Here is a 549,885-nt window from a genome sequence, read left to right on the forward strand (position 1 = left end):
GATACATATACTGCCCAGACTGTTACTGATGATGATGGTCAGAGACCTTTGAACTTTCCTAGGAAGGAGTGAGGATAAGTGAAGTTGAATGACTGCCTGACAAATAGCCTCCTGTCTGCCCACCCTCCAGCCTAGGTACCAACTCTCATTCTTCAGGTCTCGGCTTGTCTGTTACATGTCCTCAGAGAAGCTTTCTTTCTCTCACCTAGGTAACTCCAGCTCTCCTCTAATGGCACCAATAACGTACTACTTTGCATTTCTTTACAGAATCACCATCTCTTTCTTCTGTTGGCCTGGAAAACCCCCTGAGGTCCCAGCTGCCTTTGCTCTTTATTGGGTCCCCAGAACTCAGGGGTCCTTGGCACACAGCAGCCATGTTTGGATGAAGGAATGACTACCCTGTGCATTAACTCTTAACTGGATTCTGATTAATCAATTCCTATAATTTAGCATCATCACTATTACAACTTGGATTACAACTTTAATATATCAGGACAGTCAAACACTTAGCAAGGTGGGGAGTGTGGAGTCAGCTATCTTTAAATAAGCATATGCTCTAGATTATAGTAACCTTAAACGCAATACTAAATTTTTATTGATTTCTTTAAACTTTATCCAATACTGAATATAACTTCATTTTTGGAGGGTGGTTGGGAGGACTTTGGAGGCCCTTCTGAGCCGTCCCAGAGCTCAGGCTCATCATTCCTGTGCCATCACATACTTTGGCTGTGAGAAAGGGCCAAGCAACATGAGGACAGCTTAGGCCTGGCACAAGCAACTCAAACCACACATTTTAAAGAGAACGATTCTCTTCCTCTGTGATATCAGAGTGACTTCAGGACCATAGTTTTCGAGGTACTATTTCACTTTTAATCTTAGCTCTAAGCCACTGATCAATATGACTTGGACCTATGGGTGAGAATTTTGCTCTTTAGAAAAAAAAATCCCCCTTTGTACACAGATACGAAGAGTTAATTGCCATGTCAGCCTTCATTTTCTGCATAGTTACACTGGGCTAATATTTAGACTTCAGCCGTATTTTTGATGCAAGCAATACGCAGGTGTACCCGTGTCCTTTCTAAATTACAAGGTCTGAACCTGCACGTTAACCTCCCGAAGACCCCAGATCTGTCTTTCCTACACGTGGGACGGGAGGCGAGTCCTTACAGTGGAAGATCTCCTGAGTGCAGAGCTGCGGCGCCTGCTCAGGCACAGTGGAATCTGGAAAATGACAGGGAGGAGCTGGAATAAGGGCACCAGTTTTGCTCTAGAACAGGCATCCCTGTCCCTTGCCCCGGCATCCCGGCTGATGCTGGTATCGGGGGTAGTTCACGAGTGGCCTTGGCATTCTTGGTGCCATTCCTCAGAGGTGTTGGGCCCGTATGTTGAATGTCTCTAATTCTACCCTCTCCCATGACCCCTCATCACAAATTCATCTAAAGTGAGCCTATTTTTATCATCCACCTGTATCATCCCTGCTGGCCAGAGTGGTAGTTGTTAAAAAATAATGCTAATTATAGCAATAATGGCTGTCATTTATTGGGCATCTGCTACGTTCTAGTAAGTTGCTAAAGGCTTTGTGTGCATTATCTCATTTATTCTTTACAACAGCCCTGTTGTCATAGATGCTTTTAATTTTGAGGAGTGTTTCCTTTGTACCTTCATGCGTCTCTGTGTGGAGAGGAGGAGCCCAGATAGTGCCCCATCTTCGGGGGGGCCCCGCCTTCCCTCTCCCTGCCTCCCGCAGACCGGGCAGCCTGCCAGATGCTCGCGTTGGATTCTTTTGAGCAGGAGCCAAGAGACAAAGGGCAGAGGCAGGGGATGCAAGGGTCCGTCTGTGCTGCTGGCAGCAGCGTCCGGACAGATAGTCTTACTGCTCTGGCTTCGGGGCACTCACGGCTCCTGCTGGCTTTCCATGTGTGCACGTCTGTGCTTCTGTAGATTCTAACGAGTTCCTCTTTTACCTGAACTCTGTTGCTTGCAACCAAGTGCCCTATCACATCTATGAATCGGTGACTGTTATCATCTCTATTGTACAAGAGAAAAGACCGAAACTCGGATCAATTCGGTAACTTGACCAAGGTCACATAGGAGTATGTTGCAGGGCTGGGGCTCAACCCACAATGTCAGATACCAGATTTGTTCCTCCCACTGTCCTCTGCCAAGTACAGGGGCTCAGCTCTGCTTGCTGGGTCCAGCGGATGTGGTCACAGCAGCTGAGAAAGACAACAGGGGCAGCCTAGTCCTCAGAAAAGACACCTGCTTGGGTTTTCTCCCCATTTAACAAGATGAGAGCTGCCTTGATTTTCTTTACCCAGGTTGATCTATTTTCCTTTCTTTAACCCTCTTTTCCCCTTTTAATGCACCAAAGGATTGCAAACCATGAGTGATTTTTAATTAAACACCAATGTTTTGTTTCTTGCGATCTAAACCTCCAATTAAAGACAAGAAACCACAACTACATAAAACTTCATCACTTGAGCCCTAAGACAGGAAACAGCCATAAAACAGTGACATGCTGGAGACGAATTACACCCATTTATCAGTGAATGGAGCTTTGTATGCTAATGGGCTTAGCTTGGGAACTCCAGGCCTGGCTGCGTCAGGCTGGTTAAAAGCTCAATTCATTAACAGGAGGCCCTGAAGGATGGACTTGCTACATCTAGCGCCTGCTGCCCGTCCCACAGGAGCAGCTGCGTGTGTGCACTTACCTCTGGGAGGAATTCTGCAGAAATGTGGTCATGAGGGGCTGGGACTGAGTGGAGACGTCTGGGAAAACAGGACCATGCTGACCCAGCCAAGGAACGGTAGCCTAAGACATGTTAAACTCCTAGGATGTGTCAATAACTGTTCTAGGATCTTTATATATATATTTTTGTCATTTAATCCTCAAGGAAACTCTTCGATACAGGCAGTATTAATCCCATTTCGTAGGTGAGGAAATTTGGATTCAGAAGGGTCAGCTGCTGAAGATTATAGAGGGAGGAATAACTGGGACATGAATCCAGTTTTGACTCGAGAGTTATATGCTGTGGCCTTGGCAGTTGCTTTATCTTGCTGGACCTGCTTCCGAGGTAGAGGATCTGATAGTCAAAGGACTCATGCATGTGGGCTTTGAAATTAGACACGCCTGGTGTCAAATCTCTTCCACTTACTGCTATGTATCATCTGACAACCTCTCTGAGAATTAGTTTCTGTTTGTTACGATGGGGTTTTCATCAGTTGCCATAAGACATAATGAGTTTGTAACAATATATGGGACAACATGGGACGCGTGTTGACAATCAGTGGTTGTTGCCATTGCTGTTGTTGTTATTCTACTTGTTTATATGTTACTTAGTTATATGTTACTTATCTTGCCTTTTGGGGTTATGCATTTCTTATGTTTATTTCCCTCCGTACATCTAAAGGACTGCAGGGCTTCCTTTTCTAGCTCCAAACTCTTCAAACTGTTGTCCTAATTCACAGGCATTTCTAGTGCCTTCCCGTGTTCATGTTGCGCTGCTGGGTGCTGCCAGGAATGCACATGAGAATGGGACTGTATCAGGACTTTTTTTTTTTAAATTGCATGTAATAGAAAATATAATTCAAACAAATTTAAACAAAAATTGATGTTTAGGCTAGAGAAACAAATAATGAAAAGTTCAAGAGTGGATTTAGCTTCAGACTCTGAGTGATCTGGGCTCAAACAGTATAGTCCTCACCTGGCTTCTCTCTCGTGTGGCTTCTCTTGCTCTGTGTTACCTCGATTCTTAGATGGGGTCCCTTTCAGGTGGCAGGATAGCCGCAGTTCTAATTCTGCATCAACTCAGGTTTGTGGCCTGGGAAAACATGAGCGAGCTCTCAAAGGTCCTGGAATTCACTCCTGGTCATGTACAGAGTGAAAAAGTGTGTTTGGGTATGGCCAAAAGACCATTTTCTAAAGAGACTAGGCTGGGTAGAAGGAAGCCACAGGCCACTCATCAAGGCAATGGGAGAGAGAGCTTGAAGGTATTTCAGAGATTGTGGGGCTGCCACTCCCAGCACAGGCCCAGAGCTCCAGGAGGGCAGAATGGTTTTGGGGGAACAGGGGGCCCAGGGTGCTCTCCATGGGCTCACTGCCCAGGGCCATCTCAGGACTCTGTTTCCTGCATCCTGGAACCGCACTCCTTAGCTACTCCAGCTGTGGCCTAAGCAACCCAGGTGTGACTTGACCCACTGCTCTGGAAGGTACAAGTGGCAAATCTTGGTAGTGTCCATGTAGTATTAATTCTTCACGCACATAGAATGCAAGAGCTGTAGGGGCATGGCTTCCTCCACCTGAATTTCCAAGGATGTCACAGACAGCCTGGGGGCCCAGCAGAGACTTGTCATAGGGAGACACTGTAGTGAACCTCCACTGGGATAATGCTTGGTGGAGCTGTGGAAGCAGGATTGGTACCAAGACCCTAGAACTGTAGAGCTACCCATGTGTGATGCCAGCCTGGGAGAGCTTCAGACGTGACAGTCCAACCAGTGACAGTTGACACGTGGGCTGAGCCCAGCAAAACCCCAGGAGTTAGGCTGCCCAATGGTTTGGGGTCCCAAACCTCTCAGTGTGTCCAGGAGGTGGCAACTGGAGTGAAAGATTATTCTGGAACTTTAAGATTTTGTGGTGTTTGTCCTGTTGCGTTTTGGACTTACTTGGGACCAGCTACCCCTTTCTTTTTGCCTATTTCTCCCTTTTGGAATGAGAATGTCTATCTTATGTCTGCTTCACCATTGCATTTTGGAAATATTAATATTTTGAAATTAATATAAATTCATAGGCTCACAGCTAGAAGAAATTTGCCTCAAGACAAATTATGCCTTGAGTCTCACTCATATCTGATTTAGGTCAGACTCTGGACTTTGGACTTTTGAGTTGATGCTGGAGTGAGTTAAGACTTTGGGCTATTGGGATGGATTGAATATATTTTGCATGCAAGAAGGACATGAATTTTGGGTGTCGTGGGTGAAATGCTGTGGTTTGAATGTGTCCGCTAAATTTCATGTGTTGGAAACTTAATCTCCAGATTCATATGTTAATTGGAGGTGGGGCCTTTGGGAAGTAATTAGGATTAGATAAGATCATCAGGGTGGGGCCTTCATGATGGGACCAGTGGTTGCATAAGAAGAGGAAGAGAGACCTGAGCTGATACTCTGGCCTTCTCACTATGTGATGTTCTCTGCCATGTTACAGTGCAGCAAGAAGGCCCTCACCAGATGCCAGCACCAGGCTCTTGGTCTTTCCAGCCTCTAGAACTATAAGAAAAAAATTTTTTCTTTATAAATTACTCAGGTCTCAGGTATCACTTATAGCAACAGAAAATGAACTAAAACAGGGAGCAAGATCTAAACTCTGTTCTGTCACAGAACAGAGTTAACCTAATACAAGACAACTTAATATTTCTTAACCTCACTTTTTTCATCTATAAAGTAGGGTTAACAGCACCCTTTATGGCATAATATGAAGATTATAACAGACAGTGAATGAAAACTGTGAGTACAGTGTCTGGCACAAATAAGAGTTCTGTTACTGTTAATCTGTCAATTCTGCCCTAATGACTAAAATTCTTAATATTTTGAAATTGTATCCAATGAATCTATATCATATTCATCATTATTTTAAATCGATATCACTTTGAGACTAATGGAGAAGTTCAAGACCGTAAAATGCCAAGTGGCAAAATTGTAGTTGGAAGCATGGTTGGAGTTCTTTTAGCCCTTGGGGGAATGGATTTTATAGGGATACTAGAAATGTTAAATAAAGTTTATGGAACAGAATAATTATTGTAACAGTAACCTCAACATTTTGTATTCATAGATACTGGTCTTCTCACTGCTAAAAGGCTTTCTATTATCATTACTGCTAATCACATAGGTTAGGTGGAGTCCTATTCATAAAATCAAGCTGAGAAACTTCCTAAAATTACAATGCATACTTGTCCTTGGGTGGATCTCATGATTCCTAAGAGGAATCTAATTACTTAGTTTTGAGGAATTTATTCGTATTCACCCAAGATTTACTGAAAATACCATGTTTCCCAAATTTGGGAGATTCCTTCTCTTTCTTATTCCAAAGACAAAACCTAACCTGTACTCATTTTGCTTATTTTTTAACCTAACCAGGGACCTAGCAGGCCTTCTAAAAATTAAGCAGGCTTTTGCCAAGGTCAGGTTGTGTGTGTGTATGTGAATGTGAGAGAGAGAATGTGTACATGTATCTCTTTTTGTGTGCATGTGTCTGTGTGTGTACATATGTACATATCTCTGTGTGTTTCTGCATCCGTATTTTTTTCCAGTCATCTGATGGCTGGGAAGAGAAAGACACTAAGAAATAAAGGCATGAGAAGTCCATTCATCACTGGGCTCTGCCTTTCTGCCTGACTAGTGGCTCCCCAGGGAGTCTTAACAAGGTGCCACTGAGTCCAAGTTCGTCACCCCACCCCCAAACAATCCTGAAAACACTGTAATTTGAGGCTGTTCTATCACCTTTATCCCCAGGCTCTGTAGGCCTCCCCTCCCCCATTCATGTCTGGGCCCATCAGGGATGTGGGCGAAGGCAGCATTAAAACAGATAGATTGATAGCCTTGTGATCACATCGGTCTTCATACGTGTTGAATATTATGTCAATTATTCATCATTCAGAGATATCATTGCAGGGAAAAATCACATTAAGAGGAGCCAGGAAAACTAAAGGTTATAAATTCTGAGCCAACACAGTCGCTAGTGGCTCTGGAATTTGATGCCAGCTGCTCTGTGGTGGCTTCACTGGAGTGTAGGCGTCTCAGCCCTTGTCTTAGGAATGTTTCTTCCCCAGCCCCACCCCCCAGCAGGCACAGAGGTGGGAAAGAGCAAAATAAATCAGTAAATACCATACTCTTAAGTTTCTTCTTCTTTCTGGCATCACCTTGAATTTGCTATGTGTGAAGGATGCACTTTTCTGTCCGTTGACTCCTCAGTGAAGGATTTTGTACAGTCCTAGGTGACACCAAAGGGGTCTGGGAAGATGGCAAAAGGCTCACAGTGAATGTCACAGTGGTTGGCAGAATGGGGGAGGGCACAGGCTCTGCCCCAGGCAGTGACCCAACCTCTCCAAACCTGCCTGTCCTCGTTTTGTGAGGAAGGGATTATACTGACTTCAGAGGCTGGTTGGGAAATTAAATTAGATGATCTCAATGGCATAATTCTGAGTTCCCCGACCTCATGGAGCTGCCTATTTTTTTATGCCACCCTTTATGGGAGGGGCCACCAAACCGTTCTTGAGAGTCCCTGAAGGTCCCCGGGGTGGGCTTGCGTGTCCCTATAGGGCTCCTTGCTGTAGACGGTTCCCCTGGGGCCTGGTCTGCCAGGGGCTGCTCCGCTCTGCCAGCCCCTCCCACCACTGGATGCGACTTGCTTATTTCACCCGCTCAAAGAAACAGCAGCACAGGGGCCTGCTACCCATGCATTGGCTCAGTGAGTGCTCCTTGAGCTCCTACTACGTGCCACGGAGGAGCAGTTGTGAGCAAGAGGGGAGTCCCTGCTCTCACGGAGCCCACGTTCCAGCGGGGCTAACAGAGTGCAGTGCACAAGGGTGTTCCAGGTGGCCGTGGGTGCTGTGACGGTGGTGACTCAGGGCGATGCCGCGGAAAGTGCGGTGGGAGGTCAGGGAGGCCCTTCACGGTGAAGCCATGAAGTGAAGGGGAAGAAGGAGCCGGTCGTGTGAGGACGTGGGGGAAGAGTGTTCCAGGCAGAGGGAGGTGTGAGTTCAAGCCAGGTGTGGGAAGGAGATTGGGTCGTTCAACAAAGAGAGAAGAAGGCCGGGCGGGCGCTGTGGCTCACGCCTGTAATCCTAGCACTCTGGGAGGCCGAGGCGGGTGGATCGTTTGAGCACAGGAGTTTGAGACCAGCCTGAGCAAGAGCGAGACCCCATCTCTACTGAAAATAGAAAGAAATTATATGGACAACTAAAAACATACACAGAAAAAATTAGCCGGGCATGGTAGCGCATGCCTGTAGTCCCAGCTACTCGGGAGGCTGAGGCAGGAGGATGGCTTAAGCCCAGGAGTTTGAGGTTGCTGTGAGCTAGGCTGACGCCATGGCACTCACTCTAGCCTGGGCAACAGAGTGAGACTCTGTCTCAGGGAAAAAAAAAAAAAAAAAAAAAGAGAAGAGAGCATGGCAGGAAACATGCTATGAGATGATCAGAGGGAGATGCAGTTGGAACTGAGGGGCCATGGTAAGGAATTTGGATTGTATTCTAAGCACAACTGGAGGAGTTTAAGCGGATTCTTGGTGTATTTTGGTTTATGGTGTGTGTGTGTGGGGGGGGCGCTCCCTGGAGCTGCTGTGTGAGGACCAGGTCGTGGCTGGGGTGAGGACAGGAGCAGGAAGAGTAGGTCGAGGCTCCTGCAGGGCTTAGGGAAAGAGCTGATGGTGGCCGGGGCTAGAGGAGTATCAGCAGGAAGATGGCAATAAATGGACGGGGGCCGGAGCTTTTCTGGAGGCCCTGGAATTCAGTGCCAAGGCCTCTGCGTGTACTGGGAGATTCTGCCCATAGATTCAACGTGGGTGAGAGGGGAGGGAGGGAAGCAGAGGATGGCTCCTAGGTGTTTTGTGGGTTTTAGGTTTTATCTATCCCCAAATCTAGAAGAAAATTGGCAATTTTGCCTCAAATAATGTATCAGCCTTTCTCTGCCTTGGGGATTTTCTCACTAGCTGTGTCTCTGTGAACCGTGGCCACCCGTCTCCTCCATCCTCTGCACTTCCTCCTCTTCTGTGTGCTCTGTTCTGTGGGCTGAGTATTTCTGAGCCAAGGGGTAGCATCATTTAGAACTTTACACTGCTAGTCTACTGACTGTCCAGATCTGTACTGATCCCCGTGGGGAATATGGAAAGACTTCTTGGAGCCATTATTATGCTAACGAATGGTGATGCTTCCAGGAAGAACATTCTCATATTCATATGACCACAGAACTTTCCCTTTCCCTTTTCCTCCAAGACTCTCATGTGGGACTTGTGTTTCACGGCAGCATGCTGGTTATGTCTAACAAGGTGGTTAGGAGATCTAGGCTCAGGGTCTTAGCTGTGCCCTCTTGGGGTGCATGAGCTGTGCAAGCCGCTGCTTAACATCTTTAGGGCTGACTTTCCATGTCTGTAAAATGGGAAACCCACTTCCTGGGGCACTGAGGAAGGTTTTAGGAGATGTTGTACAGGACGTGGCAGATACATGCTCAATAAAATGTGAATTAGCTGATATTGCTGCTGTTTTTACTATTGCTTTTATTGGCTTGAATAAAGAAGTCTTGCACCTGTTAAAATGAAACACCAAGGAGTGGGTCCTGATACTATGCCATACTCAGCTGGTCATAGAATCAGAGAGGTGACAAGGACCTTAGAGGACATGTTCCCCAATCCCTCAATGTAACTGGCACAGAAACATTTGAAAAGAAGATTTTTAGTGGGATTTCTTGTGGCCGTCCATTCTGGTAAGTTATTTCAAGAAATATTAGCCATTCAAGGCTCTGCTCAAAGAAAGACTCCTTGGTCCAACAATCAATAGATACTGCATATTAAATCCCTTTCTTACAGATTCCTGACTCATTTATACAATCCAGGCTCTGATGAGTCCAGTAATAAAGAAACCCAGCAGACCTGGTTTATTAAAGCCTTTCCCACTCAATTGGACTGGAAAACCCTTTCGTGCATAAGTCTTGTTAACATCCTGTAGAATGTATGTTCCTTGGAACGTCCTTGGAAAATGATACTTTAGCTAAAGGAAGCCACATTTTGAAAGCAGGGTTTGGTTTCATGAGACAGTTCCCAGAAGCAGAGGCCGAAGTGACCACGAGGCTTCTCCTGACCAGAGGCTGGAGCCAGGAGGTGATCAGTGAGTGGCTGCAGGCTCCTCCTGCCTTCCAGAGCACCACCTGGCTTCCCTCCCACTTCATGCCTCTACTTATCTGGGATGTGCAGACTCTCATCAAGCTCTGGTCAGCAGGGGCATTTTAGACAAAAGAGGGATTCCACGGGATTTTACAGATAGGAAGACACCATCTGCCCATATAGGTTGATTGGTGAACTTATTCTATCCACCCCCACCCACCCCACCCTGTAGAACCTTGTAGTCTGAATCAGCCAGAGTGTGTTTGTTTGGGGGGGGTGGCTCGCGGGAGAAAATTTGAATGATGGGGACTTGAAAACTAAGACAGAAAGCTATTGAAATGGGATAAATGATGGAATTTTGTCCTTTAAAAGTGAAGAAAACTCACAGAATAGTTTGAGAGAAACAGACAAGCACTTTAGGGAAAAAAAGAACAACCACTTGGCAGGTTGGGTATCACTTGCTAAGGGCCCAGGAAAACTTCCTTTGAAGATTTTGCCTGTCACCGGGGGTGGCCGTAGCAAAGAGGCTGATAACCCCACAAAAGGATTCTGGTTCATTCTCATTACTTTATCACCAAGAGAGGCCTTGCCACAGGGGAAAGTCTTTCTCAGATTTCAAGCTCGAACTCTCATGCATCTTCCTGTTCTAAAACTTAAAAACTGTCTTCTTTCTCCAGGGACGTATTCTGAGTCACAGCTAGAGCAAGGGGGAAGATCACCTGTGCCCTTCCAGAGCTCGTGGCCCATAAAGGAAGGCAGAGAGACTTGCTCTCTGTAGAAGCACCATTTCTTTGATGGTCTTTGGAGGTTTAGAGCTTTTGTCAAATATTTGATCACGAAGAAGGATCAACAATTTAAATCTGGGTTGATTAATCCAAGGGCTTTTCAGCTTTCAAGAAACCACACTTCAAAATTCACGGACCTCTGTTACAGCATTTTCCATATGGCATTGTAACATTGTGTTACGCTTTCATGAGCATCAATATAGTGGGGGTGATTGTGTGATCCACAGGTAGGTGGAGGGTCAAGGCATTAGGCGGAAGAGTAGGGAGCACACTGGGCTCTGGAAGCCTGGAGAAGGAGAGACCTCCAAGGGCTGGGTTGACTGGGATTGCTTCACGGAGGAGGGGAGGCCTTAGCTGAACAATTATTTTTAATTGCCTCGAGCAATTTTTAGCAATTAATGCATATAAGAGATCTACACAGCATGTGACTACAGTTAATAACAATGCATTTTATTCTTGAAAATTGCTAAGGGAATAGATTTTAAGTGTTCGCACCACAAAAAAATAAATATACGCAGTAAGGCTTATGTTAATTAGCTTGATTTAGTGATTCCACAATGTATACGTATTTCAAAACATGTACATGATAAACACAAATAACTTCTATGTCAGTTAAATAAATTAAAAATACATGCACGTGGTAAAATTTAAATACCATAAATAAATATTTAATAAAAAATAAATTTCTTTCCTCTCTTGGATCCCAAGACCCCAGTTTTTTTCCCAGAGGTAGCCAGGTTTTTTTTTATATGCCCTTTCAGAGGGCTTCTATGCTTATAGGAACTTATAGGATTTTTTTCTTCTTCCTGGTTTTAAAGCACAAATGTTACTCTACAGTATTCACTATTCTTCTTCCTTTTTTCCACTAAATGTTTGCTTGCTGCCTATATTTCCATACAAGTAGAGTTACTCCACTCGTTTTAACAACTGCATTGTTTTCATTATATGCATGTATCATATATCAATCTTTCAGTCCCCACTTGATGGACATTCAGTTGTTTACTGTCCTTAGCTACCAGTAACAGTGCTGCTATAAATATCCTTGAGCATATGTCTTTGTATACCCATATGAGTATATCTGTACAGCATATATTCATAAAAGTGACATTTATGGGTCAAAGAGAATGTGAGTTTTAGGTTTTATAAAACCAAGTAATATACTAGAGTTACATTCCCTTCCCTAAGTCTATAAATATGAACATCATATTGGGCGTTGTGGAATGGATAAGGTAATGAGGGATATGAACATAATTTTCAGAAGAGAACAATTTGAGTAAAGACTTAGATTTAAGAGTGAATGCAGTATGTTTGGGTACTACAAAGAAGCCAGCTATATTAATAACTATGGTTTATTGAATTCATACTGCATTCTAAGTTCTTTATTTCATGTAATCGTCACAACTCTATGGGTCGGGTTCCATTATTACTGCCATTGGACAGATGAGCGTAGTGAGTCTTAGGTTAAGTAATTTGCTCAAGGCCACACAGCCTATAAAGTGACAGAGGCTGAGACTATCCAACTCCAAAGCCCAAGCTCTTGAACATTAGATGCTGCTGCTCAAAGTGTGTGTGTGTGTATGGGAGGATTGAAGAGAATATCAATCTTTTTGTAAAGTTTTACCAACTATCGAGACCTTATCTAAAATAAGAGAACTTTAGGGGACATGTCATTTAATGTTTTGCCCTACCCAGAAAGTACTTCTACAGTGTCCCTGCCTGGTGCTTCAGTCTTCTGTGGGCCGCTCGATGCATCTAGTGACTCTGGCTGGAACTAGAAATCTAAGCTAGTAGGATTTTTGTTGGTTTTGTTGGTTTGTTGGAAAAGACCTGGTTACAGGTCTTTTCCAGCCATGGAGTGTTCCAGTTCATATCTCACGATTCACTCACGGAGCCCTGAAGCACCTCTCAACAGTGACCCCATCTTCTGTCTGTTGTTCCCTCATCCGATCTGATTGACACCTCCTTGAGAGGATGAGACGTCTGGAATTTACTGCCTCTGACGTCTGGCCTGTGGTTGGATACTGGGATGAAAGAGAAAATCCTTTTACGTATTAGGTTGAAATTTGACCTTTGTTCAATTTCCACCAATTTAATATTAGTTCTGGCTCTTTAAGTCACATAGAATAAGTTTAGATTCTTATTTGAATTCCGCCTCTCTCTCTTCGCCTCTGGTGGGGGCGGTGAGTTAGACTGTAACTCAGAACAAAGAGAGGGGATTTCCATAGGCTTTGGATTTAGCAGTTTGTTGAACTTGCAGTTTTTGATCCGATTTATGAATCCCTGGTATGAACAGAGCCTTTGGTCAGTGTTACACTTCCCATGGTCCCAGGGTTTGACTTTACCTAGACTGACCAGAGACTCTATAGCTTCTATTAGGTAAAACCTAATAGAGCTGGAACTTCTCACTTTCAGAATTTTCTTTGAAATGTGGGGCCCTGCAGGTCCCACGCTTCCCAGGGAGAGGGATGCTGTGGCCGGGCACAGGGAGGCTCGAAGGGCGAGATGCTGATCAGTTCTACAGCCCCGGGGATCCTGGGCCAGTCTGGTGCAAAGGTGGTTTCCAGTGGGGGCCTGACCCGGGCCAGGACCCTGCAGGGAAGAATCCACCCTTGAGGGGCAGTTACTGGGAGTTGCTCCCTTGGGTGGTGGCTATGGGGGGTCTTTAGGCTCATTCTGCCGTGAACTTCAGATTATCCCCTCCTCTCCATGGAGATGCCCATCTGAAGAGGGGCAGGAAAACAGACAGAGGATACGGTCCCTGTGGAGAGGTGCTTCGGGCCTCTGTGAGTGAGTTGTGAGATGTGGGCTGGAACATTCTATGGCTGGGAAAACCTTTCAACTACAGGGAAACCTTACTCCTGTTCCAAGCTAGTAGAGGGCAAGTCTTCTGTAAATTTCAGAATAATTTTGAAAACTATTTTATTTCTCCCAAGTCGCTGTCAGTAAGGAATAGATGCAAAATAGACGTCTGGACAGTCTAGCAGAATGGTTGAGGGTGAGAGCTCTGGATTCAGATTTCAATCATGCTTCTGCCTGGTTGTTATAGCTGATGTTTATTGAGCACTTAATAGTATTATTAGTGAGATATGGCCAAATATAACTCTTTGAGCAATGGGTATATTTGCAGAGTTAATTTTACTTAAGTACTTGAAAATGTTCATTGCTTTAGTATACTTGCATAGGCAATGCATAGGTAAAGTCAATAAAAGTTATTTTAGATTGCAGTAAATTCTAGGGTAGTGGGGTTGGAATGGAAGTTTTATTTATTTATTTTTGATTATACTAGGGCCACCATTCCATAAATCTATTGCACACCTCAAGGCACCCAGTGCTCTTGTATTCATCTTTGTTCATTGCTTGGACGTCAAACAATCTGCCTGGAGCTGGTTATAGAGGCCTAAATTCAAAACCTGCCTACCTATAAGGTCCAGAAAGATGGATGACTTCAGTCCCCTGAAACTGTTATTAGAGAACACGTGCACTAACCTATCAAGAGAATGAGAGAGAGGGCGAGAGAGGCCTGCCTGGGGGGGGGAGGACAGGGCTTCAGAGGAGGGGCTGTGATGGATTGATTAGCACCTGTGAACAAAGAAAGAGCCGAGCCTGGGGCTCTTCTGGCTGTTGGAAATCCAGCCCAGATGTTCAATGACTCACTCAATCGCTGTTCAACTTGTTTAAGTCCAAGCCGTTTGTACATTTGACGGGATTTTATGAGACATTTTACAACCATTCCCTGCCACTGTTTGGGGAAATAATGTCATAAGATTCAACCTTCTTTCTTGTTCCATTTTGTGAGATGGTTTCTGCAAAAATTGCTTTCGTGTGGCCCGAGCACTTGGCTACTCCCAGTTTCTACTAACAAATACAGGCCAGCCTCACCGAGCAGGAGGCCTTTGCATTTGATTTTCTGAAGGGAATGTGTATTTGAAGAGACTTCATCATCCTTTTTGCCCGGCAGAAAGAACGGCTAAGCCTGACTGCTCTGGCTGACCAAAAGGAATACTCACCTTGTTGTTTTATTACTTTCCATGGGTGGTTTAGAGTATGGGTTTGGAATAAGGTGGATTTAGATTTAGGCCCTGCCTTCTTGTCTTCCTAGCTGTTATCTTGGGCAAGTTAGGAATCTCTCTGAACTTACTTCCTCATCTGTAAAATGGGGATAATGACACCATCTCATAGGTTTGTTGTGAGGGTATTTAAAATACTTAGCAGTGCCTAGCACGGAGTAAACCCTTAATAAATGACATTGATTATAATTATCAGTCTGTCTTCTCAGCCTCACCTTCCTCCTTGCCTTATCTGGTAGTTTTGAGTGGCTGGTCTGTTTTCCTTGTCATATGTGATTTCCTTCCTTGCATGTATCACTCCCTTGACACTATCTCATTTTTTAAATTTGTTGTTTCTCTCCTCCCCCTATGATGTGAGCACCACATGGCAAGCCTCTGTGCACGCGCTCACCTCGCTCACTCAAGGAGAGCACACAGTAGGCGCTTCGAACATGTTTAGTGACTCTATCATCTATTATAGTCATTTCTCTTTCTGCTACACATTTCCTACATAACAAACCATTTAAATTTTAAAAAAAAATTTTATTTATTTATTTAGAATTAAAGCTCTAGCCAAAGACGAGAATGAATAGATGACCACTGCTTTGGACTGGTTTGAGGTGGAGTGTCAGGTTCAAAGAACTTCTCAGGGAAACTGGGATGAAGGACCAGTAGGGCCGTTTTTTCCCCCCAGAGACTGGTGTGAATATATGCAGTAGGACTCTAGTTTCAAGGCCTGTAAAATTTCCTGAGCAGGTTTAAGCAAAAGTAGAAACATTGTAAAGACTCAGCAGGAGTGTTTTTTGGAACCAAAGGGCATGGATGTCATCAGGCCCCGGGAATGGGCTGGAACCAGGAACCAACCTCCGCCTTTTCTCTCTGCAGGTTCATTTTTGCCTCTGAATTCCAGTGGTTCTCAAAGCATCTGTGCTAAAACACAGTAAAAATGAGTTATGCCAAATTAAAATAAATAAGCCCTAATTTTTTATTAGATTCCATAGACCTAAAATTACTCTGTCAATGTGCTGTAAAGGTTCCTAAGTGCTTACATGCTCTCAGTTTCTGTCCTTAAATCCTCGTGGATTGGTAACAAATGGCTTGTCAGCAGGTATGACTGTAGTTTTTGTAGCAAATGTGGATCACAACCCCTGAGGGCTCAGCTTTGCATCCCTCTGCAAGAAACCAGACCAAACAGAACCGTGATCATTCAGCCTCCAAGGGTGATTCAGGCTTTGCTCAAAGGCCTTTCATGATACTCTGGCCTATGTGGCTGTGGCCACTAGGTGGGGCCAGAGAGTAAACACGTGGCAGACGGGGTGTGCCCTTGCAGGGGAGAACACCAGTAAGGGATGAGCTGAGCAAACACCCCAAAATATGTCCAAATGGAGAGGTTTCCAGCATGATTGATTTCTATTTCTTCTGAAAACATCATGAAGAGACTTGAGATGCCTGGCCTAGGGACCCTGGGAGGTGACTGAATGTGCGGCGGAGGGCATGGTGGGGAAAAGTCATAAGCTAGTGTCACAATTCTTCTCACCAGTGTCTTTGGGAGGTTCCCATCGTGTGTAGACTTTCTGTCAGCCTACTCCTATTTCTATACCCAAATATTTTTTGAACACAACTTCCTAGATTTCTGGCACCAACTGTCAAAACCATATGCTTCCCATACAAATATTTTGTGGATTAATTTTCTATTTCATGCCAAGGAATTGAAATGTCCACTTGGGATTTGTTCAGGCAAAGGCAAAGGTCCAGCTCTTTCCAGAATGGTGGTGACAACTTCAAGAACCATTTGGCATCTAGGGGAGATGTCCAGAGGAAGTCCTAAGTGGGTTTGTTGCTGCTCTTCCGTACTTGAGCTAAGAGAAGGGGGCAGAGGCATGACTTGCATGAATGTAGGCCTTGGTTATTCTTGATGCTCCTCTTTCTCAGCTTCAGACTTGCTTGGCAGGTGGACACCTCTAAGACCTAGAGTTGGTACACACGGAGAAAGACTTTGGTTTAGGAGACTTAGAGCAATTTAAGTGCAGTTTTTAACATGCAGAAAGTTACTGGGATATGGTTATTGCATGGCTGAGCAGTGAGGCATTATAGATGAGTGTGGACTTCAGAGTGAAGCACTTGGCTTTGAATCTTGTCCATCTATGTGTCTGTAGGCAAGACATTCAAGTTCTCAGAGCATCAGTTCCCTCACCTTTGAAATGAGCATAATAGCTTCTTCTGAGGGTTTTTGATCCTTTACTCTACAACTATTTTGTTGAGAGCCCACTAAAGTCCAGATACTGGGCTAACATAGAGGACACGGTAGTGAACAAGAAAGAAATAGTCTTTGCCCCTCATAGGACCATAGGACATTGTAGGAGAGTATTTGTTTGCAAACCATGTAGCACAGTGCCTGGCATACAGTGATGCTCAAATGAGAGCTATGAATAATAACAATAATGACAGTAATAAATTGAAATACTGTGATCAGGCACAAGATGTGGTCAAGCACGAGTGTCAAAGTCCATATGTCAAATCTTTTTAGCAATTCTGATTCTTACTTCATATCTGAATGATATTTATAGAGTCCCTAATCCTCTGAAGCCAGCGTTGTTCACATGTTGTTGGAATTTTGCTTAGGGATTCGATTGCTCCCTTTCTTAGTTTTCCTGTCCATTCGTTACATGTAATCAAATACATCATTTACTTTTTCTGGAAGCTTTTAAATCAAAGATTGAAATGAGTAGGGAAGAAAAACTCTCCGTTAGGAGATAACAGGGCCAAAGTCATCCATTTGTTTATTTGGTATTTATGAAATATCTTTTAGGGGTTTGGCACTGAGGACATGGAGGTAAAATGAGCACTTTTCAATAGGGAGACAGATACGTAAATATGTGAGTCAGTATTGAGGGGTTAGGCACTATAATAGAGATTATAGTATGGCTGGGCGTCGTGGCTCATGCCTGTAATCCTGGCACTTTGAGAGGTTGAGGCAGGAGGATTGCTTGAGGTCAGGAGTTTGAGACCAGCCTGAGCAAGAGCAATACCCCATCTCTACTAAAAATAGAAAAATTAGCCTAGCATGGTGGTGCAGGCCTGCAGTCCCAGCTACTCAGGAGGCTGAGGCAGGAGGATCGCTTGAGCCCAGGAGTTTGAGGTTGCAGTGATGATGATGCCACTGCAGTCTACCTAGGACAACACAGTGAGACCCTGAATAAAAAAAAAAGTAGTGGTTATGATAGGTAAAATTCTGAGATGTTCCCCAAGATTCCTTATGTGTTGGTGTGTACCCACCCTCCACCAGATACTCCTCTCCTCTTGAGTGTAGGTAGGATCTGTGAACATGATGGGATATCAGTCCTGTGTTTAGGGTACTAATCAGTTGACTTTGTGTTAATAAAAAATGGGATTATCCTGGATGGACCAGACCTAATCAGGTGAGCCCTTAAAAGGGATCAGGCCCTTTCTGAAGTCAAAAGAGAGTCAAAGTGTGAGAGAAACTCTCCTGATGACCTTGAAGACACAGCATCCATGAGTTTTATAGCTGTAAGGAAATGAATTAACAAGTTCCATGTTAGCTTGGGAGAGAACCCCAGGTGAGCAGAGGACCTGGCTAACTTGTACCCAGAGTCCTGACCCAGGGAAATTGTGACATAATAAAATTGTGTTGCTTAAAGTTATTAAGTTTGTAGTGATTTGTTACATGGCATAGAAAACTAACACAGAGGTATGTATAGGTTTCCATGACAGAGCGACCTTTCTTACTCGTGCAAGCAGATCTTGCTGGACTATGTGGAACTGTGAACCAAACTGAAAGTTCTGGATGCAGATGGATTGTGAAATTTGTGAAATGTGAACTGTTGGTAGATTAATTTCAATGGAGAGGAAACCAAGTATCTGAAGACTGTTTCGTGGATTGCATAATTGTATTGTTTTCATTCCACTAATATTTACTGAACACCTTGTATGTGCCACATAGAGTGCTGGGAGGGGGTAAAGGGGAATCAAAGATGTATAACACAGACCTTGCCCTCAAGAAACTTGCTTTTTCATTCAAGGAGATGGTCATATCATGTCTCCCATAATTCCAAATGGAGATCTAAGCAATTACTGGGAGAATTTCCAAGGAGAAAAATGATTATTTCAGTCTGAAATGAGGTAAGGAAGGCTTCATTTGTACTATTTGAGGTAGGACTTGAAGGATGTTCCCATTGATTATTTTTGGTTGTCTTTCTAAAAGTCATTCTCTCCTTCTTTGTTGGAGGAACCCTGATGTTTTTTTGTCATTTGTGCTTTCCCAGAGTGACTCACAAATTTATCCTGTTTGGCCTAAACCATGGCATGGCTAACTGGGCCAAACAGTATGCCACTTGTTTTTGTATATGAAGTTTTATTGGAATGACTCATTGATTGGTTTACACATTATTTATGGCGACTTTGGCACTACCAAGCCAGAGTTGAGTGGTTGCGACAGACCCCATGTGGACCAAAAAAATCTAAAATATTTACTACATGGTCCTTTATGGAAAAAGTTTGCTGACCCCTGGTCTAAATCTTGGTAGTTTCAATCTTCTTTCAAGTACCTGATTTAGGAGTGAGAATGCAATGCAATTTTGGCCAAGGAAATGGGATGGGATCCTTACTGGAGTTTTCTTTATTGACAAAGGCTGTCAAGAAGGCTCCCCGTTTCTCCTGCTAGCTGTGTTTTTGATGGGATGTAATATCTCAAATTGTTGAAACCATTTTGTGACCCCAGCAAGAATTCAGTCTGAGAACAAGGGGGTGTACTGAGGATCTCAGACTGACATGCTGGAAAGAACTTTTGTCCTTGCTGGTGTCTTTAAGCTGCCAATGGAATCATCCCTGGAGCCATCTGATCTCCAGACTTTTTGTTTGGTATAACAAATTTTCAATAATTTTTAAGCCAGTTGTGTCAGGGTTTTTTTTTTTTTTTTTTTTAATTTGCAGCCAGGAACAATCTAATTCTGATTTCATCAGTTTTAGTAAGTGGGCAAGGTAGAAAGGTGGAAGAAACATCATGAACAAAGTCCTAAGGCATGAGTGAGTATGGCTTGGCTGGGAATAACAAGTATTTATGGGATATATAACAGGATATATCATGGAAGATAATACTGGGAAAGTTATCTGGGATCAGGCGGTAGAAGATCTGGAATATGAGACTAAAGACTTTGGAAATTTATAAGCAATGAGGTGTCACTGGAGGTTTTTAAGGAAGAAAGTAACCTTCAACTCATGTTTTAGAAAAATAACTCTAGACACAGTGTAGAGAGTGAATTAGAGTACTGCAAAGTGTAGGTTATTGAAGATAGGTTTCCTTTTACTTCATTGAGAACCACTAGCCTAGAGCAAGCTCTCTCTGTCATTAGCCAAAGTGAGATCCCTAAAACAACAGCACCATCATCACCCAAGAACTAGTGAGAAATCTGAATTCTCAGGTCCCACCCAGAACTAAGGAGTCAGGAACTCTGGAGCTGGAGACAGACAATCCTTTAACAAGCCTTCCAGGTGATCTTGACGCACCCTCAGGTTAGAGAACCAGTGCTCTAGACAGGTCATAGGTAGCTGCAGAATTAATAGAGAGTCTGTTGTAACAAAGGGATGGTATATTTATCTGAGAGGAAGGTATATAAGAGAGTAATTTTTCAGGGAGATTGTAATGATATTCCTAGTATGTGAGTTAAGAATTTAGGAAGTATCGGCCGGGCGCGGTGGCTCACGCCTGTAATCCTAGCACTCTGGGAGGCCGAGGCGGGTGGATCGCTCAAGGTCAGGAGTTCGAGACCAGCCTGAGCAAGAGCGAGACCCCGTCTCTACTAAAAATAGAAAGAAATTATATGGACAACTAAAATATATATAGAAAAAATTAGCTGGGCATGGTGGCGCGTGCCTGTAGTCCCAGCTACTCGGGAGGCTGAGGCAGTAGGATCGCTTGAGCCCAGGAGTTTGAGGTTGCTGTGAGCTAGGCTGATGCCATGGCACTCACTCTAGCCTGGGCAACAAAGTGAGACTCTGTCTCAAAAAAAAAAAAAAAAAAAGAATTTAGGAAGTATGGAATGTTGCTAGCAATAAACTAATTATATTTTTAAAGAAAAAAGACAGTATCATAAAGTTTTTGGCTCATTTGCATTCTGATTCAAAAGCCCCTCTCTTCATGAATATAAAACAAATCAAGTCAATTATGCCATTGTTTTTTCCACTGTAGATTAAGGACATTACATGCATCAGTGACACTGTACATTTTAAAGTCTATTAATTTTATCACTTCCTGGGTCGGTGGAGAAACTTGTTCTTTAGCAGCCTTTGCTGACCTCATTCATGCAAATAACATTTACTGAGCATCTTTCTTAGAGAAAGTCACTTTGTAGAGATAGAAGGACAGCAGAATGCTCTCAAGTGTTACTACAGTCAACTGACAGTATCCGGGTTTGAAATGGAATAGAAACTCATAAATAAGGAGTTAGAAAAGGAGACCACACACCTGAGAATGTATAGCTCTTTTGGACAATTTTTCTCTATCACAGAAATACACTAAGAGAATGTTTACAAGGCTCATTAATATTATTGGGGACTAACTCTTAGAATTCATGACCTAAAGCAAGGATGGAGAGAGGTTTGATTTCACATGCTGACTTTGATTGATTGAGAGACAACAATTAGAGTCTTGTTTTGGGGAAAAACATATTTGAGGTCCTGTCGTGGCTCAGTGAGAGAAAATGCTGTGATTGATTAGTGATGTCTGTAGTGGGTGCAGAAATGAGGGAAGTTACGTGAGGGGTTTTAGGTACATTGTCATCCCTGCCCTGATTTCATTCATTTAGTTAGATGGGATGATTTTGGTCATAGGACGGAAATCCAACTCAAACTGACTTAAGCAAAATAGGGAATTTATTACCTCTTGTAACTAAAGGGCTTTGGTGCATTTTGATCTGGAGCTCAAATGATGTGGAACTGGATTTATCTCTTGGCACCTTTGGTAATGATCGTGACGATAGCTCACACATGCAGCACTTCAGTGTTCCAGGCACTGTTCTAAGCACATTACATTGACTGAATCACTTAATCCTTATAATGAGCCTATGAGGTAGATGGTAGTATTATTATTTCTATTTGCAGATGAGGAACGTGAGGCATAGATTAAATAATTTGTTCAGGCCAGTGCAAGTGGCCTGGATTAGCTCAGGATTAGAATCCATGTGCTCTGTTTCCAGAACCCATGTTCTAAACCAGGGGTTGGCAAACTAGGAACTATGTGCCAAATCCTGCCCCTGCCCATTTTTGTAAAAAAATTTATTTTAAATAACTTTAAGTTTATTTTATTGGAACTCAGACACAGTCATTTATGTATATATTATCAATAGATGCTTTCACACTACAGTGACAGAGTTGGGTGGTTACAACAGAGACTGTATGGCTTGAAAAGCTTAAAATATTTACTATCTTGCTCTTGACGGAAAGGATTCCCTGGCCCCGTGCTAAACTACTATGCTATTTAATATACTGGGTTCTACCATTTTTAGACTTCATATGGTGGCAAGTTGGCTGTAGCTGCTCCAGTACCTAGTCCTTTTTTTGTTCATATTCATCAAGAAAAGAGAAAATTGGATTCCCTTATTGCTGAAATGAAGCCCTAGATTGAGTCTTGCTTGTCCAGATTGGCCTGATTTTGGCCATCTCTGAACTGCCCAGGTCACCTCCCCCATCCCTGGAGCTGGGAGTGAGGTCAGCTTCATTCAAGGTACATGGCTGGAGGTCGGGAAGGAGTGGCCCACCCTGTGACAACATCTAGAGAGTTTACTGTAAGAAAGAGGGCAGAATTCTGGGTAATGGAAACAAATATTAGCTGTACGAATAATGTCCTGTTTAGTGCATTTTCCCATTTAATGAGGTGAATGGAAATATTTGATGGAAATAGAAATATTGGATGGAAATATTTCAGTACTGTGCCTAGATGGATATATGGGAATGCTACGTCTCCACCCCGACCTCTCACAAGAAGCTGGGTGTAATTGTTTCTGGGGACTGTCAAGAAAAAGATCATTGAAAGTGGAAGCATGAGGAAGAGCTCTCAAAGGAAAGAAGGTGAACCTACACCCAACTCCTAGCTTGACCACTGGTTCTCTTTCAGCTACAACGTTTGTAACTTTCCTTTATCCTGTTATGTATGTGTTTCCTGTCCATTGTATTGTCCGGCTCCAAATACAGAACTAATGTAATATTTCCTTGATGACTCACAGTCGTCATTGTCAATGTACTGTCCTAGGTTGTGAGGCAGTGATGCCTTCCAGGGCTCTGTATGTGCATTTGGGGTTGTTTTCCCTGACACCCTAACTCGGAGTCCTTCTGTTAGACTTAAAAAAAAATTTTTTTTTAGGTATGAAATACAATATAAGTATCACAATTACATAGAACAAATATAGAGTTTAATGAATTACTATAAAGGAAAAACCCTCTACATGGTAGATTGGTGTATATCAGCCTCTCAGAAGCGCTCTGAATGCTTCCTCCTGGTCATGTTCCCTTCTTTCCCTTACAGACAACCACTGTCCTTAATTCTATAGTAACCATTTCTTTGCTTTTCTTTATAGTTTTACCACCTAAGTATGCAACTCTAAACACTATAGTTTTGTTTCGTCTGTGAATTTTATGTATTTGTAATCATAATACATATATTCCTTTGGTTTCTTTTTCTTAACCTCATATTTATAAGATCCATCAGGTTACTGTGCCAAGTTGTAGTTCATTCATTGTCATTGATAGTATTCTATTTTGTAGGAAGAACATGTTTTGTTATACTATTGATGGTCACCTGTGTTATTTTCTAATTTTAGCATTTATAAATAGTATTGCTGTGAGGGCCGGGCGCGGTGGCTCACGCCTGTAATCCTAGCACTCTGGGAGGCCGAGGTGGGCGGATCGTTTGAGCTCAGGAGTTCGAGACCAGCCTGAGCAAGAGCGAGACCCCATCTCTACTAAAAATAGAAAGAAATTATATGGACAGCTAAAAATATATATAGAAAAAATTAGCCGGGCATGGTGGTGCCTGCCTGTAGTCCCAGCTACTAGGGAGGCTGAGACAGGAGGATCCCTTGAGCTCAGGAGTTTGAGGTTGCTGTGAGCTAGACTGACGCCACGGCACTCACTCTAGCCTGGGCAACAGAGTGAGACTCTGTCTAAATAGTATTGCTGTGGATTTGTCTCCTGGTGTACATGTATATGAATTGGGTGTATACTTAGCCCTGGGTTATAAGGATAAAACCTCTATTATATGTATTGCCATATATTGTATTATATATATTTATGTATTTGTTTATTACTGGGTTATAGGGTATGAATATCTCTGCTGTTAGCAGATCATGACATACAATTTTCCAAAATGGCGTATTTATAATCTCGCCAGCGGTATATGAGAGTTCCAGTTGTAGCATATTTTGCTAACTTTTGTCAGTGTCCTATCTCATTCCTTTTGTGGCTAGATACCACTATTTGCATGTTCCCATTACTAAGTAGACCATATTTTTTACACTCATTGCCTTCTTTGGTATCTTCTTTTGTGATACCTTCCAGTCCCATACCTACTTTTCTACTGGGTTTCTGTTTTTTTTTTCTTTAAATATAATTTGTAGGAAATATTTATTTTTCAGAGAGGGAGCTCTATTCCCTTAGCTCCATTGCTGATGGTTCTTGCACCTCTGACACTCCTTAGTGCAGTACTCCCTGGGGTTCTCTCCTCCACTGATGTACCCTCACTCGCATTCTCCCTGCCTCATCCCCTCCTCCAAGGCCACTACACACTGATGATTGACTCTCCGTGATATGCAGTGACATCTCAGTGATAGATCTTTGTATCTCGATGCTGGCTGGACCCGACACGTCCCAAATTAGGCTCCTTCTCCTCTTTTCCTCCCCCTTGAAGCTACTCCTGTTTCTTTCTTTTCCATCCCTGTCCGCACCTTTGCTTATCATCTTGGCTGTCAACCTAGGCATCTTTATTGGCTTCTCTTTCTTTCTTAGCTCTCATCAAATCACTCTGTAAGTTACATTGATTTTACCTCTCTAATATTGTCCCTATCCCTAGCTCAGGCCCTTATTGCCTCTCTCCGGGACCACTTCAACAGCTGCCTAAGTAGGCTCCCTGCCTTTGGTCTTGTCCACTTCATGTGCATCATTTACAGAGTTGCCAGAGTGATCCTCAAAAATGTGATTCCAATGATGTCAATTCACCCCTTAAAATCTTCCAGCAGCACTCCACAGCCTGCTGAGAGAAGTCTAAGCTCCCTAAATGGCCCTCTGCAACCCTGGCCCTGCTCCCTCACCAGCACTCGAGCCAGCCTTAGCCAAGAGTCTTTCCTTTCAGCAAAATCAAACTGCTTGTGCTACTCAGAAAGGTGGTGCTTCTCAGACACGTACCTTGGCTCATGTTTGTTCTCACTTTGTTGGCCCCTGTCAACCTTGAGGATTTAATTCATTTTCATCTCCTCCAAGAGATTGGATGTTCCAACTTGGTATACCTACAATGGTCTATGCATATCTCTGCTATTGCATTTACCATGTTGCATTTAAATTATCTGTTTGGAATGACATTTCCTATTAGACCGCATTCCTTAAGGACAGGGGCTGTGCCTTGTCTGTCTCTGTAGCTTACTCTGTGACACATACATGACCAGGTATGGAATAATTGTTTGGTGAAGTGATCTAGAGGAAGGCAAAATAATTGATAGCCTTTAATCTTGTGGGTAAATGAGATCTAATGTGGTAGATAAATGCAGAGGGCCCACCTGTGAGAACCTGTGCCAGTGTGGATGTCAGTGAGTCTTGGCATGAGACATTTCCCCCAGTGCCACTTGCAGAACCGTCTTTGAATGGTACCCCAGGCAGAAATGCTGAATGCTACTGGGTAGGCATTAAAACTTATCAGGGACTTCAACCTAGGTTTGCGATGACCCGTTGCTTTTAGGCACATGGAAAAACAAGCAACAATAATAACAGTGAAATAAAAGTGATCTAGAAGTTCAAAAGACGTGGTTTCTATCCCGGCCTTGGAGTAACACTCCATGTAACCTTGGGAAGTTGTCACCATCTTTCTGGTCGTGAAAGTGCCTGGGTAAGTTGAAATATCTCCAAAAGCAATAATGTTCCATTACTGCTCACCACCTGGACGGCTCGTTATATAGTAACGAGCAGGTAAAAAAGGAAGTCATTACAGTCTTATGTGGAGTCGTATAACCGTAGTATCAACCAAGCCAGCACAGCTTTAATTTGTAAACGGATCCCCAGTCCCGATGTAAAATACAATAAAAAAATTTACAACCTTTGTTTCCAGGTTGTCTCCTTAAACAGCTGGGAAGCATCCTCCATTCCTACAGGAAGGATAATGAATTCAGAGATGATTCTCTGAGAAAGCAGAATCTGTTAGTGGGGCATTGAGGCTTGTGTGTGTGTGTGTGTGTGTGTGTGTGTGATGTCATGTTAAGAAGAATTTGTCTAACGCTGGAGAAAGGAAAAGCTATAATCACTGTTCTCGCAGGAGTCTCCCCAAAGTCTCTCTTGGGATGGAGTGGGACTCATCCGAGACTGGTGCAGTCAGTTAATTATCCCTGTGCTGGTCCAAGCAAAGAGCTGCTTTGAGCCACGTTCCATTCCTGAAATGGGACTTCACTTTGTACTTTAAAAAAAATCAGCTTTTTGAACTGAACTTTCTTGTTACATGATGGAGAGTTTCTCGGTTTCTGTGACATCTGTCCCATCTTTGATGAATATGCTCATTCTTGAGTTTCAGCTGATCCTTTCATCAAGAAACCTAGTTAACCTTTCTGCCCTTTCAAAAAGGATATGAGAAATAGGAGCTATGCCTCTCTTCTTGTCATAGAGGAAATGAGGGGTTGAAAAATGGAGCTTGCCATGAAATAAATACACCATTGAATTAAGAAAACAACGCTGGTCTCCCACCCCCGCCTTCTTCCTGCTGGAGTTCTCTCCTCGGCAGAGGAAGCATCCCACGCCGTATTTGACATCAGCTCCGCGTGGTGACTAGTATGTAATAGGACCGACTCCACTTTCCTTCACTGAGAAATAGATTGTGTTTAACATGCCGTTGTAATTGTTTGCTGTTGGTCTCTTTGATAGATTCAGGCCGACTGTTCATATGCCACCTGCATTTGCAGCTGGGAACCAATGGCCTAGATGAAATATGACTTTCAATTATGCCACCATCAGAGAAGCTGACATAAGAAAGCCATGCTGGGGAAAGTCAAGTTTGTTTTTATTGGAGTGACTTAGGCATATGGAATAAAATCCAGCATTCCCTCTGCACTCAGCCCCACTGACCCATTCGTCCATCCCCCACCAATTCATTGTCGTACTTCTCAGCCGCCCACAGAGCTTCCTCTCCTATATTGTGGACACCCAGGCAAATGAAAACGCCAATCTTCCCCCATCCCTGTCTTGCCGTATTAGGCGTGTGCTCAGCTCCGAGAGATTTCTTTGGGGAACTGGCTTGCCTTCCCCTAAGAACATCCAGGGGAGGGTTTGTCTCACCTCTTGTTTCCAAGTGGGAGGGTTGAGAATAATAGCTCTTGTCACTTCCCTTTGCCTTGTTACAGGGAATATTTAGTGCTGCAGCCGAGATGTGGGGGTAATATCTTGGATGTGATAATGTTGCTCCCCGCATCGGTGCACATGGTATTGATTGTAAGCTGTCAACCTTTCTGCATGCTTTGCGGGGTCCCAGAAGGCTAACTGCTGCGGGAGGGTAATGCATCAGGCAGGGACTCGTGTGCTCTGTTAACTAACGCTGCAATCTGAGCTCGGTGGCTTGCTCTTAACCCATCTTGGCTCACTGGATCTCAACTTTTTTCTGTTTAATTCCCTGACTCCTCTGAGCAGCCCTGTGATGCTGTTCTCCTCCGGCTTCTCCTGAACGCAGACTCCCCGTAGCACACTGCTCATCTCGGAAGCTTCCTGTGGGTGAGGGCTGTGTATGACTTCCTCGTTTAATTGTTCATTCAACAAATACCTTTTGAGTACCTACTATGAGCTAGGCACTGCTTTATGTTCTGGGGATACAAGAGTGGGCTAAGCAGTGCCTCGGTCCTCAGGAAACTAAGGAGGAAGGAGTCTCTGAAGAGACGACACATAAGCCGAGTTTATCAACATATCCTCTGTGGCTGGACTATAAATAGTCACCAAGATATGGAAACCATAGTTCCTCAACCGAGTGGCTTATAGCTATCGGAGAAGCCCCTGATGTGTGACCCTCACTAAGTCCATGCATTATTATTTTCTGGATCATGCATTATTGTCCCTCTACCTACCATATCCTCTTACTACTTTTGGTCCACCTTCCCGCTTTGGACTAGTCAGTGATACTGGAATATGGCAAATTCCTTAAATGCACCACCTGCTGTTCTGCCTTCACATGTCCTGTCCTGATACCTGGAATGCTCTTTTGCTTTCTCTTCCCCTGGATGAGTCCTTCCCTACTTATCTTTCAGGGTTTAGCTTAGGAATCAGCTCGTCTGTGGAGCCTCTCATCTGGATGAAGTCGTGCTGTGTGCTCCGGGCACCCTGACATACCCACGGTAGAGCAAGTCATGCTGTTCATGGCACTGGCAGAACCATCGCAATACACACATGCATTGAGGACATATTCAATGCCAGGCACCCTTCTAAGAGTTTTGTGTATATTAAATCATTCAATATTCACAGCAATTGTATGAGCCAGGTGCCATTCTTATCCTTATTTTGTCCATAAGGGAATTGAGACACAGAGAGGTTAAGTCACTTGCGTAGAGTTGCTGGGCTTTTAAGTGGTGCGACTCAGATCTCCATGGAGCCAGGCAGGTGGGCTCGGCACCTGGGCCCCCAGCACCTGTGAGTTTGTGTGTCCCCCCTCTATGCTGTAAGCTGTATGAAGACAGGGCTGTTGCTGCTGCTTCCACAGACCACCCTGGCACAGGGCTTGGCAGGCAGTACACGATTGATCAGTAAACATTTAGTGAATGAATGAATGAATGAAATTCACCCAACTGAGCGACTGATTAGAGTCCCAAAATGGTACTTCTCTTTTTGCCAATGAAGCAGCCTCCCTCCCTCACTTGTACTCCAGCCCCCCTGGGGTCCTTCTTGACCCCACAGGAAGTTCTTGCTCTGGCTGGAAGGGAACACATCACTACCCAGCTGGAGCAAGAATGCCACACTGTGGCTGGTCCCTGTGGTCTCTGGGTTTCTGCATAACGATGAGGTCTGGAGATACGGCCTTTCCACTCCCACTGAAAGGACATGCAGCGGCCAAAATGACTGCGGTGGCAACTGAGAGTGCTGAGATGGGCGAGCGGGGAGGGTTTGGGGGGCACTGTCCACCCAAGAGAACAGAGGTTGACTTTTCAGGGACTGGGGAGCAGGGATGGGGCAGCTGGGAGTGGACTGGGGTCTGGCTTGGCAGTCACTAAGCCCCTGCTTCTGGCCCAACAGTGATCATTGTCTTGCTCGCAGCTGAGACGGGATCGGCTGAGATGGCAGATCACGTTGGTTCTGCCACCTGCAGTTTAAGCAACGGGCCATAAAATATCTAAATTGGGAGGTGGTTAATCAGTCATAATAAGGTCAGGGTCAGGAGCTGGAGACCTCAGTGAACCACTTGACTTCACTCTCTGCTTTGGTGACAGACCAAATTTGTGTTCCTGGTTAGCTGTCAGGCAATATTTGGTCACGGGGAGATGCTGTGTCGAGCACGCTCACTAGTGAAGTAGACAAGCCAGTGTATGTCTGCGTTACCGGTCGCTGATGGGAGAAGTACGGCGTCGGGAACAGGACTGATCCAGATGAAGCTGCTGGCTGTGTCACTTAACCCTTTTGAGTCTGTGTCTCAGCCATAAAAATGGAACCATGCTTCTACGCGTCAGGTGATTGGAATGATTTAAACAGTGCCTGGCCCAATGCCTGTCACATGATAACTGCCCGGGAAATATTGGTTTCCTTTTATTCTTTCTATTTTACATTTAAATGCAGGGCTTGGATATGTGGGCTTAATAAATATTTGTTACTGGATGAACAAAAGAAAGAAGGGGTAGGCTAGTTCTGGCAAATTCAAAATGTGTTTGTAATAGGAGGAGAGAAACATTGGCTTCCCTTCCACGCCATCCGCGTTTTGCTTCTGTTCCTCGCATGTGGCGTTCTGTCTACTGGAAATGCTGTCTCTCGCTTTGTCTGTTGAGTAAACCGCTAAAAACTTACCTAGTGGGTACAATGAACACTGTCCTGTGATGGGCACACTGAAGCCCTGACTTCAGCATCTGCTTAGATGTCACTTATTCGGAGAAACAGTTTCTTATCATTCATTGATTAGTCTTTTCCTTCTCTGCACTATTTCCACACCTTGTACTTAATTCATTGTGTTATAAATATATTTACAACATACACATTGCTCCTCTTGGTGGGCAGCGGGCAGGGCCTTAGACATCTCAGTAACTCCAGCCCCTTGCCTAGGGCCAGGCTGCCTGACATATCCTAGGTAATCAATGAACCTTCAATTCATTGAACTTGTGGGTCATTACTGGGATGTGTTTTCTCATCAGTAACTTCCATCTACACACACAGACACACAAATGTGAGATAGGGCTAGTGGAGAAGAACTTCGACCAAACTGCCTGGCGCTGTCACTTATAAACTGTGTAGATTTAGTCAAGTCACTACCTCTGTTTCCTTAAAAGTAAAATGGGAACAATAATTGTATCTGCATGTATTAATAGAGTTTTGGGGGTTAATAAATACATGTGAAATTTGCAGAACAAATCATGGCCCAAATTGCTTTATAAAGGTTAGCTATTATTGTGTATTTGAGCCAGTATTTTCACAGCTCTGGCTTTAGAGTCAGATGCCTTGAGTTGCAGTCCTGGTTCCTTCTCTTTCTGGCTATGTGCCCTTGGGTAGATGGACAACTGGAGTCCATTTCCTCACTTGCCATCATGGGGTGAAGGGAGGAGCCAGGTGTGATGCATGGAAAGTACTAGTATGCCATCAGTCAGTGTTGCTGTCACGATTTTACGATGCTTTAAAGTTACCAAAGCAGTTATAAGTAAATGCGTTTCTTGTCTTCCTCACAAGGATTCTGTGAGCTGGGACAGATGGATTTCTGACCGTTTCACAGGCAATGAGACTGACACAGGGCCTGAGCGGCCAGCCCAAGTTCCACGGTCACTTGGCAGTGGAGCCAGGAGCAGGACCCATGTTTCCTGTCTCCCAGTCCCACGCTCTTCCCAGTGGCCAGGTGAGCTGCTCCCATGGAAAGCAGTCCTTGAGTGTTGACTTTGAGGTACGTGGGAAAGAGGTGGGTTAAGGCGTGATGGATGCACAACAAGTCAGGCTGCAGTGAGAATGTTCCCCAGGGTGTGTCTGGGCATTTCTACCATCCAGGTACTAACCAGACCTGACCCTGCCTAGCTTCTGAGATCAGATGCAATCAGGCACGTTGAGGGTGTACAGCTGTAGACTGTGTCAGGGGCTTTCTGTCTTTGGGGGTATTGTTTAAAGCACACCAGCTTCATCTACACGTCCATAATAGAAGAGGGCAGATTAGGAGGGGTTCCTTAGTTCAGGCTGTGGACTATAGTGTCATCCCTAAATCGTGGCTATTAGGCTGACCAGGGCTTTCTTGAGCCCTGTAGGCAGATAGTGGAGGGACTGAAAAAAGAATGGGGCCTGGGTGATGGTGGGAGGGAAGGTTTAGGCAGTTTCTCTGTGGTCTTGAAGGAAGGGAGATCATGGTCTCCCAAGTCCTCAGTGATTGGGCATGTGAGGGTCCACCTTTTATTGTAATGCCCTGGTGTTCACAATAAATTAATCGGTGACAGCCGAATTATTTCATCAGCCACTGAGCTAAAAGAATTTTAGCTTCATCTTGTTCTACCTGCAGTTGTTCCGCCTCACACACTCTGGTTGCCTGGAACACGTTGGTATGGTTGAATTAATTGCAAGACCAGCAGAGGATTTAAAGATGCATTGTTTTTTTCCAATAGAAGAGTGAAGAAAGGAGCCAAACTTTAAGAATTTCAGAAGCAACTTGATTCCTACTGCCCACCTACCCATGTATGTTCTACTTGATGCTGGCTCCTGTCTTCCTTCTTCATTTCTTCTAATTCATCTTCCCCCTCCTGACAAAAAGGCATGGATATCTGCCAAAACTCAGCTTTTTGAATTGCTTGTTTTTAAATGTCAGGAGTTGCATGAGAATGACTTTAATAAAAGCCCGGGAAGGCGTGACTCCTATTTTCCTTCATTTAACTGACATCCTCTAGTTGCAACCTGACAGCTCTTACCACGCAGCAGGCCTTACCATATAAAGTAGCGCAGGGTCCTAAGAACCAAACACACTGTTGCAAGGTGGCAAATTAGGTTTCAAGTAGCTTTTGGTGTCACCTGGAAAGGAGACTGACTTTTGTGTGCCACTAAGAAATATCACCAGTACTGGGGCGAAAGGAGATCCCAGAAATGAAACGCCTAGTTCAGCGCGTGGTAAAGAGCAGGCGATTGCTGATATGTGGGGATGGGTATTGCTCCCCAGTGCTAATCTCGGGGGCCGTGCCTTTCTGCTCCTGTCTAGGAGACTTGGACGTTTGCTCTGATGCATCCCTTGTATGACGGGGGAGAGGATGGCTGCCCTCTGCTCTTACCTGTCTGGCAAACCCCCTCCTGCCGTCTCTCATATCTCACGTTGTGCCTCTATGTGCTGTGGGTTTTGGATGAGTGCAGGGGCTTTTATTTGGAGTCCACAGATGGACTTCAGGGGGCCTGTGAACCCCTTCCGCCATGATCAAAATTGTTCACGAGTGTGTTCTGGGCAGCACCATTGACTCCAGTATGTGAAGAGCTATCGAGCCTCTCTGACGCCTCCAAAGGCACAAATGTTCCTGTATTAGTTACTCAGGGTCCCACAGTTTGGTAAACATGTTCCTGGTGATTCACAGAATGATTTTAGGTGATGCGTGGGTACGTTTGTTATACTAATAGCTATGTGATTAATGTTAGAAAAAAACAACTGGCACATCAGAAGTGAAATTCTATGACTATTATTTCTTTGGAAGAGGCTAAGTCTTTTTTTTAAAAAGGTGACAAACGGTAAATGCGTAATAGTACAGGGTGGGCTGATGCTTAAGTTTGGGAAAAGGCCATAGAGGAAGTTGATGGTGAGCGCAGGACACTAACCCAGTGTCCTTCTGCCAGGTCACAGTTCTGCAGGAGTTGGCGAAGCTTCTGACTCTCTGAGGTCTCCTCCAAGAACACGGTCCCAGTTAGGCCAGAAATCCTGCCCAGAGAGTTCCCCCTGGGCCACTTTAATTGAGCTGCCCGAGGACAGGCTTTCCTCACAGGGAAAATGAGAAACAGCGAAAAAGTCCCGCCGTCACCCCTACGCTCCCTCGGTTTTGAGAGGTACTTTTTCAAATTTTAATATTCCTGAAATTGGGCTGCATCTTACAAAATTGTTTTTACTTAAGGTGATAGTTCTTTCCTTGTCAAAAAGCTGTTACTAAATGGATGGTAGCTCAGAATTGAGATGATTATTTCACTGTTTTTCTCTCTTTTGAAGCAAGTTGGGACTTTTAATAAGTCCATAAGCTGAAAGAAAATTTCTCTTTCAATGGAAAACTCTCATCTCAGGCTGTTTCCCCTTCACTAAATGGAAGTTAGGAGAAATGAGTCATCCAGACGGATACGGAGACATTAACCCAGACCGGGCTTTCTGGGCATTGCCTACCCACTCTCTGGATTTATAAATCCTTTGCATTCATGGAGTGCCCTTCCCAGAGGTGTGCCACGGGAAACCTTCTGGAGGTGGCTCTCCACATGTTATAAGTCTGAATCCTCAACTGGGAAAAAGGATGAAGCAGCCTCCCCAGTCTCAAGTGAACATCATTCACTCTGATGCCAGTTTCTTGTTTCTCCCATAGTTCCTTTTTGTAGGAAGAGAGCCCTGTGGTCTAGTTTTCCAGATAGGGTGAGTTTGGGGTGGGTTAGAAGGGCTAGATTAGACTTTACAAATCAGCATTTTTATTGGCCATTTTTGTTCTAGGTATAATGGCGACTGATGAATTGTGAATTTTGACTGCCAGGAGGAGGGGAGGGAGTTACTCAGGAGAAACCCCCAGAAAGAACAAAGACCAGCCTTTCTCAGGGAGCCTGGGGTGGTGCCATGGCTTCCAACTCACTGGTTCATGTAGAACACCGGATAATTACTTGGCCTTTAGAAGTCAATAGAATAAATAAGCTGGAAAAGGTTGAAGAGAAAAAGCCAGTGAACATGTAAGTAGAGGAATCTATGGGGCCATTTAAAAGGACCAGAAGCAAGAGTCACAGAGCGGCAGATGGAATCTAGCCCCGTGTGGCCTTGCCAAGCTACCTCTGAGCAGTGCTGTGCAGAAAGTATTCTATGTCCTCTGAAGCATTTGTGGCACTTCCTAGCCAAATTCTCAGGCTATTTCTATGGAGCTTACAAAAAGAGAGTCGAGCAGGGTTGGTGTGCCCTTCCCTTGTCATTCTGCCTCCTCTTCTCAGCTTCATGAAATAAATCTCTGGTTTAAATGAAATTGTTGAAAAGAAAATGGAAAATAAAAATGGTGGAGGAGCAGGAAGATATTAACTAGTTCTGACTTTTCACAAAACAAGAAGAATTTCTCTAAGAGTGAACGGTGTTTATTTTTCATTGAGTTTTTTTTCAATCAAATGGAATTGCTTAATTTTAAAAAAAAAACGTATTTCTTTTCTCCTTAAATACTACAGACAACCTCATTTTATCGCAGCAGACACCTAGGAACAAAACACTGGACCCACCAGAGAAAACTGGGCAATAAAAGCATCAGAAATTCAAGTCACCTATGGAAGAGTTACTGTTAGCTGGCAGCTCTCAATTCTAAACAGAAGTGTTCCCCAACCTATTGGATTTGACAAAAGTTTCTTAGAACTGGGGAGCTGGGAAAGTTGGACTCCTTTTAATTCTATTCCAATTGTTTTTTCTGTGTAGGGAAATTAAAGTCAATGCATCAAATGAAGACCCAAAGAAACATTTAAAAACTCGTTTGACTAGTATTCAGTATGTGAGATTATTAAGTAATAACTTGTCCACCTAGTTAACCTTGTCCTGGAATATATATAGGTTATTTGTAGCCGCCACTGCTATAATATTTTCTGAAGGATGCCAAGCTGTATGCAAGATCTTTTTGCTAAAGTCCAGGCTGTCGACACTGATCTCGTCTTTTCTCCGCTTGCCCCCCACGCACACTTTTCGGGGTTTGAGGATAGCCCGGGGTTTGCTGTTTTCCCTCGAGGCCTCCAGGGTCACATCACGCTTGGTATTTCGGTCAAACATCCTGAAGAAGTTATTGTAGGAGCCCGTCATGATGACACTGCAAGGCAGAGAGGAAAGAGAGAGTGAGTGTTTTGGAGACAGGCAGTAACATACCCCAATTGTGTCTTTCTGGAGCAAATGACACCACACTGTGGCCAGCTTATGGTACTGTAAGTTTTATTATAAACAATAAGCAAAAAACCAAAACAGGCTCTTCAGTGCGATTGTTGACTTCCTCTTGAATTACTAAGAGCACCAAGCTCTTTGGCTGGGCTTGGGAGTGAAAGTTGATGGTAACTCTTCTTGTTACTTACTTTTGCTTGATAGATTCCTTTTGGTTCCTTGGCATAGTAAATGAGTCCAGTGGTCTTAATGATCCTGGCCTTCCCTCCCACCCTCCCATCAGGATTGTGACTAGAATGAGGTTGTGAAAGTAGGAGCACGTCTGAAAACAGTTGTAAGTAGTTAAAGCATGGCTGCCTGGGGACCTGGAAGGTTTCATGGCATCAGGGTGGCGGGAGAAATGGCTGGTGTGCTAACCTGGGGCGTGTCCTCTCCCCTTCTGAGAACCAGCTCTGAATTCAGCCTTTCCAGAAAACTTATCTACAGAATGGATGTCCTCGGGGTCTTAGGAAGAGAGTAGTAAGCAAATTCAAATTTTAAAAGGATTCGGGACAGTAGAGTAAAAAGATTTGGTAGTACATAGACAGACGGTATCTATGTTTTTATGGGAGTTATCCATTCTCAGGGGTCTCTTCAATTGATTAGGAGAGTAGTGAATGCCTAATGCCTTCTAGAAGAAAGGTACTGACTCTTTAATGGGGACATTTCAGACATGGTGACAGGCTGAGGGGGAAAGGGACAGCCCTTGAGTGAGGGGTTCTGCAAGTGCTGAGGGCTCCACCTCCACAGTCTCATTTTGACTTCTATTATCCCATAAAAGGGATTTACAGAGAAGTAAGTAATTTGCACAGCGTCACATTGCTAGTAAGGGGCAAAGCCTGGCTTCGAACCCCATGTGCCTGACTCCTGGGCGTAAGCATTGGGCCACTTGGCCTCATTCCTTCTAGGCATTGACGTTCATTTCCCCCATCCTGACCCCACTGATTTTTAAACAAGTTAGAAAAAGTCTTTTCTTTTTTGGAAAAAAATTTCAACCTCATCTAAACCAAAGACAACAGTTCTGCACTGTGATGTTATGGAAAGAATGTTAATCTTAGGATTCAAACTCAAAACTTCTGTCTCTACTACTTACTACTTTATGAGGTTGGGCAGGTTACTTTCCCTCATTAAGCCGCAGTTTCCTCAGCTGTAAAATGAGGATGAAGAAAACAACCTTGTCGGACAGTGGTTGGGATTAAATAAAATGATGTGTGTGAAGGTGCCTGGTACATAGTAGGTGCCTAAGAAGCAGAGCTTTTGAATTCAGGCTAAGATAGAGGGAAACTGGAGTAATATGTAAATGATAATATCTACTACTGATAAACGATAAATTATGTCTATAAATAAAGAATAAAATGATAGAGCTGAATTCTTTTCCCCTTGGAGAATTTTGTTCCTATGTCACAGTTGATTTGCTGTCTGTCCTATACCTATGAACAGTGTGACTTGGGTCCTCTGCCGTGTGGGAACTCCTTCTAGGCCCGCTAAGGTGAGGGTTCACTTTGGGTCAGGTGGCAAAGAAAGCCAAAAAACAGGCAGAGAGAGAGAGAGAGAGAGAGAGAGAGAGAGACAGCTCGTGCTCAGTGAAAGCTTGAATCTCTGAGTGTCCTACTGTAACAGAGTGGCCACGCTTCCAAACACCACTATTGGTGCCACCTTCCTCAAGGAACAAAACCAGCCCCTGGTAGCCTGCATTTAGTTCTCATGGAATTCAGAGAATCATTCATCTGTATTTGTCAAACGAAAAATGAACTATTGGGAAGTAATATGAAGTACTGTTGAAATCAAAGGCCTTAAAATAGTAATAAATCACTTCGAGGGAATGTGATAAATGAGGTCAACTAGAATTCAACTAATGAACCGCCAGGGCCTTTGGCCAGGTCTACACTAGCAGCTTCAAGGGAAAACTTCTGACTTGGAAAGACCACTTTGCAGTAATCTGAACTGTTCAGGCTGGAATTTGCTGGTAGATTATTATTGATCTTTATGTAGGCACGTTGACCTAGTGCTGGGGCTGTCTTGTGTGTGTAAAAGGTAAGACTTTCTCATTGACATCCAATGGTCACCTGTGCCAGTCCCGAAACAGGACGCAAGGCTCTCACCACAGCCTTGCCCTTATTCCCACGCCTGACCTCACGGGTCATTAGCGACCCACACAATGCATCCTGGCCAGGCCTTGGGGCCCAATTTTGACCTCCCTTTGGCTGTACCCCACTTAGGATAAATTGCCCAGAGCCCTCTCAAGGCAAGTGTCCTCTCTTGGAAGGTTCCTCAGCCACAGAGCCTTTCTTACCTGTCTGACCCATTCCACACGCACTCGAATTTATCAAAAATGCAATCATTTTCATAGAGGGAGCACAACTTGCTGCGGAGGTAGTCATGAACCTGGGGAGGAAGCACATCAAGAAGGTCAGATATTACTTTAAATGGTAATTTTTTCTGCAAACACCTCATCTTATGCTGTAAGCTTTAATTTTTTTGTGTATCCATGTCTTGAATCAGGTGTGTATTTGAGTCCAGGTTTGGCCCTTTCTAGCTGTGGGACATTTAGGATGGGCGGGTGAGCTGCCATGTGGCTGGTGTGGATTAAACACGCTTGCTTGTATAGACAGTGGCCGACAGTAGGGGCCAGTAAGTGGTAGATTCCTGTTTTCTAAGTCAGTTTGCTCAAATGCATCAGAGGACAACATCTAGTCTTTTATTCAACAAATGTTTATCAAATACCTGCTATGCGCGTGAGATAAAGCAGTGAACCAGATACCCTTGTGGCGCTCAACCCAGTGTCAGGGGAGAGACTACATAATCAAGTAGATATAGAAGATGTTTAGATGATGATATAATTAGAGAACAAAAAGGTATGGAAAAAGAGATGGGGAGATCCTGGGGGTAACATTTTATGCAGGGTGAGTAGTCAAGGTAGCACTGGAGCAGAAGCCTGCAGGAGACGAATGAGCAATGGTGCCTTCTGGGTGAAAGGCTTTCCAAGCATAGGAAACAGCAAATGCAAAGTCCCAGGGGCAGGAATTCTGGAGGGAGTATGGTGGAGGGGTGGCGAGGGAGCAGATGACCAGTTCACATGGGCCTTTATTCTGGGTAAGGAGAAGAGACCTCACAGGACCCCTGAGCCTGCTGTGTTGCAGTAGATGGCAAGGGAATAAGGACAAAGGCAGAGAGATTGGTTGTGTAACCTGGGTGAGCGATGATGGCTTGGACCAGGGCAAGAGCAGTGGCAGGGAGTGGTCAGATCCTCCTCTTGTTTGGAAGGGGGAATGGATAGGACTTGGATCAACTCTGAAGTGTGGAAGAGAAAAACAGGAGTCAAAGATTGCTTCCTGATCTTTCTCCTGGCAAGTGGAAGAATGGAGGTTCCATGTTCATCTTTGGATACAATGATTTGGAGATGTCCCCGCAAGTAAAGCAGTTGAGTAGACTCGGGCGAGAAGTGCAGCCCTGGATTGTGTGGTCATTCTCTCCTGTTTCTCTTTCCCAGTGAATAATGTAGCACTGTTGTCAGCTGAGAGGTGGGTGGGGAGGATGGTTGGGAAACCGTGTAGGATTGCTGGAAAGGACTGGGAGACATTTGAAGTTGTTGGAGGTGCCTTTCAAATAAGATTGATCAGCATGGTTGGCTATTTTTTCTCCAGCAACATTCAGCAACTCAGGTGTAGATACCAAATAGATGGATGAACAAGGTTCAGAGAGTAGTCACCTGGGTTTATTTTTCGAGGTAATCCTTCCTGAACCCACTAGCAGAGTGTGGTAATGACAGTGGGCACACCCAGTGGGCTAGCTTGTTCTTACTAGTCACACACCTTAGCTATAACATCTCATTTGTCTCTAAACCATCTTATAACATAGGTACCCTCATCCTCTTCACTGGAATGGAGCATGAAGCTCAGGGATATGACATCATTGATCCCAGATCCCACAGGAAAGTATTTGGGTTCTGCAGGGCACACCGTGAGCCATGCCAGCAATCTGCCTCCTGCTCGCTCTGTCCCCCAGCCTCACCTCACATGGGGTTTCAGTCCTGGACAGGAGCTGTGATAATGAACTCAAGTGAGGAGAGGAGAGAGAGAGAGAGAGATAGAACTGGGTGAAGGCGGAGGGATGCTACCAAGGGCACTGTCTGACTTTGTTTAGATTGGGAGTGATGGTTCAGTCACCTTCCCCGCCCCCCAACTTGGGCTCCTCCTCCTCCCTTGACCCACTGCGTTCTCTTGGGTGCTGAGCTCGGAGGTTCAGTCGTGTGCTTGGCACTGAGCAGAGGAATGAGGTCAGATTCAGCCCATGTTCCACTGGATGTTTTGGGCAGTTGAAGAGCTGAGTTATTTGGACAGTGTGTAAGTCTTTCTAACTGCAAATTAATTTGCCCCACCTTTGTTCTCTTGCTCCCAAACAGTTCCAGGCCTTGCCAGGTGAATGGCTTCAGTGCTTTGGTGACAAGGGAATCCATCTACAGCAGGGCTTGTAGCATTGTTAGATGCATTTGGGGACACAAGGGTGAGGCTTGTGTCCTGCCCTTATAAAGGTGTCGCTGCTATAAATGAAAGCACTGGCCTACCTTAGGGGGCAGAGTGGCAAAGGCTAATCAGCAGGGCAGCCCTGTGCTTGCTAAGGCCTGGCTCCACCTGCCCTCTTCATTGCGAACCTTTCCTGATCTCTCAACATTCACCTCTGGCATTTTGTCTTCTAGAAATACCTCAGGTGAGTAATGTGTCAAAACATGCATGCTTTAGAAGCGTGGGCCTGTTAGTGGGAGCCACCTTGCTTGAGAGTTCCATAAATAATTCTCGAAATACGGAAGTTGGGAAGGATTCAAGGAAAAACCTAGACTGAACCACTATTTCTCCTCCACAGCACCTAAGGTCTGGGGAGCTCCTGCCCACCTCCGACTGACCGCATTTAAAGAAAAAGAACATCTACGATGAAGGTCAGTTGCATTTATGTTCTGTTGTTGGAAAAAAAAAAAAAAACTTAGGCAAACCAGGTGGACCTTTCTCCACCAAAGGAGAAAATAAGGTAAGATATATACATGAGAAACACCTGGAGCAGCGGTCCCCAACAGTTTTGGCACCGGGGACCAGTTTCATGGAAGACAATTTTTCCATGGACAGGAGGTGGGGGATGGTGAGCAATGGGAAGTGGCAATAAATACAGGTGAAGCTTCACTTGCTTACCTGACCCTCACCTCCTGCTGTGTGGCCTGGGTCCTAACAAGCCACTGGCTGGTACTGGTCTGGGCCCCGGGGGTTGGGGACTGCAGACTTAGGGCTTGGAGCAAGAAAAAACTTAAAACTCATGCTATTTGATGTTTTTTTCCTCCATGTTCCAAATATAATTTCTTTTCCATGCTGCTGTTAGCTTGTATGTGGGCTTCTTGACACTAGCCTGAGTCTCCCAACATGGCGGTTCTCAAAGTATTTACTTGCAGAAGCTGGTGTCATAGTCTCGCTCGGGAGACCTAGCGAGAGTAAACTTTGTTGTTCTATTTCAGGAGTTGACACACTTTTCCTATAAAGGGCCAGATAGTAAATATTTTAGGCTTTGTGGGCCATATGGTCTCTGCCACAGTAGCATGAAAGTAGCCGTAGGTGATCTGTCAATGGTTATGCGTGGCTGTGTTTTAATAAAACTTATTTACAACAACAAATGCAGGGCTGGATTTGGCCTATAAGTTGCAGTTTGCCAATCCCTGTTCTACAGGAAAACTTAAAAGTAGCTAATCATACTTATGTCTACAGACTTTGATTCATAGAAACATGGTGGGAACATTACCTGTCTCCCCGCCCAGGGCAGATATTAATCAATGAATTCTTTCCCACTGGACCTCACAACCTTTTTCAGTAGTGTTCTAGAAACTCACAGCATCAGAGTTTATTTGTTTTTTGATATAATATACATATTTAACTAAATTGCTTTGCCACAGACCACGTACAGTTAAAATTTTGCCATATTTCATTTCAGTACATGTGCTACGACATTTCCTCTTTCTTAGTGTTCTACAAAGATGATGACCCCAAGTCTTCCAGCAGCTGGTTTGAGAACTACAATTTTAAAATGATTACTTCATGTCACAGCTGGCTAGCTAGCTTTGTCTTAAAAGCCTTCCCCTAAAATAACAATACTGACTGTCCTTGCCACCATGTGTCCTAAATCTCCTCTTTCCTAGTCCAGCAGGCCACACCTCTGTAACCACCACACATACTTAGGGTTACAAGCTGGAAGAGAACACAAGAGTGGGCACTGGTGACTAGAACCTAATACACAAGGGTGACTGTAGCCCTGGGCTAGAGATGAAGGCTGTGAGTGAGGGCTTGGGGGCAGGTGATGTGGAGCTGGGCTCTAAAGTCTGGGCATGATGCAGGCAAGAATACTCGAAATATATGGGGGATGCTCTGGACCACAGGGGAAACTAAACTATCTGAACTACATATGTGGCCTTGAATCCTAGCTTCCACACCATCCTCCAGCACCTGCTGGAACTCATAGGCATCCAAGTCTCCAGTATCCTCAACCTTTCTGAACTTCTCCTCCTTTGTCCTCCAACTGAAACTCAGATCTCCCCTGAAGACACTGCTTCTCCTGAGGGCACTCAAGGGGTGGCTGGATTTTTGCTCTCACTCCGTGTGGGGTACCAGACAGCTGTTCCTGTTTAAAATCTTCATCTCCTTCGAAGTCATGCCGTCACACTAAACTTCTTGCTTAACCCATCCTTCTTACAGTCATCAAAAGTTCTCTGAGTCCTTAGTCCTCATTCCTTGAAGCAATTTTAGCACCTCCATGTCTCTTCCGTCACTATTCCTGCCATCATTTTTAGTTAAATACTCCAGTGTCTCAGTTACTTCATCTCATAATATTCAATGCATTTTTGCTTTTGCTTTTTTTGGTCATATTATGAACCTTGTCATTGCTATCACTGTACCTGTTGAACAAGTCTCCCTCTGCGGCTGTTGCTACTTCCTGTCTTTTTAATTCACTCTTTTGAGTTTCTTGACTCTATCAATTCCTCAAATCCGTTGACCTAACTACTTTCTTCTGTTCATGATTTCCCTTCTTACCTACCTTAGATTCAGCAGTCCATCATTACAATCACCCCCTTGGCATGTATGCTCAACAAACTTGGCTTTCTCTTTCTTTCCATTGCACTCACTTGGTAAAACCCCACTGCTGATTAAATCTAACTTTCTGCCCTTTCCTTACCTGTACCAAGCAGGCGAATGTGGCTGGGAAGAAACACATAATCACACAGATTAGTCTCACTTTAAATAAAAAATATATTGACCTCAAGTGGATCCCTGAGCAACCCTGCAACATTTCCCTCTCTTAAATGAGTATTTTATACTTTTTCTTCCTTCTCATTTAGCTGATGACCTTGCTTATTATTTTACTGAGCAAATAGAAGCAATCAGAAACCATCCACATGTCCCATTACAAAAGTTACAACCTACTGCATCTGTAGCTACATGCACACTGCATTCCTTCAACAGATTGATGATCCACATTCCCATCTAAGGACAATTCTGCAAGGGACTCCGTCCCCTCTCACTTCCCTTGAGGGCTTTGCTCTTTCAATTTCTCTCTCTCCTGGCTTACTCCTATTGGCAGAAAACATGCTGTAACAACTTCCTTTCACGGGTATCCCATTCCAGCTACCATCTAGAACAAAACTGGTTGCAACAGTTGTCTGTCCTTATTACGTTCACATCCTCTGTTCAGTCTCTTGAACCCACTGCAATCAGACATTGGTGCACACAGCTCCACTGCTCCTCGCTCATCAGGGTTACTGACCATCTCCACATTACTAAAGGCAGTGGTCAGTCCTTAGTCTTTCAAACTGCATTCAGCAATAGCATCTGGCAGCTGCTGACTTCCTCCTCCTCGAGACAGTTTTTTCACTTGGCTTCCTGGACATACCTCTCAGTTTTCCTCATATTTCACTGGCCACTTTTCTCCAACTTTTTGCCAAATTCTCTTTCTATTCTTAACTTCTAAACACTGGAGTCCCAGGGCACAGTACCTGACAGAGACTTTTTTCTAATTATACTCATTGCCTAGAAGATCTCTTCCAGTCCAATGGCTTTAAATACCCTCTGGACGCTCAAGAGTGTCAGATTTCTGTCTCTAAGTTAGATATATCCAGACTCACACCGCGCTGTCTACTTGCCATCTCTGTTTGGATACTGTGTTTGGCTTCACGTGTCCAAAACCAGACTCTCCATTTCCTTGTCTAAATAACTTGGCAACTCCACTTTCCTAATTACCCTCGAGAAAAACCCTGGGTGATCCTTGGTGCTTCTTTCTTCTCCTGTTACATCCCACATCACATTTGCCCTCAAATCCTATTGTTTTTACCTTGGAAATACATCAAGAGTCTGGCCACCTCCGTTGCTAATACCCTCACGGAGTATCAGCTACGGCACAGTAGTCCCTACTCCGCTTCACTAGAGCTACATGATCAGCCTTGGCTACACCTCCAGGCTCATCTTTCTGCCTTTGTGTTTCATATTCAAGGTGTAAGCCTTCTGAACACCCCCATTTCTCTTGACTTCAGACCTTTGAACCTACTGTTGTTTTAAGAACACGCTTTTCCTGACTAGTTCATGGCAGTGAGGACTCAACTTGAGGGTCACTTCTAGAAAACCTTTCAACCAGTCCTGCGATGTGCTTCCATGACACTGAGTACCATCCGTTGCACGACTGCATACTGAGCTCCTCAGTCATCACCTGCCTCTCCACCAGATGGTAGGCTCCGTGACAGAAGGACCACGTTTGGCTAGTTCACCTCTATAGCATCCATTTCCACGTGAAGTGCTCAGTCCCTGTGGGTTAGATTGAATTCTGGTCTATGTGCACCCTTACCTTAAATCCTATGGAGTTTCCAGCCTGTGCCATTTTATCGACTATGTCATTACGTACTGGCTTTTACTCTCCTGCCCTGTGAACTTTTGCAAGCAGAGGCTGACTTAGAAGCTCGGAGGCAGTGCTCGATATACGTATGAGCGGGTGGGGTTCTGTACCTGGTAAGTTTCAATGGGGCGGTTTTCCATGTTGAGGTCCCACACTTTAACGGTCAGATAGTCCCTGGTCATGATATACCTCCCGCTGTGGCTGAACTTCACATCCGAAATCGAAGAGATAATTTCAGAGAAAAACGATCTGTTGCTTGGATCTTCCGGCTCTTCAAAAACTGCAGAACAAAAGCAAAACAAGATGAATTTAGCACGTCCTTATCAACTGATGCTAACGTGTTTGGACCAGCTAGGAGGCTAAGAGTCTAACTAAATAGGGCTGGTGTCTTCAGCCTGTAATAAGTAAGCTGCTAACAGACAACTGGCAGCTCCCTGGTGGCAGAAAAAGCTGTCACTGGTGGCTGTGGTTTATTTCTCACGGAAGAACGGACATGGCACCTGTCTCATCTGTACATCTGGTGCTGATCTATGTGTCTGCTTCACATTTCCCCTGGTCTTTGGGTGTCACTGCACGTACCAAAACCTGGAGTCATCTTAGGTGTGTAAAAAAATTTTCTTGACATCTTTATTGAGATATAATTCACATGCCAGAAAATACATTCACTTAAAGTGTACAATTCAGTGGTTTTTAGTATAATCACATAATCATGCAATCACAATCTAAATTTAGAACATTTTTATCACCCTGCATTCCTCTAAAAAAAAACTCCATACCCATTAGCAGTTGCTCCCTATTCTCCTTCCTGTAGCCCTAGGTAAATACTAATCTGCTTTCTGGTTCTTATTCTTGAAATTTCACATAGATGAAATCATATAACACGTGGTCATTCATTTGTGACTGGCTTCTTTCACTTAGAATATTTTCAAGGTTCATACGTAGTGTAGCATGTATCAGTGCTTCATTTTTTTTTTTATGGCTGGATGATATCCCCTTGTGTGAATACAACACATTTTGTTTAGTCATTCATCAATTGATGAACATGTGGGTGGTTTCCACTTTCTAGCTGCTATGAAAACTGTTGCTATGATTATGCATGTACACTTTTTTTGGGGGGGGGGGACAGTCTCGCTCTGTCACCTGGGCTAGAGTGCTGTGGCATCAGCTTAGCTCACAGCAACCTCAAACTCCTGGGTTCAAGCGATCTTCCTGCCTAAGCCCTCCTGAGTAGCTGGGACTGTAGTAGAGACAGGGTCTCACTCTTGCTCAAGCCTCAAGCAATCCTCTTGCCTCAGCCTCCCAGCGTGCTGGGATTATAAGTGTGAGACACCACCTGCATGTACAAGTTTTTGTATGAACGTATGTTTTCAGTTCTCTTGGATCATGGGGTTTAACAGTGAGGGCTTTGCTGTCAGACTGTCACCTACTTGTGTGATCTTGGGCAAGGTGCTTCTCTGTGCCTCAGGTTCTCTTCTATGTAAACTGTGGCTACAATGTCTTTTATGTACATTGTCTGTTTGCTCTGATATCCAGGCTCTTATGTTTCTCAATAGCTTCGCTGATTTCCACTTACAGGAGAAAAGACCTGGTTCCTCACTATGCTATCGAAGCCCATCATAAACTGCCTCTGACGCTTCTTTCTACCTTGATTTTAAATTTGTATATAGAATGTATCTTGATGTCTCTCATTCCTAGGCATTGCCTGATAACTCTTTCTTTTGATTCGTACACCACATCTACTACATATTATTTCACCCCAACTGATCTTTTCTTTTCTCTGAAGCCCTATCATACTTGGTCTGGCCATTTATTATTGGCTCAGGTACTCTCTTACGATGAAACTATCATTTCTCACATTATTTAACAATTCATGAGTTTGTCTTATCTCTTCAACTAGGACATGAACTTCTTGGGGGCAGGATTTTGGTTTTACTTATCTTTGTACCCAGAGTCTTACACACAAATGCTCAATAAATATGTGTTGCTTGATTGGAACCAAAGCCAGACAAATTAATGAATTCTTTGCCTTCTGGGTGCTTAGTTTGTACAGTATTAGGCTGAACTATATGCATTTGTAGATATTTAATTATTTCTGATCCACAAAAATGGCAGTTGCATATGGTTCAACCTAATAAGGGTTTATGTCACAAGTTGAGGCTGAAGCAGACACTGGCCTGCAGGTTAATTCATGCTCCAAGACCTCCTCTTTCCTGCTTGCTTAATACACTTGTATGGTCAGTAATATATTCCATGTAGAAAGCCTAAGTACCTAATAATTCTCTTTCAAACCTTGCTGAATTAAACCGTGAGCCAAACCAAAATGTTAATTTTCACAAAACCATTAAAGAGAAGAGCAACAAAACCTTGATCCATCAGAATTGAAACTGAGAATTGAAAAAGCCACTGACACAGAAAACCATGGCTCATTCCAGCCTCTGACCCAATGTCTCAGTCTGGGCCCTAATCCCTTGGGCTTCAATCAAGCATTAGTGAAGGCCCTGGGATTCTGATTGGTATCCTCAGAGTTGAGAACTAGAAGTGAAAAAAACAATTTCACATTAGTTTCAGCTCACAGCAATCTCATCAGTGCTGGGAACTCGAAAACTCCTAAGTCAGAGGAGGTGGAGCCCCCAAGCCTTGGTCACCTGCAGAGACAGCCTGGGGCAGGAAGGGGGCGGGGACGAGCTCAGCACATTGTGCTTCCGAGAGTCAGTTGATTTCTGCCTCTGTCAGTTACTAGCAATGGACATTTTATTTCCTAACTCTAGCTTTGGTTTTCCCAGCTGCAAAATGGGGATGCACATTGCTTGGCACACAGCAGGAGCTCAATAAATTGCCAGTCACGACTTTCAGCACGCGCTGCTTCTGTGGGGGCCAATCATATTTTATTCATCAAGACTCTCAAGAATTGGGGACTGAGGAGCACAGCGCCTGTAGGGTATTTAAAAGACGTAAAGAATGTTTACAAAGAGACCCTTTCAATGTTTTTCTCTTTTAGCTCCAACTTATTTAAGTCTTTAAATTGACAAAGAAAAATTGTATATGTTTACGGTGCCTTTCAATGTTACATCTAGGAATTTGGTCTCTAAATACTTGGCATAGCAGGAGGCCAGTGTAGCAACACTGGAAAGCCTCAAAATGACACCCTCACCAGATGGATGTGAGGTGATGAGGACAATTCTTTAATCAACCCACCACTAATTATTTGTGGAGTGCCTGTTTTTTAGGTAGGACACAGAGAGCAGGATGCAGATAACACACCCGCACAGCATTTTGCGGTTCATGACATGTCTCAGTATCAACTCCAGGAATTATTTTCATTCATTCAGCAACATTTAATAGTATTAATAATTCCTGTAGATGGAAAGCTTATAATATTCTAGGTCCTGTGCTTTACAAGTTTTATCTCATTGAATCCTTAAAACAGCTTATGAAGTGGTTCATATAAAACAAGGTATCATCTTTTATATGAACTGGTTCATATGCGGTGGTGTGGAAAACTACAGCACAGAGAGAGGTTTTGTGAGCTGTCCAGGGACACACAGCAAGACCGAGGTAGAGCTGCATTTTGAACTCAAGTCTGTGCTTTGTTCTTAATCGTGATGCAATTCTACCTTGTACCATGTACAAGGCCTTGCTGAACATTATCAGTTAAATGTTGTATGTGCACACACATGTACAACACAGTACATTACCTAGAGCATATAAATACAAAGTATTTGTGGGATGGACACATGCCAGGCCCTGTACCAAATGCCAAGACACAAAAATGAACAAGTCAGATCCAGTCCTATTCTTAGGAAGCTCACAGGATAGGGGAAAAGACAAACATTAAACAATCACAAACGTAGTTCCAATTGTGAATAAGTGAGATTTTGCTGTTATCAGAGGGGAATAAAGGTGATACGGAACTAGCTAGTGCCATGTAAATGGAACATCAGTGTGTGTTCCATGAAATTTACTTCTCATACCCCTTCCAATGTCTGAGATGCTTAAAATTTGCTCAATATGGGGTACAACAGTATCTGGTGCCTGAGTGATAGAACTTGAGACAAATCGGACCTGACCTTTCTCCAGCAGACCCCTGGCTTGGCATTAGAGATCCTGCTCACCTGCAAGGTTTCTAACTAGCTACCAAAAAATACAGACATCAAGAGAATAAAGGAAGAGTACTATGGGGGAGGCAGGCAGAGCTTTGCTCCCTTTGTGAGGTCTGATGGGATAGGTAAAGTTTGCCAACAGGAGGGTTTGTTTTGGAGATGGCAATAACAACAATAACAAGAACGATAACTTTTGCTACCATCTCTTGGTCCTCAAACTTTGAATACATTATCTCATTTAATGCTCAAACTTAGGAGGAAGGCACTGTTCACATGTAGAGATAAGGACACAGACCAAGAGAGCTTTAGTCAGCTGCCTGACCATCTGTCTGCCCGTGACCCTGCCTCCGCAGCTGGGCCTGGCCTTGCTTTGTCAATATCATTTCTCTGTGCAAACGATCAAGTCAAATGGGACCCCTCGTGTTCTAGATATACCCGTGCATTCCCACTTCTGTGCCTCTGCTCCTCCTCACCTCTTTCTGTGCCCAGCATGGGATGCTGAAAAGAACATCAGACTGGGAGTCAGGGACGCTGGGCTGGAATCCAAGTTGGGCACCAATCCAGGCTGGCTCTTAATAATACCTATCATCTACTGAGCTCTTGTGCTGTGTGCTTTACACGTATTAACTCATTCAATATTCATAGGTATTATTACTTTATCCTTTCCACAAATTAGTCTAATCAGTCAACTCAGCTGCAACTCACAGCTAGCAGGAGCAGGGCCAGGATTTGAACTCGGTCTGCTTCCAGATGTTCTCAACCTCTGTCCTCCTGTATCTCATTTGAATGACTCTGGGCACGTGTCAGCTCTCTGGGCCTGCTACCTGAAGGAGTAAGTGTTACCTACCTGGTCCTTTCCAGCTCTTAGATTATAAGATCTATGAAATTCCACTGGTCTTCCAATTTCTCTCTCCTAATCCCCATTGTTGTACTTTCCAAAGTGACTTCAGCAGAATGCTCAACTTGTGATATGTCAAGAGTTCCAGATTCTGAGGTCAAATAAGCTTGGGGAAATGCCTACCAAAGTTTGAGGGTCAACAATGCAATTAGCCTACTGTTGGAGTATTATAGGATGTTTAGCAACTTACCTGGCCTCTACCCACTAATCTGCCCCCCCTCCCACTCCCCTCATCAGCCCAGTTGTGGCAACCAAAAAACATCTCTAGATGTTGCCCAATGTCCCCTGGGGGGCGTGATTGCCCCGGTTGAGAACCACTGCTTCACTCCTACTTGAAAATCGTATCTGAGCCCATCTCTCTCCTTAGTCCAGTTTATGTTTATTTGCAATTCACTTGCAGCTCTGTGTTTCTCCAGTACAGGGTTCCTCAGAATGTACTTGGGGTTACAGTGCTATAGTCAAAGCAACCGAACACCTCCTTTCAAACCCCACAGGCTAGCTTATGTGCCCTGTGCACACAGTGTTTTGTGTTACAACAGGTACAGGTGTGAGTGTATCTCTGAGCCATAGGTATCTTGTGTGAGCCCTCTGATAGGGCTCAGATGACTGGACAAATAAATAAGGACCCCAAATCTAGGGAAAGCCTTGAATTCACCAATAAGAAAGAGGAAAAGTTAAGAAGAAAATTGCAGACTTTAGAGACAACTAAAGCTACATTCATTCCAGCTGGGGCAAAAGCAGAAAGGAAGCAAGCAGTGAGCTGGGTCTTGGGACTCTGGGGACAGGAGAAGAGAGATTAGGTAGAGCAGTGGGAAAGGCCGTTTCTGGGTGTGGCTTCTTGCTCTTGACTTCATACTGGGCACTGCACTGGAACTCATGCCCATGTTGAGGGGTCAGGAGGGGACCTGGAGGCCACCACAGCTGATCCTGGTGGCCTCCTCACTCTGTCCCATATGGTGTGATGGCTGAGAGTGCAGATGGTTCCCAGCTCTGTTGCTTCTAGGTTATGAAGCCTCGAATGAGCAGCTTGACTCCCTCCAAGCTTCATTCTCCTAATCTGTAAAATGGGGATAACAGCAGTACCCACCTTCTGGGGCAGTTGTAAGAATGGATGAGCTCTTTCATGTCAAGCACTTAGCAAAGTATACCCAAAACAACAGGGAAGGCCGCAGTCATGCAGAAGTAGGTGCTGCTTAAGGCAAGCGTGGTGTGAAATGAGTCCAAAAGCCTAAAGTGTGTTTCCATTTGGTTCAGATATTAAGAGGTACCAGCTGTGATACTGATCCCTGGGTCCGGGCTGATTGGGCCATAACACAGATGCACAAGAGCTTGTCTCTGGACTGTCCCTTGAAATACACCCTCCTTGATACAAGTGTCTCTCATCGCAGTGTCACCTGCACCCTGGCTGTGATGACTCGGGCAGATGAGAAGGAGAGTAAGGGCAACAAGCCAGGGGGATGTGAAGGTCTGATCCTGATGAAAAAGGAACAGACTCGGAATCATGCACGGGGTTTTCAGCTGCTCACTTCTGCTGACATTTCTTCCACAGAGCAGCACAGCTGGCACGCTTTTCCGTTTGGAGACATGGTTGACAATTTCCCCATAATGGGGACACAACTGGCAATCTTCCTACAGAGTGAGGCAGATGGCAATGTTCCTTCAGAGATAGGCAGGCAACAGTTTTGCCCCTGGAGAGAAAAGGCTCTCCGATTGAGATGCAGCCAGTAATTTTTACTACACAGAAGACACATCCAATAATTTTGCCCGATGAGAGAAACGGCCAACAATTTTCCCACAGAGGGTAAGAACTCCCTCGGACTGACAATGCTGGCCTCTATCCAGCCGAGGACAGCGAGAGAAGTGGTTTAAGATTTAATTAGTGGCCACTGTGCTACCATGGGCCTAATGACACAGTCTCCAGACACGGACTTGGAGACGGGGAATTTAGATCGTAGTAAGACTCCGATGGAGGATACTGAATTGGGAAACAAGGAAGCTCAGTTGCTTAACCTGTGTGATTTGCTTTTCATGTAGTCCTTCGTTCATTTCACAAGCAATGCCGCAGTAACACAATGCACGCCAGGATGCAGAATCAGAAGGTAATCTAGAAGAAATTTTATTGGTCCCTAACTTGTATATCACGGTTTTCAAAATGTTTCCATATCTATTATACTTCCTTCATGAGTATCATGTCTTCTAATGAAGAATCATTCAAAGTTAAGAAATAATGAGTCAAAGCCTTTTTTTTTTTTTTTAGGCAGAAAATAACAGACGAAAAATTCACGGGGGGAGAAGTGATGAGCTAATGGACTGGTGTGATCAGGAAAGGCTCAATAAGAAGCTGAGACTTCCATGATCAAGAAGCACTGGAGAGATGAGAGGTTAGTAAATAGCTCCGGCTTTGAGGACCATGTGGGCCCTGCTGGAACTGTTCAACTCTGCCTTTGCAGCACAGAAGTGGCACAGGCAGTATGCAGCAAACAGATGACATACATCCCACTAAGGCTCCGTATATGACACTGAAATTTCAATTGCATATAATTTTTGTGTGTCATGAAATAGTTTTCTCTTCTTTTGATTTCTTCAACCATTTAAAAAAAAGTAAAAACGTGATTCTTTGCTCGTGTTGTACAAAAACAAGTGGCGGGCCCTAGTTGGCTGCAGGCCCGAGGTTGCTGGTTGCTGATGAGGTTTTGGGGATAGGCGAGGCCTCCTATGCTAGTCAGGGGCAATGGCAGGAGGAAAGGACTGGCAGCACAGAGAGTTCACGTAGAAGGCTTGGAAGATGAGATCATTGCTTAGTAAACTGTAAATTGCTTTCCCAAGCTATGTCTCTCAGGCTGGCGCATGAGACGTCAGTGGGCTTTGGAGTCATCTATCAGGGATAGAACCTGTACTCCATCGTTGCCAGTGGGATTGTCTAAGCTGATTTTCCTTATGTCCTTAAGATTCAGCTTCATTATCTTTAAAATGCAGATATCAATACCTACTTCGCATGGATATAAGAGTCAAAAGAGATAAAGCAAATAAGACACCTAGCACAGCACGTGGCACAGGGTCAGCAGTCCACAAGTCTGAGTGTCACACACCATGTGCCCCACAGTTATGGAGCACCTGGAGGGTGTAAGGCACTTGGAGAGGTGCTGGGGTTACAAGAGTGAGCAAGAGCAAGATAAATACAGTCCTTGTGCTCCTTCAACAAGGAGTGGGCCTACTTATTCACCATGGCTGGGGCTCTTCTCACCTCTTAAATTAAGACAAGTTGCTTATTTTCCTGCTGGTAGGCAGAATAATGCCACCTTCTCAAAGATGCCCATACCCTAATCCCTAGAACCTGGGAACATGTTATGTTACATGGCAAGGGACAATTAAATTTGCTAATCAGCTGCCCTTAGGATGGGGAGACTGTGTTAGACTGTCTGGGTGGGCCCAATGCAACGGCCAGGGTCCCTACAAGTGAAACAGGGAGGCAGGAGGGTCAAGGTCTGAGTGACCCAGTATGAGAAAGACAAGACTGGTCATTGCTGGCTTTGAAGGTGGAAAGGGGCCACGAGCCAAGTGGGCAGGCAGCTTCTAGAAGCTGGAAAAGGTAAGAAACGATTCTCCCCTAGAGCCTGCAAAAAGGAGCCCTGCCCTGCTGACACCTTGGCTTTAGCCCAGTGACAGCCACCTCAGCCTTCCAGAACTGTAAGATAATCAATTTGTGTTATTTTAAGTTACTAAGTTCACTACATCTGTGGTCATTTGTTCTAGCAGCAATGGAAAACTAATATCCCCTTCTCCCCATATTGTCAACAAAAGGAGGGGACAGTTTGAGCTCTCCCTCAGTTCTGCAAAGCCACCCTTGCGTCCCTGGGCCCCAGTGCCAGCTCCCTTGCAGTAGCTGCTCCCCTACAGCTGGCCAGGGCAGGCGGCCCGAGGGGCTGCTTCTGGGTGTGCCAGGACAGGTTCACTGCTTCCACGAGAGCTGGTGAACCACCCCAGCTCAGCTACCCCTTCCTCCTGGCATTCCTCCTGCTGCTGCTGTACCCACAGCCTGCCACAGTCCAGAGAAACAAGAACACAGCAGCTGCAAAGACAGAGCCAGCCAAACTGCTCAGGGACATCTGGGCTTAGCAGTGGAATATGCAACTACACGCAGTCCTGCCATGTGTAGGATGAATCATCCCAAAGCAATGCCACTGTCCTGCTCAGACACCTACAGCGACTTCCCCTTGCTGAGAGCCAACAGTCCCACCCCCCTTGGCGTGGCACTCACGGCCCTTGGTATGAAGCCCTAGGTCAGCGTTCCAAAATCACTGCCCACTTCTCTTCTGTTCACTCCACTGAGGTCTGACTGGTCTACCCATCACAGGCACCAGGGTTGGAGAACTCCTGCCTCCAGGGGCCAGGCAGGCAGTGACTTAAGTGAAGCATGCACAGGTAGCAACAGGGAATGGCAGGGACTGTGGCAAACTAGAGTGTCCACACCCTAGAAAGGGGACACTTTCTACTCAGCTCTAGCTGAGCGCTGCCATGCATGGCCAGACTGTCATTTGTAAAGTCTGTATTTTCTCTGAGAAACCCTAATTTTTCTATGCTAGCAACTAATTAAAGAAATTTGAGCGTGTGGTCAAACATAAGTCATCTGCAAGCCACGTGGGCCACAGTTCGTGAGCTCTGGTTTATGTCCTGGAATGATGACGGCAGATGCTGATGGAGCGGTTGGAACTTGATCCATGCTCATTCCCGACCCATCTCTGCTCCCATTTCTCTGATCCCATCCAGCCTTCGGGGACCACTGTTCTCTTCTAGGGAGCCTTCCTGGACCACCTCAGCCCACTGCATCCTTGCTTCCTCCTTACCTGCTATTCTGGACACCCTTCAAACTTCCTCCTATTATTTTTTAAAAATATGGATTTGTTCAGATTCACAAGCAGTTAAGAAATTCCACGTTGGGGAATGGGCCACACAGAAAGGAAACACCACTGATGATAATAATAGCACCTGTTTGTTAGCTGCCAAGCCCTTTACAGGTAAGGACTCTCTCTCTTTCATAGCTGAGGAAACAGAGGCCTGGGGAGACGGGGACCCGAAGGAGCATATGGTCCCTGAGTGGGCACAGCGGAATTGCGAAGGCTCATTATCTGCAGGGTTGAAACTCCCCGTGACGGAGCCTCTTCTGGAACCTGTGCTCTGAGAGACGGGACGCGAGAACCTGCGTTTGGCTGAGTGTCTGGCTTAGGGTTCGCCTGTCAAGCCGCAGGTCGAGTTTGAGCTAACATCCACAGACAAGTTCATTAACTGTGGGTCTGTTTGTCCTTCTTTTGTGAGGAATCATCATTCATTCGCCAAGCAGGCCTGGTGCCTTTTTGAGAACTGTCATTCTGGGAAGATATTGATTGAAGGAGGGCTCTGAGCACGCTCTCGGCGGCAGGCGGCAGCTGTCCAGACGAGAGGACGAGTTGGCAGTGGGGGTCTCCATAGGAGCCTAATGAAGAACTCTGGCAACAGCAAGCCCGGCCTTATGGGGGCTCATGTTTGGTCTTTCACTCTCTGGAAGATCAGTGAGTGGTGAAGGGACCCGTGGGCCTTGTGCTCCCGCTGCAGAATTACACATTCCTACAGCCCGTGGGCTCCGGGAACATAATGGCCCAGTCCGTGTGCCCACTCAACACATCATGGGTTAGAGACCTCTAGTCTGCCGACTCTCTCTCTCCTCTACCCTGACATAGCGCGCTCTCTCTCCCTCTTTCGCTCTCATAATTTGTTCCCAACAGGAAGCTTTGTGCAGCTCCTCCACGAGAAGCCCGGGCTCCCTGGGGAGCCTCTGCCCAGGTGGAAGAGACTGAGTGGCCGTTATTAAGGGCGATTGCCGGCAAGCTGGTTGTCATGGCACCGCCGGGGCCAGCGCTGCACTCCCACACGGTCCCCGTTTTCCTGGCCATACACATAATGACTGCAATGAGAGGCAGAGACACAGAACGGGAGGGAGCAGCAGCTCCCTGCTGCCAGTGATCTCCTTGTGGAGCGAGGTGAGCAGTTCCCGGCTGAGTGGGATGGGCCATCTTGGCATGGAAAGGGACCCTCGTGTGGGCTGGTCACTGCTTCACCGTCTTTTCATGGCTTCGGTGCTATGCCTCTGTGTTCCCAGTGCTGGTTTTCTACAGGAAAACGCTGCTCCTAATCCGATGACAGCCAGACCTGTGTCTTAAAGTCTCCTGGAGTTTGCACGCACTGAGGAGTAGTGGCTCCTGTGTTGGAGTACATGGAGCAGTAGCCTCTCATCTGCCAGGCACTGTGTTAAGTTCTTTATGGAGATGAAGAAATGAGGCTCAGAGCATCACCTGTCTTTGGTCACAGGCTAAGAAGAGGCAGAGCTAGGATGGAGACCCAACTCTGGCTCGACAGCTGACTGCCGCATCCCATATGGCATCGTTTTTCCTCCAGACCCCCGACTAGAAAGGGCAACCCTTCAAGCTGGTGCCGAGAACAGACATGGGGAGCCCCGTGCCTCTGAGGGCATGGGTCCCAGTAAAATGAAAGCCGACTGGTTCGAGAAGTCAACCTCTGATTTGGGCTTCGTTAGCTATGTGCTCTCACCAACCGCAGAGAATTAACCAGAATGGAGCCATCTCTTTATGAACTGAACATGAAGCACCGGGGCAATGTGGAGAACAGTCACCAAACTTACCGAGCTCCCACTACCTGCTAGGCCCTCCCGCTGGCTCCAGACATCCCATCACCACCTGGGCCGTCCTTCCCCTCCAGAGAGACCCCAGGACCTTGAGGCCACTGTGCTCTGATGCAGAGAGGACACATTTTACAGTCACTGTGGACAATAAGGCTTTATCTGTCAGCACGCACTTTTGCTTAACCACCTGGTCGTGGAGAAAGGCCATTCCCTGTTCTCACTTTGCATTTGGCTGAAAAGAGTAAAGGTTTTTCCATCTCCGCTGTTGCTCATGGACTTCCCTTCAGAGCACTCTAGACACACCCTCAGCAGGTTCTGTAGAAACCTGGGGTCTATGGTATGTTGACTTCCTGAAAGCCAGGCTCTACCTGGGAAATACTCATGTTCTCCCCCTAGGACCTGGCTTTCCTGCCGCCCCTCGTTCAGGCTTGGTGAGGCAAAGATGTGAAGTGTTCACAGGCATTATCTATCAATACACTCAACCATGGGCCTTAGACCTGGGTTTGGATCTAGGCTCTACTTCTGACTAGACCTTTGATTTACTGTAAGTTACTTGCTTTTCTGAGCCCAATTTTCTCATCTATAACTCTGATTTCATGGATTTTTATGAAAATAATAAAACACTAATAAACACTGAGTGGACCAGGCATTATCTCAGTGAATCCACATAACAATCCAATAACGCAGGCTCCATTATTTTCCCTAATCTATAGAGGTTAAGTGCAAAAAGTTAAGTCGAAGTTACCCACACGGGTTTATCTGACCCCAGAACCAACACTACTGACCACTGTGGTACACGTCCTCTCTCTAACCTCGTTAAAGCCAAGTTTCCAAACTGCAAGAATCTCAGAAACACCTATAACTGGCCTTTATGATTTACTTTCATGAACTTTAACAGAGTATCTGAAAGCCACCTAGTGGCTGACAGTTGTTCAGTAGGATTTGAAATTCTCTAAATGGTAAAATCCTTGTACATTCCAAGCTCTGCTCAATTGCTTCCTCTAGCTTCTCCCTCTCCCAACACCCCTTGATATCCTGTCTGGACAGTTCAGTTGAACACAATCACTTCCTTCTCTGAACTTCTGGAACAAGATCCTCAGTTCTGGTCAAGACACAAAAGTCACGGTGCAGACCACCATAAAATGTTGTCATATTATCTTTAAAGTAGCTTACTATACATAACTCAGTATTAAATAATATATTATTTTGTATTGGGGTCTGTGGTATAGACCATAAAATTTTCAGGAAGAAATGTTTAAAACTGAGACAATTGTGAGTTTTAGCTTATATGATTTTCCTGGGAATTGGGAAGGGCCAATGGCTTCATTTTACACACTTGCTTTAAGATTCATAGCACTAGTGTATTCTGAGACACACATTTAATCTGGTTTTAGAGCTCATTCATTCATACATTCAATAAGTATGATTTAGTATCCACAATATGTCAGGCACTGTCTCAGTACTTTTCTACTACCTTATACTGTCCCTGCAGCAAGCAACCATGCACTGGATTAACATAATAACATGAACACACAAGATTTTCAATAAACAGAGACTGAAAAATGCTATGAATCAGAACTTTGGGGACCACCTAGGATATGCTGAGGATAAGGACATTTGGCATCATAGTTTGCTTCAACCGTCTAACACAATATTCAGCATAAACACTTTTTAGTCAGTGTCTTCTCCTTTTGACATTGGGGATCTAAATTTCACATTCAATTTAAAATGAACTTTATAATAGGAACATTTCATAATTTTATATCCTCTTGTCCCACCATGATAAGTACATAAAGGCAGTAATTGCATGCACCTTTCCATCCCATTGTGCTTAGCACAATACCTTGTTAACATTTATTGACCAATTCTTTGCTTTGATTCCACAGTCTTTTCCCTAAGCTTGGTGCTCCCATTTTCCTCACATGTAACTCTTCAATGACAATTTCACTACATTACAGGGATTTTCAAATGACACCAAAATTCCAGGAATGTGCTAGCTGACCCTGGGATTAAGGATGCCCATACATGAGATAAATCTTATTTAAATCCTTATGTTCAGGTTAAGAATATAAAAGAAGATAAAGGTAAGTATCCTTATGAGATTCGTGGGGCCGAGCCTTCCCCTGCCCTCTGCTGCCTCCGGTGCGAGCTTGATAGAGATGGAAGACCAGCAGGTGTTTTGAGTAATTTGGCAGATAAAGGGCCTTACACTGATGGTGCTTGCGTGGACAGCGTTCTCACAATTCAGTTATTGATGCTCCCTACTGAGCTGTCAAAATAGAATTATGTGAGCTGCACAGGGGCCTTGAATTAGCCCATACACTTCAACTGGGGTCGATTACCCACGCGAGAGCCCCCCTTCCCTTCTCCGTCGTACAGGGCCACGCGAGGACTGAGGGTGCTTGTACTCGTTATGTGAAGTAAGAGATAAGCCCAGTCACTGTCAGCATTTTATACTTAATGTTTTCTGGGGCTTGATTTCCTCAGCTGTGAAAAGGAAGAAATGCTAGGAACTCATTGGGTTTGTATGAAAATCCATGATGATAAATGGATGAGAAGGGGCTCCATCAATGGTAAAGGGCTAAACAGCAAAAGATTTCAATTTAATCATTTTATGCTTTTTTTTTTTTTAAACATGAATCTTGGAGTCCACAGAATTTGTGACTTTCCCCTCCAAACTGTCCCTCCCTTAGTCTTTGCCAACTCACTCAATGAATGGCGCCTTCATCTAGGCATGTGCTCAGGCCAGAAAGCTGGGAATGTTTCCCGATTCTTTCCATCTAGTGTTTAAACAAGTCCTATTAACTTTAACCTCAAGGTATGGCCCAAATCAATTCAACGGCTTCACTGTCTTGGTCTGAGCCACTCCCTCTCTTGCCTGGAGCACTTTGACAGCTTCCTGACTCCTCTCCCACTATCTCTTCCTCCTGACTCTTCATTCTTAAACAGTGATCTATTAAGTACAATCATCTTACTCCTTTGCACAAAACCCTTCTAGATTTTCACTTTTTACAATAATATCCAAAGTCCTTACCATTCATTGCCTGCAGGGCTACCATGTTGTCCAACTCCCACGTCCTTTGCCCAGAATACAATGTGACTGGGGCCCGAGTGGTGCAAGGTGATTGCCCCGAATGTATGTCGTTGCTTCCATGACCTGGGCTACCTGCCTGCTCTTGCCTCCCCTCGTGTTGTTCCTCATCACAGTCCCATAGATGGCCCACCTGGCCATCCAGCCTCCCCTTGACCTGCCAAGCACAGTCCAGATTCAGAGCCTCTGCATTTGCTGCTGCTGCTTCCCCAGAGACATTTTTTGCCAAATCTCACTTTATCTTATATATGTGGGTGTTGTTTGATTCCTTTCCCCTGAATATAGTGCTGAAAGAGCAGGAGGCACTATTTGCCTAGTGCCTGCGACGGTGCCTGGCACATACCAGGCAACAATAAACATTTATTAAATAAATGAATAGCACTTGATCACGATTATTTCATAGACTGTTCTTCCCTTTATTTTGCCGGCAAACACCAAAATTTGCCTTGCATTTTTTCAATTTGCAAAAATGTTGCAACTTTAAAAATCTTAGTCTATATTTTATTGCCATTTTTCCACTTTATGGTGCCTAGGAATGCATTTCAATTTTAACACTAATAGAAGTTAAACATAACAAGGTGGCTATTTCATCATACAATTTATATATGTTATATATTCTTAAAGTTAGAAATGAGTGAACAATGAGTCAACCGCTCTATAGCATTAGCCTTTTGTGTAAAAAAAAAAAAAAAGCGCCAGATGCAAATTTATCAAATTGGAAGACTATAGTTATTTCCTTCCAAAAGCATTTATGTAGCATCTTTGCTATCCTAAATGCTGAGATGGTTTGAAAAAGGAGTCTAGCCATAACAGCGGTCTCATTTAGTGAGAGAGACTGAAATAGAAACAAGTAATTTAACATATGGTATTAAGGGCTCTGAGAGAGGGTATTTAATGCTGCTTGGAGGTCCAGGAAGTCTGCCAGAGGGGCAAGTGCCTTAACTGAAACTCAAAGGGTATCTTGGGCAGAATGATGGCTCCCCAAGGATGCTGAAGTCCTAGTGCCTGGAACCTATGAATATGTTATTTTACATGGCCAAAGGGAATTAAGATTGTGGATAGGGCTATGGTTGCCAATTAGCTGATCTTAAAACAACATTATTCTGTATTACTTGGGTGAGCCTTTAAAAGGGTCCTTAAAAGCGGAAGGAGGCAGAAGAGAGAGTCAGAGTGATGTGACGTGACAAGCACTCATCTCGCTGTCGCTGACTTTGAAGATGAGAAGGGGCCATGAGCTAAGGAATGCAGGCAGCCTCTAGAAGCTGCAAAGGGGGAGGAAACAGAGGCTCCCCTAGAGCCTCCAGAAGGGACCACAACTTTGCCAATGCCTAGATTTTAGCCAGTGAGACCCATGTCAGACTTGTGACCTGCAGAGCTGCAGGATGATAGATTTGTGCTGTCTTTAAGCCACCAAAGTTTGTGGTCATTTGTTACAGCAGCCATAGGAAATGCATACAGAGAGAAAGAGGTGATTTCTGATTTCACCTCTCGTGGGAAGGAAAGGGCTGTCAGAAGATCTATTATATATTTAAATTGTATGATAAAATGCTCACCTTGTTATGTTCAACTTACATTAATGTTAAAATTAAAATACATTGCACCTGTAGTCCCAGCTACTCGAGAGGCTGAGGCAGGAGGATCTCTTGAGGCCAGGAGTTTGAGGCCAGGTTGGGCAACATAGCAAGCCTCCATCTCTTAAAAAAAAAAATTATGACAAGTGAAAAAATGGCAATAAAACATAGACTAAGATTTTAAAGGTTGCAACATTTTTACAAATTGGAAAAATGGAAGGTAACCTTCAGTGTTTCCAGGCAAAGGAAAGGGACGAGGAGGCCGAAGCCCTCCTTAGACTCTAACAGGCCAATGCTGCTTTCTGGGGGAAATATCTCCCAGGCATTTTCTTGACTAGGTTTCTCTTAAACCTCAAATTCAGGATATTCACTGGTGCCTGCGACTGCCTTGTCACTGATGGTTTGTCATAGGCTGTGATGATAGGGAAGTTGGCCCTGAGATGTCTAGAGTCACCCCTAACCCCATGGCCAGCCTTTCCCATTCTGCGTGTCTCAGGAGCTGCAGCCATGCATGTGAGCCGGTTTTGGCCTCCACTGCTCTCTCATCCATGATCCCAAATGAGGGAGAGGACAGGACTTGGGAAGGTGTCAGCTGCTAATGAATGACACTCACTTCCAAAATTAATAAGCCTTCTAGTTCTTAGGAAAATCCATTCAAATGGAGTCTCCAGAATGACTAATTGACAGAACTGGTTAAATTAATCAAAAATGGAAATGAGGATGGAGGAAGGGGGAGGGGATTCTATTTTTACTCCGTGGCGTGGGCCTCGCCCATGCTGCTGTTAATTGCTGCTAAGCGCAAACGGGGTAGCGCAGCTTCAGACACTGGTGGGTGGCTAGATGGGGGTGGGCATCAGTGAGTTCTGTTCCTGCATAAGGCTGTTTGGCTTCTCTCCAGGGTGGGCCGTGTGTGTCTGTGTGTGTTTGTAATCCTGTCATCAGGCAAAAGTATTTTAATAAAGGACCTTGTCTTTTTAACCTAACCAAACTCCCCTGAAATAAACACTGTTAATTATGCCCCAGATCAATATTGAACCCCTTTCGGAAGCTGTGCCAAACCTCGGAGGCTTTAAGATTCATTGCAGCTGCAGTCTCAGCTGATGTCTTTGGACACATTCCATCAGAGACCTGGGGAATGAGCCGTAGGTTTATTAAGGGATCTAGTGGCTTACAGAACCAGGGCTCGGCAATTATGTTTATAGATGAGAGTAAAGAATATGAGTGGATTTCGTGTTCTGCACAATGGTAGAGTTAATACTGTAGTCAGAAATGGTCAAGCAGGGAAATCCAGCTGTTGGGATTGTGTAAAATTCAGCCTCATGAAATTATCCTTTTGGATGTTAGATAAAGATCATATTCCTTCTCTCCCTGCCAAATAGCCAGAAGAGGGATGAATCCTCCTGGAAGCAGACAGACGTGGGTGCCAATCTGAGGCCCTCCACTGTGATCTGGAGCAAGTTTCTCTAGGTGCCTCATCTGGGAATTGGAGGTACTAATACCAGTCTTCATGGGTCGTTGTGAGAATTAAATGAGATACAGAAGGGTTCAAAAATAGCAATCCACCCCACCTCTACTATACCCATCTCTGGAGGAAAATGGAATTTCTGATTTAGATTATTAGGTTGGACAGCAGACTTGGTCCTATTCTCATTGGAACTCAGGCTGTTTTTCCAATGACTATACCATTCCCCAAAATATCTCAGATTTTAAGGCGTAAAATGCTTATGTCTTTCTTCCCTCAGCATCAAAAACTCAGATTTTCTTCACACCAGGCCCATGACAGACAGATTTCAGTGTACTCCAGGGCAGATGCTGACTGCCCCCGGACAGGAAACCTGCCTTGGGGTCATCTGAAGGAGGGAAATTCTGTGGCCAAGTCTTGAGCTGCAGGTTTGCCAGTGCAGAGGGGCCCTGCCGCCAGAGCTGGTGCGAGGGGACTGGTGCTGCGGGGCTGCCCCGTCACGGCGCCCGAGGGCAGCCCTGGTCCCTCACAATGGCCGTCAGGACACTCCCTGGCCAGCATCATCTCCTGCAAGTCCCCAGCACAAGCCATTCCCGTGTAACAGGATGAGGACTCAATGGGCAGTGAGAGAAGGGAGGCAGGTCTGCCCAGATCACAGTGGAACTGAGAGGCAACTGAAGAAGCCACCTCGTGCCAGCAGGGCAGGCGTCCTCATCATACAATTGATTTCATCCAGCAAACGTGCACTGGGACCCTACTGTGTGCCAGGCAGGGTGCTAATTGCTTTTGCTTTAATTAATGGCCAAAGACTTCCATGAGACCAAATCCTGGTAGTGCTTCTCCATGACCTTCCAGAAGCATTGGACATAATTGATCCTGGTATCTTTCTAAGTCACTATCCTCTCTTGGCTTATACATAATACCTTGGTGTTCTGCTTGCTTCCCTGGTGGCTCATGTTCCATCTCCCATGAAAGGCCACCGCCGCCTGCCTTCCACCTCCCTGGGAAATGTTGTCGTGCCCTTCACCCCCTTCCTGGGCCCTTCGTTCTTCTCCATCCATACCTTCTCCCCTAAATGACATCACCTCGTTCCATGGCTTTAAATATTAATACGAGGGCATGCTCCTGATTCCTAAATTTATGCCTCTAGTTCAGACCTCTCCTCTGACTTCTAGGCTCATGTATCCAATTGTCTCCTTGACTTCTCTCCTGGATGAATGACAGACATCTCAATCTGGACATATCCAAAAGAGGATGCTTGGTCTTTCCATGCCAAACCTGTTCATTTCCTCTGTCCCCTTATTTTGTATATGTCACCACTATACACTGAGTTCCCCAAGCCACATACCTAAAAGTTATCTTAGATTCTCCCCTTTCCATCACACCTCTCCGCGGGATCTCTCCGCAAGTCCCCTTAGCCTTACCTCCTAAGACCCCGAATCTGTCCACTACCCCCACCCTGGTCACAGCCAGACAGGCAAGAGCCTCCTAAATGGTCTCTCTGCTCCCAGGCTGGCCACCCCTTGCTTGAGAACTCCTTTAAGACCATAAGCAGAGGAGCCACTTCTATGCTTCACACAGACTCAGGGCTTCCCACCTCCCTTGGAGGGAAATCCAAATGCTCTGCCCTGGCCCACAAAGCTGTACTTGATCTGGGCCCAGCCTACCTTTTGGCCTCAATTTCTACACTGTCCCCCAGCCTGCTTGTCACCATCCACTGGTCTTTTTCTCCATTCTTTGAACACACAAGATCGTTCCTGCATTGGGGCCTTCACACTTTGATGTTAGCACTCTTTGGCTCCTTCTGATAATTCAGGTCTCAGTTCAAAGGCCTTTCCCTCACACCACCCTATGAAAATAGCTCCTCCCCAGCTACTCTCTGACCCTACTTAATTTTCTTATAGCTTTTATCACTGTGTGAAACGATCTTGTTTATTTGTACACCTGCACATGTTTTCTCTCCTCCCTTGCCACTAGAAGGTACACTTCTTGAAGGAAGGAAAGGAACTAGTAGGTGATAAATAAATCTTAGTTGAATCCGTGGTTTCTGGTGTCTTGGTGAAGAACTGCAGGTCTGATCAAACCCTGGCTTTGTCACTTGCTCTCTGGTGGCAGTAAGTGCATCATTTTCCCTTTCAGCTGGTTGCCGCATCTGCAAGATCTGAGTACTGGTAGAAGGTACCTCCCAGCATTGTCAGGAGGATTAAAAGAGCTCACACATGTATACTTGGCTTACTTCCTGGACATAGCGAAATGTCACAGAAGTTAGTTGTGACTAAGGCTGTTGACATTACTACTTCTACAGCTATTGCTGCTGCTCTTCCTGTTCGCACTCTTAAAAGACACACACGGTAGAGAAGCAAGATGGCACCGGCACTCCCGTGGTAACGCCGTGCTTGTGTTACGTGCCAGCCACTATTCTAAGGCTGGATGGATGTCATCTCATTTAATCCTCACAAGCACCCTATAAGGAGATACTTCCACTAGCCACAGTTTATAGGTACGTTGAGGCACAGAGAGGTTAAGTAACTTGTTCAGGGTCACCATTTAGGCCACGGATATAGGCTGATAAACCGCATTGATTTTCCCTCCCCTGTTTTGGCTCAGTCTTTGAATTCACTCACTACTGTCAGCTGAGTTTGACAGAGAGGAAGAAACAAAGCAGAAATGTCCTGTATCCTCGCTGCCTTGCCTCAGCTCAGCACCCAAGGCGGGTGCTGTAGGGGTGTCAGGGAGTTTTGACCTTTTCTGCTGCCTCCACCCTGGAGCTGAGCACCCAGGGGCCCTCCTGTTACCCTCTCCTTTCTCCAAGTTATGAAAGTAAAAGTACAACCTGGGAGGGCTTCTGCTAAGTAGGAAAGCTGCCCACATTCCACGGCCCTGACGCCATCCTGCATGGACTCACCCTCACGTTGGTGGCTGCAGTCGTGGTGAGTTTGTCCCTTCATGTCCTGCTGTGGCACTCACCCTGAGCATCCCCACCTGCTCCCTTCCTCAGCTGTGCACTCAGGTCTTCAATGAGTCAGGTCTCTGTGGCCCTTCGAGCTACCCCCTTTTCTCCGCCCAGTCCCATCTGAGAGTTTCCCCTGCTTTCTTTTCTTTTCTTTGCTGCTGCAACACACTCCACTTGCTGGGGACCCTCGCCCTTCGAGACTGGCTTTTCCACAGGAAACAGGCTCCTCAGGACCTCGCAGCCTCTAAGATCAATCAAAGTCCCATTTGTTCAGAGAGACATTGTTTCAGCAGCACCGGCAAGTAGGCGCCACTGTCCTTAATCACACAGGTGACCCTGAGCAATTGTAGAGACTCCATGTGCAGGTTACTGCCCTGGGCCTTCGGTCCTGTCTGGTGTCCCCCCCTGCCTTTAGTAAGAGCCACCCTCGCTGTGTGCTCACGATGCGTCAGGGGCCGTGTGAGGGCCCTGTGTCCACGACCTCTTGTCACCCTGACCACCTGGAGGAAAGCATCCGTGTGGGTACCTGCCTGGGCCTCCCGTGGAGCGGGAGCCCCAGATGATGTCTGGAATGTCGGCTGCAGGGCCTGTGCCCCTGACGACTTTTCCGTCTTTCCTCTGCTGTGGGCTGAGCTGTGCCCCTCCTTCAGTTCATATGTCGAAGTCCTAACCCCTAGTACCTCCAAAGTGCAACTGTATTTGCAGACAGGGCCTTTAAACAGGTAATTAAATTCAAATAAGGTCATTAGGTGGACCCTAATCCAGTAAGAAAGGGAATTTTGAACAGCAACAGGTACAGAGGGAAAGATACAGGGAGCAGCCGTCTATAAGCCCGGGAAAGAGGAACCAACCCTGCCCGCACCTTATCTTGCATGTCTAGCCTCCAGGACTGTGAGATGATAATTTCATTGTTCAAGCCACCCAGTCCATAGTACTCTGTTACAGCAGCCCTGGGAGCCCAGGACACCTATTTTCATCTGTCTTGTACCACCTGCCTTTCTACTGCGGATGTTCTCTGAAGCCACACTCCATGCCAGGCACCATGTAAGTATTGTCAAAATTCAGTCGTTAGCAAGATAAACAATGTCCCTGCCCTCGTGGAGATTACATTCCAGTTGGGGAGACAGAGGTGAAGAAAGGCGAACAACTATGATGAGCACTAGGACAGAAATAAAGAAATAAAATAGGGTGACAAGATAGAAATAGGATGCAGACTGGGTGGACAGAGAAGTCCTCTCTGAGGAGGTGACATTTTCTCAGAGACCTAAAAAATGAGTAGACACCCGGCCTGATGAGGGGCATGGTGGAATAGAATCTAGGCAGAGGAAGAGCTTGTGCAAAGGTCCTGAGGCAGGAAAGGGCCGGGTGTGTTGGAGGGGTAGGAAGCAACCCAGTGTGGCCAGGCTACAGGGAGCTGGGATTGGAGAGTTGGTCGGGGACCACATTCCTGGGGACATCGGAAAGGAGTCCAGCCTTAACTCCTCTCTCATTTCCCAGGATGGCATTCATCACACCTGGCCAGTTCCTCCACCCAGCGCCCAGTACTCACAGACTGGCCACGTGCGGCTGCCATCAGCACCTTATTGTCTCAGGCATCTCAAACTGCAAACACAACCCTTGTCACTACTGCCAGAAGCGGCAGAAAAAAAGAGAGCGGCAAGGAGGGAGAGAACGAATCATCCCTTCCAACCCCTGCTGAGTATGCAGAGTGAGGGACATATGGAAATTAATATATGCAGCTCTGATAACACGGTTCTCCTCGGCATTTTGATTAAACGCCGACGGTTATTAAATACCCTCCTCCTCGGTGCTCATCTCCGAAAGCCAATGTTGCTTTTCATTTTGAACTCTGATGAACTGTCTCAATTCCATTCACACACCTCGGCCGAACGGCGGGCGACCGCAGGCTGGTGTTTGAGGAGGATGGAGAAAATCAATATGAAATGTCAGGCGAGGGGTCAGATGGAACCTGTTTTCCCAGCCGGCAGGCGCTGGGGGCCGCAGCAGCAGCTGAACAAAGGGAGATGTGCACGGAAGGAGGTGGGTACTTTGGATGAGTCAGGAAAATGAATTCCGTTCACTTCTTAATTAGATTAGCAGGCCAACGGGCTTGCAGTTCAGAACTCCACTGGTGATGGGATGGGGAGTGGGGAGGCAGCGCTTGGCAGAGGCCTGCAGGCCACCAGGCAGCTCCTGGGTCTCCCTAGGGACCGTCCCCAGGGCTGTGTGGGGCCCAGGCTGGAGGGAGGGGCAGCCCCTGCGGCTCCCTGGGTGTGTGGCTTCTCTATGCCTGCACAGCTCTTTCCTGTGCTCTCCCAGCCGCTCCTCAGTCTTTAGGTCTCAGCTCAGCAGTCATTGCCTCGTAGGGTCCTTGTCACACCCACTTGTACTACCCATGTCTCTCATCCCACTTACTATAGTTGCAATGCTATGTTTGTTTGTGATTCTCTAATTAATGCATCTTAACTCCTAATTTTATGTGTCAACTTGACTGGGCCATAGGGTGCCCAGCTATTTGGCCAGACATTTGGGGCATTTCTGGAAGGGTGTTTTTGGATGAGTTTAACTTTTAAATTGATAGATTGAGTAAAGGAGATTTCTCTCCCTAATGTGGGTGGGCCTCATGCAATCAGTCGAAGGCCTGAAGAGAAAAAAAGGCTGACCCTCCTGCAAGGGAGACGGAATTCCTCTGCCTGACTACCTTGGAACAGGGACGTTAGTTTTTTTCCTTTGGACTGGAACTAAAACCATGGCTCTTCCTGGGTCTTCAGGCTGATGGCCTTTGGACTAGAATACTGCCATTGACTCTCCTGGGTCTTCAGCATGCAGATCTTGGGACATGTGAGCCTTCATAATCACGCAAGCTAATTCTTTTAATAAATCTCATGTACAAACACACCCTATTGGTTCTGTTTCTCTAGAGAACCCTGACTAATATAATACCGTGAGCTCTAAGACAAAGAAACTAGGTCTGTTTTTGCTCATCACTGTGTCCCCAGAGTCTGATACAGCACCTGATGTACAGTTTGTGCTCAACAAATATTAATTGATTAAATAAATAATGGGGCCTCCTATATCTGGCCAAAGGGTCGGGGTTTCAAGCGTCTCACGTCCACAGGCCTGCGGCAGGGGGAATTTGAGAGAAACAATGGTTAGAACTGCTGCTGCCACGTGCTGACCCTGGCGTGCCCGGCGGAGTGCTAGGATCTCACACACACGATGAACGTCCCACCTTATGACGCTGTGCTTACTATTTCTACATTCCAATAAGAAACTCGGGGCTCAGAAGGACTGAATCCCTTGCCCGGCGTCACACAGGTACCGAGTGTCAGAGCTAGGTTCTGACTGCAAAGCATCTGTTCTAAACCATTCTAGCTCTGACGGTTTCTAAGGCCTTGCCCCCTTTCTATCTTGAGTTCGGGGGTTCATGGAGCCTCCCCGTCGGTTTATACTTCAACATCCAGAACTCGTGTGGGTCTGACTGCAAAGCCCAGCCTGGTGTCTGCCACGCTGGGCTGTGAGGATGCCAGGGCTTCTGTGCCATCTCGGGCATCCACCCTGGGTGGTGGCCCAGCAAGCCTGGTTCCGCCTTCACTCAACCAGAGAGGCCCTGCCTCCCCAGACAGCTCATGTCACCTCACCCACAGTGTGTCCCAAACTGAACCCCAACCCCTCACTCTCTCTCAGAGAGACCAACGGGCTTTCCATTCGTTCCCATTCCCACGTGTCATTTACGTGGACCCTCGGGCATATCTTTGTTTATTAAGTAACTATTTACTGGACCCCCTACTTATGTGTCAGGCGTTGGCAATATGACATGACCAAACAGATTTGATTCTTGTCCTCAGAGGGTTTACTGTCTTGAGGGAAATGACATTGAACAATTAACAACATACCCATGTGCGATGAATGCCAACCTCTAATATCACTTACAACACCCATAGTTATTTCAAAAGAAAATGTTCTTCTCCCCCTTCCCTTCCTTTCAATGTCCATAGCTGCCATACTTTATCCTTTTACCCTTCTCTCTCGTATTAAGACTAAAGCAAAAGCTTCTAACTCTCCTTTCTTCCCGCTACTACTGTTAATCTTCCATAAAACATAAATTCTATTAACTCTGCTCTCCAGCTAAATGATCACAAATCACTCCCCACATACTAGGACCTGTGGGTCTCAAACTTGGCCACATGTATAAATCCTTGGGTGTTAGGGAGGAGGAGGATATGCAGGTACATTAGAGGGTACCGGAAGCCGTAGGATAAATGCTGCATCTTTTGGGAACATCAATTTTGCTTGAAATTTGGAAGTCGGGTAGAAATGTAATTATTAAAACTGACAATAGACATTTTATGGGGGTAAAAATGCAAAATTCACATAAAATTTTAGAAAGAAAAACAAGACGTCAAAGAAAATCTATTGTGGTCAGCACCTTCGCCAGGGCCACTGGTGTCTGCCAGGCATGTGCTGTTTTGTCTTTGGTGACAGGATAGGCCACCGGAGCGCATCAGAGAGGTGGGATTGCCCCTATGTGCCCTTCCTCCGTGGCACAGGGCTCACAGCCCGGCCCCAGGAGAGTTGCACTTGGTGGAAAAGCTTAAGAAGGACTGGGCACTAGGAGCCAGCTCTGGGTATAAAATAGGCACTGAATGAGCGAGTGAGTGAGTGAATGCACAAGAGCACAAACTTTTGACTCTGATCTTCAAGGACCAACCCGATAATGGACCATCATCCTCATCTGGCCTCATTCACTCAACGTTCCCCTCTCCCCCAAGCCTGACACTTCTTAACACTCTTTAAAATTTCCATGTCCTTTTTAACTTCAGAATTTTGCCTATTTTATGCGCACTGCCCAAAATACCCTTCTTCCTGCCCATCTAGCCAAACCCTGCTTGTGCTTTGACACTTCGACACTGCTCAGCCTTTGCCTTCCCTGTGAGGTCTGGCCCAAACGTCCCAGCCTCCTCTGAACGTCCTAACCCCTAACTGTCTCCCTCATTCATTTGGGTATTAAAGCGTACACTGCCTTATATGTTGTCCCTGAAATGTTTCCTGGGGACATCTTGCCTCCTCAGCCAAATTTTAAATTCTCTGAGTGTAGGAAATGAGTCTTACCTTCCCCTCGTACCATTGTTCTTTGTAGTAACAAACACGTTTCAGACACAGGAGCATCATGCTGAAGGGCCGACCGAATGAATTTTAGTCTAGATCTGTGGTTCTCAATCGAGAGCAATGTTTTCTCCAAGAGGATATTTCTCCAGTGTCTGGAGACATTTGTGGTTGTCACAACTGGGCTTGTGCTACTGGCATCCAGTGAGTAAGGCCAGAGATTCTGCTAAACATCTTGCCAGTGCACTAGACAGCCCCCTGTCCCAAACAAAGAAGTTGGTGGCCCCAAATTCAATAGTGTACTGTCAAGAAACTCTTGTCTACATTATAGAATCTTCCTAATTTGCTTCCTTGTTTCTTTGTTCTCCAGCCAGAGCTCAACCTCCATCCTCTTGCCTTCTGTCCAAGCAATTTCCCTAACAACTAATTGTGATTGTATTCCTCCCTGGTTACTTTAGTGGCTGTTCACTGACTTTGACAAAAAAAAAATTCAAGTTTTTTAATCATGGCCATTGCCACCCGGCTCAGGCATTCCTTCTGAGCCTCAGTTCCCTCCTCCGAGTCATTCCCTACACACCAGCCATGACAGTCCCCTGCAGTTCCACAAACGTGTTATCTTTCAGGCCTCGGCACCTTTGCACGTGCTGATCCTTCTGCTTTGAACACTTTTCCCCTTGTTGGCTTATGTTAAGTATACTGAGGTCAGCACTAGTAGAAACATCAGTAAATATTTATTAAGCCCCTATCCCAGGCCAGGCACCGCTGTAGGTGCTAGGGAAACAGTAGTGAACAAGACAGACTAGACCACGCTCTGCAGAAGCTACCAGCACTCTCTAGTAGAATTTTCTGCAATGATGCAATGTCCTAAATCTGGAAGCCATTGGCCACACGTAGGCTTTTGAGCACTTGAAATGTGGCTAATTTGAATTGAGATGTGCTGTCAGGGTAAAACACCTGCTAAGTTTTGAAGACTTGGTATGCAAAGAAAAAAAAAGAATGTAGAGTATTTTATTAACAATTTTTAACAGTTACCTCATCTAAGCCCCATGAGAAATCCATGAGGTGGTTGTTATGATCCGCTTACCCATTACATGTGAGAAAAGAGAAGCTCAAAAGGGCCAGGGGAGGCGGACAAGGTCAGACAGCTAGTAAGCGTGAAGCCTGGTCCGACCTGGGCGTGCGTGACTCTAGAACCCACACGTTGCACAGCACCGCGCTCTCCACACCAGCTCCCCTGGGAGGAGCCTCTGGCAGCCAATGAGTAAACCACAGTGACCAAAAGGACCACAAACTCTCCCTCCCTCTCCTAGTCACACACCTGCACGGAGAGCCAGCATATCACTTGTGTTGCACAGGAGCTGAAATTGAAAACTGTGCTATTGGGAGAGAGACGTCTTCATTTCTGGCTCTCCACAGCAAAGCAGCACCTTGCAGAAGGTGACGGCGGGACACACACAGCTCTAGCCTCTCCTGGACATCCCAGCACCTGCACGTCATTTAGCCCAACACCGGGCATGGACTGCAGTTGTCCTTCAGGAACCTCTGCTCTGGGGAGCAGTTTCTTTTCTAGAAACCCTCGCTGCGAGCTCCAGGACCATCTTGCCTACCATGGCGCCCACCGTCAGTGCCAGCAGCCCTCACTCGCTCATGGCGAGGTGGCCGGCCTCCGTGCTAAGATCACCCGCCTTAGCCTTCTGCATCCAAGCATGCGGCTGCCACTGGCTTCGGAGCTACTTTGCTCGCTCCGTGCCCTGCAAACTCCAGCATGACCTGAGGGCCCTGAGTCTGGCTGCACTTTACTCTCAATCCACCTCCCTGAAGTTTTTCTCTGGTGCCCACTGGAACCGCTGGGACTTCCAGGGTGCTGCTTCCTGCAGACGCAACCTCCTCCCCGGCTGCCGTTCTTGATGCCTTTTATATTCCAGCCTCCCACACAGCTCAGCAAGTCCTGTTAACGCCACTGCCAAGACCTGTCCAGACGCCGCCTGCCCTCTCCTTTCCTGCTCATCTCCACGTCCGGGACACCCTTCGACATCCTCCTAACCTGTCCCCTCTGCTACTCCTCAGGTCCATTCTTAATGCATAATTTGGATCATGTCACAAGGTTATTTATTTTTATTTATCTTTGTATCTGACCATTTGAGAATTGAACGTGAGGTTTCATCTTTACTGAAATACCAAATGCGGAGCTGACTCCCGACTTGCAGTTTGGTCACTCGGGGCACATCTAATGTAGGAAAGGAGATCAAAATCTGCCAGGCGCGCTCCCCCTCCACGCTCCCCTCCCGCACACCCCCCATCACCCTCGGGCTGCTACTCACACTTGGTGTGCCTGTCACACAGGGCTGACGCTCGCATGTCGCACAGCCGGATTGTCCCTTTGCTGCTGCTGTACACGAAGGTGTTGCAGTGATGTGGGTGGAACTCGGCTGCGGTGATCACCTCCGTGAGCTCCTCCATGTTGGCCGGCTTAATGTCCACGATGTCTGGCACAGACGAGTCAAGGAGGGAACCAGGAGAAAGAGGCAGAAACTCCAGGAGTGATTAGCAACGGCACCAGCTTATAGTAGTGTAACGTGTTAGTGTTTACCGTGCACATGCCAGATGCTCATGGTAACTGTGCTAGCAAAGAAGCAGGTATTGTTGGTCCCAGGCAGCATTAGAACTCAGGTCTCCTACTCCTGATCTGTGTCTAATCCTCTATAACACGTAGAACATAGCCATTCATGAACAAAGCTACCCGCTCATGCAATCATGCTAAAATGTACCAAGTTGCAAAGACTTTGGCTTCCCATTTTATAACAGTGGTTAAGGAACTAGTCCCATTCCAACCAAATAATTCAATTTATCTGAATCCTTACTCAGATTCCTGGGCTGATGGGTGATATCTACAATAGACTGCGTATCCTCTTCCACGAAATCCCTGCAACCTTCTTTAGTGATGTGTTCATGATAATAATAGCTGCTAACATTTATTGAGCACTTACTATAGGTCATTCACTGTGCAAAGCTTATTGCATACTTTATCTCTCTTAATCCTTGTAACAACTCTATAATCAACACCTTTCTTATTCCCATTTTTCAGGGGTGGAAACAGAGGCTCTAAGTGCATAAAGTAACTTGCCTTAAGTCACGTGGCTAATAAGTGACAACACTAGGATTTTATCCCTGGTGAAAAATCTGTATTCTTTCATAATTATGCAAGATTTCTCTCATTTAAGATATCAAAGATTTATAATCTCTGTAAATTGTGGTTTGCTTTAGAGCTTGTGAACGAGTGTAAGTATCAGAAAGAAGACATCCAGTTCTGTGATGGGAAAGTTTCAGGCTCCCACGGTACATACCCTTAGTTTTATCATCTGGGTTTTTTTCCCTCCCTCAGTATCTTCCCTTTTGATCAAGCATTATTATACCTGTATTTTTTTTTCTTTTTTTTTGAGACAGGGTCTCACTCTGTCACCCAGGCTGGGGTGCAGTGGTGCAATCATAGCTCACTGCAATCTCGAACTCCTGGGCTCAAGTGATCCTTCTGCCTCAGCCTCCTGAGCAGCTGGGACTACAGGCACATGCCACCTGCCTGGCAAATTAAAAAATAATTTTTTTTTTTGAGACAGGGTCTTGATACGGTGGCTCAGGCTGATCTTAAACTCCTGGCCTCAAGCGATCCTCCCACCTTACCTCCCAAAGTACTAGGACCACAGGCATGAGCCACGGCGCCTGGCTGTATACCTACATCTTTTAAGACCACACCCTTGTATATGGGAACGATATTATTTATGAAGGCAACTCAATGGAAACAAACACCTGCTGCAGGGTGTGCGGCGTGAGTGAAGGAGGAGTTTATACTGATCCCTCCACACCCTGCTAAGAACCTGGGGGCTCAGAAAGCAGGTTGGAAAGCACCTGGCTGGGGCTGAGATGCTGTCTGGGGACCCAGCAACTTCCTGCAAAGGAGCAGGCCTTGTGATGTGGATGCTGCAATGCCGTAAAGCTGACCAGAACGACTCTCGCTATCCTACACTCCACCACCTGTGAGCTACCTCTGGGATTTTTGCCTCGTCTGTTTTAATCACTGGGTAGTGTTGTTGTTTTTTTTTTTTTACTTAACATTTTTTCTTTGGATCAACTTTAAATGGACTCACTTTTTTCTTAGTCTCATCTAAGCAGTAATCCAATATTCATAAACTCATGGGTTTAAGGAGCTGGTTACATTTTTAATAATATTCATGCAAATAAATGTATAACAACTAAAATGAAAATGTGTGTGCACACCTGCAGTTTAGGTACCATATTTTGGGCAACAATGCATTGAATCAACAAGCATTTGCTATAGACTATTCTATCAGACGAGGATAGATGACAGTCATCTATACTTCTTATTAAGCAAGCAGCATAGTCCCCTCCCTAGAGTTTAGATGAGACACAAGCAAATGCACTGATATTTTTAGTCCCACTAGCACTAGCCAAAAACAAAGTCATGTGTTATCAAACATCACCTATGCTCCTGCTACAACTATTCCAACATGTAATTTATTGCAACAGTGGCTTTGTATTTGCCTGTGCCTTCTTCCCCTTCAATTATCTCTCATAAATCCTGTTGGGTTCTTTCTAAAATTAGCTTGAGACTGAGCTAACATTACATTTTACTACAATTTCCCCCACCAAACCCAGATGCAAATGTTACATGGGTCTCCAGGGCATACGGGTCCCGTGGATTCACAAAATACTACCTTTCAACTCAACTTCTGCCAGAATTATAAATACTATTGCAGGTAGCACCACTTGCTGGGGAGCAAGAACGGGTGCCACTTGGGAGGTGGCTCCAGCCTCCAGCTCTGGTCCCCTCTCCAGCCGCCTGATCCATGCCCTGGGCTTTGTGGCCCTGATGTGCGGTTGGGTAAGCAGAGCTGAGTGTTCAGCTGTTGTCAGATTTCATCGCCCTCCAGGAAGCCTTCATACCCTACTGTGCCAGTGAGCATGTTTCTCTTTTCCCAAAATAGGGAAAGAAAATCTGGTGTCAGCTTTCTCCACCTCTACCAGCACAGCTCTAAAAACAAGCTCAACTGGAAGGGATCTTTGCTGTGTGGGAGGGGGAGGTGCTACAGCTACAGTTATTTTTTCCCACCTAAAAATAAAGCCCCAAAGTCAGAACGTGTGAAAACAAAGTGCCTAAACATTTCTATGAAACCAGGAACATCCCCCACCATCAAAGACACCATCATGGGGATGTGCCTGCGGAATCTGCTGAGGGCTACTGCTTCTGGAACTTTCCTTCCTTCCACCGGACCTCCAAGCCTGTGTCCACCACCCACCCCTCATCCCCAAGCCACTGGCTTCTCTCCCCCAGCAGGTCTGAGTCTTCTCTTTGACTAGAGCGCTAGTTTGGGTTCGACTCTATGGGACTCAGGGGATAAACCATGACTCTACCTTTTTTTTTTTAATAACCGTGATAAAGGTAAGAGGAAGATGATAATGACCAGCAGCTCATGCTTATCAAGTGCCAGGTCTGCCCTGTGCTGACATGTTACATGGGTTGTCCCCATTTGTCCCTATCTCAGCCTCACGAGGTCAGTACCATTCACAGCTCCATTTTACAACGGAGGAAACAGTGACTCAATTACTCGAGATCACATGACTTGTAGGGGGCAGAGCAGGGATTTGAACCCATGTGTCCGATTCCAGAGCCTGGGTTCTTTACCACAAAGGCACTCTGCCCCCTCTGAGGAACAGCTTTGCCAAGTCAGCCTGAGTGTGATAGTTCTGGCTCTCTCAAAACAACCCTGGCTGATCCGAGATGGCAGCACCACCTTTTCCACTCTAGACCTGTGCTCTCTTAACACACCTAACACTTTGGGGGCCACAGTTTCCAGAACTAGAATGTTTTGAACCAGAAGTTGGAACAAAAGCTTGACAAGGGATTTTTTTTGGATTGTTTTTTTGACAGAGGATCTGCTGAGCTATAGAAACATTTCAGAGAAAGAGTCTAGTTGCTAAAAATTCAATGGTTTATGGGGATGATGGGAGAGTGTATTTTACACCTGCAACCTCTAGAAACCCAGGCTTTTCCCCTTGTGCTGTTCCAAAGGGAGATGCAGGTTTCCAGCACATGTAGCTTTGCCCTTCCTGTTGGGAGGGAAGGAGAAAGCAGATGAGCAACGCGCAGCTCTCTGTATTATCTTGAAAATGGAATGGTGCATTTTGACAGTCCATTTTCTCTCCCTTATCCTTTAGAGCTCTTTATCCAAATTATTTCCCTGTTGTCCCAAAGAACTAAACGGCAAAAGCAAAACATAGCATCGGATTCACGGCTAATACCCAAGGCAGACAGCCAACAGATTGCTATTAAATTAACCCTGGGGCTTGACAGATCTGTTCTTTCTGACCCAACTGCTTCTGGCATTCCTTATTAACGCTGAGCCCAGGCAAATTACATCTGCTAACAAAAGGGGTTAATCTGGCTCTCTGCTGGGACTCTGGAGGCAGCTCTGAGGACAGGAGGGGGCCCAGCCAGCTTGGCAGCTGAGCTCCGTGCATGGAAGGCAGAAGGCGGGAAGGTGAGGGCACCGCTGTGCCAGGCTGTAGCCTGAGGCATCATTTAAAATAATAATTGGAGACACTGGGAGGTCACCTCTTAAGGGATCCGATTCAAACAAATAAGAAGCCAGAGCCATCACTTGTGTCAGTGGTGGGGGAGGAGCAGAGAGGGTCATGGCAGGGTGGTGAGGAGTGACATGAGGGCCATTCACAAGTCATTTCCCTAACCCCAAGTTTGGAAAGAGCTTTCTACAAAAACATGTTTTACTGCAATATTATAAAAGAAAAAGATTGACAACAATCTGAATAAATATGCAGAAATTTTTAAAAACGATCGAATTATCTAGTTCATTAAATTTTTTACAGCGAAACTTCCAAGCCTGTAAAAACCAATAGTACACAAAATTCTAACTGTAGTGTGATCCTAATGTCATTTAAAACTTATACCCTGAAAATAATGATCTAAAAGCCAAGACATCAAAATGTTAGTGATAATTCTATCAGGGCGAGTCTGTGAATGATTTTTCTTCTCTTTGCAATTATCAGTACTATTTCTAAGTTTTCTTTTAATAAAGTTGTAGTATTTTAGGATAAAAAAGACTTAAACATTCCATGCTTATTATGTACCATTATTTTGGTGAGGAAAGTGAGGTACAAAATATATACAGTCTTACCATAGCCACATAAAGAAAAAGTCACACACACATAAACATTACACACACACACACACACACACACACACACACACAGGGAGAGAGAAAGGAAAGGAAAGAAATGTAGTTGTGTCTTGTAGGGAGATTAGATTCCAAAGTCAGCATGTAGGTTACAGGTCCATTCACTCATTTATCCCTTCACATATTCTACAAATGTTCCCAAAGAATCTGCACTCAAAGCAGACGAACCTCCCCTGGTCCATGTAGCCTGTATTCTAGGGTAATATAGGGAAACATGGGCAACAGAAAAGGTAAATAAGTATAACATATTGTATATTAGACGGCGATAATTGCTAAGCAGAAAAATAAAGCAGGAAAGTGTGTGTGTGTGTGTGTGTGTGTGTGTGTCCTAGATTGAATACAAGAAAGATTCCTGGATAATCAAGAGTTTTAAATTATTTTGGCTTTTCTCTTACTCCTTTTTTTTTTTCCTCCTAAGCCTCTATTGCAGAATTAACTAGAATTAAGTTAAAATTGTGATGCAAATCCACTGTGTATACAGCAAAATTGGTGGTGAGATTATCATTCATTCTATTTCCTTTTTTTCTAAAATCTCTACAATGAATACATATTATTAAACAAAACACTAAACATTAAAAAGAGTAGTTTCCGTAGCTTAAAATCATCCATGAGAAAATTGAGAGATAGGAACCTCACCTCTTTGGGTAAAGTTCGAGGTAATATTGTGATAAATATTGTGATTGTAACAAAATGGGCCAGGAAATTGGGATTCAGTTTTGATTCCATCCCTATTTTGCTAAGAGAGCTTGGGAAAGTCATTTTATTTCTCTGGGTTTCTATTTCTTTTCCTTTAAATAAGTATAGCCTGTTTACTCTGTCAGCTTCTAAGAATTTTGATTATCAAACAGGATAATGGAGAAAAATTATTTATTAAGTGGTATTGGACTGAATCATCCCATTTTCTGAAGGAGGCACATATTTCTCTAAGGATAGTGTTTATATGCATTGGCTTTGTGGGCTTTTGAAGGGGACTGTCCTCACATGCCTCTTTTTGCTGCTGATTTTGCTGATACCGATAAGCATTTTTGTCCTAAATCCTGTCTAAGCCAATCAAGGACAGGAGAGCCAAATAGGATGCTGTTCCTCAGGGCTGAGTGTTGTAAGTTGAAGAATGGAATCTGAGTTTACCTGGGTGAGGTATCCACAGTCAAAAGCAGCTGAGGCTTTTCACATCCCATGTAAAATCTGCCCATACTGAAGGCAGAAACTAATCATATCGTGGCCTTGAACACAGCATATCAGAGTTGGATTCCCTTTCAGGGCACATGAGTCACTTTGAGGTCTTTTTTCTTTTCCAAAGCCCAAATTTGATCTTTGGATATCAAGTAATGATTACAAAGCACTCAGATCTTATTAGCTAAAAGGACATGCTGCTTGGTGATGAGACACTGGAGATCTCCATGGAGGACGGCAGGGGATATTCTTCTCTTAAGAGCTTAGAAAAAGCCAATGTGCAAATATTCATGGAGTGTTTGCCAGTTGCTAGGCTCAGTAAGAGGGGACTGACAAAGAGACACATGGTGCCGTATTAAATATGTATTGAGCTGTGGAAGACTTTGTGCTGAGACAGCCTTTATGATTGGGGAGCACTCGAAAGCTCCATAACCAAAAACTCTTTCCTACTCATGGAAGACAGAGAGCTTGAAATCTTACCATTAAAAAATTTCCAATTCAGAAGACAACTCAGATGTTACTTTCCTTATGAAGCATTCAGCCTTTCTTTTATGATTGTTCCTGCCCTATATATTCAAAGCACTCTGAATGCACCTCTATGAGAACGCTAAGCACACATTATTTCAATTATTTAAATACTTTGAGATGGTGTGCTATAATAGATTTTGCTAGACTTTGGAATAAGAGAATGTATATTTTAATCCCAAATTCTGTGACCAATTAAATCATCTTGAATGCCTTTGAACCTGTTAACTCAGGTACCCAAAGAGGAAAAAAAACCTACAGGAGATGATATGTGTAAATACCTGGCACTTAATGCAAGCTCAAGAAATAGATTCATCTCCTCTTGCGTGCTGTCTCCTTTGGCCCCCATACTCACTTTATGGCTTGGTGATATGTTAAGTTGGTTAGGCTGAACCATAATCCTTAGACTTCCCTTTCTAATATGTTTCTGGTTAGGGTAGGCTACAAGGGATATTCTCTCTGGAGAGTTAGGGGACAGAAGGGAGCAAGCAATCATTTTGCAGTACACATTCTCCCAGTCATTCAAACACTCATCCCCGTACTGCTGTGGAGGGATTTTGCAGATGTGAGTAAAGGCTCTAGTCGGTTGACTTTAATCAAAAGGAAGATTATTTTGGGTGGGCCTGACTTAATCAGTTGGAAGGCATTTAAAAGATCACTCAGGCCTTCCTTAAGGGAGAGACTCCAAATGCCTACTGGGTCTGTAATTGCTCTCTGTTCCCTCTAAATGTTCCTTCCTGACTACCACCTGTGGACAAGCTTCACTCATGCCTGTGGGGTTCCAGTCTGCTTGTGATTTTCCCTTCCTGTCTGCCTGCCCTGCAGACTGTGGACTTGCATGGCCAGCCACACAATTGCAAAGCCGATTCACTGTAATAAGTCAATCACTCTCCTTATCTCTCCCCGCCCCCCGCCTCCTCTTTTCCTCTTTTTCTGTACACACACTTCTCATTTGCTGGTTCTGCTTCTCTGGCTGAAGTCTAATTGGTCCACCCACCCTCCAGAGCACAAGGGCATGACTTCAGGGATGGAGTTTTATTCTTCATGGCATCTCCAGTGCACAGAGTAAGTGCTCAGTAAATATTTATGGCTTTTTCTTTAATTCATCCTTATGACTTAGCACCTTCTCTAGGCATTTTTTTAAAGCAGAAAACCCACAGTGGGTCAATAGGCCAAGTTGCTAGGCCTGTATAGTATAAATTGCTTAGCCTGTAGTTTTCTTAGGAGAGAACAGGATCTAAGGCGAGAAGAATGGGGACCGGGGAAAGGCCCCACATAATCACAACTGCCATGTATTGACCGTCACTCTGCATCCGGTGCTCTGCTAAGTACTTTACATGATTACCTCATCTAATCCTCACAACTTTATTAGATCATATTATCTCATTAATTGATGTGGAAACTGAAGGCTAGGGAGACATTCAGTAACTTATAAAAGTCACACAGATCTGAGATGAAGCTGGATTCAAACCCAGTGAATCTGACTCCGGAGTTTGCATTCCAACTAAGCTATATTGCTCTAAGAAAGCTCAAGAAAACCAAGAGAAATCTGCACAGGTGAATTCTTGCCCTCTCCCCTGACATGAGGTCCTGTGGGAGGAGAAATCCCCAGGCTCCTAGGGCCCTAGGGCTGGCCTCAGACACAGAGGGTTAGCATGCACACTAGCAAGGCACCTGGCCTGGGAAAACCGCCGAGGCCGCTTTTCATACGGGAGGGAGGAGGCTGCCCTGGCACACACAGGCCAGTGTGCTGGGTGTGTCATTAGAAGGGAGCCGCTCTTTTTATTCTAAAAGCCAATCTGAGATTGACATGTACATTTGATCCCCTGGCAGGCTGAAGCCACTGAAGCCACGAGGCAGAGAAACGTGTACGAGGCCCCACAGCTTCCCCCAAAGCCCGCCTGGCAGAACACCACTGGGTTATTACTAAAAGGACAGCTGCTGTCCATGGTGCTAAGGGGTGCTAGAATCTGGAAGCCAAGAGCTGAGTCTATGTGATCCCTTGATCAAGGAATCAACTCCAAAAGGGCCTCAGCTTAGTTAACAAATGAAGCTGCCACACATGGCTGCTGAGACTAAGGTTAGAGATGAAGTACCCCTGGAATCCAGTTGGCTTCTCCCACAGAAATCCTCTGTCTCATGCCCAGAGACCGGATTTCTCTAAGGTCCGGCTTCTGCTACCATTTCCAGCCTCACTTACACCATGTCCCACCTCACTGTCTGGGCTCCCATTATAGTAGCCTTCTTAGAGTTCCTCCAATATGTCATGCTCTCTCCTGCCACAGGACCTTTGTACATGCTGGACACATCTCTCCATTCCTCTTTGCCAAGTTAACCCTTCCTTCTTTCAGATATCAACTCAACAGTCTTCCTCAGCAAAGCCTTCTTTTATTCCATACACTACATTAGGATTAAAAAAATGCATTCACAAAACCATATTCCCTTTCACAGAACTTATGTCATTTTGTAATTATATACTGATTAGTGTGATTATTTGATGAATGTCATTCTGAAAGCAGAAAATGGGTTTCTTTTCATTTTTATATCAGGTTTAGTGCAGTGCCTGGCACAAACTAGGCCTCAATACGTAGCTGTTGAGGCCTGTGTCTTTACTTTTAATTGATACGGGTCTATCTTAGGTCCTATCTTGGACTAGGTAAGAATCCAGATAAACTCGTTCTTAGTTCTCAGAAAAGAGTTCAAAGGGTTCTTAGGTATACCATAGTTTTCATAAAGAAGCAGTATCTTTTAATAGCAATTTTCATTTATTAAAAACTTAGGGCTACCTCTTGTTCTGGAAAATTACTAATCTAGAAATCAGTTTTCATGGTCCCGATGTAGTCTTATTAAGACCAAAGTGTGACTACTTTAAGCTAGAACCTGTTACACACAACAAGGACAGACTGGCTATGGAGGGAAGGGAGAGGATTCGTGACCAGGTGCCATGAGGTTAGGAACTCCTTGCTCTGATCTGGTGCTAAACACAAGGCCCTAGACCTCAGAGATCCTGCAAATATCTGGTAAGTAGGGTATAATGAGCAACATCTTGCAAATCATACCCAAGAACAAAGCCAAAGGAGGAGTCTAGAATTGAGAAGATGACCCAGATAATGAATTCAGCAAAATAGAACCAACCATTCTAATCAACTTTTTTAGTTTTCCTCTCCTTTCAACAATCATGATTGCGTAAGTCCCTGTTTATTGATCATTTACCTAGCAAGATAAATACACACCCTAAGAGTGTGTATTTAATTCTCACAATCCTCTTTGATAGAGCTCCTCTCTCCAGATGACAAAATAAAGTAAGGCTTGGATAAATTAAAAAACATGTTAAAGCTTACACAGCCAGAAAGCAGTAGAGCTGGGTGAGAACTCTATCACTCGTTGGACTTTAAACTCTGAGTTTTCAACCATAATGCAAATGTCACAACCAAATCATGATGTTTTTCTTTTCTTTTCTCTTCTTTTTTTTTTTTGAGATAGTCTCTCTGTCGCCCAGGCTACAGTGCAATGATGTCATCATAGCTCACAGCAACCTCAAACTCCTGGACTCCAGCGATCCTCCTGCCTCAGCCTCCCGAGTAGCTGGGACTACAGGCATGTGCCTCTGCACCCGACTAAGTTTTTCTATTTTTGGTAGAGATGGGGTCTCATTCTTGCTCAGGCTGGTCTCAAACTCCTGACCTCACGTGAACCTTCCACCTCAGCCTCCCAGAGTGCTGGGATTACAGGCATGAGCCACCGTGCCCAGACCCTTGTTTTTCTAACCATATCTCCAGAACACTTGTCGTACTATTTACTTAACACTTTACATATACTTACTATGTAATTTAAATGGATTTTCAATATCTGTGAAATCATAGGATATGATAGTTGTGTTTTCTAACATTCATTAAAATAAATACGTAACTATGAAAACAAAACAAGTCCACATATTGTTTAAAAGCATCTTGCCTACCACCTCCGGGGTACCCACACCACGCTTTGGCAAACCCATGTCATTCTCTCACAAACCATATTTCTTCTGTCTCCTTCGTGCAGAAGGGGCATTACAGAAACAGGTGCTAAACAACAGATGATTTAAGACCTGCTTGGTGGTTAGTATTTTTCCAAGGCTGTTTTTAAAGATGGCTGTTTCCTACCCCAGAGGTGGCTACGCTTCGGGGATGAGAGGCAAAAGGGTCCCAGTTTGTAGAGTCTACCCACTGCTTAGGGCGGTCTGGTTGAAAAGAGCTATATAGATATCAGTTATCATCATTCTCATGATGACAATGATTATTTTACATATGGCTGCTTTAAGGGTGAATGGCACGGTCTCATTTGTATGCCGGCATCTGGCAGGCTGTCACACATCTGCTGAATATAACCTAAACTGTGCTATTAATATTTCCCCTTTGCATTCTCCCCAAGGCATCTGTCTCCTAAAGTGCCTAAAGAAACTTCCCTCCGCCTTGAAGGCCCACAGGCAAAATTCAGAAAACATGTCACCTAGACTGGGGAAAGCAGAAGCTCAGAGTGACAGCCAGCTGAGCCTGAGCAGATTTCTGGCTCTTGGAATAGATGTGGAGAGAGAAAGGGAACCACCGCCCACACTCATTCTATTAGCTGCTGCACTGCCAGGCAAAATCCGTGGCAGCGTCTCCCAGGCCCAGACAGCATGTCGAGTCTGTTCTGGAAGCAACAAAAGATGCCAGCCATGGTCCTGATGGTCAGTTCTCAATGCCTCCAAATATATCCCATAATTGTCACTACCAAATTAAAGCTGCTTCCCCCTGAAAAGCCTTTGGACACTGCTGAGCGCTCTCTGTGGTCTTTTTTTCTTGAGCACACAGCTAGACTACATTTCCCAGCCTGCCTTGCAGTTGGAGGTGGCCCCATGGCTGAGTTCCAGCCAACAGAACGCATGCTATTTTAAGGCCTGGCTCATGAGAACCTCCCGTGTGGTCCTCTGTGATCTCCCCCTTTTGCTCTCGATAAACATGGTGATGTCGGGGAGCCACAAGATCAGAGGGCCGAGTCTCTGAATCACTGATTGGATGAGCTGCCTGCCAGTGGGGGTCATCAGTATTTGGCTTTCTAGAAGAAATCATCTTTTATTTACTTGAGTCATTATGGGGTCTAGTTTATATCAGAATATTCAGAGCTTTACTATAACCCTTAAAGATAAATTTCGTGTCAGGTTACGTGTCATGATCAGCTGTCTACTGAATATCTCCACTTTGATGATCTACTTGACACGTCCAACCAACTTTCTATATATGTCAGAGTGTTCTATACGCTGGATCATACAAAGTCTCTACTCTCGGAATTTACATTCTCATATGGGGAAACCAAAAATACACAGATAAAAAGATAATTTCAAATACTGATGGGTACTAGGAAGATAACAGGGATAGAGAGTTATTGGTGGCTACTTGAGAGTTAATGGGAGACAGTGCCTCTGAGGCCTGAATATTGACAGGTAGCTAGCCATGTGAACTCTGGGGGCAGAATGTTCTGGAAAGAGGGAACAGCAAATGCAAAGAATGGAAGAACAAGATTTATCCAGGAACAGAAAAGTGGTTAGTTGGCTGCAATAGAGTGCACTGAGGAAGAGTGATATGACAAGAAGGAGGCAGGGACCAGAACATATGGCACCATAGAGGCCTAGGTAAATAACTTGAATTTTATTCTAAGTTCAGTGGGGAGGAACTAGAGTATTTTTAGCAGGGAAGAAGTGATACCTGGATTACATGATGAAAGGTCCACTCTGACTGTTATGTGGGACCTGTGTTGTATAAAAGAGCAAGAAAGAATGGAGACCAGATAGGAGATCACTGCAGTCACACAGGTGAGAGACAACAGTGGCTCATGCCAGCCTGGGTTGGTAGGAGTGGAGATGGAGAAATACGAGTTGATTTGAGATTTAGTATAGAGGAAGCATTTGGCAGGGCTCATGGATAGACTGGGTTGGGGGTAGGGGAGGCTGGTGTGTGCAAGAGGAGAATCAATATTGACTCTTGGGTCAGTTGTCCAGCTGCCCAAGCAGTGAAGCCACGAATTGAGAGTGAGAATTATAGCAAAGAATCAGGTTTGTGGAGGAATGGAGTACACACTAGGTACTTAGCAAATGACCAATTTTTATCATTAAGTAGAGGTCAACAGAGTGGGGTGAGAATACTCAGTGAGACACTTATTCAGCAATTTTCTTGATTTCTCCAAATTTTAGTTAAATAGTAGAAAATGATACTCACTTTGTAGGGTTGTTATATTCACATTATAGGGTTAGAAAATGATACTCACATTATGGGGTTAGAAACTGTAAGGAGGCGTGATGGGGGCTTGAGGATGGCTAGTAAAGTTCTGTTTCTTGATGTGGACGGTGGTTACAGGTGGGTTGTCTGTGAAATTTCATCAAGCTGTGCAAGTATACGTATACTCCAGTATGCATATTATACTTCGATGAGAGGTAAAATGACATACCTCTCCAAGCAGTGCACATGCTTGGAACTCAATAAATGTCAGCCACTATTATTTTCACTATCACGATACAACAGAAACCATCTCATGTATACCTGAGGTCCATGCTGTCCATATAGACCATTTATGAATTAACAGAGGAAGTAACCCTAACTGAATTCCAGGGTCTTATCTTATTATTGATAAAATCATATTTAATTTTAACTCATGACACATAAATGCCTCTACATGAAGCAATTGATTCAGAGTTCTAATCTAGAGATAGCCGTGACCCACTACTTATAATTCAATATTTCCCTAACGTTATTATTAGGATGAAAGAGTCTTACAGATGCCAGTGTATCTTAAAAGGGGCAAGTTCTACATAAGTGTCGGGTGTTAACAGTTGTGAGTGCTCCTTTCTATTCCATTTTTCCCCCCAAACCTGCTTATACCTGGATAGTCTTGATTTATGTCAATTGACGATTAGCTGCAAGGAAAGGATACTAAAACTTTGATTGGTTATTTCAAAGTTCCATAGGTTAATCCTCAGGTCATCAGCGGACATGTAGGTTTCATAGTCGCTGTTGACTGATATGGAGTTGATGTGATACGTGTGTGCGTTGGCAAAGACTCTTCGTGGGGTGGCCTCCACCATCAGGTCCATGGGTCTCAGGACAGGCACCTGGGAGGCGAGAGAAACAAATCACTTCAGAACCAAAGCTCTTTCCTAGGAAAAGAATGTGCATGTTTATGTCCTTCATTATCACACACAAAATCACAACCACCTTAAAGAAGCTTGAAGTTAGAGAAAGAAGGAGACTAAGAACAAATCACATGTTGTTCCTGTTATTTTCTGTTCCTTTTGGTTTTCCTGCTTTCTCAAAAGATATCACCATCACTTAGCCCTGATGAGAAATTTCATCTTTTGTAAATTCTAAACTTTCCTCCCAGGCCATTCAGGTGGCCTCATCTCAGGGGATCTTGGATTCCACTGTGGGGTCACTACCTTTCAGAGTTGTTGTTTTCAGGTTTTTTTTTTTTTTAAAAAAAAACACATAAAATCTATTTGAAAACAGAAGCTGTGGGAAAATTTTGTTAGGTTATTAAGTATGAAATGTCCGATTTCCTTAAGTACTAAGTTTGACGGTTGATATCTCTGACATTTCACTTTGACAACTCTTGTTTTATTTTTATTGTAAATGTACATCCTCAGTCTTCAAAATTTATGCTTTGGCTTGTGACTATCTTTCAAATCTGTTTTTTTAGAGCAATTTTTGTGAAACCATGGGTGAGTCAAAAATTCATGTTATTTTTGAATATGAGTTTCATTGTGGAAACAATGCAGTGTAGACAGCTCGAAATATCAATGAAGTGTTTGGGAAGGATGTGGCTAATGAACACACAGTACACTGATAGTTTGAGAAGTTCTGTTCTGGTGATTTTAATCTTGAAAATGAACCACGTGGATGACCTGACCCCAAAGTGGATAGTGATGAGCTGACAGCTACAGTGGAAGCGAATCCATCTCAACCTATGAGTGAATTAGCAGCAAGGTGTGACATTACTATTCCAACAATATTGGACCGTTTGAAACAAATGGGCAAGGTAAAGAAGTTGGATAGATGGGTTCTGCATGAATTAAACAAGTGTCAGAAGAGAAATCATCTCGAAGCTTGCCTTTCTTTGCTGTCACGACATAAAGGTGAACCATTTCTACACCATATTGTTACACATGATGAAAAATGGATTCTTTTTGACAATCACAAGCATTTGGCAGGGTGGTTAGATAAAGATCAAGTGCTAAAAACAGTCCACAACCGAATTCATCAGAAAAAGCTAATGGTGTCTGTTTGGTGGTCCAGCACTAGTATTATCCACTACAGCTTCATAAAACCTGGTCAGTCAATTACAGCGGATGTCTACTGCAACCAATTGGATGAAATGATGAGGATGCTTGAGATTAAGCAGCTGAGACTGGGCAATAGAGACAGGGAAATCCCTTTGCAAGAGGACACTCAACCACATCTTGCACAAACAATGCTGCTCAAACTACAGCAGCTGGGCTTGGAAACTCTCTGTCATCCACCATATTCAACAGACCTTGCACCAACTGACTCCCACTTCTTCCAGGATTGGGATCACTTCTTGCAAGGAAAAATATTCAATTCTCAACAAGGTGTGGAAAACGCCTTTTGCTATTTCATTGCCACTCGCTCTCCAAGCTTCCTCGCTGCTGGCATAAGCAAGCTGCCGTTAAGATGGCAAAACTGCGTTTATAGTGTAGGCCCATCCTTTGATTAATTGTACCGCTCCTTGTTTGAGATATAATAAACTACACTTTTGATTTGAAATCGGGCATTTCATATTTAATGACGACCTAAAAGAAATTTCTAGTTCTACTTTCATCTAAATTTATCCTTTATGTCTTTTTATTTCATGGCTTTGGGAGGCTAGACCCCATCCCAGCTTAAGGGTATTTTAAAAAACCTTATAGTCACCCAAGACTTTAATAGCCCAAATTCAGCTCCTAATATATAGGGCACTCAATGACAGCCTGGTTGACCTGAGAAAATCTTGGTTTATACCTGTTGTCTTAGAGTATGAAGCAGGTAGTGTCCACTTTCTCAATCGAAACTGTCCCAGTTTGGACATCAGTTATATGGCCACCTTACTGATACATAAAAACTTCTAAGTATTTGTTGGATGAGTAAGAATATGCGAGTAAATGTTTTCTTTCCCACAGATAAGAGAATCAGGCAGTTAAATAGTTTCCTACACATGAATCCCCCTCTGGCAAATATAACATAAGATTGGTCAATTTTCAGACTCCCATCTTCAAATTCTAGGTGAACTGGCTCCTAAGAAAGGGATTGAGAGCACAAATAATAATAATAAAGAAAACTCACCAAACAAAAACCTCACAACACAGGTGTGGTCCTGGTCCTTTAATAGAAAAAAGAAAATAAAAGAACCCAAAGCTTTTTTCTTTCCAAGCAAATCATCTCTTGCAACTGAGCCCTGACTGATTTGATCTCAGATGGCAGATTAAGACTTCAACTTCTGACTTGGCTTCAACCCAGGTGGTGGAGAGAAGGCGGCACAGACAAAGGTTAGATGTTGTGAAGTGCAGTCACCTCAACAACATAACCTTTCAGAAAACAGCATTCTCCCAGCTCAGCCTGGAGGGAGTTTAGCTCACCTCTGAGGGAGTTTTTAAATTAAGTGAACAATTCAGAGGAAACACAGAGTTCAACAGATGTGATGCTGGATATCCCGGGAACCAGAGACGGCTTGAGATGCGGATGTAGGGAGAGTCAGGGGTCCTCTGAACGCCAGGAAAGGAACGGAGAGAAAGCCTTTGTGGTCCCCACCCTAGCGTGGACAATGGTTCTACGGCACAAGCCTGGGGGTGGCAGGACTAGGAGGACACCTGTGTTCTGATCCCAGATCCGCCACACACTGCCAGGCTGAGACCAGGGCCACCAACCTGCTCCCTCCCCGTCGTACTGTCTGCAGAGCAGTGACTGCGCTCACTGTGCCTTCATCATCACGCAGGGTGGTCGTGGGGACTCGTGGGGATGATCTGTCCCCCAGTTCACCCTTCCACCCACTGTTTTCAGCAACATTTACTGAGCGCTGTACAGTCCAGGGGGCCTAGAGTGGTGAGTAAAACCAGGCACAGGCCCGGCCATTCTGTATCTGATCTGGTCAGGGGAGATGGATGTGAATGACACCATCTCGTAATAAAATGAGGCAAATGCCCAAAAGAGAGGATGTAGTGCCAAAGAGTGCCAAGGGGGACTGAACCTGGTCAGGGAGACCTGGAGAGGGTTTCCTGAGAATGTATGAGTGGCTGGGAGGTGAGGGATGAGTAGGAGTTTCACTAGGCCTGGGAGGGGAGAACACTGAAGTCAGAGAAATGTCAGAGGTATGTGTAAAGGTCCTGTGGCAGGAGTGAGAGAGGCAAGAGTGAAGGACTGATAGGTCAGTGTTGCTGAGACAGAGATAGTGATGGGCACTGTCATGGGAGGTGAGGTGACAGACCAGGCAGGAAGCAAGCCCCAAGGAAAGCTTTTGCCATTATCCCAAATGAAATGGGGAAAAAAATGAAAGGATTTGCAACGTCTGTGATAGGATCGAGTTCAGGTTTTGATCAGATCATTCCAGATGTAGGATGGAGAACAAGTTTGAGGACTAATAAGGTAGAATTTTTAAAGGGAAGGTGATACACTATTGGACTCCAATTAAGGGCACGCCTAAATTAAGGCTTTGTAATGGATAAAAAGGTGACTTTGCCCTTAGGAACTCTGCACTGAAATACAATACTTACTGGGCATCTACAGTGTCAAGTGTTCTTCATATATAATCTCAAGTAATCCTTTCAACAACTCTGCGAGACAGGTACTAGCACAAAGTACTACTATAAAGAAGAGACTCGGGCGCAGCGAGGCTAAGTCCCTGGGCCGGGGTTGCCCAGGTGGAGGAGACATAGCCAGGATTTGATTCCAGGGTCCACCTGACTGCGAAGCCAGTGTTCTTGGCACCGTACCACGCCACACCGAAATATCACACAGGGCAGGAAGTGACAAATGCTCTGCAAGTGACAAGAGTAAGTCACCAGGAGAATTTATGGAATAAACGGTATTCTTGACGATAAGAATGGCAGTGGTAATCACAGTGGTGTTGTGGTTAAGACACCTCCGTTAGGTGTTGCAGGGATTGGTGGTATTTGCACAGGGCATCAGTGGTGTGTGCTTTCAGGAGCACGTGCCATGCTTTTAGTCTGTCACAGAGGAACTTTGCTACCTGCTTCCTCTGCCTCCAGAGGTACCAGCACTCAAAGCAGGCTCCTGAGGGCCACAGGGGAAATGGAATCCTTAAGACTTCCTGTGGCTCCTCCTCCTTCCCTCTTCCCTGGGCGGGCTTTGTTACTGACATTGTCTGCAGAGGTTTCCTGTGGCTGCGGAGACGTCGAAGGCGGCATGACAGCCCGGATCAAGAGGCATTACAAAGTGGGAGCTGCCAGCCCAGAGCTTTAGCTTAACGTGACGGGCCTGCCTGCTAATTCGGGCTGACAGATTCCATGATGTACCACTTAATGGGGACGGGCTCCGTGCAGGTATCTGGGGATGCCTCTAATGCTTCGCCTAGGTAAGGTGGGGGCGGGGAGTTAACTATGGCTCCTGCCACTCCGGCATCAGGCCCATGCCTAGGCAAAGGCGGGCCTGCTGCCCTCGATGCCTGTCACGAGGAGAGAGGGAAGTTGGGTGGTTCAGGCAGGACAAGATGGACAATCAGGAAACCATGTTGAGACTCTGCTTTCCGTCCTCTCTGGCCACACACTCCTCCCGGGGCCGGGCAGGGAGACTTGGATTCTATTCCCTGAGTTAGGTTAGGCCCACAGGCCACTGCCAGGGCTTTCTCTGGAAGACATTCGTGGGGGGCTTCCAATGCCGTGTGCCAGTCGCTGTGCCTAGAGCCTCCCACGGCTCGCCCCCCCCCCCCCAACTCCAGGGCGTGAGCTCATTGTGCGCCCTCAGTAGCCAGCCTCACAAGGAAGATGCTTCCGTTTGCCCCACTGTGCAGGGGAGGTGCAGGGAAGTGAAGTGTCCTGTGCAATGTCACCCAGAGAGTAAGCTGAGGAGCTGGGATCTGAACCAGGCAATCTGGTTCCTCAGTGGGCCACACTTAGCCACTGTTGCAAATGAAACTATTAGGCTGAAACGTGAAACTGCCATCTTTGCAAGCCGAACACTGTCAAATTTCAGTAATCTCACGTGGTTCAGCCTAATATGAATACTTGGGAAAGACTCTGTGCTATGTGGACATGACGTTGGATCAGGAAACATTAGGTTTGAGGGGCCCTTCGAGCCTCTTCCTCGGCCATCATCTCTGTGTTTGCGGGGTGGGTGCGGTGGGAGGCCATGGTGTCTAGGCCTCTGCTCCTTCATTCTTCTTGGCAACATATGCTTAGATTCTCAGTATCTTGCTTAGAGAAGAATTTCTGTGGATAAGGAAAGTTTGAAAACTATAATAGTAACCAGGGACAGTTCCTGAAACTGAGACCCAAGAGGTCAAGTGCCTTGTCCAGGTCACTTGCAGGGGTTGCTGGCACAGCCTAGTATTCTGTCCCCATCCCAGGCTTCTGCTGTCCCCTATGCCATCTGCCGAGAGTTTGACACAGGACCAGAGCCTCCTTTTTGCCAAACGACAGAACCAGACCAGAAGAAACTCAGGATGAGGCCAGGACCTTTTAGCTCAGTTCAAAGCCTCTGGTCTGAGCATCACGGCAGCGTCGCTGATGAAGCCGGCGTCAACCACCCCACCTCAAGTAGCACATTCTCCACCCTACCCTCTTACCCAACTGACTGTGTAAAATGTTTTAAACACAGAAGCAGTTCATCAGTGAATTCTCATTGATGTCCTGTGATTTAGCTTGGCAGATATAATCCCTATTGCACAGATGAGGAAGCAGAGGCACAGAAAGGTTAAGTAATTTGTCTAAAGTCACACAGCTAGTCTGAGGCAAAGCTAGCTACTCATGCCTGGACTCTCTGAGTCAGAAGTCTATGCCCTTAGTCACTCCACATTCTGGGCCCTGGAAAAGCACATTTGAATGCTCAGGAGGGAGCTAAACGAATAGACATTTCAGGGAGGGCAGTCGTGCTGTAGTGGAGGTCAGTAGGTACTGCCCAGGCAGTATCAGCCAAGGGGTCCTGTGTCTACCTGGGAAGGTCAAGGCCTTCGTCAGAAGGAGAAGACCTCAGAAAGGAGAAGACTCCTGAGTCAGCCAGGGTTCGAAGGGTGAGTGGGAGTCCCTAAGGCAGAAGTGGGGAATGGGGAGGACAGGGAACCGTGCTCTGATCAGAGGCACCAGTAATGTCAAAGCTCAGAGGCAGGGCCGGGCGCGGTGGCTCACGCCTGTAATCCTAGCACTCTGGGAGGCCGAGGCGGGCGGATCACTGGAGCTCAGGAGTTCGAGACCAGCCTGAGCAAGAGTGAGACCCCGTCTCTACTAAAAAAAATAGAAAGAAATTATCTGGCCAGCTAAAATATATATAGAAAAAATTAGCCGGGCATGGTGGCGCATGCCTGTAGTCCCAGCTACGCGGGAGGCTGAGGCAGTAGGATCGCTTAAGCCCAGGAGTTTGAGGTTGCTGTGAGCTAGGCTGACGCCACGGCACTCACTCTAGCCGGGGCAACAAAGCGAGACTCTGCCTCAAAAAAAAAAAAAAAAAAAAAAAATGCTCAGAGGCAGAGAGCAAAGTGTTCATGTGCAGGTGTGAGATTCTGTGCACTTCTTGGACAGAGTCAGTGATTTAGTTATTCACTAAGCAAATATTTATTAAATCCCTCCTGTATATCAGACATGTTCTAGGAGCTGGGGACACAAAGTGAGCCATCTCCGTGGGGTGTAAGTTCTTGTGTGTATATGTATATGAAGAAAGCCTGAGTTGGGTAAGAAGATAGCAAGTGGAGGGTGTGCTACTTGAGGTGGGGTGATCATGGGAAGCCTCTGTGAGGGGGAGACATTTGAGCAGAGAATGAATGGAGGGAGAAGGGAGGGGGCCATGTGGCTCTCTCGGGAAGAGCATTCCAGGCAGAGGGAATAGCAAGTGCAAAGGCACTGAGGTTGGAGTGTGCATAGAGTGTAGGAGGAACAGCAAAGAGGTTTTGTGGCCGAAGAGGAGTGAGAAGGGAGGGTATTCGGAGAAGATGTTGGATCAGTCATCAGAGCCGGACCGCAGATTTTATTGTGAGGGTGAGGAAAGCTCAGGCAGGCGTGAGTACTGCCCAGTCCTGCACCCTCTGCCCTCCCTCCGCATCCCTCTGTCTCTCCCCACCCCTCTTTCAGGCTTCCTCCCCCAGGTTGTCTCTCAGTATCTTTCCTGTCTGTCCTCTTGGGAAATACCAGATCATCCTTCACTTCCCAGAACCCATTCACTAACAAAATGAATGTGGCTGTCATTTGGCTTATTTGGTGACCACACCAGCAATTCTTCACAATCTTCCACAGCATCTAAGTGGGGATGGGCGGGTCACAGCACCCGCTTCAGGGACACAATTAAAGCTGAGCAGAGCCCTAGAAAACAGGAAGCCCCTGAAGCCCCCACTTCAAAAGACATCTGTGAAAATGCACAGCGGGGGGCGGCGGAGGGTGGGGGACTCGCTGCACCTCCATGAGCGGACTTTGCACAGAGAAGAAAACAACAGCTGTGTTTACCGCTGCAACCTCCAGCGCCTGTAAGTTGACAGATTCAAAGCAAGACTCTGAGAGAGAAGGGATGGCCAGATAGGAGATACAGAACAGAGAGAAGATGAAATCCTGGAGAAGGAGGAAGGAAGAAGAGAGAGATGTTTATCTGTAGGATGTGAACGGGTTTTAGCTGTCAGGTAACTGTGGGTCAAATCTCATAGAGATGAGCACATAAACCTTTGACTAACATTGTTTGTCAGGTGCAATCAACATAATCAACATTATGGGGAATTTCAAACAAACTGCTATCAATTTAAATCCATGCTTGTTCCGTATCTCCTTGGTAATGTTCAACAGATGTTCCCTCCCTCCGTCCCCAAATAACTGAGATTACTTTATATTTAGACTGACAGGCTATATGAAGGTCCTAGGGTTAGGTGGGTTCCGTATCATCAATCGGGAAGTACATGTAGGAGGGTTATGACCACATGCTGGCCCCCAATGAAGCTTTCAAACATTTATTGAGCACCTGCTACATGCTGGGAAGTTGCCACACAAAGTATCCTTAAGAAGCTTAGGGGAGGTGGATAGTACCCAGCCCCTGACCCTTTCTTGTTTATAACCAGATGTTTCGGGAAGCTGAAACCAAGGCTGTTTGATCTAGGAAAGATGAGAGCTCAAGTTCTGGGTGTCGACCCCATCCTTGGTGTAATGAGATCCTGACTCTGGTGCTTTGGGACCACAGGTCTGAGGCCCGGCGGAGAATGTGGGGGTGAATGTACTATCTATCCATCTAGTGGCACTAAATGATAAAGCTGTCAGAAAAGCTTGGAAATTCCAGATCCAGCCTCACTTGAAGTTTATCACCTTGCCTCGTCACTTCAAGAAACATCCTTCGTGACTCTCCAGGAACAATTACTGTAAGTGTGGGATAGAGTCAATAGCTAAAGGACACCCAGACTTCATTTTCAAGGAAGAAGGAATAAATCATCTTGAAGAAGGAGAGCCATTAGATCCTCCTATAAATATCCGCATTCCAAAGCAACACAGCTTAGTGGTACAGAGCAGTCACCTTCAGTGAGGGCACTGTCCCCTGGAAGTAGGCGATGGCTTCCCAAGAACTATGTGGAACAGTATTAAGGGAAGCTGTTTCCTCATCCCTAACCTCCATGTTTCCTTCCTAAAATCAGATTATTTCAGGAGATAACCACAGTCTAGGTTCTCCTTTTCATGTTTGCAAAAGAAAGACATAGAAGACATACCTTAACTCATCCTGAATCTTACTAATGTATACTATGCAAGGCATAAACACTTCTGGGAGGGACATTGGATGATACTTTTAATCAAGGCCCATAAATAACCCCCATCCCCACCAGCTCATTATATTAACAATAAGCATTTCTAATGACACTTTACTTTTTATGTTTAATCATTATTTATCAGAATTTTATGTTCATATTGTTTTGGTGTATTATGTTCTATTAATAATCACAGCAACAATTAAATATAGAAGAGAATTTTAAATTCTTATAGTCTTATAAATATATTTCCCATATATTTATACGGGAAAAAATCTTTCTATATTTGTTGTGGAAGATCAAAAAAAGCTTTTGAAACATTTGTTTGGGTGAAATACAATAAAAAATAGATGTTTAAAGAAGAAAAAAGGAACAATATAAAGTTTCTGACTTTTAAAGAAAAACTTGTTCACGTATTCTTTTTACGAGTATTGGTGGGTATCCAGTTATGCTGATGTTTAAATTCTACTGGATTCATTAGAAAGGTGATATAACAGTTTTATTTGAAACTGCCAATGTTTATTATACTCTGAAATCGCATTTTCTGAAATTATTTAACATTGCAATGGAAATGTGTAGTTAGTTGTCTACTTAAAAATGCTCAAGAAGGTACGTGGCTTTTGAAATTCTAGGGGATACACAAGCACCAAATCTGGGGCCATGTGACACAGGAGGACTTTTGCAGTTATGCAGACCTGGGCTTGGATTCTGGCTGTGCCATTCACCAGCCCTGTGCCCTTGCGCCTGTTAATTAATCTCTCTTGGTATCAGGGCTCCCTTCCGTAACTCAGGGATAGGTAACTCTCTCAGAAGCGTTGAGAAAACTTAGCACAGGGCTGGGTACATGTCACATAACAAACGTTTTGCAGAGAACTTGCTTTGCGCCAGGACTGAGCTAATCCCTTTATGCGCACCGTGTTATTGAATCTTCACAGCCACCTTATGAAGTCGGTTCTAAGATCATTTCCACTTATGGATGTGGATCCTAAAGCAAGAGAGGTCATGAAGTTTGCCCAAGGTCATACAGTTATCAAGGGATGGTGCTGCCCCTGAGCTCTGGCAGTCTGGCTTCGGCCCCATGGTAGCTATTAGCATTGTTATCATTAACTTCCAATTGTAGAAAATCGGTCCATTCTGAGATTGCCTGGTGAAGATTTTCTGAAATTTTTTTTATTTTTATTGGCCATGAGGTGTTAGTATCCCTTCCATCCACCCAGGGAATTCTGTCATGATTAGACAATGTAGCGTTTCTTAGGAAAAGTAGCTAGTGGAATGACTGGTCACTAGGTAGCAATTAATGTCATTGAAAATAAAAATAAGCTGAAAGCTCTCCTGCTTATAAGTTTGGCAAATAGCTCCGACTCATTGTCATGAAAACGTTGAACAATATGGATGTTCATCCAATTATCAAACCAACCTGGGGGGGCATAGTCTGGCATGATATGTACCCATTATTAAAGGGTAATTCAGCGTAACAAACCAAATCAAATACGTACAAAGATTGTCAAATAAAATAAACCACTAACGAATTAAATCACTTTCATTTTCAATAGGAAGAATGTCAGTCATTTTTCATTTTTAAAAATATGCATCTTAATTTCATTTTTTTAAAAACATAAAAAGCAGCATTTAAAGTCCTCTTATGCTGTCTATACTTAGGTTTATTTTCTATCGATACATTTCTCCTGGTTCTGGGGTATTTTCCCTCAGAAAACTAATGGAGCATTAAACCTCACTTTGGTAAAAAAGCTTGTTTCTTCCATGGATCAATGGTGGATGGAGTTCAGAAAGCAGGAGTGATAGGTTGGCTCCGGCTTACAGCGACATATCAGAGCTGTTGTTTCCAGAATGAAACTGCCATTCATCAGCACCCTGCCAAAAACCCCCGGGGAATCCTATCCAAATAATATAATTTTTAGATTTCCCTGCTCACACCCTTCAACAGCCTCAATATGTCCCTAATTTCTTCTCTTACTGGCTTTGCCATAAAGATTGAAATAACCCTGAGTGGAAAAACCCCTTTGGACCAAGTCAGGCTTTGTGCTTCAGGTTATTAAATATCTTAGAATTATATTCTTTCATGTGACAAACATTTATTAAGTGCCAATCACTGCACTGGGTCGTACATGTACAGAGTGAACAAAACAGATTAAGTTGTAGAACTTAAAGACTAATAGGGAAGATAGACATTAATGCCTCAAGGTAAATATATTGTTATAAATTGTCACCAACGCTATGAAGAGATGTATATTGTTTTATGAGAGGAAAAAAAATACAGACCCTAATTTAGATTGGGGAATCAGTTAAGTTGTTTTTAAAGAAGTGACAACTCACCGCCCCACCTCCCCGCAAAGTAAGGCCATAAGTGTCCCATTCTCTAAATCAGTGGCTCTCAATTAGGGCCAACACTGCCTGGAGATATTTTTGGTTGTCACAATTGAGATGTTACTGGCATTAGTGGGCAGAAGCCAGGAATGCTGCTAAATGGCCTATGATGCACAGGACAGCTCCCCTGCTGCAACAGAGAATTAGCTCCGCTAAAATGTCAACAGTTCGGAGGTTGAGAAACCCAGCTCTTAAGGATGCCCTTTCTAAACAGAGTCTAAATCTAGGGTGGATAGAATAAACCTAGCACCAACTTCCACAATAGGCAGCAGTAAGTTCCAGTTCATAAAGATATTTTGGATTAAAAAGTATTTCATATGCATACATATATAACATATATATATATTTGAAAGACTTATCCCCTATTGCCAGTTACAAGAATAACACACAGCACATAAAAGCTGCCTGGGGAATGAATATATATATTTTAAACCCAATGTATCAAAGATGGTTTTCACGGCAAACTAACAATTTCATGCTCTCAGTGTCTTTGACTTCTTTTGGCCTGTCTATGGAAAAAGAGGGGAAAAGTACCTTTCACTCAGAAGATAAACTCACTGTCTAATTACCAGCCCATGCAGAAGCCTGTAAGTCTGCCAGTTTTATCTTATTTTTTCCCCAGACACTTCCATTTTCTGCCAACGTCACTGTTTCTCAAAGTGTGTTTCCCTGTTCACTGACTTTCCTGTTATTTCCCTTGATGTTTCACATTGTGTAATTCCACAAGAAAAAAAGGAGACGTCTTAAAATACTCCAGTAGAAGAAAATCCAATTAACATTTATAGCTGGGGAAGGGGTGGGTGGGGAGAGGCAGTGGTTTAATTTTTAATTAGTTTGGTTAGGATTAATCACAAAAATTGTTTTCCAACTGCTACTGAGGAAATTATTTCTAAAATTTGTTAATGCACTTTCTCCTATTAATTATTAGGGCAAATATCACTGAATCTTTAGTGACCAAGGATCAACAAGACCTCAGGAATATCACACTACATTCTGTCATTTCTTACTGTGGAATATACAGAACCAAGAATATAAATATAAACTTGATAATAACTTCAAGAATCTTACAGTTGGAAGTTGCCTGAGAAGTCATTTACATTAAAAAGGTCTAGATAAATGTAAAGATGCATTTCTAACAACTTTAAAAACAAGGCCTTTCATAGATCTCATCAGTGCTGCGTACATAGCTAAACTGTGCTAGCCCTGCCTCCCACCAACAGATGGCAGTAGTGATTACTAGTGACACTTCCATTTAGAACAAATTGACGTTTGATTGACTTTTCAGGGTTGCATCGTCTGATTCCCAACCTTGGCTGCACAGTAGAATCAAACAAGGCCTCTTGTTAAAAACTGATGCCTCAGCGCCACAAGTTACTTCATAATGCCTGTGAAGTGGAACCTAAGCATTGGTATTTTGAACCACCCCCAACTCCCAACCACTATGTAAAGCCAAGGCCAAAAACCAATGAATGTGAGGGTAAGAAGAAGGTTTTCCATACACCAAACTCTTAACTCTTACAAATGTATTTCTTAAATAAGAAGACTTGAAAGTCAAAATTACTCCTTGATCCACGGGCTGTAAAATAGATGTTGGATTAGCAGGCATGAAAACAACATTAATCGCCTTGTACATCTCCATCAGAGCTCTTGGGTGACCAGGAGCATTGTCAATGAGCTGTAATATTTTTCAAGAAATCTTTTTTTCTGAGCAGTAGGTCTCAACAGCAGACTTCAGATATTCAGTAAACCATGCTGTAAACAGATGTGTTGTCATCTAGGCTTTATTGTTCCATTTATAGCGAACAGGCAGAGTAGATGTAGCATCATTATTAAGGGCCCTAGGAGTTTCAGAATGGTAAGTGAGCCTTAGCTTCAACGTAAAGCCACCAGTGGCCATTACTCCCTAACAAGAGATTCAGCTTGCCTTTTGAAGCTTTGAAGCCAGGTATTGACTTCTCCTCTCTAGCTATGAAAACCCTAGATGACAGCTTCTTACAACAGAAAACTGTTTCATCTACATTGATAATCTGTTGTTTAGTGTAACCAGCTTCATCAGTTATCTTAGCTGGAGCTTGTAACTTGCTGCAGCTTCTACATCAGCACTTGCGTATTTATTTTACAGAACGGCTTCTTAAACCTCGTGAAACAACCCCTGCTAGCTTCACATTTTTCTTCAGCAGCTTCCTCACCTCTTTCAGCCTTCGCAGAATTGAAGAGAGTTAGGATTTTGCTCTGGATTAGGCTTTGGCTTAAGGGAATGTTGTGGCTGGTTTGACCTTCTATCCAGACCATTCGAACTTTCTCCCTATCAGCAATAATGTTGTATCGCTTTCTTATCATCCGTGTGTTCACTGGAGGAGCACTTTCAATTTCCTTCATGAACTTTTTCTTTGCGTTCACAACTTGGCTAACTATTTGGTGCAAGAAACCTAGCTTTTGATCTAATTCAGCTTTTGATCTAATTCAGCTTTTGACACGCCTTCCTTACTAAGCTTAATCATTTCTAGCTTTTCATTTAAAGTGAGAGACTCAGAACACCCCAAAAGAATTGTGACAGTAACAAAGATCACTGATCACAGATCACCATAACAGATCTAATAATAATGAAAAAGTTTGAAATACCAAGAGAATTACCAAAACACGAGGCACAAAGACATGAAATGAGCACACGGGATTGGAAACATGGTGCCAAAAGATTTGCCTGATGCGACGTTGTCACAAACTTTCAGTTCATAAAAAAGAAAAAAAATCCTACAATATCTTAAGTGCAATAACGCACAGTGCAATAAAACAAGGTATGTTTGTTTCTATGTTTGAGAACATTTATTGTAGTCTTGCTAGTTACAATTATATTGTAGCAAAAATCTAGAAAAAATTTGAACGTCTATCAATAGAGGAATGATTTAATAAGCTTACAGTATACCTATACTTTAGAATACCTGCAGTTATTTCAATGAAGATGACTTGACCAGAGGGATGTTTAGATTACTGGGTAGAATATTGTGTATAGCGTGATTTCAATTTTGTAAAAACAAAACAGAGTCATGTGTATTCATCCATTAATGTTAAAATATGTACAGACGCAGAAAAAGGTATGGAAAGACGTGCACCAAACTAGTGATGTTAGTTACCTTGAGAAGTGGAGGATAATATAGTAGTATTTGACTTGTTGCTATAAACATGTGTTACTTTTGTAATGTAAAAAAAAAAAAAAAAAAAAAAAAGGGAAGTCATCATGTCTAATGTCCTGCTAGGGCAGGATTCTTAGGATTCTTCAGTCTGCCCTGGACTCTTCTTGGGAAAACTTAAGCAGCTCGACTGAGCACAACTTCCTCATTCCTGTGAGTTTAGAATCGCTTTCCTGAACTATCCACCTGTTTGCTCCCTGGGTGACAAAGAGCCGGTCTGATCCTTTCCTCCACACATAGCCCTTCAGATATTTGTGGGCAGCTCTCAATCCATCCCCTTCCCACTTTGATGGATTATACCAAGACTTGGGCCCCAATCTTGTCACCCCACTAATGGTCAGGGCCAGTTGGCCTCCACTAATGCTTTGCTTTACTGCACACAATCTACCAATTTAGAACACAGAGAGACCTTTATTCTTCCAAAGTAGACATGTGCTTCCTGCTTGCATAGGTTAAAAAGAGATTTACCTTTGTCATCGTCTATATCCTATTGCCCACTAAAATTCCTAGTCTTTTTTTAAATAAATTAATGTCAAGCCAATTTCTTTCATACTATTGACTGTTTTCAACTTGGATGTGATTTCCTAACCTCTCCTTCTGGATCTACTTCTTTCTCTTAAAAATGAAACACCGGAGTAGAAACTGGTGTATATGGGAGATGGTGGTAGCAATCTAATGAACTGTAGATTGTGGATAATTGGATTTTTCTGCCCAAGAAAAGCTGTTGGTCAGAGGATGAGCAAATGAGTTAGGAAGGTGTAGAAGACAATGACAATGTTCTGAAATCAGGCTTGCGAGTGGGAGAGACCTTAAATCCTCTGTTCCCTGGTGGCTGAGGTAGATGTGAATGTAATGATCTTGGAAAATAAAATTATTATATGATATAGACAAAGGAGAGATAACTCCAGAGGGGAAGGTTTGCTAGTTCCAAGGAGAGACAGCAGGAATAGGAAAAGCACAGAGGTAAAAAGAATGGGATGAGAAAGAAATTAAGGTATCTGAGAAAAAAAGCAGAAATAGGACTCTACAGAGGAAAAAAAGATAGCAAGCCTTCAGAACCAACGATGGAGAAAGAGAAGCAAGCAGGGAGGTGAAATAATATTCTAGGCTGGGCTCTTTAGATTTTAAGGAATAGAAACCTTCTTAAATTTACTTAAAAAAATAAAAACCAAAAGGATTATTGTAGGATAGAAAAAAATTACCGATCATCAGGACTGAAATGAAACATGTGAAATGGAACAGGGACTTGGCAAGCTGTTAGGGACCTGGAAAAATACTCTTTGTCTTTCTGTTTTTCCCTCTGCCTGTCTCTGTTAGGGGCCACCTGGCCTCTTAAACGGCTTCTCTCTGCCTGTCTGGCCCTTTCTCTTCTCTTTACCAATGACTTCATCTGTTTACCAGTCTGAACATGGCCTCCAATGAGTCACTCCAGCACTGAATTTATAACACTTTCAGCCTAAGTGCTCAGGAGAAAGCGACAAGGAAACAAGTGCAGGAAAACAAAGTAGGGAGAACAAGTGAGTCACACCCCTCCAATTAGGGCTCGTCCTTGCCCCCTGGACATCCCATATTAGTAGTCACCTCCACACCTATTCCTACGATATTCCCTGGTTCACCCACTTCTATCCACCTACTCTCTTCCCTAAGTCTTTCCGGAACCTGATTGCTCCGGTGAATAGAGCTCTTCTCATTCCTCATTGCCTGTATGTCCCCAGCCTGGTGGAGAATATATATTTTTATGAGTCCTACAGAAAATGATTATTTCTCTAGCTTCCTTCTCCAACCTGGCACTAGGTTGATAACCCTCCTGGAATCATTTTTCTAACTTGAGTTCCTAGTGTTTTAATTTAGATTTCTAAGTCTATAGTTTAAGGGGAACAAAGCACAAATTGGTCACTATTTTCTGGATAGAAATTTTATTTCGTTTGGAACGCTGTTATAATTGCCTTTCAATCTTTTTTCAGGCAATGACCCTATTTATTTCACTCTCCCTTATCATTTTCACTTCCCTACTGATCTGAGAAGTTCAGCAAGCCTTTTTCATCATCAGATTCATTTTAAAGCTAGATCCTTAAACCATATGATTAATAGCATAATAGTTTATCCTGAACTGAATAAAATTAGGTAATTACTTCTTCTCGAACAATATACTATTTTGGTGGATTTATGCCTGGTCTAGTTTTAACTAACTTTCACGTTATTTACTAGGACCCTGAGATCTTTTTCTGTACTTTCACTTTGGCTCTGTTTCCACGTTCTACACCTGAGTGGTTGAATTTTCTCTCCACATTCACCAGCGCTGTGCTTTGTCCTTTTAGAACTCTACACCTTATCTGTTCCCTTCAGGTGTTCAAGGTTGCCATCCATTTCTGTACTCACTGCTGACCTCTTCTTTGCCCCCTAGTTTTGCGACATGTAAGCCCATAGGATGGGGGGAGAAGGGGAAAAGTGGCAGGAATGGAGGCTATATTTTTTGAGGTTGACTCATAGGACTGTAGACTCCATTAATTTTTTTTTTCTTCCCGGAGGAAGGAATATGAATTATTTTCTCCAACAGCAAACAGAGGACCTCCTTTAAAAACCATAAAGCTCGGAGGCAACAGAAAGGAAAGGAAAACTTAAAAGGCAGGGAAAACTAATCATACAGAGGGAAAAGAGAACAAATGTGCAGTTTATTTAAAATCACTGTAGTTGAACATCAAATTACTGTACCTGACTTCCACCTATTTTATATTCTATTGAGTACTTATTTTGCCTCTAATCTAAGAATAATTATATACTGCACTGCATCACATATGCACTTAATATGTGAATTCAGCTATATATGCGTAGCATAAAGCAGAAAAAAGGAAGAAACAAATTTAAATAATGGGTTGGAGACCCCCAAGTATGAGATGGGGAGGGGGGTAAATCTGCTCTTTCCTCAGACAGTCTGGGTAGATCTCGTCTCTAAGAATCTTGTTATGTGAATAAGCTACTAAGGTTTAAAGAATTGCATTTTTCATAAATAGCTCTTCACAGTTTTTACAATAGTCCTGTATTCTACATTATTTTTATATTCTACATATTTGCACATATATATAAATATATATATTTTTTTTTTTTTTTTGAGACAGAGTCTTGCTCTTTTGGCCTGGCTAGAGTGCCATGGCGTCAGCCTAGCTCACAGCAACCTCAGACTCCTGGGCTTAAGCGATCCTTCTGCCTCAGCCTCCGAGTAGCTGGGACTACAGGCATGTGCCACCATGGTCGGCTAATTTTTTTTCTATATATATTTTTATTTGTCCAAATAATTTCTTTCTATTTTTAGTAGAGATAGGGTCTTACTCTTGCTCAGGCTGTCTCGAACTCCTGACCTCGAGCAATCCACCCACCTCGGCCTCCCAGAGTGCTAGGATTATAGGCGTGAGCCACCGTGCCCGGCCTACACATATATATTCTTATGTACAGAGTTTATAAAAACTATGAACACCATATCTTATGGATGATATATAGGATTTTCAAGAATATTTTTGACCAAACCTGACTCTTGCTTTATGGGATGGCTTTGGAACCTAGCCTCTGTAAAATTGCCACTTTCCTGCCCTTTTCCAAATACCTATGATTCCCCATATGCTTTATATACATGGCCTCCTTTAAACTTTACACAAATCCTGCAGGTTTGACATCATAAATATTTTACAGACGTAAAAGAGCGGAGGCTCAGTGAGGTTAAGTGACCTGGTAAGTCATTAGGGCATCAGTTAGGAACAGCACGGCGAGGAGCCCAGGCTGACAGAGAATGGGCAATACCAGGGCATTTTCTGGTGAAGTTATTTGGCTTCAAGTATAAAGAAGATTTATGGGTTATCTAGATCTTTAAAAATGAGTCAAATATAAGAGGGGGAAAAAAAGCTGGCTGCAGGCTTCACCCTACAGTAAACTCAATGTCAGAGTCATAACCAAAAAATGTCTGCAAAGTTATAACATTCACTGAACATGGTATTTACATGCTTTTTGTTAGAACATAAGCTGAGTAGTGGCGGAGTCTGACTATATTATTTTCCATTGTATCCCCAGTGTCTAGGACACAGGGCCTAACGTACAGTAGATACTAAACAGATGTTTGTTGAAAGAATGAATCAAAAATTTTAGATAAAGAAAATCAAAGATTTTCTCATTCAAAGATTCCTAAACTGGCTTTTCATCAGAATCATCTGAGCGCCCCTTAAAGAGAAAGAGAAAATACACATTGCTTAGATCTGTATTTTGAGATTCTAACTCAGTTGGTCTGGGGCGAGACTTGGGTATATCACTTTTTAAAAAGCTCCCCAAATAATTGAGGGAAGGTTAGAATGGTGTTTTCTAAAACTCTTTACGCTTTTCAGATTTTTTGCCTTATCTGTTTTACCTGTACTATTACCTATTAATACTTAATATTTTCTTTAAACTAATTTGCTTTTTTAGTTAAATTTATTTTGATGGGGAACTTTATATTATTGTAATATATTTTTAAAAACTAATTTTCTGTGAATTGCCAAAAAAAAAAGAAGAAAATTATAAAAGTACAATGAAAAAAATTGTTCTTAAATTCCCGTGAGATACGGTCACCTGGAAAGACTTAGAGATTAAGGCCAGTTCTTAGTTTAAAAAAAATCAAGATTTATAAGTGTTATGAAGGAGGTTAAAAAAAAATATTCACATCAAAGTGAGATTTTGAGCTTGATGTCATCAGAATGACTTAATAAGGAATAAGAAGGGAATAACTTCCTCAGTTATGTGTTTCAATATAGCTTAAAGCTGTGTCCACATCCCAGACTTTGAGAAGCACAGTGGTATATGAAGGTGACCAGCACAGCACCTGGGACATGTTAAGTGATTCCTATATGTTGATTTCAAATATTTATAAAAAATGTACTGTGTCAGGCAAAATACCAGGTCTGGTAAATAGAAAAACAAGTCTCTGTCCTTAGGTTGCTCAATGTTACTTCATGTACCTTTTCACAGTTGGGAATTGCTAAATGGTTTGGTGATTTATTTGCATGAACAAACAGAGCTGGGATTCCTGGCTTGGACACTGACTGCATCTCTCTCTCGCGCATATGTAGCTGCTGCTTCCAAATCCAGCAAAGGGTGGGACTGTCTTTTACACTTGCTTCCTATAATCCCAATACAGTAGTACCTAACACTTGTTGTGGGTTTACTATGTGCTACCCCATCAAACACGTTACGTGATTTATCTCATCCAGGCTCACAAGCACCTTATGAGGCAGGTACCGTAAGTGATGGTCAACTTCATTTCTCAGATGAGGAAACTGAGGCACAGCGGTAAGACTGAGGTCTTGTGCATCCCAGAGGACACAAAATTATAGCTTCTGTTTTGACTGGCTGAGTCCCTGCCTATGGCTTTTCTTCTATTGTATCACCTGCTACCGCTATTTAAATCCCATTTCCTTATGCCAGTGTGATCAGGAAAGGAGCGTGGGACTCCGAGGGTGGTCTCATTAGCTTCTGTTATTAAAAGAAAAATGCAGAGAATTGGGAGGCAGGTACAGATGAGGACAGAGAATTAAGTTAAATGATAAGCAAAACAAAGGGAGAGAATAAAAGGAATATTCCACTGGAGGTTAAGAGAAAAATAATGAGCTCTTTTTTAAACACAAAAGGAGAATGTAAGTGGTGAAAGAGGAAGCCAGGCTGCTGGAGCTTGGCAGGGGGTAATTTATTGATCGACAAGTAAGAATGTGCCAAAAAGAAAGACGTAGGGAAGGAAAATTATTTGCTGCAGCTTTCACAATGGGAGACGTCCAAGGAGGCAAGAGGAGATGAAAATTTCCCAGGGGAAGAAGATTATGAAGTAAGATTCTTGTTTTCAAGTCCTCCAAAGGCAAAGCATCGCCTTTGATGTCGAACAAAGATCAAACCATGCAATTGGCCCTGGATACTAACAGACGTCTGAAGCTTTTTGGGGTACAGGGAACTAGGACTAAATATTCCTGATTCCTGAGTAGAATCAGAGAAGTCTTAGATTTGCTCAGAGAAGGGGCTCAAAAGGTTTCTATGGATTCTCTTAGAGAAAAGAGTAGAGTCTAGAATTGGAGGCAAAGAAATAGCTTCTTAAGGATACTGCTGGAGAGGGGAGATGCTTTGAAAGACACACAAAGGGTAAGCAGTTTGTCCACACACTACAGGGCACATTATTTATCCCCCCCTGGGAAAACTGCTGGCAGAAACTGAGACGAGTAAGGACAGCTAAGGAAAATGGACACCATATTATGCTTCAGCACGCAAACAAATAAAGGCGGCAGACAAACCTCCCTTCCTCTCTAAGCAGTATATGCCGCTGTGCAATTTGAGTGTTCGTTTTACACTTTCTTGTTTCCAAGTTCTCTAAGGAGTCTGACTCATGACTCTCCCCAACAATTTATTTTTTCCCTTCATGAGAACTCTCTAGTTTAAAATGGCATTCTATTTTAACTGTATTTATAGGCACATACATTTTTTGTCTTGAATTATAGAAAATGAGACAAACCCAGATCTTGAGTTATGACACCAAATAGAGGGAGGTATTTTCATTTTTTTTTTTAAGGTTGCAGATAGAGGGATGCTAAGTTTACAGACTGTTTAAAATTTCAATCTCTCAACATATATGACAACACTTGCAAATGCTTCTGCTCATACATTTTTTTTTCCCCCTTTTCCTAGAAGGGACCAATGCCAATAAAGCTCATCTGCCTGAGTTACGGCTTTCTCCTTTCTGATAATCAGCAAGAATTATGCAAAGGCACAGTGTTGTTATCAAACAGAAATAGAGAGCAATCTAATTCTACCTGGTAATTTGGCATGGCACATTGTTTTCCCAGAATTTATCTCCCCAAAGATGCTGGCAGGTTGATTTCTATAGGAAAGCGGTCCAATTAAGATGAAAATTTCTGGAAAGTCAATTTTAATGTTCAATGTTGTATTTGAATTTGCAAATGTTACATTGGTTAACAATGAGCTTGTGTTGGAAGAAAAAAATACACTTTTTTTCTTAGTGGTTAAAACAAAGGAGAAAATTTCTAAAAGAACTTTTTTGGATTTGTTTTTATTTAAAGAAAGGTGACCTACTCCAAAGATTTTCATTGCTACTAGAAAATAAAGACAGAAGGTCTAATATTTGATAGTGGATCCTTTGACTTAAGGAGAAATCCCTGGCCCAGGCAGAGAATTCTGCATTTTTGATCACTGATGGTTGAAGCAAGAGAATCTGAAGGAAGATTTGAAACCGGACTCTTGACTTTAACAGCTTTGCAGGGAACTGTCACTGCCATCAGCCCAGAGGCCACTCACACGAGAGGTCACCGCAGCTGCTTCCCTACAAAGGAGTGACTCTTGAGCATGTGACATTTCTCAGCTCAGGGAGAATGTGAAAGTTTACTGGTCTTTCAAAAACAAGCATTAGAGGGTGGGAACCCCCTTACCGCAATTTATCCACAGAGATTCAAACCGATGATTTGTTTTCCATTACCACCTTATCTGCACTTACAGAATCTTATTCAGAATCTTGGGTGGGAATTTCCTTCAGCCAAAGGATGCGAACTGAAGCGTCACATTACTGGGGTTACTGCGTTTTAGGCAAATAAACTCTGGCCACATAACCAAGTTAGAAGCCTCTTCCCTCTTCCCTGCCCTCACAGAAGTGTGTATGTGCTTCCACCCAAAAGCAGCAACTGGAGTTCCCCAGTTCTCCCAATGTTCTGAGCATTCCTGATTCCCAACTTGGAGCTAGCTACCTATCACTCAGTGGCTATTAAAAGCCGGATACCGTGCTAGCATTTTTTCCAATAACAAGTCACATGAGTTAGACACCTAAATAGTATTATCCCTACCTTACTGATGATAAAACTAATACTTTGAGAGCTTAAATAAAAGGCCCAAACCCACACAAAGACAGAGCTGGGATCTGAACCCAGAGCTGTTACTCTAAAACCCCAGACCCTCTCCCAGAACGATTCCAACTGCGGGCCATCCTCCCCTACTAGAGGATACGTAGATGTAAGTTGGCCCTAAATTTCTCCTGGCAATAAAAACGTTTTGCTCACACATTTTGAACAAACAGCAATTATTTTGTTTTATTTTAAAGTATCCAAGTGACTCATCCCTTCAACTTCCACATGTCTCTGTGCACGGTCTTGACTCGTATTTTGGGTGTTGCTCACATAAAACATACCCCGTTTTTCTTCAGGGTCCTAAGGCATTTTAAGCGGCAGCCAATACATACTGGGCTGTGTTGTAATTTGGAGGCTATGCTTCCCTTTAAAACATACCAAGGTGGAAAGGAAGAAAGGGTCTTCCATCATTGGCTGCAGGGGTATCCGGGCTGAACAAACACGTGGGTCCCTCTCAGTGTGGAGGCCACTCGCCATACGCCCTCTCAAAAGCTCCAGAAACTGAGCTTACCCCTGTCTGTTCTGGAGAAAGAACTGTTCTCCCCCGCGGCCTTGTCCACTCTGTCTAGAGCAGCCCAGAAGAAACGTTAGACTTAAGTGTTTCTTGAGGTTTGCCGCACAAGTTAGTCTTTTACTCAACTCTGGGGCTTCTCCAAGCAGAATCTTCCAGGCTCTCATGTTCTGCTAGCCACTTGGTATTTTATACAAGATAAAACGTAATGAAAATCTGGGCACTGTCCAATCAATTCAAGCTTTTAAATCGTTATTGAACATCTTCTGACTTGCTATTCCTTGTTCAATCTTTTTTCAGTTTTATGTTGTTTTTTGCCCCTAGAGGTACCTTGGTCTCCTGGACTGTGGGATAGTGCATGAGCCACAGTGGTTCTATCTCAGAGATTTTTGCCCAGGGAATGAAAGAAGGGAAAATGTCAATAATAACAACAATGATTGCTATGGTGATTACACAGGAGAGAAATCTAGGATCAAACATGCACCAATGGCAACACCAAGCACGATCACCTTTCAAGTGTGGGAAAGCTTTGGTGGCTGCTATTGTTAGATTAGCAGTAAAAGCTGTTAGTAAATGCCACAGAAACAAATTGCCCCTTCCTGGAGCCAGTGGGCATTTGTCTCTGTCACTCTTCTGGGCATGGGGCTCCGTGTTCTTTGCATGGATAGCAGAGCAAATCCTGCTTTGGAGGAAAGAGGGAGCTCCTTTTTACGATTCTGCACCGCTAACCAACCTCAGTCGCTCCTCTCTCTCTCTCTCTCTCTCCGGCCCAATGCTTGCACGGAAAATGGAGGTAATGATTTATATGTCGTAAGCATTTCTGACAGGTGCACTCTATCTTGGCTTCCTCCAGCCCCGGGACTAATCGGAAGCTTATCTTTTCCTTTGTGTAATAGGGAGCTGTCAGGTTCTATGACCCTCCCAACAATTCAATCACTCATGGGAGGATTCACCTTGGAGGGAGGACGTCTTGATATCGCTGAAGCCCGGAGGAGACTGTGCCCTGACACGCATCCAAACAGTGGCAGCCGGGGGCCAGAGGGCAACGTGGCCAAAGTGCCAGGATGCCATTTGCTTCCTAAATTTAAACTCTTCATATATTCCCCAGGAACTGTCTGACTTTTTCACCTTGGTGTACACATCCTGTCTTGGGTGCGGGACATTTAGCTATCTGGGCAAACAAGAGCTGTTCTGCAAAAGTGACCCGTGCAGAGAAGAGAAAGCTTTCATTGCTCTTGGGAAAAAAAGAGCGTGTTCCTCAACAAGGCCTGTAGTGCCCAGTGTGGCCTGGCCCTACCTGCCTCGCCACCTGCATCTTGCTGGTACCACACACCTCTCACGCTCAGCATCTCAGCCACCCTGGCCCTCCTCCCATCCTGTGTCCTGTGCTACCTCCCACCCTGTGACCTTTGTCCATGGCACCTCTGCCTGGAACGCTCTTCCTGCTCCTCCTTTTACCTACCTCCTGCTTTACCTTGAAAATTAACCACCTAGGAAATTATTCTCTGCTCACCCTGACTGGATCGAATCCTCCCCATCATCTGCTCTCCTCCCCTCCCCTCTCCTCTGGAGGCCCCACTGAGGTGTCGGTTTTACCTTAGGAGCATTTCGTTTGTGTCCTTTCCAGCCAAAAGAGACTGTAAGCTCCATGAGGGCAGGAACTGTGTCTTTCGTGTTCACTGCTATAACTCCAGGGCCTATCCCAGTGCCTGACTTATAGTAGGGTCTTGAGTGCTTGTGGGATTAATAAACGAATAAGCAAGAAACAGGTAGCGGCTCTGTTCTCAATTGGTTTGATCATCAAGCAGGGCAAGGAAGTGTCTAATCGGGACGGGTGTGACAGTCACCTGTGGATCCCTCTACATGGATGACTTTACTATGGGAAGGAATAATGGCAACCCAAGTGTGGCTTTGTTTTGTCACTTCTATCACAACCTCTAACCTCGTGACTCCTGGGCTCCTGCTCTGCTGTCTTTGCTGGCAATCTTTTGTTTCCCCCATAGGATACTTTTCTTAGATGCTATCTGAATTTGGAGAGCAGAGGATTAAAAAAAAAAAAAATCAAGCTTTCAGAAGTTTCTAAACATCTGCAAGTTTGGCATTGAACTAGCAAAATAATTGGAAGACGTTTTCACCTTGTGTCTGGATGTTTTGGCATTAAATAGACAATGCCTTTATTTAATTGAATGTTGCCGAACGCTCAATCTCTGAAAATAATGAGAGAATGTAGGATTGCAGAGCAGCGAAGAAAATGTTGAGAAGGAACTCAGGCAGTCTCTAAATACACAAAAAGATTGACTGTAATGTCAGGCAGGGGTACACGAAACTGACGTTATTACCGTTTTCAAATAAAAGCTCCTAGCTCACTGCATCGTAAGTCCCACGAGAGCAGGGACCACACATACCTGTCATGACTGTACGTGTGGAATCTTGTCTTTAGAGATGGCAGATTAGACAGACGTTGGGTTAGACAAAACGGAAAGTTTGTGAACAGTGATGGCTTTTAGATTGGTTAATGGGGGCATTTCTGCTTCAAGAAGTCTCTAAAGTAGGATAAATTCTCTATGGCTCAGAGGGCTGAAAACCAATGCCATTGGGATGCCAGATAACATGGTGCTTGGGAGAGGCTGATCTCCTCTTAAGTTAGCAGTGAACTGTGGTTCTGCTACTTCCTAGCACAGTGACTCTAACCTTGCACAAATTATTTCCTCTCTGCAGAGCACAGTTTCCTCATCTGCAAAATACTCTTAGCTGCTGGGGTTAGCGTCACACTAGGAAGTAGGCTAACGGCCTGGTACAGTGTCAGGCACTAGTAAGCTCTCAGTTGCTATTAATGGACTTGAGTGTGGAGAGGGAGGTTCTATTAATAGAAAGGATCTTTTACCGTCAGGTGATTCTGTGACTGGAAGGCATTAAGAGCAGAGGGAAAATGCCACCGGCGGGTAACTCCTGCTCACTGACCCAATTCTTTCGGCCTGCATCTCCCAAAGCGAGGTCTGCTGCTGTGATACTCTAAGCAGCAGACCGAAGAACTGTTTGTTACTGGTCCAAGACAAGATAAAACAGCTCAAGTCAGACTCAGTGTCTTGCTTCATCCATAGAGAAAGTCTTGCTATGGAAAAGAAAAATGTCAGCTGAACGACACAGGTGGCTTCATGACACACCCGACTCATTCTGATGCAAGCCCCTCACCTGGTTGTGGACCAGCACGGGCCAAAGACCACATTTTGAGTAAATGCTCTAAAGGACAGTAATCCCCTGAATTGAGCAAAGGGTTCTCATGGTCAGATAAGTGTGGCAGAAAATACTACATGCCATCTCTCTCTCTTGGAGTTTGATACTGCATATTAGTACATTAAAGATTCCCAGAAACGCTGAAGCAAATAAGCTTGTTTCAATGTGTTTAAGTTAGGATTTCCTGTATTGAGCAAGAGGCATTTGTGAGAGAGTGTGTGTGTGTAGATGCGTACCACTGCTTCTCATGTTTTTCCGGTAAAGAAAACAAGCCCATCTGGATCACAGCAACACATTGCAAGAGTGTGACCCAGACTCTTCCACTCAAACAAACACAAATCTAACACCTTTCAGGTAGAAAATTCCTTTCCTTGTGGCTCAACCATTCTAAGGAAACCAGAGGAGAAAATCTTTTTCCTGTTGAAAACAGTCTCCTTTAACATAAAACCAGCCCTATATAAAAGGTTTCCTTTAACCAGTTTCTTGTTTTTGTGCATCAAAGAAAAGAAAGTATCTTGCTATCCACTACCCCCTAGGGAAATATTTGAAATCTTTTTCTCTGGTAAGAACCGGTATTTAAAATGCTTACATCAATGCATCAGTTGAAGCCTGATTTGCAACGTATTAGGATCAAAGTGATCATGGCCTCCACTGAACTTGATTCCAAATCCATTTGTGTTAATTATTTTCTACAAAAATCCAATGTATAATGAGCAGAGGCCCTAGAAGTCCTCTATTGATTTCAAATTAGTTCTTTGCATAACCTAGTAGCAAATAGGGATCTAGGTATGTTATTTTTTGATCTCCTATTAAGAGAGTGTAGTAGAAAAACAAAAGTCAGTTGTAGGCGTTGTTAACATTCTCAGGTTTCTGAAGCAATGCACTGCTTGAGTGCTGTGTGCCCTGTACACACCTACATGTACACACGCATGCACATGTAGTTTCAGGCACTGGAGACTCACACTCCTCACTCCAGCAACAGTGAACTCACACTTTGGAGCTGCTGTGGGGATGATGTCTTTCACATTACACTCATAATTCAGATAATTTCATCTGAAAGATTCAGAAAATAAAGGATTTTTCCACCTTTAATCATCTAATTATGCCTTATTTTCCACTTCCTTTAAAAAATATACAAAGAGCCCTTTAAATGAAAAGATGGGAGAATCACACCCAATAACTTCTCTTTTGAGAAAAATCTATCTGGGTCAGTGTGAATTAGGTTTGAACAGTGACAACATTTTTGCTAGCAAAGCTTGAAAAAGACCAGTAGCCTGCCCTGTCCTGGTCAACCTTCCCACGTCTTTGAAATTCAGACCATTTAATGACCAAGGTTAGGAAGAGAATGGGTCTGGAATGCTGTCCAGCCTCATGGCCAGCGAATCTCAAGATAAATGGCACCAGATGCCACGGAACACCCAGATTTTCTTCTGCAATGTGATTCTTTTCTTTTTCTGACACTAGTGGACTTCTCAGCTTCCCACTGCCATTAAGTATGCATATGGGGAGTGTCCTCTATCAGTTCCTGTCACATTTAAGAAACCACAGATGACTTCCAAACTCGATCCTAAACCAGGTATAGGATTCTGCTTATACTTATAATACATTTCTGTTGGATCTAATTACTACATGGTAAATGTAGCATAACAAAGATCCTTTGAGGATCAAAGAAAATATTTTATTGTCAGTGAATACGCTCTGAACCCAAGGCAGCTTAGGAAAACTAGTACACGCACACACTCAGAATAAGGCATGATGGATTACTGGTCCCTAAATCTAACACTACTTTGAACTTTTCAATATATTCATCAGCTTTTCCTGAAACTCTTGGTCTCCAGGTTAAAGACAAGATGGGAAGGGAGAGGAGAAATGTTATAACATACACTGAGTATCTATTGATGGTAAGCACAATGCCAGACACTTTGACAGTGATTTTATCGCCTGACGTCTGCAAGAACGTACAAGTATTTCCATTTTACAGATGATGGTTGAGATCTGGTCAGAGCTCTGCCGCTTTCTTGAAGACTCTATAGCGTAGTTTTAAGAGCATAGACTTTGGGGTCAGACAGAACCTGGTTAAGAACATGATTGACCACTTAGGAGCTGTAGACTTGGACAAGTCATTACAGCTGTCTGAATCCAATGTCCTCACCTGCGATGCAGGGAAAACAACCACACCCCCTCCACAGGGCTGCTGTCAGGGTACAATGAGCTGGTGCTTGTAACCTGCCTGGCAGAAGGCCTGGCACACAGGATGTGTTTAATAAATATCCACAATAGTATTACTGTTACAGCAACTGGCCACTAGGTGGGCTGCCCCCGTGACTTGACCACGAGTAAGGAGGAAAAAGGTTGAGTCAGAACAGACACTAACAGCTCAAATCAATCACAGCCAGAGTCATCATCGACACTCCTTCTAAACCGAATCACTTGTAAAGGCAACTGTGCTTTGATAATAATGTTGTCCTCAGATTAATATATATAGAACCTCGAGGTGGGAGGAGAAAAGAGGAAAAAGGAAGGAATTTAAAAAATCAAATCCGAGAAACTCCACTTTTGAGTGAACCTTAGAGATCATCATGCCAATGGCTCTCAAAGCCAGCTGATCTTCAGAACTGCCAGAGATATAGCTCAGAAATGCGGGTGGATGCCTTGGCCCTGCTCCTGGAGATTCTGAGTCAGTTGGTTGGGGATGGCTTAGATGTTCCCAGAGTCTGATGATCATCCCGATTTGGTATGCTAAGCCATGACCTAGTTCCATGTACCCTTCCTGCCCCGCCTTCCCCCCAAACAAAACAGAAAGCCCACCTATGCCCAAGGGCACCAGTAACTTCCACAGTCTCCTTGACAAGCTGTTCTCTACTCCCTGCTTACTCATGCATGTTTTGGCTTACGGTGACTATTCAGATACATATACTAGGCAATCTATTTTAATACAAGAGGCAGGATAGCAGCATGGGTTTTAGAATCATAAAAACATGAATTCAAGTCCAAGCACTACCACTCACTGGCCATTGGACCTTAAGCAAATTTCTTAACCTCTATGGCTTCAGGTACCAAGTCTTGAAAATAAGATCAATGCCACTTTATAGGTTTATCTTGAAGATTAAATTAGCCAATGTATGCAATGTGTTCTTCAAACACAGCAAATGCTCGATAAATGTTTGTTGCTCTTATAGTTCCTATTGAATTAGTCCGTTTGGCTAATACTGTACACAATGATCATGATGTCTCTGAACATTAGCCAAAGAAATTAGCCAATGAGCAGAAGAGGAACATGCACAACCCTCACCCTCCAAAGGTGAAACATGCCAAAACACAGAGGCTTGTCAGGGAGGGTAGTGCCTGAATTCTTGTGGAGCTCTCTCTGATCCCATAACTGCAACCCCATGACACAGACACATACAATCAGATAATGATGGCAATCAATAACGATAACAGAAATTATTATTTATTTTCATAAACACAGAGTATGTGCGTCCCGCTGAGTTACACACATCACATGCCAGCATTCACTTTGGGGGCAGTCAATCAATGAGAGATCTCAATATCTCCCCGCCGACGCAGGAGGGGGAAGATGGAGCGGAGGTTGAGAAATTACCCACACCGGAGTGACACATTCGCAAAGTTAATCTAATCCAGGGGCTGTCGGTGCCATTGCAAGCCTGTGAATATGGAATAGGCTTGATTGATTTTTCACCGCAGTAGCTAAACACGCCATTGTTATTTGCAACAAATATGAGGAAAGGAAAGATAAAACCATAAAAGGATTGGATCTGAAGCCCCAGAACAGCAATAAATCACACAATGAAGTCTAAAAAAAAATTAAAATTGTTAGAGGAAGGCTGTGTCTGTGTCCTAAGAGGGCTCAGTGATCAAAGCATAAACCCCACATTAAAACCTGGGGCAGTGAAGGCTGATCTTGACTCAACCAGTAATTTGCCCTGAAACTGGCCTGGGGTTACCCATCCTCCCGGAGTATCAGGAGATCTCCTGACCTGGAATAACAGTGGCACTAATTATTAAACACCCATTTCACATGTCCACGTGTATGTTTTTCAATGTAAGAGCCACAGCTCGTAGTTTATAGTCCCAGCACTGGAATAATCAACTGAAGGACACTGGGTAAATCCCTTTCCCTCTCTGAGCTGACATCAGGTTTAAGGGTTTGGGTCCCAGAACAAAGTAGATCAAGGTTTGATTCTCAGCCCTACACGATCTTGGGCATGTTGTTTAACCTACTGGGCATTTTAACAGCGAGGTGGCTAATACAGATAGAGTATAGCATGGTGCATGGAATATGGCAAATGAATGCTAGATACTATCATAGCATTTTCACCACATACCAAATATCTGTCCTGCCCTCCTCATTGGCTGTTCTGAAAATGAATCAAGGGATTAGGTAAAGTACTTTGTGATGTAAATGGGATTTTAAAATTTTAACAATACAGTGGTATTATTAAATCATCATCATGATTATTGGTTTGAATGTTATGATATTCAGCAGGGGATATGGTTTCCAAAGAAGTGCTTCTCATAGGCTCTTTGGGTAACAAGTGATCGGATTTGAAAGGCTATCTTCTATGAAAATAAAAATAGCCACATTCTTGATTTGAAAAGCTGAGCTTCTCAGCATTGAAACAGAACAGGTTCATTACACAGTGAGGATTAATTAGCTGTCGGGTATTATTAAATGTTCTCACTCTCAAGACCCATGTAGAACCGGAAACTACGGAAGTGAGCAAGAAGTAATCATAGTTCCAGGAGGGGAAAAAAAAAGACACAATTGCTGGTAATGCAAATTTCAAGAGCAGAGCATGTTAGTAAATTATAGTCTGATTAATATCACATCAGCTTGTTCTCTGTTTGGAGTCTTTGTTCTGAATCTACAGTCTTCAGGGTTGCATGTTTTTTGTTGTTGTTGTTCTCTCCCCCACTACTGGGATCAAAAAGGCAGGAGGCTAGCCTTTTCAGTGTTTGCATTGAAAGAATGCTGGGGTGTGGATGTTTACACTGAAATGCCGGATATTTGGAAGCCTAGGAAGGGAGAGGGGGTGAGATCAAGATGAGCTCAAGATGGGATTTATAATTAAACAGCAAATATGTCTCCCAAATTGGTATAACCACAGTTCAAATAATTGAAAAGAAACAGAGGCTCATAAAAGTGACAATTCCAGGGGGCCTTAGGGATGACAGAGTCCAGTGACCACACAACCTCTGTCTCAGCCACCAAGGGCAAGTGCTAAAAATGCAGATTCCTCTGGGCTCACCCACTGGGGATGGGTCCCCAGAATCTGCATTTCCCAGTCCTCTGCTTGGCAGTTTAGGAACTAAACTTGGAGGGAAAGAATGTGGTTCATTGGCCAGAGTCACACAGCTGGTTAACAGGAAAGCAAGAACCAGAACTGGGACTTTCCAACCCTCAGCCACACCTCAGGGCCGCCTGCCATGTTTTAGACAAAGTCCACCTCATTGACATCACTGTCTTGCCTTGGGGAGGATCTCTGCTCTCATGGAAACTTATATAGGCCTCGTTTCTTCTTTAGTACAGGATGGAATTCTCCGAAAGGTTAAGCACAGACATGTGAAACCCCATAGAGTGCCATGGACAATAGAACTCTATAGTGGAGTCCGCAGCTGGCATCTAAAAAATTCCATCCACATAGAAAACAAGGGCACGGTAAAGTCTGGGCAGAATTCCACGGTATAAACTCCTCAGTAGCACTTAATCCATTTGTTTTCCCCGCAGGATTGCAACGTCCCAAGAGGTGAAAGACAATCTTATTCCTGTATCGCCAGCACAGTGCTTGCCACATAGCAGGTATCAGTGAGTGCTTTGTGGAATGCATACAACAGTATAAAAAGTAAGATAATATGAATTTTCTCATACATCTAGGCCCACTACCAGTGGGGGGTAATAACAGCCATGATGATTATGATGATGATATAACACTAAAACAACAGCAGGAAACTAACATTAATGAATGCTTTCTAGGAGCCAGACACTACATAGGCTAAGCGCTATCTCACACACAATATCTTACTGAATCCCCACAACGATTCCAGGAAGTCATCTCTGCTAACCAGCTGAGACACTGGAGCACAAGGAGCTCAAACCCAGGTATATACTGCATGGCAGTAGACCGCATAGATGGCAGTGGTCCCATAAGATTATAATACTATGTTTTTACTGCATCTTTTCTATGTCTAGATACACAAATACTTACTATTATGTCACAGTTGCCTACAGTATTCAGTACAGTCACATGCTGTAGAGCTATGTAGCCTAGGAGCAGTACACTATGCCATGGCCCAGGTGTGTAGTAGGCTCTGCCATCTAGGTTTGTGTAAGTACACTCTATGATGTTTGCACAACAATGAAATCACCTAAGGATGCATTTCTCAGCATATAACCCCATCGTTAAGTGACACATGACTGTAATATGTGCCCAAGGTCGCCAGCCAGAAAGTAATGGAGCCAGAATTCTAACCCAGGCCAGACTGACTCGATGCTCCTACTTTTCCCTGCTCTACCCTCCAGTCTCCAAAACCTCCAAAACCAAGGTGGGCTCGCCCAGTAGCTCTCCAGACTGACAAGAGGAACCAGAGCAGCCAATGCTTCCTGGCGCAGAAAGAGCTCAGCTGAAGACCGTGTGCCTACTAATGCTGGGTAAACACCCAACAGCCTAGCGCCATGGCCAGCGAAGAGTTAGTGTTCAAAAAGCATCTGCCGAATCAACAGATGAACGAATAAGTACATGAATTAGCGAGAGAGCTAATCAGGCACACAATGACCATCTAATTCTCATTTCTGCTTTTAGACCCAGGGTGAGAACCTCTTTTCCCCACATACACTTCACCGTCTCCTTTGCAGTTTTTGGTCTTCTGTACTGCAGCTGGCGCTGAAATCCCTGTCCTATACACATTTAAAAGTCCCTCGGGGCAAGGGCTGGTCCCAACATGTGCCTGCTTTACCACTCACGTTGAACGTGTTCAAAACTGAACTCATCATCCATCCTAAGCCACTCTACCTATGTCTAGAGAGCCTTCTCTTCTAAGTCTGCTGGCGGCAACCCATTTTAACACCACTTCCCCAGGACGCCTTTCCTGGCCTCCCAGAGCCAAATGTAATTTCTTCTTCCTTTGATAAAACTGCAGTGCTCTGACCCTCTCAATGCATTTATCTTACTCTCCTTACTGTCATAATCATTCATCTATTAGTCTTACACATCCTCTTTCCTTATTGGACTATCCATTTCTGGAGGGCAGGACGGAAGCCAGTCAGACTAAGAGTAGAGATCAAGTATTGAGGACCAGTCATAGAGGAAGGGGCTTCCAGCCTCCTTGCATTTTATTCTCCTAACTTCATGAGCAGTAGGTATGATGTTCACCATTTTGCAGACGGAGAAACTAAAAATAACTTGCATAATGGAAGCTCAAGAAGGTTGAGTGACTATGTGAGATTCTGGTACCTGGCAGGATTTGAACCCAGGCCTGTTAAATTCTAAAGTTTATGTTCTGAACCACAAGACAACAGCTTTCCATCTGGGCATTTTCATCCCCTGTATCGTGAGTACAGAATGTACTTACGACATTTTAGGTAATGTGGACAGAGGCTAAGAATATAGTAAAGTCTAGCAATGGCCACATGGGAAGGCCCTCAGGGACAAAAGGAAAAGCATGGCTTTGCAGTCGTTAAGGCTTGGCGCCTTTCCTGCTCCTCCATCTGCCACCAGAGACTCCGCCCAAGCTTCCTCACTCGCACATTACAGTTGCAATCCCCAGCAGGAGCCAGCCCGTGGCCAGCCTTAGCAGACCCTCCCCTGACCCAGGTGGCCAGCACAGCTGCCTGCACTCACCCGCAGGGTAGTGATGGTGGCAGGATCCCGGAGCCGGCCCTCCTCATCCTTCAGATTGTAGCCTTCTGGCCTCTTATCGCGCTCGCTGACTTTCCATAGCTTCACAGTTTTATCTGGGGAAGGCAACGAGAGGAAGTCAGAATTACAGAGAAGGCAAACTCGTAAAGGAGCATTTGTAGGGGCAGTGGGAGACATAGGGTAACCATGGGAAGAATTGCTAGAGAAATTGGCTCACGTTAAGGGCTGCGGTGCATAAATTCTGTGTCATCTGAAGGCACAGCTCATACTTCAAAACAAAAACATATATTGTGCTGGGACAAAAGGTTTTCCCTGACAATGGGCTCTTAAATATATAGCTTACACATTATTTTAGCTCATTCAATAAAAGTATTTATTGAACATTGCATAATAAATAGTAGCCACATACATAAAGCTTACTATGTTAGCACTTTACATGGAAAATTGATTGAATAGTCGAGATAATTCCAGGAAGTAGTTCTATTATCTCTCTTTTGGCATCCCAACTCACTTAACACTGTCCTTGCATGTCCTGAAAGGCTCTCCATGGCCTGCACTTTCTACTTTCTCAAACTTTCTGATCTCACTGTCCACCTCTGCTCCTCTTCACTCACTATGCTCCTGCCACGTGGCTTCCTTACGGCTCCTTGTATACCTTGAGCCCACTCCTGCCTCAGGGCCTTTGCACTTGCTGTGCCGTCTGCTAGGAAAGCCCTTTCCCTTGTTTTTCTCATGACTCTCTCCTTCACTTTGCTTTTGCTGTTCACGTCCCAACTTCAGAGACTTACGTAAAACATAGAAAATGCTGTCCTCACCACCATTCTCTACTCCCTTTCTCCTGCTTTATTTTTCTTCACAGTACTTTTCACTACCCAACAATTCGCTGGTTATTTATGTGTTATTTGTCTCTCACTAGGAATGTAAAATTGTTGAAGGTAGGGATTCTATCTTGTTCATCACTAGACCCCCAGCACCTAGAACAGTACCTGGGACACAATGGATGTTCGATAAACATTGGTTGGATGAATGATCTAGCAATATTCAGTGAAATAAAATGGTGAGAAGATGAATCAAAATGATACTCCTTTCTCTTTGTTGTCTCTATGGTGTCTCCAGCTGGAAGCTACCTTTCTCACCTTTGTATTGTCCCAGTGCTTTATAACACTTGATGACACCTGTCATTTTCCATAATGTTAAGTGAGGTGAGAACTTTCATGCCTACAGGGGTCAGGCAGGCCAGGGGAGCAAAGGAAAGAGGTTAGGGGTTCTGGGGAGCTGGAGACAGCATGCTCCACCTGCAGGTTTTCAATTCCATTTTTTACGGAAACATGTTTGGGCCAAACAGATCATGTCTGTGGCTTGCCTGCCCCTGTAGGCCCTTCCTTATCAGATGTACTTCTCCTTTGGAAGGCAGGGCCTCAGTTGCCTTCTTTGTACCTTCCTCTGTCCTGCACAAGGTAGGCTTAGGAATCAGACAAGCGTGAGCCCAGGACCCACTCTAATTCCAGCCAGCCATGTGGCCAGTGGCTGGGATTCCCACGAAGTAGGTATATAACTAGTTTTCTTGAGTGACGAACAAATAGGATTGCCAGATTTAGCAGGAAAAAAATACAGAACGCCCAGTTAAATTTGAATTTTAGATAAATAATACATAATTTCTTAGTGTAAGTACATCCCCATAGTTCAACGTTACAAATAAAAATACTTCATTTTTTGTGCCTCAGTTTCTATATTTGCAAATTGGGAAAAATAGTGTCTTCCTCATGGGGCTTTTACAAGGATTAAATGAATCATAGCATGCAGAGTGTTTAACACAGTGTAAGCCTTCTAAGGATGATCCACCGATGGCAGCTTTGATTAGAATTAGCAAACTGGGCAGCTGTTCTGCAATAATGCGTTGCTTTGACAGCTTCAGCTTTATCCCATGATGATGTCAGCACATCCTAGTTCTTCTCTGTCATACTGTCAGCAGAGAAAGGCTGCCCCTCTACCCTGCCTTTATTAGGGTTTTTTTTTTCTTTTTCCCCTCATCTCCTGCCTCCATTTCTTCTCACCTGACTCGCCTCCACCACCTCCCAATTCTCACACCTGTGGGAGGTGGCTCTTGTAAGCAGGAGATGTGGGTCACAGTGCTGCTGCCCTCAAAGTGGGCAGAAGCGGATGCCTTGTTCTCAGAGGTCTTAATGTACCACGTTATGAACTGGGCTTTCAGCAGCAAGGTGGCTGCTCTAACAGGTAAGTGCCCCTGTGTTCTCGTATCTGGAAATCACTCGGGCTGGTCACGCCTGCTGGCCTGGCCAGCAGGGCTGCTAAGTGTGTGATTTGTGCGCTCTGAACTGTAATTTGCCAGTAATTTTGACCTTATATTGTTCTTATGGTGAATGATAAATTGCTATAAAGAGAAATGGAGAAATCATGGGTATAACATAAAGAATCAAAATCACCTCTAATCTCTCCAGTTAGGGACAATTACTGTCAACATTTTGCATCAATCTTTGCAATATTTTCTTTATGCATTTTTTTGGGGAATACAAACCTGTAGTAATATTGCCTATACAGATTTTGTATTTTCTCATTTAATTTCCTTTTTTAAAATTATACATGTGGCCCATGTAATTGTAAGTTAAAAAACCATAAAGGTAAACAAATTAAAAATCTCCCTTAATTCCACTAGACAGAGACAACTATTATGAAAATTTTGTGTATACTCTTTCACTGTATTTGTATATACAATTATGTAGCTGTTTTAGTAAACAAAATGTTATAGTTTATAATATGCATTTTGTGTAATCATATCTGTATCAACATCTATCCCTATAAACATATTTATAGGGATATGAAAAATTATATATACTATATTATTATATATAAAACTTATATTAAATAGTCATGAGAGTTTGTTAACAACTAAAGGTTCAATAGTAGGAAACTTACTAGTAAACTATAAGAGAATCATACAAAGGAATACTATGTAGTCATCGAAAATATTATGGTATTTTAGAAGACTATTGAACAATTAGGAGACTATTTCTGTTATTAATTGTTGTTTTATTAAATAAAAAAATCTGGTCACAAAATAGTTTGTAGAATATACCACATTTCTCTTAAGAAGCAAACATTTATCCATGCCTTCTTGCTTTTTTTTTTTTTTTTTTAAAAAGACATTAATAGTGGTTCTCTATGGATGGGAACAATTTTATTATTTTCATTTTGTTTTTCTATATTTAAATTTTTTAATAATAATAATATACTACACTTTTATAGTAAAAACCAAAACAAACCAACTAACCAACCAAATTCAGTATACCTCCCCATCTCATCATAGGTATTAAGGCAAAAGTAGAAAACTGGGTAAAGCAATGTGTTTGCATATGACAAATAATTTGAAGGTCTAGATTGACAATTGAATGTTGGTCTTATTTTTCATTAAAAATTATAAAGTTTCTAGCAGAAAGTAAAAATTGTTCCCAACTATAATGAGATAAGCACTTTTTTTTTTTTTTTTTTTTTTTAAAGATAATTGATGGTGAATTCAATCCAATTCCCTATGGTTGGGTTGCCTGGAGTCATTCTTGACTTTATTATCACACCATATTTCTTGACTCAGTATCTTGAAGCTTTGTGGATAAAAAAGTCGAAGGAACATGTGGCTGTTACTATGAGTAATGACTTTTTCTTTCTTCTGGCTGGTTCTCTGAGTAGTTTATCGTTACTTGCGGCAGCTTTTAAACACAATCTTATCATCTATCTTCATTTTCTCTTTTGTACAGTAATTCCAATTGTCTTCCATTAATTTTTGCATGTTAACCTATTTGGCCTAAGGGGGATTCGCAACTTCAATATTAGTATAAAAAAAAGTCACATAAGAGAATATGGGAATTTTTCTTGTAAGAATCATTTTGATATGCTGTTGGCATATGAAATAGCATCCCAAATGGGAAGATAATATCCTTGTTAATCAAAAAACTATCTAAAAACTCAATTAAGAGAACATTATGCTATATAATTAATCTTCATTGCATTTCTCTGATTTCTTTCCCATCCCCCCCAAAGTAGTAAGTCCTTGAATTTCATTGCAATAATCAATAGGCTAAATTTCATAATATAAAGTAAGCTGGCTATAGAAGCTAATTCAACACTTTTCCTCTGCCTGCAGTAATTGAGTCAAAATCATCAGAAGTTTCTTTTATTCTGAGTAGTGTTGACTCTGTGGAGCCCTTTAGTGAAACTTAAACAGCAAAATTAAAATGGAAGAAATTGAAACAAATGCACGTGGTTTGGCTTCCAAGAAATCATGGTTGCAAAAAAGTAAACAGAACAATAAATATAGTTATGAGAAAGAAGCAAATTACTTAGAATCTGGGAAAACAGATGAGTGGAGATCTGGTCATGTCGAGATGAGAGATGCTTAGATAATCCTAAACTGGCTGTTTCCAAATTGTCATTTTTTATAACAGATTTGTACACTGGCTTTATATTTGAGGGATTTGGGGTTCATATACATTAAAAAACTTTTCTCTTTTTTCGTAAGTTAATAAAAAGACTCATTGTAAAAGCTTAGAAAATTAAAATGATAAAAGGAAAAAATATACAAGTTAGCTATAATGCATAATCAGAAATTAAACATGATGAACCTTATGGTGTCTTTCCTTCTAGTCTTTAAAAATATTCATGTATGTTTGATCGCATTATATACACTGTGTTTTCACTTGACGTATGAGCATTTCCCTTTTTAAAAACAAATGGTGGGTGTAGGTGAAAAGTAAAAAGCAAATCCCTTGCTTCTTAGTTTATACTGAAATGTACACACCTCTTAGACTCATAAACAAGATGAAATGAATCGCTCTCCAGCTTGTTTGATTTGGAGAGGCTGTTTCATTTTTATATACTAATCCTCTTAATTGTTAGGTCATTTAATTAGCACTCTTTAGCATATAACTTTATTCCAAATTATTCTGAGTGTAGATGGCTTCTTTTATTGTGGGTTTAAGAACCTGAAGGGTAGGTAATTCCACTGTAGAAAGACTTATCCAGTGAATATGTAATTTGTCTCTCTAGTTAACCCCCCAAATCCTCTCTCTCTGACATATTTATATCAACTCCTCCTTATCCAACAAATGATGTAAGAAGAGTATGGAGAAAGAAACCATTTCTTGATCAGTTCTTTGATAAGGTCCCTATCTCTTCTTGACTTGCACTCCCTATCTTAGAACTTCATTTTGCCAGAGAGACACACAGCTTTACAGACCCTAAAATATATTCAAGGGATTAATAACTTCTATTCAATATGCCAAACTCACAGAGACAGCATGTCGAGTTTCCTGAAATGTATTCCCAGAATAACATCCAGTGAATCTTAAGACAGGAAGTCACATTCCAAAAACACCTGCAAATAATCTGCATTAGTTGAAAACTGCGGATAACTGGTCTCACATAACTGGGTCATAAATTTGATATTTTTAAAAAGAAGAGTTACTATTTACTGAGGGCCTACTCTGTGTGTGCCAGGCACTTTGCATCTTGCAAATGTTTCTACGTTTTTCAGTAGCCCACAAGGTACAAAGGAAAACTGAGGCCAAGAGAGATTGAAAAATATATAGTTTGGCTGATTATATTTCTGAAAATAGCGAATAGGAAAAGTCACCGCCACGTACCATTAGTAGACAGAAGAAAGTAAGCTGCATTCTGCTGGGGGAGCCATCTTATTTTATTGATTTTTTCTTCTATTTCTAAACTCTTCAGGTAATCGAACTCGGGTTCATGGCTCTGGAATGTACTGTAAACATTGTATTCACCCCTACGATGAACCTGATTTTTACTCTGCAGGAAGGGAAAAAAATACATGAAAGATGAAATCACAGAATCCAACTGTAAACTCACCAGTTCCTTTTTTTCTTTTTTTTTGAGCAGTCTTAGAGGTGGGATGAAGGCAGGACCATGACAGCCACATGTCTACCTTAGCTCAGTGGCCTCCAGAGCTTTTCATCATGCACCCCTGTTGGTCAATAGTGGCACCTTTAATATATATATGTGTGTATATATATGTATCTTTATAAATTATTACATGAACTGCACATTATATGGTATGCATCATAATGTATACATAGAAATAGAAGTTAAAATAGGATAAGATTTAAAAATCAATATAAATAGAAGTCCTAATGTTTTCTTTTTGCATCCTATTAGATGCTGCAGATGCTATTTGGAATGAGCCATCCCACAGTGGCATCCATAAATACATACATCAATTTGCCCTTATGAAGAGTATAAGGTTGTAGCATCTGCAACTTTCATTGGCCTTTTAAGATCTCCCCAGATCCTCACAGAATCTCTGAGAGGTAGGCAGGGCAAGGAAATGGACAAAGGAGGCTCAGAGATGGAGGCTAAATGACTTCTTCAAGGCCACACAGCTCACAGGGATCAGATATGGGCATCAGACACCTCCATCCCCTTTATTTCCCCCAACATGAACAACAGGCAGACAAGAGCTCAGAGAGGCCACCTGCATTGTTAAGCGAATGATACTTTACCTCTGGCTTTCTCCTAGCACTGATTATGCAAAAAGCAAACAGCAGGAACTAAATAAATGAAGAGAGAATGAAACAGAAGGGCAGGGGTCTTCAGAAAGGGACAAGAGAAAGAAAAAAGGGCAAGAGGAGGAAAAAGAGGCTGAAAGTGAAACAGGGACAGGAAGTTTTATTGCAGCAATTTTAAGTCCTTATTATTATACTAAAGAGCTTCAAGATTTGGGGTTGGGAAAACTGTGCTCGAAAAGTCCAATCTGGGTCCTATTACCCATTTGTTATAAAAGCTTGGCTCTTAATAAAAGGCTCAATTTAAAAATTTATATTCCTAGGTAGGTAGAGAACATCCAAACCCAAATCTCTACTTATTGACAGGTGACAGTGCTGAACGGCAGGTGTGAAGTGTATCTGTGCAATCTCTGGGGGTGTGTGCCCTGAGAATTCACTCAGGAAATTCACCCACAGAAGTCAAAGGCAGGCAGACCCTCAATGATGTTGCGTGGCTTTGTTTCTTAGGTTTACTGTTCATTTTAATCCCAATACTTGCCACAAAGCTAAACAGTTAACTGCATGATCTTTAACCTTATCGATATTTATTTTTTATTGAACAAAACCACGCTGCTTTGGAAAACGTGCCCCCCATCATTCTACTAATGATTCAGGCTTCCCAAATAGTTCAGTAAATTAAAATAGGTGAAACCTATAAATAGCTAACGGAAAATGTGGAACAGAGTATTACTGGCAACATGCTGCCTTGGGTGATTTATGCTAAATATCTCCTCGGGTTCTTTACCATCACTGTGAACCTAATTGGGCTTTAAAAGAAACTGGAGAAGGAGGTTTAAAAATCAGTTTTCAAAGGACTTTACATGCTGACATACTTGGTACTATGCTGCTTATTTGCAGAGAGAGCCAGTCCACCTTAACAATAAATTTATAAGAGTGTTGATTTGATACCATCCAAATCAGACTGTCAAGTGTGTGTCGTACGTGCCAGACCAATTAGCACCAGGCAGCTCTGGAAAAGCAGGAAAAATTCCAGGTCACGAAGAGCTATTAGTTCCTACTTGCCAACCACATTTTCGTATTTCCAGGGCCAATGGCATAGGCTGGGTGCCTGATTTAATGCTGAACACTTGAATTTATACAGAACCCCGAGGGATTATGATGCCCTTATAGAAATTAATTGCAAATAATGTGCAATTACCAAATATATCACCTCTAAATGAAGCTTTTCTTTTTTAAGGGGAGGTGTGATGCAAATGGCTTTGAGGCACAAAGCAGGCTTTAAATTGCTAGGGAAGTCTCTTGTGAAAGCTTCCTCTTAGCTGGGCCCCCCTCACGCTTCCCGAATGCTGGGTGAATCTCAGAGGCAGGCAGTGGCAGATGGGGGGAGTTACTAGAACACAGACTGGCCTGCTGGAAGCTCCAAGACCATGCCAGGGGAGGCCAAGGAAATCAAATGGGGCCATAATTCCATTCTGACAAAACAGACGCAGATACCAAAAAACTCAATTTATATGAAAAAGAGAAACAATTCCTAGTGGAACCCAAGTCTGAGGAAGAAATGGGCTTTCTGAGATTCACTGGAAGTTAGAACTCCTGCTCAGAAATAGTTCTGCATGCAGCAATCAGCTCCAGGGACCCTCCTGTCACCTACGGTAATATGTGTGTCACATGCTTTGCTCAGATGTCAGTTTGTAGAATTTTATTCCCTTTGGTAGGGCGAGCTATCATTTTCTTTTCTACTGACCCAAGTTGTCCTCTTCACATCTGTTGACAAATCAGCTATTTTTTTTTTTTTTTTTTTTGCTCCTACATATTCTGGCAGCACCTGAAATCAAGGAAGCTTGAATTTCAATAGCTCTAGGACAAATCTCACCCAAAAAGGAGGAGTTAGGCTCAATAAGCAGCCATGGAATTTTGCAGGTGAGACCAGAAGTGAGGTTGGTTTGAATGTGCAATATCCAGGCTCAAAAAGATAGGGCTATGCCCAGAAATGGCTCTCTTTTAAGGTGCTTTTATGAGTCTGAATGTGAACTGTTGATGTTAATGACTTTTTGGCAGTTTTTAGTTTGTGAGCAAAGCAGCAAGGTTAAGGGCGACACATGAGGATTAAGGAACAGTAGGAGGCCTCCTTTAAAAAGGGAAAATGGGCATTTTGCATTCACCGCCACTTACCTCCTGCTCTCGTTGAAATATTACAACCCGACCCCCCTTGTCCCCTGTCGCTAGTAATTCTCCCGTGTGGTTGAATTCTACCGTAGAGATAATGTCAGCTGCAAAGAAGAAGACAAAGGCAATTTAAGTAACTGCACACTTACTTTGAAAGGATAGATAATAGACATACTTTTCTGTGCATTTAAGGGCTTAGGGCTTTGTCTCTGCAGTGGAATTTACAAGGATTTTATGTTCTGTGTTAAATGCCACTAGAAGTGGCACTTGGGAAAGTACATTTCCTAGATGCCCACACTGCACTGTGGTCTCTTGGAACATCTGGAGAGAACAAAAGGGAAAAAGCACGTTCAGAGCCTTTTGTTTTGGGTAAGAGAAAATAAATTTCTTCACGGCAATTTCCTTTGATAATTTCTACCAACCCACAGACCTCTCACCCACTCATGGCCTTTCCACTAAGAAATTTCCCCAAACAGGTTTCAGCGTGGCTATTCGCATTCGGGCTGAGGAAGCTGGGTCAGGATGCTTGATGCTCAGATACCGAAAATGGAGGAACAGAAGCACAAAGAAATCACTGGGAAACTCCGCCAGTCAAACATTCAAGGAAGGATCCCACACATGCTCAGCTTGGCCCATGCTCTGCCCTTTTTTGTGAGCCCAACACATCCTTCCGGAAGAGTGCACCTTATTCTAACCCCAGGAGAAGAGTGCTGAGAAAACAGGGTCACGGGGTCAGGAGGGTAAGGGCAATTTGTACTCTGTATCTCTAAGCGGAGAAAATGCACAGGCGCCAGGAACTGAGATCACAGGTAATTGCTGAAGGAATGCCAGCCTGCCAAGTCTTTCTTCGATCCTGGCTACCCCCAGAGGAACACGGACAGGTAAATTACCTATGATTGGATTTATTAGAGCTATTTTTAGAAAAATGTCAGAGGTTAATTCCCCCACAATTATTCCCCTGCAGGGCTCCAACAATTGCTACCAAGAGTGCAAATGAGTTAAAAAAAAAAAAAAAAAAAAAAAGAGGCAGGGGAATTATGACTATGGCCTTTGACAGAGGAACATTCTGAAGATTATGTCTATGTAAGGAAAGCGAAGGGGAACAGTGAGGTGGAAAACTAAGGCAATTACCCCTGAGTGATTCAGATCTCAAATCTTACTTTTATATCATCATTTCAGGATTTGCCTTATATGCCTGATTTATTCAGGTAAGTGGTGTAAAATTCTTCACTTCACATAGAACTGTCCTTTTTCATACATGAAAATGCTCCTAATGGTCATTCTTTGTGCAGAAGTAAAAAGTAAATAAATAAACAATCAAAAATAAGGCACTGGCCCAGCCCTAGTCACTTTCAAGCTAGGCACGTTTAAAAAAACAATTCCTGCTTTCTTATTTTGGCTTCTTAGATGATTGACCAAATTCAAAGCCCTACAGGGCATTAAGTAACACAGATAAAGCTCGTGTCATCTTTTAAGGGACAAATGGCTACTCAGCTTAAGCCAATGGGGACCATGAACTGTTGCATGTGTTGCTTGCTGTTCTGATTTTTCTTTTTTTGAAGAAGCAGCAGCTGAAAAATCAGACTTTCATGCAAAAATCTCTTAAATTTTATATACTGGCAACTAGTAATTTTTTCCATACCACGAGAATTAAAAAAATTAATCTTATCTATGGGCTGAATATGGTTTGTGTGTCACCAATTTATAACTTCTGGTCTAGAGTCTTCATTTGGAAAAGGCTACCCCATTCCACACTGATGAAATAAACCAGAAAGCTAGTTCAAAAATTTCTCAGGAAGACCCCTCCAGTGAATGCTACTTTAAGGAAACACAAAATAAGTTATGTGGTTGCTAAGTTCCTATGTAAGTTTAGAAGGCCCATTTATATAACAAGTGCCTATGAGCTGAGTAGTAAGAAAGTCCAGCCATATTCCTTCCCATAAGGAAGCCAGCCGCCTCAAGTTAGTTATTTGACCACTTTTTTTCGTTATAGTTTGTGCATCTTCATTTGCACAAACTTCAGTTTGCAGTTGCCTCAGAACGTCCGAAATGAAAAGCATCAAGTGCTACAATACACTTCTAACATTAGTTAATGCTTCTGGCTTTTCAATGAGTGGTTGGCAAAAGGTGCTTCCTGACTTGGGTAGGACCTAAACTGGGTGTGGTTGTTTCTTTTTACTTTTGATCTTTGCTCAGGTACTAAGGAATGAATCAAGGCTCTCAAATTGCTCAAACATAAACACTTTCCAGAGAGAAAGAGTAGCAGGGAGTAATGAGAGGCTGGTGGGAGTCAGGCCTGGGGTTAACAATGCCAGGCTCAAATCCTAGGGCTAAGCTTTAAGGTTCTGCTTATACGTGGTTTATGCCCTTCCTCTGGGCAGCAGTGTTAACACAGAGCTCTGCAGTTCTGGGTGGGCTGCAGGGCCCTCACAATGAGAGCCAAAAGATAGGCCTTTTCTTTCGGTGAAGCTGCGTTATCAGAAGAGAATTAAATAGATTTTTCCAATGTGAGTCCTTGTCTCAGTTGCCAAGAAAATGTCACTCCAAGGGTAAAAAAAAAACCTTGCTTTCCCAGGGATGACATATACATTGTCCTTCTGCCTAGATTCTGTGAAAATGTCTTCACTTTCCCTGTAAAATCCGTATGAGTCAAAACAAGGTAGGATTCAAGCTCAAGTCTAAGTCACACGATTTAAGCCAGTATTGTTAGGACTCTGCATTCTGGAATATTAAGCATAGTCCCAGCTAATGATGCTCCCTTTATTTTCCAGCTGTTGCCATGCTTCAGTGCCATGTTTCCCTCAAGAACTTTGCAAGAGAAAGTGTGATTGGTATGGCCGGATCCTGAAATTCCTTAGTCCTCTTGCAAAGACCTTTCCTTTATTTGAATTCTACCAGCCAGCTGGTCTGTATATGAGCTTGTTTATATCAAGTTATTGTCTACCCCGCTGGCATATGCCATGGCAGCTCGAGTTAATACCTGTTTTGAACTTTCCTGTTTCCTGACTCATTTATCATTGCTAAGCCAGTAGGCGTAACTGGATTGCTGTGCTGCCCCATCCATCTCTGCATATCTTCATCTACGCCTGTTTAATAATTGATGCAAAACTCATGAATCGCCCTACATTCCACTTTCAAGATACTGAAACTTCTGATACACACACTCTTGCGTTTGCAACACGCTCTTTGGTAAGGCCGTTTGAACTGGAAAACCTATACTGCTCGAGACAAAACAACTTTTGTGATATGGAAAGAGGGTGTGATAATAATTATAAGCCAGCACATTTACGGACAATAATTTGATCTGAAATCATGATCAACAGCAATCAATTCATCAAGTTCCACATGGCTTTTCCCTTTAAATTATGATTTTACATGATGACTCAACATTTTGTTACTGATAATTGCTCCCCCTAATCACACTGATGAACAAGAAACTATAAACTTGAGCATTTTGTTCTTTTCCATAGAGATATGGATAAAGTGCACCTGGACTGAAAACAAAAAACAAAAGCCAGGAACAAATGTAGTGAAAATGACTTTTAAAACAGACCCCGGGTGGTATGAGGTTCACCCTGCTCCAAATCCACCTGTGCTGATTGAATTTCCACAAGATGGTGGCCTGGTAACCCCATTTCTAGTTCAATAGGCACTGGTAAGGCTGACTTTTTCTTCTCAAAAATCAATCTCAGCATCCTACAAAAGTTCCAGACTAGTTATTTCATACATCAAATTTCCATTTTCCTGAATAATAGATATTGACTTAGCAATTACATCCGTGTGATTGTGTGGCTGAAGAAAACAGAGGGAACTCCTAGTTCATGCCCTGGTCTCCCGTGACACCACGTTAGGCTGGAGTCTACGCAATTCAGAGGACTGGGTTGAGCCAGGCACTGGATTATTAGACAATGCACAGTTCATGCAGCAGGGTGACTGTTGTGATTGGATGATGACACAGTTTAGACTTAGAGAGGACTTTAGCCCAAAGTCTACTGATGGAACATCTTACTGACCAGGTCGCTAACACTGGCCTTGCAACATCAATCATATGGATAAAAATGAAAGGGTAATGCAATTTAGCCTTCAGCACTCATTAAATGTTTTATCATTCATCTGAGAAGCATTTGATAGATAATAATGCTATATAAAGTCATTTACCCTACTTGTGTCAGCTGACTAGTTCTGCCTACTCAATACTTGGCTTTATTCCTAATGATCGGGTTGGCTCTAGGTATTTGGTGCTTCAGTTAGGACAAGAATATCAGCAAGGACGGAAAATAGGTTTCACAGACGATGACTATGGTGACATAGTGGTAGTTGGCAGAATGTTTGTATTGGGAAGGACTTGGGGGGGTCACTTCTAGGCTGGGGTGCTGTGATTAATGGGCAATAGGTCTGGCAGGGGATAGGGGGAGGCAGGATGTGTACCATTTGTCATCCCTGCTAGATTGGCAATGACTTTGTGGATCATTAAACAAACAGGGGATTCTTAAGCATCCCAGTGAGAATTAAAATTACTCCTCCCATCTACATAAAGCTGTGTTCTTCCTTCCTGGGCCTGGTTCACAGTCCAAAGTCAGTATCCATTTTCTCTGATAAGGTTTTCTCTGATAAGTTTTGATAACTGAAATAGTGCATTAGAACATATTTTACCAAAATTGCGATTAAAGTCTGGTTATGGCCAAACAATATAAGCCCAAATACTACTGCTGGGATTATGCCAAAATGGCCTTGTTGAAATATGTTAATATGTCATAAAATTTTAAAAAGAATCAGTTAATGAAACTATATGTCAAATGATTGCAATTTTGTTGGTTTTATTTCAGAATATATCTTTTCTAACAGGTAAAGCAATATATATACACTTAATGAAACTTCTATTAATAACAAGGTGGTGCTTAGAATATAAAGTTCAATTTCCCTTATAGTCTGACTCCCCCAGAAACAATGGTTAATTCCTACAAATACACACACACACACACACACACACACACATAGAGAAAAGACTGTCAGGGAGAGTCCAAAATGGTATTGTTTTGGTATGGGATATGTAATTTTCTTATCCTTTTCTAATTTTTTCATCTTTTCTTTTTTTTTTTTACTATGACCATAAATATTTGAACAATTTTAACTTGCAAATAATTTTAATTGGTTTTCAAACTGAATGAAAGATTTTATCATTTATCTCAGTGACTTTTAAACTTGTTTAAAATTTATTTTTTAATTCACATATAGTGAAATTCACTTTTTTACAGCATATAGCTCTATGGGTTTTGACAAATGAATAGAAATGTGTATTCACAACCACCATCATGATATAGAACAGTTCCATCACCCCTTAGAAATTTCCTTTGTACTGCACCTTTGTAGAGAACAATTCTTCAAAAAGTAATAAAATTATGGGAATAAAATGAACTCACAGACACAAGAACATCTAAGAGTTAAAAATGCTGTGCAAATACAGAGGCTTAATACTACTGGTCTCTACAGATAAGACTCAGCTCAATTTGGAGCCAATAATCATTATTGTATTACATAGAGTCAAAGAGTTTGTTTTTAATTGTTTGAATATTATCATTATTTAGAATTCTGCGTTGCTGTTTTTTTGAGTGCTAGGAAGCTCAAAAAATTCATCAATACACTTTTGTCAACCTGCACCACCAACTAGGTTATACATGAAGTTTTCTACCCTGTCAGCTAGCCCTTTGTCTTTAAATGAGACTATGTTTGAATTCTTGGTTCAGTAGCATCAACTTCTTGACACTGATTCTTACATTCACTTAGTTTTGTCTTAATGACAGAAGTACTAAATATACAGTTCTGATTAGTAACAATAAGTAGATCTAATTTTGCTCATCAATTTCAACTTATTGGCAGAAGCCACCTAATGAAAAGAATTCTGAGGTCATATTTGGTCTTGGTATGAGTGCTGTGATCAATTAGTCATGTCTGCCATGGGCAGAGAAAGAGGCAACACATGTACCACATACTTGCTATCTCTGACCTAGTGTGTGTAATACATACTTTCTGTCTCATCCAGACTTGTTTCCTCTGTCATCCAACCAGTGTCTGGTATTTGGATACTGAATCCTTTTCCTTTCATTTGAATATAACTAATTCTGTGCATACTAGTTCTATTTTCAAGCTGGTGCTGGTATTCCTCTCATATGAAAGAATGCAGGTAGGATGGTCAAATAGCCCCAATTCCCAAGATCTTATCACAACTACGGCTTCCTATTTAACCATATGTACAATGTTGGAAAATGGGCACTGTTTAAACATCAATCTGCCCCTGGAGACCAAGCCCATTAATGGCAGGTAATGTGTTCTGGCAGATACTCTTGGTTGGCTATTCCTATCCAATGCGTTTCTTCCTTGCCTGCCTCCCACTGTCTCACTGTAGAGGCTGGGAAACCCAGATACTTGCTTCTTAGCCCTCCTTATGGTTAGGATTAACCATGTGACCCAGATCTGGCTAATGAGGCATAGAGGAAAGTCTGCTGGGGGTGGGAGGAGGGAAGGGAGGCAGAGATTCTGGGGAAGATTTTTCTTTCCTGAATAAAAGAAGTGAGGGGAGGATTGATTACTCCTTGTTTCATGTCTTTGTATGTGGTTATATGTATTTATGATACATGGAGCTGTGGCAGCCATCATGTGACCATGAGGCAACATGCCTAAGGACTTTAAAAGGCTAAAAGGCTGAGTATGACAGATGGAAAAATGGGACAATGTATTTGGTGATACCACGGAGCAACTAAAACCTACCTTAGGACAGTCTATATCTGAGTTGTTAAACAATAGACACCCTGTGGTTTAAGCTACTGTTAGATTTTCTGTTACTTCCTTCTAAATGCATGCTAATAGACATGTCTTTCCATCTTTGCTTTTCTCATAGCACTTTACACAGGGCCAGATTATTAATGCACGTTGAATTGGAAAAAATGGCCCTTTGTCCTACAACCTCCTTACGCCAATATTCACATGCACATTTTTATTTCACTCTATCACACAACCCATTTTCCTTCCCACTTGCTTGGTTTCCAGTACTAAGATGGTTTGTGTTTATTTCCTCCTTTGCCTTCTGTGGAGATGGCACGTTATTTTTCAACCATTCAAATAAGAAAGCGGCTTACTGGGACAGAATGCCAACCCCAATTTATTCATGGTGTCCATTGTAAAATTATGACTTCAAAGGGACCTAGCCATGTGCTCCTTAAGAGCCAAGCTCTCTCTGCTAATATGCAGGAAGCCCACCATGCTTGCTGAGCTGTGAAAATCCAGATGGTAGGAAGCAGGTGAGTAATGAATGCCATGCTGTTTCCATTAAAATACACACAGCTTCTTCACGCTGACCAAATCTCCAGCACTAACCAGATTTGAGACAACCCAGAGACATGTGGGTTGATGAAGATTGTCTTTTAGTCACAACAAGTTCCTGCAACATAGAAGCCTAGAAGAGAGAATTTTCCTGTAGTTGGAACAAAACTTGCCTAAAGGGCCAAGGCGTCTTAAAAATTATAAGTCTCTAAGAACAGAAAAATCCAGCGGGAAATGGATAGCAGTCCAGACTTGCCTGCATGCCTGTGTGGTTACAGTGGAATCTGCTGTCAAGGTGTCTACCATCTGTCACTCGATCTTTCAAAAAGCAGAGGAGTAATTAACTGCTCAGGCAACGCACACTTTGTCAATCATTCAGATCTATTATCTGCACAATATGGGACATCCATGGCTGACCCCTCCAAAATGAGAAAGCTCTCGCATCTGTAAGAGCTCATGGGCAGGCCCTGTGCCACCTAAACACACTTACTACAGAGTCTGGCACATCTTTGGTCAGAAATTTTGCAGTGCCAGATGCTCTGAAGTCAGTAAGACATGGTACCCTCTCTGTGGAAGCTAAATTTCTCCATATTTGGAGGCTGGCTTAAATATCACTTCTTTATGGAGAACTTGCAGGACTTCTTTCAAGCCCAAGACAGCTCCCTTTGTTAAGCAGTCTCATTGCTCCCCATGCTTCATCTTTGTAATTTATCACCGCTCACCATTAGCACTTGCCACAATGGTACAGAATCATTTAAAATGCCTGTCTCAGTTACCACATTGTAAACTCCACAAGGAACTAAACACTAAACCCTCAGTGCCTAGCTGAGTGTCTTAGCATGTGACAGATGCTTCTCAATCTTTTTTCTGTAATGGATCACTGAATGAGAGCCCAAAGAGAGCCAATATCAAAGTAGATCAACATATAGAGAATAGGTAACCTTTAACAAAGTATCAACAGACAAAATATTTATGCTGGATAGACTTAGACAATATATTCTTAAGGGGTGTGAGGCAAGGGGAAGTTCTTATTTGGAATAGTGAGTGTTTGAAGAGTTTAGAACCAGATAGACTGACCAGTAAAGAACAAGTTTTATCCCAAAAGCCTTTGTAGTATTGGCAGAGATTTTGGGGTCCTATGACTCACAGGAAGAGAAAGCAGATGGGATGTGAAAGAGATGGTACCAGGCTAAGTGCTATTTGCGAAAGGGAACAGAGGTGGTAATAAGACCACCAAAGTGGATTTTGATCAAATAAGTCTGAGATGAAAGAACTTTATTTAATGAGCACCTGTTACATGCATATCACTGAGCTGGGTACCAGGGATGTACTGTTAATAAAAAACACACCACAACTTGTCCTTACCCTCATGGAGCTTTCAGTTTAGAGGACTGGGAAGTAGTGGTAGAGTAAGATATAATAAAAATTGTTGGAGGAGAAGTTATTCAAAGACTCTGATAATGGAGGTCTTTGAGCCTCAGAAAAAGAATCATATATATATATATATATATATTTTTTTTTTACCTAGAGGGAAGTAGGAAGTCCCTACCAGAACTTAAGGAAACACACTCAGACAGATCCCTGCATTCAAGAAATCTCTTTTATTTTTCTAAATGACATATTGAACACTAAATGCATTATGTTCCATGTTAAATTCTAGATGGGCCTAAAGAGATGAAGAATATGGAGGAAAAAATTTGGACTTTTCCTTCGAAAAACATGAAGTCTCTATGTCAAACAAAATAAAGATGCTGCTAGTCATTCACAAGGCATTATATTATGATGGCTTTTCGATGGTCTTAGCAAAGAACATGGAAAGCAATAGAACCAAGCATGCCAATTACAATTCTATAAATCACTTACTATTTCTCTTCCCTCCTCTCCTGCTCCATTTCTGGCCAGGAGTTGTGGTGTTTTGAAGAATATTATAAAATATTACTCTTTTGGATCATATGCATATTTTAAAGCACAGAATTTTCTGGACACCCAGTAGGTAAACAGTAAAAGACAGAATGAATAAAGTAGTGTTTTTTCATCAGCAGGACCCAATCTTTTAATAAATATTTATCAGGATAAAGGCACTAGAGTATATACCTACTGCTTTTTTCTATCCACTGACAATTGGATATTTTGAAAATCCACTGTATTATATTTGACTTCATGGTCATGTAGTTTAGATAACGATGAATAACATTAAATGTAGAAAAATCAGGAAAGGCTCAATTTTGACTCATTTATTGATCCATTTATTTGCTTAACAAATATACACTAAACACAGCAATTATGTGTCAAGTACTAATTCCAGGTGTTGGAGATGTATCAATTAAAAAAATAGAAAAAAATATCTGTCCTCATGGAACTTATATTCTAGCTGTGCAAAGAAGAAATAATCAATGAACATGATAAATTACACCGTAATGTACTGTGGGAAACAAATAGAGCTGAGTGAGAGATTAACGGTGCTGGAGTTTGGAGGGAGGCTGCAGTGTACACAGGGTGGTTGAGACAGGCTTCACTGAGCAGACTTGAAAGACATGAGAGAGTTCACTGCACAGGTGTCTGTAGGAAGAATGTTCCAGAGAGAGGGAAGAGGCAGTAGACCGTCCCTAAGAGGGAAACATGCAGATCCGTGTGGCCAGGACAGAACAAACCAGGAGGAAGGTAGGAGAAACGAGGGGCACACATCACATAGAGTCTTGTAGGTCACAGCAAGTACTTTGGCTTTTGCTAAAAGTGAAACAGGCACAACAACGTCATGTACTTAATGCTGCCAAACTGTGCACTGAAAAATGGTTAAAATGGTAAAGTTTACATTATGTACATTTTACCACGATGAAAAATGAAATGGACAGGCCTTAGAGGGTATGAAATAGAGGAGTGATACGTTTCACAGGAATCGTTTCAGCCACGGTGCTGAGAACAGGCAGCAGAGGGCTGCGGTGGGAGGAGGGATGTATTGACACGATCCAGGTAAGAGATGATGGTGGCTCAGACCAAGGCGTTGGCTGTGGAGGTGGAGAGAAGGGGCCACGTTTTGGATACATATTGAAGGTCAACTTGTCGGGATTTGCTGATTATACAGCAAATTAAATGGAAAAAAAAATAAAACAGAGGAATCAAGGATGATCCCAAGGTTTTGCCTTCAGCAACGGGCATGTTGGAGTCACCATCACTGAGACTGGGAATTTCGTGGAGTGAAGCAGGCTTTTTGGGTGGACCTGTTTATGCACTGAACAGATGTTCAGTTTTATGCATGTGACATGTGAGAGGTTTATAAGCAGAGATGTTGAGTAGATAATTGGAAATAACAGTCTGGAGTTCAGGGGAGGGGACCGAGGGGTGATATAAATTTGAGACTTATTAGCATTCAGATGGTATTTAAAGCCACAGGACTGGACGAGATTGCAGGGAGTGAGTGCATTAAAAGAAAAGAGGAGGGCCAAGTGCTGAACCTTGGGGCACTCCAACATTTAAAAAATTGGGGGAAGAAGAGGAGCCAGGAAAAAAAAAAAAAACCCAAAGAAGGAACAACCAGTGAGATAGTAGAAAAACCAAGAAAGCTCAGTGTTCTGGGTGCCAAGTGAAGTGCACAGGGACCAGTCACACAAAAAGCTGTCGCTAGGCAACGTAAAAAGTTACAGTCAACTTTCGGATTTAGCACCGTGGAGGTCACTTTTGGCTTTGTCAAATATAATTTCTGTGGAGCGGTGGGGGTGCAACGTAACTGGAGTGGGTTTCAGAGAGAACGGGAGGAGAGAAAAAGAGAGTATCTGTGCGCAACTCTTTCAAGGAGTTTTGGTGCAAAGAGTAGAAAAGAAACGAGATGGAAGACAGTAAGGAAAGTAATATCAAGAGAGCATTTTTATAACATCATAGAAATAACAGCAAGCGTATATGCTGATGAGAAAGTTGCAACAGCAAGGAAAAAATTAACGGTGAAGAAGAAAGAGGGTGAAATTTCTGAATGAATAAAGAATGTATGAATGAACAAACCAGGAACCAGGACTGGTCACCACTAACAGCTGAAATAAAATCTGAACAGGTTCAATTCCCACCCACAGCTGAAAGATAGACAGTAAGAAAAATGCTGTTGAAACACTGTCTTCATATAAGGCTTAAGAGGATTCTCAAAACATTTAGTATTGCAAAGTTTCTCCATATACCAGCATTTCAGAGATCCATGGGATTGCTATGAATGCAAGACCTTCCCCTTCTCTACTCTTCCGCTCTTTCCCCTTCTACCTCCTTCTCTTTTCTGTTTTCCATCCCACCCACTTTCCTTTATTCTTTTGAAGCTGAGAGCAGAAATGACCCTATTCCTTTAGCTACCTCCTATCTGCCTACCAGGCAGCAGGCTGCACACCTGTATACCCTCTGAAGTGCTGAGCAATGTACGACAAGATCACTTCCACATGGGTAGCCTGACCTCCTTATGACCTTTCTTTACTTTCACCACTCTTCCTAATATCTTATAAAACAAGCCTGTCAGAGGGGAAAAAAACCCACACACTCATCCTTTCCCTGTGGAAGATTTATAGGCACTTTGTAGATGGCCAGACTCAGGTGACAGTGCCAGGAACTTTCCAAGTGATTTGTAGATCTTCCTTCCAGGAAGTCAGTCTTTAATGGAAAACTTTTCTAGCCACACATTCCCTTACTGAGGTATGACTACAGGGAGAGGTTTGCGGCTGTCATGAAGACGACCCACTGAAATTAACTAGCTGGTGACTTGGCCTCAAGACATTTCAGTCTAAGAAAAACACCAGCACTGCACAGTTTAGAAGAGCACAGTTTTTCTTTGAAACTACCATTTATTTAGTTGGCCTACTGTATGCCAGGCATAGTCCTAGACCCCCTATATACAATCTCTTCCTCAATTATATCATCCTCCTCATTTATTGAAATACCTACTTTGGCCAAAATTTGTGCTTTGTGTTTTACGTTATATCACTTAATTGTCATTCACACTCCATGATTTTAGCATCTTCCTCCATTTTTCAGATGGAGAAATGGTGGCTCAGAAAGGTCAAATAACTTGCCCACGTTTGGAAGACTAATAGTAGAGCTGGGATTTGAACCCAACTCTTGTTCCAAAGTGTACATTCATAACCTGCCTCTCACGTGCTGCTTCTTTTCTCTCCACCTTCTATTCTCTTGTTCCTTCTTGCTTTTGTCAATCTTTTTTTTTTTTTTATCCTTTATCTTTCCCTCAGAGTTATAGATTTTACTTCTTAGCACAGCAGACTTTATCTTCTGGGCTCAACCTTAACTTTTCAATCCTCATCACACATCTTATACTTTTGCAAAGTTTAACTCTTTGGACTCCCTAGGCAAGTGGGGTCTTTGCTGACCAACTCCCATACCATTTCATTGACCTGAGACATTCTTGCCATTACTTGTGGCTGCTCATATCTCATTGTCCTAGACAGTATGTCCCTCTTATCCACTCTTATAATCGGGGGACCTACCATGGGGATCTACTAGGTTTGCAAAAAATACCTGTTGACTGACTCAATGAAAAAAAATGAAACCTTCAAGGCCAGCTCAAATACCACCTATTCCATGAAGCTTTCCCTAAGCTCCTAACTAGAAAAAAATTCCTGCTTCTTCACAACTCCTGTAACTTTGTACTTTTCACATGCTATCCATGACATTCTCACTTGCATGTGTACTTACTCTATTTTCCTTACTGAAATCTATTTCATTAAGGGCAGAGTTCCTATTTTACTGATTTTTGACTCTATCAAGCACAATTGATGTTTGATGAATAAAGGAATACAAAACCAAAACCCTCCTCTAATGATAAAGTTTACTCTAGTTCTTGATCTTGTTTAGGAGATCTTGGAACTCCTTGGGGATCTAATAAAAGCTGTAATTCCTTTCTCCACAATATGCATGTTTGAAAAATTCTGCATCCTATTTTTAGGGGACTTCTGGACCCCAATTAAAGATTCTGAACTCTAGTGGGATCTGAGACCATCACTCAATACCACCCTGCCCTCAGACCTTTGCTTATACAATTCTTCAATCTGGAATTTATTCTCTTAAAATTCACGCTATTTCCCCTTCCTTCTAAGACTTAGTTGAAAATTAGTCTCTTCTAGAAAGCAAGCAAGAATAGTTTCCATTTAAAACTTCACTAACCTAGCTGGCATCTTCTTATAGGGCATGATTCATTTATATTGGATTATGGCAAAAATGTTGATGAATGGCTTAAATACAGTGGGTGTATGTTTGTCTTCTCAACTAGATTATAAGTTCCCTGAAGACGGAATCATATTTATTTCTTTAATAGCCAGTATCTCTCTCAGTGCCGAAGATCTCATTCTGTGAATAGCAAACATGACGCAAATGGTTAGCAACTGGAGATTTAGGATTCTCATGGGGACAAGTGATTGTTGGCCCATGTAATGCACATGACAGCTCTCCTCTAAACTTAAAGTCACACATATTACATTTTGCCTACAGCTTCAGACCCCTCTGAAATAAAGCCAGTAACTTATGAAATCAAGTACCAAGGCCATTTTCAGAAGCACTTCCTCCAAGCATAGCAGATGAGAGGGGAGTGGAAATTGGATAAGATTTCCATATCTCCAAGGACTCTTCTTTTGGGGAACATTTTAAGTATCGTTTCTGACAACCTAAGTTATTGCCCTTGGAGAGTATGGTAAAGCTTAGGGCTTAAAAAAGCCAGTAACTATTAAACGTAGTCACAAAATTCCTTTCTCTCCAACACACATCACAGTGAGTTCTTATCCTTACTTGTGACGCATTGTTTTTTGCAAAGTTCTTGGGAAGAAATAATATGTCAATATCTTATCAGGCGATAGAAGGAATGAAACCATGAAACACTAAAGGTATAAACTGAACACTGGTCACGATCTCAAGTATACCTCCTGCTTCTTCAACTGAATGTAAATCAATAGTAAAATGTGCCAGAAGTCATCTGGGGGACACTTGGGAATAATACAAACTTTTGACCATTTATCACTAAGAAAACTTTGTGAACCGGTGCTTTCCTCCCTTTCAAACCTCATCTTAAACCATCTCATAACCCCCTTTTCTCACTACCTACCAGCCCTCGTTTGCTTTCAGGATCTCATAAATGCCCTGCTTTCTAACACTTTGAGGTCTTCAAACACACTGCTCTCTTTCTGCTACACTACTCCCTTTTCCTTGGCTAATATCTCTTCATTTTTAAAAATTTCAGCTTAAACACACTCCCAAGAGTGGCATTTTTCTAACAGCCTGTTTTAAAAATCTCTACATTGCTCTACAGCCCTCCATTATTTTCCTTTAAAGCGTCCAGGGCAGGGATCACAGCTGGTGTTGTTCACTGCAGTATTCTAGCCCCTCGACCAATGTTTGACACACAGTAGACAGACATGTAATCAATGTTCAATGAAAGTACAGTTTTCTAGGATATTAATAGTTGTTGCCTGATCACTTGTGTTCATATCGTATAATACTGTTCTTACACACACACACACACACACAAACACACTCATACATTTAGTTTTCAGTTGAATTGGGTGTAGCAGACCTATGGGATCATGAAAATTTGAAAACCAATTAAATCTACATTTGCCTCATTCTCCTTAAGAAGGTCTACTCTTAGCTAATCATATATACACCAAAACTCACGCATTACAAAATGTACACACACCCTTCTGATACTTAAATTCTAGCCCTCGTCTAACTAAGCCAGTCCCCACCCTTTCTATTTCGAGGAAGAAAGGCAATAGAATGCCAGAGACTGGGTGGGAAGATCTTTATATGCCAAGAAGTCTGACCCAGTGAACTATTTCAGTCAAATATGCAGTTTGAATTGGATTGCTCGATTGCCGAGAAGGGATTTCTGGATTAGACAGTTCATTAGAGGCTGAGCCAGCTTCTAGGGTCTGTCGGCCTTCTCTGCATGCCTGGAATTAGCAAAGTGACGCAGTGAAGGCCGCCTGAGTGACAGCTGCCAGTGAATCACATGAAATAGTGGCTGAAATAGCAACTATCCAGAGGCACCAAGCACACGCTAGGCTCAGGATCCCAAGCCTGTACACAGCTGAAAATGTAGAAGGTGATTAGTAAATAGTTTTCAATTGACAACAAACCTCATATTATATAAAGTATTATATTACTTGTAGGTAAAGTATTATTCTAACACTTAGTGCTTATGTGTCAGGCACCATTCTAAGTGCTTTGTATAAATTATTCATGTAATCCTCAATATGGTATCATTCCCATTTTATAGATTAGGTCAGTGGAGAGGGGAGAGAAGTTAAGTAATATACCCAAGATTAGCCAGCTGCAGTTTAAACTGAGGGTGAGGGGACTGCTACTGATCACCTCTTAGAATTGTTTCTCAAGACAAAGTCCTGGGACTAAACCTCTTCACCCCATCCCCGCCATTTACCTAATCTATCAAATGGGATTATACTGAGGGTTACATGAATAATTTATGCAAAGCACTTAGCATGGTGCCTGACACACATAAGCACTAACTGTTAGAATAATACTTTACCTACAAGTAATATAATGAAAGGTTAACAGAATGACTGTAGATGTTGGAAAGATATCATTCATCTCTACCATTTATAAGTGATGTGCCTTTGTTTTGGGTGAGTCACTTGAGTTCTCTGAATCTCAGTTTCTTAATCTGAAAAATAAGGATAGTATCGGTACCACTTTGGAGGGGAATGATGAGTATTAAATGACATAAGGACGGTGAGGAGCTTAGCACGGTGCCTGGCACATTGCAGATACTCAATACATGTGATAATTTGTTACCCCTCCCGGTGATCACTTCTCTGGACCCCAGAAAAGGCAGAGCGAGGCTTCACAGCTCCACATCATAGGAGCCCAGGGGACTCCAATTGGAGGCAATGGGTTATATCTGATCAGCAGAGCTATTTGGGCTGGGTTATTTATTAACACTGCAATGTTACCCCACACAAAGTTTTCCAATTTTTTGAATGAGTTGCCAACATTTAAAAATTATAAAGTTTTATTTCAAAAAACCCAGATTTTCAGTTTCTTTAGAAAAATAAATGGATTGGCAACACTGGGCTGGCATTCCCATGTGGCCACTCCTGGCTTGAGTGGGGAAGCAGCCGCTCCCTTCAGGAGGGTCTTGAACACACTGACTCTCCTACCACTCCGGAGTCCACTCAGCCTTGAGGCCAAACGCCAGCTCCCATTTATCCTCCCCAGGTTTTCCTCCACCTCTCTGCTTTCATCTTTTATGTCACTAGGCTTCTGAGTTAGTAGCTGCTGGTCTTGACTGTTTGGTGGTGTCCTCTGCAAACTGGTGCCTCTAAGGGCGGCATGCAAGGAAGAAATGCCTTTATGCACACGCCTTAGGCCATTTCTCAGCGCGGCAAGCGGAAACAGGAAGTAGGGGAACAGTGAATTCCACAGCCTGCCCACTAAAGCTCAGCACATCCTTGGAGAACAGCCTCTCGCCCAGAAGTTGACCCCATAAATTCACTCCTCGCTCACCTTGAACCTTCTCCAGTTCTGTTTCGACTGAGGGTAGAAGATATAGGACAAAAGATAGGGGTGCTATACACCCATACTTCAGAGCTTAGTTCTCTAAAATATATTTTGTAGCTTATTAGTCCCTTAAGACGCTGTTCCTTGGTGGGGGGTGGGGAAAATGTCAAACGCTGTTGGGAAATAGCTCATGTGTTATTCTCCATCTCGGGAATTTACCTGGGCAAATGAAAGATTCCGGAGTCTTGTAATGATGAAGTTCATGCACAATTCATGCATTTAACATTTATTGAGCACCTACCATGTGTCAGATACTGTTCTTCTTGGTGTTAGGAATTCGCTATTGATAGACAATATCCCTGAGCTCAGGTAACTTATTCTAGTTGAAGTAAAGGAGGATGCTTCATCCTGTGTCCAAATTTATCTGCCTCTAGAATGCTACTGGAAGACAGTGCTTTACACACAGCGTATAGTCTCTTGCATGTCCTATCGACAGAGGCCCTTCATGAAAGGCAAATGATAAAGATTTTCACCCCTATTGATGCATAAGAAAATAAGATCACTCCAGCATGTTTCTTGGTCAGGGAAACACACAAGGTATTTTCATTTCTTAAAAAGTCAATTAACCCACTAGGGCAGCCTTCCTTTGGGAAGAGCCACAGCCTCATAAAAGTATCTGAGAGTATCACAACAAGGGTTAACTTGACTTTTCCCTCCAAAGTAGAGAAATTTTTCTCTGCCTCTAATATGACCCAGTTGGAAATGTATTTGTTTTTCACTGTTTAATCTTCTGCATCACCCACTGTTGATTAGATTTAATTAATTTATGTTTCTAATGAATTTAGAAACTTGCAGTGCTGTAGCAGGAAAATTTTCAGACGGCATCTGGCCACCAAATGGATTGATTACCTCGTCTGCAAAAGTCTTTCCAACATCTGGGGCCTGATTTTGTGAAAGATCCAGAAGCTCTTTCGGAGGTAAGAAACCCGCACTGGATATTGAACACTGAGAGGGGAGTCAGAGAGGGTGCTAGAAATAGGTAGGGCTCTCTTTGATTTGCAAATCTGGATCCTGGCACTCCCCCAACATGAAATCACATTTTGCTGTTCATTGGCACTGTTTCAATGGCAACAAATAGAATGATCTGAATCTGTTTTGTTCAACACAATCAGAATCCACCAGGCCCAAGCCTGGGCTGCCACCCTGTGAACCTCTCTGGCACTCCCGTCTGTGTGGAAGCTCCCACTGATCATTAAGATGAAACATTTACAGAAAACATTTAGCGAGAGGCACTTTGCTCTCATTCATTCAACAAACATTTATTGGGGGCCCACTGTGTGCCTGGCATTGAGCCACATGGACCTCTTCATTAGCTATTCTTGGCAAGAACCCTGCAGGAGAGGATCTCAAGGTATATGACCAAGTAATATATAAAAATAATAATTATTAAGGTTAATATGAGCCCTACCAATGAAGGATAGAGATAAACACACACACACAGAGCAGGCTCTACATGAAGTGCTTTACATTCATTAAATCACTTAACCATCACAAAAGGCTTATCAAGTAGATGCCATTATCATTACCCACATTTTACAGATGATAGTACTGAGGCTTATGGTATTGGCCCAGAGTAACCCAGATAGCTTTTGGCTTTTGGCAGAGCCTGCCTTCTAACACTGGCAGAACTTGAGAGCCTTTGCTTTACCAACTGCAGGCAGCATTTACTGAAGACCTACTATGTTAGCCACTATTCTAGGGCTTGTTTGCATTATATTTTAATCTACGTTCACACCTTATATAGTGGGTACTATTCCCAGATGAGGAAACTGAAGCCTAGAAACATTAAATAACTTGTCGAGGTCTCAAGAAGAGTCAGTAACAGGGCTAGGTCTTAACTCAGGCCTGCAGGGCTACAAAGGCCACTTTCTGCTTACGGAGTTACCTGCTGACAGATGAGAGAAAAGGGGGTGTTGAGAACTCAATAGCTTTCTTAAAGCTGCACCAGGAAACAAACCAGTTGGACAAGTGAGAAGAGGGGCTGGCCAGGCTGCTTTGCACAGCCCAGCCCACTCCAGCAAAAAAAAAAAAAAAAGAAGCTAAAGAATGTACTATAAAGAATAAAAAAAACAGCTTCATCTTGAAGAGGTAAGTGAAAGATGTTGGAAATCTCATTGCCTGACTGGCTTTTCTGGTTCAAGTTCAAAGAGAAATGATTGACAACCTGGTGGGCTGCCCACAAATACAGACAATAAAAAAACCCTCCAACACTGAACATCTGGAATTTTTTGCACAAAGGATGCAAACTGTTGCACAATGAGGTTAGTGCCTAACACGTAGTATATAACACAATTATTAATGTATACAGTACTGGTGTTGAAGAAACCTGGTTTGACATGGGTCCTATAATAGAATATGATTTCTAAGTCTGGCCATTTCTCTTGTTTGAAAAACCTCTCATTTCCTTCCACTCCTCTCTTGCCCACCACCACCACCTCAACACAGACAAGCCCTGTAACTTCTCTGGACCTTCTTAACTGCTGCCTCTCTGCCTGGAGCCATCCTTATCTCCATTTCCCCTTTGGTCTGGCTAATCCCTATTCATCTTCAATCCTCAGGTTGGACATCTCTTCCTCCAGGAAGCCCTCCTTGACTTTCCTCCTATTCTGGGTTGGGTGTCCATTTTAAATGCAACCTGTGTTTCCTCCTATTATAGCATTTATTATACTATAAAGTAACTGTTTATTTGTTGGTCTCTTCACTGAGAGAGCATGTGTTGGTTACCATTGCATTCCCAGTGTGGGTCTGGTACATAATAAACATTTAAATGCATGGATGGATGGAGGGATTGTGAATCTCATAACATCCTTTCAGTTGGTCAGTCTGCCGGTTTGAAACCTCTCACCTTCACACTTTGTGCGGAGTCATTAGTCATTAAACTTCATCTTAAACTTTTAGAGAGTCACTTCCCTTTTTATCACACTTCCCCTTGAACACTCACATGGAAGTCAGAATGTTGATAATATCTGGGGAAGGGGAGAGTAAAGTAAAGAGAAGATGTGAAAAAATCTTATGGAGTCCTAAAAGTGTCCTATGTCTTGATCTGGGTAATGGTGACATGTAGATACATGTAAATGTCATTGAGTAGAATACAATAGAATAATGCCCTTTACTGTAAGAAATTAATATCTCAGTAGAAACAAATGAATCCTTTGAAAACTCACTGGTGTCGGCTGGATAAAATACAGACTTCTTTGCCCCAGTGTTCAAGGTTCTTCTTTAATTGGCCCAATTGTCAACTTGTTCAAACTCACTTTCCTAAGACACATGCCCCGATCTGCTAACAGGTCCTCACACTCTTCTCACACTCATTCCCACCTCTATGCCTAAAATCATGCTGTCTTACCCTAGATGTTCATTTCTTTTTCTCTCACCTTCCAGAATCTGCTCCCACTCTCGAAGGACCAAAACGAATCTCAACAAATCCCCAAATCTCATTAACTTCTCTTTTCTCTGAAACTTTGACTATTTTGTCTGGTTCATTTATTCATGCCAACATTCCCTGAAGACTGTAAGCTCCTTGAAGGCAGGGACTTTATCTTATTTCCAATTTTTATATTTGCTACAGTGCCTGGTACAATACTAGATTCTCAATATGTATCTGTTTTGAATACACAGAGGGTCTACCTATGTGTCCAGACCCTTGGCAGCTATGAGCTTGTCTAGAGATTAAAAAGACAGGTCTGCTGGGTGTGGTGGCTCACGCCTGTAATCCTAGCATTCTGAGAGGCTGAGGTGGGAGGACTGCTCGAGGCTAGGAGTTCAAGACCAACCTGACCCCCTCTCTCTGCAAAAAAATAAAAAAGTTAGCCAGGCATGGTGGTGTGAGCTTGTAGTCCTTGGGGCAGGAAGATTGCTTCAGCTCAGGAGTTTGAGGTTGCAGTGAGCTATGATGACATCACTGCACTGTAGTCTAGGTGACAAAGCAAGACCCTGTCTTTAAAAAAAAAAAAAAAAGAGACAGGTAGTCTGTATCCTCTAGAATGAAAATGTAATGCTGTTGTTAAGCCTATGGACTTAGTATTCACATGTCATTTCAAATCCAGGTTTTGTAACTTGTATATATTTTAATGGCAAACATTTATTGAATTAATCATTTTGCAAAATAAGACACAATCATACCCAAATAAAAGCCCCTGCTCTTGATATTATCATGCAAAGAATCCAGTGCAGTGATTGACTCACAGGAAACACTTAACACGTGTAGATATTTTCACCACCGCTACTAAAAACACATGTATAGTGTCAGTGAAAGAAGCCTATGAATTAGAAGGTAAAAATGGAGAAAGCAAGAAAAGTGGGCTCATTGTGAGATATATTCACATGCACACAAACAGAGCGAATTTCATCCGTAAGAAATTCCTTAGGGAAATTCCATCACATCCTATTAACACGGTCCCAAAGGCAAGAACTAGCCTCTGATCTTTACATATTTAATATCTTTGAAAAAATTCTGAAACTATAATCATCTCAAAATGGTATATAAAAGCAAGTGTATCTGGGAGTTACATGCAAAAGCCTTCTACTTTATTTCTAGCTCACGTAATTCTTTAATCATCCTAATTCCTAGCGCTTCCCTTCCAACTTTTGACCTTAGGATAGTTCTTTGATTGCTCAATAGGATTTTGACAGTTAGGAAAGGAGAACACTGAGGAACAAGTTCTCAGTGTGTTCTTACACACTCATTTAAAAGACAACAGCTTAATAATTCCAATTCATATATAGTTCTATTCCTGCAATCAATAATTCATAGCGATTCCTCAGCAGCATTTTTAGCAACAACAGAAAGGGCAAAATATTTCTTCTCTTCCCTTTGCTTTCCTTTCTTCACTTAGTCATGCCTGGAGCCTGGAGAGTACAGAATCTCAGGAAAACAGTTTCCATGGTGATTTTTCCTTTGAGTATCCAACTGTATTTCACTCTTTCTGGAGTGAATTAATGCTTCTTATTGCTTTCATGCTAAATATACTGCAGATTAGATTTGATTTCCTCCGCAGCGATACAGTTTTATCAGGAAAATGGAAAGTAAAAACACAGTATGAAGAAACTATATCTTTCTGCTGCTACACAGTCAGAAAGACAAAAAAAAAAAAAAAAAAACCATTTCAGAAAAAAAAAAAAAAATAACCAGCCACAGAGAAATGGATGCAGGTGTCTGGAAGCTAGGATATGCATGCATGCATCTAATTGTTGGAAAGCCTGCCTCAGGAGGAAGTGATGTGATGTTCTGAATTCCTCCATACATTGAAGATGGTGTAAATTGACCATAAAACACTCAGATACAAGAAATATTCTGATTTTTAACGTACTGTCCTCTTTTCGGCACCAAAAACATAGATCATATATAGAACAAGGACACCTTCAAACCCACAATATCATATCTACTTTATATTTTATTAAGGAGAGCTTTGTTTTCTACAAAAGCTACATAACTGGCCTCCTTGTCGAAATAGTTATGTCACCTTCGTGAGATTCCCAAAGCACCTTGAATTTCCTGACATAGAACTTGTCACACTACCGTTTACCATCCCCCGTTCATCTTCCTCACTAGACTCTGAAAGGGCAGAGCCTGTGTCTGTCCCAGTCACTGCGGTACCCTTGTGCCTAGCACAGCACGTGAGGAACTGAAAATCCTAACAGTAAAATGACGAAGAGAACGTTGAAGCACTGAGGTCTTTCTTATAAAGCATCAGTGGGCTGATGGATGGAGGTGGAATCTTATGTAAACGACAAACACTCAAATCTCAGCAATAGCTATTGGTTTTCAGGGCCTCTCCACCCTGAACCTAGCGTGAGGCAGGAAGGGGTTAAAGGGAAGACTCAGTGTGGGAGGGGGAGGAGCAAAGAGCAGGAGCCATCCAGAGAAGCCCCTCCTCCACCATTACAACCCCCACCAGCCTGGAGTCAAGTCATCCCTGGGCACCAAATAACCAGGAAGGAATCTGGGATTTTAGCCAATTTGACTCATCCAGTAACTAGTCAGCATCTATGCCAAATCAGGTAAGACTGTCCTAGGTGCTGGTGGGGATAAAGCCTTGAGTGCAAGAATTTTTGATCCCAGCAAGTTTATAGTCTGGGAGGAATACTTTGCAGATTATGCAGAAGTTGGGCATGGCCAAATACAGACACATCTTAGTGACGACTAATATTTCTTGAACAACCCATCAGGCACTCTTCTAAGGACCATATATGCATGAACTCACTGAGCCTCATAGCAAAATCTATGCGTTGGAGCTATTTTAATTTGACACTTAAAGAAATTGAGACTCAGAAAGGCTAGGTAACTTGCCCAATGTCCTAAAGCCAGTTAGTAGTGAAGCTACAATTCAAACCCACGAGTCTGGTCCTTGAGTTCATTGTACCTTAACAGCTATATAATTCTGAATCTCAGGCTCATGGGGTCTGAGCTGAGAAAACTACTCTACAAAGCATTTCCCATACTCTCCCTTGCTGTAAAAATTATCCAAAGTTCATTATGTTTGTAAATGCCTCTGGGTAATTGTCAGGATACATAGAGGGCCATATAAAATTCCAAATTGCAGAAGGAAAACCAGTTCTGTGGCTATGCAAATGTTGGAATTACATGTCCCTGTAACTAGGATATACACTATGGCAGGACTCCTGGTTCACAGAGATGTTTCCATAAGAAGGGCCAGCTAGAGGATTTTGGGGACTTCATTTTCTAAACCACTTTGCAGGAAATTCAAAGTGGATCAGCTACATACTGAATTTCATTCCACAGAAAACAGTGACAAGAACAAGGTCTAAGTGCATTAGCTCACGGTCACTTCCTGTTGTTCCAGAGTATGGACTCCTTCAACTATACTCACCATGTCTATATATAGTTTTTCAAAAGACAAGAAGGATGTATATTAATGCTTAATAGGCAGAATTATGAGAATATTTTTGCTTATCTTAAAATTTTAAATTGACAAATAACAACTATATATATTTATGGGGTACAATGTAACATTCACATTGTATAATGATTAAATCAAGCTAATTAACATATTTATCCCTTATTATTTTTTGTGGTGAGAACATTTAAAATCCACTCTTTTTTATGATTATTCCTGACATTCCAATATACTTCTACCCTCCAGAAAAAACTGGGTATTTTCGGAGTTGTTATTTGTAAAGACAGCAGTATTTGTGGAATAAAAATCAGGGAACAAAAAAAATCTAACTCCTTTAGCAATTTTGAAATATACAATATAATAATTTCGAAATATACAAATATAATCATTAACTGTAGTCCATATGCGGTGCAACAGATCTTTAAAACTTATTCCTTCTGTCTAACTGAAACTTTGTAACCTTTGAACATCTCCCCATTCCCAAGTTTCCTAGCCTTTCTGAGTCTCAATTTCTTCTTATGTCCCCACTTCCAGTCCTCCCTCCTCCCCAGCCCTTGGTAGCCACCATTTTTCTTCTCTACTTCTATGAGTTTGACTTTTTTAGATTCCACATATAAATGAGCTAATACAGTCAGTATTTGTCTTTGTGTGCCTGGAAGTTTTTCATTTTACGTTTGCTTTTTTTAGATAATTCTGTTTTTCAGTTTTCTGTAATAAGCACGTATAATTTTAAATACTACAAAACAACTCATATTTTTAAGATGCGATGATTCCCCAACAAAAGGAATGCAAGGACAGGGAATGGCGTGATACGGACTTGGTGGGCGTTATCTATGAGAGCTCAGACTTAGGAAGGGCAAAACAAAGTTTCCACCTCCAGCATTATCCATTCCGCTGTGTGATGCCTATAAATGGAATATTTTAAAATGAGACCCTTCTCCCATATTGAGTAATAAGAGGGATTATTACTTATTAAGCAGTGAAAACATGAAATAAGTGTGTTTATTTTCTTCCTCCCAGAGGAGAGAATGTTGCTCCGAGATTATGTTCTTTACATAACAGGGTCACAGAGTTAACCCACGTCTGTGGGTCTGTTGCACTCCAGAGCCTGTTGGTTAACGCTTTGCTTCCTTGCCCTTTCCATTTGAGCAAAGTAATGCTCCAACATTTGGGAAGATTATGCTTTTTATCATTAAAAAGAGGGGTGGTCAGGATGGGGAATCTAACCTGAAAATGTAGCTAGAGATATTCTCTGCGTTTGTAGAAGAAACTGATGAGGTCTTTGGGGCTTTCAGTGGAAAGAGGGAAGAGGGAAGCTCCAGGCATCTACAAGATGTGAGTTTGGAGAGAAAAAAAACGGATTAGATGTGTCTTCCTGGTGGAGCTACCAGCTGTCTCCTTTTCCAATCTCCTCTTCACTGGCTAATGCAACAATCAAATTTTGTTATTCTTCTCATAAATAAAATGTGATACATATCACAAAGACATCCCTGATGGCAGATTGCATTCCAAGTAAACCAGAATGAAGACAAACATGGGGCATTTTTACATATATGCAATTATTGCCAGTTGCCGGCATTGAACATGTCTACAAAATCTGCAGTTCTGCTGCTGGCTACCCGACGTGGGCTGCAGCCCCAGAAATGCAGCTCTGCTGCTGGGACTTCTTCAGGGTCTATGGTATTTGCTGGCTTTCTGGTTATAGTACTGGGCAGAAAATTAACATTATTTTGCAAGAGACCTTAACTATACTGCACTGTATCTGTTGTTAAATAATCAGCACCTCAAGTAGCAGGGAGAAGGCCAGCTTGCATTTCTGTGCATTGTTCTTTCCCTCTTCTTTCCCCCTGGCTCCCCGCAGAGTTTAGCTGAGTAATTAGGGGCCCGGGCTTTGAAGTCGGGTGGATCTGAGGGTCAAAGCACGGTCCTGCCACCTATTAGCTGCTAGACCTCGGGAGAGTCAGTCACCCTCCTTCTCAATGTCCTCTGAAAAACAGTGAAGAAAAATCTTTCTTCTGTTCATAGGGTAGGCGTGTGGATGAAATGAGATGATGCAAATAAAGGAGGTAGCACAATGCCTGGCCTCTGATAAGTCCTTAATAAATGTTAGAGAGAGAAAAAACAACGTGACATAACTGACAAGAATTCGGGGGCAAAGTGGGCATGTCCATTGTCTACTGAAATTTTTTTTTGTCTTTCCTCTATGAGTAGTTTATCATCTCACAATGGGGTCAAACTAATTTCTCTCTCTCTATTGTTCCCTATAGCTTTTCTGTTTGACCCCAAAGTTAGAACCATAAATATCTCCCACTGAGTTGATGAGTAAGGTAAGGTCCAGGAACTCTTTCCCCATTTACGGTTTAAAAACCACCTTTTGTGGAGATTGTTGATGGATTGCAGGGATATTTATGACTCAGGCTTCTTGACAAAGTCCCCGCTGCTGACTCATTCGTTACCTTGAGAGGGAAGGAGGCGTCTGAAATCATCACTCATTTATTCTGCTTCTCGCTTATGGTAAAAGGGCAAAGGTAAGTCATCCTGCATTAGGGCTCAGGGTGAGAATCAGAATGTCAATAACTTCTTTTTGACCACAAGAGAAAAAAAGATTTCTAACAAACATACGCTCATAAAAACTTTTGCAAAGTCCTCCTGAACACAAGTGCTACAGCCTTGATAAACAATAATACTCTGTCCGATGCCTTTGGCTTTCAGCCCTAGACATACATACAGAACCTACCCTTCTCCACAGGGCACGTGAAAACCAAGTGACAGGTGATGGGAGGGGAGGACGGACAAATAGAAAGGAAGCATGATTGGGAATTTCCACAGTGACCATGGCCTGGAAATCAGGAATAAAGCACAACTTTGCAGAAGTATAAGAAGAAATATAAAAACTTTTATAAAACAATGAAGGTAAAATTTATCTTTACCACCAACAATAACATTAATAACACCGTCACTATCACACTATAATCAGCAACAAATACGGGATCGGTACAATTTACTGAACATCAAAAATTTAGGAATATGAAAGCCAATAAAGAGGAAATACCAATAGCCAACAAGTCTTTGAGTACTTTGTGTCAGGGACCGGGCGACCAACACTAAATGCGTTCTTTCATTTCATCTTCAGACAGTACTATGAGATTGGCTCTGCTTCCATACACAGTTTATAGCTGGGGACCTCCAGGCTTAGAGCCGTTAAACAACTTGCTCGAGACCACACAGTCAGCTAACGTCCATCTTCTGCTATTGCAGCTTCAGCAGAGGAAAGCTGTGTTGAAAACACGGCTTGCCCATAAATTGCCCATATCCATTGCCCATAAATTATTGACACACACTCAGTCCAAAAAATATTTTTTGAGTATTTGACATTACTCTTGGCTCTAGATGCAGGATATAGGAGAAATTTGGGCTTTGGGGCCACCATAACTCTCAGTGTCACCTCTTTTGCAAATGTAAACCCTGGGGTTGCCGTTCCTGCAATCCAGTGACTCTTACATTCAACCCTAAACAATCCAGTAGCGCATGTGGTGCAAGTTTTGTAGGAACATGCAATCAAATTTACAGAATTTCCAAAGCACAGGGATGGGTGGTCAAAAAGCAAGGGCATTTATGGGATTGCTAAAGGTTACTCGAGGCCAATGTCAATAGAAATAGTTTTTCAAGATATGAAATTAACTAGGGGGGGATTCTATCTAGTTTCAATGAAGCAGATGCCCTAACAGAGCTACGCTTGACCAATATTTTAAATAAATTAATAAGCTCTCTAATTCTAAGGAAGCGAATTCTAAATTCATTCTAAACAAATGAACAAAAGACAACCGTAAATATTTGGCTTTCAGCACGATGCATGTGGCCTCATAAAAGTATACTCGCTACAGCTTGAGACTAGAGAAATAAGACAACTGGATACTGAATTTCCCTATTAAGGCTGTTTTTTCTAAGCTAGAGGTTTAGACCAAGCCTCCCTCAAAAAAGTCTAGAATTGGCATCCAGTTTGAGAAGGGCACAGTAGATTTTAAGGCAGGGTAAGTAAACACACACACATATACACATGTCATTTACACAGCAGTATGGGCTGTAATTACTGTCGTGGGTGAATTCTGCTGCCAGGACCCAGCCTCTGGGTCTTTGCAACACACTGGTTGGATAGTACCAATCTTTTGTATTGAATTTGAGTTTGAACCATGACAATAATAATGGTAGTGGGAGTGGCAACAGCTAACATTTTTTGAGCATTTCTAGGCACTGTTTGAAGTGCTTTACCTGTATTACCTCATTGGGTTGTCGTCAAGGTACAGCGAGTCAGGTACTATCATTATCCCCTTTTCACAGGGGATAGTGTGTTGGATGCCCTAAATATTATAACCCCATTCAGACTTCACAATTACCCGATGTACTTTATTATTCACACTTTACAAGTGAGGAAACTGAGGCACAGGCTGGTTACTTTCACAGTCCCACAACTAAATAGGTTAGAGAACTGAATTCACTTCTAGGTTTATTTTAGTTCAAAGCTGACATCTGAACTGCTACGTTATACTTTTGGTACCAGTATTCCCCCTCATCCTGGCCATGTCCCAACCCCCCTCCCTACCCTACCCCATGCTTCTGTCTCCCACTCTGCCTGTCCTAGTGAGACTGAGATGAGGCATGTCTCAAACAGGGACCCTCTGCTGTCACATGGGGTAAAATCAATGTCTACCTCAAAGAGCTGCTGTGACACCCTACATCCTATAATGTATGGAAAGGGTTCACATGGTGTCTCCCGTATGAAGACCCGATACTCACTTTTAAAATTAAATCACTGCTCTGATCACCCTCCCCTCTCCCTGCCAAGGGCATTTCCTTCCAGCGCCCAGAAGGAAGAAGAGGATGGATTTCCCTACGAGAAGAGGGCCAAGGGTTAATGTGCGGGAGATGAACTGAGCCAGATGAGAGGAAAAGGAGAGGGGGAATTGCTCTGGATTTCATTGCTGGGAAACCCCATCTTTGTTATTATTTGTATAAATCACTTGGCTGTGAAGACACCACAGGCCAAGCCTCCAAGTGTGCCGATGATAATAAATCGGGTCGCACAATAAACAATGGGTAAAACCCGGCTGCCAAATGAAGAAGGATTTAGATCATTTAAATCCCAGGCTATGAGTTGTCAAATCCAGTTTAATACTGATAAGTGTGGGATAATAACTCTTAGCAAATAGTCCCCTCCCACCAAGCTCCCCCACCACAACCCTTCTACCCCCTTCTCCCACCCCTAGCAAACAGAAAGAGAACCCTGAGGGGATTTGCAGAATGAAAAGGGATGGTATATACAGACCAGATATGAGTCCACGTTATTACATAATAATCCCAGATGCCTCTGCTTGGGCTGAGAGCAAATAGGAAGAGCTAATAGAATGCTGCAAGGTTCGATTAGCTGCAAAGGAGAGACTCTAAATCAGAGCAGGTTTTATACGATTAAATTGGATGGGGGAGGGAAGAGTCTCACAGTTGGGTATGATGGAAAAATGGAAAGGATTAGGGAAATGCAAAACCGTGGACATTATAGGGATGGCTATAGCGTGGCCTCAGGGTGGAGTCGACGCTGAGGGACTCTTGTCAAAATAAGAGACAACTTAGTCATCAGATGGGCCCCTTCTCAGTATCTATGATTGTTCTTATGGGATTCACACCTACATTCAGAGACAGGGCACCACGATCCTACCTGATGGCACCAGAATTTCAGGAATTTGAATCATCATCCTTTGTTTGATTTGATGATGATGAATTATTTCATTCATTCAACAAGTATTTATTGAACACTACATATGTGCCAGGCATTGTTCAAGAGCTGAGACGACATCATTACATAGAACAGACTTTGATAGTGACAATAACAAATGACTGAGCGTTTATACTGTGCTATGTGTTTTACATGAACCTGCTCTTTCAATCTTCACAACAACCTTATGCTGTAGTTATTGTTATCACCATTGTTTTATAAATGAGTAAACTGAGGCTCAGAGAGATTAAGTAACTTGCCCAAGATCACGCAGGAAGGAATGATGCTGATATCCAAACCCATCTGCTTTACACTGCTCCAAATGAGGAAGCAAATCACAGCAGCCTTTGCGGGACACGAGGACGCCCCTGCCAGCTTCCTTCCAGGTGCCGGCACCACCTCCTTTCCTAGGTGTGTGCACGGGTCACAAATGGTATTGAACTAAAGTGAATTCGAATGTTCTGGCTCTGGTGTCATCTGCTAATTATTATTAATACCATCTTCAGGGCATGAAACCAGGGTTGCAGCTTTGGGTTTTCATCCCTGCTCAGTCATTGCCTTTTAGTACCCGTTTCTGGGTCACTCTCGACATCTACAATTGGTTGTTTTCATATTTTCTTTTCTAAATTTTTTTCTTTTTCTTTAAATGAACTCTACTGTGGTTTGGAACAATTGGTTCTTTTTAGAACCCATAACTTACTTTTATTCTCTAGCCCAGTACTGTCCAATAGAAGGAATGTGGGCCACATATACAATTTAAAATTTTCTAGCAGCAACACTTAAAACATAATAAAAGAAACAGGGAAAACTTATGTAATAATATATTTTATTTAACACAATTTATTAACTATATTATCGTTTCAACATTACCATCTTTTTCTTTTTTAAATGCTAAATCTTCCAATGCTGGTGTGTATTTTACACTGTAACACATCTCAGTTTGGACTAGCCACATCCCCAGTGCTCAGCAGCTGATGGGGGCATCATATTGACAGCGAGCGTTAGCTGCATCTTGAATGTTCATTGACTTGTCCTGACTAGCTGATAGGAGCTGTGCCTTCTGGTGGCATTTATTGAGTGTCTACTTCATGCCAAGACCTGGACTGGGCATTTTCGCACATATTATGCTTCATCTTCCCAGTGGCTTTCCAAGAGAAAAATAGTGGTCCCGTATTACAGATGAAGAAACTGAAAAAAACAACTGGCAGCTCCAAGATTGCAGAGAATATTTGATTTTACCTCCTCAACACTTAGCAAATTGCCTTGCACAGAGCATGATTCAAAAAATATCTATGGAATCAATGGAAGATGGTTACTTGTCAAGCCTGTGGAAGAACTCTGGGATTTGAATCAGGCACACCTAATTTTAAAGCTTGTAATTTTTCATCCATGCCACTTTAATTCTTTTCTTTTTTTTCCACTTTGATATCTGTAGGTATGTCGTAGGCCCCTAATGTGATGTACAGAGATTCCCCAATGCTTATTTACGGTGCAGCAGGCCTTTTATCCCAGCAAAATAATTTGTAAATGGAAAACTCTTCATCCAGTAAATCCATATTTATTGGTGTCATCATCTTCTCTGATTGTATTTGGTTTAAGAAATAGACCTACTCAGATCTGGGGACTGTGCTCAACCTCAGAGGTGCAAAGATTGTCAACACATAATCCTCATCCTCAGCCTGCTTTGGAAGACATGCCATACAGTGTTTAATACATACAGTTACATATCATAAAAAAACCTTAGATTCACAGGACTAGTTGGAAGTAACTTTAAATGTCATCTTGTCTATACGTAATTTGGTACTAAATTATATACCAAATCTATAGTAATCTAGATTTCACATAAGGAACTCTCATGTTCCCAACGATAGGTTCATACAATTTTACTCCCCAAAGTATTTTGCAGAGTGCTAAGCAAATGCCAGCTGAACACCTCTTAGTCAACTGGCCTCGGCTCTGCCCCTCCTTCTGTGTGTACCAAGTAACCAAGAATCAGATTCCTTATGGACTAAGAGCAGCCTGGTCAGATGTTGTTAAAATTCTGATTATAGACACACTTCTCAGAGAGTACAGAGGTAGGAGAGCTTGTCATTCTTATACTAGAAAGCAATAAAACTAATTAGGCTGAGGATATATCAAATTGATTCATCAGTAAATTAATTAATTCAAACATTTATTGAGTAACTATCGGACATTAGCTGGTATGACTAGAGCTGTGAATATGATAGTTCCTGCTACTGAGGATATCACTATCTGGTGAGTGACACAGACATATAAAGAGGTAATTGTAATGCAGTGTAGTAGGAACTAAGATGAGCATAGGTACAGAGTGCTACGGTAACATTTAGGAAGTGCATCTAAATGGAATTAAGAGAAATCAGGGAAGCTCCCTGGAGAAAGCATCCCAAGTCTAGCATTAAGGACAGATGAAAGGGAGCCTGGACAAAGGGCAAAGGGTTGGGGAGGGATTTATACCAGGCAGAGGGGACAACTCATAAGATGACCCATAGAGCATGGCACATTTGGGGACCAACAGAGGCTTTGATGTGATGGAAGCATGGAGTGTCGGGGTTGGGCAAAGGAAGGAAACATGTCCAGATGACACTCAAGAAGCTTGAGGTTCATGATGAAGGTCTTCACGGGTGACAGGAGACATGAAGAATTTTAAGGAAAGAAGTGAGAATTACGCTTTAAGACATTTTATTGTAAGCCCTTGCTGTGTTTCATTATGGTACTTCTCGCATTCTGTGGTCACTGTTTTCTATCTACTTCTACTACTACACTGAGATCCTTAATACAAGGGCTCCTATTTTATTTCTCTTTGTGTCCTCAGTGCCCCAATGCAATATCTGCGGCATAAATGATTCCCAGTACTTATTGTGATAAATGATATCTGTGGGATTCCTTGGTAGATCTGAGGGGACTCAGTCTGCTGAGGATGTATTAGCTGGAGAGGGGGGTGGTCCTTAACCTGGATTCCTTCAACCTCCTGAAATTACATGCAAGCATTTGGGTGTAAATATGTGCGTTGTTTTCAGGCATCAGGGATCATCACTTTCCTCACATTCTCAACGGGGTCTAAGACCTGACAATGGTTGCAAAGCACTGGATAAATGGAGATCTTTGGGAAGTGCAGTTTTGCAGCCCTCTCTAGGTTGCGAAGAGCTCTCAGGGGTGAAACACTAAACGATAGTTCATATGAGAGGTAGAAAAATGAATAGGCAGAGTGTGCATGTGACCTAAATTTTTCCAAGTGAAGGAGGCGTAGAAGTAGTGAAACAGAACAGTTCTATGGTGGCAAGATGATGTTTGCAAGAAGAAAGAGTCTTCCAGATGGTAGGCAATTTCCCTCATGCTTCCTGAGCTAGCAACTGATAGCTACCCAGTCTTTAAAGAAGCATATTCCAGTTAGAAGTGTAACTAAGGAGCTTTGAAATCACCATTGGAAGAGGCTGTTGTGAATGAAGAGCATTTAGAATCACAGAACTCAAGGAAGAAAAAGTTATCTCTGGGGGGAAAAAGGTCTTGCGGATGCCACCTCTCTCCCTTTTTCTTCTGCAAATTTCCATCTGCCAAATGAAAATGATGTTTTTAAATGATAAAGATTATATACACCCAAACAGAAAGAAGTTCTTTATGGCTAGCCATTAAAATATTTATGATAATTTTGTCTCAATGCTAGAAAATTGATGCTGTCTGATTATTTTTTCACAACAAGCATGTTTTATTTTATAGAGATGCACACAGAATAGATTCCATTTCCAAGAAACAATGGTAGGATAATAATGTAAAAATTAGTGTTCTAAAGGAAAGCAGCTCCTAGGAGGACACAGTACTTCTCAAATTGTCTTTCATAGGCTATGAAGCTCACAATCATCAAAGGAACATATTAAAAATGCAAATTCCTGGGTTTCACCTTCAGTTCTACTGAATCAGACTCTTTTAGAATGGGACCTGAGAATTGGCCATTTAAAAAATTCCACATTTTTTAAAAAACCTAGTTGACGAGGATGAAGCATATTCAGCAAGCAAGGTTCAAACCTAACAGTCAACTCTTCTTTTCCATATACGTGTGTGACTTAGACACTAAGAAAGCACAGGACAGAGGTGAGCTTGGTATGGTGCTTTCATTTAATGAAACCGATTTTTTTCACCTTCTAAAACATTTTCTTATGCCTCAAAATATGTATTTATAATCTGCAGTTGGAGACGGTGGTGGCAGGGGAAGGGAGCCAGTATGTGTTATGAGCTGCCAGTGTTGTATATCCACACACATCCCACCTTTCTGGGAATGGAGGGTGAAGCCACTCACAGTATCCCTGCAGACGGCACACTTCCTCTTGGACACTCGAGTATTTTTCACTGTCTTACCCCTCTACAGGGCAGGTTAGAATTGATAGCTAGGGGTAGTAACAACGCAAGGAGCTGTCTCTCTCAGGAGGTGTTGATGAATACTCAGAGACCTGAGGACCGTGTGATATCAGAAAGGATTGGATCGTCACCTGTTAGGTTTGTTCGAGCTGCCACTCTTGCCTGTGCTGGGAAGCTGGATTCTAATCCTAAGAGTCCATGATTTCAGGCCATCACTTTTAATTTATTCTATCATGTCATGTTTGCTATAACCTTGTGTGTCATTCTAAATTCTTTTTGAAACAGAGAGGAGTAAAAAATATTCTGGTTCAACAATTCTATTTTGACTGATCAACATCAGCCTAGTTTCCAAATATAAGCAGGTGGACAGAATGCTGTTTCTATGCTTCTAGGTAAGAAATTGCGTGTGTGTGTGTGTGTGTGTGTGTGTGTGTGTTTAGGGAGACCTGCCTGGGTCTACACCTCGCTGGTGATTCTTCATGGAGGTAATGGGATTTCCTTAATCGAGCCCATTAGACTATCTTCTTGTAATTATCTCAGGGGCCAATCTGTCTACGTAATGGGCGCTGGAGGAATCAAACCTTCATGTTCTTACAAAGGAAAATGTTGTGTGTGTGTCAGAAGAAAACGTTTTGAAGAATTACTGGCTAACCATCTCAACAGCCGGGGGGGACTCTGCTGGGACACTGCAGGAAATTGTTGGATTTGGAGACTTTATTGCTCCAAAGGGTATTTCTTTTTTCATGGGCTTTTTAATAAATCTAAAATGCACATGACGGCGGTGGCACAGGGGACTCCACACCATCTGGTGAGGTTGGGCAGGCTTCTGCCTGCCTGTTCCCTGTGTGGGAAGGCACCAGAATCTTCAGGTTGGACACACTGCCAAAAATGTGGATGGCTTTGGGTGTAACCAACCACCAGCTCTGCAGCCGTACTGGATTGGGGTGGCCAATCATCTTGGTCCCCCTTACCTGGACACATGAATGCCTTGATGTTGTGGACACGTCTGACAATTTTTCAGCTTGTGCTATTTGAAGATATTCACACTATGCAATGATATTCTCATTTCTTCATCCACCTGCCTTTTTCTTTTTTTGCAAATTTTTAATGTGCAGTGTAGAGAATGAATTTATAGTGAGGAGGAAATTATGAAAAGCTAAAGATTAAATAATGATGAAAACATAATAAATGACAGTAATTATAATATTATGGGTTGACTTATATCCTCCCAAAATTTATTTGTTGAAGTTTTAACCTCCAATAGCTCAGAATGTGATCTTATTTGGAAATAGGGTCACTGCCGAAATAATTAGTTAAGATGAGGTCATTAAGGTGGGTCCTAATCCAAGATGACTTGTGTCCCTATAAAAAGGGGAAATTGGAACATAGAAACAGATAGGCACACAGGGAGAACATCACGGGAACACAAAGGCAGAGAAGGGGGTAATACATCTGCAAGGCAAGAAATGCCAAAGTCTTGCCAGCAAACCACCAGAAGCTAGGAGAGAGACCTAGAACAGTTTTTCTGTCACAGCCCTCAGAAGGAACCAACCCTACCTATACCTTGATCTCAGACTTTTAGACTTCAGGACATTTCTGTTGTTTAACCCCCCCAATTTAAGGTACTTTGTTACGGCAGTCCTAGCATATAATATAGTAAAACATGAACTAGGTTCCATGCCAAACATTTTGCTTACATTCTTTAATCCTCTTTAACAACAGCCTTTTGGTTTGAAGATTGGCATAAATTATTAAACTGGTGGCAAACGAATGGCTGGAGCGGGGAGAGAACTCTTTTTCTTCTCTTTTCACCACCAACAGTGCGTTCAAATAGGATTTTCAAGGTATGCTGGATTGAAAGGACCTGGGCAATGATGTAGGGTTCATATATTCCTTTCATGTGTGGCTTTGCCAAAAATTTACGAACCAATCATAAAGGGTTAAAGGAAGGCATTATGTTCGGGGCTCTCCCAACTGTGGTACATGTAAGATATCCTTACTGAGAGAAGGAGAAGGTGAGGTGGTGCCTGTATACTTAATGAGAGGGAACTGGTGTTAATTTTAGCTCAGTGATTCTGATGGCATTTTTCACTTCCAGACTAAATGCTACTCCCTTCTCTCCTCCCCAAATCTAATCCAAATTCAAATTCCTCAAGCTTTAAGGCTCTAGAGTGCTTTAATTTTATTATTATTGTTATTTCCCTTTCACATTCTGCTTAAAACTTATTTTACTTCCTGTCCCGTCAAATTGATTTTCCCCAAGCTTCCTTCCAACAGGCCCTTTGCCGTCCAAGGCGGCAAACAGGCACCGAACTACGGAGCCAAAAGGAGGAGAGACTGTTCCGCCAAGTCACGAGCTAAAATGTGCCCCATATATGGTCACAAAATCATTGAGCAAATATTGCTGCCAATCAATCTGCCTTCACAGTGAGTGGTTTACAGCCAGGATTACCAAGATTAAAACTAGGACCGAAGACGTGCCAAAGTGGGCCCGGCTGACCTTATTGATTCTTTCCCACTGAGAGAGAATCACAGGTTAGCAGGCAGAAATCAATTCAACTGCATTAAGTTAAGCCAAGTGTAGATTTATTCATACCATGCCTGGAAATTACTTTATAAATAGTGGCAAAAAAATTTAACTATATACAGATACATATATATATATACACACACACACTAGTTTATAAATACTTATATATTTACATAAATAGGTATCAACTTCTTCCCTTTTATAATATTTAAAAATCTGAAATAAAATGGAATAGAATATAAGCCTGTTCCAACATTTCCTCCCACCCACCCCCCCGCCTTTTTTTTTTTTTTTTAAATAAAAGAGGCTATTTATGTTGAGATGTCCTTAACTTGGCTACTTCAAGATTCCCAGATTTCAGGATGGGGTGGCAGAGCAGACACGGCATATCTCTGCAGCCAAAGAAGCAATGAAAGCCATTTGCTCTTGAGGAAATCATCATTTTTGGCTTTTTAGATTAAAGAAACCTGGCCCTTAGGCTTCAGTGCACCATGGGGAACACAGAATTCATTCTTTCTCCTCCTCCAGTGACAACATGCAGGCTGGGACTGAAGAGAGCTTTCAGAATGAACAATGGGTGGAAAACACTGCCCTTCCAGCAGTGAAAAATGTGAAATTCCACTCCTACCCGCACATGGGTCACCAGGGAACCCTCCTGTGTGCTCCGGCAGTACTGGGACACCAGCCAGGCAGTCATTTGTACTCAGGGGCTCAGCCTGAACCTAAAAAATCACCAGCAGAGCCAAAGAGGGGCTCCCTCCTCATTCCTCATCTCTAAGAAACAAAGAGCAACACATTTTACTGCAAGAAATTGTTTGTGGATCTGATGGAGAATAGCTTAGCACTTGTTTTTTCCTTTAAGACAGGCTGTCTATCTCCTTCTGAGCCTGCCTTGCCTGCTAAGACATTTATCCTCTACTTTCACGGTCATTCACAGCCGCCCAGGCCTTTTAAACACATTGCTGGGCCTCTGGTAGGTGGCCTGTAAACCAACAATAGTATCTTTATCAAACACACATGGTCAGCACCTTGAGCTCAGGGGGTTAAGAGACCAAGGGTCAAATTTATATTGAGTTTAGAATATAAACCGTCCATTTCCAATTCAATGGAAAATAAATCATTGGCCAACGCTGTTCAGTTGCTCAAACCTGGGCACTGTGGCAATAGGAGATATGGGTGTCTTTGCAGCCCAATGAGAGTTGCCCTGATTCATTTGGCACAGCTCAAAAATGTGGAGAGAGACAGAGCGAGAGAGCACGTGAGTGAACGAGTTTGGAGTGATGTTGTAAAGAACACTGGATCCAAGCCAGCAGGCATGAGTTCTTATCCGAGTTACCACTTGGTGACCCTCTGCCCCCGAACACGTGATGTAACCTCACCAAAACCACAGCTTCTCAACTATAAAACAAGAGGCAGGATTTCAACCAATATTCCAAGGTATTGAGCTTTTTTGTCCATAAAAATGGGACCATAAGGACCTGATTCACAGGGCTATTATGGAAGATCTAACAAGAAAATAAATATAATAGCATTTCGTAAGCTATTAAGTGATAAATAAATGTTAGCTATTGCCATAGGAACAGAAGAAAATTCTTTAAGAATTTATCATGAGCAGTTTGGGACAATTATTAGGGTCCTTTAAATTGGTACCTCACTGAATCTCTTTGAACTTCAGTTTCCCCACTAAACTGCTTGCCTTCTGCACGAGAAAAGAGTGAGGTAAAGGAAGTGTGAATGTGCTTTAAAACCATAAATTGTCCTAGAAATGCAGGCGATTATTATTTGGAGAACTCATTTTGACTTTTGGCATGATGATGCACACACTGTTAGTTCTTGGCTCAGTGACAGATTTTAATTGGCCTGGCTACGGAAACCTTATAGAGCTATTATGTGCTACACCTGTGATGGCTATGCAGCGTGTTAATCAAGACAATTAGGTTGGGGACCCAGAGAACAGCTTTCCACCACTGTGCATAATCCTCCTCGCTTTGAGAGGGAAATTAACAGCTGCTTTATGGTCTCTCATATTATCTCGCTTTCTTGGAGAGAGATCCCAATCAGATCCACCTTGACTGAACAACATCTATCACTGGTGCCTGGAATGACACAACATCTGGGAAGAAATATTAACTTGGACTTTGAAACAGCTTTTAGACCGGGAGTTCACACACACACAAAAGTCATGTGGTGATCACTGGATAAAACAGCCATTGGGTGACGCCCAGAGTCAGGGGCAAGAAAGTTGATCTTCTCTTTTATATATTCCAGAGTTAAAAAGAACAGGAGGATGAGCAGATCAATTTGGCTCTCAAAGTAGATTCTCCAGCCTGCAGAAGGAAAAAGAGAACGAGGCTTCTGGGACAGGACAGCTGTCTGCTCCTCTGCTTCTCACTGAAACCATAAAAGCTTTTGGAATTTTCTTCCCTGCCCCACCCCCTGATATGGCCATTTCTTGTAAGAAGCATGAGAAATATATTTTGTTATTTGGATTTCTTGTTACCCTTGGGCAAAGCAGCTTGAGTTGAGAATTAGTGATTTAAAAGGTGGCACAAATAAATTCTGGCTATGTGCTAATCATCACATTCTGAGTTTACATGCGTTTATCTCATTAAATCCTGGGAGGCAAGGTGCTATGGGGTATTTTAACTCCCATCGTTCAGATACGAAAACTGAGGCTCAGGAAGGCTGACCTAGTAGGTTCATACAGCAGAGTTTGGATTCACACTCAGGTCTCCTGGCTTTCAGTCTTTTCTGTGATATCATGCTGCCTGTCAGTGGAAGAAGCATTATACAAAGGCTAGGGACTAGTCCCAATTTATTCCTGTTTTACCCCAAGATGTCCCAGAGCTGAACCTGCCTCTGGATTCTCTACTTGCTACAATGACAGCAGCAAAAGCAGCTTCTGTTTACAGAGCTCTTACCCACAGACCAAACACAGACTAGCTCATAAACATTGTAAGTGCATGACCACACTGAATCTCCGAAGTAATGTGGGCACGGGACTTTCATAATATGATCCCCATTTTTCAGATGAGGAAACAGAGGCCCCAAGAGGCTAACCAGCTGCCCAGGGTCATTTATCTAGTAAGTGACAAAGTAGGGATTTCAACCCAAGGCTGTCATTTCCAAGGCCTGTGCTTTCTTCTTTTTAAACTTTTAATTTTGAGATACTTAATTATAGATTCACAGGCAGTTGTAAGAAATACTACAGAGAGTTTATTTCGCTTTTTTTTCATTCAACATAATTTTTTGGAGACTCATCCAGATTATTAAGTGTATCAATAGTTCATTCCTTTTTATTGCTAAGTAGCATTCCATGGTATGGATGTACCACAGTTTACTTGACTATTCATCCATTTAAGGACATCTGGGTTATTTCCAGTTTGGGGTAATTATGAATATTGCTGCTATAAACATTGTGTACAGGTTTGTATGCAGGTTTTTGAGTGAACATAGTTTTTATTTTTCTAAGATAAATGCCCAGGAGTGCAATCCTTGGGTCATATGGTAATTGCAGGTTTAAAGAAACTGCCAAATTGTACTCCAGAATGGCCCTTTTACATCTCCACCAAAAATATGAGTGATCTCTGCATTTCAGCTTTTTATTTTAGCCATTGTGATAGATATGTAGAGATATCTCATTGTAGTTTAATTTGCATTTCCTTAATGGCTAATGATGTTAAACATCGTTTGATGTGCTTCATCTTTAGTGAAACGTCTCATGTCTTTTGCCCATTTTCTAATTGGATTATTGTTTTAATGCTGAGTTTTGAGAGTTCTTTACATATTCTAGAAACTAGTCTTTGTCTGACATGTGGTTTGCAGATAGTTTCTCCCAGTCTGTAGCTTGTCATTTCATCCTCTAAACAGGGCCTTTTGCTGAGCAAATGGTTTTAATTGTGATGGGATTCGATTTATGGATTTTGCATTTGGTGTCAAGTGAAAGAACTCTTTGCCTAGCCTAGATCCTAAAGATTTTCTATTTTTTTCTGAAAACGTTATAGCTTTACATTTTACATTTAAGTCTGTGATCCATTTTAAGTGAATTTTTATTTAAAGTGTGAGCCGTAGGTTGAGGTTAATTTTGTGCCTATAAAAGTCCAATTGTTCCAGCACCATTTATTGAAAAGGCTCTTTTTTCTCCATTGAATTGCTTTTGCTTCTTTGTAAAAAAAAAAAAAAAAAAATCAGTTGGGCATATCTGTGTAGGTCTGTTTCTGGACTCTATTCTGTTGCATTGTTTTATTGCTCTACCCCCCCATTAATATTAATACTACAGTCTTGATTACTGTTGATTACTGTAACTATATGATAAATCTTGACATCAAGTAGACTGATTTTTCCCACTATATTATTCATTTAAGAAACTACTTTAGCTATTCTAGTTTGACTTTCCACATATATTTTGGAATACTTTGCTTTGTACCTATAAAAAATCTTGGTGGAATTTTGATAGAAATCACATTAAATCTATCAATTTCGGGGGAAATTGACATCTTTGCTATGTTGAGTAGTCAAGTCCTATGCTTTTAATCACCAGAGAACAACACTTATTTTAGGACTAGGTCACAAATTAATTGCTTAAAAGGGGTCTCATGTACCTGGTTTAAAAACATGTAGCCTTCTTTTGATAGCAGATTAGATAAAGAATATTTCTCTACTATAAGACAATAATAACTCAATCAGATGTTAAATGACAAAGAACACTTGACCTCAGCATTGGAAATACAATAGAGAGTGGAGGGGATTGTGGCTTGCTGGAGGAAAGCGTGCCCTCTGTGAATAGGGCACTTGCTACCCAATTCCTTTCATCGTTAAGAACATGGGCACAGCACTGCTATGGCTTATAAACCTTACAGAAGCTAGAAATCTGTTTAAAAAAAATCTAAAATGTTGGCAGCTACTTTGAATTAACATAAAACAAATCAGATCAAATACACAGCTTGGTGGACTGGATCTAGATGACCAGCAGCCTCTCTGTGGTCTCTGAATTAGAGGAAACCACAGGAAACGGTCTTCAGCCTCAGGGAACCTACACTCCAGCTGGAGCAACAGACAGACACCACAAAGCAGTGCTGCAAGCTCTCATGACAGTGGGGGCCGTTGCTGCCTGCAGAAGGACCCTTAACTCTGGGAGGTCAGGGATGGCTCCCCAGGGAAATGGAGTTACACAGGAACTCCAGGTGGAGATACTTTGGGCCTGTTAGCACACTAGGAGAGAATAAGAGACACTTTCCAGATAATCCAAACCGTGGCAGGAGGTACTCCCTGCGAAGGTTAATTCAGTTGATGGTTCAACATGTGCTATTTAATCTCTAGCATCTGAAGCAAACATTGATAGGATTAAAGAGCAGTTCAGAGCTCTACTGGGCATCACAGAACATAGTAAAGAAGAGGTCATGGAGGTCAATGTTTCTCTAAATTTTGTGTCACCTGTTAGTGGCAATTACAAAGCAAAAGCTTTTCAGAGGTGAACAGTTTTCTGATGCTCTTGGAATAAAATCTGAGCTCCATATATGGCTCACGAGGCCCTGTGTGGCCTGACCCCTGCCTGCTTCTTTGGCCTCCTCTTCTCTCTTTCCACTCCTGCCTTCTTTCTGTCTTTCCTGTCATGACTCAAGATCTTTGCATTTTGTTAGTCATTCTTCTATCCATTTAAGAAATATTGGTTGAATAAAAATAACTACTTCAGGTATTGGGAATACAACAGTGAACAAAGCTGACTCAGTTCTCACCCTCTTGGAGTTTACATTCTAATAGGAGAGACAAACACACATATAACGTTATGCCCGGTGTGATGAGTTCTATGAAGAAAAATTAAACAGGGTTAAGGCATGGGGAATAATGGTGATTGCCACTAGGGGTTCGGGGAAGGCTTCTGGTTATCCTATGAGCAGTGCTTGAATGAAGTGATGGAACAAACCACAGAAACACATGGGGAAGAGCTTTCTAGAGAGGGGAAACCACAAGTGCAAAGAGCCTGAGGCAGGAAGATGTTCAGCCTATCTGTGGAGTAGCAAGAAGGGCGCTAAAATAGGAGAATGGTGGGAAATGGGGCTAGAGAAGAGGCCAGGTAACGAGAAACGTTGCAGGCCTTGGTTAGGATTGTGGCTTTTACCCGCAGCGTAAGAAGCCACTGCGGATTTGAGCAAGGCAGTGACATGACCTGACTTATGGAGAACAGACAGTGGGTAGAAGCCTGTTAGGAGTTATTACAAGAGTCCATGTGAGAGATGGTGGTGGCCTGGACCAATGTGATGGCAGTGGGGGTGGGAAGAAGCTGGTCAACTCAGGCACCCTGAAGGTAGAGGTGTGGGGTTGCCTTTGGACCAACATGGAGTGTCAGAGCAAGGGGTTAATTAAGGATGACTCCAAGTGACTGTGCATTTACTGAGATGAGAAAATTCTGTGCCAATGACTTCACAAGGTTGGCCCCTTATCATGATACAGGTCTCAGTCCAATGTCTCCTCTTTGGAGAGGTCGTCCTTGACCATCCCTCATCCTATCAGCATTACTCAGTTTTATTTTATTTCTCAGGACTTAACACGTATCTGAAATTATCTTATCCATTTTATTTAACTCATTTATCATCTGGATTCCCCGCTGAGATGCAAGCCCCACGAGAATAAGGAACATGGCTGCTTTGTTTATTGCTACAGCTTTAGTACTGAATTTGGTGGCTGGATCTTGGGATATGATCAGTAAGTATTTGTGGAATGAGGTTTGCAAAATGCGAGAGGAGTTAAACAAGTATCCAGGTTTCTTTTGTGTAGTTCTGTTCAGAGCAATTAGTGAAGGAGCTAAATTGATTATCTGTGGCAGGGACTGTGGCAGGCTCTGGGAAAACAGAAGAGAGCAGAAAAAGCACACTCTGCACCCTCAAAGAGCTTACAGCAGCCTGGTGCAGGCACAGTAAATAATCTCACAAACACGGGATTTCACTGTGCTAAGAATTCCAAAGGAAAGGCACATGGAACCATGACAGTGTGTGATCTATGGATGCAACCACGTCGGGGGGCACAGGCAAAGCCTGCTCTGAGCTAAGATCTGCAGGAAGTATCTCTGTGGCCTCAGCGATTTCTGAGAAGAGGACATGCCGTGACTATGAATCCCAATTTGCACGGAGCTCCTTGCGAGAAGAAACACATTTTGGCAAAAGCTGAACTAGTACAGGCTTTCCACGCACTGGGGCTCAGCTGGGTTCAGAACCTGGGTAAGATGGGCAGCTGGTCCAGGACAGAACCAGGGTTTTGCATTTATTATGACACATCTGGAGAAAATGGGAATGTTACCCACTTAACAGGGCTGCTGTGAGAATGCAAGGTTTAATGTCTATGAAATGCTTAGCACAGTGCCTGGTACACAGGAAGTGCTAAATACCCGGTGATAATTATCATCAGATTTCAAATTCTAGAGGGTATTAATCATGCTAATACTCTTCCCACACAGAGAGAGAAAATAGCACAATACCTTACACAGGGCACGACCTCAATAAATGTATGTTGAATGAATGAATGATGGTTGCTTCCATGAGACACCATTTTGGATCTGACCAACCATTCTCACCAGACTGAGAATCTCAGGATTGGCAGCTGCTGTTAATTATTGAAACTGTAGGGAGAGGGATTCTTGGCAAGCCAGGCACTCTTGGCAGCCTGAATGTAAGAAAGTCAGTCTGATCCTTGGGGTTTAGATTAAAGGTAAGTTATAAGGTAGGAGGGCCCAGAGAATTCAATGATTTTATGCATCAATACTACTGGCTCTGCCAAAGTCTGGGAATAGCTGCTACTAAAACAGCATTTGGCTTTGTACTGAAATCTACATGCTTGATCTGTGCATGTGACTTCTCAGCTGCTGCCATGATAGAGGAAGTGGTTTTGAATGAACACAAATCAACCTGAATCTCCAGGGGCACCTTGTACCTGAAAACCTCCAAGTCTTTTGTAAACAGCAGTTAAGCCTCTCTGTCTTCTGAGGGACGAGCTCCTGGATTTTTGCTTAAATCAAGCAGAGTTGCAGGAAACAAGCCGCGATAAGCAAAGTGGATGTCAGGATAACTTTTTGTCATCAACCCAGGCTTTTCTGAAAAAAGCCAAAAATAATGTGCACGTCCCCAAGATGTTTTGCCCAAAAAGGTTCTGCAACAAGTTCCCCCAAGTGTCAGCTGAAGGATAACTGGAAATTAGAACAGCTATTTTGGAGGACAATTTAGCAGGAACTTATCATAAGCAGACACTTCAAGACAGCAATTCCATTTCCCTGCATTCTTACTAGAGAAATCCTGATACATGCGTAAAAGAGGTGTGAGCGAGCACCCCCATTGCTGTGTTATCCGTAGGTGTGAAAATCTGAGCTCACTCTCAAGGCGTGCTCTCCTATCAAGAGAACCATTAAGTTGAAAGTGGAATAGTATGCAGCAGTTAAAAAGAATGAGGTTGACCTAGTTGTATTGTCATGGAAAACTAAAACAGATTATTAAGAGAAAAAAGCAAGTTTGCAGAATCATACGTGCAGTATGCCACATGTGGTGGTTTTAAAATAAGTTCAGAAATTCCTTGATATTCCTCCCTTTAGGAGATGGAGCTTAATTAGCCTATTCTTGAGTGTGGGCTGCACTTAATGACTCAATCCTAACAATTAGGATATGGTATAAGTGACAACATGCTGCTTCCAAGAGTAGGTCATAAAATGGCCTTGTGGCTTTCTCTTTGATCTCTCTCTTTTGCTTTCTTACTCATCACTTGCTCTAAAGGAGGCCAGCTCCTATGTTTTAAGAACATTCAAGAAGCCCCATGGAGAGGGGCACGTGGCAGCTCCTGCCAAGAGCCAGTAAGGGATTGAGGACTCGGGCCGACAGCCATGTCAGGGCGCCATCGCGGAAGCACACCCTTCCGTCCCAGTCAAGTTTCCACAGGACTGTGGTCCTGGCTTAGACGCCAACTGCAACTTCACAAGAGACCACGGACTACAGCCCTCCAGAGCTTAGCTGCTCTTGGATTCCTCACTCTCAGGAAATGTGAGAGATAGTAAATGTTTGTTTTTCCAAGACACTAGGTTTTGTGGCAGCAATTGATAACCAACATATCATTTATGTAAATATGAATTTAAAAAAACTTAACATACACACAAATGTGTAGAGAAAGTTCTGGAAGGAAATGTGTCAAAGTGATGATAGTGGTGACCTCTGAGGAGTGCAGAGGAGAGGGACTGGGTTGAGGGGATGGAATTAGCTTCATCTGTTCTGTCCCTAGTTTTGTTGTAGAGACTTTCTACACGTGTTGACATAATTTTAGAAAACACTAAAAGGGAGGAAATAGTTTAAAATTCCACTATTTTGGAATTTCATAGTAAGTCAGATGAGGTCTTACCTTTGATCATCTCCAAGTAAAGGGGTTGCTTAGCAAACTTGTTTAATAATAAACAAGGTTAGCAATGGAGCGCTCCAAACTACTTAGGAAAGCCAATTCCTGTCGGTTACTCTTAAGAATCACCTTAGCATAAGTCATATAAAATAAAGGATTACTTTTACTCATGTTTCTTATCTATTGTAAAGCAGGTCAAAGAAACCTTTATTTGGACAACACCAATTGGCAATATCCTCACTCCCAACGAACATCCAAATTCTTTTGAAAATGACGACATCTCTATTGAAAAAGCCGAGTTACATGTTAATGCATTCTGGTTTTATCAAGTGGTTTAGAATCAAAGAGGTTTTGTTGTCAGGGAAGGTTATGGAAAAGGTATGTTAAAAGTAACTCTGTATTGGATTTCTTTTAGGCTCGTGCTAATTTGTTTTTCAACTTTGAGCCCGGGGGTCTGCATTGCTTAACGGCAGTTCCGAGGCAAGGACCAGGGTCCCTGTCTGTGGCTCGACTGGCTGCAGGCACCGGAGCTTATGCATTTTCAGTGGAATTGGGTCCAGAGCTTAGCTGCAAAATGCCTTCTGGGTGACTGACCAGAAATTCAATCACAGCACATTCATTTCAAAAATCCTTTTCATGTATCATTTAAAAGCAGCCTGCATACTGAAATTTGCAAAATCTGACCCCGGATTTTGGAAACGCAAGAGAACAATGGATTTCGGTTTAGTTTTCAGGATGATGGGAAGGAACAAACCAGAGGCATTTCCTTCCCTGGACTACTGAGTAGATTTAGTACTTCTGAAAGATTCTGACCCAGTAGTTCTGTAACATAAGCCACTGTCCCATAGAGCTCAGGAATAAGCATAACTAACATTTATTGGGTGTTTTGCCCTCTACAAAGTGGGTTAGCATTCATTGCTTCATTTACTGGGCAGAGAGGCTACTATGCTTTCTGATGAGGGGACGATGATTCTTTCAATCCCAGCATCTGCAGAGATTACTCTGGTTTTCCTTTCATATGGACACACTAAAGAAATCATAGTGCTGCATGCTCGCTTCCCCAGCCTGGGAAAGAGTATACGACAGCAGGTGTGAGCTTTACGAATTTTCCCCACGCCATGGTGAGTGTTCTAAGTTTCTTCCGATTAACTCAAATGCCTATGTGAGGCTTTGTTACAGGAAAACTAGAAGGTAACTGCAGGCGTTCTCAGGGATGCCTGGGTTTGAATCCTGGCCCTGGCATTTTCTAGCTTTGTAGTCCTGAGCAAATTATTTATCTGTTAAATATTTTAACGTGCTTAACTTACTAGTTTTCTCATCTGAAAAATGGGGCCGATCATAATAGTATACACATCACAGGGTTTTCATGAGAATGAAATGAGTGAGTTCACATACAGTACTTAAAAGACCACCTGAACCACGGTCAACTCTCAGCGACTGCTGGCCACTGTTGGTATCATATGCAATGAGCTACACATTAGGCTGGAAGGGTAAAGAGAGACATCCCTATTCAGCATACTGAGCGGCTTTCTGCTGGGGACAGTCTCAAGCTCTGCGGACATGTCCAATGTGGTTCCTTTCCTCGCGTCGCTTACATTGTGGTGGAGGAGACAGACAAAATCAAAATGAAGGAGGGAGAATGGGAAAAAATTTTTGCATACTACACATCAGATAAAGGACTGATAACAAGAATCTATTTAGAACTCAGGAAAATCAGCAAGAAAAAATCAAGCAACCCTATCAAAAAGTGGGCAAAGGACATGAATAGAAATTTTTCAAAAGAAGATATAAAAATGGCTAACAAACATGAAAAAGTGTTCAACATCTCTAATCATCAGGGAAATGCAAATCAAAACCACAATGAGATATCACTTAACCCCAGTGAGAATGGCCTTTATCAAAAAAACCCAAAACAACACATGTTGGCGTGGGTGTGGAGAGACAGGAACACTCACACACTGCTGGTGGGACTGCAAACTAGTGCAACCCCTGTGGAAAGCATTATGGAGGTATCTTAAACAGATTCAAGTAGACCTGCCATTTGACCCAGCAATCCCATTACTGGGCATATACCCAAAGGAAAAAAGGTCATTCTGTAACAAAGACACATGTACCCGAATGTTTATAGCAGCACAATTCACAATAGCAAAGATGTGGAAACAACCCAAATGCCCATCAATACATGATTGGATTAGTAAACTGTGGTATATGTATACCATGGAATATTACTCAGCTATAAGGAATGATGAAGATACGACATCTCTATGGTTCTCCTGGAGAGAGTTGGAACCCATTATATTAAGTGAAGTATCCCAAGAATGGAAAAACAAGCATCACATGTACTCACCAGAAAATTGGTTTCCCTGAACATCACCTAAATACAAATCTGGGAACGACACCAATTGGACATCAGACTGAGGTGGGGGGTGGGGGAGGGGATGGGGGTATGCCTACACAATGAGTGCATTGCGCACCGTTTGGGGAGTGGTAACACTTGAAGGTGCTGACTCGGGAAAGGGGGGGGTGGGAAAAAAATATGAAACTGTTGTTTTTAACTTGCATTGTTCACTTAATAATTTATCATGAATATTAAAGAAAAAAATAAATAAATCCTGAAAAAAAAAAAAAAAAAAGAAGGAGGGTAGACAACGGGGAGCTGAGCTAGAGAATGAAGCCCGGAGTGGGAGGGGGGTACTCTTTTATTTTAGGGAGGGAAAGGCCAGCCTTCCAAGGCATGTGGGGAAGAACAGTCCCAGTAGAGACAGTGGTACCAGCGAGGGCCACGAGGGAGGAGCGAGCTTGGCAAGGCAGAGGAATGGATGGAGGACGGAGGGGAGCCCGAGTCAAGGGGGCGGGAGGGAGGCGGGGCACACAGCCCTTGGCGACTTGCTGTGGTTCTGTGCTGTGCGAGTAAAGGGAAGCCACAGAAACTTCTGAAGCAGAGGAGTGACATGGTTTTAAAACATAAATTATATAAATTTAGGACATTTAGTACAAATGTAGTATATATAATTGTATCACATATAAATATCTATCACATACATGTGCACGTATTTAAAGATAGCACTGGCTGCTGCGTGAGATAAGCACTGTGGAACGGAGTGACTGGAGCAGGCACACAAAAATAGAGGCAGGAGACACACACCAGCAGAGAACCACAAAGTGCCCTTGGAGTTGATAGGATGAAACGTGGAGCACCAAACAAGGGAGCTTCGACTGAGGTGACATTGAAGAGGGCATTGCTTTTAGACATGCAGGGATGTCTGTAAAACACAGATGGCTTCACTGACTGCTCTGTGTCTTGCACACAGGCCATACAGGTCTTCCCTGGAGTGTCCCTTATGTAATGTATGGATCTCTGGACTCTGTACATATGTGTGACACGGGGGAGGGAAGGGGTGCTAGAGTATCTCTCATATCCCAAGTGACACCAGTACTTAGACTCCCCTGTCGAAACAAACCACAAAGAAGTTCCTGAAATAACCATGACTTGATGTGCACCAAGTGGAACCCTACATCCCGACATCACCTTGGCCTTTGAAGGCCAAAGAAACCTACAGGGTTTAACTTCCAATTTCTGTAAGACATCAAGGCAAAGCAGAACCCTTCCATAAACCCCAAAGGCTCACTCAACTGAACGGACAGGTGGACATCCAGATGAAAACAACCAAGGCAAGACCCAAAACCTCAGTGGCGGCTGCTTAGATCAGTCCAGATACGGACTTTGGCATTGTGACACTATTCCTTAGTTGCCTTTGCTCACATCATGGTTCTGTTTATGTAATATTTCTTCCTGGTAGGCCACTCCTACGTCTCAATATTAACATCAGTGATATCTGCTCTCTCTGGAATTACTCACACAAACATTCTTCTTGGACTAGAGGTTTACAAATGTCAGATAATCGAAATTCCAAATGGCTGCCCAAAAGGTTCAACCCATAGCAGCCAAAGAACACGGGAACTAGCATCAGGAAAGCTACGTTCAAGTCCCAGCCCTGCCATTGACCAGCTCTGTGATTTGCAGCAAGAACACTCATCCTTTAAATTTCAGTTTCCTCTTGGTTAAAAGGCACCAACATCCGCCTCAAAGGTTTGTCAAGGATTAATTATGATGTTTTTATCAAATTAATAAAATACAAATCTGGTACCGCCATCATCATCATCATCAAATAACATCAGATATTTACATGAAATTTTACAATGTTTAAATATTTTTTACTTGCTGTATTTAATTAGCCAATTAATTAATTAATGAGCTCCCCATTAAGTTAGCTCCAAAGGGGCAAAAAACCTCGTCTGATGTTTGCTCATCCTGAATCCTCAAAACAGTACCAGCACTTAGTAGGAGCTCAATACCTACGTGTTGAATGAAAGGAAGGAAGAACAAAACACACTTTGTGGAATGGCTAGGTGCTGCTTTATGGAAGACAGAGAATATTATTCTCATTTCACACTTACGATTCTGAGCAACAGAAAGATTTAGTTGTACCACTAACTAAAATTTCACAGCTACGTTTACGACAGAACACAGCCTGATCCTGACTCCGCAGGCCCGAGGTTTGTCTACTCCCATCCCTGCCCTCTCTCACATAGAATGTTTTTTTTTTTCAAATGGAATTAAAGCCAAACGCTTTCCTAATGCAGTCTTTCAGTTTTCTTCCTTAAGCCATCTGCTCTTTTATCTACCCAAACTTATTGATTTTATTTGAAAACTTTTAATTAGAAGCTTCCAGGCAATGGCTAAGTTTAGAGGTTTCAAGCTTGTCTCGTAGTCAGCAGCTGCAGGGAGGCAAGAAGGCTTATGATTTAAATTCATTATTATCTCCACGTTGATGTCATTTTCTTTTCCCTTGCTATTGCATTGTTCCGGGAAGTTACACAAGGCTTAAGAACCACCAGGCTAATAATACTGCTTCTTAGAAATGACCTTTCAGGGAATTTTCCTTATGTGATCAGATGCTGGTAAAGCTATAATAAGTAATATACTTCCCTTCTACCTCACCTTTTATCTGAAGATTACCAAAAGCTTTACAAATTAAGCCAATCTCATGACACTCAGGGAAAAAGGAATTAGCCACTGCAGAAAACTAAAACTGAGTTTAAAGGCACATTAGTGACATACTTAGAGTTAGCCAATCAGCAAGAAAATTCTGATTGTTCTGTTCCCACCTTCAACCCCACCTCTCTCATGGGCCTGGAAAACTCTTACTCATGCTACAAGACCCTGCTCACAGCACCCCGTCTAGGAAGCTCCTCTTATCTCGCTTTCCAGGTTGAATTAGGTGCAACCCTTTCTTTTTCATTCCCAACATCCTCCTGCATGCATATTCATACAACCCTTATTAACATTGCTGCAGTTTTTATTCCTGCTTATCTCCCTTCCTAGACTTCAGCTCACTAAGGACATGTGCTTCCTTCTCTCACCGAGGACATTCTCACGAGGACATGCACAAATGAATTATTTTGGTGTCCCCACATCTATCCCACATTCTGACACGTAGATGTTCAATACATGTTTATTTAACTGGACAGGATTCCTTTTTTAGTCATCAAAGCACACTTTCTAGAGTATGGCCAGAAATCCCTTAGCCTATAATTTATTACTAAGTTGATTTTAAAAATCAATTACAGGGCAAGTTTTTCTCAATCCAATCTGCTCTAATTTTTCCGCAAAGCATACAAACTGGTGCGCTGAAGAACTCACGGTGAATACTGGTCCCGGTCACACTGAATAACACAGCTGCTACTGTGTTGGCCTTACAGGTGTTTCTGGGTCCTGTAAGGTTTAATGCTACACCTAGTGCCTGCGACAGTGACTTGCACTCTATTCTTTACTGCAACATACATTAATGAGGTGTCCACACGGGATTGCTCTGATTGGCAAATCCGTTTCTATCTGGTTTTCTTTCTTCTTTCATTTGAGAGGAAGAGCACAGGGACAGAATTGGCAGGAATGATGGCGTATCATAATTATTTTGAATCCATTTTCTTTTATATAAAAAAGCAAAACATTTGTCAACTCCAGTGCTTTAGCTATTGTTAGAAGTTAATTACTGTGATGTCCTACAGTTACCATGATGCACCAATAGTGTATTGTGCCTGCCTGTCCTTGAACACAACTCCAAAGACAGTGATAAGAGCAGCCTATGTGTTCTTAAATAACTTTTGGGTAACAGGAAAGGTATTTCTTTTTTTGAAGTTAAAAACCCTTTTTCTAGGATGTAAAAATTAAATGAGATAATTGCATACACAGCAAAGGCCCAATAAATTCAGCTCTTGTATAATAATAGCATCACTAATTACTATTTATCGAGTACTTATTACGTGTCAGGAACTATGCCAAGTGCTTTATATGTACCCTCTTAATATTCCCAACAGCTCTAGAAGGTATTGTTTTCATCTCTATTTTGCAGATGAATGGACTGAAATATATGGAATTTCTGTATTTTCACTGGGTCGAATAGCTAGTAAGTGGAGAACCGAGTCTGTCTGCCACCAGAGTTTAACAAGCTATCTTGCCTTATTGCTTCTCTTTAAGCAAACATGCCGCATTTAAGTGTCTGTGTGTCCCGCATGTGTTAGGGGCTGCTGTATGGGATGCAATGAATCCTCTGCTCTCCAGCAACTCATAGTCTTGCTAGAAAAGAGGCAAGATATCCAAGCGGAAGGTGAGAGGCGGTAAGACAGCAAGTGATGAAGTGTCACCTAAACAATTTAAACCAAATATGCTCTGGGTTTAAAGGAGGAAAAGACCTCAGAACTTCAATTGCACCTGGAATTATTTGCACAGTCTGCACACTCTGCTGTGACTTTGTGGGTGAGGGATGTATTGGAAATACCTAGGGGGGGGCAGCTTTCTCAAACTTCACTCCCATCTTCCCTCCTTAACACACACAGTTGAAGAGTTACTGTTGAAGTTGGCCGTGGGCATTGATGAAAATATTTAGAGGGTAGTAACTGTGAGTCTGGATTTTGCAGTCAGATTACCTGGGTTCCAATTTTGGCCATCTCCCATTTCTCTTTGAACCTCAGCTTTCCTGTCCATAAAATAATAATTACAGTAATGAGAAAATGTTTGTAAAGCCCCCAGCATGGTACCTGATGTGTTACAAATGGTCGTGCTTGTTAGTTAATGTTAGTCGTGTTTCCCTGGCTTGATGAGGGAGAAAAAAGATGGGAATCACTGATCTAAGGTGCATGTCAGACAGCAAACTGCTCTGAGCTCTCTGCAGAGTCTTGAGTTGGAACGGTGGTGAGGAAGGGGCAGAGGCAGAGCTGGCAAGAACTACGCTTCCAATTTATCTTGGGACTTGAACCTTCCAACCTAAAGACATGTTAGTCGGATGGTATTTCTTAAACAGCTCTGACTCCAAATGGCCACTTAAACATAATGGAATGATATGATTGCATACAGCATGCTCTAGGGACTGATAGGATTCCTTGAATGGATAAAATGTGAAAGAAAAAAAGTGATGTTGGCTAAAACATAAGAACAGTTTTACTGCAAGATATATTATAGAATAATCTTGCATGTGAGACATTTTAAGAAGAGACAAGAAACACGAGCAATGTGGGCTCAATGGTAAGACTATTCCTGAATTCACTCAGTCAAATGTTTCCTGGAGGCCTCAGTTTCCCCATCTATTAAAAATAGTACTGGAAGCTCCACACAAGGCAGTTGGGAGGATTAAAGGAGATATATAAATATATATATATATATATATATATATATATAAAGCACTATATATATATAAATATACGAATATAAAGCACTTAGCACAGTGCTAAGCACACAGTTGGCACTCAATTAATGCTCACTACTCTTATGATTCCATGTGCTGTGGCAAGATTTTGAGTTACAGAAGTGAATAAAATACCTAAGCATTCTCTTAAGTTTTGAGAAGTTATTTCTTTCATGTCTACAGATCCCATGTGGACAGAGTTCTGGTCTAATCCATTCTGTTCATCTCCATATATCCAGGGTCAGGCACAGAACCTGAGGCACAGTATGTGCTTAATAGTTGTGACTTGAATGAATGAACTGATGCATGAGACCCAGTCTTTGTTTAGGAAACTCATAGGAGAGAAGAGAGACACATAAACCAATAACTGTAACGCAGCGTAATTGTTGTGTTCAAGGGGCTGTGGGTTCATTCACACAAGGCCTGGGTGTCTGGCGTCATTGTCCTGGAAGCAAACTAGACCAAGTCCAGGTCTGCCTTGCTTCAGGCTGCTAGGTAATAAGTAACATGTGGGGAATAGCACAAACATCTGACTATAGTCACATAGAGTTCTCTAGCTGAGCCTCTGTCATTTGGCTAATGTGCCCCACACGTCAGTGGAGTGACCTGTGACCCGCCTGGCTCCAAGAGCAGCTCTAGTAGGCTGTTTTGTTAGATTTCTGCCTGGAGCACTTGGCTGTAACAAAGTGGAGAGGGGAGAAATCGATACAACCTGAACTGAACACACACTTAAAACATCAGCCTTCAGCTCCGGAATCACACCCTTGTCACTCACATCCAAAGTGCTTTTGCTCCATGACCTGCTCAGGGTCTAGTAAGCAAACGCGAAGGAGGAAATGAAAATGGCTCCAGGGCATGGGCAGGGAAACTGCCCTGTGATAAACGGGAACACACGTGGGGACAGCTTCCCAGTCTGGTGGGACAGAAAGAGCTCGGCTTCTTCAAATGCCAGCTGGGGATCCCCGGTGTGTTTCTCAACCTCTCTGGGCCTCAGGTTTCATTATTTGGGAAGAATTATGACAGCAACAATCACACCCAAGAGTGGTATGAGTGTTTTGGCGATTCAGTGAGCACTAATGCACGTAACATACCAGCACACAGACCGACTCGCAGGTGATGCTCAATAAATGGCAGCCTATGAGGACAGCTTTTCTGCTGTTCATGCAGAGTTAAGCAAAACCAAAAGTGGTGAAGATCATTTACCAGCCACACGAATAAAAGCTACAACAGTTTAGGTTTCCCACAGATCAGCTCAAAGAATGTTTACTAAACACCTAGCATGGGCCACCTACTGGGCTAAGGACTGGGGACCCAAAAAGTGAATAAGACAAGGGCATTTTTAATGTAATTATTAAAAGAGACTTCATAGAAAAGAGGCATGTACAAGGCAGCAGGATGCAGAGAGAGGGGCAACCAGCTCAACACAGGGAAGATGGGAGCTGATTTGAGTTGGAAGAGTAAGCACAGAATCAGCCTTGTGAAGGAAGGTGGGAAGGGCATTCCAGATGTGGGCTGTAGGGACCCGGGGCCGTGGCGGTGGGCACATGCCAGATGACAAAAGCCTTGTGGGCCCACTTTTGAGGGAATTTGTCCTGAACAGATGGGAACCACCAAAGGCTTTTAAGTTAGGAATAGATTTGCATGTGGACACATCACTTTGGCTTTAGAATGGAAAGGGCAAAGTTCTTGTTCCATAAGAGTATTTAGAATGCTATTTCTTCATTCCTTTCCAATCCAAGCAAATATACAAGTCTATAGCCTATTCTGGGTGGCCAAAATCAGTAGTTATACAATCAAATATGACTTCTGGACACTGAACGATTCCTTAATGGCCAAACGGTTTTAAGCAGGCATCTCTCAGTTCTCGCACTCCCTGTTTCCCTGCATTCCTTATCCCTCGGTCACATACGTGTCCACTTCTGCTATGCCCCCAAGAGTGAGTTCATTACTCTCCATTATACATCTCCATTCAGTCATAAGCACCCTCAACATGAATGTCACAGGTTCCAGCCCTTTTGGTGTCTGCTATAGTTGAGATAACTAAAGTCTCTAATCTCAAGAGGTGATCGACCATGCCAGCTGAAAAATATCTTCATGGGGCATCTCCATCCTCTTAAAGAAAGAGAAAAAAAAATCTATCTGTGCATGCATCCATTTTTGTACTCTGCCCTACCTAAACTATCCAAGATCTTCCTATTTATTAATACAATATAAAGCTACTTTAATCACATATTTCATTGCAGTACAATTAAGAATTTAATTCTTCTCAGGAATAAGAAGAGTTAATGAGGCCAATGATGACACTCTTGGTAGAAAAAAATACATAGTTGTAAATAGAGGTTTCAGAGGAAGGAGTAGATTTTTGTCCCAAGTGTGTCATACATAGTATTTTATAACAAATTTATCTTCTTTATTAAGTTCCACATCGATGAGGAGGATTTTTATATGCTGTAGAAAATTTAATATCAATTTTAAAAAGGTCACGCAGAAACAAAGTTGTAAATAACTATATGCCACATTTATACAAGAGACAGACTTCATGTGATATCTGAATGTTTTCACATCCCTTAGCTAGACTGAGCGCAGGAAATCCATGTCTAGGCATTGTGTGCATTCACACATTGTACCGGGATATTTTCAGAGTTACTACCATCCCGGTAAGAAAGATTCATAGGAAGTTTAACAGCATATGAAAAATAAGGAAAGTTTCTTTTTTCCCTTATTCCTCTGAGCCTTGAGGTTAAGTCTGCATTCAAAGAACAGTACCTAGAACACAGAAGGAGTAACATAAACTATACACTACGAGAAGTGACCAAAACCCTTTCTGTGGTATCTGACTTATTACTGATGACATCTAAATGGATACTCTGAATTGTAAAAAGTACTTAAATAGTCCCAATTTGAAAACCTCAAGACCATGCATTCTTTTTTTACATCTGCCATGCTGGCAATGCTTTTACCCCGATTCCTCCAGCACTGCATACAGTATTTTTAGAACTTGGTTTCCTCATCGTATTTATAGAGAAGATAGTTAATTCACATTTTGCACCACAGGAAGAGATTGGAATGAAAGTGGCTATCACAGGAGATTTTGAATGTAGACAAAGAAACCCATCAGTTCTCCCAAATAACCACCAGAGAGACTTTCATGAAGACACCCTGACACACAGCATGGCACCAACTGGGTCGCCATTTTTCATGTTGGGAACGCTCAAGTCCAGCAGAGTCACTCAGAGAAAGTGTCTTAGACCAGCTGTTTTGGAGGGACCTTTTTAAACTCTCCATTTGTCGTGATCTGGTGATTAAAGAATCAATTTAAGAGCATGATGCCTAAACATGTTCTTTTAAAGGAAAATAAATATTACATCATTAATAATTAATTGAGGAAAAAAGAACGAGACAATGGCGTATCCTGAAATGTCCTCATCACGCTTTCTGTATTGTGTTCCCAGCTTAAACACAGAAGGATGTCTTTGCTAACTCTATCTGCTCGTGAAAAGTTGCTGTACCACATAATTAGCAGTCTTTGATGTATTTTGCTGATGATAAAGAATCAAATTCCATTCTCCCCCCCAAATTCATTCCAGTATTTTTAGGTTTAAACAAGATGTCTGGAAAAAAATGTAAGAGAAAATTTCTCTAAATTAACATGTGAAAGGAATGACTATTTTCCAGAGATATCATTCCCTACAATATTCCACCCCAAATAAAGAGTAGGAAGAACTGCAACTAAATCCCTAAATCCTGAAACAAGGGGCAGGAGGAGGAGAACACTTCAGGCAGCTGAGAAGAGCCAAGTTAACACCTGCCCACAACTGGGGTAGAAAACACATAATTCCTTCTCACAAACATAGCAGCTATTATAGCTAATGTTGTGCTAAGTATTAGCAATTTTCCTGAATAACTTCACTAATCCTCATAAGGACCTTCCTGAAGTGAGTTCTATTATTTCCATATTCAAACGAGAAAACTGAGGTTCAGAGAAATCAAGTTCCCAAGTCACACAGACAGTAAGTTCCTACCTTAACTTCTGTAACTGCGAATGCTACTGAACCTCCCTTCTGCCCTATAGCATCACCAAAAAGCTCAGCAGAGACATTAACAAGCACAGAATATCTTAGGTAGCATTTTCGAGTTTCTCCTTGCATATGTGTAGACTTCACTAAACATTTAGGTCAACAAGGAAACCACAAAACAGGAATATTTGCGAGTGTATCAAAGTGTCTCACGTCCTTCAAAGTTTGCACCTCTATGCCCACCCCCTTGTATTAACTGTTCAAGGAATCAAAAAAATTCAGACACATCAGTCATCTAGTCTATAAGCACATTGCCAGGGGTTAGCAGTCCATGGTCAGAAATGCTCCCAGCACCACGTTCCTAAGACCGTCACCAACTTTAACCAGGTAAGTGATGACTGCTCTGCAGTCGGTTCTTACTGGGTACAAGGTGAATCTTTCAGAAGTAAGTATTTTGAGCAAGTTCCCCTGCTGCTGAGGCCAATAGAAGAAGGCCAGCAGCATTGAAATGGCGGATGCTTAAGCTATTCTGCAACACATGTGTACACAGGTACATGTGTATATTTAATGGACTTTACTTTTTAAAGTCTATTCACAGCAAAATTGGGCTAAAGCTACAGAGATTCCCCGTATACCCCTTGCCACACATGCACAGCCTCCCCATTGTCAAGAGCTGCCACCAGAGTGGCACATTTCTTCCAATCAGTGAACCTACATTGCCATGTGGTTATCACCCAAAGTCCACAGTGTACATCAGAGTTCTTTCTTGGTGTTGCGCATTCTGTGGGTTTGGACAAATGTATAAGGACGTGTATCCACCACTACAGTATCATACAGAGTAGTTCTGCCGCCCTAAAAATCCACTGTGCTCCATCTCCTCATTCCTCCCTCCCTCCTAAGCCCTGGCAATGCTGATCTTTTTCCTGTCTCTATAGTTTTGCCTTTTCCAAAGCTATGTATTTTTTTTAAACATTAATTATCTGTGGTGCACTGGGGAAAAACATCTTATTAGATAGATATCCACAATGAACATTGCCATTTTAAAGGCTCTGAAAACTCCAGCAGTTAAAAACTGGTTCTGGCCGGGCGCGGTGGCTCACGCCTGTAATCCTAGCACTCTGGGAGGCCGAGGCGGGTGGATTGCTCAAGGTCAGGAGTTCGAGACCAGCCTGAGCGAGACCCCGTCTCTACTAAAAAAATAGAACGACATTATATGGACAACTAAAAATCTATATAGAAAAAAATTAGCCGGGCATAGTGGCGCATGCCTGTAGTCCCAGCTACTCGGGAGGCTGAGGCAGTAGGATCGCTTAAGCCGAGGAGTCTGAGGTTGCTGTGAGCTAAGCTGACGCCACGGCACTCACTCTAGCCTGGGCAACAAAGTGAGACTCTGTCTCAACAACAACAACAAAAAAAAAAACTGGTTCTATTAGGTAACTGTGTTGTAGCCAATGATTCCCAAACACTTTTTGTGGGAGAAATAGTTATATCTTCATTCCTCCCCTTCCACTGTCACTCCATAGCTCACACCCACCTCCAGCCTCACCAAGGCCACCAGCCTCCAAATCTGGTCGCTCACAACACTCCTGCTTATTTTCTACCCTATCTCCTCTTAGCACACACAGTGATCTCTTTAAAATATCAACTGATTTTCCACTGCATTAAGGTGAAATCCAAACTCCTTCCCATGGTCCACAGTCCTGTACCATGTGATGTACAGCCGACCACTCCAGCTTTAATTTTTATCATTCTCTTCCTCGTTATCTGCAAGTCTCACTGGCCTTCTCCACCTCCTAAACAAGCCAACCCTCTCACATTTCTGGAGATTTGCTGTTGCCTCTGTCTAATGTTTCCGAGACTTTTTATGCTTCCTCATCCTTTAGGTGTCAGTTCCTCTGTTCTTCAGGCAAAGGGTTTTTTTTTTTTTTTTTTTGGTGACAAGGTCTTGCTCTGTTGCCCAGGCTAGAGTGCCATGGCATCATCATAGCTCACTGTAACCTCAAACTCCTGGGCTCAAGCAATCCTCCTGCCTCAGCCTTCCTGAGACTATAGGTTCACGCCGCCACATCCAGCTAAATTTTCTATTTTTTGTAGAGATAAGGTCTTGCTGTTGCTCAGGCTGGTGTCAAATTCCCAGCCTCAAGCCATCCTCCAGCCTTGGTCTCCCAAAGTGCTAGGATTATAGGCATGAGCCACTGCACCCTGACAGGCAAAGCTTTTGTAACCACCTAAAGCAGCTACCTTCTCCCCTGCCCTTCTCAATGTTACTCCCTATCACAGTGGTTTGCAAAGTGTGGTCCCCAAAACGACAGCATCATCAACATCTGGGAACTCGTTAGCAATGCCAGTTCTCAGGCTCCACTCCAGATCTGCCGAATCAGAAAACTCTGGGGATGGGCCCAGGCAATCTGTGTATTAACAAGCCTTCCAGGTGATTCTAATACATACTAAAGTTTACACTGTTCTATGGTAGTTTCCTGCTTATTTTCTGCATGTTTATCATAAACTGTAATAATTTCTTCTTGGTACATTTAATCTGCTTTGTTTAACAGCCTCACTAGACTCATAAGGACTGTAAATACAGGACCCTATGTCAGCGATCATTGTTGCAGTACGAGACCACAGCTGAGGCTAACTAATATTTAGTGAATGGGCTGGGCGAGGTGGCTCACGCCTGTAATCCTAACACTCTGGGAGGCCAAGGTGGGAGGATTGCTCAAGGTCAGGAGTTCGAGACCAGCCTGAGCAAGAGCGAGACTCCGTCTCTACTCAAAAATAGAAAGAATTTAGCTGGACAACTAAAAATATATAGAACAAATTAGCTGGGCATGGGGGCGCATGCCTGTAGTCCCAGCTACTAGGGAGGCTGAAGCAGTAGGATCGCTTAAGCCCAGGAGTTTGAAGTTGCTGTGAGCTGGGCTGACACCACGGCACTCTAGCCTGGGCAACAGAGTGAGATTCTGTCTCCAAAAAAAAAAAAAAAAATATTTAGTGAATGAATGAATGACATGGAACATACCTTGGGAAATACTGCTTTACATAGAACCTATATTAACTTATGGCCAAACTTCAAGTGTGATGAACCACGTATTACCAATATTTCTCTCCACTTACTCAATATTTAGAGACATTTGTTATATGCCAGACACTATATGCCAGACACTATTCCAGACACTATGCAAACAAACATGAGCCAGCCCTGTTCTGAAAGAATTTACAGACAAGTGTGATACAAAAACAGGTAAATACATAATCATTTCATTCTGACAAGTAGCATTATAAAGCCTAGCAAAACCTATCAAAAGCATAAAAAATATACATGCACTTGTCTTTGACCTAGTTATTCTAGTTCTAAAAATTAATTCTAAGAAAATAACCAGGGATGTACAAACAGATTTATCGCACCTTCTGGGGGATAGACATGCTTGAAGCTCTGACTCAGGTGGGGCAAGGGCAATATACGTAACCTAAACATTTGTACCCCTATAATATGCTGAAATAAATTAAAAATTTTTTTTAAAAAGGATGTTTGTCAGCATTATTTATACCAGCCAAAAAAAAAAAAAAAAATCAGAAATAACTTACAAGTAAAAGAATGGAGAATAATTCAAAAATTATCCTAGACATAGGATAGAACCCTAAAAAACCTGTTGTAATTAAAAATAATTCTTAATGACATGTGAAATTGTAATATACTGTTAAGGAAAAAAACTATAATACACAGTTTTTAATTCTGTATAAAAATAGAAACATACTTAAATATGTTGGAAAAGTGAACGCAAAAATATTAACATAAGTTACTAGGTGGTATGATAACAAGTAATTTAATTTTTCTCCTTTTACACTTTTCTTCATTTCTAAATTTTCCACAATGCACTATGACAGAGAAAAAAATGTGAAGGGCAAGGAGTTGGAGTCCAAGGAGCAAGTAAACCTGCTATGTGGATTAGGAGGTATCAGCACTGAGGAGGTGTCATTTGAGCTGGGACTTGAGAGGGCTTGGGAGTGGGTGTCAGGAAGAGGCGTCAGCAAAGCAGGAGTCAGGAAAGGGCAGAGTGTTTGGGGGTTGAGGAACAGCTCGATGAGGCTGAAGCGGTTGCAGAGGGGATTTGTAGCTTTCCACCAAATTTAGCCTACAGAGAACAATCTGTTTGTTTACCTTCTTAAAAGAAAACAAAGCCCCATATGGACAGTGGCACTGTTTATTAATCAAAATCAGAATTTACTTATGCATAATGGGCCATCCATGCTCCCTGGGCTCTGTTCTCAGCATTTTGAAAAGCCACAGACCGCTTTCCTGGTGCATAAAGAATACTACAAATAAACAGAAACCATAAAGAGGTTTCACTCGGGCTGGATTATCATGAGATAACATCAGATGGAAGAGGGAGGAGGAGGACATTCAAAGACATCCTTATATCTTAGACCTAAAAGCTCCCAGTGCCAGAATTCTAGAAGCAGGCCTAATCCTGTGGTCTGGCCCTCGTCAATGGCCAAGAAGACTGAATGAGCAGTAAAATACCTCTTTGATGCTTGTTCATCACTCAGCACCAGTACAGAAATTTCAAAGGCCATGATAAGTGACTTGACAACCTGGAGACAGATGATAAAGTCTCAGCTTCTGATCACTAAACACAATAAATCCCTTGTGAACAGGTGCTACTAATTTTTTTTTTTTTTTTTTTTTTTACAGACCGATCTTGGTTCTGTCAATCATTTTCAGATCAACTGCAAGTATGCCTGTTGACCTGAAGCATACTCTTATTTAGCTAAAATTCAGTTAAATCTGAATTTCGGGAAGGGTCCCTGTGGTTTAAATGGGAGGGATTGGCTTGAAGATGACCTGTATCTGGGTTACAAACACAAAAGTCAATAGAGCAGTGGCAGATGATGAGTTGTCTACCAAAATAAGTTCTTCCCTTCTTCAACAAGAATAAAGTTTTAGCTGGGCACGTAAATAGATAGAAAGATTTTCCAGCTATCTTACTGTGGCAATTGGCTAGAAGCCCACCAAACTATTTTTCTTGGACACACAGCTAATCTATGTTTTCCAGTCCCCCCTTGCATTCAAAAGATGCCATGCAACTGAGTCCTAGCCAATGAAATGTGGGTGGAGATGACATATGTCCTATCCTGGCCCATAAAAACACTTTCAAGGTAAGGTCTCTGTCCCCACTTGCCAGGAGAAGAGAAAAGAATCCAAGGACCCAGAGGAGGTCAGAATATGTGAACCCTTGCAGCTACACGTTCTACTTCCAGGAAGCCGTCCTACAGAAACACTTGCACATATACACAAAAAATCCTCTCCTATGGTCCACAACCATAGGAAAGTGGTTAAACAACTTCTGGAATATCCATACTATAAAATACAATGCAACCTTCAAAAAGGGTAAAAAGGTTCTATATGTGCTGTCACGGAAAGATCTTTAAGACCTACTGGTGAACACCAAAGCAAGTTGCAGCACAATTTATTTTCTAACAGCAAACATTTATTGACGGTTTAACTGTCAGGTACGGTTCTAGGTAATGGGGATCAAGTGGTGAACAACACAGACAAAAACTCTTGGCTGCATGGAACTTACATGCACAAAAAATGTGCATTAAATCTTAAAACTATATATTATTAATAACATACATATATTTATTTCTAAATACAGAAAGAAGACCCAGAATGATACCCACCAAATTGTTCATGGTGGTGACCTCTAGAGAGGATAACTTTTTGGTCTATATTCTTCTGTGTTGTTCGAATTCTTTTTATGGGGATGCATGTGTGCATTTGAATTCTTTTTATTGGAATGCATTCCAATAATGGAGCCGAAAAACTGCCCTTCAGAGGCCTGGCTATGGAACCCCCAAGGGCCACCACCATAGAAGAGTGAGGCATCTCTTCTTCCTCAACCAGTACCTTCATCTGCTTTGCTTATTTAAGCCATGAGTAACATTTCTTTTGATCAAAGCTTTCTGTGGCAACAAAAGTTTAATACGAACAACCAACCTTGCCTATAATCAGAAAATTAAAATGCACAAAGGAATAAGGATAAAAATCTCACTTGGGCATAATAATAGACAATCCCGGATCATTTAAGGGTTTTGATTGTCCAGCCCTTTTGTTACGAAGGCTCCTCTGCCTGTAAAGGACAAGATGCCAGCTTTTCAGATGTCAAATAGCACTCAATAAACATCACAAATGAGTTCAGATGTGGAAAATGCATTTTCAAATAGAAGAGTTTTTGTTTTATTTTATTTTAAAATTGTGTTAGCACCTAAAAGACCCCTGTAACAGTGAAGATAAAGTTAATCCAGTAATGCATTTACCATAGTAAACCTCCAGAACAGAAACACATTACTTTCCTCTGATGGAATTTTAAATCAGCGTAAGGGATTAAACAGTATTATCCAGCTGATGGAGAACAACTTGGAAAACACGATGGATTATGGGAAATGGCCATCCTATGCACAACTGTTTGTGTTCCGGGAACTCCGTTTGGACCTTCCGTGATTAATATGTCTGATATAATTCTGGAGAGCTGGAATCTCTTCTCCTTTAACTTTTCATTTCATCTTTTCAAAAGGCTTGCACAAAGCAGAGCCAGGCTTCATGCTCTTCTTTCAGACTGTGGTTTATTATGATCCAGAATTGAATTAAAGCAGTGTATATGGTTTCATTCTACAATTCCTCTTTCAGCATTTGATTGACTAGGGGAAGCAGAGTACCTTCTCCATTGTATTAGCACATCCACCAAAATAATGAATTATGGCCTAACTACAAAAATAAATGTTGTCTGACAGAATACAGGGTGAGTGGACTGAATGACACTCAGAGCCCAAGGGCAATCAAAGTTCATCTCTTCTTCCCTTTACTTTCCCTTTCAGCTTGCCAGTGGGCTCCAGGGTTTGGTCAGTCTCTCCTAAGATTTGTCCTGTACATGTAAAATAAGGCAACTAGATAGCTATTTTAGATTGAATTGTCTCCCCATCAATCCAGCTTTTCTGGATATATTTTAACCATAGAGACCAATTTAAATTGCTATGAGTTTTTTTTTTTTTTTTTTTTTTTTTTGAGACAGAGTCTCGCTTTGTTGCCCGGGCTAGAGTGAGTGCCGTGGCGTCAGCCTAGCTCACAGCAACCTCAAACTCCTGGGCTTAAGCGATCCTACCGCCTCAGCCTCCTGAGTAGCTGGGACTACAGGCATGTGCCACCATGCCCAGCTAATTTTTTCTGTATATATTTTAGTTGGCCAGATAATTTCTTTCTATTTTTAGTAGAGATGGGGTCTCGCTCTTGCTCAGGCTGGTCTCGAACTCCTGACCTTGAGCGATCCACCCGCCTCGGCCTCCCGGAGTGCTAGGATTACAGGCGTGAGCCACCGCGCCCGGCCGATGAGTTGTTTTTTGATGTGACTTATCCAGATCCTCTGCTTTTCTTAGCACTTAGTCACAGCCTACCTATATAGACCATCGCTTCTTCCAGATACCTCATTTTTCCACATTCCCCCTTTCCCAACCCAAAACATTCCTCCCAGTAGCCTGTGGTAATAGGTAATGTTAGCCACAGAAGGAAATAAAAAACTGTTAGTATTTATAGGCAAAACAAGAGTGGAAACTGCATTTTGTAGGCTTGGTGGATTCTGTGGACTTATAAACATTGGGCAAACCCTAAGCAAAATGAAATCTTTCTTTGATTCTCTGGATACTCTAACTTGATGAGTGACTTAACTGCTTTGTGTTTCAGTTGTCTGAAAACTATCTACTGAGGTTGTCATAAGAGTTAAGTGAAAGGATATATGTAATCTCTTTCATACACAGTGCCTAGCTCATAGAAAGCGTTTACTAAATTGTAGCTCTTATTGTTATTATCACTACCAGCAACATGTTTTTATCTTAACGACAACAATAAAATAAAATCTGAGAACCAGAATCAAATGTCAGAAAGGTTCTTGGATCCAGATTTTAGTAAAAATCAAGGAAAAACTCCCTAACAATGGCAGATATAAAAAATGAGTGCATTAACATTACTATTGGCTTTATAGAGATAAAAAGGATATAAAAGAATACTACGAACAACTGTATGCCAAGAAATTGAGTAACCTAGAAACACACAAATTACCAAAAAGGACTCAAGAAGAAATAGAAAATCTGAATAGACGTATAACAAGTAAGGAAATTAAATCAGTAATCAAAAACCTTCCAAAGAAAGGGCCAGGACCATAAGTCTTCACTGGTGAATTCTACCAAACATTTAAAGATAGATTAACATCAATCCTTCTCAAACTTTTCCAAAAAGACTGAAGAGGAGAAGACACTTCCTTATTTACTCTATGAGGCCAGCATTACTCTGATACTAAAGCCAGATAAAGACAATACAAGAAAACTACAGACCAATATCCCTTATAAATATTGATGCAAAAATCCTCAACAAAATACTAGACAACCAAATCCAACAACATATCAAAATGGTTATATACACTGACTGAGTAGAACTTATCCAAGGGTGACTCAATATATAAAAATCAGTGTAATATGCCACATTAATAAAGTGGGAAAATCATGTGATCATCTCAATTGATACAGAAAAAGATTTGACAAAATCTAACATCCTTTCATGAAAAAACATTCAATGAATTAGTAATAGGGAGGAACTTCCACAACACAATAAAAGCCATATATGAAAATACCCACAGTTAATATTGTATTCAATGGTAAAAGACTGAATGCCTTTCCCTTAAGACCAGGAAGAAGACAAAGATGCCTGCTTTCATCACTTATATGCAACCTAATACTGAAAGTTCTAGCCAGAGCAATTAGGCAAGAAAAAGAAATAAAAGGGATACAAATTCGAAAGAAAAAAGTAAGACAATCTCTACTTGCAGATGATATGGTCTTACATCTATAAAAACCCCAACCACACACACACACACACACAGACTTGTTTTAGCTAATAAATAAATTCAACAAATCAACACAAAAATTCAGTTGTATTTCTATACAGTAGGAATGAATATTTGGAAAAGAAAATTAAAAAAAATTCTATTTATAACAGCATATAAAAGAATAAAATATTTAGGAATAAATTTAACCACAGTACAAGACTTGTATACTGAAAACTACAAAACATTGCCTAAATAAATTAAAGACTAAAATAAATGAATAGACATCCAGTGTTCATGGATAGGAAGACTTAATATCATTAAGATGATAATATTGCCCTGATGTGGTATATCTACTCAAAGTCATATACAGAGTCAATGCAATCCTTATCAAAATTCCAATGGTGTTTTTTGTATAAATGTAAAAACTGATCCTAAAAATTCATATGGAATTTTAAGGGATCAAGGATAGCCACTATAATATTGAAAAAGAACAAAGTTGGAGGACTCACATTTCCTAATTTCAAAATTTACTACAAAGCTATATTAATCAAAATGATGTGGTATTGGCATAAAAATAGTTATACAGACCTATACATAGAATTTAGAGCCCAGAAATAAACCCTCAGATCTATGGTCAAATAATTTTCTACCAGCGTAAGACTGTTCAATGAGGAAAGAATAATATCTTCAACAAATGGTGCTGGGAAAACTGGATACCTACATTCAAAAGAATGAAGTTGGACCCTAACCCACACCAGATATAAGAAATTAACTCAAAACATATTAACGACTTTGATCTAAGAGTTAAAATGATAAAACTGTTAGGAGAAAACACAGGGGCAAATGTGTATGACCTTGGATTTAGCAATGATTTCTTAAATATGATTCCAAAAGCACAAGCAACAAAAGAAAATATAGGTAAGATCGGACTTCACCAAAATTAAAACCTTTGTTCATCAAAGGACACTATCAGGAGAGTGAAAACACAACCCACAACATGGGAGAAAATATTTGCAAATCACATATTTGGTAAAGGTTTAATATCTAGAATATAAAAACAACTCTTACAACTCAATAATGAAAAAACAAATAAGATAAATGAAAAATGGGCAAAGGACTTGAATAGACATTTATCTCAAAAAGATATACAATTGGCCAACATGCACATGAAAAGATGTTAAACATCATTAATCATTAGGAAAATGCAAATAAAAACCAGAGTGAGATACTACTTCACATCTACTAGGACAGCTATAATTTAAAAAAAAAAAAAAAGAAAAGAAAAGAAGTGTTGGCAAGGATGTGGAGAACTTGGAATCTCATTGAGTTGCTAGTAGGAATGTAAAATGGCATAATCTCTGTGGGAAACAGTTTTGTAGGTCCTCAAGAAGTTAAACATAGAAGTGGCATATGGCCTAGTAATTCCACTACGAGGCATATACCCCAAAGAATGGAAAACAAGGATTCAAACAGATACTTGTATACCAATGTTCATGCAGCATTACTCACAATAGTCAAAAGGTAGAAACAACCCCAGTGTCCATCAACAGTTGAATAAACAAAATCTAGTACATATATTCAGCCATAAAAAGAAAATGAAGTTCTGATACATGCTACAAGATGGATGGATCCAGAAAACATTCTAAGTGAATAAAGTTAGACACAAAAGGACAATTATTGTGTGATTCTACTTACATGAAATATTTAGAATAGGCAAATTCATAGAGATAGACGATAGATTACAGGTTATCAGAAAGTAGGGAGAAGGAGAAATGCGGAGTTATTGCTTAATGCGTAGAGAGTTTCTGTTTGGGATAATGAATATTTTGGAAATAGTGGTGATAACTGCACAACATTGTGAATGTGATTAATGTCCCTGAATTGTACACTTAAAAGGGGTTAAAATGGCAAATTTTATGTTATATATATTTTACCACAATAAAAAGGTAAATAAGAAAGTCTATAGATATAAGTGTTGACATTTGTAATAGCACCATACTATTAACATACAAAAAACCATTCAGTTTTTCTATGCACAATTGAGAAAAGAAAAAGTAGCCTTTATAAACTGAAAATTAAATACATTTTGGCAAATAGAACTAGGATAGGTAAAATTTAATTGGTTAAATTGTCCGCCTCAGTACTGCCTGAATATATTAATAAAAGTGTATAAATGTTTACAAAAATGAATGCACTGATATGAGGGAGTAAACTTCTCAGCACCGAAGACACTCATGAAAAATTGCATGGTCACCCAACAGGGAGATCCTAGAAGGAATTTATACAAATGGCAGGATGTTGGACAAGATGAGGGTCTAAAAGGCCTTCCACATTTTTTAAGCGTCTAAGCTTCTATAAGAGTTGTACACAACCAGAAACTTTCCCAAGGTTAAACAATTTCCCTTCTTCCTTAGGCAATGGCAAACCGTTGGGTGCCAGCATTCCCGATAACAATTTCCTATCCTGGTCTGGTGGTGTCTCTCCTGAAAATATTCTTCACTATAAATCTCCTGCCTGAAATTTCCATAGAGCTCATCAGGTTTCATCAAGCAGCCATCTTAAAATAATTTTTACAAACCCAGAATGGAACAGATTCCCCTATGAAACTGTAATATAGAAAATCAAATTCTCCTAAACCTAATTGTCATCACGAGAATGTTTCCAAGGAGAATATCCAAGGATATGACATGATTAGGAAGGTCATAATAAAGATGCGAATGTAATTTCCACACATGCTGCCCAACCTCAAATATGCAGCCTACTCAGAGGCAATTTGAGTAAAAACTGTCATGGCTACTGTCAGTGTTGTCACTTCTTGATTTTCTCACTCCCGGGGACTGTGTCTTATTCATTCTTGGCCTTACGGAAGGAAATCCGTACCATCTCAGGCATTCAGTCTAGATCTCCCGAGTTGAATTTTCACTCTTCCTATATTTCCTCTATCATGAATTTTCAATAACAAAGAGGACCGTGAAGAGAGGAGATGGGTCAGGGGGTCAGTGAAAAAAATTATAAAGCAGTGGCAAACGGCAAAGTCATCAAACACATATCTGGGCCACAGAAGGCAGATTTAAATAACAATTTGGGAAACTCAGAATCTAATCAAACACATCTGTGCTTTCTATTCTCTACCTGCTGTCTTGCCTAAAATGAAGATCCTTAAATCCCCATTAGTGGGGTAGGACCACCCTTCTACAGAAAAAACAGAGTCGGACTCCAATCTGCTTTGTGGGTCTTCAGAACAGCTGCCAGCTGATCAGAAAACATTTAGTGTGGGGGATCCAGCGTGGGCAGGACGCACACAGCTGGCAGCCACAGCAGGCAGTTAGGAACAACAACAAAAATGCCATTCGATTCGTGGGCTGAGCCAATCTATCTGGGAAATCTCTCAAAGAAAGTAGCTGGAAATGACATTTCAGCTCTGATTTTCCTAGTCAAGTCTGCACCTTAAGCCAGAGACTCAAAAATAGCACTCCATCTACATGGTGTCAACACAGTGACACTCGAGTCTCTTCACTTTGGTCTTTTGAGAGTGATTTTAGCTCTTGCAGAGATAACACGTGAGACTGAAGGGGCTGGGTGCTGGAAACGAGACTGTGCCCACATCTTGTTTCCAGAAAATGGATTACTCTGCTGGCTGCTGATTCTTGGATTTCCTATCATGAGATCTGAACCCTGGGCCTGATGCACAGTGAGGCGTGCGATTGGCATTTGCAAGAAACCTTGACATCTCACACTGCAGTTCATGATTGGTGTCAGAGAAAGGAGCGTATTAAATGACTGCCAGCCCGATGATAAGGCCGGTTATTACTGAGGTGTAGTTTCTCCAGGTCTAAAGACTCATAGTGGTGCCACTGAAGCATGCCGGGGAGAAGATAAAATTTAATTAATAATTTCCTTAGAGGCCAACAGTCTATTACAACTATGTTCCTTGCTGTTTTCTGCAATGACCTTATAGCTCATAAACATTATAGATGCACACTTGGTCATAGTCTCATCCCCAGGTTTAATTTATGGCTCAGGTTGTACTGCATAATTAGCTAGAGTGAAATGAAGATTTTCAAATGCTGGAAACATTACGGGCTCTGCATAAGGTAGGTGTGTGCCTCCCTCCCTTCTGTTTAGTCTGATGCCCAGAATGGTTAGCATAATTTCCTGGATTAATAATATGCATTATGGACAAAGCTGGGGTGAAGGTAAAGTCTGCTTCTGAGTTACAGGGAACAAATTTTGGTTTCTACTAGATTGTTGAGTGTGGACACTAAATTAGGTAGCTTTATTTGTATTCCATAGGGTGGCTCGAACTAATTGTTTTTAGACACACAAAACTGCAACAAATGATATAATATGGGTGTAGATTTTTCTCCACTACAGTAAAACACTTGTTCCTTTGACATGGAACTACAATTTATTTTGGACCTATTATGTGCCGAACACTTTGTAGAGCTGTGGGAGAAACAAAGTCTTAATTATCTCTGGGATCGGTGCTTCAAAATCTGGGAAATGGTACATGTTTAATAAATTGTAGGATATTTTATATTTTGTATTATAGAAAAAATGGGCAATGTTTATATAGTCAGAAAAATGACAATAATATAGATTAAAAATGATAGTCTCTATCTTCCTAAAATTGAGAAACAATGTTTATTGGATGCCTCCTGCCAGGCCCCGTGGTACCAGGAATACAGAGGATGCAACAGCAAGTACGAGTTCAGACTTTAAAAGTGGACTGTCCAATAGCAAAAGCGACTTCTTCAACTTGCCAGAACAAAGCCCAGACTCTAACTATGACATTTTCTACCATTACCTTTGGCATATTCTCCCCATTCTATGCTATAGCCACACTATGTGGGCCTTGCTCCAGTGCCTGGCCAGACTAGAGTCTCAAATGCCTGTTGAATGTATAACATTAAAAGAGAATTAATCTCTGTGCCTTTTGTTGGCGGCATTCCCTCTGGTTAGACGTTCTTCACCAATGGCTAGTCCATTAAAACACTCTTTCTGCCTGTTCATCAAGATCTACTTCAAATATCATCTAAAACCCAGTAGTGCATTATTAGTATCCACTTCTTTCTTTCATTCACTCATTTGTATATATCTCACCTCATTCTAAAATGGTTAAGGCATCACATATGTTAGTTGAATTGCATGGAAGGATAAGAATAGCCACAGGTTTGTGAAGATAACAGTCTTCAATGCCAAAGCAAGTCACTTTCCTTCCAATTCTCATCCACATCCCGCACAGTGAGGATAAGGGTAGTTAACACTATTGACAGAGCGCTTATTTGCTCTGGACTGCGTTAACCTCTTCATATATAATTACTTCACTGGCGCACACAATATTGCCAAGACTATGTATTATTCTCCCCATGTTACAAGTGAGAAAACTAAAACAGACATGCTAAGTAACCCTGCCCCAAATCACACAGTAATGGTAGCATGAGTGTATCAACCCAGGTCCAAGTCTAAATCTTTGCTCTTATCCACTGTATTATCCTACCTCTCGCATAATTCTTAACTCATCATAAGCAGATGTGAAAGCGTGTCTACTGAGCTATGTCATTAAAGAAGACAATTTAGGTATTCCCTTTGCCTGTCTGATGTCAACTACCCCAACTAGTTACTTGAACACCTGGATATTTAGTTTATATGAACACAAAAATCTGGATATTCAAAAAGCTATGATACTCAAGCAAAGACTTCAGATCTCATCTTAATTCCTACCTCCATTTAACACCTAGGCAAGGCCTTTTTCACGAACATGGAACCTAAGAGACCTGAGCTAAAAAAACAGGACAAAGATTTCAGACAAAGGGCACATATTGCTCAATTCTTACAAGTGGAAAAATGAATTTTCCTATAATTTACCACACTATTTCACGGAATCAGAGTTGTCCTAATGTGATACTTTATGAAAACAGGTAATATGAGGATATTACAGCCCCATTAAATCCAGTTGAGATTCAAATAAAGGAAAAAGGAAGATTCTGTGAATGAAATAAATTTTGGATCAATCCAGACTCATCATAATCCACCACCATAATAGAACCAGATGTCTCTTGTAGATATTGAGGATCTGAACACTGTTGCTTCAAACCCAAATAAAGATGCCATTCTGAACCCTCTTAACATTTAAAATATCTCAGGCTCTGTATTAATCTAAGAAGCTCAGGATCCAAAATTCCCCCTAAAGCGGCTACCCCTGTGGCATACCCACCAATTTATAAGTTGATAGAGATAGCTCACAGGAATTGACTTGTCATCCTGGCTTACTGATGACAGCCTTACTCTTCCAGCTACAAGGTTTTTGTTTGCCCTCTCTTGATTTTCACTTCTTGCACAAATCACATCATGTGTAGCTATCCTTTAAATCTAATATACCTCAATACTCAATAGTGGTTTTCCTCCTTGCCCATTTTTTTTAAAGAGTTGAGCCACAGTTTTTCAACCTATGCTTCATATATGGTGACCACCTTGGTTTCTGAACTGCATCTGGCTGTTTCACTATATGAAATGCCTGAACTTAATTGGATGAGAGAGAGGGGAGGAGATAGGAAAGGGAGGAGGCAAAGGGAGAATAAGGAGAAGCAAGAAGAGAGGAAGGAAGAGAAGAAAGAGAAGAGGAGACAGAAAGAAAGAGAGAAAAAGAAGGGGAAGTATGGATAGAAATGTGGCTATAAGACAGTCATAGGATAATTTATCAATATGGAAAAAATCCCTTAGACCTGCTGTTACATATTCTGACTCAAATTCTTCTTATAGGAAATTTCCTCCCAAATATACAAAAAAGTAGGTATAGTAAGGGTTATTAAGAATATTGGAAAACTGGAAGCAACCACATGTCCGAAAATAGAGGACAGGTTTAACACATTAACTGCCATGTGAGTTGTATTTAACTCACACTAGTTTTGAGCCCAGGGCCTCGTGAAATGTATGTAACTCACATGTCTCTTGACCTTAGGAGCCACGTGAACTATTTTTCAAGTTGCACAAAACTCATGCACAGAAAACAAGAAAAAAATAACAAATTTCTCATTAAATTAGAAAGGATCATTTTTGTCTTCAAAGTTTTTATTCTATTTTTGTAATAAAACACTCTGGCCCCAAGGAAAAAAATTTTTTTCTAGTGTGGCACTCAATGTGTTAATGAATTAAAGTACATTTATATGGTGGGCTTTCTAAGCTACTGAAAATCATGTGACAGAATATTTGATGACATATTGGTGATGTATTTCTATTACAGAAGCATGCATGGGCATAGTCCCAGCCCAGGTTTAATTTATGGCTCAGGTTACACTGCATAATCAGCTAGACTGAAATGAAGATTTTTCAGATGCTGGAAACATTACAGCCTCTGCGTAAGTTATTGTCTAAGCCTTGGTTTCACTGAAAATATGTATGCATTGAATAAAGAGACAAAGATTTCCACAAAAATGTTCACAGACTATATCTTTGGGTGCTTTAAGCAACCCTTCTTCTAGACCCATCCTTTTCTCTTCAATTGATTCAATGGCATAAGTAATTTAAAATTTTTCTATTCGTGCTTTTTGCATTTTTCCTATTTTCCAAAGTCCATATAATTTTTATAAGCAGTTAAATGACAAGCTATTTTAAAAATAATGTCAAGTGGTTTTAAATGGTTTAAAAAACAGCAACAACAACAAAACACTCCTTTAACATAAAGCACCCAAAGGCACTTCTTGGAGGTGGATGCTTTTCTTTGCAACTGTCAGCAGACACAGGATTGTAGACAATGCACCTGCAAGTCCCTGACAGCAGGTATGACAATTTTCTATGAACAGGAAATGAAGCCTCTGAGGAATAAAGCCTTTAATCATTAAACATCAATTCCATCCCAGGGCAGTTTAGAAGTTTTGTCACTGTCTGGTTGGGCAAGAGGTGGAGGAAGAAGGCTGTGCTTCTGTCTCAGTGAACCACACTAGTAACTTGCCACGTTAGAATACCAACAAGAAGGAAGATGAGAGTGTGTGTACGCACCCTTCTGTGTGTACCTGGCTATGTGTGTTACCAGGTGATTCCCAGACCTACAAAACTTGGCCCACAGAGGAAACAGCAGCACCAAAATGGCGAAGGATTAATCAGAATATCTCAAAACTGCATGCACCAAGAACAGCAGCTGGTTAAAATTTTACCCCTTTCTTCCTTAATTATAAATAAGAAAATGGAATGTTTCAGCCTGTTTTTACCCAAAATTGCATCCAACTTCCAGTTTTGTCTGTACAATGGAATGATGTGCAAAGATGATTTTCTCAGTAAACAACTACAAAAAGAAAAGGAAACTCAGCGACTAAAAGTATGAGAAGGCGACAGCCTCAGTTTTCTAAATGACTGAATTTTTATGTATTTGTAAAAGAAACATAGTCATTATTTTTAAGTCCAGGATGTTTCTATATCACTTTGAAAAATTGCTGTGAATGAAAATTCCTCCAGACCTATTTTAATTAAGAAATGTATTAGCACTTGTAACACTAGTGGGAAAATTGATTCAAGACAACACTCTTTGGGGATATTAGATATTTCCCCTCTACAATCTTATTTATCACATTAACATCTTTGGTAAATATCATAACTTTTGGTAATAGCAAATCAGAATTAATATCAATTAGAACTTGAATTCTAAATATATACAATCTAACTATATGTTGGTGAAATAAAAGTGCTAGTTCAAGTTGACAAGCCTATCAACACGATTCCTTTTCATCGGCATCTCAGCTCTTCAGGAGAAATGACTGAAGATAAATATCTCTACCACACTAAAGAAGGTTCTATTATGTTAACTTTACAGAATATCAGTTTCCTGGTAAATTCAGGTCAGATATACTTTGACCTGTAAGAGTCATGAAATTTTAGGCTTGGACACACGTACGTTAGATACGAATTTAGAAATGAATTAAAAAGATGGAGAATCAACTTGTGAAATCTACGACTGCAAAGAGAAAAGCAAACAGAAAACAAGAATCACCCAAGAGTATGTAGAGTCCTATCAAGCCAAGCTCATCTCAAGGGTCAGTTCTGGGCTTTAGGATGATACTAAAGCACCCCTCCCCCTCCCTTTTCTGTGGCAAATACATCAGTAAACAGTACTTTAAATGCACTATTGTGGTTCACCCTAGGTTGTCTGAGTGCTTTGGGAGATGGTCAGCCAGGTGTCAAGCATGAAGTCGGCATTTTCCTGTTTGTCCAACATGCTGATAAGAAAGACACTTGCCGGAAGCCCCGGCTACCACAGTATTCTACCCACTTTCCACCACCACCAAAGTGCTGTTCTTGGGGGCCAGGTTACTTCCGGGCTATCGAAGATGTTTACATCGCCTTCTGCTTTCTCTGAGCTCTTAGTTTACAGCTCTTGCCTGTTTTTTTATGAACTGTTTTATTCCTTTGCCCCTTTGGAAAAAGATGATACTTGTTTGTTTCCCTCTGCCTCTCCCCATAGTCCCTCCAACCGGCAGAGAAAAAAAAAAAAAAAAAAAAATGAAGGCACATTTGGGTATGCTGATGTCATCTAGCAAATTCTTTCTTATTACAGGTCAATCTTAAGAAAGGCTCCTGGATGCAATAAAAAGATAGGGTCTCTAAAATTTTCTTTAATTCCACCATCTCAGGAAGCTTTTCTTTATAACCTGCCTAACAATAACTCCTGTTTTTTTCTTATGTTTATTATAATTCCAACCAGATGCATAACACTCTATAGGGTTTATCTTGTTTATTTTCCCCCAACTCTATGGAGTGGTTACCATAATAAATCCCTGTTTTGCAGATAAAAACTGAAACATAGGTAGGTTAAGGATTTACCCACGGCTATGTGGCTCGTTAGTAGCAGATCTAGGATTTTAACTTTAGGTCTGTCAAAAATGAAACAAACATACAAGAACAGTGCTTACAAGTACCGTACTGGTTTCCTTACCGCGGCCTTTGTTGAGGGTTGCAAACTGAGACCTCAGGCAGGGAATCTGCATTAGTGGAGCAGACTGGGGGTGTGGGAGGGGAATCATGGCAGCCTGGAAGTCTCAGGAGGAAAACCATTGGCTGTTCCAGCTAGCTGTGGCCATGAAGGATACATGTGCCCACTGCGGCCAGAAGATCAGATTTTTAAATGTTGGCAACTCATTTAAAAAATATCTTAACAGTGAGGGACAACTCCATACTGGCTGAGCAAAAGCCATCTGTAGGTGGCATTCAGCTCTCAAGCCACGGGTTTCTAACCACTGTATTTTTCTTTCTTTAGGCTCAAACCCTAACAGGTGTGATAATCACATGCTGCTTCAACAAAACAACACATCTTTGGCTTTTACATTTCTCTCTCTCCCCTCCCCCACTGCGGTAAGGAGTTGAGTGACAAACTATCTTTCCTATCTCTGCTCTTGGAGGCAAAGTCCGAACTGAGCAGACTTGGTGGAAACCTGCTTTTCCAACTGGTAATGAGAATCCATCCTTCCCTCCCCTTCAGGCTGTTGCGTGAGCATTTCTGAAATGGCCCCTAGCTTTCTCATGCGGATCGGCTACATACTAGCTTCCACTGCATCGAGCTATATTTTGTGTCTTGGTGGGGTAAGAAAATAAATCCCTGTCATACTCTGAAAAATGTAGCTCAGCTTCAACTTTCTCTGTCCAAATTTTAAGAGGTGATGGTAAATTTCACACTAACCAACTACATTTTTTCTCCTTAGCACACCTTGGTTTAAAAAGAAAAAAAAGTAAGAGTAATTGCTCTCCAAAGCAGGCAGGTTGAGGATGGGCACAGCAACCTATAACTTTAGTATTCAGTAATTTTGAAAAACACTTTAAGGTCTATGGTGAAGGGTCCTCTTTTTTATTTTTTCTTTAGGGTCCTCTTTTAATACAACACTTTGGTTTACAATTAGACACCCTGCAACAACAGAAGCAAATCTCTCTGCTTTTGGGTTTTGACTCACACAAACCTCTGTATTCATTCCTCCCTCTCAGTTTCTTCCAGAGACCTTAGCATCAGCAAATCAATCTTGCTCACTGTTGTATCCCCGGCATCTGGCACAAACATTAGTAAATATTTGTTGAATAAATGAATAAAATGAAAGAAAGGCTCAGATCAGTTGGGACCAAGATAACATCTATGCAGTGATTTATTCATTCAAATATGTTGGAATGAACTCAGGTCCCTAAGGAGTGTGCCTGAGGAACAAAAGATGGCCACTGTTCAGATCACTGTGAGGCTTTTGTTTTGCTGTGTAGGGTGGAATCTGAGGGTCACAGCTGATCTTGTCCGGACAAAGGAGGGGGAAGGAGGGTTTCTGAGTGGACATGTGGGTGAAAGAGGAAATAGCTGAAACTTGGGGAGCAAATGGGCAAGACATGGGAGAGAGAAAAAGAGATGCTGGGGTGTGTGGCATAACCCTCTCTCTAGTCTCTCCAGAAAACTTTGAGCAAAATATTTACTAACATCCATTATTTTGGAATCAAGTAACACAGTCGGTATTAACAGTGTACCTACCATGCATGCTCGACATGGAAAAGCAAATATAAATACAACAAAGGCTCTTCCTTGGAGGAGCCAACAGTCAAGGGTGAAACGGCCAGAGAACACAAGCCTTATACTATATAACATGAAAACTGCTCAAAGGTACCCACAAAACAGTATTGATTCATGCAAAGACATTTATTGAGCCTTTACTATGTGCCAGGTAAGTGCTGGGCCCTGGTGATGTTGTGACAAAGAAGAATAGTCAAGGTCCCCTGCCCTCAAGGAGACAGAGGCAATACATCTAAGGAATCAGTGATGAGGAGTTGAGAGGAATAAAGAGGAGGTGATACAAGGTAATGATAATGGATGGGGTTCAATATTAACTACGTAATCAGGGTTGTCCTCTCAGGAGTGAAAACTGAGCTGGAACCTAAGGACGGGAAGAAGCCAGCCACATGAAGATCTATACATAAAGGTTTTTAAGAGGAGGGAAGGGATACAGGCACATGGCCAGAGGTGGTAGAAGGCAAGCAATAGGGAGGAGGGTGTAGCACGTGGTCAGAGAGGCAGGCAGGGGCCAGATCCGGGAGACAGAGAACATGCTAGGTCTGCAAGGATAATGGGTAGACTGGCAACCACTCAGGGAAGTTGACTGAACCACAAAGGTAAAATGTAATCACAACACAAGGGCCCTGCCATGCACCGTCTCTGGGGGGGACCGTTCTCAAACACTGGCCCTCCAGGAGGCAGGAAGTAATGTAGTCTTCTTAATTGTCCCGCGGGACTGCTCTGTGTGTGAATGTAAAACTGGGATTATCCAGCCACAGATGCAAATGAAAAGGGCGCAGTGGGTCACTGGTTTTTCTGAAGACTCTTCTCACTTGAGGTAGAAGTGAAAATGCCAATTACTCTCATTTCTGTGGAAGGGAACTGAGCGAGGAGAAACACCAGAGAATTGTGCTTCCGATTGGCTTGAAAATCCTAACAACCACCCCAAAATTAGGAGAACAGAAAAAAAAAAAAAAGCCCTTTGCTCTTGGGACCTTAAGTGATTAGAAAGAGTTGTTATTTGGCTGATTTTCACACTTCATTAGCATATGCATGATTTAATGAGGGAACATGCTGGGGGGCTGGCACGGTGAGGGGCAGCTCTCCCTACCCTGCAGACTAGAAACTGGGGCAGTAGCATTGGGAGGGCTTAATTACGCCAGCAAGGCAACAGAGACCGGCGCACAAAAGGGAGGAGCACACGGTGGAGCTTTGGAACAAGCACGGAAAGACGCCGGCTGTCTACCCTCACCGGCGAGCACACCAACACCGACAGCCTGGATGTTCCTCCCAAGGACAAATCCATCTGTGCTAAGCCTCACGGTCCCCACTGCTCTCGCCTAGATCACAGACCGACGTTGGCTTCTCCAAAGCTCCAGCAATGCCAGGAAGAGTAAAGCATTAGGTTAGGATTGTCCACATTCCATTTAGCACGGAAGAGAAGCAGCAGCAGGTGGGATGGCCTTTTGGGGGCAGAATAAAATGAATGCTGCAAGAAGAGACAGGCCTTCACATTTTAATTCTGAATTACCAGGTTAGACCCAGACGCAGAGCGGCAAGGACAAAAGTCACAACCAGTGCTTCAAATTAGTTAACATTTAGGTTTTCTTTCCCTCCTCTCCAAACACCTCAAAGGCATATGAAAAGGAAGAAAAGAAAGAAAGGGCAAAGAGAGGCTGCCTGTAGGGGGAGGACTCAACTACACCCTGTCACTTGCCTTTCTGGACCTTTTTCTCTGCTTGTACATATATGAAAAGTGATGAGAATGGTGAAGGTCTTTCTGAAAAGTGGCAGGGAATTTTACAATTCTCATACTGTTTCTCACCTTTAATGCCACTTTTAATGTTATCTAACTTTAAAATTGTATCAATGTCATATTGATATATCTTGGCCCACTGAAATCCTAATTTTTCTTTCTCTCTGTCCAATTTGCCATGTGTGTATGTGTCTGTGCGTGTGTGTGTCTTAAATTGGCATACTTCATAATTGGCATACTTCATACCCCTGCCAACAGTGATTGGTTCAAGCATTAAAAAAAACAAAAAAAAACAATCCAACTTGGACCAATGAGAGTTAGGTCCAGACTTTTGTTGCTGCATTGAGAAGATTCCAACATATTACTTTCACTCTCTTCACACCCACTCCTCAAATCTCTCCAAACATGTCAAGCATTTTCATACCTCTGTGCTTTTGCAGATGCTATTCCACTTCTTGAATGAATGAAGAAATCCATCAGTTCTTCCATATGTTATTTTGGCTTGAATCCCCAAACCTTATGCTACCATATTTAATTTAATAAGAACACACTCATGGCTATTTATTATACCAGACCATTGTCTGTCTCCCCAGCAATGACTCTTCCTTTCTTCTGCCAACAATCTCCTGACTTTCCCCTTTCTCATCCTCAAGTAAAATTTGGTTGGTGATTCCTCCCCTCAACAGCAGAATTAGGCCCTCACTGGCTTATGTCCATCAGGTATTCCATCTCACTGAGGATAGGGAATAGACTTAGGGATGGGCACAGAACCCAGACACAGCTAATGAGATGTTAGGTGCATTTCCTAGGAATTTAAGGAGATACGAAACCTTGCTCTATGGCAGCCAATTTTCTACCACAAAGCAGCTGGAACAGCTGCTGGGTCTACACAGAAAGCAGAGGAGAGAGACTATTGACCCAGGGTGACATAGCTAAGCTCTGGATCAAGCCTTACCTGAAACTAGTGTTCATTTGAACTTTTAAGTTGTGTGTGCCAAACTTTTGATTAAGCAAATTTTTAGTAGGACTTTTCAGCCTTTTCAGCCAAAAGATGAATACAGTGACAATACAAAAACAAACAAACAAACAAAAAACCCAAAAGGCAATATGCTGATAAAAATGCTACTTAGTTTCAGAGCCCAGCCAGAAACCTGTGGGAAACTATAAACTGTCTTCTATGTCAACTCCAAATTATTTGTGCATTCATCCATTCAACATGTATTTATCACTTACTACATGCCAGGCACTATTCTAGGATGCTAGAAGCATAACAATGAACAAACAAATATCCTCTTAAAACATAGATTCTAGTGGAGGGAAATATGTAATAAACAATAGATAATATATAGTACATTAGAAGGAAGCAATAGAATAGATTAAGGCAGATCAGAAGGGCCAAAGGTGGAAGAGGATTGTAATTTCAAGTAAGTAATCCATATTGGCTTCACTGAAAAGGTAACACTTGAACGAAGGCTTGAAGGAAGTAAGGACATTGGCTATGCAGGTGTTTAGGAGAAAAGCAATCCAGGTAGAAGAATCACCAAGTTATAAGGCCTTCAAGACTGGTAAGTTCAAGTACCAGCAAGGAGGCTGTTGAACAGGCAGGAACCAGTAGGAGATGAGTTCAGAGAGGAAACTCAAGGGCTGATGACGTAGGGTCTTGCAGGCCATTATACACTCCCCTTTTACATTGAGATGGGGAGTCACTGAAAGATTTTGAACAGAGGAGTGACATGATCTGACCTGAATTTTCAGAGGAACCAATATGACTACTACGTAGAGAATAGATTTTGGGGTCAGGGGCAAGAGTGGAAGCAGGAGCTTGGTGCAACAATGCATATTCGATAGTAGCTTGCATCAGCATGGTAGCTGTGGAAGTGATGAAAAGAGATGATATTCTGGGTAGATTTTTAAAATAGAGCCAATAGGATTTCCTGAAGCATTGCATGTGGTGTGGAGTCATGAATGACTCTTAAGATTTTGGGCTTGAGGAACTAGAAGGATGAAGGTGCCATCATCTGGGATAGGGACAGCTGCAGGCGGAAAAAATTTGTTCAGGAGACAATCAGGAGTTCAGTTTGAAAATATTATCTGAGATGTTTTATTAGACTTCCAAGTAGAGATTCTGAAGAAGCACTTGGATATATAAGTCTAGAATTCAGGAGACAGGACTGGACTAAAGACAGAAATTTGGGAGTTGTTGGCATCTAGATACTACTGCGAGTCAAAAGACCGGATGAAATAATGAAGGGAGTAACGGTAGATGAGAAGAGTGGATCCAAACATTAATTTAATCAACCCATTTAATTCCTATAATAGCCTTATGAAGTCCCCTGTTACTGTTATCCTATTTTATGAAGTCAGTTATTGTTACCCTAATCATTTTCTTGATGAAGGAAACTGAGGTTTAGAGATGTTAAGATCACACAGCAACTTGGCAGAGAGCATACATGCTCAACTATGTATAAACACATAAATAGCTGAGCTGGGACTGAAACCCCAGCGGTCTGACTCTAGGGTGTGCATTCCTAACTATTACCCAATATTGCCTTATTCTCAAGTGGGATTGTTTAGTCAGCTGATGGATGTTTAGGATTAGAAATAAGGAGACTGTGCAGGACCTAAGAGTGGGCAACTGAGCTAATAGAATTCAGTTCCCTGTCTCCAGAGTTAGATTGGGCTGCAGATACAAAGGTAAGGGCTGAGGTCATGGGCTTCAAAAACAGGGAGACCAGTTTGCCCAGTGGTCCTCACACTTGGTCAGATTCATTGGGGATTTTACTAAAAAGACACAGATTTCTAGGTGACCATGTCTAGACATTGACTCAGTAGATACTGTGTAGAGCTTGGGAATTTCATTTTGACAATACTCAGGAAATTCTGAACTCTTTTTTGAGAAATACTACCATAGTACTATTAAATACGTTGGCTTGCCTCTATCCAATAACTCTGCACCCAAAAAGACCAATAAAATTGAACTTTAATTCATGTTAGCTTCACAGAAGGGATTGCAGCAGAAGAAAGATATACGTATACGGATATTAACTACAGCTTAGCTTGGAAAAATAGCTGATACTCTTTATAAAGATCTTTAGTCTTCTTTTGTCAATTATAATCAATTTCCTACTTGAGCTAAAATTGATCTTATTCTTTTATTTATTCATATTAGTAAATGAAATGATTTTGAACTTTGCACAGCAAATGGCAGGTCTTCACTAAATATTCATTGAAAAGATAAAGTGTGTGAGAAATTTATGTCTTGCATTTGTCAGTGGAGACCCAAGCTTAGATATCTTTTACCTAATGACAGTTGCAATCAAAGTGTAATAGCTTTTAACTTAAGCTAATAGTGACTATACTTTACAATAAACTGCCAAAGCAGAGATATAAATAAAATGAGTTGCTATGAATGTCCACTTCCTTTTTAATTCTGATTAAACAGCCAAGTACAGATCTTCTCAGAAATGCACATATTATAACAATAATTTGACAGTTGAGTAAGCCCAGAAAAACATGAGAACATAGCTGAGATTTGCTTCCAATTTGGTTAGAATCTAAAGGTAACTAATTGCACAAATGATTTCCTCCAGTATCAAAAGTCATTACCAAATATTTGCACATCCTATTGCCTTCTGTTTCTACTTAGGGTTTTAGAAACATACCTTACAAATTGTCTCTATTTTAGTGATAGGACTAATTACCATATTAATATAGTGGAGTTTTATTTTAACTTATGGATTTTTCCAGAACCACTGACTCATCTTATTGGTTTCATTGGGAGTCCAAATGAAATTGGGCTAATTTCTAAAACAGGAAAATCCAGACAATAGTTGTTTCTGCCACCCCAACATTTTTTTTGTGCAAAATACAAATATATGGGCAAACAAGGAAAAATTTCTCATTCCCATCCAACCAACGATTCATCAATAACTCGTTCTTTTAATCACATTGTATTAAACGTTTACATAGCAATATAGTGTATTGATTAAGATCATGGGCTCGTAATTGCACGTTCATAAGCAGGTTATTGGTGTCTTCCATCTGTAAAATGGGGCTTGTGAAAGTACCCACCTTATAAGGACTGTCAAGAAGATGAAATGAAATCCCACTTCTGGGTATATATCCAAAGGAAATAAAATCACTCAAAGGGATATGTACACTTCCATATTCATTGCACCATTATTCACAATAGCCAAGATATGGAAACAACCTAAGTGTCCATGAATAGATTAATAAAAAAAATGTAATGTGTATATATACAATGGAATATTATTCAGCCTTAAAAAAGAAGGAACTATTTAATGGTGAGTACATGTGATGTTTGATTTTCCATTCTTGTGATACGTCACTTAGAAGAATGGTATCCAGTTCTATCTAGGTTAATACAAGAGATATTACACTTCACCATGTTTTTTTATGGTTGAGTAGTACTCCATGGTATATATATGCACCACATTTTATTAATCCACTCATGTACTGATGGGTACTTGGGTTGTTTCCTAATTGAGCAACACTTATGTGCATATATGGAAATAACATTCATCAGAAACCAAGCAGGTGGGAGAAGGGAAGAGAGGATGGATAAATTCATACCTAACAGGTACAATGCACACTATCTGTGTGATGGGCACACTTATAACTTTGACTCAAATAGCACAAAAGCAATTTATGTAACCAAAATGTTTGTACCCCCCCGTAATATTCTGAAACAAAAAAAAAAAAAAAAAGAAGAAGAAACTCCCGACATTTGTGACAACATACATGAAACTGGAAGACACTGTGCTAAATGAAATAAACCACACACGGAAAGACAAATACTGCACGATCTCACTTATAAGTGAAATTATAAAAAGTTGAACTCATAGAAACAGACAATAGAAGGGTGGATATAGAGGTTGGGGAATGGAGGGAGTGAGGAAATGTTGGCCTACGGGTACACAATTTCACTTGTAAGATGAATAAATTCTGGAAGCCTAATGTATAGCATATTGACTACAGGTAATAATGTATTGTATACTTGAAATTTGCTAAGAGTAAATGTTAAGTATTAACATCACCCCAAACCAAAAACACAAAACATAACTGTGTGAGGTAATAGATATGTTAATTAGCTTGAATACAGTAATTTCACAATGTATAATATATCAAAATGTCAGATTGCACATCTTGAATACATGCAATTTTGATTTGTCAAATGTACTTCAATAAAACTGAAAAAATCAATTGACACTACTAAGAAAAAGAATATTAGATGGAATAATGCACATAAAATGATCAGCACGGTATCTGGCACACTATAAATGCTCTGCCATCGTGAGTGACTGTCATTTATACCTATGCATATGCTCAATTGGGTATAAAGATGCATGTACATAAGCTTTCCCTACTTTTTGCCACTTTGCATTTCACTACTGCACTCAGCTACCCAGTTACTGCCTAATAAGCATCTCTGTTTCATCTCTTGCAGTGTGGCCATTCATTCAGTGGTGTTTGCTGCTGACTCAAACGATGGTACAGCGATGGCTAACACCCATATAAAGACAGCATTGCAATGATCTGACATCTGAGGAGCATTTCAGAAATGCAGTGGCATCATCATCTTACTCAATTGCACAATAAAAAAAAAAAAACAAAGGGTGTCTTCATGATGGGCCCGTGTGTGTTGGTGAAGTGGGTACACTAAATGATCTGTTCCCATATCTATCCCTCAGCTGCGTCACCATCAAAGGCAGAAGTCATCTTAAAGAACTTGACATTACCCACCTGGCCTCGCTATGTGCAATGCAATTTTTATTAAAGGTTAAGTTCGGGTTGTTACAAGTTAGAATGCCACTTCTCCGGCGTCTGACTGCTCTGGTAGCTACAAGTGACAAAACATTCTGTTTCTTTTAATGCACATTCGTAAGTGCCTACAGTGTGCCACATACTGTGCCAGTGCCTGGGGGAAAGCAGAGGCAAAGAAGACAAGATTCCTGAAATCAAGGTAATGCTAAGCCCCAGAACACACGATTTCTCTGACAAATGCCTAGCAGAAGACCTGGTCCATCACTGATGCTGAATAAAGATTTGCTGAATCAACGAACAAATGTACAATTTGGGCAGTCCTATCTGTAAGCTCAGGGTAGAAACTGAAACTAATCAGGCCAAACTGAGGAAGCCTCTGTTCCCAGCTACCGAGCCAAAAGGCATTCTTTGTTTTGCACTTTCCAAGCCTGGCCAGGAAGCACAAGCTTTTACTTAGTTAGGCCATTGATTGATTACTAGAGAGTACAATCACCTCGTGATTACTGCTATTAATTAAGGTCCACTCTGGTCTTTTGTAGTAGAGATAGTGACTTAATGTAGCACCCCTGGCAACGGGAAGAATCAGCTTCACTTCATCAGCCTCAGCTCCCATCCCATAGGATCTCCACCTTGAAAGGTGGAAATAGCAAAGCAGCTAAACTCTTCCAAAAATTTTGGAAGTTAACCGTTTGTTAGCTCTCAGCATCCCTGCTGTGCCCTCACAGCATGGCAGCCCTCCCCCAAGATCCATACAATAACAGGCACTGTTCCATTGCAATTAATAGAATAAAAGGCTCTCAGCTACCTCCTATCAACTATTATTTATAGTGTGACTACAATCAGGCTTTAGCTTTCAAGACACTCAAGAACTTGAGGATGTACCATCTGTGGATTCTTGTCATCACATAAAGCAAATAATTGCTTTTTAAAAAATCCATGCCACTATTGCTAATTTTTTCATTTCCACGCGCTATCCCACTAACAACCTCTGGGTATTTACACAGTTTATTTGATTATGCAGTGGTTTTGTGTGTACTGAGCATTATACAGTGGGTCTGTGTCTATTGAACTCACCATCCTCATTTTGCAAACCAACTCTCTTGCTTTTTTTCTTTCCTGTATTTTTAGCAGGACAATAGCACCCATCTTTCTGACCTCTGGAGGCATTAACATTCATAAGACCTGTAAAGCCGAAAGATGCTGCACATCCATGCTGAGTATGACATAACCAGACATGTTTGTAACCTCATGCTTAAAGGGATCTATCTACTGGGCATCATGAGCTACCAGCAGCTAAGTACATTATTGTCATCAAACGGTATTTATTGAACATGCAGTAACTGTCTTGTGAGCTCCAAATTAACGGGGGACTCCTGGGAACCTAATTTTAAAATATCATGCCCCTCTTTGTTACCTGTAATTGTTTGCTTAAGAGACTGACACTTTAATTGGGGCTGCGGGCTCCAACGCACAACTGCAATTTTCCTGCTGAAAGCTAGAAAGCGGCTGCCTAAGGATGCCCGGCTTAGCTCCTGGAGTTCAGAGGTTGGCAGGGAGGTGGGAGCCACAAGTGCCAATAAGCGCCGTGAACCTGGAAGAGAACTGGAGCTTGTCTCAGGTGCAGGCTGGCAGATGGAGAAATAAGCCACCCGTCTTCTTTCATAGTCACCTTCCTGTCACTACGCTGCCCTAGACAGGCATTTGTCTCGTTTTTAGTCTCCTTTTCAGCAACTTTTCATTTTTATCCCCAGTATCTTCAAGGGCTTGATGAGTCTGGTTTTGATCCTCTAATTGGCTTTTACCCTTTTTAATTCTCCCAGAAGCCAAATTGTCCCTTTCCTTGCCTACTTCGTCCCAACATTTTTCACTCCGTTGCCTCATTTTGCTTTTGGTTTTCATCTTCCAACGAGACTTAGCCTCCTCTCTCCCCTCACTTACCCCTAGAGAGATCTGCCATGACCCCGGCTTGCCCAACCTTGCACTGGGAATGCCTTTTCCCAGCTGGTAATTTATCTCTCTAATCCACAGCTTCCACACTCTTTGGATCTTGTCCACACGTACTCTGTGAGGATGCGTACCCATGAACTCCTCATGGACAGGGACAGGCCAGAGGACAAACCTTCATACACCACACGACACTCACCAGAGTCCTGAGCCTAGAGCAGGATCTTAGGATTTTCTTAGACAGATGAATGCTATAATTTAAATGATGTAAGTACTTTAAAAAGAACGTTCTATGGATGAGAAAATCAATACCTAACATAATCCCACCATGTGCTGGTACTGAGAACAACAACAAAAATATAACAAGAGTAACTACTAATATTTACTCAGCCTTTAATGCTCCAGGCATGTGGCTGGGTGTTTATCTCTTTGAACCCCATCAATAACTTCATGAGGCAGGCACTGACACTATAGATGGGGAACTGCAACTTGAGCTAACTTTCTCCAGGGTATACAGGTAACAAACGGCAGGTCTGGGGTTCAGGTCCACGTCTGTCTGACCTCTAAGCCTGCTCTCTTAGCCATTTTATTGCTGTGTCCTCTTTTTCCTTGTGGACTCATTTAGAAGGCTCAACCACAGTGACTCTGAGACTTTATATTATGAAAAGGACTTTATATGCTTCATATAGAAGGATAGGCGATGGACACACTGAATACTCAGAGGTGACTGTTTGATTTAGGTAGGGAATGTCTGCCGATTCCCATTCTAGGGCAGGCAGAACAAAGCCATGGCCAAAGACAGTTTACCTACTCCCCAATTCTTAGGTGGAATAATGGTTTTTTTCACTAAACCATGAGGGGGCCAATCTGGGTTTTTATAGCAAATCTTGTTTTCTGGTAATGACCATATTTCTCCTGGTCTTTGTCTTAGAGGTTATTTGCACCAAGCTAATTTAAATTTTAAACACAGTACAAATTTTAACAGAGAGAGAGAGAATATAAATGAGAATGAATATGAAAGATTGGGGCTGGTGGTGGTGTTAGTGGGGGGGGGGGGGACTTTATTTACTTGTGGTTAAATGCCAGTACTGCAAAGAGTCCAAGGTCAGTAAAAGAGGTGTGAAACCAATTAGGGTTTCTCAGCTTCTGGCTGCTTGAGGCTATGCATATTGCACACCCAAAATACACAGTTTTGTAAGGAAGTATGGACAGGCTGCAGTCACTGTGCCATGCTGCACACTGGCATGGTGCCAACCTAGCCTGGGACAACACATGTCCACTCTTCAGTCTTAGGTTAAAAGTGCTGCAATCCAAAGGAACAGAGTTGAACAAAAGAGATTCAGCAAGAGTGGGAATGAAGCATGAATCACAGATAGAGAAGATTACCATGCAACGCTTAAGCAAAAAAAAAAATCTGCCAAAGCTATACAGCTCTCTGCTAATGATTGTGACTGTAATTTCTGCATATTTTAACAGATGTTCTGTTTATAAAACTGCAAACGGATTTAGGGGTTATGAATAAAGCCAGGAGGCCCTGGAGATGTTTCTTTGTATGATTAACTGACCACAGGCCATTTGTTTTACAACAAAGATGCTCAATGATCCATAATCCATGATTTACACCAGCCCATGTATACTAATGGCTGATGTCTCCATGGTACTTCTCATTAGCATCAGAAGGGGGAGTGAAGGAAAACAGATTATGGGAATAGCTCTCCCATTGCTCAACAGGATAGTTCATTACTGGGTGTGGAATCGATCCGAAAAAAAATATAATTATAAACTGAGATTTGAATTGTCATAACAATTAAGGGATCCAATTCAATGATGAAAGAACATGGCTTTTTATAACTCCAGCTGCATGCACCTTGATAGTCTGGGAATGAGAAGATATTCTGAAATTTCCAGTAAAAGAAATCATATTAAAATTTCTAATAATGATAAACATAATAATATTACTGACTTGTATTGATCATCTAACTATGCATCAGGTATTCTGCTGGGTGATTTACATAAATTATCTCACTTCATCCTCACAATTGTATATTATAAGGATCCCCATGGGCTAGAATCAGAAAGGCATTAAGGTCAAGGGCATCCCAGGCTACTGGCTACTTTTTTTCTTCCTCATGACCCTTCCGCTCCTCGGTGGGTGCTCTCTCTGCCAAATGGATTTTCTCTGCTTACTCATATTCACTGCTGCCTCCTTACGTCACAGCCCCGACATGAACTCAAAGTTTCATTTCATCTTATGTTCTCAAAGCTAGATACCAATGGTATTTTTCGCTAAACTCCCAAGAGGAGAGATCTGATAGGCTCAGCTAAACTTTTTTTGGGGGGAGGGAACACTGGGTCACATAAAAGGCCACATGCCAGCCTACTGATTGGCTGCCTTTCTGTGCTGGTCCAATCAGCTGTGGTTGGATGGGGTGGGAATGACACAGGGCACAAAACAGGGCCCCTCACCAAGGAAACGAAATCAGGATCTCCAAGACACACCTGCACTCTCATATTCATTGCAGCATTATTCATAATAGTCAGATGTGGAAGCAACCTAAATGTTCGTCAACAGATGAAGAAAATATGGTGTGTGTGTCTATAAAAATATAAATATGTACACAATGAAATATCATTCAGTCTTTAAAAAGAAGGATCCTGCCATTTGCAACAACATGGATGAACCTGAAGGACATTATGCTAAGTGAAATAAGCCAGATGCACAATGACAAATATCGCATGATCTCACTTATATATGGAATCAAAAATAGTCAAATATATTGAAACAGAGTAGAATGGTGGTTTCCAGGGGTTGAGGGGAGCATGAGCAACATGTAGGTCAAAGGGTACAAAGTTTCAGTTTTGCAAGATGAATAAGTTCTGGAGAGCTAATGTACAGCATTGTGACTATAGTTAGTATCAGTGTTTTGCAGTCTTGAAATTTGTTAAGAGGGTAGATATTAAGTGTTCCTGCCATAGATACACAGAAAGAAAATGATAACTATGTGAGGTGATGGATACATTTAATATTAATAATCTTGATTGTGGTGAATATTTCACAACACATTTATATCGAGTCATCAAGTTGTATACCTTAAATACAATTTCTAATTGCCAGCTATACAATGAAGCTGGAAAAAATGGGGCCCCTCTGTAACCTTTGGTAGAGACTGGAGCAGAGCAGATCCTCTTAGATGGGGAAGTCACCATTACTAAGGTGGCAGGGAGCACACAGGATGTGGGGTCAGGCCACCAGCTTCTGCCTCTTATTAGCTGTAGGACCTCGGGCAGTTCTGTTAAAAGACTGAGCTTTATTCACTCATCCATAAAATGGGAACTATTATAATTACCTACTTCATAAGGATGTTATGAGAATGAAAGAGACGTACAAGTGCTTAGCACAGCGCCTGGTACAGAATCCACACTTAATAAATGCTAGCTATTATCATAATTCTATTAATACATTTTAGCAATAAGAAACCATAATTGCAATAACTTCTCCATGGATAAGTCCAAATTCGAAGATGAGTTGGTGCTCCAAGTGGCCCCACTTAACCATGCTGGAACGAGAGGGAGGAGCAGCTGCATGTGTCTGTCAATCAAATCAACTGGGTAATTCTATTTTTATTGTGAACAGACAAATGCTGGGTCCTCAGCTGGATCCAAATGAGATTTTTTGTGTCGAACAGAGGTGGAAAGGATGTTCCCGGACGCTCTTGAATGACCTTCACAAATGGCTAATGGTTCTTGGAACTTAAGGAGTCTCATCTGACTCAGAGGAACTCACCAGAGAATTCAAGCTCTGGCCCTAGTTTAATGCCCCCTTTTCCTCCATCCAGAGTCCTATCTCCCAAATTCACTTTCCCTGTTGTCTCTGGAATGCATCAGATCCTTCTATTGGAAATGCCTGGGTCGGTACCCAACATCTGGCACAGCCATCCCCAAATTTGTTGGATGATTAAATTCTACCCAAGAACTCAACAGGGGGTGGCAAATGAATACCTGAGGGCACTGCCTGGCTCTGGAAGTTTCATCTGAGTGCGTATTATCACTATTTGTGTGTATTTGTGAGCACAAAAGAATTAGTAACTGCTCCTGAAACATCATCTCATTCCATCTGTTGTCAAAGTTCATATTAAGCACCAAATCCAAGGGAGGATAATGAGTTATGTGAAAATGAATTTGTGCTTGGAATTTCAATATCCCCAGGTGATGCAAATAGGCACATTCGAGCTGGTTCTGAAAAATCCCAAGCTCTGGGACATGAACATATGGCCCAAGTTATTTAGTCAGATAAGACGTGGGATTTCCTACAAGGAGGGTTTTGTCGGCAGGTTGGTAAACAGTTCTTCCTCAGCTCGGACACTCCAAATCACAGTGGGGGTGGGACGAGGATAGAGCGAGGGCTTTCCACAAAGGACACGCTTACAAGAAACGAGATCAAACTTTCATTTTGTGCCCCAAGGCTCAGAAGCCAGCCCCAGTTATGCAAGTGTTTTGGACCCAGAGGACTTGTGAGGAATTGGAAGGAGTCCAACCTGGCTATTAGATTTAAGCTTCAGATAAATTTTACTCCTGTCCTCACTATCAACATTAATAAGATGCTCAAGGAGCTGGAACCAGAGCCATAAGGAATGTTCACGTCATAGAAGGCAGGATACACAGGGAGAGTGGGAGTGGATTTAGCTTATGGATTGCTTCCTTCGAGTGCTCCAAATGCTACTTCTCTCTTAAAAACATGTTTACTCCATAGCGCGCATGTCTAATGCCATCCAATGTCTTCCAAATGCTTTACAGCTACTATTACTTACCCTGAATTAGAGCACTTTGAAAGTGTTAGGAGACCAAATCCCCAGGGAATTTGTGATGCAAAATTTTTCTACACTGTGTATTTCTCAGTGCTGCTTGAAACCCACCATTAGAACTGCATAAGCCCAAGCAAATGTCTCGTGTGGGAGACCGTTCCAAGAGAGTGCTGTGCATCGCCAGCCACATTTGTTAACTTTAGTACAATTTAGACACTTTTAAAGATAAAGGTCATTAATATTTCAACACATCATTAAATTGAAATTCAGAACTGAGAACTGTTATAAGTGAGATTCCAACCCGTCTTAATTAGGTATTTAATAAAAATTCCTTATGTGAAGAGAAACACTCACTGGATATCAGGAAAAAAAAAACCACAATGAAATGAATGTTTGAAAATACTATACTCTAGCTAAGCCGTGTGGCTGAATTTAAGTCATGATTAGCAGATCTAGCAAATTAAGTTTTTCAAAACCCTGTGACATATGTAGCTCCTAAAAATACCAGGAAAGCTAAGACTAATCGTCCAGGGGTAACGGGAAGGTCATATGAAAGCCCAAGGTAGGCGCCCAGGGGTTTAAGCCTGCCACTTATAAACTATGTCATTTTTGGCAAATTATTTTGCCTTTCTGGGCCTCAGTTTTCTCATTGGCAAAGTGGTGGAAAATAATAGCACCTGCTTCATACAACTATTGTGAGGATTAAATCAGGTAATAATTACAGCTAACATTTATTGAACACTTACTACGTGCCAGACATCGTTATAGGAATTTTAAGATACATTACTTTATTTAATCCTTACAACAACCTAACCAACTAGGAACTTTTATCTCCATTTTTAAAGATGAGAGGAAATTCAGGCTTAGAGAAGGTGAGTGACTTGCTCTGGGTGTCACTACTAGTATCTGGCAGACCGGGGACTGGAGTTCAAGTCCATTTGTGTACAAAGTTCATGGTTCTGCTGCCTGCCCTGTCCCCTCTGCCCCAGCTCTGACACCATTGCCTTTTACATTGACCATCTTCTCAGTTACGTTGCAAATACCTTGAGAGCCAGGGCTGTGACTTGTCCCTCAATAAATATTTGCCAGCGGAATGAATAAATCTTCTGACATTGTTTAGAAAGACAAAATCAGAATTTACTTAGAAGCAATTACTTAGAAAGTTTGAACTGAAGGTAGAAAATCCAGAGTGTGGATCTTCTGATATTGTTTATGTCCTAGACACTAATCTCTTCAAACTGGAACAAAAACTGGTATACAGAATAATTGCAGAATAGGTGTCAATGGCCTTGAAATCAAAGAAAAGCAGGTTGCTTGAGGAAAAGCATGGTTAGTGGCTCACACTCCATGATGAGCTCTAGAGAAGAAATGAGGCTGAGTAGGAACAAGGTCGCCTAGGTGGGGTATTGCATCTGGAAGTAAAAAGCGTTCTAACACTTTAATTTGAGGAGGGTATAACTTCTCAGGCTACAGACTTGCTTCAGCCTTCAGGATAAAGCTGTTGGGTCCCAAGATGGCAGCATAAACGATAATTCTCCTCCTTAAGCTGTGGGGTCAGATTTTATGTGCTGGGAAGAGATTAACTTTATTGCAAGGAGAAGGGTTTAATTGCAGAGAGTGATTAACCAAATGCTTAGATCAATAGAATGCAGGTCAAACTGTGCTCAGAAATATCCACGGCTCTTATTACATGGAAAGTTGAGGACTGGGAAACCATTTGGGGACGCTGAGCCATCTGAGCATGAAGTCATCTGCAAACCTTTCCCTACACCACAGAGGCACTCTTTTCTTGACCTCGCAATGATGGCATGCTGACTCAGGGAATCTTTGCTCCCCCTCCCCCAACTCTCGGAATTGGAGAAAGTCAATACAACAGCCGGGATCCTTGAATGCTGTTTTTAAAAGTGGAGAAAGAATCATGCCTGGCCTAGCTCTTTACTCTCTAACTGCAACAAAAATCAATGGTTTTGAAAATGGAAAGCAGATAGATCATTCCTCATTTATTCAAGAAGATACTTGGGCAGAAGATGGAGTGATATCATCTAACATCCTTCAGTTTTTGCTCTAGCCAGAGTTCTCCTATTCAATCAGCTCTGTATGGGTATTGGCCTTATGAAGAAATTCATTGATAGGAACAAAACACGGTAAAGGAGACGTGCCTGTACTACAAATTGCACCTTAGAAGAAAAATGGATTGGTTTGAAAGTGGTATTTTACTTAAGTGACACCTTACTGATTCACCAGGCATCCCAACAAGCTTATGCAGAGGGGACACAGCTCAAGGGGACAGCTGTGTTTGCCAGCTCTCCCAGGCTGGGGCCTCAAAATACATGGCTCTATGACCCACACCTGACAGCCAGAGGCCACAGATTCACTTAATCGTCAGCAGCTCAGTGAGTCTGAGTTCCTAGCTCTTGATGTTCCTCTCTTAGGATCCAAATCATATGATGGAAAAGACCTAGAAAACTGTCAAATCCTACCACAGCCACTAAAGCAGATAAAGAAATAACATCAAGAAAAAGGCAAAATCTTTCAGAATTTTTTGGGAGGCATGCAGGTGGCATGTAACTCATCCTGGTAACACCTTTGTGAAACGTGGTGGATGATAGTATGAACTGAGTGTACCACCAAACACATGGAGAAAGTAGGGAGGCAATGTATGTGTTGTGTGCACATCCACACACATACATACGTGCACACACATACACAAGCACAAACACACACTTATGCAAGGCCACCCAGAGTCAGTGATGGGGCTCAGCATTATTCTGAGTTTCAATCTCTCTCACCAAGTTGCTTTAACAAAGCGTGTGGCTCATGCCCACCAGGGAAACATTTTCTTTTCCCTGACAGTTTGATGCTTCATTTCTACCATTTCCCCTTGTAGCCATTAATTGTAGACTCCCCAGGAATAAAACATATTCCCAGGAAACGGCTTGTGCATTGGCTTCAAGCACATTGCTACCATTCAGCTTGTAAAAATGGCTCTAGAATCCTGTTTGTGATATAGAAAAGAGAGAGAAGAGGCAGCTGATTCTTTCTACTTCACTTTTGGCTGTGTGGTATCCTGAATGTAGACCGACCCCTATGTCCCTACAGAGACTTATGTTGTCGGCCATCATCATCTCCAGCCTGGAGCTTTCCCAAGATGGAAAATGGAGCAATAGACATGCTGTGGTACAATGGAAGGAACTCTGGGGTAAGAGTCAGCACATTTGAATTTTAGCTGCAGCTTAACTAGCAGTCACCAACTGGAATAGCATGGACAAGTGGAGTAATCTCTACCCTTTGTCATCCTTGGCTGACAAATGGAAAAAGAATACATGACAGAGGACATTTTGCAAACTTCTGAGTGTCATGTAATGCAAGAGACTACAGCCACCTGAGGAAGTGCAGAAATGGCTGGACAGTGCAACGGGCAACAGGCAATGTTAGTTTTAGCTGTAGCTCAACTTGTTACTGTCCCATGACCTTAGGCCTCCTCCTCTGACTCTCCATTGCCCCATCTGAAAAATACCATATTGGCTTTATGCCCTAGACTCTAGGTGCTCTACAACCTTGTTATTCTGAGCGTGGATCCTGGACCAGCATCATCTAGAACACCTGGGGCCTGTTAGAAATGCAGAATCTTGGCCCCTACCCAGACCCACTGGATCAGAACCTGAATTTTAATGAGATTCCCCAGGTGATTTGTATGCACATTAAGGCTTAAGAATCATTGGTCGTCAATATCCCTTTCCAGCTTTTTCATTCCATAAATTCTACTAGAAGTGGTCCAGTGCACTGCACTTTCACAGAACATCCATTTCATCAGACACTGGCATAACTTGCTATCCCTGGCTAAGAAGGCATGGTAGGATGCTTTTTGTGCACTTTTGCAAAGTCAAATGAAGCTAGTCAGTCAGAGGAGAGGAAAAGTTTCTTTTGTTCTTCCTCCTCTCTCTCCGAGCACAAAGCTCACCAACACTGCTGCTCAGATATGGGCTTAGATGCACAACATGATCATATTTCATATTAAAAGATAATATGCCAAATTTTCTAAGACACATCTTGTGCCAGAAACAGTATTAAGTGCTTTCATATAATGTCTCATTTAATACTTAGAACAGCCCTGGAAAGTAGGTTCTATTGTTCTCTTTCATATTACAGATGAGAACTGTGACTCTTGGAGAAGTTAAGTAACTTGTGCAAGTTCTAAGCTAGAATTTGACAGAGCTGGGATTTGAACCCAGATCTCTCATACCGGAATATGTGTCCTTATCCACCAGGGATGTGCCCTCCCCAGCCACTTGTTTAAAATTCCTGGGGTACCTTCCTCTATGTATTCCCACTCCACCTTTGTGTGCTCACACCATTCTTGTTACTCTTCCCTCAATCATACAATATTGTAGATTTGTGCTGTACATGTGGTAATTAGTAGCCACATGCAGCATTCGAAATTAAATTAAAATTCAGTTTTTTAATTGCATTATCAACATTTCCAATGCTCAAGAGTCACATGTGCCTAGTGACTACCACGTTGGACAGCACAGATATAGACTATTTCCATCATCAAAGCGAGTTTTATTGGATCGTGTTGTTTTAGAGAATCAAATTGCTGAAAATTACCACTCCGTCATTGGCCTTTTCCCATGTTACACCACTTTTCAGCATTGTAAGCTCTACTCTTAAATGCACACACCAAGAAAAGCCACCTCAGAGGCCCTCTGCGCAAGAGGTAAGAGGCTGTCTGGGGTGGAAGAACTGAGCAATTCTGAATATCCAACAAGATGGGCATCTTAGAACTTGACCCCGATTGCAAGTTCAAAGACCACACGCACAGAAGAGAAGTCTGGGCCCTGGCGTGTGTTCCCAGCCTTGGCCCTTATGATTCACTGTGACAACTCCTCATTTCTGTCAGGGGAAAGAAAGTCCAATCAGGGAGAGTTTTATTTCCTCCCTGAAATAAAATAGAACTGACTGGCCGAGGTATCCCCAGGGACATCCGCTATGGGGCCTTAAATTACCTGGTAATACTTCTAGTCAATCCCACTTTCATGTTGGGGTTTGCAATCAACATTTATCTCTATCGGACAGACCATCTGCAGGTTTCTAATACCACTTTTATTATTACCTTGTAAATGTAAAATCCTCGAGGCAGAAATGCCAGCTGCTAACACGGTGTGTGTATGAGCACCCACTTCTCCAGTGATGAATGTCCTTGGGTCCTTGAGTCTCCAAAACAAAAAAGTCTCCAATACCAAGGACTTGCCCAGAAATTATGTGCTGTATGAATTCAATGTCAGGGGCTTTTTGGGCAGCTCTCTCTAGTGGCCCCAATGACACAGCTGACCTTCCCCTCCTCTGTCAGAGGAAAGCCTTCTATGTGGCCGTCAGCCTTTCTGCTTTGGAAATTGAGACATATCATGGGGACAGAAATAAATTCTTACCAAATGCTCAAAACCAGACATACCACAACAGTCTGACAGGTATTAATGAACAATACTTATCATTTATTGAAAGCCTAGCTTTCATTTCTCTGCTAATTTAGAAATCTGCCAGGCCCCTAACAGAATAGTTTTGGGCCTCATAGAACAACCCACCCAGTGAGGAAGGTGGACATTTAATCTTGTAAGCATCCAAATAAATGTGTATTGACTAATTATAATAATGGCTGGGAATGAAAGAAATGAGGTTCTGTGGAGCTTTATTTAGAGGGAGTGGTCAGAGAAGACCCTCACTGAACAGATGGTCTATCAGCTGAAACCCGAGGGACAAAGCGGCCAAAGCTTGGTGGGCAAGGGGTGGGCAGTGAGGCCAGGGGGTGCACGGAGGCCAGACCCTGCAAGGCCAGCCTTAGGGAGGGGCTGAGGTTTGCTACTAGGAACAACGGGAGTGATCGGAGGGCCTGAAGCAGCAGGCTGACCTGACATGTGCTTTATGTTTTCAAAAGATCACTCTAGTTAAGGTGTGAAGAATGGATTGGAGATTAGATGGGGCAGAGAGTGGAAGCAGGAAGACTGGGTCGGGGCACTGTTTGTAGTCCAGGTGGGAGAAGGTGGTGGCTTAGACTCACATTGCAGTATGGGGGAGAGAGAAAAATGAAGGAATTTGCAAGATATTTGCGGGGAGTACAGAAAAGAACTTGCAAGCCAATCTGTTCTGTGGGGATGGGGTAAGGAAAAATCAGGAACCAAGGATGACTCCCAAGTTTCAGGCTTGAAAAGCTGATGGACAATAGAGCCCTGTGCCTGGTTTGGGTACTTTGCATTCATTCTTTGCAAGCCCGACGATTAACCTTGAAAGAACAAGTGTTATTAACATTTCCCTGTACAGGTGGGGAAACTCGGATCAAGTAACTTGCCCAAAGTCACACAGCTTGGGAACAGCCAAGCCAGGATTTGAACCCTGGTCTGTCTGCAAGGCTTGTGTGTGCCCTTTCCTTTGCTGTCACTGCCTCACACACTGCATTTCTGTTACCAGCTTCCAGTCTCTCTGGCTCCTACCTTTATCCGGTCCATGTTAAGTGTTTTCCCTGGCTTGTCACTCTGCTCAAAGCCTTTTTTCAGCCTAGAAAACTCTATTCCCCCACCTCCACCTTGTTACCCCTTCTTGTTCGTTAGAATCTTAAACTTTCATATAATGTCTCATTTAATACTTGGAACAGTCCTGGGAAGGAGGTTCTATTGTTATCTGCTGCTGGAGGCTCGCAGATCTAAGGAGGCATGGTTGTAACACTTAGCTGTTCGTGTTTGGGCAAATTGTTGTCTTTGAACTGAACGGATGAGGATAACAGCACTAATTTCACAGAGCTCTTCTGAGGATTAAATAAACTCTCGTTAGAGCAGCACGTATAAATGTTATATAGTGTATACTACGGAGCAGTGCCTGGTGCCTAGGAAGCAGTTAAGAAACCTTAGCCTTTTCATCATTATTTTTTTAAAACCCTCTCTTTACACATACACAGCACATTCCAACTCACCTTCTACACAATTTGGGAGTTAAATTATTTGGAAATGTATTTTTGAAAATGTCTCTCAGGATGAATATGACATCACACCCAACCTCAGGGGCAGCTGCTTCAAGCACAGTGACCTATAAACTTTGTACCAAGCAGTATGTGCCTCCCAAAACAACAGGCCTTTCTCTGTAGAAGTCAAGTGGAAGCGAAGCTTGCAGCCGGAATCCGCGTGTAGCTCTGCTGAGTGGGGACAAACCCAAGCGAGCCCTGACAGCTGCCCGAGTCCTCGGTGAGCCGAAGCGGGCCATATGGGAAGACAATTTGGAAAACTTCTCAGCATCAATAAAGCACTTCCTTTTAAAAACTCCATCTCCTAATTCAAAGTCAAAACCTCCTATTTGCCACGGCTCTGCTCTGCTGCTACTTCGGTTATTAGAAAACCTGCCGCCTGAACGAGTTTGGCTCCCAAACAGCCGAATAATGAAAAGATGGGAAGACTTGCTTAAGCAGCAGGAAGGAAAACTGGCGGGACAAAGACAGGGCTGACAGGCAGCAAGAGGAGCAGAATCCAGGACTAAATGGGACAGAAGTGGAGCGAGCAAGCGGCAAGAGTCCCAGCAGGACTGCAGGGGTGTAGATCGGGGCGGGAAGTGGTAAGGATGAGACGAGAGAGACCACACTCTGGACGTCGCAGGAGGAGAAAGGGGAAGTAAAATTCTTAAACCTTCTCATCTGCAGAGCATCCAGAAGGCAGTGGGTTGCAGCACTGAGGCCCTGCCGCAGGGCACAGTGACTGAAGCTCAGCCCTTGTTAAGTGACGACTCTGAATCTCAGTTTCCTCGTCCACCAAATGGCAGTGTCCAGAGGTTCATGAGGATGAAATGAACTGTTGTACACCGGACACTTAGCACAGTGCCTACTACGAAGTATGCACGTAACAAATGGTTTAAAATAGATTATGAGCGTTAGAATGGTGAGTAAAACACAACCTCCCCAAACAAATACCAAAGGAAAAAGAAACAGCTAAAAAAATCCACATCTTTTTTTTAACAACCCTCCCCCCAGCTTACTGTTTGGACAATGTTAGCTTTCTAATTTACCTACTTCTTCAAATGCTGCTTTCTTCCTTTGTAGCTTCTCGACGCGGAATCCAAGGGTGACAGGCTCTTACAGTAGGAAGGGGACAGAGAAGTCGTTTATACTCCTCCTGCAGAGATGGAATCTCCTCCCAGCACCCGGGCAGATGGGCAAGCTGGCAATGCCGACACCAGTCTGCCGCTGGGAGCCCAGGGCCTCCAACAAGGTCCATTCTCCTCCCAGAGAACTCGTTTAAAAACCTTCCTCTTCTTACCAAGACAAAGCACTCTTTGCTGTTAACATCAACCACGGGTCCTAATTAGACCTTCTGGAGTTAATTAGAGCACCTGTATCCCCTCTTCCAATCCACATTCACTCAACACTCCTGCACACACTCTCACCCTGTGCTTCTTAAGAGCACAGAGGCTGTCAGGGTCATTGCTATCTTTAGCATCTTGCACAATACTTGACACACAGTAGGTGTTCAATGAATGAATGAATGACATTCAGAGAATCAGGACTCACAGAGACCTACTAGGGGTAGTAAAATAAATGCCTTCAGGAGCCCAGGCAAGTGAAATAAATAAGAGGCGTGGCTTGTGGCTAATTGAGGAGTGAACGTTCTGCCTACAGGCATTTGAATTCAAATTGTTTTAGAAGAGTTCATTAGCTGGACAAACCCTCTTACTGTAGGGTTGTAGCTTTCGGGCTACTGCAGTTGTGACTCCGTTTTAACCTACCCTCCCCACCCCCCATTAGGAATTTGAATCATCTCAATTACATCCTTTACAAATGCTAACTCACTCTCAGAACGTCCCTAAGGAGAAGGAAAGCAAGACCTTCAAAACTCTTAATTATTTAAAAATCCATTAGCTTGAGCCGAAAGCTGCTTCCTTGCAATTTTTACCCAGTTGGTCCTAGTTGTGCCCTTTGAGGCTAGCAAAACAAATGGAATTCTTTTTCTTTTTGATTTCCCTGCAAATATTTGAAGATATTTAGCGCCCCTCCAACCTGACTAAATCTTCTCCAGATTAAAGTTCTTTCAGCTGTCCCCTCTGTCAAGCTTATGAGACCTCCACCATCCGGACCACTCTGCTGTGTCAATAGGCCTCTTCAAAGTGTAGCAGCACACAAGTGTATACACTATTATTGATAAAAGTGAAACATTTTAGAAACGATCCAAATATTAATATATGACATTCGGAATTTAGCGAATTTTGGCACATCTATAATGGACAGTTTATGTACCTATTAAAATATTAAAAATCATGCTAAAGAGCATAGAAAAATGCTCATTAGAAATCACATTAAAAATGACACATGCAACATGTTTCCAAATTTAACACTATTTTATTTAAAACCGATTTGAAGATGAAAAATTAGAATGAAAAAATGCATTGTCCGGCCGGGCGCGGTGGCTCACGCCTGTAATCCTAGCACTCTGGGAGGCCGAGGCGGGTGGATCGCTCAAGGTCAGGAGTTCGAGACCAGCCTGAGCAAGAGCGAGACCCCGTCTCCACTAAAAATAGAAAGAAATTATCTGGCCAACTAAAATATATATAGAAAAAATTAGCCGGGCATGGTGGTGCATGCCTGTAGTCCCAGCTACTCGGGAGGCTGAGGCAGTAGGATCACTTAAGCCCAGGCGTTTGAGGTTGCTGTGAGCTAGGCTGACGCCACGGCACTCACTCTAGCCAGGGTAACAAAGCGACACTCTGTCTCCAAAAAAAAAAAAAAGAAAAAAAAAAAATGCATTGTCCAAAAATTACTTCCACAATCAGAAATAAAAGCAGGTTATTTTATTAAACATGATTTCAGAAGTTAATTAAAAATTTATGATTGTAGGTTCTTTAACATTGGAGAGTCTTAGATGGCCCCTCCCTTGATCCAGGTCAACTTTTAAAATCAAAGGTCCATTTGGGGGAGTTGTTTGCAAAATCCATGTTCTTAAGCCCTACCTCCACTTTCCCCAAGATTTGAATATAGTCAGATTGAGTAGAGCCTGAGCATGTTTTTTTTTAAAAAAAAGACTCAGGTGACTTTGATGCATACTACTAGTTAAGAATAAAACTAGACAGGAGATTTCTATTAATGCTGCCAACATATCCCTTTTCTTGGCAGCTGCATGGTGTTTTGACTCACTTTTCCAGTTAACTAAGACCCTGGAGCATTGCTCTTAAGGGCTACTCCCCTCCCTGCATGCATGCAGGTGGCTTTGTAAGACCTCAAGGAAGATATTGGCATTGATCCCCATACAACTCGTGTTATTAGATTTGGCCCATCCATCTAGACTGTCAAGATCTTTTTTACCGGCTCCTCCTTCCATCTGTGAGTCATCCTAAAACTCAATCAGAATGACATTTAAGGTACTTATACAAACCTCCTCTTTCTCAAGGTAAATATTCCCAATGTCATCAACCAGAATTTTCTTCCTCCCCATTGACCTGGACATCTGGCCCAGGTGTTCACCAGTGAGAACAGAGGAGCTACTTCCCCTGCCCCATTTTTTAAACTTTGATGATAAATTATAGTTGACAAATAAAAATTGCATATATTTATAGCGTGCAGTGTATGTTTTGATAGATGTATACATTGTGAAATGGTAAAATCAAGCTAATTAACATTTTTACCATCTCTAATATTTTTTGTTGTGAACCTTTCCCCAATTAATCTAGATACCGGAACAAGATTTGAAAAGGTCCCATTTTTTGCATAGAAGTCTCTAACTGGGATTTTTAATTATTAAAGAAATATTTGCTTATTGTAAAATATTTTTTAAAAAAACATGGAAACATGTAAAATAAAAGGCTCCCCCAACCCCAAGCTCATTTTCCCAAGGTGATCACTATTAACACCTTAGTGATAACAGTACCACTCTGCCCATCTCTCCACTAGGCTTGGGTTCATTTCTTTGACCAACAGCTAAATGTTTCTGCCACCCATTTTATAACAATTTATTTTTATGCCAATCTTAAATTATCAGTTCAGTTTATGACTTTTGCTTCCATAAAACACATCTGAAGTGGCCCAGTTCATAACCATGGGAGATAGAGCAAGTTACAACTTTACTGGTCCTTCAGCAACTTAACTGGATAGTTGGTGAGGCCTGTGTGTGGAGTGGAATACAAGAGTGGTTTCCAAATGCTGGGCCTCATTAGGACCATCTGGGGAGCTCTTTTAAAATACAACTTCTCAGACATATTCCCCAATGATTCTTGCATAGTAGTGTTGGAGTGGGGCTCTTAACAAATTCTCTAGGCTATGCCAATGTTTTGTAAGGTCTGGGTCTAGCAGATCGGACATAAGGCCAAAGGGCCTGATGACATGTGCTGGGTGCCCTGGTGCCATCCTTCCCGGGTTCCATCCCTGCCCGCCGGCCCTCCAGTGGATTCCTCACCTTCAAGTCACAGCCACTTCCCAGTATAGCTCCCCACTATTCAAACCCAGAGGCTCTCTTTGGCCTGGCGTTTGCAGCTTCTCACACCTGGTCCTTACTGTCTTCCAAGAACCTCCCTTAGCACAGGTAAAATTCAGCCAGACGTTTTATTCCATTCATCCCATATTTTCTGTGTGTCTTCACTCTCATTGTGCTCTTTCCATATTTCTACCTGTGCTTCCTCTTGCCCACACTCCCTATATCTGCCTATTTATTAATATTTCTGGATCCTTCAGGGCTTGTGTCAAAGGCCACCTCCTCTGTGAAACCTTTCCTGAATACTGTCCATCTCCTGCTGCCTCCTGCTAGAAGTGATCTTCTCTCCCTCTGAAATCTTGATTCCATTTTTCATACTTTATGGTATTCACCGCTATCTAGCTTATTTGTATAAATAATTTATTGACCATATTATCTCTCTGGCTAGAATATGAACTGATTCATGAATGTATGTCGAATGAATGAATAAATGAATTCACAAGTAAGTATACAAAAGAAAAAAGGTGGGAAGAACAGAGGAGAATCAGCAGGATCCCACCTGGACCTTACAGCCCCCAAGAAAATATTAGAAGTGTATAAATCCATCAGCAACCAGCCTACTGTGTGCATACCCTGGGTTAGCAGATTTCTTAGCAGCATATTTGACTTTGAAGGAACTTGGCTCATCCTTGCTAGTAATTCCAGAGTCACCACTACTTAAACCTTTTCCCCTGTACCTAGAGCCAGAAGACTGTTACCTGGAGGTTAGGTGAGATCCTGGAAGACCGTGAGGCTCCCAGAGCAAGTGACAGGAGTTCTGTACATGCCCTTTTGTACCCAGAAATCAGTGCACACTGTGCTTAAAACTCCACAAAGGCTTTTCCTTGAGCTCAGGTTGGTCCTGCCCAATCCTGTGCCTGCTTCTCTCCTGGCCTCATCTGATGCCACCCTCCCACTTGCTCACACTGCTCCTTTTCTCCAAAGTCACGATCCCTTGCCTGCTGTCCCCTCCACCTGGCAGGGCTGCCCTAGCTGCAAACCTTAGCTTTAGGATCACTTCCTTAGGGTGGCCTTCCCTTATCCCACAGGACTAGGTCAGGTTAGCCCAGCACAGCTTACGATGAGCTGTCATGTTTGGAATTTATATATTCCTCTGTGATTAGTTGATCAAAATATGTCTTCCCTATTAAACTTTAAACTCCATGAGGACAAGAAACAAAGCTGTCTTATTAACTGCTGTATCTCTGTCACTTAGCACCATGTCTGGTGCATAAGATGGTCAAACAGTATTTGCTAAATGAATTAATGAAATGAATTACAAGGACATTCATCTGTGCTAAAAAGAAAAATTAGGTGTGAAAAAAAAAATCAGGAGGATTTTTGTAATGCCCTCAACTCAGTCTCTGCTCCTTCCACGTGGCAGTTGATGAGCATTTTCACCTCACCCCATTCCACATAGTGAGACCTTCCTGAGCTTTTCTAGAAAATATCTTGAAGAAATGTCGCCAATATCAGCTGCATTGTTCCAAGGGAACTCACATATCTTGAGCACCTTACTATGTATGGGTACCATCCCCACGCATCTTAGGTTACTTAATTTTCTCAGTGACCAATGAAGTAGTTTCATTATTTCCATTTTACAGATGAGAAATCTGAGACTCACAGAGACTAGGTGACTTGGCCAAGATCACAGAGTCAGCAATGGCAGGAAGTTAACCTTCTCTAACAGGTTACTGGCAAGGATGCTGGCCTGGAAATTAGGAGATGAGAGTTTTAGTCTGTCTTCTGCCACTAATTTCTCGAGTGACCTTGAGCCAATCATTTAATCTCTCAGTTTTGATTCCCTGAATCAAATACTATCTGAAGATGGATTGAGATAAGGCCTGCAAAAGTTTCTGAACAGGAATAAAGTTCCGCATGCTGTAGAGATGATTATCCTGCCTCTTTCCCCCTACCCCCAAGAACCAACAGATGGCCTTCTCTTCGTCTGAAAATTGAACACTCCCACCAAGGTCAGTTATGCCTACAAATCAGTGCGGGCTTTCTTCTGCACAAAATCTCCAGATGGAAATCAGCTCTAATTCTTTCTCTTGCTCAGGCCTTGCTCTGAATAATATATTTTGAAAATGAACTATTTTGGGGCCAAGAAATCTGGAAATCTCAGCTGATTCATCACTTTCACCACCAGGCTGTTGCGCTCCTGCATCTTCTGCCTTGCCAGATTCAGACGTTTTATCTCCACTAACAAGTTCTCAGTGGGCCCCGTGGAGAGGTCTCTTCTTCTCATGATGAGATGCTTTCCAAAAGCTTAAAAAGTACGGGTGGGGCAGAATCTCAAGAAATAAATCTGAAATCAATAAAACCCTGGGGTGGGATGGGGTGTTCAGAGAGAGATGCAATCACAGAACAGAACTGAAATGGATCACAGCATGGCACCTGTCTTTGAACGTGGAGATTCCATAAGTGTCACCTCCTGATTGTCCTCACTAACAGAATAGGGAGGCAAGATAGATAATTCCAGAAAATGTACTATTTAAAAACTAGCTTTAGCTAGCTTTGGAATGCTTATAACTTTCCCCTATAAGATCCAGCTTTCTAACTATGTTTTTCTTGGATAAAGGTACATTGAAATGAATTTGCTTTCTTTGAGGAAATAATAGAGACTTCCTTAAAAACATGGTAAGGCAGGTTCATCAAAAAATTAACAATAGAACTACCATGTGATCCAGTCATCCCACTACTGGCTAAATTACCAAAGGAACGGAAATTGGTATGTCAGAGAGATGTCTGCACTCCCATGTTCACTGCAGCACTATTCACAATTGCCAAGATACAGAATCAACCTCAGTGCTCATCAACAGATGAATAAATAAATGAGGTTGTTTACATAATGGAATACTATTTGGCCAAAAAAAAAAAAAAAAAAAAAAAGAAAGAAATTGTGTCATTTGCAACAACATGGATGAGCCTGGAGGACATTACATTAAGTGAAATAAGCCAGGCACAGAAACACAAATACCACATGCTCACGCTCATATGTGGAATCTAAAAAAGTTGATCTCACTGGAGTAGAGAGTAGAATAGTGGTTACCAGAGGCTGAGGAGTGTACTGGGGGGGGGGGGGGGGAACGGATAGGCAGAGGTTGGTCAATGGATACAAAGTTACAGTTTGATAGAAGGAGTAAGTTCAGGTGTTCTATTGCACAGTAGGGGGACTATGGTTAACAATAATATATTGTATATTTCAAAATATCTAGAAGAAAGGATTTTGGATGTTCTCACTCAAAGAAATGATAAATGCCTGAGGTGATGGATATGCTAATTACCCTAATTTGATGATTACACATTGTATGCATGTATCAAAACAGCACATTGTACTCCATAAATGTGTACAACAATTAATGTCAATTAAAAATAAAAAAAATTGGAAACAAACAAAAAACATGCTAGGTAGAAGGAAACAGCCACTTATAGAATAAAAGTAATTGGCATGGATACTCATTTGTGGATAATTGAGAATTGGGGAATGTTTTCTCAGGAGCAGAGAACACTCCTTCAGAAAATTTCCTATGTTAAATGGCTATTTTAAAAAAAAAATAATAAAAAAAGGTTATGTATATAAGAGAGCAATGTGATCACAAAAGCTATACCACTGCAGTATTAGCCGAGAAAAGGCCATGCTGTTTGGGGACATTTCTTTCCTATTACTCTTCCTCTAGGCTATACTTCTACTGAGCTCTAGACCATCTTTCCAAATCCACCCCCAGCGCGGGCATCTCCATGCGGATGTCAGGCTGCTCAAATCACTAAGCCCCAAATTGGATGCCCCCCCCCCTTTCTAAATCTGCCTCTGCTCCTACTTTCCTCGTTTAAATTCCTAGCACTCCATCCATCACATTGCCAACCTAGAGACCCAGGATTCATTCTGAACACCTCTTTCAGCAGCACCATTGACCTAGATAGAAGCCCTGCTGATTCTATCTCTAAAATATCCCTCTCATAAATCTCCTCCTCCACTCCATACCCTCCGCACTGCTTTCTAGTCCTGGCCCACACCCTCTGGCACCTGGATTAGTGCATCGCCTCCTAACGAGGCTCCCACCTTCTGTCATTCCCCGTCCTTGACAGTGGCATTTTCAGCCACATCCTGACTTCTCCCCATGATACACACCACACAATCTCCCCACACACCAAAAAAAAAAAAAAAAAAAAAAAATCCACAAACACATATAATCTCTAAAACCAAAAAATACCCAGAAACAACGCTCGCGCGCGCGCACACACACACACACACACACAACAGCGTACATCCTCAAGTCACACCAGGCTGCTGCCATTCTCACATTCCATACTCCTCTCTCCTTTTTCCAATGTCTGTTCAGGTAGTTTGTTCTGCTAAGATGTCCTTCCTTCACCATCATACCACCATTAATGCCCCTTGAAGCTCTTATACTTCCAGGTCAAGTTCAAAGCACACCCCAAACACCAGGAAACCAGCTAGGCTTGTCCCTCCCTTCTCCGACTGTCACAGCACTTTGTACATGTGTATCCCAATGTACCAAGAAGGTTTGTCGGCCCTACCTCTCTACCTGGCCTTGCAGTCCTAAAAGGAAGCACAACTTAACAGCAGGGGCTTTAGGGACAAACAGACATGAGGTGAAATCCCAGCCATCCCTTGCTGGCTTGGGAAAGTAAATTCTCTAAGCTCTGTTTTCTCACTTCAAAGACAGAGATAATACCACCACTTTACGTAATAGAATTGAAATTAGAAATAAATGAGACAATTCAAAGTGCCTAGCATCTAGTTAAGATTCCATAAAATGGAAACATTATTAAAACTATTTAGACCTCCTGCACCCAGTACTCAGCAAATATCTAATTATATGGATGGATTTAGCTTTCAGCTGCTTCAATGTCATAAAAAGCATATTCAAGTATACTGTCACATTGGAACTTCCCAACATTTATGCAAGGTAAGCAAAGGAGTTACCCAATATTCCCATTTTTACCATCGGGGAAATGCAGATCAAGAGTATAAGTAACTTTGCTTGGGAACCCCCATGAGTCAGTGGCCCAGGTAAGACCAGGACACAGCCTTCAAGTGTTATTTACATATAAAACATTGTCTCACATTTTAGAAAGTGAGTCCATCTAAAAATGATATGGCTGTATAATCGTTTGTACTATGCTGGGTACTTTTCCTAAATATGCTTATTTTTACAAGAAAAGAAATATGTAAAATAACAGATTGGTAAGATGCCAGAACAAAGACAGGCTGCCCAAGTTAGAGCAGAGCCTTGCAAATGAGAATGAAAATTTGAAGGAGAGATCTTCTGGAAAGCATAACTCAGATTACATCATTTCCTTGCTTCTAGGCTCTCCCATGACTTCTCCTTGCTCTCAGAATAAGAACACTCTTCTGTTCATGGCCTCCAAGCCTCTACCCCATTTGCATCCTGCCTAACTCTCCTACCACTGTCTCAATCATTATACTCAAAGTCTTACTGGTAATATTTGCTAAACGGATGAACAAATTAGCTTCTTTTATCACCACTAAAACACCAAGATAAGTCCTTTTGTGCCTTTACAATCTAGACTGACAATACATCCTTAAAACTAAAAGCAATGCAGTCCCCAAAATTAGAACTCATGGGAAGAAGTGGGCCAAATCTAAACATCATTCTTAACATCTTTGAGAACACAGGACTCTTGTTTTTATTTATATCTAAGGAAAACGGAGTCTTTTGGCAGAGGGATTGTTGGAGACACTCCCTCCATTTGAACCAAAAGGTCACACATGCTTCTTCTCAACTTGGAGCTCAGCCCCCTGTTCTGGTTTCAATCTGAAGATTTTATCTGACAGCCTGCATGTCACTGCCTATGGTGGACTTGCTCTGTTGCCAGAGAGTTGACTTAGATGGCACATCACATAACAAGCAAAGTGTGCATCAAGAGGGGAAGGACAGATCTTGAAAGTAGTTTAATTTCTAGGATTAACTTCAAAATTATCTTTAAACTTCATTTCTAATGTCATAGTGACTAGTCCATGTTAAAGTTAAAAATCTTGGAAACAGATTTAATTATTCATGACAAATAGACATTCTTCTCAAACAGAAGTATGAGATAGTTCCTCTCCCTACTGTCCTGAGCTTTCTGTGTAGTAACATGAAAAAAAAGAGCAGCACCCAGCAGCCCACCTGTAATCTAACAGTGATTTTTGCAAATCCCAGCAAAACAGAAGTCCCTATAGCTTCATTTCTAGTTGTCTTAAAAAAAAGTTGGAAAGGACTCAATCAAACTTATGCTGTAATGATCTTTGCTTACAAGTCAGAAAGTACCACCTGAAAGCTTAGACCTGGGACTCCATTTCTTTCCTGGATCTCCAGTAGTCGATGTGCATAAAAGTGAATCTGGGTGCAAACATCAAGCCTTCTCTCCACAATTTTCCATTTTCCTCTGCCTCATTTATAAACAGCTGGTCCACAAAATCTCCTGTATCCAGATGCCACAGGAAGTCACATGAAGCAGGATTTGAATTGGATATGTGTAATTACGTCAAATCTGATAGCAGCATAATTTACTAAAGATCAAAAAGCTTATTGAATGTGAGGCTATTTCTATGACAAAAGCTTAGAACATAGAGTCAGTCTCATCTGCCCAACCCAGCCTTAAAAATCAGATGACAAATCATGACATGAAAAAAGAAATCATAGGGAAGATGTCTGAATTGTTACTTAGGCTGCCTCAGTTTATGTTCCTCTTGGTCATCTCTAGTTTTCAGGCCAGTGAGGGCAGACATTGTGAGTACAGCAGCCGTGTTCCATGCTTTCCAGGTTATGAGTTAGCTCTGTGACTCCCTAGGTCCCCCTCTTCAATAGGCACAGGATTAGCTTCTGTGGATTTCCATTTGGTCCTTACCACAGAAGAGGGTTAGCCATACAGAGAATAGTTGAGTTTGGGGGAAAAGCATGGAGTAAAAGGGGTGGGAGGAATGTACACTATAAAAAGTAGATTCATGAAACTCAACTGTGGTACAGTGATAATTTTTGAAATGGTCTTTAACAGAGACAGGAAAAAAAAAAGCTGTATGAAAGCACTTCGTAGTAATTAACTAAGTCTTGCCTACCTCCAAATTGAGAAAAATGCAGAAATCAATACTTTAAATGTGTCACACTTATTGACACTAATGAAACCTCCTGAATAAGCATTTAATGCAACTCCGCTGCTATTTTAAATTTACGTTCCTCATTGAGTGAACATTACAAGGTCAGGTCAGTTCCCCTGGGCTTCACAGAGCTGATGCTATCAAACAGACAGGACCTTGTTCGTGCGGTATTTGGAACAACCCTTTCGAGGGTTGCTGCGCTGTCCATGGTGCTGGGAAAACAGCTGTTCCGCCCCTTTGCTCTTCCGTCCAGCAGGAGACACACATCCAGAAATGATGTGTTATCTCACAGTGCAGTGACCCACACGTACTTCCATGTTTATTCAGAAAAAGAAAACATATGGAATCCCCTAATACTTTGTTTTTATAGCAAACTCTGGGTTGATTATGCTACCTCAATACAGTCTCTTTTATTCTTTTACTCTTCAGATAATTATTAACTACATTGAGGTATGTTAATTTGCACTTTCTTGTATTTTTCTTTGTACCAAAAGCATTTTATCTTCCCAAATAGACTGTAAGTTTAAGGGTTCTGGAAATACTCATGGATTGGTTGGAATAGTTGGATTCAAATTTAGGCTCCCCTACTTATTAGTTGAGTAACTTGGTTGAGTCAAATTACTCTTTGCACCTCAGTTTCTTTAACTGTTAAAAAAAAAAGATGATTAATGCTAATTTTTTGGGAGTGTTAAATGCATTGGTTACATTTCAAAGTATTTTGCAAACTATGACATGCTATGAAAGCAAGCATTTATCATACCACTTTTTTGTTGTTGGTATCACAGTAAAATATTCTTGACAGAGCATTAATAAAGTTTTTGTTGTCTCCTCCAACTCAGAACAGGCCTACAGGAATTAAGGACCCATCTCAATCCAGGAATATATTAGGAGTTATGGAAATAAGGAGAAATTTACTTGAATGAAGGTAGACAAATTTGGAAGCTGTAACATTTAGATTCCACTAAATTATCCAAAGATTAACACCCAAGCTCTCAGCCATCTCCAAGCTCCTCATCATTGCCACCTCTTCAGTACTTGCATTTGTTAAAAAAAAAAAAAAAAAAAAAAATACCCTAGTCATGATTTAATCTGAACACTCCCACTTTAAAGATAAAGTAAGTGATGTGAGAGTAATTAAATAACCTATCCGACACAGCAAAGAGTGGAAGAGCCAAAACTTGAAGTCAGGTTATGCTGAATTTAAGGCTTATTCTCTTAACTATTGTGTCCACAGCTTCCTATATCTGAAGGGGTCCTTTGAACATGGGTTAATTTAGAAGCTGGCCAATACATTCTTGAATTTCTTATTCTGAAGTAGAGCTTTTGAGAGCCCAAATCTAGCATGTTAGAGGTCATTCTGAAAATAAGTTCTTTTAGAGGAGGGAGACAAAGGGAAATCTAATTCAGGGTAATCCCCCAGGTTCCGTAATGCAACAAACCAGAGTTGGAATCAGCTGCTGAATTCCAAGTACGCTGACTTACCAATTTCCCAATCCAGTAGCCCTAAACCAACTAGAAATTATTTCCTTGCAACATAAAAGGATTCAAATAAGATGTATTTTGGTGGCGCTTCTGTTTTTCAAAACTCAGCAACTTCAACAATTATATCTTTTTAAAATTGCATTTAGTGCAATTACTTCTCCATCTATTTAAATCCCTCCTATTCTTAAAGATCCAGTTGATATTCCCTTTCCTCCATGAACATTCACAGATGGCTCCAACTCACAGAAATTTAATCTTTCTGTGTATTCATATCCCTTCTGCCTACACCATGCATTTGTCAAAAAATCACCTATTGCCCTGGGATATCTTCCCATTTTTTTTTTCACATTGCTATTTAACAGATATTAATTGGCTTTTCATATTTATACTTTATTTCTTCAACCTTATTGGAGCACTGGATCATAGTAGGCACTTGATAAGTATTTATAGTATTTACAGCATTTTATTGAAATTTCTTGTTAAAATTCTGCTTCATTCCCATCCTCTTCCCTATTAAATCCATGAAGCCATGGCTATTTTTTCTGTCATACTCACTATTGTATCCTTGGTGCCAAGCACATCACAGAGACTTGTGTATGTAATTGGAATAACTACAGTAATGAGTACAGGAGCCAGACAGGGATTACTGCCTCACCTTGTAAACCCACACCCTCAACCCCCACCTCAGTAGCTATTGGTAGAAAATTTCAAATCTCTAGTTCAAGTGGATAAACTACACTCCTAAATGATTCTATTTCACATAAGAGTCATTTTCAAAGTACCATAGGGAGATTTGTGCTCAGAAATTCTGTTCTCAGCATGGATCATAGATGAAAGCTTAGAACAAGGTAAACTTAAATGTGAATAAAAGGGAAAGAGCACCCAGAACACATCAGTTACTTTCAAAATGTCTCATATCAAGAAAACACTGAGTCACTGTGCTTCAGCACAGAGCTGAAAATAAATTTATATGAACCCTTTTCAAGAGCTTGCTAGTTGCCTTAACTCCATTTTTTAAAACATATTTATTCAATAATATTTACTAAGGTAGACGCTCGGGATAGAGAAGTGAACAAAACCAATGTGGTCCACATTCTGACAAAATGAGAAAATAAAGAAATGTCTCCCATTCATTCACATGCTAAGTATTGATAAAGAATCAACTCCATGCACTGCGTTGGGTTTTCACTTTCCAGGCCTTGCTGCATATTACTGAGTGTAGAACAGATGACACGAGTAGCTAATCTGATTTAATAAAGCCTTTAATTCTCTTGGTAAATACTAGGGAAGAAAGGGGATCATGGAGAAAGAGGGCCCAGAAATAGACTTAAAGCCCTTTTTCCATCTTCTGCCTACACTTTGAAATAGAAACAGTAAGACAGTTCCTTGAGAGGGAGCAATCTCTGCCTTACGCAGGGGAAAAAGAAATGGGAGTCTCCATGGCCTGCCTATCTGAAGCCCTCGTGTGTTCGAGTGTGGGTAACAATTAACAGTGTTTTGTTGCATGGTGGTCGTCCTGGTTCCCGGAGTGGCTGCAGCTCAAGAAGGTTAAGGAGCAGCCCCCTCTTGCATGGACATACACATTTCCATGGATTCTATCATCTATAACGCACATTCTCTAGTTCAAAATTTTTTTCCCTTTTCTTTTTTGTGATGGAATTTCTATTGTACTTTAAAGTTAGGTGTTACTTTTACCTTTTTTTTTTTTAAAAAAAAAAAAAGACATTCTCTTATTATTTTCCATATAGTTCTTGGATTAATACTCATTCGACATCATAAAGGAGAAACTTATGTATCAGCAACCAAATCAGTGGGTAAGATCTACAAACCAGACTCAAGGGCTGGTGTATTGCTGTAAAAATGTTCCTTATTTATAGATAGCTTAATTGCATTAAGTGCCAAAGAATGTACTGCTTTCTTTGTAATGAGTTTTTTATGGTCTTAGTCTTCCAAAGCTCAGATTCCATCTGTGACAGCAGACTGTTGTAGAATTCAGCTATTAATAGCTGCTGGTACACACTTACTCAGAGCTAAGAGGCCCAGGGCTGTAGAGACGGCCAGATGGAGATAATACCAAAGGGTGACTATACGGACAAAAAGGATGAACTTTTTTTTTTTCCCCCCCAACACAGAACAGGCAACACCGAAAACATGACAATCCTGTTTTATTGCAAGCCAAACTCTTGGAAGAGATTCCCCCCACCCCTTTGGAATTCTCAGGTCTGGTTCTAAATCACAGGTGATTTATCACTGTTTCTGATGTTCAAGTAACTCCTTAAACAGGTTACAAAGACAAAAACATCCAGATAGGTTAACAACCCTGATTTAGTAAAATGATACCAAGGGTTCATACGGAAAATCAGGAGTAATACAATTCGGCTATTATTCAAGGAAAAAAAAATCAACTTTGATGCTGGACATTCTTTTGAATCAGAAATATTTTTCTTACAGAGAAAAAATGACAACAAGTGAACTAAATAACACAGACATTTCTTTATGGAGAGCAAAGTTTTTTTTTAAAAGCCTGTTCAATGTGATTTTAAATGATTATGATCTTAGTTCTTTATTCTAAGGAGAGTAAGAAAAATACACTATAAGGGTGACAGAGCAACCATATTTAATGGCATTATTCTATGAATTAATGATTTTTGGGGACCAAAATTTTGCAAGGACCAACCTTTCTTTTGTTTTTTTTAAAAAATGTATAATACCCTACAAGGTAAATAAGAAAAAAAACTACCTTTTTTTTTTTTTTTTTTTTCTTGAGACAGAGTCTTGCTTTGTCACCCTGGCTAGAGTGCCGTGGCATCAGCCTAGCTCAATGCAATCTCAGACTCCTGGGCTCAAGGGATCCTCCTGCCTCCTGGTGCCTGCCACAACACTCAGTTTTTCTATTTTTAGTAGAGATGGGGTCTCACTCTTGCTCGGGCTGGTGTCATACTCCTGTGCTCAAGCTATTCTCCTGCCTTGGCCTCCCAGAGTGCTAGGGTTACAGGAGTGAGCCACCGTGCCCGGTCAAAAACTATTTTTTAATATGTAATTCATCACTAAATAGAATGGCTAAATTGTATTTTGGTGGGGGTACATTTGTAAGTTGCAAAAAATGTGGAGCTTATGCTCTTTCAGCATAGAGATATTAATGAGAATGTTTGTGTGCAATGGAAAATAGTATTAAGAAATGGGTAAAGGGTCAACATATCTTTCTGTTTTGTCTGCAACATGAGTAGAATCACATTGTTCTTGTGAAGCCAAGCACAGCTAAAGGCAAGAGGTACAGCTCAGGCATCCGGGCTGCAATGGGAACCCTCTGCTCTAACACTTTAAGGAAGTTCCTGGCAAATTGGGGGATAGTGTGTTAAGTATCTGTGACCTATTTCACAGAGACATTTTATAAAGAATCTTGAAAATAAAGCAAAAAAATAAAAAAATAAACCCAACCTACACAAAAGAGGCAAAGGGGACAGGTTCATACAGATGGATAAGGACTCCAGGATGTCTCAAACTATCCAAAGAATCCAGGGTCTACCCAATGGACCCCTATTTGTTCATGTAACTACCCTTACTTTGTAGGAAGGACATTTTTTTTTTAAAGGTACAAATAGGCCTGAAATTTTGATAATCTATTTTCATTGCAGGCAAATTGGTTAAGAGGTTAAGTTCTAGTGTCATACTGCATTGAGTTCAGTGTTTGCATCTTACTAGTTGCATAAACTTGAGCAAGTTTCTTAACTTAGATAAGCCTCTATTTTCTTATAAATAAAATAGGTATAGTAATAAGAGTACCAACATTGTAGGACTGTGAGAATCATATATATGATAGTCTATGTAAAAGATAGTAGAGTGTCTGGTATACAGTCAGCACTCAATAGATGTTTCTTATTATTTTCATTTATATTTTACTTTTATTACTACTACATGCAAAAGTACTTCTAATGTTAGAGAGATCTGGGTGTGAATTCTGACTAGGAAACCTTGAACAATCTTTTTCAGTTTACTCATCTGTAAAATAGGGCTAATCATACCAACCTTATAGGAATGTGAGAACTAAAATTATTTATGCTATATGTTTAACACACTAACTGACACAGGCAACTGCTATAAGAAAATAAGCTACTATGATTTCATCATCATAATCCTATCCACTCAATAAGGCTGCCGTGACACTTAAATGTGATCATGTATATAAAGCCCAACCACAGTACCTGAACCTTAACAAACATTAGTTCACTCTTTCTCCATCCTGTTAGCCACCTGCATGTATCACATATTATATAATTAACCAACAGTATTTTCTGCATATCAGCTTTAATATTTACTGGTCTCCAAGTTCATTAGGTGATTCGCTACCATACTATCATTTATCAAAGCAATTGAGGTACAGTCACACACCACACAACAATGTTTTGGTCACTGACGAACTGATAAATGACAAACTGATGTATGACAGTTGTCACATAAGATTAGAATGGAGCTGAAAAATTCCTGTTGCCCAGTGAGTGGTAGCTGGTGTAACACTGTAGCGTAACACATTACTCCTGTGTTTGTGGTGATGCTGGTGTAAACAAACCTACTCCACTGCCAGTCATATAAAAATATAGTACACACAATTACGTACAGTACATAATGCTGGATAATGGTGATAAATGACTATGTTACTGGTTTATGTATTTATGTACTTTTTATTGTTATTTTACAGCGTACTCCTACTTACTAAAAAAAAAAGTTAACTGTAAAACAGGCTCAGGCAGGTCCTTCAGGAGGTGTTCCAGAAGAAGGCGTTATTGTCATGGGAGATGACAGCTCCTTACGTGTTATTGTCCCTGAAGACCCTCCAGTGGGACAATATGTGGAGGTGGAAGATGGTGATATTGATGATCCTGATCCTGTATAGGCCTGGGCTAATGTGCATTTTTGTGTCTTAATTTTTAACAAAAAGTTTAAAAAGTAAAAAAAAAAAAAATTAATAGGAAAATAGTTTATAGAATAAGGATATAAAGACAGAAAATATTTTTGCACAGTTTTAAATGTGTTTGTGTTGTAAGATGTTATTACGAGAGTCAAAAGTTTAAACAATCTAAAAGTTCATTAAGTAAAGGTTACGATAAGCTAAGATTAATATATTATTGAAGAAAGAACATTGTAAAACTAAATTTAGTATGGCTTAAATGTATAGAGTTTACAAAGCCTACAGTAATATACAGTAACATCCTAGGCCTTCACATTCATTCACGACTCACTCACTGACTCACCAAGAGCAACTTCCAGTCTTTCAAGCTCCATTCATGGTACCCTACCCAGGTGTACCATTTTTGGACTTTTATACTGCATTTTCACTGTACCTTTTCTATGTTTAGATACCCAAATACTTACCACTTTGTTGCAATTGCCCACAGTATTGAATACAGTAACATGCTGTACAGGTTTGCAGTTTAGGGCCAATAAGCTATACCACATAGCCTAGGTGTGTAGTAGGCTATGCCCCCTAGGGCTGCATAAGCACACTGTATGATGTTTGCACGACGACACAATCCCCTGACAGATGCATTTTTTCAGAACACATCCCCATCATTAAGCAACGCATGACTGTATATAGACCACATGCCCCCTGCAAACTAGGTAGGGGAGGTATTTCATCCTCATTTTCATGCTTTCATTAATATTAGAGAGCCAACAGCTTAAAACATTTCCAGATACTTTCAGCAGATCCTTCACAGGCTGCTGCTTCCACTTTGTATTTAGTTTCTAGCATTATCGTTCCTGAAATTTCCACATTAGCTCATCACTTCAAAATGCCTTCAGTGCCAATGTATCAAGCTCCTCACCAAACAAAGCATCTTACATATGTGTGTGGCGTGCGGGGCTCTAAGTAAACAGATTCTACAGAGAGATTTTTATCTGCAGCCCTACGAAGCAGGGGGATTTTGCTGTGTTGCTTTCCATCTCATGGAAGGCTTACTAACTAACTAATAATTTCATTGTCATCTTTAAGCCTTTCACTAGTCACAGCAAGAGTACATGCGAGGATCTAAGTAAGCAAAGTTCTTAGGCTGCCTTGATAGAAAAACCTGTGTATATCATCATACCAAATTCCCCCAGCCTGTTTGAACACTGGCAATGGAAACATGGCATTTTCCACCCAGACTTTACTTTCAACGTGACAGGCAGTGTCTAACTTCAGGGCATTCAACGGTTATGAAATCTTGACACCTCACCTACTGTGGGAATGACATGTTGAAACAGTGTCTCCATTCTTTGAGGCATTTTCATATTAAGCTCTGGTGAATGGGAAATAATGAGATAGTCCACACAGTGTGGAGTGGGCCATGTCCCTCTGTCTCTGTCCCCCACCCCCTACCCTTCCCGTCCTCCCCCCTGTCCCCCAGCTGCACATCTGACAACTTCAAACATTTATTAATATTGATCCCTTTGTCCCCTAACAATCAATAGTCGACGTCAAAAGAATCAAATAATATTCAATGTGCAGAACTATATTTGTTTTCATATAACACTGCAGAGGAAATAGAGATGACTTGTTATATGAATTAGTTTATCTCTTTATGATTAAGAAATGACTGCCACTTCTGTACATATCCTAGGGTTTAGCTAATGTGGCTCTAAAATGTCCTTAGAAAAATGCTCGTACTACTTAAGTCTATTGTCTAACAATTTCCTTGGAAAAATTTTATAATACCTTGAGTTTTAAAAAGGATATGTGTTATTCAGGTACATTACTTATCTTCTAATAATAGAAATAGCTAACATTTATTGAGCCCATGCAATTCACTGGGCCAGGTCCTAGGTGCTTCACACACATAATCCATTTCATTCTCATAATAACTCCACAGAGGTAAGTCCCATTATTATCATTCATGTTTTACGCAGATAAGAGCGCTGACATTTTGCTAGAATGGGGGGTTCCACTAAGGTTACAACTAGTTATGGCAGAACTGGAATTTAGAATTGTGCTCCCTGAATCAAGAGTCAAAACTCTTGCACTGCCTTTCTTGGTGAACTGAATTATACCAAACCATTTTCGTTTTGGTTTAGCCATAAATATTTCACTTGTCTCAACTCACCTAACATTCTTTATTATTCAGGTTCAATTATCAAGGTTCACATCTCTGATCGGTGCTCAGTAATACTGACTGCATTTTTCATATGAAAAGTCATACACCTTTATCATTTTTCAGAAAGGTAAAAATCTTTGGATTGTTTTCCAAAAGTGGATTTTAGAAATCAGAATGAAAGATGATCTCTAAGATTTATAAGGATCTATTTTCCCACTTGTCGTACTCTAGCAGAAAGATTTTGATGACTAATAATAATACTTTGATTTAATAATAATAGTAATTCAACTTAGTATTTTTTTACTCATTATATTTGAAGAGGAAATAACACTAAAAGGCTCCTTCAAAAATGTATCAAGAAACATACTGAAAGCTGTGCAATATGGCCAAGTTAAATCAGATAGCTCAGTGAGTGTTTGGATTTCCCTGTCTATCACTTGAGGCAGCGGGTCAGTAGGCCTGGGCCCACCCTCGTGAGGTGCTCTGTGTTCTTGGGAATAAGTTCATCTTTGGTTTGTCACCTGTTCACACCGAACCTGGGGTGGAATGACCATTGCATCACACCTCTCCTTTCCTTTTCCTCTTGTTTCCAAGGCTTAGAGAATTAGAACACTGAACAGAACCTTGGAACTCAGTGTATTCCAGCCCACACAGTCTGCTAATGAAGGAACAGAAGCCCAGAAAGGTGGCGAGCTTGCAGGACAGGGACCAGACCCGGTTCCAGCACCAGTCCTACGCATCTGCCACCGTCCCATGCTCCTTCTCCAGTGTGGGCTGTACTGCACAGACATAATCAGTAAAAGATCTGTCATTTGTGAATAAGGCTGACAACTTCCCCTCCTCTTAATGTTGTTAACCAAAAACTGCTTTATGATAAAAAGAAAACAGATGTTGCTAATCCTGCACCAAAGATATCCTGTACATTATGCTAATTAGAGCCTAACAATCTGCATCCGCGTCCCAGTTCCATCAGTTTAAGTTGCATGACCAAGTTACGAAAGCTTCCGCTGTCCGAGTTCCATCGTTTGTAAAAGGGTGATGATACCACCGCTAACCACATTGGGTTGTTTGTGATGTATAAACGCAATAATTCATACAATATATCTGATGCATAATAAACATTCAATAAATATTTTTTATCTTATCATTTTGCTAAATTGTAACCAAAAATTCACTATAAGGTCTACAAAAGTCATTCTGCCTACTAACCCCTCCACATGTGGCTGCTGATAAACCTACTACAATTGACATACCACTGGTTACATTTTCAAATGGATGAAAAAATCCTCACTCGCCACCTCTATCTCCACCCACTTGGAGTCTGAACTCCTGGGAAACCACTTACAATGTACACTGTGGCTGTGGCCCACCAGACACTCCTAAAGGCTCTTCACTGGGAAATGTCTCTGTCTGATGAGATAAGAAAGGCCCATCCATCACAGTGTGGTAGTGTGAACTGGCCAGTAATCTGTACAAGGGTATTTTGTCAAGATTACAGTATTGGGTTGGAGGCAAGAACAGCATTTATTTTCCCACTGCCTTTGTTTATGGCGTTGAGTCAGAATGAGAGACGGCACTGTTCTAAGTTCCAGCTAACTGGACTCCACTCGTATTTTGTGCAGTTGAGCTGACCCTGTTCAGCTCCTAGGGGAGTGCTGCCTGTCTGCTCTGCTGGGAGGAATACTTTAGAGACTGTGGCTCTTCCCACTTCTGGACTCCTACCTTTCAGGGAGGCAGGTGCCTTTGAGGTTCTGTGGCTTTGTCAAATGAATGACAGCCTGGTCTTTTTCAAAACACAAACATTTATGGAACTCTGAGAACTTTCCCTGTGGAAACAAGTCATGGCCAAAAGTCACAGAGATAGCAGCAGACACAGTAGTCTTTGGACATATTGATTAGCCATCTGGCTGTATCTTTTTTATATAATGGGTGTAATATTATCTTGGTGAAATAAGTTGACTTTTTGATAATTTGTAGCCATTGAACTTGCCTTCTGCATCAGAGACATTTGGGAGGCCAGGTTCCTCTGAGGTTCACAAGACCTCAGAATATAGCTCCTGTCCATCCGTCCATCCATCCACCCATCCATCCATTCATTCATTCATTCAACAAATGCATATGAAAGACTCAGTATTAGGTGTTATGACAACAAATAGCAACATCAATCATAATGGTAAATAGTATCCTGGAAGAGTTTAAAATTTTGAAACAAAAATAATCCATGTGACAGGTGCAGACGGTCCTGACTTACAATGGTTCAATTTAGGATTTTTCAACTTTATGGTGGTGTGAAAGTGATGTCCATTCAGTAGAAACTGAACTTCAAGCACCAATACAATCATTCTATTTTTCACTTTCAGCACAGCAGCCAATAAATTACAAGAGATATTCAACACTTTATTATAAAATAGGCTTTGTGTTGGATGATTTTGCCCAACTGTAGGCTAAAGTGTCCTGAGCATATTTAAGGGAGGGTATGCTAAGCTATGATATTTAGTAGGTTAAGTGGATTAAATGCATTTTTGACTTATGATATTTTCAACTTACAACGGGTTTATCAGGACACATCTGTATAGTATGTTAGAAAGTCACGGGGGGGGATGGGAGAAGGAAGAGTTGAGGCTATAAAGCGACACAGTGAAGTCCTAGGACCGCACCGTTCAACAGAAATGAAATGCGAACCACATATGTGATTTAAAATTTTCAGCAGCCACATTAAAAAGTAAAAAGAAACAGGTGAAATTAATTTTAATTTTACATATTTTATTTAACCCAATGTATCTGAAATATCATTTCAATATGTAATCAATATTAAAACATTATTAATGAGCTATTTGACATTCCTTTTTTGTATTAGGTCTTTGCATTCTGGTGTGTGTTTTATACCTCCAGCACATCCCAAATGAAATAGCCACACTTCCAAGTGCACAATAGCCATGTGTGTGGCCGCCTTATTGAATCGCACAATTCTAGGAAGTTCAAAATAGGAAACAATTGCTCCTAAAATTGAGGAAGGTGGCGGAGAATGGTATCAGAGAAGTTGATTTATGGGGGATGACTATTTCTGAGTCGATCTCTGGGGGAGGTTTGCTCCCTAGCACCATACCCCACACTGAAGTGTATTTCTTCTTGTACTGTTTTATGGGCTCCTGGTGAGTAGGCTCTGGGTTCGTACTCCTAATGGTGAGCCTCTTATGCACCTGTCCTATGGTGTTCAAAGGTCTTTATCTGTTGAATGAAGAAATGAAGGGGGGAAAAAGTAGTTCCCGACCACTTGCTAGACCTTGTGTTGGTATGTTGCATATATTGTCTCTAACACTTACCCTGTAATGAATTTGCAAGGAGCCACTAACAATCATCATTTTATAAAAGAAGAGGGTAAAGCACAGGGTGGGTTAAATGATTTCCCAAGGTCACAGACTTAGAAAGACGGGAGGGAGAGGGGAATGGACAGATGTACGGACCAAGAGGGAGAACAAACAAGGAGGGATGAGAATAGACTAGGCACAACGGTGAGTCACAGCACAGAGCCCAGAAAGCAACCTACTGACGTATTTATGATTAAGAAACACTAACATGTCTAACACATCTCAAACAGTTCCTTATATATTGAAGTTCCATTCTGTCTCTCCTGATGGGGTTTACTTGAAATAAGAAAAAAAAAACAAAATCCAAGCTTCCCAAGGCAAAGGGAATTTGAGAAAGTGAGAAGCAGGGAAACTAGCAGGAACGAGCATTAGAGGTTTAGCCCAATCCTCCCCACTACGGCCTCTTGAACAGTTCTGAAAAGTGACTGTCCCTGCGACCTGTGAGAAGACCATTTCCCAAGACAGTCCCTTCCACTCTTTGACAGGACAAACACGAGAACATTCATCCACGTGCTGATCTCCAGGCTGCCTCCCTCTAACTTCCAATGAGGTAGGAGCTGGTTCTAATTGTGCCCCACTGAATACCCTTCTTCATTCAGATATCACATGCCTAGTCTATGGGATCCGGTGGGGCTGGCAGAAAAGCAAACGTTACTTACGCAACACTCAAGTCAAAAAAAAAAAAAAAAAAAAGCATGGATTCAAATTGATTCCTAAAATGTATATGCAATTTCTAAAATATAAAAAATCATATATTTGTGTCAGCTGGGAGGTAAGTGTAAGAACCAAAGGTTGTCCTTATAAAATTTAATATGTTCTTATTTTTACTTAAAAAAAAAACTTATTAAATCTGCTGACCACATAAATAATTGTCAGCAACTTGAAGAGCCAGGTTTATGTTAAAAACAAGTCTGCAAACTGGAATGATAAAAGCATGATAAAGTTCTGACTTGCTGACTTCTTGGCTATGTTTGGACAGCCACTACTCCCCACCCTCGCCTTCTGTGTAGGGGTGGGGGGCAGAGAATAGAATGCAAATAGTGTCACCATTCTGCACCTTTATTCACCCTTCTTTCCAAACATTTATTTTTACTTCCTTGGGGTATCAGGAAGAACGTGTTCTAACACAACTGTTCTGAGTTGCTGCCAGGAAGGCAAGTTTATCTTTAACATCATCTCTGGGCAAATAGTACAAACAGAGGAAAATGATGTTTGGGGCCAAACGTTGAAAACTGCAGTCTTGTGTAGCTGAGCTAAAAGAGTAAAGAGCTCAAATGAAAAGTTAATAATGTTGATTCTGGTTTTTTTTTCTACAAGAGTTTCTATTTAGAGAGGCAACAGTGAAAAGAGGATGGGCTTCAAGTACCAACAGCACTGGGTTCAAACTCAGGCTTACTCAACTGCTGCCTGAATGAGAACCCTTGGATATATCTAACAGACACTGTGCCAGGCACTTGGTCCTCACAGAGCTTGAAGTCCAAATAAGTTAGTTACCTCTCAGAATCTGGTTTTACATCTAAAAGAAAAAAAATACATTACTATTTGCAAGGGGGTTCTTATGATAATTAAATGAGCCAACATGTAAAATTACAAAGCCCGTTGCCAAGCATATATTAATAGTAGTTGCTTAACAAATCTTAGTTTCTTTTCCTCATCTTCAGAATAACTAAATTGATCTCTCCTTTGAGTCAATTTGTGATTTGAAAGCACAGCTATAGTATATAACTAAAAATAAAACCAATGGTTCCATAAATCTAGACACTCCTAGTGTTTTGGGGGTCCATCAGTCATTACAGCCAGACTTCAAAAATCAGCCTCAGATACTATCCCTTTCAAAGAGTACTATTTTGGCTCCAATTTGTTTTTATGCAAAACAAAACCAAACTGATTTTCTTTTCAATTACCAGCCAGCAAGTATGGTATATGTAGTGTGGAAATCAGAGCTATAAATGATGTTGAAATATCAGAACTGCTCATTCAAAGTAATCTATTCATTGCCTGTAATGTGTAGACATTGTCATGGGATTAGTATAATAAAAGAAACAAATGTATCCCTGATCTGACGGAGCTCACTCTCTGGTGGGGGAGATGCAATGTTTGCCCTTAGGGAGGCCAAACCAGGAGAAGAAACAAGATAAACTTGAACTAAACAATAGTGATCAATATGCTGCACTGTAAGTATTAAATTATGAACGAGAGTCTCTAACGTAGGGATCCAGAAGATGTAACACAGTCAAGGAAGTTTTTGGGGAAAAAAATGGGATCTGAGCTGAGAGACTATTCAATGTCTTCTGTTCCCTCTGTGCATGAAGATCAAATGCACAGAACTCAAAGCAGACCTGTGGCAGATATGAACACCATTTTGGATATGAGGAAAGAGGAACGAAGCAAGGTTAAGTAATCTGCCCAAAGTGGTCAAGTCAAGATTTAAAAGATCAGTTAGATGCCCCATTCTATTTCTCCCAGTAACTCTGTACTGACTTCTGTCATAATACCTGTATGACAATTGCCTACTCGCTGTAAGCTACTTAGTCTTTAAACTTTTTTTTAACCTTATTAATAGATTTTTATCTTTAAAAATAGTTCTGGATTGACAGAAAAATTGAGCAGACAGTACAGAGAGCTCTTACATACTTCTTGCAGAGTTTCTCCTAGTGTGAACATCTTATGTTAGTGTGGTACGTTCACATAACTAATGAGCCAACATATTGGTATGTTATTGTTAACTAAATCTAATCGTTTATTCATATTTCCTTAGTCTTCTAATGTCCCTTTTCTATTCTAGGGTCCCATCTGGGATAATACATCACACGTTTAGTTGTCATGTCTCCTTAGGGTCCTCTTGGCTGTGGCAGTTTCTCAGACTTTCCTTCCCTTTGATGATCTTGAGAGTTTAAGGAAGCCCATTCGGGTATATGGCAGGTTGCCTCTCTGTTGGAATTTGTCTACTGGTTTTCTTATGATTCAAGGCCGCAGAGGTAAAGTGCCATTTTCATTACATCATATCAATCAAGGCGACCCACTACCAACGTGACTTACGTTCATGTTGACCTTGATCACTTGGCTGAAGCAGTGTTTGTCAGGTTTCTTCACTGTAAAGTTACTCCCCCCATATTGTACTCTGTACTTTCTAGAAAGAAGTCATTACGTACAGCCCACGCTTATAGTGCAGAGAGCTATGACCACTTGCTATTCTCCTTGAGGGCATGTCATCTGCATAATTTATTCAGAGTTCTTCTGCATGGGAGATTTTCTCCTTCCCCATTTATTAATGTATTCAATCATTCACTTATATTAGTATTGATTCAATTGGACTATACTGTGGGTATAGTCCAATCCTACTTTATTTTATTGTTCAAATTGTTCCACTTTGGCCATTGGGGACTCCTTCAGTTGGTTCTTATGTCCCTTTGACACACCCTCCATCAACATAAGTTTTCTTTTTTTTCTTTTTCTTTTTCAGTAATTCCTTACTTTCTGGCTCTGTAAGAGGTTCCAGACTCACCTATTTCCTTCCCCAGTAGTGGCACCAGACATTTCTTCAAGGTTCCTTTTATTCAATAATTTTAGAAATCAAGATCTGGTTGCTAGTTGCTACTGGGGTATCATTTCTTTTAGTCCCTGTCAGCTGACAAAGAAATATATGTGTGTATGCAAACCTGTATATATCCACAGAAATATTTCCATATGGGATCATCTGTATCTACATAAAGCTAACCATGAGTTCTTGCTGATGCCTCCAACTCTAATTCATTACCACATGGAGCATTCTAATTTCTTCCTGTTGCTTATTGGTAAGTTCACACTCCAATAGTGAGAAATGACTGTAAGCTTCTTAGAGGTAGAATTAGTGCCTTAGTCACTGATGAATCCCAAGCATAGTGCTTGGCACATATAACATGTGTGTGGACTTGCTGTTGATTTTACCCCATAATCTAAATTCTGGAAAAGACTACAGATAACATTTGCAAATGTTACAAAATATGCATCTCAACGACGACAATCACAACAATTTATTAGGGCAACAGTACAAGAGGGTGCACTAACAAAGGTCTGATTTAAGTGTTTTTATTCAACTCAGTGAAGGGAAAATGACAGTAATACATCTAAGCCACGCAAAAAGGATTCAGGCTTCCCTGAAAAGGATTCAAGTGGCATAAAATGGTTTGTTTCTCCACCGCAATTTACATTTATTAAAATAGATAATAGGCATAATCATTGTCAAAATAGAGCTTCTACTCCGTATTATGTCTTAATACATTCTGGAAGTTCGTGACAAACAGGCACAGAGCCATGGCAGATTAGACTGAGTGGAGGATCACTCTAATAGCACAGCAGCAAAACCAATCTCACACTTCTAGGAAGGAAAATAAGACCTGAGAACAGCTTTTGAAGGCGGAGGGTAAAGTACAAAGGCAAAGGTGCTACAGTGATGCATCAGCTGGAAGGGGAACTGGGCTCTCATGGACACTCTGCATTAATGATGCTAATCTATGTCTTGGGGGGGGGGCGGTGTGTGCACGACACAGAGGAAGTGTGAAGAGATCTATATTATACCGCAGAGGAGCACATCTTGAATCCCTTGCAGGGACTGCTTCACATGGGCATATATTATGCACATTTTGTGTCAATTTCCTATGAATAAAACACTTGTCTCCTTAAATCTATTCTAGACCTTTTCCAATCTATTCTTTGCACTGCAGCCAGAATGATATCTTTAGAAAAACAAACTTGGTCACTGCCCTCCCTTTTTCCCCACATTTAAACATTTTAACAGTTTGCCTTTACTCCTAGGATAAAGAGCAAAAGGGGCTCGTATACCTTTTCAAGGCTCTGCAAGAAGTGGCTTCTGTCTAAGGTCCACCCTGGCCACCTTTCACTTCTCCTGACACCTTCTCGTTCTACTACTACTATTACAGGGCCCTTTGTACGTGTGGTTTTTCTGCCTAGGTCATCCTCCCATCTCCTCTTCAACATAGCTAACTCCTATTATGGCTTCAGGATTTAGTAATTATTCTTTCAGCAGGAAAGCCTTCCCTGTCTGGGTCCAATAATCCTCTTACTACACACGCTCAGAGCATCACTAACACTTCCTTGAGAATGATTGTCACAGTTGCAATTGTACATTTATCCTCATTATTCTTTAATACATTCATCCAGAGGGCCTTATCACTCCATATTCCTAATACTTGGTCCCATGCCTGGCACATAATAAGTGACCAATAAATATCTATGAAATAAACGAATGAAAAATGACCACACCACCCATCCACACTATTGTCAAAACCTTCCTGAACATTAAAGTCCCCCTTTGGATGCTGAAGAATATGTCACTTCACACGAGAAATATGATTGGTCACCCTAGGGATGAGTATAGGAAATATCACAGCTAGGCTTTGGTAGTTTCCAAATAAACATGAGGTCCTTTTTATCATGTGGGTCAATAATGTATTAAAATGAATATTACATGGAAGTGGACATAAGGGGACATGAAAAAACAATCCCATCCAGAAAAGGTCAACTACGGTGCTGATCATCTACTAGTCCAATCCTTTAAGATCGGTTTGTTTTCAAGTCATTTTGCTTCATTTCACAATATCCTGAATGCTACTATTGGCTTTCAAGCTCTAACCACTGGGCTCAGGTTTCATTCAATATTCAACAAATATCTACCCCAGCATATTTATTACATTCCAGGCACTGTTTTAGAGCCTGGGATACAAACGAGGCAAGAGAGGCAACATGCTTACCTTCAAGCAGCGTAGCCAACACATTGACAAGCAAATAAAATATTGCCAATTGTTATTAGTGATAACAAGGAAAGAAATCATGTTTTATGTAAGTGAGATCATTCTCATTGTTTATAATGGTTTTAAGTGATCCAAATGCCTCACTTGGATAGCCTGCATCATGATAGCACCATGGTACCAAGTAGATCACAATCTTTTTACTTGATGAAGGGTTAAAGGATTTTATGTTTTAACATCCTAGTTTCCTACAAGGATTTAAATTTACTTAAGAGAGTGAATACATGAGTAGGCAAAGCACAATATAGTCTTTCTAGGGAGTCACAATCCCTCAAAATTTCTCAGCAGTTTTGATGCACCCCAAAAGATCAAAGTGCCTTGCTCTCTAGGATACATATCTCAACAGAGCACCTGTCTCCTGCCGAGAGATTTTTCACTTGGTTTTAGTGATAAGTAGAACAAGGAGTAGTTAGCGGCATGAAAACCTTAAGACACCTATGGAGAGACTGTAAATGTTGCAAATTGAATCATGACTTTCTTGATAACCATTACAAACCTTGCAGCCTAGGATAGTGTTTGGAGCACAACTGATCCCCAATAATTATGTGTGTGAAATGTTTACTGAATGGTGATGCTTTGAAAAAATCAGCCAGCTGAAGCATGAGACCAGAGTGGAGCTGGAAGAGAAAAATTAAAATTGAAGCAGAAAAGCCACAGAGAAAGGGCACCAAGAACAGTATCCTCTTCACCCCCTTTTGATTAAAGCTGCAGGCTTATGAGAGGAGCCAGCAGAATCTCAGGAACTGACAGCGTAGCCCCAAAGTGCCACAGCTCAAGACTAATGCTTCAGCCTACTGTCTCCAATGGGGAAGAACAATCTGCAGATTGATAAATTCGTCTGCTTACACTCCTGAACAAATAAACTAATTGTGTCTTTGTTTTTAGCCTCACAAATCATAGCTTGATTACAGGTCATTAGTGACCATTAATACACAAAACTGTTTGCATTTCACTAGTATATCTGAATTACAGTCTTGCCTTTCACACCAGCGCAATCAAGCTTCCAAAGGGAAAGCTGCCTTATCAGGCCTCAAGCGGGACTTAAACAAATTAACAATTAGCCTCTGGAATTGAACTATGATGCAGAAGAACTCATTATTTTGGTTCATTATTGTTCTGCCTACTGTAGAACCAGTCTTTCCCTGTGTAGTGGAGACATGCTCTTTGTGCCTAAAGATTGTGCAACCACTCTCCTCAAACACTCGATAATTCCCGATGCCTGCTAATGCGTTGGCCAGCAACAGAGACCTGCTTAGGTGACACTACTAGACAATCCCAAGTTCTCAGTGCAGTGGTTGATTAGAGTCCAGATAAGTGCAGGGAATGCGTTGGGGATTATCAGAAATATATTAATAGAAACGACAGGAAAAGAGTCTATTTGGCAAGAAAGTAGAGGCAGAGTAGAGAATATGTATACACGGGTCAACTGGGTAATCTAGAATTTTAAAAAGTGCTATTGGGGCTTTGGATTACCCACATTAGAAGGCAAGGTTCTCGAAAAGAATTGGGTAATTGCCAAGCCTCCATTTCAGCTAGTGCCTGCAGTCACAGAGGGGCATGCAGCGATTTACAGAGATTAACGATCGCAGGAATGTTTGAGGACTTTCTACCAAAGCAATTGCCATTTGGAAGCAAATCCATGGTTCATCTCATCTAATGCTCTGTTGCTTAAAAAAATGTCCTCCAGGGAATGCCATTTTTGACTACTAACGTGTTGAGGCCATGGAATTAGAGGAGTTGCTAATAAGGCAAGTAATGGCAGCCCATGTATCATGCAACCATTTTTACTTTTTATTCTGGGCTAGCTACCAAACACATGATTCACACCTCAGTTTAACATTGCAATGACAGTATAGAGTTCAATGCAGCTTAAAAGCTTTCAAATAGATTATTCTGCTCATCTTTATATGAGCTTTATGAAAAAGATTACGAATAGTATAGTAACAGCGAAAAATGCACGCTGTAAGTTAAATTTGTCTGTTTTCAAATCCTGGCTTTTCTACCAACAGTAGGGTGACCTTGAGCAACTTACTTAACCTTTCTAAGTTTCAGTTTTCTCATCTCTAAAACAGATAATAAGGGTAACGACCTCATAAGGTGATTGCAAAACCCTAATAAGTAATTAATGTATGTAAAATGCTTAGTACACTGTATGGCACAAAGTAAGTGCTCAATAAATATTAACTGTTGTTGTTAATTTCTTTCCCTACCAGCAGCACCATTAGCAGCAGTACCAGCCACCATCTCCCACAGAAATATAAGGAAACTAAATATCCAAGACTTTCTTGAAGGCACTCAACTACTAAATCACTGAAATAGGATTAGCTCATCATCTTATGACTGCACCATTCTCCCTGCCTGGAACATTTTCCATTCCTCTTCCTTTCACCTGAATCCCTCCTCCTCATCCCTCAGGTCTCAGCTTAGCTCTCTCCTCCTTCCTGAGCTCTCCTCTGAGCCTTCTTGCATGTTTTCACAGTGCCTGGGACTTCCCCATCACAGAACTTCTCATCCTACATTGTAATTGCCTGTTGTCCTGTCTGTGTCCTCCACTAGACCGTGAGTTCATTAGCAGAGGAGATCAAGCCTGTGTGCTACACCTGTGCACGCCCAGTGCCGAGTACAGCACCAGACACATAGTGAGTGCTCGATACATACTTCATAAGTGAAAGAATAGATGCCAGACTCTTTTTCTATCAATCTGCTGCCACATAGTAAACTGCTGTTTCTCACTGGGGCATATTTTGGGAAATCAGACATAGCCATACATGGCTTCATGCCTAAAATTGTTATTAAATAATCTTAATTGCATGTCAAAAATTCAAGGCAATTTTTAAGTTGATACATAATATTTTATATATACATATATTGATGGGGTAAATGTGATATTTAGTTACATGAATAGAATGTATAATGGTCAAGTCAACAATATTTGGGCTGTCCTTCACCTTGAATATTTATCATTTCTATGCGTCGGGAACATTTCAAGTTCTCTCTTCTCACTATTTACAACTACATATACGTTGTTGTTAACTATCGATCATTAGATCTCAGACCTTTTATCTAACTGTATGTTTGTACCTAATGACCACCTCTTTTTTTCATCAAGGCGATCTTAACCAAATTCTAATAGATTCCACTTTTGAAGAAAGTAACTAGATTCGTGCAAATGACACCTTGAAGAGGCTCTTACATGCTACTCAAGCACACTCATCCTTTCATCCCTCACACTTACTAAGCTATGCACGATGCTCCTTATATAGTTTCCAACCCTTAGAATTTTGAAAAGGGCGCTGTCTTCGAACTTTGAAAGGATTTCTCAGAAACATTTGGATTTGAAACGGAACAGTGAAAAGCAGGTATTCGTCCTTGCTATTCCTCCTCACAACGAGCTCTTAAAATTCTCAACTGTCTCTTTCTCACTTGCAGATTTTGCACTTTTGGAAAGTTTGAGTCTGACATAACAACAGGTCACAAAAATATGAGCAAACAACAAAATACTTCACTCCTTCCTCTCTCCCTCCCTCCTGGAGGAGACCCAGGGGGCATAAAAGTTGGAAGCTCCTGGGAAATCTGTTCAAAGTCTACCCAGTTTCATCTCATTAAAGTTCAGATGAGGTAGCATCATCAAGGGAAAACCAAATAAAGCTCAAATCCTTAATCAATACTATATTGGTATGCACTGAAAATGTTACTTGGTTGGTAGGAATGAAAAGGGTACAGTGAAATTACAATAGCTATGAACCTTTTATTAAAATAGGCCAGACAGCCAAATATAAATTTTCCATAGCAAAGGAAGAGCTGAACACCACTTCACATCAAAACACCCCAAGATATTATTTAAAAACAAATCCTGCTCTCTTATAGTTTAAAAAACACATTAATAAATATCACCTGCATGGAGTCTATATCAATGTATATTGCTAAGATTGCACAGTTCCCTTGGGACACCAATGCCTTACACATCTTTATCCAGAGGCTGATGCAGAATATACACAACCATATATATGTACACACATACACACGTACAAACACACACCTGCTCTTTGTTTTATTTCCCTTTTGATCTTTGACTACCTTTTAAATTTTATTAGCTTTATGATAAATATTTATTTGGAACCGTTTCTTTCCTCATTCCTTTCATTAAAGGGAGATCTCTTCAGAATATCTTCCTCTTTGATCCCTCTCAGAGTTCATATCTATCTGTTACAAATTGCACCTCAAGGGAGAAACTCTGATCATTCTTCTTCTTACATCAAAATACAGTTCTTTTGTGCTAAATCTTACTTTCCAGGACCCAAAAATAGAGCCAAATATGGAGGCTGTAAAGCTAAATAGCTTCACTACACTCTGGTTCAAGAAATGAATTAAAAGGACTACTAGCAGAAGTCTCCATGCTACCTCATCCAAATCAAGTGGAACTACTTAGGAGTTACAAGGAAAGGGCTTTAGAATATTTGCTACAGGTGAGAAGTTGTTTTTCCTATACAGTGATCTCTAGATCTACTTGCTCATTGGAAATTACCCATTTAGTGAGAACCTTCGTTCTTCATTACATGCAAAATAAGATGCCCATATTGTCTCTTTCTTTGCCTCCTGACCAAAGCTCTTTCTCTTTGTTCGAGCAATTAATATATCTGTCTTGTTCACTAGCCTATTAGACACACCTCTCCAGCATCAATAAAGCAAGCTCTACACTTGTCTAGCCAACACTCCCTCCTGGTAATTTTATAATCAGTCACAATTTATCACCACTGTGAACATTTGGTCAACATGTGTTCTTAGTTTTTAAAACAATAAGTCAGAATATGCTTCAAATGTACAATAACTTTTTTTAAATGTGAATTTGGGTTCCACAGAACAACTTTTAAGCAATTGGAACTAGTCAACCCTTCCATATTGCTATTTTATCAAGAATAGTAGGTAAAATAATACTAATACCTTTATTTCCATAGGTGCTTTCATCTGGATAATTCATGCTTCATTATTGTGCCACTATTTTCTGTCTTGGCTTCTCCCTTGGCTCCTGTGACAAACATGGGGTTCAGATGCAGACTCCAGGAGGTAGCGATGCTTCAACTTTCGGTAACATACAGGTGCACTTACACACTCCCCTTCTCCCCCTGCAGTCTCTCTGGGTGAGGCTGATGCTGGCTTGTCAAAATCCAGGCTCACAAGGTGAAACAATCAACAGTACAAAACCTCTCCCTGTGCTTTGGCCCCTCCGCCAGAAGCAGATGCTTTCTGCCTTTGGAGACCTGAGCGATGGTTCTCCAAGTGCTGCGCTTGGACCGGCAGCAACATTACCTGGGAAACTGAAAAATCCATCTCTCAGGCCCCGTCGCAGACCTATTACACCAGAACTTCTTAGGGGTGGAGCCTGGAGGTTTGCATTTAACAAACACTTCAGGTGATTCTCATCATAGTAAAGGTTGAAAGCAACTGCTATATGGCATCTAGGGAGTCTTGAGGAGGCTGCAGTGGTTAGAAGGAAGAGCTGTCTTCGTATGGCTAAAGAGGGTTCACATGGACAGGGTATGGAGGGTTTGGGGTAAGGCTTTATAGTGTAGGGCTAGGAGCAACGGGTGAAATCTAGAGAGATTGCCCTGGTGTCGAACAACTTTTATGCAGTTGGAACTATTCAGACACAGGGGCAGGGCATCTCCCTGATTTGAAATGGCTCCTTTCTCCAGAAATGTTCAGAGCTATGAGTTTATACTCTATGAGAAGCTATGAAGAAGGCAATAAAGAAGAAATTCTAAATATAAAGATTACAAAATTTCCAACCCAAGAAATTATTACTTAAAAGGGCTCAAATCACCACCAGCCAATACTGATACTGGATCAAAGATTAAGGTTGAAATTTTAACTTATTTACCCTCTGTTTTATAATTGAAACAACTGTCTTTCAATGTGATATTTTAAGACATATAGATAATTGTACTAATATTAATGAAAATACAGCCTAATGTTATTTAGCAATTACTATGTACTATGTACCTGGGATGGTCCTGAGTATACTACATGCACTGTAGTATTTAGTACAATAATCTTATGAGGTTAAGCATTGTTATCCTCATTTTACAGATGAGGCACCTGGGCTTAGAGAGGTTCCATAACTTGCCCAAGAGCTAGCAAGTGGTGAAGCCAAGATATAAACCCAGGCATTTCCAAAGTCTGTTCTTAACCACTTAGGTGTATTTTTTCATATCCTGAACCCTAGGGTTTGGAGGGTAGAAAGTATATATAGCTCAGTGCAAATAACACTTTTGACCACTTAAGTCTTCTAGAAATACTAAAACCAACTGAACAACTATTTACTGAATGTTTAGTCTATGTGAGGGACTGAGCTAGCCACTGTACAGCTATTGTCTCACTTAATCCTCCCAACAGCCACAGAATATAGTTACTGTTATTGTCTCAATTTTACATATGGGCAACTACAGTTAGAAGATTTAAGTACTAAGTTCATCTTCTTATTAAAGATTTCACTGCTCACATAATTAAATGGAAATGAGACAAAAGATACACACGGCACACAAAACACTCAGTAAATGTAGTTTCTGTGCCCTTACATTATGTTTCCAGGGATAAGAATGACATTGGTGAGATCACTCCATTGTCTTTCTTACCTATTTTCTTACTTGTTCCAAATGGAAGATATTTATGGTCAGATATTTGGGTGCAGTATACACTCATAAAATAGAAATAAGTCTACTGGCTTCTCCACGTCTTTGTAATCACCAAATCCTAGGTCTTTAAAGCTTGTACCAGGAACATGGCCCCAGAGACCCTTCCATTTGGCAAGAGTAATAATAAATGACCTTAGGAATGAGACATATCCCATACCCAAGCCCAACAATCAAAGGTCTAAGGCACATCAAGTTTTCCCATCCAGAGAATCTTGTGCTAAGGATGTTGGTGGTCAACATCCTACAAAGAAAGTCAGCAAGAATGAGCACTTTTTTCCAAGACTGTAGACTTTATCTAGTTGGGAGTTCAGTGAAAGGTGATTTATCTAATATTCTAAAATAATGGGAGGAGCGCTGTTTTAGGAATCAGAATCTCTGGACTTTAGTCTTTACCACAAACTAGGTATGTAATCACAGGCAAGTTGATTAACTCCACTGGATTTCAGTTTCTCATGGAGGAAATGGAAATTAATAAAACTCACCCTTCATATTTGTTGTGCACAGTAGACAAGAGCTGTGAAAATACTTTGCAGAAACATAAAACCCCTTCACAAGTGTAAGAAGACGTTACTATCTTACGTAACTCCTTCCTTACCTAAAATTTGGCTGCTAATGTATCCACCTGTTTAGCCAAGTTGGTTTCCTGATGGACTAATTTAGAAGGCAAGAGGAAGAGGGATTCTTTAAAATGGAAAACTATCAGCAGTAACAAAGACATCTGTGGAACTATTTGCTCAGTTGCTTGGACGGTTAAAAGGGAGTAAGAGTGAAGAGTTAAGAAATTAGAAGTGGTCTTACTTCCCTGTAAGCTTGGCAAACCTCCCAGACCAGTTCATGTTGGTCTGAAATAGCCTGAAAAACTTTTCTGTGAAAGCAAGAAGGAATATCACCAAACTACTATGTCAATGAACAAGACAAACACTTTTCAGTAGCTCAACAAGGAAGGCTCAATATATCTTGCCAAAGACACTTTTGGGTTCCTATTTCAAATTTCAAGGTGCCAAGTTATTCTGTCTAGCTTGTCTACCCTGGAGAGTAGAATTTAGCCTATACGTAGATTAGAACAGCAGTAAAAGGAGGTAGTGTGAAGGACATTTTTATGCAGGGAGGAAAAAGAAATTCCATCTGGAGTTCACCTTGGAGAGATGAAGAAAAGACGGTATTTAGTACTATTGACTCTTTTTCCATCTTATTGGAGGGATTCAACCAAGTAACTTAAAGCAAATACACAAAAATCAAGGAAACAACTTTCTAGTGACTTTACGTTTATCTTGGATATTGGTTTCCCCCCAAGGTATCTGACATATTAAAATAGCTTGTGATGTGACACCACCATCCTGCTTGTCCTAGTATAGCTCTTTTCTTAAAATATTTTGTAGGTCAACACAAACAGGTAAAACAAAAGCAAAGATCATGCTATTCTAAGTGTACATTTTCCTTGGGCCTGTATTTCGAAGAGTATATTCATTCTTTCAAGTCACTCATTGTGGGGCTAAAAAATTGATTGCTTGATTAATCACTCAAAATCTGGCTCTAGATCATCTTACCAAGTTTCCTTTTTCAGTATACCAAAAACAGAGGTCATGAAAGTTATTTAGATCATGAAACCAAGGAAGGAAGCCAAGCCTTTCAGACATAAAACACGCCATATTTTCCAAAGCCAAGATCGTCTTAGGAGTGGACAGTGGCATTCTCCTGTCTGTGTTGCTCTGATAAAACGTACCCATGCTCTGTCACTGACAGCCTCGTTGTGACACACTACACTTGACCAGCTGCCTCCCATGTGCAGACCTCTCCAGTAGGTCTGGTAGTCACTAATCCACTGATTAAACATTTTAAGACTGGCTTTGGCAAAACATGCCAGAAATTCCTTCAGGGTAATTAAAACCACCTTCTATGTCAATAAACACAGACTGTGAGATCTTTCATGTGCAGAGGGGCTGGCTCTGATCCACTGGCTGGAGGACATTTGTTCTTAGATGGGTTTTCCATCATTGCAATCGATTTTCACTGACTCATCCAGACCCATGTCCAGCGCCATTATGAAAAGATTGGCTGAGGTCAGAGATATGGTCTTACCTTTCTTGTTTTAGCCAAGACACAAGGACCGAAGGGGCTCTGCACCTAAGGGGCAAGCTCATTGCCAAAGCCCTTTCACCCAGACCTTCAGGGAAGAGACCTTGACAGGGATGCTTGCTACAGAATTTGACAGTCACTCATGTCCACTTATTGCTATTCTTCCATGGTTCAGACTGATTTTCATGTGAAGAATTATTAACGTGTTTTTGAAGTAAAAGGAAGAATTCAAGTGAATATTTATATTGATATCCAGAGACTAGTTCTAGACACTCCATGAATTCTATTTTACCATGGCAACTGTATCATTTTTATTATATAAACGATGTATATAATTATCTAAAACTGTCATATATTATAGAAAATATAAACATAAATAATATGAATTTCTTAAAATTTCATCAGCTTGAGCTAACCATCATTAATATTTTGGTTGTCATCCTTTGCACGGAATACTTTATGAACACATATTGAATTTTATATCAGAAGAATCATACTATACATACCCTTTTTATCATGAATGTGGCTACCTTTAATTTTCTTTAAAATACAGTCTTTTGGGGGAGCTTGCCTCTTTTCCCCTCATACCCAAATTAATAAACTTTTATATTTTTCTTATTGATTATATAAAGATAATATATTATTATCATATACCAACTCATACGACATGAATGAAGTTTCAGTTGCTCAATAACTACCTGCACAACGGTTAAAGAGTAGAATGAAGGAGCAAACACATAAATGAATGGATAAAAGAATAAATTATAATCTTAGTTAGCTTGTACAGTTTCCAAGTGATTGCAAAAATCACATAGCGCATCTTTTGACATCTCCCCTGTATCTTTAAACCTTAGTGGGGGTAGGAGATCCTGGCTTGACCATGTTCAGAGAGGGATCTACAAATTTAAACTCCCAAGTAAAGAATATGTAGCTAGCTGCTGTCCTCACTAGAGATGTTATCGATCTACTCTCAAACTGAAGTCAAGTTCAAAAACCATTTACTGAGCACTTGCATGCCAAGAACTGCATTGTCCTCTGTATGGTAAACCAAAGAAGCAAAGATGTGGTCACTGCCTTCAGGAGTGCCTGTCTTATCGGGGAGACGATATATGGGCTGCCTCTTTCTGGCTGGCTGTCTGAACTAGGATCTCAGTTTCTGCATTTGTGAAATGGAGACAAAACCTATACCTCACAGGATCCTTGTGATGATTAAAGAACTTGAGGAATTGAGAAACTTCACGGGAAAATGTGGATTGGAGACAGGCCTTGTAGGTATCAGAGAAGGAGAAACAGCACACACAGAGGCAAGGAAGCAGACTGCCCTGGGGTAGTGAGGACCCGGCACGAGCGAGCCATGATGGTTCGAAGATCAGTTAGGAGAGACTGCGAAGATGAGAGGACAAGCAGGAAAAATAAAGGTTCATAAGCACAGCGGAAAATGGTGAACAGACGAATCTTCTTAAAGGGTCAAACAAATATGAGAAAATTTCTTTTGCCTTTTCAGCATGTACCGATGTCTTGATCAAGGCCATCCATACGAGTGACTCAAAGGAGACCTGCTTGTCAAATAACTGGAAAAAGAAAAAAACCTGGCTTGCATAGTGGGCTGAAATCCAAGCTTCTAAGACGTATAGGAAAAATTTTGATCAGAAAATTTCCATCTCAAATTGTGCTGAGGAAGCTTAGGGACTGAGCAAGCATGTCGGCAGCAGCAGCACGCTATGATAACCAGACGGCTTTTGCATTTTCCACCACGGTGTGTGGCGTTCTTCAGCTCCTGCTGAGACCTCAGCGAGTTTTTGATCTCTGACCCCAAAAGGGTTCAGAGAACCTGCAAGGAAATACACCTTGTTCACAAATGGAACTGCACCCAAAACTTTCTCGGTAGATCCTATGAAGTGACCAGAAAGTTCTGACTTCTAACACATAGTATGTCAGTTTCACCCAGGCTAATCCTACAGAGCTGGGATGAATGAGAAAAGGGATTAGAAATTAGTCATTGCAGGAGATGTCAGTTGAAAGCACTGAACTGTCTTCATCTCTTCTGTTAGCTCAGGGTTCTAGGGCAGCTCTTCTCCCCTCGTCTCATCTTCTGCCTTTAAACCGGCATCATTGATGAATTCCAGGAAGCATGTCCCCACAGATCTGTGCCACCCTAATCAATACCCTCTCACACCATCCCACCTACCCTTGCCTCCGAGACAGAAGAGGAAGGGGGATGAAAGGTAAATTTTAATAGGATACCCCCAAATCACCTCCAAACCTGGTGTTTCTAGAAGATGCTTTAATACCTTTAGTCCCCTGAGGAGGCTAAACCACAAATATTTATCTATTCAGCTGTCCATCCATCCATCCATCCATCCTTTAAATTTTATGTACTGAACACAAAGGTCAGATACACTGTGTATAATTTTTTAATACTTCATAAATTTTTAAAATTAAAAAAATACCTCAAAGAACTTAGTATTCTTACTTCAAAGACCTCAAGACACTTCGAAAGGGGAAAATGTCCCAAATACTCAATTGCAACTTCAAACTGACTCTCCACTGTAATCCCCAAAGACCGCTGAAATGCACACAGTAAATATACTTTGAAAATGGACTAAAAATCACTTATGCACAATATAACCCCAGTGGTAATTTATACGATTTGTACTCTTCATTTATATCAAATAACGGTGCCAATTTTTTGAAGAAAATTAGAGATGTCTGGTAGTCTCAAGTCAATGATAGTTAGAGTCTAGTTTTCTCAGATTTGCCTGGGTTCAAATTGCATTCCACCACACAGAGCATGAGCGAAAAAAGAAAAAAAAGTTAGCACAGCTTTCAAAAACGTCAAATCTATACCCCATGAGACGCTAGCTCATTAAACAGCCATCGGGTTGTCATACTGGGTCAATCATTCTTTGAAGTTACCTACTCACCAGTTTGCAGAAAATTAACATTTCTGGGTCACCAGGTTCCATATACTCATCTACAAATGATGCCCTGGAACCACGAAAGCAATTTTATTTAACACAGGTGGGCAGCGGAATCCCAGGGAACGGGCTTCTCACCCATGTGCTTCCTGGCAGAGGCTGAGAATTGGGGCTGCCACTCCCCTCAAACAGAGTGAAAGTACCTGGTACTTTGGGAGGGAGGAGGGCAATCAAATTAAAATTCAGTGATTTTATCTGCACAAAATTTTCCTGATCTTCCTCTCATATAAGTTCCCTGAGATAAATTTAAACACCCTGATAATCTGTAGCAATATGAGGTGGAGGAAAAATATGGATAGAAGCAAGGTGAGAAAGGGCCACGGTGGTTACAAAGGTATTCCTCGGTACAGCTGTTTTAGCAGGCAATTAATCCCTTTCATCTAGAAACTGAAGTGTTCAGACCATGTAACCCAGTAACCCTGCCTTTAAAAACTTGCTCTAAAAAATAACCAAAAACATGATTTAGAGTCATGCCATTACTTGTCACATAATTATTATGGCAAATATTGGAAACAATCTAAACTGCCAGCATTAGGTAACTGGTAAAATTATTTTTCAACTATAGGAGGTTATTAAAAAATGCTCACAGTATTGTGTTAGGGGCCAAAACAGGCAAACAAACCCTAGATATGATACCATTTTACATATAATTTCAGCATTCATCCATTCATTTCCATTCATCTCTTTCCCTCTCTCTAACACACACACACACACACACACACACACACACACACAGGGTCTGGAAGGAAATTCACAACATCAAAAATATTTATAATAATATCAAATTCACCTTCTTTTTTAGACTTTTCTCTACAGTCCAAATTTTCCTCAGTTTACGTGTTTTGTTCTCCCAGAGCATCTTTTCTTTTCTACATGGCATTTAACAAGATTTATATCCATATTCATATATGTGTGTTTATTTAATGTGCAGAATGCCAATAGAATGCAAGCTCTATGAGAGCAGGGTCTATTTCTGATTCTTAAAAATTATATTCTCAGCACAAAGCCTCATATGTAATAAATATTTTAAAAATGACTATGGAGTGAACAATGGGACGGGCACGACTTAGAAGGGGTATGGCTATGTGTGGGAATTCTAACGAGCTGTCAAGCATGATTACATCTCTAATCTCTAGGTCATTTGCTCAAACAACATGCCACTTTCCTTGCTTACTTTTGCCTCCTAACATCACACAAGGGTCCACCTCCAGTGAGGAAAGCCCTCGCCACTCCTCTCCACCTGCCAGCACCTACCAAGGCCCCACTTCCCCACTGAACCATCCTGGTCAGGTAAGCTTCCCTCTGGCCCCTACTGCAGCCACTCACATAGTCAATCAATATCATGTAAACTCCTACTGGGTTCCTAATAGTGTTTTAGAACGGGCTGAGGCTAACTATGGCCAACAGGACACCCCTTGGTTATATGAACAGCGTCTCCCTAGAACACAACCATGTGCATAGACTACAAGAGCTGAGGACTTGGGACAGAAACCGGATGGTCTGCAAAGCCTAAAATACTTACTCTCTGGCCCTTTACACGAAAAGTTGACTGACTCCTATTCTAGAACATCTACGTATCTGTACAAAATGGAGATAATACCAAATTTTTATCCTGTTAGGTCATTCTTAGGGCAAGATGAGATCTAAAGTATATGTCCTAGGGCTTTATGCAAAAAAAATTATTGTGATATACCTAAATTTGTTCTTAAGAATGTACATTCTTGTGTCAGACATACCTGCATTCAAGTTCTACGTCTGCAGATTGATACTGAGTAGATTACACAAATTCTCTAGGTTTCTATTTCATCATCAGTGAAATGGAAATAGATTTTCTCTTTCCCTCAATTTCCTCAGTACCTGTGTAACGAGCGCTATTTGTTAGGTGCTATACTAGGAAATGGATAAACTGGTGAATAAGACCTAAAAGTCTCATCTAATTGGCCTTTAATTGTACATAATTTTGAGAGTTGCTGTGAAGACTAAATTGTAAATACATAAAAATATGCACACACATACAAACATTTCTGTCATATATATCATACACAGTATACCATATACACATATATACATAACGTATAGTACATCACACAGAGTACACAGAGAGTACTTAACCCAGTTCCTACTACATGGCAAGCAGTATATATAGCAGCTCTTCCTCCTCACAATTACAGCAAAAACTCTTTTAACAGACCTCTACGTAGCTGACTCACTGGATAAAAAAGTGTCTTCCATTTCCCCTGTAAAATGGGCCTATAGCCTGCTTTATAAATACAGCTAATTTAGTAGGCTAATCTCTGGGACATAGCCACACATCTGGTGGAGTTTCACGTTTACTGAGAGTCAGTTGTGTTTGTTCTCAAATCCCTTGATACCAGTTATACTTGTTATTTAATTAAATATCATGGAAGGTGATAAAAAGAATGGTGTGAAAAGAAAGAGAATGATTGTTTCATATGCAAATTAAGTTGAGGCCAGGCGCGGTGGCTCACGCCTGTAATCCTAGCACTCTGGGAGGCCGAGGCGGGTGGATCGCTCGAGGTCAGGAGTTCGAGACCAGCCTGAGCAAGAGTGAGACCCCGTCTCTACTAAAAATAGAAAGAAATTATCTGGCCAACTAAAATATATATAGAAAAAATTAGCCGGGCATGATGGCACATGCCTGTAGTCCCAGCTACCCGGGAGGCTGAGGCAGTAGGATTGCTTAAGCCCAGGAGTTTGAGATTGCTGTGAGCTAGGCTGACGCCATGGCACTCATTCTAGCCTGGGCAACAGAGTGAGACTCTGTCTCAAAAAAAAAAAAAGAAAAGAAAATTAAGTTGAATGTTTTAAAAAGACTTGACAAAAAATTGTCAAATTCAGAGTAGGAGCAATAAAAATTGGGGAACGATCATAAAAATCTAGAAGGATTCTGAAGTCAGACTGCTTCTGCGGTATCCATGCTCTTATTCCACCTCAAGGAAACTAAAAGTGGTCATGGTCATTGTCATTTTGGGTGTGGTTTGTGCAAGAAATATATTGTAACCCACATTCTGCAGATCCAAACTCAAAGATAAGGCCTTGATTCTTCATTAGGCCTTTTTAAAAAAAATTAGTTCTTGCCTTAACTTTTTGAATTCACCATCAACCTCTGGTCCCAAATGCATGGAGTAAGAGAGGGATTCTTTTGTATTTATTTAATTCTCACAAATAAGCAAGGTTGCTTCATCCCCTGCCATATTCTTGTAGGTAAGAAAACCCCCAGCAAGATGCAGTGACCTGTCCTAGGCCACAGAGCTGGCATTGTCAAAAGGAGATCTAGAGCCAGGTGGGCTCTGAGTCCACCACCTCAGCCGCCTCGTGATGATGGAGAGGTGAACACGACACAGTCTCACCAAACCTAGCTTATGTGATAATTACATTTTGAGAAGGACAGTGTGTCTCCTGCCCAAATAGATGGAAAGATATTTGAGAACAAGAGCGTATCCTTCACCCTATGCTCCAGCACATCCTGCAGAGCACGTGGCAATAAATAGTTTTTGTTTTGAGTTGAATTTTCTTTCCTACTCTGTAAGAGTGAAAGAAATTGGGGCCTTCCTGGTTTCTGAAAGAACTAGGTTCCCTTGGGGTCTCTAACCCGCGCCATGCAGTGTGGAGTGGCAGGGGGGGTGTTCTATTGTGCCTGTCACATCGCATCTCGGAGAGCTGAGCCTCGCTGATTGGCACTTGCTCTTCCCGCCAGTGCGGCAAGATGAGCAGCACCCTGCTCCCCAGATGGTTATTTGTCCCACCAGCCACCTTTGCTGCATCCCCGATTCACTCCAGCCCAGGACCGTCTCCAGCATTCATGCTGCAAGGCAGCTCCTGCCAACAACTTTGCCAAATGGCTCCTCTCAAAGTCATGGCTGCCCAGACAGACTGGCTCCTCCATCTGCAGCAGCTTTTGGCAAAGAGAAGTTTCCCTTTCTGGCTCCGCCTCTTGGCTGCACCAGAGCCTTCTTGCCAGAAGGATGATCTGACCCATCAGTAAGTACGGCCAGACCGGGAATATCTGGGGCCATTTTGAGCCTGTGCCCACGTTGCCCCAGTCTCACCCTGCACACGACATCAGAACCTACCAAAGAGACCTAAATGATCACAAACACAAACATAATGCATCATAGAAACTTAGAGCCAGAAAATCTGTAGAGAACGTGCTTCCTCTCCCCCATCTTCAACCTCATTATAGGAAATTAGGAAAACGAAGCCCAGAGAGTAAAAGGAACTAATTATGGTGGCAGGACTGAGAATCCTACCCAGGTGTTCTGACGTGCAGTCCACACCACTGCTTATGATACTGACTGCCTTTTGATCTTCCCTCAGTTCATTTTCAAATTCTTGATAAAAAAAATTGGACCCTTTGTACTGATTGACTTGAACGAGTACTTCTTTAGAAAAATGAATAATCTTTTCCCTGTGTCAACATCATAATTTGTTTTAAACAGGTGTGTCCACACACTGTATTGAGATGATCTCTTACAGTATTTAAGAATATATGGAATTAGGCAGCCCTGGGTGTGACTTCTGTTCTACTTACTGTTGTGTAACCTTGGACAAGCAATTATCTCATTCTGCTTCCACTTTTCATGTAAAGGGGGATAAGAACACTATCAGCCTATAGAATTGTGAGGATTAAATGAGAAATGTACTTTAAAGACCAAAGCCTGTGCCTGGCACATAGAAAGCCCTCCACAACTGCCAGCGTCACTACGCATTACTGAGACTCAAATCCACAATGGTTTTGGAAGTCACAGTACTGTGCACATATAAATAGGTATGCAAGGTGTTCCCATTCTCTACATTAGGAAATTTGGGTTTTCAGGTTAGGTGACAGGTCCAAGGTTATATGGAGAATAAATGGAACCAGACATTTCTTCTTTCCATTTTGCTAAGAAATGGAAACTGGCAACTCTGCTTTAAAGATAATAAAATCAGAAACGAGAACATTTGAACAAAAACATATACACAGATAATCACTGCAGCATCTTACGTAATATAAAAGCTGGCAACAATTTCCTACCCATCCACAAGGGAACTATTAAATAAGCTGCGGTACAGTCATACCGAGGAGCACTGTACAGCCATTACAAAGCACGAGGCAGATGTGGGTGTTCTGACACGGAAAGATTTTGAAGACACGTCACTGAGTGAGAGAAAAACAAAGTGCAAATGAAACAGGTAGTGTGCACTGATTTATGCGAACATCTCCCTCAGCGGTATACCTGCACACATGCATGTAAATGTATGAAAATGCACAGACAGCTGGCTCTGAGGTCTACCAACTACTGACAATGGTAACATGTGGGCAGGGAAGTAGGGTGGGCATGGGATGGAAGGTGATTCATGCTTTCCTTTATCTACTTCTGTAATGCTTGAATGCTTCCAAGTAAGAAAGAATTTATGTATTAATATTATTTGCCTTGTAAAGATATAAAGGCAGAGAGAAATGTGAATGACAATAGTACAGCTAGCATGAGTCAAAAGACCGCCCAACTTGGGTCCCCCTGGCCCTAATGTGACTTCTGCAAAGTTATATGAGCACCGTTAATCTCGCTGAGTTTCTTGGATAGCACTCCTTTCTGGTAAAACCCTTCCTGGTGATATTTATATTTTGTACTTAGGGATCCAAGTTCTGCCTTTCAGACCACCTGGGAACTCCCAGCATCTTGCTGCAATATTCCCCACTAGAGATGTTCACAGCTTTTCCACCCTCTACATCTTGTGCATCTGTAGAGGGACACAGAGCTGATCTCCCTACATTAAGTGGAGGAGGTGGCCTGCCATTCTGTGACCACTTCAGGTTCATTACCGAACAGGGATTCACAGCAATGTAATAAGCAATGCTTGATGGAGGAAGCTGTCAGTTCCCCAGTGTCCTGGACCAAATTGTGCCTCCCTAAATTCATATGCTGAAGCCCTAACTCCTAATATGACTGTCTTTGGAAATAAGGCCTTTAAGGGGATAATTAAGGCTAAATGAGTTCATGAGGGTGGCCTCATAGCAGTGGTCCCCAAATTTTTTGGCATCAGGTACCCGTTTCATGGGAGGTAATTTTTTCACAGACAGGGGTGGGGGGTTTGGGGGGATGGTTTCAGGATGATTCAAGTGCATTACATTTATTGTGCAGTCAAAGCTCTCTGCTAATGATAATCTGTATTTGCAGCTGCTCCCCAGCGCTAGCATCACTGCCTCAGCTCCACCTCAGATCATCAGATTTTCATAAGGAGCACAACCTGGATCCCTTGCATGTGCAGTTTATAGTAGGGTTCGCGTTCCTCTGAGAATCTAATGCTGCAGCTGATCTGGCAGGAGGCAGAGCTCAGGCAGCGATGCAAGTGATGGGGAGCAGCTGTGAATACAGATGAAGCATCACTTGCTTGCCTGCCTCTCACCCCCTGCTGTGCGGCCAGTTCCTAACAGGCCACGGACCACTACCGCTACCCTTATAGGACTGGTGCCCTTATAAGAAGAGAAGGAAACGCCAGAGATCTGTTTCTGTTTTCACACTTGCACACAGAAGAAAGGCCATGTGAGGACACAGCAAGAAGGTGGCTCTCTGCAGGTAGGGAAGCCTCACTAGAAACTAACCCTGCTGGCACCTTCATCTTGGACTTCCAGCCTCCCTAACTGTGAGAAATAAACTTTCTGTCGTTTAAACCACCCAGTCTGTGGTATTTTGTTATGCAGCCCATGCTGACTGATACACCAAGCATAAAGGCCAGCACACCTGAAATACATCCTCCCATAGCTAAAGTATTCTTTGGCACATTCCATCTAGCAGACCCCATCTAGCAGACCCCATTCTTTGGCACATTCTATCTAGCAGGTTTAAAACTGCCCATAGGGGCCCCTCTAGACTCCTACACTTCACACATCTTTTTTCTCCTACCCAAAGACTCCCTGCATTTCTTTATATTTGATGTAAGTAATCAAGCTATTTTCTTCTAAAGCACAGAATAGAGGGTCTGACTTCCCTCCACATATGCACACCCCTTCCTATTACCCATCATGGCCCTTTCTCCAAAGAAACCTATTAATACTAGCTAGTTTTCCATGGACCTCACCCATGCACACCCTATCATCCTCACTCCCAACTCTTTCCATAGTAAACCTGGAGCAGAACTCAAGGTCTCCTGCGTTATCTCTGACAAAGATCCAAGTGGCCTTGTAAAAAGAAGCTGTGCTGTCAATGGGACAGTTACATCAGAACTGACTTTTAGCCTGATGCTAGAGTTCTACTGGAAAAGCAAAAGAAGGAAATTTGGTAGTAAAGTTGGGTGAAAGCAAACTCATCTTTTTATTAATGGAGGACGAGGAGACAGGCCTCTGATGCCTCCACATTTATGTATGTGCACAAGGACATCTGCCATCCCACAGCTGCCCCTGTCCCACTCCTTTTGCAGTGGTCCAGGCAACCATATGAGTTGCCATCAGCCCTGGAGAATGGGTGCTCCCATGGCCCAGTGGGACCCTCTTGGCTCAGCCTAGGAACAACATTACTAATGTCCTAGGTTGGGGCAAGGGACTTGGAGAGGACTATTTACAAAAACACAGCTAGTTCTCACATCTTGACTGCTCACTTCCATAAACATTTTCCTTCTTTTCTGATTATAGAGTAGAAGAAATCTACAGGAGTAAGTCAGCTAAGGATCCTGGCACTGGGTGAGGGGATTCAGCTCGCTCCCTGTAGGACAATGGGGAGGCCCAGGTCTGCGCACTCCAGTGCGCAGGAAAGATGGATCAAGTGAACCCAGCAGCATGTAGAGAACACCCAGGGGATGTACGTGGGGGTGCATTTTCCTCCCAGAATTCCCGACAAGAGGCAGCATGGGTGGCAAAGGACGCGTGTCTAGTGTCCAGGCAGGCATAGGCTCCAATCTGGTTCTGCCACTAAGTATATCTGTAATACACATACGTTCATTATACAATTCCTTTTGTTCTCCTACCTTGGAATTTCTTATTCTGAGAAATGGGGTTAATGCAACCATTCTCTCAGGGTTACTGAAGGAGATTAAATTAGTAAACATTTGAGAAACACCTAGGAAAATGCCTGGAATACAGATAGTAGTCATGACACCTTAGTTCTTTTCCCTCAGCTAAGTGTCTAATTGGAACCTTAGTTTCTCCTTAAATGCAAATGCCAGAGTCTAGGAATGTCAGTCTATAGCTGTGCTCTTTTCATTGAGCATTACCAATATTTTGACAGGACTGGCCTAATATTATTCACTCCGGGTTCATCGGTACATTTCTGACCAGCACTCATAAAGGGCTTGGGATTGCCCCTAGGGACCTGGATGCTAATAATGAATACTTGCTAGTGACTTTCAGTGCACTCTGGTTATTATGTTTAGTAGCAGAACATTTCCCATCCCCAGAAAGGTCATTTGCAATAGTGTAAGGCAGCGTCTTCTCACCTCCCATTTCAGGTTTCTCTCAGAACACTGGAGAGCTCAAATATTCATCCATATGCATCAGAAATACCAGTCTGATCTGACATTTGCATACAAATACCAAAGCAACTCAAGGAACTAAGAGGCAGCTCTCCATCATCTGACACCACCTCCTTTTATTTGTCCAATGCCTTCCCAGCATGTTCATATCAAAAGCCAGTTTCATGTACCTCCCCAGCTTTATTCATCATAGCTTCCCTCTTTCTTGCGCTTATATGGGATGGAGGTTGGGGGATGGGCAGAGACCTTTACTTCCTCACTTTTATTCCTGTGGCCCTAAGAAGCTATAGCATTTCACCCATCACTCAGAACTCAAGTACGGAGACTCTCTAAACTCAACTCACAAGAGGCCAGACTCTTCTTATCCTACCACATTGCTGAGAAATGGCCACATCGCATTATGCAAATAATATCAGTGTGTGGTTAATGATGCTTCCCAAGGTCCCTGTTCTATTGGGAGGTACTTATTGTTACAATTACTTTTTACACCAAGCCAAGATTACAAATTTCCTTGTAATTTCTTACTCACTGGCTCAAATTTTGCCCTGGAATACTCTTATCCTAGGCAGCTCACTTATTCACACAGTTTTAAATATTTTTAATATGCTGGCGCTAATTCCAAATTTGTTATCTAGTCCAGGTCTTTCTTCTGAGCTTCAAACCCAGATATCCGATTGCGTACTTAAGAGTCACCCTGTGAAACTAGATGTCTCACAGGCTCCTCAAACTAATCAATTTTCAAAGTCTGTTTCCTGTTTCGGTGACAAACTCCCTGATCCATTCATTCTCACAGCAAAACTCTGGGAGTCGCCCTTGACACAACCTTCTCCATTTACTCCCAATCTATCAGGCCAAGTAAGTCCCATGCATTCTTTCTCTATAATGCATCTCACATCCACCTAATTCTCTCCATCTCTACTGCTGTCACCATCCTAGAGCACAGAGTGCAGCCGTGGCCTCCTAATGATCTCCCACCTTCCATTCCTATTCTCTTCATACCTGGCTCTCTGACCCCAACCCCCTATAGCAGCCAGACTGAGCTTTTCAAAAAACAAACCTGATCACATTTCCTCCCTGATCAATACCCTTTAATGGCTATGGCTGTCCATCCATCTTTGGATAAAGTCCAAATTCTTCATGGTCAACAAGGCTCCATGTGATCTGGTCCCTGGTTTCCCTTTTTTCCAACACTTTTCAATGAAAATTTTCAAACAGACAACAAAGTGGGAAAAAACTTACAATGAATATCCATAGATCCACCACCTAGATTTTGTCTTTAATATTTTGTACTTGCTTTATGATATTTCTATCCATTCATCCATCCTCTATCCTAGTGTTAATCTTTCTTCCTTTTGATACGTTCCAAAATGAACTGCTGACTCCAGTCTCTTTTTCATCATTCTTCTCCATGCTCCCTAAATTCCAGCCATAGTCAACTTTCCATTCCTTGAATCTGTCAGACTACTTTATATCTCTGGTCTTTTGTACCTATTGTCCCTTCTACCTAAAATGCCTTCAGCTCTTGTTAATTCCAGACTCACCCAGACAGTTCTCAGCTTGAACAGTCTCTGAAAGGCTGTCCCTGATCCCCCCATCTAAATTAGATCCATCTTTCTACCTTATTACTGTCCCAAGGCACCTTGTGCCTCTCCTGAATAGCATTTATCACAATTGGTAACTACATGTTTATTTGCAAAATTATTTGTCTAATGCCTACCTCCTCCACTAGACTGAAAGCTCCATGAGAACAGAGACCATGTATGTATTGGAACATGCTATATCACCTCTGCAGAAAGTCAATTAATATTTGTGGAAGCAGTTAGAGGCAGAATGAATCAATAATCGAAAGGAGCTTCATGGAATAGTGATCTTATTCTTCCTATAATATAGACAAACCGGACAGTTTTTTTAAAGGCCTCTGAGGGGAGACGGAACTCACTTGTTGCCAGAATGTAACCAAAAAACACATTAAGACAAATTACTAAACGGCAAGATCCATGGCTAGTGGCTGAGCCAAGAGAAGACTATGGTAGGTTTTAGTGACCTCTCTCCCATCTCCAATAGCCCTTCCCCTCCAGAGCACCCTACCTCAATATATAATCTAAGGAAAAACAGCCTCCTTGCTATTTAAGTGCAGCTTAAGTAATGATAACAAAAACTATAATGTATTGAAGGCTGGCTTTGTATTAGGTGCTGTCCCCTGTGCTTTCTCTGTATCGAATAATTTTTCCTGTGGCCTAGGTTCCATCGTTGTTACCGTTTTACAGCTAAGGAGACTAAGAACAGAGCAGTTATTTTGAAACACTCGATCTATGTAGAATATTCTGTCTGTGGCCCCATTAGAAAGTAGAAAGATTAATCTGGAAAACTTACAGACTGCTTGCTGTTATGGAGATAGGGTTTTGGTTGGCTCTAACAGAAGCCTAAAAATACAGAAAGAAATCCACTTATAGAAAGATTTGAGAGATGAATCCTTGGTTAGGAAACCTGGAGTTCCATATCTAAAAAAGCCAACCAGACCATTGTGTTGACTTTATTTTTGTAGTCATTTCAACCCCAAAAACACACTTTCAAATTATCCCTGCAAAGCATTTTTTATTCCAGATGGAAACACAGCTTACAAGCAAAGATAAAACCATTGCAATCTTTCCCGTAACAGGAACTGATGGTTAAAGGAAAACGAAGCAGTGTGAAATTTCCTAGCGGGAGGACATGCACTTCAGACACAGTCTTGAGTTTGAAGACAAGGTTTCTCACTGAATATGCGACCTTGGCAAATTAGTACCATCTCCAGTCCTCAGTTGCATCAGTTTCCTTATTTGAAAATGGAAATGATGACATCCATTTAGCAGGGTTTGGATATACCAAAATGCTGCACATAAAGAGCTCAGAACAGAACGCAGATGTCCACAGAGGTTAACTTTTAAAAGGGAGGAAAGATGGGAAAATGTAGGGGACAGCAGTAATTTCAATGCCCAGAATTTAAAAAAAAAAAAAAGTCATAGGAAATGTCTTTAATAAATGCACATCATACATTTTTTTTGAGAGAGAGAAAGAGAGAGAGAGAGAAGCTTGGGTAAAAGTGTCCCTTAGCATTTTCAATGCTCTTACCTGGATGTACTTGCCTGCAGCCACCACTTACAATGCAAATTGGGTTTAGAGTCCTTCACACTAACTACACAGCAAAAAGCTTTCAGCTTTAAATAGAACACTGCAGTGTGGAATGATCTGAGCAAAGGGAAGAAAAATTCAGAGATAAATGTGAAGATTTTGGAGAAAAAAAACCCAACCTGACATATCTGAGTGAGTAGGAGAAAAAGGCAGAAATATTAAAGGAAAAAGAAAAGCAAAGGTCTCTAAATGGACTTAGAAACTAATTTCCCAGTAAGTGGGTTTAAGTTAACAAGGGGGAAGAAAACTTTGGGGCAAGCCCTCAATGAAGAGAATTTTAACAAAGAATGTTTTGATCTGGTGTTCTTTTAAGATGTACAATTCCTAAGGTATTCATCAAAAGAGGAGGGATCTTCCCCTCTGGCTAGCACAACTCCACAAATGTTCCCTAAAATGGATGGGGGAACATTATGACCATAGAGAACATTAAGACTATAGAGAACTTCTTGCTCTACCCAACTTCTAGTATTTACATGGTCTAAGTTCTTTTTTTTGGTGTGGGGGAGTCTTCCCATACCTTCACTGGGATCAGATTAAACACAAACCTACTGTGAAATATAAATGCTTGGTTTTGAGTGTGTTTAGTGTGTGTGTGTGTGTGTGTGAGAGAGAGAGAGAGAGAGAAAGAGAGAGAGAGAGAATGAGAATTGAGAGGTTGATTCTTACATATCAGAAAGATTTTAGAAAGCTCTTTGCTATAAACCCATGTCTCATTTTTTATATTCTATCCAGAATTGGAGTTTACAAACATGTGATGCCATAGGAACAAAGGTAATATCCAGGCCCCCGAAAGCAATAAGGAATGTCATTTTTAACTGATTTCCTCATTCTACAATGGGCACTCCTATACACATGGCCCCAACTGGGTCATCTTCTCAGCTCAGAAAGTGTTTCCTTTGCCTAAATAACGTAATAGAGAGGAAACATAAAGGCAGTCCTCTTGCTTTGTAGTCACAAACAGAAAGAAATGTTACCCCCAAAGCCAACAGACCCAAGGCCAACTTCTCTCTTGGATGACATGCTGAGATACAGAGTTAGTCATATGCTACCTGGTCACTGAGTCAGTGACAAAGCACCAAGACTGAGGAAGAATATCTTACAATCACACTGTCATCAGAATCAGTAAGTATCGTGCTTGGTATGGGGGAGGGATGGACTGCACATCTTAAAAGCCATCTCTAAGCTCCTGGAAACCAGACTTTACAACTCTGTTTAATTCGTCTAGCACCATGGACATATTGGGCTTGATGCTCTCCAATAATGATGATAAATGGAGAATGTATTTTCCATAGCACTGGGCATTCCTTCTACCTAAAACTTCCAGGGATATTTATAGAAGATGCCATCTTTGCCCCCAGAAGTATGTGTCTTTTTATTTTTTCAGAGCTTGAACTCTTTTACTGTCCCCCCATCACATTTCTCTAAGTAGTATTTTGATTTGATTAGATATTACGGACATTTTAGCATCCAAGAATGACAAGAATAACTTTAAATAAATATACCTTGCAACATTTTCCTAAAGCACTTTCACACACATTTTCTCACATGGCTATTACAACGTGATCATACAACACTTTATATGAGTGGCTAAGGATAAAGGCCTACAGGATGGAAAATGAAAGCAAAAATGCAAAAGTTTTGGCATTTGGGAAAAAAAAAAAATGCCTCCACTCTGTATTCACACACAAAAGGCAGAATGAGATTCCACCTGCTGACTTTCCCTTCCTGCTCGCAAAGCACTAGGGCTAATGTCAGAACAAGCCGGGGGGGAAGAGAGAGAGAGACAATTTCACCTCTTGGCAAAGCTCAGCTTGCTGAACCCTCTTGCTTTCTGCTGGCTGTTGATTCAGCAGAAACTACTGCTGCAGAATTCATAATGGTGATTTTTAAAGGCCCCACCGATCGCGATCGCATTGCTCGCCCCACGTGTCAGCCTCATTCGCTGGCCGCCGGAACACTATTTCCCCAGCCCCCTTTTTATTTCTTGCTAAGGCACTTCCAAGGCGAGAGGGTTTCGCCCTTTTGCAAAGGGCCTTTTGGGGTTTCGATTGTCTGAGCAGGTAACACGGCGGGCTGGAGGGATGAATGGGCAGGAAATGAAACCATGCCCTCCCTGCAGCCACAGAGAGACACACTATTCCGCTCAGGAAGGGTGGACCAAGGTCCTACGGGCCCCTCCCTTCTTATCTCCCCCCCTCCCCAAGCCCCCTGCAAACATCTTGGGGGAGGGGGTCATCGGCCTCCCTGGGGTCATCTTTCCGGGTGAGAGCCCCACCCTGAAAGCCTAATCCCCGAGGGCCATTTTAACTCCCGTGGGCGCCGGGTCCACCTGCTGCTGAACGCCGGGCTCGCCTCGCGGAGCCCGGATGGATGGATGTGGGGCGCTCCGGCGGCGGCTGCCCCTGCGAGCCGAGCCCCCGCCCCAGCCCCGGGCCGGAGGAGTCTCCGCCACTACGCGCCCAGCTGCCCGCGAAGCACAGCGGTCTGCAACTTGCTCCCGGCCCCAGCGGCGGAATGCGGCGGGGCTGGCGTTACCTTCGGTCGCATAGCTGTGGTCGCGCAGGAAACTGTTGTTGATTTTGCGGGTATCAATGTCCTCCTCCATTGACAGCAGGCTTACTTGCGTGGGAACCAGAAGCCGGCAGACAAGTATCCATGATCCCTCCCCGCAGCCAGTCTCACAGGAGAGGGGGGCAGGGGAGCCAGTGGGACTGCACCATGGTCCGAGCCTGAGGAGGAGACGGGGAGGCGGAGAGAAAAAAAATAAAAACCCGGCAATGGAGCTGTCACCTCCTCCACTCGGGTTCTCCGAGGCTGCGGCGGCTCCTCCCGCGCGGTGCGCTCACTCCAGCTCCAATTCCCAGCGAGGATGCTGAGCCTGACTCCGCTGCCTCCGCTGCCTCCGGGTGCCGAGATGCGCCGTGCACCGAGGGGTCTGGTCCCGCCCGCCCGCCCCGCAGGCTCTCACAAGCGGGGCTGGGGAGATGCCCAACAGGTTCCCCTCGTTGGCAGCCGCTCCAAAATGCAAAAAAGATCCCTCCTCCCCCTGGGAGAGCGGGCAGCCGCGACAAAATGGTGCCTTTCTGGACCCGAGCTGCAGTGGCGAGATGGCAGGGGCAGGATTCAGGCTTGCCCGGCCGGGATGAGGGTGCTGGTCCCACGGGAGGGCGGCTCCGGCGGGCGGGGGCTAGGGGAGCTGGCGGGGAGCTGGGCAGGGCGCTGCGGCCGGCGCCAGCGCACTCACCCTCACACCCACACGCGCGCACTCGCAGCCGCCGCCGCCACCACCGCCGCCGCCGCTGCTGCTGCAGGAGGCTGGAGGCGGCTGGTGCATTAAAGGCGAGGCTCCTCCCAACCGCGTCAGCAGCCCCAGGTCTCTTCCCCAGCAGCGGCGGTGGCCGAGGCAGAGGCTGCGGCTGCTCTCTGCTGCAGTGGGGCGCACGCAGCCGCGAACTGGCACCTGGGCAGCCAGCAGCCAGCTTGCAGGTTCACGTGGAAAGCATACTCGTCCTCTTACAACCTGCCCGCTCTCGTGCCACGCTGCTAAGGGCCGCGACTACACCAGCACCCAAAGCCCCTAGCTCACTGCCTTTCTCCCTGGACGCCTGCACTTCAGGACAGCAAGGTTCCTTTGGATAGGCAGGAAGTCTACCTCCATGCTCACCCTTATATGATACATGTGGTCCCTGGGTGAAGTTAAAGGGCGGGGTCTGGAGCTCGAAGCCTCAGGAAGAGAGGAGAAGGTGGGAGGAAGAGCTGCTCATAGCCTGGCTTAAGCCGTCTGTGGGTGCAGATGCCAGAACTTTGCAACTGTGATCACATCTGACTCCTTCGTTCCTAACAGAGTCAAAACATTTCCTTCTAACTGTATGAGGCTGGTGTTCAGAAAAGCGTCTATGCCTACATAGACGGAGAAAGCACAGGACTGAGTTATGAATCTAGTTAACACGGTCAGTTTGAAAAAGTCCACTCTCCCAAGCCCTTTGCATTTGGTTTTGGACAAACTACTGCAATCCCTGTGTTAGGTTTTGCTTGTGCAGGAACGCCTTCCACTTGCTCTGAACACGAGAGGTACGGAGAAGCGTCAGGGAGCCCTGTGCCCACAGAGAGCCACTGCTACCCTGAGGGAATTTCAAGGATCCAATTAATACAAAAAAGAGGCCTGTCTTCCTACTTCAACTGGGAGGAAGATACCGAATTTCCTCCCCACCCATGTTTCCCCAAATTGCAAATTCCACTTTTGAAAGGAAATGAGATCATTATTGTTACAAAACAACAAAAATCACTTAATGAAGCAACCCGAATCACTAGAAAGCCAATCTGGAAAAGAAATCAACCCAAATCCCTAGAAAGCCAATTTGGAAAAGAAAAATAAATTTTCTAGGTTTCTTCTTGTAGAAGGTATTCATTTCAACGGGTGTCACTGTAGGGAGAGACATCAGCAACTGTCTTGCTCAGTTAAGCTCCACAAGTTTAGCTAGATGAGCCCAGAGGGACCTATGAGATAATTATATACATACAATGCTTCGGCTAACATAATTTGGAAAGTATTTCAAGTTCAGAAAAATGGGAAAACAAGTCCTTAACTGAGGTTGGGAATTGCCATTAGATTTCCATGAAAAATAGATGCTTCTGGTGGGTAGAAAATGGCATTGTCCCCCTCTCCAGAAAGTGACTGCATATCCCCAGGAGAAGAGAGTAGAAATGTTCCTTCATATAATTTTTTTGGGGGGAAGTTCAGCTTCCGGTAGATTCCATTTTATTCTCATCTAGTGGTTAAGTTTTACATATATGTTTGACTATTTGTTCAAAATCCATATGTATAATTTCAGCAAGAGATGAAGATTGGTGTAGTTGATTTAATCCATTTTAGTACCAGTTGTCCTGGCTGGTTCTTCCACGTGATGAACTGTATCTATCACCAGGCTCCAGTTTTCAGTTCACCTCTAGTTACACAGTCGTTGGAGATTGGCATATTTTGGGGAAGAGGCAGAGGGGAAAAAAAGCTAAATTCATCTCAGTGTATCAAAAGATGAGAAGACATCTTGCCTTCAGCTGGAATGACCTTATATTGTGACAAGAGGGCTTGGAATAGTATTTGGGAAATTCTCCCCCTGTCTTCCTGGAACATGGGCTGTGTGCTGAACCAGGTCAGCTCAGACTCATTGGCCAGGTTGTGTTTGAGGGATTTTCCACTGTAACCTATGTGGGGAAATGTCCCCTCCACAGATTGAGCCTCTGGGTTTACTAAATTTTCCCTTCCCTGCAAAATTTTCCGATTTCCTGCAAAATTCGTTCTGCATTTATTCAACAGCACAGGCATTTTTCCTAAGACACAAGTTCTGAGGATGCAAATTAGGTATGTCTCCACTGTTTGAGTAGATTTCAAGCTCTCTGTTTTGTGAACTACTCTTTTCTACTGTGGGCAATGGAGAACTAATTCCCCTCCACTGGAAAACAAGGGGAAAAAGCTGTTGGCTGTGTGCCTTAACACAACCACCTGTGGCAAGGAGCCCTGTGCAACGGGTGGTGGGAAGAAGACAGCATAGATCATTCCTCAGAAGACTCATGGTACCTTTCTAGTTCTCCAACGTGTCAAGTTCTTTCCCAAAGCTTTTGCATTTCCACATGCTATTCCCTATGTCCCTTCCTCTTGTTCTTGGCATTCTTTAGCTTCTCCACTGTCCCTATTTCATTGAGGCATTCCTTGACCTCACCATCATCCCTACCTTGAACATTTTCTGTCTCCACATTTTTTTTTGTCTTCTTCACAACCCATTGCATTTTACAATATTTGTTTACTTATTATTATCAGCCACTTCCAGCAGATCTCCTGTACTGAGTGTCTGGCACTTAGATGCTTCATGTATTTGTTGAATGGAGATAATATTCCTTGAATGGATGAGTAGATTACTGAATTTATTTAGTTTAATATTTAGGTTTTATACTTCTACCCTTTTTAAAATTCATGCAAAAAATAATCTGTTGTGAGCTGGAAATTTTCTAGCTCATAAACCCTATTTCTTTTGAAATAATTGTTCCTATTCATTCCTGTATGCATATACACCAAAAAAAAAAAAAAAAAATTACTGGGCACTTAATGTATACCAAGAATTGTTGTAGGTACTGAAGATACACATAATACAAAACAGAGTCCTTTCCTTCACAGATTCTATCATCTGATTTTATTAACACGAGCTTTCTTAGAAATAAAACAAATACATTATAAATCAACAGACTACAGCATAATGTTAAGTGCCAAGGCTCTGATATCAGGCAAAGCTGATTTTCTGTCGCTTATTTTTGTGCCCTTAAGCAGGTTATATAAGATCTTCCTATGCCACGGTTTTCTTATCCATAAATTAGGGACACAGATAGTATCTACTTCACAGAGTTATTGTGAGGATTAAATGAGATGATGTGTGGAAAGAATACATTGCCATTACTTTGAGTTGTGTATTTATTTTCACCATTACCATCATCAATATTCAACAAATGTTCAAGCACCTACTATGTCAGACACTGGGATAGGATTAGAGATTCAGCGACATCAATGCACAAGATGTATAGTCAGTCTCTGCCGTCATGGAACTTAGTGCCTAATTTACAGTTTATGTAAAGGGGGCCACTGGCTACAAAGGGGGCAGCTGAGGGAACTCTGAAAGGCTGACCTATTTCAGGCTTATGCTTTACACAGAAAAGGCCAATTACAAATACACAGCCCTCTTAAGTTCCCCAATTCAGCATGACAGCATGTGGACACATTCTTTTTTCATCACCCTTGTCATGGTCCCCCTCCTCCAGCACTCACATGCCCCACCCCCCACCTCCATTAGGCTAGTGCTTCCTGCACGGGGAACCTTTTAGGTCATCCTGTCCAATTAGCACATTAAATATCTACAATTTTATTAAAACCTTTGACCTAAACCAGTCTGGAGATTCTTAATAGAGGCTTTAGGTGTCAGACAGTCCTGGTTTGTGTCCCAGCTCAGGCATTTATGAATTTTGTGACCTTTGGCAAGTAATTTACCATCTCTGAGCCTCTGTGAAGAAAACAATAGTAGCTACTTCACAGGGCTGTTGGGTGGCTTCAGAGACAATGTAAGGAAATGCTTAGTCCAGGCTTGGCCCAGAGCCAGGTCTCACTAAAATGACCGTTCTCTCTCCTAGCTGTGCTCCATGGAGATCTCCATCTGCAGAGAACTGGAGAGCTGCACTGCAAGTCAATTGTTCATGTGAACAGAAGTGACCTAGAAACCTGAGTTTTACCACCTACCCATCTGTCTTAATGAGCAACTAGAAACTGGATACTTGAAATTTTATCATCTCTCAAAAAGCCCTTTATAAACCATGAAGTCCTGTGCAAAAGGAAGAAATCAGGATTATCCTCGCTTGACTTTCACATTATGTACACGCTTAGTCACATTTCTCTTTTGAGAAATCATATGAAATCTCTCTCTATAATCACTAAGCACCGAAAGCACAACTCTCTTTCTCTAAGGTGGTTTATGTGCTCACTGCCCAGAGGATGACCTCTTGAATTTCTAGCAAGTTTGCAATTCCTTTTTGTGCATGCTACAACATGTACGACCACATGAGTGATCCTTTAACATGGCATTTCAACTGGGAAGAGAAAACAAAACCTCTTGCCCTCCCAGTGTTGTATTAATTCTAGACTCTGCAATCTTAATGGATTTCACTATGTAAAATATTCCTGCAATTATTCGAGTACAGAAACTTATGGAAGTCACAGTGCTGGAGCTGGTATGTACTGGGAGTTGAGAGCTGCTTTTGCTGATTGTGACCATCTCTTTCCAGCTCTGCTTTGAGTGACATCATGTTGGTAGCTTAAAAAATCTAAAGTCTGCCGTGGTGGTATATTTATATCATGGAATTTTTTTTTTTAACTACATAAATCAAGGAACTTTTTTGGAGAGCCAGTTGTTAAACATTTACCAGCACACCAGTGGAAACACATTACTTGCTGATGTATCTTTCCACTGGTCCCTGTTATCTGTGCAAAGTTCCCTCCAATTACTCTGCATTAAGTCTCCCAAGTTGTGTTAGTTCTAGAGCATTCCACTATTCAACCCAAAGTCTACCATAATGTTAAATAACTTAAAATCCTACCTTCACCATGAAGCTTTCTGATAGCCATCAGAGGAAATCTGATGCCTCTGTCTGATCCCTTCCAGGCTGATTATGAAATTGCCATGGTAGACTTGTGAACGATTGCTCCTGTAAGCCTCCTAGAGCTGACAATATAAGGAATGTCAGGTCGTGCCCAATCTCAAGGAATCATTCAGACACTGTTGTTACCTTTCTCTTGCCCTTGATTTGCCTAAATCTAAAACAAAAACATCCACTGTGCCTGATTTTATTGATAGCACTTCTTTCTACTTGTCTAGTTGGGATATAGATGCCATGGGGGAAAAGTTACAAAAACCCAAGATTCCAGATTTGAGAGCCTGAGAAAAACCATCCTCTTGTACTTTTTCTCATTCAGTGGCTTTAGAGTTAAATGTAGGCCATCCTGTGCAAGACAGTTTTAATTTGCATTGTATTTGTTAGGTAAAAGGTGAGGACCTTCCAAAACTAGTTTAGCAACACTCCAGCTTATATGTATGCCTACTACCTGGTTACATTGCTCAAAGTAAAATTTTAGTAAAATTTAAACAAGAATATATATTAGAAAATGTCTTTCAAATTTTTTTAAAGTGCCCAGAAATAACACTTTATAGAATTTATTCTGAGAAAATAATTGTGAATGTGGGCAAAAATTTAACCATAAGTTTATTTCTAAAGAGCATTGTTCATAATCATGAAAAAACTAGAAACAACCCAAATGTCCAACAATACAATTTGTTGGGAAAATTATGGTGTGTTCATATAAGGGAAAATTATTGAGCCATTGATATAATAATAATAGCTAACATTTGTTAAGCATTTACTATGTACTAGGCACTGTGCAAAGGCTTTACTGGCATTATCTCATTTAATTCTAACAATAGTACTTATAAGGTAAGTACCATTATCATCCCCATTTCACCAAGGCTAATAGAGGTAAATAATATACTCAAAGTCAAACAAATGGCAGCTTAGCTCAGAATCATGACTCTGAAGGCCATCCTCTCAACTACTGTGCTTTGAGTTCTTGTGTGTGTGTGTGTGTGTGTGTGTGTGTGTGTCGGAGAGGGTACAAGTCACAACAGAATCACCTGGAAGCCTTTTCCCAAACCACCCACCACTAGATTCTGATTTGTCCTGCTTAGGGGTAAATATTCTCTGAGTTGATAATCACCACTATTGTGTTGGTGAGGATGTGGCAAAATCAGAACCCTCAAATATTGCTTGTGGGAGTGTAGAATGATGCAGACACAAATAGTTTGTCAGTTTCTCAAAATGTTAAAGAATTACCATATGAACCAGCAATTTCACTTCTGTGTCCATAGTAAAGAGAACTGAAAGCACACAGTCACATCAAAACTTGTCCACAAATGTTCATAGCAGCATTATTCATAATAGCCAAAAAGTAGAAACAACTCAAATGTCCATCAGCTGATAAATGGATAAACAAAATGTTATATATCCATAGAATGGAATATTATTCAGCTATAAAGAGTAATAAAGTATTGAAACATGCTACAAAGTGGATGAAACTTGAAATCATTATGCTAAGTAAAAGAAACCAGATACAAAAGACCACATACTTGATGATTCCATTTATGTGAAATGTTCAGAATGGGCACATCCTTAGAGACAGAAAGTAGATTAGAGGTTGCCAGCGACTAGGGGTAGGATGGGAAGGAGAAATGAGTGACTGCTAAAGAGTTCAGGATTTCTTTTCGGAGTGATGAAAATGTTCTGAAATTAGATCGGGGCCACAGTTGCACAACTCTCAATATACTAAAAACAACTGAACTGTGCATTTTAAAAGTCTGACTCTTATGGCATATGAGTTATATATCAAAACTGTTATTAAAGATTAAAATGTCACTGCTACCCTAAACTGCTATTTCTGGGGAGTATGCTGTATCTTTCAGGTATATTAGTGTAGAAAAACTTAAAAGTAATGGCAAACTTAGATGTTCATGTTATATTTAAAAAATCATAAACCAAAATAAACTGACTGCTACCATTTTTTTTTTTGGTTAAAAAATGTGTGTATGCCACAAGGAATGTATCAAAATATTAGCAGTGGTTATGTGTTGTTTACTTTTCTGTTCACATTTTTGTCAAAAAGATTTTAAACATGTTTCATTTTGTATTAAGAAAATTTTAAAAATATTTTTTAATGCCATGAAATATTTTATAGGATGAAACTTTTTAATACAAAAAGATCAAACCAATTTCTCATACTAGGAAGTTGAGAGATACTGATATAAGAAGGCATATGTGACTGGCATGCGTAGAACATTTCTGTCCAATAGAAATATAATGCAAACCACATTTGTAATCGTAAATATTCTAGTGGCCACATTAAAAAGTGAAAAGCAGATTGAATTAATTTTAATAAATTTTTTAATTTTTAATTTTTTGAAAGTAAAATTATATTTGATTTAATCCAATATATCTGAAATATTATCATTTCAACATGTAATCAATATTAAATTATTAACATTCTTTATGCCAAATCTTTGAAATCTGGTGTTTTACACTAAAAGACCTCTCAAAACTAACCACATTTTTAGAGCTCAGTAACCACATGCGCCCAAAGGTTACCATATTGGACAGCACAGGTACAGTGGAACTATTTCAAAATTTTCATTCCATTCACAAAAAGAGTTTTAACATATTCTTTCAAAAAGAAATTTTTATCTACTAAGAACTTGTACTAGAATGTAATGCCAAAACCAAACATTAATCTGATGAACCTCAAAACTGTTTAAAGATATACAAACTGAATATGAAAATATATGTAGACATATCCATGTATCTATTATATAGAATAGTAAATTTCAACCTAATCTGCATTTTCTCTTAAAACTAGTAAGCTGAGTAAATAAAATACAAAAAGATCAAGATTCTAAAAGTGCTAAGATGACACCATATAACAAACTCATCAGACAAGGAAGATGTAAGATACTATTCTGTCACTAAAACAGTTACCATTCTAATAGGCCACTTGTTTAGTTCAACACCCATGGCTTCAATTCCAGCTAAGAAAAGAAGTAGAACAGCCAGATGTCACGGCCAGAAAAAGAACTTTCACAGCTGGGCATCTGGACTGTATTAGGACCACTTGAGGGGGAGAAATTTTAAAGCACAGTTATAGGGATCTGGTTTAGAACTATCAGTCATCTTGTAGATTGGATGAGCGAATAGCATTTTGTAGTCACGTGATCTGTGGATTCATTTCTGAGGACTTATTGAATTAGATACTCCATGGCCTTTGACACATACATGTAAACCATTTTGTGCGACTGAGCTCTCCCTCCTGCCTGCTACGCTTGCGCCCCTGATTCCTGGGCACTGCTTTCTCTTGATTCTCCTGTTACTCCGGTGCACACTCCTCAGGCTCATCTGCTAGCTCCTCACCGCTCTCACCTCTAAATGCATAACCACTCCAGCGCTCCAAGTTCTCAGACTTCTCTATCCACAGTCCCACCCTAGGTGACCTCATCTTGTCTCGTGGCTGAACACTCGCATGATGACAAAACCCCAGATCTGAACGTTCAGCATAAACCGCCCCACCTCACCTGCCTGACCAACCTTCCTGTTCTTTGATTCATCTCTGTCATTCCCCACATCCTTCCAGTTCATCAGCAAATCCTGCCAGCTCTAACTTCAAAATGTACCCAGAATGTGCCACTTCTCACCACCTCCACTGCTACTACCAAACTATCTCACCAAGATTGTTTTAATGGACTCTAACCTAGCGGTGGGGAACCTGCAGCTTCTGATGTCAAGATCATTCTTTTTTAAGCACCAAAGGAGACAAGAAAAGCTTCATTTTCCTCTACTGCACCCCTTTTAATAAAAGGACTTGTTATGTAAAATTTGGATTCAGTCAAAAGACTGCACGTAAGGACCAGGAAGGCCACAAGTTTCCTTAAAGCTGCAGGTTCCAACCTTCCTTCACCTCCACCCCTACAGAACAGTTTCCATGCAGCCGGCAGAATGGTCCTTTTAAATGCAAATCACTTCATGTCACTTTTTTGCTTAAAGCCTTTGATTAGCTTTCTACACATGCAGAGTAAAACTTTGTTAAAAGGCTGGAAAGATTTGGCTCCCACTATAGCTCCTTCTTTATTTTTTCACTTATCCCCTGCAGTACCACCAAACCTTCTCTCCCCTTCCAACCCCCTACAGACACAGTGGCATCCTCATTGGTTGTCACACATACCAGGAAAAACACTCACATCCCAGGACCTTTGCATCTGCTGTTCTCTCTGTCCTGAGCGCTTTCCTTCAGACAACATCACAGCTCAGCACTTCACTTCTTTGGGTGTCTGCTTCTAATATCAACTTCTCTGGGATACCGCCCTTGACCACTCTACATAACATAAATTAGCACCTATCATTTCCTATCCCCATATGGCAACCAGACAGTATATATTTGTTTTGTTTCGGTTATTACATCAGTAGATTATAATTTCCAGGGAAGCAGGAACTTTTTTGTTTCCTGTCCTATATCCAGCACTTGGAACAGTTGCCTGGCACATACTGGTTATTCTAACGTATCTTATGAAAAAATAAAAGAGTGAATATGTGTTTGCCTAATAATGAAGGTCAATCATGAGGGAAAATTAAAAGCAATAAACCTACGACGGCTGTGCAGTAAAGAATGTGGCCTTGCCCAAAGAGAGGTCTGGCCTTTGCCTAGGCTCTGTGGAGGTAACCTACGTCACACGTCACTCGTGAGAGCAATGTCTTTGTTTACAGTGAGGGCCGGCTGCAACAGACCTTAGGGTAGGGTGTGCCACACCAGAGTGAGCAGCGATTTAGGTGGAGGCTATCAGTCACATGGTTATCAGTTGACCCCCTGGTTATCAGTTGACCTCCAGTTGACTGAATTCAATCATGTAGGAAATCAATCAATTGATTAATAAAACTCCAACAAAAACACAGAACACCAGGCTCAGATAAGCTTCTCTGGTTGGCAATACTCTATGCATATGGTCACACATTGATGGCAGGAAGGCAATGCATCCTGAGGACAATGGAAACTGCATTTGGAACCCTTCCAGACTCAGCCCCATGCATCCCTTGCTTTGGTTGATTTTCATCTGTATGCTTTCCCTGTAGTGAATTATAACTGTGAGTATATTAGCTTTCAGTGAGTTCTGTGAGTCGTTCTAGCAAATTATCAAAACCGAGGGTAGTTTTGGAAACCCTCCACATTTGGAGCTGGTGTCAGAAGTTAGGGTAGTTTTGGGGACTCTGCCCTCAAACTTAGCAGTTTGGCTAACTCCGGATAATGTTAATCACACACCTGGCAAGGTTGAAGCTAAAAAGTGGGTTTCGAGAGCATGAGGTCTAGCCTGATGAGGAAAGCCAGGAGGAAAGAAGCAACTTGCCCAGGTTACCTGGTGATTTGGTGACAGACCCAGAGCATGAAACCTGGTGTCCTGGTTCCCCATGCTCACCCCTTTTCCACAACGACTCCTCAACCTTTGTTTTAGGAGATAACACACCACCTTCTCTTAAGACAGTTAATCAAAACTTACTGGAGAATTAAGTTGGCTTAACTCTCCAGTATTTTCAGGTCAATAGAAAGGGAAGAAATTACCACTCTCTTTTAAAAGTCACTGGGGCTAGCCCTGAACAAAATTGTAAATTAACAGAGCTCCTCTTTGCCTCCCTCCTCTCTGCTTTTTTTCTCTGCAGTGGCCCAGGGAAGAGCTGCAGGAGAGGCTGTATCAATCCTCCAGACCCACAGCTGCCTGCAGAGGGCTGGGTAGGAAGACTTTATGCTCACTGACAGCCAGCTCTATCATCCTCTCCCTAAGACCACCATGGTCTGGCACGTTCTCCTTCTTTGGAAGCTTTAGGACATAGCACATGGTAAACTTAGCCCATCACGTGGGAAACATGTTGACAAGTTCAAAGTGTTATGCAAGCAAGGTTGCCACCCCAGCTGTTACTGTACCAGAGTGATAAGTTACAGAAGCCAGAATTCAAGGGCTAGACGGACCTTGAACTTGTAAGCAAGGTTATATATATTTTAAAACTCAATAAATATTTATGGAATAAATATAGAGTGAAAATAATTATATTAAACATCCTCCAAATAGAGAGACCTCCGCATTTCCATTTGGCATCTGACAGAGCTACAAGGACTGAACAAAGGATGAAAACCAAAGTTTGTAAATTTACATCTGAATAGTAGCATAGGCTCTGAGCAGTGCCTTTAACATTTTAGGATCACAGATTCTTTTGAGAGTTTAATGAAGGTTTTGGACTCTCTCCCCAGGGAGGGGGAAAAACACAGTTTAGAGCACTTCCTGCTTCCAAATGCTGACTCATTGTGTCTATTTCACAGATAGGAAAAAAAAGAAAGAAGAAAATAGGCCTGGGGCCAAGAAAAAGTTGACTGCAAATTTGGAATTATAGCGCCACCACCTCCTGTGCGTATTCTTACATGGAGAATAAAAGTAGGTATCACAGATACAGCAATTAACTGGTAATGACATAAGCAATGAAGTGAGTCTCATTTCTAAGATAGGTCAGTGGAGTGTAATAGCAAATGGTTAAAGGCCCAACTTTCAAGAACCAGACTGCTTGTGGTCAAATCTTGCCTCTGATATTTCCTAGCAGTATAATTGTGGGCAAGTTAGTTAATCACATTGTGTTTTAATTTCATTTGTGATACAAAGATAATAATAGCTTCTACTTCATAGGGTAGTTGTAAAAATTAAATGAGCTAATATACACGCTTAAAGCAGTGCATGGCACATAATACACACCATGTAAACATTAGCTCTTGGTATTATGTGTTGGATATTGTCATTATTATGTGCCTTGTCTTTGTCTATGTGGATGCCGGATTTATTCACTTGTCCAGTTTTCATCCTTCAATTGTTTTAGCAGATTCGCTCTTGGTTTTTAAAGTTAACTCAGAGACATGGTTTCATCACAAAGGAGTAGGAAATTAAACATGTCAGCAGGCTTATAATGGAGGCATATATTCATTCAACATCAAACTTCTATTACCTGCCTACTGTATGCTTGGCACCGTCCTTTCTAGGTGCTAGTAAGAAGCTCACAACTTGATTGCAGAGATAATTGTTAAAGTTTATGTGCAAATAAGAGGTTAAACAAGTGTGAACTAAACACAATATAAGAATTTAGGCTGGGCATCGTGGCTTGGTGCCTGTAATCCTAGCACTCCGGGATGCCGAGGCAGGAGGATTGCTTGAGCTCAGGAGTTCGAGACCAGCCTAAGCAAGAGCAAGACCCCATCGCTACAAAAAATAGAAAAATTAGCCAGATGTGGAGTTGTGCATGTATAGTCCCAGCTTCTCGGGAGGCTGAGGCAGGAGAATCGCTTGAGCCCAGAAGTTTGAGATTGCAGTGAGCTGTGATGATGCCACTGTACTCTAGCCTAGGTGACAGAGCAGGACTCTGTTTTAAAAAAAAAAAGAATTTAGAGGCATCTAGCTGATAAAGAATAGACTCAAAAGATAAAATGGGTGAACAGAACACTTGCCTTAGGGCTTGAAGTAGGACTGGCTATGTAATTTGCATGGCCCAAAGGGCCCTTAGTTTAAAAAGTATTAGGAGTTTTAGGACAGCAACAGCAGGGGATTAAATGAGGCCTGGGACCCTTTTTGGGTCTGGAGCCACTGCACAGGCCCACAGAGCTGGCCCTGCCCTGAGGGATGCGAGGACTCAGGGAGAGATTCTGCCGTTAGCAGACTGACCTTTCTTAGACTGTTGTTCATGCCATTCATATCTCTGCCTCTGTGTGCTTTCTCATACTTTTCCTTTGAACCAAAACATTTTTACTTATATTTTCAATCTATGCAAACCCTACCTATCCTTCAAATCCCAGCTCAAGTCTGATCTTAGAGGGAACAAGATGGAATGAAAAGAGCCCCAGACTTGGAGTTAGAAGAACAAAGGTCAAGGTTACCTTTCACCAGCTCTGGAACTGTGGGCAATTCTCTTAACTTCTCTGATACTCGGTGTGCTCACGTGCAAAACAGGGAAACTGATATTAAAAGTCTGTTCCATTAAAAGATGGAAGGATCAAAAGGTATCACAAATGCAAAAGAGCTTTGAAATAATAATTTTTCGTATTAATAAAGAGCTTTATAATTTTCTTGATAAAGCCTTCCCTAGCTTCTACAGGCTACAAATAGCACTTGCTGAGTGTCCAATATATAGTTCAAACATACACACACATGCACGTGAGCATATGTCTGTCCCTGCCACCACCTCCTCCTATCCGGCATACATGAATTTGCTGTCTTATTCTCTCATTCACCTTCTTTAAGGTCATCAGGACTTCAGACTTTACCCCTTCTAATTCACCCGCCTCACTAAGTCAGCGTGGTCTTTCTAATCATAGATATGGCTCCAGTCACTCTTGTTTTAAACCCCTGCATGGTTCCCCATTGCCGAGAGTAGAGTTTCCCAAACCCAATGGTACAAAATCATTAGTGTCTTTTGAGGTATTAATCAGCATTCTGGGAAAAGAGGTGCAGAGTTCGAAAAGAAAAAATCATGCTATAGCCCTCTGTTGGAGGTTTCCAATGCATATTTAAAAGCCCTAAGAAATCCTGCAATAAACAAGTTAATTTTGTTTAAACTAGAATTTTCCATACTAGTTTGAACATATTTACATATTATAGGGTACTTGCGTTCTGCAGAAAAACTTTGTCAAATGCTGTCCTGTAGGATGACAAACACTCAGCTTGGTTCACAGAACCTCTATAACCTATTCCCAGGCTAGATTTCCAGGTCATTTTCTGCCACTCTCTTCACAAATCCTACGCTGCAGAAACAGTGGGCCTTGTTCATTTGCTTGAAGAACTTTGAGCTCTGCACCTGCTGTGCTCTCTGCTAAGAATGTCTTTCCTGCCACTCATCCATCCATTTCTTCCCTAGTGATTCATTCCTTGTCACCTAAGGCTCAGCTCACTAGCTCTGTAAAGTCTCTGATGTTTTCAGTAACCACTTTGTCCCCTACTTTCAATGGTTAACTGCTTATAGGGAACTTTGCATATAAAAATAATTGCTGATGTTTATTGAACACCTTCTTTGTGCCAGGTATTTAGTTCTTATTGTGGTATAGACAATCCCACAAGATGATTAAAATAGTATCTACCTTACAGATAGAGAAACACGCAGATTAAGAAACTCACTTCTTCTTCTGTTTTTTGAATGGTGCCTATCATCTACCTAGCTGCCTGAGCCAGAACCTCAGAAGACATTTTGAATACCTCCTCTACCCTATGTCCAGCCAGGTGCCGAGTCCTATAAATTCCAGCTCCCAACAACCCTAAAATCTGTCCACATCTATCCATTCACACTGACACTAGGTTAGCTTGGGCCATTATCATCTCTCAGCAATGTTCCTGCAGTAGCTTCTGAGCAAATCTTCTATTCTCCGTGTTGCCCTGAGTATGATCATTTTGTAAAGTGTAAATCTGATCATGCCAATCAGCCTGCTTAAGGTCCTTCAGCATCTTCCTATAACTCTTAGGAAAAAAAAATCCAAGGCACTTAGTACAATTTAGCAGACCTTTAAGGACTAGCTACTCTCTGCTTCTCTGCATTTCATATTAATCAGGACCTCACAGTCGACACTGGATGCCTCAGAGAACCTGTTGAGATTTTCAGGCCTCGCAACACATTCTTTTTGCTTTTGGACCTTTGTGCATACTTTTTCTACTGCTTGAAATTCTCCTCTTCCTCCTCACTTTGCTAATTCACGAGCTTCCTAAACATAGGCCAAGGACAGTGCCCTTTCTCTGTGGCTCCATAGCATCTGGGCATCCTTTTCTCTTCTCCTGTGAAATCTTTGGTGCTGGGGCTGGTGCTGGGTCTTACTCACTGTTGCATCTGTACCTAATAAGGTGCCTGCAACAGAACTGGCATGGAATAATTATTTGCTGGATGCCCGAATGAATCAAAGAATGAATAAATGGATAAATGAAAGCAAAACTAAAAGGGTGGCTTGGGGTATTACAAGAGAAGGAATTTAGAGCTTTGTCTCACACATATGCCTGCCTTTGTCTTCTATGTGAAAATACATTGTCCTTATTTCAATTCCCCAAAAGCACCATGCTTGCTGCAATTGCAGGGCCTTTGCATCTTCCTGAATGTTCCTTCCTCATTTACCCATTGTTAATGCCTCCTTATCCTTCACATTTCAGATCAGTCAACCTTTCAGCAGGGAAGAATTCTCACTGATGCAGACCAAGTCAGTCCCTCTACAGTATTGTTCTCAGAGCACCTAGTGTCTCCTTCGTTGCTCTCATTGCAGTGTAGTTCTACATCTATGTCTGTGAATGCTTATTTAGTGATAAATTTAGTACTATCCAGTAGACAGTAAGCTCCTGAGAGAATCATGTCTGTTTTTAATTCACTATCAGATTCCCAAGGCCTAAGGACAGTGCCCGACACACAAAATAAAAGTTTGTTAAATGAATGCATGAATTAAAAACTCAGTGTCTCAAAAGCAGTTTTTTGGTTTGTTTCAGCTTTGTGTACGTAGTAGGGCTCCATAGGTAATAGCTATTTGTTCAATGAAAGACCAGAACTGATCTTTTTTCCCAGTTTATAAGCAGCTTTTTACTGGTATGCTTGAGGTAAAAAAATTCATTTCTACAAATTTAGCAACATTTGCATATTTTCATACCATTTTGTAATATGTTTATAGCTTCTCTTGAAATAAATGTCAAAACAGTCCCATCTGCCTGGCTCCTGGACTCCATCTCATTAGGCAAATAGGGAGCTGCAAAGTCCATCTCCATCCCCACCACAGGAAGGACAATAGCTCTAATTCATAGATTCCATAATGTGCACATAATTGGACGACATCAAAATCTGTCATGTCACAGATTAGTCAGTGATTCTTCAATAAGTAATTATTAAAATGGCAAAACAACCAGTCCCAAGGAGTCATTACTGTTTGACAATTCACTGGGGCTAAATAATATTGACTAGGTGGTGGCCTGGCTCAGTTTGAGCTTAGACAAAAGCAGAGGGACTGAGAGGGACATTAAAGAGAGCTGATGCTAAGGCTTTGGAGCTATACAACCTCGACGGGGGGAAGTGCATTTTCCCCCCGTAATTTTACCAAGAAGGTAGGCAATGACGTTATAAAGCCTGTTGACCTCCATCAAATCAGCTACCATTAATAGGTGCTTACCAAGTGCCAGGTGTTGTGCTCATTTTTTTATGTACCCATTGTCTCTCTCACAAACATCTGCAAAAGGAGGTAGCATTAATTACCACTGGGGCACCTGAGACTCGGAGACGTTAACTATCTTAGTGCAAGTAGAATGTGGCAGCTCTGGGGTGCAAACCCAGCTTTACTTGACTCTACCCCATAAGAAATCCACTTACATTTTCCTTTGGAAATTTCTGCTCCAGGCCTTCTACCTAGTAAATACACGCTAAGTATTTGTCAAAAAAAAAAAAAAAAAAAAAAAAAATCAAAGAACTATAATTCCCATCATTATGCGAAAAGAACACCTATACAGTCACCAGAATGATTTTTCTCTAAGAAAATTTGTTCAGTTTGAAATGCCGTGGGGTGGTGAGAACTTATGAAACGATAAAGAAATCTTCGGGGATTTTGTTGTTTAAAAAATTTTAAGTCCGTTTCTTTGTTTTTGGTGATTCACTTCCCTATTACTCAGAACATTACACACCTACACATCAAATGAAACTGAATATTCCAAGATTTAAAGGCATTAGAGGAGGTTGTCAATACATAAAGCAAAGAAACTCTTTGGTATAATCAGGGAAAAGCGGAGGCTCAGACTGTCAAAGAAGATGGCTTTTCTTCTTTAAAACAAAAGATCCAGGATATAGACGTAGACTAGATAAGAAAAGCTGGCTTAGCCTCTTAAGAAGGTAATGATCCTCCTTGATTTAGGATGAGCAGAAAAAGAAATTTAAGGGCAATGGTGGAATGAGCATACATTTAGCATCTCTTCTCCCGAAGATCTTTTTAAAATGACAGTAAAGAAGTAAAGCAAATATAACCTCACAACAAAAGAGAATAGAAGGATCAATAAGTGGACTATGGATTTCATGTGTTTCTAGGAGAAGAAAAGTAGATGGAAAATGACAAATGAAGGACGCAGCCAAGGAGGGCACCCATCTAACTAGCAGAAATCTGGAGAGGCTTGGGACTCAGGAATGCCAAAAATGATGTAAGACAAGGACTGAAAAATGGAGGGCTAAAATGAAATCCACAGGGACAAAAATTGATTCCCTGCCCTCTGTTCCCACTCTTTAACTCTTCTCCCCATCCCCCCCCCCGAAGGATACATTCGAAGGTTCTTCCTTTTGAAAGGAATAATTAAAAGGAACTGGGGTAGACTTAGGTGACGAGTGTGGGAGTTGGGTCTTCAGAGCCAAGTTCTCTGCCTTTTGCCATTTAGGGACTCCAAAATGCAAGATTGCCTCTGTGCCTGCTCCCTCGATAATGAAACCAGCCAGTTGATAAGTTCTATTCATGTTCATTCAACCCTTCTGTTGATTCTTTCTCACATATGACTGGGCAATGTGAGATCATCTAGTCAATTGAGTAAAACCTACAATGTGAAAGGGAAAAAAGACCAAGAGAAACAAACATAAAAATAGATACTGGAGAAAACAGATATACTTTTAGGTACAGAAATAAATAAATCCTAATTTATATATGCAGAAATATTTAAAAAGAGAATAAATCTACAAATCAAGAACTGGGTGCTATAAGAAAAGGAAAAAGTACAAAATAAGAAAAAACTCATGCAATTAAAACGTGGCAAAATTTAAAAAAATCATTAGAAGGTTAAAATATGTAGTCAAGGAAAACTCTTAAAAAGTAGAACAAAAAGATAAAGACAGAAAATGTCACAGATAATAAAATTAGGGAATTACTCTATGAAACCCAACATCCAACTAACAAAATTACCAGAAAGAGAGAGTTAGGAAAGATAGAAGGGATATAAATTATTTTAAAAACACTTGAAGAGAATATTCCCCAACTAAAATACATGCGTCTTCAAGATGAAAAGGACCCTATTGGATATTTATCTTAATTATTTTAAAAAGACCCACAGCTACATAATTGTGAACACCAAGGATACAAAGAAGATCATACAAGTTTCCTGGAAGAAAACACAGGCCACGTATATGGCAGTAACTCTCAGATTGTCACTAACAACATTGGTTCCTAAAAAACAATGAAATAACAACCTCAAGGTTCCAAGAGAGAATGATTTTCAAACAAGAATTCTAAACCCAACTTACCAATTAAGTGGCTGAATGGCTGGGAAACCTGAAATTATTGAGCCATACGCTTTCTTTGCTAGGTGCTTTACTGGAATTATCAACAGTCCTTCAAGAGAAGTAACATTTTCACCATTGACAGATGAGATCTGCTAATGGGTGAACCCAAGAAATAAGTGTCACAAATGAGTGTCAGAGTCGGACAATGTATTATACCTGAGCCAATCTGCTATTCTTCTTCCAGAATATGTCACTCGGCCTTTGTACGCACAAAGGCAGACTAGCAGACAGGGTTAAGAAGCTATAGTGTCGAAGCAGGAGAGTCACTAATTACTGGGACTTTGGGGCAAGGGATAGACTACTGTCGATTTGTAAAGATGCATTATGCCGTTATTGCTACCTTGGCAACTTTCAAAGATCAATGATCCACCTATATTTACATGAGTAAATATAGTTGAAGAGATTTCATCAATAGAGGCACACCCAATTTTCTGGCTTATTGGTGCTAATTTAAAATATGAGTACAAATAAATTCAAGTCAAAGTACAGACTCCCCTACATTTCTAGTGCTCTCTGTTTCAATCTATCTCTTGAATCCCATTTATATACTCATGAAACAAGTATTTATTACATCTGAGGTCCTAGGTGCTTTGTTAACACAAATTTCCTATCGTCATGAAGCTTTTATTTAGTCTGTGAAGATAATGAGCAGAATCTGGAGAAGGAGAAGGATGCAAGGGGAGGGAGACTTACTTGCATAGAATGGTCAGAAAAGGGTTCTCCATGGAGGTAACATTTCAGCTGATTGAAAGAATCCAGCTATGGTAAAGTGTTGGCGTGATGGATGCTACATTATAAAGGAGACGGAATAGCTGTGCAAATACCCACAAATGGGAAAAAGCTTGGAAGGTTCAGGCTCTGAAATATTGGGCCAAAGTAAGGGAAAGGGAGCATGACACAATATGAAATTGGAAAGGTAATTAGAGCCACAATACATGGGGTCTGTAAGCTATCCGAAGAAATTAGAATAAAATCCAAAGTGTAATGAAAAGTCTCTGAAGAGCTTAAAGCACAGGGAGGACATGAATTGATGTGTCTTATTTACTTAGAGACCTCACCATGTGCATGTTCCACAGGCATCTCAGACTCATCTTCCTGGCCCCTAAAAGGCTCCACTTCCTTCCATTCCTCTCTTCTCCCTTCCTCTCTTTCAAATACTTATTGAGAATCAACTCTGTCAAAATGCTTCCTGAGTTCCTATATTGGTCAAATGAAAAAATATTACTCTCTTAAAATGTTTTTATTTCCTCATCCGCACATTCAACAGGTAACTGTATCCTATGAACTGTTTTGCAAAGCGTCTCTCTAATTCTGCCTAGTTCAGGCTTTTATTACTGCTCATCTAATATTAATAATAATAACAATAGTACTACTGCTACTACTCCCAATAAAACTATTATGCTACTTCTAATATAAACAGTGCTTATGTTATATGGATCAGGCTTTGTTATATGCATTATACATATATTAACACATTTAATTGTCACAAAAATCCTGAGCTCTGGCTACCTATATACAATGGTACATTGCCTCTTTATAGGGCTTTTACTGGTTGCCTTTTCTCTATTCTCTTTTCAATCCATCCTACTCATTTTATTGTCAGACTAATTGTCCCCACACAAAGCTCTGATCAAGCCAGAAGCCATCTACAGTTCCCCAGTGCTTCAGAACAACATTCAAACTCCTTAACCTGATATCATCCTCCCACAATCTGGTCCTACACTATACTTCCCAATTCATAGCCCACTTCTTCTCTACACATAATAGAGTTTTGCTACAATGAAATTACTATACTTGTAATAATCCTAAAGCAGCAATTCTCAAATTGAGGGTACCTCTAAGGATCCCTAAAACCCTTTAAGGGGTCCACTGACCAAAACTATTTTCATAATACTAAGATGTTATTTGCCTTTTTTTGCTCTCATTCTCTTACAAGTGTAGAGTAGAATTTTCCAGAGACTATATGATGTGTGATATCACAATAGACTGAATGCAGAAGCAGATATGAGACCCTAGCTGTCTTCTATTAAGCTAAACTTTAAAGAGATTTATAAAAAATATAAACCAATGCTACTCTTCTCACTTTTTAAAAATTTGTTTTGGAAAGCATAGTAATTTTTCATACAAGTACATCATTAATATTGACATGCAATGAATGGGTTTATTATCGTTGTTTTAAAATGAATCAATAATCAATCTAATAAAGCATGTTATCAATGGATATTAACCATATAAATTAAAGATCTTTGGGGTTCTCAATAATTTTGAAGGTTATAAGGGGGTCCTCAGAACAAATAGTTTGAGAACCACTGTTCTAATGGTTAAGAGTACTATACACTTTAAAATCAGAACCTGGAATTCAAATCCTGGAGATACTAATAACTTTTTGACCTCAGGAAAGTTAAAGTTGTATCAAAATACTCAATTTCCTCTATTGCACAATGGGAATAATAACTATTGACCTTATAGAATAATAGAAGAAAATACTTAAACCAGAGTTGGCACATAGTACCAAATGGTACCAAATGGTTAAGTTCTGACAGTTTCATGATTAACATAACAATCATTATTATTGTCATTTTCCAAATATGCTCTGTGTTTTTCTAGCTCAGAGCCATTAGTGATATTCTTGTCTCTGCAGGGACTGTCCTCTCAGAGACTTCTGAGAACAGCTACAGTAGGATAATATTTTATAGCATTAAGAGGTTGCTCTCTCTTCCTCGGACCTACCATTCAGGCAATAGAGATAACTTGCTGTGCACTCAACTCAGAGAGAAGGCAGAAACAGAAAGATCAAAGTACTATATTCTTTGTTTATGAGTTTCTAACTAGACTTTTATAACTTATAACAGGGATATTAATCTTAGAGTTCATGACTCTTAAATCTAACATTCTAGTGCCTGAAAGGGGGGAAAAAAAAGAATTTCTGAAGATCAAAAGCTTGGTTTTAAATACCGATCACTAGTTCCTGGACGATGGAAAGGTTGGCATTTATTCTGTGATGAAGAAAAAGGAAAGAATGCAAGTTGATTGCATAAGAACATTATTATGAAAGGAGACCAAAGTTTGACCAAGTGGCAGGAATATCAGAAGGGCATATCTAGAGGTTGAATATCCACTCAGTCTCCAACATTTTTCATTAAGCCCAGCCCTGGGATAGGCAGACGAGTAACAGAAACCACATCTAGGTTGTAAGAAATTCCACATACAGCAGTGGGAACTTGTGCCTCAAGTCCTAAAGTAGAGTCCACAGAGGTTTTAAGCTTCTTGGAGAAAGCTCATGTCTAATTAATACAATGCCTGAGTGATGGTTGTAACAACTGTTTTTGTAGACTGGCTGAGACATCTGCTTGAAGTCCTGCAGCCTCGGTACAGGATGAAAGAGACTGTTAAAAGAGCTACAGCTCCCCGAGAGAAAAGTAGAGGCAGTTGAGAACACACTAGTGAACCCAAAGGTGCCAGGAATCAAAATGAGTGCATACACGTGGTACTGGAGGTCGTGGTAAGACCACATTTAGCACCAGCAGATTAACGTTAACATAAGGAACCAGATACATAAAAGCCACACCCTAGCTGAGACTGGGAGAAAATATATACAAAACACATTTAGTAAAGAACTTATATCCAGTCTATTGAAAACAACTCTCACAATTTAATAATTAAATGAAAACCTGATAAAAATAGGGACAAAATATTTGAACAGACACTTCAGCAAATAAGATACACAAATGGTAAATATCTAAAGATATGTTCAACATTTTAGTCATCAGGGAAATGTAGGTTAAAACCACAATGAAATACCACTGCGCTTCTACTAGAATTGCTAAGACTAACTCTGTCAAGCATTAGTGAGAATGTGGAGCAACTGAAATTCTCTTTGTTGGGGAACTGGTATTTTGGAAAATATTTGGTAGTTCCCTATAAAATTAAACACACACCATCCAATCTGCTCCTAAATATTTTTGAGGGAGAAATAAAAACATATGTCCACAAAAACATTTGCATTTGGATGTTCATAACAGCTTTATTCATAATAGCCAAAAACTGGAACAACCTAAATGCCCACCAACTGTTGAATGGTATAGCACATCTATACCACCTATACAATGTAATACTACTAATCAATTAAAAGGAAGTAACCCCTGATAATTCTAACATAGATAAATGTCAAAACCAATGTAGTAACTGAAAGAAGTCAGAAATAAAAAGCTCAATGCTATCTGATTCCATTCATATGACATTATAGAAAAGGCAAAACTATGGAGACACATGGTAGATCGCTGGTTGCCAGTGCCTGATGGCGGTAGGATGGGATTGATTTCAAAAGAGCAGGACATGACTCTTAGGGGTGATGGAAATGTTCTCTGTGCTGTTCAGTATGGAAGCTCCCAAGCCACATGTGGTTACTGAGCTTTTAATTATGTATAATTTCAATTAAATCAAATTGAATTAAAATTAAAGATTGTAATGAAAAACTTGTAAATAGGTTTGAAACAACTTGGGTGTTGGAATCTACTTTCCAACTGTGAATTTTATAAGACCTAAATACAAATCAAATGTTTCTAATGAAAAGGTATTATCTGAACTGAGATACTACAAATAAATGATGTGAAAAAAAGAGGTAAATTACCTCATTAATGTATTTTTATGTTGATTACAAGTTACAATAATATGTGGCTACATTAAGTTAAATAAAATAAATTAAAATTAACTTCACCTGTTTCTTGTACTTTTTCCCTTTATTTTTAGTTGACACTTAATAGTTATGCACATCTATGGGATATAGAGTGATATTTTCATACATGTATTAATACATTTCTTATGTTTTTTAAAAAATGTAGTCACTGGCAAATCTGAATTACGAGTGTGGATCACATTATATTTCTACTGGACAGCACTGTTCTACATCACGCCTGTGGTGATGGCTATGACACTGTATGCCCTTGTCAAAACTTATTGAATTGTACATTTAAAACTAGAAAATTTTATGTCCATTACACCTCACCCAGCAGGTTAGAATAGTAAAGACAATCCACATCAAAGTCCATTCAAGACGAGCTACATCTGGAGCAGGGACAAGATGAGCTACACTGGAAGCGGCAGTGCGGGGGTACAGGCACAGACAGAAGGGTAGGAAGGTGACAGACCCCTCAGCTGATATCTGCGAGGACGGAGGAGAGCACAGGATGCCACTGTGATAGGGAAGAGGGAAGGTAAAGGAGGCTTTTCTGGGTGTAAAACTGAATGTTTAGATCCTGAATTATCAGTTTAAATCTCACAGTGATTGGATTAGCATGTTCTGCCAGCAGAAGTGGAAGTTAAAATCGAAAAATAAAGCTGCATTTTTGCACAAGTGTGTTGGTGGACTATTACTACTACATCTTTTAAGCCACCTGTGTGCCTCTTCCTGAAGCTCAACTCAAGCAGCACTTTCTCCAGGACATGCTGGATAAAATGAATGTTTCCTCTGTGAGTGTTCTCGAAGTTCAGCTCATATTCCTAATACAGACATTTTCATGTATGCAGTAGGCGAAGAATGTCTGTGGAGTTAATGCCCTTACAAAAGGGCTAAGCCTACAACAGCATCTATGAGCTGTCTAATCTTCACTGGATTGGAGAAGGTGCTAAGGAAGGGCGGATCTGAAACATTCCCCCAGAGGCCAACCCATTGGCTACAGTGTGAAAAGCACTAGGGTTCACGCTGGCCAAGTTCCCTTATTTGAGAGACGCCCCCTCTTCCCTCACCCTGTATAAACGCCATTCATTTGTCAAGGCCCAGAGAGTTCCTGCCTTTTCTCACACCACTCTCATTTTCTGCTCCTTTGAAATCCTGTACTACTTCATTACTTAGCAATTGTTGTATCCTATGTGTTTATCCTGCCTCCACAACCTAATTGCGAGGTTCTTATGGGCATGAATTTCATTTCCATAGTGTGCAGTGCTTTGTTAGGCATTCAAAATGGCGGATCAAGCGTTGGCAGCATTTAATTCCCTAGAAAGAAAAACATGTTTTTCTTTCTTATTAATCCATGTGACCATAGAGAAAACCTTCCGACCAGAAGAACAGCAGCAAGTACCATTTCAAGAGCACACCCAAAGCCAAGTTCTTTACATGCATTCTCATATTTCACCCTCTAAAATCAAATGATACCATACCTATAACATGGCTCCCAAAGTGACCCAAAGCACCTCAGGGCACCATGGCAAACTCGCAGGGGTGCTGTGAGAAATTTTAAATTTTTGAGGGAAACAATTGTGTCAGATACCATGCAAACTGTTAGCTAGAGGTAAATCACAGTTTCAGCGTTAGATTGTGCTGTGTCACATCTTTGCAAAGCTTGGTTTTCAGCAGTTGCTGTGATGAGAACCAAGTAAGATGCAAAAGTCAATGTGGAAGAGAACATCGATTCCAAGGTTTAAGAAACTGTGTATTACTCAACAGGCACGCACATTCCTTTAGTAAGTACTGTGGTTACTTAAACATTAAATTAAATTATTATTTTTTTCACTGTATATATTTTTTCAAACGGCTACTAAATTGTTTGAATGTAAGTATTATTAAGTTGTTTGGGTCTAATTATGTAATAAAGGAATTATTAGATATTTCTTTGGCATGGGGGCTCTGTGAAACAATTACTGAGACACTATGGGGTTTGTGAACAGAGAAAGTTTAGAAATCTCTGTCCTGTAAGTTCCGTATCATTGTCCTTATGTTGTATTTGAAGAAGCTGGTAACCTAGAGTGTTGAGGAACTTCCCAGGGGCACAAACCAGTCAGACCTGGGATTCAATTCCAGGTTCCTCGCATATAAAACCCATGTTTTTAACACTGGGTTTACTTTAAGATGTTTCACCTCGACTCCTGGAGGCAGTCACCAAAGAGAAAGCAGATGGTCCATGCAGATGCAATAGTGGGAGAAGATTTCCCCTGGGGCCAAGAGAGGGCCATGGGAGGTCACAGAAAGTAGGTAGCAGGGTGAGTGACCCTGGCTGTTTCTGACCACCAGCTATTCCCACAATGGAAATTTACACTGAGGGATTAAGTGACTTACTCAGGGTCCCATGAGGAGCTCATCCATCCTCCTAGACCATGACATTCCCCCACATTAAAACCAGAGGTAAGAGGGGGTAACTTAGTAGTAAGTAGAGCAGTTCTTGAATTCAGTTCATTCGCTTCTGGATTTTTATTCCAATCTCAGTACATTTTAAGGAATGATAGTGTGACCCTTTTCTTGTCCTGATGATCTGGGAGTATTTTCTTCACCATTATGCACATATTACTACCCTCTTAAGAGGTCAGTAAAGCCCTTCATTTCAAAATCTGATTTATTTGCATCCATAATCTTCCTGTTAGCTAGGCAATCTGCATAATTACCTGGCATGAAATGTTTTTACCCAGGCTTTCCAAAATATAGAAGCCTCCATAATAATGGAAGGCATTAACTATCTTAAACAGGAACCCATTTGCAGATTAAATTTGCCAAGAGGTCAGCTTGCAGCTGCCACTGTGTTGCAAACCCCACGTGTCCTCTGTGTCACATCCTGTGACATATCTTGAGAAGAGTCAGGGTCTTTTCCAGTCTGCTGATTCTCTGTTTCAATTAGAATAGATTTAAGAGTCCCCAAGCGCTGGTTTCTAGGTGGCCTTGCACAATATTATTAATAATTCAATCATACCTGTGCTGATAACAGATTACATTTCTACCATCCCACAAAAAAAGCCCAAACAGATTAAAGGCTACACCATGGCTAATTTCTTTAGCAGTTTCATATCTGATTGACATCCATTTACCTAATTGCAGCTAGAAGATTTAATTTTCATTCCATTGGCTTAAAATTAATGGGAAAAAACCTGTTTACTTTTAAAATATTTGACTCATTCCTTCTCATCTCCTGAATAATGTTGAGATATTCCATGCCATGGGATGAATCCTATAATTTATCAGTTTCCATTCTCTGAACTCATTTCAGCTGAGTCTAGCTGTTTACCATTCGAAGTCTAATATGAAGTTTAATCTTTCATTGCAAATAATTTCATTTTTATGGGAGCTCAATAATGAGAAGGGCAGCAGGGTGTTCATTTGGAATTTCAGAAAATTTTAGAGATAGAAATAATTTTAAAGAGCTATACAGCCGTGGATTCAAAAGCTAGTTTGATCATTTGTGAGCTGCAATGCCCAGAATAGGTTATTGAACCCAGATGTGAGACAAGGGTGAGACAAGTGGGGTGCCTCAAGTGAAAAATTCAAAGAGATGCTCACCCTCAGGGTTGTGCAAGTATACAGTTGGCACTCGAACAACCCTGGTGAATACATACTTCCTTAAATTGTGTGCCCTAGGCTTATAGCTTGCTTCACTCTAGTCCTGGCCCTGATCTCTGAGCATCGGTTGTGTCATCCGCAGAAGGGTGCTGATAATGGCAACCTTCTTCCTGGTGGTGTAGTGAGGATGAAATGAAATAAGCACTTAGTATATTCCCAGCACACAGTAAGCGCTCAATAAATGCTCAATACTGTTACTATTAATAATATATTATATTGCATTATACAATTTGATCATGTTACACCAAGACTTTCATTAGTTTCTTTTTTTCCTTTTTTTTAAAGAATAAAGTATATAAAATCATTAACATGTCCCTAAAGCCCAGCATAGTCTGGCCTCTGGGTACCCCTATGTCAATATCTTCTAACACTCTTCCTGAAAATCTCTGTACTCCAATCAGTCTTCTCGCAAGTTCTTAAATGCATCGTGCTCTATATCCCTCTACCTGCCACAGGGCCTTTGTGTAGGCTGTTCCCAGTCTAAAATGCTTTTCTATCCCTTTTCACATAGTTAACTCTATTTCCACCTTCATATCATACTTCATTCATCATTTCCTTAGGGCTCAGATCAGATCTGTCAGACAATTTCTTGACTTTTCAAATAAGTCACAGTTGGTAATTAGTGCATTTATTAATATTTGTCTGATTATTTGATTACTTTCTCTCTATCCCACCAGGCATTAAGTTTTAAGACAGCAAGGACCCTTTCTGTGTTGACTGGCAATTTATCCTTATCAGGGTAGCATGTAATCAGTGGGTGCACAATAACTAATTGTTTAATGAGTGATATAAAAATAATACTGCCACTGCTCTATCCTTGATAGGGCTACCCTTGCCAGGGACAGGGTATGCACCACTTCACATGGGAAACCATTGCCTTTTGTATTAACAGTTCTTACTGCTTGTTTTTTCTCATAGTGAGCCTAAATGTCTCTTCCCTCTACATGGTCACAATAAGGTCCTATTTTCTTCCATGCACAGCCACCTTCTTTGCATATTTATTAGTTCACAAATATTTGTTGATTGCCCAGGATGGATAGCACACTAAGCCTGGTGGGGTATAGACAATGAATAAAGGTATGCTTCCCATACTTAGGGTTCTTTCAGCATATTGCAGGGTGAGTCATACAACCAAACCTCTGATGTAAGAAAGTGTATCTCTCAAGAGAGGTACAAGTTACCCCAAGGAGAGTGATCCTGTCATTAGAGGAATCAGTGGCCACTTCCTGAGTGAGGGGACTTTCTGAGCTAACACCTGAAGAATGAGTTAGGAGTTACACACATGAAAAGTGGAGGAGAGAGAATAGAGGGGGACTATTGAGGCATTCTGTACATTCGCAAAGAGTTGGCATAGTCCACAATCTCTTTTGTTCTTTCAACTATTCATTTGTTCATTCATTCACTTATCATTCATAACAAGCACTTAATAAGTCCTTCCAATGTGCCAAGTACCTTGGCATGGAAATATTATATGAAAAAAGACAGACAAGTCTCATGCTCTTCTGGGGATTATGTACAGGTATGTTCAAATCTGTCTATAGCCAAGAAACTCTCACCTAACATGCAGAAAATGTTGCTAAAAATACCATGTGTTCATCCTTGTAGGTAGATATCTGCCTAATGCTTCATTTCAGGCCACTGTTGGGATGCAGATGTCCCGTGGAGGCCCTGCCTGCTCATGAAGGTAAGATGTTCTGACAGCAAGAATGAGTTTACATTTGGCTGAAAGAGTCTGTGTGCTGTGGTTTCAGAAGCATAGACAGCCAAGTGCTTAAAACAAAAACAATGCTCAATAAATGTTTGGTCCTGTTGTCATTACTATTCTTACCTACTCAGGATGGTGGGAGAAGGCAGAGAGAAAGGACTGGTGATTTGGAAGAGGCAGTTTTCATAGGGAACTACCCTGTGTCTGAGAAAGACAGGGAGGAATCTGTGGGGCTTACCTTCTCCTAGTAGACTAACAATTTTAGCCCAAACTTCCAACTAGCCCTACGCTCAAGGCAGAAACATTCAAGGGAATGTCCCTGCTTAGTAAAAATGGGAAAAAAATTAAAGGCCAATATATACGTCTAGGAAAGACTGAAATACTTTTTGCATTCTAGGCCTCTTTATTTTTTATTTCCTTGTTTTCAATTTCTTTTTTTCTGAATCTATCATTTTAAAACAACTTGCTCAGCCTCCTGATCTCCCACTTACCCTTACCTGATTACCCCACAAGGGATGGTCCTTCATTTGTACGTTCATCTCTATTTTGAAAAGGTAAAATTCAGTTGAGACATGAAGAATTTGAGGTCCTTGACCATACTTAAATAAATACAATAAATATACTTCAGGTACCACTCAGTAATTCAAGTTCAAGGGCTACAAGCTAAACTCTTAAATCCTTTGTAATGAATTAAACTGTAAGGAGAGATCCTTAAAAGCGATGGAACTATTTAGTCTCCATTTGCCTCCTGTGTTGTACCGAAATGGACCTGGCTCAGTGCTTTCCACCCTCTGCTCATGTGGTCTTTGGTAGGATTTTTGGTCTGGGCCAACCCAACTCCAAATCTATAAGGTTTTAAAGAATCAGCAGAGAAAAGGACAGAGGGTGGAGAGCAGGTGGCTTGGAGAGGCAGTATTAACTATGTATATATGAAATCACAACAGGTATAAATATTTAATTTCCAATGTTTGAAAGAGAAAAGAGGGTTTCTGTGAAAGTGGACTTTAATTCATATGTAAATTAATTATAATTCATGACATTCCTTGCACAAATCATTATTTCAGAAAACAATGCAATGATTTAAAACCAATATTGACATTTTGAATGTTACAATACTTTTAAAGATTTATCGCAGTATATTTTCTCCTCCCTCTAAAGAAGACCTTCTATCTTGAGAGAGATGAAATGCAAAATAGAGGCCACATGGTTTCTGTTTGTCAAGGTTGTGTAACTGGGGCTCAGAGGAAACCACCCATGGGGTCCTCAGGGGAACAGTGGTGAGGGTGGTGGCAGTTTACACACCTGTCCCCCTGGACTGAATGCCAGCACCTCCTTACAACCTATGTAAAGGTCACCTCCAAAAGTTAATGATCTGTATGTTTTCCTGGGCAACCGGTCTACTCTTTGGTGATTTTTAACTTTAGTAAGTATCTACAACTATCTCCCAATTTGATCGCCTGGCATAATCAGCTAAAAAAAGTACTTACAATCTGGGAACCGATTAGGCATCCATACTGTGTAAAGAAAGCTGTTGCCACATTGGCCCTAATTTAAGGACAAACCGTCAGTAGATGGGGACCCTGGCAAAGAGTAAAAGTTGTGTACTGATGAATAAATACAGGATTGGGTTTTATGAACAAAGCCATTTCCTTTGGCCACATGATGATGCAGAAAGCAAATTTGGTAGCCCAAATGGGAGCTCCCAAGAGACCTAGTAGGAGTTGACACATCTCATGTGGTACAGTTTGGGGTCTGGGTATGTAAAGTCCTTCTCTAGCTCAAAAGTATCTCCCTAACCAGTCCTCTGTGACCAGCATTAGAACCAGCAGTGGCTTCCACGAAGGCCATTCTCATAAAGATGCCCCAGTTAAAATACACTGTTATAGAACTAAAAATCAAGGTGTAATTTCCCTCTTTTCTTCTATCTTCTATATCTATTTTATTAATAACAGCAAATCCTATGGTTCTATGTACTACGTCACTCTCCAACATGTCCTCCATCTTCGCTACCACCAGTCTGGTCCACACCACCATCGTCTTCCATCTGGGCTTTGCAACAGCTTTCTCACAGGTTTTCCTGCTTCCATTTTTGCCCCGTGAAATCTACTATACTTTTCCAAGTAGCCAGAGAAACACATTTTTAGAAAATGTGAATTAGATCATGCCGTTCTTCTGCTTAAAAATCCTCCAAAGTCTTCCCCTTGCACTTAGAATAAAATCCAAATTGCTCACCCTGGCATTCAACTCAAAATGTTCTTCCCACAGCCCTTTGCATGCCTAGCTCTTTCTCATTCATACATCATCTTTCCCTCCCACCCGATCCATCTAAAGAAGTCATCCTTCCTACACACACACACACACACACACACACACACAATATACATACCCCTCCTCCCACTACTATGTCTTCAAAACAAGTACCACCATGTGAAATTTCAGCACTCCAGGCATTAAGTCTCTCTCATGAAGATGCTGCTCCTTTACCCTGAGTTTAGCTGTCATGCTCAGGTGCAGACTTAGAAAGAAGTAAGCTCTAATCATTACTTTTCCTTAATAACTGACTCACAAATTCACTGCCCTTTGTTCCTTTCCAGATATCATTCTATTTGGTCCATATATTATGTTATATTCTAAGCCACTATAGAAAAAAATCACTGTTTTTGGCATCTTTCCTTTTTCTCAAATTGTTGTGCTTGTCTTCTCCTTGCCAATATTTAAAAATCATTACCAAAAACAAAGAAGACCTTTTCAACACTATTACTACATCTTTCTTTTCTCATCCCTTATTACAATGAGAGTCTTTTTTAAAAAAAAAAACTTAACTGCCTCACTACTCTGAATGCTTTTCATCCTCCAGGGATGGTGAAGGAGTCCTGTTTTTAGAAACGAGACTGGTAAGACTCATAACTTTCACTTTGGGGCCAATTATGTTTCCCATTAAACTGAAAGCTCCTTGAAGACAGTGCATCTCTAAAGGAAATCAATAACTTTATTCACTCTGAAGTGGTTTGTAGAGCATCGGACTCATCGTTGGTACTTAAATATCTGTTATCAAACACTACATTATCCACAACCAAAAGATGCAAAGGGTTAACATTTTTAAAAGGCATTTGAGTTTTTTAGTTATTCAAGTTCTTTCCAACCCAGAAGAATATAAAAGGAAATTCTAACTAGATGTTGCCTCCTTTTTTTTTTTTGATTACTCAGAGAACGTTCTATTTCTTTGAGGGCACGGTAGGTCTTATCATATATTTGATCGAATGATTCAAGTATGTATGCTGGGCGAAGAATGGCAGAGAGATACAAAGCAAGTGATTTCCCTTCCTTCTTACCTGTCCTGGTTGCTGCTGTACTCCCACAGCCAAACCCAATATCTGACATGGGAGTGGTGTCCAAGATATATGAAGTAGATGAATGAATTTATGTAGCTAATGCATGACAGAGCTAGTACTCTATTCATAAGCCAGCTCTGTTTGATTAAAAGCCCATGTCCCACAACCAAATGCATTGACTTCTTTCATTCATCTGAGTAACTGTGGTGGAGTTTTCTGATGCCGCTCTTTGATCCTTACTATATACTCTCCTGGAATATTGTTATCTGTGTGTGTGTTTTTTTTCCACCAAGTGCCTGCCTCAGCTCTGGGTTATTTCTTGTACAGCATTATATAGGAGCTTCAGGGCCAAAAAAAAAAAAAAAAAAAGAGTCCTGCTTAATGGTATCTATCAATTATATTGTGTGCAATTAAGAAATTCATTTTATAGATAAGGATCTTCATTTATAAGAGAAGTTCAAAGTCATGTCCAAGGATGACTGATGGTAAAGTAGGTTCCTGAACCTAATTGACTTGGTCCCTTCACATTCTTTTATGAACAAGGTGGGTTACGAATAAATATATCATCTATCTCCTGGCTCCCAATCAATATCTACTACCACAATGGCTGCCAAAGTCAACCCTTTCGATTCTTTAGCTCACTCTTATTTTATAATCTAGATGTAGCAAGATCTGAGGTGAAGAAAAATGAATAGTCTAATGGACTTAGAAATGATAAGTTTTGTTTTCCTCACCTTTTACTGACTCCTGCTGTTATATTTGCTACCCATGGATGTGAAGTATTTATTTAATGGTGAAGTGCCAAGCAATCTGACATCCCCCTCCCAGTTAAAACAAAGGCATCTCAAACACAGACGGATACACGTCTCATTTTGCATACACGTCTCATTTTGCAATCCACCTTTGCTTTTCAGTGGTGCCGTCTCAAACTTTGTGCATTACAATGCCCCCTCCCACCCCCGCCGCTGGCTTTCCTTGAAAACATATAATCTGGTCCATCTGCATTTTTGTATGTTTAGGCTCCAGCAAAGAATCCATTATGAAAATGACAGAACTGCCAGAGAGAATTATGACTTCACTGTTTAACAAGCTGTGAATTCACTGAGGAGGTACCAAGGCGGAAGAGCAGAAAAACAGGAGGAAGAATACACATGAAGGGAAACTTGCCCTGGGCTTTGTACCGTCCTTGTGTAAGTTGTTGAGAATGGTTTTACCAGCCTTCCAGAATTTATGTATTTGCTCCATAACAAACCACCTCATGTCTCTTTCCGTAGTACAGAGTAGGATTTTTGCCTTTTGATTGAAGATGGTAATGCTAAGAGTGATGATGATGATGATGATGATGATGAAAGCACCTACCACTTATTGAGAGGTGACTAAGTGCTAGCACTAGTAGTACCTAACACAAGTACCTGCTAAGCCTTTGTATACATTACGTTATTTAATCCTCACAACTCTTCTATACGATGTTCCCATTTAAGTCCTTTAAAGAGTTCCCATTGCCTTTAGGATAAAGTCCAAATGCCTTAACTAGTTCATGAGACCCTCCAAGACCCCCTGAGCCTTTGCCTCTCTCTCAACCTCATCTTATGCCACTCTGCCCCTTTCTGGAATGGTCTGGTCTCATCTACACGTAAACACTTTTTGTTCTTTCCGTGTGTTGTGATTTATCTTGCCTATAGGCCTTTAAGCATGTTCTCTTACAACCACGTTTCTTCTGCCATTCACCTGCCTAACTCACATTTCCCTTTAAAACCTTAATATATTTTTCTTAGAGAGGCCGTTTCCAATTCCCTAAACTAGTTAAGCCTCCCCTGTTGCTTGCTTTCGTAGTTCACTCCATTTCCTCTTTTGAAACTCAGCACTTGAAATAACTATTTAAATATGCACCTTTCCTGCTAGATTTAACCTCTGTGAAGGCTAGCACCATGTCTTCTAATTCTCAGTTATTTCGCTATCCTCTAGCTGAATGCCTGACACAGGACTAGACCCTGAATAAATGAATGCAAATCAATTATATGCAACTTGTACCTGAGTGTTTCCATTTCTTAGATGTCAAAACAGGTTTGCGGGGGAGGGGAGGGCAGTTTAAATAACTTGTCCAAAGATACACAGTCAGCAAATAAGGAAGCCAAGCTTTGAATCCAAGACTGATTTCCAAACCCAATTTTACAATCATGTCACAGCATTGCCTTCTCAAAATTTCCTCTGGCCGTCACAGGAAAAATAAAGACTATTACTATAGAATGTTTATTTTAGAGAAAAATTGAGTAGAAAAAGCTGGCAGGATTCAGGCAGGTGATCTTTCTCCCGTCTGATGTCTGAGTTACATGAAAGATGTTGGGTGATTTTCTATCTTTCTTCACCCTGGGTGGGATGGTGTACCTCCCTAAACATGGCTGCTGCCTCTCAGCTAGAGGTGGTAGTGGGTAATGGGCAACCTACAGCTACAACCTTTAGTCCTTCCCACAGATCTGTAGGGAAAAAGCGAAAGTGAGCTTCTCACATTCTGAGAAAGGTTGCCCAGGCAACCAAGACAGAGCCAGAGCAACAGACCCCCCCAGCTGAGACATGCCGCAGCACCTGCACCTTCTCCGATACCAGTGCCCCCTTCTGTGTCATGGCGGCCAACAGTGTCCCTACACCCTTTTAATGGGGTGTCACCAAAAGACTCACCTGTCCCAACTGGACACAGTTTGCAAAGACAGCTCCACGGAAAGACAAAATAATAGCTCCAGATTCTTGCTATATGGTCAAGTGATAAACCCAATGTTTAATCTGTAGACTATGCCAGAATAGCAATTCTACAGGTGAAAAGCTCAGGTGTTCCAATTTTGTGGCTTAAAAGAAGAAAACAAGTTGGCCATCAAATTAAACATTTATTTAAAAAATTAAGTTAGACCAGTTTATATATAATGGCAGCCCCTCACACAGCTCTGCCTCTTAATTGCTGTGCAGTTTTTGATAAGTTACTTAACATGTTAATCATCAATTTGCTCATCTATAATATAAATTTAAGTGATTCCCAAAGAGATTTTTTTGTGAGAAGTGAGAAAATGCACGTAAACTGCATCATGTGTGGCACATAATCAGTGCTTAAATGAAGGTTATAGCAATTATCAGGGATTATTAATATTTGGGTTTCTGAAAAGGTGGCTGGACAGAAAAGTTGGCAGTCTCTTCTTTTGAGTCCATTTGCTGGTTTATGTTTAGTGCCAAAAGCAAGCTGGCATCACAGTCGCTCCGGTAATAACCAGGGATGTGAGCTCTAAACCCCTCCTGGCACAGGCTGTCTCCACCGAGCACTATAAAGCCGTTACCAGGCCTAATCCAGTGGGAAGCACACAGTAGGCGCTCAAGGAATGCTTGTTGAAGCTGTCAACAGTGCGATGCGCAGGCAGTTTAAAGCACCGTAGGCATCTGGATCTTTAAAGGAAATTGTACTGTCCTAAGAGTCATTAAATGAGTTCTTCAGGGAGGGCGGTAACAGTGCACCACCTGACTGCTTTGTTCAGAAGTACTTTCCGACTGAGTTACCCCACTAGAGATGCTGTTCTTTGCTACAGAACCACATGACCGCCAGTCCCTACTAGAGAACGGCTTTTCATGATGGCTCGCCAGGGCGTGTGCACGTGGAAGAAAGAGGCTGGCCACAGGGGAGAGAGCCCCAACGCAGGACGAAGCTTTCACCAACCTGCTCCCCGTCCGCAGCACACTGTGGTGTCCTATTGTGCTGTGTGTGTGTGTGTGTGTGTGTGTGTGTGTGTATGTGTTGTGGGGGAGGGAGTGGGTACATCTGCAGTACCCATCCCCCTTTGAAAAACAAGTACAAATCTCAATTCTATGAGAAAATTATTCTTCAGGCATAACTTAATTCTCTGAAAGGATTTTTATCCTTTGACTATCAAAACCTTTTTCAAGAGAATTAAAATGGAAAATGTGTAAATGAGTACTTCTCTAAATGAAACCGTTTCTGGCTGAGCAGACCAAATGAGCCTATTCTAGGGTGCACAGTACACTGTGTTGGCTCTGGTCTTTGTTCTTGAGTAAAAAAATTTCAGAGAGGAAAAGCATTCTAGAATAAATAACCTCCAAATGCTAATTTTGCAAAACTAATACGGGTGACTCATTAATATTTGTAAATCATCCAGACTTTGCTATTTTGAAAAACAAACCCCATGAAGTGTCAATTAATAAAAGATATCATGTCTTATTAACGTTCATATAGTAATTACCAAAATCACAAATCCATCTGCAAAGTAGTCAGCAAACAAGACAAATGACTGTGCTCAGTTAAACAGATTATCAAATGCCTTTGGGAGTACAACCTAATAGCCCCAACTAAACCATGAATCAAACAGCCACTCCTTCTGCCACGTGGACAGGCAACAACAATTCCATCTCCCATGTGCAGCAAGACAGAGCAGCGGGGACATCGGGCAACTCACTCCCTCTGGAGAACACGCTCTTGTGCACGTGTCAATGACGCTCATGTACCTTTCTCTTACAACCTTTGTACTGACACCTAAGATGTGGTTTCTTAAAAAGGCACAAGGGAAAAGACCCAAAAGATGTCAGCTAAAGCTAAATATAATCCCATTAGCTTCTGCGTGGAAAAATGCATATGGGTGACAATTCTCAGTTCCCAACACAGAGAAGAAATTTCATCTTCCTGTGAACTTCTGTGTTCACCCAGTTCATCTCTACTTCTCTTCTGACACTTCCTCACCTGTTCGCATTTCTCATCTCCCCTATGCAGGCAGCTTAAGAACAGAGACCACACCATGTCTTACCAGTCTTCCAAGTATAACAACCACAACTGATAATAATAATAATCGTGATTAAGATGCCTACCATTTCTTATGACCGTAAGTGTGCCAGTCACTTGGATGAGTGATTTATTTTTATTTAACTTTTAATTCTTTGATTTTTGTCATTTAATATTCACAACAGCCGCTTGAGGTAGGTAATCCTCACTTTACACATGGGGCAATTAAGGCTTTGAGAAGCTGAGTGACAGAGCTGGGACTCATTCCCAGATCCGAAAGATTCCAAAGTCCGCGCTCTGAAACACTAAGCTAAACTGTACTTATCCCATAGAGTGCCTAGGCCAGGGGCAAGTAAATAGCAGACACTGAGAAATGTTGGTAGACTGAATGAATATCTTTTTTTTTTAATTTTTTTTTATTTTATCTTATTGTTATGGGGGATACAGAATTGCAGGTTACATACGTTGCCCATGTACCACCTTTCCCCCCAAGTCAGAGCTCCAGGCGTGTCTGTTCCCCAGATAGTGCGCGTTGCACCCATCATGTAGGTATATATCCCTCCCTTTCCCACCCCCCCTTCCCGAGTCAGCACCTTCAAGCGTGACCATTCCCCAAACGGTGCGCAATGCTCTCATTGTGTAGGCATACCCCCATCCCCTCCCCCACCTCCCACCTCAGTCTGATATCCGATTGGTGTCGTTCCCAGATGTGTATTTAGGTAATGTTCAGAGAAACCAATTTTCTGGTGAGTACATGTGATGCTTGTTTTTCCATTCTTGGGATACTTCACTTAATATAATGGGTTCCAACTCTCTCCAGGAGAACCATAGAGATGTCGTATCTTCATTATTTCTTATAGCTGAGTAATATTCCATGGTATACATATACCACAGCTTACTAATCCAATCATGTATTGATGGGCATTTGGGTTGTTTCCACATCTTTGCTATTGTAAATTGTGTTGCTATAAACATTCGGGTACATGTGTCTTTGTTACAGAATGACCTTTTTTCCTTTGGGTATATGCCCAATAATGAGATTGCTGGATCAAATGGCAGGTCTACTTGAATCTGTTTAAGATACCTCCATAGTGCTTTCCACAGGGGTTGCACTAGTTTGCAGTCCCACCAGCAGTGTGTGAGTGTTCCTGTCTCTCCACATCCACGCCAACATGTGTTGTTTCGGGTTTTTTTGATAAAGGCCCTGAATGAATATCTTAACACCAATTCATTTCTGCATTCCCTTGGTCCTTCAGGTTAAACCTTCACAGTTTCTGCTTTCCTGGGTATTTTTCCCAGGTGCACAAGATGTTATGGATTATTTTTAGTACTGGGTATCCTAAAATGTCAATAAAAGCTCCCCTTACCTTTTTTATGTCAGAAAATAAACACCTCTCCAGGACTCTACCTCCTAGTTCAGTGGCTGTCAGGCTGATAGTCACAACTGGGCACGTGCGATGGCTTTTCATTTGCACTGGTGTTACTCACATGTTGGACTGTAAGCAAGACAGCAGGAGGTGGCCGACTGCACCTCCTCCCACCTCTCTTCAACATCCTGGGCTCTACGGTCACCTGGGGTGGGGAGCTCCTGGCCTGGTGGCCACTGACTTCACAATAGTCTATGTTTCCTATTGGTGGGGTAGTGGGCTTTTGCTAGTTTAATCCTCTCAGTACACAATATTCTCCCTCCGTCCTGGCGACGGTACCTCTCCTGTGCAGCCCGTGTGCTTGGAGGAAGCACACCCGTTACCAGCTCTGGAGTAGAACCTTGGTTGCTTTAAGCCAATCAGCACATCCCATTGGCTTTGCTGCAATGATTATTTCAAATCAGAAGACTCAGTTCAGACCAAGGAGAAACAAGGAGATGTTTGCTGGTGCTTCTGGGAAAAAATGCTTCCTGGCTCAGAGAGCTACCAGGAAAGAGATTCTCTCTCCTTGCTAAATATTCTTGTAGAATAAGGAAGATTTAGAAAGTGCTGGAAATCATTCTGGATCTATGAATGAATCCAGCTTTCAGATTAAGCAAGTTGCCATGGAGAAAACCAACAAGAAAAATGGAAAGAAATTGCTTTCGACGACATAGCTGAGCCATATAATCAGGCCTTGCTCTGAAGTTTGGACTATTTCCAGATATTTTGGCTACACGAGAGTCTAAATTTCCTTTTTCGATTAAGCCAGTTTTGAGCCAGATTTTCTCTGACATGAAACCTAAAGATTCTTAATATACATAGGTGACAACTTTGATTGTTTCATGCTCATCCTCGTATTCATTTTTTTTTTTCCAGAAAGGCAAGTATGACAGTGGACCAGAGGGGCCCACATAACAGCTCATCACAAACCTCAAGCAGTCAAAATCTACCTGTCAAAATCTAAGTAGAATTGGCTGGCATGATGTTACAGAGTGTCCTGAAGTGTGTTTGACACTGGTGAACTGTGTTCCAGTCGGTTCTCCTTATGATAGTCACAAAGCCTAATTATGAAGACGCGATGAGATCACTGCAGGATCGGGTCACAAAGTCACAGCCCTCCTAACAAACAGATAAGCTTATCCCAGCACAATCTCACACGGATCCTTCTTGGGTTTCACATAGATTAAACATTTTCAAAGCAATTAATAAATATCAGCTGCTTAGAGAATGATATGCTTCCCTGAGACCCCCACGCTGCCTTTGCTCACAAGAACAACTGCCCTTGAAAACCACAAAGTCAGCACAAATAAGGGAATTACGGGTTTTAATGCAAAACAATCTGCAGCAAAGTATAGTTGCAGCTGCCTCATGTTGACGTGACAACTTGGATCTGAGCTCTTGGACTTGTAGCTGTGAAAGATGGGCCCTTTGCAAATACTGGAGATTTTGGACACAAGGATGAGAAAAGAGGGACCCCACAGGGGGTTTATCTGGAGAGTGAGAAAATCAGGACAGTAACTTCATGCTTGTTATTTAGGATCAGTTTCGTGGATGAACAACTCGTGCAGTCTTACAGGGTGCTGTGCTCAGAAAGGTCCCTTGATTAGCTCAGTAATCTGTTGTCACTCTCCTGAAATTTGGAATACTTTTTTAGCAAGGGACTCTGCATTTTCATTTTGCCTTGGGCCCACAATTCTATAGACCGTCTTGCTTGTTATAGATCTTCAGTTCCCTCTTTACTAAAATCGCACAAGGGCAAAAAGAAGAGAAATTCTACCAAAGACCTGCCTTAGATTTTCTATGTCTCCTCTCTTTTCTGACTATCTGTTCCTTCTTGATTGCTTTCTTTGTGTTGAATAAATATTTTTAGCATTCCACTTAAATTCTCCTAGGGATTTACTATATTTTTATGTTGTTTTTCAGTAGTCGCTCTAGGATTGCAGTGTGTGTTTTAACGTACCACAATTTTCTTTTGATTAGGGATCCTTTTGATCCTTCTGAAGAAGTGATTGTGACACTTCTCCTGCTCAAAACATTCCCAGTGGCTTCCCACTTCTCTTAGGGTAAAAGCCAAAGCTTTCTCAATGACCTGCAATACTCTCCGTGTCTGTCCTGCCACCCCTTCGATGCACCCATCTTTCACTACACGGCCTCTTACTCCTTTCCAGCCACGCTAGTCTCCTTGATGCTTCTGGAAAACACAACGCTGGCTTTTTAGAGCCCTTGCACTGGCAATTTCCCGAAATGCTCTTCCTTCAGATATCCATGTGGCTAATTCTCTCACCTTCTTCAGGTCAAATGCCACATTCCCAGTGAAACCCACCTGACCACCCTATTTACGATTGCAAACCTATCCTTCCCCTCTGTGTCCCCTCACTGCCCCCATCTTACTCTTCCTCCACATCCCTCTCACTCAGCCCCACGTTTTCTGTTATTTCCAGAGCGTATCATGTCACCTTCTACTATGTGATTTAACTATTTATTATCCTCACTGGGGTGGGGACTTTTTTCACTGATATATCATTTCACAGTTTCTAGAAAAGTGTCTGGCACATGATAGGCATTCAAAAAACATTTTTTGAATAAACAAATCAGGGTCAATCTATGGTTCTGATATACTTGGGTGTTTTTGAAGACATGGATGGAATGTGAGAACAGTTCCTGAAGAAACTTCAGGAGAAGCATAGTTCAAAGAAATGTCAAGAGACTTTCCATGAAGATGAAGAGTTCATGGTTAAAAAGAAAAAAAAAAAGAAAGAAAAATTGGGAAATGATGAATATTATATCCTTATCTTAGTGAGGTACATTAGCATATTGAAAGTTCTGAGAAGTCCTGCAGGCAAGAAATGAACTTAACTTTATTATTTTTAAATTTTGACCCAAACTCAAACTTACAAGTAACATGCACAGCAGTCATGAGTGTGGACTCTGGAAATGGATTTCCTAGGTTTATATCCTGGCTTTGCCATTTACAAGAGTTACTTTATGTCTCTAAGCCTTAGTCCTTTTATCTGTAAAATAGGGATAGTATCTATATCATAGATTTGGGGTTAGAACTAATAAGATAATAAAAGTAAACAGTGTCTAATACATAGTAAGCACTCCCGCAATTTTTAAAGTTAAACAACTACTGGAATGCCTGTGATCTACCAGCTATTATCCTAGATTCTGGCTATACAGAATAGAAATTGGTCCCTGGCCTCATGGAATTTAGTTCTATATGCAGGAGATAGACTAGAAACACATAAAGCAATAGATGAACGTTTTGTGATAGTGACACTATTATGAAGAAGATAAATCAGGGTTATGCGGCAGAAAGAGGGGAACAGGGGGCTGCTTTCAATTGAGTAGACCGGAAGCATTTTCAGAGGAGGGGATACTTGCACTGAGAGCTCATCAGTGAGGAGCCAGCCAAGTCAGGATCTTTCTGGAGCAACAGCAGGACAACAGCCAGAAGGATCAAGGACAGAGGTGTGACGGGGGAAATAAGCTTGGCTTATTCATGATTAGATGAAAAGTTCGTGTGGCTGGCCATGGGGAGTATAGGACAGAAGTAGCATTTATAGCTTCAAATAACACCAGTACCTCTGGGCCTTTATTTATGGGATGACTCCTCAATTTAATCATTCTTTTTTGTGGGGAAGGAGAGTGGCTCGAGAGGGATTCTGACAATGGGTCAGTGGTTGTGAGGGGAAAAGAGATGCCATCATCACAGTTCTGGGATTCAGTGACAATTGGCCAGACTGTTTGGACTTGGTTTTCCAAGATGAGGTGGGGGTCTTTGCTCTCCACTATCCACAGAAAGGGCAGTGGGGTTAGATGGATATGAATTATCAGCACAGAGGATAGGAGGATATGAATTAAAAATGTAGGAGAAAAGGCCTAAGCCTGGATCTCATTGACACTGTGGTCTTCCCCGACCCCTAATGTTCTCATTCTTGTTGAAGTCTATGCTCATTTCTCTTAGTTGCCATATTAGTCTAAAAATTCTCTTTTATGTATTCTCTCCCCACCATCCTCTTTTTGGAGGACAGAGACCAATCTCTTGGGTATAACTAAACATTCAGGAAATAACACATGCTATTACTTTTAATTTGTGAAAGTTTAATTGCTCACCCTACCATGATTAAGTCCTTTTGCAGATACAAAACCCTCTCCACATGCCCAGTGAATATAAATTCTCATCGGTGTTCATTTGACCTTGCCAAACTAGCCTGAAAATTGTGTTCAGTATTGTGCCAGGGATGATTTTTTCTAGTGTTCTTCTCAATGACTATAGCTGAAAGGAGGAGAAAGTGATATCTCTGTAACCCAAACCAGAGGCTGCTGCAATGATACACTGGCAAGTGACAACGTGATGAAAACGTTTTATGTGCGCATGCTTTTGTTTCCTACCTTACTGTTTCTGAGTGCAGATCCAACCTGTTCATCATTCTTCTGCTACACAATGGCAAATGGAGGTAAGAGGATTGCTCACCTCCCAGCAGCTCTGAAACAAAATTTCTTAAGAATGCTTGTTCACAACAGACCTCCCTGGAACTGTCCAGAAATAGCATACTCTTTCAACAATCTCTCCTTTCTAAATGAGTAGTGCTTTCTTGACTAATCTAAGCCCAGTCAAAGGTACCCTGTGGCACCAGTGCAAAGATTCAGGGGTTGCTTGTTTGCCCACAGAGATTTACTCAGATGTCTTCTTCCTTCTTACAGTCTTGGCTTTGGAGGCATTTCATTATTCCTAGCAACTCTAGCGGAGGGTAAACAAGAGGCATTGAAAAAAAAAATTCAGGCCACTTTTAGCTCTTCATTAGCAGGTGTGGAAAAGCCTGGATGGGTGGTAGAAGGGATTGAAATTGTCAAAGTGAGGTTCAAGAATTCTCTATGTGTTATAAGTAGCCCCACCATAGCTTGTTCTTTCTATATCATAGTTAGTAGAGAGTTGACTGTAATTGAGAAACACATCTTAATTATCTGAATGCCTAATAAAGAAGTTATTTCACAGATCTTCAATTTAGACTATGATTTAGAAGAGAATCATGCTTGTGAGTGCAGGCATGTGTGTGAATAAATAGACTCATCCAAATACTTTTCTCCAACCTCCAGCAGCTCATCCATGTCTGGTCATTAGGAACAATCTGGAATATTTCTCATCATTCTTCCCAAGGCATTCCAAACTCTTTGGATTTTCCTCAGTATGTGCGTTCAGACTGGCCCACCCATTCATTCAGTAACTGTTTACATCAGGTCACTCTTTTTTTTTTTTTTTTTTCTTCTTGTACTAGTTCAAAATCATCTCTAGGGAACTGGGACTCTCAAATTCAAGTTCTTTTATGCTCTAGAGTTTATCAAGTTATTAGCCTGTCCCTCAGTTTTCTGTTCTGGTTTTAAGGGCTAAATGGAATTGCCTAAGACAGCAAATGTTTGGACAAGAGATGCTGTGAAGAGACTAGAGTCTAGTGGTCCAAGCGGCTGAACCCTTTTCTCCCAGCTGTTTCTTTATGCACATCCCATTTGTGATCATGATAAATAAGGTCACAGATCAGTGAGAAAAGGAAAACTGCCTCTTGTGTGCCAAAAACACCACATGCTGTATCACGAGGACCCCCTTGAGAAGGAGGGTGGGTAGAGACAGCTATATCCATCAGAGACATCACAGATGTGGTGGTATAAAAGAAGCCTTAAGAATCTGGAAGGATTGGCTTGAAAACAGTGTTTCTTTACCTGCAACAGCATTAAGCATGTTAAAATGTCCATGTGGGAATTATAGTGTATGCTGTTTTAATTAAAACTGGTTGTATTCTACTTTGGAATTGTAACTAATTCTGTTTGCTCTCTGAGAAATTCTGATTTTTTTTTTTTAAATATCCTTTGCTTCAGCAGCTGAGACTTCAAGCAAGAAGGATTGGAAAATAATCCCATGTGTTTCCAATTGAATGAATGTTTGCTTGTAAAGTTATTTCCTAAGATTTTTTTTTTCAATTAACATATTAGATCCTTGAGGAGTACCCTGGATAAATGCCCAAGCTGCTCTTTGGTTAAGTGGAATAGCACAAAGTCTGTATCCAGGGAACCCAATCCTTTGATTAGGGAACAGGTCAAAACTGTACCTTAATTATTTCTTTTAAAAATCAAAAGATTTCTTGTGATTATTTGGGAGTTTTTATTGCCATTCTCTATCAGATAAGTATTTTGGCTACGGTGCCTGATTCTTGAGGAAAAACAAAGAAAAAAAAAAAAACCTATATTAACCATGCTTGTAATACTATTAAAGACCACTTAGCCTTGTTGTGAAATTTCTAGTTCAGGCAGATTACCAAGCTTCCAGCAAAATGAGACGTGTATAAGAACATGTGACTTAGTGTGACAAACAGAAGCTCTGAGGTGCCCTGGCATCAGAAGAGGCAATTTTTCACGAGTGAAAAAGAGCACGTGTGTGGAGTGCCTGGGGCGGGGCTTTGGCCTCAAAGAACGTATGTGTGACTTTTCCAGGTTTAGCTGAAGCTCAAATGTTAAAACTCTATATTTGAAATTTGGACCCAATTTCATCCAAACTGAAAGAGAAATCACAGAACAAATAAATATCTTTTGAAGAGTGAAAGGTATTGTTGAGGTGAGCCAGGACTATTATTCCAACAACATAAAGCATATTCTTGTAGATTTTCAGCTGATAATGTCTGCAAATAGATAGGGCTAGCCTAGATGTAGAATGATGAAGAAGGTGGAATTTGTCTTTGGTGTGGAAAAATACGAAGTCATCACTCTTCTACTACAAAGCATTCCTACTCCACCAGTTACCATTGATTTGTTTATGTATTTATTTATTCATCCTATTATTATGTAATTGAACTTCTACCGGTTTCCAGGCTCTGGACATACAACAGTAAACCAGATGGATGTAGACCTAGACCCTAAATACTTAGAGTTTCTCTGTGCCCCCCACACCCCCCCCCCAAATTCATATACTGTAATCCTAACCCACAAGATGACAGTATTAGGAGGTGGAGACTTAGGGAGATGACGGGATCATGAAGGCAGAGCCTTCATAAATGGACTTAGTGCCCTCATAAAAGAGGCTCCGGAGAGATCCCTGCCCCTTCCGTCATGCGAGGATGCAGCTAGAAGGCACCGTCTACAAACCAGAATGCAGGCCCTCAGCAGACACCAAGTCTGGGCAGCACCTTGATCTTGGACTTCCCAGCCTCCAGAAAAGTGAGAAATAAATTTCTGTTGTATATAAGCTACCCAGTTTATGATATTTTATTATAGCAGTCTGAACAGACCATGACACAGCCTAACGAAGGCTGCAAACCACTATATAACTATGGATGTGATCCATGCTAACATAGGGGAAGGCCAAGTAGCTCTAGGAGCATTTAGCAGGGCCACCCAACAATATCTGGGGATGCCAGGGAGCTGTCAGGGAGTAAACTCCCTGAGCAAGTGGTATCTTAGTTAAGGTCAGAAAGTGGAGCCAGGTAAAGGAGGATAGAAAGTGAAGAGGGAAGGTGAAGAGAAACAAGAGTTCTGATGGTAGGTCAGAGACGCTGAAAGAAGTTTGGTATGTCCTTGGTGTGGCGTTTGGAAGAGGGTGGTAGGAAAGACGGCCAGAGGAGGGAGCAAGTCTTAGAGCCATGCAGATCTGAGACCTAACAGCTGAGGTCTGCACAGGCCGAGCATCAGGTGGAGCTGGGTTTGACTCCCAGTTCTAATCTTTCCCAGCAACTTAGGCAAGTTACTTTATATCTAAGCCTCATTGTCCTCATCTATGTAATGGGGGTATACCTATTTCAAAGGATTGCTTGGAAAATTAAATGGTGGAACATGCTTGTACCCGGCAGACTGGAGGTATTCAATAAATGGAAGCCATAGCTGTTCCTTGTACAATGGCCAAATATCGTGGCATTTCAGCAAAGAATAATGTCTCAGAGAAAGTAAACTGCGCTGCTATCAGTTAAGGCGTCAGCAAGGCTAGAGGTGATGACATTTTGGGGCTGGGGTACCTTTCTGATGTGTCTCAGTTACTTATTATTTATGGGAGTGTAGCCTATCCTTAGTTCCAAGAGAGCGAAGATTTCCTAGTATAAGCAGTGCAGTCACTTGATAAAGTGCCATTTCAGGCATTGTGCCTACCCCATTATCACACCCATTGCCGTGATTGTTCATGCTGCCTGATAAGATCCCTAAATTACCACCACATCCCTCCTTTGAGTGGGCATAGGAAGTAAATGAAAAACTAATGCAAGGGTTGCTAATACATAATTACCTTTTTTTTGTTGTCAGCCTCAAGACTCCATGCAAGCAGGAAAAGAAAAAAAAAAACCTAGACAGTTATTATTATGAACGTTTTCTTTTTTAAAAAAAAGATGGGTCTATTGAGACTCTAATAGTCCTTTTGATTGCTTTTACATCACTAGGCTCAAACAAACTAAATGTCTCTGCAGACAGACAGTAGGAGGACACTCACAAAGCTAAAACGCTCTCCCTCCGCCCCAAAGAGAAGCCTGTTGTCTAATTTCTTTTAGCCCCTGAGGCTGTGGGCTTGGTTTTTCTGTGTGAACACTTAACACACCTGCGCTGAGCATTCACTCCATACCAGGTATTGGGGGGCGGTCTCAGAGATAAAGGGTATAGTTTATCTACTTTATGCCCTCCTGGGGGTCCTTGGTCTGCTGGGGAAGACAAACAGCCAGAGAGTTAGTGTTTTGTTTTTGTTTTTTTTTTTCAATGCTATCCAACCGACAGTCCCTGCACTTAATGCTTCCTGTGTATTATTATAGTTCATCCTCCAAACAACCCTTCACACCAGGCAGTATTATCTTCCATTTGCAGATAAAACAATTGAGATTTAAGAACGGTGAGGAGTGACTCTCCCAAAGGTAGACAGGTGGTCAGAAGCAGAGCTGGGACTGGGCTGGGGCACTCTTACCCCAGAGTCTTGCTTTTGCAGGCTTTGCCACGCCACCTCCTCAGTCCTCATAGTATGTCCATGGGTTACCAGGATGTGTGGTACTAAGTGGCTACGTCAGTACTAAGGGCTGTGGAGGTACTGTCGGAACACAGCAGGAGCGTTTGGCAAAGGCAGAGAAGGAGAGAGAGAGCCAGAGCAACTTCCCAAGGGGGGCGGCCGATGCAGAGTTCCGAAGGCTGAGCAGGAGTTGGCCATGTGGAGAGCATGAGAGGAGAGGCCCTTTGAGGCAGACGGAGCAGAGCCACACCTGCGAGGGGGCTTAGCGAACAGAATGTCTTCAAGGAGCTGCAGGGCGCCCAGCGTAGCTCTCTGTTATCTGCACAATAAAGGCAACGCGTGGGCCAGTGATCTAAAATTCATGTCTGTTTGGCTTCTGTATGGATGATGTTTTTATTTATTTATATCTTGCCTTGTCCCACCAAGGTTCTGAGGTAAAATCCATTACGTGGTTTTTATGCAGTGACCTTCCTAATTAAGTTTTTCTCAGCACTGTCATGTTCATCTTTGTATTCCCTGAGCCATATGCAGAGAGACTTGAATAAAAGTTGAATTGCATTTACATACTTTGAGCACTCCGTAAGCAGTTAGCAAGGGCGACTGGTCCCAGAAGCTTAGTGGGTGGGAAGGAAAGCGGTGCCAAAACTTAAAACTGCTTAGATCGATTTACCGTATTTCACAGAATCTAAGGTGCCACTGATCAGAGGGTGTGCTGTTACTTTATGTGTTATTAAGAAAGAAAAAATCATGCAAATTAAACTATAACACAATATACAGCCCCTGTCTATTGCAAGATGCACTCTGATTTCAGATGTGTTAAATGTGAAAAAAAATGTGTCTTTAAAGAGAAAATACATGGTGATGATCCTATCCTCCACCTCAAATAGAAATTCTAAAGAATCATGATCCTCTGGTTGACAGTGAGAGAAACTGAGAACTCTTACACTTTTCTGGATGACAATTCGCTCAACAACCTAAATCTAGAAGATTCTGCAAACACTTGGACCTAGCAATTGTACCTATAGGATTTGAACCTAAGGAAATAAGTATAAAAGTTTATAAGGATGTCATCATGGAATTGTTTATAGTAGCAAAAAATAAATGAAAATTTTCATCATATATGTTAGAGTTATGCAGTAGATTAAAATGGTGATAGAGTTATTTATATATCTATTTATAGAGACAAGGTCTCGCTCTATAGCCCAGGCTGGAGTGCAGTGGTAGATCATAGCTCACAGCAACCTCAAATTCTTGGGCTCAAGTGATCCTCCTGCCTCAGCCTCCTGAGTAGCTGGCACTCCAGACACATGTCACCACGCCCAGCTGATTTTCAAAAAATTTTCCTATAGGCAGTGTCTCGCTATGATGTCCAGGCTGAGAGAAATATTTATTTAAATGGAAAAAATTTAAATAATACGTTTTAAAACTCAATAAGATAGTTTTTATAGGATGCAATTACTCCTGTGAAAGAAAAAATATTTACATTTCATGTTTACATAGGAACAAAATTTTGAATGATATATATCAAATGTTAACAGGGATTGTCTAGATGATGCAATTTTAGTTAATCTCTTTCTTTATGTTCTAATTTTTTAAAAATTGGAAAACCAAACACTAGTTAGATACAGGACTTTAAATAGATAATACACATGTGGGTATTGGAAAATTAACTACTTTGACTTAGAAACTTTTTTTTTTTTTTTTGAGACAGAGTCTCGCTTTGTTGCCGGGGCTAGAGTGAGTGCCGTGGTGTCAGCCTAGCTCATAGCAACCTCAAACTCCTGGGCTTAAGCGATCCTACTGCCTCAGCCTCCCGAGTAGCTGGGACTACAGGCATGCACCACCATGCCCAGCTAATTTTTTCTATATATATTTTTAGTTGGCCAGATAATTTCTTTCTATTTTTAGTAGAGACGGGGTCTTGCTCTTATGCAGGCTGGTCTTGAACTCTTGACCTCGAGCGATACACCCGCCTCGGCCTCCCAGAGTGCTAGGATTACAGGCATGAGCCACCGCGCCCGGCCAGAAACTTTATTATTTATTTATTTTTTTGAGACAGAGTCTTGCTCTGTCACCAGGGCTAGAGTACTGTGGTGTCAGCCTAGCTCACAACAACCTCAAACTCCTGGGCTCAAGGGATCCTCCTGCTTCAACCTTCTGAGTAGCTGGGACTACAGGTGTGCCCCACCAGGCCTGGCTAATTTTTTAAATTTTTTCTAGAGACAAGGTCTCCCTATGGTGCCCGGGCCGAGTCTTAAACTCCTGGCCTCAAATGATCCTCCTGCCTTGGCCTCCCCAAATGCTAGGATTACAGGCATGAGCCACTGCACCTGGCCGAGTTGCCTTTTTGATAGATATTTTCAATATAGCTTTATATTTCTTTATTTATAGCTTTTTTTTTTTAAAAAAAATTAAGCCATACTTATACTTTCCAACAGTATATATATAACTCTTCCTTAATTTAAAGCTCAGTTCATGTAAAAGTCTTATTTTGCAACCAGTTTTTATTTACTTATTTATCAAATTTGGTTTGTCATTGCTTTTTGTCAGTTCTGCAAGGCTTGAGCCATTTGTAATCTTTGAATACCTGCCTAGTATCTATCAATCATCTATTTTTTATATGTGATGGTATAACCTAAAAGAGTGAAAAAAAGATTTCAAGTGACATGGATGCCCAGGTCAAGGAGAAACAGGTCAGCATTTGGGGAGCGAGTGTATTCTAGTAGGCATCTGCTATTTGCCTTTGCTGCATCACTTTCCTCTTCCTCTGCATAGCAGGACCCCACGTTGATAATCTTTCCACCCCACTTTGTCTTAACAGGGTTGTCAGTCTCAGGTTGCAGATCCAGGCCTGGCTAATCAGAGTACTCTATCTAGTTAGCCAGGATAATTGACTCAAGTAGGATACCTAATCCAAATCCAACAGTCAGTGAACTCTGGAATATTTATATACAGACACTGAGAAAGGAGACTTCTTCTCGCCTGTCATCTAGGATTGTGAGCCATGGGACACATCACTGTATTCTTCCCATGTCTCTCTTCTCATTGTGAGTCAGGGGCTAAATCTACTTGTGCTGGCCAGATGGAGAAGCCCATTGGCAGGAGGGAATACGGCCACTGCCCAAGCAGAACAGGACTAAAAGCGAGCACAGTGACAGACAGGTGCGTTTAATGAGTCCTTAGGGACTGGATGCCACCTCTACCCCTTGCTTTCCCAACAAAATCCCTTCTTTTCTTTTTTTTTTTTTTATGTGTATAATCTTGTTGGAATTGGGTTTTGATCATTTGAAATTTCCCAAGTTCTTGACTAATCCTCAGCCCTTTGGTTACCTTCCAAATCACACTAGGTATATACACATGCTCTCTATGCATGTAGAGTTGCTGTGCTCAGTTGAATTATCTATCATAAGAGCATCCAAATAGGTACAGTTTTATTAAAATAATATTATAGTTATTCTGAAGAGAATATGAGTGACTTTAGCCCGTTATTATATTTTCCATAAGCTGTAGCCTTCTCCTAGAACTATGCCTTGTCGAGTAGTTACTTTGCCCTAGTGTTCAGACTTTAGCCTTGAACCGGTACATTTGTCCACTCCTAATGCAATTAGATCCTCGATTTTACCTTGCTGAAGACCTAGGACAGTCCAGAAGGCATGGGTTTCCTAGAGTCTTATCTTTGGGGTTCTCGAGATTATCAAAGACCCTTTAGAAAAACAATGATCATAAGGCTACATAAAATGCAACAAGATTTACAGACATCAAGGCTGACTCTAGAAGGCAACTGGAAAACAGGACACTCCTCCTCCTACCCTCGCCCCTCCCAAACAAACGCCATATGTCTGTTCACAGTGCATTCTGGCTCACTGCTATTTGGTTGACCTTCGATACTGAAAAGATGCCAAAACACTTGGGACCTAATTTTCCTTTCAGCTCATTGTTATAGTCATACTTAATATGGTTGAGGGGAAAAAGGCGAAAATTATGACAAGCAGGCCTGGAATTCTTTAAAGTCGTCCATCAATGAGACAGATCTCTGGATATTTCACATTTGTGATGGTTCACAGAAGGAGGACTCTATTGGGGTCCTTAGAAAATGATGCTCCTCTTGCCTGGGGATGTGTTCAGACCATTTCAGCATTGACATCATCTGTAGCAAAACCAAGAAGTAGGACCTTTTCGCTTCCTTTTTGTTCGTACCATTAATTCAATTCCAGATTACCATATTGGATGCAGAACACTTAATAAAGGAGTTTGCTATTCCATGTGCTGCATGGTAGAATGACGAATCTTCTTACTACATCTATGTTGCGAATGGAATTTCCTTCCCAAATTAAAATAGCTTTTGTACTGGTTTCCTAGGGCTGCCATAACAAAGTACCATAAATGGGGTGTCTTAAAACAACAGAAGTTTATTGTTTCACAGTTCTGGTGGCTAGAAGTCCCAAATCCAGGTGTCAGCAGGGCCATGCACCCTTCTCTGAAAACCGTAGGTGAGAACCCTTCTTTGCTCTTCTAGCTTCTCGTGTTTGCTGGCCATGCTTGGCATTCCTTGGCTTGTAGATATATCACTTCAATTGGTCACATTTGGCTGTCTTCTTCCCACGGGTCTCTCTTCTCATCAGGACACTGGTCATATTGGATAGGTCCTGCTCTAATGCAGTATGACCTCATTTTAACTTGATTATGTCTGCAAAGACTCTATTTTCAAATAAGGTCACATTCTGGGGTACTATGCATTAGGAGTTTAATGTATCTTTTTGGGGGACACAATTCAACCCATCACAGCTGAATTGTTGCTTCTGGTTGTAACACTAATACATGCTCATTATAAAAACAGTGAAATTACGAAGAGACATATAAAGAAGAAACTAAAAATCGTCCAGCTTCCTCCCACCAAAAATAACCATATTAACAATTTGGTGAACATCTTTTCAAATATTTCTCAGACCAAATGGGTTTTTTTTGACACTGTCAGAAATAAGTCAAGTTCAAGGACAGAAGCAGTTTTGTCCTTGATGTCTGCAGGTTTGTACAAATTATAATAAATGATGCTGTTATGTGCCTTTTTTCTTTCTCTCTCTCTTTATGGTTGCACTTGTGCGCCTACATCTTTAGGACAAATGTCTATAAATAAGATGTCTGGGTAGAAGGAAAATATGCCTTTTAATATACATTATCAAGTTATCCTCCAGAAAGGATGTATTAACTTTACTCTCACCAATAACACATGAGAATTTTAGATTCTCCCACCTGCTTTGTTGGGTAGATTACAGTACAAATAAGATACATAAGTTTAAAACTTTAAATTTATGAATGTTTATAAATATATTCTTTTTGGAATTCTAAACTATGATTCTTCTTTATTCATAGGTAATAAACAGGAATCCATAATTTCGTTTGGATTGAAATTTCAATTTCATAATTTGATTTTTAAATCTTTACTTCTGACTCATTTATAATTTCCTTTTTGGTGTATGGTGTGGAATTGCAATCCAGAGATTCTGATAGAGTTTCATTTCTTTTTTTTTTTTTTAATTTTTAATTCACTCTAAAAAACTGTATTGCTTGGGAATATAAATGGGGAAATTTAGTGTGTTTCCTGTTCGCCTTTCCAAAGGATCAGGTTTATGTAATAAAAGGCCTTGTACTAATTCACAGAAAAATGCACACTCAAAAAGCAATCAGGGACATAACGTTGAGCACATGGTAATAAGCAGTACTTTTAGCTCCAATACTCATAGTTAATTGAATTTCTCAGCATTCATTCTGTAACTACCCTCGTTCTCTCCCACTCAAAATAGCCTATGAGATTGGAAGGAAGTCAATGACATTATAGGGTTAATCTTGAATCCATTCTAATTTGTTCTCTTTAAAGTGTAATATTGGCACACTTGGGTCTTTTAATTATCAGTAGCTCAAATTACTTGCAAACCGTCTCTCAACTCTTACAGACTTGAAGTTAAGACCCCTGGTTTATAGAGGCACTACGAATTTTTTTAACAGGAAAAAAGCATAAGCTCAAAGGAACATATTCTTTCCTCAGAGAAAATCTGCAAGGACCTGTAGGAGAGGGTCCAAATCAAGCTTACTGAAACAAGCAATGTTTTCAGATAAAAGGAAAACAATACCCCTGTGTATCTTTTTTCCTGGACCCTCACCTGGATTCACTATTGAGGAACACCAGCTCCTAAAATACACCATTCTTCACGCTGGTCTTTTACTGTTAGCTTTCCATGGGGTTGGTGGGTGAGTCTGTCTGTTCTTTCAGCCTCATCAACATGTGTTCCAGGAGAGGCAGCCCCAATGCCTTGTCTCAAGTCTCAAGTGGATGACATTTCATGTCAGTGACTTGCTATTATTTAGCTACAGAGACTCCTTAAATGAGTAAATGAATACAAATTAAAGTTTTAATCTCAGTCTGTAACATCAACGGTATTTGCACTACAAGTAGTTTCACAATGGTCTCATTACTGCTCCTAAGTGCAATACACTGAGACGTTTAAATTGCCGAATTGCCAGCTACATATATTCTTTGAGAACAGGTATCCAGGTAACCATGGCAATTGTGTCTCCAGGCAGGATGGGAGTGGGCTGGGAAACTATTTCATTAATTGAATGGAAGAGATTGAAAAGAGATTTTCAAGCTGTAGATCAGAGAGAGAGAGAGAGAGAGAGAAAGAAAAAAAGGTAGATTTCACAATCTTATTTTCTTTTCATTATTAAATTATGCAATCCAGAGAAACTCCAAATGATTTGAAAGGTTGAGAGAAATCAAAAGATTAAATAACAGCAGCATTGTTAGCCTTTCCACATTATTACAGTGGTTGACCTGTACCGCATTTTATTTGGTTGGGTTTTTATATGGCTTGATTGAAACTCGATATAGCTCCTGAGGAAGCAGAATTGTGTCCTGTGATTTAAGGAGGAAAAAAACGAAGAATACTCATATAAGCAGAAAGTCTGTGTAGGTGGTATAAAAGCTCTATTTATTTCAAGTTGATAGCACCTGAAAAAGCTGATTTTATCAGTAAAATTCATTTCCAACCTTACTTCCCTGGCCTCCCCCTACCCCTTGGTAGTCTTCAACATCAAAAAAAAATTATTAAAGGGTAAAGAAATATTGCGACAAAAGGAAGGCATCTGAATGATATGGAGGAAAAAAATGTCTGATCTTGTTTCTCAGAGGAGCCTAATATTTTGTTTTCATTTAAAAGGTACTGCGAATTTGTGATTAGATCAGCTTCTCTTATTTAACCAGATATTCCCTTGCGTAACTTGCTGCTTTGACTATCTGACAAATATGTTCCAATGGGCAACTTAGGATTTGTAAAAGCCCAATTACCCAAATAGACAACCTGACTTCTAATATACGTTGGCCATAGCCGTAGAATATTTTTTGAAATTAGGCCAACATACAGCACCTTAGTGACCCATGTTGAATCTCTCCAAGTCACAGCGAATACCTACTTCAGAACTCCCTGCATGCTGTATCATCTAGTTAATTCAGTAAGAAAAATAGAGAACATTAGGTGCAACTACCAACAAACAGGAAAATGAGGACTTGGATGTACTCCTTTGGACCTGTTCCTCAAAGGGTAAATCCGCTTTTCATCAATCACTGGGAGAGGCAATGCAGGAAATTTTATTTACTGAATTGAAGAATGCAACCTAAAACTCGGTGGATAATTATTAACCAAATGGATTTCATTTTAAAACAAACATTTCTCTTCTGCCAAACAGATTTCTATCTTGGAAAGCAGCTAATTCCTCAGAATTAGGCCAGAAATCATGGTCTGAATTATAATAGCTATTTGGGTGCTGTCCAAGTCCAATGTATTGATTACCTTGGTCCTCACTGCAACCCAGAGGCTTTTAGGTACAAGAAGCTGCTGCTGATGTTTTTTTAAGGGCTGTGTGTCCAGGGCGCACCCACTGGGAAAGGCAGTCGGAAACAAAAATAGCAATTTGTTTTCCTAAAACTTAGAGGACAGTGGGGGCAGGCATTTTCAGCCTCGTCGTCATGGATAACATGGTTATTTATTGTGCACACATGAGTCTAATTTTTGGAGACAGAAAAGCATCATGTGAGTCCATCTAATTTGAGAAAGAATGTCGCTGATGGTATGGAAGAAGGATCGTTCTTTCCAAGCATGAGCTGAGAGAGAGCGAGGGAGCCGACGCATGCGTGTGTCGGACATTTCTAACAGCAAGATGTTATGATAGGCCCCTGCCTCGTGGCCGCGGTGTCGTCCCAGGCTGACAACGCTGACCTTACGAAGATAAATGTCAGGGTTGTTCAGTGACTGAAGGGTGACCAGAAGGCCGAGTGAGATTTTTTACGTTTGGGGTGTTGCTTCTAATCCACCATTTCGTTTTTGAGCCAGTCCAGCCATTAAGCATGTGGATTCCATAAAGTGAAACCTCTTTATCCCTGAGTTCCATTTTCTAAAGTGTAGCCACTTCAGCAACAGCCTTACACAAAAGGGCGTACAATTAGCCAGCGGCGAGTACAGCACAACTCTCCCAGTGAACACTTAAGCATTCAACTTGCAAACAGTACCAGATGCAAAGACAAGTCCCTTTTTCCTTCATTCAAAGGTGACAGTGGCTTTTTTTTTTTTTTTTGCTTAGACACAAGCAAGAGCTCACATGCCAAGTGATGCTTGAATTCGTGGTAATCAGTTCCCCGCTTCCCAGTTCTGGGGTTCCTGGGGTGTCAGGTAGGGTATCCCATTGAAAGTTTCCCCTTCAAAAGACGTTGTAATCAATGGCGTTACTTTTCTGAGCACCAAGTCTGTTGCCTAATGTCAGCATCTCAGATGACTGTGGGTCTATTAGCATAAACTAGAACTGTAAGTAGTGAGTATTTTTATTATCTAAAATCACACTAGTACTGCCAGGCCAAGAGATTACACTTTGTCACCGAATGTGGATGTAGAGAATCGTATCTAGGAGTATATAAAACCTTTTCTATGTCTGATTTGCATTGCAAATGGAAGAGCTAACCAGAGGTCTTGAGGAAAGAACATACATAAAACATGGCTTCAATACCGTAAATGCTCAGCTCGTGCCAGAGAAGGCCAAAGCCGCTACAGAAGGATTGTTTCCATCTAAACAAGTCCCGTCTCATATACTTTCCTTCTAAGGTGGCTGCCAACAGGATGGGGATTGGGTAGGTGGTGGCAGGCAGAGGGTCTACCTAGATAGCTTTGGAGAACACTCAGCAAAGGGAACTCTCTGGACAGCCAAAGCACGGTTCATAATCCTGCATCTCATTCTTTGTTGAACATCCTCAGAACGGAAGGAGAGACAGCAACCTGCTCTTCAATTCAGCTTGAGCCCAAAAGAACAAACCAGAGCTCTATATGAGGTTAGTAACCAGACAAAGCTCCTCGCTCAAGGTTAAGAAAAATACTCCATAATATGATGCAAAGACCTTGGTTAGTGTGCAGACATCATTCAGGTGTCTCAGACTCTGAACCTCAACTCTAGTGGACATTTATGTTTCTGTCCAGTATTTACTCCCTCTTCTGTGACAATGGTACCCCAGTTCTGTTCTGGGACATATCTCTTCTCTGTTCTCCACCCATGTGCCTTGTGACTGTTTCGTAATTTCTAAAGGTGGAGCACGTGATGTGCTAGCCAATCTATGCACTCTGCCCTCTGCTGATTGGATCAATGCGGACCAGCAGTGGACTCAAATCTGGTCAGTCAGTATCAATTAAATTCATTTCTGTGGGTTTTCTAGAACTCTTGGAGAAGTGGACTCTCTTAGGTGCTGGGCTCAGTGCTTTGAGTATGAGATGGTTGAGGCTTGGAGCTGCAGCTAGAGAATAGAACCAACAGACAGAAGCCAAGTTGAGAGACCAGAAGAAAGATACGAGGGGCCTAAGTAAGCACAGGGTTCAAAGCTTTTACATCCTCATGCCTGGGGCCAACCCTATTCTGTGACTCTGTTCAATGAGGTAACGCATTCTCTTGTTGCTCGAGTCACTTTGGATCAGACGTTCTGTAGGAGATCTAATGGCTGTATGCACCTTTCCCGCCGCTGTCCTCTCACATCTCACCGTCTACCACTTCCTCCTTTGGAGCCACCATAAGTGAACTCTGCGTATCCACATGACTGTGTGTCCTCATGAGCCCATGCCTGAGCACATGCTACCACCTCATTAGGAATGCCCTCACCTTTCTCTCGTTTGCCTCATGGCCAAATCCTACTAATCACCTTTCATGGTTGAACCTGAACTCACCTTCTCTATGAGCTCTTCATTAATAGTTTTCCCATATTCCCCTCAAGGCAAAATTTAAAACTTCCTGTTCTGTGTTCTCATAATCATTTCTCTTACTTTGTAAAGTTGTAACACACTATGAGAATGCCTTTTGAGACTGTCCATCCTCTCCCATGAGGCTGTGAGTTCTTTAAGATCAGAACTGTGTTTATTCATCATTTGGAGGCAGGAAACATTGTTAAGAACACAGGCTGTCTTTGAATCCAGACTGCCTGGGTTCAAACACTGGTTCTGCTACTTCCTAGAGTGTGTGCCTTAAATGCATTACCTACTCTCTCTGTGCCTCAGTTTCCTCATTGGTAAAATGAGGGGTAAGGTTAATACCTACTTCATAGGTAGTTGTAAGGATGAAAAGAGTTAATCCATGTGAAGTGCCTAGTATTGTACCTAGAACATGGTATCCTTTCAGCAAATATTAGCTATTATTATATTTCTAGTATACAATAATGCTTGATGTAAAATAAATACGCAAAAGTATAAATGCAATCATGAGAAGAAAGCTTAAACTCTGTAACTCTTATACATTAAGCAGAAAAGGGAGAGAAGAAATAATTTAATCTTTATAATTTTATTTTCTTAAATTCACATGTCCTTGTGAGATCTCATGAGGCATTAAAGGAAATTTGGCTGATTTGAGGAGATTTGTTCATACTCATTCATTTGTGCAAAATCTATGGAGAGGGCATTACGCTTGGCCTTGGGAGCCAAAATTGATTAAGAAAACATCCTTCCCTTCTAGGGGCGGATGGTTTAGCAGATGAATCTGAAAGGTAAACAACTATAATTGACTGAGGATGCAGTAAGGGAAGTGTGCATACCTACCACGAGGTCGTAGAGTGATGCTTCCTGAAACTTCTACACAGAAGAATCATCCACGGAGTTTGCTAAAAAACACAGAATCTCAGGCTCCATCCCTGGAGCTTCTGAAATACCAGGTCTGGCGGCATGTATCTGTATTTGTAACAGATCTTCATGGGTAATTTCTGGCACAGAAGACAGGAGGATAATCTTTGCCTGGATAGATCCAAGAGGGCTGAATGGTGGAGGTGATACATGTGCCACGTTCTTACAGATGATCCGGAGTTTACTAACATTTGACATGAGCAGGACAATCGAGCCTCAGGAAATGTCAGCTCGCCTGGTGGCGCTGCTGTCAAAGATGGAGCATACAGCCCGACAGTTGTTCCACTGGTCTCAAAGTATGTGGCAATTACTTTTTTATTTTACTTCAGTTTCAACTTGGCTGCACAGTGGGGCACCTGGAAAGCCCTTGAAAACCAGAGATATTTGGGGTCTGTCCCCAGAAGTTCAGGTTCACTGGGTCTGAGATGAGGCCAAACATCAGTACTTTTTAAAGTAGTAATAATACTTTTTAATACTTTTTTAGAGTATTGCTAATAAATTTTCAGCTACAGAACCACTGAGTAGGCAGTTCACAGAACCCCTGAAGGATCGTAAGTGCTGGATGTAGCATCAGAGGCTCTGTGCTTCTGTGTGGGTCAGGCCTGTGCCTCCCAAATGCCAACAGAAACTAGACCTCTTGCCTGAAGAAATGTCAGAAGAGGGTGAGCAAAGTCATGATGCATTTCAAAGGTATATATTGAAAAAATCATTACTTTTATCACAAAACAGGATACAACACCATGGGTATGCCATTCACCAGATAAATTAACAGATATATAACAAACATTTAATTCTTAGTGCCAAAATATTTAGGCAGTCTGGACACAGTAGTAAAGGTGTGACTGCTGTCGTCTTTCAGTCCTGGTACTGGGGTTCGATGATTGTGTACAATCTCACGCGGCATTAAGACCAAGATTTTTCATCCTTGAGAGGCCCAGGTGAAAGGCTCTTCTATCTGAAGCCTCTACTCACCAGCGTGGCAGGGCTTCAAATTCACTTCTGGAGATGAACTCCAGAATTAAATAAAGCATTATTTCTGAGAGTGGGACTCTGGAATCTCTATTTTTTTTTAAAAAAAAGATCCTCAGTGACATAATACAGCTGGTCCACCCTGGCATTTGAGAATCACTGAAATTTATTATCTTTAGCACTTTTGTAATTCTGAGGCTCTGTAAATAAAATTCTACCTGCCTGAATAAACTGAAAATATTATTATCATGTCCTTCGGGATCCTCCCATGGGAGTGAGGGAATGACTCTTCCTTCCTTTGTTGTCCTTTTGATTATTTTATCTTGATTTTGGGTGGCCAGATTCTCTATAGTGAATATTTATTATTACAAACCAGGATAAACAATACCATAAAGTGCTTATGCTGGTATTTTTTCTCTCCATCCATGCACTTCTTTGGACTGGTAACAGCATTCCTGACTGGGGAGCTCTTCCCCATCATTGTCTGGGTCTGGGATCGTAGCGAGACTGTTAATTAAGATGGCTTGCATGTGATCCAAGCTAAGATAATCAGGTTTTCTTTCTCAAGATTTTGGACCTTGAGCTGAGCAATACAAGGCCAGAAAAATAAAAAGATTGAGGTCGATTCATTCCCGGAACAGCTTTCAGATGAGACAGTCAACTGGATACCCAGACACCCTGAGCTGCCTGGTTCCAGCCCTTTCTCAGATAGACATTTGATTTGCTGAGCTACCTCTGTTCTGCCAATAGTGTTCTGTTTTGGTAAAGTTAGCCAAAGTTGGTTTCTGTTGCTCGCAACTGAAGAACTGAATATGATACAATTTTGCAAGCAGGGCAGTAATACCCTCTGTGTAGTCTGGAGCCTCAGAATCTGATCTGTTGGTAGATTATGGATAAGGTTGGCAGAGAGTGTGGGAGTAAGATTATGTGACTAACCTTGGCTGTTAGGTAGGTGAGAGTCATAAGCTTTACAAAATGTATGACCTGGAAGCTTATCCACTTCAGACACAATGTTAGCCAATGAATAGAGCCAGCACATTAGGTGAGAGTGTAATAATCACAGTATGTTTGGAGAGTAAAGCCACAAAATATCAAAAGAAAATTCATACCTGAGATTAACAGATGAAATCTGCAAAAAATAATAAACAAGCAAAAAGCCACAGGAATGGTACCAACTTACATGTCCTCCCACTAATCAAAATAGATCACTGAGTTATAATCTGGGAAATGTAGTAAGAAATGCCCACAAATCTGCATCTGAATGAAACTACCGATTGTGAATAAATCTGCAATTTGGTGTCTGATAGTATCTATTCTCTGCATGTTCCTGACCTGTAACAGTTGCATTAAAAATACATACGCATGTACTGACACAGACACATCTATATTTCCGATTTGTAATAGGTCTGAAATATAATACCCCAATTCATTTGCAAAACTGTTACCAATGCATATGGGGTATAGTTTTACTATCCAGGGAACAGTGGATATACCAGCTCCAAACATGGAGCTCATTGAGTTGCGATGTATTAATGTGGAATAAGCATTTTACTTTGAACTGATAGGAAGTTCACATAATTAAAGTGAGGAAAGGAAAAAATTAATTCAGAGGTGTTAATGGAGTTGGTCAAATAGTTGTCATTAAAATAACAGAGGTATAAAGTTGTACAAAACTGAATTTGATGACTTGCCAGAAGGAAATGAACCTCATCGAGGGAAGAAGTGAATATGGTACAGTGGCCACGGTTTATGGGGGGCTTAGTCTGTGTTAAACATGCACTGAGCCCCTGAGTATACACCATCTCTATTGATTTGACTACAACCCTGTGAGGTAGTTATTATTCTTATTTAACTGTTACAAACAAGTTTAAATGATGATCAGCTACTGAGGGTGTGCCCCATGCCAAACTCCTGTGTAAGAATGCATACATCTAAAAATAAATGTGGATAGTTTAATAAGATAGTCAAAGCCAGAAAATAGGTACATATGCGTTAGAAGAGAATTGCAGAAGCTCTACAAAGTAGCATTAGCTAGTTTGGTTGTCCACTAAGGAAGAACTGAAGTCTCCAGTATTTCTAAATTGGGATATGAGCACCATACTAATTGGTTTCTGTGGGCTAGACTAGGGTGTATGTGCATGCAATTTTATTTTCCCTATAAATGCTATGTTATGTCAGCATTTCCTGAGGAAGAGAGGATCAGACAGTTCGGTTTTACCAAGAGAGAATTTTTTTCAACTTAGGGAGCTATCTAAAGCAACTCTCTCTCCCTCCTCTGAAAACCTCACTCTTGGAAGATATTTTCTAGGCATTCGTTCTCTAGAACCTCCAAGTGTATAAGGATACTTTAATAAAAATACTGCCCTGCTAACATGAAATGATCATCATTGAAATGATGCCTGTGCCAGATCAGCTGGACCTCCAGAAAATGCATGAACTGAAGAGAGTCCAGATCTGTAGAGAAAAAAACATACCAAGTGCATACATGTCTACATATGTTGAGTTGAGGATATGATGGTAATGACACTATCGAGTGTTTCCTTCACTCAGTCGTTACCCAAAGGGACCTATTTTCTGGTCAGTAAAATAAATCAAGCATAATCCCACAGTGTGGGCACTCCCAAACTTCACTGACCATCAGAATAAAAATAGCCAGTGCTTCTTTGAATGCTTACTATACACCAAGAGCCATGATGAATATCCTCCCAACAGTCCTGCCAAATATGTATCATTTCCCTGCTTCAGAATTGCGATAATAGACCCAGTCAGGTGGAATTATTTGGCTATTAGCACATCTAGGGAGAGGCAAAACCATAATATAAACCTAAGCAGTCTTCACCAAGAGCTTACACTCTACCAATTACACTAAAATAGAACCTACTGGGGTTGGAGCCTAGAAATCAGAATAATTAAAAGCCCCTACATGACTTTTTAGGCATCCAGCTCAATACTGGTCCAAGAATCCACTGGTAAGTCTTTCAGGTGCATGCATATCACATGCGGGTCTTGTTACATTGCAGATACTGATTCAGTGGGTCTGGGTCTGGGCCTGAGAGTCTGCTGATGCCAACGTTGCTGATGCTTAGACCATACTGTGAGCAGCAAGTCAAGGGGTGGGGGGGCTTTTAATTATTCTGATTCCTAAGCCCCAACCCCAAGATATTATATTTTAGCATAATTGGTAGAGTGTGAGCTCATATAGTATTTATAATTGTTCTCTAAGAAAAATCATGAGCTACGTCCCCAGAGAAATTGTAAGTACCTGAAGTATCTTACAAAGCACCTCCATCCCCTAGCAGTGCCAGCCCCGTGGAAATAAAGCCATTCAATGAATGCTTGGTAAGCCATTCTTGAGAGAAATATTCTGACTCTTAAAACCCAACACAAGAACTGGAACAAAGGGGCTTTCTTGCTCTTAGAGTGCAGGGACCCTGATTTACTTGCACCAGAAGAAGTCATGGATTCTGTCCCTGTATCTGGTCACTTGACAGTTTATCACTGACAATAGTCCTCCTTCTAAGGAGTCTGGAAAAGAATGGGATCTAAAGAGATTCCAACAATGTCATTAGAATGCACAACAAAGGTAACAGATGTGTTATTTAGGACTTAAAACATCTGTGAAAAAATTCTCTTTATCAAAGTTTCATTTATTTGTTGTTCAAAATTTTTCATATTAGTTCTTACAATTTATTCTCCTATACACTCTAATTTCACGAATGAAAAAACTCTGATGAATTCTTGACTCCCTGCTCTTCATTTTCCTATCTGATCCCCAACTATCTAGAACTGTCATCACAGAAAACTAATTGCCCTGGTCACTCCCCAAAGAGCTTGCTCAAGATTTTATCAACCTTTGTTTGACCAAAGATTAGCCTTTTGATCTTGGGGAAAAAAAATATGTCCAACTCAGACAGTCGCTTTTGAAATAACCCAGGATATTTTAATCCTGCATACTTATTTTAGAAACACTTCAAACTTACCGTGCTCCTCATCTCTTCCCCTGGCTCTGCCCGAAACACACACACCGGTTCATAAATTGAGAGCACACCTCTTTCCAGAAGGCGATATATACACATATAAGTATATTTCTATCTCAGTCCATTTGGGTTGCTATAACAACATAACATAGACTGGGTGGCTTAAACAACAAACATTTTTTTTTTTTTTTCTCACGGTTCTGGAGAGGCTGGGAAGTCCAAGATCAAAGTGCCACCAGATTAGGTGTCTGATGAGGGCCCTCTTCCTGGTTCATAGATGGCCATCTTCTCACTATGTCCTCACATCCTTTCAGGGTGGAAGGAGCAAGAGAACTCTTTGGGGGGTCTCTTTATCAGGGCATTAATTCCATTCATGAGGGGTCTGTCCTCAGGGCCTTATCACCTCCCTGATGCCTCACCGCCTAATACAATCACATTGGGGGTTAAGATTTCAACATATAAATTTTGGGAGCCATAAACACTCAGTCTATAGCAATATCCTAGAGTTTATATAATACATTTTGGAACTTAAAATTTCTTACTGGGAAGACGTGAATAATCAAGTCTTTCTTCAAATAAAACACAATACCGAATAGCTCATCACCTGCAGTAAATACATGCATTGTCCTTCAAAATTGAGTAAACATAAGCTGTCCCAGGTGAGTCTTGCTTAAACATGCAGCTTTCTACATTCTGTGCCTGAGAATTCTGATTTAGGAGATCAGAAGTCAGGCTTAGAGACCTGCATTTCATAAGCATCCAGGTGGTCTTGCTTTGGAAGCTCACAGTTGAGAACGAGAGACAGCCATGTAAATAAATAACTGCAATCCAGCATGATAAATTAAACGGCAGAAGTGTGTACCCCATAGAGTGCTAGCAGAAGGGAGAGGCATGGTAAGAATTTTACTTAGTCTAGAGTAGAGAAGGATGTTAGGTATGGCTTCCTCAAACAGTGTGTTTAAGTTGTGTCTTGAGAGAGAAGTGAGACTTCAGCAGGCCCTAGCTGACAGGACATAAGCACATAAATGCATCTTTGTTTGCATGATTTTTGAAGTGGGAGAAAGTAGGGGAGTCTGGCACACATAGTTGTATGGGTTGTACACCACCCAACTTTGGGGCACCGAACACATCATAGTCATCATCACAGTTTGTGCATTTATTGCAGTAATTCTCTGACATACGGCAACACTATATTTTGAAGAAAGGGTCTCTTTTTCTAACCGGTGCAAAGACCAGTGGGCTAGTGGTAGGGCTCGAGGAGAGGAAGTGGGGAGACCACATTCCTTGTTCCCCACTTTTCAGTTTCACAGGCACATGGATCACTCTGTAAGGAACGCGGGGAGCCCTGGAGGGAAGGCCATCACTGCAGCCCACGGTGTTGACTGCATGTCAAGAGGATGTATCTGCTCCAAATAGCAAGTGAACCGAGGACTGGGGGAAAAGGGTCAAATAATTGGGGAAGTAGGAAAAGCTGATCCGGAGGAGGATCAGCAAACATATTTATTATTCTTTTTTTCTCCAAATATTGGTACCAAGACATTAATCAAACAACCAATATCCAGTGTTCTTGAGATATAACAAGAAGGATCCACTGGTCACAGATCTCCTGAGGGCACCATGCTGTCAAACTCCAGACACCGTCTACGAAGAGCAGTGGCTTTCACTGCCCAGGAGGCTCCTCACCTGGCACTGTTTCTGGCCCTTCTCTGTGTCTTTACTGGCCCTTCATTTTGTTAAATTGAGTCTTTGTATTCATTCCAAAGACTTCAATTCCAGAGAAATATTTCCATTCCATTTTTAAAGAAAATATCACTAGCCGATCTGTCCACATGACATATTTTCCTTCTAAGGAGAGATGAGGAATCTACCCAAAGTGTGCAATGTTAGCCCTCTTACTTCGATAACCCTCCTTACTACTTTATTACCGTAAGTATCAAAATAAAATTCATTCATCACTTTCCATGTGCCAATCAATGAACGTAAATCTTTATAGTCACGACTTTCATTTCATCCTCACCAGAATTCCATGATGTAGTCATTATTAAACCAAATCTAAAGAGAACACCAAGGTGCAGAAAAGGTAAGTAACTTACCTGGAATCACACAGTTAATAAACAGCAAAGCCAAGATACAAAGTCAGGATTGTCTAACCTCAAAGGGAATAGAATATACCAGTACATGATACTGTTCCTACCCACTTTGCTCCAAATAATAAGCTATATCATCACTATCTCCATAGTAACTAACCTTTTGTGACCTTAGCTCTTTTTATGTATTAACTAATCTAAACCTTACAACAGCCTCATGCAGTGGATTCTATTATTTCCATTTGAGAAGAGGGAAAACCATGGCACACAGAAGTTAAATTCTATGCCCAAGATCATCCAGTTAGTAGTGGTTAGAGGCGGGATCCAAATAATTCAAAATAGCTGTTGAGATATTGTTTAAAACTTCCCCAAATCTAATGCTTTGTTCTTACATAGCAGTTTTAACCCAAGTAAATCCAACATTTTCCAGGAAAATATGCTGACTTATTCACATTTACAAATTGGTTCAGAGGGAGAGTGTAGTAGAAACCTGGAAATTCTAAGTCTTTGCCTTCAAATATAATAATCCTTGGAAACTAAACAGCATTTTGTAGTAAATGTGCAAAACCTGCCTCCCTAGCATATCTTTGTTGGCATTAGTTGCTTCATGCAGTTGTTCAATGACTAATACATGTTTACAGAATGCCTGCAGTTTCAGGGACTGGGGAATCAGAGTGGATTGAGAAGTGATTCCTGTCTTCAAAAAGCTTACAGTCTGGTGGAGACTCGGAAGGAAAGCAGGGATTATAGTACAGGTATCAAATGCAATGGCAGGCTGGGAGCTCCATGGACACAGGGTCTCTGCCTTATTGTGCTTTATCTCCACCCAGCACCTAGCCCAGTGCCTGGCCGAGAGTGAGAACACGTTTATTAACGCATGCCTGAATGGACAGATGCACGATGGTGGTGCTAAGGCACTGGGGTTTGGGGAGGGGCTGAGTCAGCTAAGGATGGAACAGAGAGGACAGTGGAAAAGCTTCCGGGTCCTTAAAGGAGCCCTTGAACCTGTACTGAAAACTGAGGAATTAGCAGGAGTGGCCAGACAAGGGAAGAGAGGGATGGGAGAACCAGACAAATGGACGAGAGCACTGTGGGCAAGTTATGATGCTGATGATAGGTTTGTGAAAGGCTTTCCAGGTTTGGCTGGGGGCACAGAAATGTGAACCAGTTGAGGAAAAACAAGGACGACTAGAAGCAGGGTAGGGAGGCAACAATGAGAGAGAGAGCTCAAGAGGTCAACAGGGGCCAGATCGTGTTACTCAAGCTACGGATTTTGAACTTGACTCTGAAAGCCATGGAGGAGCCATTGATAGGTTTTAAGCCGGGAAACGTCAGGACCAATTTTAGTGCACTGTAAAATTGTAAACCTTTCTCTCCTAACCCTCCGTAGGGATGGCTCCGTTAGATAATGCTACAGTCGTGTCAGGACTTAATGAGCAGAGGTCATCCTACCTCCAGCTCAGTTCTAGACCAGACTGCCTATAAATCTCCCTCCTAGGCTCTCACTTAGGTTCCCTGGGCCCTGTTGAGAATACCCAGGATAGTCCCAAGCCCCCTTTGTCCTACAAAGTGCATTCCATCTGTCAGACACCGTCTCATTATACACCTATAGAAGCCACTGGCAGAAAAGACAAACACAGGCGCTTGTAAATGAAAGTCACCCGGAATCTGAGCAGAGCAGAAAACAGAGGCATAGTAATTCGGATGAAAAACCAGCAGATCTGAATGGAAATGGACCAGGCAGTGTAGACAAACCTAAACAAACTAGACTCTGAGCTCAGGTCAACGTGTCTCTTTGGCAGGGCTTCAGCCCTAAATCCCAGGTGACAAGTTTTTACAATGTTCGAGGAAAGTAAGTAGTAACTTTTAAAATATTAATATAATAAAATGAAAGGTTCTATTTCTGGCATGTTAAAGTTGCATGGCCTTTTTCGTTGTAGGGGGTACCCCACACACCCCCTCTCTGAAGCCTTAATGTTATTTTCTGATTATAAAACTCATGTATGCTTATTGTAAATATTCCAACAATACAGAAAAAATAAATTTAAGTAAAAATTATTCTTCATCCCACCAACCAGAGTCAACCAGGCTTAACATTTTCGTGTAACCCTCGCCCCAGACTTTGTCCTCATCTGTACACAATATTGTTTTTGTCATTGTCTTTTAAAGGAATAAAGGAATCTTTAAAGGAATATTATATTAGTTGTATAATTTGCTTTTTTCCACTAAATATACTGTGAATATGTATTTACATCCTCATTTCTAAAGCCTGCAGAGTATTCCATTATGTGGATATGGCATAATTTTATTAATCTCCTCTTCGTAGACATTATTCCTAATAACAAAAAACCTTATGGATGTGGAAGGCTGTGATGAACACCAGTGTAGCTAAATCTCATGTTTCTATGATTATTTACTAAAAATAAAATTCAAGAAGTGGAATTGCTGAGCCAAATGCTATGCATGTCTCACACGTGGGCTACATGTTGCTAGATTGCTCTCCAGAAAGATTGTATCAGTGCACTATCTCACTAAATGAAAGGTTTATTTTGCTCTATCTGTAACAACTTTAGACATTATCTTTGGTTCTAACTTTTGCCTACCTGACAGGGGAAAACTAGCATCACATTGCTATCTATCTATCTATTTATTTATTAATATTTATTTGACAAGGTATTCATTCCTCTGTCACCCAGGCTGAAGTACAGTGGCGTGATCACAGCTCACTGAAGCCTCCAATGCCCATGCTCAAGTGATCCTCCTGCCTCAGTCTCCTAAGTAGCTGACACTAAAGGTGCATGCCCACACACTAGGTGTTTTTTGTTTGTTTATACAGATAGGGTCTCATTACATTGCCCAGGCTGGTCTTGAACTCCTGGCCTCAAGCTATCCTCCCACTTTGGCCTCCCAGAGTGCTGGGATTACAGATGTGAGTCACCATGCACAATCTGTATTGCTCTTTGAATTTTTTATTTATTTGATTACTACTAGGCTTGAATACTTTTTCATATTATTACTAAGCATTTATTATTTTGATGAATTTCATTTTCATGTCCTTTTCTCATATTTCTATTTGCTGATGCTTTTTTATATATTAAGAGTTTTAATTCCTTAAAAACCCACATTATAGTCTGAGAATTCAAAGAGCATTCAACCTAAAATCTGCCCAACATCAGTACTGGATGTTTAAACTGAACCAATCCACAGCCAGGAAGATGTTAGTCCCCCAGGGAGGAGCTCTTTTCAAAGGAACAAATCATAGACCAAAAGGGATTTTCTTTAGTGGCCCAATTAATAAAATGATGTGGTCTGTGACCCACTTCAGCTTTGGCAATTTCTGGTCATGGCTTGTGTGTGTCCCTAGAGAACAGGATGAATTATGGAGTCACCCTCTAAGGTGTTTTACAGAAAGAAGTTTGGCAAAAGCTTATTCAGCTAGTCTGGGATTCATTTGCTTAAGCAGCCAGGTATAAGCTTCAGGGAGAGGGGAATGGGTCAATAAACTCAGCCCCAGCCGCACCCCATACCCCCATTCCAGTATGGTGTCATGAATCTGTGCATGGAGGGGGCTCTTCGTCACTCTCATGTATTCTGAGTCCCAGAAACACATGATATGTGAAGAGCATTATGCATGCTTTCTTCCTCTGGGCCAGTCCAGATATTTGCTCATACCAACCCTTCCCCATTCCCTTCTCTTTGCTTCTAATGCTTTCCTTTCTCCTTTGTTTTTCAGGAGAGGGGAGAAGGATTTAACAAAGTGTATGTGTGTTTGTGTGTGTTTGTGTGTGTGTTCTGTTAAAACAGATAAGGAGGTTTAAGGATTTTAAAAAAAAACCACCTTAAAGCAAAAAGTCTTAGGAGCCAATACAAATTGGAGACCTAATCAGAGATACCATTTCGGAATTACAAGCATAACTTTATTTGATTCTGATCACCCTCAAGTTCACTTTGGAACTTGCCAAAGGTCAAGATAGTGGCAGAGAGAAAATCTAACTCAGGTGTCTATGACTCCAATCTCATTTTATGAGGCTAGGATGCCTTGTAAACCATCATGCCCACTTGCTCTTGTTCTACAGGTGAGTGACCCAGGGCCCAACGGGCTAAGCAACTGGCCTAAGACACCCAGACTTTCTTGGCAGAACTGAATAGAGGACACAGGCTCCTGAGTGTCAGGCCACTCACTGTCGGTGTCCTTTACTGGGCTGGCTCATCTTTGAGATGATGATGCAATTTAATGAAGACGCAGTGAATGTGTACAATTTGGACTGGGGCAATTATTCAAAAATGTATCGTACAAAGTGAGCTAAAGCCCATGATCTTTGCTTAGCTTCCCATTTAGGGGAATTTCCTATGAGTCCTTGTATCAACCCTCTGTGGTCATTATAAGCTGTTATCAAATCAAATCAAAATAAAAATCAGTGCAACCAATTGTTACATGAGATTTGCTGTTGTCTTTGAGGTTTTGTATAGTCAAACATTGGGCTGACATCACCTAAGGAATTTCATGTTAAAATACCTCCCAGACATTCTCTTCTCAGCAATTGTCTTCTTAGCACCCCCAAGCAGTGGGGATCTGGAGGGCTGGTGAGGTTTTCCCCTTTCGCCTTCTCCTGCCCTGCTCTCTGCCTTCCCATGCACTGGCTCCCACCTGAATTGCCAGGTTAGTTCTCCACCTACACTTGGAATTTATTATCCTTTTACTATGCAAAGCAGTTAATTGAGCATATTTTGTTGCTTGAGCATCTTCTGGGGGTCCCACTTGTCTCCCCAGGTGGTTTATCAGTAATTATTCAGAACAAACATGGCCCTTTCCATTTCTTTTCTCCATCCTTTCACATTGGTAATGTTGTAGGTAATGGTATTATCCCATTTCTTATATCATGTTATTATCCCCATTTTAAGAAGTCTGAAAGTCAACGTCCCAAAGTTCCAAAGTCACACTGCTAACCCCTTGCAAAGCCTGAATTCAAATGCACATTTTTTCTGACTCCCAAAATTCTGGCTTTGTTTAATGACATTAACTCCCCAACTCACTGTACTAAAATCTTACTATCTTTGCTGATTTCCCACATATTGTTTAAAGGAGTTGTACTCTAAAAACAACAATTACAATAGCTTGACCTTTCAGATCTCATTCAGAAGGTTCTTAAAAAGATAGTTGTCTGTTATGAATAATTTACCTTTCTCGAGGCTAAAAGGCTGAATTTCCTCTGATGGGACTTGACCTTCTCTGGGCACGTGGGTCCTACAAAAGCAGCCCTTAAATCAGCTGGACATTGGGGCACAAAGTTGGTTTTGTGATGTCCATAGCTCAGTGAAGCAGTGCCTAATTGTGTTCCCCACAACTTTTATCCTATCCTATCCTTTTAACCTCTTAAACATGAGATTCCATGACCAAATGCTTTGGGAAACTGAGACGACAAAAATTAAGTTGGTATTTCCCAGTTGTGTTCTATTAAACACTGTTGTGTGAATAGTTAATAGATCCAATAGTAAAAACAAACAAAGAAAAAAAACAGTTTGAGGTCAAATAATTTTGGCAAACTCTAAATACTCTAAGTTCTTTTTGGAGAGTTACGGTAAATATTAGCATATTAAAGGCTATGACAAGTCCTGCAAACTTGCTTGACTTGGCACTTCTCAGATTTATTTGACCTCAGAAACTTTTTTGGTCTTGCAGCCACAGCTCACAGCAGCCCACTCTGGAGAGGCTTCTAGTTTAAATTCTTGTCTCCTGTATTTTAAAGAGAGTTGGTGGAGGGTCCTCTTTTGGGAATCTAGGCTTGATCCTGCCATTAACTAGTTGAATGACTATGAACAATTCACTTCTCTCTGGACCTCAGTGTCCCCATCAGTAAAATGAAGGTGATGCACCATTCTGTCTCTAACTTCCCTTCCAATTCTCGCCTACTATCATCTACACATACAGAACTGATGGGCACGCAAACCAAAATATCATAATAAACTGCATGTGTCTTTATCTCCCTAATCTCATTCAGTCACACAGAGATGAAATAACAATCGTTTTCAAGCTATAGAATTCTTAAACAGATATATATTAATTGACCTCTGTCTGCTAGTAAATCATAGAAAGTATTCTCTGCAATTACACTAACATTTACTTTCTCAAACTTTGAGTGTCTTCTTGATCAGTCTATTTGCAGGATAATGAAAAAGTGCACAGAGAGTGGTTTTAGTAAAATGCAGCAGGATTTCAGGCAAGCAGCTTGAACTCTCTGTGACTGTGTTCTTCTTCTATAAAGAGAAAATGACAGCGTGCCCTTCATTCCCTTAAGACATCGTGTCAGAACTGTCAGTCATTGTCATAAAAACTCTGTTGCTATAATCCTACCCCCGTGTCCTGAGGCTTTAGCAGAAGCGTTGCTGGCCCCACTCCCTCTGCGCCCCCTCCCAGTCATTCCTAGGGCCAGGTGGCCGCTACGGAAATACTCCTTTTGGTTGTAATAATTCTAGTATTGTATAGATGAGAGTATGATACCCTAATATGTGGGACAATTTTCTCTGCTCCAATACCACTTATCTTAGTAATAATTCTTAAAATTCAGAGCAGGACGTTGTGCTGGTTAATAGCTAAGCTTTGACATCAGTTTATCCTAGGTTTGAACCCAGTACTGCCACCTACCTGCTATGCGTCCATAGGTAAGCGGTTAATATCTGATCCTCACGTTCTTCATCTATAAAGTGGGAATAATACGACTCCCTGCAAAGCTGGTACAACAATGCAACACAACAGTGTTTGTGAAGCTCTTTGTATAATGCTTGGGCATGAAACGTGCTCAGTTATGGCAATTATAAACATCTATTTATTTCAGACATAAAATGCAAGAAGATCCAGAAGAAAATTGTCACCATACCAAGGCCAGGAATTGGAATCCTGTACAGCCAACAGCCATCAGAAAGGATAACTGTAATTGGTGCCCGTAGCAAATGTTCCTTAGGCAGCTTGCAATATTAGTGCTGGCCAGCGGCCCTCGTTAATGTTGTCATTGTTCATTATTGAACACTGCCACCTGGTGGAAGAATTGGCAATGTGCAGGCAAGGAAATCGCTAAGGTTATGTCAGGTCATCTGGTCATACAAGGAAGAGACTCTTTTGTCCACTGTGTCCACACTGGTTTCAGCTTCTTGATTTGGAGCCATACCCAGGGATAGATCTGAGGATTCCTGCTGGTGTAGACTGCCCCCATCCTCATGCAGTTGTCAAACTCACACAAAGACGTGAGAAGTGGGTTTTTTTCACTGAGGCTGGCCGTGTGGTCTGAGCCAAAGATCAGCCTCCTCTGACGACATTATCTAAAGTAGACTCCCTCCCCCCAATACTCTAAACCTTCATACTATTTTATTTGCCACATAAAGAATACTATTATCTGAAAATATTTCTGTTTCCCACCTCCCTCTCTTACCCTAACTGGAATGAATGGGAGGAAGCTTTCCGAGTGTGAAGCCAGGCTGATCTCAAACCAAAGGGCTGGCACAGAGAAGGTGCTCAAAAATACCTGTGGCCCATAGAATAAAATAACAGTGATAAGGCTAATAACCACAGCTATTACTGTTTGTGGATCCTACTTTATTTGCCAGACACAGAGCTGAGATCTATACATAGATCATCTCATTTAATCTTTATAATCACCTTCCTTGGAGGGGGTAATGTCACTACTCACGTAGGATCAGAAATTTCTAGGTCCTCTAAGTGATCTTCCCAGTTCAACAATCACAGTTCCCCTTTGCTACTGAGCAATAATATCATATAATGCCATATCTTATTTAATCCTCTCTCTTTTGTAATCCTTACTATAGTTTTACCCGTTTTATAGATTTGAAAGCTGAGTCTCAGAGAAGAGAAGCACTCTGGCCAAAGTAACTCAGCTCTGGTTTAAAACCCAGGGCTCATCTAATTCTAAAGGTCCTACTCTTTTCACTATAAAGCACTGCCTTCTATTAGACACATGGATAAAAAAGGCTTTCTTGATTCTGTCCGGGGAACCGAGATCTGAGTTTTGCCTATGCACTTGAATGAAGCCTTGCTCCCAACTTAAATCTCAAGCTGGACTTTCCTGTAGCCAGGTCTTTGTTGGACTCTAGATGTCTCCTGAATCTTCCCTTTAAAGATAGTGACTAGCTAAGATTCATTGAGATTTCGCTATGTGCCAGGTGGGCCTCAAATGATCTCATTTAGTCCTTACAACAGCCCTATAAAACAAGTTCTCGTGATGTCATTCCCATTTTACAAATGAGGAAACCAAGGTACAGAGAGCTGCAGTAATTCCCCCACGGCAACCCCTATGCCAAGCCAGAGCCCTGGTGTGAGCCCAGGCCGGCAGTTTGCTTCCAGGACACACTCCTACGCACCAGCAGCCTCCCTAAGGGGCAAATCCCAGCACATTCTTTCTGCTGCCACCAGGTGAGGGCCCTCAGAAAACCTCAGGGCCACCTCCACTCGGTAGAGCACTCCCCAGAATGTTTAAGCTCAGAAGCTGCACTGAAGTCGGATCGCTTAGAGATGCCAGGCATCCTGCAGCTCGCTCTCCTTCCTCCCCGTTTGCAGTCCCAGCCTACGGTTACCCTTCAATTAGTTTCCATCTGTAGGAACAGCAATTCCCTAGGGATACATGGGCCAAAAAGAGAGACCGACTCAGCCAAGATCCAAAAATATCTTCCCTGCAGCAAGCAAGCTAGTGATGGAGAGCAGGAAAATTTTCCCTTCAAGGTCTGGACATTTCTCAAAGGCAGCCCACTCGCTTATATAAGCAGCAGGCATCACTGAGGCCCCATGAGTCTAGGACGATCCTGCCAATGACGTGTTAATTAAAAGTTCCTTAGGGGTCTCCCACATGCCCACTGGGCAACTTGACTCTGTGCTTGTTGAATTGTCTATCCTGGATTGCTAGACCTGGGCAAGGCGAAAGGTTCAGGTGACACACCAAGGACAGTGGCAAAGGCGTTCGTGCCGTGGGTGTCATTCAGACAGCTTCCGCCCTTCCCTGAACCTTTCTTCCAAAGCAATAGGCAGCAACGGTGTTCAGGGCAATTCTGGGCCTCCTTATATTCATTCATTCATGTTTCCATATATTTATGTACTTATACATTTATATATTGTGAATAAATATCTATTAAGCATCACCTCTATTTCAGGTCAGGACCGGATGCTGAGAACGTCAAAGTGAGTTAGACACAGTGGTGTGCTGGTAAATGGTGAACAACTGGCTCTCTGAGTGTAGTGCTGACATATTAATAAATGTTGCTTGTCATTTTCCTTTACGTTAATGAGTAAGACAAACATGAAACTACAAAGACCTATGTCAGTGACATTTGTCAATGACACGAGCAACTTCTTTGCTGAATCAGATGATACTGTCCATAATAGAAGAATCGTTCTTTGATTTTTTTGTGTGTGTTATTCACAGATAACATGACATATTTTTAAGTTTAATCTGCATTGTTAACATTGCCCCAGAAGTTTCTTGAGTCTAGACAAGCAACAAAAGAATAAATCAAGCCCTAGTGTGTAGCATTTGCCAATTTTCACGTGTGAATATACCCATTGTGCCCAATTTCAAGCTACCAATATTTTGTCACTGAGCATAGAGTTGAGAAGAGATGCACAATATAGATTCACATATTCTCAGGTGCATAGATTATAGTAAAATGTGGTAATTAGGAAGGGATGAGTTTGAACATTTATTATTTTCATTTTAAATATACCATATTTACTTGTAAACTTATATAATTTGATTTTTGATAATGACTATGCTCAACAACCAGTGTGAAGCAATCCGGGACATTTAACAACCGGCTCTAGCAAGCTGGTGTCCGTCAGCTCCAGCACACCACTGGCTGGACACGGTCTTCTAATTGAAGAACTTTACAGTTGAGTTGGGGAAAAACTCTCAGTATGTAAAATACTTCGTAAGAAGGAAGATCAAGATTTCTGAGAGCATTTGGGAGGCAGAGCCAGCCAAGAGTTGGGTTTGGAGAAAGCTTTCTGAGACAAAAATATCTAATCTGAGACCTGAAGGAAAGGAAAGGAAAGTAGGTATGAACTGTGCGAAGGGTGGAAAGTGGGTTCCAGATGGAGGAAGCACCATGTGCAAAGGGCTGGGGTGAAACCGGAGAACAGAACCTTTTATAAACACACAGCATTTCATCATGGCTGGAACGAAGTGCTCAAGGTAAGGCAGCGACCTGGAGTAATGCTGGGGGAGAGGAGAGTTCAGAGCCAGCACACAGAAACCATATCAAAAGAGTTTTTTCTAAGGTTAGTGAGTGCTCCCTGGCAGCTTGTATGTACGACAGCACCTGGATTAGACTTCTTATTAGATCCTCTGCCTGTGGCGAAGGAACGGGGTAGGACAGGCGTGTGGCAGCAATCCAGGGGAGAGACGAAGGGTGCCCGCGTGGTGGCAATGGCAACGGGGATGAAAAAGGACAGAAGGAACCAAGAGTCATTTGGGAGCTTGTATCTGCTGGACAAAGTGAGTGATTGTGTGTGTGTGTGTGTGTGTGTGTGTGTGTATTTTTGGGCTGTAGGAGTGTCGAGGGAGATGACGTCAAGAATGATACTTAGGTTTCTGACAACAGCAACTCAGTAGATAAATAATGGAAGTGGGAGATAATGAAGGAGGGACAGGTAAATGGACTTGAGGAAGGATGAGTTCACTTTTAAACAGGTTAAATTTGTCTAAGTGGACATCCAAGTGAAGATATCCAGGAAGGACTTGAGTCTGTAAGTCTGAAGCTCAGGACACAGATCTGGGCTGGAAAATAAATTTGGTAGCCATGGGCATATAGACGACAACCAAAGCCATGTGTGTGGGTGAGATTATCCAAGGCCAAGACAGAATCTAAGGTTTAGGTGCCATTTATTCCACCAGCACTGCCTACCCACCTTCCATACGCCCACTCTTTTAATCATTACCACCACCCTATAATGTAGGTATTATTATTAGTCCCATTTTGTGGATGAGGAAACTGAGGCACAGTACTGCAACTACTTCCCAAGGCTGCACAGGAAGTGGCGGTGCCCAGATTTGAAGCCAGTCCATCTGGCACCAGAGCCTACACTCTCAACCATCGTGTCGGGCCACTTCTGTGTCAAAATACACAGACCAAAGAGAATCAACCTGAGGGTTAGAATCCTGAGGAAATGAATATTTAAGTCACGGAAGACGAATTTACAAAGGAGACTGTCCAGGGAGGATGGGTGGTGGTGGAGAACCCAAGGCTCATCACCGTAAGGCAAATTTCTTAAAAACTTCCTCACTGCAAGCAAGGTAATTGAGTGGCCCTGCAAAACATAGTCACATTGCATTTACTAACATTCTTTTCTGATCATAAAAGCAATGCTTTGTCCTTGTAGAAAAATGAGACAACACAGAAGATACAGAGAAGACAATAAAAATCACCAGTATCACCAGTATTCAACGACTTAGAAATAATTGTGGTAACTGTTCAGTATTTTTTCTACACATACAAAAAGGGATTTGTTTGTAACATTTTTCAAAGTTTTATTCTAAAATCATACTTTATTGTTTCTAAAGTTGCACATCTTAAAAATCAGGATTTATCTTGTAATCAGTGGTGTTTTACAGGTAAATGGCTGATTTTTGTTCTTAATTGTATGAAGAATCTTCCATCTTTTAATTGATGGCATCTTAGATTTGGTGAAATACGGTAGGTCACAGTGTGTGTATAGCACATTTTGTTTACTTATCTATCAGTCAGTGGACAACTGGGTTGCTTCCAGCATGTGACTACTGTGAATATTGCTGCCATAAACACGGATATACAAATATGTCTTCAATATCCTGCTCTAACATTTTTTGGCTATATATCCAGAAGTGGAGTTTCTGGTTCATATGGTAATTCTATTTTTAATATTTTTCACAGTGGCTATACCACCATAGTACAAAAGAGTTCCAATGTCCCCACATACTTACAGACACTTGTTATTTTCTGTTTTTTTTTTTCTTTTTTTAAAATGATAGCCATCCTAATGGGTATGAGGAAATACTGTGATTTTGATCTGCATTTTCCTAATGAGTAGTGATGTTAAGCTTCTTTTCATATGTTTGTTGACAGTATACTTCTTTGGAGAAATGTCTATTCAAGCCTTTTGTTCATTTTTTTAAATTGGGTTTTTGTTGCTGTTGAGCTGTAGGAGTTTTAAAATACATTCTGGATATTAATTCCTTATCAGACATAAGATTTGCAAATTTTCCTCTCATTCTATAGGTTACGTTTCACTGTGCTAATTGTGCCTTTTGATGCATAGAAGTTTTTAATTTTGAAGTAGTCCAATTTGTCTATTTTTATTTTTATTGCCTGTGCTTTTGGTACCATATCCAAGAAATCATTGCCGAGTCCAACGTCATGAAGCTTTTCTCCTAGTTTTTTTTTCCAAAAAGTTTTATAGTTTTAGGTTTTACATTTAGATCTTTGATTTATTTTGAGTTAATCTTTGTACATAACACAAAGGTAAGGGGCCAACTTCTAATTGTGTTTTTTCCCAGCTGATTAGCCAATTGGCACAACACAATTTACTGAATAAACGGTTCCTTTCCTATCAATTTGAAACAGTATTTTGCTCATACACCAAATTCTAATGTATATGAATGTACTTCTGGAGGCTCTGTTCTATCCCACTGAGCTATTTGTCTGTTGTGGTGCCAGTGCCACATGGACTTATTCAACGTGGGTTAATTTTATATTCTGAGCAAACAGGCAAATTCCTTTTCACTGTTATTCTCATTTGAAATTTTCTTGGTGACTGTTGCATATTCATTCTTCCTGAAAATTTTACTATGAATTTTTAGAATACTCCTCAGCCACCCCATCAATATCGCCCCACCCCACACCTCCATCAAACCGAACAGCATGGCGAATAAGAGAGAAATGGATTGACCACGATCGACTTTTTCTAATATGTTGATATTTCTTTCTGCATATGCTCCTCCAGTAGTCTCTCCCATCTCAGATAATAACAACTTCATCTTTCTTTATGCTCTGGTCAAAAACCAAAAACCAAAACCCACACAAACAAACAAAAAAACACTCAAAACATACCAAACTTGGGGTCATCTTTGAGTGCCTTCCTTCTTTCATATCCCGTGTCCAACCCATCAGAAAATTCTATTAGATCCACCCTGAAAAACAGAATTTAACCATTGCTAACCCCCTCCACTGGGTCCAGGCTCCCCTTGTCTTATCTCTGGATTATTGTAATAGCCTCTTAATTGATTGTTCTGCGTTTACCCTCAGCCCTGCAGTCTATTCTCATCACAGGAGACAGAACGATCCTGTGTGTTCTGTGTATTCTCACATTATACATTTCCCTTTCACAAGAAACGTAAATCAAGCAAACTCAATTTAGGGTTTGCTAAGTGGGATTAACTGGTTCATTAATAGAGAAAGAATTATGACAATACGTAATATAATAGTTGTACAAAATGAAAAAATAAAAAGTAGTGGTAAAATTATATACTGAAAATACCAAAAATTTATATGCCTTAATAGTGTATTCATGAAAATACTTCACTATCCTTTTAAAATACAATCCCTTGGACTGCCTGATGGTTAAAATATGATTCATCATATCCAAGGCTACTTTTGGAAGATCCCTCTGCCAAAAATAGCAGCTCACTTACTTAAAGATAAGAGCTGCATAGATCCGGTAATGTAAGGTAATGTAAACAAAGCCTGAATTATGAGCCTCTGCCCCTGCCCAGCACTTGGTATCTAACTCATCTCTTTTACCTAAAATCTTAGACTTCGCTAAGTGTTCTGGACAAGGCAAATCTTTTCTTTATTGAAGCCTCAGCATGTCTCCCTGATTTGAACTATTTGCTTTTTCTTCATGATAAGTTGTATCTTACCATGAAAAATATAGTATCTAACATTATCATTCACACAAAATGAGGTTTTCTCATAACCAATATTTATCCTTCATTTTATAAAGTCATCTTGACCAATGTTACAGTAATTTCTGTTAGCTGACTATGGTAAACATTATTTAATGTGAGAAGAAATTAAAACTTTCTTTATGTGTTAGAAAAAAGTTAGCCTATGCATATCACTCTTCTACATAAAACCTTCCAACGGTTTTCCATCTCACTTGAAAGGAAAGCTGGTGTATTTAAGAATGGCTTCGTTTCCTTCTACTCCCATTTCTACTTACTCCACTCAGTAACACTCATCTCCTCGCTGATTCTCAAACAGGACATGCATGCTTCTACCTTAGGGCCTTTGTACTTGCTGTTTCCTCTGCCTGAAACGCTTTTCTCCCAGTTAACTGGTGTGGCTTCCTCACCTTCTTAATGCTTTTGCTCATCTGCATTACTGAGGACTTCCCTGACCCTTCTATCAAAAATTGCTCCCCCATCTCAATATTCCCTAGCCATACTTTCCTGCTTTCTTTTCCTCCATAGCATTCAGCATCTTATAAAATTCCACACAATTTTCTTATAACGTTTACTTTCTGTGTTTTTCCACAAGAATATAAGCTCAACGATAGCAGAGAAATTCACTTGTTCAGTGCTATAGTTTCAGTGCCTAAAGTATTAATAGTACCGGCTACATAGTGGATGCTCAAGAAATAAATCTCAAATGAACCAATGAATTAATATTGAATCTTCCTACCTTGGAATACACACACACCCACCTCCCTTACCCACCAGAGATATATTCCAAGACCTCTGGTAGATGTCTGAAACCACTGATAGTACTGAGCCTTGTATATACTTATATTCCTGAACATACGTACCTAACATAAAATTTAATTTATAAATTAGGCACAGTAAGAAATTAACAATAACTCATAATAAAATAGAACAATTATAACAATATACTGCAATAAAAGTTAAGTAAATATGGTCTCTCTTTTTCTCTCAAAATATCTTATTGTACTATATACTCACCTGTTTTCAGACCACAGTTGACTGTGGGTAACTGAAACAGTGGGAAGCAAAATTGCCGCAGATAAAGGGGGACTACTATATGCATATATGTATCTTATATATAATAGATACACATAAATATTATTTATGTTTTAATACAGCTTTGTGGTTTTTATCTTTGAGATAGCTACAAAATAGAAATTAATTCTTTATAAGTGAGGTAGACTTACTGTTACAAAGAGATGTTCGTAATATATTTTTACAAAAAAGAAATTCAAAATGGTAGACTATGACTTCATTTAAAAAAAATAAAAATGTGTGCATGCATCCAGATTTCAGAGTAGACTTTCCTCACTCCCCAACTCCCTTACCAGAGATGGGCATAGACTAGAGGTAGGGCAATTTAGGGAAGGAGCCAGAAGTCCTTTGAGTACAGTAAAGCAAAGAGAAGGTCAATTTTGGCAGGAGAAATGCCTAATGGTCTTATGAATACTAGAACCTTTGCCTCTGCAACACCATCCAGTCTCCCTGCTAGTCTCATCCAGAAGGGAACCCTGATGACTGATAATCTCCCTTGATTTGTCTTCCTAATTTTATGGTATTGTCTCTGTGATACTCATTGGTAGTATTTTTTCACATCTAATTTGAGGCTAATGTGTAATCAATTTTTAGAATACTTTACATGTGCTCAAAACAATTACTTTCCCTAGTGTGTAGATATAAGATTTTATATACATATATGTTGTTACATGATACTAGATATTATGTTGTGTTATTATTATATAATATTCTATATCTTTACTAGTTTTTGGTGTTAGGCCTATCAACTGGAAGGAGTAGATTTGTAAATTTCTTTTTACTTGGATACTCAAACTCAAGAAACAATGAATCCCCCAAAAATTAAATAGAAAGATATTCACATCTAGAAGGTACCTGGTGGAACTTCAGAACATTTAAAATACTGTATTTCTTGCTCATTTTTCTTGTTTATTATATGTCTTCTCCCACTGGAATTTTAAGCAGGTGAGATATTTTGCCTGTTCTGTTCACTGTGCCATGCCTGCCCCCAGCACAGTACCTGGCACATAGTAGGCATTCTGTAAATATTTGTTGCATTAATTAATTCAATCATTCTCCTCCTTCCTTCTGGGTTCAATTTTCTTCTTACTGAAATTCAAACTTCAATCCTTTTAATGAGGGTCTTGAGTGGTAGATTTTCTTAGACATTATGATCAGAAGTTTGTGTTTTGTTCTTGTTCTTGGATGAGAGTTTAGCTGGATGAAGTTCCTCTATAATGAGTTTTTTTTTTTTTCTTCAGTAGCTTGAATCAATTATTCATGAATTGTTTTCTGGCCCTCAATGTTGTTATTGAGAATTCAGCTGTCAGTCTGATATTCTTTGGAAGATAACCATTCTCTTCTCTCTGGGAAGTTTTTTGTTTAATTAAACATTTTTATTTTGAGATAATTATGGATTCATAAGCATGGAAAAAATAATATAGAGAAAGTCCTTGTATCCTTTGCTTAATTTATCTCATTGGTAACATCTTGCAAAACTATAGTACAATGGCACAACCATGATATTGACACTGACACAATGAAGACACAGAGCACTGCCATCGCTACAAGGGTTCTTCTTTCTGCCCTTTTACACCTATTTTCCTCCACTGAACCCCTGGCAATCACTAGTCTGTTCTCCAACCCTATAATTTTGTCATTTCAAAAATGTCATATATATATATTTTAAATGTTATATAAATGGAACTGAGAGATTGAATATACAAACAGAGACAACAAATATACAAACTGACCATGATAATACAACTCTGAACCACAACCTCTGCAGCAACCAGTCCAGAAAACCAAACCACAGCCTCTGCAGCATTTGGCCCAGAATGGTCAGGACTTGGTCAATAACAGTGTCCCTATTTTTTGTACTTACTTTCAACTTAGGACCAACCAGAGAAAACCAAATGTTCCCCAAGCCAACCATTTAAGAGGTTTCACTTTACTTCTTATCTTTATTATCTTGTCCCCTTCTCCCTGCTTTGGGCTTATTTTGCTCTTCATTTTCTAGGTTCTTGAGATAGAAGCTTAGATTATTGATTGGATTTTTTTTTCTTTTTTCTAATGTATGAAGCTCAAAGACAGGCTATTTGAAAATACACAGTCAGAGGAGAAAAAAAGTATGAAAAGAAACAAAGAACATTTATGAGATCTATGGGATTGTATCAAAAGAGCAAATGTAAAAGTCATTGGCCTTAAAGTGGGAATAGAGAAAGAAAAAGGGATAGAAAGATTATTCAAAGAGGCAGTAACAGAAAACTTTCCAAACCTAGAGAAGGGTATAAATATGTAGGTACAGTAAAATAAAAAATCACCAAATAGATTCAACCCTATAAGACTACGCCAACACATATAATCATCAAACTCTTAAAGGTCAAAAGCAAAGAAAGGATCCTAAAAGCAGCAAGAGAAAAGAAGCAATAACATATAAAGGAGCTCCAATATGTCTGGCAGCAGATTTCTCAGCAGAAACCTTATAGGCCAGGAGAGAGTGGGATGACATATTCAAAGTGCTGAAGAAGGAACTACCTACTGAGAATACTGTACCCAGCAAAGCTTATTCTTGGAACACGAAGGAGAGAGATAAAGACTTTCCCAGACAAACAGAAGCTTATAAAATTCACCACCACCAGACCCATCTTAAAAAAATGATAAAGGAACTTTTTTAATCTGAAGGAAATGGATGCTTATGTGCAACACGAAAACATCTGAAGGTATAAAATTCACCGATAAAAGTAAGTACATAAATAAATTCAGAAAACTCTAATATTGTAACTGTGGCATATAAACTATTCATAACTTGGGTGTGAATCACATTAACAGAATCAAGGACAAAATTCATACAATCTTTCAATAGACACTGCAAAAGCATTTGACATCACTGTATAATAAAAACCCTGGACAAACCAGGTATAGGAGGAACATATGTCCACATAATAAAGGCCATACATGACAAACTCACAGCTAACATGATACTGACTGGGGAAAAGATGGAAGCTTATTCTTTGAGATCTGGAAGAAGACAAGAATGCCCACCTTCACCACTTTTATTCAACACTGCACTGGAAGTTTAAGCCAAAGCAATTAGAAAAATAAATAAAGAACATCCAAATTAGAAAGGAGGAAGTCAAACTGTCTGTTTGAAGATAACATGATTATGTACACTAAACAATCCTAAAGACTCCATCAAAAAACCATTAGAGGCCAGGCACTGTGGCTCACGCCTGTAATCCTAGCACTCTGGGAGGCTGAGGTGGGTGGATCGCTCAAGGTCAGGAGTTTGAGACCAGCCTGAGCAAGAGCGAGACTCCGTCTCTACTAAAAATAGAAAGAAATTATCTGGCCAACTAAAATATATATAGAAAAAATTAGCTGGGCATGGTGGCACATGCCTGTAGTCCCAGCTACTCGGGAGGCTGAGGCAGTAGGATCGCTTGAGCCCAGGAGTTTGAAGTTGCTGTGAGCTAGGCTGACGCCACAGCACTCACTCTAGCCTGGGCAACAAAGTGAGACTCTGTCTCAAACAAACAAACAAACAAACAAAAACAAAACTATTAGAACTAGTAAATGAATTCAGTAAAGTTGTAGGACACAAAATTGATATGAAAAAAACAGTAGCATTTCTATATGCAATGGCAAATGATCTGAAAAAGAAATCAAGAAAGAAATTCCATTTATAACAGCTACACAAAATACCCTAGAAATAATAACCAAGGAGGTGAAAGATATCTATAATGAAAACTACAAAATATTGGTGAAAGAACTTGAAAAAGACATAAATAAATGGAAAGATATTCTATGTTCATACATTGGAAGAATATTGTTAAAATTTCTGTATTGCCCAAAGTGATTTCCAGATTCTGTGCAATCTCTGTCAAAAAACAATGACATTCTTCACAGAAATAGAAAAAAAAAATCTTAAAATTCATATGGAAATGCAAAAGACTTCAGATAGCTGAAGCCATATTGAGCAGAAATAACAAAAGTAGAGACAGCACAATATGTGACTTCAAAATATACTACAAAGCCATAGTAAGCAAAACAGCATGGTACTGGCAGAAAAACAGACACATAGACCAATGGAACAAAATAGAGATCCTAGAAATAAATCCATGCATTTACAGCCAACTGATTTTCGACAAAGATGCCAAGAACATATGCTGGTTCTCTTCAATAAAATGCAAGGAAAACTGGATAGCCACATGCAGAAGAATGAAACTAGACCCTATCTTTCACCACATACAAAAATCAACTCTAAATGAGTTAAAGACTTAAATGTAGGGCTAAAACTATGAAACTATTAGAAGAAAACATAAAGGAAACACTTCACGAAATTGGACTGAGCAAAGATTTTTTTGAAAAAGACCTCAAAAGCACAGGCAATAAAAACAAAATAGACAAATCAGATTACACCAAACCAAAAATCTCTGCATAGCTAAGGAAACAATCAATAAAGTGAAGAGACAACATACAGAATGGGAGAAAGTATTTGCAAACTAGATATCTGACATGGGGTTATAATCCAGAATATATAAAGGACTCAAACAACTCAATAGCAAAAGGACACAAATAATCCAATTAGAGAAAACAAGCAAAAAAACCTGAATAGACATTTCTCAAAAGAAGACATACAAATGACCAACAGATACATGAAAAAGTCCTGAACATCACAAACCATTAGGGAAATGCAAATACAAACCACAATGTGATATCACTTCAACCCAGTTAGGATGGCCATTATCAAAAAAACAACAGATAACAAATTCTGGCAAGGATGCAGAGAAAAGGGAGCTCTTGTACACTCTTGGTAGCAATGTAAATTAGCACAGCCATTATGAAAAACAAAATTAAAAATAGAATTACCATATGATCCAGCAATCTCATTACTGGGTATACATCCAAAGGAAATGAAATAGCGTATTGAAGAGACATTTGCAAACCCATGTTTATTGCAGTGCTATTCACAATAACCAAGATATGAAATCAACCTATACTCCCATCAACAGATGAATGGATAATCAAAATGAATACTATTCAGCCATCATATTGCACTAACATAATGAAATCCTGTTTCATTATGTTAAATGAAATAACCCAGGCAAAAAAAGACAAACACTGCATGATCTCACTTATATGTGGAATTTAAAGAAGTTTATTTCATTGAAGTAGAGAGTAAAATAATGGTTATCAGAGGCTGGGGGAGGGGAGTACTGAGGGAGGTTGGTCAATGAGTAGAAAGTTATGGTTACACAGAAAGAATAAGTTCTGGTGTTTTATTTATATTTATATATTTAAATATTTATTTATTCATAAGGTGATTACAGCAAATTAACAATGAAGTGTCTATTTGAGGATAGGTAGAAAATGTCACCACAAAGAAATGAAAAATATTTAAAGTAATAGATATGGTATTTACTCCAATTTGATCATTATTTTTTTTTTTTTTTTTTTTTTTTGAGACAGAGTCTCACTCTGTTGCCCAGGCTAGAGTGAGTGCCGTGGCATCAGCCTAGCTCACAGCAACCTCAAACTCCTGAGCTCAAGCGATCCTCCTGTCTCAGCCTCCCGAGTAGCTGGGACTACAGGCATGCACCACCATGCCCGGCTAATTTTTTCTATATATATTTTTAGCTGTCCATATAATTTCTTTCTATTTTTAGTAGAGATGGGGTCTCGCTCTTGCTCAGGCTGGTCTCGAACTCCTGAGCTCAAACGATCCGCCCACCTCGGCCTCCCAGAGTGCTAGGATTACAGGCGTGAGCCACCGCGCCCGGCCAATTTGATCATTATATAATGTACACATGCACTGATATATCAACTTGTACCCCCAAATATGTATAATCATTATGTGTCAATCATAGATAAAATTAATTAATAAAAAAAATTGAGAGAACAATCCCATTTTAAAATATCTATAAAAAAAAAATAAAATACTTAGGAATGAATTTAACTAATGTGGTAAAAGACCTGCTCATTGAAAACCATAAAATGCTGATGAAAGAAATTGAAGAAGACATAAATAAATGGAAAGATATTCCATGTTTGTGGATTGGAAGAATTATGTTGTTAAAATGTCTGTACTACCCACAGGGATCTACAGATTCCATGCTATTTGTATCAAAAGTTCAATGTCATTTTTCATAGAAACAGGACAATCCTAAAATTCATATGGAACCACAAAAAAACCCAAATTACTAACATAATCATGAGCAAAAAGAACAAAGCTGGAGTCATGATCATACCACCTGATTTCAAGCTATTCCTCAAAGCGGTAGTAATCAAACAGCGTGGTACTGGCATAAAAACAGACAAATAGGATAAAACAGAGAGCCCAGAAGTGAACCTACTCATCTATTGTCAGTTAATTTTTGACAAAGTCACCAAGAATACACAATGGGAAAAGGATAGTATTTTCAACAAATGATATTGGGAAAACTGGGTATGACCTTTATTCTTAAAGGATATTTTTGCTGGATATAAAATTGTAGGTTGGATATTCTTCTCTTTCAGCACTTGAAAAAACGTTGAACCCCTTCCTTTTGACATCCGTGATTTCTGATGAAAATCACTTTTATTTAAATTGTGTTTCGTAGGTAGTATGCTATTTCTCTCTCACACTTTTTAAGATTTTTAGTGTGCCTTCACTTTCCTGAAATTTGATTATGACATGTCTTGGTATGGATTTCTTTGGGTTTATCCTGTTTGGGATTTGTTCAGCTTCTTGAATATGCAGGTTTATGTCTCTTGCCAAATATAGGAAGTTTTCAGCCATATTTCTTTGAGTACTTTATCAGCCTTGTCCTCTTTCTCCTCTATTTCCAAGACTCCTGTGACATTGATGTTAGATCTTTTGTTATAGTCCGAGGTTCCTGAGGCTCCATTTATTTTTTTTTTCAGCCTACTTTCTCTCTGTTGTTCAAATTGTATTATTTATATTGTTCTATCTTTTAGTTAATTGATACTTTCTTCTGTCTCCTCCATTCTGTTTTTTTTTTTTTTTTTTCTGGCAGAGTCTCGCTCTGTTGCCCAGGCTAGAGTGCAGGCATCAGCCTAGCTCACAGCAACCTCAAACTCTTGGGCTCAAGCAATACTTCTGCTTCAACCTCCCGAGTAGCTGGGACTACAGGCACACACCACCACACCTGACTAATTTTTTTTTCTATTTTTAGCTGCCCAGATAATTTTTTTTCTATTTTTAGTTGCCCAGATAATTTTTTTTCCTATTTTTAGTAGAGAGGGGGTCTCACTCTTGCTCAAGCTGGTCTCAAACTCCTGACCTCAAGTGATCCTTCAGCCTCATCCTCCCAGAGTGCTAGGATGTGAGCCACCACATCCAGCCTCCAGTCTGTGTTTGAGCCCACTTACTGAGTTTGTTTTGATTTTTGGTTATGGCCTTCTTCGTTACTAAACTTTTCATTTGGTTCTTCTTTGTATTTCTATTTCTCTGTTGAGACTTTCTGTATTTTTATTTGTTTTCAAGCATGTTTATAACTTCTTTTTGAAGCATTTTTTTATGATGGCTGCTTTAGAAAATCTTTGTCAGACAGTTCTAACACCTCTTTTCAGTGTTGATGCTCATTGATTGTTTTTATCATTTGGTTTGAGATCCTTCCAGTTCTTCATATAATGAGTAGATTTTTTTATTGAAACATAGACATTTGGGTATTATGAAGCCTGGATATTATTTAAATTTTCTGTTTTAGCTGGCTTTTTTTCTTCCTTTTTTTGACACTGCTCTGGGAAAGGGTAAGGAAATACCACCTTGTAACTGCCATATGAGGGTCAAAGTCCTGGTTCCTCACTTGTACTCCATCGACACCTGGGAAGAAGTGCTCTTCATCATCACTGGGAGACTCTGACTTCTTACTAGGCCTCCACTGATACTTTCTTGGATGGAAGGAATATGAGTTCCTTGTTAGTGCTTCCCACATGGCCTTCAGTGACAGTATGTTGGGTGGAGGCCTTGTTTCTGCATGGTTGTAGTAAGGTAGTAATGATTCTAATTCTTCAATAGGCTTTCTATGATACACCCCTAACAGGGAGAAGCGTGCCTCATCACTGCCAAGTGGGGGAAGAAACCCAGGATCCTCACATGGTTTCCACTGACACTTCAGGGCAGCAGGCTCTCATTACAACATAACTGGGATAAAGTCCTGGCTTTCCTACTTGGAATTCCCTGACCTTACCCCAGTGGGATATTGAGGAACTTCATTATGAACTCTTAGGGTTGGAAGACTAGGCTGTCCACTAGGCTTTTCCTGGCATGGGTGCTATGGTAGATAATATGTTACTTTAAGGTAAGACCAAAAAAAGGTGTGGCATCTCTGTCTTCAGTGAACACCTTAATTCTTTATTCTTGTGATGGAAAAATCTAATGACAAATGTGCAGAGTAGGAGCTTTAGAATACCAGTTTGTATGAATTGCTACTGTGTGATCTTGAGAAGAATTTTTTTCTTTCCAAACCTCAACTTTATCATTTAAAAATATGAGGATAATAATACTGACCTTATAGCAGGACTGTTAGGAGGCTTTAGATAGGTAGTACATGCAAAGCTCCAAGCTCATAGCAGGAGTTCAATAAATGACGTTTGTTATCATCATCATTATAACTGTCATCATTGTCATTGTCACAGTAACTAGAAACATCCAGCATAGTTTTTTTATGAATGTAAGTCACATATAAACCAGCTTCTGGCTTCATATGTTAGGATACTGAAAAATCATTAGTAGCTATTCTCTAAGGACCCAGAGCTACTATTTAAGCCAGGAGGCAGGAACAAGCCCCAGAGCTGTGTGTGACCTGCAGAAAACTACCTCTCATTAAAAGCTCTGTGCTTTTCCTGTGGGTATAAGCCCACTTTGGGAATACCTGAGCAGGTCGTGGGGTCTTGGGGTCAAGGCAGATAGTCACAAAATATCTTCCAGCCACTTTGCTCTTACTCTGCTGTGTCCCGGCTGGGCCAGATAGGCATGTGACAGGGCAACTGTCCATTTCAACAACTCAGTACAGCTCAAGCAGACTTGTCATGCACCGTATGTTGCTGAAGCCAAGCAACAACCTGGTGAGAAAGTGAGGACATTTTACAGGAGAATGGGGACAAGCGGCAAGGCTCAGGGAGGTAATAACTTGCCTAATCAAGCCAATATGTGGCTGAGTCAGGCAGGAACTTAGTCATTCAACACATATTTGGTGGGTACCATCTTAGTTTGGGTTCCTCCAGCAGTCAACCTTGAGTCAAGGATCTAGTCAAGAGTGGTTTTCTGGGAGATGATCCCAGGAAACATTGGTAGGGGAGCAGGATGTGAGAAGGGAAGGGGAGGCAGCCAGTGAAGAATGCATTTTTAAGCAATTTAGTGCTGGGGTCCACTGGAGCTTAAGTCTCCTGTAGAACATATAACTCAGCATTATCCCACCTTAGAGGCAAGAGAGCTGCTACAGTATTTATCTACCAACCCTAACAGTTCTTGGTTGAGGCTGCTTCTGGAAGTATTAATTCCATGATGCCTGAGACTCTTTGCCTGTGGGATCCTCTCTGCCCACATCTCAGGTGCTGACATTGGGCAGCCAGGCAGGCATGCGTGGGAATGGTGAGTGGTAAGGCTGTGTGCAGGGCATTTACTGCAATACAGTACATATCCAGCACTGTGCCAACTGCAAGAGATGCAGAGGTGGTTAAGAGAGACATAAATCATGCTCTTGTGGATTCTATTCTTTAATGGGAAAGACCTACTAAGTAAGTAGCATTAATAATGGAGGGTGATAACGGTTGTGATGATGGAACTAAAGAAAGCTTGGGAACATAAATAGGAGGGGCCCCCAACCCAAGACTTGGGGGAGGGACAGAGGAGACTTCCCAGAGGCAGTGGTATCTCTGTGATTTAAGTTACCACTGTTTTGCCTCTGAGGTTTCCACAATCCTCTTCCCTTTGCACAGAATACTCTCTTCTGCATCTTCCTTTGGGTGTCTCATACACATTCTTCATGTCTTAGATTATATGTCACTTCTTCAGAGAGAGTTTTCTGAATCTTCACAATGGGTTTTACTTCCCACTGTACGTTTCCATGGTAATCAGTATTCATATTAAAATTAAACAGGAGCAGTGCCTGCCTTTTTCACTATATATCTTCAGTACTTTTCCAATTTCTGATACATAGTAATAGTCAATCATTTGCTGAATGAAGGAATAAATGATCTGTCTATAGAAAAAGCTACATTCTCTGTGGAGGCTGGGGGCACAGGAAGGATATATTGTAATTGGGGGTGTAACCATTGACAGGCTCTGCCTTTTGAGAACTGATTTTCTAAGGCTGAATGTGCAGGTTTAAATTCAGAAATGTCATGGGCATTTCCAAGTTCATTGAAACAAATAGTGATATGCTGCCAAAAAGTATAAAAGAAATAAAGGCTGTCTTTGGTATCTACTTACCTGCCTTCCCACAAGTCAAATTCCATATTTCCTGCATAGCTACTATATGCTACTATCTGACCATCTTCCAAGGACCCAGAGGAAAATACTATGCAGTTTCCATTCTGGGGAGCAAGACTGTGAATCCCAGAAGATAGGAGACATAAAACATTCTCAAGATGATAGAATTGAGGCCAGTCCAGGGGAAATGTCAGGAAGCGTGAGCAAAACACAAGGCAGGCAGGCACACAAGAGAGCAAGATTTCCCCTCCTGGGCTTTCTAGAAGTGGCAGGAATAATTTATTATTGTTAGATGTACTAGAACTGCCCTGAGCTCTTAAAACCAGCGATACAAATTATGAAATATATGCTATGTTTCAATTTGTTCTGAGGCAGGATCCAAATCTCAACTTGTTAATCATGATAAAACATGAAAACATTCAGTGACAGTTTTGGTGAGTGCTTGGGCAGGAATTAGGCTAAACAGCCCCTGCTACCTTCAGTTATTTTTCAAGACTAAGGACAGCAGGATGTGCATATGGGTGTGTTCATAAGCATATCCCCATATGAATATTGTTAAGCTAAACCTATGACAGATTCACCAATAAAAATGCTCTCGGGTCATCAAAGAGAGAGAAGAACCAATTCTAACTGATAGACTATGGGAAGGCTTCACAGAGGAGAATTTGAGCTTGGCTTTCAACAATGGGGAGAATTTTGACTTTAAGAATAAAGTATTGGCCTGGCGCGGTGGCTCACGCCTGTAATCCTAGCACTCTGGGAGGCCGAGGTGGGCGGATCGTTTGAGCTCAGGAGTTCGAGACCAGCCTGAGCAAGAGCGAGACCCCACCTCTACTAAAAATAGAAAGAAATTATATGGACAGCTAAAAATATATATAGAAAAAATTAGCCGGGCATGGTGGCGCATGCCTGTAGTCCCAGCTACTCGGGAGGCTGAGACAGGAGGATCACTTGAGCTCAGGAATTTGAGGTTGCTGTGAGCTAGACTGACGCCACGGCACTCACTCTAGCCTGGGCAACAGAGTGAGACTCTGTCTCAAAAAAAAAAAAAAAAAAAAAAAAAAGAATAAAGTATTTAACTCTTACTTTAGTTATGGGATGTAGTTTAAGTAAAATGGAATGTGAAAGTGTAGGGTATGTTCAGGGACTAAGTCATTTGCTCTGGCCAGGATATAGTTCGCATGGAAGAAAGTATAAGGAAATGAAAGTGAGAAAGCAAGTTGGGTTTGGGGAAATGGAGCAACTTGAGATCCATACTGAGAAGATGGGATTGTTATCTTGTTGGCACTACGCAGCTCCTGAAGACCCCTAAATAGGATCACAAAGAATGCTGGTGCGAGGTGCAAGACTGCTTTCTGTAGAGGCAGAAAAATGAATTAGGAGGCTTCAGCAACAATGACAAAGAAGGCCTGGACCTCAGCAGTGGCAGGGGTAACAGAAAGGAGGACGTTGGTGTTAAGGCGCGGTGACTGGGTGGGGACAACAAGTGGAAGGCAACCCTGGAAGTCCAGTTCAGGGACCAGGGGATGGTGTCGTTAACAGCAAGGAAACTCAGGAAGGACCCACTCTCCGTCCCACTGTCTTTATCTCCTCGCTTTACTTCCCACAAGGTCTCAAACTCCTGGACCCTCCCAGATCCCCAGACCTTCTCTCCCTCCAGGGCTCCCTAACCTGGCAGTGCCCACCCCCAGCCCCTGCTCTCTAGGCAGACTGGCTTCAAGACCTTGGGAAGAATCGCTTAACCTCTTTGACCTTCCATTTCCACCTTTTAAACTTAGAAGACTGAAACACAGAATGGTACCCACCTCTATAGTTCTAGATTTTTTCCAATTTACTTCTTCTGCCAGGACCACATACCCTCAGTTGTTAGACATTCAGAGCATCCCCGTCTCCCCACCTGGTACTGATATTTAAACCAGGCACAGTACATCACGCAGAAAGCCAGCAGCAATGGTGGGGTTTCAAGGAGCAGAGTGGAGGTTGGTAGTTTGAAGGGTAACTTGGACTCAGAGGAGCCTTTCTGGTTCTCAGGTCCCTTCCTGTAGCCACTGCCTACTCTGACTCCTGGTGAAGATACTTGTGTCTATGAGCTGCAGCCACAGATGACTGGGGAGGAATGAGGGCATCCAACCTGGCCATCGGCTCAGGGCGGTGAGCCCTCCAGGTAGGTGCACGAGCATGAGACTGACGGATGTGGCCTGTCCCCTGTGCCTTGCACTTTCTTGACAACTCCATGTCAAGCACCCTTTTGAATTAAAATGGGGTTCTTCAAGTGTGCACCCTAGACCAGGAACATCAGCATCACCTGGAAACTTATAAGAAATGGACATTCTCGGACCCCACTTGGACCTACTAAATCAAGAACTCTGGCGCTGAGGCCCGGCCTGTCCCTTTAAAAAAAACGAAAACCCCTACCCTTGCAGATGATTTTGATGCATATAACAATTTGAGAACCAATGAATTAAAATATGGAACAATAAAAAAATACATTACTACTCCTCAATAATACATGAATATATGCATTATTTGGAGCTGAAAGCAGACTCAGTAATAAAACGTGGTAAAATTTTTAGAATGGATGGAATTTAGTTTTTGTGAATAGAGTAGAGACTTTCTTGTAACCTAGCAATATCTCCATGGACAAAGGAAGAAAGAAATTACCCAGGAGCCTTAGGTGTAAAAAATTCAGGTAATTAAGGCAAATATAAGTGGTCGGTTTTTATTTGCATCATCTACATGCATGGGTTCCAAGACATACTCTCTTTTTTAAAGCTATGTAACCTTTGATTTAAATGAAATCGAAACTGAAACCCCAAAGGTAAGACAGATAATTGGGTTGTACTCTAGGGAAATGCAGAGGGTTCCAGATCTCTGCCTCCTGCCCTGCTCCTCCAGTGGCCAAGAGGGCTCCAGGCAAGGCCCATTACTGCAGAAAATAGCTTTAATTCCCCCTTTGCTTTGCATGCCCCATGCACAGGCCTCAGGGAAAGTCTATCATATTCCTGGGACTGGTGTTTTAATTAACATAAAAGAGAAAATTTGTTTTTGTTGTGATCATGTTTTTCCCTAAAGACCAAGAGTGGGGAGAAGGGAGGTGACCTTCACCTAGGAGGGGTCCTCTCAGGGAGGAGTGTAGCACAACTAAAATGCAGGTGCTTCCATCATCTTTGCAGCTAGAAGACTGGACCACCTGCCCAGGAATGTGCTCTTGGTAAATACTCTTAATGAAGCCCCAGAATCCGGGAAGCCTGTTAAATTGCCCGCCCGGGAAGCGGAAGTGACTCAATCTGTGTTTGTCTCCTTGTTCTGTTCTGCACGGGCAGATGGGACTGAACACGCAGCCTTCATTGCCACAAGGCTTTTCCTGAAAAGAAAAGCCCACCTGTATTTGCATTCATATTTGCAGCCTTCTAGAAAAACAGAAACCTGACTCGCCAGCTGTTCAGTCTTCTCAGAACTCTGTGAATCCAGTTTCCTCTGGAAAACATCCAGTGTCATAGAAATACTCACCAAGAAGGGCTTTCGGGGACCTTCTAGTCCCGTGGGTTTTGAACTATTTTTCTTTTACTAAACTCTTCCTTCAAAATGAATATTGCCCAGAAAATAGATGGAAATGATTTTATTTCACTTACCCCTCCCCTCCCACACCCCACCATTTCCCCCAATCATTCATGGATCCTAAGGGATTCGGTAAAGCCTAGTTTAAAAACCACTAATGCGGTGTTTAAAAAGACAGACGTCCAAAAGGTAAAAGGTTTTTTTCAAAGATAACAGGGCTAGAAAGTGTCAGAGCCTGGATTAAAAAGTCTGTCTCTGGTTCTTAGATCTTTCCTATGCAATCCATCCACCTATAAAATTGTTTATTCAGCCGGCTTAGTTTCTAGGTGCTTATTCATTTTTTCTTTGGGCAAATGTTAATTAAACACCTTCTCTGTTCAAGCACTAGTTAGCTGCTGTGGACTCAGTGATAAGCAAAAGAAGAGGGGGCTAATGTCATCACAAATTGTATTGCGGGATAAATATATCCATTAAATGGTCACACGAATACATGTAAAATGTAGAGGATGATAACAAGGAAGGTGATAAGGATGATGTCGACTTTAGATTTGTGGACGGTGACAGTGAATATCGAATGCAATACCAGGTCTGGATCCTCCCACGTTAGCCAGCCCGGCGGTTCTCAGTCCTGGGTGCACATTGCAATCACGCAGGGGTGGGAAAAACAAACACCAGTACTCAAGCTCTATCCCCAGGGATCCTGATTTACTTGGCCAGAGTGAGGTCTCGCTATAGGTGCTTTGCCCAAGCTCCTCAGGTGATTCCAACATGCCACCAAGATTGGAAACCACTGTTGCTAGCAATCCCCCTCAGGGAACCTCGTGTGGTTCCTCTGTTTGATTGTGTGTCACCATGAAGAGAGAACATAATGATTTTCAGAAGCAAAATGACTCATGTCCCAGAAAGAAACAGATACCCCGGAAATCCTGATAAATACGGCATAGACCAGACTAGGAGACAGTCAACCACACCTGGTCGGTAGAAAGGGGAGAGCAGTGCAGTAGACTAGGAAGGACCCCAAACTCACAGAGAAGTCCTAAGTTGTGGCCCTGAAAAGTCCCTTCCCCATCGGTCAAGGGAAAGCATCGGACCAGACCAAGGGTTCTCAGACTTGACGTTACATGAGCATCGCCTGGAGTCCTGGTTCAACTCCAGATTGCTGGGCTCCACCCTCAGCCTCTGATTGGCTTAAGTCTGGGATGGGGCCTAAATATCTGCATTCCAGAAAACTTTCCAGGTGCTGCTGGTGTTGCCGATCCAGCACCAAGACTGGGATGAAAGTGCCATTAACAGAGAGGGAACCCAAGAGGATTCTATTCTTTAAGACAGGGATCCTGTTTTTATTTAAATTTTGATATTTTATTCATCATAAACATTTACAGTAATTTTGATTTTTCTAAATATTGCATTAAAATATTGTTTATCTTGACTACTGAGCTTTTTTGCACCCCTTTAAATTTTGTACTTAAGTGCCTCATTCACTTGCTTCTAATCCCTGCTGGCCGGGGGCCACACGCTGACACTGAACCAAATGATTTCTAAGGGCTGTTTGAGTTCTGCAGTTTCATTAAACAGAGAGGCAGTAGGGTAGAGGTGAAAAGAAGGAGCTCTCGGACTCTTGTTCATGCCTGTGTAAATGTCCTCTGCCATCTGCAAGCTGTGCAGCCTCGGGGGAGTTGCTAAACCTCCTTGGGCCTTTGTTTTTCCTTATCCATGAAGTCAAGACAATACTGATCACATAGGTTTATAGTAGTCAGTTGAGATAACAACCATGAAGCACATAGTGTGGGCTCAATACTTTCAGCAGTCAGCATCATCCGCAAATGCTCCTCAGTTTAATCATGTCCTGAGGGTTTTCCTTTCTGATTACGTTCACTCTGATTTCTTTGAAACCTAAGAGGAACCTTTTTTTTTTTTTTTTCGAGGCTGCATACTATTTGTCAAGTCAGGCAGCTTCTTGTTTTCCCTGATTTTCCAATTTGTCCCTTGTGGGTTTGCATTGCCTTTATTTCCAAAAAGACAGTCTATAAGGACAGTATAATGAAATGCAGCATCTTAAACGAAAGTCTTTAGAAAAAGCAAGAAAAGCCTTTTAAATCAATACTCATTATTTATTGAACATCGATGAAATAAATGGCCAATATCTCCCCGAGGCCAAGAATCACTCCCGTTTATGTCGTGGGACATAAATATTTGGATTAAGGGGAGAATGACATTTACTGGGTCTTGAGAAGGAAGGCACGGTTTCCATAAATGTCATACATAGTTGTCAAATTTTGTCATAAATTAGTGCTCCCAATTTACAGACTTTTTGCCGGGGCTCTAGTTTCTTTAGAGAGCCATGTGAGATGAAGGGAGAGGTTTTCAGAGGACAAAGCCCAGGCCTCTCAGTGTCTATGCTGATATCTTCACTCTGGTGTCTCTACTACCTTTCCTCACACCTGCCACTCTTCACCATGTGTCCTAACCAAATAGGACTGTCCACGTTTGTCAACCTACTATGTGAACCCACTCCGTCCTGCATAGATCAAGCTGTTTCCCACAGGCAATGGCTTTCCATGGTTCTCCATATCAAAATCCTGTTCATGCTTTGAGATCTCAAGAGTCACCTCCTCTAAGAAGCCTTCCGCAACCCCCACACTTCACGTCCCGTGATTGTTCCTGGAGAGCCAGCCTCTGTTAGAGCACACCTCAGAAGCTTGAGGGTTTTCTGTTCCCACACATCATCCTTGATAAGTTATTGATCCTCCATGGACGGAGCTCAACTCTAGTTTCTGTTTGATTGATGGTCAAACTTTTCTCAGCAACCAAAGCTTCTGGTCAGAGAATTTGATCTTTCTGTTGCTGAATTCTTATCAAAAGCATCAGTGCGGGAAGAAATACTCATGAGTCACTTTGATCCCACTGTTTGGGCCTCATTCCTGGTCTATGCTTTAATGGTGTGCAATCTATCTGAGCTAGGAAATAGTATAAAAATGATCCATATATAACCTATTGCTACAATATTGTTAGAAAGCACTGGAGAAATTGTTCTCATGATTGAAGACCAAGAAAAGATGTACTATTTCTAAGCAACTGGTGAGCTTTCATCTTGTTGATTGCAGTGACTCCTGTCCTGTTTCCCCCTTTGTCCTGGTTGGGAGAAAGCTCTGAATAAACATTGAATAGAGTGTTTTAATGTGCATTTTTTATACTGATCCCATTCCTGGCTTCCTATTATTTTCCTACGTTTATTTTAGTCTCACCTCCATTTAATTTTTTTCCCTTTTTGCTTATATACTTCTGTAAGATACTTCAAAAACTTGCATAGAAGAGGTGAGGGATAGATATTTAAATAATTCATATTTCCTTGAAGGCAGATAATGTATCCTATTTGTTTTGAATTTCTAATACTATATCTAGAGCTTGACACATTTATGCATTTTTAAAGGGAAAAAGAGGAAAGATAATGGAAGGAAGAAAAATTAAAGTTGGTGGTAGTGGTATCTATATCCTAGTTTTCTATCTGGATGAATGACGGAAAAAACTCAAGACATTTTTTAGGACATGCAAGCTACGCCAAATATTTTAGAATATCTGAAAACCTAAAGATATTGCTTCACATGTTTCCAATTAGTTTTAGTATTGCAAAGACAATTTTCTAGGTAATATCCAGACATTTGGCATATGTAGACATGGCTACCAATTTAACAACTATGCCAAGTGTGAAATTATTGTTAGAGCAATTATTCCCTAACTTTCTCAGGCACATTTATATATTTTTTGGGCTCAAGATATTGGACCTAGAGATAATTTATGCATTTTTATACTCAGGATAGCCATCCTAACACAGAAGTGTTGTGAAGTATAAAATGAGATGAGAAAGCACTTTGTAAAGTTAAAAGACTTAATCGAGAGCAATGTGATGTGTACTTATTCATAAATACACACTTTACAAGGGCATTCATTTACCTGTCAGAAGGAAATTTCAATTTTTGTAGCCTAATATAAAAGGGCTATAAATGTAGGGTATAAACAGCATACACTAACACACATAAACCCAGCAATACCTAAAAACAAATGACAATCATTATTGAGTACGTGGACTCTCTGGAGTCATCTGGACTCTTCTATTTCTGTCACACTTACTCCACATCCAGCTGGTCAGCACATCTGAACTCGACCAACTGACTCTGCAGCTGGCCTGCTGGACTGAGCCACCGTCTTCCATAACCAATAACCACAGTGGCCTTATGACTAGACTCCCTGCTGTTGCTCTTGTCCCGTTCACACATTCTCCACGCAGAAGCCAGGGGCATCCTTCAGGAACAATCAGACCATGTCACTTCTCTACTCAAAACCCTCCGATGGCTGCCATCCCACCCAAAGCAAAAGCCAAAGTCTTTGCCACGCTCCCTTCCTGGAACCTACTACAGCCCTTTCTCAGTCCACTCCAAACACTTGGCCTCTTCACTGTATTTGAAGTATAGCAGCCACGCTCATGGCTCTTCTTTGTGCCTGGAATGCTCTTATCCTAAATTTTCACATAGCTCATTTTCTTATCTACGTCCTGTCTTTGCTCATATGTTACCTTCTCAGTAAGACCTTCCCCTACAACCCTATTTAAAATTTTAAGTGCCCTCCATCCCTACACGGGAACTTTCCGTCTTCTTCCATTGATTAACCTTTGTCTGTAAAAATTATTACCTTCTAACATACTATATATATCACCATATATATATATAAAATAAACTATGTATAACTATAAAGCTAACTTTTTGTGTCCAAAATTATTAAAAATATTGTATAAAATTACCTTCAGGCTATGTGTATAAGGTGTATAAGAAACATAAATAAATTCCACGGCTCTTCCGGTCCCAGGCTCTTCAGCAGCCGCGGGTTACAGTGTAGACATGGCCAAGTCCAAGAACCACACCACACACAACCAGTCCCGAAAGTGGCACAGAAATGGCATCAAGAAACCCCGATCACAAAGATATGAATCTCTTAAGGGGGTGGATCCCAAGTTCCTGAGGAACATGCGCTTTGCCAAGAAGCACAACAAGAAGGGCCTGAAGAAGATGCAGGCCAACAACGCCAAGGCCATGAGTGCACGTGCTGAAGCTATCAAGGCCCTCGTAAAGCCCAAGGAGGTTAAGGCTAAGATCCCAAAGGGCATGAGCCACAAGGTCAGTCGACTTGCCTACATTGCCCACCCTAAGCTTGGGAAACGTTCTCATGTGCGCATTGCCAAGGGTCTCAGGCTCTGCCTGCCAAAGGCCAAAGATCAAACCAAGGCCCAGTCTAAGACCCAGTCTAAGGCCCAGTTCAAGGCCCAGTCCAAAGTCCAATCTGCGGCTTCAGCTGCAGCACCAGCTTCAGTTCCAGCTCCAGCTCAGGCTCCCAAAGGTGCCCAGCCCCCTGCAAAGGCTCCAGAGTAGAGGCCTCTGTCTGCCAACGTGAGGACAGAAGGACTGGTGTGACCCCTGGGCTGCTGTCTGCATGGGGCTGGGGTCCTCCTGTACTATTTGTACGAATAAACCTGAGGCAGGAAAAAACAAAAATAAATTCCACATTTATACTTGGGTCCTATCCCCAAGATATCTCCTTATGTATATCCAAAAAAATCCAAAATCCAAAACACTTATGGTCCTAAGCATTTCAAATTGGAAATGTCCAACCAGTATATAGTAGATAATTTTTTAATTGTCTGTACTCCAACTAAAAGAGCTCCATGAGGGCAGGGATTTTTATTGCCTATTTTGTTCACTGATGTTGCCCAGCACATACAACAGTATCTGACACGCAGAAGGAACTTAATAAATGTTTGTCAAATCAATGCTTAAACCCTCCTTCATACCCTCCTTTCTCCAATTTTACAAGCTGTGGTAGATTAATCTTCTTACATCATTGCTCTGTGCTATTATAAAATTCTTGTTGACTTTTTATGACTCCAGAAGGAAGTTCACATTGCTCAGTTGGAATGACATGAACCTCCTACTATCGTTTCAGTTTGCTTTCTTACTATTCTTTTGCTTCATCCAAACTGCTCTCTCTTGCTTTGCATTATGTATGCTGTACACTTTCCCACCCCCATGCCTATATTTAAGCTATTCCTCTGTCTAGAATGCCCTTTTCTTGCCTCTCTGAAGGTCCAAATTTTACTCCTATTTCAATAGCTAAATCAAATGCCATCTCCTTCATGGAGCCTTCTCTGATGCCTCCAAGAGAAAGCCACCTGTCTGTGTCTTCTCTGAGTCTTACTATTCTCTGAGCCTCATAACATATCACTGTATTGCAGAAAGCATAGCAGAGGGTTAAGCATAAGATTACACACCTCCAGGGTGTGACCTTCTACATGCTTTTATAACTCTCTGAGTCTTGGTTCTCTCAACATAAATTGGGCTTCTGATAGCTTATTTACAGTAATGATTATAAGGTTAAATGAGATAATGCTTATTTACTTACCAAATGATTATAAGGTTAAAGGTTTGATTTTCTCAATACATGTTAGCTATCCTCATTATCATCACCATCATCATTTCTTCCTTGAAACATAATTATGCTATTTCCTGCTAAACTGTAAGTTTCTTAAAAACAGAATAAATGTCTAATTTACCTCTGCACATACCCAGGTATTCAGTAAATATTTGTTGAGTAAATTTGAGAATCAAGACCATGACTTTGTCCTTTAAGTTAAAGCAAAAATACCTGCTAAAAAGTTGATGTCATGTATTTTTTTTTTTGGCAATCGTCTTTTAGCAAATAAATCCATTTCTATATGACTTTCTTTTACTTCTCAGCTGTTCTTATCATAGTATTAGAAGCTCTCTAGCATTAGGTTTTCTTATCATATTTCCTAGTATACAAAAAGGACTCATTAGTTAAGAAAATATCTGCCTATACTTTTCTAAAATATGCCTGAGAAAGCATAAGGGAAAGGAAGAAAACAAAAGAGTAAAAATAAAGTTCAAAAAGGTATGGTTCTTACCATTGAGACAAAAGTCACATATACAGACACATTGTAGAGTCAAAATATGTAGTAAGGGAGGGGACAAAAGCAACCCCAGGGTGCTATGGGAACACAGAGGAAGTATAGTGAGCGTTGTCTGGGAAATATTTCCTAGAGGAGATAACGGTTAAGCTAAACTATTAGAGATAAGTGAAAATTAGTCAAAAGAAGATGAGTGGAATGGGCATTGTATCCAGGCAGACAACATGCCATAAACAAAGGCAAGCCGGCCTGAAGTAGCATGATACATGCTGGATTTCACAAGCATTTAGGCATATGCAGTGTCTGTTCCAGAGCAAGAGCAGGAAAATACAAAGTTGGAGAGAGAGTTGTCAACCAAGTCATGGAATATCCTAAATGTCATGCTCTAGAGCCTTATTTTGCAGGTAAAAGGGAAACTTGAAGGATTTTAAGTGGGGAAGGGAAATGATCAGATTTATGTTAGAGAGCGATTACTCTGGCTACGGGGTAGAGGTATTTACCCAGAAATAAAGGGAAAACGACATTCAGGTCAGGAGGCTGTTAAAAAAACTCCAGGCTAGAGAAAGGGAATGCTCAAAGCAAAGAAGTAGGGTGATAGGAGAGGGGTGGAGTCAAGAACCGCGAGCAACAAAGTCACTGGGATTTGGCGACTGGTGCATGAACTGGCTTGGAGGAAGGAGGAACCTGGGTTTCTACTTGGATGACTGCGCAGAAGGCGATGCTAATACTGAGATAGGACATTATTGTTGAGAGGTAGCAGAGCACAGGCTGGACATGTGGGAGTGAGATGATGAGTTTAGTTTTAGTCACACGGGAGTATCAGCACTCAGAGTCTTAACCTTAGGGGAAGGCAGAGATCTGAGCTGGAGGTAACATTTGGCATCCTTAGAATACAGGGTGGTTAAAACCCCGAGCGTGTGTAAACTCACTCAAGGATAAAGTTTATATAGAAACCAGAACTCTGGTGAACACAGCATTTCAAGCAGAGAAGAGGAGCCCACAAAGGAAGCACATTAGGAGTGTGCAGAGAAAGAGAAGAGGAAAATGACATGAAAATGAATCTGTTGAAGCTAAGGGAGTGGAGGATTTCAGGAAGGAGGGATTGATCAACACTGTCAAACGCAGCTGCAATGTAAAGTAAGATATGACCTAAAAAGTGTTGCTTAGATTTGGCAAAAGGCATTTTAAATTAGGTTTAGAACGAGAAGGAAAACAAGGTAGGGTTAAGCCTGCTGCTTGGAAAAGATGATGTCATGTTAACAGATGACAGTGAGAAAGAGCCTACAGCATTTCTGTTGCTTGTCTACCCTGTCAAGAAGAAGGATCTTTAAACTGGAAAGGTAGAGCAGTGTCTTTAAGAGGCAATTAAAGCTCAAGATAAGTTAGAAGATAATAAAGACAGGACCACAGAGTTTTGCATGCAGGGGATCTTCTAGGTCCTGATGAATTGTATTCTAGGACATGCACACACATACACACACACACACACACACACATACTTCTGTCAGAAAGCTTTAAGCATCATAGATAAAAATATTAAAGATGCTCGAGGCTGGAAGCTAACAAAAAGAAAGAGGATCTCAGAAAAATTGTATTCAAATATAGGAAGAGCTATTATGTAGAATAAGAGTAAATTTATTTTGTGTGATGTCGAAAGGCAGAACTCAGATCTGAATGTGGAAGTTGCAAAAGCACAAATTTCAGCTGGAAATAATTTTCCATCATCCAGTCATGACAGAGGCCACTTTGAAAGGCACTGATGTCCTGTCTCGGAAGTATTCGAGCTGAGGTTGATGGCCATCGGTCAGGAGGGATGGTTGGACTCAATTTGGAAGGGTCAAGACCCAGTACTCACCTTCTTTGAAAAGACATCATTTTTTTTGGAAACAGAATTTTTTCTTACTGAGCTTAGAAAATAAAATATATTTGTTATCCCTGGATTACGTGACTATTATTTCTAAGGTCCCTTCTAAATAGAAAACTTCATTTATCTAGACTCTGGAAACTACAGTAAATGTGGAAATGATGAAAAAAAACCCAGCTGAGTTAACTAAATCATTTGTAGCCTGGAGAGGACTGGAACAGAGTGTGAGCTGGTGTTGTATTAGTTTCATTTGTCATGAGACCCTCTACAGGAGAATTGGGGTTGTGGGTCGAATTAGGCAGTGTTCCATGCTGGCTTTACACGACGAGGTTTATAAAAAAATATTTAGTTTTGTCCTCGTGATACCAGACACAATGCTAGGTACAGCTACTGTGGAGAAAATATGTCAAGACAGACACTAGGCACACTCAGAACAGAAGGCGATGGTGTTATAAAAGACTTTTTATCATCTCCCTCTTGGCCAGTTAAAATGAATTAGAGTGATCAAAGGCATTAGCATTGAGTTCTTGCTTTGTATAGTTCAGCCTACAAATCAAATGCTGCTCTCTGTTTATTACTGCAAGATCATAATTCACAAAGGAAGGTTCAAAGAGGTCAGTATTTATGACTACCCAGAGTGTTTCATTTGCAAAAATTATAAATGGAAAATCTGGCGCTTAGTTAGAAATGTAGATCTTCTGATACATAAATTTGCCCCATTGATTTTTATGTATTTCTTAAACTGTGCCCTGCTGCTTTCAATATTGTTTTGGAACAGATTGACCATAAATATTTAAATAACTGCTGTTCAACAATCAAAGCTACTGAAAGCAGTAGCTGTTTGAAGATACAACTGTGATTTGCTAAGGTCAAGAGAAGCTAAAATAGAAAACCTTCAGAGTAAATTATTCCTTGGAAATTATCCAGCAAAAGAAGAGAAAGTTCATAAGATCATGCTTACAACTTGTTAGGTACACCCCAAACACTTTTGAAGTACCCTGTGCAATATTTTGAAGTGCATAAACGATCTGCCACCAACATGGGAGTGGGAGAGAAGGAAGGAAGATGTTAGCTTTTGCAATGACTGGAAGAATGGAACGACAAAACCTGGTGAAGTGACATCTAATGCTGTCCAAAGACTTTACTGTGCTGTTTAATCTATCCATTACTTTGAAAGAAGATAAGTGAAAAGCACAGAGTGCTTTAAATCCAGGGTCTGCCACCAAAACGCAGCAAGCTAGCTTTGACCTGCATACCTTTTCTTCCCACTACAGCATGTAAGAGATGTTAAAGCAGTCACCTAAACATGATTTTAAATATGTCCTAGAGAAGCCTTTCCCAGCCTCCCAGCTTAGGTCTGGCTGTCCCGTATAGCAGTTGTGGGAATGCACCTCTCAGGTCTTCTTTGAGGGAAATGCGCTGTGAGGAGTGACTGAGCACAACGTGGGTACTAGGTCTGGCCATTCCTCATCAACAGAGGATTCCCTTGGAAGGCAGTCTTTGCTCTGGGGCCCCCATTAACCTGGCCTAGGCTTTCTCAGAGCTGCATTGTAGCCTGAGGATCTTTCTACCTAGGCTTCCCTCCTTCACTCTCTCCTTAAAAAGGTGTCAGATGTCTATTACTGTCTACAGCTTTCCTTACTCCTGTTTTCTCTCCTTTTTCCTCCATAGGGGTTTCGCCTATTAATTCTGCAGCACTTTTAATTCCATCTTGGCATTTGATCCTGATACCCCAGTGACATACCCTCAGAATTCCTTATACCATTCCTTTAAAGCACACGTTTTCTAGTAATATATTTATGTAATTATTTAATGAATGATTCTCTTCCCATCAGACCTTTGATTTCCATTGGGATAAGAAATATGTCTACTTTATCCCTAGACTCTATCAAACTACCTAGAGAGTCATACATGATTTATAAATATTTATCGAGTGGATAAATCAATGAAAGAAACAGTGATAGTACCACGCTATCATGAAAGATTGAGGGATTGCGCTAAAAAGGATGGAACAAAGTAGTCACAATAGACTTTGGGCAAGAGAAGGTGACAAAGTTGGTGGACAAATAGAAGAAAGCCTGAAAATTAAGTCACTAGTACTTGTAAAATTACTCAACCGTATCTTTCTGCTTATGTGGTTTTGATAGGGATTGACAAAGAAGGTGTATTCAATACTACAAAGACCTCAGAGCTCAGATTATCAGAATCTCATATTAATACATTTTTAAACTTCTAATACAGTACTGATGAGCCTGGTCAATTTAGACATATCACTAAAGTTCAGACCTTTGTGTACATGACTGAAAAAGGAAGAAATTTTCCAAACCAAACCCAGCAAATTCTAAGAATGCTGAGGGCTTAGGGAAGTGTTTTAGGAGGAGAACTGTATAACTAAAGTTCCAGGGTACTGTGATATCCCATATAACATATTGTCATTAACTCTTCCAGTCACTGAAAAACTTGTGAGCTCCCTTGACACACAAAATTGGTAGTATGTGTTAACAGAAGTGGAGTTGAAGAAAAATATATTTCTGACTTTTTGTTTCTGACCATGGTGGGGTACTTGGTACCAAACTAGCCCTTCCACTGTAAACAACTAGAAAACTGGGTAAAATATGGGAAAGAAATCCCTGCTTTTGGATATCAAATAACAAACACCACAGAATTGTAATCCCCAAGAGAAGGGACACAAACAATTGTTCTTTCCGTTTGAGGCATTTGATGAACGCTGGGGTAGGAAAGGGGCACCCAAAAAACATGACAGTCTTGCTTAGTTGAGGAGACAGAGAGAATTTCAGGGAGTCTAAGGCAGCTGTAATTTAGAGGCTGATACTAGAGAGGAGAGAGCAGAGAAAGCATTTGAGAAAGCTGCAGTAGAAGTCCTCTTGAATTTTTAAACACAAAGATGCACGTGCATAGTGTAAGACTCTGCAAGCTTAGCAAAGAATGACGATCAGTGAGCCTAAAATACTGAGGAGGTATAAATTGAACCACAAGAACTACCCTAAAGTGGGAGATATTCAACCCGAGCCATTGAGTAGAGATGCCAGAAAGGCCATACCTTAGCAGCACACTTAAATTAGCCTTAAAATGATGGCTAATCTAAACTTACCCAAACAAGCCTGAAAACAGGCCTTAAAAGTAACATGGTTATTAATGAATAGATGAACAGCAATCATAATAAAGCCCAATGTGTTTTTAACAAAAGATAATAAAATCTGGATACTCAACATGCCGTTAACAACGTTCAGCATCAAATAAAAATTACTAGATGTGCAAAGAAGCTGGAAAATATGACCATAAGCAAGAGAAAAATCAGTCAATAGAAACAAGCTCTGAGAATGATAAAGATGATGGCATTATTAGTCAAGGACTTCAAAAAATCTATTTAAAGTATGTTTAAGGACATAAGGGAAAACATGAACATGAGAAAAGAAATGCAATCTATAAAAAAGTACCTAAAAGAACTTTTAGAGCTAAAAAATATATAATATTTGAAATGAAAATTTTACTAGGTGGGCTTCAACACAAATTAAACACACAAAAAAGCAAAACCACAAAACAAAACAAACCAAAAAAAAAAAAAAAACCCACAATGAAATTAAAGACAGGGAGATAGAACTAGCCAAACTTAAACACAGAAAGAAAATGCTAAGGGGTAAATAAACAGAGCGTTTAGTGATCTGTGGTAAAATATCAAGTCATTAAATATACTGCAATTGGAGTTCTGGAAGGAGAGTAAGGAGTCAGCAGAAAAAGTATTTATGGAAATGATAGCTAAAATTTTCCAAATTTAATTTTAAAGAACCCCACAGAACTAATAAACTCAATAAAATCCACTCAGGATAAATAAATACATAAATATCTTTCTAAAGCACATCATAATACAATTACTGAAAAACAACCACAAAGATAACATTTCTAAAACCAGCCAGAAAAAAAAGTACCTTACATACAAAGAATACACTTAAGAATTACTATTGACTTATCATAAACAGGGCAAACCATAAGATAATGGGAAAAAAAATCTGTAAAGTGTTGAAATAATAAAAAAATAGTCTAGAGTATTAGAACCAATGAAAATATTCTTACAGCCTTCAAAAATAAAGAGAAAATAAAAACCTTCCTGAAAGAGAAAAAAAAAAGTTGAGTGAATCCATCGCCATGTACATGATTTTGGATATGAATTCAGATCTACAGAAAGGAATGAGGAGAACTGGAAATGGTAAACGTGAATAAATATAAAAGGCTATTTTCTCATTTCTAAATTTAAAAAATTTACTTACGAAACCAAAAAATAACAATGAATTGTGTTATGGCATATGTATATATACCATGCTTATACACATATATGTACACATATCACATGGAGAAATAAGAATGCAAACTTTAGAAAGGGAACAGTATACTGTTGTAAGGTTCTTAGATTATGTATAAGTGGTATAATACTTAGACTGTGATAAGTTAAAGACACATATTATAAATCCTAGAGTAAGCACTTAAAAACTAAAACAAAGAGGTATAGCTAAGAACTCAACAGAGGAGATAATAATGCTAAAAATAGTCAATTAAGACAAATGAAGTCAGAAAAAGAGGAAGCAAGGAACAAAGAACAGATGGACAAATAGAAAAAATAGCAAGATGGTAAATTTAAAAATGGAATGAGCACGCCAATTAAAAAGCATAGATTGACAGATTGGATAAAATTGCAAGGCCCAACTAAATACCACCTAAAAATATATACTTGAAATACAAAAACATAGGTCAAAAGTAAAAGGATAGAAAAAGACATATCTTGTAAACAGTAAGCGCAAGAGAGCTATCTTAGTATCAGATAAAGCAAACTGCACGCCAACCCATCTTACCAGGGCCAAAAAGGGACATTTCATACAGATTATGATGGCAATTTTATGTGTTAACTTGATTGCGTTAAGGGATACCCAGATAGATAGTAAAACATTATTTCTGGGTGTGCCTGTGAGGGTGTTTCTGGAAGAGATTAGCATTTAAATCAGTAGACTGAATAAAAATCAGCCCTCACCAATGTGGGCAGGGATCTTCCAACCCACTGAGGGCTCAGATAGAATAAAAAGGTGGAGGAAGGGCAAATGTGCTCTCTCTTTTGGAGTTGGGACATCCATCTTCTCCTTCCCTCAGACACCAGAGCACCAGGTTCTTGGGCCTTCAGACTCCAGGACTTGTACCAGAAGCTCCTCCTCCCCTAGTTCTCACACCAGCATCCCAGTAGTTCCCAGACTGATAGTTCCACCACTGGCTCCCTGGTTCTCAAGCCTTTGGACTCAGATGGAATTACACTCCGCTTTCCTCATTCTCCATATTGCAGGTGGCATATCATGGGACTTGTCAGCCTCCATAACTGTGTGAACCAATTCCCATAATAAATCTCCTCTTATGTATCTGTCTATGTCACATTGATTCTGTTTCTCTGGAGACCCTGAGTAATACACTGATGAAAAGATCAATATACCAGACAGACAGACATATGTTAAATGTGTAGGGGCCCTATAACACGACTCAAAAAATGTGAATCGAAAACTAACCCAAGCAAAAGGAGAAAGAAAAATCCACAATTACAATCGGAAATTTCAACATTCCTCCCTCTGTAATTGATAGGACAAGTAGAATGAAAATTAGCAATTATGTAGCAGATGTAAACAACATTATCAGCCAATTTCATTTAACTGACATTGAAAAACACAGCACCCAACACCTAAAAAAATACACATTATTTTTAAGTGTACATGGAATATACCAAGAGAGGTCATATACTGGGCTATATAGTAAGGCCCAGTGAATTCAGCAGGACTGAAATCATACAGAGAATACTCTCTGGCCACAACAGATTAAAAATTAATAACCAAAAAATAAAGCTGGAATGTCCTCAAATATTAGAAATTAACCAGCACATTTCTAAATAGTTTATGGCTCAAAGATGTCAGAAGAGAAATTCAATAATATTTCTAACTGAATAATAATGACGAAAACAACATGTCAAAATTGATGACTTACAGATAAAAACACATTTAGAGGGAAATTTATAGCGTAAACATGTTAGAAAATATGAAATGTTTAAATGCAATGATCTAAGCCTCTACCACCTTAAGAATCTGGAAACAGAAGGACAAATAAAACAAAATGAGGAAAAGGAAGGAAATAAAGGTAAGAGCAGGAACCCAGAGTAGGCCATTTGAAAGACCAATAAAATCAATTAACCTCTAGTTGGACTAATAAAGAAAAAAAAGAGAGAGAGAGAAAAAAAAAATCAAATTAACAATATCGGGAATGAAAGAGGGATCTCACTATAGATCTTACAGACTTAAAAAAAAATAAGTGATGCACTGAGTATGTCATGGAAAAAAAATAAGTGAATCTTATAAACCATTTTATACTGGTGATTTTCCAATTCAGAGGAAATAGACAATTTCTGAAAGACATAAATTAATAAAACTGGTGTAAGAAGATATACAAAATCTGAAAATTCTTATGTCTACTAAAGAAATAAAATTTTTAATAAATGAAAAAACATCCCAAAATGTGGATCCAAATGGCTGCAATGACATGTCACCAAAGACAATGTACAAGAAAATAAAACTGAAAATATGCATGATAATCCATAACAAAATATTAGCAAATAGAAGCAAGCCAATAAGGACGTAAAAAGATGCCCTACTTCATTAGTCATTAGGGAAACACAAATTCAAATGAAATACCACAATGAAATACCACTATCCAGCTAGTAGAATGGATAAAAATAAGAAGACTCACTTTACCAAGTGTCAGTGAGAAGATGGAGAAACTAGAACATTCATACATTGCTGGTAGGAATGTAAAATGTTGCAATCACTTTAGAAAGTAATTAAAATGTTCCCCTATCATACAATGGGACACTTTGCAGCTATAAAAAGATTGAACTATTGGTACACACAGCAACATTGAGGAATCTCAAAATAAGGATACTGAGTTTCAGAAGCTAGGAAAAACTACATATAGTATGAGTGTATATGCATAAAATTCCAGAAAACGCAAACTAATCCACACTGGCACAAAGAGGACCAGGGAAAAAGCTGGATTACAAGGAGGCACAAGAAACTTTTTGAGGATGATAGATATTTTCATTCTCCTAATTAGCGATAGTTTCATGGTTGTATACATACAAGGGCTGTCCATAAAGTCTCCAGCCATTGTTAATATAATGAAAACAGTTTGTGTGTCATAGTACATGGCTGGATATTTTCCGGACAGCCTCATACATGTCAAAACTCATGTAATTGTGCATTTTATGTACAATTTACTATATGTCAATTATACCTCAACAAAGCTGTTTAAAAGACAAACTAAATTATATATTTCTCCAAAAATATGCAAATGGCCAATAAGCACATGAATAAATGTTCAATGCCTTTAGCCACCAGGGAAATGAAAATTAAAACTATCGTAGAATACTACTACATTCTCACTAGAATGCTTAACATTAAAAAGAGTGACACTTGCAAACCTTGGCCAACATGTGGAGCAACTGAAATGCTCATACACTGCTGGTGACAGCGTAATCACTTTGAAGAATAGTTTGGCAATTTCTTATAATACTAAACAAACTCTAACCACATGACCGAGCGATTCTATTCCTAGTACTTACCCAGGGGAAATCAAAGCCTGTGTTCACAAAAAGCTTTGGAAAACACTGTTCACAGTATCTTCTTTCATAATAGAAACTGGAAACAATGCAAATATCTGTCATCAAGTAAATGAACAAACAAATCTTGGTATATTTACACAATGGAGTACTATGCAGTGATAAAAGGAAGGGACTACTGGTACATGCTATAACATGGATGAATCACAAGAACATTTTGCTAAGTGAAAGAAGTCAGACAAAAAAGAACACATACAATACAAATCCATTTACATGAAGTGCTACAAGAATAAACCTGTGTATAGTGATCAAGTCAGTGTGGATATACAACGCTGTGAAGGTACTATATACCACCGAATTGTTCACTTAGAAAGGGTTAATTATATATTACGTGAATTTCACCTAGATTAAAAATCAGTGTGAGTACCTGGAGTGAGCCACTACAAATGGGCACAGAGTAATCTTTTGGGGTGATTGAAATGTTCTACATCTTCATTGTAGTGGTGATTAGTAGGAGGATACATGTGTTACAACTCCTTGAATTATTCTTTAAAGTGAATGCATTTTATTTCATGTAAATTATGTCCCAATAAAGTTGATTTAAAAATATATTTCTTGAACTTCACTTGCAACTAAGGCTACTTAAATGTCTCTTTTGGGCAATGAGAGATAAGCAGAAGTTAGTGGGTTGGGCTTCCAGGATATCTCTTTACCAAGAGACAACTGGGCTGGTGAGGATTTTGTGCCTTTGTCTTTCCTCAGCTTCATGCAGATGAGATCCCTGAAGTTGATTTCATCAACAGTTTCCCAAGCTCTCTGACTGCTGGTTGGGTTAGTTTAGCCCATCGGGATTCCCAACAGGAGACAAGAGTGAAGATTGGAGATATTTACACATCCAGGCTCTTTCCTGCAAGGTCTTCTATTGGCTTTGTTTTTTAACAGAAGATATGGGCTTCTCTCAAAGCAAAGGATTCAGTAAGACTTCCTTTTTTCTAGATTTCGGTAACCACTTCTCCCTCCTTGATCCTATGGGGCCAAGGCTAACAGTTTAGCCCTCAGTTACTACACTATGTTTTTTTTAATTGATGAGTAACATGTATACAGAAAGCGCCTAGGTTGGTGATTTTTTTTTCACCCTTGTAACCACCACCTACCTAGACCAAGAAATAGAACCAACACTTGGGAAACCCCTTTGGATACCAGACCCAGTCATTACCCCTAATCCCCAAAGGCAACCACTATCCTGACTTCTGATACTTTGTTTCTGAAACGTACATAAATAGAGCACCACAATATATTTGCATTGTTTTAAGTAATCCCTTGTATAAATATCCTACAATTTACTTGGTCATTCTATTTTTGATAGACATGGGGTGGTTTTCATTCAAGGCTATTGTGAACAGTGCTGCTATGAACGTTCTTATACATGTCTTTTGGTGAGCATAGATGAGCATTTCTTTCAGATATATATGCCTAGTAGAATAGCTGGTATACTGTTTAGTGGACTCGACAAAGAGCTTTCCGAAGTGCTTGTAACAATTTACACTCTAACCAGTAGCAGATGAGATTTCAGTATCACAACATCCCCAACACCCTTTGGAATTTTTGGTCCTTTTAATTCTAGCCATTCTGGTTGGTATGTAGTGGTATTCCATCATGGCTTTAATGTGCATTTCCCTGATAACTAACAGGATGGAGTACATCTTCATGTACTTATTCTCTTTTTTGAAGAGCCTAGCAATTTCTTGCCTAATTTTCTATCAAGTTGTCAGAGTTTTTCTTATTTGTAGCTCTTTATAATCTGGTTTTAAGTCTGTTGTTAGTTTTCTGTTTTGCTAACATATTTTCCTACTCTGTGGCTTGGCTTTTCAGTCTCTTAATCTTTCTTTTGATAAATAGAAAAATTTAACTTTCATGTAGTCCAATTAATCAATATTTCCTTTTATAGTTATCATTACTTTTGATGTCTGATTGAAAAAATTTTTACCTATCCAAGGTTGTGAATATTATCTCTTATGTTATCTTCTAGAAAACTTAGAGTTTTATTTTATACATTTATAACAACATATCATCTGGAATTGTTTTCTGTGTCTGTGGTAGGGATCAAAATTATTTTTTCCCCACAATAGATTTCCAATTTTCCCAATGCCATTTATTGAAAAGACCACCTTTCCTTCCCTGCTCTTCAGTGTCCCCTTTTCACAGATTGGAAACCCATATTAATGTGGGTTTGTTTCTGGTCTCCATTATATTCCACTGATCTATCTGTTTATCCTGTATCTAACACCCAATGCCTTAATTATTGAAGCTTTATAAGAAATCTTGGTAAGTGGTGTTAGAGACTGAATTGTGTCCCCCTGCAAAATCATATATTGAAGCTCTAACCCTCCAGTGTGACTGTATTTGGAGACAGGGCCTTTAAGGAAGTAATTAAAGTTAAATAAGGTCATAATGGTGAGGTCCTAATCCAATAGGGCTGGTATCCTTATAAGAAGAGGAAAAAACACCAAGAGTGCACACACGTAGAAGAAAGGCTATGTGAGGACATGTGGGTCGGTGGCAGTCTGCAAGCCAAGAAGAGAGTCTTCACCAGAAACCAACACCTGCTGGCACCTTAGTCTAGAACTTCCAGCCTCCAGAACTATGAGAAAATAAATTTCTATGGTTTAAGCCACCCAGTCTCTGGTTCTGTTATGGCAACTTTAGCAGACTACTGTAAGTGGTTAATTCCTTTACTCTTCTTCAAATTGTGTTGGCTTTTTTTTTTTTTGCCCTTTACATTTATTTATACATGTAGAATCAGCTTTTCATTTTTTTTACAAAAACAATTCTGGACTTTTGATTAGGATTGCATTTCTCTGTAGATCAACTTGGGAAAGAATTGACAACTTTGCAATATTGAATCTTCCAATGTGTGAACATGATATATACGTCCAACTATTTAAGTCTTCTTTACTTCTTATTAATAAAGGTTTTTAGTTTTTTTTGGTGTTGATGTTTTGAGCATATTTACTTGGATTTATTCCTAAGTATTTGATGTTACTGTTGCTATAATAAAAAAATTATTCTAAATGTTTGTTCCTATCATTTGAAGATACAAATTCATATTCATTTAACACATTAACTAGGTATCTAAACACCTTGCAAAATTACCTGTTTAACACTTTGTCTATAAATGCCTTCATATTTTTTGATGAAAATATGTTAAAAAGTTCCCTTCTATGTGTAGCTTGTTGACAGATTTTTGTCATGCATATTTATAATATAATTTTTTAAAAATCCAGTCTTAGAATCAGCTTTTAGGTTTTAATCTATTTACAATTAACATAACTACCATACGATTATTTGCATTCTGTTTTTCCACTCATTCTATGTTTCTCATTCTCCCTTTTGTTTTCTGTCTTTTAGGTTGGTAATTTTTTTTAACTTTCAAAATTTCCCCTCTATTAGCTTGTTACTTATGCTTTATTTTACCACTTAAAACTAATGGTTGTACTAGAAATTATAGCATAACTGTATTCATTATTAGAATCTAATTTACATTAGCCATCTTACTACTTCCCCCAAAAGTAAAGAATTTAATTACTTTGACTCTCTTAATCTCTTCCTTCTGCCACTGTTATTTTTGTCCTATATTTTAAACTTTACATGGTTACTGTTTTGTGAATTCTTTTCCATCAACATTCAATGCTTTTTATTGTTCACTCATTTCTGTATTTTAAATGCATGTCTGCTTGTAATAAATTATCTCAAATTGTATTCATTTGAAAAATATCTTTATTTTACCTGTATTTTAAAGATTATTTTTATTAGAAATAGAATTCTACAGTGGCAGCTTCTTTCAGTGTTTTAAAGCTGTCACTCCATTGTCTTTTGGGTTCCATAATTTCACTGAAAATTTTACCATACAGTTGTTTTTCTTTTAATGGTAGTACATGATCGTCTCTGTTTTTAAGATTTTGTTTTTAGCAGTTCTACTATGATGTGCCTAGGTATGATTTTTTTAAAAATTTATCTTAGTTGGGAATAATAGCACTTCTTAAATCTGTAGCTCAATGGCTTTCATCAATTTTAGAAAAATCTCAGTCAGTATCTCCTTAAATATTGATACTGCCCATTACCTCTCTCGCATACTTCTCGGACTTCAATTAAAAATATGTTAGATCTTTTCACTACATCCCATATATCTTTTAGGCTCTTTTCTTATTTCCCATCCTTTTTACTTATTGCTTCAATCTGCGTATTTATTGACCTGACTTTCTGGTCAGTAATCTGTACTTCCATAGTACCACAGCTGTTAAATGCATTGACTGAGATCTTAATTTATCAAACGTTTTTATTTTTTAACCTAAGGTTTTTAATCTGTAGCTGCTACGACATGGCCTCAGAATTTACCTTTCCTTCTGCTTATCCCTACCCATCTTTCTTATTTGATGTTATTCTTACAACATCTGTGCCTGATGGTTCAAAAAGTATGAGTTTGGCTAGATTTGATAGGGCTACATTGTCCCTAGCAGTTCCCCTAGAAAAGAGCCATTATATTGCTTGGTTAGAGTAATTAGATATTGTTTGCATACCAGACGCTTCTCTGCCAGCCTTGGAGGGCATCACTGATTCAGATGCCTGTGCTTAAAAGTGGAAAGAGCATAATTGATATCAGTGTCCCCACAATGCAGGGTCTTGTCCTTCCTCCAGCAGCGCAGCAATTACTCATCTAGATGACTTGGGCTGGATGAATTCTGGTCAAGAGTGTACCACCCTACATCAGTGAGAGGGAGTTTCCCGATACTGCGCCATAACCCAAGCTCCCATTATATACACAAAAGAAGTTATTTTCTGGAATTCCTGGAGGGTGGAGGTCTAGAGGGTGGAAGCTGGGGGAAAGGGTTCAGCTTATTCACTCAGTAACACTACAGTCCCCTGTTTTCACTTTTAACTCTGGCTGCTCCAATCTTCCTTGCTGGTTTCATCAGTTCAACCTATAAATATTGGAGGAGTCTCAGGGGTTGGTCCTGGCCTTCCGTCTGTTTCCAATTTCTACATTTTTCTCTTAATAATCACCCAGGCTCATGGCTTTAAAAACCATCTATACCTCTAATTCTGTCTTCTTCCCAATATCCCAGACTCAGATGTCTAATGATCTACTTGATGTCACTTCATGGATCTATGATACACAGCTCAAAGTTAGTCTAACCCAAATAGAACTCTGATACCCCTGGATAAAGGCCTCCTGAACACCAATTCGCATGTAGCAATCCAACAGTTGCCAATATATTATTCTGTTCCTATTTTATCATAGTAGTTTTATGCATCTGATATTGTGTTATATTTACTATTTTTAGTACAACTCCTCTCATTGGAACATAAGTTTCATTGGAACAGAGGTGTGTCTATCTTGCTTACTACTGTATGACCAGTATTCACAACTTGGTATAGAACATAGTAACAGATATTGAGTGACCATTTGTGGAGTGTCTATGAGAAGATATTCATAGCTACACGGTCCCTCTTTTTGCTTAGATGACTTCTGCTGGGAATGGGGTTGGGTTGGGAGGTATTGTTTCATCCCCAATCCCTGCTCTCTGTAAGTCTCCATAGCAAGTCAACCTTTCACCAATGGGGATGCCACTCATATGCCTCCCATTGACGCCACACTTCAGCGTATCCAATTCATTCTCAATCCTATCAACTCTACCTCCAAAATAATTGTTCCAAAATCCATTCTATTCTTTCCACCATCCCTGCTGCCACCCTCATCCATGCCTCTGTCCTCTCTATCAACTATGATAGCCTGCTACTCTTGTTTCCCTGTAGTTCATTCTCCACGCAGCCACCATATATTTTTAAATCAAAGCATATTATGTCCTTGACTTGCTTTAAACCTCCAAAGGTTTTCTGTTATACTCAGAATAAAATCAAGCTCCTCATTATGGCCTATAAGGCCGTACATGGTCACATCCCTACCTTCATTTATGACTGACTTCATCATTCTTCCTCTTGCTAATGAAAGTGCAGCCACTCTGCCCTGATTTCTCTGTTGTTAACACAGCAAGCTCACTGCAAACTCACATCCTGCGTGTCTCCAGCTTCCTGGGCCGCCCTATCCAGTGGCTGCCCAATCTTTCATTATCACATTGTCCTGCATTATTTTCTTCACAATTCTTATAGCTAACCAAAGTTCTTTATTAAAACCTTTTTCTGTTTATTATCTATTTTATTCATTACCATTTTGCCAGCATCTAAAACAATGTATGATATATAGTAGGTACTCATTATTTATTTGTGGAATATATAGGGGAATGACAACTGAAGGGACATAGTCTCAATCTCTCACATCACCGCTCTTCTGAATGTCATTTCTTAGGACTAAGTCCTCCTTGTTTATTTTTTATTTAAAAGGAAATACAGTAAGTAAAGTTTAAAATCCATACATTTTTCCATTGTTAATGCTCCCTTTCTTCTTACAGAACCATTACAAATTTCTTGTAATAATAATGATTTAACATATACTGATCTCTTATTCATGCCAGACAATGTGCTGGATTATCTCATTTATTTATCACATCAACACTGTGAATTAAATCCTACTGTAATCCATACTTTGTGAATGAGATATCTAAGGTTTACAATGTTTCCATTAATCTCTCAAGGCCAAAAAGCTAACAAATATTCCATGTTACTATCTCAAGTGAACTTCAGGAACCAAGGAACCAGGTATGATAAGGAAGACTTTAGATGACTGTAACTTGTTTTTAAACAAACCTTTTGGTAATCAATAACGCAGGGAGAGGGAGGGACAGAGGGAAGGAGGTGAGAGAAAAAAGAGGAAAAAGAGAGAGCAGGCACACTTCCCACCACGATGACCAGATAATACTTTGGTTAGCAAACTCTGAACTCAGCTCATTTAACATCATTCCTGGAAGAAGGACAAACCAAAGTCAGGTAATTCTCTCTGAATATCCTTCTCTTCTGTTAGAACAACTCTCTAATTAATAAATTCTCAAGGCTTTGAGCTCAGGAAAATCAGAAAGACTGATTTTATTTGGCTAATTAATCTTGGGGCTTAGCTTGACCAAGAAATAGACCTTCTGGCAACATGTCTGTGAGTGGGCAGTAAGTAAATGATTTATTATAAAGTCATTTACATACTGCTAAAAAGTTCAGTTTGAAATAGGAGAGAATAGGAAGAGAGAAAAATACTTATGAAAAGTCTTAGGAAGATAAAAGACCTCACAGACCCTGAGACTGTCTTTATATAACCTCAAATGTCTTGTTGAAAACTAAAGGAAAAAGAACAGTTTGATGCTAAGATAATTGATGAAAATGTTTATTTTCTATCTGATTATTTGGTACCATGAAGATATAATTGTGCTGAATCACTTCACAAAGTGTTTTAATAATTGTTGCTTCTGCCCAGATTTTCTTAGAATTTTAATTTTCTATATTAATATTTTAGGGGATAAAGTGTGGTTTTTTTTTAATGCATTTGGAGGATCAATGCTGTTCTTTTTTTATTGATATATAATAATTGTACATATTCATGGGTTACATGTTACATCTTGAAACAAGCACACAACATACAATAATCAAATCAGTCAACTCTGTTCTTAATATCCATTAAATACAGTCATAATATTAGGAAGCGTTTTTTTTTTTTTTTTTGGAATCGGTAACAATTTAGTGATATCTTACTTTATGTCTAAATTAGCCAGTGGCAGATGCAATGGAGGGTAAGTATTAGAAAGAACATCAGCAAATAGTGTCAAGCAATTTGCTAACCACACTGTGAATTACGCATTAAATTCCCTATCAACCCTATTAAAGTATTATTGTGACTCAGTTTTATAGATGAGCAAACCATATGCCAGTAAGGTTAAGTAACTTCATCCAAGCTACAAAGTGGTAGAGCCAGGTGAACCCAGGCAGTCTAACTTGAGAGCCTAACCATGCCAGCACACGGCTTTTCAAGGAACCTACAATTTCTCCAGGAAAAAAATATTCATGTTTGCCTAAAGCAGTTCAATCACAATAACAGGGCTGCAGGATCCATGGTCTAAAAGAGTCTATGCCATGAGCTCGTTTAGGTAACCGGTATTAAAATCAGACAGGACTAAAGACAAAGTGACTTCTGACATCACAATCCAAGAGGAAACCAAGCTCCATGTGAGTAAATTGTTGGACAAGTAGGATGGAAACTTATCCTTGAATCTGGGAGACAGATACACATGTATGTATGTATATATGTATGAATGCATATATAGTTGAATACATATTTATTTGTTCAGGTTCTTTGCCCTCTAACACATTCATTCCGGTGCTGAACGAGAGTTTATATTGGGTTGTGTGTGTGTGGACACATGCGTGCGGAGTGAGAGAGGAGCCACTGTGTGTCACGGGGAAGTGTACATGGATGCCATCTGCACTGAGAGCCATCGATACCTTACGAGTGGTGCGAGGAGGGATGAGTCAGGCTGGGAACAGCATTTCCTGACGGCCCACTCACAGACGCCCTGCCAGAAGGGTTATTTCTTTTCTAGGTTCTGCTCTTCAGATTCATATGAAAGGATCACATTGCTAAGGCTGGTAATGAGATGCTTTGTATAAGAATTAGAGAGATTAATTACAAGACTCTAATCTCCTGAGGGCAGGAACTGTGTTTTATTCACTGTTGTATACCAGCCTCTGACACACTGCCTGGCATGAAGTCAAGACCTAATAAACATCTGTTGAGGGAATAATAAATGCATGTAATACTTTGTATTTATTGGATCGGGTCCTGTCAAAGAGTCATTGCTCTCCTGGGTCACTAAGAAGCTGACAACTCAGATCATGCTACGGGATAGTTTTAGACCTGAGGTTCTTTGACCCACTAGCAAACTTACTCCCTGGTATATTTTTAGGGGTGCATAGAGACATAATTCAGTCAACAAGTATTTCTTGAGCTCTATTATTTGAACACTCTCAGAGGGAATTACGGATGGTTTATTGAACAAGCGAGGTCCTTGTTCCCATAGAGCTTACATTCTTATAGGTTAAGCAGAAAAACAGACAAATACACAACACGACTAGGGGTGACAAATGCTAGGAAAAAGCAGGGAAAGGAGAAAGAGCAGGATGGAAGAACACTAGATAGTACAGCCCAAATTATCTCTCCTGGGGAAAGCGTTCTCCAGGGCCTAGACCCAATTTAACGAGGATTTTATGATGCCTGTCTCTATTAAATTATATCGAAAACTTTTCAAGGATTTCAATGGCACCCAAATCATAAAGCTTTTAGGGCACTATTTTCTACTTTATTGTTCAGAAATCTGTTCAGTGAGTGCCGGGTGGGATAAAACGAGGATGGCAACGATGATCAAGACAGTGAACTTCTAGAGGAAATGATGAAGGGATTTTAACAGCCAACAAGCTTTGCGTACTTACCATGTGCTGGTAAGCACATTATGTTCCATATCTTAATTTATCACCAGAAGAGTCCCATGAAATAAGACTATTCCTGTCCCCCTTTCATGGCAAACAAGGCACAGTTAAGATTCAGTAAATTGCTGAAAGTCACTCAGCTACTAGGTAGAAAATCTAGGATCGGGTCCAGGCAGTCTGACTGTAGGGCCAGATTGTTGCCTTACAGAATTAAGTGCACTGCCTCCAGAATCCAAGTTTTTTAAACTACTAAGATGCACTGCTTCTTTAAAATGTATAATGAAGAATAGGGACTTAAATATTTCAGAAGATTTAAAAAAGTTTTAAACAAAGCTTCAAACCCTTCCACAAAAGAATACGGTATGACGTGCAGAGCTCTGTCCTCATTGTGTGCTGCAGCACATTGCTCCAGGCGCCAGGCCTTTGCGCTGGCAGGGCCCTATTTTTATTTTCTTCCAGTCCTTGTCACTATTTAATGTTTCCTGTGGCTGTTTCCCCACTAGTATGCAAGCACCATGAGGTCAGGGGCAGTGGCTGCTTTGTTGATTGAAATGTCCCCAAAGCCTGATCTCTGCCTGGTACATCACAGAGGCTTCAAAGACATTTGAATGAACCGATGCTGTCCCTGGAGTCTGCAGACTCAGGTCCCAGGGGCTTTACTTCTGCAAGGGATCATGCATCTGCCCACCATTCTGTGCAGAATTGGAGCACAAGATGGGAAAAGAGAGATCAGCAACTGGGGCCTGAGAAACACTTGCCTAGCGAGCCATGACTGCTCGGAGGGCTACCAAGGAGACCAGCTATAAAGCCTATTTGCAGAAGGGTCAATTTGGAGGGAATTTCTGCAGTTAAGTACATGCAAGCTCATCATCATTTCAATTTCAGAGGAACCTCCTTGTTCATGTCGTGTTTTATTGTAATTCCCACCTTAATTTGGATCTAGTGCTTGTCCTGATGTATCCACTGTTTCCCCCAACCAGAATGTAAGGTCTGTGAGAGCAGGGATCCACGTGTCTTTTATAACACTGTATACTCAGTGCCTAGAAGCATGTGCAACACATAGTAGGTGCTCAAGTAATACTTAAAAATTGGGCCAACACTAAATTCCAGACAAAAGCAGGTGGGAGAGCGGAATGCAGCAAACATTTATGGAGTCCCTGCTAAGTCCCAGAGGCTTTTACACACCTTACTTCATTTGTTTCCCCTGTTAAGTTACAGGCTTTGAGAGCCTAAAATGTATGGAGTGGAAGATGCCTTTCTTCTTCCGTGTCATAAAATCAGGTCTTGCTGGGCAAGTGGTTCTTTCAATGAATGTGGATATCGCCAGGCACCTCAAACTTTAATCAATTCGCTGAGGTCTGTGCTGTGACCTGGTCATGCTGTATCAAATAAATAATTTTGTGTTGCCTAGAGCATACCTGAGGATCAATAGAGAATCGTAACTAAAGCCTTGGCCACTGCTTCACCTATACGATCATTTTCATTTATCATCTCAGCTTGAATTTATCTGAATCAGAGCTAAAAATACGCTTTCCCAACAGAAGACTAGAAACGACTGCAAATGAAGTGAATTTGGAGGAGGTTGTTCCCAGAGGATATAGCAAGCTCAGCCTGGGTCAATTGGACAGGGAAAAATGTGAGTTGGCACAATGTCATGTTTGAGATTGGAGGAGGAGAAATTGTAGGAGAACCAGTTCGGATAATATCTGTCCCATATCCCCAGCCCCGAGAGCTAAACAGTCAGGGTTGGCCCCTGATTGAGGGATGTTTCAGAGGCACAATGTGGGGAAATGTGTAATATACACCCTGGCCCTGAATTACCTTGTTAGACACCCAATGTGAGGAAGGTGGCACGTAAGAGAACATTCTTGAAGGCTTAATAACAGATAAGAGTATTTTCAGCTGATTCTGTGTATAAGTAGAGCCAATTTCAAGCAAAGATGAGCTTCCTTTCAAAAATGGTAAAATAGTAGTGCCATTACACCTGCCTTGCTCAGCCATTTAAAAGTACCTTGAAGCTAGTTCACTCCTGAGGGCTTAGCAAGACACACGCCTGCCGAATGAAGGGAAATTGACACTTTACAGTGTATCCTTGGGGGGTTCCCGCCCTCTACAAACAGTTACCACTCCAGTCAGCAACTTGTTCTGGGGCAGCCATCCCCAACCTTTTTGACATCAGGGATCAGTTTCATGGAAGACGATTTTTCTATGGCCAGGTTGGGTGGGGGTGGAAGGTGCAGCCGAGGCAGTGATGTGAGCATCAAGGTATTCACAGGACTGCTCGGAACAGTCAAGCCACTTTCCACTGAAGTACAGAGGCCAAAAAACCACAGTGAAGTCCACAGACTGGGTTTCAGTCCCAGCTGTTTACACTAATGAGCTGTGTGGTTTTGGAAAGTTCCCTTAATCACTCTGCAAGATGGTGAGTGGGGTCTAAAAAAGGGCTTCAATGTCTCTTCCAGCTCCGGCTGCCTGGTTTGATGAGAATTGCCAAGGCCCAGTGGGTGCCCTCCCCTACTCACAGGCTGCAGCAGCCATTCAGAAAACTGCCTTGTGCACAGGCCAGGGAAGAAATTCACGTTGCCCTTTTGCTCTGGGTTTGCCTCTAAGGCCCTTCCTTTAGCAGGTCTGCGGCCATGCGCTCCAGCTGAGACCGAGAGATCAGGACATTCTGAGCAGCACACCTGACCCCTCCTCTCCACCATCACAGCTCCCTGAAGCTAAGCCTAGAGTTTCTGCACCCTGGATGAGACATGGAGGGAGGAAAGAAGCCATGCAAACTTCAAGGTTGTCACTCTTTTTTTTTCACTTTGTCATCCTAGGGGAATGTTTCTTAAAGTGTTGCACTTGGGGTTCCCTCCTTAAAAGGTACTGGGGCACTTCTTGAAAATAGAAATTCTTGCCATCTACCAATTCACAATTTTGGATCATGTATGAGTCCTCAAATCTGCATTTTAAACAAAGCACTGTAGGTAATTCTTTTCCGTCTGCTAGCTAACCTTTGGAAACTACTGTCCTACAAGAAGGGAGACAAAAACTTTAGGTGGAGTGATAACTCCACTTGCCTCCTGCTGCTACTGACCATGATGATTGTTAATTCATTTATTTAGCAAGGATTTATTAATATCACCCCCTTACTATGTGCAGAGGCAATGATCAGCAAAAGCACAAAGTGCCTGCTCTCATGGAGCTTACGGTCTAGCAAAGGGAAACAAATGATAAATACGTGCCACGTCAAGCGGTAAGAAAATCTCGGGAGTAGGATGACAGGGGAGTGACAGGGAGGTGATAGGGTAGGCAGGAAGGATGACCTTGTGCAAAGACATAAAAGATGGGAGGGAAAGAACCCTGTGGCTGAGGGAAGCACATTCCAGGCAGAGGCAGCGAGGAGTACAAAGGCCCTGTAGAGGGACCACGCCTGGCATGTTTGAGGAACAGCAAGGAGGCTGGAAGGCTGGAAGAGGAGAGTCAGAGGAGACAAGGGGGGTACGAATCACCTAGGGCCTTACAGGCCACGGAAGGACTCGGATTTTTCTGAGTGAAATGGAAAGCCATTGGCGGGGCTCCAGTTTGAACAGAGACGTTTACACAGTTTGACTACCTACTATCTTGTAGCTTGTTTGCTTTATTTCTAGGTTGCAAAATATACTATATAGCCTGGATTGGTGGAAGTGGAGCAATGATTTGTGGTCATATGATATTATCTCCCTATTCTTATTCCAACCTGTTGTCCTTTGCTTATGCTGTGACTCCCTGTTCCTGGCTGACCTCCTTAGGGCCACCTAAGATAGGCCTTTGGCTTGAGAATTGGAGCAAAGAGTAAAGAAGCTTTGCTAGGAGGTGCTATGAGCATAATTGTGTCCCCCTGAAAGTCATAGGTTGAAGCCCTCATCCCCACGGTGGCTGGATTTGAAGACAGGGGCTTTAAGGAGGTAATTAGGTTAAATGAGGTTATTAGGGTGGGGCTCTACCAAGACCAACAGGACTGGTGTCCTTACAGGAAGAGGAAGATTCATCAGAAATGTGCATCACAGACAAAGACCACGTGAGGACGCGGTGAGAAGGTGGCGGCTGCACGTCAGCGAGAGAGGCCCCCGGAGAAACCAACCCTGCCAGCATTTGATCTTAGACTTCGGCCTCCAGAACTGTGAGAAAATCAATTTCTATTGTTTAAGCCTCCCAGACTCTAGGATTTTGTTACGGCAGCCCTAGCAAACCAATCCAGGAGGGTAGGGCCAGAAGGCCTTCATTTATCTATTCACACATTTATTTAATCAGTCTTTATTGGGTGCCCAGTGTATGCAAGGCACTGTGCTGCTGCTTTGCAGACATTATTTTATGTAATCTGACAACCAGGCTGCGGTAAGGTTTATAACCATCATCTTACAGGTAAAGAAACAGAGGCTTAGGTAGGGGCAGTCAGTGGGCCAGGGGGAGTTTCGGAGCTTGGATTCCAATGCAAGACTGTAACAGCAAAGCCTGTGCTTTCCCTTCATGTCACAGGTGGGAAAACAGAGCCAGCCTACCTGGGTTCAAATCCCACTCCTGCTACTTGCCAACTATGTGATTTTGGGCATGTTAGCTACCTTTCTGGGCCTCAGTGTCTGCATCTATAAAATGGGGATAATGAACATTTTCTCTTCACGAAACTATTATTAGCACTAAATGAGCTAATATATTAAAACACTTAGGACTTGGCACCTAAATGCTCCTTGTTATCACCCTGACCGTAGGTGCAGTCATAGGCTACTTGAAGGACTTTGAAATCTTTAGGCTGTACAACGCACGAAAACCCTCCTCATTCTCTTGTCTTCTTTTCATGTGGAAAAGGCTCCATGTTTCTTATTTGGTAGTTCTAAGAAATAGATTTCAGCTCAATTTAAAGGCCTAGGTAAAGTTGGCATTATCTGGGGGTAGGATGGCCTGGTTTGGGAGGGAGGGAGCTCTCCATCGCCATCTTGTCAGGAATGTCATGAGAGGGTTCAGGGACCCTGTGAAGGGCTGGCATAGATGATGACAGAAGTTTTTCCCCAATAGAAATTCTTTGATACTTTCCAATAGGATAGAAAGAGGTGGCTCACAGGCCTGGGCTGCTTTGCTGTTCTTGCTCAGTGTCCTTTTTAAACTGAACTGTGTTGCCTCCAGGTGGGGCTTAAGCTCACACATTGACGACAGCCAGGATCATGCCTTTTTTGGTTCATGCTACCTGCTTAGGTCCTGCAGGATTTTACAGCTGGGGTGCCCACCCATGTGCTTACCTATCCTGTCATCTGGGTTAGAGGACCATGAAAAGAGGGATTATCAATTAAGGCAGACATGGCTTCCTAACCTTCACTTACAAGGCACCTTTTGGTCCACTCTCCCTTGAGAGGGCCACCTTGCTGTTTATATACGAATATACATAGCCAAGCATACGTAAAATTCTATCTAGAGGCTTTGACGCAGCAGCTATATCTTGCTGAATAAACATGATATGAAAACATTCTTAGTGGTTCTGTCCTAAGACAGCCTTTCTTTTTCTTCTAAATATCATGCTTTGCAAGTGCTGTGTCTGGAAGAGCAAACTCGCTCCTATGCCTGGAATGTTTACTGCCTCTTCCAGACCATAGTGTGCTCCTGCCATTGCTCATTGAGAATAAATTTTTTTTTTGTCTGTATGTCAAGACAATGGACAGGTTTCTATGTTCATAAGACTGTTCTATTCAGATAAAATCACAAATAGACATCCAGGAATTCGGGGCATACATAGAGCCATCTACAAGTCTACTGTAATGCAACAGTAAGGACTGTTTTTAGAGACCACGTGTTTCTGTTTGTGCGTCCCTCTCCCTAAAATACAGTCGTGTGGCTGGGTGCAGTGGCTCACACCTGTAATTCCAGCATTTGGGGAGGCCGAGGTGGGAGAATCACTTGAGGCCGGGAGTTCAAGACCAGCCTGGACAACATAGCAAGACCACGTCTCTATAAAAAAGATAAAAAATTAGCTGGGCATGGTGGCACTCACCTATAGGTCCAGCTACTTCAGAGGCTGAGGCAGGAGGATCACTTGAGCCCAGGAGTTCTAGGCTGCAGTGAGCTCTGATCACACCACTGCACTCCAGCCTCGGTAAAAGAATGAGACACCATGTCAAAAACAAAACAAAACAAAACAAAACAGTCATGCACCACATAATGACATTTCGGTCAATGATGGACAGCATATATGATAGTGGTCCCATAAGATTTTCATGCCATATTTTTGCTGTACCTTTTCTATGTTTAGATATGTTTAGATGCACAAATACGCACCATTGTGTTACGACTGCCTACAGTATTCAGGACAGTAACGTGCTGTGCGGGTTTGGAGCCCACGAGCAACAGGCCGTACCATATAGCCCAGGTGTGTAGTAGGCTGTACCATCCATGTGTAAGTACATTCTCTGATGTTCCCACAATGTCCAGATCACCTAATACTGCGTTTCTCAGAACGTATCCCTGTCATTAAGCAGCGCATGACTGTGTGTCCATCCGCTTTTAGCTCCCCTAATCTATTCTCACAGCAGTCAGAAAAATCTTCTCAAACCACAGTATGGTATGAAAAATATGATCAGTCTTTTCCAAAATTTATACCCTCCAATAATTCCGACCTGCTCTTTGGTTTAAGACGAAACTCCATAATTCACGTGGCAATCACACAGAGTTACATCTCTTTATGGCCTCATTTTCCACTGTGCCCCTTCTTGGTATCTGTGCTCCAGCCACACTGGCTTTTCTCCAGGATCTTGCATTCACTGCTGGCGACTGGACCTTGCAAACATATTCTCCTTCACCTGAAAAATCCTGTTTCTCTTTCTGCCTAGTTAAGCTCGACTCATCCTTCAGATCTCAGCTCAAAGGATGCTTCCTTAGGGAAGCCATCCTGACCTTCCTGTGCATAACAAAAACTCCATTAGGCCTTGTTCTCATGCGTGCACATTCATCTATTAGATCAATTTGTCTTCCATACCTGCAGGAACCACATCTATTTTTACCACCTGTGAACCCATCACCCAGCTGATATCTGACACATAATAGAGATGTTCTTTATGTCTGTGTGTATTTTTTGAATAAATGAATAAATAAATGAATAACTTCTCTTGCAAGGAGGTTCACTGACTACTGAATTTGCTCCTAAAATTTCTCCAAAAGTGTCATTCCATGTATCAACAATAAGATCCGGAGCAGGATTTCATATGCTTCTTTGAAGTCATTCACTTATTTGCCTCCTGTTTGCTTTTCCTACTAAATGTGCTTTTGCAGACACTCACAAGATAAAGGCCTTGGCCCTTTCAGCCCATCTTTTCTCCCAGCTCAATCTGCCAGCGAAGAAACCATGACTCAGAAAACTAATGGGCCAGTCTCTCTAACGACGGCAATGATTTCACTGCCGGTGATTCTTCTATTAGATTTATAAAATTGAGTCAAAATGAAGCAATTGCCTTGGGGCACAAGTACCAAAGACAAAAAATGGATCCTGAAACACAAATCAAAACAGCATTGACCAGTGTACGTTACAGGCAAACACGAGTAAAGGTGATTGTAGGTTGAAAGAATTAAAAGAATAGGAATAGGAGCTTTTCTTGACGGGAACACAGTGAAGCGGGAGGAACCCAGGATTTGCAATGGGACAAGCTTGGTGTCACCACTGGTAAGTCCTGGACAAAGACACTGTCAGGGTAAGCACAGGAACCCTCTACTAGGTGGCTCCCAGGCACATTCCATTCAATGTCTTTAATACTTATAATTAACATGAAAAGGAAGCACATTACTTCCATATTAAAGTTGAAAAAAACCCCAGATATTCAGAGGATAAATAACTTTAAGTTATAATTTAGAGCTGTCATTTATCTGATTCCAAAGCCAAAGGCATTTTCCACTAAATATTTCATCTCACCAGTCCTCCCTCAGTTTTTTCACCTGTGAAGTGTGGCTAACACCGTGTAGCATTGTTGTGGTCATTATCTCCATGTGCTAACACACAGGTGAGAGCCTGGTGCCCATTTGGTTTTCATTAAACATTAATTCCTGTCCTCCCTATTTCTTATCATCCTTATGCATCTTATTAGGAAATCCTGAACATGGGTTACCACTCCCAACCTCTGATTTAATATGGGAAGATTCAAGAGGGGGACAGACTTCACAAAGCACATGTCACTTAATCTGGCACCAACATCACCAGGTTTTATTATATTCCCGTTTGACTCTGAGGCACAGCAGGATTAACCAATTTCCTAAGGATCATCAATGTCAGAAGAGGACTAGAATCTAGGTGCCTCTGGACTGCGGGCCCAGGGTTCTTTCCATCACCACATCGTATCAAAGTATACAGGCCAAGAGCTGGTTTCTGAGGCCTCTACTAAAATGCAGAGTATTAATAACAACAGCTAACTTTTACTGAGCTCTTAATTTGCACTGAGTACCATACTATATACATGGTATGAATTATCACATTTACCCACCAAACCAACTCTTTGATATATGCATAACTTTCCCCCTTTGCACAGATGGCAAAATTAAAGCCCAAGAAATTGAATGACTTTCTGTACATTAGGTACATGGTTTAGCCAATACCTGAATGTAGGCTCCTGAAGCGAATTCACAGCTACCTGCAAGCAAACAAATGCTCAGCAGAGTTCCACTGAATGCCTAAGTGGATGGCACTGACCTTGACTCTTCTCAGGACAGCCACTTTTCCTGCAGACATCAGAGGCCCTGACCAAAAGCAACCTTTCTTCAGCTGCAGGATTTACTCTGTCATTTCTGGGATCCAGGTGATCACTCTTGTTCTCCCAGAACCCTTCCCTTGAGCTTTCAGTACATTCCTCTACCCTGACTGTTGTTAAGTTCCCACCTCTGACTGCACATAAGGTTCACCTGGGGAAGCTTCAAAACTAGGATTCCTGGGTCCCATTTCTAGGGAATCTGATTCAATGGGCTGTGGTGGACGCAGTCCTGTGTCTTTTCCACAGGTCATTCTCATACATAGCTGGGGTTCCAACCTGCTGTTAACAGTTGTGTGCACACACCTTTCTCTCTCTGGCTGGACTGTAGCTTTTTAAGAATGAGGGATGAGTCTTTTTCATCTGTTAATGGCCGGCATGCTGAGAACAATGGCTGAAATGCTGCAGGCAGTACTGTGGGGTAGGTAAGAGCCTGAACTCTGGAGTCAGTCTGGGTACAAACCCTGATCGACCACATTTTAGCTGTGTGGTTCTGGATAAGTTACTACACCATTCTGTGCCTTGGTTCCCTATATGTACAATGAGGAAAATGAATAGTACTTATCCTGTGACATTTTTGTGAGCTTTATGTGAGGCAGTGACTGTTACATGCTCAGCACAGGGCCTGCCACATAAGGAGCTCACAGTCAATGCTAGTATGTGGGTAGCAAAACAAACCCCGTCAACATGGGACGACTAATGCCTATTTGTGACTGTCACCGTGGCAAGTGCAGTGAGGGATATAAAAGAAAGAATAGGATGTCCCATTCACTGATTATTCACAGACGTGATGCTATAACATTGTTACTATTAGAGAAGGAACTATACCAGTGGCGTGATGGAAGGTCATCCAACAGGTAACCATGAGTGCTGAGACTGGAGTTCTGGTTTGTCTGGTTCCAGAGCCCCCTTTCCCCACTTTATTACTAAGACTTCCTATAAATATTCATTCATACATCAATTCATTCATTCAATCCACAAGTATTTACTACATGCTCACTATGTGCTAGAAACTGCTCTGGCTACCAGAGATACAGGAATGGACAGGACAGAGAAAGCCTCTGCTCGCACGTGGCTTACAAGCTACAGTGGGAAAGAAGGGCAACAAATAAGTAACTGGATTTATCACAGGTCGGGTAGATATTAAAATAAGTGCTGTGAAGGAAAAATACAAAAAGGTAAAAGTAACGAGGGTGGGAAAAGATCTTGAGACAGAGGAAGTGAGTATGTGTGTGTGAGATTTTAGATAGGAAGACCAGGAAAGGATTCTCTGACGAAGGAACATTTGAGTGATGATGTGATAAGGTGTGATCGGATTCCGGATATTTTTAGGAGGTTAAGCCCAGAGGATTCATCACGGAGTCGGAAGAAGGATATGAGAGAAGGAGGGAAATTGAGATGACGCCAAGGTGTTTGGCTTGGGTAGCGAGAAGAACGGAGTTCTGCCTTACTTCCTGAGGTGCAGAAGAATTCTGGACAAACGTGGTCTTTTTAGGAGGGGACTCAGGAGCTCTGTTTTGAGATCTTGACTGTGCGTTCAAGTGGAAGTGTTGGGTGGGTAGCTGGATGTACAAGTCTGCATTTTAGGTGAGAGGTCAGAGCTGAAGATATAAAACCAAACAGATGATGTTTAAGACCACGGGAGTGAGTGAGGTCACCTAGGAGCACATGCAGGTTAAGGAGAGGGCTGAGCCCTGGGCTCCAACGTTTCCACTCAGGAGTGAGTGAGGTCACCTAGGAGCACATGCAGGTTAAGGAGAGGGCTGAGCCCTGGGCTCCAACGTTTCCAGCTCAGGAAGATGATACGGAACCAGCAGGGGCATCTGAGAAGGGCTGGCCAGGGAGGCAGAAGGGAACACCGAGCAAGGGGGCGCCTCGAGGCCAAGACAGGACACTCCTTCAGGAAGCAGCAGGCATCTGTGTCAGTGCTGCTGAGAGCTGTGGTGACAAGAGACCTGGCTCGGAATGACTGGACCCGGCACTGCGAGGGTCAGGCACTGCGAGGGTCACTGGTGACTCTCGCAAGAGCAATTTTGGTGGAGTGATGGAAAGAGCAAATCGGAGGAGAGGCGGTGGCGACAGTGAGCGCAGGGGACTCCGTCAAGGCATTTTTCTGAAAAGGGGAGTGGGGACTAGGGCAGGAGCTGAAGGAAGATACAGGCCCGTGAGATCGGGATTTAAGATGAGATGATTTACAGCATGTTTGTGGGCTGCAGAACATACTCCCGTAGAGAGGAAAATCTTGGTGCTAACAGAGTGGGAACGAGTGCGGGCGTGATGTGCTTGGACAGGGAGCGGAGAGGGCAGGGGATCCAGCTTCAAGGGGAAGCGTGGCCTTGGAGGACAGCAGGGACCATTCAAGCCACTGCACGTAAAATTTAAGAAATATATTTCAGACATAAAGCAAGATCAAACCATGTAAGATTTTGTCTCAATTAATCTTTACAATAACCCCTTGAGCTAAGCATCACTATTTCCATGTTACAGAGAAACAGAATGTGCTTTGGGAAAGACTTTAAATGTAGGTGTGCATTTGTAAGATGCAAGAGATGGACAAGAAAAATGAGTAGTCAGGGAAAGCTGTGGGGCGAGGTGCCTACGATGTGGGCTACAAAGAGTAGGTTGGTTCTAAATATGTGGAAGGGACTGAGAAGAGAATTCTAAAATCATGAAAGATAAGAATTCTGTAAATGTGAAAAAGGCCCCAAAGATAGCAACGATTCCATTCTTAGCATGTATCCTGGAACCAGACTGCATGGGTTCTAATCCTAGCCCTTGCATTTCACAGCTGTGTAGCCTTAGACTAGTTACTTCACTTCTCTGTGACTTGGTTTTCTCATGTACAAAACGAGGATAATAACAGTATTTACCTCACTGGATTGTTGTGGGGAGGAAAACACACACACATGCACACACATCCATACCTGCATTCGTATACACACACAGTGGGATTGTGCCTAGCAAAGAGTAAGCACCATATGTTTTTCTTATTATTGTACTATTATTTATGATATAATACAGAGTTAGAAAAAATATGCATTTTTCCATCGTGTGTGCGTGCATGTGTATGTGTGTGCGTGCATGTGTGTAGATTTCCAGCAAGCCTGCTTTGGGGTGTCACTGGAAGATATTCTGCTTCAAGATGTTTCCTCTCCTTGAAGGAGCATGAATTGATAGAATATGGGTGAGTTCGTCATTCACTCTCTCATTCAGTCCTTCATTTGAGAAGGATTTCTGGAGTGTCTACTCTGAGTCAAGCTCTGTGCTAAAGCAGGGTGCAAGAACTGAAGAAGAATAGGACAGAATCCTGTGCCCCAGTTGCTCCTGGCCACCCAGGAGACAGACAAGCAAATAGACCGTTTCCATGTAACCCGAAGGGTGTCCTCACTCTGACACCGGGCGGGCAATGTGCAGTGCAGGGTGAAGTTTAAGAGACTGATTCAGATAGTTTGGACTTGAGTCTTGGCTCTACCGCTTTACTAACTGTGGCTCTGTGCAAGTTCTGGCCGAACCCATTTCCTCATCTATAACGCGCAGGTATTGGCGCTCAGCAAGAGAGACCGCTGTCGGGAGCACGCGAGATGGTCCAGGCACAGCCCTCAGCACACAGGCTTCGTGTGCTGAAGCTGCTGCTGCTTCTCATTTCTTCGTCCCACTGTTACTGTGGCTTGTGTGACTCATAATAACAATTCCATTTTTGGAGTTGGTGAAGAAGTCTTCCTAGAAAGACTTTCGAGTTGAGTTCTCAAGGAGGATAGGGGTTTGCAGCATGGAAGTGAGACAGAGATGATTTAGGGAAAGGAAGGAGCACGTGGCAAGGCACATTGCCCTCGTCTCTTTAGGAAAAGCAAATGTCCCTACTGATTTTTTAGGTAATGGAAAAAGGCCCTCCAGTGTCTGCTGCCAAATTAGGTCCACTGGAAAGTATCAGGCAAGGTTCCTTATACTTCACTGACTCTCTCATTGCTGTGGGTTTTTGCTTCCCCTCTGTCCTGTCTTGAATGGTTTATTTTATATATTTAATTTAATTTAATTTTTTTTGGCTGTGATTAGGATTTTGTTCTTGCTTAGATACCATTTTTGTGGATGAATCCTGCCCTACCAAGGGGGAGGGAGTTATGTTCTCCCTAAATGAGGTCCACAAAGAGGAAAAGACAGTCCAATTGTCTTCTCAAAACACTAATTATACATCAGCATTATTTGGTTGCCCTTGTTTCTGTTCGTGTCCTCCTATTTCAAGTGAAAAAAAGAGCATTCCGATAAAACTAAAGCCCTTAAAGTATGGCTACAGAAAACTCCCAATTCACAATGATTAAAACAACTTGAATTCTTGTAGGAGGGAATATTTTTCGGAATGTTTTTCACATATGGTTTTAAATGTATTCATATAACAGCCTCAGTATTTGGCATCTTTCATTCAACAAAAACAACAAAAATTTATTGAGTACCTATTACTTCCCAGCACTGGAGGTACAACAGAGAGTAAAATTACACCTGGGTCCTGGTCCCATGCAGCAAGGAGACAGATATCAACAAAACAGTCAATCCATTTATTCACAATGACAAACTAGGATAAGTGTTCTGAAGTAAAGAAACCCAGTTCTTCAAGAGCTACGAGCAGCTAAGGGTCAGGGATGGCTTCTAAGCTTGCACTGAGAGTTGCAGGCTGGGGCTAACAAGGCAATAGGGCAGAGGGACGTCCCAAAAGTCCAAGGCTTAAGGGGACATGTTGAGGAACCAAAGAAGGCCAGTGTGTTTGGAGGTCAGGCAAGGTGGAGTATGTTTGAGGTCAGGCGGGAAAGCCAGGCAAGAGTGAGAACACACAGGGCCTTGATGGCCACCGGAAACCATTGAGAGGTTTCAAGTTTGAGTGTGTGTTTGTTTGAGGGGGTGGGGTGATCATATTTTTAAAAATCATTCTGACTGCTTTATGGACAAATCCACCAAATCTCCATCAAATGGATGAAGAAACAGGCTTGAGGGCTAAGAGTGAGCGAAAGGAAGAAAAAAGAACTAATATTTGTGAACCACACATTGTTAATTTACCCTGTATACAAATGTGTTACAATATATAATATATTTAGATAATGCTTTGGATATAGTAAGTGCAATATGAATGAAGGCTGATTATTATTATTATTCCTATTATTATTACCCTGTGTATGGCATCCTGAATGTATTTCTCTGCAACCATCCTATGGAGTACCATTGCCCATATTTTACAAATGAGAAAACTGAGGCTCAGAGAGGTTAAATAAGTACCCAACGTCCCTCAGCTGACATGAGCCAGCGCTAGGAGTCAAAGCCCATGATCTTCCTGCATTGGGAAAGCAACATTAAAACAAAGTTTGGGAGACCACCGAAATCTTCTAAGCAGGATGGTTCTGTCTCATAAGAAGCCCCCAAATTGTTGAAGCTCTTAAATTTGTCCTAGAACTCCTCTTATGGAAACTGTTTGGGTCATTTGTATTTATTTGACTTTCACAGAGACATTCACAAATTATTCATTCTCTACTTTTTCAATTAAATAAAATGTGACGTTCACAGCCATAATTTTTCCAGACTAGACTACAGGGAGACATGATGGCGAACCACATAAACACATAAATACACAAAACACAAACTCAGGTTCATTTGGACATGTTTTTCTCCTTGGACAATTTTAAGTAAGTGTAATGAGTTTTTGGCGACACAGTGATATGTTTGAGGAAACCACCCATTGCTGAAGATAGCATAATAAAGAAAACTCAAACATCTAAGAAAACACATGGGCAAGGGACTCAAAAACAAACAGCACCTATTATGTGCTGAGCTTTAGGAAGAACTTTATTTAATTATCACATTTAATTCTCAACATCCATACGAGTAGGTCTTTTTATTTCCATGTTATCAGTAAGATTGGGTACAGAGCGGTTAAGGGACTTGGAGTGCTCGCTTGGTATCTAACTCACGCCTTTTCCATTATGCTCCGGGGCCTGCTCCATTATATTAATGTTGGACAGATGCTATTCTCCTGACACATTGTCTATATTAGGTTTACAACAAATTTAAATACATGTCTCCCCACCCCCACCCTTAAACCTGGTGATAATGGGTGAAGCAGAAATTGTTTTGACCCGAGAAAAATGGGGTTTTAATTTTGATGGAATAAATCAGTTAAATTTGATTAAAAAAAAAAACAGTTTAAAAAGTTCTTGTTGTAGTGCAGTTTTTGTCTATATGATGTAGGATATTTAGTTTGATTAATACACAAAACAGCAATGAATGGACCAAGTGTTTAGATTCTCAAAGTCTCAACCAGGAGGAAAGGACAGAGGGACCAGTCAGAAATACAAAAGTCATCTGGGCTGCTTCCTTTGGGGTCATTGCTATTTGGAAAGTTCCCCTGGAAACTTCAGTCCATGCCACCCTTCCATCCTTCCCCTCCCCTCAACATACACAGACCCTTGCTAGGTTTCTCTCCATGAGAAAGAAAAGATTTCTCAATGGGTCATTTCCTTTAGCCACTAATACATTTTCAAGAGAAACATATAATTGTATAAAATCTATGAGTTATCAATGTCTATGAAAAATACCATCAGTCTCAATTCGAGGGTGACCCCAAATGTCTATTCCCTTTTTCTGGGGGTACTAATTGAGAATCATCTTATAGTATCATATATGCTTCTCACTTTATATGCACAGCACCCAATCCCAGGCTCCCACTCTGAGGATGAGAAGCACGCGTGGGTTTTCAGAACAGGCTGGTCACCAGCTCGGTTCCAGGACAGTGTGGCTGGACCTGAAGTAGAGTCAGAGCCCCTCACCACCCTCAGCCCTCTTCAATCAGTCCTACCATTTGTAGGACAATCCTCAAGGCTGAAAAATGTCCAGCCAGTTGCTTTTCTTGAAATTGCTCTTTTTCTAGGATATGTCAAATCTAAGGAAACAGGCAAATCACATATAGAAGGTGCACAACCAGCTTCTGACTACGGAAATGTTGACTCCTGCAGTGCTTAGTTGAAGCGGAATTACCAGACTGTTTACAAGGCACACACGCATGTATGCATATCGTGCTAGGCTAGAAGGCAGCAGAGGAGGTCCCCAAAAGGAACAGGAACTGGGAAATGTGTACACGGCTCAGCTCACCCTCTCTTTAAAGCATTAACTTAGGACCCCCCCAACCACATTTCCTGCAAGTGCTGAAAGTCAGCTGTGTTCTTACTGCTCTGTAACCCAAGTGCAGACTCCAAGTGAACCAATCCAACAATCAACACTCCAGAGCGATGTACTAAGCTAATTCTATTTTGCTAATTGCTTTCTTGGGCATGCACCAAGTTATTAAACAGACAGTGACAAAACAGAGAGCTCAGATAGATGCATGTAGCAGCGCCTACTGAAAAATTGTTTTCTTGACGTTAGTTCCGATGACTTGTTTGCATGTGAAATGAAACAAGGGAAATTGGCAAAAACATTTCTGAATTATTTCCTAATCAGCTGTGTCAGCTCTGAGATTACCTTTGCAACATGATCGTGCTTTTCAGAAAATACTTCCCTTTCCTTGTACAAGACAGACTGATTTTAAAAGCAGATCTAAGTCTGTCAGATACAAGCTTTTGCCAGGAACGACAGTCTTCTAGTAGCTACAGAGAGCAGCATCAGCAGAACCTGCGGGAAGTCAGACACCAGCCCACTTTTCCCACCCACCCAGACACTCTCCCTCTCTGGTCTGTACCTTCCGTGTGGCAGCTGGAAGAGAGGATGGTGTTCGGAGGTCTGAAGATGTAAGGCAGGTAACGAGAGAAGCATTTCATCTTCCAAATAAAAAATAAAAATCTAAATAAAAAACCAGTCTCCCGAATCCATAAGGATTCTCTCGGCCTTTAAAGCTGGCTACATCACCAATATGTTTATGTAGGTTCTCTCCCAGATCTGCAAAGCTGGGGAGCCCGAGGAAGAACTGGAGATGGGTCCCATTTTGCCATCAGCGCCAGGAAGCACTGCCTTACATTTCTGCATGCAGCTCAAACTCAGAAGCCCCCAAGCAAGCCGGGATATAGCCTCTTCATTGGCTGAAGCTCCTCCGAGCAGGATTTGCTGAGTAAGTCAGTCCTGCCTGTAAACACACGCTGAAATGCTCTGCCTGAAACCTCTACCTTTTCCCATGTGGTCAGTTTCTCTTTTAGCAAGAGAAATCCAGCAGGATATGGGAGTACTGAGGATAAGTGACCATCTCTTATTTAGCTCCAAGATCAGATGAAACAAAGACAGCACAGTGTTCCGCCCTGGAGAGAGACGGCTGTGAAAAGGAGCCACCCGTAATGCCATGGGTCTCAGGAATATTAAAGTACAGTGCAATGAAATGGGTCTCTGTCCTTGCTCAATCTAGATTTAGTTCTATTTTTTTTTTAATACTCAAGCCCAAACAATAGGACCATTTATCATTTAGGTGAAGCCGAAAGCTGGGTTGGATGGTTGGTGACAGAGGGCTAACACAGACAGATTCTGTGCTCCACGACAGCTTTTTTTTTTTCCTTGCCAGCTCTAACAGTGAAGCAATAACTTACTTTTGAGTTACCCACTCTCCAAATATAAAGCCACAGCGCAAGAATAGAGACTAGACCCGAGGGAACTGACCCTTCACCAACCCGGGAACCCTGACGGCATACATAAACATGGAACAAGTAAGTAGATCCAAGGACTATGCAACTTTACCAAAACTCTCACTGAGCTTTCAAATGAGAGAGAGACAGAGACAGAGACAGAGAGAGATTGAGATTATTAAAGGACATGACCAGTCACCAAATACGAGTAATTTGGGATGGGGGATTGGTGTGGGTCTGACCCATGAAATAACAGTGATTTTGGAAAGCTTGTCACAGAAGGACAAGCGAGCACAGGGCTTCGGTTTGGGATTAACAAGTTCTGTCAAAGACACTATTGTGTATGATAAGGAGAAAGAGGCGAATGTCCTTCGTGCTGCATTCAGAGCCACAAGGAACTAATTTAAATGTCTGTAACAGAAATACAATATTTCCCTGAGTGGGGTTTTTAAAGATACAATTTAAAATAAAAATGTGCCTTGAAAATCTGATGGAATAATTTTTAAGCCTTTTTGGGCTCTCTTCTTTGCACAAATATTTAACTTTAGTGTTGGATTCACGTGCTGGTCTGCTCAGGAGAGAAAAGACACAAAGTAATTGTCACGCCAGGCTGGGCCATGATGATGTAAATCAGCTCTGCCACCCCTACGCCACCTCTCTGACTTTGGGACTATTGTGACATGATGACAAACTGCTGGCAGAGCCAGGCCATTTAGTGCTGGATAGTCATATAACCACCTTTGACCCAGGGACTCAGCATGGTAGGGCCTTCCCAAGTAAGGTGCTGTTTAAACAATGCCGAAGTGGTCTGGTTTGTTCACGTGGGTAATGGCAAAGTCATGGCAGAATTGCATGTCCGGAGGTGTCTTCCTGAGAGACACTTTACCTCTAACCTCTGGTCAGCAGTGAGGCAGAGCAGAAGGAGTGTGGGCTTTGGGGTCAATCTGACCCTAAAAGTTTGAATCCCAGTGCATTCACTTGTGGTTAGGTAGACATGAACAAAACTTTAACACCTGTGAGCCTCACTTTCTCCATCTATAAAATGGGTTTTATAGACAAAGAAACAAGATTTTCCTCATGTATTCTTGAAAGACATGAGACAATAAGCATAAAATATCTGTTACATTGTTGGCACTTGACAAACTACCAGTGTTGCTACCAGTTGTTGTCCTTCTCTGGGTTTCTGTGGCCGTACACCAACCTGACAGCAGCCGAAGGCAGGGTGTGGTTAAGAAGAGTGACGGCAGTTACACAGCCAGGGTTTAATCCTACCTTGACTTACTGTGTGATCTCGGGCAACTTACTTAACATCTCTAAGCCTCATTACATGTCTAATAAGGATGATGGTAGAATCTCAAACAATATTGTTGAGGGCAAAATAAGATGGTTCATATAAAGGGTTTAATACAGAGTCTAGCATATTGTGCTTCACAGGTTTAATTACTGCTATCTGTAACGTGGTATCAGCCCTTAATCACGGCTGATGATGTCACTGTGTTTACTTACCTATTTATCTAAACAATGAAATTGCAGACTTCTTGAGGGAGAGAGCAATGTCCGATTCATTTCTGTATTCCCTAACTGCCTAGCCCAGTGCCTGACACAAAGTAGGGAGTAAATATTAATTAAACGAATGAATACATGGATATATCAATATATATAGGTGAAAGTTTCTGGAAGATATCTTCACAATATAATTTTTTTGTGAAGGTCTTTCACAGCATGAATGAAGTAGATGTGAGCGTATCATACGCTGGAATAGATCATTCAAACACAGGCATTATGGAATTCATGAGTAGACATGCTTCAGCTTTAGTGCCCGAGTGCCAAATGGGCCGCTCCAAACCAACCAGGACCTCTTGACCTCAATTGCAAATGTTTTCTCCAATCCGAATTTAAAACAACTGGCTCTAAGTCAGAATGGGCAAGGGGCAGAAAGAACAAATTTGTCATTTTCTCAGCCAGGTGAATCCGATGCAGGTAGCTTGCACTGTACCATTCGAACTGCTCGAGTGTGCCTTCCCTTCTTGTTTTCCTCTTTGATTCTCTCAACAACCCCCTTTTGCAGAAGAGAAGACAGGCTGAGAGGAGACAATTTATCCAAAGGAGACCCAGGGTTTCTGCACTGGAATCACCAGATGAGATTGCAAAGAATGCAGACTTCACTGCCCCTAAGCCAACTGCTTCAGAATCTCTGGGGATAACAAGATTCTTTCTTTAAAGTTTGAGAACCTCTGGACTAAGGAGTTTAATTTCACACTGTGGCTTGACAGGTCTGGGTAACAGAAAGTCTTCCAAATACGATTGTCCTAAATCATGTACCTCACCATTTCTACCCAACAATTTGTTGCCCCTCTGATGATATATATCAGGCATTAGGCTTAGCGATGGCGATACAGGATGTAAGATCTCACCCATGCTCTAAAGGACTGCATAGTCCAGAAAAAAAAAAGAGAGATGAATAAACTATTTTAATACAACTTCATATGGGCTACGACAGCAGGAAGAGAGTCTGAAAAGATTCTTTGGGATCATAAAGCCCCAAAAGGTCAATGTTAAGAGATCTGTGCCTTTGCATTAAGCATCATTTACAAAAAGCTCCTGTTAAAGGCAATTACCTTACTGGGAGGCATAAGGAATGAAGAGTTGGCAGTCATTAACTCCACAAGCGGAATTAGTCTCTGGTACACCTAATGCCATGGCAGATAAGAGCAGGGTCACCAGGAGAGGAGCTGTGTCTGTGTAAGGAGAGGAGATGCTCGAAGGCGATGGCGGAGGTGCCTGGAGCGCGGGCCCAGGAGCAGAAGGAGGGCCATGAAAGAGAAACTAGAAGCCTAGGAGGAAGGAAAGATAAAGGTGACCCATTTTAGATGCCATGCGAGAAGGTCCCTGGAGTCTGGCGGAGTCCTGAGATAAGAAATTCCCCTAGATGATTTCCACATGTTAGGTTCTGATATCAAACAGCAAAAACAAAAAGCAATTAATTAGGAGTTTCTTGAGCGCTGTGGCATAGACCAAAGTGCTCCAAGCTTTTCTTTAGACTGACCTCCTGGGAGATCAGGAGCAATCGCTTCTGCCCTGCGCTCCAGCTGGAGCCCTGCTTTGGGGCTAGTGGACTTGGGGCCTCCCACGGCCTGCCTGTCTGTTGCCATTTCTGTTGCCTACGCTCATTGAAGCCCAAGTTTTATGGGAAAGTCACCCTGATAATTCTTTTAGCATGTTTTTTACAACATCCTTTGGGGGAAGATTTATCATTAGTTTTTATTTTGCTTAGAAGAAAACTAAATCCCAGGGGGGGTGGAAAATAACTTATTTAAGATCAATCAGGATGAGCCTGCCCAGGTTTTCACTTGCAAGGCAAAGCCAAGCAAATTCCTATTCATTTTTTCAAATCTCAAATAAAACGCCACATCTCCAGGGGAAGGTTTCTTAAGGCTTCTGACTGTGTCAAATCCCCCTGCTTACAGACTCTCAGATGCCATCTTCCCCTTCCAAAACACTCAGTCGTTACTGAACATATTTATTGAGCATCTACTTATGCCAGCCACTATGCATGGTGCTAAGGAATCAATAGTAAAACAGGATAGATAAAATACCTGCTCTGTTCTTCGGGTATAGTAATTATTTCTACCATATATGGCTGTGGTGAGGATTAAATGAGATATTTCAATAAAGTGCTTAGAATTTTACCTGGCAGGACAGATATGCTATTCAATTACTTTAATATAAATTGCTGTTTAGTATCTGACAACCTGGCCAGACTCTAAGTTGCAGGAGGATAGAAATTTGACTTTTCTCTGCTGAATCCTGGGCTTAAAGTTTGCTGCCTGGAGCATAAATCGATAAATTTGTGGATTGAATCCAGTTGAACTGAATAAGGACATTCTGGCAATTTCCATCACACTTCCCACACCCTCTAGCCTATGTGCGAAATTCACAACTAGGTAGTAGATTCTGATCTGGAAGAAAGAAGACTCTCTCTGTGGTTAGGTCATTCATCCATTCATTTATACAATATGATCTTTTTAGCAGCTGTTAAATGCTGGACACTCTTCTAGGTGTTGGAGATACAGCAGTAATAATATACTGAAGTTTAGTTCATTAAGTTTATATTCTTGAAGAGGGAGCTAGATAATAAACACATAAACGTTACATCAACAAGGTTATTTCAGCTGGTGAAAAGTAGAATGAAGAAAATAAAATGGGGCATGGGGTACAGACTAACCGCTTTGCTCAGATATTCAGGGAAGGCTGCTTGGAGGAGGTGACATTTGAGCTGAGGCTGAAAGACAAGCTGCTGGCCAAGGAATGGGTTTGGCTCTCTCATCTGCCCCACTACAACCTGCAATTTACCCTCACAGCAATTCCCTCTTTTAATTTAATTAACTGCTTAATTATTTTTAAAATAACAGTTTAAGGTTTGTTTCACTGCTTTAATATAAGCTCTGTGGGGGCACAGATCGTGTTGTCTTGTTCGCCCGTTGCATCTCCCAGACCTAACAGAGCAGTCAGGAGTGACTTGATTCACATTTTTGACTGGCAGTCTGGACGGCTTTGTCAGCCAGCGTTCTTGGCACATGAATAAAACAAGCAAGAGGTGGGCAGCCGCAGACAAGACTGAGCAGGACTCTGAAGACGGCGGGCAGCTCTGTTTAGAGCAGACACCACCATGCAGCAAGGGAAGAAACAAAACCAGAGGGTAACAAGGGCAGATTTGGGCTCTCATTGAAAAGACTATGGAAGTAAAAGTATAATAAAGCCAAGAATATTTTCCACCAAATTTTACATACTCTCATAGTACCTATAAAAAGTGGAAAAATAACATCTCCTAATTTATAAAGAGAAGTCAGAGCAAGTAGGCAATATGATTTTTTTTTTAGTTCTGAGCCACGGAACTATGACTTGATTTGAATAGATGATGACAATACAGTCCTTCACCAGAAGGATGTTTTGGTCAACGATGAGCTGCAAATGTGACAGTGGTCCCATAAGAGTATAATACCATATTTTTGCTGTCCCCTTTCTATGTCTAGATACACAGATACTTCCCATTGTGTTACAGCTGCCTACAGCATTCAGGACAGTAACATGTGTACAGGTGCGTAGCCCAGGGGCAATGGGCTGTACCACATAGCCTAGGTGTGCAGTAGGCTACACCATCTAGGCTTGTGCAAGAAAGTGCACGCTAGGATGTTCACACATGGTGAAACCCCCTAACAATGCATTGCTCGAATGTGTCCCTGTCGTTAACTGAGTGACACATGACCGTGGTAGTAATAAGAGCAACCACCGAATTCGAATTCTTACTAGGGTGCAGTCACTCTGCTAAGCACTATACCTAGAATACCTCATTTAATCCTCCTGAAAAACCTATCATATTAATAAAGTAAACATCACTATTTCATCTGTTTATAGATGAGGAAATTTACAAAGCAAGGTTAAATAAATTGGCAACTGCAAGCAAGTGGAGAAGCTAAGATTCCAGTGCAGGCTGTCCATTCCCTCCTACTCCCAGGCTGGCCTGGTGCTGCCAGGCTCCCTGGGGGGAACTTAACCTTGTCTCCCTGTGGTCTAGTATAGGACCGAGCACCAAGAATTTGACTAAACTTCTGTATCTACTTATATGGAACTCGCAGGCATTTGATTAGGGCTGGACACATTGCTGGGAAGAGCATTTTGGTAGGAGGTAGCAATAAGAGCAATAGTTCAACTAAAACAACTCAGGTTCACTCTTTCCCCTATTTACTATAAGTTAATTGAATTATAAGACATATTTTAAATACATAAAGCAGATTCCAACTACTGTATTTGGGCTATACACTAATTAGCTCTCATTTGGAAATTGTAGACTTCAACCCCCCTCAACCAGACGGGACAAAAAAAATAGCCCAATTATGCAGTGTGGTTATGCCCGAAAGCCTTCATAAGAAGAAAACATTCCAAAGTAAACCCAGACTGTGCTTCCTGTTCCTCGAAAGGAATTGTCCTGTCTGCTTCCTCTCAGAAGGACCCATCTCTGGGTTTTAATTAAACCATGAACATTATGAAAACGAATCAATATGCTTATATAATAACAATAGTATTTAAGGATTACTCTGACTGTGATATTAATATCTATTTTGGCCCTAGAGCATTTCCCAGGATGAGGCAGCATATTGAGAATGTCAGAGGATTTTAAAGCAACCCAGCCCATGAATCCAGGTGGCAAGATCTTTTCTGACCTCTACCTTACCCCTCAGAGATACAGAAAAGGCATTTGAGTGATTGGGTTTAATGTCTTTTCTAGAAAACACTTTTAACCCAATTTTCCCCTGGATTCTGAGAGGCCATCATAGTAAATCTTTTAGGAGGTAGCCGTGGAGAAAATGTTCTACCTGTTGTTCTTGAGGTGAGGAGCAAGACTTGCTCATTCGGCAAAGACCTTCCCCCGGGAGTGTCACCCTGCACGCAGCGGCCTGCAGAAGAATTTTCTAATTCAAACTTCATGCTCTTAAATAAGGTCTGAACGCCACAGTCCCTCCACAGCTGGGCTGCATCTGGAGAGATGTACCCACTTATGTTCCCGGCTGTTGTTCAGTCTATGAGCTTTGCTTTATAGCAGGGTTTCTCAACCTCAGTGCTGCTGACATTCTGGGTCAGGTAATTGTGTAGGCGGGGGAGGCGTGCTGTGCGTTGTGAGATGTTGAATAGTGTTGCTGTCCTCAACGTAATAGATGCCAATAGCACGCCTGCCTCTCAATCCAGCCATGACCATTAAAAATGTTTCCTGACATTGGTAAATATCCCCTGGGGGACAAAATTACCCTCCCACACCTCAGATTAAGAGTCACTGCTTTACAGCAATATGGCCTTGGAGACCTGGGCTGTGATAATGGCCATATTATTTGTACATAAGGCAGCAGAAAAGAGATCTAAGACCTGACTATAATTCTTCATATCTTAGTTTCCTCACCTCACTCTCCCACAGGTCTGGTATATAAATCCTATGAAACAATATTTGTAGAAGTGATTTGAAAATTTAAAAATGTAAGGTCGTTGCCCTTTGGTCTAACCTGGCTCTTTAGGCAATGGCTGATAGCGGTACATTGAAAAATGGCAGCTATATTCTGCCGTAAATCATTTGAACTTGAAGGAGTTCCGTCAACCAAGTATACTGACAAGGAATTGAACTTAGCAGTAAGAAATGTCACTCTGGCCACCAGAATGAATTTTCTTAGTCTCCTGGCATATTGGTCTTTCTTGCTGATTGGAAAGCCGGTATTCCTTCACTCATTCAATCATGCATTTATGCAATAAATATCTGTTCCACACTACTCTGTGCCAGGCACTGTGCTGGGCACCAGGGATGCTTACAGAGCTCGCAGCTGTGCAAGAGCACAGAGTTGTACAGACACGTTAGATTTGGCCCTGTCTTCACACAGAGTGTGATTTAGTAGAGGAAATATACAAGGAGCAAGAAAATTATAGTGCATTGGAAAGTGTGTGTGTTGAAAAATATCCAGGACCTCCTAGAAGGGCCACCAAGCTCAGAGTTCAGGATTAGAGAAGACTTACTAGGGAAAATGAAACCAAAGCTGAGGTCTGAGTGATGAATAGGGGGTTGCCAGAGAATGGGGGGGTGGGTAAAAAACATTTCTGGCGAAGGTGACAGAATGTGTGTAGTGCTGGAGGGGAGGGAAGATGGCATTAAAGACGTATAGAGCAGAGGACATGGGGAGAATGGTGAGTGAGGCTCAAAGTATCCTAAGAAGAATGAAACCTGTTGAGGGTTTCAGGGAGGCAGGGACATGTTTGTACACTGGAGATACCATTCGAGAAACAGTGTGAAGAACAGACTGGAGGGGGCAGGACAAGGAGGGCGTGGGAGGAAACCCAGGGGGCTGCTCCAACATGCAGAGAAGAGAAGGTGGCGTCCAGCCCAGGATAGTGGCAATGGAGTTGGAGAGAGAGATCTGAGAGGTTGATCCATTTAGGAGGAAGAATGACACGCGACTTAGTGATAGAGTACGTGAGTGTGTGGGTTCAGGGAAGTTAGACAGGCAGAGCCAAGGAGGACCCTCAGCTTTTTGGGTGGGCTTTGGTGGGAGTGCCTGGAGTGGGCCACGGCCATTGCAATGAGTCACAAAACAGAAAGAATGTTTGTCCCTGAGCTAAGTACCAACAAGCATTATCTCATTTAAATCTTGCAACTGCCTGTGAGATAGGATCTATCATTCCCGAGACATCAAGGCTCGGGATAACTCGTTCAAGGACTCACGTCTGGTCATGACAGAGCCCAGATTCAATGGCGGCAGCCGGACTCCAGAGCCTGCTCTCTTCACCACCGCACATAAATATTGTTAATTCACTTGAGTGTTTGCCTTCCAGGTTTAAATCATAGGTCTTCCAGTGACTAATGATTGTTTTGGAAGAAACATTCAATTTCAGTTCCCTCCCAGCCAAAGTCTGAGTGTTAGAATACATCCTCTCCAGGGCTGGCAGGGTAAGTTAGCGCTAATACTAATGAGAGAGCAAGCATTTATTGAGTGCTGATTGTATTCCAGGCTCTGTTGTAATTCCTTTACATACATTAGCTAATTGAATCCTCACAAGGGCCCTTGAAGTAGCTTCAATTATTGTTCCTATGTTATAGAGGGGGAAACTGAGGCACAGAGAGATTAAATGCCATAGCTGGGATGCAGACCTGGGTGAGCATTTCTGGAGTGTGTGCTTTTCTTCACTGCTGTGTCATGCTGCCTCTGCCAAGAAGTGAGATCTTAGGAAGTGCCTGACACACCAAGAGCCCAGCACCTGGCATGTTGGACATGCTGAGAGCTGGCTACCATTTTAATTCAATGTTGTTTATTAAGTTTCCAATAAGTACCAGGCACTGTATTAGGCAAACAAGATGGACATGGCTCCTGTCCTAATGCCTCTCTTGGACTTGTAGAAAGCCATTTCTAGCCATGAATTTTTATTTCTTCTATCATCAAGCCTCCCTGCCCGTGAGAAGTCAGGAAATGTCAGTGGTTTATGAAGAATGCTTCAGAGGCGGCCAGGGGAGCTGGGCTTCACCTGGAGCCAAATACACAGCGCTGAGCTGCTCTGCAGATGTGATTAGCCTGGGTGTCGGCCAAGAGACCACACCAAGGCCCTGGAGGGCCACTGCCTCTTGCCTTTCATCTGTGCATCTAAAATCACCATGTGGATGAAATAAAACAACTAGCTGATACAATGCAGTCAGAAAATTCTAACATTCACCTGGTGGCCAGGAGGTTTTAATTTTTTAATTGACAGAAACTTGTATGTATTTATGGTATACAATATGATGTTTTGAAATATGCATACATTGTGGAATGGCTAAATCAAGCTAATCAACAGATGAATTACCTTATGTATCATTTATTTGTGGTGAGAACAGTTAAAATCTACTTCTTAGCAATTTTGAAGTACACAATACATTGATTGTTATTAACCGTAGTCACTGTGTTGCACAATAGACCTCTTGAACTTACCTCTCCTATCTAACTGAACTTTGTATCCTTTGACCAACATCTCCCTGACCTCTCCGCTCTCAGCCCCTGGTAACTATTAATGCCACTCTATTTGGTGCTCCTATGAGCAAAGGCTTTGTTAAGGCTGAAAAATACGCCATTGTGTTTTTTAACTGGAAAGGATATCAGAGAGCTGATGTAACCCTATAATGTCACAGAAGAACCTGAGTGGCAGAAACATTACGTGGTAATGCGGAAGAGTAAACTTGCAACTTTGGTTTTATCCCTTTTGCTTTCTGCACCCTAGCTCCTCCATCCATAAGGCGAGGAGATTAGAAACGATCTTCCAGTTTCCTTCAAACGCCGATATGCTGTGAGTCTAAGTGTTTAAATCACACAGTTACCTATCTGCTCATTAACATCATGTGGGAAGATCATACTTAGATTAGGCATAAGAAGTGCTAATTAATTGCTCATGTTTGTCAACGAGATAGTAACAACTAGCTATCTGTCATTTTCTTTCAACTGCTTTGGCATTAAGTGGGTAGAACCAGGGCCTAGAATCCTCTGCAGATGTTTACTGCTCTTCCCAAAGATGAGGCTGGTCTTTGTTTGCACCCAGGTGTAAACAAGCCTTTTAGTAAACATGTGGATCTCATGGCCATTTTAAACTCATTTAGAAGCAACTTACTAAACTTATCAGATATTTAACATTAAAAAGACATAATGATCTGGATGGTAGGGTAAATAGTTATTTTTATTTTCTTGTAATCTGTTTTCATCAACATTACAGCTAACATTGACTTAGCATTTCCTCTGTGTCAGGTTCTGTGCTGTTTGTGGGTTATTTAATCCTCATGACAAATATATGAAGGAGAAACTACTATTTTCCCATTTTACAGAGGAGTAAAATGAAGTCACATCAAAATAAGGTTATGCAATCTATTCCAAGTGGCCCCACTGGGATTCAAACCCAGACCATCTGATCATCTGCACATGCTCTTAACCATGGTAAATTCTTCCTATTGTCCTCAAATCTCTGTACTGGGGACACAAAAAGTATTATTTTATGTGAAAAGAAATGCAAGTATTTTCAAAGTAACTCTTGGCTTTTTTTTTTTTTTAAAGTTTGTGAATTTTTTTTTCTGTTCTAGTTTTATGAATTAGCTTAAGTTGTTATTAAATAACAATATTTTTTAAAGACAGCTTATCTTCAGCAAGTTGTAAATTACTTATTAAAAAATATTCTCTCTCAGGTACATCTGATGAGAAGCTGCGCTTTCTATGAATCAGAGACCGAAAAAGAACAAGAACATAAATTCTGAAGCATGTGTGAATGGTACGTTGTAAAAAATTGCCACCAGTTTTCCCTGGAAAATAGGCACTTAATATCAATATTTGGAAATCATTATGGCTTGAATATCATTTGTGTAGACCTGTCAGCATTGAAATTACCTGGTATATTTGATTCATGGGGTAGAGTAAGAAGCACATACTGAGAAATGATTTGCACCATAATTTGGGGAAAGGTTGCTTTAAATTGTAATCAGAAGAATCACTCCTGAAACAATAGATAATAATCATTCTTTAAAAAATAGCTGACAAAATAATGAAAATTTTATGCATAGTAAAAAGTAAAATGAAAAAAAAAATAGGTCTTATATTCCCCAAATTGTAAACTGAAAGGACACAGTCAGGTCTAAGGGCTCTCAAATTTAAGTGATCTCAATAATGCCTTAAAAGTCACTTTGGATCACCAACTAAAACTAACATTTTACAAATTGCTAGTGTGGTCCTGGACAAAAACACCACAGTGAGCTTTAGACCACAGGTACTATTTTACTATGAGAGGTGCAGTCTGAAGACCTCTAGGTTGGAAAAACAAAACAAACAAACAAAAATAGTGGAGTTTAGAGGAGAGGTTGATTTTCACAATATAACTGTAAAGAAAGTTATGTTCCTGAAAGTTCTCCATTGATGTGAAATGTTCTAGGCTTTAGGTCTTAAAATATCAAGGCACTTTTCTTTCATGCTTAAAATCCTCTAATGCATCCCACTGTGCTCAAAATAAAACACAATTATTTATCAGGGCTTGCAAGGCCTCATCTGAACCCGCCTCTGCTTCCCTCTGCAACCACGTCATAGACTCTTCCCCCCTAGCTCCCTACACAGTCATCCTGTCCTTCCTTCTGGCCATGCCAAGATTGCTTCTGCCCCAGGGCCTTTGCACTTGCTGTTTTCTGTTTCTAAACACTATTCTCACAAGTTTTTTGAACATGACTTCTACTTGTTATTTGGGGCTTAGCTTAAATATCACCTCTTCAGAAAAGGCTTAACAGAACAACTATATAACAGAACAACAGAACATAGCATCCCAGTTCCCTCGCTCAGCCACTCCCACGTGACCACATATCACAATCTGAAATTATCTTGTGTCTTTGTAAGGTTGCATGTGCTATTGTACATCTCCCTGCTAGAATGTGAGCTCCATGAGCACTAGAGACCTTAGCTATTTCCAGGGCTATTGTGTTTCCAACACCTGTTGCCCACTACATAGTTACTGAATAAACAAATGAATGAAATTCAATATTCTTGCCCCTAACCCTATTGGTATAAAGTTAGCTATACTCTCTTTTTTTTGGTAAAGCTGTACATAATATATTAAAAATAAACATGCTAAAGAAAAAAGCAATAATGCTTACTTGAAACCTTGAGCACAAAACCAGGAACTACCCCACAATTGTTCATGTGTTTATTTATTCTTGGCTTTTAAATTCCATTAACAAATAACATAGGCAATAAGTAGGATGATACTGAGTCTGCTTAATTAATAACATTTAAAAAGGCAAATATCTTTTCCTACACCCCAGACCCCAGCTTCAAGATAAGTCAGTCTATAGAAGGTCAGCCTCTGCAAATATTCTAAAACATTCTACAAAGAACAAAGAACGAGCCAATGACCCATCACCTTTTGACTAGCAGTAGAAATAGAATTGGTTAAGCCACATCTGTCTCTTCTTCCGGTAGCTGACACTGTTGTTGGACTGCCTTGAATTACACCCCCTTTTCTTGCTGCAAAGCCCAGATTTTGCTGTGGAACCCCACACTCAGGGATGATGATCCTACACCAAACTCAGACCCAAGCCTCTTTGTGTAAGCTGGTCAGGCGAATCTCATTGTCCTTGCCAGTGGTTGGCTAAAAGTGGGCATGTAACTCAAACTGTGGCCAATGGGACATCAAAAGAAATTTGCTAAAGACATCTGAGAGAAAGGAAAGGTTTCTTGCTTAAAAAAAAAAAAAAAGCAGAATATCCTTCCACTGGATATTGTTGGGTCTATCTGAGTGTGAAGCCCAGAATTGCTGCAGTTGTCTTGGGACAAAGCTGACATTCCAAGGACAGCAAGGTAGGGAGCTGGAGAGAATCAGAGTCCCCCGTGCTGTGGTTCAGCTGGGGAGTGTAGCATCTCTGGGGGCTCCCCGCCTCAGGACTTCTGCGAAAAATTGGATTATTGCAATAACCTCTTAACTGGGATTCCTGCTTCTGACATTCACTCCTTACAATCTATTATTGACCTGCTGGTAGAAAGAGCATTTTATAACCAGTGTCTCTATCTCATTCAGGCAGAAGTGCCCCTCTTGCATCTGTCTGCCATCATCTCTCAGTCTACATCTTTCACAGCTTCCTCTTTTGCTCACTCAGCTTTAGCCACACTGGCCTCACGTCCAGTCCTTGTACATACCAGAAAAGTTCTTGCCTCAGGGCACTTGCACTGGCTGTTCCCTCTATCTGGAATTCTCCTCCCCAGATAGCCATGTGACTTGAACTCTTCTTCCCTTCTTCAGATCATTGCTCAAATGTCATCTTTTGCATGAAGCCTTGACCATCCTATTTAAAAGGGAACACCATGCCCCTGCACCCTCTATTAGTTGATTTTCTTGCACTCACAACCTTATATTTTATATTCTACTTGCTTATTTTATCTATTGTCTATCTCCTCGACTACTGAATCTCAAGTGCCTAGAATGCCTAGCACATAGCAGGTGCTCGGTAGATATTTGCAGAACTAAGGAAGAGATAATATTTCTTTTACTTTTCCAAATGTTTTGATAGTTTTCTGTTGTGGCTGAAAGCATCTTGAAGGATGGATGTCCCTTGAGCTGCCTTGAGTCAGTGCCCTGCATTTTCAAGACAAGTCAACCAGGCCTTAAACTCACAGTCAGCACCTCTAGAACAGAGTACCCCCCACCCCAAAGCCAACACTCCATATTGTATATTGGAAGGTGAGAAAAATTGCTGGTGCAAGATTCAAAATTTTGCTTTCTGGTTTCTATGAGATTTGGGGAAATTTAAAATTTATCTCTGTCTGCCTTAATCTCCTCATCTCTATGAAGAATGATCTATCTACTATCTGGAACACATATACTATCTCTTTTGTCTATAACATGGGACTATAAGACCTACTCTAGTTAACCCCCCATGGGTTATAAGAAATAAATGACCCCTATACGTTAAAAGTAGAAAAGTGCTTTGTATTTATAATGGATTGTTTTGAATGAGCTATTTTATTCTAAAAATATTCATTATTGTTATATTAATGGTAACACTGATTTTTTTTTGTTTATTGACATTTATTAGTTACTGAAGGCTATATTCATTCAATAAATATTCCCAAAGCCCCTACTCAGTGCCAGGTTACTTTCCAGGAAGAGTCTATCACAGTAATTGAGAACAGAACCCCAACCCTGCGATCAGACAAGTGTGCGGCGGGGCTAAGTTGCTAAACGTTCTGAGCCTCAATTTCCTCCACTGTAAAATGGGCTTGAGCTGGCACCTGCCTTGTATCTTATTGTGGCAAAGAGGAAATGAGATAATATATTGAAAGCAATTATTATAGAGTCTGGCTTAGTGAAGCCCAATTAAATAGAATTATTATTATCATCATTCTACCCAGGTCAGGTATTATGCAGGGCTTTCAAAGATCTTATTAACAAATTCTCTCATCTTCTCAAGATAGCCCAGGGAAGCTGAGTAATTAGCTCAAGGGAATGGTTGAACCATGGATAAAATGCAGGTCCATGTGCCTAAAAACCCTGGCTAACTCCGATTCCTTCTTTAGGTCTCAGATTGGCTGCCAGTTACTCTAGTAAGCCTTCCCTGCTCCATCCCGAGCCCACTGTGAGTTGAGTGACTTACTCTTTTTCTAGTATTTTGCACACTCACATTGGATTATAATTGAAATCCACTTGTTGATGTCTCCAGGAGGGCGTATGTGCTCCAGGGAGGGGAGATACAGGGTCTTGTCCATGACTCCGGCCGCCATCGCCCAGCCCCGTGCATAACACACACTAAGTGCTCCATAAATATTTGTTGATTAACCACATTTAAAGTGATTGGAATTAGGGAAGGGCGAAATGAACAGCCATGGAGCTTTTTCTCTCTCCCAGCTTGGAAATATTTAATTACCTAATGCTCACAAAGAGAACAGGATGTTTGCCCTCAGTGGTGTGCAAAGAACCTGCCTCCCTTCCCCCACAGACAGTCTGCTTCTCACCAGCTCGCCTGCAGAGTACAGCAAGCCTCTCGCATCAAGACATCCTCCATCACAGCTGAGAAAAAAATGCTTTCATCTAGCAGCAACTTGTTCATAATCAGACCAATTTTGCTTCTAGCAGATTGGAGCCCCACACAGAGTAAAGTTGCGTAGGAAATCCCTTTGCAGCCTACTGGATGCAGGGAAGAAATTCCCGCTTCCTTTTGATACACAGAGGGGACGTTTTCACTCCCTCCAGTGCTCGAGGCAGAGAAACAGGCTGCATGGTACCTTGTATTTATTGGCATTCTAGTTTACTTTAAATGCACTGAAAATACGTTGAGATCTTCTAGCTGCTCTGCTCTCACAGTAGCCCTTTGATGTAAGGAAAGAAAGAATTTCTCAGTGTGTCTCTTGGATGAATCTATGTTAGGATTATTTGGGATGCCTGTGAAATTTGCAAGTCCTTTGGCTGCATCCCAGACCAACTGAATCAGAATCTCTAGAGGTGGGACCTGGGACCATGCATTCTAACACCCTTCCCAGGTGAGTCACGTGCACAATAAGATGTGAAGATTATTTAATGACCTGCCTAAGGTCACGAACTGGGAAGCTGAACCAAGTTTAAAGTGAGGGATAACTTGACTTCAAATTGGTGCCTGACGAATAACCTCTTGCAGTTGTTGATGCAGAAAGCTGCTGTCCAAAAAGACAAGATTCTTCTTCCTGAAATGGGAATTCATATCTCGGCCAGCACTTCACCCTGTACCTGGTAGTGAGAGGCACAAGGCAAGTGGGGCTCCATTTTACATCTTGCAGGCTAAGATCTGGGAGCTGAAGTTACAATTATTTTGTGCCACTTACGCTGCATAGACATCTAAGAAAGGTTATTTGTCAATCACTGGCTTCTTTTTACAAAATGAGGAGAAGGTTACAAGTCTTTATACTGCTTTGAGACAACCCAATCAGTATTTTTCTTTTTCAGTGACAGGAAAGAGTCACAATCACTGAAGGGAAGCTGAAAAATCCTTTCTACAATCCTCGAATTCCTTAAGCATCTGTGCAAAGATGAGGCATTCTTGCAAATATTATAGGTAGTGGATGCCTGTTTGCTAGGAAGTCACTCACAGTCATTGGCTTTTCTTTAGGAATGCATCTCACATCGATATCCAAATTGATGTTTTTCTCTCATTAGCAAATGGAACCGATAGAATGCCTCATCTTTCCCTCTACATGAGTGATCTTTTCAGAGGGGGGAGAAGGAAAAAATGTTATGCCCATGTGGCAAAACAGAATAAATACCACAATTATTTCCCGTGAATAAGATGAAATGACCTGTGTTGAGAAACATCAAAGGACTGCAGAATGAGAAACAAACAAAAGACCCTAGAATTGTAGGGTCAGAAAGAAAATAGTTCTATGCTACAGCTAGGATAAAAACAAAAACTCCACCAGATAATTCTGACTTTTTCCCATACACAGAATCAGACACCAAATCTCAAACAATTGTCTGATATTCAGAGTGGGCAATTTTCAGCACAGAAAGTGCTCCTAATGATGAAATAGTGTAAAAACCTTTTAAGGGATTTCTTCCAAGAGCTAAACTAAGTAAACAATGATTACTTAGATGGCATCCTAAAAGTTTTAGGCCATCAACAAGTTGTTTGCTGACTGCATATCAACAAGGTCTGTATGACTGATGTGGTCCCATCCAGTTCAATGGTTCCAAATTCCATCTATGTGCGGAGGCCTCCCCAGTTTCTAGCTCCATCTCAGATTGTCTCTCTGAGATATATATACAATTCATACACACACACACACACACACACACACACACTCATATATACAACTTCCTTTTTGGCATTTATACCTGGGTATCTTATAGCCACTTCACACTTAATATGCTCAAAACGAAGCTCATGATCTTTCTTCCCAAACATCTTTCTTTTCCAGGTTTCCCAGCATCAGTATCTGGTGCCCACCAAACACCCAACTGTTCAAGGCCAGAACCTGAAAATATCTTAGTTCTTTAACCTCTCCCCTAAAATTGAGCCTGTTACCTCCAAAATGTGTCTGGAGCCTGTTGTCTCTTCACCTGCACCTTCTCCACTCTGCTCAAGCCACACTATCTCTCATCAGACTTCCTATAAGAACTTATTTTGACAGAATGTATTTCATCTTTAAACTCCTTCAGTGGCAAGGAGTTCCAACGTTCTCAAAATAAAATACAGACTTTGGAAGGTGACCTAAGAGGCCCTGCCTGACCTAGCCCTTCCCTACCTCTCTCCTCCTTCCAGACCACACAGTTTTCTCTCCCTGGACTCCAGCCACGCTGGGCTCTATGTGCTTTGAAGACATCACCTTTGTGCTTTGAAGATATCACCTTTTTCCTGGTGTTGGGCCTGTAAGTGTGCTTATCGTATTACTCCCTCAATGGCCAAGGCATCATTCTTTAAATGCTCAGAAAGTCCTTCCCCTGTGCCCCACACCAAAGTGACCACCTCCAGAAACTCTCTCATGCCACCCTGCTTATATAATATCTTTCCTAGTATTCATCAAAATCTCAAAGATCTTCTATGTTCCTGCTTTATTTTCATTGTCTGACTCTCCCATTATAAAGTAATTTTTTTACTTGTACATCATGTGTCTTATATACCTGGTGTAGTGCCTGGCACACAGCAGCCTCTTGATAAATACCTATTGAATATTTGAGTGAATGAATTAATCAATTAGAGTTCATTAACAAATTAGAGAATTCCTACTTTACCAATAAATTGATTTCGTCACATTATCTGAAATGAGGTGACATGACTTCAAGTATGTCTGAATACATAGCAGTAACTTTTTCAGGCCTCTGCAGTATCAGCTGGCATCCCATGGCACTAGACGTAGAGTATTGTTTACTGCCATTCAAACACCCTCACAGCCTGGGTCTCCCATCCAGTGCCTAGTGCCTTGAGTTTAGTCTTTCACTCTGATTCTGCAAGTACTCTATGCCACAGCAGAATGGATTTCTTCCTCTTTCTGTGCTTACACACCCCAGGACCCTTGCACACTCTGTTTCCTCCACTTCAACTTCCCTCCTTTTCATGTCTCCTAATTTCTGCATCCTGAAATCCTCTGAGGCACTTGAGTAAAGAAGGATCAATTAAGCAAAGACTTCAAAACCAATATTTAAATACTTCAAATTGGAGAATTTAGGAAACAGTCACTGTTATATATTGCTAGTGGATTTGTAAGTCATTAGCAACTCTCTAAAGGGCCATGAATACCTTAAATTAAAAAAATCTTAAAATGTGCCTTCATAAACCTTGATCAAGGGATTCTATTTTTGAGAATGTATTCCAATGATATAATCACAGTAAATAGTCATAATTATTGAACATTTTTGATGTGCTATGTTGTTTAAAAATCTAATTATATTATTACAATAGTTATTCAGGATAGGTTTTATTATCCCAATTTTATAAATCAAGAAGTAGAATCGTGAAACATTTGAGATAACTTGCTTCATGCCAATAAGTAGCGAAGCCAGATTTGAACCAGGTATTTTAACTGTGAAACATACGCTCTTAATCACTCTATCACACAACTTTTCCTGGATTAATGCAAAGATTTAGCAATTAGGTGTTCATAACAATGTTGTAAATATTGAAAATCTGGATAAATAAATTAGGGCATACTTCCCTCTCTTCATATGAATCATGATCACTATATATTGTTAGGTAAAAAACATCAATTTACAAAATAGTATTTCCATTATGACTATATTTTTATTAAAAAAAAAAGTGATGATTTTGTTTGGCATAAGCTTGCCAGTCTCTTGCACGGTATTTGACACATCGTACTTGTTTGTTAACTGAATTCATTAACAAATACATATCCATAATCAAGAGGTTAGAAAAATATGCCACAAACTTTTAACAGTATTGATCTGTGGTTTGTGAGATTATGAATGACATTTATTTTTTGATATTTTAGTTATATTTAAAATTTTCTATACTGAGAAGATACCATTTTGGTAATCAGAAAAGGAAAAGAATAAACATTATTTCTTAAAAATTATTTAGGGTCTACCTTAAATACCTTCTTCCCATACGTCTGTCTTTGCCGCCCAAATGTGTGAAATTTCTACCTCCTTTGTATTCGAAGCACTTTTGTCTTTAGCTCACCTTGCCTTGTATTATATTTATTGGTGTAATGCTTTACTGTCCTGTACCATACTCTGTCTCCTCTTCAGTGGTGTATTTCTTTAGAGCTGGGACTGTATTTTATTTATCTTTACAACCCTTTCACTTTCTGGAACAGTACCCTAGATGTAGCAAGAGCTCACAATATGTTTATTGTTGTACTCATAGTATCATTCATTAAAGTCCTGCTGAATAATTTGAAGTGTGACTCAAATTGAAATACAGCTTGCGTATCAGCCTACAACCTGACACCCAAGATGTACACAAGTAAATTAATAGTAACAGTGCCATGCTGAGGCATATTGGAAACTGAAGAAAAAAGAAAAATCAGTAACACTGATTCTGTCTTTATTTAACATTTTGATGTTTTGTTCATCATGGATACTTCACATTAATTTTGATTTTTAAAAATATTGCATGAAAACATTTATCTTTATTTTTGTCACTTTACCTTCTTAGTCCCATCTCTACAATACCATAATAGCAGGTAATGCAATTTGAGCATCTTATAACTATATATAGATATATGTGTATATGTATGCATAAAATGGCATTTTATATATATATATATTTTCTTTTTTCACCTAGCCCTGACAGCCATCATAATGAGTACTCATGTTATTATCCCCATTTTGCAGATAAGGAAACTGAAGGACAGAGATATTAAGTAATTTGATCAAAGTCATCAGCTAGAAAATGGTAAAACTGGAGTAGAAAAAGCTATTAGTGAAATAAGTAAAGTGGAAGGGAAAGTTAAATAATTTTTGTTATTGACTTTGATCAGAGTAGAAAACCAACCTGGGTAGATGAGACCCAATTTTTTTTTTTTTAAAAGAACCTAATTTTTAACTAGTAGCAAGTGAAAGTCATTCATTAATTCACTCAACAAATATTCAGCCTCCATTAAGGCAGTGTTAGTGTAGGTGAGATGGCATCTAAGATATGTTGGCCAGGGACCTCCATGCCAACGGCTGTTAGTATCCAACCTAATTCTTCTCTTTAAAAAGTTTCTGCCTTTATTCACCATTTCGAAGTACATTTCCCAGACAAAACACAGATTGATTGTCATTTTGATTTTGACTCTCTGATCCAATTAACAGTTCAAGCAGGCTGCTTATTTCCTATGCACAGGAAACGTTTAAACCTGTCCTCAGATCACCTGCATCCACGGTGATCATCTAAGGGAATGTGTGAGAAACGTGGATACCTGGGCCTCATTCCAGACTGCTAAGTCAGAATTTTTGTTGTCAAAACAATGTTTAAAGAGCAGGGGCTTCGGTGTCCCAAAGATTAGGTTTGAAAATTAGCTCACCCGTTTATAAGCTAAGAAGCCTTTGGCAAAGTACTTAATATTTTTTTGTTTATTTAACTTCAACGTCCTCACAGGTAAAGTGGGAATAAAAATACCTACCTCTCATAAGGTTTTGGTGGAGATTCAATTAGGATAAGGATCTAACTATAATGGTATTTATAATAATAGCTTACAAATGTCAAGTATTTACAAGGTATCCAGCACTATGGCCAACACGGTACCTGCATGATCTTATTAACTCTCTTAAGCACTTAGTAGGTTCACAACCGATAAGATCTATAGTTAGACACTCAGAATCCTTGAATTGATAGGTAGCCAGGCACAAAGGTAAGATTTAAGTCCAGAATGTGAGAATAATGGATAACCTGGAACAAGTCATCCAGCCTGGGGGCCAGTCTACTGTGTCAGAATTATCTGGGTGAGCTCATTAAAATACACTGCATCATCCTGGTCCTTGAAACTCTAATCCAGTAGCTCTTAGGGACCTGGGAGTCTCTATTGTTTAAAAAGCACAAGTGATTTTGAATCACAGCCAAGATTTAAAACAACCGATTAACTTGGGCTTCAGTTTTCTTAAGAGCCATGAGGTTAGGAACTAGGTCATTTTTTTTCTCCTTCTTCTTCCTTTTTTTTTAAATCTCTAATGCCTAGCACAGTGCTGCTACATAGAAGACACAAAAGTATTTACTGACTAGATGGCATAAAATAGGATTAATAATTCCTGCTCTGTCTTTGCAGGGGCTTTAGAAGGATCTTTTGCAAAGCTCTGTTTGACAATGCATCTGAAAAATATTAATAGTAGATGCTATGCACTAGAATAATTTTAGATCCAGCAACCCCACTATTGGGTATACATCCAAAGGAAATGAAATCAGTATGTTAAAGAGATAGTTGCACTGTTATGTTTGTTACAGCACTATTGACAATAGCCAAGTTAAGGAATCAACCTCAGTGTCCATCTACAGATGAAAGGATAAAGAAAATATGGTATGTTTAGATATATGTGTGTGCACACGTGTGTGTGTGTGTGTGTGTGTGTAATGGAATATTATTCAGCCATAAAAAAGAATGAAATCATGTTATTTGTGGCAACATGGATGAGCCTGAAGGACATTATGTTAAGTGAAATGAGCCAGGCACAGAAAGATAAACACAACACGTTATCACTCATACTAGGAATCTAAAAAAATTAATCTCATAGAAGTAGAAAGTAGAATAGTGGTTACGAGAGGCTGGGTAGGGTTGGGGTACGAGATGGAAAGAGGTTGGTCAATGGGTACAAAGTTGCAATTTGATGGGAAGAGTAAGTTCTAATGTTCTATTGCACAGTAGGATGACTATGGTTTACAACATTGTGTAGTATATCTCAAAATAGCTAGAAGGATTTTGAATGTTCTCACTACAAAGAAATGATGAATATATCAGGTGATGGATATGCTAAATATCCTGATTTGATCATTACGCAATGTATACCTGTATTAAGACATCACACTATACCCTATAAATATGTACAATTATTATGTATCAATTTTTAAAAAGTATAATTTTATAAATTAATTTATCGATTTATTTTAGTGTTTTATTCCCCTGCTCTTTAAACATGGATGATTTGGTTTTTGGGTACTCACAATTAGATTGAGTCTCTAAAAATGAACTATAGCAAGATTGTGAATAAACTACCTTCTTCAAATTAATCAGATTAATTTTTAATCAAATTATTCTTTACTCAGAATTGAAATGCTACAGAATGGCCCAAAGCCATTTATGCATGTTAGTTTCCATTATAAAGTTCAACCCTGTCAACTGTTCACTTCCTCATTCATTAAAATTAGTTTTAGACCCGGGTTATACCACATCTGGAATCTACATCTACCGTCAGTGGGTAAAATCTATTTTAGGCAACCCTTACTGCATTCTGCTGGAAGAGCTAACGATGATATAAAGCACCTGGAAGTGCTAGTCCAGCTCCTTCTGATTGCCTATCCTTTAGCTGTTTTGAAATGCAGACCATCTTAGGGAGAGTCATGGAGGTCTCCCAGCCCAGGCTTGTAAAAGAAATGAAGAGAATTAGAAACAAATTCTTCAGGAGGAGGAAAATGCATGCATGATCCCAAGTAAAGGGCCCTGCAGTAGGGAAATCTCCTGAGAACCAGAAAGGAAATTATATGCTGCAACTGGGTCTCAGTATTCCCATAAGTCGTAGGACTAGACTTGAATTCTTCCATCTCCCTGTGTGCTTCGTGTATGGCCAGTGACCCTGGCACAGGACGGAAGGAAGAGATTAATGGCTGACAGCCTTGAAATGTTTTCAAGAATTCTCCAGAGTTGACAGACCAGCCTGAAACCAGGCTTGTCCAGGTCAGCCTCTGTCTCTGCAAACCTATTTCACTGAAAGTTCATTTCAGTGCTGCCTCAGTGATGGGAATAAAATATTCTTCACCAGAAAGCAGGGTAGAAACAAATGATTAAACCCCCTTGTAGCTTAGAATGCTATTCTGACATGTATGGGGACTTACGTTCATGGAAGCAAAGATGAAAGTTTTCAGATCTGAAATTGGCACAACACCCCCCTCCAAGGAGGCCAGGAAAGGGACAGGGGGGCGCTTTCTCCTACCTTCCGTGGTTCCAATCTCGATAGTGCCTTTCACTTGGCTGAAGCACCATAGCGTGTCCTGGGTGAGTGTTCCAATTCCTGAAAGCGACACAAGGAGACACTTCAGGTTAGGTAAGAGCTCCCAGTTGTTCTTAAAAGGCCAACAAGACAAGAAATATATGGTGTGATCTATGCATTTTTAAAAGGAGACTTGCACACCAGGTATCATCTCGTCGGAGAAGAGACCCTAACGAGTCCGGGGAGAACGGTGGGTCTGCAAACACCACGTCCTCTGTGAATCACTGTTTTGTCTGCTCCGCCTGACCATGCCAGGGCCAGTCTGAACTGGAGCAATTGGAGTTCGTCCCTTCTCAGGCCCTGGCAGCATCCTGGAGTGGTTACGAAGGGCCTGCAATCGCCCCTGTGTGACTGGCCCTTTTCATGGGAATACTAATGCTGTCGATTGTTTGCCTTCTGTGGTGGTGGGGAAGAGAAAGAGGCAGTTCGTTAGAGGGGTGAGAGGAAAAGAAAGGAGACTTTAAAAAAAAAAACTGGGTTTCACAGCTTGCATGGTTGAGCGGCCAGTAAGGGGTCAGACACCCAGAGAACTTCCATCTCTCTTGTTCGCTGCTTGACTGCTTGCCAAAGTCAGAGCCGACTGCAGAGCAGGGGAAAGCGAAAAACAAGGCTGGGATGGGGGCAGGGCCCTGACACAGGGCTGGGCAGTCCGTTTCTGACAAATGCGGCCTGTTTTGTTCCAGCAGATTTCTGTTTAGAATTTGATTAGACGTTTGATGGGGCTAAATTTTCTGTGTTAGCATCATTTCTGGTTTCTACAAACATATGTATCCCCAACTACTATATATACTAATACATATTCTAATATCTTTATTGCTGTATGTATTCAAACCAAAGGGGACCGTTTCAGAACACCTCTGGATAGCAGTGGTGCCAGTTTCCTTCCCAACAGCAAGAACATTCCCTTCCATGCTACAAGGCTTTAAAATTAAGGGGAAGTTTGCATAGTCTAATTTTGGGAGAGGGTATGAATTTAAGAATGATTAAATTTGGTAGGAAAAACCATGCATATCAAAACCAAATTGGCCCTTTTAAAACACACAGGGAACTGAGTAGTTACTGTCAGTGACAGATTTTTATTGAATTCCTATAAAGAACCCTTCATTCACTCAGCCACGCCAGGGGAGAGTTGATTCTCATCTGCTTTTCTCACTGTTGTTGACAGTACCTTCGATGGAAGCAGCATGGGGTCATCATTAAGGGAATATTCTTTGCAATTAGACAGGGTTTGTAGTTTGGCTCTGACTTGGAACAAATTCCTAAACATGACGAGACTGTTGTCTCCTGTTTAAAGTGGCAGTAATAATAGTACCCATCTCTCAGCGTTGTTGTGGACATTGAATGTGATTAGCAGAGTCAAGCAACTTAATAATGGATATTATTATCATTTGCAAGGATTCTAAAATGTTCAATGGTAAAAAAGAATATTAGCTGAGAAAATTTCAAGTAGCTGCTATGAGGCAGTCACTGTGCTAAGAATACTCTCTAGAGAGTATTTCCATTCTCACACGAATCGTGAGGAGGGTACTATTATCATCCCCATTGTGCAGGTGAAGAAACTGAGACTCAAGAAGTTTTGGTGACTCCTCCAAGATCATACCTACGGCATGACAGGGCTGGGATTTCAACCAAGCCTGCCTGAATCCCAATATTCCCAAGGTGCAGGAGTCTCATTTGGAAGACTGAGCTGGAATACAGCTTCAGATGCCAAGTAGTAAAGTATCAACGTCTCTTCTAAGATGACACAGAGCTAAAACTTCCTGATAAAATGAGCATCCAGGAGGGGAGAAGAAGGCCTTTGGCAGCATTTATTGGTGCAGGGAAAGACCACACCCATGGTACTCCCAGCTCTGGCCTCAGGTTTTAGCATCAGACATTCTTTGATAGGTTCCTACCCTTTCTTGTGAGTTGTGACTGGCCCAGTTCTGCAGTTGAGAGCTAAGACTACATCAATCTCTTAGGGACCATTAGCTACAGGTGAGATTTTCCCCCTGACTTCTGTCCTGCCAGAGTTCCTATATGGCTGGTTATGATTCTGGGTGTAGACGCTGTACCTATTATCACAAAGCATGTACCTTAAAGCAAGCAAACACATACAATGCTGAAACACGTACACACCTAGGAAGATTTAAATATGAGCCTTTGTCGAGATACTCACCCTAACTCAGGGAACTTTAGCTCTAGAGGGAACCTTGCTTATGTGTGAAATAAACTCCTTGCATGACTGAAAAACCCAAATTATAGAGAGTTAGACTTGGCGGGAGTCGCACGGCAAGGGGTCATGTGGCCAATTCACATGCCAAGGACAGTGCTGACGATTACTCACAGATACGATCCCAGGGGTGCAGGCTCCGCCGATCAGAGTCGGTTGATGACTATGAGGGCTCCAGGCAGCCAAGGCGCTGTCAGTTTTCTTGTCATGGGTTTTGATTGGACCCAGTTTCTGTCTCCCACCAAGATCACTGCCAAATGATGGCATTAGTGACGTAAAGAGAGTTTGGACCATGTCAACTTTATCCTCCAAGTGCTAAGCACTAGCTAGACACACAAATGCCTAGCTGGGTTGGACGTAAATGAGAAAAGCTGGCCGAGTGTAAGATACTCAGTGAGTTGACACTTGGTCTGAGTCTGTGATCCTTTCGAAAGTCGTGGGGATGTGGGACCTGAAGGACTCAGGCCTTGTCTAAGGGGGCAGCAGCTACTCAGCTCCAGCTGAGGGTAGCCATGGCGAATCTCAGTCCAGGGAGATCAGATTGGCTGATTTTCCTCAGAAACAGCCAGAAATCTTGATTGTTATGCGAATAACTTCAAATTTTTAAATATTGTCAATCAGTTCAAATTAGAACACTCACACAGCACGGCTCACACAGCACAGGGCAAACACCACCATTAGGCCAAATATGGTCTTCGAGCCACCAATCTGCAAATCTCTAGCTAGAATATTTTTGCTGAAAGACACTTTAAAGAATACCTAGTCCATTCTCACCATTTTATGATTAGGAAGCGAGGCCTCAAGAATGCAAAGAATTCACAACACAATAAAGTTACTTTAATTGCAGACCTAGGACACCAAGGTGACAAATCCAATTCTTGTACCAGATTTCCTTCTACCACTAGGCTATGGTTCATGGAGATGGTTTGGCAAGATATCTATCTAGATTTAATGAATGCTCCTTAGGGAAGTTTATTTGATTACCAAAGTGTGTGACTGGGAGAATTAAACCAACGCAGTGAGAAAGGAAAATTTGTTTCTCTTAAATTACAGAACTCGACAGCTTTCCTAAACCTCAGTGCCAAATGACACTCCGGTTGCTACAGTAATGGTGTCAATAAGCAACGTTCTCCACCAGGAGGCTGGTACAGATCCAGTTGCTAAACATCCTGGAAGATGTTTGTTTCTTTCTCCTCAGTTACGGCTCAAACAGGGCCTGAGTCTCGCCTGCTGAATGGCCAGGAGCTCAGCTCATTGTCGGTGCACACCTGTCTTATCTCTGAGATCATAGAATAGCCAAGTTCTGGATCTAGTCAGGCTTTGGAGATTATTTGGTCCAAATCCTTCATTTAAAAGCAGAGGACACGGAAGCCCAGAAGCGGCACAGCCACACAGTGAGTTCACAGCAGAGCTGGAGCCAGCCCAGGGCTCTGATGTCCTGCATGGGGCCCTTCGGAGTTGAGGCCAACCTCTTTTATGCCAACTCAGCTTCGTGAATACAATGAACAGAGGGTGTGACATGCAGCAAATAAAGTCCTCATTGATTTTGGGTGCAAAGAGGTTATTTTCAGGGGCTTGGTGCTAGCAGTGTGCTTCTTTCTGCAACAGAGGGAGAGAGAAAGTGGGGGAGGGGAGGTAGGAGAGAGAAGGAGGGAGAGAGAGACGACCAAGGGAAGGTCACAAAATAAGTTGGGGATTATCTGCTCCTTTTCAGTTTTCTGGAAAGATTGTGTATAATTGGTGCAATCTCTTCCTTAAACATGTGGTACAATTCATCAGTGAGCCATTGAGGCTTGATGTTTTTGTGTGTGGTTTTTAATTATAAATTCAATTTCTTTAAGAGACATAATGTTAATCAGGTCACCTATTTCTTCTTGAGTGGCTTTGCTAATTTGTGTCCTGTCAAGTAACTTCTCTATTTTATCAAATTTGTCAAATTTATTGATATAATGTTGTTCATAATGTTCTTTCATTATACCTTTAATATCTGAAGAATCGGTAGAGATGTACCTCATTCATTCCTGATATTGTTATTTTGTGTCTTTTTTTCCTGATCAGCCTGGTTAGATCCTCCCGAAGAACAAGATTTTGGTTTTATTGTTTTTCTCTATCGTTTTTCTGTTCCCTGTCTCATTGGTTTCCTCTCTGATCATATTATATCCTTTCTTCTGCTTATTTTGGATTCCATTTTGTTCTTTGTGGGGTTCCCCTTGAAGTCACGGATTCGAGACACTTCTTTCCTAATGTAGGCATTTAGTGCTATGTATTTTTTTGTAAGTACCACTGTAGTGGCATGCCACAATTTTTATATTGAGTTTTCATTTTCATTCACTCAAAATAATTTCTAATTTCCCTTTTGACTTTTTTCTTTGACTCTTGACTTATTTAGCAGCGTGTTATTTAGTTTCAAAATCTTTGGGGGATTTTCCAGAGATCTTTCTCATATTAACTTCTAATTTAATGCCATTATAATCAGAGAACATACTTCGTTTCTCTGTATGAATTTAAGTACTTTTAATTTTACTGAGACTCATTTTATGGCTCAAATATGGCCTATCTTGGTAAATATTCTGGGAGCACTAAAAAGAATGAATAATTGTGTTTTCTTAGGTCTCCTATATCCTTCCTGATTTTTTGTTCTCCTAATTGTTGCAAGAGGAGTATTGAAATTTCCACATATAATTTTGGGTTTGTGTATTTCCCTTTTCATTTCTGTTAATATTTTCTTTATATTTTGGAAGCTCTGTTATATACATTAGCATAATGAGGAGTGTTATTTCCTCCTGATAAACTGTTTCCTTTGTCATTATGAAATGACCTTCTTTATCCTTGGTAATATTCTTTGCTTTGAAATCTACTTTGATATTAATGTAGCCATTCTAGCTAGTTTTATTAGCATTAGCATGGTGTACCTTTTTCCATCCTTTAACTTTTAGCCTATTTGTTTCCTTTAAAGTATGCCTTGTAGGCAGCATAGAGTTGGATTTGGGGCTTTTAAAAATCCAATTTAAAAATCTCTGCCTTTTAAGTGAAGTGTTTATACTATTAACATTTATTGTGCTTATTGATATAATTAGGTTTAAATCTATTATCTTACTGTTTTTTATTTGCATCATCTGTTTTTTTTTTTTTTTTTGTTCCCCTTCACTTTTACGGCCTTCTTTTGGTTTCTTGGGTATTTTTTATGACTTCATTTCACCTACTTTTTTGAGTATTGAGCTATAATTCTTAGTTTTGTTGTTTAATGGTTGCTATAGTGTTTGTAGTATTTATCTTTAAATTATCACAATCTGCCTTTTAGTGATTTTATATTACTTAAACATTACAGTAGTATATTTCCATTTCTTCCCTTGCAATATCTATGATATTGTGAAGTTTTCTGGCAATCTGAAGAGAAAGGATTACAGAGACCTTGGCCATGATGTCTTGAAGCCCCTGAACTGACATAGCAACTGCCTGCCTCCCTTTTCATGGCATCAAGAAACAACAACAAATTTAATTTGTTGAAGCCATTGTTTAGTCCGTTACTGCTGAATCCAATCCCCCATACACAAAGTGGAAAAAGAGGATATTATCTGTGTACAATTAAACAATCATTTTTATTTCTTGCACAAGAAAAGTCAAACAGTCACGTTTAGGTTTTTAGGTAAACTACTTCAGAACGATCCATTTTATTCATCCTCTGCCTCACTATTTTCAACCTTTACCCAAACTGTCAACTATCAAAGCACAAATAGCACTGTTATAATTTATGTATAATTTATTTACATCTCTGTTTGTAGTCTTCCTTCGTTAAGGACAGCACCTATGTCTTGTTTATCCTCTTGCCTTTAGAACCTAAAACACCTCCTGGCACATATTAGAAGACCAGGAAGTTATTACTTAATTTAATTACAACAGAAGGAGAAGAAGCTCTTTAATCCCAGGGTGGAAGCTGTGCCCACAGGATAAAAACCCGTGCTCAGAAATGTGCTATGACAGGCACGCAGAAGGAAGCCAGGACAGAGGGCCAGCACCCTGTCACTGTACTGGTGTCTCACTTCCTGTAATACAGGAAGCATTATTTGGCTCTACAAGGCCAAAAGTGTCTTCTAGCTTCCTAGAGAAAAACATCTTACAAAAAAGAAGCTTTTATAGATGCTTTAGCTCCTCCATTTTTGGTATTTTCTGCCTATCGTTACATTTCACCAAGGAGGGTAATCATGGTAAAATATAGATATTATACTTACTGCATTGTTTCACTTAAAATGGGCAGTGAATTATAAAACACAAGGGGCAAAAAGCCAAACAATGGCCTGCTCATTTAATTTTGTTTTCTCTGTACTGATTATGCACTCATCAACTGCCTCAGATCTGGGAGTGTGGTATAGTCTCTGGCCTGTGGGGTCTGAAACCACCAGGAACCAGCAACAGCTCAAATTGGATTTCTTCTCACGCCTGTACAGGAAGGTTAGACAAGTTATTGAGGCACGAAACTCCCCGGTCCTGAGTCACTGACAACTGAAATTGCCTAAGTGTGAGATCATACTTCTGCCTGAAGGCTTGCAAGAATATCTTTGGAATGGGTGTCACTGAGATAAACAGATAAGATGGGGCCAATGGGATCAGGAAGTTCTGACATTGTAAATTATTTTGTATTTTGTGATTTTATGTGTTGGACGTCATTCTATTCAAATACACAGACCTGTGATCCTAAGAAAGGTCACTCACAATGTGAAGCCTAGGGCATTTTGAATAGATTCAGAAAAGCAAGGTTTAAAAGCCCAGTTTTCCTGCAAATTGGAGGGATAGGGATGGGTTTACAATGAGGATTTTAAAATGAAGGTTGCATTTGCAACCATTCATTTTTTACACTCATGCCGAGTCCACCTGATAAATAATACATTTGTATTATGCTTATAAAATATGCAAATGATCCAATTTGCAAATAAATGCCTTGAAGAATTTTTAAAACTTCAGAGGTAGCCTTAATCCTAGGATTTGCAGCCTTCTTATTTGTGAGGTTTGTATTTTATTTTGTGACAGCTGCCATCCATTCCATTAAACTATATAGAAAATGAAGTTTGGTGGTGGTTGGTTTTTTTCCTGCTGAAAGAAGAAAATGATCAAAAAGTTGGCAAGATGGGAAGCAAGGAGCACATTTGCAAACAGGGAACTCAAACAGTGCCACATCAAAACAAGAGGGAAGAAAATCCAGCAGCCAAGCAGGTGCCGCTGTACTTGTTATCTCTGTCCTTCACTTGCATTCTCAACATTCTTTTCTTGCTGTGCACAAAAGTAGTTGCAATTAGAATTGGCAAAGTTAGGGGCTAAAATAATGCTCTGACAGCAAAGAGAAGCAGAAAGTGAGAACTCAGAATGTGCAGGCGTGGAAAATGCTGCAAGAGATGGTCATTTTAAACGTCCTCCAGGATGTGAGAGCAGCCCCTGGCAGCCACCCAGAGAACAATAGGTAAGCATGGCCAAGGCTGGCTTCTTGTAAAATGCGGCTACAAATTCCCATTGATGTGTGCACCCACAGAGGGAACACAGAGTAGGAGCTCGAATACAGAAACGCATGAGCAAGACCACTGAATTATCGTTACACACGAGATATGTCTTCTAGCTCTAGAGCTACTATCTGTCAGGGGGCCTGCTCTGTGCTGGGCACCAAGATAAACATAACTCATACCGTCTTCACAACAGCCCCCATAGTTTAGATGTTTAGGGGTTAGGGGCCTGCCCAAGGTCATATGGCTAAGTGTGGACAAGCTGGAATCAGCATTCAGGTCTGACGGTCCTAAACCCAGGCCTCCCTCCATCTGGGGTCTCTGTTGCCAAAGGGCAGATGGAATTTCTATGATCCTAATTCTGTCCTACATGTACCAGGGAAGCCTGCTGGTTAAAAGGAACCTCAAGGATCCTTTGGTAAATGAAGCATTCATTAATAACAGTAAGTTCGTAAATGTAGATTTTTCTGAAAACTCTCCACCTGTGCCGAGTCGACGAGGTGGCAGTCGAGGGGGGCGTTATGGAGGAAACGCTTGCGGCTCCCTTTTTGATGACTTGAATTTCTCCTCTCATGCTTGTTCCTTCAGGTCACCTGGCTTCCACATAGGGAAAAACCTTTTCTCTGGCTGGAGCCCTGGCCACTGGAAAGAGTGTCTTCTGAAACAACCGGGTGTGGGGAAAGCTCCAAAATGACTAGACACACCTGGCCCTCCTGTTGACCTGGCCCCAGAGAACTAGATCCAGGAGAAATGGCAGGGAGAGGAGCTGCTGAGGAAAAGCCCTCTCTGCAGGGCATAAGGTACTTTCTGCTTCCTGCAGTTTTGTGCAAGAGGAGATGTGCCAGTAATAGATAGAAGGAAGGACAATTACAGCAGCAGGAGAGATGAAGTGGGCCGAATGTCATTGGAACTGTGCCCATTGCTCCAAGTTTTCAGGCTGGTGTGGTGCTGTTTCTTACTGCATCACTTCTCCATCTAACACATCGTTCAGATGCTTATTGAGGGCCAGCTGTGCTCAAGGCTGTGGGATATGACAAGCAAGGTTGCTATTTTCATGAAACTTACATTCCAGGAGATGAGACAATAGGCAATGATGAAATAGACATATATGAGTTGTTAAGTAGTGATAAGTTCTATGAAGCCAAAAGAAGCTGGTTAAGAGGAAGAAAGAGCTACAGGGGATAGGAGTTTTCATAAGAAAGTCAGATCAGTCCCCTCTGAACAAGTGACATTTGCACAGAGACCTACAAGAAGTGAGTGAGCGAGCCAGACAGCTAGAAGAAGACATCCCAGACACAGCGAACAGCCAGTCCAAAATCCCTAAGGCTGGCACGTGCTTGTCTCGGGAACATTAAGGAGGCACAAGTGGGTGCAGGGGGCGAGAGGAGAGCGGGAGGTAACAAGGGCGGGGAAGCTGCAATGGTGGGCAGGTCGTATCGGGCTCAAGCACTTAGGACACTGTAAGGATTTCTACCTTATCCTCTGAATGAGATGAGAAGCCATTGGAGCGTTTTAAGCACAGAAATCACTCCGGCTGCTGTGCAGAAAAGAAACAAGAATGAAAACAGATAAAAAGAGGTTAAAAAAAGAAAAAGTCAGTTAGGAGGCTAGTGCAATAATCCAAGGGAGCAATGGACCAGAATGGTAGCGGTGGAGACAGTGAGGAGTGCTGGATGGTGGGGATGCAAGAAAGACAGTAGTGAAGCCAAGATGTCTTTGGTTTATGTGACTGGAAGAATGGAGTTACCATTTACTGAGATGGGCGTGGGCAGGCTGGGAGCTTTTGTGTGTGTTGTGTTTTAGATGTTCATCAGACATGAAATAGGCATTAAGTATCATCACATTCACTTGCTGTGATCCTTTACTCTGTGCAAGATTTCTGTGCAAAAGCTTTTTTACTTAATAGAATGTCTGAATTTGATTAACATCCAACTTCCATGCTGGAAAGCAGTTTCATGAAAGCAGTGACTATGTTTGTCTCCACTGTATTCCTAGCCCCAAGCACAGTGCCTGCACCAAGCACAGTGCCGAGTAGGCACTCAGTCACTAGCACATGGGTGAATGAATGAAAGAGTGGAGGAGCGAGTCCTTCCAACAGCTCTGTGTGGAACGAGGTCAACCGCTTCCACAGCCCGTGTGGTCCGCGTCTGAGCCCCGCCAGTGGCATGACCAATGCAGATGCCCCTGGAGTGAGTCATGGCATGACCAGTGTAGATGCCCTTGGAGTCAATGCCTTCTCTTTCACTTTGGCCCAGGTCAGACCTTCAATTCAAGGTTCTTAAATGCTGATATTATTTTACTATTAATATTACAAAGTTAGGAGAATATAAAGACAATACATTTTCAAAATATAATATCATAGATTAATTTCCTTGCGTTTAGGTGACTATGGCTTAAAGCTACGGCTGCCTAGCTTTAAGTTTTCCATATATGTCTATTTCAAAATTTATTCTAGGGCTCCTCGCTCCTCTGAACTCATCCAATCCACCAGACCATTTTAGCACCCCTGACATCATGCCCTGAAACTCTCTCATCCTCGTGCTGGCTTTATCTGTAGTCAGAGTAGTTTGTGGTCTACACTTTAGCACCAGGAAGATTCTACTATCTGCTCCCCAAGACACAAGCTGATCTTCATGCTTAAAATTCCGGCACAAAGAGGCATTTCTCTGCATTGACTTTTTCTTTTCCTGAGCCCTTCAATAAAATGGGTTAACAAGGGAAGCCATTATTTTCTATTAAATATTAATATTTAATCAAAATATAACGATCTCTCTGTGCCTTGCTGCACCTGGGAAGGGACGGTTCACATAAAGGCATTTAGAATAGAAGTCAGAAGTGGAGTCCTGAAGAGGCAGTGAGAAAGCACAAAGGGTAGACCTCACCCTTTCCCCAGTTGCAGCCCAGCCTACATAAGATCCAGGCATTAGGCAGTAAACAGTGTGAGCGCTGGTGTTTTAAGAAAACCTCCAACCTGCTGTAAAAGGCAAGGACATAGGAATAAAGCCATCATCCAGGGTTGATACATTGGCCAAGTGTTGTCCACCCTTTATCTGAATAAAAAGGTTCCATGGTCAAAGCTCTTTCTTGGATATTTACAATGGACACGAGCAGGTTAGATTTTAGAAATCTGTTTAGCCTTGTTTAATACATCATTTTTATGAACCTATTATTTGCTGCTAAACATCTTTTGAAACATGGCATTCTGTGGAAGATAATTTATAAGAGGCTGAACTAACTTGCTTTACTTGGAAGTTAATAGATTGAAAGGAAAGAAAAGAGCTGCCTGATATAACAAAAAGCACAGGTTGGACTAAGTTCAGAGACCCAGGTTCAGGTCCTCCACTAACCTACTTACGGCTTTGTGGCCTCGGGTGAGTTACTAAACCTTTCTGTGCTTCTGTAATTGAGGTTCTAATTTGGTTTTAACTCTAAGCATTTGACATCTGATGCATGTAAAATATCTTGATATGTAATAAATAGTAACCATGTTTTTATAATCTGGGCTCACCTTTGTCCTCTCCAAAACTCTATTGCACCTTTGGTCAGCACCCCTGGTTTAGAGCAGCCAGAAGCAGTGGCTAACAGCAGGGGCTTTGGATTAAGGTACACTTAGGTGCAAATCTTGGTTCTGCCATTTATTAGCTGTGTGGTCCTGGGCAAGTTACTTGAACTCTCTGGGCCTCAGTTTCCTTATTTGTGAAATAAAACTGCTGGGAGGATCAAAAGAGTTAAGGTACGTAGAGTGTCCAGCAAGGGCCTAGTTGAGAGTGAATGGCACAGTAAAAAGCTGTTATAGGGTTCCGGTTTTCATTTCCTGTCTCCACACTTTTCATCTCTGGCTTGGCTGTGATCTCTTTGCTTAATCCCATTGCTAAGCACATTTGATCGTGGTAGCCGACACTCCCGATGATGGGTCTACCAAATCCCTCCTCCGCTCTCATTCCCAAACTGAAGCTTCCTCCCTAGGGCAACTGGTGCTTATAATTGACTTCCAGATCCCTGGCCCAGCTGCAGGGAGGGAGAACAGACAATGATTTCTCTTCCCACAACCTTCCATGCATTCGTTTTCCCTGCAAGTCTGACGTTTGACTTCTAAGTGCCCTCTGGCTGTAATTATTCAGGCAAAGTGAAGTGGACAGATGGAACAATTATTCGGAAAGCTCAGCCAATGGAAAACAAAACAAAAAGACAGAAAAAGAAAACCCTACACCAAACCCTGCAGTTGAGGGGAAAGGGTTGATTGGTTTGAATTATTCTTGTTGCCTGCTGGCATCGATAGCGTGTTCCGGGTAATTGCTCTGCTCTCCCCATTTGTTTGCCTGTGTAGAGAAATGATGTCTTCTTCGACCGTGGCACTACAGGTAGCCCTCCCTTGAAGGAATAGATTTTTGGTGAGGCTTGTCTAAAAACAAATTTTTGTTAAGTGACTCTGATCAATTCACTGGCTTTCATGATAAACACGAGAGATGTTGCATTGATGGGGAAAAAAATGGGTCTCTGGATGTGATAAGAAATCACACTCTAGAATAAAGCATACTTTTAAAATTAGGCATTTGAAACATTCCTGAGAAAACTATAACCATGTTTCATAGCTCTGGACTCAAACAGCCTGATTCAATTTCGGGCTTTGCCACATTTTTGCTGGGAGATCTAGTATAAATTATTTAGCCTCTGAGTTTCAGGTTCCTGGTCTCTCCACTGGAGACAGCAATAGCACTTACTCACAGAGTGATGATTAAATGAAATAGCGACGCATATGTAGGGCTTAGCATGGTGCCTGCCACATAATAAATTCCCAATCAATGGTGGCAGTTATTAATAAGTTGTGAATAAGTAGCCTTATGTTTCAAGTTATTATATAAAAGTTAAAGTGGAAAAAAACCCATCTTAAACTCCAAATGACGGCAGGCTCAGGACCTCACATTTTGTAGGGTTTGAGCACTTATTTATCTGGTTCGATTCATATACTGATGCAGTTTCAGTTTTTCTAGAGCACATTTCTGTTCAATGACAGGTACCTATTACAGGAGATTATCACATGGTATTTGAAGTCCGTTCGTTATGCACGAACAGTGAGAATCTGGTTCGGTGCCAACTGAACAGTGAGTGTGGATTTACTCAGGAAGCTACAGGCCCTAATTGGACCTTCAATGTTGAAACATGTCTCTGGGCAGAAGAACTGCTTTGGCCTTCCCTGGACGCCCCTCTGCCTGAGTTAGGCGTGTATGCTGCATAATCTAAGGTGTTGTAGACACCTGTTGTGTTGCAGAATTTCTGCTCTTCCAAAACAGAAATCAAAGGCAAACTCTGAATGACACCTGAGCCTACATTTTTCTCATCTGAGTAACCAGGTCAGCCTCTGTATAACAGAGGTCAAAGACTTTTCCTAAAAGATAACACAAAATATTAGTAATGGCCACAGACTGAGAACTTAATATATCAGGTACCTGTCTGAATGTTTTACAGCAATTGTCTTACTTAATTCCTACAACTGCTTTCGGAGGGGAGGACTATTATGAAGCCTACTTTGCAGATGAGCTAACAGGCAAAGAGGAGTTACGTGATTTCATCTGTTCTCACAGCTGGTAGAGTCTGGATTTGAACCCAGGTCTTTGTATTCCAAAACCAGAAGCCTTAATTAACTGCTCTGTTACCTTTTATGGAGTTAATTTCAATCTGGGGACAAACAGAAACACCTGTTTTTCTGGAAAGTACTTTGTCTTGGTGTGGAGCTACACGACCAGTTCATGACAGCCTGCGACAAAACCCAGGCTGATCCCAGGTCTATTCTAAATAACAATAATAAAGATAATGGGTACTAATTCAACAGAGGTAATAATAGCTGCAGTAATTTAGTGGATAAGTATTATGAGCCAGCTACCATGCTCAGCACTTTAAAATTAACACAACTAACCCTCACGGAAACTGCAGCCCTGCGGTCTAATAAGCCTACATTTAACTCTGCCATTTAGCCTTTACCCTCTCTCTCTAGCACTCTCTCATTTTCCTCACTTTGAAAATAACATTTGCAGTGAGAATTAAATGAGACAATGTGCGATAGACACACACACAGTGCCTAGAAGACGGCAGGCCCCAATAAATGTTAGCGTTACTGTTATCCCTTTTCTAAAATATGAAGAAACCAAATCTCTAGGAAAGGTGGATGAACTGAGGCCTCATGACTAGCAAAGTCCATTTGTAAAATCTGGGTCAGTTTCACTCCAAAGCTGGATGAGTCTTTGCGCTTGACCCATGGCTCTCACACCTGCCTACATGTCAGAAACATCTGGGCAACTTGTTTAAAATCCAGGGTTTTTGCCTCCATCCCAGGAGAGTCTGATTCAGCAGGACTGGACTTCCAGGCTGTGCTGCTGCAGGGCCACGTTGGGACCTGCTGCTCTGGCTCTTGCCACCACCTCAGTGTCTGGGTCCCTTCTGCCCTGTCCCACATAAGGGAGTATCTGTCACCAGTGACTACAGCAAACCTTTTGTGTTAGTCAGGCTGCCATAACAAAATACCATAGGCTAGGTGGCTGAAACAACAGGAATTTGTTTTCCAGTTCTGGAAGCTGGAAGTCCAAGATCAAGGTGCCAGCATGGTCAGTTTCTAGTGAGGCCACCTTCTCACTGTGTGCTCACTTAATGGGGGTGAGGGGAGCAGCTCTCTGTTTTCTCTTCTCTTCTTACGAGGGCACTAATCCCATCACAAGGGTCCCACCCTCATAACCTAATCTAAACTTAATTATCTCCCAAAAATCCCATCTGTAAACATTGGGGTTTAGGATTTCACCATATGAATGATATGAATTCTAGAGGGACACAATTCAATCCATAGCATCTTCCTAATTAATTGAAGACGCTCTCCTTTCCTACTTCACTTCATCAGCAATAGTCTTTAAAAAAATTAAAAGCTATTGGCTGAACACTGTTTGCTGGGCACGGTACCCAAAGGACTATTTATTTATTTATTCTCTATTTATATTTGGTCTGCTTTCAAAAAAATACACGACGGCTTCTGGGAGTTTAAAACCGTCACTGGAAACACTGGCAAGGACATACCAGTTTGCACCCTCTAGAAAAGCAGGGTAATTGTTCCAGTTGGTTTTTCATTGTCCTATTGCTATCATTATTCACAAACGTGGGCGTCTGCCCCTGTAGCTGTGTCTTTCCTCCAGTTACACTCTCGTCTTGCTCTCCCAGGTTTTGCTGCTGGGTACAGTGACTGAATCATCAGTTGGCTTTGGCCTTCAGGTCCCTCAGCAGGAGCAAAAGGCAGTGTCTTTGAAGTGCTGATCTGAACAACTCGGATCTCATGTTCCTGAAATAAACATGATGACTATGATAGCGGGTAACCTTCACTAGGCACTTTCAGTGAGTGAGCTAGGCACAATTGGCCTTCATCCTCACAGCAACCCTAAGAGTTCCACTTTCCATTCTGCAGAAGTGGAAACCCAGGCTCAGAGAGACCAAGTGTGTTGTTCAAGGTCATACACGCCAATAAATTGATTGGGGAGCCACAAAGCCATGCACTTTCCTGCTTCTGTCTCCCCCACACTGTTTTCATCTCCTGAAATGTTCTCTCCTGTTGTATTCCTCTGATACCTTGGCTTAGGAATAGGGTGTCTCACTGGCCAGGTTTTCCACATCATGGAGGTGATAGAAATAAACAGGAAGTAGAGAAGGGGTGTTAGTCAACATGAAAAACCCAACCACCACCAGTCTAGAGAGACAAGAAAGTAAAACAGACTCCTAGACCCAAGTCTCACTACTGACATTTAGTATTAAAACTGTTTTCAAGGGACAACCACTGGGATAGTTGAATAATTATTAATACAAATCCAATTGAATAAACGCTCTCTGATTTTCCTTGTCACATGCTAGAACCAGATTCAGAACCTAAAAATCACTGTTCAACTGGGAAATCTGAATAAGCAGGAGGTCTAAAACAAAGTCAAACAAATGCAATTCAATTCTATTTTATAAACATGGTTTGGTAAGAGGTATTTTTAAAACACTATTTCCCTGTCCTGTGTGTATTTACCAAGTAAAATGCATAAACTACACTCCGGAAAGCTTTCAAATTTAAAGGAAAAAAAGTGATTTACCATTTCTCTGGCATTTGTACCCAAACTTCTTTTGCATAAATAATTCTCATGAATATTAAATGTATATATCAAGATGAAGGAATTAAGACTGAAAACCTATTCTCCAGAGGAGACTGACCTGCTTCTCACTAGCATGTTCCCGTCCACAGGGCCACTTGCAGTGTCCTCGGGGGCCTGTCTGCGAGGTGGTCCTGTAGCCCCCTCGGATGCAACATTTAGAAGCCATGTAGGAGGGTTTCAAGTTAAGGTCTGAAATACTCTATGTACCTTTATAGGTATCTGTGAATACACTGCATGTTAACTTTTTGAGAATTAGATTGGTGCAGAATAGCGTAGTGGTTAAATACAGAAGTTCTGAGATTAAAGAGATAACAGATTTAAATCTGGGCTCTGTGACCCCAGCATGTCATCTCTCTAAGTCTTGGGCCTCATGTATAGAATGAAGATATTGGTGATATCCATTTCCCAGAGATGTTGTGAGGAGCATATAAGAGAATGGCTATATATCACTTAGCAAAGCTACCACATAGATAGTGAGAACCCAATAATTAATAGTAACCAACACGGTTATCACTACCATCACCACTACCAACACCACCATATTACTACCACTATTACTATTACCATTACTCGTCCTCTTCCTGCAACTACCACCACCACTACCGCTGCTAACACAACTACGCTATTAATACTATTATACATTTTTTAAAAAATATTTTCTTCCATCCTCATTTTCCCATGTGTCCTTTTCCTCCTTCTATTTGTAATAGGAAACAAAATTGTTTTTCCTGCCAAATGAGTCACTTGAGATTGGGACATTAATTTATACGAGCAGATGTGTGTCAGTGTTGCTCTGAATAAAAGGTCCCAATATGCTCTGCTCACATATTTCATAAAAAAGTGAAGTGTGGCTTATACACAAATTCATATTTCAGCTCAAGTGCCACTTCCTTTCAAACGCCTTTGGCCCACATGGATGTCTCCCTTCTCTGAAACAGCCATCACTCTGTTCTCTAATTCTTTTATACTCATGAGACTTATTTCCCCAATTAATAAGCTACTTGCAGGCAGTCTTTAGTACCATAAACCTAGTAGGCATTCCAAAAATATTGATGTATGAAGACGGTATTGAATAAACCAAGACTCTGAGCCCTATATAGACATTTATGAATATTTGCTCATGTAACCCAAAGGGTTAAGTGAGGGACAGCTGGGTCTGGGGGCTCACAAGATGCCATCAGGGTTCAGTCTTTCTCCCTCTCTCAGATCTGCTTCCCTCTCTGTTGTTTCACCCGTTGTGTTAGTGAGCTGTGTTCATAACCTCACAGCAACACATCTGTAGGAAAATGATTGCCTTTCTCTAGGCACTCCTACTGTGTCCCAGGGTGGGCTGATTTGCATGGAGCAGGCTTCAGTCATGTGGCTGCCCCAGAGCTGCAGGGTATAGTCAGCCCCATCCAACCACTGAGCTAAGTGAAGAGGAGAAAAGTCTTCCCAAAAGAAATTTTGAAATAAGGAGAATGGACTTTGGCTGGGATAAAAGCCTGTGCAGAGATCTCACTTGTCTTTTGTTACTACCCGAGCTCTGAACAGTAAAAAAGCATAGTAGGTGCTCGTGGTAACTTTTGAGACAGATTTTTATGCATCAGGCCTTTAACCTAAATTCTAATCCGTTTATCCTTTCTGCCTGATTGACACTTTTTGGCCAGACCCTATATATGTGGAAATGGTTCACTTAAAAGCAACGTTGTTTCAAAGTGTGGATTAATGCAGAGGTGGCAAGTCCATAAAGGACGAGTGTCAGCCTGTCCCCTTGGTTGCAGCTCCTTCTCCCCCAAGCCCCAGACTGAAGTAACCCCTCGCTCCTCCAAACTCTGGCTTTACTTAGCCCATATACGTGCTGTGGCACTTGCCATATGGGCTCTTTGTTCTTATGTATATTATTCAAGGTGCTTGTTTAAATGATAGAAATCTAAAAGCCTTCAGGAAAAAAGAGAAAAAAAAGAAACCCAACCCAGCAAGAATTATCAGCTCACACTACTGAACAGTCCAGGGTGGTTCTCCATCAGAATGGTTTGATGCAAGCTCTGCATGATGTCAACAGAATGGGGTTTTGTTCCCTATTTCTTTGACCACATCCTTAATGCTTACTTCATTCTCAGTCCCACTGCTTACAAGACAGCTGTTACAGCTCCAGCGTTTGTCTCTTGTTCACTCCTAATGGAAAGAGAACAGTTTTTTTTTCTCAAGATTCCCATGACAATCTCCTTGATTCTCAGGGGCTCTAACTAAGCCTAAGTCTATTACTGACTCAATCAATGACCAAAGCAATGGAGCACACTGATTGATCGGTTTAGGTCTCAGTCACATGCTTCATTTTAGGGCTAGGTTTTGGATAAAAACAAAGCACAGGTCTAAAAATGGGGAAGGGGTTGTTCCCAAAGGAATATCCAATCTAGTATCAGGAAGGAACTGTATGCCGGGGCCATAGAAGCAGCCAATGTGAAATGTGACTCTCCCTTTAGATAATGTGTTTACCCATCATCTTGACCACAGTACCTGGTGTAGTGCATGACACATGCTGATGGGGTGCTTAATAAATGTTCGCTAGAGGGAGGGAGGAAGAACAGTACTGACTAGGCTGGAGGAACCATTGTTTTGTCATTTCTAACACATTTGCTGTGCATCAGTCAATCTCATCTTCCTTGGGAGTGCATATTTGAAATGGGATTTGGAATTCAGGAATATGAAGTTACCCATTAGTTTGATTAGCTTTAGCTTGTGCCAACTAAAAGTTTTCCATAAGCATTAGCTGTTTGCTTCCTTACTTGAAACGTTTCCTGGTAAAAGCACCAGGGAAGAAATAATTCAAGTCTAAATGAGGCAAAATTCTTACCTCTTGGCCTCTGGAATTATGCACTGAGCTCTAGAGCCATATGATGGAAGAAATATTGCCCATATTGGAAAGAATTTAAATTGCCACTTACAGAATCAGTTGGAGAACTGATTTAGCGGAGTCTACCTTGATGAAGAAATTTACCTTCCTTTCTCAAGTCCACTACACTTTTGGTCCAATGACTGTTTAACAGTAATCATGGTCTGTCTGCACAGGGCTTAATTACAAGATGAAAATAGGAACTGAACCAGCTTCAGTGTTGCTTCTTCTGAGTAGATATCATGGGTACGATATGAGGCTCATTCTTTTCTCACTTTTCCTCAAAGACCAGATTATCTGAACATGAACGTGTGCTATGGTTTGAATGTTCCATGCAAAACTCATGCTGAAATTTAATTGCCATTGTAACAGTTTTAAGATGTGAGGCTTTTAAGAGGTCATCAATGCCATTATGGAGGGGGGTGGTTAGTTATTGTGGGAGTGGGTTCCTGATAAAAGGATGCATTTGGCTTCCTTCCCTTCTCTTTCGCACTCATTCTCTTGCCCTTCCGTCTTCCGCCAGCGATGACACAGCAAGAAAGCCCTCACCAGATTCAGTCCCTCGATCTTGGACATCCCAGCCTTTGTAACTGTGAGCCAAATAAATCTCTGTTCTTTATAAATTACCCAGTCTGTGGTATTCTGTTATAGCAGCACAAGACAGACTAAGACAACATGAGATATGGAAATTACAAATTCAGAATCACTGATTTTCTTATGTCCTGTCGAAGCCACTTATCTCTCCTTGGCCCTTCACTGCACTGCTTGTCTCTGCCATTAGCTACAAAGGAGAGGTGGGCTTAGGGCTCTCTGACGAGGATTCGTGGACCAATACCTGTAAATTCCTTCCAAGTCTTAATTCTCATGAGCTCAAGGTTTTTTTTTTCCTAAAAGGAAAATTACCCATGTTCAGTATAATTTTTATTTAAAATGATCTTGAATGAATTGTTGGAAGACAAGAGAAGCCACATTGTTGAAGATTCACCAAAGGTGTGTTCCAGAATGTAACATCACTGGTAGGTAAGATACTCTATTTGTACGGTAAAAACTCAACTAAAGAAACTCAGCTAGGGAAACATCAAAACTTTAGGAATTTTTATTTTAAGGCAACTATCAATTGTTATTAGTCACTAGGTGGCTTGGTGACAGAGTCCTAAGGGGACAAATGACCTGTTTATGGAGTAACCAACAAGAACAAGGTGAGAAGTGGGAATGACACAGAAAAAGACCCAGAAGGATGGTATTGGATGCTAATTTACTTTTTAGCTTATTCAATTCCATTAGACACAGGACATCACTCTGCTAAAATTATTGTCTGCCACTACAGTTTTTGGAAAGATTCAAAATTGTTCGTCAATGTTAAGCATAAAAGATTAGACAAAAATATCATAATTAATTTTTAAGAACACCAAAGTTTATTTCTGGCTTGACGTGGAGAACTTAGGAGAATAATGGGCACCATGAGATGTCTACTGAAACAGAAAAAAATGGTAGCAGAATTTGTACAATGGGCTTCAAGATGCAATAGGAAATAAGCATTTCTCAATGTATCAGACTCTGAAAATTGCTGTAAATAGATATAATTTATAGAAAAATGGAGACCAATATTTAGATATATTATATAAAAACAATTTCAACATTTAAAACAGATAACATTTTCCTAATTTTCAGAATAACAAAGGCTCATTGAATGAATTTTGGAAAATTCTTAAAAGTTTAAAGAAGATTAAAATTATCTAGTCTCATTATTCAGAAATAGTTACTTTTTAAGTATTTCAGTATATTTTCTTTCATGCTTACCTTACATTTACTTTTTCCTTTTTTAAAAAACTTTTTTCTAAGTCTTTAGGAAAAATTTGGAAATTAGGGAAAATATAAATAAATTTAAAAGTTATTCATAATTCTATCAGAAGCAGTAACCACTGTTAATATTCTGAATAGCCTCCATTACTTTATATTTTTTACCTAGTTTTCATATATATATCTGTCCTTTTCCCCCCTTAAAATTACAACCATTCAAGCCATCAATTCCACTCTTGGGCATCTGTCCCAGAGAGGTAAAAACCTATATTCATATGAAAACTTTTGCACAAATATCCATAGCAGCTTTATTTGTGATAGCCCAAAGCTGTAAACAACACAAATGTCTTTCAGTGACTGAAAGGTCAAACAAACAGTGGTACATCCATGTCACAGACACTGCTTAGCACAAAACAAGAAGAATTATTTATACATGTAAAAACTTGGGTACTCTCAAAAGAATTATGCTAAGTGAAAAAAGACCATCTTAAAAGGTTGCCCATTGTATGTATTTATATAACATTCATGAAATGATAAAATGTTAGAGGTAGAGAACACATTACTGGTTGCCAGGAAAGGTGGGTCAAGGTGGTGCCAGTTCTATAAAAGAGCAGCATGAAGGATGCTTATGATGGAACTGTTCTGTACCTTGACCGTGGGGGTGGCAACATGAATGTACACATATAAAATTATTTAGAAATAAACACACACACACACACACACACGGTGGGTGAATATAAAACTAGTGAAATCTAAATAAGGCCAGTCGATTGCATAATGCTAATTTCTTGGCTGTGATATTCTAGTATAGTTGTACAGCATGTTGCCATTGGGGGAACTGTGTGAAGGGGATTATGGAAATTCTACATTATTTCTTACAGCTGCATGTGAACCTACAATTATCTTAAAATAAAGAGCTAAGACAAAACAAATGAAAGACATAACCAAATCAAAATATAGCATAAGCATTTTACCATGTAAACATAATTTTAAATGAGAAAACTCTCTGTAATCATAATTTTAATGCCTACATAATACCCCATTACAGAAACATTATTTACCGAACCGTTTCCCTAATAGCAAATATTCAACACTGAGCTGTGTGTAATGTTAACATACCACAAATAACAGTGCAAAGACCTTTGTGCATAAAACTGTATCTTATTTCAGAACATTTCCTTAGAAAAATATTTCATAAAGTGATTGTTGTAAGATATTAACATTTGCAATGCAAAAATAAAGTTCTATGGTTAAATATATTTGGGAGACAGCTTTGTTCATTTTAGGAATTCTCAGTCTTTAATAGACAAATATACACTGTGAATCACCCAGAGATGATAATTTAACCAATGTCTTCAAAATTTATTCTCTCTAGAAAACGCCATGATAAATTAAAGATGACTACTAATTCTTTGATTCTACTCCCCCTGCCCCCTAATCTCTGAATCTGGATGGGCTCTATGTCTGCTTTGATCCGTAGACTACTGTGGAAGAGATACTGTACCAGTTTCTGGGCATAACCCTTAAAAAATGGCAGATTCTACTTACAGTCTCTTGAAACACTCCGTTTGAGGGAATCCAGCAGCCATGTAGGAGTGTGGACATCTTGCAAGTGCCGTGTTAGCCCAAGCTAGCCACGTGGAGAGGCTGTGTGAAAAGGGGGAGGTCCTCAGCCAGCTCCAGTTGTTCCAGCAATCACAGCTCAGGCATTAGACACATGAATGATGCCATCTTGGACATTTTAGCCCCAACAGAGGCAAGTGGAGTAAAACCAAGGAACCAAGACTCCAGACATACAATATCAATGAAGCTTTCCCAGAGACCTCGAGACATCTGATAACCCAGCAGAAGCCTGAGTCATTGTGGGGTATAGATGAACCACTTCCACTATGCCCCCTCCAGATCCCCAAACCATAAAATCATGAGTAAAATAAAACAATAGTTTACACCACTAAATTTAAGGTTGTTTGTTACACAACTCTAACAACTATAGATAACCATTACATTTCCTTTTTTAAAAAAATTTTTTTTTTGGTCCAAAGATAGTACAGCATAGTGTTTCAGGTCATTTGGCTTTAGAATCAGGGTATCAAAATAGTCTATAATTTACTAGTAGTGTGATTTTGGCAAATTAAACTCTTTGAAACTGAGTTTCCTCCTTGGTAATATGGAAATAATAATAGTACTTACTTTACTGAGTTGTGATACTAAAATGAGATTATGATTGCAAAGTGACTAGTACCATGCCTGGTACATAGTAAGAGCTTTGCAATAATTTCATCTACTCTATCATTGGTCAATGAGGGCCATGTTGTACAAAAGAGGAATTAGTACATTAAAGAATGTGTATTTCTTAATATAGATGGTCAAGTTTCTTCTCAGAGAGTATGTGACAGTTTGCAACCATTTGTATAGCATGAAAGGTTGAGAAAATTTTATTTTAGAGCTATCTTTAATGGACCAGACAGTAAATATTTTAGGTTTTGAAGCCCGTTTCTATCACAACTACTCAACTCTGCTGTTACAGTATGAAAGCAGCCATAGGCAATTTGTAAAAGAACATGCATAGCTGTTTCCAATAAAACTTTATTTATAAAAATTGAGGTGGGTTGAATTTGCACTGCAGGATTTAGCTTGGCAATCTCTGTTCTAGAGGTTGGACCAAGAGGCTTTTGACCTTGGAGATGTACTAATAAGAGTGTTGAGAATATGAAAAACTCAGTCTAGGATTTAATACTCTACATGCCCCTGTGGGCTCTTCTCCTTAAGACAAATTGGTTACTTTGTTAGGCATATATATATGAGCACCCAGATCAGTGTAGCTTCTATTTTACCATATTACTTCCTGCAAGATTAGCTACATCAGCTGCTTCTACAAACTTTAATTGGTAATGATCTATGCACAAGGCATATGTACTCTAGTACTTGGTTAAGCTTGCAATTAGGAAAGTCAGCTTTTTTCTTGAAGCAAAAGCGATTTGGATTCTTTTTTAAGCACAAGTAGATATTCAAAGTTAACTAAAGCAATAGGCATAATCACTAAATATAGGCAGTGGGCTTTGACAGAAAAAGGCCTGGGTTAGCAAAGAGAAGGCCTGAGTTCTACTTTCACTTTTAGTTTCTAACTAGCTGTGTGACTTTGGGGAAGTCACACCCCTAGGCTTCAGCATGCTATAAATTTATAAGATGGGACTAATATGTCCTTCATTGGCTGGTTCACAACATTCAGAAAAATATAAAATGCCACATTAAATTTTTAAATCTCATATTGCAATGTAGTTAACTATTTATGTGTCATCTCCGTAATTAGAATATGAGTTCCTTGGGGACAAAAATTATGCCTTGTGAACATTTAAATCCCCATTTCTTGACACAGTGCTTTAGCATACTGAATACTCATTAAATATTTGCAAAATGAATAGCTCAATGGATGGATAAATTAATTAGTTTATAAACTCAATGATTAAGAGCAGAAATTAAAATGAGCTTTATTGTCATGAAGCAAATCAATACATTTTGAAAAAATATTTGAAATGGAATCAGCATTATTTACACCAGTAATTATACTGGGCCCTCTTCTTTAAATCCCTAAGATAAGAAAAGACTTTATATGTCAGATGACTCACTGACTCTAGCTGTTGGCCAACTTTTATTCTGAGAGTGCATATCAGACATAGATGCTGGCCCTACTTTTAAACTAAAAATGATTGATTTTTCCAAAAGTCATGTACTAACCATCATTTGCAGCCTTTGAAAGTGCAACGATAGAAAAAAAAATCATTGTTGGTTTTTATTCTAGTGTTATGCTTAAAAGTAATACTTCTTTAAGAAACCTAAAGTGAAATTAAAACAGATGGATGCGTTAAAGAAGCACCTGTAAAGTTAATTCAGTACAATTGATGCTTTTAAGGTAATATCATTTAGAGAAGCAGATTTTGAGCCCTTTAAATAGTGATACATTCCTTCTTCACTGATCAGGTAGGCTCCCCCTTGAATGCAACTCAGAGCCTTAGGAAGCTTTGGAATTCTCCACCTGTTGGCAAATCCATGGGGCTGAAGAATCGCTGTAAATGATATTTTAGGTCTAATCCGATGAACTAATCAACAGCTTGCAAATAAGTGTTTCTCACAAAAGATCTTTTATTAGGAAAAATCTCTATGGTGCAACTTTTGAATTATAGATGTACTTAATGGACTGGGCGCTAATTTTAATGCAAATGGTTTCCTTGGCAATACTGTGATTTTTTAGTGTCTTCAAGTGAGAAGGAGATTGCGTTAACCCTGCTTATCAGGGCTCTCTGGCTGCACTGACATTACTGAGGGAGGAGTAAATAGCCAGGATTTTGAACTAAGTCTTGGCAGCGATTGTTGTTAATCAGAGTGACTGTTTCTCCCCTGAAAATGCAGGCAAGGAACATTATTCCCTTCTCAACTCTTTCCTACACAGTAGGGACACACACCTAAAGGAAAAAGGATTTGTATAGAACCTTGCTTCCCTGGCCAGCATATTTTGCATAGTTCTGACTCTAGTTGTGTCAATTCTTTTCCTCTTCTGGAAGAAGCAAGTCATAGGATAGACTCGGTCATGCCCTGTTGGTCTGCACATAGACTCAAAGTCCCCAGGACAGAGCATTAAGGAAACTTGGTCTTTCCCATTCTTGTTTATCTGAATTTACATAATTCTGAAAATAGGCTGCATTTTACAATTTTTTTTTTTTTTTTACCCAGACACATTTGACTTTTACAGAGCCTATAATGTAGGTACAGTGTATGTTATCACCCCAGACTGGGAGAAGAGCAATCAGAGGAGGTGAAGTGACTTGAAGGAGTTAAGGTGAATATTCTACCACAAGCAACAATTCTTTCATTTAAGCCAAAATTCACTGAATGACTCTAAGGAATTAAGCATCAGACTCATCTATCGTAAGTTTACAGCAGATCCTTGGGTGTTGTCCCAGCTCAAGCAGAGAGCAAATTACCCTTCAGCTTCTCTGATTCCCACTTGCATTGGTGAGGGCAATCTTCTTTACTCAGTTGAATAATTTCAATACTGATCTCTTCTGGAAACACCCTAACAGACACACCAGAAATAATGTTTCACCAGCTATCTGGGCATCTCCTAGCCCAGTCAAGTTGACATGTAAAATTAACCCTCGATACACCCATATACTCATCCATATACCATTAACATTTTGCTGTATTTATTTTAACTTATATCTATTCAGTTATCTATCTCTCTGTGCATTCATCAAACCATTTCATTTTTTGACACCTTTTAAAGTAAATTGAAAACATCAGAACACGTCTTCCTAAATACTTCACCATCCATATTACTCATTACAGTTTAATATTCATTTACATTTTTTCTTTTGATGTAAAATTTATATACAATAAAGCCTATGAATCTAAAATTATACAGTAAGTCATCACTGAACGTTTGTCAATAGGTTCTTAGAAACTGCAACTTCAAGCAAACTGACATACAGCAGGTCCTTATATAACATTGTTCAGCTTGACATTGTTTTGTTATAACAGCAATGAGAAAAAAAAATTGGTTTTGTTATGTGGTTTCATTGAAAGTCACACTTTCCCAGAATCAATGACACTAAGTGAGGACTTACTACACACTCACCAAGTTTTGACAAGACCCTACACCTGTAGAATACAAACCCCTAACAAGACACAGAACATTACTTTCACCCAAGAATGTATCCTACACCCCTTCCAATCATTAGCCACTCCCCCCCATAACCAGAGACAACTACAATTTCAATTTTTTTCACTTTAGAGTCGTATTGTCTGGACTAGAATTTCATGTAAATGTAATCATATAGCATGTACTCCTTTACATGACCTTTATTTCACTCAACATAGCATTTCTGAGTTACCCATTCTGTTGTCTATTAGTAATTTTTCTTTTAATTGCTGATTAGTATTTTATTGCATGAGTATACCAAAGTTTGTTTATTCATTCTTATAAATTGACCCAAGGACATTCCCCAGACAGTGCGCACCGCACCCATTAGGTGTGAATATACCCATCCCCTCCTCCCCTATCCCACCTAGCCAACACCCAGTGTTACTACTATATGTGCACTTAAGTGTTGATCAGTTAATACCAATTTGATGGTGAGTACATGTGGTGCTTGTTTTTCCATTCTTGTGATACTTCACTTAGTAGAATGGGCTCCAGCTCTATCCAGGATAATACAAGAGGTGCTGTATCACCATTGTTTTTTGTGGCTGAGTAGAACTAAGTAGAATACATATACCATATTTTATTAATCCACTCATATATTGATGGGCACTTGGGTTGTTTCCACATCTTTGGAATTGTGAATTGTGCTGCTATAAACATTCTAGTGCAGATGTCTTTTTTTCCTTTGGGTAGATGCCCAGCAATGGGATTGCTGGATCAAATGGTAGTTCTACTTGTAGCTCTTTGAGGTATCTCCCTATTACTTTTCACAGAGGTTGCACTAGTTTGCAGTCCCACCAGCAGTGTCTGAGTGTTCCTGTCTCTCTGTATCCACACCAACATTTATTGTTTTGGGGCTTTTTGATAAAGGCCATTCTCACTGGAGTTAAGTGATATCTCATTGTGGTTTTGATTTGCATTTGCCTGATGATTAGAGATGTTGAGCATTTTTTCATATGTTTGTTGGCCATTAGTCTATCTTCTTTTGAAAAGTTTCTGTTCTTGTCCTTTGCCTACTTTTTGTTAGGGTTGTTTGATTTTTTTCTTGCTGCTTTTCCTGAGTTCTATATACAATCTAGTTATCAGCCCTTTATCAGATGTGTAGCATGCAAATATTTTCTCCCATTCTGTAGGTTGTCTGTTTGCTCTCATGATAGTTTTCTTGGCTGTGCAGAAGGTTTTTAATTTGATCAGGTCCCATTTATTTATTTTTCTTGTTGCTGTGATTGCCTTTGGGGTCTTCCTCACAAATTCTTAGCCTAGGCCAATGTCTATAAGTTTTTCCAACATTTTCTTTTAGAATTGTTATAGTTTCATGCCTTAGGTTTAAGTCTGTTATCCACCATGAGTTGATTTTTGTGAGAGATGAGAGGTGTGGATCCTGTTTCAGTCTTACATTGGCTCCTGGTGATTACAACTCAGTGGGCCACACTGCCAGAGTCCCTTGTCCTGGACTATGTGCCTGCCGCATGCCAACAGCCCCATGATTCCTGCCACCACCATTGGCCCAGTCTCTATGGGCTTTTCAGCTACACATTTTGTATTATTTTTAATGTGGTTTATATAGGGAATACAATATACATTCTTAAATTTTCAGATTCTACTTAGATTTGTACCACTTCATATAAAATGTAGAAACTTTGATATCGGATAGATCCATTTTCAAGAACTTCTTCACCCTTTATGGTGAGGGCTGGCAAATTATAGCCCATGGGTCACATCTGACCTGTTGCCTGTTTTTGTATATGAAGTTTTATTGGAACACAGCCAAACCTGGTTTGCATATTGTCTGTAGCTGCATTCATGCACAGTTGCCGAGGTGAATAATTACGATAGAGGCTGGATGGCCATAAGAACTTAAAATATTTACTATCTGGCCCTTTGCAGGAAAAGTTTGCCAACCTTTTTTTTTTATGCCATAGATGTCATTTATATGGTTATAAAATCATTATTACATGTAGTATGGGGAAAATGGTATAATTTTTGCTTTAAATAACAGGAGATTGTTTTAAATTTAAGAGGAAAAATAGTCTTTTATATTTACCCAAATATTTACCATTTTGGATGCTCTTCATTCATTTCTGAAGATCTAAATTCCATCTGGTATCATTCTGCTTTAGCTTCAAAAACTTCCTTTGTGTTGTTTTTCTTTTTTTAAGCCAGTCTATGAAGCACCTACTACAGACTGTCCTTAAGTTAAAAGCCATAAAAAAAAAAAAAATGAAACTCACCCCATGTCATCCTTAATTTCAAGATTTCGGTAGTCACTAGAATCTAACTGCTTTTGTTCTTTCTCCCAGGGCCTTTGTGTAGTTATTTTTGTGTGGGGGTCAGAATTTATAGTTGTCTGAGGATCAGTCCAGTTGGAACTTTTTCAGTCATAGTGGAAGTGGAATTCCAACAGCAGCCTTTTGGGAATGAGCAGCTGACCATTTTAATGTCTCTTATTTATTTTATAGGGACACTATCACCTGATATTCACATGCTTCAATATAGATAATCTACCCAATTTCAGAGGATTTCTTTAAAAAATGAGTAAAGGAAGAATATTTTATGCTTAATCAGTGCAAAGAGAAAATTCTCACAAATATCCCTTTGAACTGGCTATTACCATCCCTAGTTTTACAGATAGGAAAATAAAATTTCAAAGAGTTTGAATGACTTGCCCAAAGTCACATAGTTAATTAATATTTTTAGCTATCTATTGTCATGTAAAAAACTACCTCTAAATTTAATGGCTTAAAACATTAACCATTTTATTTGCTCATGATTCTGAGTCAGGAATTTGAACAGGGCACTGAGTGAACGCCTGGTCTTTGCTCCATGATGTCCTGGGCCTGAGGTGGGATGTTTCAATAGCTGAGGGTCGATGGGGGCGTCGACTAGGATCATATATCTAGGGCCCCAATTCTTTGTAGTTGGCACAGTTCCTTGATTGTTTTCTTCAAGAAAGAACTACATGTGCATGGCCTGAGCTTCCTGGCAGCCTGACGGTCTCAGTGTAGTCCTGGTGGCTGGTTTCTCCCTAAGCAAAAGCAGATTTCAGACCCCTTAATCATAGGTCTAGAATTGGCAGAGCCTCATTCCCCTGCATTCTCTTGGTCAAGGAAAGTCACAAAACAGAACAGCCCACATTCAAGAGGAAGGGAAATTAAAACTTAATAGAAAGTATATAAAATATGTCATTAATAATTTTTCATAATGAATACATGTCAAATGATAATATTTTTAACCTATTGGTTTAAATAAAATATATTATTAAAATTAACTAGGCCTGTTTATTTTTTTTAATGAGGCTATTAGATAATTTTAAATGATCTATATTATATTTCTTTTAGACAGCAGTTCTCAAATGTTCTGCCACATAGAAGGTGCTCAGTAAGTCTTTGCTAAATCATTAAATAATTTGCAGTTTCACTGCAAAAGCATTCGCATTGGTTTTCTTTCTTCGTGTTTTTCTATTAACTTTGGCTAGGCCACTAATGGAGAAGAGGGAGATGACCTGGTTTGGGTTTCTGTGTGTGCTTATACCGTAGTTCTGGATATCGATGGGCAGATAGATGGTTGGACCAACAGACACATATCTAAGTAGCTAGGGGGCCATGGACGAGGTACTGACCTCTCTGTGCCTCATATTCTCAAGTATAAGACGGGGATGATGACAGAATGTTGAAAGAATGAAATGAGTTAATTTTATGAGCCTGCATGGAATAATGCTCAGCACATGTTAGCTTTTATTACTTGTGCCACAGCTACTGTGGGTCCTGCTGAAATGTAGAGAGAAGACCTCATTTCCATGCTGCGTCACATCATGCAGAAGGCCAGAGCAGAGAATTACTATCTCCGTGTCCTGGGCGGTTAGAGTCTTCTTGGTAGCAGGCTGGGGGGACAGGGGCAAGGTCTTAGGAGGCCAGGCATACTGCAGATGAACAGCAATCTGATGACTCTTCCTGTCAGCTCTGGCTTCTTCACACACAGACAGCTTCCCTTCCTTGGGGCACTGAGAGCGGAGCATCTGGAGAGCAGCAAACTTAATTAACTTGAAGCAAGAGGAGCACAGCAGAAGAGATAATGGTCAGAAGCTCCAAACTGGGAAATTAAAATGCAGAAGGCACTGGGGGTCACACACACAACTCATTTATAAACTATGCCTTTCCATTGAGTTTCCAAGATGTGTCTGTGCAAAACTAATCCTTGACCCCAAAAAAAGCAGAGCAAAGGGAAGAGAGCTAGGCTTGGCACTATGCGCATTTAATGCATCTTCAAATTCATCAGGGAACTCCCCCTCTTTCTTTGATCTCTTGTAAGTTGGCCTGGGCTTGAAAATTAAATGCCTTTCCATTCAGATCTGTTCAAAGATCAAATATGCCTGCACATCTGATTGTTCAGGGAAGTGATTTTTTTTTTTTTTTTTTTGACAGAGTCTTACTCTGTCACTCCAGCTGGAGTACAGTAGTGTCATCATAGCCCACTGCAACCTCAAACTCCTGGGCTCAAGTGATACTCCTGCTTCAGCCTCCCAAGTAGCTGGGACTGCAGGTGCATGCCATGATGCCTGGCTAATTTTGTCTATTTTTGGTAGAGACGGGGTCTCACTCTTGGTCAGGCTGGTCTCAAACTCCTGAGCTAAATCCATCCTCCCACCGTGGCCTCCCAGAGTGCTAAGATTACAGGCATGAGCCACCATGCCTGGCTAGGTTTTAATGATATTTCCTGGCATTCATTGCCAGCTGAGACTCACGAAGGTAGGCATCAGACAGGTCAAACAACAGAACTGGTCGGGTATTTTTTAGCCTTTCTGCATTCCTAATGATGTTTCCGTTCTGAATGCAACTCTGGTGCACAATAAGTCTAGTTGGCATAAGCAGAAGGGCTGTGATATTCCTGAAAAGAACATGGGTTTCAAAGTCAAGCAGACCCAATTTAGAATGCCAGCCCTAGCTCTTCATGGCTGTGTAACCATACAGGCCACGTCTCCTCTTTGAGCCTTAGTTTTCTCACCTGTAAAATGGCTACAATAATAACAATCTCACCCACTGAGAAGGAAGACTAAGTGAAATAATGTATATAACACTTCTGGCATAATACCTGGCATGCAGTAGGGGCTCAAATATGGAAGCAACTGTTTTTTATTTGTGACTAACAATAAGAAATAAACATGCTCCTATGCTGTCTTGCCTCTGCAAAGAATCATAGTAAGCTTGGAATTTTTCAGCTCTGCCTGCTAGGCATCAAGACCCCATTATTAAGCATTAAGATAAGTTCTTCTATTTATTCAGTTATTCAGCTAAAAGAAGGTCTGTATTTATACATTTATCAAGCCTTTTTTGAATGCAGAAAACTGTGACAGCCTCTAGATAAAGGAAAGAGAGACAGTACCAGCCCTTTCCTTGTGAACTTAAAATCGTGTTGAGGAGCAAATGACATACTCCCAATATTTCTTACATATTCTGAGCAATTAAAGCTTTTATAGTCAAAGTAGAAATTCTCATTCTGTTTGTTTAATTTTGAGATCCACAAAATGAAATATTAAAAAGAAACCCTCACTCTTTAAAAAGTCACGTTACGTAACTAATAAGGAAAAAGAGAGATGAGAGAATTTTCACATGTCATTTTATGCTATTCACAGTGGAAACAAATTTAGTCTGAGTGAGCCTAAACATGAATACAGAAGTGCTTCAGCCAAGAATGATTTAGCTGCTGAAAAAGGGAAGTAACATGATGTATTTTAGACATTCAAACCTACCCAAACAATGGAATTTTCCTAGTGTTAATGGTTTTTGTTTTTCTTCTTTCTTAGGTTATAGCTAGCTAGATACCCAAAGAAGTGAGAACATGTATAATTCAATAATTTGATCTGCTGCTTCACATGCAATTTTTCATAATTATAATAACAATGATGATAATAGCAGTTAAAACATGATCCAAGCATTTTCCATGTATTTTCTTTTTAAATACCCACAAGAAGCTTAGTGGCTAAATAACTATCAAAACCACATGATTAGGAATTGATGGAGTCGGGATATGGTAAGATTTTATCCTGTTGCATAGAATGCACGTGCTTGGCTTCTTGAAAATACCTGTGTGGGTATCAAAAAAAGAAACATAAAAAACAGAACTGTTTTTGTACAGATTCCTAGGTAGGTAGATGATTTGTGTGTTTCTGTGTTGGGTCTTCTTTAATAAGCAAAATAGCTCTGAACCAGTCATTAGTGCCATTTTTCTGCCTCTTTGTGCTTCAGGTTTGGGCCATGCACTGCTAATATTCCAGCAGTTCATGGGTTCCTCTCCCCATTTTCATAAATCCTGTCCCTGCTCCTCTGAAGAAAACAAACTTACCACCCCACACTAAAAACCAGGGCTGAGATGAGCTCTCAAATATCATCTCCAACAGCTCGTCTCTTCCCTTGGAGAAGACTGAGATACGAAGGCACAATGGGCACACCTGTCAATGTTCTGGACCAGCGGTGGGGAACCTGCAGCCTTAAGGCCACAGGTGGCCCTCTAGGTCCTTCAGAGTGGCCTTTTGACTGAATCCAAATTTTACAGAACAAATCCTTTTGTTTTTATTAATACATTTTTGTTTGTCTTTTATATTTTTATTTTATTTTTAAAATGAACATATTTAAAATACCAAAGAATAAAATAAGTTTCAACAAAATAATCCTCCCAGATTGACTGAAAGCCATAAGGGCTAACTTGACAGCTGCTATGCTCATGATTTACTTCTAACTCCCCCGCCTGACTGGCACCACTGCCTCATGGGGCTGGTTGGCGGGAGTTTATGGGGGGCGAGTACACCAGTCTGTTATCAGCTTTTGACAACGGTACACTATGCTTCTGTTTGAAGTGGAATTTGTAAATAGTTGCACAGCTTAACAGTATTTTTTAAATTCTGTTTGTCTGTATTTTTTTAATTCTGTTAAGAATTTACAGCCCATCATGTCAAAGAAGACCGAGAGAATGCTAAAGGAAGAAAACAGATTTTTTTTTTTTAATGAGGATTAGGAATTTCAATATTATCTTGTCTTATCTTATTTCTGCTAAAAATAAGATGATTTGCTTGCTTTGTGATACTGCAATATCAACATTAAAGAAATTCAATGCTCATCAGCATTATAATACTCATAAGGACCACAAATATTTTAAATTAGAGGGAGAGGCATGAAAAGTTATATTGCAGAAATTAAAAGATGAAAAGCAAAAGCAAAGACAAGTCTTTCAAGCACAATAAGACTTGGAAATAATAGAGCTGAAGCAACTTATAAAGTAGCTTATATACTCGGGGAAAAAAGGAAAGTCACTCAGTGATGTAGAAATTGTGAAAGAATGCATTGTTGAAGTTTTAGGATGCTTAGACCCCAAGAACATTTCAAAGTACAAACAACTGCCTCTTTCAAGGAGAACCATAACTGATCGGCAGCATGAATTAGCCTTCGACTTAACAGAACTTCATGCAATACTTCAAAAGGAAAATATATATTATTCAATTGCCTTGGATGAATCAGCTGATACTCCTGACTTGGTGCAGGTTTTATACTGCATTCAGGTTATAGCAGAAGATTTTCTTTGCTATGAAGAGTTACTCTCTTTAGGCACATTTGCAAACACAACACACGGAATAGATATCTTCAACCACTTTCAAGATAAATGTCATGAAGTTGGGGTGAATTTGGTAAATTTGGTGAGTATATGTACAGATGGTGTACCTTCCATGACAGGAAAACATGAAGGGTTTTGCACAGATTTAAAAAAGTATTAGCAGATCCAGATGCTCTCATTTCTTTTCATTGTATATTGCATCAGCAAAATCTCTGTGCTAAAGCTACTATTTTAAGTGACAATTTGCAACAAGTTATAAATATCATTAACTACATTCGAGCAAATGCAACACTGCATTGCCAATTTTGTAATATGCTAAAGTTGAACAATGAAGTATTCAGTGTGGATTTGTTGTATCATTCTAAAGTGCTTTAGCTATTGCAGGGACAGGTGTTAGCCAAAATTTTATCTCTGTGAGAACAGACAGTTAAATTTTATGAATAATAGAATCAGCAATGTGAATTATTGAAAGAAGATTTCTGTAGGAATGCAGCATTTCTGTGTGATATCATGTCAAATCAAAACGACTTGAATATTTCTTTGCCCGGTAAAACTAAGTCTATATATGACATGTGGCAAAAAATCCAAGCATTTAGAAAAAAGCTATCTTTTTTCTTTTTTTCTTTTTTTCTTTTTTTTTTTTTTTTTTGAGACAGAGTCTCACTCTGTTGCCCGGGCTAGAGTGAGTGCCGTGGCGTCAGTCTAGCTCACAGCAACCTCAAACTCCTGGGCTTAAGCGACCCTACTGCCTCAGCCTCCCAAGTAGCTGAGACTACAGGTATGTGCCACCATGCCCAGCTAATTTTTTCTATATATATATTTTAGTTGTCCATATAATTTCTTTCTATTTTTAGTAGAGCCGGGGTCTCACTCTTGCTCAGGCTGGTCTTGAACTCCTGACCTCGAGCGATCCACCTGCCTCGGCCTCCCAGAGTGCTAGGATTATAGGCGTGAGCCACCGCGCTCGGCCAAGCTATCTTTTTTCAAAACACTTCTTCAAAAGGAAATTTCATATGAACATTTTCTCCAGTTAGCAAAGGTCATGAGCAGGATGATATATGTGAATCATTTGAGAAATATACAGCTGTTGTAGACCTGTTAATTGGGTAACACAATGAAAGTTACCCAATTCGCTGACTTTGAGAATCAGGACATCACACTCAAATTAGCATTTTAGCTTCACCTAGGCACCTAAAGAACTACAGTTGGAATTGACTGAGCTCTCAGTAGATGACCTTTTAAAGTCATTGTTTGATGCTAAGAAAGATCCAGTTGAAATATGGAAAAAGGCAGTAGAATGTCCACACATTTGGCAACATGACCGAAAAATGCTTTCTTGCTTTTCAAACACTTATTGCTGTGACATTTTCCTACTTAACCTAAATCAAGATGCCCTTAAGGTCACAATGACTGATACTCATCTAGAGGGTCAACTGAAACTGTGGATCTCCATGCTGCAACCAAATATTTAAATTCTTTCCAACAAAAATCAGACAGAACAAAGTCATTAAAAGTTTAGTTAACTTTAAAATTAACAATTAGTTTTCATTTTTTGAAATTATTAGGTACATAGATTTTTATAAAGTAATGTACATTTTTAAGTATATCTAATTGAGTTTCTTGAATGCAGCTTATTTGATTATAGCTAAATTGATGTGGCCTTCCAACATGAAAAGCTTCCCCACCCCTGTTCCAGACAGTTAAAGACAAAGAAAAATGTTTTTGATACTTTGGAGATGGGACTAATATTCCATTATTAACTGGTTTAAAAATAAATCAAAGAAAAACTGTATCATGAAATTTCCTAAATCTACTACTATAAAACAGGGATTAATTAGAATGAGATGAAAAGGTAAATGAATTGTGTGTAGAGCAACAGTGAAAAAGGCTTTTAAAAATAAGAAGATTAACAAAATGAAAAGGCAGCCTAAGCATTTGGAGAAAATATTTGCAAACGATATATCTGATAAGGAGCTAATATCCAAAATATATAAAGAACTCACAAAGCTCAATAGAAAATAATAAATAACCCAATTAAAAAATGGGCAAAGGACCTGAATAGACATTTTTTCTAAAGAAGACATACAAACGGCCAACAGGTATATGAAAAGGCACTTAATATCATTAATCATCAGAGAAATGAAAACCAAAACCACAATGAGATATCATCTCACACCTGTTGGGATGGCTATTCTCAAAATGGTAAGAGATAACAAGTGCTGACCAGGATATAGAGATTTCCTTATCTGCAAAATGGGGCCAATAGTGTTTATCCCTATTTATCTCTTAGGGGTTTGTGAGCATTAAATGAGTTAATGCAGGTCAGCTGCTGGGCACCACATGGGGACAGCAGAAAGCACTCAATGGTGGTAGCTAGTCCCACATAAATGACTGTCACATGGGAATGTTTTCAATTGAGATATGTAAATATAAACAAGTGCCTGGTAAATAAATACTTAAAGGCTAAGTGTTAACATTGAAGGAATAAAATGTCCAATGTGGGTTTATTTTTCTGTTAGTTCTGTTTTGCTGAAAGCCTTTGAGGATTCCTAAGGTAGGGAGCCATTGGTATCTGTATGGGGGAATCTCATTTCTTTTAGTGGCAGGAGCACGTCTATACCCAGACTGACCCCTTGCCATGGAAACCAGCACAGGCGGGCTCACAGAACCCCTGAATGTTTAGCAATTTTCCCAAGCATGACAACAAGCCAGAAAAAAAGGATGCAGCCAAAAATAGCAAAGGCAGAGACCCAAGAGGCAATGGGGTCACTCCTAATGCTGAGCAAGTTTTTAGTAATCTTATCTGCTGCTCCCCCAGCATTTTTTCTCTTGTTAAAAAAACTGTATGACAAAAACAATGCTGTCAGCAGAACATAGAAGGAAGTGAGCCCAATGTGAAATAATGATTCCATTCTCCTCCCAAAGGCTCATGGTTCTGTACAGTCATTACATATACCGTATTCTTTTGAGGCGGGGGGTTGACAGGTAACTTCAGAGGGAGGAAAAAGAGAAGGAATTAATTTGCTCAGTCTGCACTGGGAGTGAGAACCTGAGCTGTGGGTTCAGCTCAGCTGCAAAATCCAGATGCGTTGTGCACAGGCCCCTTCGCCTCTGAGACCCTGGCTTCGGTTTCTTCACCTGTGAGATTAAGGGGTTCTAGAGAGAAGTCCCATGAAGTTAGGGACTGCTGAATCCTTAGTAACTACAGCAGTGCCTGACACACAACAGGGGCTGAAGAAATCAGATGTTGTTGTTGTTGAACTAGAAGAGTTAAAAAGATCCTTTATTTTGCTACGGAGACTCCAATCTGTGAGCATGTCTAAGAAGCTATGACTCCAAGACTGGCCAAGTGACCCTTTTGAGGAAACGATGCTGCCTCTCCAAAGCCAGGCTAGTGCTGCATGCTGACGGCAAAGGGCAAAGACAGTCAGCTCAGAGCTGCATGAATCCTTCTCGGAATCACAGGGTTGGGAGGGACACTTGAGTTCTTCCTTCTCTGAATCCCTACCACAGCATCGCCACTGACTGAGAAGGCAGAGGTGTTTGGAGGAAGCCCAGAAGGGGACAGCAGTAGCACTTGCCTAGGCCTTCACAGCTCAGAAATCACCTTTTTAGCCACTGTCTTATTTGGTACTCACAGGTGTTTGGTGAGGAAGGGAAGTGAGTGGCTTATCCAATGTAGGATGGTGAAATTGAAACTCAGACAAGCTTTCCACTTGATCAAAGTTAATTCATCGGTAAGCAGAACAGCCAGGAATTGAACCTGGGAATTTAAACTCTAAGGTCCAGCCATTCTGTAGTAAGAGACTCTGGGTCCCCATCTGCTCCCACACTGTGCCCAAAGACCCTGTGTCCTGAGCAGAATAGTAATAAGAAGTATTCATTGCTACTTAGTATTATCAGCTACCATGGCCCGGGCACTATTCTCAGCACAGCACATGTGTTAACACATTTAATCACAACAATGCCAGGAAGCAGGCACTATTTATATTCTCAGTTTAGAGATGAACGGGGCACACAGATATTAAAGCAACCTGCCCAAGTTTACCCAGCTACCAAGGGAGCCTGTAGGTAGTCAGAGCATCATTAAGTCCTCCCCTTCTCCCAGTCCCCAGAGAGAGAGAGAGAGCTGGTGGGAAGTCAGGGTTTGGAAAGGCTCCCTTCGTCTTCAGCTCATAGGAATATGCCTGGGGAGTCCCAAGAGATCTGCCTGTGGCTGGGGGTGGAAGTCTGCCAGCATCTGTCACTCCAGGTTTGTGGCTGCCAATGCCAAAGGGATATCTTCCCTTTCCTCTTTGGGATCATGTAGCATGTTCCCCTCCTCTATATCTGGCAACTGTGCCCTTTCATTTTGCCAAAAGTTTTCTTACTGATTAAGGCAGGGCTGAGAGAAGAGCTGCCCTGGTGTTTTCAGGAGCCTCTTCTGTCACCAGTTCCTCTGAGCGGAGGATTAGATAGCAAAGAGAGGGCAAGGAGAAGGTAGGGCCATTAGAACCTCAACCAGATTCAGACCCACCTGAGGTTTTCAAGCACCTACCATATGCCGAACAGTGAATGAGTTCATTCACTCATCCAAAATGAGTTTACTGAGCACCTGTTATGTCTTGGGTGCCAATCTGGTTGTTCACCATTCATTAATTTAAAAATGCCATTGATCATCTATAAATGCCAGGTCCTATGATAGGCATTATACATGGAATGATGATGTTCACAATAAAAATATTTATTGAAAACTTACCAGTGTTCTAAGCACATAACACTTACTAATTTAATCTTCGCAACGCCGTGAGATTGCTACCATTACTATTCCTATTTTACAGATCATAAAAGAGATGCCTAGACAGGTTTAATAAATTAGCCAATTTCCAGTAGAACCTGGATATAAAAATAACTAACACTCAGTCCCAGCCGTAGGGTAGGCTCAGTCATTATAACTTATTCACTCCTCACAGCAATCCTATGAGATGAGTAGTATCATTACTTGCAGAGTGAATCGCGCCTGTTTAATTTCTACAATTTCAATTCTAAGTGCTTAGTGGGAAAACCACATATGAAACACACATTTTTCATAGAGTATGACCTCTAATGGCAAAGCAATTTTTCATCAGACATTCGATGAAACATGGAACTTTACCAACGCTTAGATTTACACCTAACTGTACCCACTATACTTTAAAGGTGATTCCATTTTACTTAACACAGGAGAAATTGTGGCTCAGGGAATTTAAGTGACCTGCTCAGACCCCATTGCTAGTAAGTGGCAAACCCAGTTTGTGGTTTTTATACCAAACCACACGTGCAAACGGACCTGTGGGAAAACTTATCACCTAAAGTGTCTTTAGCGCTAATTAAAACCAATAGATTATACATCTTTGGGGAAGATTTTATTCTCAACAGCCTCAATATATGTTTAGAGTTTTCTGATCAACTCTGAAAAATTGTTGAAGACAAACCTTGTTTTGATTTTTCATGCAAACATTAACAAAAGAAGTGTGTGTTTGCCAGAGGTTGAATTTAGGATCTGCTGGGGTGCAGGTTTGGATGCCCAAAGTAAAATATTCCAAGTATAGTGAAGAAACCCTGCACAATAATATCCATGCAATGTAGAAGGAAATTAAAGAGTTTTTTATAAGTAGGTTTCAAAATGGCAAGTTATTGAGGAAGTTTGGAAACTGCAGAGAAGTTCTCATCTGTTAAGAGAACTATCACAGCAAAAAATACTCATAACCCACTCCTCAGGGACTTAACTGAAGATAGAATTTTGGAATGGATAAACTTTCCCCTGGGTCTGACTGGCATTCCGAATGCAGACATGCATGTGATCTTGTGATACTTGGCAGATCTTTTTAGCTCTCTGGCCTTCAGTTTCCCCACTTTTTTGAAAAAAGAGAAAAACCTAGAAAGAAATCTTTCTATATCCTTTTTTGGGGTCATGGGCCAAGTGCTTGTGGGAATTTAATAAAATTTCTGGATCCTCTCCCCTGAAATATGCAAATTTTTATGTCCTATAAATTCACAGACCCCCTGAAACCCAGTAATGGGTCCCCTAGATGCCCATGGACACGAAGTTTAAAGACTCTAGTCTAATTTATTTCTAAATTCAATTTCAGAAAAAAAAAATGTATTATTTCTAACAATCATAACGCTTTGGATTTCTTTTATACCTAGGCAACCACCTGTTCTTGCTCTTCCACTGCCAAGCGACTTAGCAGAGTATGTCAGAGCTCTAAGAGAAGTCTTCAGGATTAATAGATGTGTGTTGAGGGCTAACAGAGACTAGATCCTTAACAACCTCCCTTAAATATTTAACTTCGTGAAAGCAGAACCCTACTGGTGAGAAGAGCCTACCCTACTAGGCTCTGAGAGGGTACAAGATTACTGACCCCATAACTTCCAGGAGTAAGGTGCTCCTTGATGCCAGTTGCTTGTTGCTGAGAGGACATAATTAACTATTTTGATGATCTCTATTAGCTATCTGGGTTTTTCTTATTCAGTCAACTAATATTGCTTAAGAAATTACTATTAATATATGCAAATACTTGGAAAATACAAAGATGATTCAATCAATGATGTTTTCTCTCAGTATATTAAAAAGAGTTCTTTTTTTACTTGCCTTATGGATAATTCCAAAATCATATAGGTCTTTGAGTATTATCTTGCTGCCTGTTGTTTCTTTAGGTTCTTTTTCACGTTGCCTTATTTCCATGTGTATTTCATCTATGTACATGTGTGTACCTGTGCATATTTATGTGTTTGACTATGAATTCCTGTTCCTTGCAAATTTATCTGTAGGACTTTGGGGGGACTTCACTTGGGGTTGCATTTCTTCTCTGGGTATACTACCAATTTGGGAATTTTATCAAATTCTCCCTTGAAGGTGTTTTGTACCCCACAGGCAATATGAAGGTGACTACAAACCCACGTGAGGAGCAACGTGGAGTTCTGAAATCTCAGGAGAATGTTTATGTGTTCTATTTTTTCCCTTCCTTCAGTGCTGTTCTATCCTGAGAAGTGGGTTGATTTTTCATTTTTCCTTAGTTTAAAGCAGTAGCCCTTTGCAGGGGTCCCCCAAATGGGGAATCTCCTATTTAATTCCCAACCTTTTGGGGGTTGTAGACTTTATCACCTGTCCCTTGCACAACCTTCCAAATGGAAGCTTAATGTCACCACTTTTCTGAGATGCCTTCTGGGATTATTCCTGTTTACCTTCATTTTTCCTCTCTGCAGTTTCCTGGTGTCATATGGTCTGTAGTTCACTTTCAATTACTCCAGCATGGAAAGTGATACATTGCACACATGCAGGCGTGCATATATTTTCATTCATACCTTCAGAATAGTTACATCTCATCTCAAAAAAAAATCCTCATCTTAAAGCCATAAACCAGAACTGGCTTCCACAAGCACTTTACCTATTCTCGTCATAATATATGCAAGAGCAATCCTCAAATTATTATCTTGGACCATCAGCATCCCCTGACAGCTCAGCAGAAATGCACATTCTTGAACCCTTCCCTGGACTTACTGAAGCAGAATTTCTCAGGCTGGGGCCTAGGCATCTGTGTTTTAATAAGCTCTCCAGGGACAAGGGGGAAGGCATGTCTCATGACAGGCAGAGGAAAAGTTTGAGCAAAGACCAGGGCTGGAACGGGGTAATGGGACATGGGGATAGTCAGTCATGCAGTTTGGCACGAGTTTCTGTTTGGCAGAGCCAGTCATTAAGCCCACATCATTGGTGAGTTAAAATTCAATTACATTCTTTTTTAGCCTTTTAATATTCCAGAGGAAAGTGGAAAGTAACAGAGACAGGACAGTCTTGGGAAAGGGCAATGAGTTCTTTCCTAAGACCCATTGAAATAACACAGAACACTACCATTGTGATCTGAGAAAGCAGTAAGGAGGGTCCACAATGGCTGATGCTAATATTAGCCCAAGGCTTGGAATCCTACTGATGCATTTTACAGCCCTGCGTTGGCAAGGAACACATGGAAATGGATTTTCACAATTCAAATCAGAAGGCTTTGGGAGAGGATTGCCAAGTGCACAGATGCAGGGGGTGTTAATTATTCTCATGGACAAAGCACCTAAGGACTTGGTGTGAATTATTAAAATGCTGTGCTAACTTATTGCATTTGAATGTCAATTGACTGCATATCAGTGTTAATAGATCTTTACTTGAGGACAAAATAATAAAATTTCTAGTTATCCCCTCCCAGACAGGGCTTCTATTATTGTTGCCTTTATTGAATTACATGGTATGGAAATTGGAATGGTAATATGTCTGTACAAATACAGAAATGGAGGGTTTTTAGAAATAGACGGGAGAACAAAGAGGCATTAGAGTTTGTGTCAATGACTTTATTCCTTTGAGGAAATAATGTCATCAATTTTGCAAGAAATGCTATCCTGACATTCTAATTGTACAAGACCAAAGAAAAGCACTTACATAGTTACAGGAGGGCTTTCCTGGAAGAAGGCTGGGGGCACGGGAGGCAGCGGAGTGTTCAGAGCTGCCAATAAATGACTTGCTGATTGATTCCTCATAGACATCTGCATATAAATTAATCTCAGTAGTTCCTCTAAAAAATGCAGACAGCAAACACATAAGTTATGAAGATTAAAAATGGGTTTATCATATCCTGCAAAATTTCTGGCACATATTAGGTGCTTAATAAATGGAAACTTTTGTTCTTACTAATGAACTAAATTTGACCATCCGGGGCCAGACTCAGACCCTATGGCTGATTGTTGGTTTTTTCCCTGCCCAGTGCCTATTTTTTTCTGCTGCTAATTACTTGCCAATTTCATTTTGGTGGGTGACTCTTTACCAATTATATGAATTGTGGAGGGATGCCAGTAAGGTCCTTGTCCTTCCGCTGTCAAGAAGCCTCAAAGACCCCGGTTAGGTCAATCTGATGTTGACTTTCTAGATGATAACTCAAAGCCTGACGACAGGCCTGCTGAATAAAGTGGACATTTGTTGCTGCCCCCAGATCCCAAGAGCACTGTGACTCTTCCCCTTCCAAGGCCTGGCTCCTCAGCTTTCTCTTCAATTCTTTGAGCTTTCTATTGGTTTCCGTCCCCTGAAAACAGACAACCCCAACTATACAGAATATGAGAGCTGGAATCATCTTCACTATCATCCACCTAATTCCACTGTTTCATAGAGGAAGAAACTGGGGCCCAGAGGGAAAAAAGAGGGTTTTTGTTGTGTTTTTAGGTCATAGTGACAGAGCTGGGACTGAAGGTCTGTTGGATCTTGCTCCAGTGTTCTTTTTATCATCCATCATGATTCCTAACCCTGTGTAGGGTCCTACCTTTCAGATAATCTAGGGACATTAGAAAAAGTTCTATCAACACAGTCCCCAGGTTAGTGGCAAATTGGTATTCTTGTAGCCACAGACGTAATTGAGCTGCGAGGTGAGATGTCCCTGACAGCTTAGCTAATGTGTCAGGCCAGTCTCTGGGGGAAAAAAAAAAAAGCATGAAACAGAAGGAATGCTCCTTGCTATTTTTTTAAAGGAGACCCTAGAGTTCTTGGATTTCTGCCTTGCAAATTATCCTGGACAAGCAGAGGTTTTATTGAGCTAATAATTGCCCTTAGGACTTGCCTGCCTCCTCTTCCCACTTCCTCGCTTCCTTCCTTTTCCTCTTTCCTTCTTCCCACCTTTTCTTCTTCCTTCCCTGCAAATACGATTATGATTTGGTTTCTCCCACTCTTTGCATACCTCTGAAAATCTCACTATGTTTCAGCTACTCATGACGGATGGACAGGAGAGGGAACGTCCCCATGAGCAAAACAGTAATTTTTTCTAAATTATCTACTTTGAAGATTGAAATGACTACACAACCCATTTATGACTTAAAAATTTACATAAATGACAATCACTGATGAAACTAGATGACATGGCACAGTAATTGACAGCTCAGACTCAGGAGGTAGAATATACCCGGGTTCAAATGCAGGCCCTGCCATCACTGTATGTGAGACTGCAGACACGTAACACTCACATTCTAAGACCCCCTTTCTTCATCTGCAAAGTGGAAATTATGAAAATAGTATTCACCATGATGGATAAGTTGCTTATCTAATATAACTTTCATTTCAAATTCTTCGTTCCTTGATCTTATCTATTTAAAGCAGAAAAGTTAAATAGTTTTGGTTTTTTATTTGTTTGTTTTTATACTTTTCCAGCTTCTTTTGCTGCTAGGGTTAGCCATGGGAAATGAAGTTACATTTCTGGCTAGTGAGATGAAAGGAGAAATCTGCTGGGAGATTCTGGGTAAACTCGTCCTTTCCAAAAAAAGACTGCCCCCTTCTTTCTCCTTTCTTCTTGCATTACAGAAGGATGTGATGCCAGGAGCTGCAGCTGCTATCTTGTGACCATGAGGAAATTAACATGACAGTAAGACCAAGATAATCACCGAGATGCTAAGTCTTGATAGAGAATTTGTAGTGACCATTTATCTCTTAGTTTCTTTTTGTGAGAAAAATAAACTCATATTTAGGATACTGAAGTCATGTTCTCTTATTAGGTGGAATCATATGAAGTTGTCAATATTTAAGCATTTTTAACTTAAAAAATAGCTCTTTTATAGCGTACAACCTAATATTTGCAGCTAAAGCATTCCTAATCAATTATTTGTCTCATATTGTAAAGGGATTAATTCATATAACACACTTAGTGTATTGTCTAGCACCTGCTCAATAAATGTTAATTATCATATTTCCACTCTGAAAGTGGAATGAATCTTACAATCAATGTAAATGGTTAATGTGGTATTGTTTCTTTCTTCTTTTTTTTTCCCTGAGAGGATGCTATTAATTTGTCCCAGAGAGTATTTAAAAATTCATTTGATATGATATCACGATTAAGTTATATAATTAATAAGCACTCACCCCATATTATTCAGTTTACTAAATTAAGCTTTTAAGAGGCATCTTTTTCACAAAAGGAGGTTTTCTGTTCTTGCTTTTGTTTTTTGGTATGTGGAATAAAAACAGCATTATTTTAGTACACAGCTATTTTTATGAAGCTTTCTACCATTATTTTCAACCTGGTGATAAAAACATAAGGAATAAAATCTTTGAGATCCTCCAAAAGTTTGTGAATTTAAGTCATTTATGCAGAAACCAGCCGTTACCAATGTGGCAATTAATAAAAGAGCCCTTTTAATAAGGCTGTTGTTTGACAGTCTGGGTTCAAGTCACTTTAAAAATATATCAGGGCTTCCCCTGAAAGACCCCTCTGTGCCAATCAGACGTGGGGAGCCTACTGTCCCCAAACCTTGCCATCAACCATACCTCTTTTCATTGAGGAATGGCTTCTCTACTCATAATTAATAGGGTGTAATCATTTTTTATAAAACTGCAGCATGTATTTGAGTGCTTCCAGGAAATAGTCTAGGTCTGTGGTATATAATTCATTAGTGGGTCATAGCCAACACTTTTTCAAAAGAAATAGAATAAAATAGAGTAGAAAATATCACAGTGTATCACAGGTAGTAAGAGTGTTTCATGGAACTTTTTTCGATTTTATATAACCCCTTTACAGGTTCAGGATATTGCTGTGGAATGTGATCAATTGTTTAAATGGCACCATCCTAGGAGCTGGGGATCCAGCAGTGATGAAAGACTTCTCGTTCCCACAGTGGTTCCATCATGGGGCAGAGGCAGACTACAAACAAACAATATATCAGGGAGGGATACAAACTGTGAAGAAAAATTGCCGGATAAGGTACAGTGGCGGTCAGGATCACTATTTTACATAATGATCAAGGAAGGGCTCTCTGATAAGGTGACATTTGAACAGATCCCTAAAAGACATAAGGGAATACACTGTCCAGATACGGAGGGGAAGGTGTTCCAGGCAAAGCAACAGCAAGTGCAAAGGTCCTGAGGCAGAGGTAATATGGGATTATCTCTTTTTCTGTTTCTTTTCTGAAAACAGAACAGTAAGGAGTCCAGGGTAACTGAAGCAGAAGGAGTGAGGGGCTGTGGGTGGAAGATGATGTCAGAAAGGTAACCGAGGGCCAGGTCACGCAGCATCTGTGTTCCACAAAAGGTACTTTTGCTTCACTGTGTGAGACGGGAGCCTTCAGAAGCGACTGCGGGGAACAGCCAATAGATTCCTCTCTGTCTGAGCCACTGCAGATCTTCACATTCTGCACCGCCTCCCCTCTGTTGTGTAAGTCTCCCTACATCTAGGTAGCCAATTCCCAAAGGCAATTTAGGTATGTGTCTAAGGTATGGCTGTAGAGAGAAACAGATGTAGAAGCAGAGGTTGATTTTTCTCTACTATTGCACCTAATGCAGTCCAAAGCACATGGTGAATTTGATAAATATTTGACTGTCGCATAAATCTGTTAAAAAGATAACCAAAAAAATTTTTGCTCACTGAGTAGTTTTTGGTTCGGGAACATGTATTGTTCTTTTTGAGTAGTACCAAAAATGTCAAGGGATTTTGGTATGACAGCAACACTGGCTAACATTTGCTGAGTGCCTGGTCTGTGCAAGGAGCTTTGCATGACACACACTGTGAACAGACGTCCTGTGTCCTGCCCCCCACTCTCCTCATGCTTGCTTGGAGCCCTGTCCTGTCTCACATCATTGCTTCCCTTACCATTACATCCACACCCTCTCACACACACAATTGCAAGAACATTAGTAATTAATGGGATCTTTGCTAAAGGTTTTATATAGAACAAACAAGAGTGCTACACCCCATTCCAAACAACAACATTTGCAGTAGTAAGTCCACCATTAAACATTTCCATTCTCTCTCAAAATTTTCTCCACTTGACTGCCCCATTGCTGGGTCTCTCCTCTTATGTTCTGCTCCCAGCAACTTCTAAAATGTCTGTTTTGCTTGCCTAAGCAAGCCAGGTCTTCTCCTCAGATCTCGTACTCCATTCACCAAAGCAGAAATCCAATAGTTAATCTATGTGGTTTTCTTTGCAAATCACAATTGATCGTGGCCTGCATACAGTGGCCACACAAGATTGCGCTTAGTATCCACTGCTAGGAGGTGGCAAAGCTGGGGTCTGAATGCACACTTTCCTCACTCGTATGCCTATGCTTTTTGCATTGGATATGCCTCTTCTAGGGGCATCCCTGTCACAGGGTGGACAAGGAGACAATTTCATTTACTGGGTTTACTAGGGTCGCACTGCAGCCTCAAAGGAGAGGTGGCTGGCTTAGCACCGTTCACTCCAGAAACCATGGTTCTCCATTTCAGGATCTGATGACTCACTGTCAGATCCTGTGGGTGTCATCTCTTCTATGAAGATTCCATTTATAACAAGTGGACTTTCTAAACAAGTATGTGCGATTCACTGTTACGTGGTTAAAAAGTAGGCTGCGTAAAACAACAAAATTACAATATATGGTTTAAGACACTCAGGGGGTTGTGATTCAAAACCTGATCCCTATATTGCAAAACAGTTTGTCCCCTTCCTTTCCTTTTCCCTCCTAACTCTACAGCTCTGCTCTCCTTACTCTGCATGTTTTCTCTTGAGGCTACTGGGCTGCTTGTGCAGTAATGATTAAGGCGTAAGAAGCATGTGCACTGTTCAGGTGTGAAGGCATCAGTGTGCAGCCCAGCCATGATTCTATATGAGCAGTCTGCAGGTACATATCCACACACAAATGCATGACCTGGGCAAAACTGAAATCATAGGAGAATAACAAACCGAGGATACCTAGGTCAGAATCCTCTCTGCTCCACCAATGATAGCAAAGTTTGGAAATGAAAAAGGACTCTGGGGGGAAAAAAAACAAAACCACAAAACACATTTCATCTGGCTTCAATGGATCTCTCTGAAACAGAAGCAAAAACCAGGGGGGTAAAAACTTCTCTTTACTAGAGTTTTTATTGCATCCTGAACTACTCTTTCAAGTACTCGGCTTATCATTAAACATTAATTTCCCTGGAAACTGGAGCTTTCACTTCTTGTAGCTGTAGCAATTAAGGACAGTTTTGGCTGGGCAGCTCTGACTTCCCAGCAAGACTCTGAGAGCTCTGTGGCCTTTCCTCAACTACTACAGAGAGAGCTTTGCTAATTTACAAGCCTTGTTATTTTTCTCGGAAACACAAGATAAATCCTGCCCCGATGCAATAACCCAGGTCAGATCTGTGAACATAATTCTAGTAATAAACAAACTGTAATTGTCAAGAAGAAGCTATAGTTATTGATTAAGCGCCTCTTTACCTCCAAACAAAGCACCTTATTATCTCCAGAAGTGTGCTTTTTGTTTTTTTATTCATCTGTCCTATAATTGCAAGCGTGGAGCCAAGCGGTGATTGATACGCCCATCTCTGTAGTGTTTATACTCAAGAAAGCCACATAATGCCCTAGAAACACAGTTTCATTCATAGTGGCCATCTCTGTCTCAGGAAGGGATGAGTGTCACACCTGGTGGGTGCAGGAACAGAGAGGTGACTTCACTAAAGTCACCAAGTGATCCAGGGGCTGACCAAGAACAGGAGTTTAGTTCCAAAGCCTGGGCTATTTCCCTTACTCACTTCACACCTGGCATTCTCTATTGTCATCACCAATTCATATTTTAACATAAAAGACACTGAGGATGGCTGACCTCATGTGTCATTTGAGGCTAGGGCAGATTATGCACCTGCCACAGGTACCTGGGACAAGCTGAATCATTATTCTGCAGTGAGAGATTGTCTCTACCTCAGTTGAGGCTGCTGTTGGTTTTCAATTAGCCACGTAAATCGAGGGGAACAGATACTAAAAACACACGCTAATCAGAGAGTCATTAATAGCTATAAAGATTTGTCTCCAAGGAATGTTCGTGGCGGTATTTTTGTAAGAAGAAACCTAACCTCTTTTCTCTCAAGGGATTTCAGAACTAAATAGAAGAAAGCTTTCTTGACGAAAGGCAGCTAGTCTGTTTTTTAAAAGGAGTAAAGCCGCCAAATATTCCTTACTGTGAAAGAACATCAGTAAGATAAAAGCTGACAAAAGACGACACTGTTACAGAGTACACATTGATAGCAGGAACAGCGCTTATGGGAGGAAGGTGCCGAGTTCTGAGCCAGGTCTAGGGGCCCGGGGGGCGGCAGGAGCAAGGTTCACCCCGGCACAGACCTGTCTGAGAGGTCTCAGCACAGGCACCACAGGCTGGGGAGCGGGTGACACTCACACAGGATCCCAGTAAGAATAGCACCTAGTTTTGAGAAAATATGAGATTCTTTGGGATATCAGGTAGAAAGCAAACACCAGACTCTACAGATCCAAGCAAAGCATTTAGAAACCCCACTGACAGGAGGCAGGTAGGCACTCAAAGAGACGGGCACTGGAGACTAAGCCCTTGAGTTACTAGCTGGGCAACACTGGGCAGGTGGCTTCGCTGAGCCTGGGTTTCTCCTCAGGGCTGTAGTGAAGATTATATGAGTTCATATGTAAGAAGGGTAACATTGCCCTTGGCATAGAATAAGCTCAACATTCATAAACGTTGTTGTTGTTAACATTATTACCATTTTATTGCAAAAGATGCTTTCCCAATCCTTTATGTGTGAGCTACATTTAGTGACTCCCTTCCAAAAAAGTGTAGTATGGAGAGGCTGAAAAAAGAGTAACTTTATAATGAAGAAACCTGACCAACGCGACTTTAAGTTCAACAACAGTGATAAGTTGATAGTTTGTACTCTCCACTTGATAGTTGAGAACAGCACTTCACCTCTGTGCTCTTCCTCCCCAGACTCATAGCTCCAGTCTAACCATGAGTAAAACTCCAAGCAAATCCAATAAAAGGGACATTCTACAAATGCCTAACCAGCGCTCTTCAAAACTGTCAAGGTCACTGAAAACAAAAACAAACAAACAAAAGCCTGAGAAAACTGTCACAGCCCAGAGGAATCTAACAAGACATAATGACCAAGCGTAATGTAGTCTCCTATATGGGATTTGGGGACAGAAACAGGACATTAAGGAACAACTAAGAAACCCAAATAAAGTATGCAGTTTACTTAATAATAATGTATCGATACTGGTTCATTAGTGGTGATAAATGTACCATACTAAATTGTTAACAGTAGGGGAAACTGAGTAGCAGGTATAGACATTTTCTGTACTATCTATGCAACTTTTCTGTAAATCTAAAACTATTCTAAAATAAAAAGTTTATTTACATAAATAAGAAGCTGAAATACCACCTGGCAGGGATGTTTTAAGTGGTTCAGACATCACAAGGGGCAGATATTAGACTTTACACATTCTCTGGATCCAACACTAAACTAGCATGGGGTCACTTTTCACCTTGAAAAGCCCCCTGGCCCACCTCTTTGACCTGGGTCTGTTTTCTTAATGTGGTTGCCACCCCACTCCCCATGCTATGGGGTCCTCCCCTAAACACTGCATGCTAACAACAGCTTTTCCCCTCCTTGCTGCCTTAAAAACAAGAGGTCTGCCCCACTCACGCCTTTTCACTTTAAATATCTATCAGGGAAACAGAAAGCAGATAAGCAATAGTATTAGTGGGATTTTACAAGACTTAAGTCAAAGTGCAGTTCTCTTTCTGAGATGGTAACTCTGAAACGTGACTAATATTTACCGAGCATAGATTCAGTGCCAAACAACAGCCTAAGCACTTTACAAAGTAATCTCATTGAATCCTCACAACAGGCTACAAACAAGTTAGCATTTCCATTTTACGGATGAGTAAACCGAGGCACAGATTATTTAAGTGACTTGTGCAAGGTTATGCAATAATAATACAATAATAATGGCTAACTTCAATCCAAGCTATTCTATTTCCAAAACCCAATATGAATGAAATTTAGGAAATGTCCCCCTCTACACAGCAAGTTGGACATAACATTCAGTCAGGGTAGAATGACAGGTCTTCAGTCACCTAGCCCCCATACCTCCAGTGTGTGATTCTTAATCGGAGGCCCCCCAGACAAATCAGGATGGACGCAGCTGCTTCGAAATGTAAAAACTTATATTCCCTAATTGATATATTTTCATCAGTTACAACATATATTTCTGACTCTACCCCATTTCTGAATCTCAGTCATCAGTTGCCCTATTTCTCTCACTTTAAACCCAAGCTTTGGTTCAGGACTAAACTAGGAGTGCAGATGGGCTGCAACTGTCTGTTACCTCCGTTACCTTCTCATTCAAAATAGCCGAAAATCAAATGAATTGATTTTTAGGCTTTGTCAAACTACCTAGTTTCTAAACAGCCTTTTGGAAATGTTTTAAATCCCTCCAGATTGAGTAATGCCCATTCAAACGGTCTTCTTCCACAGGTGAAATGTTTACCTAAGGTTTGCTTCAAAATAAAAACAACAGGAATAATAATAATTAGGTTTACTGAGCATTTCCTAAGGAATTGGACTAAATGGGTACTTTGTACTAACAATTGTGATCAAATAAGGCATTATCTCCATTTTACGGTTGAAGAAACAGGCTTAGAGTTTAAAAAACTTGCTCAAAGTCACACAGGTAGTAAGTGGAAGAGTGAGTATTTGAGCACAAATTCACCTGATCCAAAACTTAAGAACTTTCCACCAGCCCACAAGCACCCTTCCCACTTGTGAACTTTCCCCAGTGAGCCATGGCCTTACCGTTGCACTTTCTTCCCCCTCGCAATGGCCCCGTTTTGTGTAGCACTGGGTGTAGAAGTCCTGGGCGTCGGCTTTCTGAACTGATAAAAATCAACATGTTAAGTGGAGAAGCCCAAAGTGCTGCACCGTGGCTGAGTAACACCTGTGCATCTCACCTGGGGCCCTCTGAAGACAATCCCTCACCTCCTGTTCTTTGATAGTTAGGTAACCTGCAGCAAGCTACTCAACCTCTGAGAACCCCCAAATAAACATAATGCTGGCTGTCCTGACTACCTAACATCTATGAAACATACACTGGTAATTCTGGAAGAAGCTTAATTCATAACTGTGTTTTTAAATGAAAGCTTACTGGGGAGGATGGGACATTTTCTATATAATCCACAAGGATCAGCTGTGTAGATGCCATGTGACAAACATCAGGTGAGGCATCTTCATGCCATGATTTTATTGAACACTCAACAATCCTATGGTGCAAAGTATCGCTGGTCTCATTTCACAGATGAGATCACTGCAGTTCAAAGATGGTAAAAGACTTAAAAATATGTAACACAACTAGAAAGGAGCAGATCTTCAGTGTATATAAAATATGTTAAAGTATTTTTAAAATTGTGAAAAATGAGACCAAGAAATTTAAACTGGATGTACAAGAAGCAGCCTCAGCTTGCTGCCTCCCTATCTCTCATCCCCTTTGTCATAGTTCAAAATTTTCTCTACATACCTGCCTTTAAACCACATATTCCTATTAACTTTTCTTCCTAACAGGGCCTTTATCCCCCACACTACTTGCCTTTCTCCTCCACTGTGCAAAACCCACCAAACCTTGTTGTCCATACTGAAAAACCACACCCTTTTGATCTTCAGTACAAATCAATAATCCGTCTTGGCAAATGGATTTCCTCTCCCTTCAAGCTTCGGCCTCTGTAATCAGCTTCTGAAGTCGGAATGCAGCAAGGCTGGAAGAGAATCTTCTGTACCTTTTATGAACACTGATAAGTCAGCCAAGAAAGCCTGAATGATACAAATGCCCTGCTGCAGAGGTTTTGTTTGGGAGCAAGACAGATACCGCAAGGGGATGAAAATAAATCATTAATGATATTGCCTACCCCATCATGTGCTGAGAAACAAGCAGCCCCGTGTGCTTTGTTGATTTCCTGGGAATGCAATGCACGTGGCACCTTGCACACAGCGAGTGGCCTGGTATGGGAGCCTGAAGACCTGGCTGGCTCTGTTCTTAAAACCTCGGGCAGGTCATTTAACCTCTCTGAGTCTGTGTCATCAGACATGAACTGCAGCTGGTATTTTTTTCTTTGGTGTACATATTCCAGCTTGTACATAAGCCATAAATCTAAAAGTCAGCCTTGTTTCTTCTCTTCCTTATCCCAACACCCAATCTGTCTCTGAATTCTGTTGACTCCACATCTTAAATCTCTCTCAAATCTCCTTATCTCCATTCCCACTAGCTATGCTAGTTGGCATCATGATGTCTTAGACTGATGCTACATCCTCCTAGCCCAGCTCCCTGTTCATAGTTTAACACTAAAACTCAATTCTTGTCTTCCTTCTCCCTGCGTCCACTTATCTTGCTAAAGTGTACATCTCATCATCTTGCTTCTGATTAAAATCATTATATGACTCTCCATCATTTATAGACTAAAGTACAAATTTACCAACATAGAGTACAAAGCCCTCCATGACCTTGATCTTACATACCTCTATGTTAATAAGGAATCTTTCAGATGCAAGTAACAGAAACACCTCTGAAATAGGCATAATCAAAAAGAAGTACTTACTGGTTTATGAAACTAAAAAGCCTGGGGCAGGCCAGGCACACCTGAGTCCAAAGGCTCAAATGATCTCATCAGGAAGCTCTTTCCATCCTTTGCTTTGCTTTCCTCCACAGCGACCTTATTCTTCATTAGGCTCTTCTCACTTAATATTAAATTTGCCCCTAAATTTGTGCTCACCTGGCACCTACTTAACAATCTCTGTCCTCCTCACCGCCCACCCCAAGAGAGTGTATTTTTCTCACTAATTTCACTAAAAGTCACAAGGCAAAATCCCAGTTGTTTTCTTGGGTCACTTGCTCAACACTTGCAAATGCCGTCCCTTGGGAGAAGGATGGTGGCCAGGCAGGCACGTCCAGGAGGCAGGGGTAGCCCCACCTGAACTACATGGCTTAAGAAAACAGTTACCTGCACACAAAAATATTAGACTGCTATCACCAAAATAAAAGGAAATGAATGTCTGATTGGCCAAAAAAAAAATTTATTTTATTATTCTTATCCAAAAGAACTTCTCCCCTACTCCAGGCTCCAAAGTTAGTGGCTTAAAACCACCATTTTATTTTGTTCATGATTACTTAAAGATCAGGAATTTGAAAGGGCCCAGCTGGGAACTTCCTGGTTGGCATCTTTCCTGTGGTTGCAGTGAGATGTCAGCTGGGGCTGTCGACACCTGAAGGGTCCCCGGGGCTGAGTGTCCAAGGTGGCTCCTCATGAGAATAACTGCTGATGCTGTCAGATGGGCGCTCAACTGGGCTGGCGATGGAATGCCCATGCGTGGCTTCCTCAGCACGAGCAGCTCGGAGTAGATGGACTTCTTACGTGTTGCTGAGGGCTCCACGCACTGGCGTTCCAGCTAAAAGGAGGACACTGCATCAGCTTTTGTGACCTCGCCTCAGAAGCCATGCTGGGCTACTTTTCTGCACTCCATTGCACGTGAGGATTCTCCGAGTCAAGGGGAGGGCACACAGACTGCACCTTTGGACAAGAAGGGTGTCAAATAATTTTCAGCTACAATCATTTTCTATTGTTCTTTGAACATGTTCCCACCATTTCCACAGGTTTTGCCTTTAGGGATGTGCATCTCTCTGTCCAGAATGTCCTTTTTCTCTTGTCTACCCACTAAGCTCTACTCACCCTACAAGACACACCCTACACAACCCCACTGCAAAGCCTCTCCTCTGCCCTCCACAGGGTGGTGTCTGTCACTTCCTTTGGACCATGGCACTCCAAATACATCCCCCTTTAAGGGCTCCTTTTGATGATATATTGCTGTGGTTCCCAACCCCCTGGCTGCAAACCAGTGCCAGTTGGTGGACTTTTAGGAACCGGCTGCACAGCAGGAGGTGAGCGAAGCCTCATCTGTACTCACAGCCGCTCCCCATTGCTTGCATCACTGCCTGAGCTCCGCCTCCTGTCAGATCAGCATTAAATTCTCATAGGAGCACGAACCCTACTGTAAACTGCGCATGCGAGGGATCTAGGTTGTGCTCCTTATGAGAATCCAATGCCTGATATCTGACGTGGAGCTGAGGTGGTGATGCTAGCGCTGGGCAGTGTCTGCAAAATCATCCCCAAACCATCTCCACCCCGCCTTCTGTGGAAAAATAGTCTTCCGTGAAACCATTCCCTGGTGCCAGAGAGGTTGGGGACCGTGGATATATTGTACAACTTTTTGCCCCTGTCTCCATCACTAGGCTATAAGCTCCTTGAAGGCAGGAACCCAATTTTATTTCCTCCTGCACTTCACATACCAACTGTCTCTTAGAGGCCCTCAGGCCATGTTTGCCAAATGACAGAATTAGATGACATAGCCAAGGAGTTTTTCAAATGTTAAAGTGCTAGTCAAACAAAAGCTGTCATTATTTACAAGATAAGTGAGCCTTTTACTGAAAAAAAAAGCAATAGCTTCTGGTGATGGCTTTCCATCTGACAAATTCTAAATGGACACTCCATTTAACTGTTTTTTTAAGTTAAGATTTTTTTCTTTCTTTCTTTGGCTTAAATACTAGTGACACGTAGTTGTTTGTTCTTTATACTGTATCTGTTTTTTGGGTCCCTGTTCCCCAGGTTTTAAACAACCAGTCCCTCTCCATGAGTCTGTTGAATCAGGCCAATCCTCCTCTACATCTTAGGGTTTTACACCTAATTCTTTTTACTGCCTAATTTTCCTATGTATGTGTGTGTCCCACACACTGATATATATTTTCTACATACCTATAAAATAAATAATAACACATTTGAAACATTGATAGAATATATGAAGCCAATGCACATACGGGAAACTCAAATAGATAAAGAACAAGTGAAATGTGTCCATCTCAGTAGTAATCATAAAAGTGATCATTAATATCTTAATGAAAACCCATTTCACACCTGTATGATAGGCAAAAATATTTAAAGAATTGAAGAGGATTTGAAGAAATAGGATATTTTACATGTTGATGGTATGAATTGATACAACCCCTCGGGGAAAAATTTGATGACACATAATTAAGTTAATTAAGTTGGGAATATTTATACCCTGCCACCCTGCAATTCCACTTCTAGGAATATAGAGCCATTTCCACATGTTCATCATCTGACGAGCAGACAAATCATTTGTGGCATGTTCATTGGATGGACTATTATAAAGCAGTAAAAATAACCAATGCCACAGGTATCAACATGAATAGATCTGAAAAAGATCACATTGAAGGAAAAAAAAGCAAGTTACAGAAAAATGACCCTCTGACACTATTGATATAAAATTTTAAAATAAGAATACTTAATTAGCTTAACATAAATGTGTAGTAAAAGTATGCAGAGCTGCTGTAAATGATAAAACTACCAAAATTAGATTTGTAATTACCTTTGCAGGTGAGAGAAGAGATTCAACTGGATTGTTCATGACATTTATTCCTAACTAGTGATGGATACCTAGTGTTTGCTATACTGTTCTTGACACTTTTTTGTATGTCCAAAATAAGTATATTTATAATAATCCTTTTTCAAGAGAGAAAAATCTTACACTATTATGGAAAGAAGTTTAGAATATATTATAAGTAAACAGCAAAATACATACAAACACACACATATGTGCCCCACCCACTGAACAAAACTCAGTGATCATGAAAACATACATGCGGAGTAAAAGAGTGGAAAGATATACTACAATGTAATGTTAACAGTAGTTAGCAGGTCGTTTGGGATTCTGATTGCTTTTCATTTGTTTATTTATTTGTGTTTTCTGCTGCATTTTTTCTAGAGAACATAATTAGCTCTTAAAGAATCTGTTGACTTAATAAATATTTTCAAATGTCATGGTCGTAATAAGTAGTGACAGTCAATCCACTTGTCCTGATATGTCTTTAGGAAGCAAACAATCAGAAAAATGCTCAGAGCTTCACCTCTATCTTATTTATTACTTATTACTTATCTGTATAGGATACCATTTGACCCAGTTGAGAAAATAATTTTAAAACAGGACAATATCCCAATCCTCTGTGAACTTACCAATTAAAAACGGATGACAAAAAAGCAAAACAGGCCTATAAATTGAGCATAAGAAATTGCATTTGAATTTCGGTGCTCTTTGACATTTAGACAGCAGGCTGGTCTCCACTCTGCCTTTTTGATTCTGGAGAAGAGCTAATGCCTTTAACGAGAGTGTGAAATAGCTGTCCAAACATGTCTTTCTTGCCACTGTCTTTATTCACACCAAATGTTCTACTTTCTTTTTCAAAGGAGGAAAAGATAGCTGCAGTGCTATCTTCCCCCGGCTATGGGGAATGCATAGAACTGAAGCCTGACTTGTGTTGGGGTTTTGTTTTTAACTCACCTCCTTAGTGAACATGTCTCCTCGCCTTCGAGCAGCCAGCTCCGTGTGGGTGTTCACTGCTTCCATAACTTGCTATTCAGCCCACCCCGTGATGAAACAGAAATAACCAAAATGTTGCACGTTCTCCTGCAGGATTTCACTCCTACCAAAAAAAAAAAAAAAAAGGATATCCCAAGTTATGTAAAGGAAATCAAAAGCGTTCTGGAAATATAAGAACAATTTGTCAATCTGGTTGGTTCTTTTACAAATACCTTGGGAGGAACTGATCATTCTATCCACATCACCTGTACTGAGGGTCCTTGTTAATGCATGCTCAAAATACAACACCTAAATCTTACCTGGTGCTCACCAGTGCTCTAAATCGTGTTAAATGCTTTATATGTATCACCTCAATGAATCTTCCTGGCAACTCTATTAGGTACATTCTGTCTTATTAGCCCCACGTAATAGATGAGAAAACTGAAGCTCAGAGAGAAGTAGCTTGTCAAAGCCATAAAACTAGTAAATGATGGGGCTGGGATTTGGACCCAGGTAGCCTGTCTGGTGCCTGAACCTCTCTACACCTGTATCAGACTCACTCAGTGAGTTGGTGCTTTCACCTGCATCATGCCTTTTACTTCTCTTCCTATAGCCATTAGTGGTGGATATTGTAATCCCTGTTTACCGACGAAGTAACTGAGTCTTTGCGAGATCGAATAACTTGCCCCAAATCCCAGAGCTTTCTAACTTCAAAATCTATGCATTTTGCAGGAGGCCACATGCTTTTTCATAGACCCACAGCCAGAGTAGAGTGATTCCAAATCCCTCTTCCGCCCTCTGTTTCTCCATCTGCAAAAGAAAGGAAATCGCATTTTCTCTCTCGAAAACCTCAATGGTTTTTATGGGAAGCCAATGAGATTCAATGTAAAGAAATTTGAAAAGTATGAAGACATAAGGGATTCATATTTGCACCCATATTTCAGCTAAGTTTCCTTACCCGGCATCAACAATTAGAAAGTGCCAAGTCTCTCCCACTTGTGGTTAGGAAGCTGTGAGTGATAACACATCCCCTATTTTCCACCATGGCAGGACTCGTATAATTCTCCAGCATCCAGCCTTTTCCTAGACAGTCCTTTGCTTTAAGACTAAGCTGTCTTCATCCTCAGGTTCAAGGGTGGACCCTGATAGATCGCAATAATCTAAGTAATCTCAGTCTCCTGAACATAGCGATTTCTTCAGACAAGAAAAGCAGCACATGCACCCCCCTGACTAGGAGATTTAACTAAATGTGAGTCAATGAGGTGTGTACTGATGACGTGGTATATGCAGATATACCTGAAACCATGCTGGCCATTGTCTGCTGTAAGGAGGGGTTGGTCATTGGTCAATACTGACACCACCAAAAGTGGTAAAAACCACATAAGTGTTATTATGCTAAAGTTTTTGACAGTTTCTGTCCAAAATTTCATGTTCTTATACCTTTATTTTAGGTAATTATTTTTAGGATATCTTTATTTAAACTTGCATATTTAATCTTTAATTTATCCCTGCTACAGAAGTCACCAATATTATGTCATCTAATTATTAATAATTTGCATGAAAAGGCAGTCTCTTTTTTACTTCGTTACTGTCTTATTGTCTCATTTTCTTTTCTTTTCTTTCTTTCTTTCTTTCTTTCTTTCTTTCTTTCTTTTTCTTTTTTTTCCTTAAGAGATGGGGTCTTGCTCTGTCACCCAGGCCGGAGTACAGTGGTGTGATCATAACTCATTGCAACCTTGAACTCCCAGGCTCAAGAGATCCTCCTGCCTCAGCCTCTGGAGTAGCTGGTACTACAGGCACATGCCACACACCTGGGTAATTTTTGTATTTTTTGTAGAGATGGGGTCTTGCTATGTTGCCCAGGCTGGTCTCAGACTCCTGGGCTCAAGCAATCCTCCCCTCTCAGCCTCCCAAAGTGCTGGGATTACAGGCGTGAGCCACCATGCCTGACCTCATTTTCTAAAGCTCTAAACTTTTATGCCTATTTTGAGGGTGGGGAAGAAGCATTTCTCAGCCCTGTATTTCACAAATTAATATTTGTTAAGCATAATTCCCTGAAATTGACATGTTCTCTCTAGGCTTCATCTTACCTTGTGAATTTGTAGCATCTTTTCCTTCACTGGGAAGGGCCACTGACTATTTAATCCTTCAGTTTATCTATGTAAAAAAGAAATATTAGCAAAATCAGATAAATAACTTGTCTGTATTAAAATGCTGTTGTCAAATAATCGTACCCCAACACCCACAAAATAAAGCCATTTCTTACATCTCCTTTAAAATGGAGCTTTGAAATAGAGAAAAGATAAGTGGGAATGGTTTACTCCACTGCAGGATCAGCCCTCGTGTAAGGAGTTTGGGTTTCTCCATTTGTGTCCCCTATCCCCAAATTTTGTGGCCAATTTCTTGCGGTCAGGAAAAGAAGCTAATTTACATGAACTAGCACCCAGCAACTTTCTGTCCTTCAAACCTTCTTTTGTGCATCACAGCAGCCACTGCTCCAGTTCAAGGTCCCATCACTCTCACCTGTATCACCACGGTGGCCTTCCCATCATTGCCCCCTCTGTCCTCTTTCTCCCTCCTCCAGTTGCTACACCTTGCGGCTACAGAGCTATCTTTCTTAAGGCAAATCTAGTGATCACATCCCTCTCCTGTGTAAAGCTTCTCACAGGCTGTCCATTACCCTCAGGATAAAATTCCAACACCACGGCCCAATGTTCAAGACCCTTCATTAGCTGGCCCTGGCCTGTGGACAGTCCCATGTCTTGCCACTTCTATTGCCCGTCTCTGTTCTAATGACTCATTGCAGTTACAATATTGAATCACACCCTCTGACAAGAGAGTGGGGTCAATTTTGTTGTTTAATATATAAGTTTAAAAAAAAACTTTTAGGAAAATTAGGGGATTTTTTTTCCTATATATTTTTTTCTAAAAGTAGACCAACACACACATAAATAGTGCTTTGAAGTCACTGGCATTGATTTTTGTGTATAGCACAAAGTAGGAATCTAACTTGATTGCCTTTCTTATGAATAACTAGTCCCAATGGCATTTATCCAATAAATATCCTTAGGATGGTCATTGTCGATTTTTGGAATTGTATGGCTAAAAGAGATTTTAGAAATGTCTTTTGCGGCAAGGCATGCAAAGCTCTTTAAAATTGGATCCCACCATTTTTCAGTGTAGAAAAGATTTCTTAAACAAGATACAAAGAGCATAATTCAAAAGGAAAAAAAAGATTCAACATATTAAACTTCATCAACAGGTCCTATTAACAAAATGAAAAGATGAGCTATAGTCTGGAAGTATATATTTGTCACACATGGATTTGACAGTGGGCTAATATCTAGGACATATAAAGAATTCTTTTAAATCAATAAAAAGGGCACCCCCCCCCCCCAACACAACAGAAACACGGGAAAAGGTTTTCGAACAGGCCATTCACAGAAGAGATAACCTGATAAACTTGATTTAAAAATGCTACATTTTCTTAGTAATCGTGACATGCATGTTAAAAACACAATGGAAATGTATTATACTATGCATTTTGGAGGGTTAAGAGGTTACACATCTTCTGTGTACAATGATATAATACACACACACAATGAAAACCAGCATCATATCCACCAGGATGGCCAACAATAGAAGTCTGTGGATGCCAAATGTCAGGAAGGATGGGGCAGCGGGCACCCTCATGCACTGCTGGTGGGAACGTACATTGGTACAGCTATTTTGGTTCGGTAGACATTTATTGCACTTAAAAGACCATTTTGGGGGTCTTGGGGTTATGAATCTGGCTTATGGTTTTTGAATCGGAGCAAGATCTCAGTGTACAGAGTGAGCAACACATGGGATCCAAAAGGCTGTGTCCAGAGATAAAGCAAGCGTCTAGAAGAGCATTAGTCCAGCAGGGCTCGACAGAGGGCTGAGGGCCAGGTGTAGGCCAAGAGGTCAGGACACATGGACAGAGGGACAGAGCAGAAAGGTTCACAACAAAGGAGGAGAGAATGGCCAAGGCTCTCTCCAGCTTAGCTGCAGGATGCCATCTTCAGCTTCTTCCGGGGGTGGGAGGTATTAAGGATGCTGAGTCAATTTCAAGCAATCAGCAAATTCTTTTAAGCTAGATCCAGAATGTATATACCTCCGTGTTGGAGAAGGAAGAGTCAATATTCTCCAAGGTCCCACAGCCAGAAAGCTGTGGAGCCAGGATTCATAGCTATGCTTTGCTTTCGACTTAAGTACTGTTCATTTTGTTTCAAAAACTAATTCCGCCCATTTTTCCTCTTCTCCTTCAGACTGAAGAAGAAAATTAACCACCCAATATTCATTGTGCAAAGGCTTAGTTCCAGCACCGCGAAGAATACAATCTAGCCCAAGATGCTGTCCTTCCTAGGCTCAAGGCTCTTGTCCCGTGGACCGACAGGACACTATTTAAACATTAATACATTTGGTTTTATGATTTCCCTCCCCCTTTCCATGAAGATAGGCCCTTCATATTTCCTTTCTTTGGGGTTTTTGCAAGGGTAAAGTAGAGGGTGCTGGAGGATAGCTCTCCTCTTTCTCCTCCCTCCTCAACCTCCCTTCCTCCCTCTCTCTCCTTCCAGGGAAAATTTGAGATCGTGATAGCAACTATGATGGGATTGAGGAGCAAGGGGAGTGTCCCTGAGGCAGCCAGAGAAAGGCTTTGATCTCTAACTCATCTTTCCTGTTGTTGGTCAAAGCCTTCCTGACTCTCTGGCATACCCAGGGAACTGGGCCCCAGGTTCCCAACCCAGGCAAGGGTTCTCAACCAAAAAACACAGCAGCAGTTGCTTGATCTCAGGAGCCCAGACAGGCTTGGATGGTAGACATCTCTATGGCAACCAGTGTGGGCAGAAGCCCCCAGAGCAGGCACCTCCTGGACCCTTTGACAGCTTTATTAGATCATTGGGGGTGAGGAGAGTTGGGAAGAACCCCAATAAAGACAGATTACATCTCTCATCAGGCTGGCAGGGTGGGGACTCAGTCATATTTAATTGGATTTATGAACGACAAATGTGACATTTCTTATATATCCTTGTTTGTACAGTGTTAAGATTTGTGGCACCTTCTACTCTAGAAGTCGTAGAGTGAGTATGAGTTGGATCGATCCTTAAAACCTGTCCAGCCTTATCACCTCATTATATAAATAGATCCGATCCAGCCAGCTGAGTGATTTCCAAAGGTCAGTGAGTCACTGATGCAGGACCACAAAGTAAACAAGTATCCTAGTATTTCATCCAGCACGGTATCCACTGCATCACGTTGCTAGTTGAAAAAGAACAGTGTCCTGAAAATCTGGAGCACCTCTAAGCGTTTAAAAATGAAACATAAAACAAAGCAAATACAGAAATGAAGGCGAAGGCCTGATTTCCACGCAGCCAGGTAAAGCAGCAGCAGCGCCCGGAAAACAAGTTTGATTTCAGACGCAAACTCTGGCTAAGACTGCCCTCTGGTGGATAGGAATAAAAGTGTCTCTACTCTGTTAGATTAAAGAAATAAAAGGGAAAGAAATTCTCCTGTTAGAATTCAGGTCATCTTTTGGAGTCCTTATTGATCTAACCTTTTTAAATTGTCTGCTATCACAAGGAAAGTGGTAAAGTGTAGATGTTAATAACCTGGGCTTGTAACAAAACTGCAGGTTAGATTCCAGCTCTGGAACTCCGGAGAAGTTACCCAATCTCTCTGAGATTCATTTTCCTCCTCTGTAAAATGGAGCATCATAATAGAATGTTCCTTATAGGCTTGTTGTGAGGATTAAAGGAGAAAATCTACATAAGAGTCCTTATAACAGTGCTGGGTATGTAAGAACTCAATATAGAAACTATTCTTATTATTGTTGCTTGTATTAACACCATCTTGATAACTTTGCAAAAAATAAACTCACATGCACATAAATGAAGTCTTGAGGCCGGGCGCGGTGGCTCACGCCTGTAATCCTAGCACTCTGGGAGGCCGAGGCGGGCGGATCGCTCAAGGTCAGGAGTTCGAGAACAGCCTGAGCAAGAGCGAGACCCCGTCTCTACTAAAAAATAGAAAAAAATTATATGGACAACTAAAAATATATATATAGAAAAATTAGCCGGGCATAGTGGCGCATGCCTGTAGTCCCAGCTACTCGGGAGGCTGAGGCAGGAGGATCGCTTGAGCCCAGGAGTTTGAGGTTGCTGTGAGCTAGGCTGACGCCACGGCACTCACTCTAGCCTGGGCAACAGAGTGAGACTCTGTCTCAAAAAAAAAAAAATAAATAAAGTCTTGATAATTGAGAAAATTATTAATTACCTTAGAATGGTATGAATATGTGCATTTGTTATACATTCCATGAATTCTGTAAAAAGACATTTCTGTACATTTATCTTAATGTTTTTTGTATATTTACTGAAAGTATTAATATATAGTCATGTGTCACTTAATGACGGGGAGGCATTCAGACAAACACATTGTTGGGCGATTTTGTAGTTGTGTGAGCATCATAAAGTCTACTCACAGAAACCTGAATATTCTAGCCTACTACACACCTAGGCTATACGGGACAGCCTATTGCTCCTAGGCTACAAGCCTATACAGCATATTACTGCACTGAATGCTGTAAGCAATTGTAACACAATGGTAAGTATTTCTGCATCTAAACCATAAGTAAATATAGGAAAAGAACAGTAAAAATAAAGTATTATAATCTCATAGGACCACTGTCATATTTGTGTCATTGACCAAAACGTCATTATACAGCACATGACTGCATATAGTTTTTGTATATTGTAAAAGAAAATAAAAATCTCAAGACCACTCCCCACACACAACTCTTTGTGCAAAAGCAAAGGTAACTGGTCCCACAGATCATTCATTAAAGAAATTCCTTGTTGGTCTTCCATAAGCAAGGACACACAAATTGTAACTTTGGGTCTGTGGGCCAAGTCTAGCTGCCAAAAGTAAAGTCTGCTCAATTGCACACTAATTGCAAGTTTATCTTTCCAGGTGCAGAGCAGAGACAAAACGGGATCAAACACTCTTTGACCTACCCAGGGACATCTACATAACTGATGCTTCCTTTATTCCCTTTTTCCTTTCCAATATTCGCCTTATCTTATGTAAAATGTAGATTTTCCTGGGTCTCATAAGAATGTAACCATTGTGTCTCACTACCCACTCCCCCTGCTTTATTTTTTCCTTTCTGTGTGCCCCGTTCCCCTTAAATACCGAAGCTCCCAAATTCCCCTCCACAAAGTTAGCCACAGAGTTGTGTTTTTCCCAAGTACATCCTCAACTTTGGCTTAATAAACCTCCATTGAGGGAGATCGTGGCCTCGGTCACTTATTTTGAGTTGACAATATTTAGCCTGGTTTTCTGGATATCTACCTGAATATTCATTGTCCACTTATAAAAACACCCAAAATATTTTCTCACTATTGATTTTTCACTTCTCTCCTTTTTTTGTTCAGTGACAGTTGAATAAAAACTAAAGCAGAAGAGTCGACTTGTCTCAGACCTTATCTATGGAGAACGGATGCCTAATTTGAAGACCCTGTGGAAGGTCACAGTTTATGCCGCAGCATCTATCGTGTGGGGCGTTATGAGCTTTGGCCTTCTTAGCAGTTAGCTGCCACTATGTAAAAGCCAACCCACACTAATGATTTCTTTCTGTTCCTAATTCACGGGTTGGCTGATCAGTTCATCGGGTCCACTGGTCTATGATGGCCTTGCCCGCATGGTTGGGCCTCTCCCTCCGCTTGGTCACTCATCCTGCAGGAGGCTACTGTGGGCTTGTTACGTGGTGGCCAAGGGTTCCCAGCAGCAAGCTCGGTCAGCAGGTCCCAACACCCAAGCACTTTTCAAGCCTGTGCTTTCAACATATTTGCCAATGCCTTGTTACCCAAAGCAAGTCACATGGCCAAGCCCAGATTTAGAGTGAAGGGCTCCTTCGTGTGTTTGGAGGAGTAGCTGAGTCATAATGCAAAGGGGTGTGCGCGCAAGCATGGGGGAAATTAGTGGCCGGTTTTTGCAATCTATCACACCTCCGGAGTCTCAGGCTCTGAAAAGTACTGAGGATCTAATGCAGGCAACAAAACAGGCCCAGTAAAGCAGCTGACATCCATGAAGTACTTTCCAGAAGTCCCACTTCCCTGCCTATGGGAACAGGCCACTACCGAAGGCTTGAGAAGGTTTCATGGAGGAGGCTGTGGCACCCTGTAGTGCGCATGCCCATTGTGCCGCTCAGCTCCGCTTGGTCTCAGTCACGTGGCAGTGACTCAAGGTTTGTAGGTATCCTGATTTTTCAGGAGATGGTGAAATGATGGTGGATCATTATATAAAAGTCTCCTGAGATTTAAATTCTGACAAATTCAATTTCTTAAACTTTGTGCTGGAACAAACCACCTCTCCTGAGGGAGCAGCGGAAGAGCAGTGTGGGTCCTCTTGCTTACTCATGCCGGAACTAAGTGTGGACACAGGAGTACTATCTTCCTTTTAAAACACATGATGCACGAAGTGGAAGGAACCCCACAGCAATACCAGCACTTGCCAAAAAAGAAAAAGGCGCCCCAAGATTGACCGGGGCTTTTACGGTCCAGGCTTGAACAACATTTGCACGAGGAAGCAGCAGAGCACAGTGCTCAAGTGTGTGTGTTTTAGAGGCAGATACACCAGCTCTGCTGATCACCAATATTCCTCTCTTTTTTATTTAAAAACATTTAAATCTCTTTTTAGAACTCAAAAGCACAGCACATGGAGCCAGACTGCCCAGGTTTGAATCCCAGCTTTGCCATCTACCAGCTATGTAAATTTGCTGTCTTCGAGGTCTTTGTTGAAAGAGCACTTTGTATATAAAGGTACTTTTCCCCTGGGTCGTGTTAGTTGTGTGCGTGTCTGCCTTCCTAGGTACACCATGATCACCTGATCAGAATGTGAACAATAAACAGAAACTATTTGCAGCGCTTTTACCTTATCCTTTACCATAGGAGTTGAGCAATTTACATACATTGTATCGTTTGATCCTCACAGCAACTCTAGGAGAACAGTATTCTTTTTACAGGTGGAGAAACTGAGAATTAAAGAACTTGGACTCAGTTTACACAGTTAGTAAATTGCTAGTGTTGTCAGATAGAGCAACTCCAGACAGGGTTACTCAAACTAGGATCTGCAGACTGTTGGAGACCCAAGGGATACATTTTTTGAGGTCTGCAAGTTCTCTAAACATGTTTTTGAATTTTTGCTTTTTCTTTTTTTTTTTTTTTGGTTATCCTAAAGTACTTAGTATAAGCACTTTTTGAATATTTGGATGGCCACTTTCTAAGCTAGTACTGTTGTTCAGTTCTGTACTTATACTCACATTGCCACTTGGTGGCCTTATCTTAATTGTCACAGGCTAATGAGAAGAGAGGAAAAGCCAATATGTTAATGTCATGCTCAATCCATGTGAAGGCCAAATGCATCACCACAAACAAAGATGTGTCGGTATTTTTAATGGAAAAAATGATGGCAGAAGAGAGTCATGGTGGCCCACAGCACTAGAGGCATGCTAAATCAGAAAGAATTTCCACCACAGACTCACTACCATCCCCCTGCTGTGAGTGATGGTACAGTTTCAGTAAAACAAGATTCATTTCCCTCATTAAGTTGTGTTAATTTGAATTTTGTTGGTTTTGTTCTTTATTTTATATTTAATTTACAAATGCAATTCGGTTTTATAGTTTTATATGAGCTGTAAGTAGAAGAAATATATACCTGATTTATGTTTTTACTTATAATAAGCAACATTATAATAAAAATAAATTAAGTAGATTCACTGACTATAAGATCTTTTTTTTCCACTCAAAAATATTTAGTACATTCCTCAACTCTGAGAACATTATATTACAGTGCTCCTCAAAGGCAGGGAGTATAATGGATCAGTTTAGAATTTGGTTTCTAAAGTCACACTATATGAGTCTCAACTTCATATCTATTAGCTACGTGACCTGGGACAAGTCACTTCACTTCTCTAAAACTCAGTTTCATAATTGATTAAATAGGAGAAATAAGGTTGCTATGAAAACAAAATAAGATACTATAAGAAGCACTTGGCAAAGTACTTTATACAATAGAACTGTCTAGAACTAATGATATGAACAATAGAAGACAATTCGTGTCCAGTGAATAAATAGATTCATTTGTAGACTTTGATATAGGACTTGCCTGGCTGTGATTCTAAATTGAGAACATAATAGATGGAAAGAGAGAATGTACCTCTCAGACAATAGTTCACTCTCAAAATGAGAGGTGAAATCACTGTAGTTTATATGCAGCCATTTAATTTCTTAGAGCAACTTTCTTTTATTTTAAAGCTGAGGTCCCAACCCCCAGGCCATAGACCAGTACTAGTCCATAGCCTGTTAGGAACTGTGCCGCACAGCAGGAGGTGAGCGCTGGGTGAGGGAGTGAAGCTTCATCTGTATTCACAGCCACTCCCCATAGCTCACACCACCACCTGAGCTCCGCCTCCTGTCAGATCAGCATGAGATTCTCATGGGAGCACGAACCCTACTGTAAACAGTGCATGCGAGGGATCCAGGCTGCATGTTCCTTATGAGAATCTAATGCCTGATGATCTGAGGTGGAGCTGACGTGGTGATGCTAGTGCTGGGGGGTGGCTGCACATATAGATTATCATTAGCAGAGACGTTTGACTGCACGATAAATGTAATGCGCTTGAACCATCCCGAAAGCATCCTTCCGCACTCCTCCCATCCCCTATCTGTCCGTGGAAAAGATGTCTTCCGTGAAACCCGTCCCTGGTGCCAAAAAGGTTGGGGCTCACTATTTTAAAGAGTAACTTTCAAAAATCTGGGATAGCTTCCAGTTAGGCAATTAGATTTGTTTCCCAGAATTAGTTTCTTATTTCCAACCAAATGCATTTTTTTTTAACCATCTTGTCCTCCCATGTATTTGTGGTCCAGAATATAGGAAATTTACTACAGGTATTACTTTATTTCATTAGGGAGGAAGCTTCCTACCGACCCATGGTTTGACAAATCACTTGAAATAATTTCAGAGGAAGAAAGCTGTAATATTTATAAGAGAGAATGTGGTTCTCAAACACCATGAATATTCAATTGAGAGTTGATGACATTTTAAATAATTATGAAATAATATAAATCACTATGCTATTAGACAATGTCTTAAGTGAAAGAAACCTGGCCACTTATGGTCAGTGCTATACAGCAAAAAGACAGACCATGCATTTTAGAGTCAGACAGTTTGGGATTTGAATCCTATCTTGACTATTATGTTAATAAAGTGAACTTCCTTTCTTTACCTTCTATTCTCTTGACAGCCTCTACTTCCAACTGGAAAAGAGTAATCGTTTGATAGCACGATTTTCTTCCTATCTTCCCAGCAGGGGAGCATCTGATCCAATAAACTGTTATAATTATTTCAGAGTGCTTGGCATTGTACACTTCATTCATTCATTTATTCCTTCATTCAGCAAATATTAATAATTATTGAGGGAGTACTATTTGCCAGCCATGGTGGCAGAGAGAACATGGGGGTCGAAAGTGAAGCACTGACTCATGTGGTCGTAGTGTAGGTGAACGATATGGGGACAATGGTAGTTATAAGAATTGTGGACTTAGCTACTTTTTACTAAAAACTTTAGAAGCTTTGAAAAAAATTGACAGTCTCAGGCTAATTAACTGTCAACTCAAGCAGCACTCTGAAAATCATTTGGGCTCCATGGCACCATTTCATGAAGTCTTAATCTCCTATAGCCATAGGGCAAACGATGCTGAAAAACAGATTTGATAATAAGAATAGTAAAGCTACAAAGAAGCATGTATCCATAACACCCTGTGGGTTTTCAGTGCTGTCTTCCAAAACACCACATGTTCATTGCACCAAAGGCCACCATATGCTACTATGTCCCCCAGCAACAAGAATACATGGGTTGAGAACCAAGGATACAAATAGGATGAACTATCTTTACCCAAACTACTAGAGATCTACTTGAATAATTTGTGTTTTCTGTCCCTACAAATTTAGGATTTGGGGGATTACAAGTTTGGGTTCCTGTGATGGGAACTTCAACCTCACTATTAAATAAAGATTACACTGAACTAGAAGCTTATGGCCACCATCTGGTTATTTCAGACTTCTCACACCAGTGGATAAGCAAGTAATAGAATTACTGTATTTGCAGGGGTTATTGATCCTTATTACCTTGAGGGGCTGGGGTTGATGATGCCCAATGGAAATAGGAGACGGTATTTTTGTAACTCAGTCATCTCTTGGAACTTTCAGGTGCAGTGGTGATTGTAAATGAGAAATTGCGCTAAGTGCAGTCCAACAAATGCTCAGGCACTTCGGGTATGAAGGTTTGGGTAACTCAACCACCTGGCTGGGCAAGCAACAATGACTGTAATCCTAGCAACTCAGGAGGCTTAGGAGAGAGGATCGCTTGAGGCCAGGAGTTTGAGACCAGCCTTGGCAACATAGTGAGACCCCATCTCTAAAAAAAATATATAAAAAATTAGCTGGACATGGTAGCATGCAGCTGTAGCCTCAGCTATTTGGGAGGATGAGGCAGAGGATTACTTGAGCCCAGGTGTTCAAGGCTGTAATGAGCTATGATTATACCACAGCACTCTGTCCTGGGCGACAGAGCAAGACCCTGCCTCTAAAAAAATTAAAAAAAAAAAATACATGTATATATTGTGTAATAATCAAAACAGTATTTAGTATATCCATCACTTCATACATTTATCATTTCTTTATGGTAAGAGAAGTCACACAGCACCCTGAATGCTCTGGTGCTTAGAGATTTCTTCTGCCAAATATCCTAGTTCATTGCTTTTAAGTTCTGTCTTCAGCAAAGTCCAAGGACACAGACATAATTCAGTCAAGTTCTTTGCCACTTGTAACAAGAATGGCCTTTTCCCTGGTTTCCAGTAAGCATTCCTCATTTTCATTTTAAGACCTCATCAAATGGCCTTTACTGCCCATAATTCTACCAGCATTATGGTAACCAGCTCCTAAACAATATCTAAGAAAATCTGGGCTTTTTTTACAGTTCTTCTCTTCTCCTGAACCCTCACTGGAATCACCCTTAATGCTCCATCCATGGCAGTACAGGCTTTTTTCAGCATTTGCTCCAAAACTATTTCAGCTTCTTCTCATTACTCAGTTCCAAAGCTGGTTTACATTTTTAGATATTTGTCATACAACACCCTACTCCTGATACCAGTTTCTGTGTCAGTCTGTTTTATGTTGCAATAACAGAATATCTGAGACTGGGTAATTTTTAAAGAACAGAAACTTATTCTCTCACAGTTCTGGAGGCTGGGAAGTCCAAGATCAAGGTGCTGGCATCTAACCAGGGCCTTCTTGCCATATTCTCACATGGCAGAAGGCAGATGGGCAAAAGAGAGCGAAGCCACTCCCACAAGCCCTTTTTATAGCAGCATGAATCCATTTACGAAGGCAGAGTCCCCATGACCTAAACACCCCCCATTAGGCCCCACCTCCCACCATTGTTGCATTGGGGGTTAAGTTTCCGGCACAGGAATTTGGGGGAACACATTCAAACCATAGCATAAACAATGTGTTTTGTTATGCTTCAATATGTAGTCTATTCAGAATATTGAGATTCTGGCAACATATAGTTTTCATTGTGTATTTCTATGAGTAAAGGAAAAAGAAATTTTTTTCTTTTAGGATTAAAAAGTGATCCGTTAGCATTTGGTTTTTTCGAAATCATTCCTAATTTGGAGGAAAAAAAATGCTTTAGACTAATGGATTCTCAAGATTCTTTCCTGATTATATTTTGGGATAGGCAAAATGACCATTGATAAAATGAATCTAAAGAGCTTGGATATGAGAAGATAGCAGACTAGAGGCATATGGCACTCACCTCCTCAGCCCCACCATTCTACTCGGGAGTCCCAGCTACTCAGGAGGCTGAGTTAGGAGGATCAATTGAGCCCAGGAGTTTGAGGGTGCAAGTGAGCTATGATGACACCACTGTGCTCTAGCCTGGGCAACACAGTGAGACCCTGTCCCCCAAAATAATAATATTAAATAATAAGTGAATATTATTTTACTAAAAATTGAATCAATATTTTAACAGAACGTAATCCCCACTCCAAAAGTACTAACTCCCATGTGATAAAAACTGAAGACAATCTGAGTGTTGAACTCACTCAGTTCCCACCTTGGCTCTGTGGCACAACACAATTGCATTTACAGGTTCCTCTATGCTTAGAAAGAGGGAATATTATATCATCTAGTCCAAACTCCATCTGATGAATGAGTAAACTAAAGCTCAAATATAATGATCAGAAAGATGATAAAAAGCTGGGTTCCATTACTAGATACTTGTGTTCTTTTATTCATTCACCAAATAGATACCAAGGACCTGCTATGTGCCTTGCACTCTCCTGTATGTGAGAGTCAGTAAACGAAATAGGAACAATGTGAGTCATCATGGAAGTTAGACTGTGATGGGTTCCATTGCTTAGGTCAGTGACTCTGGAACTCGAATTATCAGTAGCTCCCAGACTGTGGTGTTTCAGGGGTGCTCTGGTTTAAATGTGTTCCCTCCAAAATTCACGTGTTGGAAACTTAATCCCCCATGCGACAGTGTTGGGAGGTGAGTCATAATGAAAAGGGATAAAGGCCCTTATAAAAAAGGCTGTGGAACTGGATTTGCACTCTTTTGCTTTTCTGCCATGTGAGGACACAGCATTCTTTCCCTCCAGAGGGCTCAGCAGTCAAAGTACCATCTTAGAAGCAGGGAGACTGGGCCCTAACCTGCTGGCACCTTGATCTTGAACTTTCAAGCTCCCAGAACTGTGAAGAAATAAATTTCCGTTCTGTATAGATTACGCAGTCTCAGGTATTCTGTTATAGCAGCACACAACAGGTGAAAACAAGGGGTTACCTTGAGTAGCAGAGGTCAGGAGGAGAAGAGTCAATACGTGAAGCTCTTGCAACTCCCTTGAGCCAGAGTGACTCCCTTTTGGCTATTTTATCTATTGGAATTCTACCTAAAATTGTAATTGCAGAATAGGTTCCAGCTCTTGAAAGAAAAGTTGAAATTATTTGAACTGAAAGGTATGAATCAGAATGAATCATTTGAAGAGCATGACCTGCTCTCCATTCATTCTGATCGTAGGGCTGGATTGAAACCTAGGCAACTGCATTTTAACCAGGCCACAGGTGAATCTGTTGAGGTCAATAAAAAGCCCACATTTTGAGAAATACTAGGATTCCTGGTATTAAATTAGCACATAATTCTCTAAGAAGAACAGCAGATATTTTCAAATAAAGAGTTAATTTCCAGAAAGAAATGAATTCCGTTTATACTAACAAGCCATGGGGCATTTTTAGGAGGAGGAGGAGGAGTGGACTAGCACCATGCTATGAGAGAGAATCCCAGCTTTCAGAACATGGGAAACACTGCCCCAGAACATCCCCACATAAATAAAGATAATTTCTACAAAGCTAAGTCAAATGAATAAATGTTCGTGTGTGCCAAGAGCTGGACTTGGCTCTAGTGAGAACTCGGCTGGATTCAGTGATAATTATGGAACTATGAAGAAGGAATTTTAATATGCCAAAGAAAAATTTGTGTGTTTTGTAAAAATTCAATTTTACCCAAAAAATAGGGCAAATATTGCAATTTTAGGTATTAGAGTTCCCTGTAATTTTCATGGCTTTTCCCCAATTCGAAAAGTAGTATATGTTAATTGAAGATAATTTGGAAATTACAAAAAAGTTTTTATAAAAAGCAAATTACCCTAGTCTCACAAAACAATTACAGCTATAAACATGTTGTTATATATCCTTCCTAAATTATGTACATATATTTAAAAATAAGATTCAGAATATATGTTGCTTTTCTACTTAAGTTTTCAAAGTGTCAAGTTATAAAACAATTTTGTAAAAATATATATTCTTTGGAAAAATTTTAAAAATAACACAACATATATAGGGAAAAGAATCAAAAATGAAATCAAATCATAGTATACTTATGAAATGTGCAACTTTTGTATGTATATTATAATTCAATATTATTTTTCATTTTAATAATCACCTTATATTAACATAATGTTTTTTAAGAAACAAATTTAAAGCTAAGATTTTAGAAGGATATTTACCTTGGCCTATTGCATTAGGCCAGCATTTCTCTTTACCATCAGAAAAATATGATCCTTCAATTGTTGGCGAGCCTCTTATGGAAAATTATCAGGGCTGCACAATTAGGCAGTGTCAGTGGAAGTCATGAAAGGGAAAAGAAAATGTTGAACACTGGCAGCACTGTGCTCTCTCCAGCAAATGGAAAGAATGCCTCTCTTCATCTACAACATTATTTTCTTTGACTTTCTAGTTGCATCTAGGATGAAAGGGAACTATTTATAACACAAAGATTATTTGTGCCATATTATCAAGTTAATATACAGCAAGGGCAATGGATTTGCATTCTGCCCCAACCAATAATTTGGAAGGGTGTATTTAGCAGATAGTTAGAGGCCTTAAGAAGAAAAGGGTGTCTGCTATTAAATTAGAACTAATTGGGAAAAATAAGCTTATCTGTCCTAAACCACAAATAATAATTATGTTAGAGCAAAAGTGTTTACAATCATAATGTTTAAATAGTATTGCAATTAACTAAGGAATTATACTGAAGCACAGTATGTCATTTATCCTTGTAGCTCTTTTATGCCAAGAGACAGATACAGTCTCTATGTTGATGATAAATGGATGTTGAATATGACTGGCATACAAGGCAGAGCCCGAAATAGAAACCAAATAGCTTTAATTCCTGATCAAAATTGGAATCTTTGCTTAAAATGTGACACTTCTGTATTTTTCAAAAGCTTCAGAGAAATAGCTGAAATTGGGCAAAAGTGAATGGTATTTAGAATTCTTATCTGCCTGTGTGTGTGATCTATCTCTGGTAACAAAATCCTCTAAGACAGGAGCAATGCTGAGCGTGGAAAAATGGTGTGTATAACAAATAGTCACACAACTTGTGATCAGCGTGGTCTGACAACTGCACACAGGCTGAGGTTGACCCTGGGTTAGGGCCTGAGCTTATTTTGCTGGAGTTACAGACCACTGGTTGAACTGCTCTTGGTCCCAAATGTGACAATGCAGCCCTCTTTCTTAAGCATTTGACATAATCTTCAATCCCTCCTATGCTAGTGGGTGAGGGTACTAATTAAAGGTGAAGTTGAGTTTTTAATGCCTGGTGTTTCCCTGGCCTTGTTAGAGGGTAACAAATTCGTGGTGTACAGTAGAGACACATCTTTCAAGGGAGATGGTTTGTAAATACATAACACGGGTGAAAAGGCATCAAGTCAAAATTGTCCTTAGAAAAGCTCTGTAGGAGAACCTACTATAACATGTTTCAAAACATTAAATAGAGCCAAATTTTTCCCCCTATTGAAACATACTGCTTTTCCCCTCTGATTAAACACGTATTAGGTAGTTAGCTTGCATCTGAGACTTTTTTTTTAAAAAAGGGTGTCTTTAAAGTCTGGAATCACATTCTGTATGGAGGTTTATTCCTGACAGAGGGAACATAAAATTCTATTGACGTTCTCACACTAGCTCAGAGGCAGGTACTTGAGTAGAATGACAGTCAGAAGTGCCTGCTGTATTTCAATTGTTCATTCATTAATTCTCTTTCTCATTATCAAGCTACATTCACACAATGTTGATTTCTGTTTCTCTGACCCTCCCTTTCCGCCAACTCCTCCTTTAGCAGGAGCACAAGTGTGAATTTGCAAACATACATTCCATTGATGTGATTCCACTATAGCACTCAAGGCAGACATCACCAATCAACCACAACATAATCCTCCTCCCAGCAGACCCAGATTGGACCTCAAAGTCTTTCCTAGCACAACAGTCCAGGCAGCTACTACCAGTTGACCAGCCCAGACCCTCTGACATGCCATATGATATATTGTTTAACCACTTAGAGTCCTTTACTATTTTTGACCTTCATTCTCCTATATGACTAAAAAAAATGTATTAGATGAGATGCTTTCTAGATATTACTCTGAAATTCTATGTTATGATCCTGTACATTACAGCAGAGGTCAACAAACTAAGGCCCTCTGATTGAATCCACTCTGCCATCAGTTTTTCTATGGCCTGGGAGCTAAAAATGAATTTTACATTTTTAAATCATTGGAAAAATTCAAAGAAGAATACATTTGGTGACATACAAAAAATTTTATAAAATTAAAATTTCAGTGCCCACAAATAAAGTTTTATTGGAAAACAATCAGCTCATTTATTTACATATTCTCTATGGCTGCTTTCCCATTACAACAGCAAAATTGAGTAGTTGTATCTGACACCACATGGCCCATGAATCCTAAAATATTTACTAACTGATCCTTCACAGAAAAAGTTTGAACTAGAGTAAGGTGAGAAAATTGTGGATTGAACGCCAGCTCACAGAACTGGTGTCTAACACAGAATTGTAAAGAATTATGAGGCAAGTAAAATAACATGAATATTTGTCAAAAATTCATCCAATAAGTACACTTTTAAAAGATAAAGTTCATTATAAAATTTTTATTATTTTGCTCTAAAATGTTTTGTTGTAAGAAACCAATTCCAAACGTAAAAATAAAAGGAACTAGCCTTTATGGAGGGCCAAAAAGAAGAATTTGACCTAAATGTGGGGCTCTATGATAGAGTCTACTCTGAAGTATAAATACAACATGAAATTTGTCAGTATTTTATAATCCAGTTAAGACGTAAGTTCAATGAATACTCTGCCTTGGGAAGATGCATTATGTTTTTCAAATTGTTTGCAGTTTCCTAATTAAAATATTTTTATAGTTATAAAAGGCAAGTAACCTAACTTCTCTAACCTTCTGTTTCATAAGCTGAAATAACTCCATTCTTCCCGCACAGGGATGGTGGAATGAAAAAAATGCTCTGAGTCAAAGAATGATTATTAATATTTATATTTAATGTTAGCATAATTCTTTTTAAATTGCTTAGTCCTATGCTTACACATGCTTTTACAAATCTTTGAGTCTGCCACAAATGATGCAAGCTTAACCATTATGCTTCTGATTAAGTTTTGAGGTATGCAAAATGAAAATTGTTTATTTAATATTAACTATCAATATAGGTCCATATTTAACTAGTTTGGAACTTAATTACATTCCGTAATCTTTTCATATTAAGCTTTCCTTGTTTTAAAGGATTTGGAAGCTGTTAATGACTCCATCTACAGAGAAAGAAACAGGGATCTCATTAGCTGATATGTAATTTGCAATTTCTTTAACTTTCATTAGAATTTGGGTAATATTCAGTTCCTATTACTAGAAAAGAACAACTGACAGAGAAGGAAGAAATAACTGGGTAATAGAAGAAACATATTAAGGATCTAGTGAGAAGAAAATGTTACAATCACAAAATTAATTATGAGGAACAAGGTCCTCTACAGGAAAGTTTATCTAACCTCCACAAATAAAAACAGGAAAATTGAGTTAATAATCCAGACATTTTTCAAACTCCTAATTAGTTGCATGTGGATAGCCTGGGTGTTTGGAATCATATAGAGGAATCTAGATTACCAATGGACACATAAAATGTGTTGAATAATTTAAATAAGGTCATAAGTGGTAACCTTGTCTGAGTTAATTAGGTCCATCTTAATGTACAATATAGCATCCTAAACAATTCAAAAATAGGGAAATTTCTGGAATAATTCTGATACAACATGTTCTAGTGGTGTCAGATTGACCAAGGTTTTAGGAAAGTCTCTAATTCTATCTCCTGTGTTTCTTTTCTTTTCTTTTTTTTTTTTTGAGACAGAGTCTCACTCTGTTGCCCGGGCTAGGGTGAGTGCCATAGCGTCAGCCTAGCTCACAGCAACCTCAAACTCTTGGGCTTAAGCGATCCTACTGCCTCAGCCTCCCGAGTAGCTGGGACTACAGGCATGTGCCACCATGCCTGGCTAATTTTTTTTTCTATATATATTTTTAGTTGGCCAGATAATTTCTTTCTATTTTTAGTAGAGACGGGGTCTCGCTCTTGCTCAGGCTGGTCTTGAACTCCTGAGCTCCAGCGATCCGCCCGCCTCGGCCTCCCAGAGTGCTAGGATTACAGGCGTGAGCCACCGTGCCCGGCCTCCTGCGTTTCTTAGTCACACAATTTAACCTGGCTGAATTTTCAATTCTGCATTAGTACATCAGGCGAAATTATTCACTTCATAGGTTTCTGTGGGGATTAAATTCACATAGTAAGCAAGCAATAAATGTTTGTAATTTTCTCATAATTTTGTTTTTTGTTCAGAGACTGTAAACATAGTGTCAATACTAATTAATCATTAAATGAAAAAAAGCAAGATTTGCATCTATTTTTTATATAGAGTTATGGATCTTCTAATATTGTAAACTAAATATAAATAGGTGCATTTTATAGTTCATATTATTTAACATTATAGTTTAATAGGTACGTTCTGTTAAATGCCATGCCTTAATTGAAATGCTCTTTCTTGCTGCCTGAACTACTCAGACCCATAAACATTTTCTACTGTCATTTTATTTTTATTTTAATGATAAAAATACATCTTTATTCTAACAAGAACTAGAAATAAAACTTTATCCTAATAAGCAGGAACTTATAAAATTGGGGAAAAATACAGCAATAAATAAGGCATTTGTTCCCTATCTGTTGAAGAAATATTTCATTACTCTGCATGAAAAGAAAGTCAGGAATTGAAAGCAAAAAGACAGATATCTAAATGTATTTTTACTTGGAATCTTTAGGATCATAAGCAGCACTTATACTCAAATAAATTAGAAATTTTAGCTGTTTGAATCACAGAAGTCACCAATAGCATGGGAAAACACAGGGACTCTGATTTAGGGACACCATAGTTCAAATCCCATTTTAGATTTGTGATATGGTTTGGATATCAATGCTGTAGCTTTGGCTTCTAGCAACGATCTTTCAAAATAGTGCTGATGAGGGTGCAGTGAGATGGGCACTTTCACACTTTTTGCACAAAGAGAGATATTTGGTATAACAATAATGCAATGCATTGGGTACCCATATGTGCAAGGCATTGCACTAAGTGCTTCCATGCATTATCTCATTTAATTATCCCAACACTCCTCAGGAGTAGGTACTAGTAGTATCCATACCACACTGATCAAGAAACAAAAACTCCGAGTCTAAATGACTTGCACAAGGCCACGAAGCGTTAGGTGGTAGAATCAGGAAACAAACTCAGGTCTGTCTGATGCTAACAATACTTTTGTTCAACAACAATGTGCTACTGTGAGAGTTTTCTGGAGCGAAATTAAAATATTCACATTTCCATTAATGTTGTGGAATAAATGGTATATGTGTGTATATATACACACACACACATATAATATTAGAAGCCATAAATATTCATTTCTTCTGTGCTTTAACTCATACCTGTTTTCCTTCTTTTTAACTTTTTCAGTTAGGTATTTACTAGTAAGCATGTATTAGGGAATATTTTCATACTATGTCTAGCTTTTATTTGGGGCACTAGAAACAAAATGTCCCCATTACTTCCTAGGGTTGTTTCCCTCTCTGGCAATCAAATTATGTCAAATTCACAGGGTGAGTAGCGAAGACAGCGTGATATGTACTTTGAGCTCACTACAATACTTGCTCCTCAAGAGCAGGGATTGGTTTATTTATCTTTGTATTTCTAGCTCCTGGCATGGTGCCTTCCCCACTGTAGACAAATGATCAACACTGCAGGAATGGGTTATTAAACAGATAATGAACTTGAGGTTATAGAATTTTTAAAGGCTGCTTAGAGACGGTAAACATCAATCGTTCAATGAAATTGGAAAATAAAATGGAGGATCTTTGTCAAGATAATATCTAAAAGAAAATATTCGCTGGGAAGTTATTATATGTAGTTTCTCAAACTACATATTGTATTTTTAGAAGTGGACAAACCAGGTAAAACTGAACATTGAGTTGGATTCAACAAATATTGGAGAACTTACTATATGAGACACAGTGCTAGACCTCATTTTTTATTTTATAACTAAGGAGAATTTTTAAATTTTTTATGAGAGCTCATCTTTTTAATAACAGTAATTTGCATATCAGATCAAGAGAAAATACAGCTTTGTTTTATGTAAAGAGGGGAGAGTAATCTTACTAAAACTCTATATTCCTATTTTCCTATTAACACATTTAAGGGTTTCCGATTACCCTTATGGCTTATACTTCAAACCATTTTTCCTAGTACATTTGGTTCCCCCATACTGTCTCACTCTACGCTACACTCCCTACACTCAAATCACACTAAACTTTTATAATCTCCCAAAATGTTACATTTTTTTAATGCCTCCTTTCTCCAGACAGCCCTCCTCTGTGTCTAGTGACCCCCCGTTCATCCTTCAGGAAGCAGATCAGCTGTTACTGAGGCTGCTGGCTCCTTCAGGCACAGCTAACCCATGTTTTATGAAAGCTCCTACTCAGGCACCTGTCAATCTCAGCCTGTGGTTTACCCTTCTATCCAAACCACAAAATCCTCAGGTACAGCAATAACTTCTTACTTGTCTTTGTACCCTTTAAACATAGCCCTATAAAGTTCTGTTTACTTCACTAGTGAATGGTTACTGTTTTGTAGTATAATACGCCTTCTTTGAATTTTCCTTCTCAACTATTCAGCGAAAAGAATGATGGAAATAAATAAACATTTATCTAATTATTGAACATTTTCTGCATGCCAAATACTGGGTTCAGTGCTGTACATATAATGGTGAATAAGACAAGATGTTCTTGCCCCTATGGAACCTGCACTCAACAAGGGAAAATAAAGCAAAGAAGTTATACAAGCAAAATAGATACGGCTCATGATGAGTGATAAGAAGGAAGAAATTAGGGTACACAGTGGAGAATGGAGGAAGCAGTGGGGAAACAGCTTCAGAGAAGGGGTTAAGGGGAGGTGTCTCTGAGCAGGAGAAGTGTGAGCTGACAGCTGAACGAGGAGGAATCCGGAACCACGCCCATGCATAAGGAAGAGCCATTCAAATGTCCTGGGGTGGGGACAAGTTTGTTATGATCTGTTTGTTATGATCCAGAAGGTGGGTGGGTTGGAGTGGAGTGTACAGGGGAACACTGACCCTAGATGAAGTTGGACAGAGTAGCAGGGAGTGAACAGCATAGGTCCTTGTCTTCTGGAGTAAAGAGTGTCACTTTATTCTAAATGCAGCGGAACCCAGTACACAGCTTTAAGCCAAGAATAACATGGTTGAATTTGCATAGTATTAAAGTTTGTGTTGTATACCATGATCTAGATTTTTAATTTTTAAAAATCCTGTATATCTATGTGGACAAACCTTCCTCACTGGTTTACTCTTTACTTCATTCTCCTCTCCACTGGGGGGCTCCAGAGATTGTCCTACGTATGTAGCCTCGTCCCAAGCACCAACCTTGTGGCAGTCTCTGAGTTTCACCAACAGCTGTTTAAGATAGGAATATCAACAAGAGAGTATGAGCAACTGAACAAAAAAAGATTAAAACACAATCAGCTCTTTGAAACAAGTCTGCATTGGACAGTCTGCATGATACAGTAATAACAATTACTGCTTTTCTATAAAATCTATGCTATGCCAAGCTTTTACAAGACCAAACATGAACTGACTAGTAGTTTTATTCTAAGCAAAAGTGACTGTATCAACAGAAGAAAGACTGTATCAACAGAAGAAAGATGTATGGAATAGATCAGAGAAGTAGTGGGCCGTATGTAACTTGGTAGCCTGTTTATTAAAATGACCATCTTAACAATTGCCAGTTTCTGAGTGTTTCTTTACTCTGTGCTGCCTAGAACCATGTTAAGACCATTATTATAAATATAACCTCAGTTACTCCTCCAGCAATCATAGCTGATAGGGATGACTACTGTTCCCTTTACTGAAATTGGAGAACTGAGGCTCAGGGCCTTTAAGTGCCTTGGCCAATATCTCAGACATATTATTGGTGGAGCTGGCATTTGGATGCAAGACTGTCTGACTCCAGAGCCCTCTAGGCCAGCCAGAACACCAAATTAAAGAGATTTCCATAGACTTTGGTTCCAGTCTCAGACCACTTTCTTGCAGTTTCAATTTCCTTAGTGATAAAGTGAATACCATTATCTCCTCAGGGGAAAAAAAGGATAATGGTACAGGCCCAGCAAATTTGTAGTGCATCTCCAATGCCAATGAAGATAATCAAAGTGTTCTGTAAACTACCAGAGGTTACACAAAAACAATGTGTTTTTTGTCAGGTGGCTTATTTTTGCCTTAAAAAGAAAACTCTCTCCCCAAAATGAATTCCTTAAATATTCTATTTTTTTTCACCTAAACTTAGTTGCTTTTAGCCCTCTTGCTCCAATTTCCACATTAAATGTTCATTTATAGCAATCACTCCTCTCTCAGATAGGGTCTTCATAAAGAGCAGGCAACGTGATGTGGTAGAGAGAGCAGGAGCATGGAGGTAAGTTTCTACCCGGCTCTGCCCCCAACTCGCTGCACAGCTTTGGGCAAATCCCTCTTTGAGACTCTAAATGCAAAATGAACAAGTGGGTTGGTGTGAGTTAACGGTTACTCCAAATATGAAAATATAAGGGTAGAATGCAGCCCATGACTACAGATGAGAGGAAGAAGAGGACAATAGCTAGATGACAATAGAGTTATCCTGAAATATTCATTTAATGAACACATTTTGGGGCTACTGACCGTAAGGGGACCATCAATGCTTCAAACATTTCAGCAGATATTTAAGACACACCAGGCACCATTATAGGATCCGGTAACAAAAATGGGTGAACAAAGCCAATATGGTCCCTGCACTTTGTGGAACTTTCCATCCAGATAGATCAACCAGTGGGAGTCTGAAGCAGACATGTCAGCCACAGACACATTTTGTTTGACCAACACAGTTTCTAACATTTTAAAAACTTGTCAATGTTTAAAAATAATGGAAGACCTTCACACAAAAGCTCTTGTTTTCAGCTTCTCTTTAAAAATCTGAATATTTGGCAGCGCCGAGCTGGCATTTCCACATGGCAGGGAGATGTGGAGCTGAATGGAAGCTGTCCTCAGCCCACCCCCAGGCTAGACCCGTGCCCTCCGTGCTCCCTGCCCCGCGGCTGCCACCGCCACGCACCCTCGCCACTTTCGTAAGCGACCTGTGTGCCCATTCAACGTAGGCTTAGGTGTGCGTGTGACTTGGGTCCGAGGGCCAACACTAAGAAGTTATTTCAATCATGTGGATCCTTACAAAGGAAAGTACAGGGAGCCGCCAGGGAGACACCATAGCAAGTTCCAGCGGGATTGCCTTCATCTCTGTGCCCCCGTCCCCGCCCCCACTCCACAAGCAGATGTGGAAAAACCGGAGACTCGCAGCCAGGAGACCTGAGCCTATGGCAGATTCTCGCCACTCATCGTTACGCTACACTGGGCAAGTATTTTCTCTTCATGTGCCTCAGTTCTCCCAGCAATAAAATGGGGAAAAAATAAATCTGCCAGACTACAGTCGTCCAACAGTCTTTCCGGAAACCTCCCTTGGGTCTCTCCCCCGCCCCCCGCTCACGGCCGAGGGAAGCCTTAAAGGAAGTCTCGCTCGCCCCATCTCAGAGCTGCACGCTCGTCCCCGCCACCTGCACACCCACCACCTCGGCGACGCGGCCCGGCTGTCTCCGGGAGGTCACTTCAGGGGAACCCGGCCCCGGTTCGGGAAGTTGAGGGGAGCTCTGCGTCCCGGCGGCTCCGGACCCGGCCCAGGCGCGGCGGGATCCCCGCCACCCGCTCGGAGCGGCGGCCGCGGCCCCGTCCTCCCGCCTCGCCCTCCCCGGGCCCTCGTCCGGCCTCCGCCGGCCACCCGCGGACCCCGGACGACTGGCCCTTACCCAGGCCACTGCCTGGCCGTTTCCAGGGAGGGCGCCGAGCGGGGACGCCCGCTGGCGAGCTGCTTCCCGCCTCCCTCCGCGGCCCGGGAGCCGCCCCTCCCGCGGGAGCTGCGCGCTCCGGCGGCGCTCGGACCCCTCGGCAGCCGCAGGTGCCCGCCCGCCCCGCCCGGCCCGGCCCGCGCTCCCGGCCGCTGCGCCCAGGCAGGTGGGCGCCTTGCCTCGCTCTCCCTGCTCTGGGACTTCTGGCAGCTCCTGCCCCAGGGATGAAAGCATCATTCTGAGCCTCATGGGAGGAGTGAAGGAAGAACCGGGACTAGGTGAGTGGTGGTCTAGCCCGTGGTGGGTTTTTTTTTTATTTGTTTGTTTTTTAAATAAACCTGCAACGGGCATTGTTGGGAAGCTGGGATATTAAAAGGGAAGAGAAATAAGACAAAGGCAGCCGGTCAAGATAACTCATACAACTAGATGCGGGCTGGGACCAATCGTAGCTATTTTGTACCCCACCTGGTCCCCCAGCCTCGCACTGACTCAGGCCCGGACACAGCAGACTTCAGTACAGATTTGCTGGGTGGAGATAAGTAAGTGGAAGTGTTTCTGCTCGTTTCTCTCGTCCAGCTTCTAAACAAGCAAGCACTGCTTTTGATGGTTGGCTTCATCTCCACAAAGATTTTTTTTTCCCCCAAGGCTGAATGAAGCATTTGAACATTTTTACACAGAAAAATAAAATGTGTTGTATTCACACTGTGGACTGCTATGCAGCACTTAAAAAGCTGAAATCACAACTGAAGGGATCAGCACACCTATGCCTGGATCTCAGAAGTATGGTGGTAAATGAGCACAGCAAGATGCAAAATATGTCTTTCTGGTGCCATTTAGGTACCTACTTTAAAACACTTGTGTTTGCAAAATTGTAGAGAGAAGACTGTAAAATGTATATGAGATTCACGATGGTGGATGTTTGGGAAGAGTGAAAGAGGAATCAATTTGGCACAAGGGTAAAGGTGGAAATATTTACCTAACATTATGTAAAAATGTGAAGCAAAGCTGATGAAATATAAACAATTGTTAACTGAGTGTTGTTGAGAGTTTTTCATGACTTTTTTTTTCTTTCCTGTGTTTCTAAATATTTCTCAATTGAAGACGTTCTGTTTTTCAAATGCAAACAAAGTAAGTTATGTCTGAGCACATTCTGTGACAATGAAATCTCAACAGTTCTATAAGAAGTTGCAACTTTCTTGTATCACATCCTATGTTCTCCAACCCTAGAAGACGGCACCTCTTTACCTCGGGAGGTTTGGCTATTCAGAGAAGTTTGCCTGTTGACAGCCCTCAAAAGTACAGGCCAAAGATGAAATATTGGTATTAGAGAACTAGTCCCCAGTTACTAATCTGATAAATGGCCGGGATGAGGTAGACTCTGAAAACTCCCTGTGTTCCTGCAAGACAAATTTCTCTTCCTTTTGTATTTTCTATGTTTAGAATTTTCATTTCCATGGATAGTGGTTGTCTTCTCAAAATAATGCTTAGGTAACACTGCAGACTTAGTACCAAGAGGTCAGGAAAGGTGTGGAATTTGGTAGAACAGAGTCCTACAGCTCTACTGGGATCTGTTCGGTAGACTGGAAAAGATGCATCTCCATTTTCCTGTCATATTCTTTCTGGATATGGAAAAAAGTTATCTAATTTGTTTATCCACATGGGGGAGGAAATGAGAAAGACAATTCTAAACTGGATTGTGTGTGTTAGGTGCAGTGGAGAAGATACTAAGGCACCACCCAATAATCCCATCTGCTTGATCCTCCCCAGACTTAACACAAAAGTGGTTCCCTGTTTGCATATTTTCTTCCCACTAAAAATCACTGTATCTGTGGTGAACAAAATTTTCTTCACATCAGAATGGAACTCTCAAATATGGAAAATTGTGATAATATTCCTTCCTCCTTCTCTTTCTGATCTGACAACTTGCAAGGTCAGAGCTTGGTACATCTTATGTTGCAAGAAGTCGGGCTACTTGAGAAAACCTGAGGTGTGAAGAAAAATATAAGAATGGCAGGACTGGGGTATGGTGTCAAAGCTACACGTACTCAGGTTTTAAGCACAAAATAAGAGAGAATGTAGCCCTAGTCTGCAGTTAACAATTGCGGTTTCTTAAATTAATATTCTCTTTAGGACCAATTATCTCTTTCTAGTGCCATCAGTGGCTTGGTCCTTATACTATTCCCCCCTTGTTCTGGATTTTAAATGCAATAATAAAACACGAAGTACTGCATTTGCTTCTTCCTAACCCACAATAAAACAAAGGACATCCCACTTGCTGCTTCTTAACTTCTTTGTCTGCTAGAGTTAAAAGCCTTTTGGCTTTTTAGACCGGAGGGAAGGTTGAGTTCTATCTTCCTGGATCTCAATAATCCCACTGAGCTTCCTTCAGCCACCTGTTACCACCTGCCCCTGCCCTCTCCCCTCTCCCATACCATTTAATTGGTTGCTTCCTAATTGCTGACTCTTTGTTTGGTCTCCATTAAACGATTCTTTCTAAAATCCATAAGGCACCTTGCCAGCAGTTGGCTTTTAGTATGAAAAGTAGCATTTCCTTAATGAGTCTGCCTTCCAAATGAAGGCTTTACTTACATTTTCCTAATGGGGAAATGAGCTTTTCTTCTAACACTTGCTAAGGAGCTTCCCGAGTGCTTTTTCAATAACTCATCCTTAACACTTCGCCCAATTCTGCCTGTAATCTATATCTCCTTCATGTGTAAAAAGTCCAAGAGGAAATCTATTAGCAGGTATCAACTGCTTTTAAAAATATATACAGTAAGGAAATACTGCTACCGTCAAAAATAGCAGGGGCTAACAGTCATTCTCTGCATATTATGTGCCAGGCATTGTGCTAATTGCCTTACAGATGTTGTCTCAATAACCATATCCATGAGCCATATTTGTCCCAAGCATGAAATTTTCTCAAGTCATACAACTGAGTTGAATTTTAAAATATTATTTTGTATAAAATCTGGACCTTTACCCTTTTTTTTGGTAGATCTGAATATCTGGTCCCCAAAGCCCATGCTTCCACTTGGCAATAATCTGTTCCATCTGAGAGCAATTATCTCTTTTAGATGAAGCTAGTGTCATTGCTGTCCTCCCAATACCCTGATGTGATATACCTGGTCTGGTTCACTCCTTTGCATTACCCGCCTGGCTTTTATAGGCATCCAAACTTGTGACTCCTGAGGTAGGCATTGTTATCTCCCCCATTCTAGAGGGGAGAGGTTAATTAACTGGGCCAAAGCTATTATCAGTGTCAGTTTTAGGACCAGACCCTGGGATCTGGGGCCTTATCAAATTCAGGGAAGGTAAGATTCTTTGCTATTATGTTTGAAAATGGAACAAAGCCATAAGTGTACTTTTCTCAGAATCTTTTTATCTTTCAGATGCATCATTTAATTTGAGTTTCAGATTGGCCAACAAATACTGAGCACTTAAGCTGTGAAAATACTTTACGTATTACATTAACTGTATGTATATCATACATTTATGTAACTCAGAGTTATATCACATATGTACATAAATATGATGTATACATAAATGTAACATAAAGGGTTATACATACACATAAATGTGTATCATACATTTAACTTGATAGATAAAGAGTTAATGTATGTATAGCACATTGAACTCTCCAAGTTTAAAAGACAATCAAAGAGAAACATGTTTAGAGAAATTCAGCAACTTGCTGGTGTGATAAAGCTCAAACCAGAACTTGTACCTTTTACAGTGTAGTACTTTCCAGGGCAGGGGGAAAGGGATAGCAAATACATCTTTCTGACTAAAAAAAAGTTAAAGTTGTTGCTGGTCACACAAGAAAAAAAAAGTTTAAAAGTAGTACATTTTTTTTCTCAAAAATACAGATTCACAATAAAATATTATTTTTATTTTATAGTTGTTAAATAAAGCTTTGCTGACCTCATTTTAAACTTTTCTTTAAACTTTGAAAAATATTTTGCTTTCTTCCTACGTTGTAAGTCCAGGTCTGCTACTGTTGAACCATTTAATGTGCTCTCCTGTTGCTTGATACTTTATTTCTGAAATCATCTTTTCAAGCACAAAAGTTTCCACTGCAGTGATACAGATTAGATTAATATTTTGGCCATAGTCTGTACTCAGGGTGCCTGGAGTATACCATATTATTAGGATACCATTTCTTTTTCTTTCCTAGATACCCAGCTAAGGCTTTGTGACCTGTTTTGAGTGAAGATGAGTGTTTCTGCCAGGAGAATGTAACTGGAGGATCAAGGTCTGGACAGACTTGACCATGGGAGCCAACACTTCAAGCAAACCACCAGCATTTGATGAAAATGAGGATGGTAAGCAATGTGGGATAGCGGTATATGAAAAATAGAATTTTGCAAAATTTAAATATGAGGAAGCTCCTAGTTTCATAAGTAAAGTGCAAGCATCGTCTCTAGGGCCTTTAAGGAAAAGGGAAGAGCTGCAAGGGTAAGCCTGGACCTGGTATGCTAATAGCTGGATTTTACCTTCCACTTTCCTTGGCACCTTTGGCAGCTTTTGTAGTCTCCACTGTACCAGTGTCCTCATTTGTCTAAAGGGACCTGTGGTTGGGCACATGGTGGATAGTTAAGTGATTTGTTTGTCCTTTGTGCTGTTCTTTGGACAGTTGAAGTTACCCCTGTTGCTATTTGTTATAGACATTTCTCATATTATCAAAATGCGTGTGAATGATCATCAATACTCATAATGTTATAGAATGAAGTTATGCAAAGTAGGTGCCTTCAGAATTGTAACTTCCATGTTTCTGCATTCTAGACAAATTTCACAATGCTAGGTCATAGGAAAAAGAATCAGTTTTTTTTAAGAAAAGGGAAACTTTCACGGCAAGATAAGAAGGAAAGGCATGAGTCCCCTGATTGTCCCATCACCCCCACTGAGGCATGACACACTAGACATCGCCTCCCCAGGGGAGCTTCCCTTGGTGGAAGTGTGAGCAGCCTGGTTGGTGTACACAGGGTGGCAGCTGTTTATAGGCTCTCTGGGAAAAGGAAGGCTGTGGGTCTCAGGTAGCAACTTGTCCAGGCCTCTGAGAGAGGGCCTCCAGAGTAATTTCTAGAAAGCTCTGCTAATTGGACCACAAAGGAAAAGAATGCACTGAAATTCAGGGAGATCTCACACCAGTCCTACTACCAGTTACCTGTGAAGCTCAGGAAGTTTGTTTATTCTGTCTCCAATTTCCTCATCAGTAAAGTGAGGAGATGTAACCTTGGAGGCTCCTTCCAACTCAAAAAGTTTATCACTTTCAGATCCTAAAGCCACTTCGCAAAATTCTGAAGCAGCTTCTAAATCATCAAGGAAAGTTTATTGCACTAGAATGTAAGTTTGATTGCTGAAACAGAAACTACAATTCACGGTAGTTTAAGCCAAATGGCCTTGTTTTTCCTTGTCATGTAACAATCTAGGCATAAGTAATCCAACTGATGTGTGACTCCAAAGGGTTAGTGACTGTGGCCCCACCCAGCTTGCTTTTCTTCTTTCCTTCCCATCTTTCAAGTGGTCTCTTCACCCTCGTGCCTCCCCTCAAGCTCGCTCACCACCACCTCTAAATTCCAGCCAGTGAGGGAGGACAGTAGGGGGGCTGTGCCCATTTCTTTTAAAGATTTGATCTAGCTTGTCACTTTCATTCACATGCACATACCTAGTTACAGGGGAGACTGCAAAATTTAGTTTGTTATCTTGGGTAGCCATGAACTATCTAAAAATAAGGAGTTCTGTTTTATTACTAAAAAAAGGGAAAATTAGCAATTTGTCATGCTTGGGGACAACTATGTTTGCTATGGTAGGGGGAGGCTACTTTAGATAGGGTGGTTGGGGTTGGCCTTTCTAAGGAGGTGACATTTTTGAGCTGAAGCCTGAAAGATGAGAAGAAGCCAGCTATGCAATGACATGACAAGAATAGTCCAAGCACAGGAAAAAACAAGTCCAAAATCCAAAGAATGTCAAAAGTGGGAGTGAATAGTTGCCTATATCCTAACATTCTCTGATGAGCACAAGTTTGTCAAAGGGACTGTAATTAATTGCCATGTTAACTTATTTGTTTACAAGATCACTGAGTTTGGGGGAGGAAAAGTATGCCATTCTGGGGAATTGACTTTTTTTTTTAATTCAGTAAAATCCCATAAAGTTCATTTGGCTCCTTGGCATAGCTCTGGATTGAGCACAAAGTAAAATTGTACTTGATTAGTGTGAACCTTGTGACCAAGAAAAAAACCAACAATGAAGCACTGATTAATCAAAGAACAGTAATGCCTACGTCATTTTTTATATCCATATTTTTGTATAAATGATCAAATTGGGCCAGAATCTAGGGCACTAAAATGAGCCAATTTAATTATTTTAAAAATATTGCTGTAAAGAATCCCAATGTGATAAAGTATGTTTAATATTTCCTTCAAATTGTGTAATATTCCCAACATATAAATATGAGAAGAAAATTTAACCAATTTTCCCAAGTAACATTTTGAAAATTCTTTCTTATGGAAAAGTGTTTTTATTCACTTTAAAGGTAATTAAGGAGTAAGATAAGATGTTATTGGATGTCCCTTGAGATAAACTATTCTTCTAGAATTCATCCTGGAACTTGTATTTCATATTGTTCCATGTGATGTCTTATCTTGAACAAATCATTTTATTAGTTACTTATGTTGATCTTTAGTGAAAACAAAGTATACGATTTACAGTGCTGTTGAACAGAATAGGCTCGCTTATTTAATTACTGTTATCTTTTACAAATTAGATCTCAAATTAGACTATTTTGTTTTGTGATTTTTGGCTTTTATATTTTAGAGCAAACCTAAGTTCTAATTACTTTTTTATTATGGTAAAATATATATAATAAAACTTACCATTTTGATTGTTTTTAAGTGTACAATTTATGACATTATTCACAATATTGCACAACCATCACCACCATCCATCTCCAGAACTGTTTTGTCTTTCCAAACTAAAACTCTGTGCTCATTAAACAATAACTTCCCCTTCCCATCCTCCCCCACGGGTCCCTGGAAACCACAATTTTACTTTGTGTCTCTATGAATTTGACTACTCTAGGTACCTTATATAAGTGGAATCATATAATATTCATCCTTTTGTGCCTGGCTTCTTTTACTTAGCATAATGTTTTTAAGGTTCGTGTTGTAATGTGTTAGGATACCCTTCCTTTTTAAGGCTGAATAATATTCCATTGTATGTGTGTACCACATTTTGTTTATCCTTTTTATTAGTTCATTAGGGGACATTTGGTTGTTCCTATCTTTTGATTATTGTCAGTAAAGCTGCTATAAATATTTGTGTACAAATATCTGTCCAAGTACCGATTTTCAGTTCTTTTGGGTATATACCTAGAAGTGGAATTACTGGATCATATGATAATTTTTTTGTTTAACATTTTGAGGAACTACCATACTGTCTTCTTCTACCTAATCATGTTTTGTGTTTTAGTCATGGGAGACAGCCTAGCGTGATGGGCTAGTATATTGGAAAGGCATACACAGGTTCAAATCTCAGCTGCGCCACATGCCAGTAATCCATGTGTTTCTTTGAGAAAAGTCAAAGGAGACGTAGCCTGATCAACCACTATCAGACACTAGAGTAAATTTGTCTAATTATAAAGTGTTCTAAAGGGACTTGAGTTACCATAAAAAAAGTTTCCAAATTTAAATAATCACTACTGAATTAATTTGGAGGAAAACCCCTCCTATTGTGCAATTTATTTAACATCTGTAAACCTCAGTTTCTTCACAAGTAAAATGCAAGTAATAATTGGGCTTACTTCCTTGGGTCATTGTGAGGATTAAATATATAATGCAAGTAAAATACTCAGCAAGGTGTTTCACACAAAGTAATCACCCAATTAATGCTAATTAATAGTATTATTTATTAGCATCAGAGTCTCTTAGCATGAACTCTTCAAAGTAAACTTCTGAAAGAAACAAAATTGATTAAATGTAACTCTGCGGACACCATAGTCAATGGACCTACTCAGGAGTTTATTGATTGAATTGGATTGACAAATGGCAGATTTTATGGATTCTGCAAAATCCTATATAAAAACCCTTTAAAAGAAGCCAAGTTATTGACTACATGAAAACACAATCTCATCTGGTACATCTTTTATCCCCTCTGGGATTATCGTATTTTCATTTAAGGCAAAATCAAGAACTCATTGGGATGAAAATCACTGAACTTTACTTTTTCTAATTTAAGCCCAAACAAGCTATTAAAGTAATCCCGTTTGTTCAAAACCGTGAAAATTGTTCTTTATACCCAACTACCATATGTATCTTCTGAAAAATAATTAATGATACAGAAAAACATTTTGAGTTTTCTGAAAGGAGTGCAAATGATACTTGTTTTTAATGTTTATAACATTTTTTTCTTTAAATCTACTTTATTCCCCCTATTTGAATGCAATATTTTTTATTTGTTTTTTGTTTGTTTTATTTTTAAAGAATCAACATTTTAAGAGTCCAATTACTGGAGTTTTCAGGCCAATTTAAAAAAAGAAAATCTTTAAGAACAGGACAAAGTAGACTTGTTTACAGTTTAGGGTCTAGGCAACAGGAGAAAGTCTTGCAACCATTATGAGCCATATGCGTATCCAAGCATATACAGAGAATGTAAAGATAATAAAGCTGGCTTAGTTACAATACTCTTTTGGAGTACCGTAGCTAAGAAAAGTTGGCCTTAGGTTAAAAAGCTGCTCTACAGAGTTCGTCAATGCCGTCAGTTTGCAGAGAGAGCTAAATTATTGCATTATTCTTTGGATTTGCTGAAAACTCAATGTTCTACTTTGATTTGGCAACACTCACCTCTTAGGATATGTGGCTGTTTCCAATTTTCCAGCATCTTCTTCAGTGACAGAGGCAATGGGGTCCTTCAGAATGTTGGGCCAAGAAAATTGGCCGCAGCTTTGCAATCCAAAAGAAATGGAAGGTTACTGAATTGATTCCAGCTGTGAAGGACTTTGAGCATCTCCTTTGTTATTTTCATGTCTATGCATTGCATATTTGCACCCAATTGAATAGGCAAATGAATTTCAGACTTTCTCCTATCAGACTTTAGTAATGTTGTCTTATATTATGTTCATTATTTTGCATTAGAATGATTGGAAAAGTTAAAGGAAAAATCCTCTAGCGAGAAGTGGCTCCTTAAAAAAATTAAGTCATCTTTGACAGTCTAATATTTAGTAAAGGCAGTTATCATAGATAACCCCAGGTCCAAACACTTACGGCAACAGTTTTCACTTGTAAGAGCTTTATTTCTCCATACGAGGGATTGGAGGAGTCAGGAGGAAACAAACTAGAAAACCAAGGAAACAGACCACAGAGACTGAGCTAGTGGTTCCAACTTGAGTGTTCCCTGAGCAGTGAATGATGAATACATGTCTAGGAGAATCTACTCAAATAAATTTAGAAAAGTTATATCCTGCCTTTAGAGATTCACAGTGTGCATTAGCATATTAAAGGCTCTGAAATGACCTCCCTACAATATTGAAATCTCAGTTTTCTGATATTTTTCCTACTTATTTAAAAATGAAACCATTTTTGTAAAAACCTTTTAATACCTTGTGGTGCATAATATTCTGTGCATCTCAATTTGGGAAATGAAAGGTTATGATCGTATCTACTCTTTTTCTATTGGAAACATCTTTTCTTCCCGTCCATTTTTCCTGCTGGTTTAATGGCAACAAATGTGTACATGTGAAATATTTGTAATGTAATTTATATGAAAATAATGTAATTTTCACAATACACAAGAAAAAGCGTTTATGCTCCTCTGTAAGGTTTCCTTCCAAGTTCTTTATGTAGCATAATTCATGTTTACTCAGGTTAATGAGTAAAACACAAGGTAGCTCAGTTTAACTCTGGGATGTTGGATGTTTCCAGTTGAAGTAGGAATTGAATTTGGAGAAAATTCATTGCTGCTTTATTATTTTTTTTTTAAATCAAGAACATTTTAGTTCAAAGAATGTCTTATGAACAAATTCTGGTGAAGCAGATGCTGATTATTAAATAACACTTGTGCTACACTAACTTTCTATGCTATCCAAAACTATAGACATTTTTGATTTTCATCTTGGAACTACCTGGGCTGAAAAATTAAATCTGTAGGGCTAGTTTCATTGTTTAGACAGTTTATCACTTCATGCTTACTGTGGTCAATGAAAAACGGGAATGAAGGCCTTCCAGGGAGCCAGCTTCTGCTGTATGGCCTTGCAGATATAAACTTAATTACAGTGACCAGTGTAAGCCCTCAATTCAGGAACTGTGGTCCTATGAAATATTAATATATAGTGATTGCAGCTATGCCTCGCTATGTGGCCATTCATGGAAGTTTCATTTGGAAACACAAACATCAAAAAGTCAATGATGGAATAATATTTTTGTTAAAATAAGCACATTGAGCAGAGTTTATATGGCAGAAAGGACTGGAAATTTTATGATTATAGATTTTGAATTTAATACCCTGGCACAGGTTTAACTTTTTCCTCCTGAACTATTTCTTCTTTCCTTTCTGGAGGCATATGTTTAGTAAGATTAAAAAAAAATTAACCTTGTTTTATACTTGAGTAGCCTGTATCTTTGGCTATTTATGAGAATGATTTAAAGCAGGGGTTGGCAAACATTTTCTGTGATGGGCCAGATAGCAAGTATTTTATAGTTTTGGGGCAATATGGATGGTGTCTGTCACAGCTACTCAACTCTGCCATTTTAGCATAAAAACAGCAATAGATACTGCAGAAACAAATGAATATAGCTTCCAAAAACACTTTATTTATGGAGACTGCAATTTGAATTTCAAAAAATTTTCACTTGTCTCAAATATTCTTCTTTTGATTTTTTTCCCCAATCACTAAAAATGTAAAAATCATTCTTAGTTCCTGAGCCATACGAGAATAGATGGTGGGTTAGATTTAGTCCACAGGCCATATTGTGCTGAGCCCTGCTCTAAAGCATCTTGTAGACAGTTATTTACATGCTCCAGGAGCCTTTCTGATATTCATTCATAATCCTCTGGCCGTAAACCATGAGACTAGAATCTGTTCTCTGTAGATGCTTAATAAATTCACTCTTTACTGACTCTCTTTTGGTTGATTAGTGTGAACAAGTGAGATTACTTAGATCAGTAAACCTAGTATTTTGGAGGGAAATATATGTTATTTTTGTAACTTATTATTTGCTAACTGTGCAACTTGGATTCAATTAAATGGTTACGACCTGTAATGCATTTGAAATATGACTGGGCAGAATTTGCTTCCTCCTGGGGCATGTATTTAACCGAGGAGCATCTAACAGTTGGAAATGTCGAGCCTCCATCCTGCCCTACTTGTTCTACTTTGCAATCCATTTGAAAGAAAGTGTCAGTGTATTTCTGACTTCTGAGCAAATTCATGAATTGGAATCCAGACAGCAGGAAAAGAAGTTTGGTCTTGGCACCAGGGATGAGCGTCAGTAAATCCCAGACTTCCTGGGGCACCGTGTTTCATAAAAGAAAAATGCTGACAGTGTAACCAGCTGCCATCAATTGGCCTTGGAGGCTGCTTCTCTGGAGAGTTTCCAGTTCAGTTATATTCTCTTAAAGGACATGCCAAGCTCCTCGTGTATTAGTGGCAACCATTTGTTGCCAACTGTTTGAGATGATGAAGTGCTGGTGAGCCAGTTAAATAATTTTTCATCAGTGGATCCTAAATGATACGCTCTAGAGCTGACCTTCAATCTTCACTCCTATTGTGGTGTCAGAGAGCTACAGGTTAAATCAGTGGTCCCCAGATGCCCTCTGTGGACATGTGTCAACCTATGACGTACTTTTTCTTAGTCTGTGGTCAAAGAGAAAAATAAGAACAATATAATAAACCTCCCACAAACCTATTAATTTTTTATGTTGTGTATGTGTGCATGTGTGCACATTTAGTATTTAAGGATTGTGGACGTAGAAATTTTTTTCATAGTAAAAATTTAGCTAAGTGACTTGCCTCTCTGATCCCCAGTTTTCTCATATGTGAAATAATAGTTTGTGCCTCATGTTGTTTTTGTGGGAATAAAAAGTGATTATCAATGTAAGGCACTTAACTAGTGCCTGGAACATAGTAATTGCTCAATAAATGTTAGCCATTATTATTATCATCATCATTATCATAATCATAGTTTTCAATACCTTTATGGCAAATAAAAAATAAAAGCTACCCAATATTGATTTTCCTTTTCTCCCCGAGTTTTGATTTTTGGGGGGGAAGAGAAGGAAGGGAGGATAGAATTTTCTAATCTGTGAAATTCTAATGTATAATTGTAATTTTCAGTAAGTGCTATGTAGAGAACTCATTTAAGTTACTGAGATGGAAATAAATGAGCAGTGACCTATTTTAATTGGGACAATCATCTTCATTTCAGTGAAGGATGGTAGTGCCTGGGCTCACAGTGTGGCCGCAGAGATGGAGAGCTGAGTATTTATTCAACATTTATCTTCAGTATAAAATGATTAGGAGCTGCTGATGATTTGGATGTGGGATAAGATGAAAAGGACAAAATCAAGGATGAATCCTAGCTTCTTGCTTGAATAGTCAGGTAGATGGCTGTGACATTTTACTGAAATGGAGAAGAGTGGGTGCTGAATCATGCATTTGGGGGCATGATCACACATCGTCAAGAGTTCTCCTTTGTATACGTACCATGATTGTGGGACATCTAAATAATGTCATCAAGTAGGAGGCTGGAATTGAGTGTCCAGCACTGAGTTGAAAAATCTGGGCAGAGATATAAAGATGTGGGTTTTAATTGTATGGGAATTGGTAAGTCTGCCTTGGGAGCAAGTGTGGAGACAAAAGAGGAGAGGAACCCTAATACTTAGAAGTCAGGCAGAGGAAAGCCAGTCCAGCTAAGGAAAGTGAGAAGGAGCAGCCAGTTAGGAAGGAAAAACGTGTCCTGAAATTTAACAGCGATGAGTATTTCGAGAGCGAGGGAGTAGTCACTTATGTTGAATGCTCCCATGTGGCTGAGTACGCGAGAGATATCTATGGGAGTAGGCAACATAGAGGATATGTGTGATATTGACAAAAGCAGTTCAATGCGGTTGTGGAGGCACGACCCAGAATATAATTAGTTAAGAGTGGATGGGAGATGAGAAAGGTAGACAGCTCTTTCAAGAAGTTTGGTCTAAAAGGAAGCAGAGAAGTGAAACAAACAGCTGAAGCTGAACATGATGGCACAGGTGGGAATTTTTTTTTTAAAGAGGACATAATAGAGCATGTCTATGCTGATGGGAATCAACCAATATATAGGGAAGAAACTATTAAATTAAATGACCAGGAACCAGGACCTGCTTTGTAGGTGTGGGACCAGGGTACGCACATAGGGCCTTGTACCCAGAAGGGCCGCACACTTGGACTTTAATGCTCTGCAGTTACTGTATCCAAATTCCAACTGTCTTTTAGACTTTATTTTACTCCCCTCTCTGCATCCAGACACTGAGTACCTCAGGGAATTCAATTTGGAAGCAAATGATGTGAAAATGTTACCTCCTGTTAGGGGCGGTGGCAGAGATATGTCAAAAAAACATAATGCATTTTTATCATCAGATCAGTCTGCAGTTTAAACATGGCAGGACTGGACTGAGGCATAGGAAGATTAAGCCACTGACCTGAAATCAGAAAGCCACATGGCTGGATCTGGAATCTTGATCTAAAATGAATTTCATTTATTTCAGTTATAGATGTCCTCCCAGGATGGCCAACCAGAATCAATTTACAAAATTAAATAAACAAACATAGGGGACTGCTCTTCAACAAGCATACATCAGACACCCATTATGTGCCTGGCCCTGAATCCTGATCTCAGAGCGCGAAGAGGAGCTGCATTTCACAGTGGCATTTGTCTTCACCTCTGCCCTAACCCCCATGCATATACCCTTTAGACCTCATTATTTATTACTGAAGTGTTGGGGATTCCATGTAGAACACCTTTACTTCCGTGAAGTTAACCATGGAGTTCAGCACTACTCCGGAGCTTTGCTTATCTTTTTCTACCCATTTTGAGTCCAGGGACAACAATTTCAATGGCTTTTATCTGTGTATTTAACAATTCATTTCCCTGTTGTCATCATCATCATGGCTCACTCTTCAACCTTTTTTAGGTCACCTTGATTCGTATGATACCCTGTGGGATAATTTGTATTTACTTTTATAAAATGTTGAAGTCATTGCCACTTTGACAACGTCTTCATTTTCTGTCCAAAGTGTAATAGGCCAGGAAAAGTGCTCTAAAATAAGGCTTGATTGAAGTACTAAAAAGAATTTCTTTTTTTTTTAAACCGGATGAAAATTTTTAATTTGCTTACAGAGAAAAGGCTTATTTCTCATAAAAATTGGTAACAAAGAATAACAATTCAACAGAAAAATAAGCAAAATATCAACAGAAAGTGAAAATAAATGCTAATTATAATGACACTAAGATTTCCCTCTTGAGTTTGTACTTGACTTAGTGACTCATGTCCAAAGACAAGAGTGTGGAGACAGGAAAAAGAGTAGCTTTAGAGGGGAGACACCTGGCAAACACTGTCTTAACCAAAAGAGCAAGGTCACCATCCCCCGTGATGAGCCATGTTGATGTCACCTACCCGCTGATACGATGTAGTGAGGAGAGCACTTGACCTCTGAAGTATTGCCCCCCAAATCTGTGACCCCAACCTAATCCTGAGAAAACCGCTGAACAAACTCAAATTGAGGAACATTCTACAAAAATACTGACCAGTAGTCTCAAAACATTCAAAGTCACGAAGAACAAGGGAATACTGACAAACTGTCAGAGACCAGAGGAGACTAAGGAGACACGGTGACTAAATGCAACACAGTCTCCTCGATGGGATCCAGGGACATAAAAGGGACATTAGTAGAAAAGCTGTTAAATTCCAAATAAAATCTGGAGTTTAGTTAATTGTAATATATAAAAAGAATTTCTGTTTAAGTCTTATGTTCTTAATCAGTAACTAGACTTGGGCCACTTGTTTCCTCAGTGGTTTTCTCTGAGGACCATAGTCCCAATAGTCCCTATTAATTAAATAGTCCCTGTTAATTAACAGGTGTGAGCATATCTAATACAAAGGTAGATGAACTTCAATGCAGCTATTCTTAGGAAACATATATTTAAATATGTATTTAAAAGCAAGTTTTACAATGAAAAAAGTAATGCATATGAGTTGTTGAATAGAAAATCAGGAAGAAAACATTACTCATGGTGCCTCAGCCCATAGATAACGGTTGCCAATATTTTGGGGTGTTTTCGTTTGCAACCCCCACCTCCATTCTGGCATCCTTCATCCCTCCTACCCACTATATATTTCTCCATATTTGTTGTTTAAATTTACTTAATTTTTTATTAATTGTGTTTTTCCTCTCACTAGAAAGTAAACTCCATTAGGTTCAGGAGTTTTTGCTGTTTTGCTCACCACTGTATCCTCAGTACTTACCTTATTGATTGAATGAATGCATTAATAGTCTATTTGTAATCTGTGTATGTGCATAAAAGGCATTTGATATAACTGAGATGGTACTTTATATACTTCTGTATCCTCGTTTTCACATATATCTTGGGTAGTTTATGTCAATTCCTTAAAATTTGTTGATTTGTTAAATGCATAATTTAGTGGCTGTGCAACTCTACAACGTGAACACACTATAATTTATTTAAGTATATAATACATACAATTTTAAACATACTCAAGTGTTAAAATACAATTGCATTGTCTTAGATCACAATTTTGTGACTTTTAATAATCTTTTAATCCTGAAAAATATTCTTATGGCAAGAGGGAAGAGATGAATATTCCTTACTTTGGAATATTCCTTATTTAAATCATCTCTACAGTTAACAATACTCAAAATAGTTTGGTTTACTTAGATAGGATTAATTTTAAGTATAAATATTACTTTAAAAACAAATACAGTCACTTGAAAAAGTTGTGGAGGTTTTTGTACCATTTTCTCAAAGCTGACTTTTTTTTAGCATTTTTTAATTGTGGAAAGATATACATAACATAAAATTTACCAGTTTAACCCTTTTTAAGTACACAATTCAGTGGCATTAAGTATATTCATAATGTTGTGTAACTATTACCACCATCCATCTCCAGAACTTTTTCTTCTTCCCAAACACTGTACCAATTACATAATAACTCCTGGACTCCCTCTACCCCCTGTGCCTGATAACTCTATTCTACTTTCTGTCCCCATGAATTTGGCTTGTGATTATCTTTCACATTTTTTTAGAGCAATTTTTGTGAAACCATGGATAAGTCAAAAATTCATGTTATTTTCAAATATGAGTGCTGTCGTGGAACCAATGCAGTGTAGACAGCTCGAAATATCAACAAAATGTTTGGAAGGGACGTGTCTAATGAACACACAGTATGAGGATGGTTTGAGAAGTTCTGTTCCAGTGATTTTAATCTTGAAAATGAGCCACGTGGGCGACCTGAGACCAAGGTGGGTAATGATCAGCTGAAAGCTGTAGTGGAAGCGAATCCATCTCAACCTACTTGTGAATTAGCAGCAAGATTTGATGTTACTATTCCAACAATATCGGACCATTCGAAACACAAAATGAGCATCAGAGGAGAAATCGTCTGGAAGTTTGCCTTTCTTTGCTGTCACGACATAAAGATGAACCATTTCTACACTGTATTGTTACATGTGATGAAAAATGGATGCTTTTTGACAATCACAAGCATTTGGCACAGTGGTTGGATAAAGATGAAGTGCTGAAACACAGTCCAAAACCGAATATTCATCAAAAAAGCTAATGGTATGTGTTTGGTGGTCCAGTGCTGGTATTATCCACTACAGCATCATGAAACCTGGTCACTTGACTACAGCGATGTCTACTGCAACCCACTGGACAAAAGGATGAGGATGCTTGCGATGCAGCAGCCGAGGTTGATCAATAGAGACAGGCCAATCCTCTTGCAAGACAATACTTGACCACATGTCACATAAACAAAGCTGCTCAAACTACAGAGGATGGGCTTGGAAACTCTCTGTTGTCCACCATATGCACCACACCTTGCACCAACTGACTACCACTTCTCCCAGGCTTTGGACCACTTCTTGTAAGGAAAAATAGTCAATTCTCAACAAGCTGTAGTAAACACCTTTCATGATTTCATCACCACTCACTCTCCAGCATTCTTTGCTACTGGCATAAACAAGCCACCGTTAAGATGGCAACACTGTGTTGATAGTTTAGGTGCACACTTTGATTAATTGTACTGCTTCTTGTTTGAGATATAATCAACTACACTTTTGGTTCGAAATCAGACATTTCATATTTAATGACCTAATATCGTCCAGACACAACTATATTGGAAAGATGGGGGCATATTGGGATAAAGCCAAAGAGCAAAAATGTGAGCTAAATCAGCATCTACTATCTTGGAAATTCAATAACTAATGCCTAAAACTGAAAAGAAAGGACAACAAAATTATACTTTTTGGAGACATGGTGGAGACTACCAAATTTATTAGCTAAAAGAGGTTGCTTCTTGGCTGAGAGAGATTGGAAGGAATGCAAGCAGATCATAGTACTGTCCTTTTATCCTTTTTTATAACAAACCTTTTAAAACTATTTGAATTTTTAAACTATATATAAATATAGATAGATATAGATGCATAACTTGGAAAAAATAAAAACATTATAAAGACAAACAAGATCAAAATATGGGTTGTGGTTATCTTTAGATGGTTTTGTTTTTCTTCTTTCCACTTCCCTGTATTTTTTTAATACCAAAAGCGTATTAGTTTTATATAAAAAATAACCTTCATTGTAAACAAGAAATTGAAGCTCAGAAAGGTCAGATAAATTTCCCAATTTCTTATATCTTGTAAGTGGTGAAGCTAGGATTCCAGTGTAACTCTGTCTGATTCAAATCATTTTTATCTTTCATGAAAGCATTCGATCTTTGTTAAAATCCAAGAGGCAAAATTGTCATGCCTCACCACTCTCTCCCATCTCTGAAGGTTCATGCTGCCTCTGTACACCATACAAACTAACACTTGATTTTCATTCATCTAACTGTGTGCTTATTTGTCTATTTATGTTTTTATATTCATCTAATTCCAGAAAGATGAGAGACTAGATTCCAAAGATGGATACACTCTAGCAAAATAAAATAAAATAATAAAAATGAGGCAAGGGCTATTTGATTTTTTGTGTCCTCGGACTGCTGAATGAATCACACTCAGTCCTCCTTCTCTCCTGGGAGTATAAGTTTTCTGAGGATGTGACTGAGTCCCAAGCTTCTTTTGTTTTTACATCAGTGTCTAGGAGAGTCCTGTGCATATAGGTGCTCAATGAATGTTTGCTGATCTGACTTGCCAGCAAAGCTTTGACTTCTGGGGGTGATTTCAGCTTCTTCCTTATTTTGCTGTGACTGTCTTAAAAGGGTATAAGTGAGTCTGTCTTTGTAACTGACTCCATTTGGAAATGCAGGATGACAGACAAAATATTCATCTAATGTATGGAAAACTGTAAAATCCCCCAAAGAACTATCTTTTTTAACCAGTGCTTAAATTTCATCTGTCCTTTTCCTCCTTTCTTTGGCAAATCATGCAATGTTCATTCTTAAAAATGGGCAAAATGCCAGCAGGACTTAGAAGAGGTTCTATCTTCGTTCTGACCAGGTATGTGGCAGACTGTAATTTAATGCGGGTACCTTTCTGTTGCCATAGTGAGATACATTTACTTCTGGGCAAAGATCATGCAGCCCTGACAAAGCGAATCCCTCTGACTCTCACAGCTAATTATCCTTCAGTTGCTGTAGGGTTTTCATTCACGTCCTCACTCAGGAGAGTTGGTGGTGATGAAGTAGATGGGGTCCAGCACCTCCATGGCAGTTCTCAACACTTCTGTGCTTAAAGAATGTTAATCCTTGAGCTTTTAAGACATAACTTCAAAGTCTGCAGAGAAACCTGCAGTTTTAATATTAGAACAACATTCAGATGAAGACTTCACTGCCTAGCTCATTAAGAAGGCTTGATAATAGGATGTTGGTAAGTCTTTTCTTAGGAGGTACATATTGCAAATGGCAATGTGCTAGGAAATCAACATGAAGGAAAATATCTTTAGAATTGTTTCTCCAAAGCCATAAATACTCTGTAAAATTTTGATGATGGTACTTCATTCCCTCCTACCTTAATTAATAAATGCCTATTATGCACTTGCTACATGCCCAAAATGATTCTAGGTGATATAGATATCGGGATGAAAAAGACAGACTCAGTGTCTGCCTTCATGGAGTCTACACTCTTGGCACTCTGTCCTATGTGAAGTTCCAACATCATTTTGCCTAAAATTTTTGGCACGGGAGGCAAAATTCTGGCCCTATGCCAGGGTAACTCATCTCGTTACAACAGCAATAACAAAAACAGCAGTGACAATAATACATTTATTGAGTTCCTGCTCTCTGCCAAAAACACTTGATAAGCACCTTTAATATGGCTGATTTCACCTGGTCCTCGTAATAACCTCAGAAGCTATACTATATCTGATCAAAATTTTACAGAGGAGGAAATTGAAACTCAGGTTAAATAATTAAAGTTCATAGCTAGTAAGTAGTATAGCCAAAACCGAAGCCGAGAATTTCATACTCATGACCACCATAATGTATTCTGAAACTTCAGGGACTCATAATAATATTAAAATCATGGAATTTAGAGCCACACAAAGTAGGATGCAAGTCCAAGCCTCACCTCTGGGGGATTTAATTTTTCTGGGTCTGTGTAACTTATCTAAAAAATAGCAATAATAATATTACCACATCATGCGGGGTTTGGTAAAAATTAAATAAGGTAATGTATATTAAGTTGCCTGGATAGTGACGACACGTGTATATACTTAATAGATAGTAATATAATTATTAACTATGACCTAAGATGTGGCACAGTGTAGGTGACAGAGGCCTATTATTAACCATTTATAGACAGCATTATTAATTTGCTTCAGACTCATGGGGGTGGGAGCAAGGGTGGAAGGGGAGCTTTGAGACAATTGAATTTAATTAACACATATCCATTGAGAGCCTCTTCACCTTAGGGTTTAAGTCACTCAGTAGCTGCATCCTCCCTGCCCTCTTCTGCTTGTCCATCTTTTGAACTCCTACCCATTCTGCAAGGCCCAGCTGAAATGCTGCCCCTCCTTAAAACTTTTTATCTTCTAAAGTAGGAAGAGATTTCTCCAGTGTTAGAACTGCTATGGCTTTTCCCGTGCAGAGCAGTGGTTACTAAATAAACACCTGCAGACTGGTTCCAGGCAGGTTTTGACAAAATCCCCTAGGGAGCTATGAAAATATAGATTCCCTGGTCCAGCTTCCAGAGATTCTGAGTCAGATGAGGCCAATGAATCTGCATTTTTAAAAATATATTTGAGTGAGTTTGATGGGTGGACACATTTGGGAATCACTGGAGGACCACTCGTGGCTCTCAATACACACACAAAACTTTATCTTATAGTTATTTATGTGTATGTTCATCTCTTGTCCTGGAAAATTATCTTTCTGATACTCCAATGCAGGGATAAAATGAAGAAAATCCATAGGAAAGAATAGAGGATCAAGTCCCTTGTTGTTCTCAGGTTGTCATCATCTCCTCTAGGATGCTTTGCTGGATTCCCCTGGACTAGGTTGGCTTTTCCTGCTATATGTTCCCATCACACTCCGATCTCCCTACAGTAGTGGTGCTTGTATTATTTGGAATTTGAATTAGTTTTCCGAAAAAAAAAAGTTAAAAATTGAATTATTAAAAACATATTGGGATGCCTGCAAAGTGATCAAAATAGAACTCGTATGGATATGGAGCCAGACACTTCAATGGCATCAGGGCTCAGCCTTCATCTTGTGGTTTCACTTTATTCCAAGAGTTGGCTTTATTCTCTTGCACATGCTTTCTCTACATTCAGCCAGTTCTATTCTGTGTCTGGTTGATTAGTGGGTGAATGTGTACCCACCCAAAAGAAAACTCTAAAATAAATCCTTTTAAGATATTTATTTTTTTTAAATATTTCAGATGATATCATGACATTAGGATGCTTTCAACTTTGTCGGTTCACCTAGTACACCTCCAGGCAACGTTTAGGATACTGTACTGACAGGACGGATGCTAAGACTAGGATGAAAAAACCCGTGAGAGGCAGGACTCTGGGCATAGGAGGAAGGCATCCCAGGCTGCGCCTCTGTTGCCTGGCAAGCCACGTACCTTGGCCCCGCCGGTCAGCGTGCGTGAGAATCAGCCTCTGCCTCTGCCCCCATGTGACCCCTGCCTCCAAGGCCCCACGAAGACCCAGTGCCTCCAGGAGGCTTGTCTGTCTTGGTACTCAGAGCTTCTCCGTGAACCAAAAGGAAAGTTTTGGAACCTGATACAAGGATGAGACACAAGCAGTGAACACAACAAAGGTTAACTTTGCTTTAGAGATTAGAGGAAACACTGCAAGATCACCACACCATAGGCTATGGAAACCCCAAGCGGGTTGAAATGACTCTGATGGCTGCTGTTTATCTCCCTGTTGCCTGATAATCCCCAGGTGCAATGAGAGCAGCTTAAAGTGGTATTTGCTGGAAGCTCTGAACTAGGATACTCTCAAAGAAGAAATAAGTAGTGCTAGTAAAGGTGGTTAATTCCAGGTGGTATTATACATACATAACTCATTTCATCTTCCTACAAACCCTATGAGGTATATATTATTTTCATCCCCATTTTATAGATGCAGAAATAGAAGCATAGAAGTAAATTGCTAAGATTACACAACTTGGAGCTGGGAGTTGAACTCAGGTCGTCTGTCTCCAGGGACCATGCTCTTAATCTCAGGAGTCATCAAACTTTCCTGCAAAGGGCCAGTTTTTATACATTCTCTCTTGTGTATTCATTGGGTTTTTTTTTTAAACAAACTTCAAAAATTTTAAAACCATTCTTAGCTCAGGGGCTATACAAAAACAGGCTGCAGGCCCGTTTTGGCATTTACTGCTCATGTTGAGCAAAGGTTTAAGAACACGGTGGGTCTACCATTCCACATTGCCCTTAGGCAAATCTTGTGTGCCTATAATACTATTAGATTTCTGTTGACAAATAATCCACAATTCTGACTTTCTCACTTCCTCTTTGATTTTTTCTGAATTTATGAGATTTGGCTGCATTCTCAAATTAGCCTTCCTCTTAACTGGTGATTCTGCAGTTGGACATTTGAAAAGGGACTGTCAGAATTGAGTAAGAGTTTTCCTTCCGGTCACTTTATCATTGGCTTTCTCTCTAGGTTGCATTTTTGCATGTGCGAGTGACTTTAGGCGTTATGGTACTGGACTAGAGGCTATTCTTTCTTTGATTGACTAAAGGCATAGGTAAGATGCATTTTCTTTAGGCCTGTCACTTTTCTGGGAACTGACATGTGGGAGGTCACATTAATTTAGTGAGTTCTGCTAGTATAAATTTACCAGGAACCTGACATGTATTCCTTTATCATTTTCATTAAAGCTTAAAATGGTTTATAAAAGGACATGGTTCTTGAAATGGATTAATATCACAATGGAACTCATGCTTTCTAGGTACCTGCTGTATGCTTGGGGATTCAAAATGTCATCACAGCATTCTAGCCTAGGCTTCTAGGGGGTTATTGGATTTGCTCAAGATAAAATCTTAGACCTGCAAATAAATCCCGATCAGTTTCTTTCTTTTTTTTTTATTTTGTTTTTAACATTCTCGTGGTAAATAACACATAATTCAGACTC

General features: G+C 41.0%; 1 protein-coding gene and 1 pseudogene across 4 annotated transcripts; one reads left to right on the forward strand and one right to left on the reverse strand.

Moving 5' to 3' along the window:
* Window positions 1–34,367: 34,367 nt before the first annotated feature.
* Window positions 34,368–444,502, reverse strand: PPP2R2B (protein phosphatase 2 regulatory subunit Bbeta). Of its 4 annotated transcripts, XM_069484168.1 has the most exons (11): window positions 444,308–444,454; window positions 444,045–444,122; window positions 262,106–262,190; window positions 128,676–128,773; window positions 125,625–125,790; window positions 119,953–120,065; window positions 85,875–86,052; window positions 72,285–72,449; window positions 44,220–44,389; window positions 37,493–37,584; window positions 34,368–35,095 (listed from the first exon to the last, which is right to left on the reverse strand). In XM_069484168.1, the coding sequence occupies exons 3-11, from the start codon at window positions 262,140–262,142 to the stop codon at window positions 34,816–34,818; spliced, it is 1,299 nt and encodes a 432-aa protein (XP_069340269.1). In that variant the 5' UTR covers window positions 262,143–262,190; window positions 444,045–444,122; window positions 444,308–444,454; the 3' UTR covers window positions 34,368–34,815. The 4 variants fall into 4 exon arrangements, with proteins under 4 accessions (XP_069340269.1, XP_069340266.1, XP_069340265.1 ...); XM_069484165.1 differs by lacking the exon at window positions 262,106–262,190 and having other exon boundaries at window positions 444,243–444,502; XM_069484164.1 differs by lacking the exons at window positions 262,106–262,190; window positions 444,045–444,122; window positions 444,308–444,454 and adding exons at window positions 283,083–283,276; window positions 420,056–420,129 and having other exon boundaries at window positions 34,397–35,095.
* Window positions 382,551–383,215, forward strand: LOC138393112 (large ribosomal subunit protein eL29 pseudogene; annotated as a pseudogene).
* Window positions 444,503–549,885: the final 105,383 nt, after the last annotated feature.

This window comes from Eulemur rufifrons, chromosome 10 (assembly GCF_041146395.1).
Source record: "Eulemur rufifrons isolate Redbay chromosome 10, OSU_ERuf_1, whole genome shotgun sequence".
Lineage (NCBI taxonomy): Eukaryota > Metazoa > Chordata > Mammalia > Primates > Lemuridae > Eulemur > Eulemur rufifrons.

Coding starts and splice junctions, on each gene's coding strand:
- PPP2R2B (XM_069484164.1), bottom strand. CDS start 420,129: ATGCTTCTCTCGTTACCTGCCTTACATCTTCAGACCTCCGAACACCAT. Junction 283,277..420,055: donor TTCCAGCTGCCACACGGAAG/GTACAGACCAGA, acceptor TCTCCTCCTCAG/GCTCGGACCATGGTGCAGTC. Junction 86,053..119,952: donor CCACCATCACTACCCTGCGG/GTGAGTGCAGGC, acceptor CTCGCCTCCCAG/GTGCCTGTCCTGAGACCCAT.